We start from the raw sequence: 576,716 nt of genomic DNA on the forward strand, positions 1-576,716 counted from the left end.
GCGGACCTGAGCGGGGAAGCGACACATGCAGGATATCGGACGCACGATCTTAGTGAATCGCGGCAGAGTGCATTATACACGGACAATGCACTTTCGTGAGCACCGCAGACAGGTAAGTAAATGTGCCCCAATTGTATTTGGTTAATTTTATTGCAAAACACAAACCAAACAAGAAATCGTAAACGCAACAAAAACTGCTCATTACCCTTTTCCCCCTTCCCTGGGCCGTTTTCGCGCCTCTAGTGAGTCTACTTTTCGCCCTTTTTGACTTTGCAGTCTCAGCTCTATGTCATCTGCAGGTTTAATTTGAGACCTTTTAGGTGCAAATTTTAAAAGAAGGCATAAATTTTTGTGCAACATTTTGTGCAAATTTTTGGTCTGGACTGGAGTGCTTTTGCGCAATTATTTGCGTTCTAATAAGCACAAAATCAATTTTAAATCAGATCCAAACATCTGGAAGGAGGAGAAAGACAAAGACAAATTAGGAGCAAACCAGGAAACTGCTACAAGGCGTACCCCAGTGAACTGCCGGAAAAAAGGTGCAAGAAAATTGTGCAAATGCGCCCAAATGCACCAAAAAAATCAATAAAAGGCTGCATTAGAAGATAAATATGACCCCAAAATCCTCTGTTTAATATAATGGAAGAAGCCAGGACTGTGTCTTCAAAGAACAGAAAGAACGCAAAACGTATTTATAACTCTCCATGTGAACGCAGTCTGAGTCTCTTGATATTCCAGACCCACAAGTACAACTCGATTGGGGAAGGGGAAGCAGACACCGCACGGCCCGATCCTTGTGATGTGTGATGGCCAGGAGCTTCATTAGTTAATCCCCCCTCTCCCTGCGGTGAGTAGAGTTACACATGTGTAAGAGCATCCTAGGACTGGCGGAGGGAGCAGCGGTGAGGAGGATGCCATACAGCAGGGAGGAGCCGCAGCAGAATGATCTTTGTCTGCTCCAATCACTTGTATGAGCACAGCAGGCTGGTTAGTGTCACTCTGGATCCAGAGCCTAGCATCTGTCCAGGGCTCACTCTGCTGCTCCGCGAGCCTAGGGGCAGCACAGGCAGCAGGCACTGCCCGGACCACGGACTCCCCCTAACACTTCTACCCTGGCACTATTTGGGCACAGCACCCATCCTGGATTCAGTGAATTCTTCTCTTGGCACATGTAGGATGAGACTATCGAGACTCTTGGATCTTTCTGGGTGAGAGTAACTTTCTCGTACAGCCGCGCCAGGAACACGCTGAGACTCTGCACACTATGTGATCCTCATGGCACCATCATGGCACCAGGCTCTTGCCATCTCTCCTGTTTGTCACAGATGAAGAATAAGTGACTCTACACATCAGTAAGTCATTGTGCTGTGTGTGGGGATTGTCTGCGCCCTCTGACAACTTTAACCAGAAAATAAAAAGTTAAATGTGTTAAAGAATTGTTACATCATTGCTGCCCTTTGCCTTTATTCTTTTAAGTTTGGAACAGGTAGGGTTAAGGGGGTCAGGTAGGTATAAGGCTGGCTCCAGGTGTTTATGCGTGCAAGTCGCAGGTTGGCGCAGGTGGTTTTTGGTCTTATGTGCTACTTCGAACTCATTTTGATGAAATTTACATGTATTCTTATATGATTTTTAGTTTTTCTATGGAACTTTCCCCATTATATGAGGTGGGGATAAGGGGGTTCAGTGTGTGTGAAGCTTTATACTACAATCTATGTATCTCTCGTTCTATCTATCTATCTATCTTTCTATCATCTGTCTGTTTGTCTGTCTGTCTCTGTATCTATCTCTATCAAATTCAACTCAAGCTTTATGACCAGGACCAAATACAAGTTAGCACTGCCAAAGTACTTAGCCAATAGAGGATTATGGGAGACGTGGATAAGAGATGGGGGACACATGGCGCAGGGGTTGGGGTAGCGGGGGTTATAGCAGTCCTTGGCATGTCATATATCTGACTATGGCAGGTTCTATCCATCTATCTATCTATCTATCTATCTATCTATCTATCTATCTCATATCTATCTATCTATCTATCTATCTATCTATCTATCTATCTATCTATCTATCTATCTAATATCTATCTATCTATCTATCTCCTATCTAATATCTATCTATCTATCTAATATCTATCTATCTATCTATCTATCTCCTATCTATCTAGTAGTAGCAATGTAGTAGTGTTGAGTTTGTCTACATTATTGCTGTGTAGCGCCAGAGAGTAAATGACACATCCAGCTCTGCTACACCAGCAGAATGATGTGTGTGGCTCGCAGCCTCCCCCCTGGTGACTTGTGCTGGAAGGGATGGAGGAGTCAGGTGCTGGAGACAGCTGTTCCTTCCACAGTCTGATGAAATGGACAAGCTGCTTCCAGGACAGATGACCCCCCGGCACTTCTTCTCTCTGTGCCCACGAGGAGAGAGCCTGGAGGATCCCTTTCATTATCTCTTTATAGATCTGTCTGCATCTCTGGTGTAAGAAGCAGAGGTCTACTCATCCATTGACTCAGCTGGATAAGTGGGGACGGAGGACACTCGCAGTGCGCTCCAAAGCTAATGCACTCCTATAGGGGCCGTGTGCTGGGGCACTGTGCCTATGGTGTAGTGCTGGGGGAAGTGTGTCTATGGTGTAATGCTGGGGTCAGTGTGCCTATGGTGTAGTGCTGGATGCAGTGTGCCTATGGTGTAGTACTGGGGGCAGTGTGCCTATGGTGTAGTGCTGGGGGCAGTGTGCCTATGGTGTAGTGCTGGGGGCAGTGTGCCTATGGTGTAGTACTGGGGGCAGTGTGCCTATGGTGTAGTGCTGGGGGCAGTGTGCCTATGGTGTAGTGCTGGATGCAGTGTGCCTATGGTGTAGTGCTGGGGCAGTGTGCCTATGGTGTAGTGCTGGATGCAGTGTGCCTAAGGTGTAGTGCTGGGGGCAGTGTGCATATGGTGTAATGCTGGGGGCAGTGTGCCTATGTTGTAGTGCTGGGGGCAGTGTGCCTATGGTGTAGTGCTGGATGCAGTGTGCCTATGGTGTAGTGCTGGATGCAGTGTGCATATGGTGTAATGCTGGGGGCAGTGTGCCTATGTTGTAGTGCTGGGGGCAGTGAGCCTATGTTGTAGTGCTGGGGGCAGTGAGCCTATGGTGTAGTGCTGGGGGCAGTGTGACTATGGTGTAGTACTGGATGCAGTGTGCCTATGGTGTAATGCTGGGGGCAGTGTGCCTATGGTGTAGTGCTGGGGCAGTGTGCCTATGGTGTAGTGCTGGGGCAGTGTGCCTATGTTGTAGAGTTGGGGGCAGTGTGCCTATGGTGTAGTACTGGGGGCAGTGTGCCTATGGTGTAGTGCTGGGGGCAGTGTGCCTATGGTGTAGTGCTGGGGGCAGTGTGCCTATGGTGTAGTGCTGGGGGCAGTGTGACTATGGTGTAGTGCTGGATGCAGTGTGCCTATGGTGTAATGCTGGGGGCAGTGTGCCTATGGTGTAGTGCTGGGGCAGAGTGCCTATGGTGTAGTGCTGGGGGCAGTGTGCCTATGGTGTAGTGCTGGGGGCAGTGTGCCTATGGTGTAGTGCTGGGGGCAGTGTGCCTATGGTGTAGTGCTGGGGGCAGTGTGCCTATGGTGTAGTGCTGGATGCAGTGTGCCTATGGTGTTGTGCTGGGGCAGTGTGCCTATGGTGTAATGCTGGGGTCAGTGTGCCTATGGTGTAGTGCTGGATGCAGTGTGCCTATGGTGTAGTGCTGGATGCAGTGCGCCTATGGTGTAGTGCTGGATGCAGTGTGCCTAAGGTGTAGTGCTGGGGGCAGTGTGCATATGGTGTAATGCTGGGGGCAGTGTGCCTATGTTGTAGTGCTGGGGGCAGTGTGCCTATGGTGTAGTGCTGGATGCAGTGTGCCTATGGTGTAGTGCTGGATGCAGTGTGCATATGGTGTAATGCTGGGGGCAGTGTGCCTATGTTGTAGTGCTGGGGGCAGTGTGCCTATGGTGTAGTGCTGGATGCAGTGTGCCTATGGTGTAATGCTGGGGGCAGTGAGCCTATGTTGTAGTGCTGGGGGCAGTGTGCCTATGGTGTAGTGCTGGGGGCAGTGTGACTATGGTGTAGTGCTGGATGCAGTGTGCCTATGGTGTAATGCTGGGGGCAGTGTGCCTATGGTGTAGTGCTGGGGCAGTGTGCCTATGTTGTAGAGTTGGGGGCAGTGTGCCTATGGTGTAGTACTGGGGGCAGTGTGCCTATGGTGTAGTGCTGGGGGCAGTGTGCCTATGGTGTAGTGCTGGGGGCAGTGTGCCTATGGTGTAGTGCTGGGGGCAGTGTGACTATGGTGTAGTGCTGGATGCAGTGTGCCTATGGTGTAATGCTGGGGGCAGTGTGCCTATGGTGTAGTGCTGGGGCAGTGTGCCTATGTTGTAGAGTTGGGGGCAGTGTGCCTATGGTGTAGTACTGGGGGGCAGAGTGCCTATGGTGTAGTGCTGGGGGCAGTGTGCCTATGGTGTAGTGCTGGGGGCAGTGTGCCTATGGTGTAGTGCTGGGGGCAGTGTGACTATGGTGTAGTGCTGGGGGCAGTGTGCCTATGACGTAGTGGTGGGAGCAGTGTGACTATGGTGTAGTGCTGGGCGCAGTGTGCCTATGACGTAGTGGTGGGAGCAGTGTGACTATGGTGTAGTGCTGGGGGCAGTGTGCCTATGACGTAGTGCTGGGGGCAGTGTGACTATGGTGTAGTGCTGGGGGCAGTGTGCCTATGACTTAGTGGTGGGAGCAGTGTGCGTATGGTGTACTGCTGGTGGCAGTGTGCCTATGGTGTAGTGGTGGGGGCAGTGTGCCTATGGTGTAGTGCTGGGGGCAGTGTGCCTATGATGTAGTGCTGGGGGCAGTGTGCCTATGGTCTAGTGCTGGGGGCAGTGTGCCTATGGTGTAGTGCTGGAGGCAGTGTGCCTATGGTGTAGTGCTGGATGCAGTGTTCCTATGGTGTAATGCTGGGGGCAGTGTGCCTATGGTGTAGTGCTGGGGGCAGTGTGACTATGGTGTAGTAGTGCTAGGGGCAGTGTACCTATGGTGTAGTAGTGTGTGGGGCCGTGTGAGTATGGTGTAGAGTTTGGGCCGTGTTCCTATGAAGAATTGCTGGGGGCAGTGTGCCTATGGTGTAGTTCTGGGGGCAGATTGCCTATGGTGTAGTGCTGGGGGCAGTGTGCCTATGGCGTAGTGCTGGGGGCAGTGTGCCTATGGTGTAATGCTGGGGGCAGTGTGCATATGGTGTAGTGCTGGGGGCAGTGTGCCTATGGTGTAGTGCTGGGGGCAGGGTGCCTATGGTGTAGTGCTGGGGCAGTGTGCCTATGATGTAGTGCTGGGGGCAGTGTACCTATGGTGTAGTGCTGGAGGCAGTGTACCTATGGTGTAGTGCTGGGGGCAGTGTGCCTATAGTGTAGAGCTGGGGGCCATGTACCTATAGTGTAGTAGTGCTGGGGACAGTGTGCCTATGGTGTAGTGCTGGGGACAGTGTGCCTATGATGTAGTGCTGGGGGCAGTGTGCCTGTGGTGTAGTGCTGGGGGCAGGGTGCCTATGGTGTAGTGCTGAGGGCAGTGTGCCTATGATGTAGTGCTGGGGGCAGTGTGCTTATGCTGTAGTGCTGGGGGCAGTGTGCCTATGATGTAGTGCTGGGGGCAGTGTGCCTATGCTGTAGTCCTGGGGGCAGTATGCCTGTGGTGTAGTGCTGGGGGCAGTGTACCTATGGTGTAGTGCTGGGGGCAGTGTACCTATGGTGTAATGCTGGGGGCAGTGTGCCTATGGTATAGTACTGGGGGCAGTGTGCCTATGGTGTTGTCCTGGGGGCAGTGTGCCTATGGTGTAGTGCTGGGAGCAGTGTGCCTATGGTGTAGCATTAAAGGCTGTGTACCTATGGTGTAGTCCTGGGGGCAGTGTGCCTATGGTGTAGAGCTGGGGGCAGTGTGCCTATGGTGCAGTCCTGGGGGCAGTGTGCCTATGGTGTAGTGCTGGGGGCAGTGTGACTATGGTGTAGTGCTGGATGCAGTGTGCCTATGGTGTAGTGCTGGGGGCAGTGTGCCTATGGTGTAGTGCTGGATGCAGTGTGCCTATGGTGCAGTCCTGGGGGCAGTGTGCCTATGGTGCAGTCCTGGGGGCAGTGTGCCTATGGTGTAGTCTCTGTTGTATTGCTATCATGTATATCATGGATAGTTTTTGTGCCTTTTTTCTAGACACTCCAGTTTACAGACTCTAAAGACAGATCAGTGGGTTAATTGGTCTTAGTAATTATCTAATTATAAAATATAGATGATGAGGCCCATAGGGGACAGGGACTGGTTTGAGTGATCTGTGTACCGACTACAGGATAAGTGGTGCTACAGAAATCTATCATATTGTGTAGATATCTATCTATCTATCTATCTATCTCATATCTATCTATCTATCTATCTATCTATTTATCCATCTCATAGCTATCTATCCATCTCATATCTATCTCTCTATCTATCTATCTATCTATCTATCTCTCTATCTATCTATCTATCTATCTATCTCATATCTATCTATCTATCTATCTATCTATCTATCTCATATCTATCTATCTATCTATCTCATATCTATCTCTCTATCTATCTATCTATCCCATATCTATCTATCTATCTATCTCATATCTATCTATCTATCTATCTCATATCTATCTATCTCATATCTATCTATCTATCTATCTATCTCATATCTATCTATCTATCTATCTATCTCATATCTATCTATCTCATATCTATCTATCTATCTATCTATCTATCTATCTATCTCATATCTATCTATCTATCTATCTATCTCATATCTATCTATCTATCTATCTATCTATCTATCTATCTATCTATCTATCTCATATCTATCTATCTATCTATCCATCTATCTATCTATCTATCTATCTATCTATCTATCTATCTATCTATCTATCTATCTATCCATCTTGTATACACAAATGTTACTTTAATAATCCTTTATGTTAAATAGGGAGAGATATGGGATAGATGGATATTAGATACAGGATGAGTCTTAGATGTTGGATTGATATAGATAAAAGGATTTACACTGAACACATTGCAATGCAGATGTAGCAGTGCTGAGTTTGTTATTGGATACAACTCGTGGTCCAGATGATTTATCACAAACATTTCTGTACAAATATTAAGCTTTTCCTAGTGATCTTTCATGATGCTCATTGGAAACTATGTAATAACAGCTTTAGCCATCTACAGCACAAAGAGCTGCAGAGCTGAGTTTGTTGCTTGCCTCTTGGGGCCTGCATTGTGTATTCACTATGGACCCCTTACCTGGGGGTTCCTGGGGGTCACATGGCGGACCCTCACACTGTCTTATAGCAGGAGCTGGTGATATTTTGCGCCGTGTGCTGAGGACAAAGTCGTGCGCGCTGCGCGGGCATTGATTTCCTCAGGTAGCAGCACTGATTATGACGGATGATTTCATAAGCCGACATTGTAGCGCGCTGGATTTAATAATGAAATCAGATGAGTGTAATGATAGATTAATGGCTGCAATTAGCGGCCTGATTACACATAATTAATAATTTTTAATGCCGGCCTCAGAATGGATGAGTCAATATAGCGACATATTATCTTAATGTGCGCTGATCTATTTATCTGCTGATTATTTATTGTTTAGATGTAGCAGAGCTGAATTTGTCGCTATGTTCTGCGCTGCACCTGCAAGCCCTATACAGCCTCACAACCAATGCACCAAGTGATAAACTCATATTGACTGTATCTGACAAAGTCAACTCTGCTACATCTGAATACTCTTCTAAGCTACATTAACACTAAAATGACTCCAGGTTCCATAAGGTTTCAAAAATTTCCAATTTCACAAGTTTGGCAAACCATATGCCAATGGAAGATCAATATACAGTAGAGAGACGGGAAAGGATATAGCAGAGCTGAGTCGGTCATCTTCCACTAGGATGGTATTCAGATTAAAAATTCTTCAATTGTACAACATACCTGTAATATTAGTACCTTGTGCCACATATCTAATTAAGCACAGCTATATATGACAAAGTCAACTCTGCTACATCTGGCATATTAATCTATAACTTTGACAAACTCATCTACACTACATCAATGTTTAGATGTCTCCAGATTCCATAGAGTTCCAAATAGGACTGATATAATCTGATGTAATGTCACAATACCATGTTGTTGACAAATACCAAACTCGGCTCAGCTACATCTGATAAAGTCCACCGTGTATCATCTGACAAACTCATTACTTCTACATAAACTGTTGAGTCCAGATTCTATGCATACTAATACACCACATCCTCATCATAATGTGACATCTTCTGGCTAATGTCCATTAGTATATATTGAATATCCTACTGATGTAGCAGAGCTGAATGTGTCACCTGCCACCAGGACCTCGCTCGGATTAAAGGTCAAGTTACCTGACATTTTACGTGTAATCCTATATAGCGTCATATGTGATATCATATCAGAATGTGACATCTTCTGGCAAGTGTCCATAATAATATACTTCCCTGATGTAGCAGAGCTGTATATGTCATTTTCCATCCAGATAACGCTCTGATTAAAGATTTTTACGCGGATTATACTTGCATTCCTATATAGTGTTACTCTGTCACAATATGTCATCTTCTAGGTAACGACCATCTTGTTATATTTATAATTCTACTGATGTAGCAGAGCTGAATTTGCCACCTTCCACCAGGATAAGACTTAAAAGTACATATTTTGTTATCCCTGTATCGCTTATATATTGTTACTTTGTGACTGCACATCACATTGTGACACCTTCTAGCAAGATTTCAGCACAATCCATTGAATATCATCCTGATGTAGCAGAGCTGAATTTGCCACTTTCCACCAGGATAAGACTTAAAAGTACATATTTTGTTACCCCTGTATCCTTATATATTGTTACTTTGTGACTGCACATCACATTGTGACACCTTCTAGCAAGATTTCAGCACAATCCATTGAATATCATCCTGATGTAGCAGAGCTGACTTGGTGATTGATCCATTTCTTCTGTACAATGTTGGAATGAAATAGTGGAACTACTTACAGTTCACTTGCAATACTAACTAATACAGTAATATCACCCTATAATGAGCCACATGCTGAACTCAGCACCACAACGCCTGACAAACCCAACTCTGCTATACCAGTCTTAATGTGTAAAAATTGCGTTTTTACGGAAATGTGAGGCGAGGAAACAAACAGAATCCTCCAGGTCATGGCGATGGCGGGGTTCCTCATTATTAATATGAAAATGGGAGCGTGATGGGAAGCGTGCCATGGGAAAGGTCACTCCGCATTCATTTTCATTTTGCAGATGTGGGGCGATTTATATTTAGCAGCGGAGCCTCTCCTTACGTGTTTTGTTTTGCCTCTAGATGAAGCGACGGCGTTGATTGATGCGATGGAAGCGTCTGAATAGTGGAGGCGCCGCACAATAGACACAGTGTCCTTGAGTTTGTCGTCTGTGACCCCATCAGTACGACAATATAGTCAAATATGACCTAGATTTAAAGGGAAAGTTCCCCATAGTGGGGTCATTATGACCCCACTATCACCCCCCAATGATGGAATCAGAATGTCACGTGATTTTATCTAGAATTTGCAGAACATTCCGCATCATGTGAGTTTATTCCGAGGTTCGTGCTGAGAACTTAACTTTTATTTCATATTTTATTTCTGCCCCCCTCGCGGTGGATGATACGAGGAGGGGGGTCAGTAGGCCGGGACCACGTAGAAGAAAATGTGCTCATGTAAGGCCGATCTGCAGATGATACATCTCCCCGAATGAGGTCTGGGGCACAGCTGGTCGTCTGACTGTATCGTCTATCAGCGAGACACTACACACTAATGGAGATGTAGCAGAGGGGAAGGCGCGAGTTAACTCTTTGGGGTGGCAGCAGGTGGGGAACGTCAGAAAAGGGAAAATGTAATCATAGTAAAAAGATATATTTCCCATTTAACAATCTCTGCTCTGCTTCAGCTTTTAATTGGTTTCTTATAGAATCAAGGAGAGGGGTGTCAAATGCAAACTCAGCTCTGCTACATCTATCTGTTTATCTAGCTCCCATGTATATTTATTTATAATTTATCTTTTATGATCTATCTATCTCATATCTACATATCTATCTATTTATCTATCTATCTCATATCTATCTATCTATCTATCTTATATCTATCTATCTATCTCATATCTATCTATCTATCTATCTTCCATCTATCTATCTATAAGTCCAGATGTAGCAGCGGTGAGGGTAAAATACCTTTTAGTCGCCATCAAAATGTATTCATTGTAAAATTGTCATTTGTCACATGTCATTACAAACTCAGCACTGCTACATCTTCTAGAATGGAGTTAGGAGCTCAGCTGGTTTTCTAGTTATGAGTGAGACATGGACATAGATGTAGCAGAGATAAATGTGTTACAGGTAGAGGAGGAGGAGGTAGAGGTTCACATGTAGCAGAGCTGATTTGGTTATCTACTACTTATGAGATAATTAGTCTAGAAACCTGTGTAAAGCCATGAAGAACTCTCTATGATAGCATCAATCTGAATAAACATCTCTGCTACACACGGCACGCACAGCTCTGCTATTCTGCATCCTGGATGAATGGTGGAGTGTGCGGTGTGCATGTGGCTGAGGAAAATGGGAAATCTATTAAAATCTCAGCGCCTATTGTGTATGAGCCGCATTGCCACACTCCACACAAAGCACCCACTCCACACAAAGCCCCCCCCCCTCCACACAAAGCCCCCCACTCCACACAAAGCCCCCCACTCCACACAGAGCCCCCAGAGCGCACTACCAGCCTTTAGTGGTAGGCCTCGGCCACCAGAGCCTCAGCCTGCGCCCTACCAGCGCCTCGGCCCGCACCCTACCAGCGCCACGGCCCGCACCCTACCAGCGCCACGGTCTGCGCCCTACCAGCGCCTCGGCCCGCACCTTACCAACGCCTCGGCCCGCACCCTACCAGCGCCTCGGCCTGCACCCTACCAGCGCCACGGGCTGCGCCCTACCAGCGCCTCGGCCCGCACCCTACCAGCGCCACGGTCTGCGCCCTACCGGCCTCTCGGCTTGTGCACTACCAGCGCCTCGGCCCGCACCTTACCAACGCCTCGGCCCGCACCCTACCAGCTCCTCGGCCCGCACCCTACCAGCGCCACGGTCTGTGCCCTACCAGCGCCTCGGCCCGCACCTTACCAACGCCTCGGCCCGCACCCTACCAGCGCCACGGTCTGCGCCCTACCGGCCTCTCGGCTTGTGCACTACCAGCGCCTCGGCCCGCACCTTACCAACGCCTCGGCCCGCACCCTACCAGCGCCTGGGCCCGCACCCTACCAGCGCCACGGTCTGTGCCCTACCAGCGCCTCGGCCCGCACCTTACCAACGCCTCGGCCCGCACCCTACCAGCGCCACGGTCTGCGCCCTACCGGCCTCTCGGCTTGTGCACTACCAGCGCCTCGGCCTGCACACTACCAGCGCCTCGGCCTGCACATTACCAGCCCCTCAGCTTGCGCACTACCAGCGCCTCCACCTGCGCCCTACCAGCGCCTGGGCCTGCGCACTACCAGCACCTTGGCCTGCGCACTACCAGCCCCTCGGCTTGTGCACTACCAGCCCCTGGGCTTGTGCACTACCAGCCCCTCGGCTTGTGCACTACCAGCTCCCCGGCCTGCTCGCTACCAGCTCCCCGGCCTGCACGCTACCAGTTCCCCGGCCTGCACGCTACCAGCGCCTCAGCTTGCACACTACCAGTTCCCCGGCCTGCACGCTACCAGCGCCTCAGCTTGCACACTACCAGCGCCACGGCCTGCGCGCTACCAGTTCCCCGGCCTGCACGCTACCATCGCCTCAGCTTGCACACTACCAGCGCCACGGCCTGCACGCTACCAGTTCCCCGGCCTGCACGCTACCAGCGCCTCAGCTTGCACACTACCAGCGCCACGGCCTGCACGCTACCAGCGCCATGGCCTGCGCACTACCAGCGCCTCCACCTGCGCCCTACCAGTGCCTCGGCCTGCGCACTATCAGCCCCTCGGCTTGTGCACTACCAGCCCCTTGGCCTGCGCACTACCAGCGCCTCAGCTTGCACACTACCAGCGCCACGGCCTGCACGCTACCAGTTCCCCCGCCTGCACGCTACCAGCGCCTCAGCTTGCACACTACCAGCGCCACGGCCTGCGCACTACCAGTGCCTCCACCTGCACACTACCAGCGCCTCAGCTTGCACACTACCAGCCCCTCGGCCTGTGTACTACCAGCCCCTCGGCCTGCACCCTACCTATAGTCTGTACTAGTTTCTAGGGCAGGCTAGGGCGCACTTCTACGTAAGTCGAACCTTGTGTAGAAATACCAGCGGCACAAGCCCAGTCAGAGTTATCACAGATTTATCAGGAGGCGAGAGCTGCCGGGGGCAGGGATTGTGTCGTGTTCAGTGGGATGGGATAAATCCCCCTTGATTCCACAGCCTCATCTGTAAAAAAAACCGGACCTGTCACCTTTTTTCTTTGCGGACCCGTAGACGAACCGCATGGGGAAGAAAATAGGACGGATTTCACCATTTCTTTCATGGATCAGTGGAAAAGAACTGAAATGTGAAAAATCCATAAAAAACAATCACAGGGAAAATCACGGATGAGAAAAAAGCGCCCTAGTGAAAGAGACCGATCTCATATCTATTTATCTATTCAATTATCCATCTATTCACCATCTATCTATTCATCTACTTATTAGGCCGCGGTCACACGATCCGCTAGGCGTCCGCTCATAACGCGATGCTAGCACACAGGGGGATGTCCTCAGCTCGAACGCACTTGCTTTAACAGGGAAAGTTAAGCCGTTTCCCTGGAAACGCATGTGCGTTGGGGCCGAGGACCGCCCCCCTGTGCGCTAGCGTCACGTTATGAACGGACGCCTAGCGGATCGCGTGACCGCAGCCTTAGATTCCATATACACCACATTTGTAGGCCTCATTGGATGGCGGCTCAGTCCTAAGAACATGATGTCTATGGAACATTCCTCGCGGAGGCGCCATGTTAGTGAGGTGTCTTATAGACATGTGAAATCCTGAAGCTATGAGGCTCCGAGTGCCGCCATATAGTGCTCCTTTATTGCACCATATCCTGCAGACACTCTCCCTAGAAGCATGTATTGGGGTATCATAGTAGATGTTGGGAGGGAAGGAGGCGCAATGGAGGGTGGGGGGGGGGGGGGGGGGTGCGCAAATTGCAATTTGATGTGTATGTGATGAACAACCCTGGAGCAAGAAACTCAAATTGACTATTTTTGTAAGAAAACCCTTCATTGTGCGACTTTTTTACCTCATGGCAGCGGAGCCCATACATCCCAATTACTCTGCTGTTATGTAGATTGGATAATCAAAGATCTGTGCACTCATTAAAGGGGAGGTAAAAGGGTAGGGGCATTCCAGAAGACCCCACATGGTAATTAAATATACAAATTCAATGAGAAATTCTCCATATTTACAGCTCAGCTTTATTGTTGTATTGACTTGAGTTAATGAAGTGAATTGGCGGCACGTGAGGCTCATGGTAATGGGCGCAGCGCCTGGATACTGCTGACCGGGCGCATTAGTCTCATGGGACGCCCTTTGCACTGGGGTATTTTTTTTTTTACTGGTTTTTGGTCGTTATTGCTGTAATGTAATGTTCCATCTAATTATATACTCTGGTATTGATTGCATTGGCCTGGGGATGAGAGGGTTAAGGTGTTGCTGATACAACGGTGAAGGGGGATCCTTGTTGTTGCATTGCAGATGAAGGCCACACATCTGTGCTGCGAACCCCTGCAAACTCCTGCCCTTGTAAAAGACATCTATGCATGTTGAGTGTGCATGTCACAAAAGGGTGTGTGTGCTGAGGGTGCATGTCACAAAAGGGTGTGTGTGCTGAGGGTGCATGTCACAAAAGGGTGTGTGTGCTGAGGCTGCATGTCACAAAAGGGTGTGTGTGCTGAGGGTGCATGTCACAAAAGGTTGTGTGTGCTGAGGGTGAATGTCAAGAAAGGGGCATACTGAGGGTGCATGTCACAAAAGGGCGTGTGTGCTGAGGGTGCATGTCACAAAAGGGCGTGTGTGCTGAGGGTGCATGTCACAAAAGGGTGTGTGTGCTGAGGGTGTATGTCACAAAAGGGTGTGTGTGCTTAGGGTGCAAGAATAGGTTATTCTGAGGGTGCACTTTGCTTCTGGTTTGGGGAAAGGGGTTATGGACAATCTCACAAAACGTAGCGCTCTTGTGCTGCTCTCCCCATTGGAATAGCATACATTTCATAGAAAGGGACCCTTATTGTTCCAATTGGGGGACCCCCTCACCTAGGTCCTTCCTTATCCAGACTTAAACTGGAAGCTGCCAGGTATCCAATGATTTATTTTGCAGCTTAATCTAACTTTCAATGATTGGGGTCACAGGGTCTCAATCAGGTCCCCTCTTTTGCAAAGAATGTATTGCAGGAATTGCATTATTTGTAAACTTGTCACATAACAGAAATGTTTGTAGTCACCACTAGAGGGAGCTCACTGCATACAGACATCAATAGAGAAACTGATATCAGGAAGCAGCGGTGCTCCCTCTAGTGGTCAGTGCAGGTATGCTTCAGGCTTTTATAGACTTTCAGTGCAATGTGTAAGGCAGAAAGTGCAAATGCATCCAGCCTTGTGCACCCATAACATAATACCCACAACATGCACCCACAGGACCCAGTGCAGAAGCTATAATGTGGCCTTTATGGGCCCCCTTAAGGTTCCAGGGCCCAGAAGTGACTACTACCCCTGTTATTAAAAGTAGTATTTTATATTGTGTTAAATTTTATTTCCCATCACATGAGGGTTTAGCAGGAGCAGCACGTTATATTATATTATATCACACAGTGGGAGTCATTTAATAAGGGCCCGATTCGCGTTTTCCCGACGTGTTACCCGAATATTTCCGATTTGCGCCGATTGTACCTGAATTGCCCCGGGATTTTGGCGCACGCGATCGGATTGTGGCGCATCGGCGGCGGCATGCGCGCGACGGAAATCGGGGGGCGTGGCCGAACGAAAACCCGACGTATTCGGAAAAACCACCGCATTTAAAAACCGAAAAAGTGTCGCTTGGGGAGCGCTTACCTTCACCTGGTCCGAGGTGGTGCTTTCCGGCGCGATGAGATGACTTTCAGCGCAGCAGTGCCACCTGGTGGACGGCGGAGGAACTACCTTCTTAAACCCGGCCGGACCCGAATCCAGAGCAGAGAACGCGCCGCTGGATCGCGAATGGGCCGGGTAAGTAAATTTGCCCCAGTGTGTAGTATATATTATTCTTTATCAGACTATTCTGTACATGTCAGGCCGGGAGCAGCAGATGTATCACATACAGGTATAATAGATTGTCTATTATAGTATATTATATTGTATTACATTCTTGTTCAGCTTTCTCTCTGCTACATGTGATCTTGGCTGCAGGAGAAGGACGTGTATTATATCATCTAGTAATATAGAATAGTATATTATATAACATTAGACGTGTATTATATCATCTAGTAGTATAGTATATTATTCCATATTAGACGAGTATTATATCATCTAGTAGTATATTATATCGTATTATAATGGTATAATAGGGCATAGTAATTTTTTTTTTTTGCATTGTTTCCTTTTTTCTGCCATTTTTTTTTTGCTACTTTTTCTTGCGTTCCCTGAAGCTCGCCGGTTTTCCGATTTTGCGCCTAATTCATCTTTGAACTCCGCCGACTGCCAAATGTTGGCATATAATAAAATCGGTGTACAAGCCGTGATTTGGCGCAGGTTGGTGGGAGAAAGGCTGATGCCACGCCGTGCAGTGGGCCGGTGCAGGGCGGTCCGATCAGGTGCAGGCGCTGCGCAATTCTATGCAAGGTCAGACCCGGCGTAGACGTATCTCACCGGCACCGGGATTTATTAGAAGGCTGGAGGGAGGGGGCATCATCACATACTGTTGCACTATGATATGATACGACTCGATGCAAATACACTGCAGTCCCCACCAGGCGAGACCACCTGTAATGTATAGGTGGCACCAAAATTGCACACATTTCAAAAATGTATCTAAAGGAAATCCACCAATAGATTAATCTAAGAGCAGAAGTGCTAACCCCCCCCCCCTCCTCCCAAAAAAAAAACAAACAAAAACAAAACAGCAAGACTAAAGATACATCCGCCCCATTATGTTATGTTACATTACATGTGAGTATATTATATCACATTCCTCTGTGCCATACAGTCCAAGGGAGGTGTATAATAGAGTGTAATACGGTAGTAATATTTAATATTTAATAATAATTATATTATAGGGTATTCTAGCATATTATTACAGTATATTACAGGATGGTGTATTATATTGTATAAGTGACGTTGGACGCTGGAGCGGGACGTGTATTATATATATTTATATCTTATAGTGTAATAATTATATTATAGGGTTCTATAGTATATTATTATGGTATATTACAGTATGGTGTATTATATTATACATTTGGCAGCAGGAGCAGGACGTGATATACCGCATATACTTGAGTATAAGCTGACCCAAGTAAAAGCCGAGGCCCCTAATTTTACCACAAAAACCTGATAAAACCTATATTTTTTTACTCGAGTATAAGCCGAGTTTGGGTTTTCAGCAAATTTTTTGTGCTGAAAAACTAGGCTTATACTGGAGTATATATGTATATATCTTATAGTATAATATTTATATTATAGGGTGTTATAGTATATTATTACGGTATATTACAGTATGGTGTATTGTACATGTGATGTTGGTAGCAGGAGCAGGACGTGTATTATATATACTGTATATACTCGAGTATAAGCCGACCCGAGTATAAGCCGAGGCCCCTAATTTTACCACAAAAAACTGGGAAAACCTATTGACTCGAGTATAAGCCGAGGGTGGGAAATGCATTGGTCACAGCCTCTCCAGTATGTAGCCAGCCAGCCCCTGCCCCAGTGTATATAGCTTGCCAGCCCCTGCCAGAGTGTATATAGCCAGCCAGCCCCTGCCCCAGTGTATATAGCCAGCCAGCCCCTGTCCCAGTGTATATAGCTTGCCAGCCCCTGCCCCAGGGTATATAGCCTGCCAGCCCCTGCCCCAGTGTATATAGCCCCCCCCCCTTCCCCGTCGTGCAGCACAACAATACCGGATGGATCGCACAGAAGATCTACGGGTGCCGCCAGAAAGGCGAGTTTTGATTTATTTATTTTTTTGACTCGAGTATAAGCCGAGTTTGGGTTTTTCAGCACATTTTTTGTGCTGAAAAACTAGGCTTATACTTGAGTATATAAGGTATATATATATATCTCTTATAGTATAATAATGATATTATAGGGTGTTATAGTATATTATTACGGTATATTACAGTATGGTGTATTGTACATGTGATGTTGGCAGCAGGAGCAGGACGTGTATGTCACATTCCTGTAGATTGCTATTTGTCCCATTTTTCTGATCCAGTCCCTTGTTCAAACAGACTGACAAGTATAAGAGCAGCCCGGGCTAGCGAGGCTCAGGAGAGGCGGCCACAGAACCGAAGAGCCGTGCGGCTGTCACTGCTGTAATTTCTCAGACATCCTTTGAAATCACCTTAGGCAATTCTTCCGCCTGTGGCTTTATTGATCCGTGCTGGTGCATCACAAGCAAACACCTATGGTCCAGGCTGCTGTTCTCATAATGTCCACCAGAGGGAGCCACAATACAGTCTTTTCCCTATAGCAATGAATGGGATTATGTCTCTATACATTGTGTATTATTATACATCACATATTCTTCAGCACCGATAGAAATATTATGGGAATATGTAGATTTTAGATGATACACTATGGCATGTTACTAACAGCTATGCTTGGAATATTCTCCTCTTTTCTATAAGGGAAAATTACATTGTACGGGATGATATGCTATAGATTCCCCAAGAGAGTGGGTGAGTGTATAGGAGAGTGACAGCTGCTCATCTCTCACATCTATTGACCTGACATGTTCTTACTTAACTATGATGTCTTGACTGCTGCCAAATATCCCTTAAAGGGGGTTTCCTATAATAATAACACCAATCCTTTATCCTCAGGATACAATAAGTGCGGGTCTAATGGCTAGAACCTTTAGCATTCTCAGGACCCCTGTTCTTCTGATTGCTCAGGGTCTTCTCATTAAACAAAAAATATTATATTCCCCAATAATTAATTGTAGGATATTTTTTTATTGGAATCTGCTTTCAGATTCCACAAAAAAAAAAGCGGAAGGTTCTAAATTCAAAACAGTTATAGGGTTAAATGGCAAAATCCTGACTCCCAATTGCCACCACCAGAGGGAGCTAAATGCATATAACTAAGATTTCAATATAACCAGCATGCAGAGAGCTCCCTCTAGTGCCAGTTCTAGGTGTTGGGAAGATATATTTACTCCCTCTCTATGGAGTGACTGTCTAATATGACTATATAATAATGACTATATAATAATAATACTACTACTAATAATAATACTAATCCTAATATGGCCAGGATTGTAGGCGTAGACTGTCCCATTGACACTGTACCTTTAAGAGCCAGTATGATCACTGTACCTTTTAAGAGCCCTTTATGTCCTCCCTAATATTACAGCAGCTTCTTGGCACATCACATTGGACCCTGCAGTATTTTAGGTGTGAGATAAAAAACTATTAGTGCCGGGGAGAGAGAGTGCTAATCGAAGCCCATCCCGGCCGGAGCGCTGCTCTATGGATACATTAATTTTAATGGCCCTTTTTAAGTCAAGGAGAATCAGGAAAAGATTTTACTCACCGGCTGAAGATACAATCATCTCATCAGAATCAATGACATCGAGGTATAAGAATAGGAAAGACAATTATATTATAGTATAAACTGCACTTACAGGACGGGAACCTATAGAACAAATGATAGATATCTATATATTCTATTATCTATCATCTATCTCCTATCTATCATCTATCTATCTATCTATCTATCTATCTATCTATCTATCTATCTATGTATCTATCTATCTATCTATCTATCTATCTATCTATCTATCTATCTATCTATCTATCTATCTATCTATCTATCTATCTCATATCTATCTCCTATCTATCTATCTCATATCTATCTATCTATCTATCTATCTATCTATCTCATATCTATCATCTATCTATCTATCTATCTCATATCTATCATCTATCTATCTATCATCTATCTATCCATCTATCTATTTATCTATCTCATATCTATCTATCTCATATCTATCTATCTATCTATCTATCTATCCCATATCTATCTATCTATCTATCTATATATCTATCTATCTCCTATCTATCTATCTCCTATCTATCTATCTCATATCTATCTATCTATCTATCTCCTATCTATCTATCTCCTATCTATCTATCTATCTATCTATCTATCTATCTATCTATCTATCTATCTATCTCATATCTATCTATCTATCTATCTATCTATCTCATATCTATCTATCTATCTCCTATCTATCTATCTATCTATCTATCTATCTATCTATCTATCTCATATCTATCATCTATCTATCTATCTATCTATCTATCTCATATCTATATATCTATCTATCTCATATCTATCTATCTATCTATCTATCTATCTCATATCTATCATCTATCTATCTATATATCTCATATCTATCTATCTCATATCTATCATCTATCATCTATCTATCTATCTATCTATCTATCTATCTATCTCATATCTATCATCTATCTATCTATCTATCTATCTATCTATCTATCTATCTATCTATCTATCTATCTCCTATCTATCTATCTATCTATCTCATATCTATCATCTATCTCATATCTATCATCTATCTATCTATATATCTCATATCTATCTATCTATCTATCTCATATCTATCTATCTATCTATCTATCTATCTATATATCTCATATCTATCTATCTATCTATCTATCTCATATCTATCTATCTATCTATCTATCTATCTATCTATCATCTATCTATCTCATATCTATCTATCTCATATCTATCTATCTCATATCTATCTATCTCATATCTATCTATCTATCTATCTATCTATCTATCTATCTCCTATCTATCTATCTATCTATCTATCTATCTATCTATCTATCTCCTATCTATCTCATATCTATCTATATATCTCATATCTATCTATCTATCTCCTATCTATCTATCTCCTATCTATCTATCTCCTATCTATCTATCTCCTATCTATCTATCTCCTATCTATCTATCTATCTATCTATCTATCTATCTATCTATCTATTCACTGCTGAAAAGATAAATTGCTTTATTTCTGTCCTTGCATTTTCCCCAACAAAGAAACATACGTGTATCTCTACAGAGAATGATCGTGATTTCCTACGAAGGTTTGTGGGTATTGACCTATATATATATTTTGATAAACATAAATGTCACATGATGCTGTATATGTTCTATAGCAGTGTAGCTCTCTAGCGCCCCTCTATGGCCATATAAGATGTGGAGCACAGGTTGTAGTAGTCAGCTCGGTGCAGCACCCTTGCCAGTGACAAGGTGACCGGGTGTCATAGTGGGTGCTGCCGCCTGCACATGACAGCCCGGGTTATAGTGACTGACACCTGCTGTGTCACGTGTCTCACACCCCAGGTCACTCCGTCACCTACTCGCTTCATTTATTACTGTGCTTTTTCATCTGCTTATAAATTATTAATACGCTTTTGTAGTATTTTGTGTTTTTTCCCCTCTTTTATTTACCCTAAAGAAGGTCATAAGGAAAATATATGAAATTTATTCTGTGATAAATAACATTTCCAGACACCCTGGTGTTACTGTATGATATTTAATCTATACATTTATTAAAGGCTAATATATACATAGAATAGATGAGGTTCAGCACCTAGCCTGGCCCAGCTGATGAACAGTGGGCAGACAGAAAGAGGGGACCCAGGGGGCCTTATCCTGCATTAAACCCCAAACTATGGCTTGAATGTTGCTTAGCTGTAATTCCCAGCATGCTCTGAGAGAGACGCAGCATAATTTAGTATCCAGTGCTATACACATAAAAACCTATTTTATGGAGTTAAAATATTAATGACTTATCATTAAATGGGTTTTCCCATCTACATATCTTATCCACAGCACCAAGGGCAGATTATGACTGCCATGGGTCCTGGGCTGTAGGAATATTATAGCCCCTACAAGTCTGGAATCACTTCCTATATCTGGTACTACAATCAGAATGGAGGATGTGTCCCTTCTGTCTGCTTACAATCTGTGCTTTCAGGACCTTTAGAAGACCTTCAAAGGTCCTGAAATGGCTCTTGTGTACCTGTGTATTGAGAGCAGGAACAGATGTATGAGGATTTCATGGGTAAAGGTCCTTCTCAGTATAAAATTAGGTGGGTAGTTTGGGTGGCCATGGGCCCCCTCGAAGGCTTGGGCCCCGGGCTACCGCCCCAACCACCTATATATTATATTCCACTACTGCACAGCACCTATCCCAAGAACGGGGGAACACTTAACTGAGCATGAAATTTAGGCTATTTTGGTACAGCTGAATGGTGAGTGTATGCTCATGCGCAGCACTCTCTCCGTTCACCCTGGGTCCTGGAAGGGGATCAGAAGACCTTCGCTCTTGGGATAAGAGCAGGTCCCAAAGGTTTGACCCGCATATATCATGTACGTATCACATATACTGTAGATAAGTCATAAATAATATAGATAGGAAAGCCAGTTTAAGAAATTAGATTTGGGAAAGCCTAACATCTAGGACCCACTCTACTTATAGTGGCAGGACGGACTCTTATTTCCCAAACCTATTAGGTCACTTCTACCAGCAGCTCAGTTCCATTTTATTAATAGGGCAGAGCTGCAATACCAAGCACAGCCACCATGCAATAAATAGCGCTTTACTTGGTGGTCAGTGAAGAGATCACATCTCTCTAACAAGTGCAACAGACTCAGGTCTCCACCGATGTGTCCAGAGTTGAGCCCCTTGCCTCAGGCAGCACCAACTGCTGCAATATGGGGGGCAGCATCAGGGGCGCAGTCACCTACTAAGCGGTGCAAAGTAGATTCGGATCACTTGCCTCCTATCACTTTATGAATGGGTAGGACGGACAGCTGTAAGGTACAATTGTACCCCCTCCTTCAGTATATCATAAGGTGCCATGGGATGTCTTGAGAGTCTATGGTCGTCTTCCGATTTTGTAAAAAGTCATGTTTTTTGGCATCAAGGTGACCCCAGACAGGAGGCGGCAGATGAATGACCTCCAGTGGTGCCGGTTCCGTCTCTGTAGATTACCAGGCGAGAGTGACAGCAGCGCGAGCCTGAAGATCTGGATCTGTTTGCTTCAAGATTTTTCATGGAAAAGGTCATTGTCCTCATCAAGGACATAAATAATAATTATAATACAAGACGTTCACTTATCTTCTTCTTACTGAGCATCAAAAATGATCCTTGTAGGAGAAATGTGCAGATATGTATCAGATCATTGTCTATAAAGTAACTGTATCTGCCAATTGTTACAATATAGGACAATAAGGAGGCGGGGCTTAAACCAATTTGCATAAAAAGGGGTCATATCTAGTCTATCAGGGGGCGTAACTAGGGTGAGGCTAAAAAATAATCCCAGATTTGGAGTATGTACCTTGGAGTATGTACTGAATTGCATATGGACAAGAGTTTCCTTCCTAAAATAACCAATTTTTTTGGGTAGATCTGCCTTTCCATCCATAATTTTGTAGTTTTGATGTATCTACAGTGAAAGACAAAGGCACAGTGACTTCTTATATTTGTTATCCATGGCCTCCTTCCTTCTAAAATCAACTTTAAAACTATGCTAATAAGCCTGAATGGCTCTGGGGGTGTTACCAGAGGCCCTCCATGCTGTTTAAGATTACATCAGACAGAGGGAGGGAAGAAAAAGCGCTGAAGAAGAGTGGATGGGGGGACAGTGTAACAGACTGTGAAGTTGCAGCACACATGGGCTCTGGTAACAACCCCGGAGCCCTTAGACTCATTAGAATAATTTTAAAAGTTGATTTTAGAAGGGAGGAGGCCATGGATAACAAATGTAAGAACATTACCACAGTCACGGTGCCTGGATCTATGAGTAATGTCCCTGGTTTATCATGATGGTAGATTTCTATAAGATGTGGATGGTATAAGATGGTAGACCGATCACTCAATCTGCTCAATCATCATTTGTATATGTGGGAGGAGGTCACAACTCTATTTTTCAGGGGCGAGATGATAGTAGGTTATCCCCCTCACTTGTATGCTTTGCCAAGCCAAGTGTGCATGTGTATGCGGAGATCAGAAGGAATAGCTGAATTTCAATAGCTGTAGAAGGTATAGAGTGCCCTGAATGGTATTGCACACTCTCATGCAGAATGAATCACCCGCCTGCGACATTACTAAACAGCAATAACCCCAGAGGCCTAGGATCCATCATTCATACCTCTCCATCCCCCGATCCCATCACCTGCACCGGCACAACACACACTATTGTACGGAGCGATAATAAAACAATATCAGCCGGGAAATTGCAATTGGTATTAAAATGAGAATTTCCCAAGTATTTAATTGCTGAGCTCGGGGCGAGAGGGGATGACGCCACTAATGAGCGTGTGGATGGTAAATGTCAGGACTCTGCTCCCTTCAGTCGAGATACAGAAAATAATGATATTCCTAATGACAAACAGACCACATAGTGTTCATATTGTAGCGGGGTGCGGGTTACATGGGTGTGTGGGGTGCAGCAGGTCCGGTCCTATGAGTCCTATCACTGTGTGTGTTATCCCTGTACTGTGACATCGCTGTGTGTATTATCCCTGTACTGTGACATCACTGTGTGTATTATCCCTGTACTGTGACATCTCTGTGTGTATTATCCCTGTACTGTGACATCTCTGTGTGTATTATCTCTGTACTGTGACATCACTGTGTGTATTATCCTGTACTGTGACATCACTGTGTGTATTATCTCTGTACTGTGACATCGCCGTGTGTATTATCCCTGTACTGTGACATCACTGTGTGTATTATCCTTGTACTGTGACATCGCTGTGTGTATTATCCCTGTACTGTGACATCACTGTGTGTATTACCCCTGTACTGTGACATCGCTGTGTGTATTATCCCTGCACTGTGACATCACTGTGTGTATTATCCCTGTACTGTGACATCACTGTGTGTATTATCTCTGTACTGTGACATCACTGTGTGTGTTATCCCTGTACTGTGACATCACTGTGTGTATTATCCCTGTACTGTGACATCACTGTGTGTATTATCCCTGTACTGTGACATCACTGTGTGTATTATCCCTGTACTGTGACATCACTGTGTGTATTATCCCTGTACTGTGACATCACTGTGTGTATTATCCCTGTACTGTGACATCACCGTGTGTATTATCCCTGTACTGTGACATCACCGTGTGTATTATCCCTGTACTGTGACATCACTGTGTGTATTATCCCTGCACTGTGACATCACTGTGTGTATTATCAATGTACTGTGACATCACTGTGTGTATTATACCTGTACTGTGACATCACTGTGTGTATTATCTCTGTACTGTGACATCACTGTGTGTATTATCTCTGTACTGTGACATCACTGTGTGTATTATCCCTGTACTGTGACATCACTGTGTGTATTATCAGTGCACTGTGACATCACTGTGTGTATTATCCCTGTACTGTGACATCACTGTGTGTATTATTCCTGTACTGTGACATCACTGTGTGTATTATCTCTGTACTGTGACATCACTGTGTGTATTATCCCTGTACTGTGACATCACTGTGTGTATTATTCCTGTACTGTGACATCACTGTGTGTATTATCTCTGTACTGTGACATCACTGTGTGTATTATCCCTGTACTGTGACATCACTGTGTGTATTATCCCTGTACTGTGACATCACTGTGTGTATTATCTCTGTACTGTGACATCACTGTGTGTATTATCTCTGTACTGTGACATCACTGTGTTTATTATCCCTGTACTGTGACATCACTGTGTGTGTTATCCCTGTACTGTGACATCACTGTGTATATTATCCCTGTACTGTGACATCACTGTGTGTGTTATCCCTGTACTGTGACATCACTGTGTGTACATAATATTTAACCCTTGCTATGCTGTGTGGTCGGAGCGTCATCTAAAATGTAGATCAGATAATTTGTGCCCATAATGAAAGTCTTACGGAGAGAGAGATTGTTATACACAAGTATTAACCCCCTCCTCGCCGGCCGCCTTTAAGCCGCTGCAGCTATTGATAGTAAATCCACGTCTTCTATCCAAACCGGAATTAAGAATTGATCAGCATTGTCGGAGCGGCGCGTGCCGCGCTTATTCATTACGGCGATTACATCTTACATCCCGTCCCCGCGACACCTCCCGAAACGCGGCTGACAACAGGGAGCGCTAACGTATGCAAATGTTTAATTTTGTCTATTACACAGATAAAATAATCCCCTCTGTTTGATACGTGCGATCGCCTTATCCGTAAATAAATATCAATTCGGGGGAGGGGGGGGGGGACAATTTGCAAGCCTGATAACCCCCCCCCCCCATCTTTTTTTCCTAATCTCTCAGCCTTTGCAGATTAGCGAGGGGGGATGTTACGCTCCATTGTAATCTAGATAATTATGTTTGTTCCGGCGCTAACTAAACACATTCGCTCAGCTCCGTTACCTGCAGACAGGAATTGGGGTAAAAATCTCCTATATGTAGGGGGGGGGGCAGACGTGGGGCATAAAGGGTTAAATAGATGTAAGAATTTGGATTTCAGAGAAACAATGGCCTTAGTTCTATAGGTGGTTTCGGTTCGGTTTCGGCGACGTGTTAGTTGTTGGGGGCGTCCATTTCCCGGATTAATTAAAGGTGCACCATAAAGTGCAGTTGGTGCATCAGATTCATAATGAACGTGCACCAGAAATCCCGAATCTGGCACCCCCTGCACTACACACAGGTAACTGCACATAGTACACACTGCATTGTTGTTAGTAAATGTGCCCCAATGTTCCTGTCCTAACACTGCCTTGCCCTGAGCACTCTGCACTGAATAACCCCGCTGCTCTTCCGCTCTGCTCTGAGTGACTGCTTTAGTTTTAGTTGCAGCTGTTACTCAGAGCAGAGAAGAAATGGCTGTAGAGAAGTTCCATGTAGATATATTTCACAGCACAGCAGTGGGAGGATATTTTCAGTGTTCCAGGTACAGCTACAATACTGGAAAAGATTTTTTTTTTTTCAAAGTCCTGCTACTCTATGCACAGAGCTACTGAAAAAGAAGTGCAAGGAAACTTTAAAATCACGAGCTGCAGTCCTGGAATAGGAATCCAGTTTTCACAGTCCTGCTGCTAGTACAAAATACACAAAGTTATTATTACACATCTTACTGGGGACAATGCTAAACACTGGGGGTCATTTACTAAGGGCCCGATTCGCTTTTTCCCGACGTGTTACCCGAATATTTCCGATTTGCGCCGATTTTCCCTGAATTGCCCTGGGATTTTGGCGCACGCGATCGGTTTGTGGCGCATCGGCGCTGGCATGCACACGACGGTAATCGGGGGGCGTGGCCGAACGAAAACCCGATGGATTCTGAAAAACCGCCGCATTTAAAACAAAAAATTGGTCGCACGGGCCATACTCACATGCACCAGGAAGAGATCAGTGAACTCCAACGCAACTCAGCGGACCTCGGCGCAGCAGCGACACCTGGTGGACATCGGGCGCAGGACCTTCATGAATCGCCGGAAGACCCGAACGCTCGTCCGAGAAGCTGCCGCTGGAACGCGAATGGACCGGGTAAGTAAATGTGCCCCACTGTCTACAGAAAACTAATGAAACAGAAGTCTGAGGAAACGTTAAAATCTTCAAGTCCAATTGGAATATGAATCCAGTTTTCACAGTCCTGCTGCTAGTACAAAATACACGATGGTGTTATTACACATCTCTCCGAGGAAATGCTAAACACTGTCTACAGAGAGCTAATGAAACAGAAGTCTGAGGAAACCCGAAAATCTTCAAGTCCAGCTGCAGTCCTGGAATATGAATCCTGTTTTCTCAGTTCAGCTGCTACTAACAACATATACAAAGGAATGATTACACAGATCTCCATGGCCAATACGTTATACTGTCTGCATAGAGCACAGCAATGTGAGGACCTGCCCCTAGTGTATTTGAAGAAGCTACAATCCTGTAATATAAATCCATATGTCACAGTCCTGCTGCTACTAACTAAACACCAAAGGTATGATTACACAGATCTCCATGGCCAGTACGTTATACTGTCTGCATAGAGCACAGCAGTGTGAGGACCTGCCCCTAGTGCATTTGACGAAGCTACAATCCTGGAATATAAATCCATATTTCACAGTCCTGCTGCTACTAACCAAACACATAAAAGGTAAGATTACACAGATCTCCAGGGACAATACATAACACGTGTTACAGAGAGCACAGAGCACTGCAGTGTGAGGACACCCTCCCAGTGCACTTGCAGAAACTACCATCCTGGAATATACACCCATATATCACTGTCCTGCTGCTACTAACAACATACACAAAGGTGGTTTTACAAAACCTTATGGTAGATTCTATATATAGGGGCTGAGTTGCAATACCAGATATGACCTGTGAGTACTAGTGGAGCTGGTACTAGTGGTGTATCCCTTTAAATTTGCCCCTGGATGCTCAGAAGCCCCTGTTATGCCCTTTCCTCTCACCCACCAAGGTCAAAATCTATAAAAAGCAAAACTATGTTAAAAAAAAAAAAAAATAGAGGGAAAGTTTTAGTTCATTCTAAATGAGTTAATACTTTCTGGTCTCGGGGAAAAATAAATGAATGTAAAATCCGTTTCGTCAGCAGATTGTGACAGCGACAAAGAGAAATCGTGACATTTCCCAGTAAACAGCGGCGGTAATCGGACTTGTCGCTTGGCCGGTCCGCTCATATTTTAATGAGGCCTCAGAGACAAGACGCGTCCCTCAAGGTTTCCTCTATCCACGTGCGGGCGATCTGCGGATCTCCACGTGTGCGGGGGAGGGGGGGGTCTGATCTCCGGCGAGCGACCGCATAATATCATCTCCGATCAGGAAGGATTAATAAATATCTTGTCTATAATAATGTCACAAATAATGTCACTATCGCTGCGACGCAGATTACAGCGCAGGGGGGGGGGGTAAAGGGCGAGTGACGAAATTCTGAGTTATTTTCCATATCGTTTTTAAAGGGACTGCAAGAATTTTCACTACTGCCACCACTGGAGACCTCTGTGTGACAAGTTAGTAACAGCAGGACTGGGAAAAAGGCTTTTAAATTTCAGATTTGGGGTCGTGTTCCTCACACTGCTGTGCTCTGTGCTGTGGAGACCACTGTGCGACTAGTTAGTAACAGCAGGACTGTGAAAAATGCTTTTACATTTCAGATTTTGGAGACATGTTCCTCACACTGCTGTGCTCTGTGCTGTGCTGTGGAGACCTATGTGCGACTAGTTAGTAACAGCAGGACTGTGAAAAATGCTTTTAAATTTCAGATTTGGGGACATGTTCCTCACACTGCTGTGTTCTGTGCTGTGCTGTGGAGACCTCTGTGCGACTAGTTAGTAACAGCAGGACTGTGAAAAATGCTTTGAAATTTCAGATTCGGGGTCGTGTTCCTCACACTGCTGTGCTCTGTGCTGTGCTGTGGAGACCTCTGTGCGACTAGTTAGTAACAGCAGGACTGTGAAAAATGCTTTTAAATTTCAGATTTGAAATTCCTCACACTGCTGTGCTCTGTGCTGTCTGCAGCCAGTGTTAGGTATTGTCACCAAATTTAAAAAAAACGATCCCAACACCATGAATAAAAAGTTCCATTTTTATCCATATTAAAAACAGACAAGGGGATGTAGCTGCACAAAGCAACTGACACATTTTGGGCAAAAATAATTTTGGATGCCATTAATCATAGCAGCTAATGTTTGGGAGCCTGTTGATGAACTGTGCAAGACTTTATTTGGAGTGTTAGGAATAATCCCTGGAAGTGTGTAATCAGAACTTTGTGTGTTTTGTTAGTAGCAGCAGGACTGTGAAAAATGCATTTGTATTCCAGAATCAGGGATGTGTCCTCACACTGTTGTGCTCTGGGTTCTCTGCGGCCAGTGTTAGATACTATCCCTTGATAGACGTATAATCATACCTGGGGGTAGCAGGGTTGTGAAAAATGCTTTTATATTTCAGAATCATACATTTGTGTGGCTAGTTAGTAAGAGCAGGGCTGTGAAAATGCTTTTATATTTCAGAATTGGGGATGTTTCCTAACACTGTTGTGCTCTGGGCTCTCTGCAGCCAGTGTTAAATCTTGTCCCTTGACAGTCGTATAATCATACATTTGTGTGACTAGTTAGAGTTAGTAAGAGAAGAACTGTAAAAAATACATTTATATATTATTATTGGGGATGTATCCTCACACTGCTGTGCTCTGTGCTCTCTGCAACCAGTGTTAGGGGTTGTCCCTGGAGAGATGTGTGATCATACCTTCGGGTTTGTAGTTAGTGACAGCAGGAATTTAAAGTATTTATATTTCAGAATTGGTGTTTTCTCACGCTGCTGTGCTCTGTGCTCTCTGCATTGAACTGCAGAGAGTGTTAGGTATTGGTCCGACTGAAGAGATTGTATTTATACTTTAATGTGTGTAAATGGTATCAGCAGGACTTTTGTTTTAATGTTTCAGGAATGTGCAGTGTCCTCACACTGTTGTGCACTTTGATCTCTGCATTAGGCTGCTTCACAGACCCTCTTCTCTTGTGTAGTATTTATTTAGGAGACTGCTACAGCTTTTACTCAGAGCAGAGAGGAGGGGCTGTATAACTAATCTATATTCTAGAATTGTAATTTCTCTAAACGTACTTAGGCTGTGCCCTCACACTTCTGTGCTCTTTCCTCTCTGCATTGAGCTACTTCTCAGTCTTCTTCTCTGCTTTAAGTGATAGCTGTAGCATTTATCCAGAAGAATATGGCAGGTGAGGGGCTGTTTAAACTAATTTATATTCCAGGATTGTAGCTTCTCCAGATGCACTGGGGGTGTATCCTCACACTGCTGTGCTCTGTTCCCTGAGCTGTTTTACAACCCCTCCAATCTGTTCTAACAGCTGTAGTAACATAACTAGAAGTCTGCTACAGCTTTTACTCAGTGCAGAGGGGGTTGTGTTAAGGACAGGGTCAATGCAGAGAAGCAAGAGCACAGCAGTGTGAGGACACTCCCCTGAAGAAGGCCCTTGACGATTTTCGATGTAATCTGCGACTCTTAGATGATTGTTTCATGCAGATGTGACCTTATCCAGGTCACAGGCAGCAGCAGAACCACATCCTGAGCTGCGTCTATCCCTCCTTGTGTCAGACATCAGACGACGCTCGGGGTCTTATAACCTGACACTTCCGTCTGATATCAGGAAAAAGCAATAATAATCGTGTCACAAGAAGCAACATCAACAGCGCAAGAAAGTGACAGGTGATGAGCCCTACAGGAGACACCGGGAGGGAGGAGAACAAGTCCTTGGACTTAGGGCTGATGTATCAGACACTGGAGTATGGTGTACCCCCCCGGGTCCTCTGGATACATTGGGAGGTTCCGGATATATCCGTCAGCCGACGTGTGGACAGACAGTTCTACACTAGGTCCTGACGCTATGGCAGGTCACATCCTAGCGCAGACTATAGGCAGTGAAGAGGTGAGGCGCAGGACCATCCACTGCCGGGCCACACCCCCTTTCACGCCCCTCCACGGCCTCATTTTCTGGCTTTTCAGGGCTTGTGTTGTGGGTTGTTTAGCTGTGGATCCGGAATTCAGTCCAGTATCTCAGCCCTAGTCCAGTGACTAGAGGGCTGGCTAGTAGGAGCCGAATGGGCTCTACTGCTTGGGCAGCAATGTGTCAGTCTCCATGGTATTAGCAGATGGAGATTAAGGCTTAGGATCCCTGAAAGACGACTAATACTGACCCTGATTCTTGGAATGAGCTCCCATTTATAAACATTTGCAGAGCACACTGAGACCCAACCAATCTCCATCCTGAGTTTTGCAGAGAAGATAACAAAGATTGCAACATGAACGTAAAGGTTACATGTTAACCCTCCAATGAAAGGCATGTGGCACTGCAGGTGTTATACTACATTCTGACAGTAGGTGGCAGCAAAGGATGACTAACAGGAGATGTGCAGAATTAGAGGTAGGTAGCCTAAATGGTAACATGGAGAAGCTGGGCAAACTCCCTCCAGCCAACCAGGGTATAGCAATAGTCAAGTTTAGGAATGACCCATCCAGAGGGACATTACACAGCCCACATCATTGCCCCCATCCAAGAGGGGCCGGAATAGGCTCAGCTTGTATGCCTGTTTTCATGTGAACGAACCATGATGAATCCCACCCAATATCTATCAATCTATTAATCCATTTCGATATAACAAGAAGCAAATGTTCAAAAAAGGAATTAGTGAAATCTTGGGTGATTTTCCATATGACAAATGTTCCATCTCCTGCCTTGAGGACACAGACAACTTGTTCCGTCTACTTTGCTACCAAAATTTACTTATCCATTGATCCATATCTACAGGTGGGTCATTGCTTCTGGTTACCCCTGGATTATCTGGTTACCCCTGGATTATCTGGTTACCCCTGGATTATCTGGGATTATCTTCTACTAGAAGGCTCTGGCAGTGTCTTCCTGAGAACTCATAACACTTGCAAAGGCTGAGCATGCACGTGTATAGGGGGTCAGAAGGAATAGCCGTCTAATTTATATAACCAGGCATTATGTTTCCCAGAATTTGCTCATAGTTCTGTTAACCCTCTGTGTACAGCCCTCTCCATGCAGCCTCCTAGAAGCAAAGTGTTATAGTAGGGGGGAAGGACTTGGCTCAGCAGTGTTGGTTCAGAGCTGCCCCCTCATGTCTGGAGCCAGACAATACGTCCCAGACAGCAGCTTCCGGGGTTATCCGTCTTTGAGTTTTGCCTTGGCTGGTGGAGACTTATTTAAAGCAGAAGAGGATACACGGCACATATCTAAAGGAGGTCCCCGCTGTTACCATGAATACTTAATGCCATCCGCGCCGCTCCGTGCACATCAGAAGGAAGACGATCAAGTCACCCGGGGATAACAGCAATGCTGAAGCCCATGCGCTCCTCTGCTATTCATAATGCATCCAACAGGGGACACCACTCACTAAGGGTCACCACTCACTAGGGGTCACCACTCACTGTGGGTCACCACTCAATATGGGTCACCACCCACTACAGGTCACCACTCACTATGGGTCAAATCACTGTTCACTAGGGGTCACCATTCACTTGGACTCATCACTAAGTGTGTGTGTGTGTGTGTGGGGGGGGGGGGGGTGGTCACCATTTACTAGGGCTCAACTCTCACTAGGAGTCAACCTTACTAGGGGTCACCATTCACTAAGGGTCACCATTCACCAGGGGTCACCACTCACTAGGTGTCACCACTCACTAAGGGTCACCACTCACTAGGAATTATTGTTAACTAGGAGTCACCTTTACTAAGGGTCACCCCTGATTAGGAGTCAAATCACTGTTCACTAGTGGCCACCATTCACTTGGGGTCAACTTTACTAGGGGTCACTGTTAACTAGGGGGTCACTATTTACTGTCACTGCTAAGTGGAAGTCACCAATGGCTTCCTCTTCTCACATTGTTTTTAACCCTTTCATATTTAAGGTTAGATGTTAATGTTTTTTTTCTATCACTATCATTTTTTGCTACTTATTTTTGCATTGGCGCGATGGTTTTCTTTGTGTGTTACTAGGGGTCACTACTCACCGGGTGGTCATCATGCAGATTATATGATTGGCCCCCGCTGATTAATAATATCCCTGGAATCAACTTGTTCCGATGACAAATACAAACTTTTTTGATATTTTTCATGGGGCTTGTGCTCATTTGCGACTTATTTTGCGCCTAAAACAGTCTCCTCCAAAGTTCGCCATTGTCTACTTTGCAATGTTCCCTGAGTTGTCACCAGAATCCAGATGGGGAAGTTGCAACTTTTTTTAAAAAAAGTTGCAAAAAAGGCGCAAATTTTTTTCTATTATGATACAAAAGAAACCTCCGAAAAATTCCTTTAAGAGACCGAGGTCCGGAAATTATTATATTCTATATAGTCCGAAGATTGTTGAATTAATTACAGGCGGTCCCCTACTTAAGGACACCCGACTTACAGACAACCCATAGTTACAGACAGACCCCTCTGCCCACTGTGACCTCTGGTGAAGCTCTCTGGATGCTTTAAAATAGTCCCAGACTGCAATAATCAGCTTAAAATTGTCTGCAATGAAGCTTTATTGATAATTCTTGGTCCTATTACAGCAAAAAAATTTGAAACTCCAATTGTCACTGGGGCAAAAAAAAAAATTGTCGGGAACTACAATGATAAAATATACAGTTTCGACTTACATACAAATTCAACTTAAGAACAAACCTACAGTCCCTATCTTGTATGTAACCCGGGGACTGCCTGTATATTATTTTAATATGGGAGTATGCTGCAGTGCCACCTAGTGTTCACAAGGGGTATAACAACATTTCACTTTTCTTACATTTTAACATTTTAATTAAAATTTTTTTCCTCCTTCTTTATAGAAACTCTATTGCCCTATAGAGCTCTGCCCTCCCATACAGATATAGATATGGATATGTCCTATGCTCCCGATATGGCGCTATACATCCACACCACTCGTTCTCTGCCTATGCCATTAGCTACCTCTGACCTCTCCTTTCTCGCACGACTTGATTTGTGTATATTTCATCATCTCGGAGCATCTTCTTCCAGCCGGAGATGTCTCTTTGTGCATTTGATGTGGAAGGATACAGATGACATTTTTTTTGCATGGCAAAGTGTTAAGGTCACCCTGAGTAAATGAGGAATAATGAAAAGGATCCGGCAGAAATCTTGGTTTGCCGAAGGAAATGCAAAGTTTACTCTACTCAGTGTATCGCAAGAACAAAGGCCCGGCGCTCCCCAGTGTAAACTCCCATCCGGTTCTGAAGTGCAAATATTTTAGAACATAGAAGATATGACACTATAGTCGCATCACAGACGGGCGACTTGCAGATGGGGTTGGCGGCTTTAGATGAAGGGGGGCGAGTATTAACCCAATAGGGTCTGTGAGGGGGGAAGAAGTCATCAATGGAGGAGCTCGTGCAGCAGCTTATTGACATTGAGCTGCTGCAGATTCCATATAGGAGCATTAGAGGCTCTAATATATATATATATATATATACAGGCGGTTCCCTACTTAAGGACACCCGACTTACAGACCACTCCTAGTTAAAGAGGGACCCCTCTGCCCCCTGTGAGGATGTTATTATAGTCCCAGATTGCACTGATCAGCTGTAAGGTGTCTGTAATGAAGCTTTATTGATAATCCTTGGTCCCATTACAGCATTTGAATTTTGAAACTCCAATTGCATAATTTTAAAGGTTGATTTTAGAAGGCAGGAGGCCAAGGATAACAAATATAAGAAGATTACCACAGTCCCGGTGCCTGGATCTATGAGTAATGTCCCTGGTTTATCATGATGGATCTTGATGTCAGATTTAAAGGGGTTGACTTGAAAAGCGTCCAATCCGTTTCTATTGAAACGGTTGAAACACCGAGACCCTAAACTTTTCCACTGATCTCAATAAGATCCTATTGAGATTGTAATTCTAAAAAAATAACCCCTTTCCCCTTTATCCCTTTGTCTTTCATATTTGGGTTATTATTTTAGTAATAACCCATTGAAGTATAATGAGGAGAACGACTAAGTGACCTCTTATTGTCTACAACAAACCCAGCACTGCTACATCCGACTATAAGGAGAACATTATTGGCTGCATACAATGAGGACACAATGGTGTAATCTGCTCAGCCTCCACTAGGTGGCACACTTGCTACACATAGCGGATGCCAGGCAGGTGGGTAGCGCCCACAGACTGCAGATTTATCATCTGTCTGCAGAACAGCAAACAATGGCCATAAATCCCAATAAAGATTCGCACAACGGAAACTATATTCTGCAGTTTTGCTTAGAATTCCTTTACTATTTTTAGATGTTCTGTTCCAAATCGAGAAGTTCTGCCGCGTTGTGTCTGCTGCTGCCTCTGCTTTGTAGTTTACCATGAGGCAGTAATTATATGTAACTGCGACACCACAAACCGGACCAGCGCCAGTCACCCTAATACCAAAGTGATCCCGACTTTCATCTTATTAGCCTCATCTACAGGGGCAGCTATCTATCTCATATCTATCTATCTATCTATCTATCTATCTATCTATCTATCTCATATCTATCTATCTCATATCTATCTCCTATCTATCTATCATCTATCTCATATCTATCTATCTATCTCATATCTATTTATCTATCTCCTATCTATCTCATATCTATCTCATATCTATCTATCTATCTATCTATCTATCTATCTCTTATGTATCTCTTATCTATCTCATATCTATCTATCTCATATCTATCTATCTATCTATCTATCTATCTATCTATCTATCTATCTATCTATCTCATATCGATCTATCTATCTCATATCGATCTATCTATCTATCTCATATCTATCTATCTATCTATCTATCTATCTCATATCTATCTATCTCATATCTATCTATCTCCTATCTATCTATCTATCTCATATCTATCTATCTATCTATCTATCTATCTATCTATCTATCTATCTATCTCATATCTATCTATCTATCTATCTATCTCATATCTATCTATCTATCTATCTATCTATCTATCTATCTATCTATCTATCTATCTCATATCTATCTATCTATCTATCTATCTATCTATCTCATATCTATCTATCTATCTCATATCTATCTATCTATCTATCTATCTATCTATCTATCTCATATCTATCTATCTATCTATCTCATATCTATCTATCTATCTATCTATCTATCTATCTATCTCATATCTATCTATCTATCTATCTATCTCATATCTATCCCATATCTATCTATCTATCTATCTCATATCTATCTCATATCTATCTATCTATCTATCTATCTATCTATCTATCTATCTCCTATCTATCTATCTATCTATCTCATATCTATCTATCTATCTATCTATCTCATATCTATCTCATATCTATCTATCTCATATCTATCTATCTATCTATCTATCTATCTATCTATCTATCTATCTATCTATCTATCTCATATCTATCTCATATCTATAAATCTCTCTTTCTATCTATCTTAGGGCTCTTTTTTTTCACTGATGTGCAGTCTGAGAAAAATATTGCAGCATGCAATGTCCCGCTGGGTTCCACCTCCTAGTCCCAGCCCCGACACAGTAGAGGTTCAGGGCTGAGACCAGGTGGTGGGATCGTCTCTATTTAAACTAATATAACTTTACTTACCTTTCCATAGTCCCCCCGCAGTCTGACTTTCTCCTCTCCCCAGGAGATGACTCAGAGGTGGGGGCAGAGCCAGCCGAGGGGAGAAGCTACCTCCTGTATGGAGACTAGTGGAGATAGGTCTACCCTTTGGCTGGCCCCGCCCCCTCCTCTGGGTCATGTCCAAGCCCCAGGGAATGGAAGAAGCAAGACTGCGGGGGACTATGGAAAGGTAAGTAAAGTTTTTTGTTTAATACTTAGGAGGGGAGAAGGGCCACAATATAAGGGAGGTTGGAGGACAAGGGCCACAGTATAAGGGAGGCTGGAGGACAAGGGCCACAATATGAAGAGGAGGGAGGCCACAGTATGATGGAATTGGTAGGCCACGATATGTGGGAGAATGAGGGCCACATTATGCAGAGGATGGAGGGGGAGGAAGGTCACTATATGAAGAGGATGAATGACAGGAGGCCACAATATGTGGAAGTATGGAGGACAGAGGCCACAATATGAGGGAGGATGGAGGGCAGGAGGCCACAATATGAGGGAGGATGGAGGATAGGAGGCCACAATATGAGGGAGGATGGAGGGCAGGAGGCCACAATATGAGGGAGGATGGAGGGCAGGAGGCCACAATATGAGGGAGGATGGAGGGCAGGAGGCCACAATATGAGGGAGGATGGAGGACAGGGGCCACAATATAAAGGGAATGGAGGACAGAGGCCACATTATGCAGAGGATGGAGGGGGAGGAAGGTCACTATATGAAGAGGATGAATGACAGGAGGCCACAATATGTGGAAGTATGGAGGACAGGAGGCCACAATATAAAGGAAATGGAGGACAGAGGCCACAATATGAGGGAGGATGGAGGGCAGGAGGCCACAATATGAGGGAGGATGGAGGGCAGGAGGCCACAATATGAGGGAGGATGGAGTAGGAGGCCACAATATGAGGGGGGTGGAGGACAGGAGGTCACAATATAAAGGGAATGGAGGACAGAGGCCACAATATGAGGGAGGATGGAGGGGCCACGCTCTACATAAACAGGGAGGCCAATTACTTGTATAGTAGTAAACAAACATCTCGTTCCCCTAATGTCAGGCGGCCATGTCATTATCATTGTTATGACTCCTACAGAAAAAAAAACCTGAAGCCGGAGTCCAATTAAAATGTGGCCTAATTAACACTAAACGCTCCAACCTTGGTAATTGGTCCTTTAGAGATTTCATGCTAAATAGCCATTAACTTGTTTTTTTGTTTTTTTAATGGCAGAGGTCGGGCGGGAAGAACGCGTGCACATAATTATGGGGGACGGGGACACTGTGCCGGGGAGTCTGGATTTTTTATATTTTTTAGCAGATAATTGGTCATTGAAAAGTTCATATAAAACAGATGTTATATTGATATGTAAAAAAATCATCAGGAAAAACCATGGGGCAAATTTATCATTATACATTGTGCGTACAAGCCCTAAAATAGTCATAATTCCTGATCAGGGATTATGACTATTTCCCCCCTTACGCCACCTCTGCTCCAAACGGGCCTGAAAGTGTATGAAGGGGAGCGCAGCCAGTGGTGCAGTGGGCCAACAAGGGGGGTTTACTTGAAAAGGGGCAGGCTATAGAGAAAAACTACCCCAGGACAGACCTGGCATAGAAGTGCCCCACCGGCCCATCGTAGCTGCCCACCAGGATTTATCAGGATTTTCCTGATCTTTGTTGGGAGGATTTAACATTATAAATAAAGTTCAAGGGCTTCAATGAGTTACATGTAATCCCTCAGTCCATCTCTGGGGGAGCTGCAGGGAAATTGGAAACGTAATGTCAGATTCCCCTACAAATTCTAGTTCAATACTAAGGTTCTCAGTATTTGGACAAGTTAAAGGGAACCTGTCAGCAGTAATTGACCTAATAAACCACTACCAGTATGTTGTCAAGCAGCTGAACACCTTCCAGATAATTTATCTTTCATGGCCCAGTATCCAGAAAATTTTGAAGTGAGATGTAAATTGGTCATATAAGGTCAAGGAGGCGGAGATTATAACACTAAAGTCAAGCTCTCTCTTCCTCAGAAAGCCCCTATCACTGTAATTGATGGTCCTACATCCAGAGACATCACTAAACAGATCTCCTCAAGTCCGATACATAAGGTCAATCACAGAGGAGGAGGCGTTTAGAGCTCCCCACCTTGACTTCGGTGTGAAAACTCCTCCTCCTTGACTTTGTGCAACCAATTTACATCTCACCTCAAAGTTGATTTTCTGGATGATGCCACCGCACTGGACCATGATAGACACAAAAACTAGAAGGTGTTACGTTGTTTTACAATATACTAGTAGTGGTTTATTAGACCAATTGCTGATGACAGGTTCCCTTTAAGATCAGTTTATTTTTAGGGCCGTATTCTCATTCAGAAAATATTGTGATAAGGGACTGCTCCCTTAATGGTGTTGGTAGCACCAAGGTTACTTATTCCTAATTCACAGGATAGAGGAAAAGTGTCCGACTGTTGGGACCCAGTGATCGTGAATCGGGGCACCAAAAAGTCACATGGCCCTATTTTGTTTGTAGGGGGTTTGGCCCCATAAAAGTGAATAGATCACCAAACATGCAGTCATTTGGGGGGATGATTTTCAGTCCCTATCTACTGAATGACACTTACCGCTATCCTGTACATAGGGGATAAGTGTTTTGATGGGACAAACTTTTGCAACTGATGGTTTTAATGTTCTGGCTGCTTAGGATTTGCCCTTAAGGTCGCAGCCACTGTCAGGCCTCTCCTATTTGTGTGTCATCTTCGAGTATTATCTATGATTAACTGCGCGCTCCGATCAATGACTGAGTTCATTTACATTTACCATTATCCTAAGCGGCGATCACAACAGCGAGACTCTTAAAACCCACTTGTGGCGTCTCGTACGCGGCCGTCTAATTGCATGGAGCCTCGGGATCGCAGGGTCAGGCTAAATGCAAATTATTGTAACCACATCTGACTGCTAAATGCAATTGTGTACTCGCTCTGCGGCTGGAGTTCAGATAGGGATGTGGATCAGAGCCGCTGCGGCTACTAGATACTGGAAAACCGCATGGAAAGTCGTCATCTAAAACCTATGACTAATATATCTGATGGACACTTAAGGCAAATTTATTGCTCGGGTATCAGGCAAAATTCATGCTCACTTCTTTGGTATCTTCTAGGCCAGTGGTGGCGAACCTATGGCACGGGTGCCATTGGTGGCACTCCAAGCTCTTTCTGTGGGCACCCAGGCCATCACCGCAGCACACCAAATCGGACTCAATAAATCTTCCTGCAGTTCCAAGCAACTTAGAAGATGCTGCTTTCCGTCATATTTTGATACTTGCTTAGTTTCTAGGGACTGTAGGAAGAGGGAGAATGAGTAGACAGGGACAAATTACCTTTGGAGGACCTTCTGCTGCCCCACAATTCTCTGTGTACAGAGGGACACTGGAAAGAAGCTACAATGATACAAAATTTTCCATCTTTCTACTATGTTTCTGTCCTCAGGAGGCCAATATGATTGAAAGTTGTTGAAGAACAGGGAGTAATAAGTTACTGCTTTAATTTTGGTTGGCACCTTGCGATAAATAAGGGGGGTTTTGGTTTGTTTTGGGCACTCGGCCGCTAAAAGGTTCACCATCACTGTTCTAGGCCATCATTCAGTCATGTAATACCATTTCTCCCCTGTGGAGGCGCTGCAGGGAAATTAAAGACTTGCAGTAAAAATACTCCATAAAGTATAAATAGTTTCCTTGCATGGATCCACTAAAGGAGCTCTAAGTAAGGAAGAAGGATCCATTAATCCGGAACAAAAGTTTTATTGGATTAGGTAAAATTTACCCCCTACAGCACAACTTCATGTTAGGACCACAGTGAAGTTTGGCAGGTCCAGTGTTTTTCGATCCTATTATGAATAACTTTTTAGAGAATTAGGATTTGGACTCTATTCAGGACCCGCTTGCTAACCCTGGAAGGACCAACTCATGCAGTCTATTTATTTTCATGGACAATGTGTAATACTTCTTCTCTCCTGTGGGGGGCACTGCAGGGAAATGGAACACCTGCTGCCTGGTTTCCTAGAGATGATGGGTGCTCTAAATAAATTTTCTAGACACCTAAACTATATATGGCGTGGCTGTTGTGTTTCATAGGAAGTTTGATCCTGTTCATGATATTTAGTGTACCTCTGCTCGTGACAATGTCTGGCTCAATAGACATGTAACAACAGGGGGGACCTCCATCCAGACCTCAATTATGCTTCAAATGAATTTCTTTGCAAAATTTTTTTTTTTAATAGAAACGATGTAATACTTCCGTTTTCCTGTGGGGGCACTGCAGAGAAAGTGCCTTTTTCCTATATCATGCCCTATTTTAGGCAGTGACACACCTACTTCTCTTGGCAGGACACTCCCCATTTATCACCCAGGCACTGTACATGTTAGTTACACCCTTTTATGGCCAGCACATATGGTGGATGCAGGAGCTTTCTGTCCATTGGACAATATTTCCTGTTCTCTATGGCGTGTCACTTCCTGTTATATATGGGAGTTCACTTATCCATGAAGATCACTTGTTATCCATGAACATCACTTCCTGGTATCCATGGGATGTCACTTCCTGTTATCCATGGTATATCACAAGTTATGTGCTGTGGTCAAAGGAGGGCACTTCAGGTTGAGCCAGTGTTGGACTGGCCCACCGGAGAAGCGGAGGATCCTCCGGTGGACCCAGTCTCTAGCCAAATACCTAACCTAAATACAGCATAGAACCACCTCTTTTGGAGGTTACTAGGGTCTGTTTCTCAAGGTATGATGAAGGGTGGTCCCCCATAATAATTGTATCCGTGGGGCCTAAGGAACCCTCACACTGGGTTGAACCGTCACTGCTGAAGACTATACGACCACGACACTGGTCATATAGTAGGAAAGGTGAACACCTACTGCTAGGTTCCCTGGAGTTTACGGCAGATTGCTGGAGGCCTTAGACCTAAATACTCTATATGTGACAGCACTGTTGTATATAATAGAAAGCTGGATCATGTTCATAATACTGATGTGAACAATGTTGGGTTTAGTCATCCTATTACAAATACACTTTTAGAAAATGATGAGCTAATACTGGATGACCCCTCTATGCTGTAAAATCATCTGGACCCAGCAGATCCAGTCAATTGATTTCAATATAAAATGTGTAATACTTTTCTTTACCTGCGGGGGCGCTGCAGGCAATTTGAACACTTGTTAGAGAAGATTTCTAATGTCCTATGTAAAATTTCCACAATTTCCTACGTGTGACAGATCTGTTATGTGCGATGGGAAGTTATATCTGCTGCTTCGAGTCATTCTAAACAATTACATTGAAACGCAACGCTTAGCAAACAGCGGAATGTAATCCTCTAATTGCCGTCTGTTCTGCTTTCTCCTGCAGGTCTCTTATGGGGGAAGACATTATATGAAATGCACAACTTGTTACCTGTGGTTGCAAATGGGATTTTGGAGCAAGTTTGAAGCAGATACAGAAATAATTGTGTTTGACTGGAATAAAATTTGCGCTAAGCCCCTAAGGTAAGATCACTCTGCCGCTGCAGATATGTTAAGGGAGAGGGCGGCTCCGGAGGGACGGGCTGTGATTCCGACACATCTCATTATATTCACATTTTATATTACTCTGCTGCTCAATATAGGAAAAAAGTCTCCATAAAAATGGCCGCCAATCTGATCGATGTCGATGACCTGCATCGGGGGCTCTGATTTTAAGTAATTATATCCTAATAAATAACCACATTGCCTTTAAATATCTGCAAAATACCTGCTTGTTGTCAGAGAAGGGAAACGATAGAGGAACACTTAAGCACAATTGGGAAACACTCAGCACAGAGGGGGCGGAGCATGGCACATTATTTTTTTATGTCCACGGTCGTGCTCCTCCCCCAGATTCTGCTCTGAGCATAATACACAATAGTTACCTGTTCCCTGTAGTATCCCTTTAAAAACCTGTGTGGGTGATTGTAATATGGTTACATGGGGAGACCTGATTGAAACAAATAGGGGGTCATTTACTAAGGGCCCGAATCATGTTTTTCCGAGGGGTTATCCGAAAACTTCTGATTTTCCCTGAATTGCCACAGGATTTTGGTGCACGCGATCGGATTGTGGCGCATCGGCGCCGACATGCACGCGGCGGAAATTGGGGGGGCCTGGCCGTACGAAAACCAGACGGATTCGGAAAAAAACGCTGCATTTAAAAAAAAAAAATGTGTCGCTTGACACGTGCGTACTTGCACCCACGATAGGACGGTGAACTTCAGTGCATTCCGATGAACTTCAGCGCAGCAGCGACACCTGGTGGACGTTGGAGGAACTACCTTAGTGAATCCCAGCAGAACCTGAATCCTCCGCAGAGAACACGCCGCTGGATCGCGAACAGCCCGGGTAAGTATATCTGCCCCATAATGTTTCTATACACTGATGGCAAGCAGAGATCATAACATTATAAAGAAAAGAAATATATAAAAAATATGTTGGAAGTTCCATTATAAACAGATGAATTTAATAAAATCTGATATCCCTTTAATTTAAAGGGGTTTTCAAGAATTGGAAAAAAAAAGATACCTGTATACATATAAGTGATGTTCATATTTGCCAACACTGGGAAGTATGTCTGCAATAAGCTGGCATGCAGAATGTCCCTTTAAATTTTTACCACACCCCTTTTTCCTAAATCCTGCTTTATTTTAGGCAGTGACACATCTACTTCTCTGGGCAGGACACACCCCTTTTATCACCAAGGCACTGTACATGTTAGTTACACCCTTTTATGGTGATGTGACCAGCACATATGGTGGATGCAGGAGCTTTCTGTTCATGGCACAATACTTCCTGTTCTCTATGGCATGTCACTTCCTGTTATCCATGGGACTTCACTTCCTGTTATCCATAGACATCACTTTCTGTTATCCATAGACATCACTTCCTGTTATCTATGGGATGTCACTTCCTGTTATCCATGGTATGTCACAAGTTATGTGCTGTGGTCAAAGAAGGGCACTTCAGGTTGAGCCAGCGTCGGACTGGCCCACCGGAGAAGCGGAGGATCCTCCGGTGGACCCAGGCTCTTACCAAATACCTAACCTAAATACAGCATAGAACCACCTCTGTTGAAGAACCACTTTCCTCCTCATGTATACATGTATCCACCCTTCCCTTTGCATGTCCCCTAATCATATTTCTCCTTTCTTCCCTCCTCCAGGATGCGACTCAATGCCAACTCCATGCTCCTGTCTCACTGGCTCGTCTTGGCCTACGTCTTAATGGTTTGCTGTAAAATGTTGTCAGCCTCCAGCCTTAATTCCCGAGGTCACACAGGTAGGATGCGCCACTTCCTTACCCGCCACGTGCCGTCTTTAGTGTCTGCTGACTGATGCCCTGTTGTTTCCCGCCTCCTGCTACTGGACCCCATATGGAACATTCCTTTAATTTCCCATCAATCCTGGATTCTTTTCATTCCACATGGGATCGGGGCTTCCCATTCATCACTTTGTTTTATGTTTTTCATCTTTTTTTTGTCTTTTTTTATAGAGACGTAAGATCTACATTGTATTTCACCTGTTTGTGTGGTTTTTATTTTGAAGCTGCGACTCCGGCGATGTAGTAAAATGGAGCCCGTAGCTGAATTATTTAGTATAATTTTGTACACTGTAATGATCTCGGCTACATACTGTACTAGACTCCGCTCCCAGATGGGAAATGACTTAGCATAATGCATGGGAATCAGGGAGGGCGATGGCGGGATTAAATGTAGCGCGTTACGTTTTTTTTTTTTGCAAGATGATGCAATGACGAGTCGCCGGCAAAACACTGCAGCGGATAATCTCCTCTGATCAGATATTTTTACGCTAACTTTATATACAGTGACTTGGGTCGAACCTTGGAAATAATTCTTAAACGATATCTACCACCAGGATGAAGGATTGTACACCAAGCGCACTGACAGTCTGGTGTGTGCCCCTCTGCCAGGATCTGCTTTTCTTTTAGCTTTTTATGCTCTGGTTTTTACTAAAAAAGGCTTCTAAAATTATGCAGGTGAGTCTGAGGGGCTCCAAACTCCATTGCTGTTAATGGAGCCTTGAGCCCCGCAGGCTCATTTGCATAATTTAAAACCATTTTTTCTTATAAACAAGGGCATTAGAAGCTAAAAGTAGTGTGGATCCTGCCAGGGGAGGAACACACCAGTATGTCAGTGTGCTTGGTTTACAATCCTTCATCCTGGTGGTAGATGTCCTTTAAAGGGCTTCTACCAGCTCCCATATCTCCGCACACATAAAACCAGTAATATGTAGGACACTTCCTGAGCTTCCCAGACATATCTTTCCTGCTTCCAAATAATCTACCGTTATGACAAAATTTCAGTTTTTATATGTATGCAAATTAGATGCATTAGAGGCGGGGTTTTGTCTTTTGATGCTCTGTTTTTTTGTTTTTCTATGATGTGTAGAACCAGGCCTTCACATAGTGATTGTCATCCACATGGATAATATGTGCAGAAAGGAGAAGGCAGGTGCCCCAGCAAATATGACCCCGCCTCTTGTGCACTATAAAGTAAATTTGCATATTGTTAAAATAGTATTTTCTCTAAAATGACAGATTTTGAAGAAACGGGAAAGGCATTTCTGGAAAGCTTATTAAATGCCCCACACAGTATTGGTTTTACTTGTGAGGGGATTTAGAGCTGGAAGACCCCCTTTAACTCCCATTGTCACCCCATGTAATTGAAGTGGGAGCTTTTGGTGGATATAAACAATAAATAAATGGGGGATCATTTGTATTTTTGGTGTCACATTATATTTATCTATTCCAATCGCCTCTGACTGGTGACTTTCCAGCTGTTGTAAAACTACCACCCCCAACATGCTCTGGGATTCTGGGAATATGCTGAGAGTCGGAGTTGTGCATAAAAGGGAAAGCCACAAGTTGAAAAATAATATTCTAATACTTTCCTTTATATATTGGGGGAAGGGGTGGGGAGGGGGGACTTAGCATACGCTGACGCATGGTGTGCTAGTGAGCCCCGACACCTGCCAGATGTATCAGGTGGCTCTGGCCTGACACTGCAACCCCTGCTTTCCCCTGTAGGTGGCGTAAGGTGCCGAAAATAGGCACAAACTGATCTAAAATAATAGCAACTTAGTTTCAAACTGCCATTTATTGTAATTTTATCCCCCTTGTGAAGTGGGCACAGAAGTGGATGAAGGGGGGGTAAGTGGCGCAGGCTGTGGGGCAATTCTACCCCAGGAAGGGGGCCGGAGGCTCCTGATGTATGAAATTATTTTGATATTTCGATAAATGAAATTTGGATACGGTTTGGCACCTTTTTATAGATTCGTATCAAATCTACAAATCGATTCTCTCAATGATGCCGGATGTCAGACTGTGGGACTACACGACCCCATCCATGCATCCTTCCTTGTGGATGTGTCCAAATTGTGCTGATGGAGGAAAAGAAACAAAATTAAATATAGGCTACACTCTATGCCCCAGAATTTTGTGAGCAAGTGAGCAGGTAACAGTCACAGCTTTCCTATGGTAAAGGAATCTTTCTCTACCAAACCCCAGAAAACGCAGTCTCGGTAATCATGCACTATAAGGAATGTCCACTAGAGGGCCCTGCAAGGCCAAAAATCTAATTCTCCCGATTCCCATTATCCGTAGCCAGAATTCTGCGGCCCCTAATTAGAACCATGAGTCATTAGTAATTTTATGTAGTACAATACTCCATGTCTTATCGCCGTTCCAGTATTCTACGTCATACATTATTTAAGCGCGACGCGTGTTTTTAATGAGCGTGGACGCATTATGTCTAGGAGATAAGATGCCGTAAATATGGAGGTGATCCACCTGGAGAAGGCGGTGTGTACCAGAACACGTAGTTTACAGCCCAAACAGAAAAGTGATTCAAATCCTGATAAATTCGCTCTCCTAAAAATGTAATTTACCATAAATATTTACTGTAAAGTTGGAGTCTCGCCGCTTACACACAGATGGCAGAGCCATGAAACATCGCCCCAATAATACGGAGATCCTCCCGCCGGTGGGCCCAAACAGAATCACATTCTTATTCCACAAATACATCATATTCTTTGTATCTACACTCAGATCACATCCATTTATAGGGTCATAAAAATTACCATAAACATGTCCATAAAGTTACATATGTTCCACCAATTCACCACTGGGGGCACTATTGCATTAGTTAACATTCAAAATGTACTGGGGCACATTTACTATGGATCTTCCGCCAGTTTTATGGAGGATGCTCGCACAGGTATTTAAGAAGTGTCCGCTCCACATTTGTGTTGCACACGACCGTTATCAGTAGCGGCTGCACTATTCTTCATGCAACCCAAATTTCGTCATTGAAGGGGGCGTTCCGGTGATCACTTGGACCACACGCCAGATTTATCATGCAAAGTCCGACCAAAATGTGTTGCACGCCCCATGTTAAAGGTGCACCAAAAAAAGTTGGTGCATTCTGTCGGAGCACTGCAGGGGGCGCCAGATTCATGAAGGACGTGCGCCGCAAATCCTGAATCTGGCGCCCCCTGCACACTACATACATAGTGCAGTTTGCACTGTTTTTAGTAAATGTGCACCATTGTATAATAACAGGACATACGGTAGGCAAGAAAGGGACATGTAATCTCTAAGTCCAATATGATCCCTTCAGTATACAGGATGCATTATGGTTAAAAAGTGATGGATGGCAGTTGCAATTTGAATAAGCTCATAATAGTCAAGGGGGCGGTAACCTTTTATTTTCTTTTGGGGCATGCTCTGTTATTACTAAAGTGTCTGCGCCAGTTTTTTGTCTGACTTTGCACTAGAAAGAATGTGCAAACTGCTTGTGCATGTGGTTATAAAGTGTCTGCGCCAGTTTTGTGTCGCGGATGCTCTGTGTCCAACAAGAAAAATGTGCACCCAAAGGGGCGAGTTAGTACATAGTCGGAGTTTGCACCACATTGATTGATGAACTGTAGGAGCCACGATTTTGGTGGTTTTCCGACACTCACAACTTGTTCTGTTTTTTGGTGCTAAATTGTGTCGCCGCTTGTGAATCTAACACTTTTCTGGCGCTTCTGGCTTTGTGCTGCAATTTTTGGTGCACCAATAGAGTAGTTAAAAGCAAAAGCAGTCCAGGGAGACCTATTCCACCTTCATGAATGGGGAGACAGTTTTTAATCATTTGGTTCGTGCGCCAAATCATTAATCCCGGTCACCACAAACTTAAATCACATTGAAAATGATAGCGCACATCCTGTGCCCAAATTAAAAAATCCCCCCACGGTCCATTAAAAGAAATATATCAATACTCTACAAAATCTGTAGAGCGGTTCATTAACAATTTCAAAATTACTTGGAGACTGACAAAGAGCTAACCCCTCCTCCTCATGAACCTGTGTCCCCCCGTCCGGGTGAGCACATAGCAGTTTGAATGAGGCCTGAGCCCTATAATAAGCTTTGATGTCTTACTTTGCAGGCCTCCAGCAATAGAACATCAGTAGTCATCTAGTTTTACATCCCAATTATAATGAGATGACTGTGCCTACTCTGCCCTATTCTACACAGCAAAGCTGTAAAGTTACATAGTACATATTATTAAGTGATTTTATGTCCGAATGAGGCCTGAGCTCTATAATAAGCTTGGATGTCTTGCTTTTCAGGCCTACAGCAATAGAAAATCAATAGTCATCTAGTTTTAATTCCCCATTATAATGAGATGACTGTGCCGACTCTATCCTAATCTACACAGCAAAGCTGTAAAGTTACATAGTACATATTAAAAAGTGCTTTTATGTCTGAATGAGGCCTAAGCTCTATAATTAGCTTTGATGCCTTGCTTTACAGGCCTACAGCAATAGAAAATCAGTAGTTATCTGGTTTTAAATGCCCATTATAATGAGATGACTATGCTGACTTGTCCTAGTCTACACAGCAAAATTGTAAAGTTACATAGTACATATTAAAAAGTGCTTTTATGTCTAAATGAGGCCTAAGCTCTATAATCAGCTTTGATTATTTACTTTACAGGCCTCCAGCAATAGAAAATCAGTAGTCATCTAGTTTTACATTCCAATTATAATGAGATGACTGTGCCTACTCTGCCCTATTCTACACAGCAAAACTTTAAAGTTACATAGTACATATTATTAAGTGCTTTTATGTTTGAATTAGGCCTGAGCTCTATAATCAGCTTTGATGTCTTGCTTTCCAGGCCTCAAGCAATAGAAAATCAGCAGTCATCTAGTTTTACATCCCCATTATAATGAGATGACTGTGCCCACCCTGCCCTGTTCTACAGAGCAAAGCTTCCAAATTACACAGCACATATTACAAAGTGCTTTTATGTTTGAATGAGGCCTAAGCTCTATAATCAGCTTTGATGTCTTACTTTACAGGCCTACTTGCCCATTATAATGAGATCACTGCGCCCACCCTGCCCTGTTCTACACAGCAAAGCTTCAAAATGACATAGTACATATTACAAAGTGCTTTTATGTTTGAATGAGGCCTAAGCTCTATAATCAGCTTTGATGTCTTACTTTACAGGCCTACTTGCCCATTATAATGAGATCACTGCGCCCACCCTGCCCTGTTCTACACAGCAAAGCTTCAAAATGACATAGTACATATTATTAAGTGTTTTTATGTCTCCTATGACCTGTATATCAAAAAATGGAATGTTTTTACAAAATACATGGATATCAGGTGTCTTTGTGACAGGAATCGCTAACCTTCACGCGCCTATGATGATGTGTATTTCTGCTTAAAGGGAAATTTTTCATTTTGAATAATTAAAGAGATCCCTGACTAATGGCTCGCATACATCCACTGTGAGATCTGATTGATTCCTTAAACATGGTAATAAATGGAGACATCAGTCCGGATCCAGCTGCCCGCGGTGTCACTTCAGGTTGTATTATAGTGGGTCGAGTCTTATTAATCTCCGCAGTGTAATACTGAAAGCTCCGCGCGCCATAATAGCAAGGTGACCCCCATGCTAAGACTGGAAGGAATATGTTGGAGTTAATACCATTTGGCTTTATTCATTTTACATAGACATCATCATTTGTTACTCAGAAGACATTGACCGCATTCGCTATTTTCCTCTCTCTCTCTTTTCGATTCCCATTTGGTCTTTTTTCTATAGTATTTTTATCGTTATTCCGTGACTGCCCTCTACAATGTTTCCGGGACAAACAGGGACCTTGGGAAGGAGGAGGTCAGTAGCACGGTACAATCTCTGACTATGACACAAGTGCCAGCTATTGTGGTGTGTAGATAGTGTAACCTTGTCTATTCATTTTCTCTAGAATAACATCATTTATGGCTGAAATTGTGTGTTTTATGTGTTTTTTTTTTAAAGGAAAATGTCGTTTTTTTTATATTTCATCAAACTTTTTTATAAAGTAAAGTTGGGATCCTCAGCAATCAATTATGATTTTGAAGGTTTCTAGAAATAAGTCTGGGAAATGGGCAAATATGTTTTTTAATGGGTTGGGATAAGCAAAACATTGCCTCTTATCTACCTTGTAAGGCAGCTCCCTTAGCATCAAGCATGACTTCCAGGAAGCCTATTGACATGATGTGGGGTTAAAACCAAACCACTTTTGATTTTGAAGGTTTCTAGAAATAAGTCTGGGAAATAGGCAAATATGTTTTTTATTGGGTTGGGATAAGGAAAACATTGCCTCTTATCTACCTTGTAAGGCAGCTCCCTTAGCATCAAGCATGACTTCCAGGAAGCCTAATGACATGTTGTAAGATTAAAGCCAAACCAGTATATCTATTGCAGAAAGAACAGATTCCCAACTCTAGACAACACTGTTTCGATGTGGTTGCATCTTTTAAGCACAGTTTAGGGAACTAGTTTTTGACAAGGAAAGTAAGAGTTCTCCTTATGTTAGACTTTGCCAATTAAGGCTGCCTTGCATGCATGTGGAGACTTAAAGCCATTGACACTCCACTGAGGAATTTGTGGAAATATTCAAATCCTTATTATCCCAGGATGGGATAAGGAAAGTCACGCTTGAAAAGAGGCAATGTTTCCCTTATCCCATCCCCAGAATCCTAAGTAAAGCATCGATGGCTGTAAGTCTCCACATGCCTTCAAGGCAGCTTTAATTGGCAAAGTATTCATAAGGAGAACAACTTTCCAACCCTAGAAATAAGTGTGTGATTTTCCTGCAGCACCACCAATGGAGAAAGCGAGTATTTCATGATGTCCACTAAAACCATTGGCCTGTATATGTAATGGATGGACATGCCAGGTCCTCCAGGAAGAGACTCTTCTGGCTCGACTCTCTGTATCAAATGAGAATCCATAACTTTCTAGTATGATATTCTTTTTCTAGACAAGACATTTACATTTGGGAAGACAATCCCTGTCCATAGACCATATGACTGAACAAAATTAAAGAAAGATGAGTAGAAAGTACAAAAATTAAAGGGTAGGGTAGGTTTCACTTTCGTCGGGTTTCCTGAAAACTACCGGTTTGCGCCGTTTTTCCCCGGGTTTTTGGCGCACGCGATCGGATTGTGTCGCATCAGCTCCAGAAATCGGGGGCGTGGCCATCGGAAAACCTGTCAGATTAGGAAAAAACACAGTACTTTAAACAAAAAGTGTGTCGCTTGACACGCACTTACATGCACCAGGAAGAGGATGGTGAACTCCGGCGGACCTCGGCAGACTTCGACGCACAGCGACACCTAGTGGATATCGGGTTGCACGACCTTAGTAAATCCCGGCAAGCTCCGAATCAATGTCGGACAACGCACTGCTGCATCGCAAATGGACCCAGTAAGTAAATGAGCCCCAATGTATACTTGTCTTTTCCTGGAGTAATCCAAATTATCAGTGGCAGAGAAGAAAAAACAGACTCAATTGATGGCTATTGAGTCCAATTTTAGTTTTTGAAATGGTATTTTGCTGGGAAAGCATGGGGGTCCCTTCCATCCACTTTTAGTTCTGCAGTTTAGAGACCTTTGGAGTACCTACAAAGGTGTTGAAGGCATGAGGATTTCATGGCTGGAGGTCCTTCTCTTTATTATTTCTACAGGACAGTATCAAATTGACTATTGGTTCAGGTGATCATGGGCCCCTTAGAAGCTTTGGGCCCTGGGTGGCAGCCCTAACCACCTATTCTATAATCCACTACTGGAGAGTAGTCACTTTGGTACCCTCTTTCTATGAGCCTTTTAAAGTGCTCAAAAAGAAAGTCCCTGTCCATTGTATTGCATATGCAGAATGTAGAGGTGTGGGGGTGGTTCCCAATGTTAGGTCTACCCTAGGTGAGATAGTATGAGGCCCTGATCTATAAAGGGGTTCCATTCCAGTAATCTTTAGCAATCCGTGTATTACCATTCATTTGATTGATTCATAAGAAAACATACAAGCAGGTTTTTGCTCGTTTACAGACACTGGTTCATACTTATGGGAGGAGTCCAGCATTTAGTGCCCACTTCATATTAGAAAATACTGTTCCCCCAAAGTATCTTAAAATGTTTTATGAGCAACCATTATACCATAACTAAAAAAAAAATATGTGTGAAACTGATACAGTGGATTATACTCCAGGCAGGCTCCTCAGGGGCGGGGCATTCCACAGGGATTATCTCACTAGTCTTATGCTCCACCCCCTCAGACACTCCTCCACATATATATCAGTTTATAGAAGTGTCAAGGACCTATTTGGTCTCACCGCAATGGACCCATGATACCCCCCTTCCCCAAGTCCTATCCCCAACCTATCGCTTCACAGATGAGGCCATGTTACAGCGTAAAATGAACTGGTGACAGTGCGATCAGTCATTCCTCCTAATGGAATTGCTTCTGACACTTGTCCTTTCCTGCAAGAGAAGACTCATGTGTTTAATTCCATCAGTAATGTGATCGCTGCTAATTAATATCCTCTGTCTAATTGATTTGTCCTAAGTAAGAGCAAACCCAGTATTGATCAGGTATTGAGTGACGGCGGGGAGATGTAACGGATGACTCGCGCTGGCATCCTCCTTATACTCACATGATGGATCGCAGGACATTATCCTGGTGTGAAGTTCCACATTCACCCTGATGAAGTTTTGTCCTGAGACTCTTAACATCTTGTAAAGTGTGAAGAAGGGAAGCAATGAAAATGTGTATGTGAAGAGTTAAAAAATAAAGGCACAAAACGCGTCTGATTGGATGTTCATAAATCAATCTAATATTTAGTTTATTTACCAGTAACAACAATCATTAAGCGTATGATAAATGCGCCCCAATGTCTATTTCCTATCCTATTGCCCATTTTGGTTGTTTACAGCCACCACTAGGGGGAGCCGTTGGGATTTAATGGCCAAAAACTGATACACAGTATGCTCCCCCTAGTGGTGGCTGTACAAATCTGTATGCACTAAGGTCCCCCTAGTTGTGGTTGTACAAATCTGTATGCAATAAGCTCCACCTAGTGGTGGTTGTACAAATCTGTATGCAGTGAGCTCCCCCTAGTGGTGACTGTACAAATCTGTATGCAGTGATCTCCCCCTAGTGGTGACTGTACAAATCTGTATGCAGTGATCTCCCCTTAGTGGTGACTGTACAAATATGTATGCAGTGATCTCCTCCTAGTGGTGACTGTACAAATCTGTATACAGTGTGCTCCCCCTAGTGGTGGTTGTACAAATCTGTATGCAGTGAGCTCCACATAGTTGTAACTGTACAAATCTGTATGCAGTGAGCTTCCCCTAGTGGTGACTGTATATATCTGTATGCAGTGATCTCCCCCTAGTGGTGACTGTACAAATCTGTATACAGTGTGCTCCCCCTAGTGGTGGTTGTACAAACCTGTATGTAGTGAGCTCCACCTAGTGGTAACTGTACAAATCTGTATGCAGTGAGCTTCCCCTAGTGGTGGTTGTACACATCTGTATGTAGTGAGCTCCCCTTATTGGTGGTTGTATGAGTCTGTATACCGTTATCTCCACCTAGTGGTGGCTGTACAAATCTGTATGCAGTGAGCTCCCCCTAGTGATGGCTGTACAAATCTGTATGCACTGAGCTCCCCCTAGTGGTGGCTGTACAAATCTGTATGCACTGAGCTCCCCCTAGTGGTAGTTGTACAAATCTGTATGTAGTGAGCTCCACCTATTGGTGACTGTACAAATCTGTATGCAGTGAGCTCCACCTATTGGTGACTGTACAAATCTGTATGCAGTGAGCTCCACCTATTGGTGACTGTACAAATCTGTTTGCTGTGAGCTCCACCTATTGGTGACTGTACAAATCTGTTTGCTGTGAGCTCCACCTAGTGGTGACTGTACAGATCTGTATGCAGTGAGCACTAACTATTGGTGGTTGTACGAATCTGTTTGCTGTGAGCTCCACCTAGTGGTGGCTGTACAGATCTGTATGCAGTGAGCACTAACTAGTGGTGGTTGTACGAATCTGTTTGCTGTGAGCTCCACCTAGTGGTGGCTGTACAGAGCTGTATGCCGTGAGCTCCACCTAGTGGTGGCTGCCGGTAGCCTCTATGACAATTAGCAGGAAAGCTGTACTCATAGCCCCTACTTTAGGTGTCTTAGTAGTCACATGTCCTGCTACTACAGTGAGTACACAATTTACATTTTGAGTAGACTCCATATAATTCTCTATGATGTCCGATAATCCAGAATATCCGTCAATCCCATTTTGCAATACTTTCAGATTAAGTGCATTTTCCTGTATGTTTATAGATTTTTCCCTTCCCTATGCGGCGGCGCTCAGATATCTCCCCGTCCTTTATTATATCAGTATATTTTCAGCGCTGATTTGATTTACTTTCCTCGCTATATTGAAATTTGATTCCCACATAAATATAGTCAATTTCTTTCGCCGGTAAGATTGAATTTTTCATATAATATTCTAAACATGATCAATGACCGAGAAATACGAGACTATAAATAGTGTTCCAGATAGAACGTGAAATCCAGCTCCAAATCAGAAAGGTAAGTCCTTGGGTCGGCAGTTCCCTCGTCTATTTTGGCTTTTGGGAAAGCTTGGTGGCGGCCATGACAGCTAAACTCAAGTGGATCGTTCCCCCCGTTACTAGACGCAGATGTATTATTGTATAATTAGGCAGATTTGCCATTGATTGGTGACAGCCCCTAAGGGAGTGTCAAACATCCCTTAAAGGGGGTGTGAAGATTTACCAAAAAAATATGGCTAATAACAGTAACAGTGTTAAAATGGAATGGACCATTTATGCTCTGGTGGTCTTCATACACTGATTTCGGGCGGATGTGCATGGGGTGGGAGAGGGTGGGCCGGAACAGTTGGGCGGCTCTTCAGCAGGACAGGTGGGCGAAGCCCCGTTACTGCCGTGCTGTTTTTTTCAAAAGAGCAGACAAACCCTCCTTAAAGCTGGCGTCCACTACGGACAATCCCTTTTTGTCAACTAAGTCGATTTTAAGCTGATCATAGGGTTCTGCCAAAAATAAAGTATCGCCCTGCAGTGCCCCCACAGGTGAAATTCAGCATTACATGTCCATGTCATAGAAATCAATGGACTGGTCATATCTTGCATGAATTTTCTGGATCCTCCAGTATGAGGCGCTCTTTATAGTCCCACTTTGCTATTGGATTGGGTTAGGGTCTTAAATGAGTAATCCCCTTTTCTACCCTTTTACAACAAGGTATAGACAAATGGACATATCTAAACTAGACATCCTCTATAAATCGATATAATAATAATAATAATTCCTTTAAGTATATAGTGCACACAGATTACGCAGCGCTGCACAGAGTTTGCCAAATCGGTCCCTGTCCCCAATGGGACTCACAATCTAAGCAACCTACCAGCATGTTTTGGAGTGTGGGAGGAAACCGGGGGACCCAGAGGAAACTCACGGAAACAATATCTACATTACGTGTAACTTAGTCATTTCAGAATGTTGCCTGGACTTATACAAATCCCAAAAATGTGAACAATTAATACCCGATCCCTATCTCCTGCCCGAAATGTCGCTTCTGTCACCATTTACCGCTTCCATCCAATGGCCTCCGGAAGAAAAAACCTGACAGCGAGCCGAGGGCTTTGAATTGTAAACGGCGAGATTAAAGATGCCTTGTAAGTTTTCAGCCAAGCAATCTCTTCTCATCAGCCGAGCGATGATATATCAGTACAGCCATGTAAGCAACAATTCTCAATTTTTCCCATTTATGGCTGCAATCTTTACGAAAACTGACAGGTGGAAGAGAATTATTAGTCAGAAACTTCGGAATGTGGACTTTTTTTATTGTTAAATATCTGAGATACTGCAGGGGTGTAAAAGATTGCTGACTATTCTGGGGCAGGATGCTCGCCGATTTATTAATATTGGTGCTACAGCGCTCACCATAACGCTGCGAGAGGGGAATAGAGGAGGTAGCACAGCAGAGCAGGCGGGATGTAGCAGAGCTGAAGGTATCGGATGTGGCAGAGCTGAGTTTTTAGGATGTAGAAGGGTTGTGTGACTGCATAAAACACATTCTCCTCCATAACATTCTTCCTACAGATAGGATGTACAATCTGCTCAGCTCCTCCTGCTCTATAACATGCTGCCTGCAGATAGGACACTATGTACAATCTACTCAGCTCCTCCTGCTCTATAACATGCTGCCTGCAGATAGGACAGTATGTACAATCTGCTCAGCTCCTCCTGCTCTATAACATGCTGCCTGCAGATAGGGCACTATGTACAATCTGCTCAGCTCCTCCTGCTCTATTACATGCTGCCTGCAGATAGGGCACTATGTACAATCTGCTCAGCTTCTCCTTCTCTATAACATGCTGCCTGCAGATAGGACACTATGTACAATATGTTGAGCTCCTCCTACTCTATTACATAATGTCTGCAGATAGGACACTATGTTCAATCTGCTGATCTCCCCCTGCTTTATAATTTGCTTCCTGCAGATGGGACACCCTGTGCAATCTGTACAGCTCCTCCTGCTCTATAACATGCTGCCTGCAGATAGGACACTGCACAATCTGCTCTGGTCCCCCTGCTCTATAACATGCTACCTGCAGATAGGACACTATGTACAATCTGCTCAGCTCCTCCTGCTGTATAACATGCTGCCTGCAGATAGGACAATGGGGCACATTTACTTACCCGGTCCTGTCGTGATCCAGTGGCGCTTTCTCCGTCGAGGATTCGGGTCTTCCGGCGCTTCACTAAGGTAGTGCGCCAGGTGATGTCCACCAGGTGTCGCTGCTGCGGTGAAGTCTGCCGGAGTTCGCCGGAGTTCACTATCCTATCTTGGGTGCAGGTAAGCGTGTTTCAAGCGAAACATCTTTTTTTAAAAATTCTGCTGTTTTTACAACGGCCACGCCCCCCGATTTCCGTCGCATGCATGCTGGCGCCGATGCGCCACAACCCAATTGCAAAAAAATCGGGGCAATTCAGGGAAAAACGGCGCAAATATTTGGGAAACCCGACTAAAAATAGCGATTCAGGCCCTTAGTAAATGACCCCCAATCAGCCCAGTTCTCCCTGCTCTATAACATGCTGCCTGCAGAGTTTGCTGCACATATTACATTACAGGTTCCTTTTAATATTGATGAGTTAATTACAACATGGTCACATGTAAAGTTCTCACTCAATCCCTATTCATTAGATAGCAATATCTTTACCAGTGGAATTGATCACTTGTCAATATCTTAATTAGCAAGATATTAATGTTCCCATTGACAAATCAGTTACTGACGTCTAATTCATTACACGTCCCATCTATTGATGAGTTCGGCTACTTGTCATTGTCCCTATTAGTAGACACCAGCACATCCCCATTAGAGCTCTGGATTAAGATCTCGGACTAATTGTAGCCTCCTCCAGATACATATCAACATTCTGTGTGTTCTGTATATGGGTCATATACATAGGATGACCTTCAGACAAATAAGAATAGTCTGTATGTACAGTATAAGATTACCATCCCATCCTACTAAAATCCTTGTAATTTAGGACATTTGTCCCTTATCGGAAGTAGAAAGCTTCTCTGGAGGACTAGACTGGTCCATGAATAGATACAACAGGCCATTATTTTAATCAGAATTATGTAATACTCTTTCTCCCCTGCGGGGGCGCTGCAGGGAAACTGAACACTTGCTTTCTGCTACTCTCACGGATCATAGTGACTTGCACAAGGTCCAGTGTGATATCCACAATGATCTACCTATAGTCAGCCCCTTAAAATAGGTTCCCCCATGTCTTATCATGAGATCAATAAAGTTGAGGGCGGGGCTATATATCTTCATAGAAGATAAATAGTAGATTATTTGATTATTGGTTAAAATAATAGTTAAAATGGATGAAATTTATGGATTTTTTTTCTCTTGTGGACACTTCATAGAGGACATTGCATGCAGTTTTTATTTCCCTCTTTAGTTTTAGTGGAAAGCCTTAGACGGAGCATAGTACACCAGGGTATAGGATGACAAATCAAGAGTGTCACAGCTGCCTTCACACTTTGTGGCCTTTCCAGCCCATAACAATAATGCTGTGAAATACTTAATAGAACCATAAAGCCAGAGAGTCCCTGTCCAATCTATTCTCCTCGTAACCCGCGGGATAGAACGATAAAGTGACACGTCCAAAGTCAACTGGAGATCCTGAAATGAGATCTGCAGATCGTAAAGCTGGAACAGTGGGATGGGGTTGACGGTCGACCGTCACAGGAGGCTAGGCAAAAGTATTACTGGACACTGGTCTTTGCTATAAAAAGTGAAAAAAAGTGAAAAAATTAGAATGTGAACATAACAAAAAGTAGACTTAGTGGGGTTTTCCAGGAATTCGAGAAAGTTCTGTGAGGTCAGAGGCAGGGGTGAAAAAAAACGGAAGTGTCTACTTCCTTTGGTACTTCAGTTTTTCAACCATGCACCAGGTCAGAAGTTCTAGAGGATCATGGGACCCTCATTGGACAATGAGTGGCCTCCTCTGACCAAATGACTTCACTTCTTCTAACCACATGAAATCGCCTCCTCTGACCACAGAAAATCACTTACTCTTCACACAGGACATCACCTCCTCCGACCAAAAGACATCACCTCCTCTGACCACAGAAAATCAGTTCCTCTTACCACAGGACACCACTTCCTCTGACTACAGGACATCACTTGCTCTGACTACAGGACATCACTTGCTCTGACTACAGGACATCACTTCCTCTGACCACAGGACATCACTTCCTCTGACCACAGGACATCACCTCCTCTGACCAAAAGACATCACTTCCTCTGACCACAGAAAATCAATTTCTCTTACCACAGGACATCACCTGCTTTGACCACAGGACATCACTTCCTCTAACTACAGGACATAACTTTCTCTGACTACAGGACATAACTTCCTCTGACTACAGGACATCACTTCCTCTGACTACAGGACACCTCTTCCTCTGACTACAGAACTCCACTTCCTCTGACCACAGGACATGACTTCCTCTGACCACAGGACATGACTTCCTCTGACCACAGGACATGACTTCCTCTGACCACAGGACATCACTTCCTCTGACCACAGGACATCACTTCCTCTGACCAAAAGACATCACTTCCTCTGACCAAAAGACATCACTTCCTCTGACCACAGAAAATCAATTTCTCTTACCACAGGACATCACCTGCTTTGACCACAGGACATCACTTCCTCTAACTACAGGACATAACTTTCTCTGACTACAGGACATAACTTCCTCTGACTACAGGACATCACTTCCTCTGACTACAGGACACCTCTTCCTCTGACTACAGAACTCCACTTCCTCTGACCACAGGACATGACTTCCTCTGACCACAGGACATGACTTCCTCTGACCACAGGACATGACTTCCTCTGACCACAGGACATGACTTCCTCTGACCACAGGACATGACTTCCTCTGACCACAGGACATGACTTCCTCTGACCACAGGACATGACTTACTTTGACCACAGGACATGACTTACTTTGACCACAGGACATGACTTCCTCTGACCACAGGACATAATTTCCTCTGACCACATAATAGCATTTCCTCTGACCACAGGACATCACTTCCTCTGACCACAGGACATCATCTCTTCTGACCACACAACATCACTTCCCCTGATTACAAGTAGGGTTAGTATGTACTGGGAATTTTTTGCACATGCTGCCTTGCTGCCACAGAATTTTCTTTATTGGTATTTATTTTTAAATTTTTGGAAGTCCTTTTTCTGGACGACCCCTCGTCGCGACCCCTCGTCGCTCCGCCGGACCCCTCGTCGCTCCCCCGGACCCCTTGTCGCTCCCCTAATAGAGCAGACGGCCACGCACAAAGCACAAAGTCGGCAAGTTAGCTAGGGAAAGGCGCTGCGATGAGATTAGGGATCACTTCCTTCCCTATTTACTGAATCTATTACACACAGACGTGATATATTTGGCAGCACTATACAAGCGGGAAAAAAATAAAATTATTATTTGTGGCGCACAATCATAATAAATAAAGTGGAACTTCCGGATTGTCGTTGTGTGCCTCAGAATCGGGTCAGTAAGCCAGATTAAATTCTCCCCCAAGAGGCTGTTAATATCAATGAGATCTTCATGTAAAACATGGTGGCAGGTCCTCCAGAATGAGAGACACTTCTAAAAACTGGTCTCTATAAGAGCATTGAGGCATCTTTATTAATACAAAATTTCTTGGTTTTCTCACCAGTATCAGTTATTTTCCATGTTACCGGTGGCAGGACCTGGGACAATACGTCCCGTCCTTACTTCATAATCTGCTATTTACTCTGCTAAATAAATCTATGAATCCTGTATTACCAGCAAGATGACATAAACTATCATTTGTTTTCCTGGGAGATTTTTGGTGTTAAAAAAGTCTCAAAAAAGTTGTTTTGAGGTTTTTTTTGGGACTTTTCACTGCTAAAAAGTTTCACAGGACTATTTCCACCTCTTCATTACTTTGGTGTGAACATAAAACTACTACTAGTGCGATGCCGTGCAAAGCCAGATTCATGACTTTTGCAAAAAGTCCCATAAAATGTCTCATAGTTTACACCCTTGTTGGTGTATGGGCTGTAACTATTTATGCATTTTTAGACTTTTTGAAATGAAAGTAGAAATGATAGTAGACCATAAGATCATTTATTAAAGGGCATCTACCACCAGGATGATGGACTGTATTCAAATAAGCCTGAGGGGCTCTTGGCTCCATAGGTGCTAATGGAACCTGGAGCCCCTCAGGCTCATTTGCATACAGTCCTTCATCCTGGTGGTAGATTTAAATGGCCAAAGCCTCTTCAATGAATCAATGGGCAGCAGAAACTTAGAACTGTCCAAAGGAGTCGACCTAATGATAAAAAACCCCCATTGAGGTGTCAGATTACATCGATGTCTATGGAGAGGGGAGGGGCAGGGTGAGTCACAGCAGCTAGGTCTCCACCTAAGAGGTCAAAACTAAAAAAATGAAGACTACAAATGAAGTCATAATCGGAAATAGTGTTCTAATACACCAGATTACCGAAGTTTGTGGAAAGGGAATAATAGCTTTAAGATATGTTCCTCACAACTTTCTCATGACATAAATTATAGGTTCTCCTTTTCTTTATGCCAAGAAGAAACATTTGAATGCGACAAATAATCGTGAGGATTGGGTTGGAAATCATTTCCATTAGACTCCGCAGCCCCTGCTCATTAGAACGTTTGGTCAAAAGGCCAAGTAAAAAAAAAAAAAAAACATTCTTGAAATATTATTAGTGTCTTTTGCGGCGAGTACTAAGTACTTTCCATTTACAGACGATTAGACCCCACTAACTGCATTTTATTATAACGTGTGACAGGAGGCTCGGAGATGAAAGCCGCGGCGGTAATGAATAGCATTAACAAGGTAATTTTCTTTGTAACCAAGGGGAGAAAAAAAAAATCATCCACAGAAAGAAAAATTATAAAATTCCAGGAATTTTTTAATAATTCGACTCATTTTCATCATTAGTCTGAAGTGGGTTTAATCTGGTTATATATAAATGCAGTTTAATCGTCGTATTGTAGAAAGTTCTGACACTTCATAATATTATGAGCTGAGTTAGGGAAAGTGTCTAAAAAAAAAGTTGTATTCGTCACCCCTAAGGACCGTAGCGCCTCGTCCGTTTTTCGAAAGTCGGTTGTAAGTGAAAGTCCTCAATGTTCTATTGAGGACTGGTTGCTAAATCATTGTTGAGGTAGGTTTGGTGAACCTCATATGGCACCTCATGGTCCAAGAAGACCAGGGATTGGCCGTAGTAGGAACCTTGACCCGTTGCAGGTGCCTAAGACCAGAAGAATCAACACAAGAGAACCCAGGAACCGGAGCAGGGTAATTACCCTTTAGGGGTCTTTTTCAGAATTCTTGGCCAACAACATTAGGTAAATATTGCTGGATGTTATATCAGACTAAAAGTAAAAAAAAAAGTTTGTGATTTTTCTTATAAAACTTTATGTGAAGGTTCTCTCACTGAGGACATCACCACAAACTGAGCCAAAAAAAACCCTCTGAATTATTTTGCTTCAAAAATTGCTTCACATTTTTCAACCCGCTCTGGGTTGTACATTTATTGAAGGGTCCAATCTGAATCTGTATCGATGAAACTCAGAAATTTGGAGTCTCAACATGAAGAACAGGGGCAGCAAGCTTCAGGGTTCATGAAGGCCCCATATGCTGGGTCAACAACACAGCTATCCAAGATGGCCTGAGTTTCATCCATACAGATACCCTTCAAAGAATCCAAACCCAACCTCTGGGACTTGCTGCCCCCGTCTCAGGTTCTTGATGTTGGGACTCCAAATTTCCAAGTTTCATCTATACAAATTCAGATTGGACCCTCCAAAAAATGTACAACCCAGAGCAGTCCTCTAAATAATTCAGAGGGTTTTTTTTTTGTTCAGTTGGTGGTGATGTCCTCAGTGAGAGAACCTTCATATAAAGTTTTATAAGGTAAGAAAAATCTCTTTTTTACTTTTAGTCTGATATAACATCCAGCAATATTTACTCAACATTGTTGGCCAGGAATTCTGAAAAAGACCCCTAAAGGGTAATTACCCTGCTCTGGTTCCTGGTTCCCTTGTTGTTTTGATACTTCTTGTCTTAGGCACCGGGGTTATGGGGTTGTTATGGTGCCTACTTTGGCCAATCCTTGGTCTTCTTGGACCATGAAGTGCCACATCCTCTGACATCATAAGTGTCGTCCCATGGACAGAGGAGGCCACAGATTAGCAAAATACCCACTGGCTCTATGAGTCAGGTGCAGGTGCTGAATACCAGAAATACCCATGTGGATGGGGAAACGGGAGCCGGAACAGAGTATCTTTTGCCACAATGCTCGGAGCCCTAGAATTTCCTGGAAAATCCCTTTGATAAGATGTATTGTTTGATATGGAGTAAGATAATGGGGCACATTTACTTACCCTGGTACGTTGTCCGACAAGGATTCAGGTCTGCCGGGATTCACTTAGGTCGTTCGCCCGATATCCAGCAGGTGTCACTGCTGTGCCGAGGTCCACCGGAGTTCACCTTCTTCTTCCCAGTGCATGTAAGTGCTGATCTTGCGACACAATTCTTTTTTTAAATTCTGCGGTTTGTCCGAATCTGTTGGGTTAGCCGGTGGCCCGCCCCGATTTCTGTCGTGGCGCCGATGCGCCACAATCCGATCACGTGCGCCAAAACCCGGGGCAAAACGGCTCAAATCGGAAATATTCGGGAAAACCCGACGAAATTGCGGCCGCAGGACCCTTAGTAAATGTGCCCCAATAAGTCTTAAGCTGCAATGCTACGTGCAACCCCAGACAAGAGTGGCGCTGTTTTGGGGTTAAAACAAACCCATCTTTCCAATCCCATACAATTTTACATGCTGACACTATATTACCCCCATCTCAAGTACCAATAATAAATAACGCTAGTAAAATCCCTCCCATCCTCAAACATATACTTGATAAATGGACTTTGATTTCCGACTTGTCACCGTTCTATGTATAAAGAAATAACGTGCGCTCCTTTGTATATACAGATAATGTTTATGTATGAATAGCGGCGGGTGATGAATGGCCCCAGCTGATGCGGCGCCTCTTATAAATCAGCCTAATGACATAACATAACCGGCCGCTCTTACTTTTCACCGTGACGTTGTGAACATTTTAATTGGGCTCATGTATATGTTCGCGCTACGGAAAGCCAATAAAATTATGAAATGTGATCCGGCTGCCCTCGCGGTGACAATATTTCATGCCTTCACCTTTGTAGAAGAAGGTACTCGAGACACATATTTTACACATCTGGTTAATTAAAGATTGGGAGCGTATCAGGCGGAGGAGAAAAAAATCTTACGGTGGGTACAGATTGAGCCGTAAATTATAAGAAATCTCGGATTTATATATGTATAAGGCAGATATCCCATTCACACTGATATAACAGACAGGAGCGAAGTCATAGGGGACACCGGGTACCACCAAAGCCACCTAAGGGGACGGTCCTGGTGACCCTTGTGGATTTCATATCTGGCTACTCCTTTCTCACGAAAACTTTCCTCAACCGGTTGGCAAATATTAGTTATCATTATTAACACACATTGGGGCAGATTTACTAACCCTGTCCGGTCGCGATCCTGCGGTGCGTTGTCCGACGAGGATTCGGGTTCTGCCGCGATTCACTAAGATCGTGCGCCCAAGTTCCTGCATCCGTGGCTTCTGCGCCGAGGTCCGTCGGAGTTCACCTGCTTCTTCCCGGTGCATGTGAGTGCATGTTTTGCGACACAATTCCTTTTTTAAATTCCGCACTCAGTCCGAATCCGTCGAGTTGTCCGACGGCCCGCCCCACGATTTCTGTCGCGTGCAAGCCGGCGCGGATGCACCAAAATCCGATCGCGTGCGCCAAAATCCCGGGGCAATTTGGCGCAAAACGGAAATTGTCGGGAAACCCGACGAAAATGCGGCAGACGGACCCTTAGTAAATGTGTCCCAGTGTCTTGAAGGTAAATAATTCCAGGTTTCATTTGTCACTGTCATGGAGGTGACTCTGCTGTCTCTGCCCCAGTCTACACAGCAAATGTATATAACACAACACAGAAGCCCCAGGACACCCTCTTATGAAATGGAAACTTTTAGGTCACCGTCAGAATGTGAAAGCCTCCTTGAAAGACGCCGTATTGGATCAAAAGAAAGTTTTTCCAATGGCAAGACCAGAATTTTCCCAAGAAATATTTGGCCACAATCAGATTTGTAATATCTCTTGTGGTTCAAAAGTTGTGAAGACAGAGATTCTCCATACATTCTAATGCAGGTTTATAATAATTTGATCTGGCGCCTTCAGCTCTGTGTCCAGCACCATGACAACATGTCGTATAGCTGTGCATCACAGGGAACCTTCCTGTTGTTGTTGTTGCAACTTTCTGTGTTCATAACTTTATGACGACAAGAGATATTACAAATCTGATTGTGGCTATTGGTTTTGGGAAAAAAAAGCGGTCTTCTTTGATCTGCTTCTATGACCACCTTCCCACTGGAAAATTCTTGTCCTTGATCCAATATGGTGACTTTCAAGATGGCGACCATGTTCCAGACATAGCCTAGAAGATAATCACAGTGGCCTAGTGGTTAGCAATACAGCCTTACAGCACTGGGGTCCTGGGTTCAAGTCCCATCCAGGTCAAAATCTGCAAAGAGTTTGTATGTTCTCTCCGTGTTTGCGTGGGTTTCCTCCAGTTTCCTCCCACACTCCAAAGGGGCATAGCATTGCTGACTGTGTTTTATAGGTGAGATAGAAGAGCTGAGTGTGTCATTGTGTCTTATATCCATCTTATGACTCTGATCCGTCTCATCTCTCTTTTTCTATGTGTCAGATACTAGCAAATGTTCAGAAGCTAAATAAAAGTGTAGCTAAACCCTGTGCCCTTATAATCTAAGCACATTGGCAGCACACAGCATCAAATAGAACAAATGAATCATGAAGTGTCTGCCTAGAGAGTTCTCGCCCACACTGCTGAATCTTACTAAATGATAGGACCAAAAACAGCAATAAAATTGTGTAAAATTACAAAGTAAGGGGTTAAAAATGATCTTTATTGTGCACACATCACAAAGAGATTAAAATTTAAGAACTTTGTTTCATGGGCAAACCCAAACTTTCGGGATGTTTCCAAAGCTTAGAGAATACAGAATTCTGTAAAAAGCTGCAATACCACATACAACCTCTAGACAAGTGTGGCGCTGTTTCAATCTCTATAATTCCTTCATGTAAAGCTGAATGTGTATGATAATAAATCAGGTAGCCTGACCAGTGTAACATTGTGACCCGCAACTTTTTCCAGCTCCTTATATTATTTTTTCCAAGGTGACTTTGGTTGACATAACAGGAATCTGAAGATTTCGAGCCTCTGTTCTGACTCCGCCAGCGCCTATTAATAATTACTGTCAGGAAACCTTGAAGCAAACTTCATATTTTATTTCTTCTGTGTTTGACTACTATGTCCCTGTTAAAGAAACCCAGATAATTTACGGCTGCGGAGTTCCTCTGAACCGGCTGTCAGGAGACTCCGCTGAATGTTTAAGAACTTGAGCAACTGGAAGGGTCAAACTACTTTGAGGAAATATTCTCTTTCATGTTCTCCTCCAACTTTCCTCTACATCCCTGACTCCGGTTCAGCCGGTGGTGGTGTTATGTTAAGGAGGGCTCGGAGAAGGCAGACCACTGATGGTCCACCAGGTGATACAATACCCATGGCACTGGTTGGAGTAAAATTCAGAAAAATTTGCATTGGAGGATATTGGGGCTCATTTACTAAGGCTCCGCGGACCGCACTATCGCCGCAATATCCAACACTTTTCATTTTAGAAGGGCTTTTTGTCGCACATGATCAGATTTTGGCACATCGGCGCCGACTTTCACGTGACACAAATCGGGGGGCAGACCATCGGATGATCTCACGGATTCGGACAACGCGTGGGATTTACCATCTCAAATTGTGTCGCAAGACATGCACTTACATACACCAAGAAGAAGAAGGTGAACTCTGGCGGACTTCAGCAGGGAAGCGACACATGCAGCATCTCGGGCGCATGATCTTGGTGAATCGCGCAGGACTTCATCCTCGTCGGACAGTCCGGCTCAGGGATCGCGACAGGACCGGGTAAGTAAATATGCCCCAATGTCTCCATACCAACCCAAGGAACGTGACCTTTAAGATGTTTCTTACGTGTAGTCTTACTATTTTTGACTCCATATTCTGTTCTGATGCTCAAGCTTTGTAATCATATGTTTGTGTATGTTGTATGTAGCGGCAGGACAGTGAAATATGCATTTATATTCCAAGATTGAAGTCCTTACACTGCTGTGCACTGAGCTTTCAGCATTGAGCTGCTCCAAAGCCCCTCCCCTCTGATTGAATACCACTGGCTTAAAGAGGACCTGTCACCTAAATTTTCGGCACTAGGAGCTGCTTACTAAAGTAAGCAGCTCATAGTGCTTGATCAAACGCCGCAGTGTTAAAGTGATAGCGTTACCGGAAACCTCTGGTAACGCTATCAAACACTGCGGCGGGGTACAATGTAATTGTCGGACAGCTCGCAAAGCTGTCCGACGTATTCATGAAGGAGCGGTCCGAGGCGCTGCCTCTTCCCCGGACCGCCCCGCTCGCTCCAAAGGCCGGCAGTGACAACCCCACCCCCTCATGAATACGTCAGACAGCTTTGCGAGCTGTCCGACAATTACATTGTACTCCGCCGGAGGTTTCGGGTAACGCTATCACTCTAACACTGCGGCGTTTGTTCAAGCACTAGGAGCTGCTTACTTTAGTAACATCTCCTAGTGCCGATAAATTGGGTGACAGGTCCTCTTTAACTCAGAGCAGAGGGGAAGAGCTTCCAAACAGATTAGTACAGAGGGCAAAGCAGTGCGAGGACATGCCCAAAAACGCCTGATCTTGGAATATAAATCCATATATCACTGTCTTTTGCTATATGGGCAGGTCCATTGCTATAGGGCTGCTGAAGTACTGTTACACCTAAACCTTGGTGGGTAAAGATGCCTAAAGGTCACACTGCCCTTCATAGGTGGGCATCCCGTTTTTTAGGTCTCATTTCATCTTTGTATGGAAGAAGTATGAATCCATTGATTGTATATTAATCCTTCTCAACTCTTCCGATTGGGAGGTTTCTGGGGATACCAACATTGGGAAATTAGGTGTATCTGTTTTTGGGTGTCTTATTCTTCTCTCTCTATAGAGAACACATGCATGCTCAGCCTTGCACGTAAGTGGAGCGGTCAGGAGGAATAACTGACAGATATCTAATGTGTCAAACCAACTAGTTAAACATCGACAATGGAAAGTTTTCTGCTCCTTCATCGACTCTTTCTGTGGGTGCAGTTGATGGACCTTGCTGAGGTTTGGCTTGTGTGTCCAATGAAACAAGGACACATTGGAAGACCCTTCTCAGGAGCCTTCAACCACCTTCCATTTATCATGAACACCCAAGAAATGTTATGAAAAGATGGTTTTGTTTTCGTCAACCCATAAAGAATAGACGCCATTGCCAAGCGATTGAGAAGTCTTCTTCTGTTGATGTAGTGCCCTGTAACAGAGGAGCGTTGAACTTTGGACATTTGTGTCCACAAATTTGAATATTTCCTCTATGCGAACTCAGCACTTCTTACTTTATTTTACATTAAGGGTTAACTTGCAATAATCTATATTGTTTTGTTATGTACATTTTGTATCTGTATGGACTAATAGAAAGGGTTAATGAACATTGAGAGACATTCCGGACTTTTGAGTTCTGTATCTCTATCTGTCAGAGAAGTAAGTGATTTTCCATAGCTATAGCAGAGGTTGTTTTACAGAAAAACAGACTGGTTTACCAGGCGAGCACACAGCTAGACCTCTAGAATGACAGGTGCTGTCTGGAAAGTTGTTTACACTTTAGAACCCAAGAATATTATGGGAACTCAATGTAAGTCTATGGGAAAATGCTTTGTCATTGTGTTTGTGCAAAATGTAACTACTCCTCCCTTGGTAGAAAGTGTATAAGGAGAAGTCCTAGTCCTTAGTGTCTTCAGTTAGAGAACAGAGCTTGGAGAAGCCAGTCTACCTGAGCAAGTCTACCTGAGCAACCAGAAGAAGACGGGGATACTCTACCATAGACCTTGGGCTCCTAGACTGTGACCAGGGTACCAGCCATCTGAGAAAGAGAAGGACAGGTAGCCCAGGCCTTTTCTTTAGTATAGAAGGAAACAGTCCACTGCAGACCATGATGTTCTGAACTTTATTTCCCATTGGGGTGCACCAAGTCTTACCATCCTTTCTGGAGAGCAGCAACATGTGATGGCACTTCGACGGTGCCTGGCGGACCCAGTATAGCGTTGGGGCCACCCCTAACCCGGGCACTGCATTGACCCTTTTGGGTCTAATCCAACCAGCAGATCATCTTGTGCTCTGCGCAGTCCATGTAATGGTAAAAATGACTCTCAAAAAGTATTCACAGGACTATCAATCAGTCCTAAGATCATCTCTATGTAACCCAACCCAATGAAGCCCTCTACTAAGTCTACGGAACGTCTCCCCCTCAGTCCATAAACCAACACCCAGGATTTTATGGATTCAAATGTGCAGATAGATGAGAAGATCTGTAAGAATTATCCATTTGTGACATTTATAAAGTAGTGTTTGCTTTCGGCTTTGTAATCGCCTCCTGCTGTTCTCCCCGATTCGGTAAAGACTCTTCATATACTCTCAGTACAACACAACCTTCAAAGAGAGTCTTTTTGTTTGAGGCCTCCTGGCTCCGCTTCCTCTGTGCTTTCCAGGAGATGACTAAGGAATGCAAAAATGTCAGAAAAATCACAAGGCTTCCTCGGCTTTGGGGAGTGAGATGAATCTGGTGCCTTGTACTGAAGTCAGCGCTTCGGCCTCTCTCCATGTGTCATTTAGCGCCTGACTAATTAACGCTAAAAACACACACAGAGGAGCCAGAACCCGGACCTCAGGGACTAGAAATGACTGGTTTACTGGAGATAGTGGAGATTTCATTAGTGGATGAAATTTTTTTTTAATCAAAATATAATGTAATATAGAAAGGCTGCAAGGAGAAAGTGGGAGAAATATAGTAGTGGATTCTGTAGAAATAATTATCTATCTATCTATATACCTACCCATCTATAATCTATCTATCATCTATGTATCATCTATCTATCTCTTATCTATCTATCTATCTATCTATCTATCTATCTATCTATCTCATATCTATCTATCTCTTATCTATCTATCTATCTATCTATCTATCTATTTATCTATCTATCTATCTCATATCTATCTATCTATCTATCTCATATCTATCTATCTCTTATCTATCTATCTATCTCATATCTGTCTATCTATCTCATATGTATCTGTCTAAAAAAATCTGTTGATTCTAAAAGAATTTATCACAGTTTGTGTGTCTGAAAACAGGCGTACATGCTGTGATTTCTGTGCTATTACTGGAAATCTCCTCTTCTTCTCCTTCTACGCCAGGTGGGTGTGGCAGAGGTGATGCCGCTCTGTTCAGTGGGCGGGCGTGGGGCGTTCCTATCTCTCATACCTGTCACTAACATCCATCTATTTACAATGGTTTCGGTGACCTGTTCCTCCTTCGATGTGTAGCTGTTGTGATGTTTCATTCGATGTAACAATGTATCTACCTAATCTCTGTCTTTTGATGTATCTCATTGCTACAGTATCCAACCTGTTAATACAATGACGTAATCATGAAGAGTGCGCGGAAAGGGTCACTTCTTGGAGAGAAAGTTTTTGCAGACACTTAGAGCAGTATCTTTTCAGCACTGACTGGTGGACAGCGACCAAAGCAAAAGGTTGTCCAGATATACATAGATTCTAGAAATGAATCTGATCCATAATAGAGGAGGTAGAAAATATTGGGGGAGATTTTTCATGTGCTGGCGGGCTACACCCCTCTTCATGCCCAGTTGGTGGTGGCATGAAGGGGGAAATAGGCGCCATTCTACTTTGGGGCTTGTACACCAGTTTCCAGGCCAGAGAGGTTTATAGATAAATGGATAGATTGATATGAGAGATAGGGATTGCGTCTATTCCATCCGCGATGGTCGTTGGGCGGGAAAGGGGCACGGTGCCTGCACTCTCGCTATAGATTGGGCGCAGCGATTGCGCCAAAGCCTCCTGATTTAGTGTTGGGGGAAGAGCAAAGTTTGGATGAAACATCTCCACAGTAGATATGAGATAGATGGATGGACCGTAGGGATGAGTGGACCAGTGCTGGTACCGATTGTAAGTTTTACCCTCTAAATGCACCACCATTTCCCTGAGGATTGTCGCTCCCTGTTACGTCATTGATGAGGGACGGATCTACAGTAAGTGGTGGCGGCCACTAACAACCGGTTTTGGTGCAAAAGGCGACTATGTGTGCTACCATGAGGGGGAAGGGGACTCCAAATCACTGATGTTCTGCATGGTCCCGAACATTGCGCCTTAGGTCCTCTTATCAATAATGGATACATAATGGAAAAGCCGAGTTGATACATCAGGTTTCTCTCCCGTAAATAACCAACGTGTTCTATAGAAGTGACTCAGTCTGACACTGTCCATAGAAGATGAAGAACATTCCCCAATAATTCTCCTGCTCTTGTCTCTATCCCCTCTGTATCCTCACAACAGGCAGAGCCGTGACCTTCCTTGTGTTTACTGCTATAACAGCGACTTTCTAAAAAACGTCAGTAAATTAGTCATTTAAGGACGACAAGCGAAAGAATAACATCTCGGCTTTTCTCCGCCATCTTCACGCACTTGCACCCGGTCACCCAATTATGTCACCCGCACGGCTCGCCACTCTCTCCTTAATCACTGCGGCCAAAAGTCCTGAACGCTTTGTGTAGAATTTCCACTTAAATTGGATTGTATCCGTCTCTTTACTGGGAGCTGCTGACTGCACCAGTTTACCCAAAGCTCTACAGAGGGCAAAGACCCAACGCAAATCTCATTTATAGGTTAAAGTTTGACTTTGTCCTGTAAATGTGAGCGGTAAATGCCTGGTTATATTATCTGCATTATATTATGTACATGTGTAATGTGACTCCTAAAGGCCAGTATGATTCAGTACAACATTGCAGCAAGTGCTTTATTTTCCTTAGATATATCCTGTATTATACTCCTGAGCTTCACTCACTATTCTACTTATCCTGTACTGATCCTGAGTTACATCCTGTATTATACTCCAGAGCTGCACTCACTATTCTGCTGCTGGTGCAGTCACTGTGTACATACATGACATTACTTATCCTGTACTGATCCTGAGTTACATCCTGTATTATACTCCAGAGCTGCACTCACTATTCTGCTGCTGGTGCAGTCACTGTGTACATACATGACATTACTTGTCCTGTACTGATCCGGAGTTACATCCTGTATTATACCCCAGAGCTGCACTCACTATTCTGCTGCTGGTGCAGTCACTGTGTACATACATGACATTACTTATCCTGTACTGATCCTGAGTTACATCCTGTATTATACCCCAGAGCTGCACTCACTATTCTGCTGCTGGTGCAGTCACTGTGTACATACATGACATTACTTATCCTGTACTGATCCTGAGTTACATCCTGTATTATACCCCACAGCTGCACTCACTATTCTGCTGCTGGTGCAGTCACTGTGTACATACACAACATTGTTTGGAGTAGTTTAATGCAGAGAGAACAGAGCACAGCAGTGTGAGGACATGCTCCCAATGCACTTGGAGAAGCTACAATCCTGGAATATAAATCCATATTTTACACTCCTGCTTCTACTAACAACACACACAGGAGCAGCTGATCAGAGGGGTTTCTGAGTGTAGCACCCAATAGCCTTGGGAGTATTATCTTTGGGTGCATATGGTGGTGCTAAATGGACATTTGGAAACAAAGATATTTCCTTGTCTCTCTTCAGTTTCTCAGGATCCAAGATTCTGAAGATTAAGACAAAACTTTCCAGACAGAATCCGCCTCATCCAGCGTCCAGCATGATCTCTCCGCAGACCCTAATACATCACCCCCTTAGCGGGTCATTTACCGATCACCGCGGAGATACAGATGTAAGCCGTATTCATCTGGTAAATGGGGCTGAAAATTGCCGCTAATGATCATTTGCAAATATTGATAACCTTGTCAGACGCGAGGCTCCTCATCTGGGAGCGGCATAAAATCTTCCACTCTGTAAAAATGATCTATGTGCACATCTCACCCTCTCCGGATCTGCGGACAAAAAGAGGAAGGGAACGGGGGGTCCATAATATCAGAGAACCAGTATATAGTACATTATCCTGCTTTATTACAGGAGATGTCGTGCATTGCAGAAACAGCGCCCCACCTGTCCATAGGTTGTGTGCGGTACTGCAGTTCAGGATATTAGGTAATTTACTAATATATATCTATTAATAGTTCTGCTCCACTTTCCTGTCTTTTACCTCATCAGCCGGAGATTCCTGTCCAAAAAATGGCCGCAGATGGAGGGTCGTGGGATGTCTATCTGTCTCTATCTGTCCCTGCCAGGACCTTGATCTTATATTTCTGAATACTAACATAAGGTACTGGCAGGGCGATTGTTCATAGACATTTAAAGATCACTTGACCCTCCATCTGCGGCCATTTTACTTTACATATCAAAAAGATGGAGCAGAAGTGTAAATAGATGTACGAGGGCGGTTCAATAAGTACCCGTGTTTGACGACAGAGGGCGTTCTTGAGAGAGGTTGGTGTTATCATTGTGTGCTGCCATCTATCAAACGACAGCAAAACAAATTGCAGACTGATTGATTAGTTTGGATTTAGCAGCCACTTGAGGAAGACATGTTTCGGGATTTTCGCTAAGATGGAATAAGAGCCGTATCGTTGGGTAATTCGCTTTTTGTTTTTGGATGGGAAACAATGCGAGGAGATAAAAGCAAAGTCGGATGTAGTTTATGGGGACACTTCGCCATTTATGACCACAGCTAGATATTGGTTCAACGAATTTAAACGTGGGCGAACATCCGTTTTTGATGAGGAGCGACCAGGACCCCCGGCAGACGTGGTTACTAAGGAAATCATTCAAAAAGTCCACGACATGATACTCGCTGATCGGCGTATGAAAGTGCACAAAGTAGAAGGTTCCGTAGGTGTGTTAACCGGAAAGGCAATTAATATTTTACATGATAAGTTGGCAATGAAAAAATTGACGGCCAGATTGCTCACGGTGGACAACAGGCGGATGCGGCTGTTAACTTCGAAGCTTCGTGTTTGGAGCAATTTAAGCGAGATCCGAAGGAGTTTTTGTGTCGAGTTGTCACCGTTGATGAAACCTGGATTCATCATTACACACCAGAAACTAAGCAACAATCAAAACATTGGATTTCCCCCGGTGAATCTGCTCCAAAGAAGGCGAAGACGTCTACTGGTAAATTACCTAATATCTTGACCTCCAACACTTACAAACATACTACAAAAACACGGAAGTAAAATGGACAACCCCTTTAAGCAGTTAAAAGACCCTTTACCCAGAACATTTATTTTGTAGAGTGATCGGACAACATATTTCTTTGATTCACCTTTTCCTTTAGGGACTTTCCTTGGAAGTGGCCTCTACTTTCCGCAGCTTCCTGGATGTTCTGAAAGCTTCCTGGAAGCCACAGACACGGTCCCAGTTTAGTGAACTTTTATGTGTATGCGAATGAGCATTTTGGTGCACTATGGGTAGGTCCATGACCTCCAGTGCACCCTCTCTTACCCAGCATCACAGGAGGAGCAGAGCAATGTGGGTGGCTCTGGGGGATGACCCTGGCAGGAGAGGGTATTGGGGGGCATGAGACCTCCCCCCATGAAATACAATGTATCACAGGGTGACTACTAAGGACAGCCTGGCTATCTAGGAGTTAAGGAAAACACTTCTTTGTCGAGTGGCCACAGCCGTGGAGTATATTCCCATCTTCCCTGATTTCCATCACGGTCTATTAGGATTTGGCAGTGTAATCTGCAGACTGATGTATTTGTATCTTATGCATTAGAGTCAAGTCCATAGTTTCATGTTTTATACATCTCAAGATGTGAGAAAATGGCTCCATATCTACAATATCTTCCAGGAGAAGCTCCCATCCACTATTCAGTCCCTGGCGCCAGTCCTAATAAAAATGCATGATTGCTCCATCTCCGCACCCCGAACCCTCCGTGTATTTTCATCTCAATATTTGGCTGCAGTTATAGTATTTCTGTAAATCTCTACTTTATGTCGTTTTCCGGTAAATATATTCATGTGTTATACATTGTATAGTGTCCAAAGATGGGACCCCCTCCGGTCCTGAGACAACTTCTAGTCGATGGGCTGAGAATGAGCTGTTGCCCCCTTTGGAGCCAAGTCAATGGGGGGCATTTATTATTTGGACATTTTACTGGGACAGCACAGTGGCTCAGTGGCTAGCACTACAGTCTTGCAGCGCTGGGGACCAGGGTTAAAGTCCCAGGGTCAACATCTGCAAAGATTTCTTATGTTCTTTCCATGTTTGAATGGGTTTCCTCCAGGTCCTCTAGTTTTCTCCCCCACTCCAAAACATACTGGTAGGTTGATTAGATTGTGAGCCCCATTGGGGACAGGGACTGATTTGGCAAACTCTGTGCAGCGCTGCGTAATCTGTGTGCGCTATATAAATGAAGAATTATTATTATTATTCCTATGCTCTTCTGGTTTTTATGTTTTGTTGATTGGCAACTGTTACATATCAAAATTTGTGCCCATGTTTATGAAATTTTGTGCAAACCGTATGAAATGGCGCCACGCCCTTACACACATTTTTTGGCAGATTATTTTTGTAAAATTTGAGAATAAATTAAGAAATAATTTTCTGTATATATAAATATGTAACCCATTCTCTATAGTGCACCGTTTTTGGGGATTGCATGGCTGGGACAGGTATTTAAAAGGGGTCTGCGCCTGGGTCGTGTCATACACAATCGGATTGTAGCGCATCTGCGCTGCTTCCATGCAACACAAATCGGGGAGCGTGCCATCGGACAATCTGGCTGAATCGGACTGAGCGCGGGATTTAACTTTCAAATCGTGTCGCAAGCGCAAGCACTTAAATGCACCAGGAAGAAGAAGGTGAACTCCGGGGACCTGAGCGGGGAAGCGACACATGCAGGATATCGGGTGCACGATCTTAGTGAATTGCGGCAGATGTGCATTATAGACAGACAATGCACTTTTGGGGAACTTGAGCGGATGGGTAAATAAATATGCCCCAATGTATTTGTATGCATATGCTTTTTGTCTGTATACAGTGATGTGTATGTAAATGGTGTGTATACACTGTATGTATGTTAATGTGGTATATAAATATGTGACGTGTGAATATACGGATATGTATAACCTTTTTAAGCGGGTCCCATTTCAGAAGTCTGCTATGGGGCCCAAACCCTCCTAGCTACTCCCCTGCCTGATTCCTCTGTGCTGTGCTCGTGCCCGTGGGCGCCCTGTCTCTTGCGGCTCTGTGCTACACAGTTGGGCCAATTGTCCTTTTAGGATGGTGTCGGCCATATTGGAACAGAAATGTCCAAATTATATCAAAATATATATATTTTTAAAATGTAACTTTATCCTAATGATTTCTTCCATGGGATTGCTGCGGGAAGTAAAGCGCATGGTTATCCTATGGTTATAGTGACTATAATACGAGTCCTTTGAGGATATTTCGTGTGTTGTCTCGGGCAGAACCCATAAATCTTTCTAATACACCTTATATTGGATTATTTTTCTGCTCTTTTGTCTGAATCCAACATCCTTGAAAAACTCAGCCTGAACTTATTTTGTTCCGTGTCACGCGTGTTGCGTCTTCCTTCCTAGACCGATATTACGGCACACGCCATCTGCTTCGCCGGACTCGCCCCGCATCAAATTAAAGGTGACAAGTGCTGTGAAATAGTATTAATTTCGCCGCCTCCTTTCAGTGTAGTCATTTTCTTTTCATAGATGGAAAAAAAATAAAATCTCGCATTTCACAAACCAGGAAAAAAACATCAGGTGAAGCGTCGCAGCCGTGGAGATGTTAAGGGACAATCAACGGATTTGACGTTTTATCATTTCTTTGCTATTTGCCTGAAGATTTCTTTCATAACAAAGCATCAAGTGCGATGGCTGCGAATCAGGAGGTGGAACAAGAAGCCATATTTACTACAGCGTGGAAGCACTCCCATGTCAGGGGGGTAATATGAGGATATGAGTATGTGTACGATTACTCACAGAGCAGCCACTGCCGTGATTCAGGGGTCTACATGGTCCAATGGCGCGAAAAATGGCCGTATAGATTATACCAGAATAGGAAAAAATGGGAAACAGCACCACCCTTGATTTACTGGGCTATGTCAGCATTGCAGCTCAGCCCTCTTCAAATGAATAAGGCTAATTTCGGACACTGCAAAAAACAACAAGAGACCCATATTTTTTACCCCTCTTTAAAAAAAAGTCTCTCCTGGACATAATTTGTTAAGTTTAATTTATTAATGCATCTTTCTAGTGGTTGGAAGTCCTTTTTCTCATGTAAAAGCTCCAGAACCACTGTGTTGTCCATAATGGGCAATGGGTTTTGGACCAGCAGTGTCATCAGGGCCTGATCTAAGTGATCCTTTTGGTTTTGACTCTTTAACCCTGGTGAAAGGTTGGGTCATAATATGCTGTTTTGGTGCACCAGGGGTAAGGAAAAGAATAGCCAAAAAATAGGGCAAAATGAAATAATTCAGGAAACCCGATGGAAATGCGGCCGCGGGACCCTTAGTAAATGTGCTCTAATGCTGACATAAATACCCGAGTGGCTGTATTTGGTACTGTAGCTCAGAAATTTCAATGGGGCACATTTACTTACCCAGTCCATTCGCGATCCAGCGGCGCGTTCTCTGCGATGGATTCGGGTCTTCTGGCGATTCACTAAGGCAGTTCCTCCGAAGTCCACCAGATGTCGCTGCTGCGCTGAAGTCCGCCGTGGTTCGCCGGAGGGCACAATCCTATACTTGGTGAAGGTAAGCGTGTGTCGCGCTTTTTTAATATGGCGGTTTCTTTGAATCCGTCGGGTTTTCGTTCGGCCACGCCCCCCGATTTCCGTCGCGTGCATGCCGGTGCCGATGCACCACAATCCGATCGCGTGCGCCAAAAACCCGGAGCAATACAGGGAAAATCGTTGCAAAAATTTGCGTAACCCGCCGGTAAAACGCGATTCGGCCCCTTAGTAAATGACCCCCAGTTTGTATGGGGCCCAACTGGAATACTGAGAATAACCACTGGCATGACTGAGGCGCTGTACCCTGTAACTAAGGAAGGGGCTGTTGCCCCTAGCTTCTATTGAACGCTACTTAAATATTTTTGGGGTATCCAGTATTATATTTATTTTTATGTTAACAGTAGAAATTGAGGCAGACCAAAGCCAGAAAACTAAGTCTAAATTTATTTCGTCTTTAACATTTCATTTTTCCAGGATCGGGTCCGCACGGACACACATACGCCAGGTTTCTAGGGTAACACATAATTATGTTGATTGGCCTAATTAGAATGTTAATACTAAAGCTACTTACATGCAAATGATCTGCAGGACGTCGGATGCACATTCCCGTCTCCATCGCACATGCCAATGGGGTGCGAAGTGTTTAACCCTCTAATCGCCTACGTCCTCTCATGTAATAATAATGTAAGGGTAAAGACCTCCGGGTTCCCTCCAGCAGCGGCCACTTCCGCGTCCTCCATATTTATGAGCGCCTCAGGCAATCTGCTGATCTGTTACTGATCTGTGGAAGTAGGAGAAAATGAATCTTAAAGGGATTTTTGCTTATCATGCTTCACCATGTCTTGCCCCTTGTCATGTCTCCAAAATGCTGGCAGGGATTAGCTCTACTACATCCCTACACTTCTGTCACACAGCCTCCACTTAAGTGGAAAATTTTAATTGCATTTTAATAGATTAGATCTGAAGTATTAAGAAAGCGATATTCCCGTAAGCAATGGTAGGAAAGGCAGCATCATACATACAGCCATATTGCTAGTAGGCTCTCACCTGCTTATGTTGATTGCCATGATAATGTTATAACGGCTTCCTGTAGCCACCACTAGGGGGAGCTCTTTAGCTAACTCTTTCAAAGTCTATGTTTAAGTATATTATTCCGGTAGGTTCTAGTTCTGCAGAATTCTGCAGAGTTATCCTGACCTGCGGCCACATTCCCAGCTCAGAGAGGCAGCAAGATGTAAATCATTGCTCTGCAGAAGGTTTAGTCATTTATATCTTGCTGCCTCTCTGAGCTGGGGGTGTTGTCACAGGAGCGAGTTGGAGTGATGGATGGTTAAATCAATTAGCTCCGGGGGCAAAGTCCAGGCACTCCATTTAAACACACCTGTAACTTCACTCAGGGCATCGTAGCCTTCTGGCTATAAAACTTTACTGTGCTTGCTTTGGTTGTACCTTTGAACTATTCTACTGTTTTACAATTTTGTAACTTACCACCATCTTGGTTTTTGACCCAGCTTTTCTGATCTCTGTAGTTTGTTTTTCTTGTCTTTTCTGTGCACACACCCTTGCTATGGACCACTGCTAGTTTAGTGCAGGGCTGGCAAGTAGGCAGGGACAGAGGTTATCGAAAGCACAAGGCACTCACTTCTTTAGTGTCTTGACAATTATTGTATTTGCATAATATAACTACTCTAAATCATCTCTGCTTATAACCCCGTGTTACCAGATGAGAATTTGACCCATTACTTTATGATTTTGTCAAATCAGTGTTGACAGTATCAGATTTTGTAAGGACACCCCTCTCTAACATGGGGAATGGTAATGACCAATGTTTGGATGCTCAATTTTTCCAACACCACAGGAAGCCCTAGGATATGACCACTTTCTGAGGTCGGACAGGAATGGTCTTTCCTAGTGTTTCCTGTGGTGTCCTTGCATTTGATTGTATCATGGATGAGAAGTGGCAGTCACTTGATATGGAGATGTTTATGTCTCCCGAGGAGTCCCTTTACATTCTTTGCTTAAGTATGTCTATGACTCAATGGTAAGGTTTTTATAAGTTTAAGGATGTTTTTCAAAAAATACCTTAGAATCCTCCACCAAACCCAATTGACTTATTACAATAGTTCCCAGTCTGGACACAATGGGGGTCATTTACTAAGGACCCGAATCGCATTTTTACGGCAGGTTACCCTTAATTTTTCTGTTTTGCGCCGTTTTTTCCTGAATTGCCCAGGGTTTTTGGCGCACGCGATCTGATTGTGTCGCATCGGCACCGGCATGCACGCGACGGAAATCGGGGGGCGTGGTCGTACGAAAACCCAACGGATTCAGAAAAACCGCAGCATTTAAAAAAAAAAAAGTGTCAATTGACACGCTCTTACCTGCACCCGGCCCGGCTTGGTGAACTTCAGTGCATTCAGTGCATTCACCTGGTGGACAACGGGGGAACTGCCTTGGTGAATCGCCAGAAGACCCGAATCCTCCACACAGAACGCGCCGCTGGATTTACTTACCTGGTCCATTTGCGATCCAGCGGCACGTTCTGTGTGGAGGATTCGGGTCTTCCGGCGATTCACTAAGGCAGTTCCCCCGATGTCCACCAGGTGTCGCTGCTGCGCTGAAGTTCGTCGGAATACACTGAAGTTCACCAAGCCGGGCCGGGTGCAGGTAAGCGCGTGTCATGCGACACTTTTTTTAAAAAAATGCGGCGATTTTTCCGAATCCGTTGGGTTTTTGTGCGGCCACTCCCCCCGATTTCCATTGCGTGCATGCCGGCACCGATGTGCCACAATCCGATTGCGTCGCCAAAAACCCGGGGCAATTCAAGAAAAATCGTTGCAAAACTGAAAAATTTGGGTAACCCGCCGTAAAAACATGATTCGGGCCCTTAGTAAATGTCCCCCAATGGGGCTTATTTACTAAGCGTCCGCGGATCGCCTTTCCGTCGGACTGTTCTCGGTATTTGGGGATTGCACGGCCGTGACAGGTATTTAGAAGGGGATTGTGTCACACGCTATCGGATTTTGGTGCAGCGGCGCCGGCTTTCATGCAATAGAAATCGGAGGGCGGGTCATCGGACCATCCAACTGATTCGGACTGAGCACAGAATTTAATATTAAAATTGTGTGCATCGAATGCACTTACATGCACCAGGAAGAAGAAGGTGAACTCCGGGGACCTGAGCGGGGAAGCGACACATGCAGGATATCGGGCGCATGATCATTGTGATCATCGGACAATGCACTTCGTGTAAAATCGGCCGGGTAAGTAAATGGCCCCCAATATCTTAAATGTATTTGTACCAGACAACTTGATAAATTCCCGTTATGCATTTCTGAGTGACGAATCTGACTGCCTGTGGCCACCACTAGGGGGAGCTGAGTGTATTAACCAGTACAGCTGCACAGATCTCTTTCCAGTGAGCTCTCCCTAATTGGTAGCTTAGTGAAAATTTTGAAAATTAACATTCCAAATTTGTAGCAATAGAACAGTTGCTGCAGATGACTCTTCCCCATTGTCCACATGCCAGCTACATGACAGATAAGCCTCTGGGTCTGGACATGACAGATCCTCAAAAGCGAGAGACACTTTTTGGATGTAAGATGAGGATCCTAAACAGGGCCTCCCTTCTCTATTGACACAGAATGGTAAAATAGATGACTCCTTTAAAGAGCGTTCACGCTACGGATGGAGCGGACGGTGGTGCCTCCAGGGTTAATAGTATAACAACATAAACTCTAACCCTAAATGGATTTGTCCAGGCAGTATGAAATCGGCGAGAAGGTAAATGGCGTGTACAGGGCAGGGAGAGCAATAATTCCAAGTCGCTGGCGAGACTTAGCGCCAGGAGCAGAATGGATGCGCGCCACATGTCATAAACCAATCAAATAATGTGCTCAAGTATGTGCTCAGCGGTGAACGACATGGCGCTGATGGCTCTTCTAACCATAGCGCGAGAAAATAAATACGCCGTTTCATCTTTCTCCCCGTCCTCCGCGCGCAGAGTGAATGAACTCCGTTACTTCCCGCTACAGATTTCATTAGAGATATTAAGACTCCATTGTCGACGTTATAATAACATGGGGGGAAGTTCGCAGTCGTAACGATAATCCGCCGGCGTCATCTTTCTGTATCCAAATGACATGAAAGTGAGTAATTTTCACCTGCAGTCGAGATGACAGCGTGAAGGTTAAACGCGGCGCACAATGTCTTCTCTCATCCAGAATTAGCCGTCTTGTGCCGAGGTGACGACTCGGAGACATTGTAATGTAACGTGTGTCAGGGAAGGTAAGAGCCACTTAGGAGGACGATGGCTTCATACAATGTATAATCTCTGCCTCTAATGTAAAGCATGGTGTATTTCTGCACTTCGCTTCTGTTAATCCATGCTTTCATACTCCAGAAACCTACAAATGAAAAATAATCTGGGGTTTTGCAGATCCCCCCCCCCAAAAAAAAGTATAGTTTAGTATTGTAGTTTGGCGGCACTGTGGCTCAGTGATTAGTATTACAGCCTTGCAGCACTGGGGACCTGGGTTCAAGTCCCACCAAGGTCAACACCTACAAAGTGTTTATATATTCTCTCTGTGTTTGCATGGGTTTCCTCTGAGTCCTCTGGTTTCCTCCCACACTCAAAAAACATACTGGTAGGTTGATTAGATTGTGAGCCCCATTGGGGACAGGGACTGATTTGGCAAATTCTGTGCAGCGCTGCCTAATCAGTGTGCGCTATATAAATAAAGAGAAGAGAGCCCGAAGAGACGTTTAGGAAGGCGCTTGGTGCAATCAGCAAACACAGAGTTCCAGGGCTTGAAGGAATCTCTTTTTTATTTCTACTTTAAAAGTAGGTGATAAAATAAAAGTATACAAACGTAATAAAATACAATGAAATAAAATGCGACGCGTTTCAGCCCCGATCTGGGGCTTTCATCAGGCATGGTGTGGGGTGACATCAAACGGTCTTATATCTTGCCCTGTTAGGGAGAACGACCCGGAAGTGATCGTGGTCACGTGACTTACCGGGGGTCAAAGTTTGGGGTTTTTCCGTTCATGTACGGGACCCTTTTGTTCTGTTGATAAAAGGTACATTTATCTGTGCGAATCTGTAGCATATATACATAGCTTACTTCACAAGGTATAATAAATAGAGTTTAAAAACAAGGTTTGAAAGCCAATACATTATAAAAATAGCATCGGTGTAGGAACAATGGAACAACAAGGAAACACATGGATCTATGTGGTAACGGCTGAGTGTGGGTGCTATGGAAACAGGGACTACGGAAAGCGGCAGAGGACAATTTTAGAAGAAGCAAAAATCGGCCCGGAACAGGACTCGGACTCGGACAAGTGATGTATCAAGGAAGGGTATGTGGGATTGTGACACATCTAGAGATAGTTAATTTGAACTTAAACTAGAAAGGATGGGTCTTGATCTTTTACAAAGGCAAGCCACAGATAGTCAACGGATGTTAGTCAACTCAGTAAATAGATACGCACAATGATCACGTATCTCCTGGTGGAAAAAATGATTATTACGGATGGGGAGCTGAAAGGAGGGGAGGGGGGGGAAGTGTGTTGAAGATCTTAGATGGATTCAATAACTTCGTTGAGTCCGTGTGGGCTTAAGGTCTCAAGTTTGTATATCCAATATGACTCTCTTCGATTGAGCATTTTGATTCGATCGGGGACTTTTTCTGATATTTCCTCGATCGGGGTAACTCTTATGCAGCTAAAGTCGCCTCCATGTACCTGTGTGATATGTTTGGAGAGGCTTTGTTTTAAAAAACCTATTTTGGTTTTGTGTCTGTGTCCATTTATTCTCATCCGCAACGATTGAATGGTGCGGCCAACATATTGTTGGCCGCATGAACAGTCAACAAGATATATGACGAAGCTGGATGAGCAGGAGAGAATGTTTTTGATTTTAAATATCTCTCCAGTTTTCCTGGAAATGAATGTGTTGACGCCACTGTTGATGGTATCGCAGCAAAGACATAATTTATGTCTACATTTGATTACTCTGGGAATCTCAGGGTTTATGGTCTGCGTGGTGGATTTTGTGATGTTTTTGCTTCTTAGTCTGCTGGGTGCAATCAGGTTCTTAATGGTCGTGGCTTTCCTGAACGTGATTGTTGGTTGTTTTGGCAGTATGTTCTGTAGAACAGGGTCTTTTCTTAGGATTCCCCAATGTTTCGTTAGACATGCCCTGATTTTAGTGTTACCTCTATCAAAGGTGGTGATAAAGTTGAGGGGGCGTTTTGCATCTTTTTCTAATCCCTTGTGCACCTTTGTACTTTCTAAGCATTCTTTCTGTGTTTTGTTGGCATATTTATGGTATGCTTGTTCCACTAATTCTTTGGGGTATTTTTTCTCTTGAAACCTTTTTTTCAATATGGAGGATTGTTTTACATAGTCCTTCTGATAAGTGCAGTTCTTACGGATCCTATGGAACTGGCTGAACGGAACATTCCGCAGCCATTTTGCGTAATGTGCACTATGGAATTCCAAGAAACTATTGCTATCTACACTCTTAAAATGGGTGATAGAAATAATTCTCTCACTTTCTTTCTTCAATTCCAGATCTAAAAACACTATTTTCTCTCTACTGAGATTCATGGTAAAATTGAGACCCCATTCATTCTTATTAAGTTCTCCAACGAAATCTCTTGCCTCAGCCTCATTACCTTGCCAAATGAAGAACAAATCGTCGATGTAACGACGAAAGTATACGATGTTCTTTAACCAAAATGTTGATTTATAAATGAAGAGGGATTCAAAGTGCCCCATAAATAAATTTGCGTAGCTGGGGGCCGCTCGGGTCCCCATAGCCGTTCCCCGGCATTGATGGTAAATTCTATCTTGGAATTCAAACGCATTATGTTTGAGAACGAATTCCATTCCTGCTGTCAGGAATTCCACTTGTTTGGGGGGTAGGGTGGTATGTTTTGACAAATACCATTGCATGGATTGCAGACCTAGGTGGTGAGGTATATTAGAATAGAGAGACGAGATGTCTAGTGTCAGAAAAAGGTATGTGTCTTTCCACCTGAAATTTTCTAAATCTTGGATGAGGCTGCTAGAATCGCGGAGATACGAGGGGAGCTTTGTGACTATTGGCTGTAAGAATAGGTCGACGTAGTGCGACAGATTACATGTTAGGGAACCAATTCCAGATATAATTGGACGGCCCGGTGGTTTTTCCTGATCTTTGTGTATTTTTGGTAAGTGGTAAAATGTAGGTAAAGGTGGATGTGTTACGGATAAAAATCCTTTTTCTTTTTTATTTATTATCTTGGATTCGAAGGCCTCTTTGATGAGAGTATTGTATTTCTTTTCAAAGGAGGGATAAGGATTTTTCTTTGGTAGGCTATAGTAGTTGGTGTCTCCTAGTATATTGTATGCTTCTTTCAGATAGTCTGCCCTATTCTGTATCACCACTCCCCCCCCTTTGTCCGCGGCACGAATTGTGATCTCCAGGTTGGAGCTCAGTGTCTTTAAGGCCTCAATTTCCCCCTTTGTTAAGTTGTTACTAGTACTCTGAAAGGATTTAATATTTTTGAAATCGTTGGCTACTAGCGAAAAAACGTCTCTATATGATGACCTCTTTGGGAAATCGGATTGAAAGTTGATTTCCTGCTCACACTTTGATGAGTGTAAGGATCGAGATTTAATTCGTCTTCCATATGGTTTTTTTATTCTACAGCCTACTAAAGAAAAATCCTTATACCTCCTTTGAAAAGAAATACAATACTCTCATCAAAGAAGCCTTCGAATCCAAGATAATAAATAAAAAAGAAAAAGGATTTTTATCCGTAACACATCCACCTTTACCTACATTTTACCACTTACCAAAAATACACAAAGATCAGGAAAAACCACCGGGCCGTCCAATTATATCTGGAATTGGTTCCCTAACATGTAATCTGTCGCACTACGTCGACCTATTCTTACAGGCAATAGTCACAAAGCTCCCCTCGTATCTCCGCGATTCTAGCAGCCTCATCCAAGATTTAGAAAATTTCAGGTGGAAAGACACATACCTTTTTCTGACACTAGACATCTCGTCTCTCTATTCTAATATACCTCACCACCTAGGTCTGCAATCCATGCAATGGTATTTGTCAAAACATACCACCCTACCCCCCAAACAAGTGGAATTCCTGACAGCAGGAATGGAATTCGTTCTCAAACATAATGCGTTTGAATTCCAAGATAGAATTTACCATCAATGCCGGGGAACGGCTATGGGGACCCGAGCGGCCCCCAGCTACGCAAATTTATTTATGGGGCACTTTGAATCCCTCTTCATTTATAAATCAACATTTTGGTTAAAGAACATCGTATACTTTCGTCGTTACATCGACGATTTGTTCTTCATTTGGCAAGGTAATGAGGCTGAGGCAAGAGATTTCGTTGGAGAACTTAATAAGAATGAATGGGGTCTCAATTTTACCATGAATCTCAGTAGAGAGAAAACAGTGTTTTTAGATCTGGAATTGAAGAAAGAAAGTGAGAGAATTATTTCTATCACCCATTTTAAGAGTGTAGATAGCAATAGTTTCTTGGAATTCCATAGTGCACATTACGCAAAATGGCTGCGGAATGTTCCGTTCAGCCAGTTCCATAGGATCCGTAAGAACTGCACTTATCAGAAGGACTATGTAAAACAATCCTCCATATTGAAAAAAAGGTTTCAAGAGAAAAAATACCCCAAAGAATTAGTGGAACAAGCATACCATAAATATGCCAACAAAACACAGAAAGAATGCTTAGAAAGTACAAAGGTGCACAAGGGATTAGAAAAAGATGCAAAACGCCCCCTCAACTTTATCACCACCTTTGATAGAGGTAACACTAAAATCAGGGCATGTCTAACGAAACATTGGGGAATCCTAAGAAAAGACCCTGTTCTACAGAACATACTGCCAAAACAACCAACAATCACGTTCAGGAAAGCCACGACCATTAAGAACCTGATTGCACCCAGCAGACTAAGAAGCAAAAACATCACAAAATCCACCACGCAGACCATAAACCCTGAGATTCCCAGAGTAATCAAATGTAGACATAAATTATGTCTTTGCTGCGATACCATCAACAGTGGCGTCAACACATTCATTTCCAGGAAAACTGGAGAGATATTTAAAATCAAAAACATTCTCTCCTGCTCATCCAGCTTCGTCATATATCTTGTTGACTGTTCATGCGGCCAACAATATGTTGGCCGCACCATTCAATCGTTGCGGATGAGAATAAATGGACACAGACACAAAACCAAAATAGGTTTTTTAAAACAAAGCCTCTCCAAACATATCACACAGGTACATGGAGGCGACTTTAGCTGCATAAGAGTTACCCCGATCGAGGAAATATCAGAAAAAGTCCCCGATCGAATCAAAATGCTCAATCGAAGAGAGTCATATTGGATATACAAACTTGAGACCTTAAGCCCACACGGACTCAACGAAGTTATTGAATCCATCTAAGATCTTCAACACACTTCCCCCCCCTCCCCTCCTTTCAGCTCCCCATCCGTAATAATCATTTTTTCCACCAGGAGATACGTGATCATTGTGCGTATCTATTTACTGAGTTGACTAACATCCGTTGACTATCTGTGGCTTGCCTTTGTAAAAGATCAAGACCCATCCTTTCTAGTTTAAGTTCAAATTAACTATCTCTAGATGTGTCATAATCCCACATACCCTTCCTTGATACATCACTTGTCCGAGTCCGAGTCCTGTTCCGGGCCGATTTTTGCTTCTTCTAAAATTGTCCTCTGCCGCTTTCCGTAGTCCCTGTTTCCATAGCACCCACACTCAGCCGTTACCACATAGATCCATGTGTTTCCTTGTTGTTCCATTGTTCCTACACCGATGCTATTTTTATAATGTATTGGCTTTCAAACCTTGTTTTTAAACTCTATTTATTATACCTTGTGAAGTAAGCTATGTATATATGCTACAGATTCGCACAGATAAATGTACCTTTTATCAACAGAACAAAAGGGTCCCGTACATGAACGGAAAAACCCCAAACTTTGACCCCCGGTAAGTCACGTGACCACGATCACTTCCGGGTCGTTCTCCCTAACAGGGCAAGATATAAGACCGTTTGATGTCACCCCACACCATGCCTGATGAAAGCCCCAGATCGGGGCTGAAACGCGTCACATTTTATTTCATTGTATTTTATTACGTTTGTATACTTTTATTTTATCACCTACTTTTAAAGTAGAAATAAAAAAGAGATTCCTTCAAGCCCTGGAACTCTGTGTTTGCTGATTGCACCAAGCGCCTTCCTAAACGTCTCTTCGGGCTCTCTTCTCATTTCCACATCGTCCCGGGGTCCTGGTCCTCGGTGAACGTGGCATCCAAGGAGCGGCAGCTGCTGGTAGCAACTTTTCTATATGCCCATACCACCCTCCACAAGGTGAGAGTTTGGCCTTACTCTTCTCCATCTATATTTTACGGTATCACACGACAGCTGCGCTTTTTTTTCTCTTCCTCTGCATCTTCTCTTTACCATTCGTTGGGACTTGGAGCTTTGCCCCACAGTCCCTCGATCCCAGGTTTCTACTGCAGCTATATAAATAAAGGAATTATTATTTATAGATAGTATTTTATAATCCTCAATCTAGATAAAATTTTATATGAGTATTAAGAATATGGGTTAAAATCTATATATGAAAATCTGGGATGTAGATTACATTGGGGGTCATTTACTAAGGGCCCGATTCGCGTTTTCCCGACGTGTTACCCGAATATTTCCGATTTGCGCCGATTTCCCCTGATTTGCCCCAAGATTTTGGCGCACGCGATCGAATTGTGGCGCATCCGCGCCAGCATGCACGCAACGGAAATCGGGGGGGCGTGGCCGAGCGAAAACCTGACGGATTCGGAAAAACCGCCGCATTTAAAACAATAAAAGTGTCGCTTGGGACACGCTTACCTTCACTTGGTCCGGCTCGGTGAATTTCAGGGCATTCGGATGCTTTTCAGCGCAGCATCGCCACCTGGTGGACGGCGGATGAACTACCTTGATGAATCCCGGCCGGACCCGAATCCAGCGCAGAGAACGCGCCGCTGGATTGCGAACGGACCGGGTAAGTAAATCCGCCCCATAGTCTATGAAATTATCAGATTACATTTCACATGATAATCTAGCATTATTAACATTAAATAATATATGATAAAAGAGTATAATACAAAGTTTAGATTACAGGCGGTCCCCTACTTAAGAACACTCGACTTACAGACAACCCCTAGTTACAAACGGACCTCTGGATATTGGTAATTTATTGTACTTTAGTCCTAGGCTACACTAATCAGCTATAACAGTTATCACAGGTGTCTGTAATGAAGCTTTAGTGTTAATATTGATTCTTATGACAACCCAACATTTTTAAAATCCAATTGTCACAGAGACCAAAAAAATCCGGGCTGGGATTAAAATATACAGTTCCGACTTACATACAAACTCAACTTAAGAACAAACCTACAGACCCTATCTTGTATGTAACCCGGGGACTGCCTGTATATTTTATATTATCATGCAATATTTAGATTGGATTTTATATGAAAATGTAGAATTTAGATTAAATTGTTTGTGGTGATCTAGAATGGGGATTAACATTTGCAACGATAATCCAAAAGTTTGATTATTTGGTATAGGATAATCCAGAGTTAGGAATGAATTGAAGATGACAATCTAGAATTCAGATTCATTTTATATGACGGAACTGTATACTTTATAATTGTAGCTTCAGGCAAAAAAATTTTTGCCCCAGTGACAATTGGAGTGTAAAAAATTTTTTACTGTAATGAGACCAAGGATTATCAATAAAGCTTCATTACAGACACCTTACAGCTGATCACTGTAATCTGGGACTATAATAACATCCTCACAGGGGGCAGAGGGGTCCCTCTTTAACTAGGAGTGGTCTGTAAGTCAGGTGTCCTTAAGTAGGGGACCGCCTGTAATCGACTATAATCCATGAGAAGCCGGGTAGTGAGTGCTACTCTGTAGCGCCCCCATGGGGGAAATGCAGATTTACACTGTGTTTATTTAATACAATGGTTGGGTAATGCAGGACCGGACAGGTCCACCAAAGCGTGAGACCTTCTTTTTATGTCTTCTAAGATCTGTGAGTCTAGAATAGATTGCGCCGACTTTATTACCCTCTGATGATCCCTATCTGACAGGGGGTTAAGATCCCTTGTACCATATGTTACAAGGCTTATTCCCCCAGGATGTTATCACGACATTACTTTTACATTTCACACGAGAAATCTACCTATTTTGTGATTTAGACGCGGTGCCACATTCATTACAAAGGGTAATAAGTGCCGGACAATATCACACCGGAGCCTATAAATAATAGGAATTCTGTATGATATCTATCCCATAAATAAGCGGAATCCATTAAAAAAATCCAACTATTTTCAGAAAACTCAGGTTATTCATTGTGATTTTGATCTGTCGGTGGCTCTTATTCACAGACCAGTGACCTCAGGAGGCATCTCCAGCCCCGCAGAACAAAGGTCCACCTGACTAAGCTATTGTTCTCTGCTGCGGAGGTTGATTGACTAATCCCTCCTGTGCCGGGGGAAGGCTGCATTCTCTCACCTCGCCTTTAATCTTAAGTGTGCGCTTTCTTCTTCTCATTTGCAGGAACGTTTTGCTGTCACTGTATTTTGATTTATTGACCATTCACACTCGATGCTTTATTCCACTATGAAGTCTTCCAGGTCTCGCCTGATCCCGGGTCACCTACACTACTTATTTCAGGAGAGTCTAATCTCCATATGGATGTGACCCCTGACTCGTACCAAAGGATATAGTGTATTACATGATTCCCTTCTGCCGAGCCAGCTCTCTCGTTCCGCTGAGCACTGAAGGTCATAGATCTGGTTTATTTTGCTCTTTGAATTTCTCATTAATAGGCACAAAGTGCTACAGTCTATCCCGTGTGTCACCACAATGAATATTCTTTCTGTTGGGAAGGTGAGCGTAAAGATAACTCCATCCTAAAATTGCTCATTCACTCGGCAATTTCTCAATTATTAATGATATAAAATAGAAAGTTGCCACTTTTTAGTAAATATTTCCAGGAAATGAAAAACTAATTATCCTTAAAAATGAAGGTTCGCCAAATCTAGTTAAATAGACCATGGTCCTCTGATTTCGGAGGAGTTGGAATTTTTTCTCTAGCCCTCACCATTCCCGAGCAATCACTACCAGTAGTTGTAGAATCCAATATGCTCTCTATTGTCAGGTGGGTGGAGTCTTTACTGTGGACCGCCCACCTGACAGGGGAGAGGCTAACTGATTTTAGGGGATTTCAGGGGCTCATAAGGGGGGATTAAGACTGCCATGGGCCCTGGGTTGTATGCATATTATATCCCCTACAAGTCTGGTATTACTTTCTACATATGGAAGTAGAATCAGCTTCTTGGGGAATGGAGGATGTGTTCCTTCTACTGCTTTCTATCTACGGTTTCAGGACCTTTGGAGAACCTACAAAAGGTCCTGAAATGGCATTTGTGTACATATGTATTGAGAGCGTGAACAGATGTATGAGAATTTCATGGGTGAAGGTCCTTCGCAGTATAAAATTTGGGGGGTGGTTTGGGTGGCCATGGTCCCCCTAGAAGGCTTGGGCCCTGGGCTACTGCCCCGACCGCCTGTATTATAATCCACTCTCGGTAGCTCTGTAATGGTAGGAGCTAGAGAAAAAATTCCAACAGTGCCTAATGAAGGATGGTGGAGTTGGAGAACAAGGTAAAAGGGACAGTTTGATAAATAACTATGAATTGGTTTAAAAAAAAAAAAAAAAAGGCAGTATTATGATACCAATCCCCATTCTGGCACATCCCACAATCCATCACCTATTTCTATTTCTCGATCCCTTTTGATATGGAAGATGACTGTACCGTCAATCGCTGGCTAAGGAGGCAGTAATGTAGCTTTTAATTGGCTGGGAAGTCACTTCCTGTGTGTTAAGATGAAACAGGAAGTAGAAACCAGTTGAAAACCCAGACACCATTGGAGCAATAGTGGTTTGGTTAAAATAGCTGTTTTACAATTTTTCAGCCCATTCACAGTCTTTTTTTAATGGAACCACTGGACAACCTAGTTATAAAATGAAGTAGTGAAGGATGAGGATCGCACTCCAGCTTCTTAGTATTTAAAAGACTTCAAACTTTATTCTTACATGGATACAGCAGTTACAATGAAATGCTTAATCTGACGCGTTTCTGACCTTAGCGGTCCTTAGTCATAGATAAAAGTAAGCATGGTGAGAGAGACATTTAAACTCTGATGACCGGAAATGGTAAGGTAACACACAGGTGTGTGTGTCTCTAACTCACATCAAATACTAAGTATCGGCATTTTAAAATCATCATTTTATAAAACAAGGCAAAAGCATTGTATTGTTATAACAGCAACACATATAGAAGTAAGGGGTTTAGTAATTGACTAATAAGTCATTTCTTACATTGAATCCTCTGGGGGAGATACTATCCTTAGTAAGGATCCAAAATCCCTCTCGATTCAGGAGTTTTTTTCTAAGGTCACCACCCCTTCTGTTCTGTTTAACCCTTTCTAGACCACAGAAAGTAAAGCCCGTTAGATCTCTGTCATGGTGGTTTATGAAATGTCTGGCAGCATTTGATGGATTTATATACTCAGTATTGGTGACACCATTAAGGTGTTCTCTTATGCGTTCTTTTAATGTCCTGCTTGTACATCCTATATAGTCTTTTTTACAAAAATTGCACGTAATGCAATAAACAACATTCTTAGTATTGCAGTTAATGAAATCCCGTATTGTGATCTCAGTGTTTTTATTTTTATCTAATGTAGTTTTGCAATTACGTGCAAATTTACAACTTTTACAGATTTTAGCCCCACATTTAAAGAATCCTTTGGTGTTCAACCAGGATCTAGTGTGAGTGATTTTATTGATGTCACTAGGAGATAGTATACTGCCAATGGTGGGGGCTTTTCGTGTGGAAAAAGAAAAACCTTTTTGTAAAATTAGTCGTAATGTGTCATCCTGGTATAGTATAGGTATGTATCTACTAATGATATTTTTTATGGCTTTATGTTCTACACTATACGTGGTGACAAAAGTGGGTTTGACTGCACGTTTGGAAGGGGTGAAAGATTTGTGGTGATTGGAAAGTAGGCTTTTCCTCGATCTTTTCTGGCTGATGTATTTGGCCCTATCTAGACTCCATTGGGAGTAGCCTCTCTTCCTTAATCTTGATTCAATAGTATTAACTTCCTTAGAGAATGCTATGTCAGTAGAACAATTTCTTTTAGCTCTAAGCATTTCACCCACCGGGATACTTTTAATGGTGTGGTTAGGGTGACAAGAGGAACTGTGAAGAATTGTATTGCGAGCAGTATTTTTGCGATAAGTGGATGTATAAATCTGTTCTGAATGAATGTGTGTGTCCAAATGTAAGTCCAAAAAGGTGATGTTATTGTTGTGCCACTGAAATGTAAAATATAAATTTAAAGGATTGTTGTTTAAGTAATCGATGAAATCAGATACGGTCGCCCCATCGCCGCCCCATATGATGATGACATCGTCGATGAAGCGACCGTATCTGACCATCTGGGGGATGTATGGATTGCTGTCGGTGAAAATATAAACTTCTTCCCACCAAGCAACATATAAATTAGCCAGCGATGGGGAAAACTTAGCCCCCATAGCTGCTCCTGATTTCTGCAAAAAAAATGTATTGTCGTATTGAAAATAATTGCTATTCAATAGATATTGCAGAACTTCCAAAATATATATTTTTAAGTCAGACGAGTAGTTGGAATATTTGTCAAGATGGTAAGTAAGAGCTATGGCGGCTACTGAATGAGGTATGCTGGTATATAAAGCCTCTATATCGCAAGTGAGCCATGAGTGATGAGGTTGCCACTTGGTTTGTTGTAGGACTTGGAGTATATGTTTGCTGTCTTTTAAGTAGCCATGACAACGTATAACCAGTGGCTGCAACAATGAATCCAGCCATGCTCCCATATGCTCGTTGAGAGAACCAATGCCGGCAACAATGGGACGCATGGGTGGGGGAAATCTGTCTTTGTGTATTTTGGGTACACAATGAAAAATGGGGGTGATTGGGTTTTGTACATACATAAATTCTGCCTGTTTGGGCGTAAGTATACCCAACGTAACACCCTCTTTTAGTAACACTGCCAGACGTGTCGAAAAACATTTGGTGGGATTGTATGTAAGTGAAATGTAATTATTACAGTCCTGTAATAATTTTTTGGTCATTATGTCGTATAATCCAAAGTCAAGTAGGACTACTGCCCCCCCCTTGTCCGCTTTACGTATTATTAAGTCTGAATTAGATTTAAGGGAATGAATGGCATGTTTTTCTCCATTAGTTAAGTTGGATTTAATAGTTCCAGACATATTGGCTTCCCCATGTAACTTAACCAATTCGGTCTGGATAATCTCCTGAAATTTGTCCAGGACAGGGGGTTTTGATTGTACTGGATAGAATAGCGGATTGGTGGTTTTAAAATTAGTAGCTGTATTTACCGTTTCATATTCTGTTACATGGGAACCATCCGCTAGACTATTCAGTATATCGTAAACAATGACATCTTGAGCAGAAGGAAAATTCTAATTTTTATCAATAGTATTGACATCATGTACAATATAATCTTTAGAATCATCAGCATCATGATTATCAGCAGTGTCTTCTTGTCTGAAAAAATGTTTTTTAACTGTTAGCAAGCGAACAAAATTATTAACATCCAAAATGGTTTCATATAAATCAAAGTGATTAGTAGGGGCATAATTAAGTCCTTTAGAAAGAAGCGATAATTCAGAGTCATTGATAATGTATGATGATAAATTTAAGACGCTTACTTTTTCTTCGCAGGCTTCGTGTTCCTCTTTGGGTACTGTCTTGTGGTGCTTTCTTCGCCCCCTCCTGATGCGTTTTTTGTCTTATTCTGTCGTTTGGTGTTTTTATAATAGGATGGAGGTCCTGTAACAGTAGTGGGTTCTGATATAGTAGAATCGTCCGAGTGGTACTCTGAACTTTCTGCTTCAGTAGAACTGAAGCTGACTGCCTTTTTATAGTTGTTTTCTTCCTCAGCGTCATGTGTGGTGGGTCTTTTCTTTAATATAGATTTAGGTGTGTATCTATTTCTTCTGCCCCATTCGTAGACAGTATTGGTTTGATAGTCCAGTAAATCACGTTGAAATTTGCTTTTTTTAGTGGTGGTAATCTGTTTTTCTAGATCCGAGATGTGGTTTTTTAGTTTATTATCCAAATCTATAAATTGGGCACTTTGAATATGCGGTTGAAGGAGTTTTTGTGTGTTCTGTATGTCCATACGTACACTATCTAACGCCATTTTTTCATGTTTTAAAATCAAGTCCATTAGGCGTAAGGAACATGTAGTGAGTATGGAATTCCAGTTGGTAACAAATTCCTCGGAATACACTGTGGTGGGTATTTTTTTGAGGCGAAGACCTCGTGGGATCATATTTTTGTCTGCATATTTTTGTAGCGTTGAAAAATCCCACCATGTTCGTGTTTCCTTCACGAGGAGTTTTTCTAGGTCCCAGAACAATTTTTGTAGATCCATGTTTTTTGCGTTTTCTCCCGTTGATAGATTAAAAATATCATCCAGCATGGTATGTCTGGTTATGGGATCGCAAAAATTAAATGCATTTGGAATGTTCTGATCGGATCCTGTCGCTGTATTATCCATATTTCCAATGGGTGAAGACTTTAATTCAAGCCTTAAGGAGGAGCTCGGTCCGTGCAAAAAAGGCAAACAATACAAAGTCCAAGTGGTGGTGATCTGTGATCACCTAGTTACAGACCTGCTCTACTCCCGGTGCGTGAACCTCCAGAGACGCCTTTCCTTTGATCTCTCTCAGGTACAAAATGAAGTAGTGAAGGATGAGGATCGCACTCCAGCTTCTTAGTATTTAAAAGACTTCAAACTTTATTCTTACATGGATACAGCAGTTACAATGAAATGCTTAATCTGACGCGTTTCTGACCTTAGCGGTCCTTAGTCATAGATAAAAGTAAGCATGGTGAGAGAGACATTTAAACTCTGATGACCGGAAATGGTAAGGTAACACACAGGTGTGTGTGTCTCTAACTCACATCAAATACTAAGTATCGGCATTTTAAAATCATCATTTTATAAAACAAGGCAAAAGCATTGTATTGTTATAACAGCAACACATATAGAAGTAAGGGGTTTAGTAATTGACTAATAAGTCATTTCTTACATTGAATCCTCTGGGGGAGATACTATCCTTAGTAAGGATCCAAAATCCCTCTCGATTCAGGAGTTTTTTTCTAAGGTCACCACCCCTTCTGTTCTGTTTAACCCTTTCTAGACCACAGAAAGTAAAGCCCGTTAGATCTCTGTCATGGTGGTTTATGAGATGTCTGGCAGCATTTGATGGATTTATATACTCAGTATTGGTGACACCATTAAGGTGTTCTCTTATGCGTTCTTTTAATGTCCTGCTTGTACATCCTATATAGTCTTTTTTACAAAAATTGCACGTAATGCAATAAACAACATTCTTAGTATTGCAGTTAATGAAATCCCGTATTGTGATCTCAGTGTTTTTATTTTTATCTAATGTAGTTTTGCAATTACGTGCAAATTTACAACTTTTACAGATTTTAGCCCCACATTTAAAGAATCCTTTGGTGTTCAACCAGGATCTAGTGTGAGTGATTTTATTGATGTCACTAGGAGATAGTATACTGCCAATGGTGGGGGCTTTTCGTGTGGAAAAAGAAAAACCTTTTTGTAAAATTAGTCGTAATGTGTCATCCTGGTATAGTATAGGTATGTATCTACTAATGATATTTTTTATGGCTTTATGTTCTACACTATACGTGGTGACAAAAGTGGGTTTGACTGCACGTTTGGAAGGGGTGAAAGATTTGTGGTGATTGGAACTGCTGTATCCATGTAAGAATAAAGTTTGAAGTCTTTTAAATACTAAGAAGCTGGAGTGCGATCCTCATCCTTCACTACTTCATTTTGTACCTGAGAGAGATCAAAGGAAAGGCGTCTCTGGAGGTTCACGCACCGGGAGTAGAGCAGGTCTGTAACTAGGTGATCACAGATCACCACCACTTGGACTTTGTATTGTTTGCCTTTTTTGCACGGACCGAGCTCCTCCTTAAGGCTTGAATTAAAGTCTTCACCCATTGGAAATATGGATAATACAGCGACAGGATCCGATCAGAACATTCCAAATGCATTTAATTTTTGCGATCCCATAACCAGACATACCATGCTGGATGATATTTTTAATCTATCAACGGGAGAAAACGCAAAAAACATGGATCTACAAAAATTGTTCTGGGACCTAGAAAAACTCCTCGTGAAGGAAACACGAACATGGTGGGATTTTTCAACGCTACAAAAATATGCAGACAAAAATATGATCCCACGAGGTCTTCGCCTCAAAAAAATACCCACCACAGTGTATTCCGAGGAATTTGTTACCAACTGGAATTCCATACTCACTACATGTTCCTTACGCCTAATGGACTTGATTTTAAAACATGAAAAAATGGCGTTAGACAGTGTACGTATGGACATACAGAACACACAAAAACTCCTTCAACCGCATATTCAAAGTGCCCAATTTATAGATTTGGATAATAAACTAAAAAACCACATCTCGGATCTAGAAAAACAGATTACCACCACTAAAAAAAGCAAATTTCAACGTGATTTACTGGACTATCAAACCAATACTGTCTACGAATGGGGCAGAAGAAATAGATACACACCTAAATCTATATTAAAGAAAAGACCCACCACACATGACGCTGAGGAAGAAAACAACTATAAAAAGGCAGTCAGCTTCAGTTCTACTGAAGCAGAAAGTTCAGAGTACCACTCGGACGATTCTACTATATCAGAACCCACTACTGTTACAGGACCTCCATCCTATTATAAAAACACCAAACGACAGAATAAGACAAAAAACGCATCAGGAGGGGGCGAAGAAAGCACCACAAGACAGTACCCAAAGAGGAACACGAAGCCTGCGAAGAAAAAGTAAGCGTCTTAAATTTATCATCATACATTATCAATGACTCTGAATTATCGCTTCTTTCTAAAGGACTTAATTATGCCCCTACTAATCACTTTGATTTATATGAAACCATTTTGGATGTTAATAATTTTGTTCGCTTGCTAACAGTTAAAAAACATTTTTTCAGACAAGAAGACACTGCTGATAATCATGATGCTGATGATTCTAAAGATTATATTGTACATGATGTCAATACTATTGATAAAAATTAGAATTTTCCTTCTGCTCAAGATGTCATTGTTTACGATATACTGAATAGTCTAGCGGATGGTTCCCATGTAACAGAATATGAAACGGTAAATACAGCTACTAATTTTAAAACCACCAATCCGCTATTCTATCCAGTACAATCAAAACCCCCTGTCCTGGACAAATTTCAGGAGATTATCCAGACCGAATTGGTTAAGTTACATGGGGAAGCCAATATGTCTGGAACTATTAAATCCAACTTAACTAATGGAGAAAAACATGCCATTCATTCCCTTAAATCTAATTCAGACTTAATAATACGTAAAGCGGACAAGGGGGGGGCAGTAGTCCTACTTGACTTTGGATTATACGACATAATGACCAAAAAATTATTACAGGACTGTAATAATTACATTTCACTTACATACAATCCCACCAAATGTTTTTCGACACGTCTGGCAGTGTTACTAAAAGAGGGTGTTACGTTGGGTATACTTACGCCCAAACAGGCAGAATTTATGTATGTACAAAACCCAATCACCCCCATTTTTCATTGTGTACCCAAAATACACAAAGACAGATTTCCCCCACCCATGCGTCCCATTGTTGCCGGCATTGGTTCTCTCAACGAGCATATGGGAGCATGGCTGGATTCATTGTTGCAGCCACTGGTTATACGTTGTCATGGCTACTTAAAAGACAGCAAACATATACTCCAAGTCCTACAACAAACCAAGTGGCAACCTCATCACTCATGGCTCACTTGCGATATAGAGGCTTTATATACCAGCATACCTCATTCAGTAGCCGCCATAGCTCTTACTTACCATCTTGACAAATATTCCAACTACTCGTCTGACTTAAAAATATATATTTTGGAAGTTCTGCAATATCTATTGAATAGCAATTATTTTCAATACGACAATACATTTTTTTTGCAGAAATCAGGAGCAGCTATGGGGGCTAAGTTTTCCCCATCGCTGGCTAATTTATATGTTGCTTGGTGGGAAGAAGTTTATATTTTCACCGACAGCAATCCATACATCCCCCAGATGGTCAGATACGGTCGCTTCATCGACGATGTCATCATCATATGGGGCGGCGATGGGGCGACCGTATCTGATTTCATCGATTACTTAAACAACAATCCTTTAAATTTATATTTTACATTTCAGTGGCACAACAATAACATCACCTTTTTGGACTTACATTTGGACACACACATTCATTCAGAACAGATTTATACATCCACTTATCGCAAAAATACTGCTCGCAATACAATTCTTCACAGTTCCTCTTGTCACCCTAACCACACCATTAAAAGTATCCCGGTGGGTGAAATGCTTAGAGCTAAAAGAAATTGTTCTACTGACATAGCATTCTCTAAGGAAGTTAATACTATTGAATCAAGATTAAGGAAGAGAGGCTACTCCCAATGGAGTCTAGATAGGGCCAAATACATCAGCCAGAAAAGATCGAGGGAAAGCCTACTTTCCAATCACCACAAATCTTTCACCCCTTCCAAACGTGCAGTCAAACCCACTTTTGTCACCACGTATAGTGTAGAACATAAAGCCATAAAAAATATCATTAGTAGATACATACCTATACTATACCAGGATGACACATTACGACTAATTTTACAAAAAGGTTTTTCTTTTTCCACACGAAAAGCCCCCACCATTGGCAGTATACTATCTCCTAGTGACATCAATAAAATCACTCACACTAGATCCTGGTTGAACACCAAAGGATTCTTTAAATGTGGGGCTAAAATCTGTAAAAGTTGTAAATTTGCACGTAATTGCAAAACTACATTAGATAAAAATAAAAACACTGAGATCACAATACGGGATTTCATTAACTGCAATACTAAGAATGTTGTTTATTGCATTACGTGCAATTTTTGTAAAAAAGACTATATAGGATGTACAAGCAGGACATTAAAAGAACGCATAAGAGAACACCTTAATGGTGTCACCAATACTGAGTATATAAATCCATCAAATGCTGCCAGACATTTCATAAACCACCATGACAGAGATCTAACGGGCTTTACTTTCTGTGGTCTAGAAAGGGTTAAACAGAACAGAAGGGGTGGTGACCTTAGAAAAAAACTCCTGAATCGAGAGGGATTTTGGATCCTTACTAAGGATAGTATCTCCCCCAGAGGATTCAATGTAAGAAATGACTTATTAGTCAATTACTAAACCCCTTACTTCTATATGTGTTGCTGTTATAACAATACAATGCTTTTGCCTTGTTTTATAAAATGATGATTTTAAAATGCCGATACTTAGTATTTGATGTGAGTTAGAGACACACACACCTGTGTGTTACCTTACCATTTCCGGTCATCAGAGTTTAAATGTCTCTCTCACCATGCTTACTTTTATCTATGACTAAGGACCGCTAAGGTCAGAAACGCGTCAGATTAAGCATTTCATTGTAACTGCTGTATCCATGTAAGAATAAAGTTTGAAGTCTTTTAAATACTAAGAAGCTGGAGTGCGATCCTCATCCTTCACTACTTCATTTTGTACCTGAGAGAGATCAAAGGAAAGGCGTCTCTGGAGGTTCACGCACCGGGAGTAGAGCAGGTCTGTAACTAGGTGATCACAGATCACCACCACTTGGACAACCTAGTTATATTGCACAGGTTTAGAAAGACATGGTTGTTTTTTTCCAGATTTTTGTCCATTATTGCAGTTCAGTGAAATGAATGGGGCTTAGCTGTAATACCACACATATCCTGCAGAGAACTGTGGCAGTATTTTCTTGACTCCTATAAAACCTTTTAAGCCTTGTCAAGGTGCTCTCGAGAGTGGGAGGAGCCAAGGACAAGATGTCTGGCACACAGATCGGCAACTGATTTGGTTCAGTTACTCCGTAGACTGATTCATTCTCATGCCTAAGTCATGACATGCCACGTAATATCACACGAGACGTCGCAGGTTATCAGAATTTCATTTAGGTAGATTTTGGTACCTTACAGCGTTAATCTTCTTGGCTCTGAGGTAGTGATAATTCTGACAAAACTTGCCAGTAACTCGCCTACCTCATGCCTGGCTGCGCCCTGCTTAGTTCTGTCAGGCGTGATGTCAGGATTCCTGGCTACGCTTATGAGTCTCCGCCGCAGCAGAAATTCTTGTGCAGCTGCGGGGAAAGACAGCTGGATGAGGAGAGCGATCCGGTAATAGGTTGTATAGGGAAAATGTTTGGATATGTTTGCATTGACTCAGCGTGCAAAGCCAATTTGCTCAAATATTGTACGTTTTTTCAATTTTTAGCATTTTTGTAAAAAAATATAAATTCTAGAGCAGTCTTTTTAGAAATGTAAAAATGACACAATTTTTACCAAAAAAACCCCCAATGAATTCTTGATTATGGGACCTAAATGAATCCAAGGTTTGTAATGGCTCGCTGTTTTTGAGAATGGGGGTCCTGTGTGCCCTGTATGAACAAAACAGAAGGTCAAGAATCCTCCTTGCTGATACTTTCATCCTTCGTGTGCTGCTAGAGACAACCAATTGCATGACTTGGCGGTTCCCGGGAAAAATCCAATGACAAGGACCCCTGTTCACATTATCAATGGGCGTTTCTGTGGTTCACCCTCCCCAAAAATATATCCCCTTTAAGAGTCACCATTTTCATTGGATTTAGATGCCAACCTTTAATAAGAATTGTTGGGGCCCACTGCTTAGCTATACAGACTGACTGCTGATTTTGGTGCCTTCTGATTGTCCTCCACCTCTTGCCAACTTGGGGCACAGGTCACTCCACTCCTTTTCTAGGCAAATTTCTACCTCAGTCCATGATCATTTGAGACCTCCATGTCATGGGATTTCATCATGGGCTACATTTAGAAAACTAAAATGTAGAGGGTAAGGGTAAAGACAAATATTCATCTTCTAGGACAGTGGTGGCGAACCTATGGCACGGGTGCCAGAGGCGGCACTCAGAGCCCTTTCTGTGGGCACCCGGGCCATCGCCCCAGCACACCAGACCAGACTCAAACAATCCTCCTGCAGTTCCAAGAATCTTAAAAGATGCTGCTTTCAGTCATATTTTGATACTGACTTCGCTACTTGGGACTGTAGGAAGAGGGAGAATGAGTAGACAGGGTCGAATTATTTTTGGAGGATCTCCTGCTGGCCCCACGATTCTCTGTGTACAGAAGGAAACTGGAAAGAAGCTACAATGATGCAAATTTTCCATCTTTCTACTGTGTTAGTGTCCTCAGGAGGCCAATATTATTGAACTTTGTTGAACAGGGAGCAATAAGTTTCTGCTTTAATATTTGGTTGGCACCTCGCGATAAATGAGGGGGGTTGGGGGTTGCAGGTTGGGCACTCGGCCTCTAAAAGGTTCGCCATCACTGTTCTAGGACAAGCTTTTTACCATACTCAAGAACTACTGTAGAAATGGAGTCTTGAACAATTTTAAGTCTCATCATTGGGGTAAAAGAGGCAAGGAGAAGTTTCAGTAGACCCTTTAAGGCATTTTCCATTGTGGAATTCTACACCAAGGAATTCTTATTGGTTTGGCATCTCTCTTTCTGGAGGACCTCTTACACAGACACCCTAGTTATTTCAATGTGTTTTGTGTAATACTTCAGTTTTCCTGTGGGGGCGCTACAGAGAAACTAAACACTTCATCCTAAGTTTTTCCAAGATTACAGCTGATCACTGGGGGTCTTTTTAGGATAAGCTTATTGATAAGTGCTCCTTCCAGTGAGTATCTAGAAAAAAGTCAAAAAACTTTTTGTAACAGATACTGCCAACATAGTACAAATACTCTTCTAAGAATTAGATCATTGGACAACGTCTTGAGTCTGCCTACCTGATTTCATCCTCTTTTTATCAGGTTCCAATTGCATCGACTCGTAGTTTGACTAAGGCCCATTGCACATGAACGTTATGGGGACAGATATATATGGAGGATCTGTTTAGACCTGCATTACACAGAAAACCAATTGATTTATATGGACACTGTGTAATGCTTCCTTTGCCCTGTGGAGGCAGTGCAGAGAAACTCAATACTATCTAAGTTACCTCTTACTTTACAACTGATCACTGGGAGTCATTTTGGGCTAATAATAATAATTCCTTTATATAGCGCACACAGATTACGCAGCGCTGCGCACAGTTTGCCAAATTGGTCCCTGTCCCCAATAGGGCTCACAATCTAATCAACCTACCAGTAACCGGAGGACCCGGAGGAAACCCACACAAACACGGAGAGAACATACAAACTCTTTGCAGATGTTGACCCTGGGACATGAACCCAGGTCCCCAGCGCTGTAAGGCTGTAATGCTCATCACTAAGCCACCGTACTGCCCAATTTTGGGTTTAGTTTATTGTCAAGTAGTGAAAGCCTCTTTACCAAGACTGGAATATCTTTTCAGCATTGTCGAAACAAATTTTCTAACAATGTTATCCGTTTACAAATTCTTAAACCCCACTTCTTAATTGTATCCCTTCTTTGTCACGTTCCGAATGTGTCTGCTCCAAGTTACCAGTATTCCGAAATAATTAAGCAGAAGCTCGCCACTTCAAAAACTCTCCTGGTATAGGATTTAGAGCCTAAATTACAGGCAGGATCCATGTTCTTAGATGCATTGATGCCGTTTTCTTGAGACCCAGACCCCCCCTACGCCGCTGTATTCTAATCCATTGTGGGTTTTTCTTTCTTCCTGAAAATAATTCATTTCCTTTTTTTCGTGTGCGAACACCAGGCCTGCGCTGATAATAATTCCCGCTGTTATTACAATGAGGAGCACATAGATAAACTTTCCGCTGCACTGAGTAATGTAACATAATTCTGCATTCTCATAACTAGAAGTGATTGCTTCTATATTGAGCTGGGTATTGGATACATTTTGCGAAATGACTTGGAGACGGCGTAAAAGGTGATTTTCTGTGTGTCTTAGTTCTCATTAAACAGTTTTTTTTTCTTTTATGAGCGGGAGAGCAAAAATAAAAAAACAAAATGAAAATGACAGATTTTATTTACGCATGAAGAGGCAAAGAGCTGAAAATGACAATCTCTGCCGCAATGAAGCCGCCGGATTGTCTGGGTCTTACGCTACTATATTAGGTTTAAACTTTTATTAAGGATATGCTTTATACGGCTGCTGTAAAGCGGAGGACAGGGTCGATATTTTTAGGTTTTTCAGGCTCTATAAAATGATTAAAAAGATTAAAAGGAAATGCCACCTACAAAATGTTCCCCGGTAAAATTACAAAAATGGATACGATTTCTTCTGTGTAACCTCCCTGTTTGGCAGCAAATGCTGGGCGACAGCTACTTATGTGACTTTTGCTGAGCCTGGTTGTCACAGAGGAACGCCGGAGTCTACCAAATGGCGGAGAAAATCCCCTTTGACATAAACTACTCCTATTTTTAGCTACACTATACCCCATTTTTGTGATATAGGCACCTCACTTGCTGGTTACACTCCTTTATTCTCCTATATCTATAGGACAGTGATGGCGAACCTTTTGGCGGCCGAGTGCCCAAACTGAACCCAAAACCCCCCTTATTTATCACAAGGTGCCATCCAAAAATTAAAGCAGCAACTTTTTGCTCCCTGTTAAACAGCTTCATATCCACCTCCTGGGGACATCAACACAGTAGAAACATGGAAAATGTTCATAATTTTAGCTTCTTTCCAGTGTCCCTCTGTACACAGAGAAAATCGTTGGGCCAGCAGGAGGTCCTCCAAAGATAATTTGGCCCTGTCTACTCATTCTCCCTCTTCCTAAAGTCCCAAGTAGCAAAGTAAGTATCAAAATATGACTGAAAGCAGCATATTTTAAGGTGCTTGGAACTGGAGGAAGATTCATTGAGTCCGGTCTGGTGTGCTGGGGCAATGGCCCGGGTGCCCACAGAAAGGGCTCTGAGTGCCGCCTCTGGCACTTGTGCCATAGGTTCGCCACCACTGCTATAGGAGATCAACAGAAGCAATATTAAAGCATTTCTTAATGCAAATTGCTCCTGATTTGGGAAAATGAATAAGGTTACCCTGCTGGGGACCAAGGTTGCATCTGCGTTGTGTGAAGTCTATGGCTACAGTAGTGGGTGTGCAGGTAGAAGACCAAACCAGAGGATTCAGAGGTGCAATAAATCAGCTGAAGTCATTAGGGTTGTAGCTAGAGATGAGCGAGCACTAAAATGCTCGGGTGCTCGTTATTCGAGACGAACTTTTCCTGATGCTCGAGTGCTCGTCTCGAATAACGAGCCCCATTGAAGTCAATGGGAGACCCGAGCATTTTTCAAAGGGACCATGGTTCAGGAATAAAATGTGTTATTTAATTGAAAAAGAATGTCTTCTGATAAGTGATCAGATGTATGCAAACATCTGCAATCTATTATTCACTGTTCCGCGCGTATATTATCTCCTGACAAGTTATCAGATGTGAAGAACAGTGAAGAATAGAATAAAAACAGTGAACACAGGATCATTTAAGTGAAAAACGCAGTGAAAAACACAGTGAAGAATAGATTACAGATGTTCTGCACATCTGCTTACTTGTCGGGGTGATACGCTGTCCCGGGATCCGCTCCTCTTCTTCCACTGAAGTCTCCCCGTGCTGCCCGATGTCTCCCCCGCGCTGCCCGATGTCTCCCCCGCGCTGCCCGATGTCTTCCCCGCGCTGCCCGATGTCTTCCCCGCGCTGCCCGATGTCTCCCCCGCGCTGCCCGATGTCTCCCCGTGCTGCCCGATGTCTCCCCGTGCTGCCCGATGTCTCCCCGTGCTGCCCGATGTCTCCCCGTGCTGCCCGATGTCTCCCCCGTGCTGTCCGATGTCTCCCCCGTGCTGTCCGATGTCTTCCCCGTGCTGCCCGATGTCTCCCCGTGCTGCCCGATGTCTCCCCCGTGCTGTCCGATGTCTCCCCCGTGCTGTCCGTGTTCACTGTTTTTATTCTATTCTTCATTGTTCTTCACTGTGTTTTTTTAATTAAATGCTCGATCTCGAGCAGGGGAAATACTCGTCCGAGCAACGAGCCGTTTCGAGTACCTTAATACTCGAACGAGCATCAAGCTCGGACGAGTATACTCGCTCATCTCTAGTTGTAGCTAAATTGTATTCAGAGTAATTCCAGAAGACAAGCTACAGTCAGAATACAACTCGACTCCTACGTCACAGGGAAAGCAATACTCAAGAATAGAATACTCAATAGTTCAGCAATACTCAAGAACAGAATACTCAATAGCTCAGCAATACTCAAGAACAGAATACTCAATAGCTCAGCAATACTCAAGAATAGAATACTCAATAGCTCAGCAATACACAAGAAACACACAAATTCGAAGGTACCAAGATTCAGTGGCAGGTTCAGATTTACATACCTTGCCGCTGAAATTGACCAATTTTAGGTGGATAACCAGGAGCGTGGACAGTTAGATATGCACACCACTCATATGGGACAAGCCAACAAATAAATTGTTTGGGTCAACTGTGACGCTGTGAAGCTATCAGTGAGACAATGGGACAGGTGCTACCCATGGTGGGTAGCAATTGTCCCGAACATTCCCGAACGTCTCACTGGTACCTAGGAGCTTCACAGTTGACCCAAACAATTTGTTTGCTTGTCCCATATGAGTAGTCATGTAGCATTTAGTACTAGTGTCTTACTGTTGACAGAGGAGCCACATGGTGTAACACTCCCTCCTAAACCCCTATAGCTATGGTATGAATGTAGACCAAGACAGGTGTCGCAAAAGAGAAAAGTGTACTTTCCCTATTTTGGTTCCCGGTTCCGAAATCTCTCCGGTCTACATCAGTATTAGAGCCATGGTACTTGTTTTGGCAAATCAGTGACTGGAGCAGACCACAGGTCATAAGAGGAAGTGATGTTCCATGATCTTCCTTCATGTTGACTTGTCTGTTGTCCATTAAATTGGCTTTTTTATCCATTTTTGTGATGTACGATAACAAGGAGAGGTTTACCTTCAACTGTAATAGGCTTTCTGCCCATGGTGATTGTGTGAGGCACAATTGACGCCACTGACCATTGTGCTATGCGGAAATCTAAGAAAAGATATTGTTCCACTGTCAATGGATTGAACCTTACTCCCGGTGGACCCTGAAATCAGAAAACACGCTTCACACATTCTAGAAAGTCACATTGACTGTAAAAGGTGCAAGGCAAATAAATCCCACCTTAGATGGTTCACAAAGGAAACAAATGGACCTTCTTTTATCGACTCTATGAGAAATAGTGTAGAACCTTAAAGACAAAATAATTGGGATTGTGCTGGGAGCGAAGGTCATGGAATAACGTGTTATTAACAAGGGTCTCTTTGGTACTCAAGGTCACCGGGGCTCCAGGCTTGAATCCTCAAGGTCAATCTATGAGTGAAAACAAGGTCTGCTACGTTAGAGCTCTTTTGTAATTACATTCCAAGAAACGTTCTTGGAAAGACTGACACAATTTAACACGTATGGCTTTCAGGAATCCCAGTTCTTCTTATTTTTAATGAGAAAAAAAATGTAAAATATACCAATACAAAAAAAATTCCTATGAGGTGAAACATGAACAAAGAAAAATGGAGTTTGAGAAACCGATTGTGGTAACGTAGAACAAAGTTTTTCTCAGGTTTCCATAGCTAAACTCAATGGGGGTCATTTACTAAGGGCCCGAATCGCGTTTTTACGGCAGGTTGGCTGAAAATTACAGTTTTGCGGTGAAATGCCCCGGGTTTTTGGCGCACGTGATTGGATTGTGGCGCATCGGCGTCGGCATGCACGCAACGGAAATCGGGGACGTGGCCGTCGGAAAACCTGTTGGATTCATAAAAACCGCTGTATTTTTTTAAAAAATGTGTCGCTTGACACGCACTTACCTGCACCCAGGATAGCTTGGTGAACTTCAGCGAACTCCGACGGACTTCAGCGCAGCAGCGACACCTGGTGGACATCGGGCGCACTACCTTAGTGAATCGCCGGAAGACACGAATCAGCGTCTGAGAACCCGCCGCTGGATCGTGAATGGACCGGGTAAGTAAATCTGCCCCAATGTTATTTAGAGAGTCATTGTTATGTATTGTTATACTAGAACCACCTTCCTTTTAGGTAATACAATCTAGTCCTTTCCAATTACGCTCACCATTTATAAGATATGCGAGAAGATATAAGAGATGGACAAACAGACAAGGAACCTTATCCTTATCTGCCAGGGGCTACAGCTAAAAATAAGTATTTGAGATCTACAAAGCCTTTAACAGCATCAACTAAGCTCTGGGGTCTGAACTGAGCTGAGAATGGGACACCTCTCAAACCAACCTGAGAGCAAAAAGAGCCAAATACTGTGCAGCAATGTGATTTGTGAAATAATCTGAGTGACACCACATGGAAGTGTAGGCAAGTGAAATGACAAAGTGTTAATATGTCTTCACATCTGCCCACTCTTCAGAAGAAACCATATGCCGTGATGAAGGATGGAACCCATCACAAAATAGAGGCATAAAAATAAAAACACATTTACATACATTTAATCTTAGGGAAACAGACGGATAAACAAGTAAATCCGAGGCTATGGAAACATTGTTATGTGCGGCCTTCTACACAGTCTAAGTGGCCACAAACTTTTCATTACTTGGGCTCCGATCCTGATCGGAGTCATGGCTTCCATAGGACAATAGAACTCATGAGGTTGTGACAAATTCATTTCCAATGGATCCATATTGACATATGATACCCACATTGGGTAGATTTATCAGGTCTTGTACCCCAGTTTTCTGGCATACAAGCCCTGAAATAGTCGCAATTCCTAGTACAAGGACTTGTCATAGAATTGCCGGCTACTCAACTCAACATGGTGACTATGTAGTGTATAAAGCCTTTTGCATTTGGCTCTGTACATGTGATCCAGTACTGGAGGAAACCCTAGAACAGCTGGGTCATCAAAATAAAATCCTAAAAAAAAACCTTTAAGGCATATTAAAAAGTCCTAGCAATTATGCATTATAGCGGCACACCTATCTTTGACAAGACAGAGGTGTTTTAATAAAAGGATGTAGCCACTTAGGTGGTGTTGTCTACATATGGACTCTATACGATGCCTTACAAAGGATTTCCAGTAATTTGGACGATCTGTTGGCCCCCATGATCAACTATTTTCAGATTTCTCCACTATAAAGTGCTCAAAGCTTATGTCTGGCTAGAGAAGAAGAAAGACGCTACATGTAGACTTCTAAGACCAGGAAGGTCTGCTCGGGCTGGTTCAATATTATTATTGGATTAATTTATAGCTAGAACCAAGACCATCTTCTGGTATACAAAATAATAAGGAAACAGTCCACAGACAGAGTTGGTCTGGCCCACCTGAGAACCAGAAGATCCTCTGGTGGACCAGGATTAGACACAATAATAAGACACTGAAGTACTAGGAGAAGACACTGGGTGGTTTTCTAGATCGATATTTTCTGGTAGGCCTAAGGAACCCTAGTCAGATACTTCACAACAATTGTATGAATCACCTTGCTGGTAACTATAGACTCAGCGCAGCTCAAGTTCTTTGTGTTCCTATATAATCTCTAGACCATGAAGTTCTTTTTCCCCTTAACTTCCAAAGAAGCAAAACTCTTTAAAGCGTTGAGTAAACGCGTGAATGGAGAGCACTACCTCGTCTCATCCCTTTCATCTGCTGATACCAGACGTCTGGGCTCGTCAACCCTCTTTTCTCGTATCGAAGCTTTTATGAAGCGCTCAAGTAAACAGCACAAAGGAGGCCTTGCCGGTGTCATTGATAAACTGCGAGAACAGCAGGAAACTAGCAGTCTTTCAACTAGCAGATGAGCATTTGGCAAAAAGGAAGACATTAGCAAAGCGAAATGAGTTGTTGCAAAGATCCGAGAATGAGGCGACTAACGCCGGTGATGCGTCTGATTTCAGTGCGGTGACACAACGAGTGACTGCAAGTGTCATCACACTAAGATCACACTCCATATTGTAGCTCTTTTCAGCAGAGGAATTGGATATCTGCTGTGTGCAGTTAGGAGCTTCCCAGGAATCTTCTTAGGAAGTTGTTCATTTTTAGCGCTCAGCAATCTTCGTCAGCTCTATAGAGATGACTGGAGCAAATCTGTCATGCACGGAAGTCCGCTCCATTCATTGCGGGGAACGACGTTGGGTCTGATGGAGGTACCTCGGATCCCCTTGTGTATCGTGAACTGTGGGAGTCTCATCACTGAGACCCCCACTGATCAGCAAACCCTGTGGATCGGGCCTAACTTGTTTGGTGGGAAAACCCCTTTAAATAGTCACTTTCATAGACAAATAATACAAGTGAAAACCAGAAACATAACAATATATCAGAGGGAAGTGCTTCCTCCTTCGCTTACTTTGGCCTTTCTCATTCTCCCTACTTCCCTCAGCTTTACTCAGCTCAGAAATCTCAGCTGAATTCACTGAGGTGTGAGATGACATAGAAGTCTATTCAGAGGGGAGGAGGAGGGGTGAGTCACAGCAGCTAGGGCTAAAAACCACTGTATGAAAGCGCACTGCAAATCCATAGACAGAGACTGCGAAGAATAGTATAGAATCTGTGAAGACTACAAGTCACATATTGACCCGAAACACAGAATTTATAAAAACTTATAAAAGGTTTGGGACAGGTTAAATTACGATTCCATAATCTATAAGTATTATTTTATTTACAAGTTGTGCTGATTATCTCCCAGTCTACAGAGTAGTCAGAGTAATATCCAACTTATGCAGTGTTGGATGTTTCCAAGGGTCCGTTAGCCTCCTGGGGCACATTTACTTACCCGGTCCAGTCGCGATCCCGCAGCGCGTTGTCCGACGAGGATTCGGGTCTGCCGGGATATACTAAGGTCGTGCTCCCGATATCCAGCAGGTGTCACTGCTGCGCCGAGGTCCACCGGAGTTCACCTTCTTCTTCCCGATGCATGTGAGTGCTTGATCTTGTGACACAATTGTCCGATGGCCACTCCCCCCCATTTTTGTCACATGAAAGCCGGTGCCGATGTGCCACAATCCGATCGCGTAGGCCGAATTGCTCCGGGTTTTTCGGGAATATGATCAGATTGTGGTGCAAATCGGAAATATTCGGGAAAACCCAAAGGAATCGCGGACGCAGGACCCTTAGTACATGAGCCCCTTCGTACGCAATCACCATTAAAGGGATGTGGTCTTGACTTGACCATTGAGTCAGTGGTTACAGGAGAAAGAATGGTGATTTTTGTATAATCAATAGACACTAGTGGTAAGGGATTGTCCCCAAAATCATCTCCCAATGGAGTTGTCTTCTGCCAGTGGTAAAAAGAAAGCAACATCCAACTTCATAAACCCCATCAGAGGAACATCCAAACCTGATAAAAAGCCTCCAATCACGGACCAGGGATAGTTGATAAGTAATGATCCAGTAAAGGTCCATATTTTCATACAACTCAAAGTTTATGATGTCTTGTTAAAACCAACAACAAAAAAAATTTTCAACGCGTTTCAGAGTCTACTCTTCCAAAGGTCCGACTCATAACATCCTCTGTCGGACCTTTGGAAACCCTTTATAGGACTCTTTACACACTTACCAACAGTACATCTCTTAGACTGTGTAACCTTGAACATCCATATTATCCGTCTTTTCATCGAAGACTCTATCCCAGCAGATTTTCCCAATGAGAAACCCGATTCCATTCATTGCAGCCATTCCTCAGAATTTGTGACAGGTTTCATCAGCATAGCAGGAATAAATTCATACAAATCTTTTCCAATGCATGTGAATAAGGCTCTAGAAACCCGATTTACATGTGTGTGATTTTTTTTTTTCAACATGGAGATTACATATTCTACCAATCAAGATATGGATTTGGTCGATTAATCCTTTAGCATGGTTTGCAAGGTCATGCTGATATGATATGTGTGTAATTTATTCATCCAGCAAATATTTTAGAAATTTCCTTTAACTCCGTAGATGTTTTACTAGTAATATCCCATCTCTGGCCAGAAGATGGCTGTAAGGAGCTTCTCCAGGTGCCATCAGGACGCATCCGCCTCATGTATCATCCGTGTTTAGATGTTTTACACTAAATTAGCGCCACATCACTGCGTCTGCGGGCATAAAGCACCCTCCGGGCCCGGCGGGCATCAGTCAGTCAAGTGTCATGCAGAGTGCAGATGGATGATGACCTGATATCACTAAGCAATTACTGTCAGGCCGGAGCAGAAGCAGAATCCGCAATGGCCACGTACTCGGTATATGCACTAATAGTGCACATAAATAATGCATTACTGTATGAGAACTAGAGGGTGACATTGTGAGAATGGATATATATCTGCCAAACCAGGGGTTGAGGTGGTCACAATCGCATATATGATGCATTTCTTGTGTCACCTCATGAAACAGCCAGTCATATCTTCTTTGAATTGTCTGAAATAGCCCTTATTTATCAAAATTTACCCAAAAAATTGCCCATAATAGTCCATGGCATCGCAGGTTATATTATTCTGGTTTTCTACAGGTAATATGACCACTTTTTTCTGTCAGAATATCGACGATTTTGACTAGAATCAGGGATCAGATTACCAACAAAATGGCTGCCGCCTTCCTGTAGCAGAGTCAGTCACATTGAAGCGATTAGCATTGAAATGCTATACCAGACACATTCTAGGGATAACACTGGCGCTATTTCGGGAAGATGGAAACCATGTTCTTCTCAACTCATGACACGTTATTAGTGAAATGGCAGCTCTGAGTACTGCTGAGGCAGCCATGTGTAACTTGTTGTTGTCCATCTTGTGCAGGTCATTATCAAGTGAAGCAGGGGACGTGTGAGGTGGTCGCAGTTCATCGATGCTGTAATAAAAACCGCATTGAAGAGCGGTCACAGACGGTGAAGTGCTCATGTTTCCCGGGACAGGTAGCCGGCACAACTAGGGCGCAGCCATCTTGTGTGGAAGGTAAGACATTGAGCTGTGAAATCATGCCTCCATATTTCATGCATGTTGTTTTGGAAACTGGGACATTTAAAGGGGTTTTCCACTAAAGACATCGATCCCCTATTCACATTGTCTGATTATTTAGAATTCAACTTCTGTGTGGAATTCTCAGACATGGAACGCAATAATACATTTTGTAGGGATGGTTGTGACCCTTAAAGGGCATCTACCACCAGGATGAAGGGTTGTATGCAAATGAGCCTGAGAGGCTCCAGGCTCCATAGGTATAAATGGAACCTGGAGCCCCACAGGTTCATTTGCATACAGTCTTTTAGATGTCCTTTAACTGTGTTATCGAAACCACACCCGTTTTTGTGGCATGGACACTCTACATGGTGGTTACACCTCTTGTTTCAGGTCTGTAATAGAGCATAATATTTCACTGGACTTAGAGGATATGCCAACTCTTCCAAAACTGTAGGAGGCTTCCCAAAACTTTAAGGAGAGATTTATAAAACACACATGATGAGTAAGTTGTGGCAGGGCCCCATTAGTTTATGCACAGGGGCCCAGGAGCTTTACGTTTTCTTGATATTGTGATAGAAATAGCGCTCATTTAGTGCTAATAGAAGCAATACATCATCCTCCGAGCCATTCAGACATATTAATATGATCGGCTCGTAGAACTCCCATATATTAATGTGTCAGCATTGATCCGGCCACTTTTCTCGGCATATTTCTATATTGTGTATTGATCGCGTTAATGTAGTGAATTTCCATCATGATGGCTTCACATTAACCTGGACTGTAAAAAATCGAGGCTCAAACCTAATTGATTCCTGGGGGCGATGTCTCCATTTTTCACAATAGCTTTTGTAGGAGGCCCACTTTATCTTACCTCCTCCTATCTGCTGCCTGAGGAGGGATGTGAAATGATGGTGTCCTTCCTACAAAAAGAGGAGATACATGTAGTCACTATGGTGCTAGCTTTACCAAACAGATACCTTATAAACCACCACTGGTCATACTCTAAAGACCTTATTCAGGGTAGAAGCATCGTCTAACCCTCATAATAGTCTAAGCCATGCTACCAATAAATAGTCTAATGGCAAAGTAGTCCAGCCTCATAGTAGTAGTCCAGTATCATAGTCAGGGCCGGATTAAAGGAGGGGCTCCTGGGGCCCCCACCACTTTCACTTTTTAAGGGGCCCCCACCAGTTTCCGACAGTCAGCGACTCAGCTCAGCTGAGTCGCTGACTGTCTCTGTGTGCAATGCGCAGTGGCCCGTGGCCGCACGCAACGCACATAGAGGTCTAGGATGTCAGCTGTGTCAGTGAGATACAGCTGCCTTCGCTGGGGGAGAACGCTGAGATTGCCATTTTCTATAGGGGACTGGCAGGCTACATACTACAGTGGGCTGTCAGGCTACATACTACAGGGGACTAGCAGGCTATATACCTCCAAAAACATTGTTGGAAGGGCCCCCACCACCCTTAATCCGGCCCCGATCATAGTAGTGGGTTCAGCCTTATAGTAGTGATCGAGCCTCATAGTAGTAGTCCAGTCTCAATGTGGTAGGTTCAGCCTCATAGTAGTGGCTTAAGCCTCATAGTAGTAGTCCAGTCTCATAGTAGTGGGTTCAGCCTCATACCGGTAGTAGTCCACACTCAAAGTACTCCAGCCTTATAGTAGTATGTAGTCCAGCAATGCTCTTACTACATGACTTCCATGTGGCTGTGTGTGACATTTCCTGATACTTTTCTACTTTGTTGGTTCACTAGTAATACGCTCTCATAGTAGTAGTTCCAGCCTTGTAGTAGTAGTTGCAACCTCATAGTAGTCCACCATCATAGTAGTAGTCCAGCCTCATAGTAATACCCTCTAATAGCAGTAGTTCCAACCTCAAAGTACTAGTCCACAGTCATAGTTGTCCAGTCTCATAGTAGTAGTTTCAACTTCATAGTAGTCAAGTCTCATAGTAGTCCAGCCTCTTAGTGGTTTTGCCTCATAGTAGTCCAGCCTTATAGTAGTTTTGCCTCATAGTAGTCCAGCCTTATAGTAATTTAGCCTCATAGACATAGTAATCTAGCCTCAGAAGTCTAGACTCATAGTAGTCTAGCCTCATAATAGTCCAGCCTCATAGTAGTTTAGCCTCATAGTGGTCCAGCCTCATAGTAGTTAGCCTCATAGAAGTCCGGCCTTATAGTAGTTTAGCCTCATAGGGGCCAGCCTCTTAGTAGTTTAGCCTCATAGTAGTCCAGCCTTATAGTAGTCAAGCCTTATGGAAGTCCAGCCTCATATTAGTCTAGCCTCCCTTTAGTCCAACCTCAAACTAGTAACAGCCTCATAGTAGTAGTTCTAGTCTTATTGTGGTAGTTCCGTCCTTATTGTAGTCCAACTTCATAATAGCAGTTCCAGCCTCCTACTAGTAATTTCATCCTCATAGTAGTCCAGCCTCATACTAGCAGTTCCAGCCTCATAGTAGCAGTTGCAGCTTTACAGTTGCTGTTATTGTTCCCATCTACAGGCAATATCCTCATATATTTAGTGCTCGGCCCTAAAAAAACTTTAAAATAGGACATCCTACTATTAACCACAAATCTCCCCCAACAAAAATAATGGAAGATTCATGGTTGATGAGTTGCAGTGGTTGTGTCCCCTCTGTGCGCCCTCCCTGCTGGGATCTCCAATGTCTTCTCCCTTTGATTGAGACTGGGTACACATGGGAAATGTATTTTTTGCCCGGGTTCTTCTAGTACTTGATAGAGGTAGAATTAGTATGACTTGTGACACACAACTAGTTCTCAAAAATAGGTGGTGAAAACCTGAAGGACTGGTGTTTTTAGGGCGCACCAAGTAACATTATTCTGAGAGTCCACCTTCCATCAATTCCATGGAAATAGACCTTAGAAGCCACCACAATTGGTTAAATTATCTTAGCCCACTGGGGTCCGGTATTGGGTTGGAGTCTGGGTCTACTGGAAGATCTTCTGCTGCTCTGGTGGGAAGTCTAACACTGGCAGTGGGTAAAATTACACCACTGGACCCTGTAGTTCCTGCCTCATTGTGGCCCATATGTCACTGAGCATACATACAGTAGCCTCCGATAGTGCCCGGCTCACGACAGATCTCATTGTTCCTGCCTCATTGTAGTCTCCTTGGAGCCAGCCTAATACTGGCCATTGTGCCATTGTCATTTCATGCTGAAGTTCAGACCCTGAAGTACTAGTCTAATACCAGTTGTTGTGAAATCTCTATGGTTTCCCCAACTCATCTATTATATAATATCACTACAACATAATACACATAGTTCCTTCTGTATTTTATACTCAGGTCTGTAACTGTATGGGAATAGAGTCAACGTACAACCCCAGTAGAGACCAGAAGAGGGCGCTTGCTTTGCATCCAAATTAAACTTCATTTTTGGAATATATTACGTCTTGATTTTCTGTCTGTTTCCTGCAGAACTGGAGGTGGTGACAGAAATCATTGTGTAGTTATTTTGTCTCATACATAATATTCCCCGCCATAAGTCCCGGGCCGTAATCTACGACGGTAAATGAATATTCTGTAACTGCGCTTCATTGCTCTCCGTGTTGTGTTTGTATTAATGAAGTTTCCTGTTGCTCTTCAATCTGTTCCATTATAAAACAAGGCAATTTATCTTTCCTCCACTCGGCTTTTATTCAGTTACTTGTATTTTACAGCATCTGTGAATGATGTCTTCAGATACTGCTGTCTTACTAGGTGATAACTATATCTATCTATCTATCTATCTATCTATCTATAGATATCTATCTATCTATCGTTATCTATCTATCTATCTATCTATCTATCTATCTATCTATCTATCAATCTCATATCTATCTATCTATCTATCTATCTATCTATCTCATATCTATCTATCTATCTATCTATCTATCAATCTCATATCTATCTATTTATCTATCTATTATCTATCAACTGTAATATGTATGTATCTATCTATCTATCTATCTATCATCTATCAATATCTATCTATCTATCATCTATATCTATCTATCATCTATATCTATCTATCTATCTATCTATCATCTATCTATATCTATCTATCTATCTATCTCATATCTATCTATCTATCTATCTATCTATCAATCTCATATCTATCTATCTTTCTATCTATCTATCAATCTCATATCTATCTATCTATCTATATATCTATCAATCTCATATCTATCTATCTATCTCATATCTATCTATCTCATATCTATCTATCTATCTATCTATCTGTCTATCTATCTAGGTTCAGTGAAGAGGCAGCACTCCTTGTAGTAGTGAAAGGGGTGAAGCTTTATTCCATAAAAAGCGACGTTTCGGTGTACTGTTACACCTTTATCAAGCTTGATAAAGGTGTAACAGTACACCGAAACGTCGCTTTTTATGGAATAAAGCTTCACCCCTTTCACTACTACAAGGAGTGCTGCCTCTTCACTGAACCTATATTGGAGACCCTGGCCAAGGGATCACCGGCTTCTGCACCCACCGCTAGCTGTGCTGCTCTGGATCTTCTACTTTTTATCTATCTATCTATCTATCTATCTCATATCTATCTATCTACCTATCTATCTATCTCATATCTATCTATCTCATATCTATCTATCTATCTCATATCTATCTCCTATCTATCTATCTATCTATCTATCTATCTATCTATCTCATATCTATCTATCTATCTATCTATCTATCTATCTATCTATCTATCTATCTATCTATCTATCTCATATCTATCTATCGATCTATCTCATATCTATCTATCTATCTCTATCTATCTCATATCTATCTATCTCTCTCACCTTGCAGTATTTTCTCCATGCAGTATTTTCTTTGTAAGTTTGTAATCCAGTATTCATTGACTGATTGATTTACACTATTCCACCCTCTTCGCTGGTTGGGTGGAGAGGAGGGTGGCATAGGGCCATGCAGTGGGCTGGCAAATGGTGGGGACTGCCCGTGCCTGGGCACTACGCATAGCATGCGCCAGCCTGTAACAGCGCATGATGCACTCGGGAATTGCGCCCAGAAGGCCAGAGGGGACGGGGTTTGTCTCATACACTGTCACATCATAATTCATCTCCCCCATTTGTATATTGCAGCATTGCCTGTTTGGTGGTGTTACATTTTCTTTGCACTATATGGTGGTGTTATGTGCTATTTTACAGTCTTGCGATGCTGTAACTTTGCTGAAATGATACAAGCACCTCTCACTGACAAGCTGCGGGTTACTTAGATTGATGCCCTGGGTGCCCAATTTCTCTAGAACTGACCCCAATCTAAGGTAACTCTACCATATAGTAAAACATCCGAGGATTCTGTGAATATTCTTAGTCCTGAGTTCAGAAGCGGCAGAGATTTACATAAACTCGTCTCCCCATCTCTGCAGTGGATGGATTAGGCCGGGGTTATACATTCTGATAAAGTAATTTATCTTCCTCTTCTTCATCCGCAGAGCATCTCTTCAGACATGCTCTTTCACATGACTGTCGTCTTTCATCTATCTTTTCTTTCATAGTTTTGTAATTCTCCTGGATCTTTGCTCACGTCGGACTTATTCCCATTTCAAGATTGTTTTTCGGTAGATAAAAAGTTCAGAGTCTGGAATATAGGATTTTACTTTTAACTCATTCCAGAGGAGATTCTAAACGGAATGTTCCGGATATTTAGAATAGTCATGGTAAGAAAAAAATTTACTGCACAGGGTGAGGGCGTGGCTTAGTAGAAAAGGGGGCGTGGACTCTTTTTAAATGTAAGTAGAGATGACTGATGGTCCGTTTCGGTGTCTTCGGCTGCCTGACCCAGACATATTGGCAGATTGGCAGCCAAACAGTCAATATGGCAAATTGATGCTCCTAGCAACTAGCCACGGCTATGATTGGCCAGGGGGACTCCATTTGGTACGCTAATCTCTAAATGTAAAATGGAACCAAATGGGATCAATTGTTAAAAAAGACATTGATGGAACCACCACTAGAGGGAGCTGAGCTATGACATAAACTTTCCATAGTGATTACCAATATTTTGTTCTAAAGGAGTTATCCACTTCACTCACACAACTCTTTTTAATGAAGCTATGTGTTAAAATAACTATTAAACACTTACCTGTCTCCCTGAGTTAGTGGAAAACATCTACTTTAACTACAACTCTTTGTATACTGTAATAGTTGACCCTCCACTGACTCTGTCATAGTTGGAATTTTTTCTCTATCCCATACAGTTTCATTCTCTGTCAGATGGGCAGGGCCAGGATTTCCGCTTAATGCAAGGACCACCCATTTGACAATAGAAAACTTAATTAGCATACTTTCAGTTCCCAGTATGTTGATTATGCTCTCTGCTGTAAGGTGGGTGTCCTGGGGCTTAAGTAAACAGTCTAATTCTGCCCATTTGACAATACAGATCTGAAAATAAATACATTTATTACAGAATCAGTGCTGTACAGTTGTGCAGAAACTCGTGTATGGTATATAAGTAAGTATATTTTTAGTTTTTTTAACCAAACGTCATTAAAAGAGCTTTGTGTATGAAGTGGACCATTCCTTTAAAACAAACATTGATCCCGCGGTAAGATGGAAAATTCCAGCAACATTGAAATTGTTAGGTTTAGTGTAGATGGTGATCGATCCTCTTTACCACAACTGTCAAAACTTCTGCTTTTATAGAGGTGGTCACACTTTCTGATGATCAATGAAGCAGCAGCAATCACTAAGCAGTCCATTTCTGCTTTTTACTTAGCTACTTTTTCTTTCCCATGACTGTGCGTGATACTCTGAATCAGGTAAACACGACTAAAACTCTCCACTTAATTTTCATCAACAGCGCGACCATAATTATCGGCAATTGATGTGGAAGTAAATGTATCGCTGACCGCTGATTACTTTTTCCAGCAGACCCCATGAGCTGTGTTTGCCTTCTTTGTGACATTGTTCCATTTCCGCCATGAATGCGCATTAACACGTCCGAATAATAAGCGCCAAGTCCTTAAAGGTGACACTAAACAAACACGTTATATAAAAAAAACGGAAAAACATAAACCGTCAACTGACAAACGAGCAGTTTCCCAGCGAAACACCACAAATCTCTTTTATTTAGGAGATTATTAAAATTACAGTATGCCATCTATGCTGGTGGCGAGCCGTCAATTTCCAGCGTCGGAACGCGCCTTTAAACTAGTAATTATATTGTGGAACAACATGATGTGTGCTGTAATTTCCCGCTGATCGTAAGCAATGCCTGAATACCTCCCTATAGGTAGAGCCGCCGCACCTACTTAAATAACCGGGTAATTACAGGCTGGGGTTCACTTTTCTATTTGTGTAGACGGTTTAGTTCTAATGGAGTTTTCTTTTATAAACACGGACACGGGAAATTAGTTACATGAGAAAGTGCAGGAGGGTTGTATATGGAAATACTTGGCTATACTGGACGGATGCAGAAAGGGGGTCCACATCTAAAAAGTGGGGTACAGTAAATCCATACTAATTTATTATCTACAGGCATGCTTGGGTATGCCTGGTGCTGGACTCGGCCCTGCAGACAGTGAACACATGCCACACACACCGTGGACACACACATGCTGGACACACGTTATACACATGCAACACCCCTGCTGATGCAGAAGGGTTAGGTAGGTGTTGCGAAAGTGTTCCTCTCCATGTCAGAAGCTGTAACATGGGAAACTTAGTCAAACTACTGCCTGTTAAGGCAACAGTTAGTTGTGAAATGTGTAATTAGCCAATGATGTGACTGTTATGGTAGCTGGAGTGTGATTGGAGAGGTGCTACAAGCTGACCGGGGGAGTAAAAAAAACCCCTGTTCACTGTTCAGAGTGTGCAGCACATTCCAGTGCCTCAGGCCTACTGCCTGGCACCCAGGGCGAGTCTGGAAACTCAAGCCCAGAGCTGCAGCTCCACAACTTGGACGCAGTTTCACCTGAAACATCTCAGCCTGCATCTACGATCAGGCTGTGTGCACCATTCCTGCGGACTACTCTCCATGACCACTCCATCAACCAGAATCTGCTGTTTGATCGTTTTGGGCCATTGCTTGCTGTTCAATAAAGAACTGGAAGTTGATTTGCACAGCGTTGCCTCCATCTGATCCCTGGATACGGCTGCTTACCACCACGGGTTCTCCATCCATTATCCAGGGGTTACCCCAGGGAAAACCAGTACGTCAGTCTCTCCCTCCATATTTCTTGCACACACCACCTGCTGGAGACCTGCCAGGCTGTAGGACAGCCCTCCGGTCCCCATACCAAGCACCATGAGACTAGCGTGCTTAGGCCGCAACCGCCAGCCACTCAGGTACTGCGGGCCCCAGCTACCTCCAGGCCCCAAGAAAAGGCTAGACCCCGGTGGGGGATGTTGCACGCACTTTTTATACACTGGATGCCACTCTTGAAGGACACATGTTCATTCCCCTTGCAAACGTTGGACACGTATGCATGTCACAGGTACCACTCACTTCTCCCTCCAGATGCTGGACACACGTTACATGCACAAACATGTACCATATATTTTGATACATATTCCCATAATAGTTGTAATAGGAATGAATATGTGCATATTTTTTAGATTTCCTTAGAGGGTCCATTCCATGTCCATCCGGATCTCGCTGTGTGACTGATGCATCATTGTCTTTTCTATTCCCTAGCCTCCATTGTCATCCAGAAGTGGTGGTGCCACATGCAGCCGTGCATGGAATGGGAGGACTGTAAAGTTTTGCCGGATCTCACAGGCTGGTCGTGCAGCAGTGGAAACAAAATCAAAACTACCAAGGTGAGGCATGGGAACCATATAGAAGATACAGAAGTGTAATACTGGAGTCCTCCTCACAGTGGTGTAACAAGGAGAGACTGGGCCCCATAGAAGACTGCATGGGGCCCCCATCCTCCTTAGAAAATGTGACCTCACACATGTTTATCACATGTACATACAAACACATTTATACTGTTACACACATACATACAGGTTGATAATAATGTACATCTTCCATTTTTTAGGATAGCAGGTCGGTTGGCTGGGCCCCCTAACACTGTGGGCCCCGCTGTAGTTACGCCCCTGCCTCCTCATCCTATGGTGGTGTTGTGTCAGTGCTATGACTACATTTTAGGGGCCGTTGTGCCCAACAGGGAAACCTGCCAGCCAAATTTATCTAAGGCACCTTACTCCATAGGAATGTTCCTGAGTAACAAGTTACGTAGTATCTCTAGTATCCAGCAAAAGTACCTGCTGAGATGTTATCTTTTTACCACTCCCGACCCGTGTTACCCAACTCTTTTTCCTGTCCTTGACCCTGTGCAGCATTCCCTGACCTATAGCCGATTTAATGTTATGTCTGCCCTTGGCTTGTCCTCTGACCACACTTCTCTCACACATCAACATTTCTTGGCCCGCCCCGGCCAGCTGCCCCTGAATGCTAGAGGGAGAAACCAAGTGGTACCTCACTGTGAAGCCCTAATCCCCGAATAATGTGGATTATAGGGTAAAAATCAGGGAGGTGACCTAGACACAGAAGTCATCTTCTTCTGCTTATAACCCAACAAGGAAGCAGGAGCTACCGAGAGTGTCTCTTGCCCTGGAGGACATACATTACAAGGCCATTGATTTCATATGACAATGTGTAATACCACATTTCTCCTGTGGAGGCAGTGCAGTAAAAGTGAACACTCCGTAGATGACCTCCAATAACATTACAAGCAATTTTTTTCCAGCACAGCAACTTTTTATTTCATGTGAATTTTTTCATATTCTTTCCGGGTGCACACATTTTTGCTCAGACATTTGCCTTGCGTGAAGAAAACACTTTTTGAAATTTGAAATGACAAGAAAAGTATGCCTAAACCCTGCTGTCTCTTCCTTATTTTCTACTTGCACGCCTCATAGTAATGAGAAGGGACGACGCTGCATCTACACGGCACAGGGAAGGAGTTTAATGCATAATAAGTGAGCAAATAGATATACGGCAAAGTGCGACGTCTTATACCGTGTTTACCGTCAGTGCAGATGGTAAAATATTAGGAGTCTATTGGGAAAACGGGATTATATCAGTCTGCAGGATCAGCTATCAATAGTGCCACAATAACAGTGCCGGCCAGAAAGTGTCCCTATAAATAGTGCCCCATGTTCAGTGCTGTACAGAGTGTCCTTCTATATAGGGCCCCAATTACAGTGCTGGACAGCGAGTCTACCAATATATAGGGCCCAATTTACAGTACCGGAAAGAAAAAGTCCCTATAAATAGGGCCTCATTTACAGTACCAGCCACACAGCGTCCCTACATATATAGTGCCTCATTTACCATGCCAGCCAGTGTCCCTACATATATATAGGGCTGTAATTGCAGTGCTTGTTTATAACTCTATAAATAATACCCCATTTACAATAGCCACCAATGTCCCTATATATAGTTCCCCATTTACATTGCTTGCCAAATAGTGTCCCTACATGTAGTGCACCATTTTCCGTACCAGCCAGACAGTGTCACTGTATATAGTGCCCCATTTACAGTTCCGGACAGACAGTGTGCCTTTATATAGTTTCAGATTTACAGTGCCTTACAGAGAGGGTCCCTTTTTATAGTACCCCATTTACAGTCCCAGCTAGAGGGTCTCCCCATAAAAAGTGCCCCATTTACAGTGCTGGGCAGAGTATCCCCATAAATGGGGCCCTATTTACAGTACCAGACAGTTTCCCAATAGATAGGGCCCTAATTACAGTGCCAGCCAGAGAGTGACCCTGTAAGTAGTGCCCTATTTACAGTACCAGGCGGTACTTAGCCCATTTTTGCCGTTTACCGCACCAGGCGGATAATGTCCCTATTAATCTCCACTTATTTACAGCGCCAGCCAAAGAGTGTGCAACATATCTATATATAATGATGCTACTTCACAGCACTTCATTACCCCCTTAATGGATCAAGTTATTTTTGTGACTTTTTAAAAGGTCGGGCTTTCTTATTCATCCGTTTTTTTCAGAGTACAGTAAAAAAAATTCTAAAAAATTTGCTCAAATGTTCCAATTTAGCCCAAAAAGTGACTTGTGTGTTTTGTAGCAATTTGAAGGAAGAGTTAAAATTTAAAAAAAAATATTAATTGTTTTTATTTTCTTCAAATATTAAAGTGTTTTTATTATTATTACCGTAATGTTTTGGGGTTTTTTTTGCAGGTAACGCGGTAGCAAACGGGAAACCAGACGACGGAGCGAAGATTAGTTGCACCTCCCTGACAATCTGTGCACTCCATCTCCCTCGTGGACTCTTTTTAGGAACTCCGCTAACAAATAGTAACATTTTCACCCTATTTTTCTGCTCGAACAGGAAGGAGCTTTAAAGCGAAAAAAAAAATTAAAAATTAAAAGACCAAAAACTTGATCGATATCATTTCTGCTGACAACAGCGGCTGAATTTTTAGCGATGATGAAGGGGCGCGTGGACTCGATTTCAGGATTTCATTTATCTCTTCAAATATTGAGATGCGAGGACGCTTCATTGAATTTTTGGAAGCTCGCAGACAATGTGGAAAAATGAAATGTTTCATGATTTTAACTGTTTCCATGGAAACCCCTCATTGTAATATATGGTATCAAGGAAACGGACAATGGACATGGTTGTTGCCTTTGGACTGCTGAAGGAATCGTTACGTTGGTTATACCCGTATCAACAATAATATTCTCCACCTCTGATTATATGATCAAGTTTAAAGGGGAAATCCAGGAACCTACCTACATTATGGAGCAGAACCCAAAATCGGGAATGTGCCTCAGTTGCAGATTTTTACACTGGGGGCCACTCTTAGTCCAGATAAAGCCTAAAGAAGACCTTTCACCACCTCTATCAACTTCAGCTCTACCGATTCTGGTGTAGATGGAATTATCTCTCTAGCCCTCACCGTCCTTGAGCAACCAATGTCATAATTTTCCGATCTCAACTGTCAGGTGAGCGGAGCCAGGCTGTCTTCTCCAGCCCAGGACCACCCACCTGACTGTAGAGATCTTAGTTACCTAATTGGAGACTTGAACTACCATAAGAAGCTTCCCTACTTTCCGATGGGTGGTCCTGATGTGGTATAGACAACATTACCCGGCCATCTGAAAGTAGAAAGTGAAAGGAATGGTGATGGCTACGGAGAAAAACTATTCTAATATCTAAACTAAGGGTGTAATGGGGTTGCTGAAGCTGGTGAAATCTCCTCTTTAAGGGTAGAGAACCCAACCTTTTCCCATGGTGAAGGAAAAGCTATTACGAGTTTTGTGAAAATCCACCCAAAAAGTGCATTGAGATGTTTCTGATTTCATAAATGGATTTTAATGAATGGACTAGAGATTGCTACACCGGATACCCAAGTGGTCCTTAAGGTTTTTTTGGAAATCGGTGGTGGTGATGGACATCACCAATTTTATCTTCTACCCAGGGCTGGATTTCCCCCTTTAACTTCCACACAGTTAACCATGTATGACCGGATCTTCTCACTATGCTATGTAGGCTACGTCACTTGTTTAATGATGTGAGGGGCTGAACGTGCAATAGGAGGTCTTGTAGGTTCTTTGACCAGCTTCACAACTGGAAGACTGATCAATGGTCTTCTTCTGGAAGGATAATAATAACTTCAGTAGGGTATCAAAATCTAAAAGGTGCTACATGTTCATGTTCGGATCTCCATGGTAATATCAATCCACAGAACACAAACTAATTGCCCCCAAATCTTTATTTCACTGTACATTGTGGATGATGTAGGCATAAGATGGCTTGTCTCATTCACCGACAACTAGTGTACCCAAGGTAATGTCCTCCACCTTAATAGAGTTGACTACCAGACCTATCGAGGTTCTGAATAGCCACGTAACCATAGGATATCCAAAGGTAGTTTTAGCAATTTGCTCCGAATGATTTGTGGCATCAATAATTATAGTGACATGGTTGTAAGATCGAACATGCCCCCCCCCCCCCGAGAAATAATATTGCTATCTAGGGGCCTATTACAGGTGCTAAGACGTACATTTGTGGCCCCAATCCGAAATAACAATGCAGAGATATTCAGCTTATGGATATGCAAATTGGCTTGTAAGTGCATTGTGGGTGGAGCCTGATTTACCAGATTTGCATACAGATTGTCATGTACAGGCAGAGACCTCAACTTGTCATTCATAGCTAAAGGGTAAAGCAGTGGGCAGTAGTTCATAGAAGAACATAGCACTGGCAGTTGTTTGTAACTAACTCTGGCAAATCGGGTTCCGCCCTGAATGCACTTCAAGGAATTTCAGATCCTTATAAGGAAATGGAATTATATGGCCCAGGCAGTCTAGAAAAACTCCAAACCATCTGGGAATGCCAATTTTTTGGCCAGAATTTGCACAAATCCAAGCGGTTTCCGGAATTCTCCTGGTCGGATCGACTATTGACCCATTAATGTTCATTCAGCTTCAAAGAATAGTGACCTCTATTGGATATAAGTGGCAAGTGCATAGACGGAGGCAGGTGTAATGGGTATTATTTACTATTCATTACCAATTATTTTCGGGGGCCGGTTACGTTTCCTTTGTATCGCCTTGAGATTATAGCTTTTCTTTCTATCCAATCAAACCGATTATTACCGATCCTGTTTCATCACTTAATGTCCCTCAGATGCCGGTGCATGTACTTGATGGTTGCCCTTAAGGAAACTGTTCAGACTGCAGATAAAATTTTGTTAGAATACGACTATTTTCATGACTATTCGCAACTAGAAATTGAGATTATTCGACGACATTCTTACGGTAAATTCTCAAAAATAAACTAAAATGAGAAAATAGACGTCATTATTATTTTTTATGATGTTTTGTGTCTATGATGAGAGCAATTCTTTTTATTCTTCATATTGAGAAATAACCATTTTGGGGAGAAATCTTGATATTTAAGAAGATGGAATCTAAATCTGTTCTCTGAGATGCCGCAGGATTTGGATGGGTTTGTTGCTTTATCATTTTTGGTACTTTGATCAGATTTTATTTGTTTGGCGTCTCAAAAAAGCAAACATTTCTTTATTTCTTTTCAACCCTTAAAGGGGCTTTCTCATCTGGAAATTTGGGTTTAATTTATTTTATCGGGCATATTATTAAACAATATGTATCTTTGTGAAGAAAATTTCCCATAAATGTAGCCATGTTGTTCCTTAGAAATTAAATACTTGTCTTTGGAGACAACCACCACACTTTTGCTTTGGTGGCCAGACACACGCACCATTAAGATTCTTCCAGACCACTTGCATTCAACGTTCTTTATCAAAGGACGTCTATGGGCCATGCAAGAACTCCCAGACATTTCATATGTAAAAACTATTTGATTCTTTGAGCAGTCACTACAGCAGCAGTGGCAGTAGTAGATTATAATATAGGAGGTTTGGGTAGCCGCCGGGGTCCAAGGCTTCTAAGGGGCCTATGACCACCTGAACCAATCGTCAAGTTTGATACTGTCCTGTAGACATAATAAAGAGAAGGATCTTCAGCCGTGAAACCCTCATGCTATAAACTAATACTTGTACCAGGGTCCTTCCAAGGTCCTCCAATTGTCCACAAACTACAGAACTAAAATTGGGAAAAGCCTTTTTTCTCAAGTAAATGCCATTAAAATATTAGACTGTAATGGCTTACAATTTCTATACAGCCCAGGGCCCTGGTCATCTTAATCCACCCCTGAGTAGTGGTCATATCCAAGGACAACAATCTCGTTTCTAATTTACAACATGACCTCATTATGGGAAATTACCTTTACAGGTTTATATATATATGTGGCAAATGAATTAAATTAAATGTGAATGTCCAGACAAGAATATCCCTTTAAGGCAGACTCATCACAATGGCAAAAACTCCTCAGCCATAAGTCGGACCTAAAGGTTCAAAAGAAGACTGCCTCCACGGACCTGCTTATTTTGGAGCCAATAAATTGTCAGAAGGGATTGTTTCCCCTGTTCTTGTTTACACCCTTCCCCATAGCAACATTGCTTAAAAAGATTTTAAAATCAGTGGAAGAGGAGGATAGGCCTAAACATGTCTTCTGCTAGGCCAAGGAACCACAGTCCAAAGCTAACACAGGCAATAATTGATAATCCCCTGCCAAGGACCTAATTCATATGAGCGTAAACGTTCCAGAAAACACAAATCATGTGGTGACCAACATTTTACAGAATGGACCCTTCACCGGGGGTTTAAATCCAAGAATAATAGTCCTTGTGTTCCTGTGTAACCACCATGTCATACTTTTATCCTTAAATCATGTATAACTATGATGCCTGGGCTCCCATCTTCGGAGGAATGTTTGGTCGATGAAATATGGACAAAGCATGGCCCCATGAGTTACCGTTCACCTCTACCCTATCCAACTTGTGAAGACCTCTCCTTGGATCCTATCTGGTGCAGTTGGAACCATTTATGAGCATTCATGCCATTTTTTAGGCACATCTGTGGCAGATTGAAAGTGGATTAATATCTATTGAATAGCTCAAAGATGGGAAGTTGGTCGCGGTGAGGATCCTTTTTCCAGTTGAGTGAAGGTTCAACAAAGTTATCAGGTCTTCTGTGCAGTAGAGTCAAGTCTATTCTACGGCATAGTTCATGGTTGTGGTTGGACTATCTAACCAGGAACCTGTAGAGTATCCAAGGTTCTGACACAATAATAAGAATATACAAAACGGCCCAAGGAAACATTGGTCAGAAGATTTCACGTTGGGGGTGGAGCCACCATGGAGATATTCATCAATGTGGCCCAAATAATAAAACAACATTGCCTACAAGTATCCACTATCTGACCAGATAATCCCCAAACTACCGTAACACCAGAAGGTTCTTTAGTCTATAGGTTTCACATAGGTTGTGTTTTCATAATCTACTATGTTTTTTTTTTTTTTATTGTTTTGCCTTTGCAATAAAATTATTAATTTGTTGCGACTTGTATGTACAGTCTCTTCCACTATGATATTTTAAAAATGTTTCACGCCATCGACCCTTATCTTTAGAGAATGAGGGTCCTTGAGTCTCCTTTGTGGATGTATCGTTAGTTTTCAAGTTGGACTACAACTCCGTTTACTCTGCTGTGCAAAAGTCTTAGGCGGGGGTGGAAAAATTGCAAAGAATAAATTCTTGTAGAAATAGAAGTTTGAAATTATATTCTGCAGCAGGATTATCATCCTTTATATAGCGCACACAGATTCCGCCAAATCCGCCAAGCTTGCCAAATCAGTCCCTGTCCACATAAGGCTCACAATCTAATCTACGTATGTTTATGGAATGTGGGAGGATCTGGAGGAAACCCAGAGAGAACATACAAACGATAGAACCTTATTAACTAAATGATACCCTTCCTTTAGCTAAAACCTGTTTCCCTCACATCCCCATAAAATCAACTTTATGTTATCCTACCTGGCATCAGAGGGGGCGTGTCCTGTTTAATTGGCCCCTCCTATCTACTCCTCCCCATGCTTCATGCCTCCTCACTATTGAGCACTTCATGTCATGTGACCAGGGAGATGTCATCTAAGATCCTTTACACAGTAACATTACCATGTACCTCATGTACCTAGCACAGCATGCCTCCATGGAGGATGGGGAGGATTTCATGTGATCAGAGGTTGATTTCAATGTTACTGGTTAAAGGACCTTAGATGACATCACCCTGGTCATGTGACACATAAAATAACAGATATCTCCAGCAGGGCACCATGTAAAACATTTGCCCTAATATTAACCCCTTCGTGTCTAAGCCATTTTAGGGCCAGGCCTGATTTTTAAAATTTGCCCTGTGTCATTATAGGAGGTTATAACTTTGTGACGCTTTAACATATCCAGGGGATTTTGAGATTGTTTTACCGTCGGACATTGTACTTCAAAGGAATAGAAACATTTTGATGATATCTTTTGTGTTCAGTTCTGAAAAAAATAGAAATTTGGCAAAAATTTCTAAAAATTATTCATTTTCAAAGTTCAAAATTTTCTGCTTTTCAGGCAGATAGTCATAGCACCCAAGTAACTTTATAACTAACATTTCCCACATGTCTGCTTTATATCGGCACAGGGTTTTATGCCTCCTCTCTATTTTTTAGATTGTTATGAAGTTCAGAATTGTGGGTGCAATTTTTCTTTGTGCAATATTTATTTTGGGTGGGTTAATATAAATGGCAGGTTCCCTTTAAAGAACTATATTCAGTGTGAAGAAAGGAGCCCTGGAAGGGATGATACGGCCTCCTGATCTCATTGGGGCAGATTTACTTACCCCGTCCATTCGCGATCCAGCGGCGCGTTCTCTGCGGTGGATTCGGGTCTTCCGGCGATTCACTAAGGTAGTTCCTCCGACGTCCACCAGGTGGCGCTGCTGCGCTGAAGTCCGCCGAGGCCGCCGGAATGCACCGAAGTTCACCGGCCTATACTTCGCGAGTCCCGCGACACTTTTTTTTAAAAAATGAGACGGTTTTTCCGAATCCGTTGGGTTTTCTTTCGGCCACACCCCCCCGATTTCCATCGCGTGCATGCCAGCGCCGATGCGCCACAATCCGATCGCGTGCGCCAAAATCCGGGGGCAATACAGGGAAAATCGTCGCAAATCGGAAATATTCGGGTAACACGTCGGGAAAACGCGAATCGGGCCCTTAGTAAATGATCCTCCAGTCTGGGATTACAAGAAGAGACAGATTAGAGCAGGGATATTTCCAAAGAAGATCTCTGCTTAGATCTATGAGATGTCTGGAACAACCTTCCTGCTGAGAATCTCATATAAGGGAATAAAGTGCAAACATTTGCTTCATTCATAGGTAAGAATTCGGATTACCCCTATTCTTCTGATCACTAAGGGTCAGGAGTGTTAAGGGTAACTACCCTACACCCTTAAAGGGGATGTATAGGATGAAACAGAAAAGGGTGCTTTTGCTCCCATCTGTCCTCAGTTGGTATCGCATCCCCTTTAAATATCTGCTCAGGTACTTTCTCTGCTGTGATTACAAAGGACTGAGCCGTGAAATTAGATTTTGCGGCTATTTAAAACATATTAGTGCTCGGCCCATCAATCAATAGATCTAGAAGGAACTTGTGATAATGTCACCGTCATCAATTTTCGGCTCGGCGCTGGTGTGGTATTTTTTATTTTTCCGTAGAATATAAAGCAGGAGCTCACGACGAGGCGCTTAATTATGTGACGGGAGCCGCCATCAATACGCTCAGGTCTACGAAGGTTTGTATTTTCTTAAAGACAATAGCGCAGAACGCGAGAAAATTGTGAGATTTACCTGAGAGCGGAACATGGGCTCAGACAGATAATTCCCTGCGTGAAGCTGAGAAGGACTATTTATAGGAGAACTTTTATGAAACTTTCATCATGCGTCTCTATCAGCTTGTCTGAAGTTCCCGAGCGGAGGAAGAAGAAGAGCGCAAAACCTATAGACAGATGTGTAGCTGCTAATGGAAGCTTAGATTGTAAGAGGGGCAGATAGTATCCAATGTACTGGGCCCTGAGTGGTGGGTTGAGCTTGGGGCCCCACTAGTGACACGAACCAGGGGTGGCTTTGCGTATATGAAATTATATCCAACAAGAACCTAAATTCTGTGCTGCTTGAGGTGAGCTATAGAACGGCGACCCCATCCAGTAGTTATATATCAGGTTCTCCAGTGGGTTCTCCATATAGTGGGGGTCATTTACTAAGGTCCCGAATCACGTTTTACCGTCGGGTTTCCCGAATATTACCGTTTTGCGCCGAATTGTCCCGGGTTTTTGGCGCACGCGATCGGATTGTGGCACATCGGCGCCAGCATGCACGCAACAGAAATCGGGGGGCGTGGCCGTCGGAAAACCCGACGGATTTGGAAAAACCACCATGTTTAAAAAAAAAAGTGTCGCTTGATACGCGCTTACCTGCACTCAGCATAGTTGGTGAACTCCAGTGAACTCTGACGGACTTCAGCGCAGCAGCGACACCTGGTGGACATCGGGCGCACTACCTTAGTGAATCCCGGCCGGACCCGAATCAGTGTCGGAGAACCCGCCACTGGATCGCAAATGGACCGGGTAAGTAAATCTGCCCCAGTGTCTCACAATCAAGGCAAAGTCAGGTCCTGCTTTGTAGTAGGTGACTGCAACCCTAATGCTGACCCTCAATTTATGACAGGTTGTGCCGTCTGAGGCAAGAGGCTCAACCCGTCTCATGGCTGGTGCGCCGTTGCACCCAACAGCTTGGGACCTTAGAGATTAGGGGGTCCCACACAGATCTTCCTAGAACACAGCTGGTTCAAGGTATGGTGGATGCTTACCCGCATCCTCTATGCATGCTATAAACTGTATCAGTGGCCTCAGGGTGCCAATACAGTTTAATGCTACGGCAGAATTGCTGTGTATTATGGGCACATCTGGCCCACCAGAAATGCTAAATCTGCCACTCAACAGTCAGTAATGGACCTGGCCACCAAAATTTTGGTCTGGTGACCTTTAGCACCTAGAACAATGCTTCTGGTGGCATTTTAAAGATCAGAATCTCAACTTGCAAATAGCATCGCTCAAGGTTAAAGGATCTGTATCCGATATGAAGAACCTTAGCTTTGCACCAAAAGAATGTGGTGCTTTGTGGATGGAAGTTTTGGGGTAAGGGGTGTAATGCACCCATAGAGGATTTATTTAAGAGTGTGATGCAGGGGCATATCTAAGAGAGGCATCTGAAAAGGGTCGCCGTTCTCACTCCATAAATATACATACATGCGAGTTACAATCACACATTTATACACTCATTGTGCACAGATATAGAGCATAAACACACACATACAGTATAATACGGTATATACACATATAATATATCGTATACACAGAATATCCACATCACAGATACAGCATATATACATCACATCCAGTGGTAGGGGGACTGCCTTACAAGGTATACAAAAGAGGCAATGTTTTCCTTAACATATTTTCCAAAATCCCCCAGTGGAGCATCAATGGCCATAAGTCTCAATAAGCCTGCAACGCCACCTTAATTGGCAAGATCTCCATAAGAAGAACTCTTACTTCTCAACCCTAGTCAAAAGCCTCTCACTAGGCCAAACCAATTCCCCTACTGATGAAGTACAAAGACAATGAAATATTGTACAGAGCTGTCTAGAGCTGAGAATCCAAAAGTTCTTTCTGGAATAGTTATGCTGGTTTGGCTTTAATCCCATATCATGTCATTAGGCTTCTTGAATGTCATGCCTGATGTTAAGGGGGCTGCCTTACAAGGTAGATAAGAGGCAATGTTTTTCTTATCCCCACCCTGGAAAAATAAATTTGGATATTTCCAAGAATTCCCCAGTGGAGCATCAATTGCTGTAAGGTGGCCTTAATTGGCAAAGCCTCATATACAGTGCCAGAAATTTACTGTACACATAGATGAGTACATTACACATCAGGGTGAGGGTACAAATAGCCCAGGATCGGGGCCCATCATTGGCACCGTGTGAACACAGATTTACAGCAGTTTTGTTAAATATTATTTTTGACAGAAGCGAATATTTACTCCCCAGGGAGAAAACCCCCAGCAGATATCATCCAGTGACATGGTACAATAGTTCAGCGGATTTGAGTAATTACTGAGATGCCGCCATTTAGTTTGCTAATTAGATATAATTTGCCGAGTCCGAGATCCAGAAAACTCTGCCCAGAGATCTCAGGATGGTGACAGTGTCAGTTATGGATGTGGAAGATGAGAGGAGCCAAAATCCATGAACATCTGCACAAGGGTTTTATCACATAATGGGGCTCATTTGCTAAGGGTCTAAATCGCGCATTTTCGTCAGGTTTCCCAGGTTTTCCGATTTGAGCCGAATTGCCCCGGGATTTTGGTGCACGCGATGGGTGCCGGCTTTCACGTGACAGAAATCATGGGGCATGGCCGTCGGACGGATTTCGAAAAACCGCGGAATTTAAAAAAAAAATTGTGTCGCAAGAATAGCACTCACATACACCGAGATGGAGAAGGTGAACTCTGGCTGACTTCAGAGCAGCAGCGACACCTGGTGGATATTGGGCGCATGACCTTAGTGAATCCCGGCAGAACCCGAATCAGCGTCAGAGAACGCGTCGCTGGATCGTGACTGGACCGGGTAAGTAAATCTGCCCTATTGTAGTCATGTTGCCGTTTTTGCTGAAATTTTCGGTAAATTTTGATAATCTGATGTACAAGAATCCTACAAGAACGTCAAAGCGGTGTCTTGCAATATTGGGGAGGGTCTGCTACGGGAATTCCACAATAGACCTCAAATTTAACTATAATTTCTCTCCGGCTGACCCAGTTTTCACAAAAGATACAAACTGTGACAAGCATTGCTCTAGATCAGTGGTTCTCAACCTGTGGGTCGCGACCCCGGCGGGGGTCGAATAACCAAAACACAGGGGTCGCCTAAAGCCATCGGAGCCACGATTTTATTGCATTTTTTGGCATGAATACAATGGGGGTCATTTACTAAGGGCCCGATTCGCGTTTTCCCGACGTGTTACCCGAATATTTCCAATTTGCGCCGATTGTACCTGAATTGCCCCGGGATTGTGGCGCGCGCGATCGGATTGTGGCGCATCGGCGCCGGCATGCGTGCAACGGAAATCAGGGGGCGTGGCCGAACGAAAACCCGACGTATTCGGAAAAACCGCCGCATTTAAAAACTGAAAAAGTGTCGCTTGGGGAGCGCTTACCTTCACCTGGTCCGAGGTGGTGCATTCCGGCGCGATGAGATGACTTTCAGCGCAACAGCGCCACCTGGTGAGCGGCGGAAGAACTGCCTTCATGAATCCCGGCCGGACCCGAATCCAGAGCAGAGAACGCGCCGCTGGATCGCGAATGGACCGGGTAAGTAAATCTGCCCCAATATTCTTGTACATGGTTTGGGGTCACAGCAACATGAGGAACTGTATTGCGGGGTCCCAGCATTAGAAAGGTTGAGAACCACTGCTCTAGATGATCCAAACTTCGGCTCTTTAACACTTGGAGCAATGCTTCTGGTGCCCTTTTAAAGAAAGTCTCAACTTGCAAAAATGCACAGAACCATATACAGGCAGTCCCAGGGTCACATACAAGATAGGGTCTGTAGGTTTGTTCTTAAGTTGAGTTTGTATGTAAGTCGGAACTGTATATTTTATCATTGTAACCCCAGCCAGAACTTTTTTGGTCTCTGTGACAATTGGATTTTAACCCCTTATCACCGACACTAGTTTTCAGCTCAATGACCAGACTCGATTTTTCAAATCTGACATGTCTCACGATAATTGGTTATAACTTCGGAACGCTTTAACATATCCGGGTGATTTTGAGAATGTTTTCTCGTGACACATTGTACTTCATGTTAGTTATAAGATTTAAGTGATACGTTTTGCGATTCGTTCTGAAAAAAAGTGAAAATTTGGCAAAAGTTTGTAAAAATTCTTCATTTTCCTAGTTTGAAATGTTCTGCTTTCCAGACAGGAAGTAAAACTACCCAAAAAGCTTGATAAATTACATTTACGGAATGTCTGCTTTATGTTGGGATGATATTTTATGCATCCTCTCACTTTTCTAGGATGTTATGAGGTGCAGAACTTTAGGTGCGATTTTTCTCATTTTCATGAAAATTGACAAAACTCACATTTTGAGGGAAAACTCAGCTTCCAAGTGACTTTGTAAGGCCTAAGTAATAGTAAAACCCCATAAATTACCCCACTATAGAAACTTCACCCCTCAACGTATGTAAAACAACTTCTATTAAGTCCATTAACCCTTTAAGTGTTTCACATGGGTTAAAACAATATGGACCTGCGATTTAGAAACTATGGAATTTTTTTGGAACATACATTCATTTAGGCCAAACTGACATTTTCAGAATAAATTAAATGATGAAACGCACTGCAACGTTTGATGCCCAATTCCTCCGGAGTGTACTGATACAACATATGTGATGGTAAACTGCTGTACGGGCGCACGGCCGAGTATAGAATGAATGGAGGCGCCATCCACAGCAAATTTGTATTGTCACATTGTACAACCTATACATTTTTATTTTTTTTTGGTAATGCAAACATATGAGGGCTTATTTTTTACGGAATGAGATACAATGTATAGATAATTCATTTAGGGGGTCTATAGCTTATTCATGAGATTTTATTAACTATTTCAAGGGGGACACCAACAAAATCATCAATTTTTATTTTGGATTTTTAGCATTTTTTTCCCCCGCTCACCGTAATGTAAAAATAATATTTTATCTTTATTCTCTGGTTCACTACGATTGCGGTGATACCTCATTTATATAGTTTTTCTTATCTTTGCTCAATTTTCCTGAGCAAAACCAATATTGGAGAATATTGCATTGTTTTTACTATTGACAACTTTTTAGGGCCATAACTTCTGTATTTTTCTGTTGTCAGATCTGGTTGAGGGCTTATTTTTTGTGAAAACAGTTGTTCTTTTCAGTCGTATCATATTAGGGAACGTAGCTTTTTTTTATCACTTTTTAGAACATTTTTTGTGATGGTGTTTGATGAAAAATTGTATATTACGGGAAGTTTTTCGTAGTTATTTTCTTCATCGTTCACCGAGCGGGTTCAATATTGATTTAGATTTATTGTACAGATTAATACGGACGCGGTGATACCAAATATGTACATTTTTTGTGTGTTTTTGTGTTTTATATACTGTATTTGCATTATATGTGTAACTGGGGAGATTATGGGACTTTATTTTATTTAATTATTATAAAACAATTTAATCTTTTTTTTTTTTTACTTTCACATATTTTCAACCTTTTGGCTTGAATAAGCGATCATCCGATCGCTTATTCAAGCCTTTACACTGCAATACACTTGTATTGCAGTGTATAGTGTAAGTAACTGAGCATGCCGCGCATGCTCAGTTACTTACAGCCGGGTCCTGCCAGGAAGGCAGAACCCGGCGAGAAGAGGAGCCGACAGCCTCGGGTCACTCGTCGGGACCCGGGGCAGCGGCAGGAGGGATCGGATCCCCCGGTAAGCACACCGGGGGGGTCCGATCCACGGGGGACACACTTGCACACCGCGGTCATGCTTGACCGCAGCGTGTAAGGGGTTAAACACCCGGGATCGGAGTTTTTCCGATCCCGGGTGTTAGTGCCGGGTCTGGGCTGTGATATCACAGCCCGACACCGGCACTATACTGACCCGATGTCCCGAAATCTTCTTCTGATGCGGCGCCGTAGAAAGGCGTCGCATCAGAAGAAGTACCCTTAATGACCTACGTAGATTCCCGATAGGGCGGTCATTAAGGGGTTAAAAATGTTGGGTTGTCATTAGAATCAGGATTAACAATAAAGCTTCTTTACAGACACCTGTGATAACTGTTACAGCTGTTTATTGTAGCCTAGGACTAAAGTACAGTAAATTACCAACATCCAGAGGTCCGTTTGTAACTAGGGGTCGTATGTAAGTCGAGTGTTCTTAAGTAGGGGACCGCCTGTACTGATACATTTTGTAAACTAAGGGCCACATTTATCACTTTTGTGCGCCTAAGTGTAGTAGTTGCGCCTAAATTCGGGCGCACTGTTTTGCCAGAATTATCACAAGCTACAACCATCTGTGATAAGTATATTTTCTGCCTCTTATTAATCACTTTACTTTAACACAGTTTAGGCGCAGTTTAGGCGCAATGTTAGATTCGGGCACTTACATGTCATCCTGCTACAAGCTCCTCTCTGCTTCTCCCACAGCCCAGAATGAAGATAACACTCACAGCAGCACCCAGGTGTGTGACACCCAGCACCCAGTGACCTCCTCAGCAGCACCCTGGTGTGTGACACCCTGCACCCAGTGACCTCCTCAGCAGTGGCTTCTCCTGGAGGGGATCCCCCAGTGCTGGTCTCCTGCTGCACCCCTGTAATTCTGCACAATATCCCCCTCAGACACTGTGCAGAATTACATGGGGGACACTTGTTTGTAGTATCTGCAAACTTGTGCAAACTTCTCTTGCTCTTGCTGTGAGCTCAGGGTTTGCAGAATATTTTGTAAATAGAAGGTGATGAACTGTAAATAGAGTCTGCAGCTCCTGTCTGCAGTGTATCTAATGTATCTATTATATGTTCTAGTGTCTGTAATGTATCTAATGTATCTATTATATGTTCTAGTGTCTGTAATGTATCTAAATGCGCCTAAATGCAAAAGTCGCACGTGATGAATATCATTAGGCGCAGCAAAACATCTGGATTGGTAAGATAGATGAGGGAAAGCTGTTTATTTTAGCTGCGCGGCTAATTTGACGTTTAATCGCAAAAATGGCGCAAAAACGGTGCGCCTGAATGAAAAGGCGCAAAAACAACAGAAAAAACAAGTGATAAATGTGGCCCTAAGATTCTTATCTTTAAAATGACACTGGAAACACAGTGCTATAGCGCTAAAGGAATAACTTTCTATGATGCTTGACCTCACTGCGTCATATTGAAAACATATTGGAATTTGGAACCAAACGTTTCTATCCCCAGAGATGTCGGTGATGGGAAGATTCTAGGTTCTTGCATCGGAACATAGGTTTCTGCTTAAAGGAGTTGTACCAACTTATATTGTTATCCCCTTTTCACAGAGTAGGTGATAATGATGTGATCTGCCGGGTCCCCCACCAATCATGAGAACAGGGGTTCCCATTCTCACTAATTGCTGGAGAGGCAGGATGCTACTACTGTGGGAGTGTTGGAAATTGCCAAGCATAACGCTCGGATATCTCTGTCACTTTCAAAGTCAGTGAATGGGGCGATATGTATGCTTGACCCGCCGCTCCTTCAATTAGCTTGTACAGGATCCCAGTTCTCATGATTGGTGAAGCCCCACTTTTCAGATTGTTATCCTCTATCCTGTGTATAGGGGATAACAGTATAACTTATTACAATGACTTTAAAGGGAATCTGTCATGAGGGACTTCATTTTCATTAAAGCCAGGTTGTAGATGCCCATCACACCTGCAGTGCAAACATGTATTACTGCATTCTTAAAGCATATGCATTACAATATAATTGTATGTTTTAATGCTCTCAGCTGATGTCATCTCTCCAGGCTGTGAGCTCTGTGAAGGAGCAGGAGGGAGGAGCTGTGGAGTCTGCAGCGCAGACAAGTCATGTTTTTTGAAATACAGCCAAACCAAAGCCCAACCCCTGGGACTACACAAAGGATTCTGTCAGGAAGCCAGGTAAGTTAAAACACACAATTATATTGTAATGCAAATGTACAGAAAAGACAGAAAGACATCATTACAATGCAGGTGTGATGGACTACTGCAACCTGTCTTCAGTGAAAATGAGGTCCCTGGTGACATGTTCCCTTTAAGAGTGACCGTACTAATTGTTGGGTGGCACAGTATTTGCAGTATTTAAAGTTAAATCTTAATCAATGTACCCAGTGGTGTACCACCCATGAGGAGAGTTGAGCCTCTTGCCTCAGGCGGCACCTACTGCAGCAAAATGGGGGGCGGCAACATCAGGGGCACAGTCACCTGCTATAAAGCAGAAATTTCATGGAGAACCCACTTTTTTAAAAAAAAAATAACCTGATATAGGGATGGGAGGGATGGGGTCGCCATCCTATAACTCGCCTCAGACAGCAGAGAGTTTAGATTCATCCCTACTTTGTGCACCCCAAAAATTGTTCCTCTAACGTCCTACATTTTATTCCCTCCATTATAAGCTCTACTTTGCTTTCTCTCGCTCATGATTTTATCGAAAATTGCAAACCGACCGCCATAAAGCACAAAGCGCACAATTAACCCCGCGACTCCAGGTGCCCCGCTGTCAGAAGATCCATCTCTCAGCCATATCATGTCAACCCTCTCGACTGTGATGTAACGGAGCCGCAATAAGAGGCAAACATCCTAACTTACAAAGTAACCTTGTCAACAGGAACTTTTTTACAAAAGACTTGCGTTAATAATATATGATTTGTAACAGGATCGCGCGGGGCAGGCTACTTAACATTGATTTTTTTCGGAGCTGTGAAAGATGATGAGGTAAGTTTCATTGGTCCCATGACGCGGAGCACGGTTTTAATGTTTACTAATATCAATATTCATGGGATTACATGTGGTAATTTGGAAATGTGTTTTCTTCTGCTATTTATTCTGCCTTTCTGGGTAAACAAATTAATTTATCCTTCTCGCTGCGGATGGAGACGTTACAGGCAGAGGGAGGACTGTAATGAGATGCAGTAAAAACCTGTCTCCCCAGACCTGTCTTTATGCTTTTCTTGAATCTTTTGACCTTCGATTCAGATTTGATCATGCTTTACCATTTCATTGTCCAAAATAATAAGAAGAAAGAATAGGATTCCCGGCTTTTTTTTCGGCTGAAAAGAGATTTTTTTTAAATAAGGAGGTGATTTATTCTGCTGCCGTGTAGCCGCTATTAAAGGGTCAATATCGGAGGGCATCACAGGGGAAGATGGCGAAGCTGGGTTTGGAGATATGTATAGTTTTTGATGTTGGGATTTTATATAGAAATCCATTAAGACTCTGCCAGGACTTATAGAAAATAGTCCTGTTTCCTCTGATCATGTAGATAAAGCCTGTGAGTCCTGCTTCTCCTGACCACATAGATAAAGCCTGTGAGTCCTGCTTCTCCCACTCACATAGATAAAGCATGTGAGTCCTGCTTCTTCCACCCTCATAGATAAAGCCTGTGAGTCCTGCTTCTTCCACACTCATAGATAAAGCATGTGAGTCCAGCCTCTCACATGCTCATTTATAAACCCTGTGACTCCTGCTTCTCCCACCCTCATAGATAAAGCCTGTGAGTCCTGCTTCTTCCACCCTCATAGATAAAGCCTATGAGTCCTGCCTCTCCCACCCTCATAGATAAAGCCTGTGAGTCCTGCCTCTCCCACTCTCATAGATAAAGCCTGTGAGTCCTGCCTCTCCCACCCTCCTAGATAAAGCATGTGAGTCCTGCTTCTCCCTTCCACATAGATAAAGCCTGTGAGTCCTGCTTCTTCCACCCTCATAGATAAAGCCTATGAGTCCTGCCTTTCCCACCCTCATAGATAAAGCCTGCTCCTCCTACTCAAATAGATAAACCCTGTGGGTCCTGCCCCTCCTACTCACATAGATAAAGCCTGTGAGTCCTGCTTCTCCTGACCTCATAGATAAAGCATGTGAGTCCTACTTTATCCGCCCACATAAATAAAGCCTGAGAGTCCTGCTTAAACCTGGGAGTCGGCCAACTTCTCCTTCCTAAATAGATGAAACCTTCGGGGGAGATATATCACAAGTGTCTGAGAGAAGAACTCTTCCATTAGTTCAAATGATTAATATTAATATAAATACACGCTCAATATATGAAAAAAAATGTTTGCAAAGCATTCACATATACACACAGTACATGATAAGTAAATGAGAAATCCAAAGAAGTATACAGTATGTGCATGGAAAAAGCAGGACTCACAGGCTTTATCTATGTGGGAGGGGGATGCAGGACTCGCATTATTTATCTATGTGGGAGGGGAAGCAGGACTCACATTCTTTATCTATGTGGGAGGGGAAGCATGACTCCTATACTTTATCGATGTGGGAGGGGAAGCAGGACTCACAGGCTTTATCTATGTGGGAGGGGAAGCAAGACTCACATTATTTATCTATGTGGGAGGGGAAGCAGGACTCACATTCTTTATCTATGTGGGAGGGGAAGCATGACTCATATGCTTTATCTATGTGGGAGGGGAAACAGGACTCACAGGCTTTATCTATGTGGGAGGAGAAGCATGACTCCTATACTTTATCAATGTGGGAGGGGAAGCAGGACTCACATTCTTTATCTATGTGGGAGGGGAAGCATGACTCAGATGCTTTATCTATGTGGGAGGGGAAACAGGACTCACAGGCTTTATCTATGTGGGAAGGGAAGCAAGACTCACATTCTTTATCTATGTGGGAGGGGAAGCATGACTCAGATGCTTTATCTATGTGGGAGGGGAAACAGGACTCACAGGCTTTATCTATGTGGGAAGGGAAGCAAGACTCACATTCTTTATCTATGTGGGAGGGGAAGCAGGACTCACATTCTTTATCTATGTGGGAGGGGAAGCATGACTCAGATGCTTTAACTATGTGGGAGGGGAAACAGGACTCACAGGCTTTATCTATGTGGGAGGGGAAGCAGGACTCACAGGCTTTATCTATGTGGGAGGGGAAGCAGGACTCAGATGCTTTATCTATGTGGGAGGGGAAACAGGAATCACAGGCTTTATCTATGTGGGAGGGGAAGCAGGACTCACATTCTTTATCTATGTGGGAGGGGAAGCAGGACTCACATGCTTTATCTATGTGGGAGGGGAAGCAGGACTCACAGGCTTTATCTATGTGGGAGGGGAAGCATGACTCACAGGCTTTATCTATGTGGGAGGAGAAGCAGGACTCACAGGCTTTATCTATGTGGGTGGGGGAATCGGGACTCTCATTCTTTATCTATCTGGGAGGGGAAGCAGGACTCTCAGGCTTTATCTATGTGGGAAGGGAAGCAGGACTCACATTCTTTATCTATGTGGGAGAGGGAAGCAGGACTCACATTCTTTATCTATCTGGGAGGGGAAGCAGGACTCTCAGGCTTTATCTATATGGAGGGGAAGCAGGACTCACAGGCTTTATCTATGTGGGAGGGGGAAGCTGAGCTTCTGTTAACATGTCTCCCATAAGGACCTTCGATAGGAATGAAGACAGGAGACAACCAACTCCTCATTTAGGAGGCTATGACTTCTATCTTAACCTGTTGGGATCTAGTCTAAAATGGATCCACACAAAATTTCACCCCCAGGATCTGCATCAATAATTTACATTCTACCTCGGCTGTAGTTTAGTTTTTAGCGGCATGTGGATGGGATACGTGACTGTAAATCGCTGTGGGTTAGCCCTCGAGTGAGCAATGAAAAACTGGGGAAAAAAAATAACGTTGGCGTCGGGGATGGTGAAAGAGTTAATTGACAATGTCAGAATAAAGCGGCGGGTCTTGTAGAGCAGCTCAGGAAATATTTAGTCTGCAAATAATTACTTGTCAATCCGAATCATGATCTGGGTATTTATGGGGATGGATTGTCGCTGGAAGCTGCTGCAGGATCGGGAGAAGCAATAAAATCTCAAATACTATTTATTAACATAATAATATCTCTGGGTATCTCAATTGTATTTATGGCGCCGGTATGAGATACATCTGCTTTACATATCATTAAAATGCCATCAGCGCCTGACAATCTGAGCGAGCAGCAGGTTAGTTCTGTCATTTTGCCCTTCATTTACAGAATCAAACCAGGAACTTGTGTTCTGCCTGTGGCTAGTGGCGTCTTCTCCGCTGGTAATGATGGACTACAACTCCCAGCATGCCATTAAGAGCAGCTAAACAACAGCAGACATTCAAGCCCCAGTCTCTATATAGGTTATAACTTCAATTTATATAGACTGGAGGTTTCTAATAATTAAATATCAAACTCTGGATATAAGCGGCCACCAATAGAGGGAGCTAGTGAGCAAACTGCATACTGGTTTACTATTCAGATCATTAAAAGTATATTTAATGCGTATGAACTATTCTTAGGATACATCATCAGCATCCAGAGGTAGTTTTGGTCTTTAGACATAAAATATTAGGATAATTTATTTTTCAAAACATCGCAGTATAAAAGGTCTTTGCACGCCAGTGATTAGGAGATAAAGGAAGTCTACCGTCAAAATCCTTCATGATAAACTTGGGAAATTTACTCATAGATAACTGTGGTAATCTTCTTAAATTTGTCATATGGCCTCCTTCCTTCTGAAATCAATGTTCAGAATTATGCTAATGAGCCAGAAGGGCTCTGAGGGTGTTAACACAGTTCTGTTCTGTAGCTCCACAGGTTGTAACACTGTCTCCCCCTCCCCCTGCTCCCTCATCACTTTCCCCTCCCTCTTGCTGTAGTCTCACACAGTGGGAGAAGGGAAGTGCTCCTGCACAGTGTAACATCCTGTAAAGCTGCAGCACAGAGGGGCTCTGGTAACACCCCCAAAGCCCTTCTGGCTCATAAGCATCATTTTAGAAGTTGATTTTAGAAGGAAGGAGGCCATGGATAACCAATATAAGATGATTACACAGTCACAGTGGCTGCTAGATGGTAGATTTCTGTAAAAGATTGCCCCGTCCATCCCGCAAAGTATGAAGAGATGCGGTAATTCCAGGTTAAACTATTTTACAGTCAGTTTTCAGCGATTTTTAGTTGTTTATGCTGCTTCAAGGTGACCTTGGTGTGTTATAAGCTGCAAAACACATTTATACAAACAGGAACAATGAGGAAATGTCATCGGTGAACACGGCGCGCGGTGAGGAATTCTATACAGCACAAGTCTTTACACTCGGCCTTCAACGCCAGAGACACCGACACAAAAAAATAGGAAGTACAAAAGAAAAAGAAAAGCCGAGAGGATTGCAGAAAAAGACCTAAATTCAGGTGACTGAAAGTAAGGAAATCTTAGTTACACGTAAGGGACCCCCCAGCTGAATACATTCTACGGATATCATAGGGTTGTTACGAGATGGGACCCTCTGTGATCACTGTCTCTCTTGTGATTTCTAGTATGTAATATATGGTTTTCAGTACGTAAGGTAAGTAGGTAGTAAGTAGATCTGGTAAATGGAGGTGAAATGGTGAATATACACTCACCGGCCACTTTATTAGGTACACCTGTCCAACTGCTCGTTAACACTTAATTTCTAATCAGCCAATCACATGTAGACATGGTCAAGACAATCTCCTGCAGTTCAAACCGAGCATCAGTATGGGGAAGAAAGGTGATTTGATGCCTTTGAACGTGGCATGGTTGTTGGTGCCAGAAGGGCTGGTCTGAGTATTTCAGAAACTGCTGATCTACTGGGATTTTCACGCACAACCATCTCTAGGATTTACAGAGAATGGTCCTAAAAAGAAAAAACATCCAGTGAGCGGCAGTTCTGTGGGCGGAAATGCCTTGTTGATGCCAGAGGTCAGAGGAGAATGGGCAGACTGGTTCAAGCTGATAGAAAGGCAACAGTGACTCAAATCGCCACCCGTTACAACCAAGGTAGGCAGAAGAGCATCTCTGAACGCACAGTACGTCAAACTTTGAGGCAGATGGGCTACAGCAGCAGAAGACCACACCGGGTGCCACTCCTTTCAGCTAAGAACAGGAAACTGAGGCTACAATTTGCACAAGCTCATTGAAAATTGGACAGTAGAAGATTGGAAAAACGTTGCCTGGTCTGATGAGTCTCGATTTCTGCTGCGACATTCGGATGGTAGGGTCAGAATTTGGCGTCAACAACATGAAAGCATGGATCCATCCTGCCTTGTATCAACGGTTCAGGCTGGTGGTGGTGGTGTCATGGTGTGGGGAATATTTTCTTGGCACTCTTTGGGCCCCTTGGTACAACGCCACAGCCTACCTGAGTATTGTTGCTGACTATGTCCATCCCTTTATGACCACAATGTACCCAACATCTGATGGCTACTTTCAGCAGGATAATGCACCATGTCATAAAGCTGGAATCATCTCAGACTGGTTTCTTGAACATGACAATGAGGTCACTGGACTCAAATGGCCTCCACAGTCACCAGATCTCAATCCAATTGAGCATCTTTGGGATGTGGTGGAACGGGAGATTCGCATCATGGATGTGCAGCCGACAAATCTGCGGCAACTGTGTGATGCCATCATGTCAATATGGACCAAAATCGCTGAGGAATGCTTCCAGCACCTTGTTGAATCTATGCCACGAAGAGTGTATGGTAACTCTTAGTAAATTAAAGGGCATCTCCATATGTCAGGTTCACTATATGGTAGAATCCTTGTCCTAGGAAATACCACCTCTCTATTTCGAAGATGATAATCATAATCACTGTAACCACACATGGGGGGCATTTATTATTTTTGCCGCTACATGTTGTTTTCTGGTGCCCGATTTTAGCCGTGATTTGCACTGCAATAACATATTGGGGCATATTTACTTACCCGGTCCTGTCACGATCCTACGGTGCGTTGTCCGACGCTGATTTGGGTCTGCCGGGATTCACTAAGGTCGTGCGGCTGATATCCAGCAGGTGTCGCTGCTGCGCCAAGGTCCGCCGGAGTTCACCTGCTTCTTCCCGATGCATGTGAGTGCTGATCTTGTGACACAATTCTTTTTTTAAATTCCGCGTTTTTTCCGAATCCGCCGGGTTGTCCAACGGCAACGCCCCCGATTTCTGTCGTGTGAAAGCACCGATGCGACACAATCCAATCGCATGCGGCAAAATCCCGGGGCAATTTGGCGCAAATCGGAAATATTCGGGAGACCAGATGAAAGTGCGGCGTTCAGACCCTTAGTAAATGAGCCCCATAGTGGCTCACGGCTATTTGGCGCACCGAAAGATTAACAAGTGAGCATCACAAGTGTCAAACAATATGCATGAAGAGGTTTCGAAGTTGGTAGACTTGTTTTTTTGTTGGTCTAATTATGCGCCTAAACTTCAGCCAAAAAAGTGTTGGGAAACCAAAAGTGCAGGAAATGTTGTGGGATGGAATAGCTGCACCTAAGTTGAGCGACAAAAAAGTTGTGCGCGTCGGAAAAGAAGCTAGATTGTGGTGTCGACATATAATAAGTAAGGGGGGGGCAACAAAAAATGTGGCGGCCAAAAAACTGTCGCAAAGCCATTTTTAAATTCGCCCCACAGGGGCCAGTGAGTCAGTGAAGTTCCCCATGGTTTGTCCCACTAGAGGTTTTGAACTTTTTAGAACTAATTTGAGGATTTTCACTTTGATAGACAGGTCTGACAACCCCATGGGGGCTTATTTAGTAAGGGTCCCGCGGCCGTTTCCCGACTTTTCGGGGATTGCACCGGGGATTGTGTCACACGCGATTGGATTGTGTCGCAATCGCGCCGGCTTTCATGCGACACAAATCGGGGGGCAGGCCGCTGGATGATCCGACGGGTTCAGACAGCGCGGGATTTAACATATAAAATTGTGACGCAAACCAAGGACATTCCGGATCGGGGATCGCACAGGGATCGGGTGAGTACATGTGCCCCCCTGTGTCTAAAAAAAGGGTGGATATTAAAAATGACTGCAAATAACGTTTGGGGCTTATATACAGTAGGGGTCCAAAGGAAGTGAGCCATTATAAGTGGGGGTCTAAAAATGGGGGGCACATTAGAGGGGGCTACCATAGTGAAGTGTGGGTGGGTTATAAGTGGGGTGTATTACACAGTTATGTTTACAGGAAGGAGGTGTTATAGTAGGTATGGTAGGTTTTATAGTATGTGAAGGCCTCTAAGACAAGAATTAAACAGTTTGGGAGCGGCAAGAAGGGAAGAATAGATCAATGTGGGGCCACAGGAAGGGGAGTGTTATACTATAGAGGGGGCCACTATGTGGGGCTTTATACTGTATGTGTGGGGGACCCTAAGATGGGGCATCATACAATGTCGGATGTATGATCATTAATTGATAGTGGCAGTTAAGAGGCTCGGCCGAGGGCAAAAAACGTTACCGTTTTTCCACATTGTGAAAGTCTGGATGCTCCACCCACCAATATGGCCGCCTCCACTAACATTGGAAATACTGGATTTTCTGTTGCGGCACCTCTTTATACTATATGATCCTAATCGTTAGCGTTGACTCCATAATGACCGGCCATTTTGAAGTTGTTGCTCGCTAATTGACTTTGACACCACAAACAAGATTTGGCCGGGGTGCGTTGTTTTATTCCATAATTATAGCCGAATTCCCAAAACCGATGCATCATTCAATTAAAGGCAGAGTAATTACATGAAATGAGTGGGTATAATTTGATTTTTCTGCAGTATTTTGGTTTTGTAATTAACTTGTTGGCACAAGGACTGTTATCTGACGATGCCCGGGAACGGGAAATTAGCGGTGGAAGACAAATAGCAAGGTTCATGTAGATGCTTTGATTACAATTAGCTGCTCTGTAACTATGTGCATTGTGTCGATGGGTTTCTTTTTTTTTATAATTTTTAAGTGCTTTTTGCTCTGCAGGAGAATATTATTTCAATCCTGACGGTAGGAGATCATTTGTACAGTAAATAACACATGATATCAGATCCGTCCGAGGGGAATCGGCAGAGGATCAAGTAGGTTTGGCATCTCGTGACCTTACTCAAAATTAACTCTATAGCTGCATATGATATGTCACATTAAAGGGGTTGCACATGTTTACAAAACAAGACTGCTTTTTTTTAAAAAGAAGAAAATAGAGCGCCCTCACCTGTTTTCTGGTTATGTGTGGTATTGCAGCTAACCCCATCTACATCACTGGGGTTGATCCCTAAAACTAACTATGAGTCAGACAGTTTATAGAAGAAAATATGCTTTATAACCCTGTCTAAGCTTTTTCGCTCCCCTAGTGACCTGAGGACCTTAGGCTAGGCTTTATCACAGTTACCTAGTCAATAGCTACAGTTACATGACCTCATATTGATGTTACTCTATGGACCATGTTGCTACTGTGATACAAGTATTGTAAAGGTCATAGAAGGAAGGAATTTTTGGCCTACCCTATCAGCTATGCACTTTTACAAAACCAGTCTATCTATTATCTACTACAACATGGTCAGTCTGCTGGACATTTACTACAACATAGCCGATCTACTGGTCAACCACCACTACATGGTCTGTCTACTAGCAATCAACACAACATGGCCCCACACTGGTCATCTACTACAACATTGTCTATCTATTAGCCATAAACTACTATATGGTCAGTCTATTGGTCGTCTACTACTACTTGGTCTATCTACTAGCCATAAACTACTACATGGTCAGTCTATTGGTTGTCTACTACTGCTTGGTCTATCTACTAGCCATAAACTACTATATGGTCAGTCTATTGGTCGTCTACTACTACTTGGTCTATCTACTAGCCATAAACTACTACATGGTCAGTCTATTGGTTGTCTACTACTGCTTGGTCTATCTACTAGCCATAAACTACCACATGGTCAGTCTATTGGTTGTCTACTACTACTTGGTCTATCTACTAGCCATAAACTACTACATCAGTGATGGGAAACCTTTTGAGCTTGGTGTGTCAAAATTCGCCAAAAAAACTGAGCATAACTCGGGGTGGTGTGTCACCTTGAGAAAAAAACCCTAATTTTGTGATATTTAGAGTTTAAATAACAAATACGTATAGTTATTTAACTTACCTGCTTAGTGACTTCTTTGTTAATCTGTCAGTTGGTTTCTTTTGTTGGTCTTGCTGTTATTTAACTTGTGTGGGGTGACATGAACTAAGCTAAGTGAGGGGGAATTATTCCAGTGATAGCGAACCTGTGGCAGTCCAGCAACAGCTAGTTTTAAGGACATTTGTGTCCTGAGAAGTGCCCCCCAAAGAGTGTACATCACAGCCCAGCCCGGCAGAGCTCAACTCAATAAATTAACTTACCTAACTGGCACAGGCTCCAACGACACCACGAGCCTCCGTTACTCCTCTTCAGGCCGCTTCAGCTCCTGTGTAGATGTTCCCGCGCAGGCACAGCATAGGTTGCGTCTTTGCGAGCTGGGGCTGCTCTGTCTCCACGCTCCACTCTGGCGTCATTGGCCGGTCTCCGCAGAGCAGGACAGGAGGATCTCTCTGACTGAGATGCAGCCGCTCGCTGCAGACCACATCGCCAACCGACCGCCCGACCGGCCCCAGACAACTGCACTACAGCAATTTTTCTTCAGCAGCCGTGTGTCACTGAAAATGGCTACGTGTGTCAGTGCTGACACGCGTGTCATAGGTTGGCCATCACTGTACTACATGGTCAGTCTATTGGTTGTCTACTACTACTTGGTCTATCTACTAGCCATAAACTACTACATGGTCAGTCTATTGGTTGTCTACTACTACTTGGTCTATCTACTAGCCATAAACTACTACATGGTCAGTCTATTGGTTGTCTACTACTACTTGGTCTATCTACTAGCCATAAACTACTACATGGTCAGTCTATTGGTTGTCTACTACTACTTGGTCTATCTACTAGCCATAAACTACTATATGGTCAGTCTATTGGTCGTCTACTACTACTTGGTCTATCTACTAGCCATAAACTACTACATGGTCAGTCTATTGGTTGTCTACTACTACTTGGTCTATCTACTAGCCATAAACTACTACATGGTCAGTCTATTGGTTGTCTACTACTACTTGGTCTATCTACTAGCCATAAACTACTATATGGTCAGTCTATTGGTCGTCTACTACTACTTGGTCTATCTACTAGCCATAAACTACTACATGGTCAGTCTATTGGTCGTCTACTACTACTTGGTCTATCTATTAGCAATAAACTACTACATGGCCAATCCATTGGTCATCTACTTCTACATGGCCAGTCTATTGGTCATCTACTACTACATGGACAGTCTACTGGTCAACTACTACTAAATGGTCTGTCTACTAGCCATCTACACAACATGGCCATTTATAGGCCATCTACTCCTACATGGTATATTTGCTAGCAGTCAACTACTACATAGCTTGTCTGCTGGTCATCTACCACAACGTGGCCAATCTACTAGTCATTTACTACTGCATGGTCTGTCTACCAGCAATCTGCTACTACTATCTAATAGCCATAAACTACTACATGGTCAGCCTATTAGTCAACTACTACTACAGGGACAGTCTACTGGTCAACTGCTACTTAATGGTTTGTCTATCTACACAGCATGGCCAGTCACTGGTCATCTACTACATTGTCGGTCCACTGGTCATCTTCTTCTACATGACTGATCTACTGCTCTTCTACTATTACATGGTCTGTCTACATATCTTCTACTACCACATGGCCGAACTATTGGTCATCTATTTCTACATGGCCTTTCTACTAGCTATCTTCTACTGGTTTGGCATTAACCCAACATCATGTCACAAAGCCTCTTGAAGGTCATGCTTGATGTCAGGGTAGCTGCCTTACAAGGTAACTAAAAGAGGAGTGGTTTTCCTAATCCCATCCTGGAAAACGTTACATATTTTCCCACTGGTCTACATGGTCCATCTACTGGTCATCTAGTGGTCATCTACTATTATATTATCATCCCACTGGTCTTCTACTACTTCACGGTCAGTCTACGAGTCACCTACTTCTACATGGTCAGTCTACTGGTCTTCTGCTACTACATTATCATCCCACTGGTCTTCTACTACTTCACGGTCAGTCTACAAGTCACCTACTTCTACATGGTCAGTCTACTTGTCTTCTACTACTACATTTTCATCCCACTGGTCATCTACTACTTCACGGTCAGTCTACGTGCCACCTACTTCTACATGGTCAATCTACTGGTCTTCTACTACAACATTATCATCCCACTGGTCATCTACTACTTCACGGTCAGTCTACGAGTCACCTACTTCTACATGGTCAGTCTACTGGTCTTATACTACTACATTATCATCCCACTGGTCTTCTACTACTTCACGGTCAGTCTACGTGCCACCTACTTCTACATGGTCAGTCTACTGGTCTTCTACTACAACATTATCATCCCACTGGTCTTCTACTACTTCACGGTCAGTCTACGTGCCACCTACTTCTACATAGTCAATCTACTGGTCTTCTACTACAACATTATCATCCCACTGGTCTTCTACTACTTCACGGTCAGTCTACGGGTCACCTACTTCTACATGGTCAGTCTACTGGTCTTATACTACTACATTATCATCCCACTGGTCATCTACTACTTCACGGTCAGTCTACAAGTCACCTACTTCTGCATGGTCTGTCTACTGGTCTTCTACTACTACATTATCATTGCACTGGTCATCTACTACTTCACGGTCAGTCTACGAGTCACCTACATCTAGATGGTCAGTCTACGAGTCACCTACGTCTACATGGTCAGTCTAATGGTCATCTACTACTACATTATCATACCACTGGTCATCTACTACTTCACGGTCAGTCAACAAGTCACCTACTTCTACATGGTCAGTCTACTTGTCTTCTACTACTACATTATCATCCCACTGGTCTTCTACTACTTCACGGTCAGTCTACGAGTCACCTACTTCTACATGGTCAGTCTACTGGTCTTCTGCTACTACATTATCATCCCACTGGTCTTCTACTACTTCACGGTCAGTCTACAAGTCACCTACTTCTACATGGTCAGTCTACTTGTCTTCTACTACTACATTATCATCCCACTGGTCATCTACTACTTCACGGTCAGTCTACGTGCCACCTACTTCTACATGGTCAATCTACTGGCCTTCTACTACAACATTATCATCCCACTGGTCATCTACTACTTCACGGTCAGTCTACGAGTCACCTACTTCTACATGGTCAGTCTACTGGTCTTATACTACTACATTATCATCCCACTGGTCTTCTACTACTTCACGGTCAGTCTACGTGCCACCTACTTCTACATGGTCAGTCTACTGGTCTTCTACTACAACATTATCATCCCACTGGTCTTCTACTACTTCACGGTCAGTCTACGTGCCACCTACTTCTACATGGTCAATCTACTGGTCTTCTACTACAACATTATCATCCCACTGGTCTTCTACTACTTCACGGTCAGTCTACGAGTCACCTACTTCTACATGGTCAGTCTACTGGTCTTATACTACTACATTATCATCCCACTGGTCATCTACTACTTCACGGTCAGTCTACAAGTCACCTACTTCTGCATGGTCTGTCTACTGGTCTTCTACTACTACATTATCATTGCACTGGTCATCTACTACTTCACGGTCAGTCTACGAGTCACCTACATCTAGATGGTCAGTCTACGAGTCACCTACGTCTACATGGTCAGTCTAATGGTCATCTACTACTACATTATCATCCCACTGGTCATCTACTACTTCACGGTCAGTCTACAAGTCACCTACTTCTACATGGTCAGTCTACTTGTCTTCTACTACTACATTATCATCCCACTGGTCATCTACTACTTCACGGTCAGTCTACGTGCCACCTACTTCTACATGGTCAATCTATTGGTCTTCTACTACAACATTATCATCCCACTGGTCTTCTACTACTTCACGGTCAGTCTACGAGTCACCTACTTCTACATGGTCAGTCTACTGGTCTTCTGCTACTACATTATCATCCCACTGGTCATCTACTACTTCACGGTCAGTCTACGAGTAACTTACTTCTACATGGTCAGTCTTCTGGTCTTCTACTACTACTACATTATCATCCCACTGGTCATCTACTACTTCTCGGTCAGTCTACGAGTCACCTACTTCTGCATGGTCTGTCTACTATCCCTCAGCGTTACCTCCTTACAGCTCCAGTGGTTTCTTACATTCTGTCCTCCACCCTTGTGGCTCTTAGCCAAAAAACAGATCAATAGAAAACAACAATAAGCAAAAATATACATAAAACAGAACATCTGAAACCTATCCAGAAAGTAACCTCTAACACGCCACCTGTAGGGCTAAAAGAAATAATATTTCTGGCAAAAAAAAAGTTTTACACAAAGAATTCTCTCGTGAAATAGATCATTTTCATACTAATCATTGTTTTTCCAACATGTATTTTGTCTCCTGCTGAGAGTGTTGTTCTTGGGATGAGTACGAGACGTATCCGACATACATATTAGAAGATGAATAGACGCCGTGCGCCTCTTGTGCCGCTTCTACTAAGTCATACGGATTATCTTCCAAATAAATATATTGCCTTCTATATATAAAAACTATATCCGCTGTATATTATCGGTGTATTGTACTAGTGGGGGTCCTAAGACCATCCAGACAACCATCTCTCAAAGGTATAGAGAATTCCTACAAGAAGCCTTGGATAATTTCCTGAAAAGAAGTCTCTTATAGATGTTATTTTCAGTGATTGACTGCAGGGCAATAGGAAAGCAAGTATTTCATTTCCCTGCAGCACCCCCACAGGGGAAGTGAAGTATTACACGTTGATATGTAATCTATGAGCTGGTTGGATCCTCCGGAGTAAGAGATGAGTTTTGTGGTCTTATCCAGTTGTCACATTTTCCCCTATATTGTAGGAATTCAGTATTAAAATATTAAATCTCTTGAATCCAACCATCCCTGGTTAAGTTAAACAAAAGTTTTTATGAATATTTTGATTAAATTCCATTTTAAAGGGAGTTTCCCAACTCTCAAGTCACCCCACAAGCAAAAGCAGCAATGTCTCCAGTAATACTTATGTCATTTTAGAAAAAAAAAAAATTAAATGTTTGTATTTATGTTAATGTGCAACTCAGTGCACTAGGGGCGGGGCAGCCGTTTCCTTCTTTCCTTGCTATGCTGCCCCCTTTACAAAATGATTGACATCTTGCTTGGTAATAAGTTGTATAAAGAATAAAATGAGTCCACATGCCCCACCCCCAGTGCACTCATTTGCATAAGTTTGCTTGGATAAAGGTCAAAATGGAATTTTCTCTAAAACTTTTTTTTAGAAATATTGATGAGGTTTACCCAATGGTTACACCTGCAAACGGTGCTCATACCGACGCCGGTTGTTAACCCTTTAAATTCTGCTGGATCGGCAAAGCGTTCTTGACTAAATTCTCCCTATTATTATCGCTCCTCATGACGTCATTGGGGAGAGACGTTCCTAGGGAAACTGGGGATAGCATTTAGAGGGTCAACACATACAATCAGTGCCCACACTACGGGTTTTACCTGCAGGGGTGGGCTCTGACACCAAACTCGGGTTCGAGGACCTAAACCCGTGGTCCACAAAGGTTCGGGTCCACTCATTTATAAAGTGTTCATACAAGACTGGTTTGACTTGTGGATGATTTGGGAACTGGTAGACTCCCTTTAGGACAAAACAAGGCTTTCAGCATACAAGACCGGGATGGAAAGTATAAAATGTGGTCAGTAATAAATCAGTGTTTTCTTCCCTCTCATTAATCTGTATTCCGCTGCCCACTCTAACCAGCTGCTCTCTTACTCGCTGACGTTAGATGTTACCAGCCTACACACAGCGAGTGCCCACCGTATCCATCCTCCGCACACACAAAGCTCTTAGAAGCCGGGAGCTGCCGGAATAACTCGGGAGAATAATGGGGCCTTTGTAGCAAACTTTCTCCATTTGGGAAAACGTGTTTAAAAAAATAAAAAAAAAGCATTTCATGTTTATATAAAATAATGCGGGCGCATTGATCTCCGTATGAGTAGCATGCTCAACTGTGACTGCCAGGTCGTGCATCTCTGATATGAATACTAAGTACTATAGGAAGTGGATTGTGGAAACCGGTGACCCCCCCCCCCCCCCGATACTGATGGGGGGGTCACAGATACAAACTGCTATAATGGGTTACTGAGCCGCGCTGATGGAGGGATACAGAACAGATCATAAAAACTGGAATTAGGAATAATCTATGAGCTAAAATTTTAAGGAAGCTGATTGGATTTAAAGGGATATTCCTTTTGGAAGCTGAAAGGGTCCACAATGCCCTCCAGGTGAATATTAGTGACGCAACGGGACAGTTGATAGAAACACATACAGGTGGTCCCTTACTCAAGAACACCTGACTTACAGACGACCCCTAGTTACAAACGGACCCCTGGAGGTTGGTAATTTCCTGTACAGTAGCCTTAGGCTACAATAATCAGCTATAACAGTTATCACAGGTGTCTGTAATGAAGATTTATTGCTAACCCTGGTTCTTATAACAATCCAACATTTTTAAAATTCAATTGTCACAGAGACCAAAAAATTTTGTCTGGGATTACAATGATAAAATATACAGTTCCGACTTACATACAAATTCAACTTAAGAACAAACCTAGAGAACCAATCTTGTACGTAACCTGGGGACTTCCTGTATATACCTTTTATATGATGATCATTTATCTATCTATCTTGGTTTCCGTGGACAAACTGACCTGTGCACTTGTGGTCATGTGACCATGAGGTTACTACGTAGGTCTTTAGTGTCTTAATCTTCAGTGCTAACTTCTGGATAATCTGATATGGATGATCTATGCTAAGCAATAGTTATCAATATTTTAGTACCTCTCCTTTAAGAATATACAAAACTCTGTTACACCCACTGTCAGACGAGGATGCAAAGGGCCATCAGTAACATCTAGGTCAGTGGTGGCGAACCTATGGCACTGGTGCCAGAGATGGCACTCGGAGACCTCTCTGTGGGCACACGGCCTATCTCCCAGGCACAGAGTTTGCCAGACATGGCATCTTCCTGCAGTCTCAGACAGTCCAAGTAGTGCCCTGCTATTTTAAAGTGACCCATCCTGTGCTGCCTGGTCCTGTCCGAAGAGTGAAAAGGTGTGGACAGGGTCGGATTGGAGCTCAAAGATTCTGGTAGCAATAAGTTTGTTACTGCCTAAATTGCCGTGTTGGCACTTTGGGAAAAGCTAGTGGTTTTTGGGTCTCATTTTGGGCACTCGATCTCTAAAAGGTTTGCCATCACTGATCTAGGTGGCCACCACTGTACAGTTTGTGACATAATCTATGGCTTCATGCTGAGAAACTCTCTGAAGAATTGTGAGGGCACCCGTCAACCACGACTAATGCTTGAGCTTGGGGCCACCTAGTTCAGGGGTCCACTGGTGGATCCACTGGTTAATCTGCCGGCCAGTCCGAGACCTGTCCTCTCAACAAAGACCACATATTCCAATGAGGTCTCACCTGCTTCTTGAGCCGCTTTTATTTCCTGGATTCTCAATGGTTTCGATGACAGTGACGCATATTACGGATTATATGGACATAATTGACTTTAACACTTCCGTCGCTTACCTCCCCCGTCTCTGCATCTCATTGAATTCCATTCATTTGCATTTCAGACAAATAGGTGAGTTCCCTTTGAGTCAAGTTTCGAAGGCACATAAGACAAAGTGTAGAATATCATCTGTCATTTTAACTAAATGTTTTACATGATCTGCACTTTAATCTGCAACTATTGTATGTCTGGAAACAAGGAACATCAAAGCTGAGCACAATGCCGGGGATTTTCTAGGTCACCTCTTTCAATACGATTTCTAATCAAAAGCCTTTTTGATCCACTTCCGTAGTCTCCGTGGTGCCACCTCCTCCCTGTCAAATCTGCAATACCCATCCCTCGGCTGTGGTCTGATCCGGAATCCAAGGTTGCATTTAGCAAGGTTAAAGATCTTCGAGCCTCAAACTTCCCTTTAACATCGCTGCCGTGATTGCTTCTCCTGGAACCCGTTCAATATGTCAACGCGCCTTTAATGCTGAGATCAGGATTTTCCTTTTCCAAGTGACCAACAAACATAACCCATTGATTGAAAAAGTGAACTTGAGTAGATGGAGTTCTTAGCCTGTGACTCGAGACATCGGAGGCACTTATAGGCGGCTCCTTAACCTCTATGAAGGTTTTGTGCCTTATCTTCTTAATCCCTCATGACAGCCAACTACCTGACCCTTTCTTTTTGTTTTTAGTGCCGCTATATAATACAATGATGTCAGTTTATGACTTTTTTGTGTACTAAAATCTACTTAAATTATAAAACATCCACTATAACATTAAAAAACATTTATACAAACGGACGTAGAGGGTGAAGGAACCCATGAGAAAGCTGCATATTGGGCACAAGTCCAATGGTGTAACTTTAGGGGTTGTTCATGCTAATAAACTTTAGGGGGCCTCTACCCCATAAGAGAAGACCCCATATAGACAAGATTTGTCATCAGATGCATGTATTACAACCAGTGTTCTTCATGCCAGTGTTGATACACCCCAGCCCCAGAGCAATGTGTGCCTAATATTTGATGAGGCACAGGACCCGCCTTGGTAGTCCTTGCTACAGCTGTCTCCAATAGGGGTCTCGATTAAAGTTTATCAAGCTTTCACACCTTGTTTTCTGGCATTCAATATTGTTAAATCAGCATTCTCATGACCCCAGAATATCTCCACCCTCCCCTTTTTGGTATTAGGGTGCACAAAAATTATACTCATTTACCATTTTACAGTGGTTTGTCCTATTTTCTACTCTACAGAGGAGCTAATTTACACACCCATTGGGGCTCATTTACCAAGGGCTCCGCGGCCGCACTTTCGTCGGGCTTCCCGACTTTTACCGTTTTGCGCTGAATTTTGGTGCACGCGATCAGATTTCGGAGCAATCGCAACGGCTTTCACGCAACAGAAATTGGGGGCGTGGCCCACGGAAAACCCGACGGATTTGGAAAAATTGCGGAATTTAAATAACTGTGTCACAAAATCAAGCATTCACATGCCCCGAGAAGAACCAGGTGAACTCCGGCGGACCTCGGCGGACCTAGGCGCAGAAGCAGCACCTGGTGGAAATCGGGCGCACAACCTTAGTGAATGGCCAGAAGACCCGAATCCTCGCCAGGACCGGGTAAGTAAATCTGCCCCACAGACACACATGGCGTTTTTGGGCCGTTTTTGGGCCGTTTTTACTAAGTGCGTTTTCAGATCGTTAAAAACGCATGCGTTTTTTGAAAACGCATGCGTTTTAGTCTGTTTTTCCGAAATTGCGCAATGAAAAACGGACAAAAACGCATGCGTTTTCAAAAACCACATGCGTTTTTAAAAAACGGATGCGTTTTTTAACGCATGCATTTTTAACGATCTGAAAACGCACTTAGTAAAAACGGCCCAAAAACGGCCCAAAAACGCCATGTGTGTCTTCACCCTAAGAGACCAGAAGACATGTTTAGACATGGTTAGCTTACCCCATACAAGTCTAACAAGCTACAAAAATAGTCAGGTTTGTGAGACACAAGTTCTTCTCATCAATGGAGGCACCAACTTTCACAACTCTTTCAGCCTAACATTCATCACTGGAGATGAGCTGACCCACTAGAGATGGCGGCCCAACAGCCAATCCGGCAAATTGCTGACCCCAGCAACTTGCTATGGCTATGAATATTTAGGGGGACACTTGCCGGATTGTCTGTTCCAGCAACATGTCCAGGTCAGTCGGCCAAACCTGAACGCCAAACCCAAACTCGACCATCGACCCATCATCTCTATTCATCACCAATTCTTCTATGACGTCCCATCTGTATCGTATTAGGTATTCGTCGTCCTCCACATCCTTCGCTTTGGTGTCTTTCACCCTCCTTTTACAAGAAAAATACAGGTAATAAAAGAAGCCATCGATGTCTTTGAGGAATTACAATGTCCTTTCAAGCTAATAATTGGAAAGTGTTCAGTGAAAGATAACAACCATTCAGCGACGGACGCCAACTCCGGTGGGAATCGGGATTGCGAGGAGGAAAGTGCGGACACAATCACAGGATCTTATCCACCCATCCCCAATAGCAAGAACAAGACTTATGGATCCAATACCTGCTCAACAGATGCCATCTCCATAGATATCAATCGATGCGCTACACAAGGCACGCGTATGGAACAACTCGGCACAAGAAGTAGATTTATCATCTGGCCCAAGCAGACTCTACTTATCTCCATTAATCTTGATTTACAAACAGCATAAAGTCATAGGCAAATGAAGAGAAAATGTAGAGCGAGAATCCTCCCCGGCTCATTGCACAAGACATCATTCATATTTATAGAGAGCTAACAACCTCATCTGCCATGTAACAGGACTACGCTGCGAAGCCTAACAGGGACATATGAGGCAGAGAGATGAGGGTCATTTACGACAAAAATGTTTGTAGTTTTCTATATTTTATCTACAGGGGAATAATGGAGAGCTGAGGGTCTATGGGCGATGGATGAGGTTGACTGGCTGCACTTTGGGATCTCAGTACATGTCCATAATGATGAGTTGGGGTACATTGGGTGTGGAAATTATAGGGATAATTGGTTCAAAAAAACAAAAACATTTGTACTAAGGTATAGGGTCACTACTTTATCCAGATCATAGTGTGGCTACAAAGTTCATCTCTAGCTTTGAAGGACCATTCATGAGCACATCTTGTGCACTGTATGGATAGGCCTAACAGGTTTGACTATAATTTATTTAATACATAATACAAAATCATTCAAAGCCATTTGCAATTGCACCTGGGTCAAAGAACCTAAAGAGACCCATAAGATAAGTATAGTAAGTATATATTTTTGACAACCCTGTCCAAATTCCTAAAAACCTTTTAAAGCGCACCTATCACCTGGAATGTCATTTTTAGCTGGTGACAGGTCCCATTAGCCTATGCTATGCTGATTTTTTTCTGAATCATTTCAGAACTTTATATAAGTTTAATTCACATTACCTGACTCCCTGCCATCAGCATGTGGTTAGTCCTGGGGGAGGAACAGCTGCAGCCTGTGTGTGCCTGTGTCTCCTCATGTGTTCTTCCTCTACTTCAAACCATCCCCCTGCCTCCCCTGCCTGCTTAAAACACATGACAGGAAGTGGGGTGGGGGAGGGAGCTCCGTGAGTGTGGAGTAGAGGAGACTCAGGCACACACAGGCTGCAGCTGCTCCTCTCTAGGGCCTCATCAAATGCTGTGGCAGGGAGCAGGGTAATGTGAATAAAATTTTTATTAAGTTCTGAAATTATTCAGAATGCTGAAAAGGTAATTTTTAAATCAGTTTAGCATGGGATATTGGAACCTGTCACCAACTAAAGATGACATTCCTTGTGTGAAGTTTACTTTAAACCGTTTCCCTATATGTCATATGGTCAGGGATTGTCATTAAGGGTGTAAGTCATAAAAACTTTCTGGAAAATCTGAATAACCAATTTGCTAAACCAATGCTACCACCCACCTTTCATAGTATCCTAATCCTCATTAAGTTTGGGTTTGCTGAATTAATCTGAAACTCAAACAAAATTTCGGTTTAGGTTTCCGAACCTGAACACCCACAATCGGTACTGGGTGTGACCAAACTCCAACTTGTGGCTGAGGTTTGGGTTTTGAAGACCACACCCTGCAATGTTGGTTCACTCATCCCTACTACCAATCCATCATCCCCCAACGTCAACCAACTTTTGCCTTAGCCGATAAAACTTCAAAAAGTTTTTTTCCGGATTTTTCCAATAACTCTACTGGTTTCCAAAATTGTAATCTGTTGCAAAAATGTGACTGCACGTGTGTTAACGGCAAAATATACGGGACATCGGGGAATTAGACGGAAGACAATATTGGCCACTAAAAGAGCATATGATAGATGACAAAAATAATTTGCTATTCCTCCAACCATCTGTGTAATGCGCAACTTTTTGTCCACATTAAGCCTCCTCCGAGTTGAATCATTTTGATCTAATTTACCATATTCGAGCATTCCCGTCCAGCGCGCCGCGGATAATTTGTATAGATCGTTTTTCCATGTGATCGCCTTTTAAAAAAGAGAACTTGCAATTGAGATGTTTTCCAAAATGCTGTTCATAGCAAGACAATATAATTACAGCTGGGTCTCCCAGGGATCAGCAAAGTTGTTTGGTTTCGCACAAATAAAATACGCCGCAGGAAAACTGCATCTTGAAATTTGCCTGCATCTTATATTATATTAAAAGCAACATGCGGACATTCCTCTCGTAGAGAGAATTAGATTCCTGTACATTGGAATTAATGCAGAAAGTATCAATTGTGTGTATGGGGGGAAAGGGGGGGGGAACTATATTCACCAATACCCTGCGGGGAGAAATTGTGCTGGAGTCGGCGGAACAAAAAAAAAAGTTTTTAATTAACGAGGCCCAGTTCTAGAATGCAGAACTTATGGGTATTCTGTGTCTTTTATATGACAGTGGAAGGGAACTTCTCCGCAAAGTAATCACTGCTATACAGTGGCGTAACTAGGAAAGTCAGGGCCCCACAGCGGATTTCTGAATGGGGCCACACTTACCCCTTAAAAAATATACATACAGTATATACACTCCACACATACATACACTACCATATACACAGACATATAGCATATACACATCACACATGCAAACACATTTAGAACATAAACACATCACAGATACACACATATAGCATCAGTGTCGGACTGGCATGTGTATGGCCTACCAGAGGTGGTGATCTTGAGGGCCCACCCTTCAAGCATAAAATGCCATAAAAAAATCAAATCATATAGCATGTATCATCAAAAAGATCTAATAATCTATAATATTGGAATTGTCCTATATGAAATAGAACATAATATCCAGTGATTACTTCATTCACTTCTAAATGAGGATCTTTGGGGCCCATTATAAAGTGTTAGAACCTGGGGCCCACCTGAGGATTCTCTGATGCTCTGGTGGGCCAGTCCGACACTGTATAGCATATTCAAACAAAAATAATCCAGATGCCGGGGTCCCCTGACACTGTGGGCCTCATAGCAGCTGCTACGGCTGCTACCCCTGTAGTTACACCCCTGTTGCTACATGTAACTACACTTCTTTATAGTATTCAATATGTGTGCTATGTGTTTATGTGGATGTTTTTCAGATTATATGCAGTCACATCTTCAGGATAGGGGATAACTTATCACAAAATCATTTGTACTCTGAAATGTACTGTACATCTATTCCATTTGGAATGGTACTAATGGAAGTAATTCCAATATACTTCAGCCCAATAGAGTAGCTGTGCATGCGCAACCAGATGCTTCATCCTTTTGGGGGAAAAGGATGGGGTTCCAGTGAAAAGGAGATAACTTAATGTAAGTGAAATATTGCACTGTAATGGTTAATGTTTATTACTTTACCTTTAAGAAATGTTCCAGAGATCAACTGCAGGAAGGTTTTAGGACCAGATAGAGCAGGCGTAATTGTATTGGATGATGACTACAAAGGTAGAAGCAATAGCAGTTGCTATGGGGCCCACAGTGTCAGGGAGCCCCGGCATCTGGGGTATTGGTTGTGAATATGCTTTATGTGTGAATCTGGGATGTGTATATGCTCTAAATGTATATGCATGTGTGATGTGTATATGCTGTATGTTTGTGTATATGGTGCATGGGTGTATATGGTACTGTATGTACGTATGTATATGCTGTATGTATATATGTATATATGGTGTGTATACAATGTATGTATACTTTTTAACAGGTAAGTGGGGCCCCATTCAGAAGTTCGCTATGGGGCCCTGCCTGTCTTAGTTACACCACTGACCCCTACTCACAAGATCCCTTGTTTTCTCAAATGAATTGACATTGAAAAGTTGAGAAGTTGACCATCCATGTATTCTCTATGCGAATCCGGAGACAAGCCCTGAAAACATTGCAACTCCTGTCATCGGCCAAGCTTAGCAACTATTTACTATTTATAACATAATCTCCATGCAAAAAGGTGCGGATGAGGTCAAGCGCAGCGCTGGTGCACTACATACGAACTGGCGCACAATTCTACACCAGACATGACCTGGCGTGGAGCCGCCCTACCACATACAGACCCCAGGATTTATCAGGATGCCTCCATATATATCCGGTGTGCCGGAAATAGCAGGATTTACATCAAACCCCCAAGTGTTACACTCGACTATCTCTGACAGCCCATTTGATGTAAATGGAAAAGCTGCACATGCGCAACCAGACACTTCATTCTTTGGGGATTAAATTAATAGGATCCGGTAGGGTTACTCAGACTTGCATAAAGTTTCTAACCTGTCCATGTTTGACTCCCGGTACCCCATTTGATTACAAGATGCCCTGTACTTCCAAATGAATGAATAGGCTGCTTGCGCATGCGCAGAAGCTCCATTTATTCTCTATGGGACCGTTGGACATAAAAACTCTCTCTTGTTTATCTCCAGCAGACCCATGGATGTAATAGGAGGAGCTGTACATGCGCAAGCATACCCTGCGCTTCATAATCTTGCGGATAAGGGAGTTCCTTCCCTCCCTGATGTAAGGATGGGTGTTAGGAGATGTAACTTAAATAACTTTATTAATTTGTTTTGCATCGCCATGGTTATTATTGTGCCCAGAAGAAATATTCCAGAGATGAGTTTCGGGAGGGAACCAGCCAGATTGTAGTAGAAGGTGACCCACACATGTGTACAGATGCCGGACTCCACCGGGATGATTATCCGACATCAATTGCAGGCGCAGGACTTTAATTAAAGATGTGTGACCAAATATCTATTGGATCCAAACCACACAGCACCCACCCATAAATCCAAGCACGCTATTCCCAAGTTCAGTGTCATGATGGGAACCAACCTTCAAGTTCCAGGGTCAACATCTGCAAAGAGTTTGTATGTTCTCTCTGTGTTTGCGTGGGTTTCCTCTGGGTCCTCTGGTTTCCTCCCACACTCCAAAACATACTGGTATGTTGATTAGATTTTGAGCCCCATTGGGGACAGGGACTGATTTGGCAAACTCTGTGCAGGGCTGCATAATCTGTGTGCGCTATATACATAAAGAATTATTATTATTATAACCCCACCCTATCAAATACCCTATAGCTCTTACTTACTATACACCCTGGACCTTCTTGCTCCTCTGCCCAATTTGTTGCCTACTGCTGACTGCCTACACCCTCAAATCGAAGTCACATCCGATTTGTTCCCCATTTGTTCCTCTCTCTTCTTTGTAGTAGCAGACAATTATTTTTCGGATGCACTAATAACTTTTTCGGCAGTCAATTCACTTCCTACATTATCAAACATTTTTAAAATTGTACAAACTGAAATAAAACCCAAACAAGCAAATGATGAATTTTCTTCAGTTTCTGCACAAATCCCACAGAGAGGAAGCAAATAAAAAGTAAAAGCAGAGGATTAGCCGTGTATTGGGATATCCTGGGATTTGGAAATCTCTTTGCTTTATAATAAGGCTTAGCAAACAGAACACAAATCTAAAAGCATCAAATCTCGTATTGTACAAAAAAAAAAAATTGTTTTGTTTATTCATAAAACTTGAAATTGTAAGACGGGTTGTCCCCTGGCTGTATGATGATCACACAACATCCCCCTGCTGGGACCCCCAGCAATCTGTAATGTTGGTGGCACATGCCCGCTATCACATTACCGCTATCTCCTTCCTTTTGTCCTGCACCTCCTCCTTCCCTCATGTCCCTGCAGCCAGCTCCAGGGTCCAGGATACCAAGTAGACTTACCTTCAGGTAGGTGCCTGAGCAATAGGGTCCTAAGCTTGAACATCTTTGTGATTCTGTATTCTGTTTCTTACTGATCCATAGCTACTTGCCCCGACCTCTGACTTGTACCTTAGACCTGCCTGACCTGCTTGTCTCTGACTCTCTGTTCCTTAGCACCAATGTCCTCCTACCCCCTAGGCCAACTTCTACCAGTACCAGAACTACTTGGAGAGGTAGTGGTCCTTGATGATGTTGACCAATGGCGTACCTTGAAGAACACTCTTGAGATTGGTCCGATACCAAAGTAGTCTGGTGGCACAGCGGATGCACCACCTACTACTCGTTCTTCAACTATCTGTTATCTATGGAAAAAACTGTCGGTAATGGATCAATTTCCCCACAGCGCCTCTACAGGAAAACTGAAGCATTACACAGTCTCCATTCATATGGATTGGAAGCCAGTAAATTACTCCTCCAAAAGCAGAGACTCTGGGGCTTATTTACTAAGGGTGTGCGGATCGCATTTCCGTTGGGATTTGCGCCCCATTGACAGATATTTAGAAGGGGATTGTGTCGCACGCGATTGGATTTGTGTTGTCGGACAATCCGACTGATTTGGACTGAACGCGGGATTTGACATTCAAATTGTGTTGCATAAAATGTACTTACATGCACCGGGAAGAGGATGGTGAACTCCGGCGGACCGGAGCGGGGAAGCGACACATGACACATGCAGGATATCGGGTGCATGATCTTATTGAATCGGGGCACAGTGCATTCCAGTCGGACAATGAACTTCGGGTGAACTCTGTTGGTCGGGTAAGTAAATGGGGCACATTTACTTACCCTTCCCTTGCGCGATCCCCCAACTGGAATGTACGATGATAATGCAGCGATTCACTTAGATTGTGCGCCCGATTTCCTGAATGTGTCGCTTCCCTGATCAGGTCCGCCGGTGTTCACCATCTTCTTCCCGGTGCATGTAAGTGCTTGGGCTTGCAGCACAATTTTTAAGTTAAATACTGCGGTTTGTCTGAATCCGTTGGATCGTCCAATGGCCCGCCCCCCTTTTTGTCTTGCATGAAAGCCGGCGCAATTGCAACAAAATCTGATCGCGTGCGACACAATCCCCTTTTAAATGCCCCTCTCTGTCATTCTATTCCCCCTGGTCAAGTGATGCAGGTCCTGAATAGGTGAGATGACCGCTCCTCCGTATTTCCTTATAAAGTCTTCAGAAATTCTAAATGTCTTGCAAGAAGATGTACTGTAGCTTTGTAGAACTTTCCGAGTTGTTCTTTTCCGCTTTGAATCTAATGCAGGTGATTTGGGATAAATTGCAGATCATGAAATAATAACGTTGCATTGATTGCAATCACGAGCCAATAAGATTGCAATCACGAGCCAATAAGTCGGGATAATGATGCGACTCGTTACCGTATCTATAGGACGACGTTAGAAACTTTCAAGTTTTGTATCTCAGACTCATTTTCTAGAACCGTCCCTGGAAATGTCTCTTTGCTCAGTAGGGGTAAAATTGCTTTTAAATTGGTGGGATACAAAGAAGTGATTACTTACCCGGTGTGTGCGCCATTTCAATAGGCAATTTTTAATGCACTTCACAATACATTATCCGCTGATCATTTATAGGATCTTGTTTTCTTAAATAGCAAATTTATCTCCAGAAGTAATGTAGTTTTACAACAGTTCTGCCGGCGGCTCTGGCGGCACTGCAGACCAGGTAGGTCATGTAGGGCTGTGCTAACCATGGGACAAAGGGTGCAGCCGCACCAGGACTGATCCTGACTCTCCCAAATACACTGTCTGTGTAACTCAACTTCTGTCCTGTATATATGGCTCAGCACTGCACATTACTACAAATCTTATCCTGTATATATGTGCACAGTACTATTACTCCTATCCTGTATATATGTGCACAGTACTACTACTCCTATCCTGTATATATGAGCACAGTACTATTACTCCTATCCTGTATATATTAGCACAGTAGTGATACTCCTATCCTGTATATATGTGCACAGTACTACTACTCCTATCCTGTATATATGAGCACAGTACTACTACTCCTATCCTGTATATATATGCACAGTACTACTACTCCTATCCTGTATATATGAGCACAGTACTGCTAATCCTATCCTGTATATATGAGCACAGTACTATTACTCCTATCCTGTATATATGAGCACAGTACTACTACTCCTATCCTGTATATATATGCACAGTACTACTACTCCTATCCTGTATATATGAGCACAGTACTACTACTCCTATCCTGTATATATATGCACAGTACTACTACTCCTATCCTGTATATAGGAGCACAGTACTACTAATCCTATCCTGTATATATGGGCACAGTACTACTAATCCTATCCTGCATATATGAGCACAGCACAGTACTACTACTCCTATCCTGTATATATGGGCACTGCACAGTACTAATACATCTATCCTGTATATATGAGCACAGTACTACTACTCCTATCCTGTATATATGAGCACAGTACTACTACTCATATCCTGTATATATGTGCACAGTACTACTACTCCTATCCTGTATATATAGATACAATGCAGTACTACTACTCCTATCCTGTATATATGTGCACAGTACTACTAATCCTATCCTGTATATACGCGCACAGTACTAATACATCTATGCTGTATATATGAGCACAGTACTACTACTCCTATCCTGTATATATGGGTAGAGCACAGTCCCGCTCCTCTGTTCCTGCATATATGGACACAGTGCTACTCCTCCTATTCTGTGTACATGGACTCAGCATAGAACTACTACTCCTAGCCTTTATGGGAGCAGCACAGGACTACCTGGCGTATAGAGGGAAACAGAATTGCACTACTTAGAGGAAGAAAGTATATACAATGACAGATAGATACACAGATAGGAGACAGTTGATAGATATGGAATAGATATAAAGAGAGATACATAGAGAGAGTCCAGTCTTATGTTTGGGGCTCTCTCTCCCTCTCTATTACTATTCTGACAAATCCCAGACAAGGTCTGTTATGAAGGTGAATAAGAGAATACTGGCTGCTGGGATGTGAGCGTCACACTGTGTAAGACTACGCTAGATGTTATTAGGAACCCTACGTATATATTTAATCTAATTAAAGAAAAACTGTTTTGTCCTAATTAACTGTACGTGGTAATAAAATATCCCATGGTCTCTCCCATGCAGCTCATAAATATTAACAGCTCCTTTTACCTTAACTCTTCTTCTGATTCTCCAGGATTGTCAGTGGTCTCCCTACAGCCCGGATTACAGTCCATAGTCAAATACCTGATATTCTCCATACTGGTGCAACTTATCCCCTCCCCCTCCCTATACAATGACCTCTATATAGATAACACTGACCCATCATTACATCACTACTGACAATAGATGTCACAGCTTATCTCCTCCTCCTCCCTGTACAATGTCCTCTATATAGATAACACTGACCCATCATTACATCACTACTGACAATAGATGATGTCACAGCTTATCTCCTCCCCCTCCCTGTACAATGACCTCTATATAGATAACACTGACCCATCATTACATCACTACTGACAATAGATGTCACAGATTATCTCCTCCCCCTCCCTGTACAATGACCTCTATATAGATAACACTGACCCATCATTACATCACTACTGACAATAGATGATGTCACAGCTTATCTCCTCCCCCTTCCTGTACAATGTCCTCTATATAGATAACACTGACCCATCATTACATCACTACTGACAATAGATGATGTCACAGCTTATCCCCTCCCCCTCCCTATACAATGACCTCTATATAGATTAAACTGACCCATCATTACATCACTACTGACAATAGATGATGTCACAGCTTATCTCCTCCCCCTCCCTGTACAATGACCTCTATATAGATAACACTGACCCATCATTACATCACTACTGACAATAGATGATATCACAGCTTATCTCCTCCCCCTCCCTGTACAATGACCTCTATATAGATAACACTGACCCATCATTACATCACTACTGACAATAGATGATGTCACAGCTTATCTCCTCCCCCTCCCTGTACAATGACCTCTATATAGATAACACTGACCCATGATTACATCACTACTGACAATAGATGTCACAGATTATCTCCTCCCCCTCCCTGTACAATGACCTCTATATAGATAACACTGACCCATCATTACATCACTACTGACAATAGATGATGTCACAGCTTATCTCCTCCCCCTTCCTGTACAATGTCCTCTATATAGATAACACTGACCCATCATTACATCACTACTGACAATAGATGATGTCACAGCTTATCCCCTCCCCCTCCCTATACAATGACCTCTATATAGATTAAACTGAACCATCATTACATCACTACTGACAATAGATGATGTCAAAGCTTATCTCCTCACCCTCCCTGTACAATGACCTCTATATAGATTAAACTGAACCATCATTACATCACTACTGACAATAGATGATGTCACAGCTTATCTCCTCCCCCTCCCTGTACAATGACCTCTATATAGATAACACTGACCCATCATTACATCACTCCTGACAATAGAAGATGTCACAGCTTATCTCCTCCCCCTCCTTGTACAATAACCTCTATATAGATAACACTGACCCATCATTACATCACTACTGACAATAGATGATGTCACAGCTTATCTCCTCCCCCTCCCTGTACAATAACCTCTATATAGATAACACTGACCCATCATTACATCACTACTGACAATAGATGATGTCACAGCTTATCTCCTCCCCCTCCCTGTACAATAACCTCTATATAGATAACACTGACCCATCATTACATCACTACTGACAATAGATGATGTCACAGCTTACCTCCGCCCCCTCCCTGTACAATGACCTCTATATAGATATCACTGACCCATCATTACATCACTACTGACAATAGATGATGTCACAGCTTATCTCTTCCCCCTCCCTGTACAATGACCTCTATATAGATAACACTGACCCATCATTACATCACTACTGACAATATATGATGTCACAGCTTATCTCCTCCCACTCCCTGTACAATGACCTCTATATAGATAACACTGACCCATCATTACATCACTACTGACAATAGATGATGTCACAGCTTATCTCCTCCTCCCTGTACAATGACCTCTATATAGATAACACTGACCCATCATTACATCACTACTGACAATAGATGATGTCACAGCTTATCTCCTCCCCCTCCCTGTATAATGACCTCTATATAGATAACACTGACCCATCATTACATCACTACTGACAATAGATGATGTCACAGCTTATCTCCTCCCCCTCCCTGTACAATGACCTCTATATAGATTAAACTGAACCATCATTACATCACTACTGACAATATATGATGTCACAGCTTATCTCCTCCCCCTCCCTGTACAATGACCTCTATATACATAACACTGACCCATCATTACATCACTACTGACAATAGATGATGTCACAGTTTATCTCCTCCCCCTCCCTGTACAATGACCTCTATATAGATAACACTGACCCATCATTACATCACTACTGACAATAGATGATGTCACAGCTTATCTCCTCACCCTCCCTGTACAATGACCTCTATATAGATAACACTGACCCATCATTACATCACTACTGACAATAGATGATGTCACAGCTTATCCCCTCCCCCTCCCTGTACACTGACCTCTATATAGATAACACTGACCCATCATTACATCACTACTGACAATAGATGATGTCACAGCTTATCCCCTCCCCCTCCCTATACAATGACCTCTATATAGATAACACTGACCCATCATTACATCACTACTGACAATAGATGATGTCACAGCTTATCTCCTCCTCCTCCCTGTACAATGACCTCTATATAGATAACACTGACCCATCATTACATCACTACTGACAATAGATGATGTCACAGCTTATCTCCTCCTCCCTGTACAATGACCTCTATATAGATAACACTGACCCATCATTACATCACTACTGACAATAGATGATGTCACAGCTTATCTCCTCCCCCTCCCTGTACAATGTCCTCTATATAGATAACACTGACCCATCATTACATCACTACTGACAATAGGTGATGTCACACCTTATCTCCTCCCCCTCCCTGTACAATGACCTCTATATAGATAACACTGACCCATCATTACATCACTACTGACAATAGATGATGTCACAGCTTATCTCCTCCTCATCCCTGTACAATGACCTCTATATAGATAACACTGACCCATCATTACATCACTACTGACAATAGATGATGTCACAGCTCATCTCCTCCCCCTCCCTGTACAATGACCTCTATATATATAACACTGACCCATCATTACATCACTCCTGACAATAGATGATGTCACAGCTTATCTCCTCCTCCTCCCTGTACAATGACCTCTATATAGATATCAGTGACCCATCATTACATCACTACTGAAAATAGATGATGTCACAGCTTATCTCCTCCCCCTCCCTGTACAATGACCTCTATATAGATAACACTGACCCATCATTACATCACTACTGACAATAGATGATGTCACAGCTTATCTCCTCCCCTCCCTGTACAATGACCTCTATATAGATAACACTGACCCATCATTACATCACTACTGACAATAGATGATGTCACAGCTTATCCCCTCCTCCTCCCTGTACAATGACCTCTATATAGATAACACTGACCCATCATTACATCACTACTGACAATAGATGATGTCACAGCTTATCTCCTCCCCCTCCCTGTACAATGACCTCTATATAGATATCAGTGACCCATCATTACATCACTACTGAAAATAGATGATGTCACAGCTTATCTCCTCCTCCTCCCTGTACAATGACCACTATATAGATAACACTGACCCATCATTACATCACTACTGACAATAGATAATGTCACAGCTTATCTCCTCCCCTCCCTGTACAATGACCTCTATATAGATAACACTGACCCATCATTACATCACTACTGACAATAGATGATGTCACAGCTTATCTCCTCCCCCTCCCTGTACAATGACCTCTATATAGATATCAGTGACCCATCATTACATCACTACTGAAAATAGATGATGTCACAGCTTATCTCCTCCCCCTCCCTGTACAATGACCTCTATATAGATAACACTGACCCATCATTACATCACTACTGACAATAGATGATGTCACAGATTATCTCCTCCTCCTCCCTGTACAATGTCCTCTATATAGATAACACTGACCCATCATTACATCACTACTGACAATAGATGATGTCACAGCTTATCTCCTCCCCCTTCCTGTACAATGACCTCTATATAGATAACACTGACCCATCATTACATCACTACTGACAATAGATGATGTCACAGCTTATCTCCTCCTCCTCCCTGTACAATGACCACTATATAGATAACACTGACCCATCATTACATCACTACTGACAATAGATGATATCACAGCTTATCTCTTCCCCCTCCCTGTACAATTACCTCTATATAGATAACACTGACCCATCATTACATCACTACTGACAATAGATGATGTCACAGCTTATCTCCTCCCCCTCCTGTACAATTACCTCTATATAGATAACACTTTCCCATCATTACATCACTACTGACAATAGATGATGTCACAGCTTATCTCCTCCCCCTCCCTGTACAATGACCTCTATATAGATAACACTGACCTATCATTACATCACTACTGGCAATAGATGATGTCACAGCTTTGCTCCAAGAAATCATTGAGAATCCACCTGAAGCCTCGGTCAATGATAAGATCTCCTTGAAGTAACGTCTGTAATGGTGATTAGGGCCGTTCATTATCTCCACTGTAATAGTAATAACTTATAGACATCGAGGAGTCTTTTCAAAGGCTTTACTGATCCCATCCGACTTAATTTCAGCGATGTCATGAGTCGGAACAGATCACTATCAAATCTGTCATGCTTGTCATAACATGGCTCTTAAATAGGAGATATCACTACCCGAGAGATATTTCCGCCGCTGTTTAATGGTGTTTAACATCTCCTTCCCCATTTCCAGTGCTCGCCTTTATAGCCGAGACGACTGTCACTACTGGCGAGCCTTACTGCCACGACTGCTAAGAACTCGCTGTCTTCACACTTCCCAACTTTTATTCTTACCATATGCAAATGGAGACAATTAAGGGCAATATCACGGAGACGTAGGAGGCACAAGCCGTCGTATCGGAAGAGGCCCATCCACATTAGTTACATGTGACGGAATTCTGAAGACAGTCCTGGAATTCTGATGTTCTCCTAAATGGGGAGGGGGTGGTGGTGTAGAGATTTACACTGCTTTACCCCCGCCATCTATAATAAGACGCTCAACCCCTCTCGGCACAAAGTGATTGACAGCTCCAATCATCAATGGAATAGATTTAGTTTACAGCGAGACACGTCAATTCCCAAAGAAAATCCTCCTTTCTAATACTTATGCAGATAGCAAGTCAGGTTTCTTGTCTGGGAGTGGGTTTAAATAGATTTTTTACTATGTTATCGTATAATATAATATAATATCTCTGCATGCAGGAGATTAACGGTGCTTAAAGGGGATGTCTGGGTTAGAAAATCTATTTCAAATACTGTGTTAGGGAACACTTAATATGGTAATATGGCAGAGGACTTCTTGCTCTGGAGGACTGTGCAGATCTGTAGCTTTTAATAGGAAATGTAATGTAATGCTTCTTTCCCCCTGGGATGGCGCTGTAGAGAAATGGAACATGTTTACCATTGACCTTCCCGCTGATTGATGAGGTCCGCATCAGGAGGACATCTTGTGATCAACTTATCATCGGGTATACAGATAGGGGGAAGAGAACAGCAACATTTAAAGGGAACCTGTCACCATATTTTTCTCAAATACATCTAGTGACAGGTTCCCATAGAACCCGGTTAACTAAATGCCACCCTTCTTTTAGCTAAAAATAGTTTTCCTCACATCCCCATCAAATCAACTTTGTAATCTTACCTCTGTTATCTTCTCTGCTTGTTGTCCTTCTATAGAAAGCTTCTAAGTTTACTGCCAGTGTTCAGAAAGCTGACCCTGGTCACACAGGTGCAGGGCTCGTTATATCACACTGCTCTGATTACTCTCTGCAATCTAACGAGCCGTGCACCTGTGTGACCATGGTCAGATTTCAGACCACTGACAGTAAACTTAGAAGCCTTCTATAATACAGCAAGCAAAACCATGAGGAATTGATACAGAAAGTATCAGAAAATTGTATAACATTTCATGATATAGTTTCATAGTTTATACGGTTGAAAAAAGACACTTGTCCATCAAGTTCAACCAAGGAAGGGAAGGGATTGGATGAGGAAGGGATTTAGGGGAACAATTCTATATAACATAACCATCAATGGTATTTAGGTGTAAAAAGGCATCTAGACCCTTCTTAAAGCTCTCTTCTGTCCCTGCTGTGACCAGCGCCCGAGGCAGGCTATTCCACAGATTGACCGTTCTCATAGTAAAAAAGCCCTGTCGCCTCCGGTGATTAAACCTTGATTTCTCCAAACGGAGACAGTGCCCCCTCGTCTTTTGATTTGATCTAATCTGAAACAACTTACCACCATATTTTTTGTATGGACCATTCATATATTTATATAAATTAATCATGTCTCCTCGTAGTCGTCTCTTTTCCAGACTAAATAAATCTAGTTGTTTTAATCTTTCCTCATAACCAAGACCCTCCATACCCCTTATCATTTTTGTGGCTCTACGTTGAACCCTCTCCAGCTCCAGGGCATCCTTTTTATGGACCGGTGCCCAGAACTGGACAGCATATTCCAGATGAGGCCGAACCAATGCCTTGTATAGTGGTAATATTACATCCCTATCACGAGAGTCCATACCACTTTTGATACATGACAAGATCCTACTAGCTTTAGAGGCAGCTGATTGACATTGCATGCTGTTATTCAATTTATGATCTACTAGTACCCCCAGGTCCTTCTCAACAAGGGACTCTCCCAGATTTACTCCCCCAAGGACATATTTTGCCTTTGGATTATTGGCCCCCAGGTGCATAACCTTACATTTATCCACATTAAACCTCATTTGCCAAGTGGATGACCAAACATTCAGTTTGTCCAAGTCACCCTGCAGCCTATGAACATCCTCCATAGACTGTATTACACTACACAGTTTGGTGTCATCTGCAAAAATAGACACAGTGCTATTAATTCCTACCTCTATATCATTAATAAATATATTAAATAGTAGTGGGCCAAGCACAGAACCCTGGGGTACACCACTCATAACTGGTGACCATTCCGAGTATGAATCATTGACCACAACTCTCTGGATACGATCCTTCAGCCAGTTTTCAATCCAATTGCAAATGATTTCTGCCAAACCAATAGCCCTAATTTTACCCATCAGACGTCTATGAGGGACAGTGTCAAATGCCTTTGCAAAGTCCAAGAACACAATATCCACAGCTGCTCCTCCATCCAGGCACCTGCTCACCTCTTCATAGAAGCAGATAAGGTTAGTTTGACAACTTCTATTCTTAGTAAACCCATGCTGGCTATCACTTATTATTCTATTTGATGTCACATACTCCAGTATATAGTCTTTTACTAACCCTTCCAATACTTTCCCCACAATGGAAGTTAAGCTTACAGGCCTGTAATTGCCAGGCGAAGTTCTAGAGCCCTTTTTATATATTGGCACCACATTTGCCTTGCGCCAGTCACTTGGCACCACACCAGACATTATGGAGTCCCTGAAGATTTTAGACAGTGGTACAGCAATAACAGAACTGAGTTCTTTAAGAACTCTGGGGTGTAACCCATCTGGTCCAGGAGCTTTGTACACATTGATTTTATTGAGCTTAGATTGGATAATGTCTACATTTACCCAGTCTAGTATATTACAGGGTGCATGACCCGCACTGGCACCACCCACGTCAGAAGTTCTCTCTTCTATTGTATAAACGGAGCTAAAAAACCTATTAAGTAACTCCGCCTTCTCTTGGTCTCCAGTCACCGATGCCCCATTTTCAGAATAAAGGGGTCCAACCTGTTCTGACCCATTTTTTTTTGCATTGATATACCTAAAAAATTTCTTGGGATTTGTTTTGCTATCTTTAGCCACCTGTCTTTCATTTTGTATTTTGGCTGATTTGATTTCTTTTTTTTTGCATTTATGAAAAATAAATTTAATTTGTTGAAATGTGAACACCCCTTTAAAGCTGTGTTCCATGGAGCACCTGGCACTGGGTCGCAGCCGATGTCTGCAAAAAAAAAAATTCAGGAAAGGGGCCAATATTAGTTAGGAGAAGGGGGCACTTCTTCAGACAATATAAGCCATGCATTTTTGGCTAGAGACCAGACCACCTACCCATGCCCACTGGTCCCTGGAAAAAAATGCATGCTCACTGCCGGTCCATGGGCAAAAAAAGGTTGGGGACCATTGCTTTAAAGGCCATCTATCACCAGATAGGTGATTGTAAACCAAGCACACTGACATACTGGTGTGCGCCCCATTAGCAGGATCTGCTCTTCTTTTAGCTTCTTATGCCCTAGTTTTTTTTAAAAAAAATGGCTTTTAAAATTATGCAAATGAGCCTGAGGGGCTCCCAGGTTCCATAGGAGTTAATGGAGCTTGGAGACCCTCAGGCTCATTTGCATAATTTCTAAAACCCCTTTTCTCTTAAAAACAAGAGCTTAAAAAGCTAAAAGAACAGCAGATCCTGCCAGATGGGGCACATACCAGTATGTCAGTGCTTAGTTTATAATCGGTTTATAAGTATAAATATCCATTGTGGTGAGATTTTGTTCAATTTAAATTTTATTTTCACTGGAAGAGGCAGGTCACTATTTAATAATTGATTGGAAGAGTACCTCGTGGGTTGATAGGAACCAGGATGTAGAGACTGATAAAGTACATACGGTAATTAATTAAATATATATTTTTTTTAAACTTGGAGGTTAATAATGTGGCATTTAAGGCAAATCTGTCACCAGAAATGTCATTTTTAGCTGGTGACAGGTTCCAATAGCTTATGCTATTCTGATGTTTAAAATGCCTTTGTCAGCATTCTGAATAATTTCTGTACTTTATAAAACTTTGTTTCACATTACCAGCATGTGGTGAGTCCTGGGGGAGGGGCAGCTGCAGCCTGTGTGTCCCTGTGTCTCCTCATACATTCTTCCTCTATTCCACACCATCTTTCTCTCTCTTGCTTGCTCAATGCACATGACAGGAAGCGGGGAGGGGGGAGGGAGCTGGATGAGTGCGGAGGAGAGGAGACTGACACAGGCACACACATGCTGCATCTACCCCTCCCTGGGGACTCAGTGCTGGCAGGGAGACAGGTAATGCGAATTGAACTTATATAAAGTACTGAAATGATTCAGAAAGCTGACATATTTAAAATCAGCATAGCAGGTGGAACCTGTCAGCAGCTAAAAATGACATTCCTGGTGACAGGTTCAATTTAAGCCCCATGGGTAAAACTATCTCTTTAAGCTAAAAGAAACTCATCATTTCTGTGATATAAAAGTCATCTCCTCAAAAATAAGCAGAAAACAAAATAAAAAAGCCAAATAAAAAAATTTACAGCTAAATTTTAGATCATCGTAATCCTGAAGGCTCTCAGTCCATCGATTTCTACGGGTGAATTACCTTTTCTTCGCCGTTGACTGCGACAGCTGCCATTGTAAAGCCTGATATACGGGCGATCATCACGGGTTGGTAGCCCAATAAAAAAAAAACACAATAAAAAAGCAAAAATATACTGGAAAAAGAATGTATTGTTACTGTATGTGTCACTATCCGGATTTTATGATTAGCTTAAGGATAGACGCGGTCTGATAAAAAATTCCCATCCTAGCGGCGGGGTCTCTGACATCATCACCCGCCACCTCCGGTAATTAGACCGACATTAGGCATAAATCACATTCCACAGTTCTAAAATTGCCAATAAAAAATCTTTCTATTCTGTCATATCTCCTTAAATTATGCGACATTATGGCGATTTCTGCACTTTTCTGCAAGCCCACGAAAATTGTAGAGCCTTAGGAATAGATGGGACGGTGATTTATTATGGAGGCAGAGAACTTTTACTACTTGACTGCAAGAAAAGTTTCCGAATATGAGCCCAGGGCCTCCCGACACTCGTCTCACAGACGTTTCGGTAGAAGCGGTAACCAGGAAGGTGGTGGTGGTGGGGGGTAATAATGTTTATATGGGGGAGAGGTGCAAAAACAAACACAAATATTCAGAGAATTTCCATATTTTGTAGAATTTTGGATGTATTTTATGTATTTTATGCCAATGGAAAGTCAGAAATGTGGAATATTTTATTTCTCGTAGCGGCGGATGGCGACAAGGTCTTGGAAGGGATTTCATGACATCTAGACTGTAACGGGAAGATGCTTTATATAAAATCTGAAGATAAGATCTGCTTTTTTTTATTTCTTATACAGGCGGTCCCCTACTTAAGAACACCTGACTTACAGATGACCCCTAGTGAGAAGACGGACCCCTCTGCCCCCTGTGACCTCCAGTGATCTCTGTGGATTCTTTACTATAGTCCCAGGCTGCAATGATCAGCTGTAAGGTGTCTGTAATGAAGCTTTATTGATAATCTTGGTCCCATTACAGCATAAAATTTTGAAACTACAATTGTCACTGGGGCAAAACATTTTTTGTCTGGATATACAATTATAAAATATACATACAAATTCAACTTAAGAACAAACTTATGGAACCTATCTTGTACATTACCCGGGGACTGCCTGTGTAATATTATTTCCTATGATATGATTATTATGAACTTATATTATTATATTCTCTTAGTCATGATACCCCACACACACACCCGTGATGCACGATGTACCTGATATACTGAAAGGCTGCGGTATCCCCGCTCCAGCCAACAACCTACCCACTTCCCTCCCACTTGGTCTGGAAGTGGCATAGGAAATAAAAAGTTACAATTTGTACTTATACACCATGAATTGTAACTTTTTCATGACCGGTTTGCCAGAAAATCGATATACATACAGCTATTCATACAACATTTAAAGAGGATATTTCACCTCCCCAATCCTACACTATGGGGCTCATTTACTAAGGGTCGCAGATTGCACTTTCGTCGGACTGTGCACCGTTTTCGGGGATTGCAACGGCTTGGACAGATGTCTAACAAGTGACTGCGCTGGGATTGTGACGCACGTGATCGGATTGTGGCGCAGCTTCTCCAGCTTCCATGCGACATAAATCAGGGGGCGTGCCGTCGGACACTCCAACTGATTCGGACTGAGCGCGGGATTTAACTTTCAAATTGTGTTGCAAGCCCAAGCACTCACATGCACCGGGAAGAAGAAGGTGAACTCCGGTGGACCTGAGCGGGGAAGCGACACATGCCGGATATCGGGCGCACCATCTTATTAAATGGCGGCACAGTGCAGTATACACGGACAATGCACTTTCGGTGAACTATGCAGACAGATAAGTAAACAAGCCCCTATGAATCCTATAATAGTCAGGGCTCCACTGATTCCGGTACATTTGGAATTTTATCTCTAGCCCCTATTCAGCATCTAATATACTACTAATACTCTAAACTGCCAGGTAGGAGGTCCTGTGCTCCACCCACCTAACAGTAGACCGCCTATTTTGCATAGAGGGTTCAAAAACGAATAGACCTTATTGCTCAGGAACGTTGGGGGCTAGAGAAAAAATTCCAACTGCTCCGGAATCAGCTGAGCGGCCTCTATCATAGTGCAAAGAGCTGGAGATGATGAAAGTGGTGACGGATCTACTTTAAGTGTTGTGTGCAAATAACATAGCATTCATATATACGATGCAGAGCTCCACCCAATTGACAATAAAGAATATGATTAACATATTGTTGAAACTGTTTGGGAATAGTGGGGGAAGAATCCCAACAAAAAGTTGGAGTTGGTGGAAGACGGGAATGGTGGATGTTCTTCCTCATTAATACAGACTCCTTTAAATAATCTTTAAGAATAGAAAATTAGCTATATATACTGGTAAATTAGGCAAAACTGCAATACCAGAGACCACCTATGGTCACAGGGGGCGCTGTTACAGAAACATAACAGAAATTCTCATACAAACAGAGTAGTCACGGAGTCAAAAAATCAGCCGTAACATTACAAAATCAGCTCCATGACTGCGAGTTCTTCTCGTATGTGATGATTTGCTAGAAAACATCTAATTATTTATTTTCACTGTATAATTAGGCTTTCTCCTTATATGCAATTAGTAGAGAACCCGTATTCTAAAAATAAAGAAACAATAGCAAAGTATTGTCACAACGAGAGGAGATCTACAGAGGGGATAATGGCTTCATCTACTGCACAGAGTCACGCCCGTATGAAGGTGACATTGCACGTCAGTCACGTGTTCAGCATGATGGGGAGAGAAGGGTTAATATCTCCTTATATTCACACATAGGGAGATAGGGAGAAGAAGCCGCAGATTGTTACATACCATCAATATGCAGGAGAAGCTGCTGCCACCAGATCTCTGATCTTTTGGAAAGTATTTCCCTATGTGTCCATCCGGAGATATTCCGGAAATATCGCTCTGCCAATTGCTATCCATCATTATAATAACATCATTCATTGCAGTGGTTGTAAGGGAGTAAGATTTTAATCATATGTTCTTACCTGAGATGGATAAATAGATATGAGATAGATGGATAGATAGATAGATAGATAGATAGATAGATAGATAGATAGATATGAGATAGATAGATAGATATGAGATAGATAGATATGAGATAGATAGATAGATAGATAGATAGATAGATAGATAGATAGATATGAGATAGATAGATAGATAGATAGATAGATAGATATGAGATAGATAGATAGATAGCTAGATAAGAGATAGATAGATAGATAGATATGAGATAGATAGATAGATAGATAGATATGAGATAGATAGATAGATAGCTAGATAAGAGATAGATAGATAGGAGATAGATATGAGATAGATAGATAGATAGATATGAGATAGATAGATAAATAGATAGATAGATAGATAGATAGATAGATAGATAGATAGATAGATAGATAGATAGATATGAGATAGATTGATAGAAAAAAGTTTCTAAACGGAACTGCTAAAAAAATTAGTATAGTGGTGTGCTAGCACATATGAACCGGCCGCGTCCTCTAATAATAAAAAATAGAAAATAGGCTGGCATCATTAGCCCCAAATCGCATAGAGAAGGGGCTGGAGACTGTAGGGGATTTCTGGTGATGGTGCAGAAGGCGGCTAAAAAGGCGATAGGCCCCTTCTTTAGGCGGTCCCAAAAAGGGTCTGGATTGGGCGGGCTTATTGGGGCCCGCCCCGTGGTTATAAAAGCATTGGGAGCAAGTGGCAGGGCCTCTTTCCTTCTGCCCTCAGGACCGAGCGTTGTGAAGTCGCCCACACACCCTTGCCCTCAGGTTAATTTTCGTTTACAGGTGGTTTTCCGGTTTCTGGCTGTTCTCTGTCTTCCCTTCAGATGTCACAGCATTGGCGGATTTTCACATGCCCGAAGGCGAGATGAAGGTGCCCACATGACGTCTGACGCCATTCGGGTGAAAGGTTTTTGCTCAAGAAGAAGCGAAGGGCCCGGATGGGCATGAATTTTGTTCCAACTATTTTGCATTTTTTCTATTGGTTATTTAATTAATTCATTGTTTCTCTAAAAATAAATGCTGTGCCCCCCCCACACACACACATACCCACAACAAGAAACACGGTGTGGTGTCCATTGATGGCTGGTTTAATTTTGGAGGATTTAAAATTTCCGAGTCAAGAGCCTGAATATTTTGGGCTAAGTTTACAAGTCCCTACAGTCCTCCAAATGAATGGAAGAAATTCAAGTGGTTTTTATTCCTAAACTGCTACATTTAGCTTGATAAAGGCTTTGGATGAAGCTGAAACGTAGCAGCTTGGGAATAAAGACCACTTGCATTTCTTCCATTTATTTGGAGTGCCGCCTATTTTCTATTTTTTGTTAGATAGATGGATATGAGATAGATAGATAAATAGATATATGATATGTACATGTTCAAGAGAGGCCTGGATGCCTTTCTGGAGAGAAAAAATATCACGGGTTGAACATTTATTTAATTCTTAAAGGTTCGACTCCACAGACTTGCGTCTTTTTCCGGCCTTATATACTATGATATTATGAAATAGATGGATAACCTATGGGGGGGATTTACCAGAGCTTTTGGTGTACAAACTTTTGAAGTAGGAGTTTCCATTGTACGGCCAGGAACTGCGCCTATTTCTTCCCCTATGCCCCCTCCATGCACAGTGTGCATGGCCAGTGGCTCAGTGGCGTTCCTACCCCGCTCCAACACACTACCCTGACCTTGCATAGAAATGCTGGTGGTATCTGGAGGTCGGACTTTCCTGATAAATCCGGCATCATGCACCAACGTATGATAAATCTGCACTGACGTGTCCATGTGTATGGATGACTAAAGTGATAACTGGATATTACCCCTTTCCTTGTCAATAGGGAATGGCCCAGTAGCAAGGGACACATCCCAACAACAATAGGAATACTAATCCAATGGGAATCTTATAAAATTACTTCTACATTTCCAGTAGGAATAATAGGGGACCGCTACAACTGATATTTCAAAAAAATCTGATTTTATAAAAAAAACATGTTAGGAGAGGTGTAAGGTCCTAATGGGTTAAACTAGTGAATTTTTCCCTGGCACTCGGTGACCCCCATCAGTCATTCCCTCCACGTCCAATCCGGGTGAATAAAAGAAGGAGTTAAAGCAATGATCCCGGCAGTGATGTGCGCATACACCTGTGCAAACAGAAATCCGCTCTCCCTCAGGAATTAATTATCCCCATTAAAACGCTTCAGCCCGCTTCATTTATGTTCTGAGCACACACAGCGCAAAATCGCCAGAATTTTAGCATTCATTAAATAAATATGTTTCCCACACAATTGTCCGCGGAATGTTCCAAGGACGCCCTCAGCCACCGCCGCCGCTTTGTCTCCGTTTATGACAATCAGCGCATTGGAATAGATTAGAATCACTCGCCATCTACATTCAGGACGTAATTAAAAAAATTCTTATAATTGCCAATTTTTGGGGGGCGGGCAGAGTAATCGTCCAGCTCCATGTTCCTCATGTCAGCAGAAAGAGAATGGGGCACATTTACTAAGGGTCCACGGACCGCGATTCCCGAATATTTCCGTTTTGCGCCGAATTTCCCCAGGTTTTTGGAGCACATGATCGGAATGTGGCACATCAGCGCCGGATAGCATGGAACAGAAATCGGGGGGCGTGGCCGTCGGACAACCCAACGGGTTTGGAAAAACCACGGAATTTAAAAAACGAAATATGTCGCAAGATCAACACTCACATGCACCGGAAAGAAGAAGGTGAACTCCGGCGGACCTCGGCGCGGAAGCGACACCTGCAGGAAATTGGACGCACAATCGTGCCGGACCCAAATCCTCGTCGGACAATGCACCGCGGGATCGCGATAGGACCGGGTAAGTAAATGTGCGCCATTGTATATGGGGCACACACGAGATAATGAAAATGTAAACGTGAAAAGTCTCAGCAAGGAGCCAAAGAAATGGTCGGATGTATCCTTGTCTAATGTTATGTATCGGAGGATCAGTCATTCGCGGAGTTATCGTCTCTTCCGAAAAAATCATTTGCATTAAACAATGGCCGATAACTGAATGTTTAATAGAAATCTGTAAATCACTTCCGAAGCCGCAGATTATTTTTTTTTATCCCGGAAAAGCACTTAGGAGCACTTAAAAACAATGGCAGCGGAAAAAAACAAATCCCATCAGTTATGTGTCGCTACGGATCATCCATCATCTAGAAGAAACATATTAGTTACCGTCAAGTAAATGGCGCCCATTGCTACAGCGCTATATATTTATTCATTCTGATTGCTCGGACTCGTCTCTCAAAAGGGAAAAATCACCAGGGAGTCCAATCCATCTAAATTATTATCCTGCTGCGAAGGGTTATAAATTTACCAATGTCGCCATCTCTCTTTCGTTAATGGGTTTAAACATCATTTTATATATAATCAAGAAGAAAAACTGATGCATCTTTAGAAATGAGTCAAAATGTTCAGCTGAAAAAATTCTTAATACCCGTGGCCTTCACTAGGGGGAGCTCCACAGCTATGTTATTATTCCATATATGACCAGTATGCAGTAAGCTCATCAGCTCCCCCTGGTGGTGGCTTTAGGTAGATTGTTTCTGTGAGTGTTTGGTGGCTGCTCAGCTTGTTTCTTCTATTCTTCTAGGACGCATCCTACTGGGTACAACTGGAGCTCCTGCTCCTAGGAAGGGTGTTGCATTGCTAATAACGCACATAGCACTAAAAGGAGATGTCAGGATATTTACAATGGTCTCTTCTAACCGTAACCTTCTTGTCTCCTTCACTGCATTCCCTCCTGTATTCTGAATAACACATCTGGCATTTGTAGCATTTCTCCTGCTCCTGGCTATTCCTAACTATGCTCCTGATACCTGCTGCACTATCCTCTGGCCCTAACACCTTACCATACCTCTCAATCTTCTTACGTTGAGTCTCAGAAACTACACATGGTACACCTGGAATTACTCCTGGTGCTTACTAAAGGCTAGTAACCATGCTTCTGCCTGGTCAGCCAAGTACCATGCCTAGTACTGTTAGTACCATTCCTACTTCTCCACTCTTGGCTATTCCTCACTATTCTTCTACTGTAGCTTGTGTCTTGGGTACTACACCTTATACCAGTGATGGGCAACCTTTTGAGCTTGGTGTGTCAAAATTCGCCAAAAAACCGAGCATAACTCGGGTGATGTGTCACCTTGACAAAAAAACATAATTTTGTGATATTTATAGTTTAAATAACAAATATGTATACTATTTAATAGAGATGAGCGAACATGCTCGTCCGAGCTTGATGCTCGGTCGAGCATTAGGGTACTCGAAACTGCTCGTTGCTCGGACGAATACTTTGCCCGCTCGAGAAAATGGCAGCTCCCGCCGTTTTGCTTTTTGGCGGCCAGAAACAGAGCCAATCACAAGCCAGGAGACTCTGCACTCCACCCAGCATGACGTGGTACCCTTACACGTCGATAGCAGTGGTTGGCTGGCCAGATCAGGTGACCCTGGGATAGACTAGCCGCTGGCCGCGCTGCTCGGATCATTCTGTCTCTGGATGCCGCTAGGGAGAGAGCTGCTGCTGGTCAGGGAAAGCGTTAGGGTGTTCTATTAGCTTACTGTTAGGCAGGAGTGATTCTCAAAGAACCCAACAGCCCTTCTTAGGGCTACAATAACGTTCTACTTTTTTTATTTTAATTTGCATCTTTTACCATTTTGTGAGGAATTAGCAGGGGGACTTGCTACCGTTGTGTTTAGCTCTTAGTGGCACACATATCCATAGCAAAGACCGAAGTGGGAAAATTCAGTAGGGGTTGGATTTCTATTAGGCAATAACTCAGTGTCATCTCATCTGGCATAGTAGTGTGCTTCCTTTGATACTTGGCTAGAAAATAGCCATAGGAGAATACAAATAGCTTCTTGAAGCCTACAGTAGCGTTCTATATATTTGATTTCTGGTTGATCTGCTGGTGGCTGTAGTTTCTGCAGTGCATGTACTTGCCAATTCTGAGCAATTTGTAGTGAGACTTGCGACCGCTGTGTTCTGCGCTTAGTGGCGCACATATCCATAGCAAAGGCTGAAGTGGGAAAATTCAGTAGGGGTTGGATTTCTATTAGGCAATAACTCAGTGTCATCTCATCTGGCATAGTAGTGTGCTTCCTTTGATACTTGGCTAGAAAATAGCCATAGGAGAATACAAATAGCTTCTTGAAGCCTACAGTAGCGTTCTATATATTTGATTTCTGGTTGATCTGCTGGTGGCTGTAGTTTCTGCAGTGCATGTACTTGCCAATTCTGAGCAATTTGTAGTGAGACTTGCGACCGCTGTGTTCTGCGCTTAGTGGCGCACATATCCATAGCAAAGGCTGAAGTGGCAAAATTCAGTAGGGGTTGGATTTCTATTAGGCAATAACTCAGTGTCATCTCATCTGGCATAGTAGTGTGCTTCCTTTGATACTTGGCTAGAAAATAGCCATAGGAGAATACAAATAGCTTCTTGAAGCCTACAGTAGCGTTCTATATATTTGATTTCTGGTTGATCTGCTGGTGGCTGTAGTTTCTGCAGTGCATGTACTTGCCAATTCTGAGCAATTTGTAGTGAGACTTGCGACCGCTGTGTTCTGCGCTTAGTGGCGCACATATCCATAGCAAAGGCTGAAGTGGCAAAATTCAGTAGGGGTTGGATTTCTATTAGGCAATAACTCAGTGTCATCTCATCTGGCATAGTAGTGTGCTTCCTTTGATACTTGGCTAGAAAATAGCCATAGGAGAATACAAATAGCTTCTTGAAGCCTACAGTAGCGTTCTATATATTTGATTTCTGGTTGATCTGCTGGTGGCTGTAGTTTCTGCAGTGCATGTACTTGCCAATTCTGAGCAATTTGTAGTGAGACTTGCGACCGCTGTGTTCTGCGCTTAGTGGCGCACATATCCATAGCAAAGGCTGAAGTGGCAAAATTCAGTAGGGGTTGGATTTCTATTAGGCAATAACTCAGTGTCATCTCATCTGGCATAGTAGTGTGCTTCCTTTGATACTTGGCTAGAAAATAGCCATAGGAGAATACAAATAGCTTCTTGAAGCCTACAGTAGCGTTCTATATATTTGATTTCTGGTTGATCTGCTGGTGGCTGTAGTTTCTGCAGTGCATGTACTTGCCAATTCTGAGCAATTTGTAGTGAGACTTGCGACCGCTGTGTTCTGCGCTTAGTGGCGCACATATCCATAGCAAAGGCTGAAGTGGCAAAATTCAGTAGGGGTTGGATTTCTATTAGGCAATAACTCAGTGTCATCTCATCTGGCATAGTAGTGTGCTTCCTTTGATACTTGGCTAGAAAATAGCCATAGCAATAGGATAGGATTGTTTGGTTCTAAAAACTCAAAAAAAAACAAAAAACACAAAAAAAAACAAAAAACACAAAAAAACACACAAAAAAAAAAAAAAAAAGTAAAAAAAAAAAAAAAGTTATAACTCTCATTTTAAAAATGTTTAACCCCAGGGCTAGGGGTAGAGGACGAGGGCGGGGACGTGGGCGTCCAACTACTGCAGGGGTCAGAGGCCGTGGTCCTGGGCGGGGTGAGACACCACCTGCTGATGAGGGAGCAGGGGAACGCCGCAGAGCTACACTCCCTAGGTTCATGTCTGAAGTTACTGGGACTCGTGGTAGAGCACTGTTGAGGCCAGAACAGTGCGAACAGGTGATGTCGTGGATTGCTGACAATGCTTCGAGCAATTTGTCCACCACCAGTCAGTCTTCCACGCAGTCCACCCATGTCACCGAAATCCCCACTCCTCCAGCTCCTGCACCTCAGCCTCCTCCCCCCCAGTCTGCCCCCTCCCAGGAAAATTTGCCATTTGAACCGGCATACTCTGAGGAACTGTTTTCTGGACCCTTCCCACAGTCACAAACCACTTGTCCGGTTGCTGCTGAGCAATTTTCCGATGCCCAGGTTTTCCACCAGTCACAGTCTGTGGGTGATGATGACCTTCTTGACGTAGTGGAAGTGTGTAAAGAGGTGTCCGACGATGAGGAGACACGGTTGTCAGACAGTGGGGAAGTTGTTGTCAGGGCAGGAAGTCCGAGGGGGGAGCAGACTGAGGGATCGGAGGATGATGAGGTGACAGACCCAAGCTGGGTTGAGAGGCCGGGTGAACACAGTGCTTCTGAGACGGAGGAGAGTCCTCGACCTGAACAGGTTGGAAGAGGCAGTGGTGGGGCCAGACGGAGAGGCAGGGCCAGAGCTGGTGCATCAGCGCCACTGTCAACTAGTGAAGCTCCCGTGGTGAGGGCTCTTGCGGCGAGGGCTAGATCTTCAGAAGTGTGGAGGTTCTTTAAGGAAACACCGGATGACCGACGGACTGTGGTGTGCAACATTTGCCAAACCAGGCTCAGCAGGGGTTCCACCACTACTAGCTTAACTACCACCAGTATGCGCAGGCATATGAATGCTAAGCACCCCACTCAGTGGCAACAAGCCCGTTCACCTCCGGCCGTGCACACCACTGCTCCTTCCCCTGTGTCAGCTGCTAGTCAGCCCCCTGCCCAGGACCCTGGCCCAAAAACCCCATCGTCGCCTCCACGATCCTCCACAGCATCCACCAGCGTTCAGCTCTCCATACCCCAGACGCTGGAGCGGAAACGCAAATATAGTGCAACCCACCCGCACGCCCAAGCCCTTAATGTGCACATCTCCAGATTGCTTAGCCTGGAGATGCTGCCCTATAGGCTAGTAGAGACCGAGGCCTTTCGCAACCTCATGGCGGCGGCCGCCCCTCGGTATTCGGTCCCCAGCCGCCACTACTTTTCCCGATGTGCCGTCCCAGCCCTGCACCAGCACGTGTCAGACAACATCATCCGTGCCCTGACCAACGCCGTTTCTGACAAGGTCCACCTGACCACGGACACGTGGACGAGTGCTGCCGGGCAGGGCCACTATATATCGCTGACGGCACATTGGGTTAACTTGGTGGAGGCTGGGACCGAGACTGACCCTGGGGCTGCTCATATACTGCCGACGCCGAGGATTGCGGGGCCTACCTCGGTCCAGGTGTTTCAGGCCTACTATGCCTCCTCCTCCTCCCACCCCTCCTCCACCTCCTCCTCCGAACTACCATCCGTGGGCACGGCGCCATCAGTCGGTAGCTCTAGGCACAGCAGCAGTGCCGTCGCTAAGCGACAGCAGGCGGTGCTCAAACTGCTGAGCCTAGGCGACAAAAGGCACACCGCCCAAGAGCTATTACAGGGCATCACGGCGCAGACTGATCTGTGGCTGGCACCGCTGAACCTCAAGCCGGGAATGGTTGTGTGTGACAACGGCCGTAACCTGGTGGCGGCTCTGCAACTCGGCAGACTGACACATGTGCCATGCCTGGCCCATGTGTTAAATCTGATAGTGCAGCGTTTCCTCAAGACATACCCCAATCTGTCTGATTTGCTCACGAAGGTGCGCCGCATCTGTGCGCATTTCAGGAGGTCCAGCCCAGATGCTGCCACTCTCAGGGCAGCGCAGCGCCGCCTCCAACTGCCCGCTCACCGACTGTTGTGCGACGTGCCCACGAGGTGGAATTCAACACTGACCATGTTATCCAGAGTTTACCAGCAGCGCAGAGCGATTGTAGACTGCCAGATGTCAACTTCCACCAGAACTGGTAGTCAGGTCAGTCAGCTTCCTCAAGTCTACAATGAGGAGTGGACGTGGATGTCTGATATCTGTCAGGTGCTGAGTAACTTTGAGGAGTCAACACAGATGGTCAGTGGCGATGCCGCCATCATCAGCCTCACCATCCCGCTGCTTGGCCTGTTGAAAAACTCTCTGGTCAGCATGAAGTCGGAAGCTTTGCGCTCGTCACAAGAGACGGGGGAAGAATATTCCCTTGTTGATAGCCAAAGCACCCTGAGGTCTGTTTCTCAGCGCATATCGGAGGAGGTGGAGGTGGAGGAGGATGAGGAGGAAGAGGAGGAGAATGTTGGCGAGACACAAGAGGGGACCATTGTTGAGTCCTTCACTGTTCAGCGTGTATGGGCAGAAGAAGAGGAGTTGGAGGAGTTGGAGGAGGAGGAAATGGACAGTCAGGCCAGTGAGGGGAGTGAATTCTTACGCGTTGGTACTCTGGCGCATATGGCAGATTTCATGCTAGGCTGCCTATCCCGTGACCCTCGCGTTCAAAGAATTTATTCCAGCACCGATTACTGGGTGTTCACTCTCCTGGACCCACGGTACAAGCAAAATCTTGCCACTCTCATCCCTGCAGAGGAAAGGAGTGTGAGAATGCATGAATACCAGCAGGCCCTGGTGCACAAGCTGAAACAGTATTTCCCTTCTGACAGCGCTAGCGGCAGAGTGCGTAGTTCTGCGGGACAAGTAGCGAGGGAGAGTAGGCGAGCAGGCAGCTTGTCCAGCACTGGCAAGGGTACGCTTTACAAGGCTTTTGCCAGCTTTATGTCACCCCAGCAAGACACTGTCACCTGTCCCCAGTCTCGGCAGAGTAGGGCTGATCTTTACAGAAAGATGGTGAGGGAGTACGTAGCTGACCATACCATCGTCCTAAATGATCACACAGCTCCCTACAACTACTGGGTTTCAAAGCTGGACATGTGGCACGAACTGGCGCTGTACGCCTTGGAGGTTCTTGCCTGCCCTGCCGCTAGCGTCTTGTCCGAGCGGGTTTTCAGTGCAGCTGGTGGCATCATCACCGATAAGCGTACACGCCTGTCGACTGACAGCGCTGACAGGCTGACGCTTATTAAAATGAATAAAGGCTGGATTTCTCAGAATTTCCAATCTCCACCAGGTGAAGGAAGCTCAACCTGAATAATTGATCCACTCCTCCTCCTCCTCCTCATTTTCCTCCTTCTCCTCCTCTTTGTACAGTAAAGCAGAGGAAAATGGCTATTTTTTGACAGGGCCCACTGGCTCTTGCTATACTTCATGCATTTAATTTTTCTGGAGGGCCACCTACCCGGTCCTCTGTTTGAAACAATTTTTGTGAGTGCCACATACAGGCACTCAATCTATTCCATTTTTCTGGAGGGCCACCTACCCGGTCCTCTGGTTTGAACAATTTTTGGGACTGCCACATACAGGCACTCAATCTATTCCATTTTACTGGAGGGCCACCTACCTGCTCCTCTGGTTTGAAGAATTTTTGGGACTGCCACATACAGGCACTCAATCTATTCCATTTTACTGGAGGGCCACCTACCTGCTCCTCTGGTTTGAAACATTTTTGGGACTGCCACATACAGGCACTCAATCTATTCCATTTTACTGCAGGGCCACCTACCTGCTCCTCTGGTTTGAAGAATTTTTGGGACTGCCACATACAGGCACTCAATCTATTCCATTTTACTGGAGGGCCACCTACCTGCTCCTCTGGTTTGAAACATTTTTGGGACTGCCACATACAGGCACTCAATCTATTCCATTTTACTGCAGGGCCACCTACCTGCTCCTCTGGTTTGAAGAATTTTTGGGACTGCCACATACAGGCACTCAATCTATTCCATTTTACTGGAGGGCCACCTACCTGCTCCTCTGGTTTGAAACATTTTTGGGACTGCCACATACAGGCACTCAATCTATTCCATTTTACTGCAGGGCCACCTACCTGCTCCTCTGGTTTGAACAATTTTTGGGACTGCCACATACAGGCACTCAATCTATTCCATTTTACTGGAGGGCCACCTACCTGCTCCTCTGGTTTGAAACATTTTTGGGACTGCCACATACAGGCACTCAATCTATCCCATTTTACTGGAGGGCCACCTACCTGCTCCTCTGGTTTGAAACATTTTTGGGACTGCCACATACAGGCACTCAATCTATTCCATTTTACTGCAGGGCCACCTACCTGCTCCTCTGGTTTGAACAATTTTTGGGACTGCCACATACAGGCACTCAATCTATTCCATTTTACTGGAGGGCCACCTACCTGCTCCTCTGGTTTGAACAATTTTTGGGACTGCCACATACAGGCACTCAATCTATCCCATTTTACTGGAGGGCCACCTACCTGCTCCTCTGGTTTGAAAAATGTTTGGGACTGCCACATACAGGCACTATCCAAATTAAATTGTCTCCATAGCAGCCTCCACACGTTGTCTCCATTGCTACCTCCAAAAGTCGTCCATATAGCTGCCTCCATACATCGTCCCTTTATCAAACGAGGTGTGTCAGGCAGAAATTTGGGTTGTTTTCATGGATTCCACATCAAAGTTGTTAACTTTGTCGCCACCCTGCTGTGTAATCCACAAAATATACTTGCAAACTTTTACCATTTAGGGATATTATTTCAGCGCTTCTTGCGCATCTGTTTACATTCCCCTCACCCGCCATATCCTAAACTTATAAGAACGCTACTACACTTGATCTTATACAAAAGTGCTGTTTGGGGAGTAGCCTAGAGACAGGGGCTTGGATTTGCGAAAGCTCGCCTGGCAGCGGAGCGCCAGCTCCATGCGCATCATGCGCTTCTTGCGCATCTGTTTACATTCCCCTCACCCGGCATATCCTAAACTTATAAGAACGCTACTACACTTGATCTTATACAAAAGTGCTGTTTGGGGAGTAGCCTAGAGACAGGGGCTTGGATTTGCGAAAGCTCGCCTGGCAGCGGAGCGCCAGCTCCATGCGCATCATGCGCTTCTTGCGCATCTGTTTACATTCCCCTCACCCGGCATATCCTAAACTTATAAGAACGCTACTACACTTGATCTTATACAAAAGTGCTGTTTGGGGAGTAGCCTAGAGACAGGGGCTTGGATTGGCGAAAGCTCGCCTTGCAGCGGAGCGCCAGCTCCATGCGCATCATGCGCTTCTTGCGTATCTGTTTACATTCCCCTCACCCGGCATATCCTAAACTTATAAGAACGCTACTACACTTGATCTTATACAAAAGTGCTGTTTGGGGAGTAGCCTAGAGACAGGGGCTTGGATTGGCGAAAGCTCGCCTGGCAGCGGAGCGCCAGCTCCATGCCAAGATCCAACTAACATAGTTTTAACTGCAGCACCTTTAATCTACTACTAGTTCACTGCCTCCATACATGGTCCCCTTATCAAACGAGCTGTGTCAGGCAGAATTTTGGGTTGTTTTCATGGCTTCCATGTTAACTTTGTCGCCACCCTGCTGTGTAATCCACAAAATATACTGGCAAACTTTTATCATGTACCGATATTATTTGAGCACTTCTTGCTCACCTCCTTTGGTTCCTCTCTGCCACCCATTGGTTTGAAGCCTGAGTCCATTTAGGGTATGTCGCCATGACACTCTCTAGCCTGCTGCCGCTGCCTCTGCATGCCGTCCCCTATAGTGTCAGGGTCAATTATTGCATGTTTTAGATGCTATCTAGCTTCATTCTGTCACTCTGTCATGGCCATGCTGTTGCCCATAATTTTGGCATAATGGTGCGTTTAAGCAGCCTCAGAGGCATCCATGCATGCTGCCCCTGCTGTTTCCTGTCCATTTCCGTGGTGTTTCCATCCTTTTCTGAGGTTCCCAGGTGTTTGGCCAAGCTTCCCTGTGCAGAGCCTTGGTCCCCTTGAAAAATGCTCGAGTCTCCCATTGACTTCAATGGGGTTCGTTATTCGAGACGAGCACTCGAGCATCGGGAAAAGTTCGTCTCGAATAACGAGTACCCGAGCATTTTAGTGTTCGCTCATCTCTACTATTTAACTTCTAGGGTACTTTAACCGTAGGTTGTCTGATTGATCCTACCATATACTGCCATACTACAATATGGCAGTATATGGGGATTTTCCCAATCATCTAATACTATGTGCAAATCGCACATTGTAATAGATCGGTTACAATCAGACAGGTGTGGAAATGCTTAGTAACCTGTGAACTTTCTGTCATGAAAGTTCACAGGTTATAGTGAGGGCGCAGGTGCCGCTGTCTGCATCTCCCTCATGCCCTCTTGGCATGGAGAAGGTGTGAGGAGCAAAATAATCGCAATGTCTGGCGATTTGCAAGGCTTTGCGATTATTTCAGGGCTTGTACATCACAAAACTGACACACAAGCCCAGATGACTGTCTTCTATCATACAGTGCACTCACCTTACTTACTGTATGATGAGAGTGGTTGTCCTCCCTTGCCCCTGCTGTGGAGATGGTCAGTGTAGAGGTGGCAGAGGTACAGTGACATTACTCACTGTATGATGGGAGTGGTTGTCCTCCCTGGTCCCTGCTCTGGAGCTGGTTAGTGTAGAGGTGGCAGCTGCTGCGACATCACACAAGGCAGCAGCGATGTGACCTCTGACTGTGCTGCCATCTTCCCCACCACCACAACTATCAGTAGCTGCAGAGGAGCCTCCTGAGTGTATGGCCGGGTCACCTCTCCTGCTGTGCCCCATGCTGATACCTGTGCTGACTGGAGACACTAGGCACAGCTCACAAATGGGGAGGGGCCGGCTCTGGGGAGCAGGAGGAGGGGGGAGTGCTGGAAGCTCAGTGCAATTTCTCAGCCTCCCGGCTACTGCACCTGGTCATGTAGGATGAAACTTAACTCTCAGACAGCCGTGTGTCAGTGAAAATGGCTACGCGTGTCAGCACTGACACGCGTGTCATAGGTTAGCTATCACTGCCTTATACCAATAGTACTACTATGCTTGGTACCTTCAGTACTACTACTGGTCCTGACTACAGGCTATTCTTAACTATGTTTCTACCTTGGCTGATACCTTCTACACATGGTCCAACTTTTGACTTCTAGTCTCAGATGCTACACCTTGTTCCAATGATACTCCTGGTTCTACCTAAAGGCTAATCCTGACCATGCTCCTACCTTGTACTTCACATACTAAGCCTGGTACCTTCAGCACCACTCCTGGTCCCAACTCTTGGTTAACCTTGTTCCAATGGTACACATGGTTCTGCCTAAAGACTATTCCTGACCATGCTACTACCTTGTGCCTCACATACTAAGCCTAGTACCTTCAGCACCACTCCTGGTCCCAACTCTTGGCTAACCTTGTTCCAATGATACTCCTGCTACTGCCTAAAGGCTTTTCCTGACCATGCTACTTCCTTGTAGTTCACATTCTAAGCTTGGTACGTTCAGCACCACTCCTGGTCCCAACTCTTGGATATTCCTCAATATCCTCCTAATTTGAGTCTCTAATACTACATCTTATTCTGATGGTCCTCCTGGGTCTGTCTAAAGGATACTCCACACCATGCTCCTACCTTGTCCTTTGCATAATAAGCCTGGTACCTTCGGTACAAATCCAGGTCCAAACTCTTGGTTATTCCTCAATTCTCTTAACGTGGGTCTCAAATACTACAATTGATACCTGTAGTACTTCTCCTACTTCTGACTATTGACTGTTCCTGACTACCATATGCTACAGCCCATTTCCATGGAGCTAGTCCCAGGTATCGTCCTTAGGTTTACTCCCAACTTGTCCTGTAGGTCTTTGGCTTTTATATTTGGCTTCCTGGTGATGGCACATTGTAGTTGGGGGTTCCTTGGGGTTAGAATTTTGTAGGAAACAAATTTGCAACTTTAAAATACCAGCCAAATTATGGGAGGAGTAGGCTTAGGGGTCTCTTTACCTGGTAGTAGGAACACAAATTCACTCCGCAAATGGAGCTGGTGTAGAAAAAAGTAATGATCACACTATAGCTTGGTGGCAATTCTCCCACCATATAATGGGGCTTATTTACTAAGGGTCCGCGGATCACATTTCCATCGGACTTCCCGACGTTTTCGGGATTTGCTTCGCTGGGACATGTATTTAGAAAAGTATTGTGTTGCACGCAATCGGATTTTGGCACAGCTGCACCGGCTTTCATGCGGCAGAAATCGGGGAGGGGGGCGTGCTGTCGGACAATCCGACTGATTCGGACTGAGCGCGGAATTTTACATTTAAATTGTGTCTCAACCAATGCACTTACATGCACCAGGAAGAAGATGGTGAACTCTGTCGGACCTGAGCAGGATATCGGGCGCACCATCTTAGTGAATCGGGCCAAAGTGCATTATTGTCGTAAATGTGCCCCAATATGTTGTCATGAGACAAACACTGACTAATTATCCTCCATATTTTCCATCCTAGCACTTGACCCCACCAGCTTTCCTACCAAAACCCCCGTCTATCTTTACTATCCCTTATAAAACCGCCACGCAGTCCATTATACCGCCATTTCTTAGCATTCACATCCATGTCCACGTCTCATTGCCTTATTTATCTTTGAAATAAGTGGAATTGGTCTTGCAGTCAAATCTTTTCCGAGGCGCCAACTTCACACCTCTATCTCTACATTATCCTTTGATTTCCCTGGACGAATGCTGATTACTAGTGAGGTATAGCAGGTTAAATCCGGGGCTCCGGGAGGCCGACCCTCTCTATTCATGTCTGCGATGCTTAAATTCTGATCACTTTTTCATTTTCACTTTCCGCCAGGGACTTTCTGTGCAGATTGTAGAATTGTGGAAACATTAACAAGCAGCAGATCCTGCTGGAACCTTCCCAAAGGTCATAGCAAGACATCTGATTGTCAGAACTTATCCTCATATCCTGCTTCCCCTGTTATGAGTGTAGTCAGGGGCGCTCGCTCATCATTTGCTATTACAGGTCTGCGTTGGTGGTTTTTCATGGTTTTGGTGTCCGCGTCCCTCCAGAGCAAATATAGATATTTTATGACTTTGTACGACATGGTTTTGGAAGAAAGAAGAAGAATGGAGATTTTTCTATAGATACATAGCGATCCAAATGTATAGTTGTACAGACTGCTGCTGCCACTAGGGGGAACCCAAGGGGGTATCCATACAGCGCCCCCTATCTATTCACAGCAAGCATGTATTATAGGACCCCTGTACACTCTTATATGAGACTTTCTTGCCACATATTGTAGATTTACCAATGTCTAAGATGAGACCTCCCCTTTATGAATCTACACAAATCTGTGTAGTGTGCAGGGGGCGCCACCTACTGGATATCGGGCGCACAATCTTAGTGAATCCCGGCAGAACCCGAATCCACTTCGGACAACGCGCCGTGGGATCGCGATAGGACCAGGTAAGTAAATGAGCCCTATTATGTAGAAATCTGTAAGCAGCAGGTCCCTAAACTTCAATTAAATAGGCTAGCCATTCTTTTACATAAGTTGCCCATGTGTATTTACTACCTTAATACTATTAAATAATGATCCCTGAATGTTCATCAAGTGATTCAGCAGTCCTGCTACTTACATTTGTGCTGTGCGCAGACTCTCCATGATTCTCTATTTACATGTCTGAGCTCTGCTGAATAGGAGGAGCTGTAGCAGGAGAGTTAAAACTTATCTTGCACCCCCTTCCTCCTCTCCCATTCTCTGTAAGTGAGGATGGGCTATGAAAAGAGAGACACAGTGGGTGACGCCATGAGGATGGCCTAGAGCAGTGAGAGAGAGGAAGCTGAGTATATACAGGGAACAGGGAAAAGGCTGAGGCTATCAAAGGAGGCAAATGTACAGGTCTAATGGAAGAGATTTATTGAAAAGTGACCAAACCCTTGAATAGTGAATCTTTTCTTTTAACCCTTTATATTTCATATATATAATACTAATATCAGAAGACTCCATGTAATACAAAAGACAAGATTGTAGAGGATGGAGAGAAGGAAACTTCAAGCTTTCTCAAGGACACAGGAGGAAGTGACACAAAGGGGCACATTTAATTACCTGGTCCTGTCGTGATCCCTCGGTGCGTTGTCTGAGGTGGATTCGGGTCCGGCGCTATTCACTAAGGTCGTGCGTCCAATTTCCTGCATGTGTCGCTGCTGCGCCGAGGAGTTCACCTTCTTGTTCCTGGTGCATGTGAGTACGTGATCTTGCGACACAATTCGTTTTTTAAATTCCACGCCCCCGCTTTCTGTCGCATGCAAGCCGGCGCCGATGCGCCACAATCCGATCGCGTGCGCCAAAAATCTGGGGCAATTCGCAGCAAAATGGAAATATTTGGCAAACCCGACGGAATCGCGGTCCACAGACCCTTAGTTAGTGAGCCCCATTGTATACAGCGCTCTACACTCAGAGTGTCAGCAATGATTCATCTTAATTATTACTCGACATTCACTAATTAGCCTAATTAGTACAGTATATCACTAATGAGATACATGTATATGAAGCTTTAGGCTGTCTGCAGACCACCTTCACCAGGATCAGGGTCTTACCTTGTAGAGGATTGTGGGTAATGTCCATAAAACAGGATAATGGATCAGGATTTATGGGGTTACACGTGGTTATGGGGTTATTAGTGACGTACTTATTATGTTGCGATCTATTTTAATTAGAGATGAGCGAGTATACTCGTCCGAGCTTGATGCTCGTTCGAGTATTAAGGTACGCGAAACGGCTCGTTGCTCGGACGAGTATTTCCTCTGCTCGAGATCGAGCATTTAATTAAAAAAACACAGTGAAGAACAATGAAGAATAGAATAAAAACAGTGAACACAGGATCATTTAAGTGAAAAACACAGTGAAGAATAGATTACAGATGTTCGGCACATCTGCTTACCTGTCGGAAGATATGCGCGGAACGGCAGCAGGGAGACATCAAGCAGCAGGGAGACATCAAGCAGCAGGGAGACAGACATCGGGCAGCACGGGGGACACAGACATTTGCCCGGGGGACACAGACATCGGGCAGCACGGGGGACACAGACATCGGGCAGCACGGGGGACACAGACATCGGGCAGCACAGGGGACACAGACATTTGCCCGGGGGAAACAGACATCGGGCAGCACGGGGGACACAGACATCGGGCAGCACGGGGGACACAGACATTTGCCCGGGGGACACAGACATCGGGCAGCACGGGGGACACAGACATCGGGCAGCACGGGGAGACTTCAGTGGAAGAAGAGGATCCCGGGACAGCGTATCACCCCGACAAGTAAGCAGATGTGCAGAACATCTGTAATCTATTCTTCACTGCGTTTTTCACTTAAATCATCCTGTGTTCACTGTGTTCACTGTTTTTATTCTATTCTTCACTGTTCTTCACATCTGCTAACTTGTCAGGAGATAATATACGTGTGGAACAGTGAAGAATAGATCGCAGATGTTTGCATACATCTGATAACTTATCAGAAGACATTCTTTTTCAGTTAATTAACACATTTTATTCCCGAACCATGGTCCCTTTGAAAAATGCTCGGGTCTCCCATTGACTTCAATGGGGCTCGTTATTCGAGACGAGCACTCGAGCATCTGGAAAAGTTCGTCTCGAATAACGAGCACTCGAGCATTTTAGTGCTCGCTCATCTCCAATTTTAATGCTTGGTTGCACAGGATTGGTGGTCGCCTGTCACCTATCGGACCCTACACCGATCCCGGTACATCGCTCTATTATGTCTATTAGAGTTGAATGCACAACCTACAGTCCGGTCATATGGGTAAAATGGGAAACATTTAACAACCATATAACTTGCACACAACCTGCCACGGATCTTAAGTCCACAACCCCCCAGGGTGTTATTGTGCATCTGTATTTAACCCCTTAAGGACCCAGCTCATTTTCACCTTAAGGATCCCCCCCAATTTTTCCAATTTGCCATACGACTACAACTTTAGAATGTTTTAACTTAGGCCACATTCTTATGGGGACGTATGTAAGGCCTATATATATATATATGTTCTATCTTTTTCCATTTGTACGGCCTTACTCATAGATCCAGACACCGTGACAGTGATATCCTTCTGATGTCACACAGGTGCACGGCTCGTTATATCCCTGGTCATGTGATATCCCACAGGTGCATGGCTTATTATATCCCTGGTCATGTGATGTCACACAGGTGCATGGCCCGTTATATCCCTGGTCATGTGATGTCACACAGGTGCCCGGCTCGTTATATCCCTGGTAATGTGATATCACACAGGTGCATGGCTCGTTATATCGCTGGTCATGTGATGTCACACAGGTGTACGGCTTGTTATATCTCTGGGCATGTGATGTCACACAGGTGCACGGCTCATTATATCTCTGGTCATGTGATGTCACACAGGTGCACGGCTCATTATATCTCTGGTCATGTGATGTCACACAGGTGCATGGCTTATTATATCCCTGGTCATGTGATGTCACACAGGTGCATGGCCCGTTATATCCCTGGTCATGTGATGTCACACAGGTGCACTGCTCGTTATATCCCTGGTCATGTGATGTCACACAGGTGTACGGCTCGTTATATCCCTGGTCATGCGATGTCACACAGGTGTAAGGCTCGTTATATCCCTGGTCATGTGATGTCACACAGGTGCACGGCTCATTATATCTCTGGTCATGTGATGTCACACAGGTGTACGGCTCATTATATCCCTGGTCATACAGATGCACAGAAAGCCTCTCGATTATCAAGACTGAATTAGTCCGGACATTGTTCATGCAGTTACATTTTGTGCTAAATTGAAGCCCTGAATGTTCTGTCACTTTTTTCTCAATCTCGCTTCCTTATTGGTCGGTGGTGACAAATTAGGCACAAAATTAGCATTTAATTAGGCAAAAAAACAACTAACATAAATGACAAGACAAGAAAAGGAACAAACCAGGATCAAAAATAGGTGAACCTGAGACCCCCTAAGATTAATGCCCCCCATGGTCCATACATAGCCGCGCATGCACCTAATATTCCATCTCTATGTTCTATTGATAAGTCATGTGACATTTCCATAGAGTAGAGATACAATTGCAGGTTCCCATCGTTATGGAGGTCAGCGCGGCTCCTGAGGGTGCGCAGCTCTTACTCTACACCCGGCTCTGATTGCTTGTGACACGAGCGCACACTCATAGACCGCAGCTTGCGATGGGGGGGGCTGCACGTGGCGGGCCACGTCTGGGGCGCTCTGTCACTTTAGCGCGCGTCTTCGCTTTGCTTACACTAAGAAATATGGCATTTACAGATGTTGGAGGGAGAGGGAGACAAATGGGAGAATTAAATCCGCAAAGACAAATGCAGACCTCAAATATATAAACCGCACGCAATCCCCCCCCCCCCCCCCAGACCTTACCCCCCCTCCCCCGCTCCCGTCCTCATGGATTAATCTGTTACATGAAACGAAGACATTATTTATCCACTGGAGCTTTCCTTTTATTGCTGTATTGTAAGGATTTATAGATTGTCTTAAGAGTGTATATTGTATAGGATATTTCCATACCATTTCCCTTCCAGTAGGGGGCAGTACACCAGTGCCAGTGCCAAATAGTAACATTACCCTGCCCCCTGTACAATAGTTGTGAACAGTCTCAATAGTTGTGACAATTGCCACTCTTATACACTAGATCAGCAGGGATATTATCATCCTTCACTACCCTAGACCACCAGGACTATTGTCTTCATCTCTTTGATATCCTAGATGAGCATAGATTTTATCATCCTTCACTACCCTAGACCACCAAGGATATGATGATTGCCACTATTATACACTAGATCAGCAGGGATATTATCATCTTTCACTACCCTAGACCACCAGCGATGTTACTATATTACTCCTATAATACCCTAAATGAGCAGGAATCAGCTTCCATTACCCCAGACCACCAAGGATATGACTATTATTAATCTAGTGCCCTAGATCATCAGGGCTATTATCATTATCACTACCCTTGACCCCCAAGGACTTTTACCTCTTTACTACCCTAGATCAGCAGGGCTACTGTAATCCCGTGACAGAAAATTATCATCTTTCTCTACCCAAGTCTATTAAAGGGATTGTCAATTCCTCTTTAATGCTCAAGACATGTTCAATGCAGAGACAAGTCCCTATTGAAAAGTGGCCAACCCCTTTAACTTCTAGCTCTGAACCCAATGGGGCACATTTACTTACCCGTGCCGTTGCGATCCCCGAGGTGCATTGTCCGACGAGGATTCGGATCTTCCGCGATTCACATAGCTCATGCGCCCGATTACCTGCATGTGCCGCTTCCCCGCTCAGGTCCGCCGGAGTTCACCTTCTTCTTCCCGGGGCATGTGAGTGCTGATCTTGCGACACAATTTGAATTCTAAATTCCACGGTGTGTCCGAATCAGTCGGGTTGTGCGACGTCCATGCCCCCGATTTCTGTTGTGTGAAAGCTGGCGCCAAAATCCGATCGCGTGCACCAAAATCCTGGTGGAGTTCGGCGCAAAACGGAAAAAATTGTGAAACCCGACAAAAGTGCAGCCGCGGAGCCCTTAGTAAATGAGCCCCATTGTATCAGTTTTGCGTGGAGTGTTCCTTTAAAATTGGAAGCATAACATTATTTTTTTAAATAAGTAATAATCTCCCCCCCCCAAAAAAACAAACAAACTAAACTTATTTTTAGCTGTACTCGTGACGCTCATGCGGATCCATAAAAGAAATCCTGGGCCTTCGTCCCGTTACCTTCTTATACTGAGCACTACCCCATCCCCCTGCCAGGAAAGTGTTAATATTGCATGTGGACAAGGAATCATCTGATTGTTGTCTGGCCCCATGGGCCGGCAGCTGAGCAAATGCTTTTTGCGAGTTCTGCCAAGCCGGTCTGCGTTTGGCAGTGGAGACAAAGCCTTCGGGTAAACATAATGCTTTGTATAGAGCAGGCGAGTCTCATGTAACAAAATCCAACGTTAGGGGTGATCTCCGCGCTCAGGGCCCAATGAGGGTGTGCAGGTGCGCGAACGCTGAATGGAAAGAAATTCAATGCACAACATTGCACGTGGACTGTGATAAAATGGCGCTGCTTAATGTAGCTGAAAATTTGCATAGTTATCATAGACGCACATAACAGAGGCAGCTCATGCAGCTGCTATGGGGCCCCCAGGGAAAGGGGCCCAGCCTTGGTGAATGAGTCACATTGCCTTTGGAATTCCTACATTTAGAAGATAAAGCAGCATCTGTATTCATATCCAAGCTGGCTAAAATCTGCTATGTGTACTAAAATATATTCTCCCGTTTTGGGTATGCAGCTCCTAAGCAGGCTTATGTGTTTAGATATGTAGTCTATTTGTGCAGTGGAATATTACTCCCATCTCTTTTGTTTAATTAGAATAAATTACATATGTATCACATGACCAGTGATCTCATTGTATTTTACCCTTTAAAGGGAACCTGTCATCAGTAATTGGCTCAATAAATCACCAGCAGTATGTTGTCCAGCTGCTGAGCATCTTCTAGATGGTGTTTCTTTCAGGGTCAAGGTTTTAATGATGTCCAGTTGTGGTGGCATCATCCAAATTATCTACTTTGAAGTGAGATGTAAATTGGTTTTATGAAGTCAAGGAGGTGGAGAGTTTAACATTAAAGTCAAGCTTTGCCTACCTTTAAAAAAAATGGTAATAGATGGTTCAGGCACATCACTGATCAAATCTCTTGAAGTCTGACGCATGAGGTCGATCACAAGGGTGGAGGTGTTCATGAGGCAGGGAGAGCTTGACTTCAGTGTCTCCGCCTCCCTGACTTTATACCACCAATTAACATCTCACTTCAAAGTTAATTTTCTGGATGATGCTAACACACAAGGCCTTGAAAGAAACATGATTTAAAGGCTATTCAACTGCTTGAAAAAATACTTGTAGTGGTTTTTCAGGCCAATTTCTGATGACAGGTTCCCTTTAACCTCTCTACAGTCCGATCCAGCAGGTCACTTCCTCTTGGAGTATCTCATGTGTTGGTGATAGTTGACCCAAATAGAATTAGAGACTTTGGTGTGTAGTTTAGGTGTAGGTCAAGGTCAAGACAGGCTCAGGTTGTCTGTTATTGGAGATCAAGTCATCCGGTCAGGACAGGTGGTAGAAGGCCATATTGACCAAAGTTCACACCAAGAACCTTGGAGTGAAGGAGATATGCAGACCTTTGATGGATCCAATTCCAAACTAGGCTTTGAACTTTATTTTTCAGGCACCTTCCATTGGGGAAAATGACTTATGTCACCAAAGGTCACGGGGAAGAGAGTTAGGTCGGGTCTGGCACCTTCTTCTTCCTGGTGAATGTTGAGTGCTTGATCTTGCGACACAATTCCTTTTTTAAATTCCGCGTTTTGTACAAAACCGTCAGGTTGTCCGACGTCCACAACCCCTCCGATTACGGTCAAATGCAAGTCGGCACCGATGCGCCACAATCCGATCGCGTGCACCAAAAAACTGGGGCAATTCGGCAGAGACCGGATATAATCGCAAAACCAACGAAAGTGTGGCGTTTGGACCCTTAGTAAATGACCCCCATAGTTTTGCGTGGGAGCTGAATACATAAAACATTGGGATATTTTAACCAAATGATTTATGAAGATTGCAAAAGTTTACACCCCCATAAGAGGCGAAGGCCACCGGATTAAACAATTGATCTCTAAGTAAGAGCACATTTTCTCTCTGGAAGTTTCGTCGCAGTACGTGTTGAGTCTTCAGAAGACGTTTGTCTCTCGTTTTAATTTGCAATGTTTTAATTACGTTGGCACAGGTATGCGTATAAATATCCCCTCCTGAGCAAAGCGCCGAGAGGCATCACATCCAGAGAGGGAGGTTGAATTTTAAGTAAACTGGAAGCCACTGAATTTTCTGTAAATGCTGAATTTGCGCTTGACGGGTGATATGGGTATCCTGAACTGACGGGTGATATGGGTATCCTGAACTGACGGGTGATATGGGTAACCTGAACTGAAGGTCGACATGAACTGAAGAGTAATCTGCACTGATGAGTGACATGGACCTGGACTAAATGGTAGATCTGGAATGATGGGTAATCTGGACTGATGGGTGGAATGGACTGATCAGTAACCTGGACTTATGGATGATCTTCTAAATTGAAGGGTAATGTGGACTGACTGGTAGCCTGGACTGATGAGTGACCTAAACTGACAAGCGACCTGGGCTGATGGGTGGCATGGACTGATAGGTAACCTAGACTGAAGGTCCACCTGGATTGAAGGGTAATCAGGACTAATGAGTGACATGGACCTGGACTAAAGGGAGACCTGGACTGATGGGTGGCATGGACTGATCAGTAACCTGGATTTATGGGTGATCTGAAATGAAGGGTAATGTGGACTAACAGGTTACCTGGACTGATGGGTGACCTAAACTGACTGGAGACTGATACTGTGACCTTCACAGATGGGTGATTTGGACTGATCATTGATCCATTAACTGTACTCATTGTTACACCAGTACCACTAGCTCATATGCAGACAAGTTTCCAGGTGCCTACCATCCAGCCGTGCAGATCTTGTACACATCTACTTTGGATTTCATCATAATTTTGGTCATTACAATTACACTGACAGGACATACCAAGAATCATGAATTTTCCCATAACAAGTAGACCCTTGTGGTAAGTGATTAGCTCCAAAGTCACTTCCCAATGGAATTGTCTTCTGCTGAAATACTAGATTCCAATATTATGAATGATCCTCTGTTACTGTAATGGACCAAGCTGACCAGGAGAAGAACCATAGTTGGTCAGATTAGAAGGCAGCATCAGTTTGGTCCTCCACTTCTCCTGATCCCTTACTGACCTTAATTGAAGGGATTTGCTCCAGGTATCTATATTTATATAGATACCTGGAGGTCCGACATCATTCAGCTCTTCTTATCGGGCCCCAGAATCAACAGTGTTGGAAGTGTTGTTATTGAAGCCTCTATTGGCTGTTAGAGCAAGTCTCTCTTGTGGTGCTGATGCAAGGCAACCAGAAGAGAGGTGGCTTTGATGCAAGGCCATCAGAAGAGAGGTGGCTTTGATGCAAGGCCACCAGAAGAGAGGTAGCTTTGATGCAAGGCCACCAGAAGAGAGGTGGCTTTGATGCAAGGCCACCAGAAGAGAGGTGGCTTTGATGCAAGGTCACCAGAAGAGAGGTGGCTTTGATGCAAGGCCACCAGAAGAGAGGTGGCTTTGTTGCAAGGCCATCAGAAGAGTGGTGGCTTTGTGGTGGTCACCACCACAACATTAGCTGTCGGGACCAATGGGCCAATGCACTGCAAGACAAAAGATTTGTAGAATAAAAGTTCATCTAAGGAAGCAGAATAGGAAAACCCTAAATAAGTGAAGAAACCAAAGCCTCCTAATTTGGCGGGCCAGTGTTCTGCACCTGGTATGTATCTGTAATTGACTCACAGGAAGCCAATTTCTTCTGGATGTGGGCTGGCTCGCTCACACGGAGGGAAGATAAGTGGCGTCATCGATGTCTGGTCTCCTCCACATAACAAGTGTTTATCATGGCGAAGTCTCAGTGTGCGCTCCTATTAGGATGAGACAATTACCCCGGCATTACCATAAGTAAGAAGAAATCTTACTTCATCGCTAATCTAAAAATCGCTCTGCATTTATCTCACTCCCAATTAATTCATGTTGGATAATTGGGGAAAGAAAAGTTAGAAAACTGTAAAACAACTGTGAAAAGTGAATAAATGACCAAAAAATGACTCATTCCTTCACAATAAGAGTTCTTGGAAGAAGTTATTGTATAGTTGGAATACAGGATGGAGACTGAAGAAGCCCTATCCCATGTGATGTACCTCGTTACATCACTGGCAGGTGTTATGATGTTATCCAAGTGAAAGGGGTGTGGCTTTTGATTCTTATCTGTCCTGCTATAAAGTCCCCTTGCAATATATACACAAGTTTGCCTATATACATTTCTGTATATTATAGGGAATGTATGTGAAGCCAATTTTTAAATTTTTTAAAAAAGCTGCACATCTAAAAATTGAGGCGTGGCAAGGGTAAGGGAGAGGCAGAGTAATGGTCTCCGCTCGTTAAGTGATTTGCGCCAATTTCCCCTGAATTGCCCCGGGATTTTGGCGCATTGGCGCTGGCATGCACGCGACGGAAATCGGGGGCATGGCCGAACGAAAACCCGACGGATTCGGAAAAACCGCGGGATTTAAAACAAAAAATCTGTCCCGGAGCTTGCACTTACCTTCACTCAGCACGGCTCAGTGAACTCCAGCGCATTCCGATGCTTTTCAGCGCAGCAGCGCCACCTGGTGGACGGCGGAGGAACTGCCTTAATAAATCCCGGCCGGACCCGAATCCAGCGCAGAGAACGCGCCGCTGGATCGCGAATGGACCGGTTAAGTAAATCTGCCCCAATGTGTCTTGGACAGCCATAGATTCCAGGACCCCACTCCTCTTCCTGCTGAGACCAGGAAGTTCTATACATCTAGAAGGACCTTCAGTATATATCCAGTAACATCTTCTCCATCTTCCTTAAGGCACAAATAGTGAGATAGCACATAGTCAGACTCCTGGAATATTTGGATTTGAGTTGGCAGATCAGTGCATTGTTTAGAGGGGCAACTTTTTGGGGTTTTGCTGGACCCTAATACATGTGATTGGTCCATATCTGACACCTGTTCCCCACATCCACCAGCTTATAGGTGCCAACAGCTAGACGATGGATGGAGTCAGAAGTAGAGAGCTTCTCCACCCATGAAAAGTGGCTGAGCCATGAAACTACAGTTCTGTCCCTTGAATAGAAACTAAACTGCAATGTTCCTGAATGGCTCTATACAATGGAAGGAGCCTCCATCAACTCCAAGGCTGCCGAACCAGCTGTTCTTTCCAGGATCCGAGTGACTGACCTCCAATGATCATATACCGATGACCTATTCTATGGGCTAAATCATCAGAATGAGAAATCCATGCACAGCCAAACAACCCGTTTCATGTATTTTATTTGGATCCATTGCAATCAATGCTATAGATCCATCAGATAGAGGTTACGTTAGTAACAGAAGCCATGACGCCGATGTTGATAGAGCCACAATCAATGTGATGTATCACTACAAACTGTGCCAACCAGGTGGACAACCGGAGGGGGTGCACGGAGCCTTGAGGCGTCTCCATGACTAATGCTATCAATTATATATCATGATTAGGGGGGATCGTTACAGATTTAACATTGAGGCCCCACGGTTGGGTGCCAACGGCTTCCACCAAACTCATCTCTGCTGCATCTGCCCATCTTGAGCATTCAGCTCAATCTTAGTAGCTGCTCAATAACCCAAGGCCTCCCGATAGTCTAGGAGCAGAGCTAGGAACTGCACAATAACCCAAGGCCTCCCGATAGTCTAGGACCAGAACGACTAGCTGATCAATGAACCAAGGCCTCCCGATAGTCTAGGAGCAGAGCTAGGAACTGCTCAATAACCCAAGGCCTCCCGATAGTCTAGGACCAGAACGACTAGCTGATCAATGAACCAAGGCCTCCCGATAGTCTAGGAGCAGAGCTAGGAACTGCTCAATAACCCAAGGCCTCCCGATAGTCTAGGAGCAGAGCTAGGAACTGCTCAATAACCCAAGGCCTCCCGATAGTCTAGGAGCAGAGCTAGGAACTGCACAATAACCCAAGGCCTCCCGATAGTCTAGGACCAGAACGACTAGCTGATCAATGAACCAAGGCCTCCCGATAGTCTAGGAGCAGAGCTAGGAACTGCTCAATAACCCAAGGCCTCCCGATAGTCTAGGACCAGAACGACTAGCTGATCAATGAACCAAGGCCTCCCGATAGTCTAGGAGCAGAGCTAGGAACTGCTCAATAACCCAAGGCCTCCCGATAGTCTAGGACCAGAACGACTAGGCCTCCCGATAGTCTAGGAGCAGATCTCTCCTTCCAGTAGTCCCTCGCCCATCTCCTCACTCCCTCCCCCTATAGCGGCCATGGCGTATAACTCACCTCATTGTCGGGTTAAAGTTTCTCAATCCATTAGACGCTCCATATATTAGTCTCACATCGCGTGATACATGTGTTTTATGTAGAAAGCGTTAAGTGTCTCCCCGTCGCGGCTTTGCAATGAAAAATGAAATGATAACTCCTCGAAAAAAAAAAAAAAGTTGTAGTTTGTAGTAATTCCACATTCAGCAGAGCATTAAATTATTCAGCGAAGTGTGCAAAACATCTGAACAGTTTGAGCCTTAAAGCCTTTCTTCTAACAGCCAAAAAGTGCTAAAACAGGCGAGGCGGCCCAGCATTTCATCTTAGAAGCAGCTTATTGAATTAATAAGACAAGTCAATTAATGTAATGCTCTGTTGCTTCGGGATAAAACAGCCGCATGAAAATATAGGCCCATTTATTATTATTGCACAATGAGACAAGGAAAATAATATTTTTGAAGCAAGAAATTAAATTTAAAAAAATTAGAAAAAATTCCGCTAAACAGGCTGCAGACGGCGCAGAGGAGTGGCTAATCGATGAGCGCTGCATGGATTTGCATATTAGGATTAAAAGTTTTCATTGAGGTGTCAGGAAGTTGTACATAGAAAGGCTTAGACTTTTTTTCACCCCTTTGGTGATATGACAGACGGAGGAGTGTGTATATCGTAATGTCTGCGAGGCCTCTTCAATCCACCGGAAACCAGCAGGACAAGGGACATCACAACAAGTTCCAAGTCCTGCTGCACAGGGGTCACATGACCTGCGGCTCCTTTAAAGGGCTTTTCCCATCATACAAGTTAGGCCCTATCCAGGGGTGTAACAACAGGGCAAGCAGCCATAGCAGTCACTATGAGGCCCACAGTGATGTGTATATGCTCTATGTGTATACGGTGTATGGTTTGTTTATACTGTATTTGTGTTTATATCCTGAACATCTGTATATGGCTCTGTATGTGTGTGTATATGTGATGTGTACATACTCTATATGTGTGCATGTGTGTGAGTGTGTATGAGTGAAGAACTGTATGTTTATGGATATAGGTATATCAATGTGTGTATATATATGAGTGTAATATGTGCATTTTTAAGCCGGACGGGGGCCCCATTCAGAAGTCTGCTATGGGGCCCTGCCCCTCCAAGTTACGCTCCTGGCCCTATCCACAGAATAAGGGCCTAACTTGCTGATCAGTTTGGGTCTAAGTGATGGGGCCTCCACAGAGCAAAAGGGGGGTTAGTCCAGTGGAGTCTGATGGAGAACCCCTCGTTGTTCCCCAAGATGAGAGGAAAAGACTGGCACATATGTCTGTTCTGCTCCATTCATCTCTACTGAGCTGACGGAGTTTGCCGAGGGCCTAACTTGTTTGGAGGTAAAAGCCCTTTAAGGCAGGTTTATTTTGTCCTTGAAATATGACTTGATGAATTCCCACAAACCCCCTGGATCATAGTAATCATGGAAGTTATAGTAGTCCACATAGGACTACTGTATTATGTTGCAATATGGGGCGGTGAGGTTGTTAGTTTCCTGGGCACTGTTTTCAGTCTGGGAAATTTGACTGACGCATGACCCATATTTAATGGACAACTTACAAACATGTAAACAGTCGTTCAAAGTCGTTAAAAAAAAATCCATACTGTTATTTTTAAATTTGGTGCTGTTCTTTATGAGTCCACTCCAGGTGCCAAAATCAAAGTATGACAAAAGTTGTTTTCAACTTTTTGAACTTCTCGATGAGATATTTTTGGTAGAAACACTTTACATAATTTGCTGTAAAGTTAGAAAAACCTTTTTGTTCTTTAACTTCCTTGGTGATAAAAGTTTTATTCCGCCGTTTATTAATATGTTTTATTAATATAACTGGTGGCATATCTAGAAAAGATTTAGTTTCTACTCAAGCCTGGTGTCTATGGAGTCCGGGAGACACAGGACAATCACATTATTTGAAACGGCACATGATAGGTTGTCTATATTTCCTTTGGGTTCGGGGTTCGATATCGACCCATGAGACGAAGACATATTGGGGCTCATTTACTAAGGGTACGAACGCCGCACTTACGTCGGGTTTCCCGACGATTTCCGTTTTGCGCCGAATTGCCCCGGGATTTTGGTGCATGCAATCGGATTGTGCCTCATCGGCGCCAGCTTGCATGCGACAGAAATAGGGGGTGTGGCCGTCGGACAACCCGACGGATTCGAACAACGCACAGGATTTAAGCTTTAAAATTGTGTCACAAGACACGCACTTATATGCACCGGGGGAGAAGCTCGTGGAGAAGCGACGGATGCAGGAACTCGGGCGCACAAGCTTCATGAATCACACCGGACCCTCGTCGGACATCGCGCCACAGGATCACGACAGGACCGGGTAAGTAAATCTGCCCCATTGTCTGCTTGGCACCCGAACATCCACTTCCCTAGCTACTAGCCATTGCAATGATTGGCCAGGGGTGCCTCAAATGGAAACATTGGGGCACATTTACTTACCCGGTCCGTTCGCGATCCAGCGGCGCGTTCTCTGCGCTGGATTCGGGTCCGGCCGGGATTCATCAAAGCAGTTCCTCCGCCGTCCACCAGGTGGCGCTGCTGCGCTGAAGTCCGCTGGAATGCCTCGAAATACACCGGCCTATCCAGGATGAAGGTGAGTGAAATTTTCGCGACACAATTTTTTTTTTAAATGCGGCGGTTTTTACGAATCCGTCGGGTTTCCGTTCGGCCACGCCCCCCGATTTCCGTCGCGTGCATACCGGCGCCGATGCACCACAATCCGATCGCGTGCGCCACAATCCCGGGGCAATTCAGGTACAATCGGCGCAAATCGGAAATATTCGGGTAACACGTCGGATAAACGCGAATCGGGCCCTTAGTAAATGACCCCCATTGGGTCCACTAATCTCCAGTTATGAGAATCTGTGGAGAATCTTAGTGCTGAAAGCTTTTAAACCTCAATAGATTGCAAAACGGAAACAATTCTGGTCTTCTTCAATATGCCACATGACCTACTTCCCATTGGAAAAACCTGTCCTTGATCCAATAGGACATCTTTCAAACTGGCGGCCATATTCCAACCATAGCTTAAAACCTAGGCCCTCTCATCCTTTACTTACTGGGGTATCAGATATATCATTTTCATTTCGGACTTAGATAATAGAGAATAGTTGACCCTTCTCTCGGAAATGATGGTAGCCCAAGATCATTGGTTCCAGTAAATCAGTTTTACTATATGGCTGTACATTAGTTATACAACATAAACCTAACACCCATATGAAAGAGCACCACAAAAAAATGGAAGCTTCCTTACCTATACATCACAAGTGTCAACTCGAAATATACTTTAAGTGTCAGGTATTAGAGTAATAATGAGGATAGTGTGAGTGATTTATCTCCTACGCCGTTAATGTTCCTTTATTAGACCACGCCGAGATTTATTCATTTCTTATTTTATTACCTGGAGGCCATAAATCACAGGATCGCTACCTGAGCGCCGTTTGCCGCTTTCATCTAATTAAGTGGAGAGAAATGAACGAGGGCTGGCGAAAATTAAGTAATCAAATTCTATTCAAAATGTTCCAATTATGAAATGTTATTTACCCAAAAAGGAAGCAGGAACAGAGTGTTCCCGTGCTCCTGTGGACACTTAGTAATTTCTTCTTGAGGTATGACCTCTAAGTGAACACGGCGTCGGTTAAGCAAAGGCTTCTGGGAAATAAAATTCCTGAGATGTGCGCGGCCTCCATAAGATGTTCTACTTAGTGACGACTCTCGAAGACTCATTAAACACTTTTATGACTCTTGTCTTAAGAGTAGGTCAACTCGAAAGATACGAGGATGTTGTTTGTCTCTGGCGGAGTTGTCGATAAGAAATGAAGACACTTAAAGGGAACCTTTAACCACCTTCACCAACTCTAACTCTTTGAATCCTTTGATCACTCCACTGATTCCGAAACAGTTGGAATTTTTTCTCTAGCCCCTACTGCTCATGGGTACATTTTCGCACTCATTGGGGCTCATTTACTAAGGGTCCGTGGACCGCCATTCTGTCGGGTTTCCCGAATATTTCCTTTTTGCGCTGAATTGCCACAGGTTTTTGCCGCACGTGATCGGATTGTGGCGCATCGGCGTCGGCTTGCATGGACAGAAATTGGGGGCGTGCCGTGGGACAACCCGACGGATTCGGACAAACCACGGAATTTAAAAACGAAATTTTGTCGCAAGATCAAGCACTCACATGCACCAGGAAGAAGAAGGTGAACCCCGGCAGACCTCAGCGCGGAAGCGGAAATTGAACGCACAACCTTAGTGAATCACGGCAGACCCGAATCCTCGCCATCCAACGCACCGCAGGATCGCGACAAAACCGGGTATGTAAATCTGCCCCATTATGCTAATTTTTAGACTCTTTACTATCATGTTGAGGGTCCTGGTCTATAGGAGACAACTCTGGACGACCCACCTGAGCCTTATTTGGTAATGAAATATACATGTTTGAAATGTTGGGGTGGAGGGGGTGGCTCTTGACCAAGCAGTGGACCAGCAGGGGGCTTTCCTGCCCATTCAGGTGCACACTAGAGGGCATTTCTATGCCGGAACAGACCTGGTGCAGGCAGTGCAGTGCATCACAGTTGCCCCCTGGTATTTATATACCTGTAGCTTCATTCCGCAAGTGCCAGGGGGCATGGAGGCTCCCATAGCACCAGCATTTGGTAAATGTGTCCCTATTTCTTCTGACTTAATAAGCAGGAACCTTTAGCTGGGGTTTATGTCTCATCATAGGGCAAGATGAACGCCAACTACCTGATTCATTAGAAAATTGGTCCAGGATTTGGCCAGCATTAATCTAAATTCTATGATAACCATTATTTTGCCAAATGTGCCTAAAAGTTGACTTCTTCTTAACATGTCTGAAAACCCTCTCTTCTAGGATGACACATTCACTTGGAAGCTCATGAGGAGGCCAAAATCTGAAGGTCAATAAGCTCCTCACACTAAGTAACACAAGGAACACAAAAATAACAAAAAGCTGCAAGAACAACGCAAGTTTCCTGTGATGCTATTTGATTGTTTTGTCCCTGGTGCTGAACTGCGAGCTGAAGAGCCAAATAATGAGATATGAATCAGAATGAGAATCTCTGGGGGAGATTCATTATGGCTTGTTGGTTGACTATGGGGGTGTTGGGGAGGAGACCGGACAGGGAGCAGGGTTGGCAGAGGATGGACCGGTGGCATGAATGACCAAACCATCACATTCACTATTGTCTCCACCCGAAAATCGGCTTAGATTATACTGCAAACCTCCGGTTCCGATCCAAAGCCGTTCTAAACACCAGTCTTAATAAATTCCTCCCTCTGTATTGAAAGTTCTTGAATCCACATACAGCAAATTTTATAGGAGCAATCGATTTGATGTGTTACATGACTAACTTTCCAGTTGGGAAAATGTGTCCCTCATCCAATATGGCAGCTTTAAAAATGGCGGCCATGTTCTGTACATAGCCTAAAAGATAGGCCCCCTCACCTTGTCCTGGGACTTTTGCCTCACCCTGTATGTAGATATTTACACCTTGAAGAGGTGATACGATGCCCTATGGATGCACTATATGGTGTCATGCCGGGTGTCTGTGGTTCCATAATAATGCACTGAAGGGATCTGTACCCCACAGCTCAGGGTACCAGCTTTTCGAGGCCATAGTTTTTATTGTAACGAGCTCTAGTAACATAGTTTGTGTAGTAGCGGGCTCCAGTGACGCAAATATATTGACGTGTTATAAATAATTCAATATACATGGATTGGCTTCTACTCAAATTAATGTCAATTACCAGAATAATTCCTGCTCATAACAAAGTCTGTTTTCTATTCCAGGGATTAAAACATCAAATTTTATTTGTCATAAACCCGGCTTAATCATTCCGTAATTATGTGAACAGCGAGTGATAAAGTGTTAGATGTGTGTTTTCATTTAGTAAACATCAATCAATATATCTGATGACAAAACTAGTCGGGTGTGTAATAGACGCCGCGTGCGCTCTCTCACTGGCGGATGTGAAGACGCCGATTATCAGGCATCAGAATATGATGTATCGCCGTCTATGGAGGTTTCCAATCTATGGATCTCTGGATATTATAAAACTACTAGTCCCAGCATTCCATACCGGCTACCTGAGTACCTGAGTCTCAGAGCTTAGGGACAGGGAAGGGAAAAATTTTTTAAAAATTATAAAACGAGGACCTTTTTATTAAAAATATGTAAATGACAAATTCTAGGACAAGTGAAACAACATTGGTTTGAATTGAATGTTCTGATAAATTTTATTAAATCTTCTGCTAAGGAAAGTAGAAGAGAGCGACAGTTGAGATATAATACATACCCAGGGGTGGGATGCCATTTCCGGAGTCCCCAGCTGGGGGACCCACATGAACATTGGGCTCATGGGGACTTGGTAGCATCCCAATACTGTATGGGCAACCCCTGATCTACAGTATTTGGCTGCTGATGGGTAAAAGTGCCACTGTATATACCTTCCCAATGAATGTGGAATTGACAAAGGACATCTACAAGAGAAGTGGCCTTGGGCCTTGGCACTTGGGCAGTGCCAGGCAGGACCCTTCGCTAGGGTTGCCAACTCAATTACTCAGAATTGCTGAGGTGATAAAATGGGGGACCAGTTAATCTGGTCCTCCAAAAAATACCAAAAAAATGTTTCGAACCAACCAACGATCACGTAGCCTAGACCACAATGACTTTCAGTCATCAAAATTGTGGACCCTTGTAGGGTCGACAATTATCTCAACAGCCTCATGTTGTCCAAGACTTGACCAAATGTTCATATATTGTTGATGGGGAATAAGAAGACATCTGCTGACAAAAACCTCTGGTGGTAGAGTAGGGTCATGGATTGACCTTACATAGAAAAGGGGTTTTCAAGCTCCAACATATCAATTGCCTATTGATAGGATAGGTCATTATTGTAGTTGTTGAGGGACACCCAGGAGCCGCCTATCTGATAGTACTGATTCTATACAATGGATGAAACCAAAATAGACAGTTGCATCCACTTACTCTAGGCTTACTCTAGGTTCATCTCCCATTCAAGTGTATGTTAGCCAAGCCTACAAGACTTCTTTGGTTCCAGTGTGTACCTGTGTGGCTATGAGTTGGTTGGCCGGTTAGGGATACGCCATAATGTAGGTAATGTAGAGACTTTGCATGGCCAGCTTACATACCATTCTGCATCCATTGTCAATCTCATCCTCATCTAGAGAAGTGGGAGGGCCCTGGGGTACAAAATCCCCAACTACCAATCAAATCCCGGAATTGATTCCAGTAGTAAAGGAGGAGCATGTTAACTTTGTGGGAAGTAGTGACCAGAACGCTCATCGACTTACACAACTGCTTGCCCAGGGGCCAATTTGATGACAATGAAGATATTTGGTTACTATCATTACTCCTTGGTTTATACAGAAAAATGGATTTGTACGACAATACACAGTGGACGTGCGTGACCAGGTGCATAGAGGAACACTCGCTTTTGAGGAGTCAATTTTGTAAAATTTGCATACAGCATTCGCAGAAATGAAAGCTGACAAACGTGACCAAAGGCAAATTTGGCAAATTGTAGCAGGTGGTTCAGTTCCAGGCTTCCTCGAGTCTTGTGCCATGTAACATCACGTGTATTGTTGGATGCCAGTCTTGTATCTGTTCCCTTTTATGCTGTATGTTTTATTAACCAATCTATCCAAAATACAAGGTACCCATAATAGGATCACATCGGAAGGTAATAGCGACCTGGAAGGTGCAGCTTGTTCGTAACACAACTTGCCAGGAAGCAGCGAGACTTTGGAGAGCGCAGGCGGATTTTGGACAAGAGGCAAAGTCTAGAATAATGGAAATGTAATTTTTACTCTTACACACTAAGGAATGTAATTTGTGGAGGTCCTATTGTATAAAGATCCCTATATTTTAATGTTCCCCCAAAAAACTGCACCATTAAAGGGAACAGTTGAAAACCCGGGTTTTGGCACTGAAGCTATTGTTAAATATCAGCCACAGACATCTGTGTAGTCAAAATGTTTACTTGTAAGTAGCAGCAGGACTGTGAATTATGCCTTTATGTTCCTGAATTGTACATTCTATAAGTACACCACAGGTGTGTCCTCACATTGCTGTGATATCTGCAATGTTACATATGATCCCTCAAAAGCTGTATAAGAACTGTAGAGCAGTTCTATGATTGATATAATATATATACACTCACCGGCCACTTTATTAGGTACACCTGTCCAACTGCTCGTTAACACTTAATTTCTAATCAGCCAATCACATGGCGGCAACTCAGTGCATTTAGGCATGTAGACATGGTCAAGACAATCTCCTGCAGTTCAAACCGAGCATCAGTATGGGGAAGAAAGGTGATTTGATGCCTTTGAACGTGGCATGGTTGTTGGTGCCAGAAGGGCTGGTCTGAGTATTTCAGAAACTGCTCATCTACTGGGATTTTCACGCACAACCATCTCTAGGGTTTACAGAGAATGGTCCGAAAAAGAAAAAACATCCAGTGAGCGACAGTTCTGTGGGCGGAAATGCCTTGTTGATGCCAGAGGTCAGAGGAGAATGGGCAGACTGGTTCGAGCTGATAGAAAGGCAACAGTGACTCAAATCGCCACCCATTACAACCAAGGTAGGCAGAAGAGCATCTCTGAACGCACAGTACGTCGAACTTTGAGGCAGATGGGCTACAGCAGCAGAAGACCACACCGGGTGCAACTCCTTTCAGCTAAGAACAGGAAACTGAGGCTACAATTTGCACAAGCTCATCGAAATTGGACAGTAGAAGATTGGAAAAACGTTGCCTGGTCTGATGAGTCTCGATTTCTGCTGCGACATTCGGATGGTAGGGTCAGAATTTGGCGTCAACAACATGAAAGCATGGATCCATCCTGCCTTGTATCAACGGTTCAGGCTGGTGGTGGTGGTGTCATGGTGTGGGGAATATTTTCTTGGCAATCTTTGGGCCCCTTGGTACCAATTGAGCATCGTTGCAACGCCACAGCCTACCTGAGTATTGTTGCTGACCATGTCCATCCCTTTATGAGCACAATGTACCCTGTAACATCTGATGGCTACTTTCAGCAGGATAATGGGCCATGTCATAAAGCTGGAATCATCTCAGACTGGTTTCTTGAACATGACAATGAGTTCACTGGACACAAATGGCCTCCACAGTCACCAGATCTCAATCCAATAGAGCGTCTTTGGGATGTGGTGGAACGGGAGATTCGCATCATGGATGTGCAGCCGACAAATCTGTGGCAACTGTGTGATGCCATCATGTCAATATGGACCAAAATCTCTGAGGAGCTTCCAGCACCTTGTTGAATCTATGCCACGAAGAATTGAGGCAGTTCTGAAGGCAAAAGGGGGTCCAACCCGTTACTAGCATGGTGTACCTAATAAAGTGGCCGGTGAGTGTATAATCCTGGTTGATTTTAGGAGCTTAGAAGTACTAATGAGTGGACATTCGGGTACTTGCTATCATTGAAGGATCAGGTCCCTGAACCTGGACTTCATCCAGAAGTTCAGCACACCCCTGTTAGTAACACATTCTAGGACCATTGGTCACCACAAGGGTAACACCCGCGATCGGGGGTGAGCATTTGGGTTCAATACTCAGAACCAAACCCAAAGAGAACTTTCAGGTTCCAGTTCAGCCAAAGTTGGCCAAACCTGAACGGGTCCACTCATCCTTACTTAGGAGCTCCATTCTTACTGTTTATACATGTATCTTGATAACACAGTAAACCAGACATACATGCACTCCTCCTTATTCCAATCCTAGCCAGAAAAAATTCTTATAATTAGCAGGCCAGAGCACCGGGACAAGATGTCCAGGGCTCTGGGCTGCTAATTATGCATGCCCTTGCACCTCCCTCTCCCATGTTGGCAGAGAGAGGTGATGTCACCTCTCATGCTCCCAGCATGTAAGAAGGAGGTGAGGGAGCGTGCATAATTAGCAGCCCGGAGTCCCGGACATCTTGTCCCTTGCTCCGGCCTGCTAATTATAAGTCTTTTTTCTTGACGGTTTTGTTGTTTGTTACTCTAAATGGTTTCTAAACTTAGCTTCCAATGAAAAGAATAGGAGCTTGTCTGCAGTAACTTGCTCTGACCACTTTAACTCTGAAACCACCAAATAAAATCAAACAAAATAATGTTTATTAGGACTTTTACTTTTAAAGGAATAAGCAAGTGCAAAACAGTGGGATTTACTGCGGACAGCACCGGTTATACAAATCCTGCCGACATCTTATTTACACCAGTGTTAATACAAAGATCCCGATAGCCGTGGACGCATGGCCGTCCACCCTGGTTGGGGGGGGGGTATCGTGCCTTTACGCCGTTTCCTTCTCTGTTGAACTTCCTATAAAAAAATACTTTGTTGGAAGATGGCGGGAGCAACCGATTGAATAGAAATGTGGACATAATCAAAGCTGGCATGCTATAATCACACATGGGTAAAAAGCTTCCGGAACACAATAGAAAAAAATAACAGATTCCATCATCAACATGTTTAACCGGAATTGAGGGAAGATCTTGATTCCGTGTTAGATGTCGAAGATTCTCCAAGAGCTGGATGAGAAGTCTGACCCTTTTCTAACCAGTTCAAACCTATAGATATAAACATGGTGGTAGTCCTAGTATAGAAAGGGGTCCTAAGCGTCTTAAAGGTGCGTCCTTCATCTATATACACACGTGATTCTCGGATACAAATCCATAATTCCACGTCCCATAAAATATTCATGTGTTTCCAGTTCCATTCTTGGCCATAGTCAACGTGTAGCGGAACTTTTTTGCAGTTTCTTTTCTCCTCATGGATTATTTTATTTCACATAGTGAAACCACTGAGAGTTTTTCATCAAAAAGTCAAAGTGCAAGTAAAATATCCATTTGGCTTGTAAATCCTTAGGGTATTTTTTTTATTTTGAAGGAATTTAATAGTTTTGTATATGGCGTCCTCTTTCATCAGCGGGTGGAGGTGGCGATGACAGGGAAACAAATCTTAGGATCTTGGATGAATCTGAAAACAACAAGAGAAAATATTCAGGAAAAATCAACTACTAATTTCAAACATATTTCGTGATCACACAATATTCACATTGAATCATGAAAGGAATATAAGTTCTCCTATTAGTCAAATTAATCAATTATGCTCTTTCAGAACCAATTTCTTTCTTGCTTGTGTTTCTTTCTACTTTTTCTCTTTCTTTCCATATTTCTCTTTTTTCACCTTACATCAGTCCTTATTCCTTCTTTGCTTACCTTCTTTCTCTCCTTCCTTTCTTCTTTGTTATTCTCCTTTCTTTCCTCCCTATCTTCTCTTCTTGTTTCCATCTTTTCTCCCTTCCCTCAGCCCTTGTTTCCTTCCTTTGCCTTTTTTCCTTTCTCCCTCCTTTCCTTCCTCTTCCCCTTCCTTTCTTCTTTCATCTCTCCCCCTCCCTTCCTTCCTTTCTTCTCACTTATTTTCTTTTCAGTGCTTCAGTTTTTATAACTATTAGCCTCTCTTCCTTCTCTCATTTCTTCCTTTCTTTCTTCTTTTCCTTTTTTATTCCTTCCTCCTTCTTCTCTATTTACTTTCCTTCCTCCCTCCCTCTCTCCATTCCTTCCTTCTTTCCTTCCTTCCTTCTATGTTCTACCTTCATTCCTTATTTCTCTCCTTCCTTTCTTCTCTGTTATTCTCCTTCCCTATATTCTTTTTCTTCTTTATTTGTTTCCATTGTTTCTCCCTTCCATCAGCTCTTGTTTCCTTTCTTTGCCTTTTTTCTTCCTCCTCCTTTAATTCCTCTGTCCCTTCCTTCCTTCATCTCTGCCCCTCCCTTTCTTCTCACTTCTTTTCTTGCTTCCATCTTTTCAGTCCTTCAGCCCTTCTTTTGTATGTTTTCTTGCCATTTTTTCTCTATTATATTCCCTTTTTTGCTCTCTTCCTACTCTCTTCTTCCTTTCTTTTTTCTTTTGCTTTTTTCTTCCTTCCATCTTCTTCTCTATTTACCTTCCTTCCTCCTCCCTCTCTGTCCATTCCGTTCTTCTTTTCTGCCTTCATTCCTTCTTTATCTCCTTCCTTTCATCCCATTTGAACAATTTATTTCTCTTTCCGTCCTTTGTTTTCCTGCCATCCTCTATTCCTCCTCTATATCTCTATGATTTGTAATTCCCTTTTATTACATGTGTTCTTTTTATTATTCTATCTATCTATCTTTTCGGCTTTCTTTTTATCTCCTATTTTTTAATCTATTTTTCCTCTGTCTCTGTGTGTCTCCTGCTCCATGTAGTAACACGCTGCAATGTAATTACAACATGGCTGTGTCCTCTGTGCTTCTGGCTGGGCACCCGCCTGCAGTATATGGGATGATTGTGGGAGTGCAGTCAATTAATGTCATAGCTCCAGGGCTCTCTGTTCAGATCCCAATAACAAAGGCTAACAAACATGGCCGCTCCTGTCACATCACACTCCAGACACTGTTTACCTTGTAGCTGTTTTCTTCCTAGAGTAGATCTAAGTTATGTACACAGCACACGGTATTAATTATGTATTAATTCAACTGCAGACTGACTTCTGAGCCACACAGTACTTGTATCTATAGTCACGGCAATGTAGTGTCAAGTGAGGGATTTTTACAGCATGTAATGGGCAAAATGAGGGAAATACCACCATTCGATAAATCACAAAAAGTCATCAAGTCTGGCTCATATAGCTTGGACCTCCACTATTTAACACCAATCTGGCTGTGTTGTATGGACCCCCTCCCCCTTTGACAGCATTCTGTCTGTGTAGTCTGGACCTCTCCTCTTACAACAATATGGATCTCCATCCATAACACAGTTCTGGTTGTGTAGTCTGGCCCTCCCTCTATGAAGTCTGGACCTCCCTCTACAAAACCAGGATGTCTGTGTAGTCTGGACCTCCTACTACAACACCAGGATGTCTGTGTAGTCTGCACCTCTGTTTTTACAACTGTATGGCTAGATTGCCTGGATCTCCATCCCATAACACAGGTCTGGTTGTGTAGTCTGGACCTCCCTCCATAAAACCAGGATGTCTGTGTAGTCTGAACCTCCGACTATAACACCAGGATGTCTGTGTAGTCTGAACCTCCTACTACAACACCAGGATGTCTGTGTAGTCTGCACCTCTCCTTTTACAACTGTATGGCTACATATCCTGGATCTCCATCCATAACACAGATCTGGTTTTGTAGTCTGGACCTCCCTCTATAAAACCAGGATGTCTGTGTAGTCTGGACCTCCTACTATAACACCAAGATGTCTGTGTAGTCGGCACCTCCTACTACAACACTGTATGGCTGTGTAGCCTGGACCGCCCTCTATAAAACCAGGATGTCAGTGTAGTCTGGACCTCCCACTTTTTCAACAGTCCAGCTGTGTAGTCTGCAGCCCCACTGTAACAGCAGTCTCAATTTGTAACCCGGACTTCCCAGTCTGGTTGGTAGTCTGGTGTTCTGCCTAAACCAACAGTCTTGTTTTGTAGTCTGGACCGCCCCCAGTCTGGTTGTGTAGTCTTAGTATCACCGCTTATAGAACCTTTCTATTCAGGTAACATAAGTAGCATTTATTCTAAAGCTGCTTACAAACAAAACTAAAACAAATACATGCCTAGGGTGAGCTGGCAAGATCGTCAAATATTAGATGAAAACTAAGAATTATGGGAAATATTCAGAACAGAGATGAGAATGATGACAATAACGGCAATGGTCAGGCTTGTTTTCAGTGACAACAATGACTATACCTACTAGGTTTCAGGGCCTCAGATGCCATCTTGCCTTGCATGAAGGTGGTCATGTGTGACCCTGAAACTTAAAAACAAAACAAAAAAGTGAACCCTCTGGAAGCAGAAACACACAAGTTACATCTTAAGAGCTAATAGATGTATAATGTAGACAACTTAATGTCAATGGCATTTCACCAACTCCATCTCTTTCCATAAGTTAATAGGTGTGGCTCCACCAAGGGAATTTTCTCTATAGCCTCCAACATGAGTAATGACCACACATTTGATTCTTCAAACCTTTTTTTGGCATATTGTCTACCTAAACCACCAAGACAGGATGCTGATTGGTTTTTCTACTACCATGTGGGTGGTCCTTAGATGTAGCAAAAAGACTGGTTCCACCCAATTCACAGAAGAGAACCAAAAATAAGAACTTTGATCACTCATGAACGTTGGGGGCTGGAGAAAAAAATTTCAACTATCCTAGACCTGGTGGAACGATGTCTATTAAAGGAGGTGAAGGTGGTCTTAGCACTGACAAGACAGTATCAGACTTTTTAGGGACATGTCCTCTGACATGAGGAATGGTAACACCCAGTTGATCATTTATTCATGCATCTACAAGAGTAGTAAAAAAGGGACAGCACAATGTAATAGTCTTAAGTAAGATGGATTTGCCATAGAAGACATGTCCAGTGATCTGACCGATCCTCCTAAAGGAGATGTACCACTGTTGGACAATGATGTCATCTCCTGCACTTTCCATAAATATCTGATAGGTAAGGGTCCTTCTTGTGTCTCACTACTTAGATAGAGAGGTCCCCATAGGAATTGGTCATCAGTAGGGGGCGACCCCAGAATCCCTCCATTTAGCTGTTTTACATTATGGTTTGTGGGTGTAACTACAGTGGTAGCAGCCATAGCAGCTGTTATGGGGCCTCCAATGTCAGAGGGGCCTGGCATCTGTGGTATTAGTGTGTATTGGGTGTGTATATGCTTTATGTGTGTGTATATGCTGTATGTCTGTATATGCTGATGTGTATACGCTATATTATTGTATATGCTGTATATTTCATAGTTTATTTCATAGTTTATACGGTTGAAAAAAGACACTTGTCCATCAAGTTCAACCAAGGAAGGGAAGGGATTGGATGAGGAAGGGATTTAGGGGAAACAATTCTATATAACATAACCATCAATGTTATTTAGGTGTAAAAAGGCATCTAGACCCTTCTTGAAGCTCTCTGCTGTCCCTGCTGTGACCAGCGCATGAGGCAGGCTATTCCACAGATTGACCGTTCTCACAGTAAAGAAGCCCTGTCGCCTCCGGTGATTAAACCTTGATTTCTCCAAACGGAGACAGTGCCCCCTCGTCTTTTGATTTGATTTAATCTGAAACAACTTACCACCATATTTTTTGTATGGACCATTCATATATTTATATAAATTAATCATGTCCCCTCGTAGTCGTCTCTTTTCCAGACTAAATAAATTTAGTTGTTTTAATCTTTCCTCATAACCGAGACCCTCCATACCCCTTATCAGTTTTGTGGCTCTACGTTGAACCCTCTCCAGCTCCAGGGCATCCTTTTTATGGACCGGTGCCCAGAACTGGACAGCATATTCCAGGTGATGTGTATATGCTATATGTGTGTTTGTGTGTTCTGTTTATACTGTATGTGTGTATATGTGCTGTATGTATGTATGTGCTGTTGTGTATATGCTATATATGTGTTTTTGTGGTGTGGTTATACTGTATGTGTGTGCATATGCTGTATGTCTCTATATGCTGATGTGTATATGCTATATGTATGTATATGCTGTATATGCTGATGTGTATATGCTATATGTGTGTATATGCTGATGTGTATATGCTATATGTGTGTTTGTGGGGTGTGTTTATACTGTATGTGTATGTATTTGCTGTGTATCTGTATATGTTGATATATATGTGTGTGTATATGCTGCATGGGTGTCTAAGGCAGTATGTATTGTAGGTATGTATTGTATATATGCTGTGTGTATGCCATATGTATGTTTATGCTGCTTATGTGCATATGGTGTGTGTATATGCTATCTGTATATAAGTATATTAATGTGTGTATATATGTATTTCAATGTGTGTAATTGTTACCCACATGTGTGAGTGTAGAAATATGTATATTTTTTAAGGGAGAAGGGGGACCCCATTAAGAAGCTTGCTATGGGACCCTGCATCTCCTAGATAAGCCCCTGTTAGGATGGAGCTGAAAACACCTCTCTGATTGAAGTGAATGTGAGCTACAGATGCAGTGAGCCAGAATGACCACTACACATCAGGTGGAGCTGTCTGCCCCTGACTTCATTTATAATGTAAATTGGCTTATTGGGGAGGGGGATGTTTGGAGCAAGGTGTCGCAGACCCACTATTCCCTTATTGACCAACTCCGCTGGGGAGGAGTAGTCTAAGGGGGTCAGATCGGGAGACCTTGGTGGCCATTCAACTGGCCCACGATGACCAATATTCCAAATACTTTAAACCTGGAAAACCCCTTTATGACAAATTGCAATATTTTTTTGCCCAAAGATAGATCTGTTATCATGAGCGCACACATACATGAGGCTGTAAGTGACTGTACATGACACTAATGATACTTACTCTAGTGGTCTTTATCTTATTGCCAGTCGCACACATCCATCCTGAGTTATCTGGCAGAGTCTTACATTCTTCCCCCTCTAAACACGGCTCCATCTCGCACCACCACTTCCCGATAACTATTGAAGCTGTAAAAAAACACACAAAAAATATCCAATGTAAAACTATCGTAAAATTCTCATAAAGTAATTCCATTGCTAAAAGAAGACCCGTCACCTCTTCCGAATATTTGCGTCATATAATAGCCTCTTCAACACAGATTCTGACGCAGTTGAAATTTTTTGTCCAGCCCCCACCTTTCCCGAGCAATCACTGCTTTTTAGTTCAGCACTCCATATGGTTTCTGGGAAGTGGGTGGTGCCAGACTACTTGCTCTAGCCCAGGACCGCCCACCTGCAGTATTAACAAATTGGATGCTAAAATTTATAGCACTCATTACTCTGGAATGATCAGGGCTAGGGAAACATTTCCTGCTGCACCAGAATCAGTGGATCGTCACTTCTTAAGGGTTGCAAGGAGTTGAAGTCAATGAAAATTGTGAATACTCCACCTTAAAGGGATCATCTGGTTTATAAAACTTTGTAATGCCTATTATTCTCTGTTATGGTTTTACAGGGAAACAGAACATTTGTGATGCTTCTCCACCCAGATTTATTGGTGTGATCACTCTACAAAGAGCTTATTGTTGGTAAACCTTTTTGTCCAATAGGGATTGCCTCTAGTGGACAACCTATTTAAGACAACCTGTCATGCAAATAACCCACCCAAAATAAAGGCATCATTAAAAACTATGATAAAGTATTGACATTACTCATAAATGGTTCCTTTCCTTGGCTGCAATATTACAAAAAATAGGTTTGTATACATATATGCAACTCACCTGATGTGAGTCCAATCAAACTAAGTGAGTCCTGCATAATAAATTTTATGTGCATTGACCTGCCTTCTTGTTCCTGATTGACAGGCTATGGTATTCTGTGTGTGGAGAGCCCTGTTACATCATTGAGCACCTAAAGTCATGTGACCAGAATGACATAATGAAAGATCCTGTTACATCTGCAAAGTCTAACCCATGTATGTATCTAATCACATGAAATCGCAGCATGCCTCCGTGGAGGATAAGAAGAAGTATAAATCCATGAAGCGTGGGAAGAATTAGTCCATTGAGGCATTCTGTGATTTCATGTGATCAGATACATACATGGTGTACAGTTTGCTGATGTTAGGAGGGTAAAGGACCCGTGATGATGTCGCTCTGGTCACATGACATGCTGAGAAGAGGCATGGGACATGGGTAGGAGTAGTCTAAGGGGGTCAGATTGGGAGACCTTAGTGGCCATTCAGCCTGAAGTCACCACTAGAGGGAACTAATAAGCCTCCTGTAGACTGTGTATCTATCGAACCCTAGGGGTTGGTGGTGGCAGAATTTAATCAGCACAGAATTTTGCAGGATCACTACACTTTACCAGGGTAGATAAGTATGGGTGACCCTATTAAAGACTTGTACAAACCCTGACAAAGTTTTGTAATAGTGGCCAACCCCTTTAAGACAACACTTCCTTGGAAAAATATACAAATATACATCTCTAAAAATCTGATAACTGAAAAATGACTCATGATTTCACTGTAAGAGTCAAGTTCTTATATCACATTGTGAGCTTATGCAATTCTACTATAATTCACTGACATGTAGTAGGAACAGGTATTATACATAAGACATAACCCTATGTATAACAAGGCTGTTATTAAAGGTAACATTCTGGGTTCCAAACACATCATCACCCATAGAGCAAAGGGTTAACTCCACGTGATCACTCCAGTGAAGAAGTTCATTTACAAGGTATGTTGCTACACGCTCAGAGACCTCCAGTCTAAATTTGGTGGCGGAGGCACAAAGAGGAGAAAATCGCCAACGGCGAATCAGCCAGGTGTCAAACCCGAGCAGCCACCGTCACAGCCCAGCTGTGCCGCTCTTACTTGCCATACAAAAGAAATAAAAAATTGAATAGTTCGTATTCATGAGCAATCAATGCTTGTAATCAGTGTACTAATGAGTCAGATGGGTGGTCCTAAGATAAAGTGGACTGCCTAAGACCTCCCACCTGCCAATAGAGACCCAAATTAATAGTTGACCAAAACTCATGACACTGATTGCTTGGGAATGGTGGGGACTAGAGAAAAAAATTGCATATCGAATCAGTCAAGACATCAATTAAAGGATGCGATTAGTTAAAGATGGTTGAGGAGGGAAAGTTCCCCTTTAAGACTCCAAAAATTCTAATTCTTAAATAAATATTAAATGAAAAGAAATCTCTCTTGAACATCGCCTAAATTTATGTAGCTACTTTGATTTTTATCTTTTGCACAAAGGGATTCTCTCTTTTAACGACCTTTCTTTTAGGACCCTCCCACATTTTTAGTGCCCTCCCATGAGGAGCTAAGATGCATGGAGGTGCTTATAATTGATCATATAGCTTCAATAGTAAACCAAAACATGTATTGATATGAGGAATGATCATGAGGTAACATCAGCGTCATCCTCTGTCTCTGTTCAGATCTCTGAGCTCTGGCCTAATCACTATTTAGGTCGGGGGTCTGAGATCACATAAGACTCCTGCCTACCCTTCCTAGGGTGCTGGGTATAGAGTTTTCTTCTTAGTTTGCTTCATATCTTGCTTGGGACTCTGCTCATTATTTTCCTTGTATCCTGACCTTTGGCTTTTGTTCAGACTATTCTGCTGTCTTGTGATTGTGTACTGCATTTGCTCTCTTTGTTGTGATCGGGTTCTGGTGACTTTTCTTATCTATTTGTACTGTCTTGTTTGTGTGTTCTGCACTTTGGCGCAGGGTGGAATCATCACCCAGTTTCTAACCACTGTCTAGGGTCAGTTGAGTCAGTAGGCAGGGCACGTTGGGGATGTTCATAATTAGGGATCACTGTCTTGTCCTTTTTCCTGTTTTGAGTTCCCCCATTACAGTGATCTTTAAAGGATATGTTTTTTTACTAGAGATAAGATTTGGAGAGAGGGTATATCCTGCAATTATAAAAAGTGACCCTATTATTAAAAAGACCCCCATTACAGCGCTTTCTTTTTTTCATCTAGGATGATGGTTATTTACCTGTCCGTGCCTTGTCTTTTGAGTGAATTCCCTAACCCTATTACTTTTTCTACTCAGGTTCTTCCAAGGTAGAGACCCCTTTCCAAAGGAACCCATTAACAAGATCATGATGAAAGCCCATTGTCAGGATTCGGGATGTGTAGATCCACTGGACCATTGCGGGAGGTGGTACTAGCCGACACCTGGGACGGGAGTCTAAGTGGCACCCGGTCTTCACCAGAGCCGGCCGCAAAGCATCTAGCCCTTCGGTAGCAGTCGAGGTCGAGGTACCTTAACGGAAGACAGTCTTGTGGCCAGGTCCAGGCACAGGGTCAGGGCAGGTGGCAGAGATGCAGGGTCAAGTCCAATCTGGGGTCAGCAACGGGAGGACCAGGCAGATGGGAACGGGAACACAGGCACACGGGACACAGGAACACAGCAACAAGGAGGAACTCTGGTAACACAGGAACACGGAAGGACTCTGGTAACACAGGAACAAGGAGGGACTCTGGTAACACAGGAGTCAGGAGCAGGAACACACTGGAATGCAGGAATACACAGGAACACAGGAATATCGCTGGGGAGCTTTTTCTAAGGCTGTGAGGCACAAAGATCTGGCAGGGGACACAGGAAGGGGCTGGGAATTGAACCGGGAAGGCGACAGTCCAGCGCCAATTATCGGCGCGCTGGCCCTTTAATTCTTTGCAAGACGATGCGGGCTGCAGCGCAGGAGCTGCAGAGACCGTCGCTGGAGCCAGGAGAGGTGAGTTCACCAGGGGGAGAGGCTCACACGGAGGTACACAGGTGCGCCTGCGACATGGGTCACAGGGTCATCCGTGACCCCGTGAGCACAATGATGACTTACCATAACATAAACAGATGGGATCAAATAAAGTATACCTAATAGCCTGATCTTCTCCTGACCTTATAATACTCTAACTACATTATGAGAATCTTCACTTGGTCCATAGCCGGAGTCCTGTGTTTTCATTCTGTTGCAAATCTTCGGCAGATTTAATTTTAGGCAAATAAAAACAAGAGCGTCTAACCCACTTGGCAACGATACAAATTTCTTCACAATGAAAATCCTTGGAGGTTGCACATAACATCTTAAATGATGTGGACACCGTGCTTCTTTGAATTAAAAGCAGATCTGAGGATTCGGCTGCTCTTACTAGGGGCTATTTTTCATTGAATGCGGCATATGAAGAGCGTAAGAATGCCAGAAGTGGAGCTGAAAATATACAATCAGACACTAACAATCACATCAGCCTCATCACATCGCAGTCATTAAGTGGAAGTTTTGGGCAGTAAGAATGTCTATTTTTTTTCTAACGAGGCTTTCCTGTCATTTTAATTACTAGACGACGGAGCTGTGTCGCCTACTTTGCATATGCAAATATCATGCAAAACAGCCGATGCAGAATGAACTTATCCGAAAGAGGGATTTCCTGTCTTCATTAGTTTCACTGCCAAATTCCTAAATCTAATGTATTTTTTAGAGCGTGACCTTTCCACACGTCTGGGAGTCACGGGAAGCCATCAGCAGGATAATGAATAGACATTCATTATGTTCAATGTCCTCAACGAAATCTCACAAACTGCTCTCCATAACCTTTCTAATGTCTGTTGTACTTATCCATTGTCTTGGTGACCCCTTTACACAAATTATTTGGGCTGAAGGCATAACTTCATACCCCTGGGCTGTCGTATTTGGCCCTTTACAAAAATGATGTCCCAGGGGCCCCCCTACGGTTCCTGGGACCGGGTCGACTGTGCCCTCTTCACTCCCCTTATTTGGACTCATAAGGTCCCAGATGACTTTGGGTTTTGGCCAGTCTGGGGTTCTTCTGGGACAGCAGAGCCTAACCTTCATTTTCACAAAGCAAACTTTCCGATAACACATGTGGATGCACCATTGACTTCCACTTATATCAATGGTCAGTTTGTAAGTTTTCCTAAGACACTCTCCCATCAAAAACACCTTTCCTAAATCCACAGGATAGGAGAAGAATGTCAGATCTCTGGGCATCAGAGATCTTCTGCAATCAGGGGAGCAAAGACCGAAGACCCCTGAATCCAAAGAGAATGACCCCCCAGATATTGGCAGCTCCTTAGAAGAAAATGGGGCACCAGTCATGCATGTGAAGGGACTATCAGTGCCCTATTCTCCAAATTCTTCCGACTTCTGTGGATGAGGATCAGTGTCTTGAAATGGATTAGTGGTGCGCAAGTATTACTCCATCAAGTGAAATGGTCTTGGAGGTTGTTTTCTTGTCCACACTTTTTATAAAGGGTCGTGAGCCAATTGTCGACTTCTCCCCCCATTGTGGTTTCTCTCAAGAGGGGACCCATCCCATAGCAAAATGGATTATCCAGTAATTGGTTGGGGGTATAGTGTTGACGCCCCCAGTGATCCTGTGGATTATGAGGATACCCCTTTAAACATAGAAATTCTTTGACAGATTTTTTGACTTTTCTTTATGTATTTTATCTATGGGACTAAGGGAAATCCAACTGAAGCCAATTTGTACTTTGTTGATAAATTCTTCCACATGAGTTTATCCAATGACCTTGGGGACTTCTCAGAAGCTTTTTGTTCTGGTATCTCTACACATGAAACACTCGTTCTACAGTGCAAACAGTTTTATCTGCTTTTCACCAACAGGTAGGGGGTCCGCATGAAGTCATCATTTGATGAGAAATTGATTTATCCCCCATCCTCCTTAAGGAGCGCTTTGTGAAGTTTATGACCCAGAAGTAATTGATTCATTTAAGTTACAGTTTATTTTCTCTCCAGGACCTTCTGCCGTCCCCTCCATCACGATATTCATAAAAACAAGCAAACAAACAGAAAGTTACGGGAAAAAACGTAGCATATAACGTCTTGTATCACCAACATGGCTTCCGAAAACGCCGGAAGAGCTCAACATCTTTATTTGGAGCTAAGGTTTTACTACCGTTAAGAATTATACCTTGTTCTTGTCAAAGTTTCATAAGTCTTTTACCTGCAGACGTAACCTTTTGGCTTGCATTGCCCCAAGGTTAGACGCCCTTGCCAAGTACCTCACCATTAGGGCTCAAGCCAAGATATGGTGGAATAAAAAAACAAGACCATTAGATCCATTCATAAACCTACAGCACTGGTTCAAGACCAAAAAAACCATAATTGGCTCATTTTAGGAGACAATAATCCCATATGGGAAGGTCTCTCAAGGAAGATATCCAGACTCCTTGACCATCCTGGGTCAACAAGGTCCATTGTCTCTCTGTTCCTACAGTAAAGAGTTGTAGGGTGTACCCTAGATCCTGTTAGCCTTCAAATTAGGGGGAATGGGATGTATCTCTGGGGTGCACTATTGAGTTAGAACCTGGGCTCATCAGAGGATCTTCTGGTACTCTCTTCGGTAGAGATAAGTGGATCCTTAGTTTTAGTTTGTGTTCGGCGTTCGGGTTTGACCCATGTGGCCCAGAATTATTGCTGGACTGGTGGCTGAACAGCCAATCCGGCAAATGGACGTCCCTTGCTACTAGCCATGGCCATGATTGCCCCCCTATGACATTGGGGGTCATTTACTAAGGGCCCGATTCGCGTTTTCCCAACGTGTTACCCGAATATTTCCGATTTGCGTCGATTTCCCCTGAATTGCCCCGGCATGCACACGACGGAAATCAGGAGGCGTAGCCGAACGAAAACCCAACGGATTCGGAACAGCTGCCGCATTTAAAAAAAAAATGTGTTGCGGAGCTTGCACTTACCTTCAATCAGCCCGGCTCGGTGTATTCCAGTGCGTTCCAGGGAACTTCAGCGCAGCAGCCACCTGGTGGACATCGGAGGAACTGCCTTAATAAATCCCGGCCGGACCCAAATCCAACGCAGAGAACGCGCCGCTGGATCGCGAATGGACCGGGTAAGGAAATCTGCCCCAATATGACATGATTGCCCCCCTATGACATTATGTCATGATTGCCCCCCTATGACATTAAGCTTTTCCTTTCCCATGAGGTCGAAGAAATTTTATCATTTTTCCATTCTTTGACCATGGAGGGACATTGGGGCACATTTACTTACCTGTCCCTTGCACGATCCCTCGATCCGTAATGTCCGGCGATAATGAACTCTACCGCAATTCACTTAGATCGTTTCCTGAATGTGTCGCTTCCCCGATCAGGTCCACCGGAGTTCACCATCTTCCTCCCGGTGTATGTAAGTGCGTGGCTTGTGACACAATTTTGAAGTTAAATCCTGCGGTTTGTCCGAATCCATCAAATCGTACAACAAACCGCCCCCCGATTTGTGTCACGTGTAAGCCAACACGATTGCAACACAATCCGATTGCGTGCAACGTAATCCCCTTTTAAATGTGGCGCAAATCGGAAAACGTTGGAATATCCGATGTTTGTGCGCTCCGCGGACCCTTAGTAAATGAGCCCCATTGTGTCCCACTTTTTCACATTCTCTATCATATAAATACACTGATCTCTACTTCCGAGGTCGATGGGAAGATTTTACAAAAAAACATAACATGGGTTAAAGTTTTCGGATATTTTAAGGCGATTCCTATTCCATTATTTTGGTATTAATTTGATTCAGGAAGTTGCAGCCAATCAGCAGAATTATTTCTGTTAAATTACAGACAATTAAGATATAAAAATGAAAAGCGAGGGGCTGCCCCTCTGGTGACCCCCAAGACCTGGCCGTACAGTCTCGGCCATATGAGGGATAATGAGGGGTGATTTCAGGCCAGTGGGGACTCTAGAAAAGCGAAATTAAAAGTTCAGTGGATAATCTCTGCTCCCTGTCCACCCAGCTTTCCATAAAATGAATCCGAACATTGTCTCATTAAGTTATAGATCAGGTTCTGTATGCAGAATCCCGTTAGCGATGATATCCGATGTCAGGACTAATGAGAATCTGGAACTCGAGCGATTCTGCTAGATGAAAGTTTCCGAGGAGAGAGGTAAAAGGCTACAAGACTCGCTGACTAACAAGCACCTACCGAAAGAAGCTCAAAGGGAAGGCTGAAAATAACCGTTTTATGGTGTAAACTGCAAAACATCAAGAAGGGAAGAAATACCTGGAACTGGAGGAAACACGACTCACAGCCGGACGCAAAGCATAGCCGGACGCCTGCCCCTGACATCCAGGACTATTGTAACATCTGTGTGTGTGCGAAACATTTATTCTTTACATTTATTCCAAAATGTTTAAAAAGATTTGCATAATGTATTCCCTGTTATACATCTAGTGACCTAGATAGATATTAGATAGATAGATAGATAGATATTAGATAGATAGATAGATAGATAGATATGAGATAGATAGATAGATAGATATGAGATAGATAGATAGATAGATAGATAGATAGATAGATAAATAGATAGCTATGAGATAGGTAGATATGAGATAGATAGATATGAGATAGATAGATAGATAGATAGATAGATAGATAGATATATGAGATAGATAGATAGATAGATATGAGATAGATAGATAGATAGATAGATAGATAGATAGATAGATAGATAGATAGATATGAGATAGATAGATAGATAGATAGATAGATATATGAGATAGATAGATAGATGATAGATAGATAGATAGATAGATAGATAGATAGATAGATAGATATGAGATAGATAGATAGATAGATATGAGATAGATAGATAGATAGATAGATAGATAGATAAATAGATAGCTATGAGATAGGTAGATATGAGATAGATAGATATGAGATAGATAGATAGATAGATAGATAGATAGATAGATAGATAGATATATGAGATAGATAGATAGATAGATATGAGATAGATAGATAGATAGATAGATATGAGATAGATAGATAGATAGATAGATAGATATATGAGATAGATAGATAGATGATAGATAGATAGATAGATAGATAGATAGATAGATAGATAGATAGATAGATGCTTGATGGATAGATGATTGATAGATAGATATGAGATAGATATCAGATCAGTAGATAGAAGATATATAGATAAATAGATAGACAAAAAGCTAGATAGATAAATGGACAAATTATAGGAGATAGATGACTAGACGGATAGATGATAAGTATCTGCATCTGGGCTTTCAACCAGGGGATATTAAATACAGGGAGAAATACATCCTCTGCCCACAAAAGTCTACATGCAGGGGGCCCTTTAGGACAGGGGGCCCTGAGCAAATGCCCAGTGCGCCGTCCCGTAACGCCGGCCCTGGTGACATGTGAAGGGGTGTATGGAAATAGGTTTTGTGATGCGGTTACGGCATGTGTTTGGGATAAAATCCCCTGTAACTACGATGTGGGGATATGACATGCTGCACACATATAGAACATCCTTTGAACTATCGAACACATTCCGCTGCTAATTAACTCATTTTCAGCTTAGGTTATCACATGGAAACTTGACTACAGAAGTTCTTAATTCCTTCCAGATATCAGCGAGGCTTCCTTGAAGGATAATGCGCAGCTTCATTTGATTTTTATTAATAAGCAAGTTTGGAGTCGGCTAATTTGCAATAGTTTAGATATCTGCAGGCATCGTGTCTCATTTAGTCGGAGCTTTGCATGAGAAAGTCTGACACGTTCTCCCAATGCTCTCACTAATTAACTCCTTCACCCCTGACATTGCTTGGGAAGGATTCGCACAGGAAACTTTGGATACGACCCCGCGTTTTGTCAAGCTTTTAAGATGTCACAGATCCCGTATAATAGAGCCGGCTTTTATCACAGGGGGGAAGAAGTCATCAGGCTCAGGGGCAGGCAGAAACCGTTCAATGGCTTTTGTAGATGAACTTTTTGAAGTAGTCAAATGTTTGAAGGGTATTTCACATCAAGGAGGGACAACAATAAAGAAAAGCTTTTGAAAAGACGACTTATGGTTTCCAAAACTGTAACATAATGCACAATAAAAGAAGCTATTTTGAGTCGTGTTGATGCAGAAAAAGTTGCGTACAAAGAAAACCTCAAAATTATTTGTTAAAAAACAAAAATTACCCATATACAATGGAGAGATGTAGACTGAACCCACACATTTCAGCTGACCTGCTCGATGTATTATATAAATTGAGTTGATAATGGGGGAGGGGTTGGACCAATATGTGTAGGTGCCACCAATCAAGTTTTGTAATGGTTCCCCCCCCTACTGTAAAACCACATGTAAATTCCTAAAAAATAACTTTCTTTCAGTAGTAGCTTTCTGCTGACAGGTTCTTTTCTAGAACTTAGGATTTCTTAGTTCTGTGAGTCAGGAGTATCCACACAGCAGCGGACCCAAGGAAGCAACAAGACCCTGAAAGGTAATCACTTTTATCAAAAACAGTACAAATTGTACTATGTGCAGTTACCTGTGTAGTGTGCAGGGGGCGCCAGATTCAGGATTTCTGATGCACGTTCTTCATGAATCTGGCGCCCCCTGCAGTGCCCCAACAGAGTGCACCAGCTTTTTATTGGTGTGCCTTTAACATGGGGCGTGCAACACATTTCTGTCGGACTTTGCATGATAAATATGGCGCATGATCCGACTGAGCACCGGAACGCCCCCCTTTTAAGCGCAGGAATTTGTTTTGCGTGAAGAATAGTACAGCCGCGCCTATGACACATTAGTGTCGCAGCTGCGCTATAACTGACGCAACACAAAATTTTTGCACTGAAAGGGGCGTTCCGGTGCGCAGATCATGCGCCACATTTATCATGCAGTGTCCGGCAGAATTGTGTTGCACGTCCCATGTTAAAGGTGCACCAAATAAAGTGGTGCACTCTGTCAGAGCACTGCAAGGGGCGCGAGAAATCCTGAATCTGGCGCCCCCTGCACACTACACGGGACACTGCACGTAGTACAGACTGCACTGTTTTTGATAAAAGCGGACACTTTGTGAAAACAATTTGCAATGAAAACAACGTCAAACAAAAAACTGGCGCAGGAACTTTAATAAATGAGCAAACTGGGGAGAGGGTAAAATGATCTGCCATATAATTATGGAAGATTCTTTGGCAACCAAATTATATCAATCCCTCCAACGAGTCAACACGGTAACCTCCTTCAGGTACTAAAGGTCTCAACATTGACACTTGACATGAACAACAAAGGAACGAACTATCTCTAACAGGAAAAGCTGGGAATTTTGGAATGTTGTCATGAGGTTTCCACTTGTCAACCACTGATGCATCGAAAAGATGTTTCTCCCATAGAGGGATGGCCGTCAATATCCAGACTGACAATCGCGGCTTCCACAGACTCTATTATTTAGCATCTGTCAGACAATAACATGGCGCTGGGGGTAAACACTGGTAAATGGTGTGACAATTAATATGCGCACAATCTGTAAGCAGCCTAATGATGAGGATGAATCATTGTGTCGCCGCATCCCTCGCAATTGTTCCGAGTATTGATACACGGCGATGAATTTCTAGTTTTCCGGAATAATATTACTGTTGTTGTTGCTGATTGATTTGCCAGTTTATTAATCTGCATCATGGAGGTTCTGAGCGCATTTAAAGGGGTTGACCAATTTTTTTTTTTACATTTTGTCCCAAATGCTGTTTATTATCAAATTGTAATGTTACCTACCTTGTTTGTATCCCCCATGATCCAATGTTGTAAACCTAGTGATGTTGTGGTGTGTGCGATCACTGCAGCCAACCGATTGCTATATGGTAGATCTACGCTTTTCTTGGGTACAGTGGTCATTGGCCACTGCACGCCAACCGACATTTGGATATGGAACATTGAATATTCAAGGGAAAAACCTAAGGGCTCATTTAGTGAGGGTCGAATCACGCTTTTTCGACGGGTTTCCAGGATATTTCCAATCTGCGCCGATTTGCCCCGGGATTTTGGCGTACGCGATCGGATTGTGGCACCGGATTTCACGCGACAGAAATTGGGGGGGCCGTGGCCGTCAGAAAACTCGACGGATTCAGAAAAACTGCGGAATTTAAAAAAAAATTATGTTGCAAGATCAGCCCCCACATACTCCGGAACCCAGCAGGTGAACTCCGGCGGACCTCGGCGCAGCAGCACCACCTAGTGGATAACGGGTGCATGACCTTAGAGAATCCCGGCAAGCTCCGAATCAGCGTCGGACAACGCGCCGCGGGATCGCGAATGGACCTGGTAAGTAAATGTGCTCCATAGTATTTAAGTGAATTTGGGTCAAACTTGCTAAAAACCCTTTGGTTCATTTTTGGGGAAACTTGACCATTGGATGGATTTTCAGGACTTAAAAGGATTCTCCAGAGATTTAAAAACAAGGATGTTTTCTTCCAAAAACAGCGCCACCCCTGACCATGGGTAGTGTGTGGTACTGCAACTAAGCTCCATTCATTTCTATACAGCTGAGCTGCAATACCTGCACAAACCACGGTCAGGTGTGGCACTGTTTTTGTTTTTCAACCTCGGGAGATCCACTTTAATATTTTGAAGGACCCAAACTCCCAATAACATTCAGCTATCATGCTTTTAGTGTGGGTCAATAGTCCTAGCGGGAACAGGGACTCCCAACAGCACAGATGACTATAAGTGACTATGCTGGTGAGAGTCCAGTCCCAGCCCAGTATTCAGTCTGAGAAATCCAACTTTCCTAAACTCGTCACATCAAACTTACCCAAGACCCAAATGGTTTATCATTTTTGGTCTTCAAGATCTGGCAAAATTTCTGAATTTGTCATTTATTTTTTCAGGACTAATAACTTTTTTTATTGTTATTTTTAAATAAATTACTTTGGGGAGGGCTTGTTTTTTGCAGGAGGCTTTAGAATTTGTACAATTTTGTTATATTTTCTTGCATTTGATCATTCATTTTATTTTTTTTACTGTTCTTCATCATTTCAGGGCTAGTTGAAATTTTTTCATAGAATATATAGTGACTGTCATGTGGTTTATAATTTTTATGTATATTATTTCTATGTTATTTATTTACTTTTTTATGATTTTTTGTTTTATGTTGTTCATCCCTTTAGGGTGAGTGGAAATTATCATAGAATATATAGTGACGTGTCATGTGGTTTATAATTTTTGGACTTCAAGATCTGGCAAAATTTCTGAATTTGTCATTTATTTTTTCAGGACTAATAACTTTTTTAATTGTTATTTTTACATCAATTAATTGGGGGGGCTTGTTTTTTGCAGGAGGCTTTAGAATTTGTACAATTTTGTTATATTTTCTTGCATTTAATAATTCATTTTTTTATGTTGTTCATCCCTTCCGGGCTAGTGGAAATTTTCATAGAATATATAGTAACTGTTATGTGGTTTATAATTTTTATGTATATTATTTCTATGTTATTTATTTCCTTTTTTATGATTTTTTTTTTTATGTTGTTCATCCCTTCAGGGTGAGTGAAAATTTTCATACAATATATAGTGACTGTCATGTGGTTTATACTTTTTATGTATATTATTTCTATGCTATTTATTTACTTTTTATGATTTTTTGTAATTTTTTTTTTGTGTGTGCTTTGTACAGCCGGATGACAACCCCCCGCAGCAGTAGCGGTGACGGTGTCCACAGCTGTCGTGACTCAACTTTATTGACTAGGGATTTTTTTTTTTTTTACAAAAAAAATCAGATATGTCTCGTATTTCCTCATGTATATTTGATGGCGAGATAAAGTTGTTTTCGGTGTCTAGATCTGAATAAAACGCCATGAGATCGCTCCGCCGAGAGCGTCATCATTTATTAAAACAAAATGTCCACAAAGCTTCTGCGGAGAGAAATGTATCTGCTCCTGCGGTTTGGATTCCTGTATCAGTATCACACCGGGGACAGTGGCGGCCAACCTGATCTGTTTTCATCTAATTTTTCATGCAAAAGTTTGAACTCACTTTAAATGTATCATATTTAAAAATTCTAAACTTATCACAAATGAGTCCAGCGCCCCACTCATACCTTGGAAACATAATACTTACTAAATATGTTGGCCCATATTACAATGATAAAGGGAATATTTAAGCCGTCATAAGTATAAAAATTACCTTCATAACTGTATAATCGCACTTTTCTGTGTGGTTTTAGTAGCAGCAGGACGGTGAAATATGAATTTATATCCTAGACTTGTAGCTGGACTTGAGGAATGTCCTCACACTGCTGTGATCTTGGCTCTCAGAAACAAGCCACTACACAGTCCCTCCCCTCTCCTGCTGTGTGAGGATTCTATTCGATAGTACAGAAACCAATCAGAGCAGAGGGGAAGGGCTAGAGAGTAGGGCATTGTAGAGTATTGCGGTATATTGCTATCATACTGTTTCCCAATGAGTAATCGAGATTGTTGAATTACAGAAATGGGACCCTCTGTGAGGCTCGGAGCTGTCATGGCAGCCACCGCTGATGAGGACTTGGGGGGGGGGGGGCAACAATTGCATTCTAGAGAATGGCGCCTGTGTCATGGTAGGATTTGTCTGCATCACTTAAAAGGTCAAAACTCCCGATTGGTGTCATCCATGTGCCATAAACTGGCTAGAGTACATGTTATTAAAAGTTTAAAGGAAATCTACTAAAAAAATCCAGCATGATAAACCAGGGACATTACTCAAAGATCCAGGCACCGTAACTGTGGTAATCTTCTTATATTTGTTATCCATGGTCTTCTTCCTTCTAAAATCAAGTTTTTAAATATGCTAATGAGCCAGAAGGGCTCTGGAGGCATTACCAGAGCACCTCCATGCTGCAGCTTCAGAAGCTGTTACATTGTACACTTTCCCCCTCCAACTTTGTGTGAGATTACATCAGACAGAGGGAGTCGGGAAGTGCTTAGGGAGCAGTGGAGGGGAGACAATGTAACAGCCTGTGAAGCTGCAGCATGGAGGGACTCTGGTAACGCCCACCAGAACCCTTCAGGCGCATTAGTATCATTATAATCACAGTCTCGGTGCCAGGGCTTTGGAAAAACCCACCAGAGCCTTTCAAGCTCATTAGCAACATTATAACCACAGTCAAGGTGCCGGGGCTCTGGTAACGCCCACCAAAGCCTTTCAGGCTCGTTAGCATCATTATAACCACAGTCCCTGTGCTGGGGCTCTGGTAACGCCCACCAGAGCTTTTCAGACTCATTAGCATCATTATAACCACAGTCAAGGTCCCTGACTTATCATGCTTACATTTGATGGTGGATTTCTTTTAAACACTTCAATAACACATCCAAAGGTGTGTGGCACATTGCTGGTAACCCTGGCATGGCTACTAAATCTTTATTACCTCTTATATTAGCTACTAACTATAATACAGTCACCACTAGAGGGAGCTCTGCATACCACTTATAGATCTTAGAATACAGAATATAGATCATAGAACTTAATAGCAATACAGTATGCATTTAACTCTGAAGCTCCCTCTACTGGTGGCTGCAGGCAGCTACTAAGATAGAATTTATATCTATGTCCATGCAGGAGATTTGGCACAGGGGAAAGCTGAATGCGTTAAAATATCCAGTAGTTCTAGACAAAGTATCAGACCTGAAAATAGCACGGTCCATTTATCTTTGCATGAAAGGATATTTGAGACTTTTAGGTCCTGGGATTCGGGATGTTATTGGTCTTTGTGCAGATCTTTTCATTAGAAATTCCGTCCCTTTGCGGAGATTGATAGAAATAAAATTCGAATGGAGAAAACATTGGAGACGCGGACGGTGAAAAATATGTTGTCAGCCTAATGAAAAGATATCAATTTTCTCCTCTTTATTCAATAAATTGTGAGACATTTTGCAAATGGATTAGATTAAAAAGGAAACGCAGACTCCCGGAGCGGAGGCAGCGCACGGATAGAGACTTGTGCCGCGCACGGGAGACGGAGAACCTTTTAAAGCTTTTCGATCTATAAAGTCTGATAGAAAATACTATACAAGTGTCTGTAACACCGAGAACACCCCCGGCTATGGGAACAAGTGCGAGCGGCCGCCAGCGGCCATATTGTTCTGAGCATTTGTCACAGTGTCTCAGGAACATCCGATCAATTTGGGATGGAGGAGTGTAAAGATAGGGAGTACGACAGCAATATCTGCTATTCCGGAAAGTAAATAATAACAAAGCTATGGCAAAACTTTCAAAACTATTATTCACCATTAATTGTTAATATTTTTTGTTCTTTCCAAACATTCTAAATTAAAAAAAAGGGCTACTTTATATATATATATATACTACTACTTTAATACATGTAACATGTCTGCTTTATGGGTGGTAAAAGCTCAGTACAGTCTGACTTGTAGAAATCCGATTGATTGCTTGAACCACCCATTCACTCTTACTGGGGCACATTTACTTATCCAGTCCAAGGAGTTTACAGAAAGTGCATTGTCCGTGTATAATGCGATATCCTGCATGTGTCGCTTCCCCACTCAGGTCCCGGAGATCACCTTCTTCTTCCTGGTGCATGGAAGTGCATTGTCTTGCAACACAATTTAAAAGTTAAATCCTGCGCTCAGTCCGAATCAGTCGGATCGTCCATGTCCCCTGATTTCTGTCACATCCTGAAAACAGCGAACAGACTGATGAAATTGCAATCCGTGACCCTTAGTAAATAAGCCCCACTATGTACAATCTGCTCAGCTCCCCCTTCTCTATAACATGCTGCCCACCGATAGGACACTGTGTACAATCTGTTTAGCCCCTCCTGCTCTGTAACATGCTGCCTGCAGATAGGACACTATGTATAATCTGCTCATCTCCTCCTGTTGTATAACATTCTGCCTGCAGATAGGACACTATGTATAATCTGCTCATCTCCTCCTGTTGTATAACATTCTGCCTGCAGATAGGACACTATGTACAATCTGCTCAGCTTCTCCTGATCTATAACATGCTGCCTGCAGATAGGACACTATGTACAATCTGCTCAGCTCCTCCTGCTCTATAACATGCTGCTTGCAGATAGGACATTATGTACAATATGCTCAGCTCCTCCTGCTCTATAGCATGCTGCCTGCAGATAGAACACTATGTACAATCTGCTCAGCTCCTCCTGCTCTATAACATGCTGCCTGCAGATAGAACACTATGTACAATCTGCTAAGCTCCTCCTGCTCTATAACATGCTGCCTGCAGATAGGACACTATGTATAATCTGCTCATCTCCTCCTGTTGTATAACATTCTGCCTGCAGATAGGACACTATGTACAATCTGCTCAGCTGCTCTGCTCTATAACATGCTGCCTGCAGATAGGAGACTATGTACAATCTGCTCAGCTCCTCCTGCTCTATAACATGCTGCCTGCAGATATGACACTATGTACAATCTGCTCAGCTCCTCCTGCTCTATAACATGCTCTATTCATAAGAGACAAAGTAACAATGACCATCATTTCACCTCTCAAATGTTCCTGTAAGAAAATCAAATAAACCAAGATGATAAGAATTCAGTACTGTGGAAACACTCATTGTGTATCCGCATATTCTGCAGTTATTTAGTTCAGCCTCAGGACATGTAACATATGTCTAGTTTTATGATGTCTGCTCTGATATCTGTTTAGTGAGCGGTTCTGTGCAGCAACAATTCTGTTCAGCTCAGTCATAAGGACAAATACATTGAAATGCAATGTTCCTTGAAAAATGATGCGTTCATGTGAAATGTAATGGTAGGAGGATACTTGGGAGGAACAGCGCCCCAAGTGGCCACACATCAATGGACATGTTAGTAAAATGTATATTTTTAAAGGGAATGTCAGTAGGTATTGCATCTGCTAAGGCTTCCCTAAACTGATATTGGTGACCTGTGCTATGTCATGGGGGTATGTCCTCACACTGCTGTGCTCTCTGCAGTGAGTGTTAGGCACTGGTTAATGCACTGGGGGTTTGTCCTCACACTGCTGTGCTCTCTGCAGTGAGTGTTAGGCACTGGTTAATGCACTGGGGGTTTGTCCTCACACTGCTGTGCTCTCTGCAGTGAGTGTTAGGCACTGGTTAATGCACTGGGGGTTTGTCCTCACACTGCTGTGCTCTCTGCAGTGAGTGTTAGGCACTGGTTAATGCACTGGGGGTTTGTCCTCACACTGCTGTGCTCTCTGCAGTGAGTGTTAGGCACTGGTTAATACACTGGGGGTATGTCCAAATGAGAAAAAGGCACCAGTGCTTCAGGAGATTTGAAATGTAAAATACTTGTTTAATTCAATCCAGATAAAAACTTACACATGGCGTGGTACATAGGTGAGTGGACCAACAGGAAAAAAAAAAAAAAAAAAAAAAAAACGACGCGTTTCGCTCTTTGTGAGCTTAGTCCTGGTTTACTGGGGGTATGTCCTCACACTGCTGTGCTCGCTGCAGTGAGTGTTAGGCACTGGTTAATGCACCGGGGGTATGTCCTCACACTGCTGTGCTCTCTGCATTGAGTGTTAGGCATTGATACTGGATAGATCAATAATCATATCTTTCTGTATGTTGTTAGTAGCAGCAGGACTGTGAAATATGGATTTATATTCCAGGACTCCAGATGCACTGGGGGTGTCCTTGCACTGTTTAGCTCACTGCATTTAGGTGCTCCTCAGCCCTTCCCCTTCTGAAGTGATGAACCGAAAGACTGGTACAATTATAACCCAATGCAGAGGCTATGGTTGAGTTTATTGCAGAGAATTGTGAGCACAGCAGTGTAAGGATACGCCCAGTGTCCTTCTAGCAGTTACAACCCTGAAACATAAATCAATTTTTCACTGTCTTGCTGCTACTAACTACATACACAAAGTTACGATTACTCATCTCCCCAGAACTTGCTGTCATTTTGCATGGTCATAGAGACCCTCAAAGAGCAACTGTTCAGCCAAAGCCATTTCCCTACAGCAACCCCAGAGGGGAGATTAGGTATTACACCAGTTCTATACTATGGATTTCTTATAGGATAAAATACTCTTGGTAGCCATATGGGGGTCCTAAATAAAGAGGCCCCTCTGTGTCATCAGATTCCAACAATAGGGAATCTAATCTCTTAATTGAGAGAATACGGTTAAGGAGAATAAGGAGGATACAGTATGACTTTCCAGAGTGAGCGAGCGTGGCGTCGTGCAGCAGCAGATGAGCCGGGCTTCATTATCAAAAATATGCAAATGAGATCTAATTCGGCTAATTCCAATGCACCTGTTGTTTCAAGGGTAACGACCTCCCTGCTCGTGCAGGCAAGTTATTGCAGAAGAAGAGGGTAGAACTGACAATCTAAAAAAAAATCTAAAAACTTTAGTCAGTCGTCTTGTGGCAGATGTGGCAGGCAGCAGGCCCTAAATCACGCTCTGCTTAAGGCAAACCGTGTCGGAGATGTGGCAGAAGTAATCAACTCGTGGAAAGCCGCTGAAGCAAAATTCAATAAAGCAGTGCACTGCCGAAATGTCTTCAAAATATTTTATGGAGTGTCTGCAGAATCTCAGCGCGGGAAGAGGGAGACGGCAAGGAGGGTTTTTTTTTTTGGGAAATGCTAATTTACTCCTTCCCAATAAGGAAGAGTATTAGGGCTGTGATTGATGGACGCCCTGTCCACACCTGCATCGGTAAATCATACCTTCTCCATTGACTCCATCACCTTGGATGTGAGAGTCTTCTGATTTATTGGGAGCTCTACATCTACCAGGGCAGGAGTGGTTCCATCAGTGTAGGATATGTAACACATCACTCATGGGTCTTGACTTTTAGCATGTCCACCACATCGGCTCCTAATAAGAGGACATCCAAATCATGATGATCAATGGGTAAAGTGTCTACCATGGTCATGTCATGAGGTCTATTGAGCTTTCCTTAGATGGTGCTGGATATCTACTATATCACTTATGAATATTGATTTCTACCATGTTGACCTTATGATAAGAGGATATCCAGAAAATGATGATCCAGGCTATAGGTGAAGTCTCTACCATGGTCATGTCATGAGGTCTATTGAGCTTTCCTTAGACGGTGCTGGATATCTACTATATTACTTATGAATATTGATTTCTACCATGTTGACCTTATGATAAGAGGATGTCCAGAAAATGATGATCCAGGCTATAGGTGAAGTCTCTACCATTGTCATGTGCCGAGGTCTATTGAAATTTCCTTAGACAGTGCTGGATATCTACTACCGTATATACTCGAGTATAAGCCGACCCAAGTATAAGCCGAGGCCCCTAATTTTACCACAAAAACCTTGTAAAACCTATATATTTTTTACTCGAGTATAAGCCGAGTTTGGGTTTTCAGCACATTTTTTTGTGCTGAAAAACTAGGCTTATACTCGAGTATATAAGGTATATTACTTATGAATATTGATGTCTAGCATGTTGACCTCATAGCCCAGTGGTGGCGAACCTATGGCACGGGTGCCAGAGGTGGCACTCAGAGCCCTCTATATGGGCACCCTTGCCATCACCCCAGGTTAGAGTTTGCCAGACAGGACTCAAGGCCTCTTGCAGTCCCAGGCAGCTCAGGACCCTAGAAGGAAGCTACAATGATAATCCAAACTTCTTCTCCTTCTTTCTACTGCATTGGTGTCCTCAGGTGCCTATACAATTTAAACCCGTGAAAGAGCAGGGAATAATAAGTTACTGCTTAAATTGTCGCATTGGCACTTTGGGAAAAATATGTGGGTTTTGGTTGTAGTTTGGGCACTCTGTCTCTAAAAGGTTTGCCATCACTGTCATAGCCCATGATAAGAGGATCTTGATGATCCAGGCTATAGGTGAAGTCTCTACCATGGTCATGTGCTGAGGTCTACAGTGGTTTCCTATGAAGGTGCAGGATATGTACCAAATAACTCATGAATCTCGACTTCTAGCATGTTGGCCACATAAAATCATAATAAGAGGATATCCAGATCATGATGATCCAGGCTAAAGGTGAAGTCTCTACCATTGTCATGTGCTGAGATCTACAGAGGTTTTCCTATAAAGGTGCTAGATATGTACGAAATAACTCATGAATTTTGACTTCTAGCATGTTGTCCACATAAAATCATGATAAGAGGATATCCAGATCATGATGATCAAGTCTAGAGGTGATGCTTCTACCAAGGTCATGTGCTGAGGTCTACAGAGCTTTATATAACAGTGCTGGATATATACCGTATCACTCATGCATCTTGACCTCTATCATGTTGGCTGCATAGACTCATGATAAGAGCATATCCAGATCACGATGATCCAGGGAATAGGTGAAGTCTCTACCAAGGTCATGTGCTGAGGTCTACAGAGCTTTATATAACATTGCTGGATATATACCATATCACTCATGGATCTTGACTTCTATCATTTTGGCCACATAGACTCATGATAAGAGCATATCCAGGTCATGATGATGCAGGCTATAGGTAAAGTCTCTACCATGGTCACGTGCTGAGGGCTACTGAGCTTTCCTATAACAGCGGTGGATATATACCATATCACTAATGCATCTGGACTTCATGGTGGCCACATAGACTTATGATAAGAGGAAATCCAGATCATGATGTCAAGTTTCTACCATGGTCATGTCTACAGAGCTTTACTGTGACCTTTTGCATTACTTACTTAAGGTCAAAGTTTTCTGCATCATTTAAGCAAAATCCCAAATGTCGTTCTACTGGAAAGAGAAAATGATTTCCAATATGTCAAGCGGCAGACTAAAATGTATAACTACATTGGATACACCGGTATATAATATTATAAGTCTTCATACATTGTGTGTTTTATATGATTTATTACACAGTAGAGCGGCAAGGTGAATGATAATTCACCTGGTGCCGCCCATTAAAGGGCTTTGATATCTGCCGCCTGAGGCAAGATTCTCATCTCGTCTCATGGCAGATGCGGCCCTTACGCTAGAGATTTTGCTATTTAGGTTGGAAATTCTCCATATTTACTAAACGGACTATTGTCTTATATTATTATATTATATATTAAAATGATCTTAAAAATATACAGACCCATGACCACTGATTTACCACATTGTTGTGGCCAAATCTGAACCCATTGAAGAAATGTTAAGGTTTTTGAAGGTCAGGGGACAATAAGTTGCATTTGCCCTTCTTTACCACAGATCAAACTTTTAGGTAAGTTACTAGTTTATGACATTGTACTTGAAGACTCCTTCATTTATGTGGCTGCCCGGGTCCATATCACAAGTGATAAAGTTTATGGTCAGTTGTAGGGAGTCCGCTAGCGTTATGGGAAGGAGTGACAGAGTGTAAAAGCAATGACTGAGATAATGACCTTATACCAGGAGACCGACCTTCCATGTAAAATGACAAGGTTAGCGCACAGATTAGGAATACTTAAAGTGAATGTCCATTATTTTATGTTATGTCATTTTATGGTTCGACACTCTTTTTTAATTAACGTCTTAATATTTCCTTCTAGTGACGGAGCCCCTATAGAGGCAAAGAGCCTGATTATACAATTGTAGTTGCCTAAAACCACCATTAGGGGCAGTATTGGAGCTTACTGAACAGAGCATAGTCCTTTAACAATTTTGGGTCAAAACTTGCACTTTAAGCAACAAAACGCACTTCTATCACGCAATTCATAAGCCTCAAACTGATATTATACAGCAGTTTAATAGGAGGAATTTGATCAGACCCTTGAAACCATCTTCAAACCTACAAACCTTTCCCAAATTATAAGTCTGCTTCTATTTTCATCCATTCAACCTGTCAATTGGTTTCTAGACAAGAAAAACCCATCTTCTGTCCTTCATATTAAATGTGGAAATCATAGTTGTAGTAATTACATGTCCCATAATGCCTTGCACAGATGTTACAAAGGAAGGTGTGGTCTTATCTTGTGTAGCAGAATATGGTTACTTCAAGAATTCTAAATTCTGAGCAGGATGTGGGAGAACAATAGACCCAGGAGGGGCAGTAGATCATGCTCTGCATGTTGTAGGTATTGTGTGACGTCCACTCAGGGGTGACCCTAAACTCTCTGCTGCCTGAGATGAGCAATAGAAGAACGCCACCCCCCCCCCCCCCCCACCCAGCCATCAGGTTCTTTTTTTAGTATGTTTTACTACCTGTACTAATATCGGGTGTGAAGAAACACTATTTTTCTGCTTTGTAGCAGGTGGCTGCACCCCTGATGCTGCCCCCATCTTGCTGCAGGTACTGTTGCCTGAGGCAAGATGCTCAACTCTCATCATGCCTAGTGCACCCCTGAGAAGGGGCAGAGATGATTTGCTGACTTTTCCATCATCTATAGGTAGTGTCAGGCATCTTGGAGGAGGCCTCAAAGAATCTACAATGACTCCTGTTTTGGTAAATTTAAATCACCCATATTTTACATGGATGGCCTAATCAAGGACACCTGAATTACAGACGACCCCTAGTTAAAGACCGACCCCTCTGCCCGCTGTGACCTCTGGTGAAGTCTCTGGATGTTACTTTAGTCCCAGACTGCACTGATCTGCCTTTATTGATAATCCTTGGTCCCATTACAGCAAAAACTTTGAAACTCCAATTGCCACTGGGGCACAAAATATTTTTGTCTGGAGCTACAATTATAAAATATACAGTTTCGACTTACATACAAATTCAACTTAAGAACAAACCTCCGGACCCTATCTTGTGCGTAACCTGGGGACTGCCTGTAATGCTAATCCACCATCTAATACTGCATTTCCCTTTGAGTGGCTTCAGCAGTGGACCTGTCTAGCAATAGAAGACTTCCTCTTCTATTAAACCCATTCAGTGATCAGCTGATCTAAACGGAGACTGCCATATTTATGAGCAAGTCCCTTTTATAAGAGTTTTGTGTCAGGATTATTGTTTTCTTTTTTTAGAAAAAGAAAGAACGGGATAATAAAAGAAGTTAAAGAAGCATTTTTCATCTTAATATTCCCGCACTGTTGGGTCGATTCTGCAAAGACCTCCCTTTGCTCTCTACTTCCTGTTTCCTCTTGACACACAGGAAGTGATCTTCAGCCAATCAGTGGTTGAGGTCAGTGCCACGATCAGTGATTGGTTAAATGTGTGGAAGAGGAAGTAGAAAGCAGTGGAAACACTAGAAGCACTTCTAAAAAATTTTTATTCTGTGCTATAATTTTCTATTTGAAATTTTGGGGCAGATTTACTTAACCGGTCCTGCCGCAATCACATGGTGCGTTGTCCGATGAGGATTCAGGTCCGGCGCGATCGCGCGCCTGAGTTCCTACATCCGTCGCTTCCCCGCTCAGGTCCACCAGAGTTCACCTTCTTCTTCCCGATGCATGTGAGTGCTTGATCTTGTGACACATTTCCTTTTTTAAATTCCACGGTTTGTCCGAATCCGTCGGGTTGTCCGATGGCCACGCCCTCCCCGATTTGTGACGCATCCAAGCCGGCGTCGATGCGCCAAAATCCGATCGCGTGTGCCAAAATCCTGGGGCAATTCGGCGCAAAACGGAAATAATCGCGAAACCCGACGAAAGTGCGGCGTTCGGACCCTTAGTAAATGAGCCCCATTGTGTCGTTACATGTTCCTATAGATGCGGCTGAGATCTCATAGTCTCTTGTGTGACTGGATTACCACTTTAGAGTAAATCCTGATAACCGGCAGGGTTTATTACTAAAAATCACATAAACCGCTGGAAGGAATTCATTGCGACGAGAAGGTAATTTCCCAACAAGAAGGTGGCCCGGCAGACAGACTCATTGTGGGAGCAGGTGGTGCTCTTGTAAGATTATTACTGTGACTGGATGGTATCAGGACGCATCACGTGAAGTGCATCTGAAGCCGCCGCGCCAGCGGAAAATGAATATTGTATTGTGTTACACGTAACAGATTGCTTCCATGGCCGATATTAAACGCTAAAAACTTCCTTTATAGAAGACGCAGGTAGCAGCAATGATAATGTTCCAGTCAATGGCCAACAAATTAGATCTAGACAGACAGATACCAGCGGATCGTATGAAAAAGACATTATCCAAGGCCTCATGTTAGCGGGAAGTGAAAGTAATAACCCAGTACTTAAAGGAAATCTACCACCAGGATCAAAGATTGTAAATCAAGCACACTGACATACTGGTGTGCACCCCCTCTGACAAGATCAGCTCTTCTTTTAGCTCCTTATGCCCTTGTATTTACAAAAAAAAAGGCTTTAAGGATATTCAAATGAGCCTGAGGGGCTCCAGGCTCAATTAAATGCTATGGAGCCGAGAGCCCCTCAGGCTCAAGACATAATTTTTAAAGCCTTTGTATTGTATAAACAAAGGTATAGGAAGCTAGAAAGAAGAGCAGATCCTGCCATAGGGGGTACACACCTGCATGTAAGTTTTCTGGGTATACAATCCTTTATCCTGGTGGTCGATTTCCTTTAAGAATCTGATTCCAAGATAAAACACGTAAAAGTAAAAAAAAAAAATGGATGGTCATCATGACGGATAAGGGAAATGAACTAACCGTATCATTGACAGTCCTTGACAGTGTAACAGCCTGTGGAGCTGTAGCACAAAGGGGCTCTGGTAATTAACCCTCAAAGTCATTCAGGCTCATCACCATAATTATAAAAGTTGATTTTAGAAGGAAGGAGGCCATGGATAATGGATATAAGAAGATTTCCACAGTCACCGTGCCTGGAGCTATCACTGTGCCTGGACCGTGCCCCTGGTTTATCATGATGGATCTTGACAGTAAATTTCTGTACCCCTTTATTCGACAACATAAACTTTTATTTGCTATAATCTACAAGTTGATAGATAATGATAAAAAATAACCATTTTGTGACATCTCTTATACAGGACTGGTTGTCTCTATGGTAACAGACTACAAATAAACCCGATGTAGTCTGATTCTGTAGCTTTTTTTATGTGTTTTCTACTGCTTGGCCTCATACATTTGACTTGGCCAGTCGTAAAGGATACCGTATATACTCGAGTATAAGCAGATCCAAGTATAAGCCGAGACCCCTAATTTCAACACAAAAAAACTGTGAAAACCTATTGACTCGAGTATAAGCCGAGGGTGGGAAATGCATTGGTTACAGCCTCCCAGTATATAGTCTGCCAGCCCCTGTAGCATACAGCCTGCCCAACCCCTGTAGCATACAGCCTGCCCAGCCCCTGTAGTAGGAAAAAAAATAACACTGTACTCATCTTTCCGGCGTCCCCCATAGGTCCTCTTCTGTCTCAGACTGTCTCAGACAGAAAAGGACCTATGGGTGACGTCAGAAAGGTGAGTTTTGTCTTTATGTTTTTAGTTGACTCGAGTATAAGCCGAGTTAGGGTTTTTGAGCACAAATTTTGTGCTGAAAAACTAGGCTTATACTCGAGTATATAAGGTACATGGAAAGGCGTATGACCGCAGGACAAGTTCTTTCATGGTCTGTAACCAATAGGTCTGCATAGGAGCTGCAGACTAAAATTTGTACTTTTTTTGTGGTTCTTTTTAATTTTTTTATATATTTGATTTGCATTTGATACATTAATAATATTGTTCCAAAGACAGTGATTTATGCAAATGAAGGCAGTATTGGCAGGCTGTAAGTTATATATGGAACATATGGAACCCAGAAAAATTCAATATATATATAAATTAAGATAAGACATTGAAGTTGCATTTCTTACAGATAATACACAAGATCCTTGTCTATGTCGCTTATATAATTCCGGAGAACTCACCGGTACACAAATGACGAGGTTATCATAGCTGGAGGTCCTAACAAGCGAGCCTGTGGCTTTCATGGTCCCTAATTGGATCCAATTCCTTTCATTACTCTCTGTCATGCGGTATAACTGTCTCCAAAAGATTAGCTCAAAGCCTTCAGACAAAGCCACCTCATTTATTCTCAGACCAGGGAGGACAAGTTGGGAGACACTTACACCAAGAGCTGCGTTCAAGCAAGTGGAAAATAGCCAAGGTTATCGAGGGCTGAACAAAATGTTCGAAAAACTCAGTACAATACTTTACATAGTTGCAATAAATTGCATAGATAGAGGGTTGCAAAAGTAGCAATTTATATTGTCTGCAGTTGCCACTAGGGGGAGCTAACTAATGCCAGATGTGTACAGATTTGTAGAGCATTGCACAAGGTGCTTACTGGGGTATTACTGTGGAAGGTATAGTGGAAAGAGTTGTATCCATGTGAATGATGTCCTCGCTGGTGTGTTGTTTAAAGATTTGTAGATTTGCCCCAAGTTCCCTTAAGTGATCAAGGGAAGTAGACAAATTTTATTAATCAGTTGTAAAAGTAGGCAAATAAATTATTATTTGTGTTGATTTTGGCAAGATCAGCTGCCCATCTCATGTATATGTGAGTCTCCTGCCTTTCTCAATATGTCATGGGAAGGAAGGATCAGGCAGGTGGATTTAAACATGCCCAATCTGATTGCTCTCACAGAAGTGAGATGCCACTATAGGACTGGGGTGGATTTCCCGATAACCCAACCCATGCAACTGTATAGGGTGCCCGAGATTTGGAGGCCCCACCAAGTGGTGAGATGCAAGTTCATCAGACGAGGACAAGGTGCTGCCCTCCTTCTCTTGGTCCAGTTTCTGGTTTACACCAAGATGAGGATGAGACAGGTCATGGGCAGGACTGTGTAGGGTGCTCAAGACTTGGAGGCCTCACCAAGTGGTAAGATGCAAGTTCACCAGACAAAGTGCTGCCCTCCTTCTCTTTCTCCAGTTTCTTCACCTCTGGTTTAGACCAAGAGGAGGATGAGACTGGTCATGGGCAGGACAGTGTAGGGTGCTCAAGACTTGGAGGCCCCACCAAGTGGTGAGATGCAAGTTCATCAGACAAGGTGCTGCCCTCCTTCTCTTTGTCCAGTTTCTTCACCTCTGGTTTAGACCAAGAGGAGGATGAGACTGTTCATGGGCAGGACTGTGAAGTGTGCTCAAGACTTGGAGGCCCCACCAAGTGGTGAGATGCAAGTTCATCAGATGAGGACAAGGTGCTCTCCTCCTTCTCTTGGTCCAGTTTCTGGTTTACACCAAGATGAGGATGAGACAGGTCATGGGCAGGACTGTGTAGGGTGCTCAAGACTTGGAGGCCTCACCAAGTGGTAAGATGCAAGTTCACCAGACAAAGTGCTGCCCTCCTTCTCTTTCTCCAGTTTCTTCACCTCTGGTTTAGACCAAGAGGAGGATGAGACTGGTCATGGGCAGGACAGTGTAGGGTGCTCAAGACTTGGAGGCCCCACCAAGTGGTGAGATGCAAGTTCATCAGACAAGGTGCTGCCCTCCTTCTCTTTGTCCAGTTTCTTCACCTCTGGTTTAGACCAAGATGAGGATGAGACTGGTCATGGGCAGGACTGTGTAGTGTGCTCAAGACTTGGAGGCCCCACCAAGTGGTGAGATGCAAGTTTATCAGACAAGGTGCTGCCCTCCTTCTCTTGGTCCAGTTTCTGGTTTAGACCAAGACGAGGATGAGACTGGTCATGGCAGGACTTTGTTGGGTGCTCGAGACTTGGTGCCCCCACAAAGTGTTGAGATGCAAGTTCATCGGACAAGGTGCTGCCCTCTTTCTCTTTGTCCAGTTTCTGGTTTAGACCAAGACAAGGATGAGACTGGTCATGGGCAGGACCGTGTAGGGTGCTGGAGACTTGGAGGCCCCACCAAGTGGTCAGATGCAAGTTCATCAGACAAGGTGCTGCCCTCCTTCTCTTGGTCCAGTTTCTTCACCTCTGGTTTAGACCAAGACAAGGATGAGACTGGTCATGGGCAGGACTTAGGAATCCCCACAATGCTTAATCCACCCCTGACTGTGGTGGAAGGTGGCTACAACATGATGTAGATATTACCTACCTACACATAAATATGATATCCACGCACATAATACTCTGCACAAGGTAAGTAAACCTCACAGAGGTGTAAAGTGCAGTCAGGACAGTGATGAATAGCAGACAGCCGGAGCTTGGACAAGTAAATGTAGAAGGACACCGCTCGCTGGATCTCTACACTGTACTTACAATTACATTAACACAAGAAAAACCCACATCCATCACAATAAATCACATTGTCCCGCAGTAACCATACAGATCGGAGCGTCCTCGTGTTACCCAATGCATCTCACTTTCCCCATCAAAGCCCTCGCAGGAGCGTGATATTAGGCTTTCTGTCAAGGTCCTGATCTTGATAACTCCTTAGGGTCCTCGCGCTGACATCTCTGAGAAGTCTCAATTTCTAGCGTGGACTGATTTGTGCCGGGTTCACATCAGAAGTAGACAGCTATTTATCCTGGAGAATAACCTCCAATGTGTTGTCCTATAAATCTCTGGTCCACACAACATCCACAAAATTCTATATGTAACGTCCTTCCCGGAATATTCCAAACTTCTCCAAGGGCTTCCTCCTTGTGCTGGTGCAGACAATTGCAGTTATTTAAAGGGAACCTGTCACCAGGTTGTACCCCACTAACAGCTTTCTAGAATTTCTGCTGCCAAATTTAACCCATTTACCTATAAAAAATATCTCCCAATGCCATGTAAATATGACTCTTCTCACTTCATTTCCACATGAGATGAGTCAAGTTTAATATTGGAAGGTTAATGTCCCTTCAGAAGCCTCTATCTTCTGTTCTGTAGTACCTAGAAACACACTGCTTGTGTCATAGTAAAGATAAGAATCTCATCTTTCAGATCATGAAGCTCATTGCTCTATGTAAAACAGTTCTGGAAATACAATCAATTAAAAAATAGCCAGAAACTGGATCTTTATCTTCATTTCCAGCTATGTCTTTAGCTGCCTGTCACCATATGCCACATTCTAGGTGCTATAGAACAAAAGATATGGGCATTACCCCAGCAACCACTAAACTTGACTCATCTCATGTGAAAATGAGGTGAGAAGAGTCACATTTGCCTGATTTTGGACGAGATTTCTTATATGTAAATTAGTGAGATTTCAAATAAAAGATGGAATTCTAGAATCTATATGAGTGGGCTAGTAGTTTAGTGGGGTAAAACCTGGTGGCAGGGTCACTTTAAGGCAGCTTCCGAATGGGTAGGTACCTGGCATTAAAGTACCTAGTTCTTAGCCTCTTGGATATAGTATGAAATAGGTTTTTTCAATTCTCTACTGACCTCTGCCTTATTACCTTTATGTCACTACACTGCTTGCCTTGACCTCTGCCTGGATTACCGTTATGCCTGCCCTGACCTTGGCTTTTTTCTGCTGACCTTGGCTTTTCAGGAAGGTCTTCTTCTCCTCTAGAACTGCCTGAATTAGCTGCCACTTAATAGACACTTCCAGAATGCCGGTCTATTACAGAGATGTTCACATAAACTTATAGGGGGTGAATACCAGGGGGCCACATAGACAACAACATCAGGAGTAAAATAATGGGGCCAGACCAGCTGCATCAAAACTGGCTAAATGATGCACAGGGATTAAAATATGATGTCTAGGCAAATAATAGAACGACCAGCCGTTGTTTTGCGTAAAAACCTATGAGCGAAAGTTTGCAGGTTTTTAAAAAGTATGCAGGCATGGGGCAGGAACGCTCCGTGCCCGCCCACATTGCTGCTGGTCACGCCCACATGACATGGAGGTGGCTTAGTCGCAATAACAGTTACAAATTCTTGCAGTGCGCAAGAATTTCTGATTATTTTAGTGCTTCTACGCCACAAAATTGCCATAGAAGCAGTGATAATCTCCCACATATAGATTAGACTTCTAGTGATACAATTAGAGATGAGCGAGCACTAAAATGCTCGGGTGCTCGTTATTCGAGACAAACTTTTCCCGATGCTCAAGTGCTCGTCTCGAATAACAAACCCCATTAAAGTCAATGGGAGACCCGAGCATTTTTCACCGAAAGAACACATTGAAAGAAGAACGCTGAAGAAGAACACATTGCAGATGTTTTCACTGAAAGAACGCATTGAAAGAACACTGAAGAACACATTGCAAATGTTTCCGTACATCTGCTAACTTATCCGAAGACACGCGTGCAGAACGGTGTATGTGTATATGTGTATATAATAGTATGTGAAGAACAATGGGGGTCATTTACTAAGGTCCCGATTCGCATTTTCCCGACGTGTTACTCCAATATTTCCGATTTGCGCCGATTTTCCCTGAATTGCCCCGGGATTTTGGCGCACGCGATCGGATTGTGGCGCAACGGCGCTGGCAAATTGGGGGCGTGGCCGAACGAAAACCCGGCAGATTCGGAAAAAACGCCGCAGGTAAAAAAAAAAAAACTGTCTCGGGACTCGCGCTTACCTTCACCAGGTATAGGCTGGTGAACTTCAGGGCATTTCGGCGGGCCTCAGGGAACTTCAGCGCAGCAGCGACACCTGGTGGACATCGGAGGAACTACCTTAGTGAATCCCGGCCAGACCCGAATCCACCGCAGAGAACGCGCCGCTGGATCGCGAATGGACCGGGTAAGTAAATCTGCCCCAATATGTGTGAAGAACACATTGCAGATGTTTCCATACATCTGCAATGTGTTCTTCAGTGTGTTCTTTCACTGTGTTCTTCACTTAAATGATCCTGTGTTCACTGTTTTCATTGTATTGTATCTTCACTGTTCTTCACTGTGTTTTCTTAAGTAAATGCTCGATCTTGAGCAGGGGAAATACTCGTCCGAGCAACGAGACGTTCCGAGTACTCTAATACACAAACGAGCAGCAGGCACGGACGAGTATGCTCACTCATCTCTAGATACAATATAGGATACAATTTTATTGATCCTAAAGGAACAACATAATGGGGCTTATTTACTAAGGGTCACGAATCACACTTTTGTCAGACTGTTCATGGTTTTCGGGATTTGCGCTGCTGGGACAGGGATTTAGAAGGCGTGCCATTGAACGATCCGACTGATTCGGACTGAGCACTTACATGCGCCAGGAAGAAGGTGAACGCCGGCGGACCTGAGCGTGGAAGAGACACATGCAGGATATCGGGCGCACGATCTTAGTGAGTGATCGTCGGACAATGCATTTTAGGTGAACTCAGCCGGACGGGTAAGTAAATGAGCCCCATTGTGGTTCTGAAAAGCTTCTCCTCATGCACATAACATATTCTGACCGACCCAGAAGAGAAGAGACAGAAGACATTTCTCTTAATCTTAGAATATTCTCCAGCACTTTCAGTACAGTCACATCACCTTCCTACGACCAGCAATCTGCATAATACAGGGCACTGACCCCCAAGAGGGGATTCTACAATATATTCTAATTAATGTGCAAAAATTAAGCCTGTGCATCCAGTCATCTGCATGTACTGGGATTATACAGAGAGTGGGTCCTTCCAACACTAGTGCTCTATACATATAGGAGATCACTTCTATCATCTATCTATCTTCTATAACATATCCATTGTCTATTTATCCATCTCATATCTATCATCTCTCTCTCTGGGGGTCTTTAATTATTTATTTCCCCCTTCTCTGCACTTATCTCCCCCTTCACTCCTTTTGTGAGTCTATTTTTTACACCTCATTTGTTTTTTTGCACCTTATTAGGCGCAAATTTTAAAAAAGCACAAATCACACCAAAGGTTTTCCTAAGCATAGTCAGTAGAGGCGTGTTATTGCGCAATTATTTGCGTCCATATAAGCACAAATCAATGTTAAATAAGGCGCAAATATCTAGAAGCAGGAGTAATACAAAGATAAATTAGGCGCAAACCAGGAAACTGCTACACAGAGATCTCCAGTGAACTGCTGGAAAAAAAATATAAAAAATTGTGCAAATACCTCAAAAAGCCGCTAAAATACAACCAAAAAAGGTGCATCAGACTAAGATAAATGACCCCCTATATATATTGGGCCAGATGTATCACTGTTCTGCGCTTAAGTGTTGTTGTTGAGCCTTAATTCTAGTGCATTATTGGGCCAGAATTATCGCAAGCTACAACCATCTGTGATGAGTTGAGTTCCTGCCTCTTATTAATCACTTTACTTTAGGCATAATGTTAGATTCGGGCACTTACATGTGACCCTGCTACAAGCTCCTCTCTCCTTCTCTCCCGAACCCCAGATGAAAATAAGCCTCACAGCAGCACCCAGGTGTGTGACACCCAGCACCCAGTGATCTCCTCAGCAGGGGCTTCTCCAGTGCTGATCTACTGCTGCCTCCCTGTAATTCTGGCCAGTATCCTCCTCAGACACCAGTGTAGTCATCCTGCTACATGGGAACACTTCTCTGTTTTTTCTGCAGCTCCTACTTACTTCTCTTCTATCCTGCTACAAGGGGATACTTCTCTGTCCTGTCTGCAGCTCCCACTCACTTCTCTTCTATCCTGCTACAAGGGGACACTTCTCTGTCCTGTCTGCAGCCCCCAATCACTTCTCTTCTATCCTGCTGCCCCTCTGTAATTCTAACCAGTAGCTTCCTCAGACACCAGTGTGGTCATCCTGCTACACTGGGACACTTCTCTGTCCTGTCTGCAGCTCCCACACACCTCTCTTCTATCCTGCTACATGGGGATACTTCTCTGTCCTGTCTGCAGCTCCCACACACTTCTCTTCTATTCTCCTACACAGGGGACACTTCTCTGTACTATCTGTAGCTCCTACACACTTCTCTTCTGCTACACGGGGGGCACTTCTCTGTCCTGTCTGCAGCTCCCACTCACTTCTCATCTATCCTGCTCTGGGCTGCTGCTTTTGCAGATTGTTTGTAAATAGAAGATCATGAACTGTAAACAGAGGCTGCAGGTAGTGTCTGTAGTGTCCGCTGAGCTCTGCTGCTGGGGATGAGCTGCTCTGCATAAAAGCTCAATGCTTTCTCATCTATCTATCTCTATCTATCTATCGTCCACCATCTCCCTGCTGTAGCTGAATGGCTCCTGGTCCTGATGTCATGGAGGTCCTTCTTCCCCACCTGTATAGCCTCCTGTCCGATGTGATCAAATCTCCAGGAGACAAAGGAGTATTTTCCATCTCACGATGAGAAAACAGATAGTGAGATAACTTCTTTAACTTTCCTGTGACACCTATCGATTGTATTCAATAGAAATTAGGAGAAGAAGGCAATTAAGTTTACAATTTAATGGCATTCCACTGCTGTTAATTTACTACCTGACCTGATCAATACGGCTGCGGGATAACAATCTATTACTGCACTTTGTAGTCTGCAGTGTCTGCGCCTCACAGAGACTGATAATCAAAGACAGGCGAAGAACCAGCCGCCTCTCACATCAATAGGGAAAGGTAGATGTCTTGTTCTTTGGCCAAATTGGGACAAAGTTAAATATTTCAGGGACTGTAGGAAAAGGCTGTCAGTCCGGTGAGGGCGATGGCGGAGTGCGACGCATTGGATACGTGTTATGTAATTAGTGATGCGAGTAATGAGGAGCGGGCGGATATTTATTTCCTGGAAGGAATCACTCAGAGGAGGCGCTGACCCCAACCAGCAGCTGCTGTGTACACACATCACAGGAGGGAGCATATACTGGAGGGGAAAAAATATTTCCCACCTCAAAAACATAATTTTTCCTAAAAAGTTGGACAATTCGTTCATAAAATATCTCAAAATGATCCTGAGTCACATCCTGTAGATCTTTTATTTAAATATATAATATTAAACATAACAATAACACAAAACACAAACCAAACATTACATACAATGGGCCACATTTATCACTCGTTTTTTCTGTTGTTTTTGCGCCTTTTCATTCAGGCGCACCGTTTTTGCGCCTAAACGCCAAACTAGCTGCGCAGCAAAAATAACCAGCTTTCCCTCATCTATCTTACCAATCCAGATGTTTTTCTGCGGCTAATGATATTCATCACTTGCAATGTTTTCATTTAGGCGCAAAAACACTCCAGCCCGAAGGTGGTGTTATCTGAGAAGAAAGCACTGAGCCCCTTTGCAGAAGAGCTCATTTCTAGCAGCAAAGCTCAGCCAGACACTGGAACATATAATACAGACGTGAGATACTCTGCAGACAGGAGCTGCAGACTCTATTTACAGTTCATCACCTTCTATTTACAAAACATTCTGCAAACTCCTGAGCTCAAAGCAATAGAGAAGAGAACTTTGCAGAAGTTTACAGATGTTGGCAGAATTTTGCAGAAACTACAGACAAGTGTCCCCCATGTAATTCTGCACAGTATCACCAGTGTGTCTGAGGGGGATACTGTGCAGAATTACAGGGGTGCAGCAGGAGACCAGCACTGGGGGATCCCCTCCAGGAGAAGCCCCTGCTGAGGAGGTCACTGGGTGCAGGGTGTCACACACCTGGGTGCTGCTGTGAGTGTTATCTTCATTCTGGGCTGTGGGAGAAGCAGAGAGGAGCTTGTAGCAGGATGACATGTAAGTGCCTGAATCTAATATTGCGCCTAAACTGCGCCTAAACTGTGTTAAAGTAAAGTGATTAATAAGAGGCAGAAAATATACTTATCACAGATGGTTGTAGCTTGTGATAATTCTGGCAAAACAGTGCGCAAATACTACACTTAGACGCACAAAAGTGATAAATGTGGCCCAATATATACAAAATATTTACAATAACTCACCTGCTGGTCCAACCCCATTCACACCTAGCACACCTTTTTTTTGGGGAGAAATGTTAATAACAAAACATACACCTAAATAAATAAATCCAAATACCACCCAGAGCTGCACTCACTATTCTGCTGCTGGTGCAGTCACTGTGTACATACATGACATTACTTATCCTGTACTGATCCTGAGTTACATCCTCCAGAGCTGTACTCACTATTCTGCTGCTGGTGCAGTCACTGTGTACATACATGACATTACTTATCCTGTAGTGATCCTGAGTTACATCCCGTATTATACTCCAGAGCTGCACTCACTATCTGCTGCTGGTGCAGTCACTGTGTACATACATGACATTACTTACCCTGTACTGATCCTGAGTTACATCCTGTATTATACCCCAGAGCTGCACTCACTATTCTGCTGCTGGTGCAGTCACTGTGTACATACATGACATTACTTATCCTGTACTGATCCTGAGTTACATCCTGTATTATACCCCAGAGCTGCACTCACTATTCTGCTGCTGGTGCAGTCACTGTGTACATACATGACATTACTTATCCTGTACTGATCCTGAGTTACATCCTGTATTATACCCCAAAGCTGCACTCACTATTCTGCTGCTGGTGCAGTCACTGTGTACATACATGACATTACTTATCCTGTACTGATCCTGAGTTACATCCTGTATTATACTCCAGAGCTGCACTCACTATTCTGCTGGTGGTGCAGTCACTGTGTACATACATGAAATTACTTATCCTGTACTGATCCTGAGTTACATCCTGTATTATACTCCAGAGCTGCACTCACTATTCTGCTGCTGGTGCAGTCATTGTGTACATACATGACATTACTTATCCTGTACTGATCCTGAGTTACATCCTGTATTATCCTTCAGAGCTGCACTCACTATTCTGCTGCTGGTGCAGTCACTGTGTACATACATGACATTACTTATCCTGTACTGATCCTGAGTTACATCCTGTATTATACTCCAGAGCTGCACTCACTATTCTGCTGCTGGTGCAGTCACTGTGTACATACATGACATTACTTATCCTGTACTGATCCTGAGTTACATCCTGAATTATACTTCAGAGCTGCACTCACTATTCTGCTGCTGGATGCCACATAACCAATCAGTGACTGAGGGGTCAAATACAGTATTTAATGAAATAGGCTCTCAGTAATAGGAACAATCTTGCCAGTGAATTGTATGGTACTTGACCAGATCACCTGGAAGGGATCTTGGATACCTGGATCTGTAGCAGCAGATCGCTATGAGAAAGATGGGATACAATTCAAAAAATGTTACTAAATTAAGAGCCTTATAAAAACGCAAAAATCTACAGCCCCTTTAAAGTTTTTCCTTTGAGGTCATTGCAAGTCACCAAAAGAGAGCAACAGCAAAAACTTATATACATGGAATAAAAGAAAATTCTGTCTACCCTATAATCAAAAATTAGAATAAAATCTGAAATTTCAATAGAAATTTGGGTTTGGAATATTCTGGAAGCGTCTGAATAGACAATACATTATTGTATGGAAGCTCTTAGTGGCTGCTGCTCGTGGCTAGTGGATAAAGGCCTCTTTCCGTGGAGTGAAGTACAATGCTATCGCTTCAATGTGTTCCAGTATTTTACTCTATTTCTATGGACGTAATACAATATAATAGTAAAATTATAACTTTATGGCACAAAGCAGCCCAAAAAAAAATAATCTGCGTCTCGTCTGCAGCCGAAGAGAGAAGCAGCCAATTACATGTCAAACACTCTGATGGCTTAATGACCCTCGAAACGGGACAAAACACCATCCGCAAATGGAAAGGAAGCGACCGGAATAAAGAGAAACTGCGATATTATGCACATAAATCATACAAACAGCTGCAGCGCAAGACGAGTCAGGAGCAGGAGGCTAATTATGACTTACATCTCCCTGCTCCGGCACAGGGCGAGGTAAGGGGCAAAAAGCTAAACAAAAATAACAACTTAAGTGCGGAGATCACTTATAGATAATGTGCAGAGGGCAAATTAGGAAAATGTATGGATAAAAAAAAAATCCTGACCTATTTCTCAGAAGATAGAAAGAAGTTGTGAGGATAAAACACAGCTCATAATAATAATAATAATAATAATAATAAAAAAGGTTTGTGGTGCTTCTATTGTGCAAATAATCAAAATGTATAAATATTTATTATGAACATAAAAGAAGAAAAACCTGGAGTGAAATGATGAGAGTGTGTGTCTGGGCTGATGTGTTCCTGTGTGGCTGCTGTAGTAGTCAACCAGAAGCTTGCTTTTGCTCAAAACATAGGGTAGGGATGGCGGAGCATGAGAGATGATGGATAGGGGAGGGATGAGGACATTCCACATTTAAATCCTCTATCTCTCTCTATATCATCTATCTAATATCTATCTATCTATCTCATATCTATCTTTCTAATATCTATCTATCTATCTATCCATCTCATATCTATCTATCTATCTATCTCATATCTATCTATCTATCTATCTCCTAACAATCTACAAAAGCCTCAACTCAGAGCAGGACAGAGGAGAAGTTTGTAGGAGTTTGCAGATAGTACAGAGAAGTGTGCCAGTGTAACAGGATAGAAGAGAAGTGAGAAGTGTGTGGGAGCTGCAGACAGGACAGAGAAGTATCCCCTTGTAGCAGGATAGAAGAGAAGTGTGTGGGAGCTGAAGACAGGACAGAGAAGTGTCCCGTGTAGCAGGATAGAAGAGAAGTTTGTAGGATTTTGCAGAGAGTACAGAGAAATGTCTCTGTGTAGAGCAGCTTATCCCCAGCAGCAGAGCTCAGAAGACCCTACAGACACTGCAGACACCACATGCAGCCTCTGTTTACAGGTCAATCTGCAAAAGCAGCAGCTCAGGGGAGGATAGAGGAGAAGTCAGTGGGAGCTGCAGACAGAACAGAGAAGTATCCCCTGTGTAGCAGGATAGAAGAGAAGTGTGTGTGGGAGCTGCAGATACTACAGAGAAGTGTCCCCCTGTAGCAGAAGATAAGTTTGTAAGAGCTGCAGATAGTACAAAGCAGTGTCCCCCATGTAGCAGGATAGAAGAGAAGTGTGTGGGAGCTGAAGACAGGACAGAGAAGTGTCCCAGTGTAGCAGGATAGAAGAGAAGTGAGTGGGAGCTGCAGACAGGACAGAGAAGTGTCCCAGGGTAGCAGGATAGAAGAGAAGTGTCCCAGTGTAGCAGGATAGAAGTGAAGTGTGTGGGAGCTGAAGACAGGACAGGGAAGTGTCCCAGTGTAGCAGGATAGAAGAGAAGTGTGTGGGAGCTGAAGACAGGACAGGGAAGTGTCCCAGGGTAGCAGGATAGAAGAGAAGTGTCCCAGTGTAGCAGGATAGAAGTGAAGTGAGTGGGAGCTGCAGACAGGACAGAGAAGTGTCCCAGTGTAGCAGGATAGAAGTGAAGTGAGTGGGAGCTGCAGACAGGACAGAGAAGTGTCCCAGTGTAGCAGGATAGAAGAGAAGTGTCCCCCTTGTAGCAGGATGACTACACCGGTGTCTGAGGGGGATACTGGCCAGAATTACAGGGGGGCAGCAGGAGATCTGCACTGGGGGATCCCCTCCAGGAGAAGCCACTGCTGAGGAGATCACTGGGAAGTCACTCCACTCGCAACAAAGCGCAGAACACTGATACATCTGGCCCTTTGTTTATTAACTGCAGGTTTTGGTCAGAGCTTCTGTAAATATAGTTGCGGAGAAGCGGCTGCGCTCCATCTACAAATGTGAACCATGGTAAAGAGTTTTTTCAAGCAACGTTTAGGGGACCTCGGCCTGAGAAAGGGGAATGACACCGAAACTCTTGAAGTAAATCTTCACCTTGGATGACATTAGTAGATGTAGCGCTGCCCGCTGTCTTATCTATCTCACATTTCGATGCTTATGATAATGGAAGATGCTGTGCCTTGTATGAACCTTCTTCTGGATATGTATCCACAACAATAGCACCCACTACTCTGCGCCGTATCATATCCATCTCATATCCTTGTATCGATCCTTCCTTCCATTTTCATGCTAATTACCTCCCCATTATGTCCTGCATGTAGTGTAGAGGGATCACATAGATGGATATATACTGTATGAGCCTTGTACATGTATAATGCATACAATGTCAGGGACATAAATAACACTCATATATTTCCTATTGTCCCTACAAGTAATTGAGGTCAGAGGGTGAGCGGGAGCGGAGGGATCCTGCAGAATCATATCAAAGGGTAGTAAATATCACATCAGCCAACAACAATAAGACACAGAATGTTATATATATATATTTTCTTTTTTTTATTTTTTTATTTATTTATATATATTTTCGGCAAGGTGTTATTTTCCTAGAAATATTTCAATTCTAAAAAACTATGGGGGTCATTTACTAAGGGCCCGATTCGCGTTTTCCCGACGTGTTACCCGAATATTTCCGCTTTGCGCCGATTGTACCTGAATTGCCCCGGGATTGTGGCGCACGCGATCGGATTGTGGCGCATCGGCGCCGGCATGCGCGCGACGGAAATCGGGGGCGTGGCCGAACGAAAACCCGACGTATTCGGAAAAACCGCCGCATTTAAGAACCGAAAAAGTGTCGCTTGGGAAGCGCTTACCTTCACTTGGTCCGAGCTGGTGTATTCCGGCGCGCTTAGATGCTTTTCAGCGCAGCAGTGCCACCTGGTGGACGGCGGAGGAACTACCTTCTTAAATCCCGGCCGGACCCGAATCCTGTGCAGAGAACGCGCCGCTGGATCGCGAATGGACCGGGTAAGTAAATCTGCCCCTATGTGTCTCAGCTATGATTTAGTCACAATTCCCGGCGCAGTGCCGGTTGGACAGGGAGGGGGGTGCTGCTGCCCCGTGCATGCGCACTGCCTATAACCTGTTCAGCTTTTTCGGGAGGCTTTGGCGCGCGTCAGGGGCAGCGCTGGTGCAATAAGCGCTAGTGTATGATAAATGTGCCCCTATGTTTAGATCAACCTTCTGTACAGACATGAAGCAGATTTATAAGGATTTTTATCTGCAGCTCGCATTTCTGTCTTTATGTTTAACTACATGTATCTCTGGGTTTATAAATATATAACCACCAATGATGACACAGTTTGAAAGATGAGATTCTTATCTTTAATATGACACCAGACACATAGCTCTAGGTGCTATAAAGTCCAAAAGAAGGGCATCTGAAGTGACCCTCCGCTCGCAGCCTCTAAACTTGACTCATCTAAGTTACAATCTGACTCTTCTCTGCTTATTTTCACATGGCTTTGGAGGAGATTTTTCTTCACAGGTAAGCAGGCAATATTTAACATACAAGATTGAATTCTATAACAAACTTTTCATACCCTACCTGAGCATAATGGTAGGATAAGTAGTGTAAAAGCAGCAGACACTAGGGGGAGCTCTACCATAAAACTATATGCAGCAAGCATCTCCTCTAGTGGTCATTGCAGGCAGATTTAAAGGAGATTTAAAAAGTATTTTTGCATAAAATTCAGTCTACAATTCAGCATAGATTCATATTAAAGAATTCTGTAGATTCTATATTGTGCGCCAATCATATGTTTTCAGAGATTGAAGTGTGAGATGATCACTGCAACTTCTTAATAGTCTACCAAGAACAGCACCATATATAAGATAGTGGCTGTATTTGGTATTGCAACTTAGTTACATTCACTTGAATGGGACTGAGCAGAAAACAGGCCCCATGACCACTCACCATGATCACAAGCTGATGGACGATGATGGTACTTGGTGTCAGCCAATCCTAAGCATAGCAGATCAATAAATAAATCCAGGATGACCCCTTTAAATGAGAATTACCTTCAAAATCTAGCATGGATAAATAAATGAACCAGGGATCCATGACTGTGGTGGCTTCCTTCCTTCTAAAATCAACTTTTATAATTATTTTAATGGGCCTGTCTGTTACAATGGGTAAAGCAGGTCTTTCCTGCCCCTGCACTTCCTGTTGCAGGCTGAGGGAGGAGGGAGAGAGAAGGGGGTTGTGTGAGACATGTTCGGCTCATTGTAACAGCCTGCGAATCTGGAGCGCTTAGGGGCTGTGGTAACACCTCCAGAGCCCTTCTGGCTCATTAGATTGATTTTAGAAGGAAGGAGGCCATGGATGACAAATATAAGAAGATTACCACAGTCCCGGTGCCTGGATCTATGAGTAATGTCCCTGGATTATCATGATGGATTTTGATGGTAGATTTCCTTTAGGAGACTGTACCAGGGCCGTATTTACCACTAGGCACCATGGACACTGTGCCTAGGGTGGCCAGCAGAGGGTGAAATTGTTTATTATAAAAGAAATTCCTTTAAGGAATTTGTCCAAACAATTCCGAATTTTTGACCCTTTGGTATATTTCATACATATTGCCGCAGCTATTTATACAGCCGCTCGTGAGATCACCAGTGTTACATCCACTATCAAGTCAATATCTCTGGAAATTCCATAAAAAAAATCTCGGAAGAAAGAAAACGCAATCAATTTTCATTTCTCAGCTTGGAAAAAGAATGTTCTATTAAAACCAAGGAGTCAGGTTCTTATCCCTCCAGCGGTTCCTGCGCTCAGATAAAGAGAGATCTCAGAATCTCGGGTTATTAATGTGCTGTCTCTATGAACAATGTGCATCATTTCACACTGCCGGCAAAATCTATGGCCATGTCCTCTTGTAATGACGCCGCAAACCGAGCAGGACATTCACAGAGGTCTCCCCGGACTGGAAGATAATGGATGGAAGGGTTATAGACTGGAACACAGCGCAAATGTTCTGCCGAAAGAAGAGAATGCTTGAAGGGTTAATGAGAGTCGGGCATGAAAACAGGGCCATTACTTTAGATATTCTTTACCCACTGAACTAGTTGGACCCAAGTGACTTATCAAAGAATCTGTGGGTCCTCCACCAATCACCGGAATAAGGGTCCACCATGCCCTGGATCTGAGTTTTCAGCACTTAGCTACCATATACATATATACAGAGGGAGATACTTTATTTAAGTAGGGGTGCAGTGGTGCCCCCTTATTCAACCAATGGTGTTCCCAGGGGATGAGACTTGCATTAACCATACATGTCTCCTATATACTGCACATAAAAAGTAGAGGGAAATCTGCTCCATGACTCTCTCTCCATTGGAGGCATTAGCATTATATTATTATTAGCATTATACAGCCTCCCCTCAGTAATACACCTATATACAGATTCCCCCCAATAATACACACACACACATACATACACACACACACACACATATATATATATATATATATATATATATATATATATATATATATATATTCAGCCTTCTCCCCCCAGTAATACACCTTTATACAGCCTCCACCCCAGGTAACCCAGTATTACAACTATATACAGCATCCACCACCCACAGTAATATATCTATATACAGCCCCCACTACCCCCAGTAATACATCTATAAACAGCCTACTCCCCAATAATATACCTATATACAGCCACCTCCTCCCAGTAAAACACCTATATACAGCGTCAAATATACATATATGCAGCCTCTTCTCCCTAGTAATATACCTATATAAAGCCCCCTCCTCCCCTCAGTAATAGACCTTTATACAGCCTCCACCACTTCCAGTAATACATCTATATACAGCCTCCTCTTCAATAATATACCTTTATACTGCTGCCTCCTCCCCAGTAATATACCTATGGACAGCCTCCCCACAGTAATAGTAATTCCTTTATTTATATAGTGCACACAGATTACGCAGCGCTGCACAGAACTTCCCAGATCAGTCACTGTCCCAATGGGGCTCACAATCTAATCAATCTACCAGTATGTTTTGGAGTGTGGGTGGAAACCGGAGGACGCGGAGGAAACCTACACAAACACAGAGAGAACACACAAACTGTTTGCAGATGTTGACTGTATACAGCCTCCTCCCGCAGTAATATACCTATATACAGCCTTCTCCCCCCAGTAATACATATATATTTATACACACCATTACAAAACTAATAACATTGTACCCACCTTCCCCCATTCCCCTGATGCACATGACCTTTCCTTCTTTGGAGATGTCGGCGTACTGGCGCAGGCAACGCAGGGTACAACATAACTGTGCTGCCTGATTAAGGACGTCTTCATCCTGTGCTCTCCGCAGACTATGGCAGAGCAGGGAATATATTGTCCCCTCATTCTGTCATAGAAACAAGTGGTGTACCGGCTACCGTTCAGGTGGAGAGCCAGACCCAACAAATAATGGGCGATTCGGATGGCCATCTTGGAGAACCGGACACTGGCTCAGAGAAGCGGACAGTGACCGGTACACTTGCTGGTGGCCACCTTTAAGGGCAAAGTGCCCCAGGAGCCCACCCCTGCCCTCCTCTCTCACCCAGAGTATATAATCCCATCCTTGGAGACATCCAAAACTTGGCTGTTGGTGAATGTTACCCTTGTCGCTTAGGGGACCCAAAGGGATTATAAATAGTATATGGTTCCATGGGGTAGGGACAACTAAATTTAGGTTTTTTACTGGAACCCACAACTTTTACAGGAAAAGAACCTATAAATGAGGTAGTGAGGATTTTTTTGGGTAGTAATTTGGAACATGCCTAAACTTATCCCTTGTTATAAATATATTGCGATGATTGACCTCCATAACTTAATGGCGCCGCACTGAGCTCATCCCACACGTATTCAGCGGCTATTACGAGATTGTCTTATTATAGTTCCTGCGCAAGGCATGAGCCGAGATGTGGCATGCCCTGCAGGGATGCGCCAGGGGCTCGCTCCTCCGCTGCCCCCCTCATTTACATCAAGATCTTTATGCGAAAATTAACCAGCCGCTTTTTTCAAATTTGAGAAATATTTCTTTTCTTAACCTTTTTTCCCCCCTCATCGCTCCTGACAATCTCCCATAAAGCGTAACAGGAGCTGAAGTTATTTTTACCATCTCATTATAGACAATTTATTGTACCTCTCTGAATCTTGTAGGCAAAGCTCAGCCGAAATATATATGTGTCAAGACAGCACAAGTCACATCCGCCATACACAGACCATACACAGGGAAGATATAGATTTTGCCTGTAGCGGTCGACTCAGGATTTCATTGTTTTAACGTAAGCAACTAATGAAGTAAATCTGACAACAGTCCAAAGTTTCTGACGTTTCATCGGAGGCGCAGCGTATTTTTCTAGCAGCTGTTCACATTGGGGTATGAGGTGGTGTGACATGATCCGCCAGTGATGACATGGCCAATGTATACCATAGAAATAGCAAATCTAAGAAAAGGAACATTTGGTAAAGATATATAGGGGCACATTTACTAAGGGTCCGTCGGACACATTTTCGTCGGGTTTCACAAATTTTTCCGATTTGCACAGGGGTTTTTGGTTCACGCGATCGGATTGTGGGGCATCGGCACCGGCTTGCATGCGACACAAATCAGGGGGTGTGGACGTTGGACAACCCGACTGATTCGGACAAACTGCGGAATTTAAAAACCAAATTGTGTCGCAAGATCAGCACTCACATGGACCGGGAAGAAGATGGTGAACTCTGGTGGACCTCAGCGGGGGAAGCAACACATGCAGGAAATTGGATGCACAATCTTAGTGAATCGCGGCAGTTCCGAATTCTCGTCGGACATTCCGGATCTGCGGCGTAAATGTGCCCCATAGAGTATAACTGGCAAATTGGTAGGGTTTACCAATAATGGAAGAACAGGGGTCCTTGGATAAAGAGGTGCACCAAAAGTTCTCAGCCAAATCCAATATAAATGTATTAGGGAGTTTTTTTTTTTAGCAGGTAGGTTTTCCATGTAGTGTCTCCCACACATACTAAAGAAACATCATTTTTAAGTCCTTTTATGACGTGTCAGGTCCTGCTTTGTAGCAAGTCATTGCACCCCTCATGCTACCCCCAAGATGGCTGCTGGTCCTGCTCCCTGAGGCGAGAGGCTCAACTTGCCTCAAAGCTGGTGCACCCCTGCTCGGCTATCTCCAAGAACACCATTCAGAAGTTCAAGAGTCGGTACTTCTTGCTATTTGGCCTTTTCAATGTAATATTTTGAGGGGCTCTTTAGACTAAACAAAAAGGTCTTACCTACTGCTGGTCTTTACAGAGGTTGCCAAAACAATGCACTATTTGGTTGCATCACTTCCTGCTCTGTAGCTATTGTCTGAAATGGCACTTTAATGATTTCCTATGCTGCTTATGAGGACGTTCTCTCTGTACTAGTAATATCAATGTCCAAGCTCAAGGATTTTGTTATAGAACAGTTACACGAAAACTGCCTCGATTGTATTTATAGCATGTCTGGCGTATTCTCCTGTGGTGGCCTTTGAGGGAGTTGTCCGACTTTCTCAAAAGATTTAGAGGTGGGCCTAGAAGGGGGAAGGGGGGGGGGGTTGTGCCTATAACAAAGTAAAAGTGTACTCACCTTCTATATCTGGCTCTGGGCCAGGAGACATGCGGGCGGAAGTTGTCAGAGCCGAGTGTGCCTGTCCCTATAAACAAAAAAGGGGCATGGCTCCGACGGACGGCGGCGTGGGAGACCAGGAGCAGCAGTGAGTACATGTTTATTCTTATTTTTACAGCCTCCCCCAGCTCACCTCTAGATTTTTTTTAAGACAGTCGGACAACCCCTTTAACTTAACTCAAAATTGGCAAAGACCTCCAATTTCTTATAAAAACAATTCAATGTAATATGGAAAAATACTAAAAATTCCTTCAAAGACTGCAATACACAACATGACCACTGGGTGGCCGCACACATATACATAGAAGATATCACTTATACAATAGAATTCATATAGGATATCACTTTATGATACAATATCGCAAAACTACTTTGTTTTAAAAAAACCTGCCACACATATACGGATGTGTTCAGCTAAGAGGAGAGGTTAGAAAGGGCACATATTTAGGGTGTATGAAGAAGAGTGGTTCATCCCTTTAATTCTGTGAGATCAGGTTGGATTCTCCAGTGAAGGAAGTTCTCCGGATACAAGTTATATGAACGAATCAAGGTACTTGCCATCAACACAAGAAGGTCTGTTTCTGGTTGTTCCGGCCACTTTTCCGGGCAAACAAGAACATTTCACTGTTTGCGATCTCTCCTCAATCCGGTTCTTATTGCAGCATCTGTGCGCGGCTATAACTTCGCACGTTCCTCCTTCTGCAAGGACACAAAGCAAAAGGGTTATCGTTATACATCTGTACAGAGGACCATAAAAACTATTGATGTTGAGTATCTTTCCTGAATCTGGTGATGAAAACAGTTTATGGCTACAAAAATGGGGAAAAAAACAAAGCCTTTGGCAGGTCCTCTAGTTCCAGGACCAATGTTCTGGTCCCTAGTACTTCAGTTTCTGTGGGGCTGGAAACATAGCAGCACCGGGCGAGGCTTGCAATCCCCTGGGGTGTCCCCTAGGCTCCCTCTCCCCTCCACTCCTGCAGCAGTTGGGTCAGTGAGAAAAGGCCACATAAGGAAAATCAATGTAGATAATCTTTATTAAATACATATAAGCTGTTTTAAAGGGGTTTGTCCACAAAAGAAAATTATCAAATTTCAATCCCCTAATGATGTTCACACAATAAAGATAATTTTTAACCCCTTACTTTATAAGTGTACTCAGTTTTATTGCTGTTTTAGCTCCTATCACTTAGTAACGGTCAGTGTAAAATTCCAGAGTGTGGGTGAGGATATTTTATGATCCCTCTGTGCTATGAGATGCTGTGCGCTGACAATGTGCTTAGATTAACAGGGTACAAGGTTTATCTACACTTTCATTTAAGCTTCTGAAAATTTTACTTGTATCTGACACTTGGGAAGAGAGAAGAGACATCAGAGATGAGATGATGAGATCCATGAGATGCATATAACACATGACTTTCTCCCCTCTGCTATAACACCATCACACACTAGCTCTACTATGTACCTCCCTCCCTCTCCCCTGGATAAAGAACTTGTCTGCTTGTAGCTTTCCACTCCTGACACTGTGATGTGTACATGTTGGCAGGAAGTCAGTGTGTCAGTGAGTGCTCCTACTGGAATGCAGGGGGGAAGAGGAAGAAAGAAGGTCATGAAGCCTCAGGTAAGCCGACCCTAAAGTCAGGAGTTACAGGGTTGGGTCTAGGGCAACCAAAATTGTGTACACCAGGACTGATAGAGACAAGTTGTAATTATATCTGTGAAATGCTGTATTTTTGTTAATAGCAGTGAATTAGAGAATGTGTTAATTTGTTATCCTGAGTGTATATAAGAAACTTGTCTTCCTGGAATGCCTCTTTAAGTGCATGCATGTGTCTGTAAACATGTTTCAGCAAGTGTATTACATGCATGTGTAACTGAGGTGTGTGTTTTATTCTGCAGTTGAGTTATGTATTATGAGGGTCTGCAGCAGCTTAGGTGTGTATTATGTTCTGCAGCAGCTAAAGTGTGTATGTTGATGTTTTTCAGTAGCTGAGGTGTGTATTGTTATACTCTGCGGTAGCTGAGGCGTGTATTGTTTTTCTCTGCAGTAGCTGAGGTATGTATTGTTATTCTCTGCAGTAGCTGAGGTGTGTATTGTTGTTATCTGCAGTAGCTGAGGTGTGTGTTGTTATTCTCTGCAACAACTGAGGTGTGTATTGTTATTCTCTGCAGTAGCTGAGGTGTGTATTGTTATTCTCTGCAGTAGCTGAGGTGTGTATTGTTATTCTCTGCAGTAGCTGAGGTGTGTATTGTTATTCTCTGCAGTAGCTGAGGTGTGTATTGTTATTCTCTGCAGTAGCTGAGGTGTGTATTGTTATTCTCTGCAGTAGCTGAGGTGTGCATTATTATTCTCTGTGGTAGCTGCGGTGGTTCTGGTGCCCAAAACTACAAAATCCTGTCCCAGTGCTTTGTATGGCATTAGAAGATACAACCTCTCCATGCTTGAAGGACATATTCCAGGATACACAAAGACATAACTAAAAAATGGAAAATTCCTTGAAGGGTCTTGATAGTCAATCATTCACCATATAAATGGCTGCCCCGGTTCCGCTACAAGAGCCGTCATTCAGGCATTCAAAAACTTTACTCCTCGAACAAAGGCGCGAGGCATCTGAGATGTGTTTGAATAATGACGCTATAGTAATTATTTTGTCAGGAGGAAAAAAAAGAACAAAAAAGAACAATGTACCTGGGGCTTTCAGCTCCTGTAGAAGGTTTTATCAATTACCAGAACACAGTACATCAAGATATCTATCTCCTAAAGCAGTTGACGACTGTGTGTTAATGTTTAAGGTTTACTGCCTCAAGAACACGAGAGGTCATTGTCTGATAAAGACCTCGTGGCTTGGGAATAAAACAACACATCTCAATGTCTAGCGGTAAGAATGGAGGGAAAAACCTATCCAGGAATAATGTATAAACACAGATAAAATTACAGCGTCCTTCACAGCTAAGATTAATTGCTGAAAAGATGTGAGAATGCATATTAGAGAATATTACTTAATTTACAAAAAATATCAGTGAGTCACCCATTACAAACTTCTGACAAATCTCGTCTCATTCAATTCTCACAGCGTCCCTGATCATTACGAAGTTTGTTTCATTAAAATCCGTCCACCCGTTCAAAAGATATGGCCCTTGAAAGTTGAGATGTGAATTAGCGCCAAGTACCTGAGGGGGGTGTGTCTCTTTGCGCTGTATGAAAGGGAAGTTAACACCCTCTTGACTAATAACTTACATTCAAACTTCTGTGAGCCATATCTTTTGAATGGGTGAACGGATTTTTAAAAAACAAACGCCAAATTGATCAGTGATACGGTGGCTATCAATGTCACTTAGTAATTTATACATCATCAGATACACATCATCTGTTGGGTTAGGGAAAGTTTTTAGAATTTGTCTACAAGGATAAAAAGTTAAAGTATGTCTACCATCAAAGTGAAGCCTAAAAACCAGGGACACTTACTCACAGATCCAGGTAAAGTGAGTGTGTTAATCTTCTAATATTTGTTGCTCATGGCCTCCTTCCTTTAAAATTATGCTTATGAGCCAAAAAGGCTATGTGGGTGTTATCATAGCCCCTCCAAGCCACAGTTTCACAGGCTGTTATATTCTGGTGGAGCACTTCCTCCTCACTGCTGCCGAGATTACAGGAAATGCAGGGGGAAGGGTGAGAGTGAGATGAGCTGCTGCAGTGTGATAACATCATGTGAAGCCAGACACATCCATGCTTCTGTAACACACCCATAACTCTTCATTAGCATAATTTTCTAAGTTGATTTTAGAAGGAAGGAGATCACTACAGTCACAGTGCCCGGATCTATGAGTAGCGTATATACTCGAGTATAAGCTGACCCGAGTATAAGTCGAGACCCCTAATTTTACCACCAAAAACTGGGAAAACCTATTGACTCGAGTATAAGCTGAGGGTGGGAAATGCATTGGTCAGTAGTATACAGCCAGCCAGCCCCCATGTAGTATACAGCCAGTTAGCCCCCATGTAGTATAAAGCCACCCCCCAGTAGTATACAGCCAGTCAGCCCCCAGTAGTATACAGCCTGCCCCATGTAGTATACAGCCAGCCAGCCCCCATGTAGTATACAGCCAGTTCCATGTAGTATACAGCCATCCAGCCCCCATGTAGTATACAGCCAGTCCCCATGTAGTATACAGCCAGCCCCCACGTAGTTTACAGCCAACACCCATACAGTATACAGCCAGCTCCCATACAGTATACAGCAAGCCCCCATGTAGTATACAGCCAACCCCCACGTAGTATACAGCCAGCCCCTACGTAACATACAGCCAGCCCTCATGTAGTATACAGCCAGCCCCCATGTAGTATACAGCTAGCCCCCATGTAGTATACAGGCAACACCCATTCAGTATACAGCCAGCCCCCACGTAGCATACAGCATGTCCCCCACGTAATATACAGCCTGTCCCACGTAGTATGCAGCCTGCCCCACGTAGTATACAGCCCACCTCATGTAGTATACAGCCTGCCCCTGTAGTTTGCCAAACAGATAAAACAAATAAACTTAATAGTCACCCTCCAGCGTCCCCGTTGTTCGCCGCGGCTCCCGATCCTCGTGGCGGCTCCAAGCGGCTCCTCTTCTACCTTCTCATTGCAATAGCCAGCAGTCGCGTCCATGCAATCTCCTGGCTGACGCACACTATGATGCAGCGGTGTCGCCGCATCATACTGTGCGCTGGCCGGTAGTTCGCAGGGACGCAACTGCCGGCTATTGCAATGAGAAGATAGAAGAGGAGCCGCTTGGAGCCACCAGGATCGGCGAGGTGGATCGGGAGCCGTGACGAACATCGGGGACGAGGGAGGGTGAGTATTAAGTTTATTTTTTTTTCATTGACTCGTGTATAACCCGAGGTAAGGTTTTTCAGCACATTTTTTGTGCCACATGGAAAGACAGAAGGACAAATGGTAGGGCCTGTTGGATTTGTAAGATTTTTTTGGAATATATCTGTAAATATGCCATTTTCACTATAAAAATCCTATTTCTATTAATAAGGGGGTAAATAAGGAGGTCTTCCCAAATCTCAGCGCCTCAGCCAGCTCCCATGGATGATATAATCATCCCGGCCGCATCCAAAAGGCCTCGCACTATAGAAGGAGGATGTAATTATTTCCTTCTGTTACTTATAAGGGCAGAAGAGAACATTTTCCACAACATGACCTGTCAAATACAAGCTGGTAACCGGGAGGCGGATAGGAAGGAGATACATTTATCCAATATTTATGTATCGCTGACATATTCTACGGCTCTAGAAAGAGAATATAGTCACTTGCATCAGTCGCTGCTCCCCGTGGGGCTCACAGTCTCCCGTCACAGTCACATAGTGGAGTCTGTGTAATAAGACGTCTATTATATCCTCAGCTTGTTTTTGGGGTGTGAGTAGAGAATTGCCCACAAAGAAGGGAAACTACTGAATCTCTGCAGATATTTGGAATGGATGGATAGATGGATATGAGATAGAACAGCAATTAATTACAAAGTCAATATTTGCCTAGAAAATGAACTTTTCCCCCCAAAACACATTTCAGCTTCATTGCAGGCCTGTCTTAGAAGGAGCAGCTAACATCGTTCCAGTGATGGCTCCAGTAACACAGGTTTGGGTGTTGATGAGGACAGAATTGCAGATCAATCTCTCATGATTAAGTAAGAATCACACCACTGGACACTTTAAAAGGAGGCTGGTGCTTGGCATCATTGTTTCTCTTCTGTTAACCATGGTTATCTCTAAAGAAACACATGCACATGCACATCATTGCACTGCACAAAACTGGCCTAACAGGGAAGAGTATTGCAGCTAGAAAGATTGCACCTCAGTCACCAATCTATCGCATCATCAAGGAATTCAAGGAGAGAGGTTCCATTGTTGCCAAAAAGGCTCCAGGGCTTGGGTGAAGGACCAGCAAGTGCCAGGAGCGTCTCTTAAAAGTGTTTCAGCTTGGGGATTGGGCTCCCAGCAGTGCAGAGTTTGCTCAGGAATGGCAGCAGGCAGGTGTGAGGCATCTGCACGCACTGTGACACTGTGGAGACTCTTGGAGCAAGGCCTGGGGTCAAGGAGGGCAGCAAAGAAGCCGCTTCTCTCCAGAAAAAAACATCAGGGACAGACTGATATTCTGCAAAAGGTACAGGGAGTGGACGGCTGAGGACTGGGGTAAAGTAATTTTTTCTGATGAATCCCCTTTCCGATTGTTTGGAACATCTGGAAAACAGCTTGTTGGGAGAACACTATGGGGGACATTAATCATAGTGGGTCTCAGGTTCGCCTGTTTTTGCGCCTGGTTTGTTCTTCTTTTTGGCTCCTGATCTATGATGGATCTCGTTCTGCCTAAGTAAATGCACTTTGGATTTGTCGCATGTCCGATTCATTTGCGCCAAATTTGTCTCTAATTGTTATATCTCATTTGTGACCAATAATGAAAGGAGACTGAGAAAATGTGACAGAACGTTCAGGGCTTCATCTCTGCACCAAAAACTATCATTGTGATGTAACTGCAGGGACTAAAAGTTACAGAGATGTAAAAAAAAAAAAAAAAATTCTTGCTGAAATGAGTCTTTGCCTTTTTTATTATAATTTACAGTAAATGGAGCCTGATAATATTCTCCGATCTGTACAATAAGACAATAATCACTCCCAGAGATGATCCCATAGACAATGATGGAGTCGTTACTGGAGAAATTTTACATTTTAAAACTGCTCCGAAGTATTTTCCATGTTGCATAGAGGGAATTCTTCATTTGGGAACCTAAAATGTATGTTTTTAGTAATGAAAAGGGAAGTTTTTTGGAAGTGCACCTGCTCAGAGTTGGTGCATTTTCTGCGCCTATTTTGTGCCTTTTTAGGCGCAAATTAGTGATAGATCCCGTGCAAACATCTGTTTAGGACGCACTCACTGGGGCACATTTACTTACCCGGTCCAGTCGCGATCCAGCGGCGCGTTCTCTGCTCTGGATTCGGGTCCGGCCGGGATTTATGAATGTAGTTCTTCCGCCGTCCACCAGGTGGCGCTGCTGCGCTGAAAGTCATCTCATCGCGCCGGAATACACCACCTCGGACCAGGTGAAGGTAAGCGCTCCCCAAGCGACACTTTTTCGGTTTTTAAATGCGGCGGTTTTTCCGAATACGTCGGGTTTTCGTTCGGCCACGCCCCCCGATTTCCGTCGCGCGCATGCCGGCGCCGATGCGCCACAATCCGATCGCGTGCGCCACAATCCCGGGGCAATTCAGGTACAATCGGCGCAAATCGGAAATATTCGGGTAACACGTCGGGAAAACGCGAATCGGGCCCTTAGTAAATGACCCCCACTATGTCAGATAAGGCGCAGGGACTCAGAACCACTAAGTGCCGGACTTTGCCGTGCGCCACAAAATGGCGCATAAATGCGCCTAATTAACGAGATGCGCCAGATTTTTGCACTAAAAGACACTCAAAACAGTCTAACAGACTATGATTAATGTCCCCCAATGTGAGCAATGTCTTGTCTCATGCCACCTGTAAAGCCTCCTGCAGCCATTCATGTGTGGGGCGGCTTCTCAGCCGAGGGAATCGGCTCTCTCACAGTCTTGCCTAAAAACACATCCATGAATAAAGAATGGGACCAGAATGTCCTCCAAGAGCAACTTCTCCCAACCGTCCAGGAGCAGTTTGGTGACAACAATGCCTTCTCCAGCATGATGGAGCACCTCCAATAAAGCAAAGGTGATAACTAAATGGCTCAGGGAACAAAACATAGAGATTTTGGGTCCATGGCCTGGAAACTCCCCAGATCTTAATCCCATTGAGAACTTGTGGTCAATTATCAAGAGACGGGGGACAAACAAAAACGAATTGTGACAGAATGCAGCAGTGATTGTGCAGGAATGGACGGCTATCAGGCAGGATTTGGTCCAGAAGGTGAGTGAGAGCTGCCAGGGAGAATCGCAGAGGTCCTGAAGAAGAAGGGACAACACTGCAAATACTGACTTGCTGCATTAACTCCTTCTCACTGACAATAAAAGCTTTTGTTACTCATAATATGATTGTACTTGTATTTCTGTGTGTGATAAAAACATCTGACAAACCAGAGGGCAACAGATCATGTGACAATATAAGATTTGTGTCATTCTCAAAACTTTTGGCCACGACTGTAGATAGATAGATAAATATGAGATAGATAGATAGATATGAGATAGATAGATAAATATGAGATAGATAGATAGATATGAGATAGATAGATAGATATGAGATAGATAGATAAATATGAGATAGATAGATAGATATGAGATAGATAGATATGAGATAGATAGATAGATATGAGATAGATAGATAGATATGAGATAGATAGATAAATATGAGATAGATAGATAGATATGAGATAGATAGATAAATATGAGATAGATAGATAGATATGAGATAGATAGATATGAGATAGATAGAAGATAGATATGAGATAAATAGATGGATACGGTACAGAAGAGCCAAGAGCAGAGGGCGCACGACAAGACTGGGTAATGGTTCCAAATAGGTTTTCCTTTTTATTAAATCGTCATAGGTACACAGAGGATACACAACGCGTTTCGGGGAACTGTGGTCCCCTTTTTCAAGTGGATAAAAAATCAATCGCTGGAGTGATACGTGGCTGCTCCAGACACACTGTCTATCACTCCAGCCGATCTAGCACCTCGTGTCTGGATACCCCAATTACGCCGGGTGCACCTCGACCCAATTAAGATCCTATATGCCAATACGAGAGTTGTGCCTTATGTTTAAGCACAACTAAACCAGGTAAGCGACTGTCTAACCACGTCCTATACCCTGAACCAGCGTTATCACCCTATGAGCGCTGTTGTGTCCCCTGTTTGCTATCTTCCTAGATAGATGGATAGATAGATAAATATGAGATAGATAGATACATAGATGATAGATAGATAGATAGATAGATAGATAGATATATTAAAGAAAAAGCAGCAGCACTCCGGTGGTGAATCAAAGCTGGGTGATCTTTATTTCAAGGGTGCAACGTTTCGGTGTGTCCACCTTTTTCAAGTAGGAGTGCTGCTGCTTTTTCTTTAATATATCAAGAATCCTTTGCCACGGATTGCGGATCCTGCACCCGGCTACAGAGGTTGTGCTGCCTTGAATCTCCTTCCTAGATAGATAGATATGAGATGGATAGATAGATAGATAGATAGATAGATAGATAGATAGATAGATAGATAGATAGATAGGAGATAGATAGATAGATAGATAGATAGATATGAGATGAATAGATAGATAGATAGATAGATAGATATGAGATGAATAGATAGATAGATAGATAGATAGATAGATATGAGATGGATAGATATGAGATAGATAGATAGATATGAGATAGATAGATAGATAGATAGATATGAGATGGATAGATATGAGATAGATAGATAGATAGATAGATAGATAGATAGATAGATATGAGATAGATAGATAGATAGATAGATAGATAGATAGATAGATAGATAGATATGAGATGGATAGATATGAGATAGATAGATAGATAGATAGATAAATAAAGTAAAAAGCGGGCAGCACTCCATGGTTCAAAATTTCAAAATAAAAGGTGAACTTTATTGAACAAGTGGCGACGTTTCGGTGTGTAACACCTTCATCAAGCCTTGATGAAGGTGTTACACACCGAAACGTCGCCACTTGTTCAATAAAGTTCACCTTTTATTTTGAAATTTTGAACCATGGAGTGCTGCCCGCTTTTTACTTTATTTAGCTACAAGAGGATCAAGCCAGAACCTTTGTGGGCGCTGCACCCCTCCTTATTAGGAGTCCATAAGATTGTGCTGACTTGGATTTTACTTCTTCTAGATAGATAGATAGATAGATAGATAGGAGATAGATAGATAGATATGAGATAGATAGATATGAGATAGATAGATAGATAGATAGATATGAGATAGATAGATAGATATGAGATAGATAGATAGATAGATAGATATGAGATAGATAGATAGATAGATAGATAGATAGATAGATAGATAGATAGATAGATAGATAGATAGATAGATAGATAGATATGAGATTGATAGATGATTTGTACTTTCACTTTTTAGTATAATCAAACTTTTCTAATGGTAAATCTACAGAAATCCTGAATTTATGATAAAAAGACGTAACATTAAGCAAAGTAACACAATAATAATGTGTCTTCTCGCAGTTTTCCGCTGCTTTTCTATCCATTCGGCTTTTAGAGAGTGACGTCCCCTCGCTGTGATATTTCCTCGGCTCTTGTATATGACGCGTCTGAGCACCCGATGCTTTCGCTACTTTCATATTTATGCTGGTAATAAAGATCACTGTATTATTTTTCCAAGCTACGAAATAATGAAAATGTATGGGGCGGGTGTAATCCATTGCTTATATTACTTAATCTACCTGCGCGAGAACCAATGGATAACTTGTCTTTTTACTGAAATGAAATTCGCATGTGAATGGAATTTCTGCTTTAATAATGACTTCTGGCGACACTAATGTAATCTGTGTTGAATAGTCACCTCCGGAGGTAGCTCCATATTAATATGAAATATACAGGATCCAGCTACATCCCGAATGCAATTTATGGTAATTATATAGAAGTGGAATAATGGATGAGTGAGGAGGGGGGATCCTTGTATCGCACAGGTTTCTACTTATTTAAGTGAAATTTGTCTCCGTATTTATTAGATTAAATGGAATATGTCAGATGTCTGATCTATGGCATGGGAAGTTGTAGAGCAGGAGCAGCAGAGCAGATTGTATATAGTGCCTGTCGGCAGCATGTTATAGAGCAAGAGGAGCTGAGCAGATAGTACATCTACAGGCAGCATGTTATAGAACAGTAGGAGCTGCAGATTGTACATAGTCTCCTATCTGCAGGCAGCATGTTATAGAGCAGGAGGAGCTGCAGATTGTACATAGTCTCCTATCTGCAGGCAGCATGTTATAGAGCAGGAGGAGCTGCAGATTGTACATAGTGTCCTATCTGCAGGCAGCATGTTATAGAGCAGGTGGAGCTGCCTATTGTACACAGTCTCCTATCTGCAGGCAGCATGTTATAGAGCAGGGGGAGCTGATATGATTGTACATAGTGTCCTATCTGCAGGCAGCATGTTGTAGAGCAGGAGGAGCTGATATGATAGTACATAGTGTGCTATCTGCAGGTAGTATGTTATAGAGCAGGAGGAGCTGAACAGATTGTACATAATGCCCTATCTTCAGGCATGTTATAGAGCAGGAGGAGCTGAGTGGATTGTACATAGTGTCCTATCTTCAGGCATGTTATAGAGCAGGAGGAGCTGAGTGGATTGTACATAGTGTCCTATCTGCAGGCAGCATGTTATAGAGCAGGAGGAGCTGAGTAGATTGTACATAGTGCCCTATCTGCAGGCAGCATGTTAAAGAGCAGGAGGAGCAGAGCAGATTGTACATAGTGTTCTATCTGCAAGCAGCATGTTATAGAGCAGGAGGAGCAGAGCAGATTGTAGAGAATCAAGAGATGTCAAGAAGGATATTATTAAAAAGTAGGTTGTGTTTCCCTATTTTACCTGGCTGTGACCCCTGCGCTGGCTGCAGTTACCCTCATGTACTGACATATTAATATAACATTACTCCTACATTCCTCTTCCGATGTGTTGGGGTCTGTACCCGGGGTCCCTAATACCCTGGGCGCCGCCACACAGCAAAAACATTCATCACCGCAAACTGCTTCCGACATCATTAATATAGAAATATCAGCTTTCCCATTCCGCTCGATGCAAAAATGACTCGATTTATTTTTGAAAATAAGTAATTTTTCTTCTCATTACATCGGAGCATAAAATTCCCAGAAATGTTCCAAATGACACTTCCAAACATCATAAAGCGAGTGACAAACGATGACACATAAAAGTCGTTTACTTCTCAAACACGGCGACAATTTCCAGGCGCGGCGGCATTAGAAATGAGATACTTGAGAAGCCGCCAACGAGCGCCGTGAACAGACGTGGTCATGAAAGGACTTGACATTGTGGGGCAAATTTACTTACCCGGTCCATTCGCGTTCCAGCGGCGGCTTCTCCGCTCTGGATTCGGGTCCGGCCGGGATTTAATAAGGTAGTTCTTCCGCCGTCCACCAGGTGGCGCTGCTGCGCTGAAAGTAAACTCATCGCGCCGGAATGCACCGAGCTGGACCAGGTGAAGGTAAGCGGTCCTTATGCGACACATTTTCGGTTTTTAAATGCGGCGGTTTTTCCGAATACGTCGGGTTTTCGTTCGGCCACGCCCCCCGATTTCCGTCGCGCGCATGCCAGCGCCGATGCGCCACAATCCGATCGCGTGCGCCAAAATCCCGGGGCAATTTAAGTACAAGCGGCGCAAAACGGAAATATTCGGGTAACACGTCGGGAAAACGCGAATCGGGCCCTTAATAAATGACCCCCTGTGTGTTTTTTTCCTCCGGAATGGATGCGTTATTGCAGCGATCATGGGGTAATATAATATAATGGCGTAAAACGTAAAACACAGATAGGCGACGCGCATAACTCTAGCGGTAAGGGAGAATCGCAACGTGCGGAATTGTTTCATTTAATTGAACAATATTGTAGCCGTGAAAAATGGTTCAATTATAAGTGTTTATTAATCCCGCCGTATACCCTGCGTCATGTCGTGTGCGGTGTCGTACGTGAATTGTGCCCCCGCAATGAAATCTCTATCGGCGCGCTGCCGCTCCCTTTGCGTTCTGTGTAAAGAATCAAAAATAATATATGACTTTTAAAAAAATTTTTTTAGTTTTTTCCCTCCACATTCTGCTGTTGCTCGATGTCTGGCTGTGATGTAATAAAGAATGTTTATTCTCCACTTCCAAAATATCGCTGGTTTATAGAAGAGTTAGGATTAGCATTAAAGTCAACGTGGCAGAAAAAAAAATTATGTTTTATTTTTCCGGGGGGATACTTACGACTTTTATTAGATTTCGAGGCTAAATATTTTAGCGGGGCGGCTCGCAGATATGACGAATACGGATTTGCATCAAGTTGTTAGGGAGGAAGTAAATTCCCTGCAAATATTAGGTTATTTGGAATTCTCCGGCAGATTTAAAGGGGTCCTTGGCTTTGAACAATTCCTACTTTTTGTAAAGGTGGCTTTTTGGGCGGAACGGTGGCTGAGTGGGTAGCACTTCTGTCTTGCAGCACTGGGCTCCTGGGTTCCAATCCCACCCAGGTCAACATCTGCAAAGAAATTGTATGTTCTCTCCGGGTCCTCCGGTTTCCTCCCACACTCCAAAACATACTGGTAGGTTGATTAGATTGTGAGCCCCATTGGGAACAGGGACCAATATGGCAAACTCTGTGCAGCGCTGCGTAATCTGTGTGCGCTATATAAATAAAGAATTATTATTTATTATTATTATTATTAAAGGTTCCTTGACTTGATTACGATCTGCATTGGTCAGCTCTAGGTTCTGGACCATCTTAGATTGTCAGGAAATTTTTCAAACCACTTTTATTCCAGTTAAAGGGAACCTGTCAGATAAACCAACCCACACTAACCAAACATACATTTGAAACCTGCTATTACACAACAGTACAACTATCCCTATATTGTTCCTTTCCATGCCTGTAAAGTTCCACAGTCTGTTCATCATGTTGATTCACCATCTATACATATTCATGTTCTTCTAGCTCAGACACACCTCCAGTTCCTGATTGACAAGGGGCCTGCTTTCTCTTCACCTGAGTAAACTTGGCTCTGCTACATTCTTCACCCCTCCCATAGGAATGAGAAAGCCGTTGTCTGTTTGTGGCTGACTCACTGAAGAGAAATCAGCTACTCATTGACCACTCCCTCGGGTATTATCTTCAGCATGTCACACAGCTAGCGTCTCCCTCATTCCTGAGGGAGGGGGAAAGGAGCTGGAGGCGCAGCAGAGCAGGATGGACATGAATAAACTAGACTCAGCTCAGAGGAAAGACGATGATAGGACTCACATGGGGTCATTTACAGGGATGTAACTTAAGGGGGTGCAGAGGCTTCGATCGCACCCGGGCCCAAGAGGTTTAGGGGGCCCTTATGGTGTCACTTTCCCATATGAGAAGACTATTACTATAAACCATACATTATAGTCGGGGGCCTGGCGCAAACTTTGCACTGGGACCCATCAGCTTCTAGTTACGCCACTGGTCATTTGCATAGATGGTGAGTGAACTTTATGAAAAGACTGAGGAACTTTACAGGTATGGAGAGGAAAAATATAGGGATAGTTGTACTGCTGTAATAACCAGTTTTCAAAGATATGTTAGTGGATGGATTATTTTATCTTATCATTGGGTCCCAATTTTACATTGTTTTTTGCTTTTGGACAGCTCCTAGTGTATGTCTTATTATGACACATGCCCTTTATACAGATGATCAACAGGGAAGGCTAAGAGTTGTATCCCTATGGCCCAAATATTTATGGCCTTTTCGCCACATAAGGTTTGGCAAGACTTCTTTGTGCCAAAACTTTTCAACGAAGCTGCTTGCAGATAAGTCCCATAAGTCCCACTCAATCTGCATTTGGGTCCATGGCCAAATCCCATGTTTCAGCTGTTGACCACAGTGAAAAGTCAAGACTAGGGCTTGGTTATCTTGATTTGATTTTTCTGATGATAAGATATGGATGAAAGCATAGTATGGGACACCATACTTTCCAGAATACAGTTCTACAATATTGGAGCCATTGGTGAAGGTCAATACTGTAACTTAATCTCAATCTCTGATGATGGGTGATCCAGGGAAGTGGGCAAAAAAACTTGGACAGGTTCTGAAGCAGTCGGGACGGTGTACAATAATGTGCACTATAATGTATGTATGACCTTGGATACAGGTATAGAAGGAATATCTTCAACATTTGTTTAGTCAATATTTGATTCATTGAAGCTTTGTCAAATTTTTCACAAGATTTGGGTCTGAATCTATTGGGTTCATACTGATGTTGCTCCAATTGTTCCTGATTGATATAGAACTTACTCTAGTCCTCTAAAACACAGATAATTTTTCTCTCCTATGTACCATATATACTCGAGTATAAGCTGACCCGAGTATAAGCCGAGACCCCTAATTTTACCACCAAAAACTGGGAAAACCCATTGACTCGAGTATAAGCCGAGGGTGGGAAATGCATTGGTCACAGACCACCCCAGTATATAGCCAACCAGCCCCCTATAGTATATAGCCAGCCCAGCTTGCCCCAGCAGTATACAGCCAGCCCAGCTTGCCCACAGTAGTATACAGCCAGCCCAGCCTGTCCCCAGTAGTATACAGCCAGCCCAGTCTGCCCCCAGTAGTATACAGCTTGCCCCCAGTAGTATACAGCCTGCCCCCAGTAGTATACAGCCTGCCCGCGGTAGTATACAGCCTGCCCCCAGTAGTATACAGCCTGCCCCCAGTAGTATACAGCCTGCCCCCAGTAGTATACAGCCTGCCCGCGGTAGTATACAGCCTGCCCCCAGTAGTATACAGCCTGCTCCATGTAGTATACAGCTTGCCCCCAGCATTAAAAAAAACTTATATATTCACCCTCTGGTGGCCCCGATGTGCATCGCTGCTCCCCCAATGTCTGCACGGCTCGTCTTCTGGCTTCCGCGCCGTCTTCTTTCTTCTGCTGGGCGCCGCCACCGCTCTCCCCCGGCCGGCAGGCGCATACTATGTATGCTGACGTCATACTAGGCGGGGGAAATACATGGCGGCGCCCAGCAGTAGAAAGAAGACGGCGCGGAAGGCTGAAGACGAGCCGCGTGGACATCGGGGGAGCAGCGTTGCACATCGGGGCCACCGGAGGGTGAGTTTTTTGTGCTGAAAAACTCGGCTTATACACGAGTATATACGGTAGTTTAATTAATCTTCTATGAATTTTTTTTAGTAGGGTTATGGTTGGGATACGGTTTGATGCTGGAATAGCGGCAAATTCATGCCACTTCGACAGGGTCGGCTCCAGCCTCAGTGGGCCCCTTTGCAGTGAACTCACATGGCAGCATTAAAAATTAAGAAACTCCAACAGTCTCCTGTTACCTAATATATTCCCTAGTTTATCATCCCAAACAGCCCCCTCATGGTTATTTTATATAAAGCCCCCCCCCATGGATCCCCCAGTCTTTTGTGGGCCCCCCCCCCAGCAGCTCTGGGCCCTGGCACTTGCCCAGGGATGCCCTGTGCTAGCGCCGGCCCTGCACTTCGACTAATAGATTTTCTGATCTCTACTCACACCCTTACCAGCTATGGGTTTCGGATAACTCAGTCTACATTACCAGGTACCTTGATGTAAATAAGAATGAATTCTTTTCCATGTTTGTTCCGCTGCTTCCGCCTTGTAGTATTGTACATGAGGCAAATGATAGGACACTTTGTTTTTTTATGATGTCGAACATGTGCTTTTATTAATATTACCCCTGTTATCTCTACATACTTCATCTGTCTGCTTTATTACAGTATTATGCAAATTGGGTTCTAGAAAGAATTGTAGAATTGTGAAAAAGATCAAAGAAACACAATGGAATAATTGAAGCATTGAATGGTTTTGGTTGAGCAGGAATCTCATTTGATTTTACCCGCTGCTAATGACTGTGCCATTTAACGTGTAAGTTCATTCTATATTCCAGCCCGTCATTCCTGAAGAGAATGTGACACCGAGGCAGGATGAAAAATGAGGCTTCTCATATGGGTATAATCGTGTCACTATTGTGTATTCACTGGGAATATTGGTTATTTACATTCATCTCTAGAAAAATAAATGAATTGAAATTCTGATTACTGTATTTTTCGGACTATAAGGCGCACAAAAAAATCCTTTGATTTTCTCAGAAATCGAAGGTGCGCCTTATAATCCGGTGCGCCTAATATACGAACCATACTTACAGACAACAGCTACAGCAACTTGGCACTGGTCTGCCACCTGCTGGTCAATTATCCTTATAATCAGGAGTGCCTTATAATCCGGTGCACCTTATATATGAACCTAGACGTTTTAGCAGGCATTTAAAGATGGTGCGCCTTATAATCCGGTGCGCCTTATAGTCCAAAAAATACGGTACCATATTTTTCAGAAACATTGCCCCTCTATCCTCCTGACTGTGTCTAGTATTACAGGCGGTCCCCAACTTAAGAACACCGGACTTACAGATGACCTCTAATTACAAACGAACACCTGGATATTGGTAATTTGCTGTACTTTAGCCTTAGGCTACAATAATCAGCTGTAACAGTTATCAAATGTGTCTGATATTAAGCTTTATTGGTAATCCTGGTTCTTATGACAACCCACCATTTTTAAAATACAATTGTCAAAGAGAACAAAAAAGTTCTGGCTGAGGTTACAATTATAAATTATACAGTTCCAACTTACATACAAATTCAACTTAAGAACAAACCTCCAGAACCAATCTTGTACGTAACCTGGGGACTTCCTGGTATTGGTAAACAAAACACTGCACAGTGCAGTTCCTAGATCAAGAAATTTCTCCACTGCAATGCCATACAGAGCTACTGGCCACAGGCGGCGAGTTTTTTATTTATTTTTTTAAATGGTGCAAAGTAAAACAACCCATTTAGTTAGTTGTGGCTATTTTGAGTAGCGTTGACTCCATATTTGACTAATGTCATTTTTTATTGAGTGTTTATGAGGTTTAATGAAGGCAACATTGTGGTAACCAATACTAATCTGAGGGCAAATTGGTGCAAAAGAGTATTGGGATGGATTCTTCAGGGGTCCTAGGTTTTGACAAAAAAGGACCATATGCTAAAGCAACACACCTGGGTCCAGAAGCTGGATACCATTTTTTAGGCTTAAGGGCCATTGGCTCAGTAACAGGTATGGATTGCAGATGGAAGACAGAACTGATTTACAGTAGCAAAAAATAGGGTTCTTTATTTTGACCAAAACAATGTGACCCTTTATAGTTATGGCCCTACTAAAACTAAAATAAGTTATGAGAACATAAAATAATGGCCATCCCTGGTCAACTGTCCAGTACAGGGCTCTGGGCACTATCATGGGTAAAGTCCCAGAAGTTAAATGCCCTCCAACGGTCTTGTGATCCCATCAACTCAAATACAGGCTTCATTTCTTAATAAGGCCTACATCCCCATAGCAACCAATCAGAGCTCTGCTCTCAATCTTTAAACTGTTTTGAGAAGTTAATAGCTGAGTGCCGTACTCCCCAATAGAGATGAATAGAGCAGCCCGATGGGGGTACAACAGACCCCCATTCTCATGATCGGTGAGACCCCCACCGATCAACAAGTTAGGCCCCATGCTTGCTATGACTGGAGATCCCCTTTATCAGCTGCTTTGTGATTGGATGCAATTGTTAAAAGTGTCTTCTTTTTTGTTTACCTGCTTTTATACAGACAGTCCCCTATTTAAGGACACCCGATTTACATATGACCCCTAGTTACAGACAGACCCCTCTGACCTCTGGTGAAGTCTCTGGATACATTACTATAGTCCCAGACTGCAATGATCAGCTGTAAGGAGTCTGTAATGAAGCTTTATTGATAATCCTTGGTCCAATTACAGCAAAAAATTTTGAAACTCCAATTGTCACTGGGGTCTGGAGCTACAATTATAAAATATACAGTTTCAACTTACATATAAATTCAACATAAGAACAAACCTATGGACCCTATCTTGTAACTCGGGGACTGCCTGTATATCTATTTCATTGTTAATTCATTAAAATGACTAATTGTTGGAAATTTTCTAGCAAAGGAGTCTCTGAAATTGTTCCTATATCTAAATGGTCTATTTCCTTCACCGTGATTTAACTTTTTGGGTGTTCTTATTTAACTTTGGGCTGATGTTACCTGAATTCTGCGGGAAACTAGTGTCTATTTTTTACGTTAATTAACAAAACAAGACTCTCGACTTTGTAGGCCGCAATCTTTCAATTTAGGGAGTTTAATTAGAAACAGTAATCCCCATGGCTCTTTATTCATTGTGCAACAAGACACTGCAATTACCACTGAAGGATGATTTCATATTCTTCTGATTAGTTCGGTTAGGGTTGAGTACGCAATGTAAATCCAAATTTACTTACATCAGGATCCGAATATTATCTTTTTTTGTTTTTTTCATTTTTACAGAAATGACTCATTTTGCTTTCAAAGATGATAAAGCATGGCGTCTGTAACGGTTCGAGATTCACAAAACTAATTCTCAGTTCCGGGAAAGTGAAGATTTTGAAGAATATCAGTGTTCACTCACTACTACAAGGTACTTGCAAACTTAAAGAGGACCTGTCACCCAAAATTTCGGCACTAGGAGCCGCTTACTAAAGTAAGCAACTCCTAGTACTTAAACAAACGCCGCAGTGTTAGAAGGATAGCGTTACCGGAAACCTCCGGTAACGCTATCTGACACTGCAGCGGGGTACAGTGTAATCATCGGACCGCTTGTATTCATGAGGGGGCAGTCCGAGGCGCTGCCCCTATCCCAGACCGCCCCACTCGCTCCATAGGCTGACGGTGACTGCCGCGCGTCATGCGGCAGTCACCGCCCCTAACCACGCCCCTGCAAAGCGGTTCGATGATTACATTGTACCCCGCCGCAGAGTTAGATAGCGTTACCGGAGGTTTCCGGTAACGCTATCCTTCTAACACTGCGGCGTTTGTTCAAGCACTAGGAGCTGCTTACTTTAGTAACATCTCCTAGTGCCTAAGTTTTAGGTGACAGGTCCTCTTTGAAGAAATTAGAACAAATAAATGACAATCATTACCTTGTCAAGCAGGTTAACACATTCCCAATCACGTTTCTTTTATGGTCAAAAATGGTGGCATTAGCCATAAAATTAACTTTGAAGTAATATGTAAATTAGTTGGACAAAGTCATAGAGGCGGAGCGTTTTGCACTGAAGTCAAGCTCTCCCCACCTTCAGTTACTGTGAAGGGGTCATTCTGAGGTGGGAAGAGCTTGACATCAGTGCTGAACTCTCCGCCTCCCTGACTTTATCCAAGCAATATACATCTCACTTCAAAGTTGATTTTCTGGATTTTGTCATCACTTTGGGACATGAAAGATGTTATCTGGAAGGTGTTAAAGGAAACCTACCACTGCCCGCATGATGAAATCATGCGAGCAGACCACCCAGTAGGCTACTTAATGCTGATGCCGGCACATAGTTTTGTTAGGCTCAGCGAACTTTAGTTTAGCTAAAAAAAACTATTTTCTTACATATTTAAATGAGCCCTCCGGTGCTACCCTGCATCATTTTCGGGCTGGCGATGGCTTCCGATGTTTAATTATTCCTCCTTCAGGTGCCGAGAGCCGTGACGTCACCAAGCTCTCGGCACCTATCGCCGGGTGGCTGTGCGAGACTTAGTGTCTGCGCATGCGCGATAGGTGCCGAGAGCTTGGTGACGTCACGGCTCTCGGCACCTGAAGGAGGAATAATTAAACATCGGAAGCCACCGCAAGCCCGAAGATGGCGCAGGGTAGCACCGGAGGGCTCATTTAAATATGTAAGAAAATAGTTTTTTTAGCTAAACTAAAGTTCGCCGTGCCTAACAAAACTATGTGCCGGCATCAGCATTAAGTAGCCTACCGGGTGGTCTGCTCGCATGATTTCATCATGCGGGCAGTGGTAGGTTTCCTTTAAGCTGCTTAACAACACACTGGTAGTTGTTTATTAAGTTAATTTCTGCTGACGGGATCCCTCTGAAGGGAACCTGTCCAAGCGATTGCAACTGGTGGTTAACTGTCCCAAATCACCCTATATCAACTCAGTCCAGGCCTGAAATACAAAAACACTTATACTTACCTTAGCCTGCAGCTCCTGGTGCCTGAGTAGTCATTCAGTGAAGATGACACAGTACACTCCGCATCACTAAGCATGTGCGGTAAGTCTAGAGCCTGTGAGATGAAGTCCTGCGCTTGCGCTGGCTCTTGTAGTGCAAGATAAGGGTCTGATGCGACTCACCGGACTCTTTTCTAGATAAGTATAAGTGTTTTATGTCTCTTTAGCCTATAGCTAATGGAAAGAACCAGGTGATGTTTTTAAGGGAACCAGTCATGTGTGGGGCCACTAAATCATCATCATGTCCCCATGTAACTAGAGTTTACGGTGCCAAACTATACCATACTATCTTTCCTCATGTTCAATGTGTAATAACTTTAAAATTCCTGAAGATGGCTCTGGATCCTGGTAGCTCCAGGTGCATGCGCATGGCCATTGTGATGCCAAATGAGCAGTGGGAAATATGCAAATTTGTTATTGGCAATGTCTCTTTAAGGAGAACGCTTATTTCCCGGCCCTAGTCAAAAACCTTTCACTCAGCTAAACCAGTTCCCTACACTGTACTGAAGAGACGCAACCACAGTGAAACAGTGCTGTCTACAGTTGGGAATCTGTCCCTTCTGGTATAGATTTTGGAATTCATGCTTGATGTTAAGGGCGCTGCCTTACAAGGTAGATAAGGATGCATTGTTTTCTGTATCCCATCCGGGAAAATATATTTCCATATTTCCCAGAATCCCCTAGCGGAGCATCAATGGCTATAAGTTTCCATACGCCTCCAAGCCGGCTTTAATTGTCAAAGTCTCCGTAAGGAGAACTCTTCCTTCCGGACCCAAGAAGAGGAATGCACATGCGTCCAGAGTCACAGAAACATCTACGGCAATATACAACTGGTAAACTAAGAAATAAAGGGAGGAATAAGGATGGATGTTAGCAGCTTTGGGACCAAGGGTGTAATTTTGGGGTGCAAATGTTGTGGTCGATGCCTTAGGTGGCTTATAAGGTGTCTCTTTCACATACAGAGAGACTGGTACGTACAGGACAAAACAAAACGTACAGGACCATTAATTGCTAATATGCAATTAAAATGAAGGCGTCATTCTGAGAAAGATAGAGCTTGAATTCAGTGTTAAAATCTCCGCCTCCTTGACCTTATACAACTAATTTATATACACTTCAAAGTTGATTTCCTGGATGATGCCACCACACTGGACCATGAAATAAACATGATCTATAAGGTATTCAACTGCTCGACAACATACTGATCAGTGGTTTATTTGGTCATTTTCTGCTGACAGGTTCCCCTTAAGGTATAGGAAAATACATTAATTAGAATTTAAGGGATTGTCTTATGAAAAAGACAACCATTGTCCGTTGACCATATAAGAACCTCTGGATCCATAAAGAGGCTGCTGAAGCTCCTTACAAGGACATTTCATCCTAATCTCTGCATATTTAAAGCGGACCTCTTTGAAAATATTTTTTGGTATGGCAGAATACCCTTGATTCCACTGGGGCAGGTTTATATGTCATATGGACACTTTGCGACTCATTTACTAAGGGTCTGAACGTCGCACTTTCGTCGGGTTTCCCAAATATTTCCATTTTGCGCCGAATTTCCCCGGGATTTTGGCCCACGCAATCAGATTTTGGCGCATCTGCGCTGGCTTGCACGCAACCGAAATCATGGGGGGTGGGCCGTCGGACAACCAGACGGATTTGGACAAACCGCGGAATTTAAAAAAGGATTTGTGTCGCAAGATCAAGCACTCACATACATTGGGAAGAAGCAGGTGAACTCTGGCGGATCTCGGCGCAGCAGCGACACATGCAGGAACCCGGACGCACGATGTTAGTGAATGGCGCCGGGCCCGAATCCTTGTCGCACCGCGGGATCGTGACGGGACCAGGTAAGTAAATCTGCCCCTTTATGTGCTGGTCACATCTCAATAATAATGCCAAGATGTTGAGTGCCCAAGTAGGGTTTGCCTATTGTCCCCAAAGGTTCAATGGAAACATGACCACCCCAAAGTATTTGTTGCTCGAAGGGATGGCCTCTTATAACTCCATTACTAATTGCCATGTATGCATATATATACAATGAATGGATACAGTTCTTGGAGCCCATTTATAGGCTAGCAGATTGGATGAGTCATCTGAAAAATACATGAATGGAAAATTTATGTACATGATCCCCGCGAACAATTCATTATACGATATTACGCGCTGTGAGTACTGATCCAGACTGAACGGTAGATAAGACAAACAAATCCCATACATGCCACTACAGGTTTGACATTAACTTTGAGGACATGTCTACTTATTGTAAAAATCTACAAAACATATCATCAAGTAGGATGTGGTTGGATATAGGGCAAGCATGTGAATTTCCATATCAAATAAGCAGGCACACTAGGGAACTGGTCTTTTTACCATAAAAAGCCTTGCAAATTGATCTCGAGAGAAATTTGTACCGAGCCTCATTCATATGAATGTAAAACATATCAAAGATAAATCAAAGAAAAATGATATCTAGAGGAGAGAAACAGGCTTGTGGCGCCCAGAAAATAGACTAATTCGGAGAGGCATCAGCGGAGACAGCCAAGAAGTAAGGAAGGATATCATCAAGGTGTCATCGCCATCAGACCAGAGGTCCCTCATGTTCACTCCGGCTTTCATCTCCAGCCTTCATCTCCTCCCGACTGCGACATTGATTACTGTAGGAGCGTAGCATTGTTTTTAGGGGGGAAAAAATATAAAGACATCAATGGACCCAGTTTATCTGATGCCATGGGAAACGCACCCTGCTGGTCGGAAAATACACAACGTCGATTTTATCAATTTTTGCAAACTGTTTAATCGACCTGAGATGTGATAAAGTTTTTTTTTTATAAAAAGTTCTTTCCAGCCAACTATGTGTTTCTTATTCGGTAATTAATTTTTCTACTGCCGTTAACTAATGAATAATTAAATATTAAAATAAATACATTTTCCTCCATTGTTATTTATCAACTGAAGAATCATAATGATTTGTTATATAGTATGGCGCCACCTGGTGTACAAAAGATAAAGCAATGGGCAGGTCCAACTGTTGAGCTGACTGCTGGTGGACACACATGCTCAGTCACACTCTAAACAGCCAATAACGATTTAGGGCAGCCAATAGATGTTAACATCTGCCCTGCTTGTCAGGAAAGGAGCAGGACTTCTGCAGTAATACTGTATGTGGCAGAGGAGACTCCTTATAAAGCGGTCACTATACTTCTTACTTTCTTATTTTGGCTACTCATACAGATCTTGCAAGTCCATGGCTGTATAAAAACTATATCTTCCAGTCTCAATTTTGGAGAATTGCACATAATACCAGTGCTCAGCTGATGTCCTCTACCCCCGATTCTCTCATCGACCCAACCGATACTATGTCTAACTTTACATTATAGGTATATTTCAGTTCTTGGCTTTCTATAGTAAATGCTAGAACATGTTTACCCTGAATGTTTTTGCACCAAAGTGGGGTTCTCTGACCTCTAGATCTTGTAACTACTGCTATAGCAGTTTTTGGCTACAGTTACGACCTTGACGTACCCTTTGAATCTATTGTAAAATGTTTACCCTGCATCCACACTGATAGCCCATCCCAAATAATCAAATGATATACACTCACCGGCCACTTTATTAGGCACATCTGTCCAACTGCTCGTTAACACTTAATTTCTAATCAGCCAATCACATGGCGGCAACTCAGTGCATTTAGGCATGTAGACATGGTCAAGACAATCTCCTGCAGTTCAAACCGAGCATCAGTATGGGGAAGAAAGGTGATTTGTGGCCTTTGAACGTGGCATGGTTGTTGGTGCCAGAAGGGCTGGTCTGAGTATTTCAGAAACGTTGCCTGGTCTGATGAGTCTCGATTTCTGCTGTGACATTCTGATAGATTCTTGTGCTCACCCCCCGGTTATGAGTTGCTATATTTTCCAACAACGCCTCTTTAAGAATTGTTTTGCTTCGTATAAACCATCTTCTTTCCTCGTCTTTAATTCGACTCTTATACAATGATCGGTATTCGGCAATGATTGTCACAGTGTCACAATGTGTACCTTGAAATCTATAATAGAGCCGGGAGTTGCGCGCGGCTATCAATCATTGATTCCGCACAACATGGAGTATTTATAAATTATAAACTAGTCGTCTCCTAAAATAAATATGATTCCTGCAGTTTGCAATTTATGTAAAACTGTGGAGTTAAAATCTCTATTACAAGGTGTTCATGCATTATAGAGATAAAAAGACTTCTATGACAGAAACGTGCAAATGGCAAGCGAGTGAGATAGTAGTCGCGCTAATGATAGCGAGGGGCTGACTAATTTATCATGAGATTGGTCAGATTGGAGTTAATCTGTCCTCACCCCAAGATGGAGCTGTCTACTCTTGCACAAGAACCTTCTATACGGGGGATGATCGGAACGATCAAACTATGACACTGGAGGTATTTAAGTACTGTTGGTAGTCCGTGATGTTCCACTAATGGCTCTATGACCACCGGCATCTGCTCTTGAGCATGACTATGTTGGATGACTTTGGTTTTGCTTTGTGATTCTGTTTTTGTTGAGGGCTTAAGTTTGACCTGACCCTGATCTATATCTGTATCTTGAATTCTGCCTGATAACTTCCTGCCCCGACCTTGGACTGTCCCTGACCATTTATTGTCTGACCGCTTTTAGTACTATGGCAACTTATAGAGGTAAAGACCTCTCTTGTTCCTTTAATGAAAAATCAATACCAAAAGGGTCACTTATATCCCCAAGTTAAACTGGTCCAGTCCACAACCCACTAGTTGTTATATTGTAAAGTCTTGTACTCCCCATATGAAAGGACCATGGACAGACTAAAACCATCATCTTGTCATTATTACTTCTTGGCGACTATGTAGGTCTTTATCAACCCGTGATGTGGGCATTTAGGTTGATAGGTGTCCTTTTTTTGTGATTCTATGTTCTGACCCATTCTAATGAGGTTTATGTGCCCTAAATTTACCTAAAAAGGATTTCCAGTTATGGGACATCCCCATAAAACATTTATTTAGCCAGACTAATAATCTGCACTACAATGCTCAAAATGTAGGATGGTGGAAACGGTCTTGAAGGCCACATCTTCTATTAAAGGTGGTCATACAGCTCTGAAGTTTCCTGTTCTATATCATAGGTGCTTGGCATGAGAGAGGGCACTAGGCTACTCCAGACAGCTCTAGCAGTAGCTTATCTACTGTTGAATTCTTTCACCGATATCTCCTGTGCTAGTAGAGTTAAAAACACTCTCATACACATGAGGTGGTTGGCCAGTTCTGGTAAGATCATTGGTTTTGGACAACATTAGTCAAATATTTACAGCCTGAAAGAAAACACAATTTTGGATAGGGTAAGGCTGGCCCCTCCAGAGTGCAGGAGGTTCTTTGCCTAGACCCAGATTCTGATTTTAATAATAGTAATCTGATAATGCACCATGGCCCTACGTATCCACTAGAAGACACTCAATTTAGAGCTGATCTTAAAGCTATGTTGGGATGTTCTCTTGGAGGCACCAAAGAATCCTGAAACTGAATTCCGTAGGGTTTTATCCTTATTGTCCATCCTAAGGCTAGACCTTTAACAACAGATAAGTGGGCATTCACACATGGTATCTTCACTAAGCGGCTTTTTGCAGAAGCCTCCAGCATTGCAAATGCACAATGGAGGGAGCCTGAAGTGTATAGCTCTGTGCACAAGGTTCTGCCAAGGTGCCGGAGGCTACCATGGACTGATCATTGGTGGGGCTGGTTGTGGAAACTCCAATGGCCGCCTATTGTCGACTTATATGGATTTTACAATATGGTTTACCCTTTTAAAGTCTGTGCAGGTAGAACAAGAACTAGATGTGCAATTTTTAGTCTTCGCACATTTAGCGCTTTATTCCAAGACAGTCCATCACGAAAGAAGGTTGATCAAAAACTTGTTCTCAGGTAGTGAATTATGTAGAAGGATAATCCCAGGGCTATATTAGTGTGGTGGATGGATGACGACTAGTCCTACAGCCGATTCAGCAGAAAGTACTGGAGAGAACGGCAGGGTCCTCAACGCTGCTGGCACCAAAAAGACATTTTCATGGCACGAATCTCAGCAGGATATATTTGATTAAGAAATATGTCGGAGAGACAGGTATTTGAAATTTACTTTGCAGGACTATTTTTTATCCCTGTGATAAATTGTCAGAACTGAATGTAAATTCTTACAAGACGAAGCTTCTTCTTTGTAAAATCTTTCATAAAGGGGATGTATGAGGTTAAAAAAAAAATTTTCCTCAGAAACGGCACCACTCCTAGACAGTGGGGCTCATTTACTAAGGGTCAGCGGAGCGCATTTTCGTCGGGTTTCTCGGCAATTTCCATTTTGTGCCGCATTTAACAGGGGATTTTGGCGCACCCAATCGGATTTTGCCGCATTTGGCATCGGCTTGCACGAGACAGAAATCGGAGGGTGGGCCATTGGACAACTCAACGGATTTGGACAACGCGCAAGATTTAACATTTCGAATTGTGTCGCAAGACATGCACTTACAAGCAACGGGAAGAAGAAGGTGAACTCCAGCGGACCTCAGTGGGGAATTGACGGATGCAGGAACTCGGGCGCACGGTCTTCATGAATCATGCCGGACCGCCCGGATCGGGGATCGCGACAGGACCGGGTAAGTAAATTTGCCCCAGTGTCTCTTATTCCACAAAAGCAATAGAGTGTTTCTGGAAGATCAATGCCTCAGATAACCCCAAACTCTGATTGGGGGGGCTAGTTTGTGATTCACTATTTTAGACTCAGCAGAGTGCCGAAGTGGTCCGCAATCTAGCGCTTATACAAGCTAAATGTGTGATGGAATGACTGGAAACTATCTATAGGGCAAGAGATAGGAATTTTACTCAACCCTCCCCCCCTCCCCTTAGCTGGTTGAGGCCATGCAATAGGAGTGTTGTTGGGCTTTGGATGTACTGCATCACAGTCTACATATAGGAGATCTGAGGGATCATATGGGAGTTAGACCACACAGCTGGGTAATAATCTTATGACCAATTGCCCTATATGTTCCACACCATCACCCCTTTGCACATCTGTCTGATAGTTTTAGAATTTCACCAATAGTTAAATAATCTCTGATCCATCATTGATTTTTTTAAAACTAATTAGAAATAAAAGTTAAATTTTATGTGACAAATGGGTGGTACTGTCCTTACAGGACAAATCCAGTTTCCTTTTTGATATTGAACAGAACATACACCCAGTCACCCTGGTCAAAACAAATAGCTTGATCATCAATTTTTTTTTCAGTAGTTGATTTACTACCAACCACGGTTGTTGCCGTGGTTGGAATTGATGCAGAATATCTGCTGCGAACATTCCCTAGCAAGTCTAAATCTCCTAGATTCGATGCCAATGAAAGTAAATGAACCCCCTACCATAATACATTCTTCTACTCCATAATCAACATTAAATGGCGCAGATGAAGCAAAGACGAGCATGAGGTGATCGTACTATTCTAGGAACACAGCAGAAGGCTTTCTACGTAGGTACTTAGCCCCCATGTAGCGCCTTAGTATGCCGCATAAAGCAGAATTTCCATGTGTAGTACACCGGCTCTATAGTACGGCCCCACTTCTGTAGGAATCCATGCTGATCCATCTGAATACCCGTGCCTGCCACTTTTGTTTGCAGAGTCCTTCCTCCTAAATGCCTACACGTGAGAGCGCTGGTAATATTATATTAATATGACAAAATCTCCCATGCTGGGTGCCGCGTTGTGATAAAAATGGTAGTAAATGACTCCCCCGCTGAGCTCCTAATGAGGTGAATGTTGCCTTTTTTTTATGTCTTGGAGTTTTTTATTCCGCAGCTCCGGAATGTATTCAATGATGGCAAAACCCGTAACCTCGCCTGCGATTAGCCCCTCCATTACACCAAATACAGCAAAAAAGACCACCTGGGAGCAGAAAGTTATCACTCATCAATGATAAGACGATAGACTATAAGGTATGAGGATGGACTTAGTGACCACATAAGGGGTCATTGTGCTCCGTGACTTTTATGTAAACTTTGGCACCATGGCTTCTTGCTATTTGCTTCCAGTACTGAGATACCACTCTGTACTGTGACATCACTGTGTGTATTATCCCTGTACTGTGACATCACTTTGTGTATTATCTCTGTACTGTGACATCACTGTGTGTATTATCCCTGTACTGTGACATCACTTTGTGTATTATCTCTGTACTGTGACATCACTGTGTGTATTATCCCTGTACTGTGACATCACTGTGTGTATTATCCTGTACTGTGACATCACTGTGTGTATTATCCCTGTACTATGACATCACTGTGTGTATTATCCCTGTACTGTGACATCACTGTGTGTATTATCTCTGTACTGTGACATCACTGTGTGTATTATCTCTGTACTGTGACATCACTGTGTGCATTATCCCTGTACTGTGACATCACTGTGTGTATTATCCCTGTACTGTGACATCACTGTGTGTATTATCCCTGTACTGTGACATCACTGTGTGTATTATCTCTGTACTGTGACATCTCTGTGTGTATTATCCCTGTACTGTGACATCACTGTGTGTATTATCCCTGTACTGTGACATCACTGTGTGTATTATCCCTGTACTGTGACATCACTGTGTGTATTATCCCTGTACTGTGACATCACTGTGTGTATTATCTCTGCACTGTGACATCACTGTGTATATTATCTCTGCACTGTGACATCACTGTGTGTATTATCCCTGTACTGTGACATCACTGTGTGTACTATCCCTGTACTGTGACATCACTGTGTATATTATCCCTGTACTGTGACATCGCTGTGTATATTATCCCTGTACTGTGACATCACTGCGTGTATTATCTCTGTACTGTGACATCACTGCGTGTATTATCTCTGTACTGTGACATCACTGCGTGTATTATCCCTGTACTGTGACATCACTGCGTGTATTATCTCTGTACTGTGACATCACTGTGTGTATTATCTCTGTACTGTGACATCACTGTGTGTATTATCTCTGTACTGTGACATCACTGTGTGCATTATCTCTGTACTGTGACATCACTGTGTGTATTATCCCTGTACTGTGACATCACTGTGTGTATTATCCCTGTACTGTGACATCACTGTGTGTATTATCCCTGTACTGTGACATCACTTTGTGTATTATCTCTGTACTGTGACATCACTGCGTGTATTATCCCTGTACTGTGACACCACTGTGTGTATTATCCCTGTACTGTGACATCACTGTGTGTATTATCTCTGTACTGTGACATCACTGTGAGTATTATCCCTGTACTGTGACATCACTGTGTGTATTATCTCTGTACTGTGACATCACTGTGTGTATTATCCCTGTACTGTGACATCACTGTGTGTATTATCCCTGTACTGTGAGATCACTGTGTGTATTATCTCTGTACTGTGACATCACTGTGTGTATTATCCCTGTACTGTGACATCACTGTGTGTATTATCCCTGTACTGTGACATCACTGTGTGTATTATCCCTGTACTGTGACATCACTGTGTGTATTATTCTTGTACTGTGACATCACTGTGTGTATTATCCCTGTACTGTGACATCACTGTGTGTATTATCCGTGTACTGTGACATCACTGTGTGTATTATCCCTGTACTGTGACATCACTGTGTGTATTATCCCCTTATGGCAGGATCTGCTCTTCCTTTAGTTTCTTATGTCCAGGTTTTAACCAAAAAAGTTTCTTAAAAATATCCAAATGTACCTGGGGAGCTTCATGGCTGGAGCCCCTCAGACTCATTTGCATAATTTTAAAGCCTTTTTTCTCAAAAACAAGGACATAAGAAGCTTAAAGAAGAGAGATCCTGCCAGAGGGGGTGCACACCAGTATGTCAGTGTGCTTGGTTTACAATCCTTCATCCTGGTGGTAGATGCCCTTTAAAGGACATATACTATCATGAAGGGAGGTAAACCAAGCACACTGACATACTGGTGTGGATTTGCGATATCAAAATGAATCTATAAAAAACTTCCATGACTACTGTTGTAGCATCGTTGGTTCATGAGACTATTAGACCCATGGACCCAGGAAGTTTTCAGCTGAGTTGTGCCTTTCTAACTTAGTCGAGCTGCACGTGCTCCAGCAGAAACCATTAAAATCTAAATGCAATATGCAATTCCTATGCGAGGAAGTGCAGATCAGGCTCCTTGGATCATGTAATGATCTGTGCAGATGTTGTACAGGTTCAGTCTGCTCTATGATGTGAGACGTAATAAGAGAAACGCTATTACTGCAGAAAGTCATGTGCACGCAATTCCCTATACAAGAAAAATTACGATTCTCCGCTCGTCTTCCTACAGGGTTCATCATAATCAGATAAAAAAAAAATAGGAGGTAGCTGCATTTTTATCATTGTGAAATGTGGGAAAAGTAGAAAGTGTTTTGCTGTATCAGGAAAGAATGGAAAATAAACACAAATAATGCCAAAAATAAAATGAGTTTTAGTGGTTTTTGAAAACTTTTTGTTTTATCTTGCTGAAGCAATGGGATAGTAAAAAAATAAAGCTCAATTTAGGAAATAAGACCATAATTATTTCCTAAAATTGAGATGTTGGAGGTGGATAAGTCAAGATTTATTAAAGGAACTCAACCCCTAAAAAAATACAAAGCAAATATTAATCCCCGCTCCATCGCTAATCTTGACATGCCAGGATCCCCTAGAAAAGACAGCCCGGAGCATGGGGATAAGCTGTCCGGCACTTCGGGCTGCTAATTATGCACGTCCCCGCACCTCTCTCTCCCACGCTGGGAAAGGGAGGTGACGGCACAAGAATTCACATCTCTCTTGTGACGTCACCTCAGTCTCTGATGCTCCTTTAATTAATCTTGACCAATTCACCTCCATGGTCAAGGGTGATCATGAATTAGGGTCTACCCAACCAGTGAGTCATATGTTGTGGTTGTAAAGATTTTCCATCTGGTGGTTTGTTTCTGTGATTTTCTACGACGAGATGTTCTTGGAATATAAGAATCATAAAAGCCATAATCATAAGAAAAAGATACTTATTGCATCAACAACTGGAGAGCTGCTAGAGAGAAATTTAGGGAACTTTTGGAATCAGCAGCTTAAAAAATACCCAGAAAGAGATGGAAGACTCCAGGCACCATGACATTTTTATTTACCGTATATACTCGAGTATAAGCCGACCCAAGTATAAGCCGAGGCCCCTAATTTTACCACAAAAACCTGGTAAAACCTATATTTTTTTTACTCGAGTATAAGCCGAGTTTGGGGTTTCAGCACATTTTTTTGTGCTGAAAAACTAGGCTTATACTCGAGTATATATGGTATTTGTTCCCCAGTGTTATTGTGCAAGAACTAGAATTATTTGGACCAACCATGATCGATGAGCGTGATTATGAGCTTATTATCAAGAAATTTGGAAATTTGGCTTGACGTCTGAGACCTCAGCAGTTAGTACAGTAACATCAACACTGCATTTCCCTTTGATGGAAAAGTGGCACATGTTTGCCGTTGGCCATGCCTGGGATTTCAACTATTTACAATTCTTGAAGGACGTCCGTCAGAATATCGGTTGGATTAGTTAAAAGAAGAGGCATGTTCTAGGGAAGTAGTCAAGTACCTTATGTAGTATTGATCTTGAGCTTGACCCTGATTGGCTGGGAGGATTGTGGTGGGGTCTGATGGCTGATGTAAAAGTGGCTTTTCGACCACCATAGAAATGGTGGTCAAGGGCTGATGGTGGCGCTTTGTGCGAGGCTAGAGTGGATTCACGTGGACAAGTGAGATTAGGTTCTTAAAGGACCCCTATGGCAAGGAGAATACAGGAAGTAGGTCTATAGGAAGTAGGTAGGTTTACCACAACCAAGTTTGGATTTACTCCAAAACAATGGAAGAGGAGGACAAGTGTGAATACAAAGGATAAGATCCCCTATTGGTTTTCTTTATATAAGTCTACTCATGAACGCTCAGGACATTAGAATTGGTACCTGGTTAACTGGGGCCATCCCATTACCTTGTCGGTGGTCTATACTTACCCTGCTCAAGCTCCGGAAATCACATTAGTACATTAATCCCAGGGGTCTTCATCCGTTCAGAAGTTCTAAAGGGGTCACTCGACATGTTTCAGCTAATGACTAGCCTCTTCGGACCATGGGATATCATATCAGTCCAGGGAATTCACTTCTTTTGTTGACCCACGGTCTGAAGAGGCCATTCTGTGGCTGTAGTGGGTCCTGTGACCTACTAGAACAGTGATGGCGAACCTTTTAGCGGCCGAGTGCCCAAACTGCAACCCAAAATCCCCCTTTATTTATCAACAACTTTCAATCATATTGGCCTCCTGAGGACAGCAACACAGTAGAAAGATGGAAAATTTTCATCATTCTAGCTTCTTTCCAGTTTCCCTCTGTACAGTGAAAATCGTGTGGCCAGCAGGAGGTCCTCCAAAGATAATTCGGCCCTTTCTATACATTCTCCCTCTTCCTACAGTCCCAAGTAGTGAAGTTAATATCAAAATATGACTGAAAGCAGCATCTTTTAAGTTGCTTGGAACTGCAGGAAGAGTTCTGTCTGGTCTGGTGTGCTGGGGCGATGGCCCGGGTGCCCACAGAAAGGGCTCTGAGTGCCGCCTCTGGCACCCGTGCCATAGGTTCGCCACCACTGTACTAGAACATTGCAGGAAACAGGAGCTGTAGCTGGTTGGGTAAGTATGCTTTCTTTTTTCCACCCTTAGGTCATGGAGAATAATACTGGGATTTTAAAATCGCTGTTATATGATCATTCAAACTAAACTTCCCCTTTAAGGCAGCACTCAGTGACCAGGGAGACCATCTATATTCTCCGTATGATAATTTCTCTTGCTGATGTATTTTTTGCTTCCACCAGCACATTCCCGTATCCTCCCGCAGCCACTTTGCCTGTTATTTAGCTAATACCAGTTTGCAAATGATCCGATATTGAGGCTGTTTATAGCGCCGGGGACCCTCGTTCTGCCTTCTTGTGCCGCATTAAGAGCGTATACTTAGCCGTAAAAGCATTTCAAATTTTCCAATTTGTAATCTTAATTTATCATAAAAGGCGAGGTGGATCTGTGCCAAGGCTCTGATTTCGTCTCACAAAATGTAGCAAATAAACCATTCAAAGCCTTCAACAAAACTCCCGGGTAATGAATGAAGAGTCTGCTCCCAGAGACAATGGCAGCACTAGATTATGGCGGAATATTGTCTCTGATTAACAAAGAGTCATCGAGCCGAGAGCCAAGATCTACCAATATGAAGAGAGCGCGGCGCCCGCACCGAGCAGACACCATCACACAAACTAATTACATGGACAAGATATTTTCTAAAAATAAAATACAATTTGTATGGAGCTTCTGTGACGAATTTATGACGCCCGGTCCCCATGTTGAAAGATCACATTTTGAGGGCACAATAGAGTAGATTCCACTATATGATGCTCTAAAATCTGCTGCAGTACACAAAGAAACCTACCCATATACCTCCAAATTGCTTCTATTTTTGCCTTAAAGTGCTGGTACATCTCCAATAATTGAACCCACAGGTTCTCTGCAGAAAGTGAGAGTTGCCCACCCAACCTTCGGTGTGGCTCAACACTAGGTCACAACTTTGAGTGGCTGAGAGTCTCCTTTCACTAGCCTCAGTGAAACAGAGCCTTATCAGAACAGAAAGCTGCCACCAGTCCTCATTTGATATAAACCCGGTCCATAACGAGGTTTTATCAGGTCAGGGTCCACCCGGTAGCATATTTATAACCAAGACATAGATGTGGGGACTTGTGGATCAAGGTAAAAGAACAAGGCAGGTTACATTTTATATTTAATTGCCTTAAGGGCACACTAGACAAACAGTCAACACAATAGATATATACAGTGTAGATTACAAGTGTAGGACTAAAAGTACAAACAGTTCTGTTACCTTGTGCTAACTAATAGGGAAAGAGGTAAGTCAGACTTCTAGATCCTTCCTGCTCTTGATGTAATGGTAAAATAATTCCCCCAAGCAAAGACAAGGAGTGCCCTTATTATATTAGGTGTAGACCCAACCTTTCACACCTATAAGACAGCTATAGGAAACCTTCCATCTTGGATTAGATCCAGGCCCTTGGATGCGTTCTAGCTTCTCAGTGGGAGGTCATGGGATCAGGGTTTTGGTCTCATCAGATCCAGAGTAATTTCTGGATTCTGTTGAGACCAGACATGACCCACTTACCATGCTCCCACTGAGAGTTCTGTAAATCTCAGTTTCCTGAAAGCCAGGTATGCATTTGGCCTTGGGTTGGGATGGACAATAACTCCATAACTGTCATATTGGTTGTATAAGTTAGTGGCTTTTTTATGGCTCTTGTGTCCTGGTCTAAAAAGGAAACTCCATGAACACTGTCAGTGCCATTTCACCTCCTCTAGGCCTTTGAAGTTTCCCTTTTAAAGAGGTAATTTAGCTATTTCAAGTGAAGGCTGTGGGGGAAGTGAGTCATGGTGGTCGCATGTGTGAGGAATTGATGAACAAAGTGCCCCCTCCTTCTATCTTTATTTTTCAATAATTTCTTCACAGCACCAAAGGATCATCTGTTGGGGGCAGGTTGAAAAACTCACATACACATAAGTGAATCAGTCGGTCTCAAACTTTAAGATTCCACAAACTTTGGGTTTCTTAAAAAACCATGAGTTCCTTAGTTTTAACCCTTTTCCTTCCCCCCTCTCTCTACCCCAACACGTCCAAAGTAGCGTGTGGGTTGGAAAAGCCAGATGGTGAGAGGGAGATTCAAGTGCCATCTCCACCAGAAAACTGCATAACAAATCTCCCCCTATGTATCCACATAATACTATCGTATGGTGCCAAGATATTGCCGTCATGTATCATCCACATTATAATACGAAGATAATGACGCTGCATATTTCATATTTTATACATAATTCTGCAGAAACAATACTGCTGACATGGCAGGAATACACCCCTGGAAAAAAAAAATTGGTTTCAGGTGTGGAAAATTAAGAATAAAAGTCGTAATAGATCACCTTCTGCCTTCAATACAGGATCATTTCTTCTAGACACACGGTTAATGAAGGAACTCGACAGGGAGGTTGTTCCCGACATCTTGAAAATTAAGCACAGATCTTAAGTGTGATTGTAAGCTTGCTCTAATTTTTCTGTATCTTTCTGCAATGCCAGTCAGACTAGATGATTTTGAGGCCAGGGCACTGTGTCTGACATATCAACCCTTCCTAGATCCCTTGTATTTCTAAAGACGTTGGCATAGAGTTTATAAAGGAACTCAACAGGGAGGTTGTTCCAGACATCTTGGAGAACTGAGTACAGTGAGTGTAGAATCACCTTAGATCTCTGTTAATGTCAAATGATCACTTTCTGGACTCTTGTTCTTCTAGCTGCTCTTGCATTTAGTTTTTGAAAGAACTCAGTGGGGAGGTTGTTCCAGACATCATATAGAACAACTAAGATCGGGAAGTAAGAATTCTCCTTACTGAGACTTAAGGCCACCGTGAAGTCGTGTGGAGTCTTATAGCCATGGATGCTCCACTAGAGGAATTCTGGGAAAATATGCAAAGTTTTCCTGGATGGGATAAGGATAACCACGCCTCTTTTAGCTACCTTGTTAGGCAGCTCCCTTGACATCAAGCATGACCAACAAGAGGCCTTATGACATGACGTGGGATTAAAATCAAACCAGTAGAACAACTAACACAGATCTTCTGTGGATGTAATTGCTCGAATCCATCTATCCCGGAGATACTGGATGATGTGAACATCAGGGCTCTGTCACTTCAAGGAATTTGACAGAAACAAGCTCCTCATAAAATTGTCTGGATGTTTGGAATCATTGTCCAGTAGAAGGATAAATCAGTAACTTCTAGTTCTGGAAACATTGTTACCCTACCCCAATTTTCGACAACTTTTGGCAACTTTTGGCCACCCCTAAAATGCTTTGTAACCAGAAAATCAACCATTAGGAATTATAAGAGAAAACATCCAAAAAATACAAAATTACAACTGCAAAACAATCATCTATGATGATATAACCATCACCCTGTCCTCCAGGATGAATACCCCCCCCCCCATTTTTGAGATTCCCCACCGTGCAGTAATTTGGTTTTTTGATACAGAAGAATCCAATAATTTTTCTGTCTATTTGAAGTTCGGGGCTGAGTTTGCAGACAATACTCTGCAAAGTGCCTATTCAAGAACAGACAATTCGGATATTAAAATCTTAAAGAGCCTATAGAGGAAGCGGTGAGATTATTCCTACTAAATTCTCTAATTATTACAAGGTATCATTAGCTCGTATTGTGGCAGGCAGACGGGTTCTGTGATGCCGAATCTCCCGAGGACAAAGACAAGTGGATTCTGCTTGATAGTTATTTGCTTCCATCATAAGACCAATAATGGAATTAATATCAGATCATATAAATGGGAATCTTTTATTCTCCACAGTCCCGGGCAGCGGTACGAGAAATACTAAGGGAATTTTACCTTCAAATTAAGTATTTGAGTCATGAAACTCACCGACAATCTGAATCTATTTGGAAATTAACTTGCTATCTGAAGCATAATGGCAGGAGAGGACGTATCCCGCCGGAAAATGAAAACATGAGCGTCTACGATTTTCACTCCAAGTGCCCGAAGGTGGCGGCATAATGTGGCATGGAGGGGTCTGCGGAAGATTTTCTTACTAATGGTCCTTTATTTCACACAATCAAAGTAAAAACCAATTTATGAGCCGGTTATGACTAGTAATTTATAACTTTCAAAGTAAGATGGATTTGTTCCAGGTAAAAGTTAGACGGCTACTAACTTTATTACTTCCGAAATGTCGCCAGACAGAACTTTACAGCCAAAGACACTAAGCCCCTACCAAAGGAAAGGGGATAAGGGTTTGATTGCTGGGGTCTGACCACTGGGTCACTGACCTGGGGCTCTGTATTCAAAACACAATTTGTTTGCGCCCCCCCCCCCCCAAAAAAAAAAATAAACTAATGGAGCCTCACTCATCAGGGAAATGTGTATGGATTGTTACAGGATCCTAATATCAGTATTTAGAGGCTAATATAGGTTAAAGGGGTTGGCCACTTTTCTACATAAGTTGCCCTTGTGCCTTTACTGCTTTACTAATAATCCCTGAATATTCATCAAGGGATTCAGCAGTCCTGCTACTTACTTTAGTGCTGTCTGCAAACTTTCTGACAACAGCACAGTCTAGTCAATAGCCTCTCACTCAACCAAACCAGTTCCCTAAACTGTACTGAGGAGACCCAACCATGTTGAAACAGTGCTGTCTACAGTTGGGGGTCTGTTCCTTCTGGAATAGATATACTGGTTTGGCTTAATCATGTTATAAGGCTTCTTGTAGGTCTTGGTGTTAAAGGGAGTTGCCTTTCAAGGTAGCAAAAGGAGGCATTATTTTCCATTTAACACCTTGGAAAACATATTTGCATATTTCCCAGAATTCCCTAGTGGAGTATTAAAGTCTCCACATGCCTATAAGGTGTTCTTAATTGGCAAAGTCTCCATAAGGAGAACTCCTACTTTCTGACCTATGTCTGAGCTCTGATGAATAGGAGGAGCTGTTACAGGAGATTACAGGAGACTCAATGTTTGTCAGTGGGATGGACCGGACCATGAGAGAAAGTGGTGGGTGACGCCATTAAGATGGCCTAGATCAATGAGAGAGAGAAACAGGAAAGGAAGAAAGCTCTCAAAGAAGGCGAAGGTACAGGTACATATACATGCAGAGCCTTGTTTAATTGAAGAGATTTATTAAAAAGTGGCCCACCCCTTTGAAGCTATGCTATTCAAATGTGAGTGCTGCATTAGGGAGGTCCCACACATTTCTTTGCTTGGAGCCCCATAAACTCCTCCCATGCTATGCTCATACAGTTAGGGTACTGAGTGTATATGCTGGACCTGTGCTCCACCGAGTTCTATGTGACTACAGAAGTCCCAATGGAACAGAGTGAATCACAGATCAATCAGATGCATCAGGACATTATTCAGTCGGTGAACAATTTTTATGATCAATGGGGGTTCCAACCATTGGACCCCAACACTCACTTATTTATCCCTTATCAAGCGTTTTTGTGTTAAACATTAAATCAAATTTGGGCCCTCTTTTATTTAATTCACCGCACCAGAACTTGACTTGTTCCAATTGTATTGATGTCTAAAGGGTCCACCCTCAATGAACCCCTAAAATTCTTCCAATTAGGTTGTCTTCTGCTGAATCTTTGGGGTCTGGTATTGGACTAAAGTTTGGCCTTGCTGGAGGCTCATCTGGTGCTCCGGTGGGGCTGTCGACACTTGTAGAAAGGAAGGGCAAGCCACTCAATGCAGTTGTCCAGGATTACATAAACCGGACTACTTTAGTTGTGTTTGGTATTGATATTTAGTTCTGTTCAGTACAAAGGAGACGAACTACAATACCAGACACCACCCTGAATCGGTTGTGGCATTGTTTCCAGAAGGAACCAATAGTGAACAATAGTCTAATAGTGAACAATGTTCCTTCACCTCTAAAGTTGGCCAAATACAGTTGGCCAACAACGAAGGGACTTACCGGGCATCTTACTTTAATGGGGTCACTAGGAGTCCCCATCAGTAGACATCGGAGTAGATAAAGATGGGGCAGTTGTATTTCAACATGCCCAGTCCTTTTGATTTTGGGGAGATACAATGTCTAGTAGCACCTTATCTCCCAAATATCTAGCAGTCACTAAGGGACAGAGAATAGTTCCCCCACCCAGAAACAAAACAAGTGTCCCTCACAACTGTTGAGTGGTAAAGAGCTACAATACAACCCACGGATGTGGATGTTTCCCCATTTAGAGCATCCCTTTTATATACTTTTGATTAAACTACCCTTAAAAATTTTAGGTTTAAGAATTTTGGCTTTAAGCATTTTCCAGCAGGTGTAGTAAAGCAAATCATAGATGCTGTAACATCAGCAGATGCTAATTGGAGGGTATGTCCTGGCTTCAGATCATGATCATGTGCCAGTACAGTGCCCCTGTGCCTCATTATTGAGCCGGGACATATTCATTTTATTCCTGAAATAAGAGGTGGCGGGAATAATTTCTTGCTCCACATCCTCGTGGACATTCAGTCTACTATAAAGTAGCTGCCATTCATCTAATTAAGTTACATACCAAATTATCTGGATTAATGGACACGGTAACATCGTGTGAACTGAGTTAATTGAACGTTTTTCAGCATAATAAGTATTAAAAAGGGAAATATAAGGATGTATGGATTGAGGACAGGTCCTTAAAGAGCCCTTTTAGGAATATTAAGTAGCTGTATGTTTAATCGGAAGCAATTCTTCCTGTAATTTCTTAGCGATCATGCAGAAAATATGGCATGTATCACATTCTCTGTTTGCAGAACAGGTCTGATAGATGCGATGAAGGTTAAAATCTTGATTTCCATGCTCGGCTGACTCTCAGTTGTCTCATTAGCCCGCTTTAAAGTTATCCTTGGGGCTGGAATTCCCTGCCGGTGATTTTGGTTGCTACACTCACGTGTATATGTTGTCTTACCTGGACTATTGTTGCTTGACCTATCGCTTTGTTTGCTCCCTCTCCCTATAGCACACATTATTCAGTGAAGGGAACCCAGTCGGGGGCTTTCATTCTGGCTGGTCATCAAGTGGGCACCAACAGGGGGCTTCGTGCCAGCACTCTCCCGTTTCCATTTCCTGGCATTATCTTTTACTGTGTAAAGTGAAATCCAAAAAGTATGGAAGTATCAGCTCCCCCGCTAAAGTTTAAACCTGTGCTCGGATCTCCTCTCTGCATGAGGGATTCGATTCCAGGAAAGAATCTTTCCTGTAAAGTGAAATGCCTGTTCAACCAAACTGAGAGCGTAAGTGTGTAAAGGCATTTCGAGGAATGGTTATCAGCAGGATTGGTATTTGCCTGATCAGGTCTTTGGTTTGACACTTATCAGTCAAAAGCCAAAAACACAGAACCTTGTGGGCAGGACAAACTAAAGAAGAGACGGAATGTCCCGCCCCTGAGCAACATCCCATGCCAAATTTCTGATTAATTTCTGATTAATTCATTCTAGTAACAGTAGTTATCATTACTTCTGTTCCAACAAAATTGAAGATCAGATATCTAGTCCTGAGACCAGACTGGTCTCCATAGTTTTATTATCTGCTCCTTGAGGTTTTTATCTAATAACAGAGGACCCTTTTATCCAGGAAAATATCTACGTAAATTATATTTTGGGAAGAGTCGGATTATCAGGCGCATAATTATAGGTGAAGCACATCCGACACAGGTTTTTCATTCTCTCTTCCTAAACTTATTTTACTCCAAAAAAACACCGAACTTCTTCTATCGAATAATTACTCCAGGAAGTCATTGTGCCATTTTTTTTTCGCCATCCTTCCATACTAATTGCTAAGAATTTTCTTTGATAAGCCGTTATTAGCCGCGGCTCATGTCTCTCTCCTCACTTCAGATAAGCTCGGCCACGAAAAACGCCATTCAGCGATGGATTTAAATCCTCTCTCCTGTAGTTAATTCCTGCACTTTGAGAATCTTGGTGGGATTCATACCGAGCTCCATGCAAATGAGACTCTTTTATTTATTGTGAGCCTTAGAATTGGGTTCCCTACAAGGCCTTAACCCCGACTTTAACACCGTTCATTTAATTACATCTAGAAAAGGTTAGAAAGTTTTTTTATTCTTTGATTTTTTTTTTTTTTATAACTCACTCGTATTCTCTGGGAATTATCTTGGTCTGAAATATAATTAATCATCCTCTGTCATACTTTTATTGTGCGGAGCGTTCTCTAGAGTCGACTCGCTATTCATCCTTCATTCAAATTCCGGTGACCTTCCTTCTTACTTAGACCTCAATGGATTCCTGCCCACAGCCGGGAAAAACACTGGATACTGTGAGAGTCATTTGTCATGTATATTATCAATGTATGAGCCCCACATCCATGCATATGCTTAACATTTTCCCTTATAGAGATGTTAAAGTATTCAAGAGGATGACATCTATCAGCAAAGGCTGGCCAAAAAATTATGTTTCCGAACACAACGGAAAATAACCTGGAAAAAACTGGAAGAGATCATTTTCATACATATATATGTATTATATATGGTTTGTCTCAATTTGTCAGAATTTTGTTGTTTTTGGTGTCATCTATTAAAGGGGTCAATTCCAAAATCCATGTAGGTCTAGAGTTGCACAGAGGTTAAAATAAGCATTCATGGTGGTTAAAATATTGAAGGGGCAATGATCCCTTCGACAGTGGTCCTTTTTCCCCTGGTCCCTGCAAAAATTAACGTGCTCTCTACTGGTCCCTGAAGCCAATCTCACGGTGCTCCTGCAACCCACGACTCCGGCCACAGGTGCTTATCTATGTGCCCCTGGTCCCCAGCCACAGCTCTGACCTCTCCACGATCCAGCACTGGCTCTGGCAGGCCAGCCTGCGCGCATCCCCGCCTTCTAGGGCACATGCGCAGCGGATTCCGGAGATTTAAAGGGCCATTGCGCCGGTAATTGCCGCTGGCTCCTGCCAATTCTGATAATTTCTCAGCCCCTTCCTGTCTTCCCTGATGGACCTTTGTGCTCTATGCCCTTGAAAAAGCTTGTACCCTTCCCTAATGCCTGTTTGTTGATTTCCCGTTGTGACCCCGGTTCCGTGATTCACTTGGATCCTGTTCAGCCTGCCTTGACCTGTTGCTACGTCCCCGACTCTGATCCCATGCTGCCCGTCCTGACCTCCTGCCTGTCCCTGACTACGATTCTGCACGTCACTGTACCTCGACTTGTCCGCCACCGCGGACAAAGTCCCTCCTGTGGAACAACCTGTTGGTATCACACCGCAGCAAGTGCAACCCACTTCGCGGCAGGCTCTGGTAAGAAACGGGTGCCACTTAGATTTAGTCTGCGGTGGTCCAGTGGGTCCACTACCCCTGGAGCCTGGAGCCTGGTTTAGGGCAGTAAGGGTTGCTATTGGGGTTCGTGGTGATCTATGGCAGTAATGATAAGTATCAGGATCCCTGGTGGTCTTAACTGTGTTTTAATGTTAGCATCACTTTGGAAAAAGGCAGAGTACCTGGTGGTCTAGAGCATTAAGGAAATAATATCATTATTAGGGGTTAGTGGACCCGATTAAGTTTGCCATGTTTGGCCAAACCTTGAAAAAAGTTTTGGTTTGGGTACCTGTACTGACCGCTTATACCCGTGTTAACTTCACATTTAAAGGGTTGGGTGTTACCAGCAGGGGTGAGAGCAAATGCCAAACCAAATCTTCTAGTAGAAGTCTAGGTTCGAGAATATTGCTGATGCGAGCATTGCGGTTCGGGTAAGCTCATCCCTAATCATTATCCCCCATCGTCTAATGTGGTGAATGGGTTAATCATACTTCTGTATACAGTAAATTACTCCCCTCCTCCGGTTTTACTGATAACTTCTAATTCTTGAACTGCCCTGAAAAATCGATAGCTTCATCGTGATTGGCTGCTTTGGGCAACGAGACCAGATTTCTGGTTTGATAAATGAGGTCCTAATTAATTTATGCATTTTTTTTTTGTTGCTTTTATCCTGAGGGGGAGAAGAAAGGAATGAAATCCTAATAGAACTATAGAAAAAAACTGAAGGAGATGACAGCGTGGACTGATAAAAGGATGACTCCTGCGCCAGAAGACGTGTCCGCGTCTCTTGTCAGGCTGCTGCATTCATTTCAAGTAAATATAGCGGCAGAAGGTGGAAGCTGTAATCAGGCTGAAGTTTTCTTTAATTAATATGTCTAATGCTATCAGTCAGACAAAGTGTGAAGAACATGAGTCCTGGTTGTGGTGTGCGGGGAATGGAGAAGATTGCCTTGGTTGGCGCAGGTTCAAAGCCAGAGGACCACTTTTGTTCCAGTCCATATGCATCGTTTTATCAAGGACAAGAAAGTTTACAATCTTCTTTAATCTAGAATGTATGGATATTTATAGATGTTGGATTGTAAAATATACCAGATTTTCATCGAAAAATAAGAAAAATCCAGCGTATAGGAGAAAAAAAAACTTAAAAGGGAACCTGTCACCATATTTTCACATACAGTATACAGCTAGTGACAAGTTCCTATAGAGCCCTGGTAACTACCTGATATTCTTCTTTTAGCTAAAAGTAGCTTCCCTTACATCCACATAAAATTTATGTTATATTATCTTGCTACAGAGGGGGGGTGTCCTGCTCAGCTGGCCCCTCCCACATACTCTTCCTCATGTCTATTCTCAGCATGTCATGTGACCAGAGAGACAGCCTCCTAGAATTAGCAAACTGTACACCGTGCATATATCTGATCACATGAAATTACAGCAGCCTCCATTGACCTCTAAGCCTTCCCATGCTCCATGGATTTCTACTCCATCCTCCATGGAGGTATACTGTAATTTTATGTGATCAGATACATACATGGTGTAGACTTTGCAGATATAACAGGACCTTTGATGATGTAATTCTGGTCACATGACTTTAAGTGCCCAATCAATGTAACAGACCTCTCCGTACAGCAGAATATCATTGCCTGGAGGAGGCAGGGAAATGCAAGTAAAGTCTACCATGTAGGACTCTCTTAGGGTCATTGGACTCACATCAGTTGAGCTGCAAATAAGTTTATAAACTAATTTTTGTAACATTGCAGCCATGGGAAGGGACCATTTAGGGATAAAGGCAATGCTTTTTAATAATAGTGTTTAATGAAGCCTTTATTTTGGGTGGGTCAATTTGCTTGACAGGTTCTCTTTAAGATCCACTACAAATCACTAAAAATCTGTAGATTCTAAATGGATCTTTCATCATCTGTATCAGCTCCAACTCTCAAAAGGAGCCGCTCCTCTTATTACTGTGCAGTTGTAATTTTCTCTCTAACCCCCACCCTTACTAATCTGCTAGTTATGCTGTTTGTTGTCAGGTGGGTGGAGCCTTCTCCAGCCCAGTTCTGCCAACCTGAAAGCAGATTGAATGAACTGTACCTCTGTTATTCTGCCTGAAAATTAAAACCCAAATATTAGCTGGTTCTTGTGAGTTCCTGCATAGCCGTACATGGTCACCAGTGACTGTAGTCTGTAACTTGAATCTAAAAACACACTGCTGCGGAATAAATCATAGATCATCAAGTTTTTTTATCAAAAGTCAGTAGTCCAGTACATGTACATGAGAAATATCTGATTTGTAATCTTAATTTTCCAGCATCTCTCATCTCTGCAGTCTATGCTGGTGGGTGGAGACCTAGCTGCTGTGACTCACTGCTTCCCCCTCCCCTCTACATAGAATTCTCTGCTAGCAAGATGAAATTCAGCGGAAATTCCACAGTGAAAGCCAGAATGGAGGAATGATGATAAGAGCAAAAGTAAGTGGGGAATTGGTTGCTCTGAACTTACCAGAACTTGTAATCAAGGGAAGGCAAGGAGGAGGCAGTGCCAGAAAGGATTTTAGAACAAGGACATGGGCAGCGAGCAGAACCTTCACTTTTAGGCAATGTAATACAGGTATACTCGTAGCAAGTGCAGTACATCAGCTGAATGAGGGTATGATAGATGAAGTCATCTCTTACCTATTTCCCCCAAAGTTCTGTGATTTGAAAAGTGGGTTGAAGAAAATCCTAAAAAAAAATAAAAGGACCACAGATTAGTTCTTGTGCTAACATTTCAATCGCAAATAACAAATAAGAAATACATAGAAGGAGCTAATAGACTGGATACAAATATTACACAAAAACCCTAAATCCTCTGATTTTATAAACATTTCTACCATAAATTTATAATAACTGTAAAATGATTTCTTTTTTTCTACTGTTATTCCATCGAATTCTGCAGCTTATGTTAAAGCAATTTTTCCAATATATGTCCAATATTTCTATATTATATCCGTACAATGTGACAATTATCCCACCTAATAGAATATCATGGGCAGAGCCGGTCTTAGGTCGTACGGTGACCTGTGTAGTTACTTACTAAAAAAAAAATCCAAGTTCTTCTTTTTTTGAAATTTATATTTAATTATTTCATAATGTTTTTCTCATTTATCTCAGGTTTTCTGTTAAATTTGCTGAATGAGGGCTTGTTTTTTCCAGGATAAGTTGCTTATTTTTGTTGGCACCGTTTTTTGTTATGTTTAGTTTATTGACTAATGTTTTGGATGCTTTGGGTGCAACAAATACCATCCAAAAAAACTCACTTGGACTAAAAGTTAGCAATGATCTACTAGATGTAAATAAACGTGAAGGAATATATGGATATAACTGATTTCAAAGAGGGTACAATGGGGGTCATGTACTAAGGGCCCAATTTGGGTTTTCCCGACGTGTTACCCGAATATTTCCGATTTGCGCCGATTTTCCCTGTATTACACCTGGATTTTGGCGCACGCGATCGGATTTTGGCGCATCAGCGCCGGCATGCACGCAACGGAAATCGGGGGCGAGGCCGAACGAAAACCCAACGGATTTGGAAAAACCACCGCATTTTTTTTAAAAAATGTGTCGCGAAACTTGCACTTACCTTCACCAGGTATAGGCCGGTGAATTTCAGGGCGTTCCGGCGGGCCTCGGCGGACGTCAGCGCAGCAGCGACACCTGGTGGACGGCGGAGGAACTACCTTAGTGAATCGCCGGAAGAACCGAATCCACCGCAGAGAATGCGCCGCTGGATCGCGAATGGACCGGGTAAGTAAATCTGCCCCAATGGCTTGGAGATACATAGGACTGTGCTGATGCCTCTTTCGGGCAAGGTTGTACCTGGCCAAGCTGATCATGATAATCGCTGATCCATACGCCGGATCACACCCACAGAGTCTCTTAACTCCAGGTGGATTGTAAATTTCCGTCAAATCATTTCAGGAGTGCGCTGCTCTGTATATTATCAGATAAAACTTTACACTCTTTTCAGATGGAGAATTGAAGCACTCGAAGAACCGCACTAAAACAGTCACCCTCCACAACGGTCCAGCAAGTCAATGACACACGTAATTAATCAGACACAAGGTAAACAAGGTCATATAAACAGAGGTCTCCAGTAAGTGCCGGATCAGTGGACCGTGACATACTACAACCCCCGAGGAATACTTAAAGGGTGTTCAAGGCCTTTTGCTGGAAACAGCTGTATTTCCCAGAAACAAATAAAGATCTAGTGGAGTTGAGTTTGTCACTTGGGCCAGTGTGAAATCATATGCTATTTACGTAATTCAACAACTTCAACTCTGCTACATCCGTACGTAACATAACCATACTAGTAATAGAGGGTTAAAAGACAATGGGGCACATTTACTTACCCGGTCTAGTCGCAATCCCACGGCGCATTGTCCGATGCTGATTCGGGTCTGCTGGGATTCACTAAGGTCCGTGCGGCCAATATCCAGCAGGTGTCGCTGCTGCGCCGAGGTCCACCGGAGTTCACCTTCTTTGTCCCGGTGTATGTGAGTGCTTGATCTTGCGACACAAATTCTTTTTTAAAATTCTGCGGTTTTTCCGAATCCGTCGGGTTGTCCGATGGCCACGCCCCCGATTCTGCCCTAAAATCCAACCACGTGCACCAAAATCCCGGGGCAATTTGGCGCAAATCGGAAATCATCAGGAAACCCGACGAAAGTCTGCGATTCGGACCCTTAGTAAATGAGCCCCATTGTGATCACACTGTAAATGCACTCCTGCATTCTCCTCTCTCCTGTATGTTGTACATTGTTTCATGTTAATGCACATAAGACGTCGTTGTGTTGCCAGTCAAATTTTTCTGAAAGGATAGGTGACAGTACTGCAGAGATGTGTAACCATGCTATGGTGAATGTTATTAGTAGCAGCAGGACTGTGAAAAAAAAATTTAGATCCTAGAATGGGGGTGTGCCCTCACACTGTTTTGCTCTGAACTTTCCCATAGTCCCTTCTGTCTGTGTCACTTGTACAAGAATGATACTGGTTTTCTTCAGAGCAGAGGGGAGGGGCTGCAGAGCAGCTTAATGCAGAGAGCTAAGAGCACAGCAGTGTTAGTACAAGCTTCTAATTTCAACAGTCCTGCTGCTACTAACAACATACATAAACGTAGGAAATCCCCAAAACTCATTTAAGGTAATTACAGAATGCTCACCTGTAAAACACGGACAAACTCAGCTCTTCTATACCTGAAAAATCTAACCATGCTCCATCCTTACATTAAAATTTTCACATCTAAGTGACTTTTTTCCTAAGTATCTGCCCGGTTTTCTTGCTATAAGCCGCCGCTGAGTGATTGGTAGTGACTACACTAAATCCTGGTTGAGTTTGTGAATTGAGTGATGAAATATTTACTGAAGAAACCTCGCTCGGCAGACAATGAGAGGACGACGCGGAGCAGATAGCGTGTTCTGAGTGAGATCTTGATACGGCATTTTCTACTCATTAGGGACTGGAACATCAAATATCTGCAGCTGCATCACAAGCAAACAGCCCCGCTAGCTCCTGCCCCCTTGCAAACACTCTTATCTGTTAAATTGCTTTGAGAGGACATTATTATGTGTCCTTGACCATATCTGAGATGTGTTTGTCTTGGCTTCTCCAGGAGATTGGCAGCTTCACTTTGTGACTTTTAAAGAACTGTAAAACTTGAAAAGAGGCAAAGAAAAGTTGTTTTATACACAAACAAGACTACTATATACTGCCCCACATAATACTACCATATAGCACCCTAGTATTAAAGGCCATGGGGTTCCAACTTGTAGGACCCCCTCAAAGATCCAGAGAATGAAGACACCATGGGGAACATTTACTAAGGGTCTGTCGGACGCTTTCCGCCGAGTTTCCAGAATTTTCCCGTTGTGCACTAATTTGCCCCGGGATTTTGGCACACGCGGTCTGATTGTGGCGCATCGGCACCGGCTTGCACGTGACACAAATCGGGGGGGGCTTGGCCGTCGGACAACCCGACGGATTCGGACAAACCGCGGAATTTAAAAATCAAATTGTGTCGCAAGATCAACACTCACATACACCGGGAAGAAGATGGTGAACTCCGGCGGACCTCAGCGAGGAAGCGACACATGCAGGAAATTGGATGCACGATCTTAGTGAATAGCGGCAGCTCAGAATCCTCGTTAGACATTCCGGATTGGTGGCGTCAACGGGACGGGTAAGTAAATGTGCCCCCATGACTCCTTCATCCTAAGGATTGAAGCCACTTCCATAAGTTGAACTACTACCAATCATAAAGAAAAGATTGTTGAGTTGGCAAAACATGGCGTCTTTCTTCCTAAAAGAGTGCCGCTTCGCATTGCCATATAAAGATGCTCCAACATATATACTGTGTGCAATGACATCCATGCATGTGATTATTTAAAGAGACTGAAGCTTTGGTGCGAATTTATATTCTGAGTAGATCTGTGCTTAATTTTCCAAGATGTCTGGAACAACATTCCTACCAAGTTCCTTCAAAAAACTGTATGAAAGTTTACCCTGGAGAACAAGGACTGCTGAAAGGGATGATATGGCATCAACAGAGCCCTGACGTCATTATCATCCAGTCTGTCTTTGATTGCAGGGAAAGACAGACAGGTTAGAGCAAGTCTACATTTACTGAAGATCTGTGCTCGGGTCTCTAAGATGTCTGGGACAACCTCCCTGAGTGATGGGAGCGATTTTATGTCTCCCAGAGAGCCCTGGTCTTAGTATCATCCAGTCTGTAAAGGAAGAGGCTGAAGAATTGTTGTTAGTTCTCAAAAGTGCCTGGTACAACCTCCCTGCTGAGCTATTGTAAAACTTTATATGATGTTGTTTTAAAGGCACATCAAATGTTGCATTACATTTGTTTTACCTGTATTGTATTACTTTTGCACAGTAAAAAAGATGTATACATTTTTTATTGCAATTTCTTTCACCTAAACTTACTGGATTCTAGGTTTTTACAAGCATTTTTTTTATCCTTATCTTTAAGTATCTAGACATACCCTCTACCATCTCCCCCCATCTCAACTAGGACTATCGCTAAAAACATCTGAAAAGAAGAAGGTTCCTATAGCAACTAGACACCAAACATTGTTCTGTAACAGTGACAGCTGAGGATGGGGGGGGAGGAATAATAGGGGAGGGAAGGATAGGAACATTACAAAGCCAAATAAAAGTTTAATATGGAAACATAATATGAACAGTGGGAGAGTGAGAGACAGGATTGATATGACTGTCAGGGCTGGGGCCGGACTCGAAAATAATAAAATGATGGAAAAACAGAACTTCAGGATATTACATTTACTGGGAGTATAGAAAAAAATGTAAAAACTGTAAAGACAATGGGGCACATTTACTAAGGCTCTGCGTACTGCGATTCTGTCGGGTTTCCCGAATATTTCCTTTTTGCGCCGAATTGCCCAGGGATTTTGGCACACCCGATCGGATTGTGGCGCATCGGCACTGCCTTGCATGCTACAGAAATCGGGGGCCTGGCCATTGGACAACCCGACGGATTCGGATAAACTGTGGAATTTAAAAACGAAATTGTGTCGCAAGATCAAGCACTTACATGCACCGGGAAGAAGATGGTGAACTCCGGTGGACCTGAGCCGGGAAGCGACACATGCAGGAAATTGGACACACAGGGGCAGATTTACTTACCTGGTCCGTTTGCGATCCAGCGGCGCGTTCTCTGCGCTGGATTCGGGTCCGGCCGGGATTCATCAAAGCAGTTCCTCCGACGTCCACCAGATGGCGCTGCTGCGCTGAAGTCCGCTGGAATGCCTCGAAATACACCGGCCTATCCAGGATGAAGGTGAGTGAAATTTTCGCGACACAATTTTTTTTTTAAATGCGGCGGTTTTTCCGAATACGTCGGGTTTTCGTTTGGCCACGCCCCCGATTTCCATCGCACGCATGCCAGCGCCGATGTGCCACAATACGATCGCGTGCGCCAAAAACCCGGGGCAATTCAGGTACAATCGGCGCAAATCGGAAATATTCGGGTAACACGGGCCATCGGGCCGTTAGTAAATGACCCCCACAATCTTAGTGAATGGCGGCAGACCCGAATCCGCGTCGGACAATGCACAGCAGGGATCGGGTAAGTAAATCTGCCCCAATGTTGTGCTGGGGGAGTAGTGATGTTTTAAGCTTATAAATAGAGGAAAAACTCTACATCTGAACATCAATTCGGATGTCTCATAGCTCAGGGTCAGTGCTAAATTGACCTGTAAAACGTGGTCTATAGCCAATATATATTTCAATATATATGAAAGGAATGGTCATGGCTGCAGGGACCAAGGTGGATACTATGGTGTAAGAATATCAGTGCTCCCTGCCGGCAGTACATCAAAAATAAGAAGGATGGGAAACTTTACCAGGAGGGAACCAGTAAGGCGAGGGAGATATATAAGCCTTATACAGAGGAAATAATAATCATTCTTTTATTTATGTAGCGCACACAGATTACGCAGCGCTGCACCGAGTTTGCCAAATCAGTCCCTGTCCCCAATGGGGCTCCCAATCTAATCAGCCTATCAGTATGTTTTGGAGTGTGGGAGGAAACCGGAGGACCTGGAGAAAACCCACACAAACACAGAGAGAACATACAAACTCTTTGCAGATTTTGACCCTGGGACTTGACCTCAGCGCTTCAAGGCTGTAATGCTAACCACTGAGCCACCGTGCTGCACCAGAAGACAAGTCAGCGTCCAACCAAGACAGACTGAATTTATACAATATGTAACACTAAGATTCTATGGACGACCATAATACAGATGGCTGCTAAACAGATCACTTGTACAGAACATGATCACTTGCATGGGCCCTTAGTGTTATAATAGCAATAACTAGGAATATCATGTACATCTTGATGTATTTCCCCATTATTTGAAGTTATTATATTAATGTCCTAACAGATCAATCGGGTCTGACTCACTGAGAGCTGATTTACACTGAGCATCGTTCATCGTCTACCATCAATGCGAATGATGTGGCCATAGTTGTTAAAAATCATCACTCCATGTTAATAATTTAGGCACAGACAGTATAACCCTCCTTGTGCATCTATGTTAATGATGTAGGCACAGCTAGTACTGCCTACTGTCTTTCACCGTTAATGAGGTAGGCACAGATATGTATTGCGTACTGTCTCTCTTTGTTAATTATGCAGGCACAGATATTACCACTTTCCTGTGTACCCCTAATAATGATTAGGCACAAATCATACTGTTTAATGATGTAAGCACAGATATTACCACCTCCCTTTATATACCTTCTAATAATGTAGGCACAGATAGTATTACATAATCTTTCCCAGTTATTGATGTAGGCTCAAATAGTACTGCATACTACCTCTCCCTGTAACTGATGTAGGCACAGATATTACCACCTCCCTGTATATCCCTGTAAATAATTTAGACACAGGTTGTATTGCACACTCTTTACCTATTAACAAAGTAGGCTCAGATAGTACTGCATACTTCCTCTCCCTGTTAATGACGTAAACACAACATTTTTTACTACTTCCCAGTTTATGTTAATCCCTGTTAATAGTGTGGGCACAGATAGTACTGCATATCACCTTCTCCCTCTTAAAGACATAGGCATAGTTATTTCCACCTCCTTGTGTACCCCTGTTAAGTATGTAGGCACAGATAGTACTGTATACTGTCTCTCCCTGTTAAGTATGTAGGCACAGATAGTACTGTATACTGTCTCTCCCTGTTAAAGATGTAGGCACAGATAGTACTTTATACTGTCTCTCCCTGTTAATGATGTAGGCACAATCTGTACAGTGGTTACTGCCTCCCTGTGTATCTCTGCTAATAATGTCAGACCAGGCTATGTAGTTGCTGGCAGTTGGAGCTCCCTGATGGCTGGGTCATCTACATAAAAGTTTTGGAATTCCCCTTTAAATTTCTTATTTGCTGAAATCCATTTTGTGAGATAAATGCAATCTCCAGTATTCAATCTAATGCTATACCTACATCCCGGGAAACTAGCGCCAGGCCTATACAATATGCATGTATTTTTGTAATATTACTCGAAATCTGCAGAACTATTTGTGATGTAAATCGGGCGAAGAGACGCATAAACATATCGTTATGAGAACGCAACAAATGAATAAACTATTTAAAGCGCTGTATCCGGATACTTTATTACAGATGGATTCCTGCGATATCTCCCCGAGAGATGATGACATTTTATTCTGCATGATATGAATGTATATCTGCATTAAGTGAGCACTCCGCCTGCCAGTTCTCTCCTAGGGGAAAGTTTAAAGCGTTTGGAAATAAATCCGGTGCTGTGATCTTGTGGTGGTTATCATGTAACATCATAAACACAAGCAAGGGTAAAAAAAAAAACGATATTAATCGTGGATCATACTCCCGTGGAGATGAGAATTTCTCCTGTAAAATGGGCAATTTGTTTTTGTAAAACATGGAATATATGTCATACTCATAAGGGTAGTGATGCAATGTGGTAGTTTCTCATCTAAGGGGAGCAGTTCATTCATTTACTAGCAATAGATGTTGGCACAGATAATACTGCCTCCCTGTCTCTTCTTGTTATTGAACTAGGCACAGAAAGTACTGTCTGTGATCTCTACCTGTTTTATGATTTAGGAGCAGATAATAATTAATTCCAATATCTCTTCCTGTTCAAATAGGCACAGATTGCACTGCCTTTCCCTGTTAGTAATGTAGGCACAGATAGTACTGCCTCCCTGTCTCTTCTTGTTATTTATCCAGGCACAGAAAGTACTGTCTGTGATCTCTACCTGTTTTATGATTTAGGCATGGATAATACTTACAATGTCTCTTCCTGTTCAAATAGGCACAGATTGCACTGCCTTTCCCTGTTAGTAATATAAGCACAGATAGTACTGCATCCCTATGTCTTCTTCCACAGAAAGTACTGCCTGTGATCTCTACTTGTTTTATGATTTAGGCACAGATAATACTTCCAATGTCTCTTCCTGTTCAAATAGGCACAGGTTGCACTGCCTTTCCCTGTTAGTAATGTAGGCACAGATAGTACTGCTTCTCAGTTAATGATGTAGGCATAGAAAGCACTCTCCCTGTAAATGATATAAGCACAGATCACACTGCCTACAGATTTTCCCTATTAATAACTTAGGCACAGACTGTACTTCCTCCCTGTCTCTTCATGTATCTCGTTGTTAATAATCTAGGCACAGATAGCACTATAGTTTATAGTCTCTCCCTGATGCTAATGTGGGTACAGATAGAACCAACAATCCACTGTCTCCACTTGTTCATGATATTGACACAGATTGTATTGCCTACTCTCTTTTGCTGTTAATAATGATGTAGGCACAGATGGTACTGCCTACCTATATCTCCCTGATAGCGCATATATATATATATATATATATATATATATATATATATATATATGCGCTATCTACTGTCTTTCCTAATTAGGAATGAGGCACAGATAGAGATTTCTATTCTATAGTCCCTGCTGGCACATCTACTGCTTCCTACTGTATTTTTCTGCTAATATTGTAGGCACAGATAGTACAGCCCACACTTTTTCCCTGTTAGTAATCTAGGCACTGATATCCCACTATCTTTCCGTATTAGAAATCAGGGAACTGCGCATCAATGTCTCCCTTTTAATGATATAGACATAGAAAGTTCTAACAGTTTTAATTTGTTACATATATAGGCACAGATAGTGATGTTATCCTGTCTCTTCTTAAAAATTATGCAGACATAGATAGTATTGTTTCCATGCATCTTCCTGTAAATGATGTAACCACAGATACATAATACATGAAGACCTGTGGTTGTCACCCATGCAGTTAGCTCCTTAGCTCCCTCTAGTGGTGAAACAGAAAGACCGAATTTTGTTACATACACTGTATCTACTGTATCTACATGTACTTAGGAGATTTGAAGCTCTGTATTAGAAAGTTTTCCCCCCGTTGCTTTATCACATTCCATGAATACCGCACTGAAGTGTTTACTCTCACACAAAGAATAGTCATATTTTAGGATTGCTGACCCTTTAAAGTGGAGCAGTGCTGATATAATACACAAATGACCCCGTTTTCAGGCTGACAGACGGCTTTCTCATTGTCGGATATGACATCTTATTGACCAACAATAGATCTCTAAGTGAAGCGTGTTGGCAAATTACAGAGTACGAGGCTTGTGAACCTCAAGGTTCTCCCCGTGTGTTTGAGAACGCTTCTCTGGCTCCGAGAGACGTGTGCAATTTCATCTATGAATGGCTTCCATCAAGTCATAACAACATATTATAAGGCACCGGACAAAGACACTTCTCACTTCTAAAAAACATAATAGGATCTAATATACACCTAAAAGACCCTGACACGGGGGTCACTTTGCTATGGAAATTTATTTAAAAAAACCCATGTTCTTGGTGCAGCAGAACCCTGGAACCGCTCATGGCCAAAGAAGAATTTTCATTCTCTATATTTCAATAGGTTAAATAATGGGATATAAAACAATGATGTATCTAAGCACATGGGGGAAAGAGGATGAATTAGCACTAGGCAAACAATATCCAGTTTGCAGTATATGAAGTATATATAGAGGATGGAGAGAATGATAGATGGGCAACTAAAATCCAACTACAATATAGAATTGATAGATAGATGGCTGATGATGATAGCTTGCTCCTTACATGGATAAATATTAGAAAAAGCGGGCAGCACTCCAAAGTTCTGGTTCAAAAGTTGGTGATCTTTATTGCAGTGAGTGGCGACGTTTCGCTGTTGGACACCTTTCTCAAGCAGTTAACAAATGACCCAAACAGGGTATTTAAAGGAAACACAGTATACAAAGGGTTAGATTTACTTACCCGGTCCATTAGCGATTCAGCGGGGTGTTTTCTGCGGAGTATTTGGGTACTGCCAGGATTCATTAAGGTAATTCCTCCGACGTCCACCAGGTGTCGCTGCTTCACTGAAGTTCACCGTCCTATCGTGGGTGCAAGTAAGCACGTGTCAAGCGACACATTTTTTTTTAAGAAATGCTGTGTTTTTTCCAAATCCGTCGGGTTTTCGTACGGCCACGCCCCCGTTTTCCGTCGCGTGCATACCGGTGCCGATGCGCCACAATCCGATCGCGTGCGCAAAAATCCCGGGGGCAAATCAGGGTGAATCGGCGCCAATTGGAAATTTTCGGATAACCTGTCGGCAAAATGCGTTTCGGACCCCCATTGCTTCAAAAGTGGTGTGTCAATTAAAGTGCTAGTGCAACTGGTATATACAATATATATCATTCAATCACATAAAAATTCACATTAAATAAAGTGCATACACATTAAAAGTATATATATATAAACACCTATACATTTTATACATATAAATACAAAGTGCATAGTGTTACAAGTGCAATGTGATGTGGTGTGAACATGTGCAGAAAAAGGGTTAAAATTACCCAGTATACCTCAGGAGGGATCGCCCGGGGTGGAAGTATGGGATTCACAAGTGAATGTTGGCGTCTGAACAACCCAACTGCGCATGCGCCAGAAGTGGTGCACGGTCAGTGATAGCCACAACTGCTCCCAAAAGTGGCGCAAGCGTAGTGGCATCCAGAGACTGCCGAGCGGCCTTATTGGAAAAAGGACCGCTGTATTACAGAAAAATAAGATAAAGAAATAAGTCTGTGGCAACGTTTGAGGTATATTTATAAGTAGAACCATATGTATGTCTATGGAAAAGGAGTTAACACGAATATGGGGTGCGGGTGCCATAGTGTAAACCATCTGGCAGCCAATCAGGCCGCTCGCCTCCATCACCATGCTCCCTTCAGCATGATGTTGAGAAGGCCAATCAGAATACACAAATGGGCCACCCGAAGTCACCTAGATCCAGTAAAGTTAGCGATGAGTGTCCCTTAGCACAAGTGACACTTGTATGAGGTAAGTTCTAGGAATGAGGCTTGTATGAGGTAAGTTACAGAAGTGACACTTGTATGAGGTAAGTTACAGAAGTGACACTTGTATGAGGTAAGTTACAGGAATGAGGCTTGTATGAGGTAAGTTACAGAAGTGACACTTGTATGAGGTAAGTTACAGGAATGACACTTGTATGAGGTAAGTTACAGGAATGACACTTGTATGAGGTAAGTTACAGGAATGACACTTGTATGAGGTAAGTTCTAGGAATGAGGCTTGTATGAGGTAAGTTACAGAAGTGACACTTGTATGAGGCAAGTTCTAGGAATGAGGCTTGTATGAGGTAAGTTACAGAAGTGACACTTGTATGAGGTAAGTTACAGAAGTGACACTTGTATGAGGTAAGTTACAGAAGTGACACTTGTATGAGGTAAGTTACAGGAATGACACTTGTATGAGGTAAGTTACAGAAATGACACTTGCATGAGGTAAGTTACAGAAGTGACACTTGTATGAGGTAAGTTCTAGGAATGAGGCTTGTATGAGGTAAGTTACAGAAGTGACACTTGTATGAGGTAAGTTACAGAAGTGACACTTGTATGAGGTAAGTTACAGGAATGACACTTGTATGAGGTAAGTTACAGAAATGACACTTGTATGAGGTAAGTTACAGAAGTGACACTTGTATGAGGTAAGTTACAGAAATGACACTTGTATGAGGTAAGTTACGGAAGTGACACTTGTATGAGGTAAGTTACAGGAATGAGGCTTGTATGAGGTAAGTTACAGGAATGACACTTGTATGAGGTAAGTTACAGAAGTGACACTTGTATGAGGTAAGTTCTAGGAATGAGGCTTGTATGAGGTAAGTTACAGGAATGACACTTGTATGAGGTAAGTTACAGAAGTGACACTTGTATGAGGTAAGTTACAGAAGTGACACTTGTATGAGGTAAGTTACAGGAATGACACTTGTATGAGGTAAGTTACGGAAGTGACATTTGTATGAGGTAAGTTACAGAAATGACACTTGTATGAGGTAAGTTACGGAAGTGACACTTGTATGAGGTAAGTTACAGAAGTGACACTTGTATGAGGTAAGTTACAGGAATTACACTTGTATGAGGTAAGTTACAGAAGTGACACTTGTATGAGGTAAGTTACAGGAATGACACTTGTATGAGGTAAGTTACGGAAGTGACATTTGTATGAGGTAAGTTACAGAAATGACACTTGTATGAGGTAAGTTACGGAAGTGACACTTGTATGAGGTAAGTTACAGAAGTGACACTTGTATGAGGTAAGTTACAGGAATGAGGCTTGTATGAGGTAAGTTACAGAAGTGACACTTGTATGCGGTAAGTTACAGGAATGACACTTGTATGAGGTAAGTTACAGAAGTGACATTTGTATGAGGTAAGTTACAGAAGTGACATTTGTATGAGGTAAGTTACAGAAGTGACACTTGTATGAGGTAAGTTACAGAAATGACACTTGTATGAGGTAAGTTACAGGAATGACACTTGTATGAGGTAAGTTACAGAAATGACACTTGTATGAGGTAAGTTACAGAAGTGACACTTGTATGAGGTAAGTTACAGAAATGACACTTGTATGAGGTAAGTTATGGAAGTGACACTTGTATGAGGTAAGTTACAGGAATGAGGCTTGTATGAGGTAAGTTACAGGAATGACACTTGTATGAGGTAAGTTACAGAAGTGACACTTGTATGAGGTAAGTTACAGGAATGACACTTGTATGAGGTAAGTTACAGAAGTGACACTTGTATGAGGTAAGTTACAGGAATGACACTTGTATGAGGTAAGTTACAGAAATGACACTTGTATGAGGTAAGTTACGGAAGTGACACTTGTATGAGGTAAGTTACAGAAGTGACACTTGTATGAGGTAAGTTCTAGGTATGAGGCTTGTATGAGGTAAGTTACAGAAGTGACACTTGTATGAGGTAAGTTCTAGGTATGAGGCTTGTATGAGGTAAGTTACAGAAGTGACACTTGTATGAGGTAAGTTACAGAAGTGACATTTGTATGAGGTAAGTTACAGAAATGACACTTGTATGAGGTAAGTTACGGAAGTGACACTTGTATGAGGTAAGTTACAGAAGTGACACTTGTATGAGGTAAGTTACAGGAATGAGGCTTGTATGAGGTAAGTTACAGAAGTGACACTTGTATGAGGTAAGTTACAGGAATGACACTTGTATGAGGTAAGTTACAGAAGTGACACTTGTATGAGGTAAGTTCTAGGAATGAGGCTTGTATGAGGTAAGTTACAGAAGTGACATTTGTATGAGGTAAGTTACAGAAGTGACACTTGTATGAGGTAAGTTACAGAAATGACACTTGTATGAGGTAAGTTACGGAAGTGACATTTGTATGAGGTAAGTTACAGGAATGAGTCTTGTATGAGGTAAGTTACAGAAGTGAAATTTGTATGAGGTAAGTTACAGAAATGACACTTGTATGAGGTAAGTTACGGAAGTGACACTTGTATGAGGTAAGTTACAGAAGTGACACTTGTATGAGGTAAGTTCTAGGAATGAGGCTTGTATGAGGTAAGTTACAGAAGTGACACTTGTATGAGGTAAGTTACAGAAGTGACACTTGTATGCGGTAAGTTACAGGAATGACACTTGTATGAGGTAAGTTACAGAAGTGACATTTGTATGAGGTAAGTTACAGAAATGACACTTGTATGAGGTAAGTTACGGAAGTGACACTTGTATGAGGTAAGTTACAGAAGTGACACTTGTATGAGGTAAGTTCTAGGAATGAGGCTTGTATGAGGTAAGTTACAGAAGTGACACTTGTATGAGGTAAGTGCAACATCCCCCACCGGGGCCTAGCCTTTTCTCGGGGCCTGGAGTCAGCCGGGGCCCGCAGTACCTGAGTGGCTGGCGGTTGCGGCCTAAGCACGCTTGTGTCACGGTGCTTGGTATGGGGAACCGGAGGGCTGTCCTACAGCCTGGCAGGTCTCCAGCAGGGTGGTGTTGGCAAGAAATGATGAGGGAGAGGCTGCTATAGCGGTTCTCCCTGGGGCAACCCTTTGGTGTCTAGAGTAGGAGTCTCTGTGTGGTGGACAGGGTGCCCGTGATGATGGCAGCCGTAGTAGCAGGGACCAGACGGAGGCAGACGTTGAACAAAAACAACTTACAGTTCTTTATTGGAACCGACAGGAACATCAGCAACGTGCCTTGACAAATGGTAGAATGCTGGGGCTGCAGTTGGAGGGAGCCACAGGAGTAGATCACCAGCCTGGATGTAGAGGGCAGGCTGGGAGGTAGCTGTGTCCTAGTTAGATGCTTCAGCTTGTCCTGGGTTGCTTCAGATATCACCCTTGAAGGTAGGATGATACCCCTTTCTCTCACTGACTAACTCTCTACACTCTTCAGCTCTGGGCTCTCCTGCTCTTGTCTGGTGTGTTGGCTGCACTGACTTGCTTAGCTCTACTGAGCTGTGTCAGCTCTAGCCTACGACTGACTTCTAGCAGTTTCCTGACCAGGGGTTTTGTTACTCCCACTGGTCACGTGGTGGCTACTCCTCCAATTACATCTCAGCTCACAGAAACAGTAGGGTAACATATGTGATTGGCTGCTGGAATTACATCACATAAAACAATTAACTCCTGCCTTACCAGGCAGACTCTACCGCTGCAGTGCTCATCTGTGTTATGTAGTGACATGCTATGGGGCTGATCAGACCCTACACAGGCTGCAAGCTACATGGTGGGATGTATTTGCAACAACCCCTCTGCCTTGCATCGACAGGGGTGTTGCGTAAGTTACAGAAGTGACACTTGTTTGAGGTAAGTTACAGGAATGAGGCTTAATGGTAATGGTAAGGATCCACACATCGTCCTACCACCGGATGGTGATACAAGTAGAGCAGAGCTGGGTTTGTAATTTGGTGCAGCACATTTGCATTGGGATATGTTTAGTACCTAATTTGTCCTGCGGGGGTGCTGTTGGTAATCTAAGTACTTCCTGTTGATTACCCTCACACATTGCAGATTATCTATGATTGTTCCAGTAACGGGGACACCCTCAATTTATTGTTGGGGACGCACCGGCCCTGAAATATACATATGAAACTAAGAAGCCAATGGATCTAGATGTAATTGTAGATTCCTTGACTTCCCATAGGGTATCCCTTCCGCTCCATTAAGGGGGAAGTTTTACTTACCCCTCATTAGCTCCTTATTCCTGGTGCTCGGAGAGTCGTCTTCACCTTGCATGAGGCTGAGTTTATTAGAGGGTAAATTTTTCTTCTCCGTATGACACGATGATTAAAAACTCCATGCAAATTGTGTGATAATTTGCATTCAAGTTTCAGCCTTTTTATCACCTTGATGTTATTAAAAGACCATCTCCAACTTAATTTATATATGCAGAGAGATGAGATTTGGGTGTTATCACTAGTGATATATTATCTTCAGGGTTGGAGGTATCAGTCTCGAGGGTTTCCAAGCAACGCAGTACATATTTAGACCCACAAGCCTCATAGTTCTGCAGAAGCTTTTTGACCTAACTTCTCAATGAGCTTTGTTGTGTCCCCTAGAGGCATTTTTGGCAGGGGAAAAGAACATCTTGGATTATAGCCAAGGGTAATGGTCTTCAGTTACAGCAGTAGATCAACGACGGCCAAAGCCAGGACCAACCAACCAAACATGTATGAGGACCTCCAGACAGATCTCACCATCCAACCAGCTAAGTTGTATGGAGGCCTATTAACTAATCTCTGCAGGGCCAGCTAACAATCTAATGTGTATGGGGACCCCCTGTCTAATCTCAGTAGGACCAACCAACCAAACATGTATGAGGACCTTCAGACAGATCTCACCATCCAACCAGCTAAATTGTATGGAGGCCTATTAACTAATCTCTGCGGGGCCAGCTAACAATCTAATGTGTATGGGGACCCCCTGTCTAATCTCAGTAGGACCAACCAACCAAACATGTATGAGGACCTCCAGACAGATCTCACCATCCAACCAGCTAAATTGTATGGAGGCCTATTAACTAATCTCAGCAGGGCCAGCTAACCATCTAATGTGTATGGGGACCCCCTGTCTAATCTCAGTAGGACCAACCAACCAAACATGTATGAGGACCTTCAGACAGATCTCACCATCCAACCAGCTAAATTGTATGGAGGCCTATTAACTAATCTCTGCGGGGCCAGCTAACAATCTAATGTGTATGGGGACCCCCTGTCTAATCTCAGTAGGACCAACCAACCAAACATCTATGAGGACCTCCAGACAAATCTCACCATCCACCATCCAACCAAGTTGTATGGAGGCCTATTAACTCTCAGCAGGGCCAGCTAACAATCTAATGTGTATGGGGACCCCCTGTCTAATCTCAGTAGGACCAACCAACCATCTAAAGGGTATAGAAACCTCTGGAGCTTTCCTGATGACAGATGTGAAGAACCATGGATTTCTGTTTCAAAAGTTTTTATTGGTTTTTGCCTGTACAAAATATTGAACATCTACACATCTACTTATGCTATGGACGCTGGTTGTTTCCATATTTAAAAGATTGGCCATTTTGTAAGAAGAAATAACATATAAAATAAAGTGAACATCCAATCATCATCGTCATTCATATCCATGTGTTACATAGAAAATAGGGGATGTTACCGTCTAGATCGGGGAGGGGGGGGGGGCGGATTGCAATAAGTTGATGGCCCAGGGAGATGGGGGCCATATCCTAAGGGAGGGCGGGGAATTTAAGGAATCCATATGCCAAATCCATCGCATAATGATATATTTGGTTGATCTCTAATATGAAATTGTTAGAATTGATGTAGATCTTTAATTCCTAGTTATCAGGATCTTTGCAATTTTGGCGTAATGGTAGGTCCATCAACTTTAGATGTTGCTGGGACATGGATTTCAACCTTCTCTATCCTTTAGTTGTCTTTGGTTGGATAGTGAGACTTAGTTGATGGTAATTGGTCAAGACTAGAGATGAGCGAGTATACTCGTCCGAGCTTGATGCTCGTTCGAGTATTAAGGTACTCGAAATGGCTCGTTGCTCGGACGAGTATTTCCCCTGCTCGAGATCGAGCATTTAATTAAAAAAACACAGTGAAGAACAATGAAGAATAGAATAAAAACAGTGAACACAGTGAACACAGGATCATTTAAGTGAAAAACACAGTGAAAAACAGTGAAGAATAGATTACAGATGTTCGGCACATCTGCTTACTTGTCGGGAGATACGCGCGGAACGGTGCGAACAAAATAGTATGTGAAGAACAATATATATGTGTGAAGAACACATTGCAGAACACGGTGAGCAGGACAGAGACAACGAGGAGCAGCACAGAGACACCGGGGAGCAGCACAGAGACACCGGGGAGCAGCACGGAGACATGGGGCAGCGGCAGCACGGAGACATGGGGCAGCGGCAGCATGGAGACATCAGGCAGCGGCACGGAGCGGCACGGAGACATCGGGGCACGGAGACATCGGGGCACGGAGACATCGGGGCACGGAGACATCGGGGAGCGGCGGGGAGCCGCACGGAGACATCGTTGCACGGAGACATCGGGGAGCGGCACGGAGACATCGGGGCACGAAGACATCGGGGCACGGAGACATCGGGGCACGGAGACATCAGGGCACGGAGACAGCGGGGCACGGAGACAGCGGGGCACGGAGACATCGGGGCACGGAGACAGCGGGGCACGGAGACAGCGGGGCACGGAGACAGCGGGGCACGGAGACATCGGGGCACGGAGAGAGCGGGGCACGGAGACAGCGGAGCACGGAGACAGCGGGGCACAGAGACAGCGGGGCACGGAGACAGCGGGGCACGGAGACAGCGGGGCACGGAGACAGCGGGGCACGGAGACAGCGGGGCACGGAGACATCGGGGAGCGGCGGGGAGCCGCACGGAGACATCGTTGCACGGAGACATCGGGGAGCGGCACGGAGCGGCACGGAGACATCGGGGCACGGAGACATCGGGGCACGGAGACAGCGGGGCACGGAGACAGCGGGGCACGGAGACATCGGGGCACGGAGACATCGGGGCACGGAGACAGCGGGGCACGGAGACAGCGGGGCACGGAGACAGCGGGGCACGGAGACAGCGTATCTCCCGACAAGTAAGCAGATGTGCCGAACATCTGCAATCTATTCTTCACTGTGTTTTTCACTGAAATGATCCTGTGTTCAATGTTTTTATTCTATTCTTCACTGTTCTTCACATCTGCTAACTTGTCGGGAGATAATATACGCGCGGAACAGTGAAGAATAGATTGCAGATGTTTGCATACATCTGCTAACTTATCAGAAGACATTCTTTTTCAATTAATTAACACATTTTATTCCCGAACCATGGTCCCTTTGAAAAATGCTCGAGTCTCCCATTGACTTCAATGGGGCTCGTTATTCGAGACGAGCACTCGAGCATCTGGAAAAGTTCGTCTCGAATAACGAGCACTCGAGCATTTTAGTGCTCGCTCATCTCTAGTCAAGACCTATCTTATAAGCGAACCCCACCAACCATCTGGAGTCTAGGTTTCCGCAGAAGTTGGAAACAAAGATGAATGGAGTAATAATGGAGTCGTTTTAGGAGGCCTTTAGTAAGTTAACATTATTGTTATGCTTGATTTGTGAAATTGTGAAATCATCTGTAGGATCCAAGCTGCTGGAACCCTTACTATAGAATGGCCCATGAGAACCAGGGAGGATCTGACACCATAAGGGGCTCCAAATGACAGCTTCGTTTAGAGGCGTCTTTGGGGCCTTTCCCTTACTAATGGAATTTAGGACTTATTGACTACACAGTCTTTGCGTATGATGTATCTATGAACAGGAGCTGATTTTCCAGGGGATTTCCATGTAGTGGTGATTGGGAGTTTTCCAGGATCCGATATTAAAATAAAAGCCGGTTTGGGGAATCAAAGAGGAGCGGTATCCTTCGTTTCCACCCCCAAGGAGCTGCTGTTCTCCTATTTTTCTTGCTTCTTTCCTCTTGTAGGGCTGAAATCTCAAATACAAGTGGGAGGAGGACAAATTAAGACCATGTGGAAGAGAAGAGGGAGACCGGGCTATGCTGTCTCACACATGAGAATTAGAGAAGTCCGAAGACATAAGTCAGTTTCATGGGGGCAGTATGGCTTCCCAACTCTCTTTCGATTTGGCTTCAACAAGAAGTAAGGAGAAATAACCATTGCCTGAACAATGGTTCAGCTGGTGACTATCCAATGTGTATGGTCTATAGCAGTGATGGCAGTCCTTATAGAGCCTGAGTGCCCAAACTTCAACCAAAAGCCACTTATTTATTGCAAAGTGCCAGCACATCAATTTAAGCAGTAATGTATTTCTCCTTGTTCTTTGACAACTTTCAATCGTTCAGCCTCCGAAGGACACCAACCCAGTTGAATGGAAGAGGGCAAATTTGTCTTTCACTGTAGGAAGATTCTTTGAGTCCTGTCTGGTGAACTCCATTCTGGGGTGATGGCCTGGGTGCCCACAGAGAGGGCTCCGAGTGCCGCCTCTGGCACCCGTGCCATAGGTCCGCCACCAGTGGTCTATGGTCAATAGTCAAGTCAAGGAAGTCAATAATCAAGTCAAGGACTATAGTCAATGTTTATAGTCAAGGAAATGCAATCTAAACTAGTAGCCTCAACCAAAGGTTCCTTCTCAGAGGTGTAACTAGTAAGCGATGGAACCACTAACTATATGTATTGTCCGTAGTACTATTTTCTTCGATCCGACCACCTACAGCCTATCGAAACCTTCAAGGTACGCCCTTGTTTCTCCCTCTATAACCCTTAGCCTCTTGTATAAAATGTAGGTTTGACTTTTTAAGACACACGATAACATATTTGATTCCAGGACCGGAGCACAATTCACGACTTCCGCCTACAGTAGTTGTTAATGTCAAGTAAGGCGATAAAAAACTTTTGTAATGGTGAACGATGATGATTAGCGCCTAATATTTCTAATTAATATCCCTGCAATTCAAAGGTTGGCATCCAGCAGCATTTTAATATCAGCGGGTACTTGACATTTCTTTTAATTATTAGACAGACAGTAATAAAACATCAAATTAAAGATATCTTTTGACTTATTGGTAGTGATGGAAATTACTTGAATATTAAAGAGAATGTAAGTATCAGGTAATTACTGAGCTGTCACAGCTTGTTATGTTACAGTGTAGCAGTTGGTGTTCCGGATACATCATTACGTTCGTGTTCTGAGTAGGATGCTTTTATTATGCAATCGCAGTCTGCCTCGGTTCAAAGGGGACAATTTCATGATTGCCGTGTGCGGTCTTAATTTTCAATTATTATGACTTAAGGGAGAAGTCTTTTGAGCAAGGTTATCTAAAAGGCATTTACTGTTTCACTGGGGTGTGAAATAACACCTGTAATGTGGGTTCTCCCACATGCTGGGCACTAATGCCAATGTACCGAGTAAAGGAGTAGCACAGACGTGTGCAGATCTCTGAACAGAGACCACAGTTGTACAGTATTAAGATTTTTCCATAAATAGCGCCACCTCTGATGGTATGAGGTATTGCAGCTCAGTGCCATTTCCTTTTGGTGATTCCATGTTGAACAGGGGTGTAACTAGAAGAGGAGGCAGGGCCCCGTAGCAGACTACTGAATGGGGCCCCCCTTCTCACTTAAAAAACATACATATTTGCATACTTACACATTTATACACTCATGCGCACGCATATGGAGCATATACACACACAAACAGCGCCATATACAAACAAAGAGTATATATACACATACAGCATATACACACACCTTACACCATACACACATACAGCATATACACACACCTTACACTATATACACACATACAGCATATACACACCTTATACTATATACACATACAACATATACACACACCTTACACTATATACACATACAGCATATATACACACCTTACACCATATACAAATACAGCATATACACACACCTTACACTATATACACATACAGCATATACACACCGTACACCATATACAAATACAGCATATACACACCTTACACCATATACAAATACAGCATATACACACACCTTACACTACATACACATACAGCATTTACACATGACAGATACAGCATATATACATTACATATATGTATATACACACACCTTACACTATATACACACACAGCATATAGACACACCTTACACCATATACAAATACAGCATATACACACACCTTACACTATATACACATACAGCATTTACACATGACAGATACAGCATATATACATTACATATATGTATATACATATTATGCTGTGCAATATGCAGCATATTATGTACATAATGGTGCACATCCTTAACTCTTTGGTCTGTGAGATCGGATGACGGGCCGCCAGACATTTCGGGCCCCATAGCAGCGGCTATGGCTGCTACTACTGTATTTACACTGCTGATATTCAATATTAGGTATGCAAGACACAATCTATGTAGAAAAATCTGACATGACAAATCGAATCCTGCCCTGCAGAGTGACCCTTAAGCTACCGATGCATACTAGATGATATTCTGACAACCAGGAAACATATTTGGAGATATCTATGTAGGCAGCTGTATACAGAACTAATAAGAATGTCTGGTTCAGAATGTTCTACAGAATTCCATGTAAACAGATAGCGGTTGCCTTGTCATGGCAAAATATAAGTACTTATTAAGTCTTTTTCCTGGAGGACTATCCAGGTGTAATACTCAATTTCTCCTGCGGAGGCACTGCATGGACACAAACAACAGCTGCCAGTTACCATGACCGATTTCCAACAAGGAAATTCATCAGCAGGAAAAATATTTTACATTTTTTTCCAAATATTTACAGTCCAGTAATCTGGAAACTTCTGATGGCCACAAAGACAGTGAAGCTCATCCCATATGTATTAGGCAATAGCTGGTAGGCAATTAGGAGACATTTTAGCATTTGAGCAGCAGGCGCTTTGTCTAAGGGTTTCTCATTCCAGCATCCAGTGCGATCTCTTTGCGTCTCAGCAGCGTGATAAGATGGATTTCACAGTGTGCGTCGTTAGCCAATTCACTTACTCAATGGCATATGGCTGGAAACAAAGACACAGTACTTAATACTCCCTGTCAATCCGAGAAGAAACCTTTTTACCACTTACTGTGATTTACATGCACTGTAGGTTTAGTGCAAGCTTCAGCTCATCTGTCGGATGAAAAAGAGGACATCAAGGTCAGCAAATGTCTAAGGGACATATGAGACAATCCATGTGTTGCGGAACAAATACTATACTGCGAAATCTGGAGAGGCGCGAACCGGAGCTAAGGAAATTTGTGACCGTTTTTAGAAAAATGTGCAGTTGCTGTACCTTAGCTTTATATAATCTTTCTAGAAAATTCCATAAATTTTGAATAAAAGAAAAAAAAATACTCTGCGTCGATGACCCAAATTGATCCCTGCCCAAAGGTGGAATCAGTCAACAGAAATTGGTATTGGATTGAGGTCCATTCAAAGGGGGGGGAGAAGCAGAAGATCTGCTTGTATAAAAAGTTTGGAGAAAATCGGCAAAAAATAGATGGAAAACTTTTTCCTTTGATGGATCTGATATTGAGTTATTGAAATGTTGATGGATATGATATTGAGATTGCTGTACCATGTCTTATGCAGAACATCCTACATACTTAAAGGACATCTTCCATCAGTTTAGTGATGGTAAATGTGTCCTAGTAAGAAGTTCCTGAGGAACATCGTTCCCCAGGAGTTTTTTTTATTATAACTGTATATCCTGCGGATATATAGAGTTATAAAAGTTATGCAAATTTGCCTGGGATGCTCAAGCCATGTCACCCGAGCGCCTCAGGGTGCCTAGTATTTTAATTTATGCACACCCGGAACTGGGCAGGACTGCTAGCACTACGGGGGTGTTTCACACATTGAAATATTAGGCTCCCCGAGGCGCTCAGGTGACGTAGCCTGACCATCCCAGGCTAATTATTTCCATGAGATATAGAGTTATATTCAAAGAAGTCTTGAGGAATGATGTTCCTCAGGAACTTCTTACTGGGACACATTTACCATCACTAAACCGATGGTAGAAGTCCTTTAAGACATCTTCCACCTATGGAAGTGTAGACCTCAACACTTCCTTTTACATGCAAAGGTGTGCTACTCACTGTTATCTGGATTTCTATGTTGTCACCTTGGCTATGTTCTCAGATTAGGATTCTGACTCTGTTTCCTACTCTGTTGATGACCATGCTTTGAATTTATTTTGCTTAATTCCTGACCTGCTTCTTGGATTTTCTCTGTTCGCTCCCTACCCTGACCTATGGGTTGTTTTTAGGATTGCTCCCTGCCTTGGACATGAATTGTCTTCGACAATACTGTGCTTGGCCCTTGGTTCTTTGAATCGGCATCCTGTAGCCCACCTGCAGGGCTCTCACCTAAACTATGACTATTCCGAGGGGGATTGATGTTACAGAGGTTAAGTGAAAAACAATGGGAACTTTTGGATGATGTCCTCGGCATTAGCCTTAAACCAAACCGGTTAGGTAGCATGGTGGTTCCACAAACCACTGTTCGTTACACTTCGTGAATCTACTTCCACCATGTTGTCAAGTTGGGGTGGGCCTCCAATGCAGTCAACTATAAGAGGCTTAAAATCCGGATTCTTGCACAGAGGTTAAATGAAAAAAAAATGGGAACTATTGGATGATACCCTTGGGATTAGCCTTAAACAAAACCGATTAGGTAGCCCGGTGGTTCCACGACTGTTCGTTACACTACGTGAATCTACTATCACCATGTCGTTGAGTTGGGGTGGGCGTCCAATGCAGTCAATTTTATGAGACTTAAGGTCCTATGGTTCTAGAGAGGAACACTAAATCTCCAACGCCCTTTCCAATATTTGTTTCCTTTTCGACTGCTGGAAAAATAACTAGATTTCACTTCTTGGCCGAATTAAGCTTCCTCAAACTGGCAGTTTTAGGAAGAATCATAAATCCAGAGGGTACCAGCATTAGCAGGCGGCATGTGATATATAAATACCATTATACAGCACAGTGATAGATTGTACAACTGCAAGAAAAAATCCGGATGAAATATCGGCGAGTCGAAACCCCCGGAATGGGCAGGAAATATGGCACGGCTCTCCAGATCTATGGTAAGTGCATCCGAAAATAATTAGTTAACAGCTGAGACGGGCGTGAGATCAGACTGGAGAAGGGTTGAACACATCAAGAAAGATAATGACTGTTGTTTTACGGAGAAACACTCGACGCTTCGCCATAAATAAATACGAGTCATATGTAGGAAGGAAGGCAGGAAAGATACGAGCGGCTCCGGTCAAAATGGCTTCGGTAACTGTGTAACTCTGATAGATGGTGTTTTCAAGAAAAAAGCACTGGGAAAAGTAGAAATCGAGGCCATCTGGGGAGAAAACAAGTTCTCTGCTGCTAGAATATTACATTTCCGGCAATTGGATTCCTTACTGGGAAAAAGTCAAACTGGATTACACCAGAATTATGAGCAGATGGGGGTGAAGAAGAGGACTGTAAATACTATTAAATGTAATATGCTGTGGGCAATGCAGTATACAGAGATGCTAGGGGGAAGGATACTGGATGCTGTTGGGTTCAAGTCCCCGGGTTAACATCTGCAAAGAGTTTGTATGTCCTCTCTGTGTTTGCATGGGTTTCTTCCGGGTCCTCCGGTTTCCTCCCACACTCCAAAACATACTGGTAGGTTGATTAGATTGTGAGCCCCATTGGACATGGACCAAATTGTCAAGCTCTGTGTAGCGCTGCGTAATCTGTGTGCGCTATTTAAATAAAGGAATTATTAATTAATTATTGCTGGTCTGAAGTTACGTTACATTTACGGGATTTGGGTTTCTAGACTTTTTTGGTAGTTGCATTACAGTTGAAATCAAGACTTAGGTTTCATACTTTGATCCTTTTCCTTTAGTCCTTTGCATGACAGTTCCCTGATAAAAAAATTGCCCATAACTCCTTCTTGACCAATCCCATTACTCCTTCTTGACCAATCCCATTAATCTTTTTCCAACTTCTATATATTGGTGAGTTTAGGACTGGACTTCACTGATTCTGGCACCAGGATTGACTTATGTAACAGAAAAGCTACATTCTAGGTGTAATAGCCCACCTCCTTAAATAAGAGCCAAACTGCAGTTTGCAAGTTTGGCCACTAAGTACAAAATGGAGCCTGTTGATTCTGGTGCTTGAGGCAGTCGAATTAGCTGGTGAAGGTCATCAATGTATAAAAAAGCCCTACAAGATAGTCATACATGTTACATAGCTATCAGTCAGAACATTTATCTTGATTGACAACTTTATCCACATGCATGCTCAGCCCGGTCACATGGTGCATGTGTTCTGGAAGTAGAGTTTGCGACTGGTCAAACAAAAGGATTGAAAAGTTAAAGGAAACTTACCATCTTGGTTCTACCCATTAAATTAGATGGCAGGTTCAACTAATGGTTAAACTAATGAATGGCATTGGAGCCCTTTTTAGGGCTAATACTTGAGTCCCCTCTAACTTTAGAAATATTGCCTAGAATCACTCTAATATCCAAATATGTGAAAGAGGCTATTGGAAGCTGAAGCTACACAGCGCGTCTACTCCACGGCCCAGTGGCCTCTTTCGATCCTTCTAGTATGACATCTTCAAGACGCAGCTCTGGGGAGTCTTACACAAGTCCGAAATTTGGGAGTTCATAAGGTTTTAAAGGTTTATGAAATAGAGGCACATTTGGCATTTTCAGGGGCTCTAAGCAAAGTGCCCTAGTGCCCTAATGCTAAATCTCAACACTGTGATGTGGAGGGTAAGAAACTAAACTGAGGTGAAAGCATCGACACTGAGGGGCTCATTTACTTACCCTGTCCAGTCGCGATCCCGGGGTGCATTGTCCGACGAGGATTTGGGGTCTGCCGCCATTCACTAACATCGTGCCCCGAGTTCCTGCAGGTGTCGGTGCTCCGCCGGAGTTCAACTGCTTCTTCCTGGTGCATGTAAGTGCGTGATCTTGCGACACAAATAGTTTTTTTTCATTCTGTGGTTTTTCCAAATCCGTCGGGTTGTCCGACGGCCACGTCCCCCGATTTCTGTCGCGTGAAAGTTGGTGCAATTGCGCCGAAATCCAATCACGTGCGCAAAAATTTGGCGAAAAATGGAAAAATTTAGGAAACCTGATGGAAATGCGCGATTTGGACCCTTAGTAAATGAGCCCTTGAGACTCCATTCCCCTCCTCAATTATTTCGCGATCCAATTAACTTGTATCCCACCAATTTGTGGGCCCCCCTGGTCTTCGGAGCCCCACATGCTTTGCCCCTGTATATAAAGATCTACTGCTTCCGTGCTTTACCTTCCATCAAGTACATCCCCATTCTCCGTCCTTAAAAGATAGGATCATAAAATTTTTCCATCAATACCATAATGTAATTTCTAATATGAGAACCCTTCATGGAAGGTAAATGAGGCTTACACGAGCTGACATCAACTGATTACTATCGACCCGGGTTAAGATTATATGGGATTTTAGAAGAAAATAAAATGCTGAGAGTTTGGGGGAAATTAGACTTGTATCGGTCAATTTCAATTAGAATTTACATAACGGCAGAGGAAATTAAATTACGATTATTATAACAATATTGAGCTGGAACGACTCGATATTCAAGGGGAGCCGCGATGTGGGTAAACTTGTCAACAAGCCAAAATGAATTTTACAGTGTAGTGAAACGCGGGTAACGCAGTGTATATGGTAATTACGTATATATAGTGCACTGATACGGGAGGCCACAGGGAAAGTTTTAAAGCAATATTCTACTTTTCGACAGAAAAATAGAACAACAAAATTCAGGTAATGATAGATCTATCTATAGGATGTGCCACACGTCCAAATATACCATAAGTCAAATGTATACGGTCTAATAGGATAGGAAGGACCCACATCTGTCAATTATTTTTGTGATTATTTTATCAATTTATTGATTGCTGAGTGTCCAACCGATGGGACCCCCTGGAAACACACTTATTTCTATGGGACCATGGAAGATCGGACCTGCAAGACCTTTAGATATTCCTATGTGGGAGCACGTATGGGGAAACCAGGGGCGTAACTACAGTGGTAGCCGCCATAGCAGCTGCTATGGGGCCCACAGTGTCAGGGGGCCCTGGCAACTTGGATGTTGGGTGTGTATTAGGTGTGCATATACTGTATATGTGGTATGTATATACTGTATGTGTGTGCATATGCTGATGTGTATAATTGAATATGTGTGGGTGTTTATACTGTATGTGTGTGCATATGCTGCATGGGTGTATAAGGAAGTGTAAGCATTGTATACATGCTGTATGTATGTGTATATGCTGTGTATATACTGTATGTATGTTTATGGTGTATCTGTGCATATGGTGTGTATATGCTATATGTATACAATTATATCAATGTGTGATTGTAGCCCAGAAGTGTGAATGTGCATATATATATACCATGGGTAGTGTGTGGTATGGCAACTATACTCCACTCATTTCTAAAACATTTGCTATACTGGCACACACGTAGTTGATGAACGACCCAAACCGCAAAGTTTGTAGCATTACTGAGCAGGTTTGGGTCACCCTGACTGAGTGTGGCTTCGGATTAAACCCCATGTAAATGGTTAAACCCCATATGCTGGCTCTAGAATGCAGTTGGTGCAGGGTGCCACACTATATTTGGGAGAATTGCTGCTCCCAGATGACCCGGCGGCACCTGAATTTTTATGGCTCCGCTCATCACTATTGGCACAAACCATGGTCTGGGGTGGAGCTGTTTTCGCAAGAAAGCATCAATGTTTTTTAACTTCTGGACAACCTATTTAACATACACCACCCTTCCCAAATTTCTTCAGACGTATCCATGGGGGAAACCTTCCAACTCTTCCATAATGATGCAGTGAAACACAACATGCACTTTTTCCCAAAGTCACTATCAGTAGTAAATTTATTTCCTCTTAAAGTGGTTTTCTGATCTCATGAATGATGTTAGGACATGGAAGGAAATGCAGTTACCCTGCACAGTAAATGGCAAGGGTCTTCTATACAGTGACCAGTGACCCACCTATAACGTGCCATTTCTTATTTTGGGAGAGGAGCCTTTATATTTGGGCTCCAAGTAGATCTGCTACCATTGGAGTGTACTCAACACATACTGGGCAGTGATCTGCTTCCACATATAATGTGTAATACCACATTTCAACTGTAGTGGCCACTGCAGAGGCAATAGATCAGATCCTGCCGATCACAGGTGATTTAGAGAAGACCTACATTTGGCGATCAGCTGATCACAGTCTTCTAGCACAACCCCTTTAACAAATCCGAGTAAGAAAAAGTAGTGAATTTGCAGTTTGGTGCGCATAAAGCAAAGCGTACTGATGGCCAATAACACTGCGTCTACCTGTCACCTATGCTTTATAGCGCTCTGCAATTCTATTCATAACGAAGAAAGAGGCCTATGATTCGGCAATATTTTTCCCCAGGAATTGTGATTAACGGGGGCCTCTGACAAATCCATAATCATTTCTGCTGAAGGATTGCTAAAACTAACATAGCTGATCCGATGCTTATGGCTTCCGGCGCTGTCACATTGTGCCAAAAACCATATTAAGAAATATATGAATGAGTCCAGATTAGGAATTAATATGACGGTATTGGGCACTGCCGCTGATTTAGAAGAACAAAGAGTAAAAAAAAAAATGTAGGTTGATATCGCGGCTCACTCCGGGGGCATGTGCGCTATATTTACATTCTGGGTCTGGCTGTAATTTACGGGCGGGGGAGAAATATTGTTTTTTGAGAAAATGATAAATAAAATTGGACGCATGAATTTAACTGATCTCGAGAGAAATAAATTTCATGTACATGGAGGGTGAGGGGATTTTTATTATTTGTAAATTTTGCGGTTTAATGGGATTTTTTTTGCACATTTTTCGGCTTTGTAGCTTAAAGGCTCAGTCACGTGATACTGTGGGGCTCATTTACTAAAGGTACCGCGGACTGCACTTTCGTCAGACAGTTTTGGGCCACTGGGACAGGGATTTAAGAGGGGTTCGGATTTTGGCACAATCGTGCCGGCTTTCATACGACACAAATTGGGGGGTGGGGGCATCGGACGATACGATGGATTCGGACAAACCGCAGGATTTAACTTCAAGATTGTGCCAAGCACTTACATGCATCGGGAATAAGATGGTGAACTCCGGCGGACCGGAGTGGGGAAGAGACACATGCAGGATATCGGGCGCACAATCGTCATGAATCGCGGCAGAGTTCATCCTCGTCGGACTGTCCGGATCGGGGATCGTGCAGGGACCGGGTAAGTAAATGTGCCCCATTGTGTTTCCTACTCACATGGCCTTAAAGGAAATCCACCATCGAAATCCAGCATGATAAACCAGGGACATTACTCACAGATCAAGGCATCGTTATTGTGGTAATCTTCTTATTTTTGTTGTCCTTCTAAAATCCATTTTTAATGTTATGCTTATGAGCCTGAAGTGCTTTGGGGGTTTTATCAGAGCCCCTCTAGCAGCAGCTTTACAAGCTATTACACTGTCTTATCCTCCCCCTGTTCCCTCTGCTCTTCTCTCTCCCTCTGCCTGATGTAATCTCATACAGCGGGAGGGACACTGTAACAGTCTTTGAAGCTGCTGCACCGAGGGATCTAATAACGCAACCCAGAGCCCATCTGTTTCACTGGCATCATTTTAAAAGATGGTTTTAGAAGGGAGGAGGCCATGGATAACAAATGTAAGAAGATTACCACAGTCACGGTGCCTGGAACTATGAGTAATGTCCCTGGTTTATCATAGTAGATTCCCTTTAAAAGAAAAATATTACTCTTAGTCCACTAACATAAGTTTTTACAGTTGGGAGTTTGTTACAATGTATCACATCAGTGATATGAATAGGATTTGGTCAGAATTAGCTTATCCTCTCAATTCAAGAAATGTATTTATTTACTGACAGGAAGCAGAGATCTTGGAAAGGTGATGAATAGGGATTGAGTCAGGTGTGTACTTGTCCAAACCCACACCTGAAAGTTCTGTTCGGATGTGAAACCGAAACCTAAATGCTCATCCCTACCAAAGATATTGCATGCCTCCATTTTCCCAAGGATCATCATTCCCTGTGACGTCATCGGGGAGTGAAAATCCTAGAGTAAATGGTGGTATGTGCACGGCTTTGCTGGTGGCATTTTAAGAGTTAATATTCTGTGATTGGCGCTGGGGTGGTGATGAATGAATAGGGAGAGTATATTTCTAAGACAGGTCCAAAGTCTGTACTATTACAGGTACCTCTTGCTAGAAAACAGGAGCAGATGGTGGGAGTCGTAGTAGTCGGACCCCTTTAACATAAAAACATTGGAAAATAGTTTCTTCAATTATTATTTAAACACTTTAAAGAGGATCTTTACTTACATCAACTCCATCTCTATGTGTCATTTAATGGAGGCTTCACCTCTGATTCTGGCGCTGTGAGATTATTATCTCTAGCCCACACCGATCCTGAGTAATCAGCGCCATTCGTTCTGGCACCCAATTGGCTAATTAGGCTCCCTACTGTCAGGTGGGTGGTCCTGGACTGGAGTAGATTTAGTTAGAACCACCCACCTGACAGTAGAGAGCCTAATTAGCATACTGGATGCCAAAATTAACAGAACGGTGAGGGCTAGAGAAAAAATTCCAACTGTGCCGGACACATCGGAGTGACACCTATTAACGTAAATGATGTAGGAGTTGATGGAGGTGTTAGCAAAGCTTTATAATCAATAATAAGAACTGAAACATGTTGTCTAAAAATCGTCTTATAAAAGCAGCACTAAAAGACTGCCCCCTAGTGGACAAATTGTTGTAAAAAATGACATAAAATGATGTCATATTTGCATACTTTAACCCACAGGGGCATTATGAAATGTATACAATGTACACAGTGTTACATAGATCAGCATACAAAACCATGAATGGAGGGAGTGATTAATTGATATATAAAAGTGCATTTCACAGCTCCTCCTGTGCATGAAGCATGACGGAGCAGTCAATCTCTCCTGCAGATTTTGGGTGATGCAACTGTTCAGCGGTGCAAAGGGCAAGCGGGTGTAAGAGCGAGCCAATTGGCTATATCAGGCTGACATATAAATACCATGATTAATTTATGAGCATGTAATGAAGGATCTGAGGAGAATTAATGTGATGGATTCTGAAAAGCTGTTGTGTTCATCATTTCTGGATGGAGCGGCTTACACTCTGTCCAATTTATGATGAATCTCTGCCCTTCCAAACCCCTGTTTATTTACAGAAGGGTGAACGAAGACTTTGTCCTTGGAGATAACGCTGCGAAAATGATTTTACAAACCGCCATATTGTGGCTTACACATTGATCCGGAGGTAGGCTAATTACACCCAGATCCAAATGACTGCAGCTTCCTTACATAGGACTGTTCCCTCGGGGCTCGGCCCATGGACTGCATCATAAAATATAGATATTTTCCATTCTGGAACGCAGTGATTGAGAGTGAAGATGAAAAGGACAAATGTTATATCTATACAGTATATATATACTATATATTGATGGGGAAGGGTCGTATCCAACCTCCTCCAACTACCACTCTCGACAGGGATGGTCTGGATAAGAGCTGAAAAACTTTTTATCTATTATTATATTTTATGATTTATCATAGTTGAGGGTCAAAGATGCCGATGACCAATGCAGGTGGAAGTGATGATAGACATGATAGACACCTTGGACAGAACCTCATTTGACTTTTAGGTAGTTCTCTGAGCTGGCTGTTTCTCCACAATTGGTTTTTGGAGAATTGTGGAGAACTGGCCAAATCCCACTCTTTTCCCCATGATCGGATGTCCAACAAAAAAATTCCCTACCCAGTCCTATTTGGTAATAGTGGCTTCATTAGTACCCCCCACAGATTATTACACCCCCTAGTCCTCCTACACATTTGTGCCCCTACCTCAAAGTATATTCACTCCTTGTGGGTCCTAAATACTAAAATTGCCCCAATGTACTAAATAGCCTGTGAAGGTTATGCAGTTTGTTGCTCCCCTCGTGACAAATACTGCCATCAGGCACCAAAAATCATAAATTAGGCACAGTAATGGGTGCGCAATTTGTTCCTTCCTGTCTACACTACAAAAAAAAAAAACTCAAAGTAATTTACTCCTTGTGGGTCCTAAATACTAAAATTGCCCCAATGTACTAAATGGCCTGTGTGACGTTTATGCAGTTTGTTGCCACCTTTGTGACAAATACTATCATCAGGCACCAAAAATAATAATTTGGGCACCGTAATGGGTGCGCAATTTGTTCCTTCCTGTCTACACTACAGAAAAAAATCTCAAAATATATTCTCTCCTTCTGGGTCCTAAATACAAAAATTGACCCAATGTACTAAATGGCCTTTGAAGTTTATGCAATTTGTTGCCCCTTTGTGACAAATACTATCATCAGGCACCAAAAATGTACTAAATGGCACCGTAATGGGTGAGCAATTTTTTCCCTTCTGTCTATACCATTAATAAAAAATATCAAAGAAAATTCACTCCTTGTGGGTCCAAAATACTAAAATTGCCCCAATGTACTAATTGCCCTGTGAAGTTTATGCAATTTGTTGCCCCCTTGTGACAAATACTGCCATCAGGCACCAAAAATCATAAATTAGGCACAGTAATGGGTGCACAATTTGTTCCTTCCTGTCTACACTACCAAAAAAATTCCCAAAATTTCGATAGAAGCCAGTTTACCTTTGCTGCTTCCTAGACAGGGACCATAAGCTACAGTAAAGGTACATGACAGTAATTGTATCAGTCAGATCCTGATAAGATTTGCTCACCCTGACACCTCACCCCCACCCCCCCCTACCCTTGGATTTATGGGATCATGTCAGCTTCCTTATTTTTTTGTAAATTGCCATAACGGTGTAATGCGATGGCTGCCGAGCCTCTGGTATTGATCACGTAGTTGTGGCTGTCTATCACCTTTAGCGTGGATCAATAAAGAACCTTACAACTTCTCACTCTTTCGATAGCATCGACTCGTTTAAAAGGCATCTTGACAGATCTTTCTTATGGGAACTGAAATTTTTGACACCGTGTCATAAATACTTGTGTTTCTCCTTCAGATATCAGCGGTGGATTGAATACGGCCCTTAATCAGGGAAGGTTCTTCCTTGTGTCGTGAGAAGTAAAACTTAAAGGGGATGTAATGCCGCAATGCCATGGGTTGTATCTTTGGTGTCCTCGAGGATGGAGGACTTGGCTCCTAGATGAGTAGACTCCATTCAATTCATACCTGTTATTATAATTTTTACTAGTAAAATCCTGTCAATTTGTTCAAGTTTATGGAAGGACTCGGAAAATACATAAAAACAAAGTAAAATAAAATAACCATCTGACTTTTCTAGTTTCGAGTTTTCGAGTGGTGAAGGGCTCAGAAGCTTTCACTATGAGCTATGACTAGAGACGAGTGGACCCAATGGTTGGGTTCAGGTTTGACCACCTACAGGGACATATTGCCGGATTACCCGCTGAGTAGCCAATCCAGCACAATGATACCCCTATCAACTAGACATGGCTATGTCTGGGTCAGGTGGCCGAACCCAAACACCAACCCCCACCATCGGGTCTGCACATCTCAAGCTACAACTATGGTTTAGCACCTTTATCAGGGAGTATGAGGTCTTCTCAGACACTCCCCCTGTCTTATTATTGGTTCAGGCTCTGTATCTCTCCTTCTGATTGGCTGCTATGTATAAAAACTTGTTTACCATAGGCTCACTAGGAAAGGAAGGGAGGGGCCGAAGGGGTTTATGCTCTATTATGGCATTGCTATTACCTGCGACTACAGACTAAAGCATGCTTAAGGAAAACTTAGAAAATGGAAAGAAGTGACTTGCAACATTTTTGAGATATTTGTAACAAACATCTCTAAAAAAAAAAGATCTTTAAAAAAAATCCCCCATTTAACACAAGGAAAAAGTAAGATTGATAATTTACCGAAGAAGACGAAAAAAAACCACAGGCAAAAACCAGCCAAAACAAACAAAGATAAGATAAATGACCCCTTTATATTGTTGGATCTGCCTCTTTGTAGGTTTCTTCTTTATTTGTCCATAATCTGAGTAAAGGTTAGGTTGACCCGGAACGCGTCATAGGAAACTTATACTTTTTAAAGGGAACCTGTCCCCAGGAGAGCCATTTTTAGCACTCCCCCAGTCCCCACAGAGCATAGTACATACACTGCCAAAGTGTTTTTGTATTAAAAATTGGTTTTACAGAAAAAAAGATCTGTTATATTGTACGTTTCATTAGCATCTGCTGTGTGACTAGGCAGTTGCCTTTTGGGAGGGGCTGGAAAGGAGCAGTCCCCCCCCACCCTTGGGAAACATGTGACCTTTTCAAATATATGAATAACTCCCCACACTCGGGATTGGCTGTAGAGGAGCAGGGGGCGTCGCTAAGCCCAGTGATGGGTGTTTTCATATATTTGAAAAGGTCACATGGAGTAGCTGTTCCCCAAGGGTGGGGGGGAACTGCTCCTTTCCAGCCCCTCCCAATTGGCAACTGCCTAGTCACACAGCAGATGCTAATGAAAGGTACAATATAACATATCTTTTTTTCTGTAAAACCAATTTTTAATACAAAAACACTTTGGCAGTGTATGTACTATGCTCTGTGGGGGCTGGGGGAGTGCTAAAAATGGGTCTCCTGCTGACAGGTTCCCTTTAATGATATGTTTTAGTAAAAAAATGCAACTTTCTTCTCATATTCCCTGGAGTTGGATGTGTTTTTTTCACATGATGACACCCCCTTTAGGTATTGATAGCGCCCACTAGTGCCCATTTACTTCCTCCCATTGCAGCGAGCCTCCAGCCACCAGCTCTGAGACAACTGAGAATTAGGGATGGAGCCCACAAAGGGGAAAATGTTACATTATAAAGCGAGATATAGTATAATAGATGGCTCAGAATTTGTATAGAAAGTAAAACAATATATTTTCTTCCCGCTCCTATTACCAGGGTGAAGTACAGACATATTTTTCCATATAAAACACTATAAAAACTGAATGTCTATTTTTTTTCCCCCGCTTGGCAGCCGTGTTTATCTGAGACAATGCTTAGATTTTACGCAATCATTTTCGGTGACATTTCCGCAATAGAACTTGGATTTGTGGAACAATATAGCGCACAATGACATAAAGGCTGCGCACAAAGGAGACGCTCAGGAGGACAGGACATTGTCACCTCAATAGAATGGAATTATTTTCTCCAATTTTTTTTATATCTCTTTATTCATTCCATACAGTTATGTCATAAGTTATAAAGAATAGATACATATCACAAATTCAACCCAGACGACCCTCCTACATCCACCCCCTATTGTAGCATAAGTAGCAAAAAGTTTCACCAAAAAACTATTAGTTTTATTGTTTATTATTATACCACTCTATCATTTCCTTTTATACCCTTCTCCTTTCTCACATCTTTGGATTCCATTCGTCCTAGTTCTAATATTCCCTTAAAGGGGTTGTATCAAATTTAAAGGGATTGCACAAAGTTACATTCTATGTATGTGGACAGGGGATAACAATCTGAACATGAATGGGGTGGGGGTACAACTGAGACCGCACTCATTATGAAAATTGATAGAGCAGCAGGTCAAGAATGCATCCAGACACTCCATTCCATATATTGTATGTTGCCCAGCACAGCGCTCAGGTTTCTCTGTTACTCCTGTGTACTTCTATGAGAGTGGTAGGGATATCCAAGCTCTGTGCTCAGTAATTTTGAGCTGCTCCCATTATATTGAATGGAGCATCAGGACAAATGATCAGTGAGAACGGGGCCCCCCATAACAATGTAGCTTGGTACAACCCCTTTAATTTCAATCCTCAGTCCACAGAGAATGACAATCTGGCAGTGTAGCAGTGATTGCTGGGACCAGCCACAATCATGGAAACATTTGTCATACTCTCCCTGAAGCTCCATCAATTAGGAGAACAGGGCACCCATTTACATGATTGTTGGGGGTCCTAGCAGTCAAACCCACAACAATTGCAATATCAGGGGTTCTTCTCCCCCTATGAACATGTGCCTTTCCACTCTATTCTATGTCCATGAGAGAGCCAAAAATTGCTGAGCACAGAGTTCAGATATCTCCACCACACCCATTCATAATCTATAATAGTGTTGGGGATACTTAAGCGATGTACTCGGCAATTTCAAATGCCTCTTAAAATGGAATGGAGATTCTGGACACATGCTCAATTGGCCAACACATCAATTAGTAAGAACAGAACTCAGTCCGACGCGCATCAATTGCAATATCAGGTGCTCCAACTATGAAAATGTGACTTCCCACTCTATTCAATATCCATGGGGGTGCAAAAAAACGGCTGAGCACAGCGCTCTGGTATTTACATTACTCTTTCAATTAGGGGAATAGGACCCCATATCCCAATATCAATGGGGGTTCCAGTAGATAGATCCCCACTGATCAAACTGTTATCCATTATTTTGTAGAGAGGGAACTACAATGAAACTTTGGACAAAACCTTAAAGTATATTAGAATGAATCAGTTTAGATATCAGCTACATACAAAAAGGCGACAATGGAATTGCGCATAGTTCATTGGAGCAAAGAATTGTTCTGTAATGAGTCTCAGGTACGTTACAATTTACATATTTTTTAATTACCAGGATTAGTCAAATGATTGATTTTGTATTTGCCTTTAAGGCTAATTGCAAAGTCTGAGTAGTAGAGGAGAAAATATATATATATATAAGTCATAGTCTATGGATGGGGGGGAGGGGGTGCGTTCTGTGCCTCGCTCTGGTACATGCAGATAAGTTGTGACTCCGGGCATAGAAGGCGCCTGCATGGAAGCACCAGAGGAAGCAGAAGAGGAATAAACTGATTACAAATGTCTGTTGGTAAATCAGGAAGAGAAATGTTGCATCCGTGGTATTATGGTGGATTTAGGTCTAAGCTGTTAGCAAACTGTTACTGGCGAGAGTGGAAATACACACAAGGAATGGGAATGGGGGAAAACATGGAGAATTCTCTCCGGTCACAGAAACACTTAAAGAAGGTATTAAACGGTTATTCTAAAATAACAAGCAAAGCAAATAATTTGGATAAAAAAATATTCTACTGTTATCGATAGGAGTAGTAGTACTATTCTATGTCCATATATACAGGATAGTACTAGGAGTAGTAGTACTGTACTGTGCTTATATATACAGGATAGGATTAGTAGTACTGTACTGTGCTCATATATACAGGATAGGATTAGTAGTACTGTACTGTGCTCATATATACATGATAAGAGTAGTAGTACTGTGCTGTGCCCATATATACAGGATAGGAGTAGTAGTACTGTACTGTGCTCATATATACAGGATAGGATTAGTAGTACTGTGCTGTGCCCATATATACAGGATAGGAGAAGTAGTACTGTACTGTGCTCATATATACAGGATAGGATTAGTAGTACTGTGCTGTGCCCATATATACAGGATAGGAGTAGTAGTGCAGCTCTATGTCCATATATACAGGATACAAGTAGTAGTACTGTGCTCTACCCATATATACAGGATAGGAGAGGAAGTACTGTGCTGTCTCCATTTATACAGGATAGGAGTAGTAGTACTGTGCTGTGCCCATATATACAGGATTGGAGTAGTAGTACTGTGCTGTGCCCATATATACAGGATAGGAGTAATAGTACTGTGCCCATATATACAGAATAGAAGGAGTAGTACTGTGCCCATATATACAAGATAGGAGTATTAGTACTGTGCTGTGTCCATATATACAGGATATGAGTAGTAGTACTGTGCTGTGCCCATGTATACAGGATTAGAGTAGTAGTACTGTGCTGTGCCTATATATACAGGATAGGAGTAGTAGTACGGTGCTGTGTCCATATATACAGGATAGGAGTAGTAGTACGGTGCTGTGTCCATATATACAGGATAGGAGTAGTAGTACTGTGCTGTGTCCATATATACAGGATTGGAGTAGTAGTACTGTGCTGTGCCCATATATACAGTATAGGAGTAGTAGTACTGTGTTGTGCCCATATATACAGGATAGGAGTAATAGTACTGTCCTGTACCCATATATACAGGATAGGAGAAGTAGTACTGTGCTGTGCCCATATATACAGGATAGGAGTAGTAGTACTGTGCTGTGTCCATATATACAGGATTGGAGTAGTAGTACTGTCCTGTGCCCATATATACAGTATAGGAGTAGTAGTACTGTGTTGTGCCCATATATACAGGATAGGAGTAATAGTACTGTCCTGTACCCATATAGCCCTCTCTGTGGGCACTCAGGCCATCACTCCAGAATGAAGTTCACCAGACAGGACTCAAAGAATCTTGCTATAGAATCTTCCTACAATGATAGATGAATTTGCCCTCCTCCTTTCAACTGTGTTGGTGTCCTTAGGAGGCTGAACGATTGAAAATTGTCAAAGAAAAAGGAGAAAAAAAATTACTGCTTAAATTGCTGTGCTGGCACTTTGCAATAAATAAGTGGCTTTAAGTTGAAGTTTGGGCACTCAGGCTCTAAAAGGTTCTCCATCACTGATATAGATGTTATGCAGCACATTGTACATAATATGATGTATATAACAGCCTACAGCTCTGATAAATAATGTTGGGGAGGGGGCAACAGGATGGCAGAATTTGTGACCCTTCTCTTCTACTCCATCTCTACTTCTTGTCATCTACTTCCCTCATTTATTGAGCAGCTTCCTGGGCTGCAAGAAGTCATACCGGTGCCCTCTTATCCCCCCACCTTGGGATAACATGACTGAATGAGTGAGTATATACATGTGTGTGTATAAATGAATGTGTCTATATGCTGTATGTGTGTATATGTTATGTGTGTTTATGGTGTGTGTGTCTATATGAATTATGTGTGTATATGGTATGTGTATATATGCTGTTTGTGTGTCTATATGTGTTTACATGCGTAATGTGTAAATAGTGTGTATACTGACTGTATCTGTGTATATACTGTATATGTGTATATGGTGTATATATATATATATATATACTGTATTTGTGTATATGTGTGTACATGCTTTATGCGTGTATGGTGTGTATACACTTTATGGATGTGTGCATATGCTGAATGTGTGTATGCTGTATGTGTGTATATGGTGTGTATATATCCTGTATTTGTATATCTTTGTACAAGCTTTATGTGTGTATGGTGTGTATACACTGTATCCATACCTCCTAACTTTGGGGCTAGGGAAAGAGGGACAAAAAGCCTCTCCCTTTTTCAGAAACCACGCCCATTTTCCCACCCCTCGTCCCATCTCCAAACATAGTATAATATTGACCTTAATGGCCCCACATACTATAATGCCCCCTTCCTGTGGCCACCCCCCCCCCTTCTCTCAAGGACCGATATAATACCCCCTAACAGAACTCAGCAGCATATAATATCTCTCTTTAATTTTATCCTCCCTTTACTTTTGTGGCCTCCTGTTCTCTATCCCTCTCATATCATAGCTGCTTGATTTCCATCGTCCCCGTCCTCCATACCTCTTATTTAGTGGCCACCTCCTTTCATATTGTAGCCCCCTGTCCTCCCCTGTTCCTGGGTATTAAACAAAAACTTTGCTACATACCTTTTCCCTTGCCCCTGCAGTCCTGCTTCCTCCCCTCCCGGATGCTCTCAGATGAAGGGTGGGACCAGCCAGGGGAGGAACTACCCCCAAACATCTCAGCTAGCTGTAGAGCAGAGCAGAGACGGGTGGAGGCAGCCGGAGCTGATCCTGCCTCCTGGTTCCACCTTTGCATCTCTGTGTCAGGGACCAATAGGCGAACAACCCGGGGCAGTGAGGGGCTGCCCTGGACATTCTCCCAACCGTCCGGGATGGCGGGACAGTGCCCAAAAGCCAGAACTGTGCTGCCGAATACGGGACCGTTGTGTATGTATGTATATACCATATGTATATGCAGTATGTGTATGTACGGGCATTGAGCTTTTGTGCTACACCAGCTTATTGCTAGTACTTCCAATTGTTTCCCCCTTTCCGCCACCAGAGCGTTTCTGTCTCCACGCCTGTGCACTTGCTGAAGTCACCAAAATTTCATATGTGAAAATTTGCAAACTGCGTTTAATCCTGTGCAGACCCCCGCTGTATACATTAAGAGGCCGGAGCCTCTTGGCGGGGCTATCATACGCTAGTGCATGTGTGCAAGTATGTGATGTGTATTTACTATATGTGTGTGTGTGTATTTGATGTGTATATACTGTATGTGTGTATATTATGTGTATATACTGTATGTGTGTATATTATTTGCATATACTGTATGTGTGTATAAGATGTGTATATACTGTATGTGTGTATATGATGTGTACATACTGTATATGTATATTATGTGTTTATACTGTATGTGTGTATACGATGTGTACATTATGTATGTGTGTGTATATTATGTGTATATACTGTATGTGTGTATAAGATGTGTTTATACTGTATGTGTGTATATGATGTGTACATACTGTATGTGTGTATAAGATGTGTTTATACTGTATGTGTGTATATGTGTACATACTGTATGTGTGTATATTATGTGTATATACTGTATGCGTGTATAAGATGTGTTTATACTGTATGTGTGTATATGATGTGTATATACTGTATGTGTGTAATATATTATGTGTATATGCTGCATGTTTGTATATGCTGTATGTATAGGAATATAAATGTATTGAAATGAGTGCATAAATTTGTGTATTAGTATATACATGTATGTATGAGTATAAAAGTGTACAAATGTGTATATGAGTGTATAAATGTGTGTGATTGTGTATAATTATGAACATTTTTTTAATGGGAGGGGCCCTAAGCAGAAGTCAGCTATAGGCCCCGGCCTCCAGTTATGCCTCCGCTGTCCGGAATAATTCTCCTTCCTATTTGCTGGTGCTAATAATGGCTGCTGCATATTCCCTTCTCTCTGTTGCTTTCCAAAACACTGTTTTTTTTAAAAAAAAAAACATGTTTCTCCTGATTCCGTCTCTTTATGTAGCCCCCTCCTTGTCACAATCTCCTCTCAGAGACAAAGCTCCGGGACAAACACAGAAGGAACAATCTGCTCATCAGCGCTGACACCAGACAAAACTGTGCGACGCAACTCCAAGCCGACAAACTAATGACACCTCCCGCACCTTCTGTAGTGTTCTCTATAGAAACGGAATTTAATTTACCCGTCTAAACTTACTGAAAATGTCTGATCTTGGAGTATTTTCTCCTTCCCCGTCTCATTACTCCGCATCCGTTTTGTCCTCTTATACACGTGCGTCGCTGTGTTGTCTCGTTCCTTTTGATCCCGCACCTTTCCATCCTACTGTCTTTGCTTATCTAAAAAAAAAAAAAATGCAGATTCGCCGCCTGCGATAGAGGAAGAGAGGAATTTCGGAGACGCTTTTGTCTTGCATGAGTCGGAATGGCCATAATATATCCTGTGAAGTCGTTCTCCTCTCTGGTCACCATCTGCTCCATAAATCTCCTGGAAATATCTGACAATTTATTTTACTTGTAAAAGCCGGCTGCTGCGCTTGTGCTATGCAGAATTATGTTCATTTGACTTTCGGGTACAAATCTTGCCATGGACTCTTCAACAATCAATGTCTGTGGGAAGATTAGGCTTCCCGGCTTGGCGTAAGTACGGGCGCTTTCTGTTATTGCGCACATAAATACTGAGCTGGGAAGCGGATTGGGTTTATTCACATGCTGCAGGTGTATCACCCTTCATGCCCAGGTTTGTTTGCTGGGAATTTCTGGATAATTTCTGGAAGAAAATGCTCTAGTGCACTAGGTGCTTCTTCCAGTGCACTGGGTGGGGTCCTCTCCCTGCTGTGCTCTTAGCTCTCTGCATTGAACTGCTACAAAGCGCCTCCTTTCTGCTTGCCAGTTTGCAATAGAAGCGCAGTCCTGCAGAAAGTAGTGGATTATACTATAATAATACTAATAATAATAACAAAAAAAGTTCTAGAAGCTCTCGTGCACTAGGAACTTCTTCCAGTGCACTGGGTGGGGTCCTCTCCCTGCTGTGCTCTTAGCTCTCTGCATTGAACTGCTCCAAAGCTCCTCCTTTCTGCTTGGCAATTTGCAATAGAAGCACAGTCCTGCAGAAAGTAGTGGATTATACAATACTACTACTACTAATAATAATTCTTTATTTATATAGCGCACACAGATAACGCAGCGCTGCACAGAACTTGCCAAAACAGTCCCTGTCCCCAATGGGGCTCACAATCTAATCAACCTACCAGTATGTTTTTGGAGTGTGGGAGGAAACCGGAGGAAACCCATGCAAACACAGAGAGAACATACAAACTCTTTGTATTCCCCTTTAATTCCTGTGACTTGAACCCAGGTCCCCAGCGCTGCAAGGCTGTAATGCTAACACTAAGCCACTGTGCTGCATACTATGAGCAGATTAGGTGGACCGAGGCTTCTTGGGGACGCATGGCCACCTGAACCAACCATTAAATTTGACACTGCCTAGTAGAGATAATAGAGAACCCTCCAACCCTAAAATCCTAATACTTGTGGATCAGCTTTCAACATGCATGTATGTAAGAGCACATTCAGGACCTATGAAGGTCCTTAAACTGCATACCTGAAAAGCCGACAGAAGCTTAGCTCTGGTACCATATGTAGGTAGTATATGTCAAACTATTAACCCAATTAAAGACTTGGTCCTTTTTCATTTTTGTATTTGTTTCTTTTTTTTTTTTTTTTTAACTTTTTAAATTTTTTCTCTTTTTTTTTTTAGCATTGTTTAAATCCCTAAAGGTTGAAGATCGTATCCAAGATTCATGGCTTAGGCATTTACACCGACCACAGGAGTTACTAGTGGGTGTTTGCTGCACCCATAGGAGCCCTACGTACATCCAACACTGCACCATAATACAACGGCGCATGTGCAGTAAGGGGTTAAAAAAATATTAGACTTTCATACGGCCTAGAACCCATAGCTTAATCCGCCCCTGATTGTAGGTCTAATACACCAGCGACATAGTTTTAATGTCGGAATATTAGTGAATGCAATAACTAAATCCTTTACTTTTCTTCAGATGAAATCAGAAGCTGAATTTACCCCATTTGGCAATATGCTTTTTATTTTTTATTTTTGGGGAGAGGGGACTTGCATCGCATCTAAATTTTTGGAGCCTTTCCTTGAAAATGGCATAACCCAGAATGGTTGGGTTATCAAAGAGAAACCATTCATTAGTGTGGCAGGTTGTTGGCCGGGCCCCCTGACACTTTGGGCCCCGTATCAGCTTCTATGTCTGCTACCTCTGAAGATACGCCCCTGTATTCAGCTATCACAACCTTTTTTTTTTTGGTATTACAATTACTTTGTTTGGCAACCATCACTTTAGCTCAGCTTTGTCTTTCCAAATGGCCGGTGCTCAAAGAGCTTCCATGTGCATCTATAGTTCCTTCGCATTACCTTTAGCTCTGGCAGCTGCTGCCTGACTCTGGTTCGAGATAAGAAATGTAATTTATTTCTAAAGTTACTCAGCCGGACTTTCCACGGTCTGGGGTTTGGTCTCGTGATCTTCGGCAATGGCTCTTATCTACATGCTCAACAGATTTCTGCCACTTCGGCAACTTGTGATGTCACCAAGTACAAGCCGAACTGTTACTGGAATCACTAAGTTGGTGGAACCTTAGTCCTTAGAAGTTCTGTAACATGTAGCGATGTGCAAATCTATTTGTTGGTTCCCTGATTCGGTACCAATCTGCCATCTTTCAGGTGCTGTTTCAAATACGAATATTTTCTCCTTCACTTTGGATATAACTTGAAACTTCCTTGAGTTCACGGAAGGAGGGCAGGGGAGGGGAAATTACAAAAAAGTTTGTAACAAATTACAGTATTTTTCAGACTATAGGGCGCACCGGATTATAAGGCGCGCCATCAATAAATGCCTGCTAAAACATCTAGGTTCATATATAAGGCGCACCGGATTATAAGGTGCACCTGATTATAAGGATGAATGACCAGCAGGTGGCAGACCTGTGCACAGTTCAAGGCAGCCGTTGTCTGGTTCATCGGGACTATAAGGCGCACCTTTGATTTCTGAGAAAATCAAAGGATTTTTTGTGCACCTTATAGTCCGAAAAATACAGTAACTAAACAGTATATTAGCTTTTCTACATAAAATATGTGTTTTAGAGGCATAGAGGGGGGCATATACAAATAGAACAACATTGGTTTGGACTGAAGGAATACAGACCCGAACCAAATTTATTAAAAAATTCAACAAAGCTTCTAATGATCAAATCCTTAACAACGTATCACTATATGTTACACTTACAGTCTCAAAAAATCCCACTTTTTGGTTTATACTGTTAAAAACATTAAGGGGTTGGTCCATAAAATAAAAACATTTTTTAAGCCTTAGAAGATAGCCAGAGATAGCATTGTTTGGAGCAAGTCCTATAGGCTGTTAAAGGGGCTGGCCACTTTTCAATAAATCAGTTCTATTTGACATGTCTTTGCGTTATTTGAGAACCTCAGCCTTTCCCTGCTCTCACTATGCTGCCCTCTGCATATATACCCAACCTCCTGTTCTCATTTCTTCAGTCTGTCCTAATGGCGTCTCCCACTGTGCCTCTTTCCCTTACAGTTTATCTCACTGACATACACAGGAGAGGCCTAACTCTCCTGCTTCAGCCCCTCCTATTCAGCTGAGCTCAGACATGTAAACAAAGAAGCACGGAGAGTTTACAGACAGCACTAAAGTAAGTAGCAGGACTGTTGAATCACTTGATGCACAAAAGGCACGTGGACAATTTATGGGAAACTCCTTCATTAGCCAACTACACTATCTAAACCGGGGAGGTGGGGGGTGGGTTCTATCAGTCAATCCTCAAGTGATCAACTATTCTGCTAGAAAGTTGTCAAACATTATAGAACCAAGTCCTTTGCACAAAAATTTGTAGCTACTTTTCCCTTTCTGGAAATGTATTTTAGGATCTTCATCGGATTTTCATTTCATTCTACAACAGAAACCTACCAAAAACCAAACTACCATATATACTCGAGTATAAGCCTAGTTTTTCAGCACAAAAAAAAATTTGCTGAAAACGCAAACTTGGCTTATACTCGAGTAGAAAAAAAGTATCAAAACTTACCTTTCTGGCTTCCCCCGATATTGGCTATATACTTGGGCAGGGGGCTAGCTATATACTGGGGGATATGGGCTGGCAGGCTATATACTATGGGGCAGGGTCTGGCAGGCTATATACTGGGGAGGCTGTGACCAATGCATTTCCCACCCTTGGCTTATAGTCAATAGGTTTCCCCAGATTTTTGTGGTAAAATTAGGGGCCTCGGCCTGGGTCGGCTTATACTCGAGTATATACGTATATCATAATTCAACATTTATCGTGTACACTATTTTTTTTTTCAAAAAATTATGACGAATTTATGATGACCATCTTGTAACCATGGCAGCGAGCCAGGTGGACCTAGCATGCATCTAGTTAATCTGGTCCAGAGGGACTATACACTTCTACGCGATCCGGTTGTCACTGAGATATTGGAATGTATCCACTGCCTGGCTGACATCCAGTACTTGAAAATAATAATCTGTGTTGACATCGAGGTTACTAATTCTAGTTTTTTTGACCATCCCAACACTTCATTTGCTGAGCAGAGTCTGTTGCATCTCCATTTGATCGCTGCGCGGACGGTGTGTGTCGATGAATGGCATAAAAGTCATTAAAAAATAACATTTTTCTTCTTCTGTCTCATCTCCCTTTTTCATCCCATTAGAGCGCTACTCGTTGCGAGCTCTCGGAGTCACTCTTCCATTCATGCAGTCTTCGGCTTTGACTTGGCATTCTTCCAGCTGAATTAATTTGACATTCACTGATCAATCAACCTGTCTCATTACAACCTTCTGCTTGCCTTGTCATCATGGTCCACTGTTGACAAGAGTAAGAAATGAACATCTGGAAGGTGACCTTCACCAGATCTTTTTTCTTGCCTTAATCGTTGCAGACTGGCCGCTAAGCCCATGGCCGAGGCCCCTGATTTTACCACAAAAACCTGGTAAAACCTATATATTTTTTTACTCGAGTATAAACCGAGTTTGGGTTTTCAGCACATTTTTTTGTGCTGAAAAACTAGGCTTATACTCGAGTATATATGGTACTTATTTTAGGAAGCATTAAGACAAAGGACAGTCCACAGGATACTTCAGAAATATATAATAGGTGAAGGTGCCACATAAACGTTATCACTCCAGTAATGTGGAAAACCATGCAATGCAGAATGCATTGGGTCAATAGACCACCGATCTCGAGACAGGTCCTCTGGAACCTGCATCTATCATGAATCTATAACATAACCTGTAACATAACATATCTTGTGAATATTAAACATGAGAATACTCCACACCAAACCCCCTATGGACACACCCACTTTGGGTGGGGTTTATCAAGTCCCACCCCGCAAGTCCTGTTCTAGGCATGAAACGGCAAAGCTGAGCTCATCGCAGAGAGATGAGTTTGCTTTGCTTTACAAGACTGAAGTGAAATACATCAAGCATCTTTCTTCAAGGGACAATCTCCGTGCTTGAACGCCTGGAGTAAATTGTCAGTAACCAAGATCTGACGCCTTTAACTTCATAGCATTGGCGAAACAAATTCAATAAATATTTGGAAGGGAGGAAATCAGAATGTCAATCACGAGGTGAAGATGGAACCTTGGGAAAGAGAAGCCGTAAATGTGCAGCTATGCAAGACTAAAGGGAATCATAGTCATAAAAAATATAATTATAACCTATCCAACATAAAGCTTTGTTATAGCGCCACACTCATCCAATGGTCATTTCCAGTATTGCAGGCTTACTTAAAAATCCAATATTTACCTCTAAACTAGAAATAAATATCTTAGAGGATTTGCGGTACTGTCCTGAAAGAACCAAAATAAGGTTACAGAAGTCAGAATTTTACATTTTTCATACAGAACGAGGAGAGATATTTCAATCTGCAATTATTGCTTGTCAGTCACGTCTTGCTTATTTTTCCCTACCATTTCCCTGAATTCTATGACAATGAATTGAATTTCAGTTTTTCCCCCCTAAAATATATTTAATCTATCTTCTATATGACTTAAGGGGAATCTTATCTGTTGTCTCATGGCATTGGCCAATATGGACAGGAATGGGGTCAGAGTGTCGCATTCTTCAACTAAAGATGACAAGAAACCTTCAATGACTGGTGGCCGGGCTATTCTTCCTCATCTGACCTTCCTTACATATTTACTCCTGCCTCGGCCAATCATGGACTTGTTTAGATGGGAGGAGGAGACAAATAAACCCATAACAGACCAAAGTGATTGGATGTGTTAAATTGAGCATCTCAGTTCTGAACAGTAGACACCCATATATGTATTAGACGGTCGGCCAACACCACGAAAATCTATGGATATAGGGTCAATTTTAACAGAATGTGTATGAGCATCCCAAAAAACAATCCAATAAAGTACCTGCCACCGTGATTACTGCTGTATCTTCACTGTCTGAATATGTTCCCAGAGTTTCTAGGATGGGGGTGCCAAACAATGACCAATCCTAAGAATGGACCATCCATACAAAAAGCCTGGAAGGCTCCTTTAAATTCTAAACAGTACAACCCAACTGTTTCAACCCAAGGAAAATGAAGAACCTAATGGGAATTTTCCAGGAATCTTTGGAAAAGAGTACTTAGTCCTACTCCTGGTTCCAGTAGTGTGGCAAAATTTTGGTATCAATCAATTAAGGCCTGAGGTTCTTAAGGGTCATGGTATGCACTTTGGCCAATCGGTGTCCTCCTCAAACCATTGGATGTCACTTCCTCTTACGTAATAAGTCAAGGCCAGTGATCTTAGTGGGCAAAGAGTGACCAAAGTTGCTCCTGTAACCCCCAGTTCTGACGACTGGGCCAGAACACCACTGCAACCATGGGCCAAAGCACAATAATTACACTTACCTATTTTCTCACCCCTAATCAAGGTAAACCCGAAATTCCAGAAAGCCCCTTTAAGGATTAATAGCTGGATACATCTTGTCTCCCTATGTCTGATATCTACCAAACCAGTCAGGGACAAGTGGAAAGGTAGTCAACATCGAAGCTGGAGGCTCATTGTGTCCTTGTTTTGGGGTCCATTGGATTGAGATGCGCTAATTGGAGACGTACACTACTTAAAGAGGTGGGAACACTTCCATAGGATGATTTGGCTTCTATAAGAGCTCTATGTCTGGTATAGAGCCCTTGTATAGTCACGTGAAGAAACACAAACCTGAGTAACCCCCCCCCCCCCCATAGGTAATTCATGTTCCATGTACTGGTAAACAATCCTGTATTCAGTATTATCCATTGGAATATTTTAAGTTTTCCGTATTAATTACCGGACTTGAAGAAGCGCCAGAGATATCTCCGTGAGAGCTCCACAAAGTCGACAATTCCATTGTGTTTATCTCTAGTACAGAAAAACCTTTGGCAAATTCTATTTTACAGTCATAGTTCACAAAATGACCGCCAGTTATGCAAATACGATAATCCAGCGGAGACACATTCCGTCTTTATTTTACCGAAAGCTGATACAATATTCCAATGGTGGCATCTCTCCAAGATAACAGGAGCATTATGGGATTAATGTGTTATAACCTGCTCTGCTCTCATCTCACTCAATTTCACTGCTGACTTAATGTGGAGAGGTTTGTATATACGACGAGTGGAAAGAAAAACGACCGGCGGCTAATTTATTTACTCGCAGTTAAAAAATTTACAAATTTAAAGGGATCTTTCGGAACTATCGACACCTATTGTGATATAATGGAGGGGCTACTGGTAGATCCGGGTAGTGTAGGGCTTAGTTGAAAGAAATGTTTCATGGGAAAAATATGCAAATTAGCCCTACAATGTACATTAACCAAACTAAAGAATCTTGGAATAGAAAGAGGCCCCCATTTATTTAGGTGTACTTACCCCACATCAGTACAGGTCTATGTACTGACTGCCCATAAGTGATGCCTAGGACAGAATGAAGGATACACTAGGCACAAATATTCCGAAATCTATGTACATATTCCAGGTTCATTGTAGATTTACCTAAATTGTAGTCTAGGGGCTCATTTACTAAGGGTCTGAACGACGCACTTTCGTCGGGTTTCTCGAATATTTCCGTTTTGCGCCAAATTGCCCCGGGATTTTGGTGCACGCGAACGGATTGTGGCGCTCACGCGACAGAAATCGGGGGGCCTGGCCGTCGGACAACCCGACGGATTCAGAAAAACCGCGGAATTTAAAAAACGATTAGTGTCACAAGATCACGCACTTACATGCACCAGGAAGAAGAAGGTGAACTCCAGCGGACCTCGGCGCAGCAGCGGCACCTGCTGGATATCGGGCGCACGACTTTAGTGAATCCCGGCAGACCCGAATCCCAACGCGCCGTGGGATCGCGACTGGACAGGGTAAGTAAATGTGCCCCAGTGTCTACACAATTCTCAACCTAGAACTTCCCATGTCCAACTCTGATCCATTATGGAATGGCTTCAAAGACCAATTTAAGGCTTGTTTACATAGGCTCCTCCTCATTTTCGGGTCAGACAATCACCGTGATAATTTAATTTAGGCACAAAGGAGGGAAATGGATCAGTTTTAATCGGCAAAGATATCTCCAGAGACGTTGAAATAATAGGTTTCTCCATTGATAGATAAAAGTATTTCACTTTTCAGCCCCCATGATGGTGTTGGGGGTCTTCATCAAGTTACTCGTAAAGGATGAACAGATATGAAATGGATTTGTTGAGTTGTGTGAGTGTATTTTGTGTATTCTGGTCGACCTAGACTTTAACTCAATACAGGGCATGGTCGGCACTAAGAAATTTGGGGCCCCTAACTGTCAAATTTTGTGGGCCCCCTACAGAATGATAATTTGGCCTGTGTGTAGAGTGAGTTCCCTGCACCGGGGAGGGAGGAGAGTTTTTTGAGACTTGGGGCCCCTGTCTCCTCCTTGGGGCCCCCTGAACACGGTCACACTGAACACCCCCTGATGGCAGCCCTGATGCTGGGTCCCAGAGTTAAAGCAGAAGACAACACAATTTTGAACCTTGAAGGACTATAATATTTCTATTTGGGGAACCGCAGTGGCACCTGCACCAATAGTGGGTGTTACCGGCAGGGGAGAGCCCAAACACTGAACCCAAACATCTGGCTGCAGTTTGGGTTTGTGGAACAGAACCTGCAATGTTTTGCATGGGCCAGATAATTGCATTTCGGGTCTGCTTATCCCTATTGAAGACCAATCCAAGGAATTCTGTACCTTTAATGGATGCTGCTGTCTTCAACTAGACCTAGAAGACTAGACCCGGAAATCGGGGGCGTTGCCGAACGAAAACCCGACAGATTCAGAAAAACCACCGCATTTAAAAAAAAAAAATGTGTCACGAGAATTGCACTTACCTTCACTCAGCCCGGCTCGGTGTATTCCAGTGCGTTCCGATGCTCTTCAGCGGAGCAGCGCCACCTGGTGGACGGCGGAGGAACTACCTTAGTGAATGCCGTCCGGACACGAATCCACCGCAGAGAACGCGCCGCTGGATCACGAATGGGCCGGGTAAGTAAATCTGCCCCAATGTATGACAAGACGGCTGGTATCATACAGTATTTCCCTGACCTCACAGTCCTGCCTCATATTTGTACCAGTATTATATTTTTTGTTTTTCCATTTTATACCTAAAATTCCGCTCAGGGGAGTCGCATTAAATAAATGATGACAGTCGGGGGACATTGGGAGCGCGGATTCTTTCATCTTGTATCCACAGACTGGATGTCGTTTGCATATATGTGCATAGTAATGGATTTTCTATGCTAATTATATGCAGATAGTAAAAAAGCGCTGCCCATGAAAGTAATATCTGAGGTTACATCTACCCCCAGCGCTCAGGGAGCAGCACAGTATTTAAAGGGGAGGTGTCGCTGGCAAATCTCCACTGTGTGAATTAAGTTATAACGTCATGGACAAGTCACATAAGATCACGGTATTAACAAAATGTCATGGGGACAGATATCATGCAAAGCTCTGTTGCTAAATTTACAACTTGGTGTTGTGAGTGTCCTCACACTGCTGGGCACTGAGCTCTGTGCATTAAGCTGCTTCTGGAACCTTCACTCTACTCAAAGTAAAAGCTGTAGTAGGATCCTGCCTGAATGATAAAGCGGTTACTTAGAGCAGAGGGGCAGGAGACGATCTATCCAAGGAGCACAACAGTGTGAGGACAGGCCCTAATGCCCTTTGGGAATATAAATCCATCAGAATATTTGACAATGCAGACTACAGACAGTGTTGGATATTGATACAGTGTTGGAGATTTATGTAATTATACCGCTGTGGATGTTGTTATTAGCAGCAGGACTATGAAATATGGATTTAAATTCCAGGATTGCAGCTTCTCTGCACTGGGGTGTGTCCTCACACTGCTGCACTCTGTGCTTTCCACAGATAGTTTTAGGTATTGCTCCTTGAGAGGTGTAATCTTATCTTTGTCTATGTTGTTAGTAGAAGCAGCAGAACTGTGAAATATGGATTTAAATTCCAGGATTGCAGCTTCTCTGCACTGGGGGTGTGTCCTCACACTGCTGCGCTCTGTGCTTTCCACAGATAGTTTTAGGTATTGCTCCTTGAGAGGTGTAATCTTATCTTTGTCTATGTTGTTAGTAGAAGCAGCAGGACTGTGATCTATGGGTTTATATTCCAGTGTTTTAGATTTTTCAAGAGCAATAGAGGTAAGTTCTCACACTGCTGTTTTCTGTGCTCTCTTCAGCCAGTGTAAGGTATGGCTCCTGGAGACATGTGAAATAATATCCTTGTGTATGTTCTTAGTAGCAGCAGGACTGTGATTTATGGACTTATATTCCAGTATTTTAGCTTTTCCAAGAGCAATTGTAGGTGTGTCCTCACACTGCTGTTTTCTGTGCTCTCTTCAGACAGTTTTAGGTATAGCTCCTTGGGATATGTGTAATCATATATTTGTGTATGTCGTTAGTAGTAGCAGCAGGACTGTGATCCATGGATTTAGATTCCAGTATTTTAGCTTTTCCAAGAGCAATGGAGGTGTATCCTCACATTGCTGTTTTCTGTGCTCTCTGCAGACAGTTTTAGATATGGCTCCTTGAGAGATCTGTAATCATATCTTTGTGTATGTTCCTAGTAGCAGCAGGACTGTTATCTATGGATTTATATTCCAGTATTTTAGCTTCTACAATAGCAATGGAAGTAAGTCCTCACACTGCTGTTTTCTGTGCTCTATGCAGACAGTTTTAGGTATGGCTCCTTGAGAGATGTGTAATCATGTTTTTGTGTGTGTCGTTAGTAGCAGCAGGACTGTTTTTTATGTATGTATATTTCAGGATTGTACTGGGGGGGGGGGGTGTCCTCACACTGCTGTGCTCCTTGAATTGTGCTTCTCCACAGTCACTTCCTTCTTCCCTGAGTAATAGTTATACCTAGTTGGCTAATACAATATTGAGAGAGGATGAGGGGAGTATTGAGTAGGTCCATGCACAGAGAACAGCAGTGTGAGGACATGATACATTACATTTTTTTTTAAAAAAAGTAACAATGGACAATGTAATATGAGCAGCTTCTTCAAACAGTAATAAGAATACGGGAAAAAATCTTTGCATCATGCTTCAGGGTGGGTTGAAAATTTGGGAAAAAAATTCCTTAATTTCTTTGTTATACGTTTCTGTATCAGCGCTGTAGTAACGTCAACGGTGAATGAAACAAGGCTGTAACGTGATTTTAAAGTGTAACTTAGGTTCCTTGTTTAACCATACATATTATATAAGGGGCCTCAAGGAAAAGGGGGAAAAAAAACTGCTGCGATGTTACATTAAAAAAATCCTCTTGCTTCCCACTTTGCAGGCAAATTGCTTACTCAGAAATGTGCGGCTTTATAGATGAAGGTCTATTATTTGAGCACTTGTAATTCTGTAGGGACGCTCGGAGCATTGTACATTATTCAAATAATTGAGAATTATTACAGTCCGTCCTCGGATGTTTTATTCATGTCGTCTCTTATGAGACGGGGAGGGAAAAAAAAAAAAAAAACGCTTCCGTTTTGATCTTTGATGTCACTCCGACAAAAGCGAACGCGCCCGAGTATTGTGACATATTCCGTATAAACCGCCACCTGATTAACTTCATGTCAGGACATACAAAACAATCCTTGTTCTGTCATTACGGAACGAGAAAAAGAAAAAAAAATTGAATTTTTTTTTTCAAAAATTTAAAAAAAAAAAAAAAAAAGCTACATAGTAAAGATTTGATCTTCCCCCTCATTACCTAACACAATAGTCAGTGACAATCTTCTGGGATGACATCAAAAAACGGAAGAGAGAGTTCGAGATCAGAGCGCCAGACGCTCGCCGAATACATTACTATCAAAATGTCAGATAAATATTACAGGAAGGGGGGAAGGAAAGAAATCTCCAAAAAGGTAAAGATAATAGGGAATGAGGAGGAGAAGGGGACACAGGGACGGGAGGCGGCCGGGTCACATGTAGAAGTCGACCTCTACCTGGCGAGAAGCTGCTCCGGGGTTTCATGGTGCACAGAAGGAACAGATGATTCTGCTTCTTATATGTTGTATCAGCCGTACTGTATATACATAGATAGGAAACCGCAGATATCCCCCTAATGCTTCTATCTATCTATCTATCTATCTATCTATCTCATACACCTGTATATCTATCCATCACCTGTACAGTAACTATCTATCATCTATCTATCTATCTATCTATCTATCTATCTATCTCATATCTATCTATCTATCTATCTATCTATCTATCTATCTATCTATCTATCTATCTCATATCTATCTATCTCATATCTATTTATCTATCTATCTATCTATCTATCTATCTATCTCATATCTATCTATCTCATATCTATCTATCTATCTCATATCTATCTCATATCTATCTATCTATCTATCTATCTCATATCTATCTATCTCATATCTATCTATCTCATATCTATCTATCTCATATCTATTATCTATCTCATATTTATCTATCTATCTCATATCTATCTATCTCATATCTATCTATCTATCTATCTATCTATCTCATATCTATCTATCTATCTATCTATCTATCTATCTCATATCTATCTCATATCTATTATCTATCTCATATCTATCTATCTATCTATCTATCTATCTATCTATCTCATATCTATCTATCTATCTATCTATCTATCTAGCTCATATCTATCTATCTATCTCCTATCTATCTATCTATCTATCTCTCTCCTATCTATCTATCTATCTATCTCATATCTATCTATCTCATATATCTATCTATCTATCTCCTATCTATCTATCTATCTCCTATCTATCTATCTATCTATCTATCTATCTATCTATCTCATATCTATCTATCTCATATCTATCTATCTCATATCTATCTATCTCATATCTATTATCTATCTCATATCCATCTATCTATCTCATATCTATCTATCTATCTATCTATCTATCTATCTATCTATCTCATATCTATCTATCTATCTATCTATCTATCTATCTATCTATCTCATATCTATCTCTCTATCTATCTATCTATCTATCTATCTATCTCATATCTATCTATCTATCTCATATCTATCTATCTATCTATCTCATATCTATCTATCTATCTATCTATCTATCTATCTCATATCTATTATCTATTTCATATCTATCTATTGATTCTTCATGTTCCATATTACACCAGTGGTAGTAAAGGCTAACAAGTCCACCAGGTAGATTTATATTCCAGCTCTTTAGAATGCGCTGGGGATGTATCCTCACACTGTTGAGCTCTAAGCGCTCTGCACTTAACTGTTCCAAAACTCTTCCCCTCTGCTCTAAGTAACTACTGTGGTATTCAACAGGAGCCTGCTACTGCTTTCACTCAGAGTGAAGAGGAGCATTTCAACGCAGAGAGGAGACAGGACACAGCAGTGTGAGGCTAAGCCTCCAGTGCACTAGGAGAAGTTACAATAATTGAACACAAATCAATTTTCACAGTTCTGCTGCTACAAACATATTGAAATGCAGCTATTTTTGAGAAGAGAAAAAGAGGACTTGTTTTTAATCTTTGATCAACCTCAACCAGATGATTTCTATTACAGTGTCTTAAAATTTTTTTTTTTTTAATGAAAAAAGTCGTATTGTTATGTCAGTATGGAGATTCTTTGAAAAGGACTCCTCTGTCTCCATCCCTATGACAACACTTCTTGTGCACTTCTTCTGGGAGATCATTGTTATCCCTTAATTTTAGAACCTTGAGTTTCACATTGCACTGATACATGTGTAGACCTTCTTACATTATGGACAATCGCTTACATTGCAATCCCCTAATATTAACAAGAACTTTTTACTACCTCCGCGCCCTCTAATAGGTTCCACTTCACTGATTCCGGTGCAGTTACATTTTTTCTGTAACACCCACTATTCCTGAGTAATTAGTACTGTTATTTTGGACAAGTGGGAGGTTCCAAGTTCCAGGACCTCCCACTCACTATTCTATTTAGCATATTGGGTTCTAAAACTAATAACATTGATTTCTCAGGAATGGAGAAAGATAGAGAAAAAATTCCAACTGCGCTGGAATCAGCGGAATGAGACCTGTTGGAGATGTTGGAGGTGGGGAGTGTTCCCCTTTAAAATAGCTTTAAGCTGAAGCTTCTATAATTCTGCATGATATAGTGCAATGCACATTACTGTCAGTCATAGATCTGCATCCTGGCTCGGGCTCCACGTAATATTTTAGCCACGTCCTGTCATCTGCTGAGCTGAATTGTGAGTTTTGGACAGAGGCCATCAACAAGTCAAGTGCCAGATGGTTTGATGTTATCAAATGAAAATTCACCCATCACTTTGTGGTCCTGCAGCGCTCAAACTTTTACAAGATGTTTTTCCTCCGAGGTGTCAATATTATCCCGGAATTCACAATCGGAACATGAATACCAAATAAAAGTATAAAGAAAATGCTCATTGAAGCGTCGGAATTCAGCCGCGTCGTGTTCGGAGGGGAGGGGGCGCAGCTCGAAGACTTGTCTATTAAGACATCGCTAAAGTGTTGTTTTTGTCAATCACCCGCTGGGATCTCTCCTCGGAGAGCCATTGACCTGCTTGGCTTAGGACGGCATGTTTATATCTACAGATGTCAAGGGTTTGAGCGGATTGCTGATGAGGCTGGAAAATAGCTGCGGGATATGGATTTATGCATTCAGGGAGCCGCATTTATTTATATAAAATAGATATTAAGAGCTGATATGGGATATGAGGATTTATAGATAGATATGGGATAGAAAGGTATACAGATATATACAAAGATACTGCTGAAAAACAGGCGTACAAGCTGTGATTAAAATTCCCGGGACAGAGCTGGGAATTGGAACTTCTCCGCTCCCTGTGCCGGTCGGGCAGGGAGGTAGCAGTGGCCTGTTGAGGCACAGGCTAGGGCATAGTTCTCGCCAGGTCACACGTGGTACCCAAATTTTTTTCCCTCACATCCCCATAAAATCAACTTTATGTTTTCCACCTTGACAAAAGAGTGGGTGTGTCCTGCTCGGTTGGCCCCTCCCCATACCTTATGCCTCCTTACAATCCTCCTGAAACCTGGAGCCTGTGTATCTGTATACGTAAATGTGTGTGCATAAATGAAGAACTGTATGTTTATGTATATAGGTATATAAATGTGTGTGTATATATGAGTGTAGATGTATAGTATGTATATTTTTCAGGCCTACAAGCTTTGATAAATGTGGCCCATTGTCTTTTGCTACACATGGTCAGGACTGGAGTGTTTTTGCTCAATTATTTGTGACTTTATAGGCACAAAATTATGTTCAATCAGGCGCAAACATCTGGAATCAGGAGAAATCCAAAGAAAAATTTGCCATAACCCAGGATTACTGCTATGCAACAAAGTCTGCCGAACTGTTTTAAAAAAGGCGCAAAAAATTATGCAAATAATCCACTGTGCATAAAAGGTCAATGAATTACAACCAAAAAGCCTGCATCAGACTATGATAAATCTGCCCCATTGACTTGAGATACAAGACGAGATTTAGTCGCAATTCCTGGCACAGAGCCAGGCTGTGAGACTTCTCCGCCCTCTACGTCTTTTGGGCGGGGAGGGGGCAGTGCAGTGAGCTGGTTATTGGTGTCCCTGTCCTGCGCTTGACTGGTGGCGCAACCCATCGCTCCACTGCGCTGCCACCCCCCCTAGATTTGGCATAATAATATGGCGCACTTAAAACCAATAATATGGCGCACTTAAAACCAATAGGGCTCATTTACTAAGGGTCTGAACGCCGCACTTTCATCAGGTTTCCCGAATATCTCCGTTTTGCTCCGAATTGCCCTGGGATTTTGGCGCACGCAATCGGATTTTGGTGCATCGGCGCCGGCTTGCACGTGATAGAAATGGGGGGGGGGGGTGTGTGGCTGTCGGACAACCCGACGGATTCGGAGAAACGGTGGAATTTAAAAAGGATTTGTGTCGCAAGATCAGCACTCACATGCACCAGGAAGAAGCAGGTGAGCTTCGGCGGATCTCGGCGCAGCGGCGACACATGCAGGAACTCAGACGCACGATGTTAGTGAATCACGCCGGACCCGAATCTCGTCGGACAACGCACCTCAGGATCGTGACGGGACCGGGTAAGTAAATCTGCCCCAATGTGTGATTTGTCCTGATCCATATTTCACCCCGTGTTGCCAATCGGATTTCCATTTGAATGCACAACAACCCAACAAAAGTTGATATAATGGACATGTATTGTATAGATGGATGAGAGGGCAGCAGAATCACATCTGGTGGGCCCTAGGCCCCACAGTCCACCTCTGCCCATAATCTTTATTATCACTTATCTAGATAATATTTCAGTCTAATGTCTGTGTTTTCTGCGTGTTTATCGTTTGTCGTCGTCGCTCTGTCATCCACGTTGATGTTAGCGAGAAGAATCCCTTCATCCCTGGAGACAGGCGGCTATGAAGATTACTTTATGACATGTGTTTTGTCATGTAAAATGATTGTAGCCCCTTGTGTGCTCCCCGCCGACTGTCACGTGTGTTTATCCATCTGGGTAAATATCACCCCCCCCCCATCCCTCCTCTCCGAAATTACTCCCTGCCGCACCCCAAGCAATCTGTCATCTGAATTCTGACGGTCAATACATCATTCTAACACAATTCACAGTAGAGTTAAACCTTATGGAGGTCCCTTGTTCCTGAAATCCCCCCATCGTTCCGGCTTTGGATTACGCACAAAGGGAATTCTCCGAGGGGGAAACATTTTTCTATGTCCCATCCTGTCGATGAAGGAGACTTGGTCGTCAGGCTTTGTTCTTGGCACAGAAAGGTTACATGATGTGTTTTGTAATGAACACAGGCAGCATATGTTTCACCATTTAACCGAATAACTGGGTTATTGAATTTCGGGAAATATGGGTCAATATTATAAAAATAGACGAAAAATACTAAAGAGGCGAAAAGGCAGCTGTTATGAGTATTGTATGATGAGGAGGAGGAGTCCCAATTCGAATTGATCATTGTTTAATCATTTTTATGTCCTTCTACATATCTAGAACTTAAAGTGGCATTCCCACAAAGACAAGATTCTTAAACTCAGGATAACAAAATAACACATTCTCTAATTCACTGTTATTAACAAAAATACAGCATTTCACAGATATAATTATAAACTGTCTCTATCAGGCCTGGTGTACACAATTTTGGCTGCCGGGATCCGACCCTAAATCAGAAGTCTAGGGTCGGGCAGGACAGATTGTTCTCCTGTGTGATGCTGCACTGAGCTTCTCTCTGCCTCCAGCCCCCACCCTTGCATTCCAATACGAGCTCACACACAGACTTCCTGCCGGCAAGAGGAGAGTAAAGCTACAAGCTACAGAAAGATAAGGTCTTTATCCAGGGGAGGGTGAGAGAGGCACATAGCAGATCTGACAGTGTATGTTAAGGTTGAGATGTAGCAGAGCTGAGAATATAATTGTGTGTTACATGCATCTCATGGACCTCATCATCTCTCATCTCTCATCTGTTTTATCTCTCTTTTTCTGTGCCAGATGCTATTGAATGTTCAGAAGCTAAATGAAAGAGTATATAAACTTGGACTCTGATAATGTAAGCACATTGTCAGCACACAGCATCTAACAGCACTAGAGAGATCATGAAGTGTCTGCTTAGAGACACTCTGAAATCTTACACTGACCATTACTGAGTGATAGGGGCTAAAACAGCAATAAAACTGAGTCAAATTGTAAAGTAAGGGGTCTTTAAACCCCTTTAAAGACGATTGTTCACCACCTTATAATCTTGAAGCCTTAAATAGGCACTGATCCACTGAATCCAGTTAGAATTTTTTCTCTAGCTCTTACAGTTCCTGAGTAATCAGTTTCACAAGTTGTGCCACAAGGTTCTAGAGTGTCAATCGGGTGGTCTTGGTCTACAGTAGAGTCTACCACCCACTTAACAGTATAAGGCCTCACGTACACAACCGTATTATTTTTGTGCTGTCATTTTTGCCAACCAGAAATATAGAGATACACCACGTAAGCAGATCATTTCCGCAAAAAAACAAAGGTGGCTAGCAAGAGTTGGGGGTGGCAAGGTGGTAAAAGGCTCTTTTAAAGGATTTGGCTAAAATTTACGTAGGGGCAAACTTACTGATTGGTGGTGGCAACAAGGATCCATCAACCATATTTGAACAGAGAGACTGGTCACCGAAGGGTGATCTCATTCAGTAGCAATGGCACATGCATGTTCTGTCTGCAAATCTTTTAAAAGGGGCAATGGGACCCATGTTCTCATCAACGAATCGGATCCCAATGTTTGGACCAACTCTGATCAGCTATTTATTATTTGTCCACATGAGAGGTGATAACTTTAAAACTTGAGTCCTACCTATTTGGAGATCTCAACAACTGAGGCTGTGCCGAAGTTTCTATTTCAGCCCCGCCTACCATATTGTGATGGTCTCTTAGAGACTACTCTCCTGTCTCACATATTACAAAAAGAGGCAAAACAGGCATACCGACTCATACAAGAAGCAAAAATTAGAGATACATTAAAGAGGCAAAATTTAAGAGAACAGGGATTCACAATAAAACTGTAGGGGGATGAATTCTTGCATATAGAAGGCAGACAGTACCTGAAGGCTTTCTTCAAACATGGTCTTAGCCTTTTGACAATGATCCACATAAATATTTATTTTAAATCTATACATAAAATCAAGTCAAATCATAGTCAAAAGTTAAAAAAAAAATACACAAAAACTGTAATGCTCATATGGAAAATATGAATCAATACAGGCAGTCCCCAGGTTAAGTACAAGATAGGTTCTGTAGGTTCTGTAAGTTGAATTTGTATGTAAGTCGGAACTGTATATTTTATAATTGTAGCTCCAGACAAAAAATTTTTTGGTCCAAGTGACAATTGAATTTTTAAAATTTTTTGCTGTAATGGGACCAAGGATTATCAATAAAGCTTCATTACAGACGCCTTACAGCTGATCAGTGCAGTCTGGGACTATAGTAACATCCAGAGGGTCGTCTGTAAGTTGGTGCCCTTAAGAACCTTATGGGTTCTGTCATCATGAAAAATAATTATATTATCATGATACCATATAAAAACCTAGTTTTTATATGAAACCAATTTGTTGATCAACTGATCGTTACAGATCAGGCTTTTTACAGGCGGGCATTTATCCTGCAGTGGCCACTACTGTCTGAATGTGGTATTACAAGGTAACCATTCAAATAGAAGCCCCTCCTTAAGTTTTATATGCTCTGATAGGAAATATTGGAGGTATTTAGCAGTAAAACCTCTGTGATTAAGACAACCATTCAGGGATACTAAGAGTTAAAAGTCTAAGTCTGGCTAAAAATACAAAGCAAAATGTTTGGGTATAAAGGGCAAGCGCTGTCTCGATTCACCGTCCCTGTATAGAGCGTGCATAAAACATCCCAGCAAGTGAATTAACTGACTGCAAGGAGCTTGGATCCATAAAACCAAAGTATACATTGATTATTTGTCTCCAGTCGGCGGCTTGTTAACTGTCCCGCTCCTTTCATACAAAAACAAAAAAATAAAAAATCTTTGCCCATCACCTCCCCCCCGATGTAACAGCTGTATAGCTCAGTGATCTGTACCATCACTTCATGGTAATATACAGACCAGATCCATGATTTATATATATCATACAACACTGAATTACAGGAAGTGAATGGGGATAAGCTGCAATACCAGCGATGACCATGGACAAGTGTGGCGCTGTTTTTAGGTACTCCTTCACCCAAGACCCAAATCGGGTTAAAGGGAACCTACCACCACGAATCTACCTATAAAGGTAGATCGGGTGGTAGGTGGATGTATGGGACGTGAGGATAGCCCTTTTTAGAGCTAATCCTCACGTCCCCGCTAGCCTAGCATAAACTTTATTGGCCTAATATGTTAATTTAATTAAGCGGCTACCGGGGCGTGGAGTAGCCGGACACGAGGCTACACGGCGCGGCTACTCCACGCCCCAGTAGCTGCTTTCCCCCGCCTACCCTGTGATCTTCGGCGCGCAGCTCCTGGCAGCTGCGCGCCCTCGTCCGAGAAGCCGGAGTTCTGCGCATGCGCAGTAACTCCGGCCTCGTTCCCGAGATCGCGCATCTTGGCCGGAGTTACTGCGCATGCGCAGAACTCCGGCTTCTCGGACGAGGGCGCGCAGCTGCCGGGAGCTGCGCGCCGAAGATCACAGGGTAGGCGGGGGAAAGCAGCTACTGGGGCGTGGAGTAGCCGCGCCGTGTAGCCTCGTGTCCGGCTACTCCACGCCCCGGTAGCCGCTTAATTAAATTAACATATTAGGCCAATAAAGTTTAAGCTAGGCTAGCGGGGACGTGAGGATTAGCTCTAAAAAGGGCTATCCTCACGTCCCATACATCCACCTACCACCCGATCTACCTTTATAGGTAGATTCGTGGTGGTAGGTTCCCTTTAAATACTCATGGAAAGAGATGGAGTCAAAATGCCATTCAATGCCCCAAGGCTGAGAATCCTTTGGGGGCCCTATCGCTAACACAACACAGAGCCCCTCCGGTCTAGCAGAAGACAACCACATTTGGAGGCTACTAAGGTTTATTTCTTGGAAATCAGAAGATCAGAATTATTTTATCTGGTGGCCCACATAAGCTTTACACTACGGCTTCCATAAAACACTCCATTTATCATGTAGCTAGACATGTATTTTCGTTAGACCCAGGTTCTGACCCAATACTGGAGCCCAGATCCAGCAGAAGACAACCCAAGTCAAAAGCAACTCGGTTTTATTAACCATGGGGCGGTGATTCAGGTTCTGACCCAGTACTGGTGCCCCAAGTAGAGAGCAATCTAATCTGGAGGATACCAGGGTCCATGGCCCAGGAGATGATAGAGTTTGGGCCCTTCGAAAAATGTTGAATAATTTTGGAACCCCAGTCTGACACCAAGAAAGTTTAAATGGTGGCCATTTCCTTGATGAAAGATGAACTATGAGATATAATGCAGTTTAGTCATCAGGGATAATCGCAGAGACATGGAAGTCTCAAAGGGAAGGTTGTCACAATGGGGCAACCATGAAAATCCATCATGATAAACCAGGGACATTACTCATAGATCCAGGCCCCCACAAATATGATAATCTTCTTACATTTGTTATCCATGGCCTCATTCCTTCTAAAATCAACGTTTTAAATTATGCTAATGAGCCAGAAGGGCTCTGGGGGTATTACCAGAGTCCATTTATGCTGTAGCTTCACAGGCTGTCACACTGTGCAGGAGCACTCCCCCCTCTCAATGTGTGAGATTACAGCCGGCAGTGGGAGGAGGAAGTGTTGAGGGAGCAGGGGGAGGGCAAGACAGTGTTACACCACACGGATGGGCTCTATTAACCACTCAATGCCCTTCTGGCTCATTAGCATAATTTTAAAAAGTTGATTTTGGAAGGAAGGAGGCCATGGATAACAAATATAAGAAGATACCACAGTCCCGGTGCCTGGATCTGTGAGTAATGTCCCTGGTTTATCAGGATGAATTTTCACAGTAGATTTCCTTTAACGTATAACACCAGCTTGGTCCGATTAGATCTGATCTCATTGATCTGATTAGAAAATGTGATAATGGACCTGATTATGAGGCAAGTAGAGTCTTAATCCTCTTTATATTTTGTACTTTCCCTTTTAGAGATGAGATCTTCACCGATCAATGCAAACAAGCGCCTATTATGTGCGGACGCCGGTCCCTTCCATCCTTATCTATGCAGATACCTGATGTTATCTGCTCCTGTTGGTACAATCTCATCTCGTCGTCAGCTCACTAATCGACTGCCAGCCGTCTCCTTCCAGCGTCACCTCCTGACCACAAGATATTTCTGTCTCGTTTCATCATTCCACAAGAACATTCGGAAAGATCCGCCTAATAATGTCGGCCACATTCTTCCCGTATTCTGGTAATGTTACAGGAGAGCTTCATGTTCTCCCCACGCAACCACAATACGCCACAAAGTCATTTCTTCATCATTACATTCCCAGTCAAGATAGAAAAAACCCTCTACACTTTCCAATTTCATACCATTTATAACAATATATGTGACAACCTATATACCAGTGATGACGAACCTATGGCACTGGTGCCAGAGGTGGCACTCGGAACCCTCTATATGGGCACCCTTGCCATCAGCTCAGTGCAGAGTTTGCCAGGCAAGACTCAAGACCTCTTGCAGTCCCAGACAGCCCAGGACCCTAGAAGGAAGCTACAATGATGATCCAAACTTCTATTTCTTCTTTCTACTGTATTGTTGTCCTCAGGTGCCTATACAATTTAAACCTGTGACAGAGCAGGGAGTAATAAGTTACTGCTTCAATTGTCGCATCGGCACTTTGAGAAAAACATGTGAGTTTTGGTTGTAGTTTGGGCACTCAGCATCTAAAAGGTTCGCCACCACTACTATATAGTATCGAACCAAAATGCTCCATAGAGACAGGAATGTAGATCACATTTTGACATCTACAAGATTAGGCTATAACTTTTCCAAAAGAATGGAAGATCCCATTGTGTTTGGCAGGACCACCACTAGGACGTTCAGGGACCCAAAAATGGCAAATGTGAGCCCCACGCAGAATAATCATCCACCTATGTGTTCACTTCCTACATGTGGTACTAGAATCAGCTTCTTTGGGAATGGAAGATGCAACCCTCCTGCCTGCTTTTAATGTGTGATTCAGGACCTTTAGAGGACCTTCAAAGGTCCTGAAATGGCTCTTGTGTACATGTGTATTGAGAGAAGGAACAGATTTACGAGTATTTTTATGGTTGACGGTGCTCTTAAGCATACAACTTGGTGGGTAGTTGGGGTGGCCTCCGCCTCCTGGAAGGTTTGGGCCCCGGGCAACCAACCAAGCCTCCTATATTATAATCCACGGCTGCAAAAATTGGTCTCGTCGTATTAGACAAAACTTATGGGTCTCAAGTCTCCTGGGGCTTGATGTAAACATACTTTCTGCACCCCCTCACACTATTTCAGTGGGGACAGTCCTGCTTTTAGACACCCCAGACAGTGACTTATCTCCATGAGAAGACAAGGACTGGTCAATGGACATCCCCATCTTTGTCTCCACTTACTTATGTAATGAGAAGCAAGTTGATGGTTATGGGAGAAATGCCTATGGAAGGATAGATAGATATGAGATAGATATGAGACAGATAGATAGATAGATAGATAGATATGAGATAGATAGATAGATAGATAGATAGATAGATAGATAGATAGATAGATATGAGATAGATAGATATGAGATAGATAGATAGATAGATAGATATGAGATAGATAGATAGATATGAGATAGATATGAGACAGATAGATAGATAGATAGATAGATAGATAGATATGAGATAGATAGATAGATAGATAGATAGATATGAGATAGATAGATAGATAGATAGATAGATAGATAGATAGATAGATAGATAGATATGAGATAGATAGATATGAGATAGATAGATATGAGATAGATAGATAGATAGATAGATAGATAGATAGATAGATAGATAGATATGAGATAGATAGATAGATAGATAGATAGATAGATAGATAGATATGAGATAGATAGATAGATAGATAGATATATGAGATAGATAGATAGATAGATAGATAGATAGATAGATAGATAGATAGATAGATAGATAGATAGATAGATAGATAGATAGATAGATAGATAGATAAATAGATAGATACATAGATGTATGAGATAGATAGATAGATAGATAGATAGATAGATAGACAGATAGATAGATAGATAGATAGATAGATAGATAGATAGATAGATAGATAGATAGATAGATAGATAGATAGACCATATCCTAGTATAACTCATTTTGGGTTTTTTTGGTTGATCCTTGGTTGTTGTCCCATTTTTGTTGGAGTAACTTTGAATAACATGTTTCTTATATGCAGAAATATTTGCCATGTCTTATTTTTCTCATAAATCTCCAGGAAAAAAAATTAGACCCTTCAAAATTAGCTGTTGGCTGAGAGCTACCCTCAATTTCCCTGTAGTGCCCCTGAGGGGGAGATGAAGTATAGTAGAACTTGGATAATGAGCATAAATCATTCTGGGAACATGCGTGTAATCCAAATCACTTGTATACCAAAGCAAGGTTTCCCAACGGAAATCATTAAAACGCAGATACAGGCAGTCCCCGGGTTGAGTACAGGATCGGTTCTGTAGGTTTGTTCTTAAGTTGAATTTGTATGTAAGCTGGAACTGTATACTTTATAATTGTAACTCCAGACAAAAATTTTTTAGTCTCTGTGAAAATTGGATTTTAAAAATGTTGGGTTGTCATAAGAACCAGGATTAATAAGAAAGCCATTAATAACTGTTACAGCTGATTATTGTAGCCAAAGGCTAAAGTACAATAGTACAGAGGGCTGTTGGTAACTAGGGGTCGTCTGTAAGTCGGGTGCTTTTAAGTAGGGGACTGCCTGTAATTCGTTCCACACCCCAAAAATATTTAGTCATGTGTAGTACACCATCTAGGCCAGTGGTGGCGAACCTATGGCATGGGTGCCAGAGGCGGCACTCAGAGCCCTTGATGTGGGCACCCGGGCGACCACCCCAGCATATCAGACAGTACTTAAAGAATCTTCCTGCAGTTCCAAGTAACTTAAAATATGCTGTTTCTAGTGATATTTAAAATGATACCCTACTTGCTTGGGACTTTAGGAAGAGGGAGAATGTATGGACAGGGCCAAATCATCTTAAGAGGTCCTCCATGTACAGTGTGACTCTGGAAAGAAGCTACATTGATTTGATAGTTTTCCCTCCTTCTTTTGTGTTAGTGTCCTCAGGAGGCCAATATGATTGAAAGTTGTTTAAGAACAGGGAGCAAAAAGTTACTTCTTTAATTTTTGGTTGGCACCTTGAGATAAATAAGGGTGGCTTTGGGTTGCAGTTTGGGAACTCAGTCACTAAAAGGTTTGCCACCACTGATCTAGGCCTTTTATTTCTTCGGCTCAATATTGTGCTTTGTAACTTTGGGAGAGAGGGAGGTATAGAGTACAGGAGGAAATGTTGCTTGTAAACCAAATTTTGTAATATGTAAGCTTGTCTTGCCAAACGCTTACTGACCAGGTTACTCGTAATCCAAGTTTCCATTAAAATACTTAATGAAAGGACAATACTTACGGCAACTTTAACATCCCCTCGTAGGCAATTTGGGCATTTTTGGTGGCCTACCAAAGCCCAATTTCTTTGGCCACCTAAAAACCCTATTGATTTTGTATATTAGAGCACTTGGAAGACCTTGGAAAGGTTCTTCAAAGGAGTCTAAGGAATGAATTCGAAGGCAACGCCTACTCAAGAAGCTCTGCTCTGGAACCGTAGCACAAAAGTTTGGATGGTTTACTACCCAGTGGTGCTCATGGGGTCGGCACAAGACGAAAATTCCACATATAAAGGTAAATCCCGGCACACGAAGTCAAGTCAGCTTACTTTATTCTTTATTCATAATGGTACAGCAACCATGATATAAAAGGACGCGTTTCGGCTCGACCTCAAGCCTTTGGCTCCTCGCGAGTGTGATGCAATGAACTCGCAACGCATGCTGCTCGGAACGCACGGCCCGAATGCTGCACACTGGGAGTGAACTGACATGCTGAGTTCACTCCCGGTGTGCAGCATTCGGGCCGTGCGTTCCGAGCAGCATGCATTGCGAGTTCATCGCATGACACTCGCGAGTGTAGAAAAGGCCAAAGGCTTGAGGTTGAGCCGAAACGCGTCCTGCCATGTGCCGGGATTGACCTTCATAGCTCTGGAACCGTAACTGGATGGTAAGTGTCAAACCATTAATTGGTAGAGTGTCCAAAATTTTCATACCACCCAGAACCCATGGAACACTGAATCCCCCCACTTTTCAGCTGTAGAGATCAATAAGATCTTCCGTTTCTGTATGACTACACTGTTTACAGCCTCATCTTTTCAATTCCGTAAGGTAGTAAACAGGATTTACCTATGTGTACCCCCGTTACGCCTCGGATGAGTTCGATGAACGACTTTGCCGCCTCCGTTACTCAAGTCGGTGACAAAATCTGCATCTTACCTACGTTTTAGTAAATCTCAGTATTTGCATTGTTTGTGTCTGAGGACGAGATCCAACGTCTCCATTTCATTCCGGGTAGAAAATTGCATTGGAAAAATGTCACAATGGAAAGGGTAACAATAATTCAGTAACAATGTGGCGCATGAGCTTGTTATGAAAAAACACAAATGAGCCGGGCTCCCTCCATAAATAAGAGGAATCATTTATTCCCCGCGGGGAAAATCTATGCTTATTTTAGTGGCTGTAGTAAAATTACAGAAACAAACAAGAAAGGAAACCTTCTGCGGTTACTTAGGACCCGGCCGTCTCCCCAAAGGTGAATTACGTACTGTATAAATTTCCTCTGTTCTCGGTTGTAAACAAAGGAGAAAACAATTATTTTTTGGCCGCAAGAAGTGATAAATTTTCTCCAAATTTATAGCATTTTATTATGTGTTTTCCAAAATCGGAAGACATTTAATACTAATTTATTTTTACAGTCCACCTTAAATCAAAAAGTTTCCCCAACATATAAAATTCGGAGTTTCCTTTTTTTTAATTTGAAGGGTTTTTGAAAATACTGAAGGATAATCAGCAATCGGCTTCGATCTGAGAGTGATCTTCAGTCATTGATTTATCTGCAGTGCCCCCGAAGGGGAAATTAAGTATTACACTATTCCAGTTAGAATTACAATATGGACATGCTGGGTCCTCTAGAGAAAGAGAGAGGTATTCTTCATAGTTCATAGTGGCTCAAAGGGGAGATAAAAGTGGGTTCTTTAAACCAGGCTAGCCATTTAAAGGGGTTGGCCACTTTACCTCATGTTTTTTGTGATGTGTGTAAGTGTGTGTGTGTGTGTGGGGGGGGGTAATTTACCAATATAATTTACCAATTTACATCTATTAGTAGTTCTACACGTTTTTGTATGTAAAGTGAAGCCTCCTGTCTTTTACCTCATCAGCCAGAGATTCCTGTCCATAAAATGGCCGCAGATGGAGGGTCATGTGTAGGGTCGGCTTCAGGTTACAGTAGGCCCCTGGGCGACAGAGCCTCAGTAGGCCCCTTTCCAGTAAATTTAAGTGGAGGCATTAAAAATTCTGTAACTAAAACCGTCCACTGTTCCCTAAAATATTCCCTGGTTTATCATCCCAAGAGCCCCTGATGGTAATTTTTCATAAAGCTGTGGCTGTGTTTTGAGAAGAAAAAAGCCATGTTTCTTTTATCCGCGGACAGAAGCTTTCAGAAATGTCAGATTTCATAGAAGTCTATGGAGAGGGGAATGGGAGGAGTGAGTCACAGCAGCTAGGAGATTACATAGAAGTCTATGGAGAGGGGAAGAGGAGGAGTGAGTCACAGCAGCTAGGAGATTACATAGAAGTCTATGGAGAGGGGAAGAGGAGGAGTGAGTCACAGCAGCTAGGAGATTTCATAGATGTCTATGGAGAGGGGAAGAGGAGGAGTGAGTCACAGAAGCTAGGAGATTACATAGAAGTCTATGGAGAGGGGAAGAGGAGGAGTGAGTCACAGCAGCTAGGAGATTACATAGAGGTCTATGGAGAGGGTAAAGGGTGTAGTGAGTTGCAGCATCTAGGAGATTACAAAGAAGTCTATGGAGAGGGGAAGGGGAGGAGTGAGTCACAGAAGCTAGGAGATTACATAGAAGTCTATGGAGAGGGGAAGAGGAGGAGTGAGTCACAGGAGCTAGGAGATTTCATAGATGTCTGTGGAGACGGGAAGGAATGTAGTGAGTTGCAGCAGCTAGGAGATTACAAAGAAGTCTATGGAAAGGGGAAGGGGAGGAGTGAGTCACAGAAGCTAGGAGATTACATAGATGTCTATGGAGAAGGGAAGGGATGTAGTGAGTTGCAGCAGCTAGGAGATTACAAAAAAGTCTATGGAGAGGGGAAGGGGAAGAGTGAGTCACAGAAGCTAAGAGATTACATAGAAGTCTATGGAGAAGGCGAAGGGAAGGAGTGAGTCACAGCAGCTAGGAGATTACATAGAAGTCTATGGAGAGGGGAAGAGGAGGAGTGAGTCACAGCAGCTAGGAGATTTCATAGATGTCTATGGAGAGGGGAAGAGGAGGAGTGAGTCACAGAAGCTAGGAGATTACATAGAAGTCTATGGAGAGGGGAAGAGGAGGAGTGAGTCACAGCAGCTAGGAGATTACATAGAGGTCTATGGAGAGGGTAAAGGGTGTAGTGAGTTGCAGCATCTAGGAGATTACAAAGAAGTCTATGGAGAGGGGAAGGGGAGGAGTGAGTCACAGAAGCTAGGAGATTACATAGAAGTCTATGGAGAGGGGAAGAGGAGGAGTGAGTCACAGGAGCTAGGAGATTTCATAGATGTCTATGGAGAGGGGAAGGAATGTAGTGAGTTGCAGCAGCTAGGAGATTACAAAGAAGTCTATGGAGAGGGGAAGGGGAGGAGTGAGTCACAGAAGCTAGGAGATTACATAGATGTCTATGGAGAAGGGAAGGGATGTAGTGAGTTGCAGCAGCTAGGAGATTACAAAAAAGTCTATGGAGAGGGGAAGGGGAAGAGTGAGTCACAGAAGCTAAGAGATTACATAGAAGTCTATGGAGAAGGCGAAGGGAAGGAGTGAGTCACAGCAGCTAGGAGATTACATAGAAGTCTAAAAAATGAAGATAACATGTCACACAATGACCAGTGTTTTTTCTCATCTACAAACACTGTACTTCAGATTCCTGTGTATTTTGTGTAAAGGTGAGGTAGACTTTAAGTATATTATATGTGAAGCTGCGGCAATCTTTTCCTTGCTATTTCCTTTTCTCCTCTCCACAGATCTCAGATGCCCGTGCCTGGCATCCCTGACTGCACTTCTTATTACTGAGAGTGATTTGTTGAAATTCCGACTGCTCCCAGATATTGTGCCAGTGGCACTTCTGCGGTGAATAAATCCAGTCATGCCGTCAGTGAGCCGCCAATCACGAGCGCACCGTCAGCGGCTGCTGTTTGCTTCTTCCTATGAAACTTTGTTTCAATCACTGTGCAGTTCCATACGGAGCGGCTGCTATGACTCAGTGTGCGGCTGCAGATATACGTCTTCGGTGCCAACCAAGTTCTACAAAGGGATAAAATATCGGCCCGACTCTACTACTGCATCAGTCTACAACCGTTTTATGTATACAGCTTCCATGCAATCCTATAGGTGTCTATGATCACCTAGAGGTGACTGGTCAGTCACCTCAGACAATGACTGACCACTAGATGTCCAACTACTGGACATAAATAAAGCTGCAGATCTGTTTACCAAGTGGCAGCTATTGTATTGGCAGCTACTGTCTGCCTAAATAACTCACCTTCAAGGCTCTTAAAGGGAATCTCCCAACTACCAAATCCCCCCACAACTAAGACAAGCGTTGTGTAGGGCACTTGACGAGCTTTCCAGATACACCTTTCTTAATCCCCACCGATCTGTTGTTTTTTAATAAATTCACTTTTTCTATTTATGCAAATTAGCTTCTCTGGGTGTGTCCATTCCTACTGGTGCACCCATTTTCTTATTTCTACACCTTCTTTCTGCAAGGGATGTCAATCATTTTGTAAACGGGTATCCCTGTAAAGAATAGAAAGAAGTAAAAGGGTGCACCAGCTATCCCATCTGATGCAACAATGTGCTCATTTGCATAAATATTTCTTTTAGAATTTTATTCTAAAATGGCCAATGGTAGGGAAACAGGGAATTTGCTCATTTGCATAAATAATTTTTGAGAATTGTTTCTAAAATGACGAATGGTAGGGAAACAGGGAAGATATTTCAAAGCTTATGAAGTGCGCTATGAAAAAATACTTTTAATTTTGGGGTGATGTACAATATGGTAGAATCGCTTAAAAAACTTGGTACCCCTATAAAAAGCAAGTTAAAGGGGTTGGCCACTCTTATATGCCTTTGCTGCATTGTAGATAATCCCTGAATGTTCATCAAGTGATTAAGCAGCCCTGCCACTTTTGTGCTGTTTGCAGACTCTCTGTGCTTCTTTGTTTACATGTCTGAGCACTGCTGAATAGGAGGAGCTGCAGCATGAGATTATGACTCATCCTTCTCCCTCCCCTTTTCTTATCTCTGTCAGTGAGGATGGCCTGTGAAAAGAAAGGAACAGTGGGTGACGCCATAATGGCGGCTTAGAGCAGTGAGGGAAAGAGAAAGCTGTGTATATATGCAGAGGGCAGCATGGTGAGAACAGGGAAAGACGGAGGCTCTCAAAAGTACACATACATGCAGAGACACATCTAATGGAAGAGAGTTATTGAAAAGTGGCCAATCCCTTTAAGCAATGCCACGAACAGCTATTCATTAAAAGCAAATAGTTTTACTGGCATTTTTTCCCATTTTAGGTGGAATTGCTTATTCAATGACATATTTTAGGTATTTTGCTATATTCTGCTTTATGTGTTTAGGTTTTTATGGCGTCGTTTGACTCACCAGCGAGCAGGAGCTTTGGCATTACCCTATTTATTTCCACTTTAATTACACAGCGCAACTAAAATCATTACCGCACTTTCACTATGCCCCCAATAGTCATTGTTGCCGGGAAAACGAAGTGCATTTCCTGTAATGCGTATTGTTCCTCTGGGTGCAGATCACCGACCGGAGAGGCACATAATACGCCTACAGTGTCATTAATCTGTCAGCCAAGACAGAACTCCATTAGAGGAGCCCGACGGTAACATCCCAGGATGAGATTCCTGGTTACTGCTGTTTATCTCCATCACATTTCACAGTAACAATGCACCCAAAACCTCTTTGGGATTTGTTTCTAATTTTTCATTTAAAGGGAAATTCCAGATGTATTTAAATTCATCTTAAAGGGAATCTGTTACTTCAGCTGTTATTTATCTCTTTTAATACTTGTATTCCCCATGAAATGACAATTCTGTTCATAAATCTATGCGTCGTATTGTTACGGGTAAAGTGGGTGTTTCTAGTTGGGGGAGTGTCTCTGCACAGTCTGAGGCTGACCAATCAGAGCTGCTAGTGTAAGGACACACTCCTTACACTAGGGGAAGGTTAACACCCACTTGCTTATATGTTTTAGGGAGACATTATAATGAAATGACACATTATACAATTACTAAAAAAATTGGTCCAATTTTGGGGAAATAATGACTAATGACTCCAGAGATCTGCTCGTGTTAGATTGTTAATAAATGATCTTTGAGGGGTCAACACTTGAACAATTTCCTTCTCCTATGTCCCAGATTCTACCACCTTTGGTGGGTATGGGCTACACATCAACTCCTCCAGGCTGCCAGCACATTATTGTATAGACGATTTAAAGGTTCTGATAGAGCCCTATTAACTAAATGTCACCCTTCGTTTAGCTAAAAATAGGTTCCCTCACATCCCCATAAAATCAACTTCCATGTAGGATAACATCTACATAAAATCAACTTTGTTAACTTGCCTGGAATACAACCAGATACAGTCCAAGGGGCATGGCCTGCTCGGCCGAGTCCAGCGGCTCCGCCCTATGTCTCCTATGCCTCCTCATCATTCAACACTGCATGTCATTTGACCAGAGTGATGTAATCTATGGTCCATTACCCACTAACATTTGCAAAACGTACCCCATGTATGTATCTGATCACATGATATCACAGCATGCCTCCATGGTGGAATGGGGAGGAGTAGAAGTGCATGGAGGCACTTCATGGGGTACACTTTGCAAATGTTAGTGGGTAAAGGGCCTTAGATGACATCACCCTGGTCACATGACATGCAGTGCTGAATGGTGAAGAGGCATGGGGAGTAGTTGCTCGACACCCTCTTTGTTTCCAGCTCTATCTTGCTGTATGCCAGGTAAGATAACAAAGTTGATTTTAAGGGGATGTGAGAAAAATAATTTTTAGCTAAAAGAAAGGTGGCACTTAGTTAATATGGCTCCTGTCACTAGCTGTATTTGTGAAAAATGTGATGACTGTTTCCCTTTAAAGCGTAGAGTGGGATACTTTGCAGGCTTCCATAGTAGATATACGTCAAAAACGCTTCTGATAGCGAATCATGCGAAGGGTAAAAAGTGAGGTGTGAACAAAATCTAATATGCTAGCATAATCTTACCAAAATATGTGGACTACTATGATTAGGGAAGGATCAAGACTGCCATAGGCCCTGGGCTGCATTAAAAAGGTTAGACATTTACTACCTACATAGGGCACCTAAACTAAGCTTCTTGGCAAAGCAGGAGAGTTAGCTTTCAGTGCTGCTGTTCAAGAACCCTTTGGAGGACCAGAGTGATGTAATCTACGGTCCTTTGCCCACTAACATTTGCAAAATGTACCCCATGTATGTATCGGATCACATGAAATCACAGCTTGCCTCCATGGAGGCATGGGGAGGAGTAGAAGTGCATGAAGGAACTTCATGGGGTACAAAGCTCTTGAAAGGGCTGCTGTATACATGGCTGTCAAGAGCTGGCACAAAAGAATGAGAATATCATGGAGGACCCTCTATTATTTCTACAAGGCAATTTTAAACTGGTGGTTTGGGTGGCCATGGGCCCTGTAGACACTTTGGGCCCAGGGCTGCCTCCTCCATTATAAGAGGTTGTTAAACCATCAATGAGTCTTGACTCTAGGCCACCTACAAGGAAGTAGGAGTGTAGATGGTGCCCATAAGGTCCATGGTGGAATCTTTCCTATAAGATAAGTCCAGAACTACAATTGATACACTATACTTGGTGGTCTGGTTCTGATTTTGCATTTGGACCCATCAGGTTCAAGTTACACCCCTGGGTACATAGCCTTCTGACTGAGGGACCCCCAGATCTGGTAATAATTACTGTTGATGGTGATTTCTGTAATGTTCCCGGCATGTGTTTTCTCCCCGTTGTTATGACATTGCTCTTCAATCCTGGGGCATAATTAGCAACTCGGGTTTTTCCATCATTCCTTAATGAAGTCGTATTATTAGTCATTAACCTTTGCTCCGCTGCATCTACGTGATGGACCAAACGGAACGTGAGACGCTGGGGGAGCGAATAGAAAGGTGATCTTGGGCAGTCGGAGTGAGGAGATGACATTTTAGAAAGTAAAAGACATTTAGACGCCGCTTTTAAAATATGATGAAACGCGTCGGTGACATATTGATTGAAAAACTGAAACAATGTAGCGGGTGTCAGCGGCAGCTGAGGGATCGGCGCTTCCTTTATGCCCTGACAGGATTTATTTACAGACATTTTTGTGTCACAGCAAAGAAAATATATCAATTCCCAGCCTGTCATTCCGCCATAAATTATACATTCAACAAAATATTTTATTATTGAAGACCACCGCTACCGAGGCGTGAGAGGAAGCCCAAGGAGCCCTGCTTGGTATTCTCCGTGTAATGGGAAACAAATAACAACATATTTAGAATGTAAGAGTCAGAACCGAGGTGTGCGAGGTAATAAGTATGGTAATGACTAAGCGAGAGGCTACGGGACCGCTACATACAGATGGCGGAAGATTAGTTCTCTCCAACGAGGCAATACATGTGGATAGAGTCAGTCTTAGGCCCACCCTACATCTGGGTCTAGGAAGTAGACGTTAATATCCTCCAAACTGGATTCTTTTCTGCTCTGCCAATAGGGATCATTTTCCAATAAGAGTCTGGGCCCATCAGAGGATCCTCCGATTCCACGGTGGGCCCGTCTAACCCTCATGTGTGGACGTCGCTGCCATGCAAAACCTCTTAGTACATATTAGTGCCCATGGGATCTGAGGAGCCTTTGTAGGACATCTTATTGGAGACACGACTTGATGCTTTGGAGCCTCAATATAAAATCAGACTGTGGCACCATCGGGGGCGAATTTAGAGTTTCTGAGTCCTATGAAATGTTATGTCATAGGGTTGGTTGTTCTGCCCTGCACCGTGGAAGCTGATATAGTTTAATACACATGGGCTGACAACTCATTCAGTAGTGTGGAGTCCACCAATCTCGTGGGTTCCAAGCAATTGCATTATGGGTAAATCCATCCCTTGGGGTTATGTGTAATTTATTTGCTATGGGGTCTTCGGAATCAGCAAGATTATAGATGATAGACAAATCAATATCATAGACATGGGATATTGTTAATAGGTATATAGATGAGAAATAGATAGATATAGAGATAAGAGATACATGAAAGACATATAGATAGATATGACATACTGTAGATAGATAGATAGATAGATAGATACTTAGATAGATAGATAGATAGATAGATACTTAGATAGATATGATTAAGATGATAGATAGATAGATAGATAGATAGATAGATATGAGATAGATAGATATGAGATAGATAGATAGATAGATAGATAGATAGATAGATAGATAGATAGATATGATTAAGATGATAGATAGATATGAGATAGATAGACAGATAGATAGATATGATAGATGATAGATATGACATAGATAGATATGAGATAGATAGAAGATGATAGATAGATAGATAGATAGATAGATAGATAGATAGATAGATGATAGATAGATAGATAGATAGATAGATAGATAGATAATTAGATAGGAGATAGATAGATAGATAGATATGAGATAGATAGACAGATAGGTAGATATATAGATATGAGATAGATGATAGATAGATAGATAGATAGATAGATAGATAGATAGATAGATAGATAGATAGGTTCAGTGAAGAGGCAGCACTCCTTGTAGTGGTGAAAGGGGTGAAGCTTTATTCCATAAAAAGCGACGTTTCGGTGTACCGTTACACCTTTAATGGTACACCGAAACGTCGCTTTTTATTAAATAAAGCTTCACCACTACAAGGAGTGCTGCCTCTTCACTGAACCTATATTGGAGACCCTGGCCAAGGGATCACCGGCTTCTGCACCCACCGCTAGCTGTGCTGCTCTGGATCTTCTACTTTTTTTTAGATAGATAGATATGAGATAGATAGATAGATAGATAGATAGATAGATAGATAGATAGATATGAGATAGATAGATAGATATGAGATAGATAGATATGAGATAGATATGAGATAGATAGATATGAGATAGATGGTAGATAGATAGATAGATAGATAGATATGAGATAGATAGATAGATAGATATGAGATAGATAGATAGATAGATAGATATGAGATAGATAGACAGATAGATAGATAGATAGATAGATAGATAGATAGATAGATAGATAGATATGAGATAGATAGATAGATAGATAGATAGATAGATAGATAGACAGATAGATAGATAGACAGATAGATATGAGATAGATAGATAGATAGATATGAGATAGATAGATAGATAGATAGATATGAGATAGATAGATAGATAGATAGATAGATAGATATGAGATAGATAGATAGATAGATAGATAGATAGATATGAGATAGATAGATATGAGATAGATAGATAGACAGATAGATAGATATGAGATAGATAGATATGAGATAGATAGATAGATAGATATGAGATAGATAGATAGATAGATAGATAGATAGATAGATAGATATGAGATAGATAGATAGATAGATAGATAGATAGATAGATAGATATGAGATAGATAGATAGATAGATAAAGGAAAGTCCGCAGCAGCACAATGTCCAAAGTTCCCCAAAAAGGGGGGGTGCAGAGGCCTTAGAGTTCGGGGTGGGAACCCCATGTATGTATAAAATCCAAAAAATGAAGCAGCACTGCAAATCCAAGCCGGTAAAAGTGAAGAAGAGTTTAATTCCAAAACTGGCAAAGTTACGGTCTGTTACCACCTTTCTTGGTTGAGAAAGGTGGTAACACACCAAAATTTTATTAGATTTTAGATAGATAGGTAAAAATAACTAGTTAGACAGGTAGAGAGTTATTTATCATGAGCTGGGGTTCATTTGCCTCTTGACCCTCTGGGTGCAGCCAGACACATCAAGCGTCTCTGGCAGGCCGCACCCCTTCACGCCAATCCAAGGCCCCCTGGCATGGAAGTGGCAGAAAGACTTTTTTTTTTTCAAAAAGTCACAAAAAAGTCTCAAAATGTATAAAAAGTCCCAGCACATACACCAGCAAGGGACTGGGGACTGGAGTAACTGTAACATTTTTATGGGACTTTTTGTGAAAGTCCCAAGTCATGAATCGGGCGTTGCGCGGTTTTGCACAATAATCCTATGTTTACCCAGATTAATGAAGTGATGGTAATAGTCCTGTGAGGCTTTTTATGCCAAAAAAGCCCAGTACAGCCAATGCTAAATAACCCCCATAGATAGATAAACAGATAAATAATAGATAGACGCACTGATGGATAAAGTCATGTTCTAGTGTTTATTTTCTTGGTGGATACATAATTGCGGTTGTCAGCGTTCTATAGTAATTACATTGTAAATAAATGATGGCGGTGATTATATATGAATGATGCCACGTCCACCATTAATAGCTCGATACTAACACAATGTGGACTCTGCTCGATACAAATGTGATAGGTGAAGAGTTATGGATCTTGGCAAAGTTGTTGCTCCAAGTTCAGTGCAGACAAAAAAGCAAATTCTAGAAATTTAGTAACTGCCTTCGGGGGGCGGTCTGATAAGGACACCCACAATAAGACACGTAGATGTGAGCAATATAGAACTCCACTCTCTACACCAGAGCGTCTGACAGCAGAAGGTCCCAACTTCAATTCTCTCTGCATTTTCAGGCCACAAAATGTTAAGTGCAGTCAGTGTGTGTTTGTGTTTGGCAACTACTAAACTGCATATTGCACAGAATAGGCACAGCACTAATACTAATACTCTTATCCTGGATATATAAACCTCGCACAGTGCTATTACTACTCTTTTCCAGAATAGAAGGGAACAGCACAGTACTACTACTCCTATCCTGTATGTATGGGCACAGCACAGTACTACTACTCTTATCCTGTAGAGAAGGAGACAGCACAGTACTACTACTCCTATCCTGTATGTATGGGCACAGCACAGTACTACTACTCCTATCCTGTATATATGGGCACAGCATAGTACTACTACTCCTATCCTTTATATATTGGCACAGCACAGTACTACTACTCCTATCCTGTATATATGGGCACAGCACAGTACTACTACTCCTATCCTGTATATAAGGGCACAGCACAGTACTACTACTCCTATCCTGTATATATGGGCACAGCACAGTACTATTACTCATATCCTGTGTATATAGGCACATCACTGTACTACTACTCCTATCCTGTGTATATAGGCACATCACAGTACTACTACTCCTATCCTGTATATATGGGCACAGCACAGTACTACTACTCCTATCCTGTATATATGGGCACAGCACAGTACTACTACTCCTATCCTGTCTATATGGACACAGCACAGTACTACTACTCCTAACCTGTATACATGGACACAGCACAGTACTACTACTCCTAACCTGTATACATGGACACAGCACAGTACTACTACTCCTATCCTGTATATAATGGCATAGCACAGTACTACTACTCCTATCCTGTATATAATGGCATAGCACAGTGCTATTACTATTATCTTGTATATACGGGCACAGCACAGTACTACTACTCCTATCCTGTATATATGGGCAAAGCACAGTACTACTACTCTTATCCTGTATATATGGGCAAAGCACAGTACTACTACTCCTATCCTGTATATATGGGCACAGCACAGTACTACTACTCCTATCCTGTATATATGGGCACAGCACAGTACTACTACTCCTATCCTGTATATATACGGGCACAGCACAGTACTACTACTCCAATCCTGTATATATAATTTTGCCGTGAGGACAATGGAGATTGGGGAATCTTCCTAACTTTTCCACTGGGTCCACCAATATGTTAAAACCAGTCAGAGGCCTACAACTCTGTGCCATGCTTCATGTGCCGCCATACTGTGCACAGTACACGCGGCCTAACACTGCATATTGGTGTAGATTATACAGCGATTTATAATAAAAGTGCCATGGTGCAGTCATGTGACACCAATGATCACACAATGATATCCTGTTAGGAGGACTAATGAGCAGCCATCTGTCCTGTCAGCCCTATACAAACACATATGTCACCTGACAGCGGCCGACCAGCCAGCGCCGCGCTCTCTTGTATAATTACGTGCGCGGCGCGGCCTTCCCCAAGTTTGCAGAATTAGTGCTGAGGCGCCACTTATCCGCCGTGTAATAGTTCATATGAGGCTTTATTGTTGACTAATTGGCTAAAATATATCGGCGACTTCCCGGCGCTGCGTGCCCTACTTGCATAAAATATGTTTTCTCTGGACTAATTAGAAATGCGCGTTTGCTCTTTTTATTGCATACCTTAGCATAGTTGCATTAATTAATATATTTTTAGGAAGGAGAAGACGACTATGAGGCGCGGCACGACACCTACACCGCTTTTCACTGCGCTGGGAACGTGCGAAAAAACATTGCGGTGAATTTAGGAGCTGAAGTTTATACATGTTTACAGGGAAATTACCCGCAACTACTGGAGGAAACACTTGCACAATGTTACCGTACAATAGTACCATATAACAGTACCACACACAGCTATACTACAATACCATACAACACTACGGTATATACAACAGTACCATATACTGATATACTACAATACCATACAACACTACGGTATATACAACAGTACCATATACTGCTACAGTACACTACCATACAACACTACGATATACAACAGTACCATATACTGATATACTACAATACCATACAACACTACGGTATATACAACAGTACCACACACAGCTATACTACAATACCATACAACACTACGGTATATACAACAGTACCATATACTGATATACTACAATACCATACAACACTACGGTATATACAACAGTACCATATACTGCTACAGTACACTACCATACAACACTACGATATACAACAGTACCATATACTGATATACTACAATACCATACAACACTACGATATACAACAGTACCATATACTGATATACTACAATACCATACAACACTACGGTATATACAACAGTACCATATACTGCTACAGTACACTACCATACAACACTACGATATATACAACAGTACCATATACTGCTATACTACAAAACCATACAACACTACGGTATATACAACAGTACCATATACTGATATACTACACTGCCATACAACACTACGATATACAACAGTACTATATACTGCTATACTACAATACCATACAACACTATGGTATATACAACAGTACCATATACTGCTACAGTACACTACCGTACAACACTACGATATATACAACAGTACCATATACTGCTATACTACAATACCATACAACACTACGGTATATACAACAGTACCATATACTGCTACAGTACACTACCGTACAACACTACGATATATACAACAGTACCATATACTGCTATACTACAAAACCATACAACACTACGGTATATACAACAGTACCATATACTGATATACTACACTGCCATACAACACTACGATATACAACAGTACCATATACTGCTACAGTACACTACCATACAACACTACGATATACAACAGTACCATATACTGATATACTACAATACCATACAACACTACGGTATATACAACAGTACCATATACTGCTACAGTACACTACCGTACAACACTACGATATATACAACAGTACCATATACTGCTATACTACAAAACCATACAACACTACGGTATATACAACAGTACCATATACTGATATACTACAATACCATACAACACTACGGTATATACAACAGTACCATATACTGCTACAGTACACTACCATACAACACTACAATATGCAACAGTACCATATACTGATATACTACACTGCCATACAACACTACAATATACAACAGTACCATATACTGCTATACTACACTACCATACAACACTACAATATACAACAGTACCATATACTGCTATACTACACTACCATACAACACTACGATATACAACAGTACCATATACTGATATACTACACTACCGTACAACACTACGATATACAAAAGTACCATACAATGCTAAACTACACTACCATACAATACTATGATATATAAAAGTACCATATATTGCTATACTACACTACCGTACAACACTACAATATACAACAGTACTATATACTGCTATACTACACTACCGTACAACACTACATTATATAACAGGACCATATACTGCTACAGTACACTACCATACAACACTATGATATATAACAGTACCATATACTGCTATACTACACTACCATACAACACCATACAATACGACAGTGCCATACCCTACCACATAAAGCACTGCCATATAGAACTACGGTAGAACATTAACATACACTACCAAACACCAGTTCCATACTAATATACAGCACTACAATACAAGAGTACCATATACTACTGTACAACACTACTGTAGAACAGTAACATATACAGAGCTATCATACAACAGTATCATAAAACTATACAGCACTACAATACAATAGTACCATATACTACTGTACCACAGTACCATACCCCAGTGCTATATGTCACTTACATGCAGCAGTACCTTTCACCATCAGACTGGTGGAATGATTGACTAAACCCCCCCTTAAACATCTATAGCTTGAACCGGCACTTTACAAACAGCATTCAATCAAGCCGTAGTAACATTGACAACAACAACATTGACAACCAAGGCTCATGTTGGGTGGTGGAAAACCGGTCACAGCATTTATTAACAATTCTTCTTTAACAATTTCAAAAATTATTGAAAACATTAGGCACTTTTGGTGAAGGAAATTTCCATCCAACGGTAAACGGCTCGGGACTCCCAGATGGCAAGTCGGCCAGACGGTCAAAGTACACATCTCAGATCTCCATTTTCCGCCTGCTGTGACTTCAGAACTAAAGAAAAAACACAAATATACAAAATATACAAAACAGTGAAACAAAAACAACTAATAAATTAGGGAGGGAAGGAGGGACTGCTTCCTTGAGTGCCGCAAACAAGAGAGGAATGGGAGGAGACTCGCTCCCCTTATATACAGAAAACAAGAGGGGAGGAGGAAAGTGGTCTGCAGCAAACCTCCTCCCCTTAAAGTGCACTTAGTATTATTAACCCCTTCCACCTTCACAACATCCTCCACCAGTCCAGGTGTACCCTCCGTAACCCATCGGGCATACACCGCATAAAGCATTACCATATAGTAATACCATACAGTACTACTATACAACAGTACCACATACTACTATACAGCACTAGAATAAAGTATAGCCGCACCATCCAGCAGTACCATAAAGTACTAGAATACATCACTACCATCCATAATCCATCCATAATCATACAAATATTATTTCTCCAGAAGTTCAGTAAATGATTCCCATGTATTATGCAATGCAGCGCGGTGTAACCATTGAAAAGAATCGTACATAGTATAAAGTCTGCACCTAAAATTGTATCCTGTGCCTCATGTAGAATCTATAAGGGCGGGACATGTCACATGGCTTCTGTATAGTTCAGGTGTGTCATGCTCCGCCCCCCTCAGGCCCTGCACTAGGAATGTAACAATGTATCCGTTTCCCCTGGAACGTTCTGTTAACTCTTAGATGTCAGTATCTGATGTGACCCGTCTGTGGGTTTCCGGAGCAGGACACAAAGTCTTACAAGTCTTTGAAGGCAAAGAAGGAATGAACAGATGGAAGGATTCAATATTCTCACACAAAGTACTTCTCAGGGAAGAATAAATTGAGTTGTCAGTCAATAGTCGGTATTAGCAAAGGTTCAGGCGGGTTTTCTCTGTGCCAGACAAGCAGTTCCCTTTCTTTCTGCCCTTTTTGTTCTTTTTTTGAACTTTACGTACAGAATATCTATCCGGGCCTAATTTCCAGATCAATCACTTGCTCCACTGTATCAGGCCAGTAAATCTTCCATTCGTCTTACTCTCTAAAGTTATTGAAAGTTCTATGCGATGTTTCTGTCGGAAAGCTGGCGTCTGTGTTTATAACTCTTGTCCAATCACTGGCAGCCCCTATGGGAGATTTATGGCGGCCATATTTATTCTTGTCATCCCGCTGCATCAAAAATCCACCTGCTCCTAGTAATTGGTGTCATACAGGGTTAATATTAGTGATCTTTAGCAGAAATAGCGCCATTCATGGGTTGGAGATGGGCTAAGAAGTCACATTTTACCTTCGAGGGGTATTCTTTCTTTTATTATTTTACATAATTTGGAAAAACTAAATTTAAGTTTTTGGACAATCCTTCTATAAGCAAGTTTCCTTCTAAAATCAACTTTTAAAATTATACTAATGACCCAGTAGGGCTGCTGTGTCGGTTTCCAGAGCCCATCCTGCTCCTTCAGCACCTCCCCCTCTGCTCCTTCAGCAATTCCCCATCCCTCTGCCTGATGTAATCTCACTGCAGCACAGAAAGTTTCAAGAAACAGAGGAAGGTGGCAGTGCTGCTTGTACAGTGTAACAGTCCCTGAAGCTACATCACGGAGGGGCTCTGGTAATAACAGTAATGCGCTCTGACTAATTAGCATAATTTTAATTTTCTAAAATTTTTGGAAGAAGGAGGCCATGGATACCAAATATAAGAAGATCGCCACAGTCCCGGTGCCTGGATCTATGAGTAGTGTCCATGGTTTATCATGATGGATTTTGATGGTAGATTCCCTTTAAGTGGCAGCAGCAGTGCTCTGCTGAGCATCACTTCCGCCTAGAAATGTTATGCTGCAAATATGGGTTACAATCACACACATTGATATAATTGTATACATTGAGCATATACAAACCATATACACCATAAACATACATATGGTATATACACAGCATATATACACACATACAGCATGCATACAATACACAATATACACCCATGCAGCATATGCACACACATACAGTATAAACACCCACACATATTCAATTATACGCATCAGCATATGCACACACATACAGTATATACATACCACATATACAAACACACATACAGCATATACACACCCAATACACACCTAATACATCAGATGCCATGGCCCTCTGACACTGTGGGCCCCATAGCAGCTGCTATGGCTGCTACCACTATAGTTACGCCCCTGGGCGTGTCTGTGGCTAACAGGAAGCTACCATTCTGAAGTCAGCTGACATTGAAAAAAATGTGGGACACCTTAAGCAGAACAGATGGCACCATATATGTTTATTATCCATGCCTAATCTATAGCCAATGTGTGTTTTCAAAGTAAGGGGTCACTTTAAGGATCAACTTCACCAAAATCTGCAACTGTGATTCCATTCTTAGAATTCTAAGTAACATCTTCCATATTCTTCTCCACTTACATCCAAACCTAAATGAAGAATCTGCTGGTAAAGCTTGTATCCAACAAGGGAGGAAGATTAGTGACCAAGGGGAACTAAATAACATTTAGGAATCCTAAAGAAAATGACACCAAAAAACTAAAAAAATGGTGCAAAGACGGTCAATCAAAGGAACGGAGAAGAGACTGATCTTTTTATGTAGATTCAACTGCGAACTATTGTAAAAAAAAAAGATGGAATTACACTTCGACAAACTGACACAGTCCCGAAATTCCAGACCAGGTAATTACAAGAAGTCCTTGCAGTGAAGTCTATGGTAGTCAGCGGCCGCATACCAATGAAGGGAACGCGGCTCCTTACAGACGTGTGAAGCTGTGAAGGACACACTTAGCCAGAGACGGAAAGGTTAGAGGTCACAGAAGGTTAACGCTAACCTTTACCTATAATGAATGGAGAGTTTAATCAGTTCCCCATGTAATAGGACGTAGTGTGTCGACCCAATTAGAAGAGCCGTTCTCTCCCGTCCTTTGGAGGCGACCACTCCGAGCAGATCCCGACGGGAGATAATCTCCAGATTACATAAGGTAATTAACCAAAGACGTAAAAAGCCAAATCTTATTCCCGCGGGGGGGTTCCTCGTGAAAGTGACATTGTATTGTCAACAGTTAAAAAGAAAAAATGCCTCCAAGTAGTTTTTCACTTGACGTTGGGAGAAAATTCAGGTGACAACAATTTCATCAGAACTCTTGGAGGAATTGTCTACATTAAAGGGGCCATTGAGCAAGTTTATTGCTAATTGCATATTGTTGATTGTATTGTGGGAAGCTAATAGATAGCGCTTAATTTTATGGCAGATGACGATGAGATAAAACGAGCTCCAACGCAAAAGTGGCATCTTATCTGGAGGCTTAAAGGATAAATCCAACAAATGGTTGTAAGTAGAGATGAGTAGAGGGTCCTCCGTTCACCAGCTCATGTTACCCATACACGTTTCTTGAAGGGCCCCAGAGCAGCCAATCAGGCAACTTTATGCCTCTAGCAACTAGGCATGTCTGTGATTGGCCAGGTGTGTCCATTAGGTGTCCACTTGAAGGCATGACTAGTTGCAAAATCTTGTATAAACAATAATAATGGAAGCCTTATGGAACTATTATAATGTCCCATTGAATGGACTTTGGATGTTTGCACCTGGTCCGTTATCATTTTAGTGGAACTAAAAATTAAAAAATGCATAAAATATTGGAAAAAACGAGAGTAACTTCCATAGGTCCATAGGTTTGTTCTTAAGTTAAATTTGTATGTAATTTGAAACTGTATATTTTAGAATTGTAGTTCTAGACATTGGGGCAGATTTACTTACCCGGTCCATTCGGGTCCAGCCGGGATTCATTAAGGTAGTTCCTCCGCCGTCCACCAGGTGGCGCTGCTGCGCTGAAGAGCATCGGAACGCACTGGAATACACCGAGCCGGGCTGAGTGAAGGTAAGTGCAATTTTTGCGACACATTTTTTTAAAAAAATGCGGCGGTTTTCCGAATCCATCAGGTTTTCGTTCGGCCACGCTCTCCGATTTCCGTCGCGTGCATGCCAGCGCCGATGCGCCACAATCTGATCGCGTGTGCCAAAATCCTGGGGCAATTCAGGGAAAATCGGCGCAAATCGGAAATATTCGGGTAACACATCGGGAAAACGCGAATCGGGCCCTTAGTAAATGACCCCCATTTTTTTTTTTTTTGCCCCAGTGACAATTAGAGTTTAAATTTTTTTTGCTGTAATGGGACCAAGGATTATCAATAAACCTTCATTACAGACACCTGACAGCTGATTGTTGCAATCTAGGACTATAGTAAAGCATCCAGAGAGCTTCACCAGAGGTCATAGTGAGCAGAGGGGTCCGTCTTTAACTACGGGTTGTCTGTAAGTCGGGTGGTCTTAAGTAGGGGACCGCCTGTATTTATTTAGAGGATTAGAAGGGGGAGGGAGGCATATACCAGTTTCTATTCAAATTTCCAGCTCTGAATAGTTAATAGACCTCAATGACCCTATAGGATTATTATATAGGGGCAGGACATGGTATTAATATTTTTAAAGGGAAAAATCCATACAAGGAGGTCTGTGCTATTAGTTAGTCATAACTTCCCCTTTAAAACTCCGGGATTCTACAGAACGGATTTGTGCGCTGATTAATATTTCAGATAAAGCACAATAATCATCCCTTAAAATATTGCGGCGTCTGCAGAAGAATTATCCCGAAAATCCATGTTTATCGCAGTGTCGAGAGTTGCAAATGCATCGTCTCCTGCAGCCCTTTAATACCACGAGATTTCCAATTACTCAGAAATGGATAATTATCATTTTTCTCTCGCTGCCTGATATAAATCAATATCTTAATGAATATCCGATGATGATAACAAATGTAATCTTAATGAAATATCAATGTAACACTTGCTCGGAGGAGTTCCCGGTGTATGGGATGTGGCAGTTTTTTGCCCATCCGCTATAATGCTGCTTGACCCGTCTGGTGACTGTGGTTATTAAGGAGACATCAATCAGGAGAAAGATGCTGAATCAGCAGATCGGAACTTTGTAGCATTGCAGGACGTGAGTCTTCCCGGGTTCACATAGGGACAATGAGAAATGCTTCAACTATAGGCTACAGCACATCCCGAACCAACGTCTCATCTAGTTTCCAGAGCATATAGATACCTATGGGCCATAACATAGAGCTGCTGGTCCTGGTGGTCCAGTCCATGCATAAACTAGTGCATGGCTATTCCTCTCTACTCCATTATACACATGTACACTCAACTGAGAAGAGAGCAAGCAACTCCCAGACACCATAGCCAGCCTATTATATTTTGGGAACTTAAAATCCAACATTCCTGATCCTTTGTTAGCCTCACACCACCATCTGTCACATAAATTTGTTGGGAAAACACCCCAAAATCAGATTATTGAATTATCAGCCCTTAAAGGAAATCTACCACCAGTATCCTGAATATAATAATCTTCCTATATTTCTTATCCATGGCCTCCTTGCATCTAAAATCAACTTTTAAAATCATGCTAATGATCTCACTTTACCGACTTTCATACTGTCTCACCCTCCCCCCTGCTCCCTCAGCAATGAGATTACAGCAGGAAGTAGAGGAAGCAGAGAGGAGGATGAGACAGTGTAAAGGGTCTGTAAAGACAAAACAGAGGGACTAAGGAAGCCCCTTGGGCTCAGTAGCATCATTATAAAAGTTGGTTTTAGAAGGAAGGAGGCCATAGATAACAAATATAAGAAGATTACTACAGTCACGGGGCCTGGATCTATGATTAAGTGTCTTGGTTTATCATGATTGATTTTGGTGGTGGATTTCCTTTAAGCTCCTTAGGCTCATTAGCATAATTTTACAAGTTAGTTTTAGAAGGAAGGAGGCCATGGGTAAAAAATATAAGAAGATTATCACAGTCACGTTACCTGGATCTATGAGTAAGTGTCTTGGTTTATCATGATGGATTTTGGTGGTGGATTTTCTTTAAGATCAAAGAGTTAATTTTTTTTCCATTGCATGTTTCCACTTCCCACTAGGGAGAGATATTTATTATTGCATGCAAAGTATAATAATTAATGCATTTGGTTAAAGGTCCTCTCTAATGTATGGACAAGATTGGTTAGATAATCCAATCTGTACGACCACCTCCGCTTCCTATAAGTGGCCACATGTAATACTAATAATCCCCTGTAGTGGCCACTACTGAGCAATGAGCAATGGCTGACAACTTCTTGTGCTCTTTAAAATCCTCTACGATGAAAAATCTCCTTTAACCAACTCTAGAAATTTTATATCTACTGACTCTATCTCAACGAGTTTAATAAAGTGCTGCCAGGCAGGTTAAAAGGAGAGAGCTGACATATATAACGCTAAATATTCATAAGTGTTTTACCACAGCGTCTTAAAGTACCTGAAGATAGAGTATTTAACTTGTCTCCTCACATTAGCAGAAGAAGAAGAAAAGCTGCGGAATTCCAAACCAAACACTTTGTCTCGTCCTTGAGTGAAAGATCCGCACCTCCGGGCTGGAGATTTATTTCATTTTCGCCCTACAAGGTTTCGAGAAATTAAAAAACGAGCCTCCGCTATTTGTCTTATGCCCGAGATGAATTCAAAGCGCCCTCCGAAAAAAAATCTCATTAACATTGTTTTTACCCTATGAAGATTCGATACTAAGGAGATTACATTCTGTCACCGGCGCTAAAGCAGACATAAATTTTTCACAAACCAATTTATAAGAATGAAAAGCAGTCACTTCCCCATCCGGGGCCTGGACACAAAGTCTAACGGATAGTAAACTGAGAAATATGGATAATGATATGACAGGGAGCTGTGTACCTCTGACGGGCACCCCCCTTGTTTGTAACACTGAAGCTTCATTATTTTCTAGCTTATGGCATAAGCATCAGGGGAGGCTCGGGAAAAAAAAAAGCGTGGAGCGGCTGACGCCCAGAGCGGCTCCGAAATTAAAACTATAAAATACCCAGATTTTCCATGGCTCTTCCTGTTACATTGCTGCCGCCATAAATCTGATTTCGCTGCACCTGGGAGCGGAGGTGAATTTTCTTACATTGGAAATACAGCGTGTATTGAGATCATTTGGCCAAAATGTTCCCCAATTTTTTGGAGAGGATGGCAAGTAAAACCATTTATACTCCATAGGATCTTTTATTTCTCCCTTGTATCCACCTGTTTCCTTTCTCGTCTTCTCTGTTTGGAATACCTCCATGAATTGGGCTGGAATTTCTTGTACCATGTTCCCCAAAACAGATGTGCTCCGGAGGATTTCTTCTGTTTTCCACCTATTTCCCTCCTTTGTTTCTCGGTTTGGGCAACTTCCATTAATGAGTTTAATTGAGTACAGGGCCTAACTTGCTGATCGGTGGGGGTCTCAGTGATGAAACCCCACAGATCACGAAATGAGGGGTCCGATGAGGTCCCACATACCTCGGCAATTTCCGTCAGCTCCATAGAGATTAAAGATTAATGGAGCAGAACGGTCATGGACGGCCATCTGCTCCATTACTCTGACGGAGCAACGAGTGGTCCGACGGAGGTATGTGGGACCCCATCTTACCCCTCGTTTTTGTGATCTGTTGTTGTCTCATCACTGAGACCCCCAGCGATCAGCGAGTTGGGCCCTATTCTGTGGATAGGGCCTAACTTATGTTCGTGGGAAAACCCCTTTAAATGTGAAATGCAACTTATATGAAGATGTTTTGGATAAAGTTGGACAAATGTTTTGGAGAAGATGGTAAGACAAACCACTCATACTCCATAAGATTTCTTCTCCCTCCTGAGTGTCCACCGATTTCCCTCTTCTATATTTATGGAACTATCATAAAGTACTTGGATTGTGGGATGTGTCCCTTCTGTCTGCTATGAATTTGAGGTTTCAGGACCTGTGGAGGGCCTTCAAAGGTCCCGAAAATGGCTCTTGTGTACATGCGTATTGAGAGCAGGAACAGATGTACAAGGATTTAATGGGTTAAGGTTCTTGTGAGTATATTATTTGGTGGGTGGCTTGAATGGCCATGGGCCCCCTAGTAGGCTTGGGTCCTGTATCATCTATTACTGGTAAATTTTAGCTATGGGGACAGTTATATCTGGCCGGGTGGGCTGCATAGCCCTTTTCCTTGTATATTGGCCGGGCTTTGACATCACATGGGGGCAGATTTACTTACCCGGTCCATTCGCGATCCAGCGGCACGTTCTCTGTGCAGGATTCAGGTAGTTTCATCGGCGATTCACTAAGGTAGTTCCCCCGATGTCCACCAGGTGTCGCTGCTGCGCTGAAGTTCGTCGGAGTGCACTGAAGTTCACCGTCCTACGCTGGATACAGGTAAGTGCCTGTCAAGCGACACTTTTTTTTTAAAAATGCGGTGGTTTCTCCGAATCCGTCCGGTTTTCTTACGGCCGCGCCCCCGTTTTCCGCCACGTGCATGCCGGCGCCGATGCGCCACAATCCAATCGCGTGCGCCAAAATCCCGGGGCAATTCAGGGAAATCAGCACAAATCGGAAATATTCGGATAACCTGTCGGAAAAACGCGATTTGGGCCCTTAGTAAATGACCCCCAATGTGTTTTTAATATGTATATAAGATACACAAATATAATGTAAATCAGTAAAACAACATAAACGCCTCGGTTTTACTAATAATAAAAAGTATCAATATTTTCCAGTGGAATCCTTCATTAAAACCTTCTAATTAGGATGCATCTTCCTCTCTCGCAGATTCTGCTTTTCATCCTCGGAAACATGACTTCCATCTCTTTGCCTTTTGCTACACTCTGATTAATAAGTGGCCGGCAGCATTCGGCTGAATTTTTTTAATATCTGCGTTCTTAGAGGGTATCATTTTATCAGCGCACTCTACCAGGAATATCATTTATTTCAATACTTTCATGCGAGATGTGAGTAGCACAAAAAATGAATACTGCATATTTAATGCCATAATTCATTATACTGCTATCATCTTCCCATGGGCCATAACTGGAGGAAGACGCAGCAAAGATCAGGAGAAGGCAATATAGTCTATCATCAGAAGATAGGGCAAAATTTCGTAATTATGACTTGTATGATACAATACGTAATGACACATAATATAGGAAGGTTGTTTCATTGCAAGTAATTGCAACAAAGAAGCCATGCAAATTTCCAGTTCCAATTTCCTGTAATGAGAGGCTACACCACTTAAAGAACTATGGATAAGAAACATCTTCTGTTTGTATCTATCACCATGGTTACAGACTACAAGAAACCCTTTTGTAGTCTGTTCCCGTAGCCACGTCCAAGCATCTTTTATTGGCTCAGTCTCTCTTTCTAACATATTTGGGAGGTGAGAAAGAAGTGGTGGCAAATGTAATAGTGTAACACGATTGCAGTAGCAGTCTGCTAAGATTTTGGGGCACATTTACTTACCCGTCCGGAGGAGTTCACGAAAGTGCATTGTCCGACAATAACGCACTGTGCCGCGATTCACTAAGATCGTGCGCCCGATATCCTGCATGTGTCGCTTCCCTGCTCAGGTCCAACAGAGTTCACCTTCTTCTTCCTGGTGCATGTAAGTGCTTGATCTGGCGACACAATTCGGAAGTTAAATCCCGCGCTCAGTCTGAATCAGTCGGATTGTCCGATGACACACCCTCCAATTTCTGTCGCATGAAAGCCAGTGCAGCTGCACCAAAATCCGATCAGGTGCGACACAATCCCCTTCTAAATATCTGTCCCAACTGTGCAATCCCCGAAAACGTCGGGAAATCCTCCAAAAGTGCGGCCGCGGACCCTTAGTAAATAAGCCCCTTTGTGTCTACAGCTTCTAACTTTATGGGGCACATTTACTTACCCGTCCGCTGGAGTTCAAAGAAAGTGCATTGTCCATGTATAATGCCCTGTGCCGCAATTCACTAAGATCGTGCGCCCGATATCCTGCATGCGTCGCTTCCCCGCTCAGGTCCTCCAGAGTTCACCTTCTTCTTCCTGGTGCATGTAAGTGCATTGGATTGCGACACAATTTGAAAGTTAAATCCCGCTCTCAGTCCGAATCAGTCGGATCGTCCGACAGCCCGTCCCCCGATTTCTGTCTTATGAAAGCAGCGCAGCCGCGCCACAATCCAATCACGTGCGACACAATCCCCTTTAAATACCTGTCACAGCGGTGCAAATCCCGAAAATGCCGGAAAATCCAAAAGTGAAGCCGCGGACCCTTCGTAAATAAGCCCCTATGTGTCACCATGTGTCACAAACCCTTTTGTATTCTGATTGTTGATCCCTATCCTACTGTCTTCCATCAGTCCTGTTGTGGGTAGATTAGCAAGAAGAAGAGGGAAGAGGCACAGGCTACTAAGAATTTATTTGTAGTCTGTTACCATAGAGACACAATGGGCTGCTTAGGGACTGTGCACACAAAAAGTAAGATTTTCAATATATATTATTTACAGAACTGTAAATTTTTTATTTTAGCCAGTTTTACCGAAGGCATTATAGAAAATAATGATCAAAATGAAAAGTTTCGTTTCTTAGACTGTGGTAGGGTACATACTAGTAAACCCAAAACTTACCGGGACCATCTTCTCATGACAAGTTTCTGATGTGCAAAAGGCATGAAAAGAATTAGCATTTTTGGTGCACAGGATGGGGCTTATTTACTAAGGGTCCCACAGCCGCATTTTCGTCGGGTTTCCTGACTTTTCGGGGATTGCACCGGGGATGGTGTCGCATGTGATCGTATTGTGTAGCAATTGCGCCGGCTTTCACACGACACAAATCGGGGGCGGGCCTTCGGTCGATCCGACGGATTCGGACTACACACGGGATTTGCAGTAAGCACCTTAGCCCCCTCTACTGGTGACGACATTTGGATCTTAATTTGAATCTTTGAATCTGAACAGTATGCAGTAAGCTCTTTATCCCCCTCTACTGGTGACAACATTTAAAACTTAATTTGAATCTTTTAATCTGAACAGTATACACCAAGCTCCTTAGCCCCCTCTACTGGCGACAACATTTGGAACTTAATTTGAATCTTTGAATTTGAAGAGTATGTAACAAGCTCCTTAATTTGAATCCTGAATGATACAATCTTGCCGATGTTTCGGTGAGAGCGTTAATTTACTATAATTGAAGGCCACGAAAATTGTGACCCATCCAATACTAGGATGAATGTAGGATTTCTTACAATATGTTATTACAGACTCTGACAGGGCATTAAAGCCGCCTACACAAATACATTCTTTAAAAAAAACGGCAAAAACAATCTCCAGTCAATTTAGCTCAGTTAAGGTCAAAAACATTACGAGACATTAAGTTAACTGACTTATATTTGTAGGGACGTTTGCTGGTGTTTTTTTTACTGCTAGGGGCTGCCATGTTAGAAAAATGACATTCAGTGTAGGAACTGGAGACGGAGCTTCTCAGACACATTACCACTACCTTTTTCTGACAGGTCATTACAAATAATAGCTTTGGCATCAGCTGGCACCATTAGAAAGCACCTTTCAGCTCAGTGCAAGACCAAGAGAAATGTCTGTATGCCAGCAGAGAAAGCTGACAGCTCCCTGACTGGGGAGGAGAAGGATAAATCAGACTGGCCCAGATATCAACTTCCAGAGATATTTTTTTTACCACTTCTGTATTTACTCACTGCAGAATGTTGTATATCTTATGTCACCTTCACCAACTTCTTAGAACATTTCGGGAACATTTGTATCGCTGTTCGTTCTTGTTGCCTGGGGTTTGAAGTGGCGGCCATGTTTCAGAGGGTCGGACGAATATGTTGGGGGATGGGGACTTGTGGCACTGGATAAAATAACTTTCAATCCCTCAGAAATAAAATAATCCTTCAAATTTGGATGCCATTTGCTGGGCTTCTTGGTCAGTGATAATGTTAAATTGTGAGCCTACCAGAGGGTCCTCTGCTACTCCGGTGAGCTAGTCCAAGACTGTGGGGCAGATTTACTTACCCGATCCATTCGCGATCCAGCGGCGCGTTCTCTGCACTGTATTCGGGTCCGGCCGGGATTTAATAAGGCAGTTCCTCCGCCGTCCACCAGGTGGCGATGCTGCGCTGAAAAGCATCTGAACGCGCCAGAGTTCACCGGCTTTGGCTGAGTGAAGGTAAGCGCGTCCAGAGCGACACATTTTCCGTTCTTAAATGCGGTGGTTTTTCCGAATTCGTCAGGTTTTCGTTCGGCCACGCCCCCCGATTTCCGTCGCGCGCATGCCGGCGCCGATGCGCCACAATCCGATCGCGTGCGCCAAAATCCCTGGGCAATTCAGGTACAAATCGTCGCAAATCGGAAATATTCGGGTAACACGTCGGGAAAACGCGAATCGGGCCCTTAGTAAATGACCCCCTGTGTTTTTTCAACAATCAGTACTTGAACATGAGCACACCAAAGCATAAGATGATCTTCTTCTACTCTGGTGGGCCAGTCCAAGACTATTGTTCAAGTACTGATTGTTTATCCAACAACAGTCTTGGACTAGCCCACCGGAGTAGCAGAAGATCGTCTTATGCTTTGGTGTAGAGTGGGGTCAAAAAGCAGAATAGCTTAAAAAACACAACAAAAGTCAACATAAAAAACAAAACACACATACATACATATATATTTACCTCCATACCGTGGGTGGACCTCACTGTATAGAGAATGGGTGTCCATTCAATTGCACATCTGTATGGGTGGGGCATAAGGACCATCCCCTTTTATTGTCTTATATAATGTTTCATTTGGTAAAGACTACTCTGAAAATTGTACCATGGCATGAAACAGTCTTTTGATATGTGGAAACACATATTAGGGCACATTTACTAAGGGCTGCACTTTACTAGGACTGTGCACGTACTTCATGGCTAAAACGGCTCGCACGTGTCTTTAAGAAGTGTCTACGTCGCTATTGTGTTTGCATGTCGCACGCAACCCTTTTGCGCTGATCTCCATGCGACACAAACTTGCATTTAACTTGCAAATTGTGTTGCACGCCCTATGTTAAAGATGCATTACAAAAAAAGATGGTGACCTGATCTTAGTGAATCGGCGCATGCAGCATTATACACAGAAATAGCACTTTTAGTGCAGTTTCCGACTTTCTAAGTAAATGTTCCCCAATAATAACTCACTTTTTAGTTTATTGTGGCGATTGTAGTATATTTTGGGTATATACAGCCTGTAATGCTACCCCTTAAAAATGCTGCACGTGTTTCATCTCAATAGTGGAAACTGCTGCCTGTTAGGAGTCAACCAGAACACATCATGTCATAAGCCATGGATATAGAGGAGATTCCAAGTATTAGGCAGGAAGTAGGAACGAGGCCCAGGAGAGGCTCCCTGTGCAGCAGCATGCATGTCACAGGCATTCATATTATGTGACAATGACCAGTCCCTGTCCCCAATGGGGCTCATAATATAATCAACCTACCAGTATGTTTTGGAGTGTTGGCGGAAACTGGGGGACCCGGAGGAAACCCACGCAAACACGAGAGAACTTACAAACTCTTTGCAGATGTTGACTTGGGTGGGACTTGAACCCAGGCTTTCTAAGATTAGTCTATGCAATGATCACACACTATCACAGATAGCCTGACTACAAGAGTGAATACACATGGAAATATACAGTATATATGGATAAAGCAAAGATCAATCAGGCACCCGGCTCAGCACTCAGCCAGTAAAGAATTGGAAAAGTGACCTTTTCACATGATGTATCACTGCAGAGAGAATGCAGAAATCTTAGCATAAAACATATTACTGTTTCCTCCTTCGAGTAACTTTCGTGCATCGATTCCTCTTGACGCAGGAGATAGTATGTTGTATTTAGGGCAGTGAAAGGTTACCGGGGCACATCGTAAAAGTGAAAGATGTTATATAATATGTTAAATATGGGAAACCGCCTGATTGTTCCAGTAAAAGATTCCCAATGTGATTCCAGCTCTTGACCTTGTAGACCTGACCTCCACTCTGACGTTCAGGTTCTGTGGGTTTTTGACATAATAATAATAATAATAATAATAATAATATTGAGAATACTGTATATAATCAAGTATAAGCCAAGTTTTTCAGCAATAAAACTTGGCTTATATTTGAGTGTATACAGTAAAAGAATAAACTTATATACTTACCCTCTTCTCAAAGCATGTCTCCTCCCTGCAGCCTAGTCAGAGGCACTCTCTCTGCCCATGCCCACACTGTGACTTGGTGTGAAGCTGCCTTATTACATCATAGTGAGTGGGCAGTTGGCATAGATGTGACTCTACCAACGCTTCTAGGAAGCCAAATACTGCTACCAACGCTTCTAGGAAGCCAAATACTGCTACCAACGCTTCTAGGAAGCCAAATACTGCTACCAACGCTTCTAGGAAGCCAAATACTGCTACTAACGCTTCTAGGAAGCCAAATGCGGCTACCAACGCTAATAGGAAGCCAAATACTGCTACCAACGCTTCTAGGAAGCCAAATACTGCTACCAACGCTTCTAGGAAGCCAAATACTGCTACCAACGCTTCTAGGAAGCCAAATGCTGCTACCAACGCTTCTAGGAAGCCAAATACTGCTACCAATGCTTCTAGGAAGCCAAATGCTGCTAGCAATGCTTCTACAAAGCCAAATGCTGCTACCAACAATTCTAGGAAGCCAAATGCGGCTACCAATGCTTCTAGGAAGCCAAATACTGCTACCAACGCTTCTAGGAAGTCAAATGCTGCTACCAACGCTGATAGGAAGCCAAATGCTGCTACCAACACTTCTAGGAAGCCAAATGCTGCTACCGACGCTGATAGGAAGCCAAATGCTGCTACCAACGCTTCTAGGAAGCCAAATACTGCTACCAACGCTTCTAGGAAGCCAAATACTGCTACCAACACTGTTAGGAAGCCAAATACTGCTACCAACGCTGCTAGGAAGCCAAATGCTGCTACCAACGCTTCTAGGAAGCCAAATACTGCTACCAACGCTGCTACCAACGCTTCTAGGAAGCCAAATACTGCTACCAACGCTTCTAGGAAGTCAAATGCTGCTACCAACGCTGATAGGAAGCCAAATGCTGCTACCAACGCTGATAGGAAGCCAAATACTGCTACCAACGCTGCTAGGAAGCCAAATACTGCTACCAACGCTTCTAGGAAGCCAAAAGCTGCTACCAACGCTGCTAGTAAGCCAAATGCTGCTACCAACGCTGCTAGGAAGCCAAATACTGCTACCAACGCTTCTAGGAAGCCAAATGCTGCTACCAACGCTTCTAGGAAGCTAAATGAGTCATAACTCTCCTGCTACAGCTCCACTTATTCACCAGATCTCAAACATGTAAACAAATAGAACTTGCAGACAGCACTAAAGTAAATAAAAGGACTACTGAATCTCTTGATGAACATTCAGAGAATATTATTAAGGCAGTAAAGACACATAGGCAAATAATGTAAAAGAACGGCCAATCCCTTTAAGTTAATAGATTTTATTAAAGTAACAGGGAAGAATTGAAATCATAAATAAAACCTGAAGCCCAACTCTATAGAGTAACCGTAAGAAGGTGGTGGAGGCTCTCCTTAAAGATGGAGAAAAGTGTTTGATGATAGATGTGAAGGATCATTCCTCTTTGTGTGCCTGTCCACAGAAGATATATACTTTATTACAGCGGAGAGCCAGCAATCCCTGGATCCCTAATGGTTTCCCCGAGTATGGGGAATACAGCGTCAGACTATAAATCAATGCCGTGACAATTATTAAGGGGAGAAATTTCACTTTAAGATGTATTAAAGTCACACTATTCTCTGGGCATATCATATGTACTTACAGCAAAGCCATCAATCAATGGCTTTCTCCTCGGAGATTCTCACCGGAGAACACTGCTGGAAAATCAATTCTATACAGACTGAGTATTGTGCGCCGTGCCTCCTGGCAGTGCCCTTCTCCTCCCGCCTCGTCCTGATTACCAGGCGATGACCGAAATGCATTGTTCAGGGGCGAACCCTGTCTGAAACATTTAAAAGACTAAAATAAAGGAAAAGTGAACATAACATTGATACAGTGAAGAATTCTGGATGAGCTGATCCCTGCAGGTAAGAATATCGCTTTTCACCCTTCCATCATGGACCAGTCCGCGTTCATACGTGGCGTTTACATTGCGCTTACACAACAACTGAGCAGAGGAGATTTGCCTAATTATATTGCATTAACATTTGCGTTTACAAAGTGTTATGTTAACATAGTGTTTTGTAAATATAGTGTTAACGTGATGATAACACAACGTAAACACATAACGTTAACATCATCTTAACATTGCACAATGTGATTATGCAAATATTCACTTCTCAGTAATATTTTGTTAAGTGGGTATGCCAGAATTTTTTCATTGATCACTATCATCAGTGCAGGTGATGAATATTAGATCAGTAGGCGTCGAACACACTGCACAATATACACCACATAGGACCATGTATTGTATAGTGACTGAGCTCAAAACAGGCCAAACATCACATGCTTCAGAAGCATTCTATTCTAGCCTAGAACCTAATTGGGTATTGAAACAAATAGCAGTGATTGTTCAGCAAAGTTGGGGGCTAGAGGAAAAATTCCAACTCTGTGGGACAACATCTAATAGAGGATACAAAGAGTAAGAATTGGTGATAGGTCTTCTATAAATGGTTTGGGGTGGTCTTCAGATATGAGCCCTTGACTTTTAGTGGACTCCTGCCCAACCAGGTGCTGAGGGGGTTTACTCATATCATGGTACAATCAAGTCCATTCTAGAGTCGGTGCCACGGTGCCATTGAGGTCATTCCTATACAACTGGCGATTAATTGTTTTGCACATCTTGGTCCCATTAGTGGGCGGCGTGGCTTCAGGACTTCGCTCCGGATGATAATTTGCCTCACGCTGAAGGCTATGTTTTATTTAACAGGGCATGCCCTTGTGGATAGCGAAATGATCTAAGTTAATTATTTCACCATTGACTTTCCACTCGGAATAAAAATATATTTAATTAAGTCATTTATTTCCATCTGAAACGTATTTGTTATGGAAAATACCTTGGATAACGAAGGCGAGATAAAGAAGCGACACATTACAGAGCCTGATAGTGGTGGTGGGAGACATGAGTAATGCCACATAACCCCCGCTCGTACAAAACTTCCTGCTATCGATTACTTTGTCTCCGTGACGAGAGTTGACTCCAAGAGGGATTGGTAGGAACCAGGTTGAGAAAAGAAGCAGTCAATTAAATTGATTATATCTCTCAGAACGTCAGATAAAACAATGGTTTTCATTTAACTGGAAATAAGGAAAGACTTTATTATATTTTAGCTAACGACGGATGATCCGCCAGATCCATTATCATAGTTAATAAGCTGAATTCATTATCAAAAGACATTCAATAATCCTATAGTATCTAAGAAGCTTTAGAGATTGACACTGAGATTACGTTCCCTTCCGATTCGGTTACATTATTTCCTTTCATATTCATGACACTTTGCAACACAAGAATTTAAAGGGATAGGAGGAAAATGTCTTATTGTTGGATGTCTAAGCACTGGAATGCTAGATATCGTAAAAATGGGGTTTCTTGAGTACTTCCTGTATATGAAGGAGTGGTGGTCATGTTTGGCCACTGATGGAGATGGGCAATATCAGTGCACAGTAGAGATCAGCCTATCTGAACTTCAAGCTCGGGTCCGGGTATGTCCTGTGTGACCCAGACATATTGCTGGATAGCCAATTTGGAAAATGTATACCCCTAGCTACTAGACATAGCTGTGATTAGTCAAGGGGACACCTATGACCAATAACAGTCATGGCTAGAAGTTTGGGGCATCAGTTTACCAGATTGGCTGCATGACCACCGATCCAGCAATGTGTCCAGATAACATGGACACAACTTGTCTCTTGCTCATCTCTAGTGCACAGTCTTTCCACAAGTAAAAAAATACCAAGAAATCTCCATTCTTACGATTGCTGGGAGTCTCAATGAAAGTTCAACAGATAAGATACAGAAAATAAGTGTTAGGAGTGAAATAAAACTCAGCACTCATTAAATTAATATTACCCAAATCTATGGAATCTGATGGGAACTACTCATAATATATAATGCGTATGGTGGTGTCCAGAGTTTTCCAACAGTAGATATAAGAGAATTTCCAATTTAAACATGCCCAATCCTGGCAGAGGATTATTTCCCGCACCTTAGACACTTATGCATATTTAGGAGATTAGCCAAACTATCTGAGATGTATGACTAGGAATAGTGATCCTTCTGGAAATGACTAAGGACCAGCTCTGTTCTGGTGAGATGATGAGTTTGGACTAAAACTTTAGAATATAGTTTTAGAATATAAGAAAACGAGCAAGGGGTACTTCATGTGAAGCAATACATTTGGAAATTACCAACTGACCTGGTAGACTTCAACTGATTGGGGCAATTTTCCTACATGGATGATACCATGGACTTCAGCAAGAAAAGTCACCCTCAAATATAGTAATGCACATTCATCTACAGGAAGTCTAACACCAGTAATAAAATGGTTTCTTTAAAGGGATTTTTTGAAATCTGGAAAACCCTTAGGGAGCAAGATTGGGAATAAAAGAGAATACTTAGAATACTATAGCTCCTGGTTCCTGTCTAGCTCTGGCACCAGGTTTTATGCAGTGTGCCTGGATCAAAGTCCTGGGGTACAATAAGTGTCCTCCTCGAATAATTGAAGGTTACCTCCATTGACCATGGGAATCAATTTTCGCGACACTTTTTTTTTAAAAATGCGGCGGTTTTTCTGAATCCGTCGGGTTTTCGTTCGGCCACGCCCCCCGATTTCCATCGCGTGCATGCCGATGCGCCACAATCCGATTGCGTGCGCCAAAATCCTGGGGCAATTCAGGGAAAATCGGCGCAAATCGGAAATATTCGGGTAACACGTTGGGAAAACACGAATCGGGCCCTTAATAAATGACCCCCATTGTTTTAGACCCTTATGGTTAGCTCCAAAGTCTCCTCCTAATGGGGGTTATGTTAACCCTTTGGGTCCATTGATGTGTCACAACTTGAGCCCCTAGTATTTTGGTGGGAGAATTGAACTATATTTCAAATACAATAGACATCTCCACATACAATAAGACACGATATAAGACATGAATGGCATTTCCTATCTCCTTGCACTTGTTTTGCTATGAAACATTTAAAAAGAGTATAATAAATGCTAAGAGCAATAAAACAAATTATAGCAATTCTCCATCCATTCCATAAACCAAGAAAATTATCTTGTCATTCGTCAAAGAACTTTCCCTTTATGCAGAATCTAAAAGGCACCAATTAAGATTGCTGAAATCCTTTCATAATAAAATAATAGGCGACCTGCATTACGATTAAATATTTTCACGTTCTCAAGTGCCTTATTCTCCAGGGTCTCTCTGATAGAATAGAATAATGGATTCCTTGTGATTCATGTAATCCATTCTTTGTTGAATTATATGGTATTTTTGCCTTTCAAATAGTCTATTAATATTGTTCTACAATGGTCCCCTACCCTTAGCTCTGAAGTTGATGACAATTCTCCGAAACTTGGCTTCATACATGGACCCCATGGAGAAGCTCACTATCCGTAGTCTTAGTTGCGGCAGGTTCACGGTACAATGAGGCTCAGTACGTGTACCACACCATGCTTTATAGAAGGCTATGGGGTCATAGCTCATGGCCTCTCTACACGGTCATGTACATTACGGCTTACATTGTGCCGTACCTTAGTGTATGCCCATCTTATTGGACCTGTCACCTCTAAAAACGGTAAGCAGCTCCTAGTGCTGCAGCATATGCCGCAGAGTTACATTGTTAGCATTATCGGAAACCGACGCTAACACTAACAAACACTGCAGCGTTGTACAATTTAAACCGCAGAATCGCAGGAGTAGGAGGGCGGTCCAGGGGTGAAGCAGGGCCTCAGACCGCCCCCTAATGAATACGCCCAAAGCGTGGTCCGGCGGTTTCAATTGTACAGCGATGCAGTTTCCGATAACGCTAGCAGTGTAACACTGTGGCATATGCTGTACGACTAGGAGCAGCTTACTTTAGTGGTACTTTAGTTTTTAGAGGTGTCAGCTCCTTCTTAAGCCACGCCTCCATTCTTAAAAGTCGTAAAAGAGTCTAAGATCTTAAAGGTCTTAAACATTTGGTTAAATGTGTTGTAAGGCATCGTAGGGAGTATTTTTTGGTTCAATTGACACCAGAATTCTGGCCCCTAATTCATATTTCCTGTAAAATGTCAGACAACTCAATGGTTGCTCGATATTTATAACTACTCGTTGGCTATCTAGAAATTCTGCGATTGAATTTGGTAAATCTAGACTAGGGTGCAACCCCTTCAACCTTTCAATGGTGCATAAAAATCATCTTCTTGGAGGATTTTCATAAAAAATGAGTCAAATATACAGTAATTTGAAGCATTTCCTACAGTCTACTACTCTGAGAAGACCATTTGTCCATACGTGATATCTCTCAGATTTATCTTACCCAATGTATAATGGCTTTTTGTTTGGGAAGACTATGTAATTTTGGAAATTTCTCTCTACAAAACCCTCATCTAGACCTGATATTTATAGGCAGACCTATTAAAAACTAGATTGAAAATGGTCGTCTTCAGTGGAGACCATCTAGAAGAAATCTGGACATAAAGAGGCTGAGAATTACACACAGAAAAATCTCATCTTGAACATCGGAGGTCTTCTCTGAGATGGTCTTTTAGTTGGCGTTTCACTAGCTTAGCTAATTGACCCTCCCTAAACAAGTTGAACCAATCTCAAATCTTCAGGGATTGTTTTTACAATAGAAAATCAATTTTTTGTTGGACCCATGCGCCGAGAAAATAAATATTAAGTTATACTTGGCCATCAATTCAGAATGTTTGAGGTTTTGGCCATAAATCCATTGACCCTGGGTTTGACCTATAAACACTTAACAGAGGGAGAAATATGATACTCAGCACAAGACCAATTCTATCTCTTACAAACCTCTCACAAAATAAAATTTAGTCAAGGTTTTTGGCCATAAAACAAGTGATCCGGTGTTCTAAGTATCTTAATAGCGCTGGTTGAAGCGGCACTGTTGGACTAATTGGAAGTAGATAAAAATTATTATATCATAATTGGGTAATAACGGTTGAAATAAAAATTGTCTTAGACAGGGAGAAAATGCTGGTGCATTCCTGTCTGGAGACGATTACCTGACTGGCAATTTTTTTTTTTTTTAAATTGTCACAAAAAATAAAATTCCATTTAGACGAGACGCTAAATATCATTGTTGAGAAAGTCTTGGCAAGTGTGAATTACACAATTTAGAATTTATATTTTTAAAGACAAGGTGTTGGTGTGAATTGTTAATTGCACTGCATCTCGGGACAAGGTGTTCAGGTGGAAGATGTCGTTGAGATTAAAAAATTTTTTAAAATAATGATAAATGTCTGTCCATTAATTTAATAACCCATTTAATAAAGCATCTAGGAAAAGAATGTATAAGAATGTCCACAGCTATTTTGTATTGCTCCGATGTATCTAATATTAACTTGACTATAAAATATACTCCATTTTTGTGCATGCAGCTGACTGATGACCTATGTGTTCCCAATCAAGTCCTGTGTAGTCTGTAGTCTGTGTAGTCTGTAGTTCCTGTGTAAGGCTACATTTACATGGCCGTTGGGGGACGTATATACAGCCACCATATACACGTCCCACATAGGCCGGCAATGGACGCTCAGAGCGGTTCGGTGCCCCACACATGCAGCACGTACCGTTCCGTACCTAATAAAAGATAGGACATGTACTATCTTTTCTCGTATTACAACGCCATGAGCCATATACCTCTATGGAGAGGGGCGGAGGTGAGCAACGCTCACCCCCTCCTCCTCTCCCGTGCACCGGCGCATGCCCACCATGCTCCTGGATGGTGGGCACACACGTGTGTGAGTGTAGCCTAACAGGGAGCGAATTGTTGACACATTGGGGCAAATATACTTACCTGGTCCTGACGCGATCCCCGATTCGAACGGTCCGACAAGGATTAAGTGCGGCGCGATTCATGAAGATCGTGTGCCCAAGTTCCTGTATCCACCGCTTCCCCAACGAGGTCCACAGGAGTTCACCTTCTTCTTCCTGATGCTTGTAAGAGCGTGTCTTTCGACACAATTCTAAATGTTAAATCTTGCGCGTTGTCCAAATCCGATGCGCCAAAATCCTATTCCGTGCGCCAAAAACTGTTGAATGCAGCGCAAAAAGGAAATCGTCTGGAAACCAGACGAAAATGCGCTCCGTGGACCCTTAGTCAATGAGCCCCATTGTCACCAGACTGGTTTGGCTTTAGGGTGATCTCAAGTATCCCTTTTGGTTTAAAACCTTTAATGGAAATCTACTATCAAAATCCATCCTGATAAACCAGGGGCATTACTCATAGATCCAGGCACCGGGACTGTGGTCATCTACTTATGTTTTTTATCCATGGCCTCCTTCCTTCTAAAATCAACTTTTTAAATTATTCTAATGAGCCAGAAGGGCTCTGAGGGGCTTTACCAGAGCATCAACATGCTGTAGCTTCACAGGCTGCTACAATGTGTACAATTAATCTATAACAGAACTGTGGCCACTGAAGTAGCAGTCACAGACTCTAGACTCTAGTGCCTACGGGGTGCAAGACACATAAGAAACCATTTGTAATGTGAATATTTGGAATGGAGACAAGGACCTTTAAGTTACATCCTTAGGTCTTAGAACTTTTTTTCCAGCCTTTTCACCATCAATTTTACAATATTTTCCTAACTTTACATCAAAACAAGCAGATGTTGTGCTATGTCCACAGCGACGTCCCTTGGATTTAGCCAATCAATGACTCGTGCCATAAATTTTTCGACAACGCACAATTTATTTAACACTTTTGAAATTTTTGAGCAAACTTAAGGGACTCAACTAATCTCCCAGGACAATTTGTCTATTAGTTTGACAGTAGGAAGAGTCGTCTTGCTCTAGTTTATGAGACATCAAACATTCTTCTTGCCGAATATATTTAGATCTGGGTCAGGGAAATGTAAATGAGGGTCTAATACAGAATACAGCTCTATACATATAAATGCAACTCTGAGATGTACAATATGTGCCCCAATGTAAGTTCTGTTAACTATACAGGTGGTCCTCTACTTAAGGACACCCGACTTACAGACGAACCCTAGTTACAGACAGACTTCTCTGCCCACTGTGACCTCTGGTGAAGCTCTCTGGATGTTACTATAGCCCCAGGCTGCAATGATCAGCTGTAAGGTGTCTGTAATGAAGTTTTATTGATAATCCTTGGTCCAATTACAGCAAAAAATTTAGAAAATCCAAATGTCACTGGGGCAAAAAATTTTTTTGTCTGGATCTACAATTATAAAATATACAGTTTTGACTTACATACAAATTCAACTTAAGAACAAACCTATGGACCCTATCTTGTATGGACTCCCTATACTGTCCTATACTATATACTATACTATATGCACCATGGTACAGGACACATCGGCTCCGGTATTTGCACAGTTGTACCACATCTCCATCCACATTTGTTGACTCTAGAGAATCAATGTTAATACTCTCCTAAAGTCCTCTTGATCCTTACACCTAGTTTTATTTTACTATGTCCCCTAAGGTAGACTTTAATATATATTAACCTTCCTTAAAAATAAGCCATATCCCTCAGCCAATAACCTTAAAGGAACCATAAAGCCAAAATGAATGGTAAGGGTGAATGTATAATATTGTTGCCCTTGCTGCTTTCCCTCCTCCCAACTGACTTGTAGAAATCATTCTCAGAACATAGAGGGTAATCTCCAGTTCTAATCCGTTTTTGACTGGAGTCTGGCTGAAGGGGTGGGGCTTAACCAACTGTCCTGTTACAAACAAGGCAAAGGGGGAGGTTCCTGCGGCAGCCAGTTGTCTTACAACCAGACAAAGGGCAGAGGAGGGAAAGTGCTCAGCTCTTGTTACTGAGAGACGATCCCATTAGATTTCTCAGTTCTTATTATAATAATGTTAGGAATGAGAATTAAGGAAGGAAGTGATTGAAAATTTGACATAATTCCTACATTTTACTTTCTCACAGCTTCTTGACGGCAAATCTTTGTAACAGAAACTGCACATCTACTTGTACGTCTTATTTTGTCCTCACCTCCTCATTGACCAACCCTAGTTGATAAATTGTGACTAAGATGTATTACTTAAGCTTTAAAGGGAACCTGTCACCAGGAATGTAAGTTTTAGCTGGTCACAGGTTCCAAAAGCCTATGCTGTGCTGATTAAGCATTCTGTATAGCTTCAGTATTTTATATAAGTTTAGTCCGCATTACCGGGCTCCCTGCCAGTAGCATGTGGTGAGTCCTGGGGAAGTGGCAGCTGCAGCCTGTGTGTGCCGGTGTCTTATCATGCATTCTTCCTCTATTGCACATCATCCCCCTCCCTCCACTGCCTGCTCAATGCACATAACAGGAAGTGAGAAGGGGGGAGGAAGCCGCATGAGTGTGGAAGAGAGGAGAGTGAGACACAGGTACACACAGGCTGCAGCTGCCCCTCCTCCCCTGGGACTCACCACATGCCGCTAGCAGGGAGCCAGGTAATGTGAATTAAACTTATATAAAGTAGTGAAATGATTCAGAAAGCTGTCAACAGCATTTTTAAAATCAGCATAGCACAGGCTATTTGAACCTATCACCAGCTAAAGATCACATTCCTGTTGACACAAACTTATGCTTCATAGTAACCAATCAGCTCATAGATTGCTGCCTCAAAGGTTACATGCAATGGGCAACCGATCTAATGTATATTTGCTCCAAATTTTGATAATAGATTTGTGTGGCCCAATATGATAATGGTAACCCTGTATTATAATTACCAAATAGATGCCATAATTAACCAACATTTACGGTTATAAGATTGTCGAGATTAGACCCGATGTTGGGTTCACCTCATATGAATGTCATTGGTGCTGCAGGACCTCTTCCCAGAATTACAGATGCTGTAATCTATTTTATAGAGCATTTTTATACTGTCTGCATCAGGTTGAGACTTACTGCAGGATTACTCCACCTTACAAGCCAGGAGTCAAGATTACATCCCGGACTGTCTGAGCCGCTGATAAGTAGCCGAGCGGCGTTCTGATCCGTATCTCTGATTTTATTTATCTTCTAATAGAAAGTGATATATTCCGGGGCTTCCTCTCAGATAATTGAGGCCATTTGGAATGTGGTTGTTGTTTCTCTGTGTCATGTCGGCTGTGATCATGAAGGACTGGAATACAAAAAGTGATAAAAGTTTTTTTTTTTATTTTTCTCGCCGTTTATCTAATCTCACGGATTCCCACCGACTGCTATCTTTATGTTCCCTTTAATGTGAAACGACTGTAGAGATGAGCGAAAATTGCTGCAATTTATGAGATGAATGTAGGCTCCGATAACACAGGGATTGGGAGACGGGTGACAATAGCATCCGAGACGAAGAAGATGTAACGCGGGAAATCCCTAGTGCTCCGACCCGTCCGGGCAAATGGTCTACTCTATCTGAGAAGGTTGTGCGTGATGTAAAGATTCAGCATACAGTACATGGAACTGGGAATAGTTGTGCCATGACCTGCCAAGATATAACACAGAATATGAATTCTGTCTGAATAATTTCTTAAAATCATATGTGCCAATTATTCAGGGTAGTGTCTAGAAGGAAGGCTTGGACTACAACCAAACTTTCGATGTCAGGTCCAGAACCTATTTCATTGGTACCACCCCATATCAAGGAAAACTACTCAAAATCAGCCTAATCCCCTACATCATCAGCCCATACCACCATCCTGTCATGAGGACCCCCTTCCCCCACCATTGCCTCTTTCATTAATCGGAATGGTCTTTCCTTTGCCCGAGAGCCAACAATGTTTTTCGGGAGAGTGGTCAAGTCTGGCTTCTCCTCTATATTAGCTTGTTAGGACTGTCCCTTGATGTGTCCTCATGTTTGGACCTCTTCTAGTCAGATGTAATTTCTTGGGTAACCTAATTGTAATTGTGCAGTGCCCCAAAGGAGAGAAGAAGCATTGAAGTATTGTTTGTGGTACAGGACAAGTCATCGAGGATGAGATACTCTTTACAGCAGCTCTCTTCTCCGATGAAGACCCCAAATATTAATCAGCACATATTTAATATAAAATTGAGTTAATTTAAACCTCTGAAAATTCTTCCAGAAATCTATCCAAACTTGTCAAATTCTCTCTGAAGGTCCAGAATGTTTACAAAAGTCCTCTTGGACTTTTGGAAGAGTTCAAAAATGTAATGTGCCCAGAGATCCTTCCAAGGCAGAAGCACCCCATGTGTTCCCTCAGTAGTGGATTATAACATGGGTAATTTGCATAGCCGTTTCTGGCCCAAGGTTTCAAGGGGGCACACAGCCAAGCAAACCATCCACCAAGTTGGACCCATCCTTTAGAGAGGAGGACCTCCGGCCATGAAAATCTCATACCGGTGGGCCAGCTGTTAACCCACATGCATACAAGAGCTCTTCCAGGACCATTGAATGCCCTTAAGTTGAAAAAACTGAAAGCTCATAGAAGGAACTCCCCTGCTTTCATATTGTTACCAGAACATGAGAATTGACTCCACCCCTGAGCAACCCATTCACCTATGGTGATTGGCCATCTACAATTGGTTGCTAGAGTGTGAGGCCATATGCTTTTCAGTGCCCTAAAAACGACACAGAGAGAACAGTTTTATAGTTTCTTAAAGGGACAGGACATATTAGAGCCTTAAGTAAAGGGGATGATGGTGTAGGAGAGCATTGTGGCGGGCAGAAGAGAGTCAGCTAGTCACCACCTACGAGGATCTGTAGTGAGACCTCTTCTTTTCAGTCTCTGCACAGATCAAGATGCAAACCCAGAAAAGTCTCCCGCTACAGCTACACCACAGACTACGGGCGGAAAATCCTGATAACAATAGCGCGGGTGGAGAGCGCATCCCATTCTTCTTCCTTCAATCAGATAATGTTGCATTTTATTATATCCTCTAATTTGCTCATAGCGAGCCTTCAGAATTATTCACCAGTCCATAAATCATAGCGAGGAGAGTAATGAAGCCGAGCGGCCAATCAATCTGAATCTACGCAGAACGGGAAAGTTAAGGACTTTTAATTTTTGAAAGTTACGCCACTAAATGCATTATAGGAACGTGTATTAAATTAACATTTGTTTGCGAGTTAGCCGATATTAAACTCCATAAATCTCGCGCCTCTGGTGGAAGGAAAATGACTCAATAAAGTTGATGTATATACGGAAAATCCCGCCGATTGCGCTTGGTGGTTGGTTGACGTATGTTATGGAGTGATGTGTTGATTTGCATTCTGCTCTATAGTGATCATATTAAAGTGAAAAATTATTTCCTAGGGACTTAATAACTTAGTATAGTTCCATAAGATTGAGGTACTAGAGGAGGACTGTTCATCTGATCTATCACTATAGGAGAGAACCAGACCTACTGTAGGGTTCAGTCAATGTAATGGACACTAACAACAGGTGTCTACATAGAAAAGATGGGGGTCTCTGGCATATAGTTAAGTAGACCCCCCATTGGAAAACAATCTATAACACTGAAGGTTTTTTTAATCAACTATCTCCAGCAGTGGATTATAATAGAGGCGGTTTGGGCGGTAAAACGAGACCCAAGCCTTCTAGGGGGCTATGGCAACCAAAACTACCCATCAAATTTTATACTGAGAAGGACCTTCACCCATGAAATCCTTGAACATCTGTTCCACCTCACAACACACATGTACACAAGAGCCATATCAGGACCTCTGAAGGTCCGTAAACCAAATATTAACCGCAGACAGAAGGGAATCATCCTCCATTCCCCAAGAAGCTGATTCTATTACCAGAAGTTATTCCAGAATTGATATTATTACATCCCAGGGCCCATGACAGTCTTAATCCACCCCTGACTATCTCCCCAATATCATATCTATCAATGACCCCATTCTTGCATCAAATACAAAGAGGATAATACCAGATTTAAGCCAATTCACTGGAAGAACCCCATTGAAAACCTGTGGTTGCCTTCATGTTATGTCCACTATGGGGCAGATTTACTTACCCGGCCCATTCGCGATCCAGCAGCGCGTTCTGTGTGGGGGATTCGGGTCTTCCGGCGATTAACTAAGGTAGTTCCTCCGCCGTCCACCAGATGTCGCTGCTGCGCTGAAGTCCGCCGAGGCCCGCCGGAATGCCTATACCTGGTGGAGGTAAGCGCGAGTCCCGCGACACAATTTTTAAAAAAAAATGCAGCGTTTTTTTCCGAATCCGGCGGGTTTTCGTTCGGCCACGCCCCCCGTTTTCCGTTGCGTGCATGCCGGTGCCGATGCGCCACAATCCGATCGCGTGCGCCAAAATCCCGGGGCAATACAGGGAAAATCGTCGCAAATCGGAAATATTCGGGTAACACGTCGGGAAAACGCGAATCGAGCCCTTAGTAAACTACCCCCATGTCCTCTAGAGTCTTCAAGCAGGACTAGTAACAAAAATGGTGCGTAGTAATGAAAATCTATAATTAGAATATATGGTTGTTACCCCGCAATTTCAATTCTTCATTTGTTTTTTTTTGTTTTTTAAGAGCAGCACCACACTTGTCGATGGGGATGTATCTGGTATTGCAACTAGGTTCATGGCTGAACTGCAATATGCGACACATCCTGAGAACAAGAGTGGCGCTGTCTATCATCAATACCTGTAACCCTGAATCAACAGAAAATGGCATATTAAAAATAGACCCAAAAACCTTAAAAGAGCACAACAAAAAACTAGTGCAATGCCTAGTGCAAGGTCGGAGTGAGAGGAGCGTGATACAGGGGTCTCCTTTGCCTCCTATTGGGATATTGTACTAGCCTTTAACTTATTATAAGACAAAAACACCTGTTTTCTTTTTGATTTTTGACTTTTTGATGTCTTGAATCCTTACAAGTCTATGGCGGTCTCCTACACCTTCGGCAGGTTAATTATAGGACTTAGTCTTTGTATGCTCGAGGTCTGCCTACTCCATGCTATGTCTCGCTGACTAATGGACCTCATTAGGAGGGTGCAGTAGTGAACAGCCTGGTAGTCAGAGGGTTACTCTGCCAATTATCTGCTTCTTGGCTGACCTGGAAACTCTGCCATAACCTTCTCTACGTTTTATAAGTCAGGGCTGGAGCCATGGAAGATGCTCATATCTGTGCGTCATGGTGTCAGGCATCAACAATCACCCATCTACCGGGAAGATAATGATTCTTTCTAGGTTTTTATTAACACTACATTCCAGGAATAGGTGTCAGAAGTCACACAACTGTGGGCACCATTAACATGTTGGGCCCACTATGCCCCCTTGCACCGAGCCCACTGATCTACCATCTTTCATAATGCCAAAAATATTTACTGACTTACTGCTCCCTCCAGGTTTCCTTCTTTAAAATGCCTCTAAATACCCTCCATAATAACAGTGCCAACTGCACCTGACCCTCACAGTGCCCCCAAAAGTCCCCATTATAGTTCCAGCCACATTTCCTACTTACAACAACCCAACTAGCTCTTCCATGACAGTGTCCCAAACACTTTTCCAATCACAAAAACAGTATATTGCCAACCTCAAAATCACCCGAACAATCCCACCCATTATAGTGCCAGACACAGTTCCTACATACAGTGCCCCAAACAGTTCTCCATTACAATCCCAGGCTTTCAAAAAACCACCCATCACAGTGCCATCCATATATCCTCTTCACAGTGCCCCAAAAAGTCTACACTTTGCAGTGCCAACCACGTGATCTAGTACAACGCCAGACATCAATGACTTGCAGGGAGGTTAACAGTAGCCAGGGGGCGCTATGGAGATAAAAATGTATTGGCTGCTCATTCTCACCGCTATCGATGTTGGTTAAAGTGATCACTATGACTTCAGCTAAAGGTTCACCTCAATTTTCTGGAAGTGGTCCCAGATACAATATGGAGTCCTATAGGCTCAGAAGAGGCTTAACCTAAAGTCTCAGGACCTCAATCAAAATTGATAATAACCCCACAATCTAAAATGTGTTATCTGAAACACTGTAGTCGTATTATGCATCAGAGGGACTTTCTTAGGCAGTGGCTGCTACCTCTGCAGTTCAAGTTTTACCTTTGACCTTGGTGCTTTAATCAACATATATCCATTAAGAGGATAAGTCATAACTCTGCTTATTCAGCCCCTCCAGTTCAGCAGAGCTCTGACTTATAAACAAAGAATCTCAGAGAGTCTGCACACTGAACTAAAGTAAATAGCAAGACTGCCGAATCATTTTAATATTCAGGGATTATTATTACGGCAGCAGGGACACATGGGCAACTTCTAAAAAAAAGGGGCCAACTCCTGTGCAACTGCACTCTTTTACTGTAAAGTCTCTATGGTGCTAGCACAATCGTAAACAGTTACCATAGCAGGTAACTCTTCAAAGTTTCTTGGAGAATTTGTTGGAGAAATAAACAGACTTTGGTCAGTCAGGACCACAGTTTAATGCACAAATTTTCCAGTACAAAGATGGTTTTGTAACAAGCCCTGCACTGCAATAAACTACCTTAAAATCTGGAGGCCCCCTTTAAAGGGAACCTGTCATCAGAAATTGCCCTAATAAACCACTAGCTGTTGTCAATCACCTGAGCAGCTTATAGATGATGTTTCTTTCATGCCCTGGTGTGGTGGCATTGTCCAGAAAATCAACTTTGAAGAGACATCTTAATGAGGTCAAGGAGGCAGAGATTTTAACACTGAAGGCAACCTTTTCATGCCTTAGAAGACCCTGTTCACTGTAATTGATGGACGTCCAGGGACATAATTTATCAGATTTCCTCAAGTCTGTTGCATGATCTCAATCACATTGTAGGAAGTGTTCAGAGGCAGGGAGAGCTTGACTTCAGTGTTAAACACTCCGCCTCCCTGACTTTATACATCTAACTTACAAGTGACTTCAAAGTTGATTTTCTGGATGATGCCACCACACTGGGCCATGAAAGAAATGCGATCTAGAAGCTGTTCAACCCCTTTACAACACACTGTTAGTAGTTTATTAGGTTAATTCCTGATGACAGGTTTCCTTTAAGCGAGGTGGTTACCTATTAAAACATAATTTCTAGCCATACCCACCTTTTGGTAGATAAATGCAACCACATCAGAGGTAAACGCAACCTTAACTGCTCTACAGATTTCATAATGAGCTGTGTTCCAGTTTTGGGGTTTCCTGTTCCCTGATTGACTGGAATAACCTTGGATCCCGTAATTAGTTGATATCAGGGAGACATTTCACATCAATTAATGAATAGAGTTTTAATTTAATTCAATCAAAATTCAATCATAAGTTAGAAATCCCGAAACACACAGGAGTCCCCGGCATGTGCTCAGAGGAACTGATGGGAACGTCGAAGCTGATATGAAGTTTTATCGCTCAAGGTTGTCATGAAGCTCGTGGGATACAATTTGACACTGAGATACGGAGCCGACCTGCGCCAAATCCGTGATTACCGAACAGATATTAGAACTAGACGCCAGCGAATCATTCAAGTTTCCCTGTGATGAAGCTTCGCCAACTTTTTGTAAGATTTGATTTGTAAGAATTCTTTTCTACCCAAACCAATGTAACTTTAATAGTTTTGGAAATAAGTTTTTAACCCCCTTTAGTCCTCTAAAACACAGATTTTAATGAATAAGTCTTATCTTTTCTACAAATTTTTTCTTTTCAGTTTTCACTAATACGATAAAAACAGAAAACTTTAAAGGAAACCTACCACTTGAAGGTTTCTATGTAGCCCCGCGCACGGTAAGCGCCGAGCGCGTACCTGCCTGCGCCGGCTATAAAGTTTAACCGCGATACCGCGGTTTAAAACACTAACGAAAATAAGCTCCGGCACCAGCTCACCCTGAGCTGGTGCCCGGTATTGCCATCGGAAACCTGCCACTACAAGTGGTAGGTTTCCTTTAATAACAGAAACGGATAACAGATAATAACAGGAAACAGACAATAAGAAAAAATATCAAAATTCCACTGAAACCAATGGACAGTGAAATTTAACAGATTGACATCCATTTACATCATAAATACAAGATTCGTCCCAATCTAATCAGAAATAATTTCAATTGGGTCGTAAGGTTTGGAATCTGCAAATCGATGAATTGATCGGCTAATCTCTAATTCTAACCTATTTTTTAACCACCACTAATCAGCTAAAAGAATAGAGCATCTACAAAGAATATCCTTTGTTGGAGGATATGGTAAAAAATCATCAATGCAGTACCTCATGTATCCTGCGGAGGAGCTGCAGGGAAACTGAAAATACTAAATTCATCAGATCATTGCAACCGAAAGATACTTTACAGTCAACTTACAATTGGAAGGTCCTTCAAGCTAAAATAAGTTGCATATTTTGGTGCAAATCCAATCCAGCCTCTCTGTGGCACAGGTAAAAAAAACTATTTTGAGATTTTCAAAAATGTTGAAAGTTGCTAATAAACATTAGACATAAACACCTCTTGTGCTGAAATGACACCACAATCCTTAATCGGATGTATAAAATACAGGCGGTCCCCTACTTAAGAACACTCGACTTACATACGACTCCTAGTTACAAACGGACCTCTGGATATTGGTAATTTATTGTACTTTAGTCTTAGGCTACAATGTTAATATTGATTCTTATGACAACCCAACATTTTTAAAATCCAATTGTCCCAGAGACCAAAAAAGTTCTGGCTGGGATTACAAAGATAAAATATACAGTTCCGACTTACATACAAATTCAACTTAAGAACAAACCTACAGACCCTATCTTGTATGTAACCCGGGGACTGCTTGTACTCCAAATACTGCAGTAAGATGCCTGCCCCAATGTCGTCATTGAAAAAAACCCCTTATTTTTGGATCAAATAATTATAGGACAGTGATGGAAGTTTGTGAATACTTCTCCTGCACATACCATATGCCTTGTCTCCATCGATTTCCATATTTTTATTTAGGACGCAGCTGATTAGCCTATGATTCTGTTTATATATCGCTCCAGGCTATTCCCGGTGTATACATCCTACTTTACCTAACCCCGTGTCTACATCATTGTACTATCTGGAGGCTACAAAATGCCTCTCGTATAACCAGCTTCCTGGAAGGATTTCATCTAATATGCATGCTCGCCTTAATGAACATTCTTTGACCCGGCGTCCTCCTGTTACTGGAATGAACAATTAAAGTTTTGAAATAAATCAAAAAATCCAATGAGATGTGACTCAGCGCACACAAGAGGGGAAGAGAAAGACTACACGAAGCAAGAGATCCCATAGCAATCGATAGAATAGCTTCATTTATCATACGGTGACTCCCAATCGAATGGTTATAGAACAAGATTAATGTACAACAAGATAAGAAGGGTGAGTGATCCTCGGGGGCCGTCAATATGGGTGGAGACCACGGTGAACACGCCCCTTTCTTCCTGTGTAATCTATCTACACAGTGGTGCAGCTATAAGGGGTAGAGAGTTTGTAATTACACCAAAGCTTTCATGTCTAAGGGGTCCAAAAGAATGTTCTCCCTCATGACTACGGCACAATGGGACGGGGCCAGGACTTTTAAAGATCTCACATTGGGGTCCAGGGGCTATAGGCTAAGTCCCTAAGTAATATTTAAAAAACTAAAAGATTCTTTGTACCGTGTAATCTTGTTCGCATTTCTCAAAATGGTTATTCCAATTTTAGAAAATGAAAGTGTGTGTGACAGGAGCTTCCATGATGTCATGACTATGTGACCCGCCTCCTTCAACACATGGGGGGTCATTTACTAAGGGCCCGATTCGCGTTTTCCCGACGTGTTACCCGAATATTTCCGATTTGCGCCGATTGTACCTGAATTGCCCCGGGATTTTGGCGCACGCGATCGGATTGTGGCGCATCAGCGCCGGCATGCGCGCGATGGAAATCAGGGGGGCGTGACCGAACGAAAACGGCTGGGACAGGTATTTAGAAGGGGATTGTGTTGCATGTGATCATATTTTGGTGCCGCTTTTCATGCAACAGAAATCGGGGGGCGGGCCGTCGGACGATCCAACTGATTCGGACTGAGCGCGGGATTTAACTCTAAAATTGTGTCGCAAGACAATGCACTTACCTGCACCAGGAAGAAGAAGGTGAACTCCTGGGGACCTGAGCGGGGAAGCGGCACATGCAGGATATCGGGCGCACGATCTTAGTGAATCGCGGCACAGTGATTTATCGTCGGACACTCCGGATCGGGGAAGGTGCCAGGGATGGGGAAGTAAATATGCCCTAAAATGTGTAGAACAATGACCCCCACACACAATACACAGCACATAATAATGTAATAAACCTCATCTTTCTGCTGCTCTTTTCCCTATTCTGTAGGAACAATACTTTCCACAACTCAAGAGAACTTTTTCACGGAAAAAAAAAAAGCATGAAACGTTCTCAGAACCAAGACTAGGTCAGGTGCATACACCGTCTCTAAAAATAATATATTCTCTCCCTCTGTACCGAGTAGAAAAGCAGGAAAATGGTGTCTATCTAGGTCAAAATGCAAGAGACGGATCCTGATTATGTGGATAGTGATTGCAGCTCAAACAGCGGGGGCAAAAACTTCATCTGATCTGAATCTCTATGGATTTCGTTATTTCGTCTTTTGTATGGCAATTAAATAAAGCTGTGAGATTAGAACATGCGGCCATGGGGTCACAGTATCATCAGAATATACATATATATCATGGGGGATATTTATCAGAAGTGTCTGAGGTAAAACTGTGGTAGTTGCCCATGGAAACCAATCAGAGCTCAGCTTTCATCTTCTAACAGCTGTTTATAAAATGAAAGCTGAGCTCTGATTGGTTTCCATAGGCAACTAGAACAAATCTCCCTACTAGACTACATCACATGAGAAGTATTCAGGATAGGAAAAGATGGAGTGTAGAGACCCAAAGGGAAACTGCCTTTTTGACCTATGATACTACAGGCAGTCCCCAACTTAAGAACGCCTGACTTACAGACGACCCCTAGTTACAAACGGACCTCTGGATATTAGTAATTTATTGTACTTTAGTCCCAGGCTACATTGATCAGCTGTAACAGTTATCACAGGCGTCTGTAATGAAGCTTTATTGCTAATCCTGGTTCTTATGACAACCCAACATTTTGAAAATCCAATTGTCACGAGAGACCAAAAAAATTCTGGCTGGGCTAACCATTATAAAATATATAGATCTGACTTACATACAAACAAACTCAACTTAAGAACAAACCTACAGAACCTATCTTGTACGTAACCCGGGGACTGCCTGTATATAAAGCCATTGCTAGACAAATTCTAGGGGTTGGAGTGCTGGGTGGTCTTCCTTAAAGTGAACCGGTCATCAAGCCCAGGCACAATGAACCTTACTAAAGTGAATTGCGTCCCAGCTTAAATCTGCCTCTTCCCACCAGTAAAATCGTTACCCAAATTTTTTTAGCCTTTGACTATGTTGACCACGTTTACTTGTGTGCGGCTCCACCCACCAGCACAAGGCTCCGCCCTTCTCCCAGTGCGGGAAGGGGTAAGAAGATCTGCAGTTTTCCACACATTGCTTGCTGCTAAATACACCATTCCATGAGAGGGGCAGCATTTTGGTAAGGACAGGCTGGGAACCGGGATTCAGAGCCATTTTGAGTAAGGTGTACTTAAACTGTTCATTTTATTACATCAGAGGGCAAAAAGATAAAACAGGGGTTGTTACAGTTTTAGATTTCCCTACTGCAGTGATTTCAGATGTTTCTTGCCATTGAAATGAACCCACCCGAAATAAATACTTCACTAAATACTATAATGAAAAAGCATCCAATAGCACTAAGTGAGTCCAATGAGGTCCTGCATATTCAGTGGTTACTTGTATTGCCCCGCCTCCTTGTCCCTGATTGACAGGTCTCATGCTATGATATGCTGCTATGTGGAACATTGAGAGAGAGAAAGCGCTGTTACATCATTGGGTACCTAAAGTCATGTGGCCAGGGTGATGTCATCTAATGTCCTGTTACATCTGCAATGTCTACCCTATGTATATATCTGATCACATGAAATCACAGCAGCCTCCATGGAGGAATGGGGAGTAGAAATCCATGGAGGCATGAAGAGGAGTAGATGGGAGGGGCGGAGTAGGACACACCTCCTCTGATCCCAGGAAATATAAAGTAGAGTTGATTTGTGGGGATGTAAGGGAAACAATTTTTAGCTAAAAGAAGGGTGGCATTTAGCTAATAGGACTCTATCACTGGCTGTATTTGTGAAAATGTGGTGGCAGGTTCCTTTTAAAAGCGATCTAAAACTCTATAGACAGTTGGCTTTAGTAAATACTAAATTAACAAAGATTTATGCCATGTAGTAATTCCTCCTAAAATGCATAAATCATGTGACAACTGGGTGTTACCATTCTCTCTTCTCAAAGGAGTCTGTCTACTAGTCAAAAAAATTTCTAGGAGGAATTGCACAATACAGAATCGTTACATTAAAACGTATAGTAAAGAAGCTTTATTAAGAGAAATATACAGTTAAAGGTCACACAATTTCTACTGAATCCATCCTGCTATAGGCACTACAGCTCACAGGTATATCAAATCTATGCAGGCAGTTATATAGACTGCTGGAGCTAATAGTAAGTTTTCTATCTCACCCCAATTTTTCTATTATGTTCTAAAATACCCTATACTGGAGCTTCTGAGGGAGAGAGATAGAAAGTTAGGGAACAGATTATCCTCCAGTTTCTATGTGCAGTGTACGGGAGACCTCATAGCACCGAGTCTCCAACCACCGGCTCTGGGACAACTGAGAATTACAGATAGAGCCTGCCATGGGGAAAACTGCTACATAATGCAGAATACAAGTCCTAGCAAGGCTAGAGTTATATAATAGAGGGCATTTAGTTGGCTAAAACCTCCGAACAGGTTCCCTTTTACATTGTGATATCTCATCCATTAATCCTTTCTAGATGTTTTGTAGTTAGTGTTACACGGCATCGAGGTACAACTGAAGATCCATTTTTCGAAATGCAAATTCTGTTATGAGGTTCCAAAAAAAAAACTTCAAAAGAGCGACTATGTCATTCACTCACTTGTAATCTGCATCCTTCAGCAATGTCTCCAGGCATAAAGCCTTTCATCTTTGCTCTCAGTTGGACCCAGTGGTGATGCCGCTCCAGTTACTGAGGCAACCGACATAATAGAGAAGACTATAGGATGTGCAACCTATGGTTCTCCTCCAGATATTCTGACTATAGGAACACGAGTACAAAGACAGAACAAATGCTGTCATTTCACTGCACATACATAAGGCTGGCGCTATGACCTCCGTCTCCAGAGGATTACCCTAAAAATAACCACGGTCTTTACGGCTACAGTCTCATTGCTCATATTACACCTGCAGGGTGAACCGGGTGTGAATATACTGTACACTGCATTATTATTTATATAACTGGTTATAAGGTGTACAAATTTATATTATGTCTCCAAAAAAAAGTGCCCTGACAAGGTACAACGCTCTGCATATCTCATGTTGGGATTTAAGAGGCAAGTCATGGTCCAAACACCACAGCGATAGAAGTTAGTTGACAAGTTCCTCTAATTTTGCAAAATTTGCCTACAACATATAACATTGTGCCGATGGCGTATAAGATGACCCCCGACTTTTCCAGTTCTACCCAGGGATATACTCTCCAGAAAGACTTTCGGGGGTTAAAAGGCCGCCTCATACGGCCTTTTACGGTATTATTGATACGGTATTATTGATAGGCTGTTTCCAAAAACTTTTGGAGAGTCAAAGGAAAATAATTTTTTTTGGTTTATAAGGATCCTGTTACAGACTGAGGCTACATTAACACAAAGTGTGCCCACTGTACCATAGTACGGTGCCACTCGGCGCTGCTCACCCCCACCCATCTCCATAGTAATGTATGGTGCACGGCACCATATTACGGGGAAAGATAGGAGGGCTAGAGAACGGCACAATGCCACAAGTGTGCTGCACCTTACCGCTCCCGTACGGTGCCCCGCGTCCATGACCAGTTATATACGGCGTATATACGTCGGCCGTACATACGTCACCCATATGTTCGTGTGAATGTACCTCCTTGCACATGAACACATGCTTGACTGGGCCATAGCCCGGGCGTCCATACAGCTGCGCACAGGAAAGAGGAGGGGTGAGCACTTTTCACCCCTCCCCTCTCCATAGTGAAGCAAGCTGTCTGCACCATAGTACGGCGAAATATAGGACATGTCCTTTATTTTTCTATGCGCGCTCACAGTGTGGTGAGACGTGTGCTCACTGCACCGTGACCGGGCGCCATATGCATCTATGGGGAATTGGGGCCGGATAACGGCCCCCATTCCGTTTGAGTGCAAGGGGCCTGACTGGGTCTATTGCATCAATGGGACATGTCAGCTGCTTAAAGGTACTGATGGAAAAGTTGATTGGGGGCCTGAGCCAAACTTTAGCCCTGTGGCCAGTGAGTCTAGTTATGCCCCTGGGTTTGGGGTCCTAGACCCGGCACTCTCAGGCTTGGCCACCAATCTTTGTATGATTTTGATAAATAAGGAGGGATAAGCAGAGCCTTTCAGATTCGGATGAAAGTTTCTCTTGAGGAACCAAACGCTCTCCTCCCCCTCCCCCTTCGGTCCCATCAGTATTCCCTTGTAGTCTCCACAAAATCCCATCCTAAATTTTCTATTTATTTGTGCAGTGAAAATCTAAAATCCTGGCATGTTCTCCTCCATCCATCCCCAATATCACAGCTTTCGTTGTTTCAATCTGACAGCTGCATTTTCTTTCTGTGATCAAATTGATATTAAAGTGACCAGAAGGGATGTGTGTATTGCACCCAGAAGAGAGGAGATTTACCAGAGACAGGAATGATGACATTTTGCAGGGAGGTGTATTTTTTGACAAGAAGGAAAAAAGTTTAAAATAAATTAAAAGTTTAGGAAAAATTATAACACAGTGTTATACCCAGTACAGAACCTCGGGGGCGGAGCACTGGGAACAGAGAAAACCACAAGCCTAATTTATGCTTTAAATCTCTTGATCTGTGAAAATAGGATAGAATGGGAAGACTTCTCTTGTGCTTCCTCTCTCTTCTAGAATTACCTTCCTTATAGTTACCTTCTGAGATTCTACAAACAGTTTCACTTACCCCATTACATTTCCCCTGTTTTATATAGAGGTGCATAATCCTTACTCTCCTTCCCCTATTCCTTTTAAGTTTTCAGTTCACATAGGCAGTTCCTGAATAATTTATCTCATAAAATCTGTTTCAGATATCTATACAAAACTTTTGTATGATCACTGGTGGTAATGAGGGGTGCATCCTCCCATTCTTATAAGTGCTATAAATCCATTTGTTTAGACCCCAAACAAATGGACCCTGGGGGAGACCTATCACCACATTGGCCCATGTTTATCAAAAACCATGCAAACTGCACAAGGTGCAGTTTTCCTATGTAGTGTGCAGGGGGCGCCAGATTCAGGATTTCTGGCGCACATTCTTCATGAATATGGCGCCCCCTGCACTGCTCCGCCAGAGTGCACCAACTTTTTGGGGTGCACCTTTAAAGTGGATTGCCCATTAAAGAAAATTCACAAATTTCAATCCCCTAGTAATATTTACACAATAAAGATCATTTTTTACTGGTTACTTTACAATATTACTCAGTTTTATTGCTGTTTTAGCTCCTATCTCCTGTCAGTGTAAGATCCCAGAGTGTAAGCGGGGACTCTCTAACCAGACACTTCATCATCCCTCTGTGCTATAAGATGCTGTGTGCTGATAATGTGCTTAGATTATCAGGGTACAGGTTTATATACACTTTCATTTAGCTTCTGAACATTGAACTAGTATCTGACACATAGAAAGAGAGATAAAACAGATTAGAGATGAGAGATGATGAGATTTATGAGATGTATATTACACATGATATTCTCAGCTCTGCCATAACATACACAGCACTGCTATATGTTTCCCTCCCCTGAATAAAGACCTTATCTGTCTGTAGCTTGTAGCTTTACTCTTTTGTTTGCCAGCAGTAAGTCTCTGTGTCTGTGTGTGAGCTCATCCTGGAATGCAGGGGTGGGGGCTGGAGGCAAAGAAGAGCTCAGTGCAGCGTCAGACAGCAGAACAATGGGGCCTATTTACTAAGGGTCCGTGGCCGCACTTTTGTCCGCTGTGACAGGTATTTAACTGGGGATTGTGTGGCATGAGATCGGATTGTAGCACGGCTCCAAGTAGTTTGCACTGAAAAGAACTTTCAAAGTCCGACTGAAAACTGACGCATGGGGCTTTAATGAATCTGGGCCATTGTCTGGTTTCTTGTACTGCTTTATGAGACTATTTGGTCTCAGATGAGACCAAAAAGTTCCAACTGAGACCAAAAAGTCTCAAACAGCAGTATAAGTAGCCAGACAATGTGGTGATAGATGTCCACCATTGATTCCCTAACCTGTGGGTAGGATATAGAGACAGGGTCAGATACGCCCATAATGTACCCCATGCGTCTGGTGGGATGCAGGTTCTCCTGGACGGGTTCTCCTGGACTTCCAGTCCAGTCTAGTGATATATTGCAGCATGGAGCAATAGACCCCCTTCTCTTCCAAAGGAAGCAAATTTAGGTGGCCCCATACACCAGATAGAAAACCTCTACAAGGTGCTGGGCATCAATTTTCTTGATGTGTAAAAAGTGAGTCATAGAGATACAGTGGCACATTTACTTACCCGGTCCAGTCGCGATCCCGCGGTGCGTTATCTGATGCTGATTCGGGTCTGCCGGGATTCACTAAGATCATGCGCCCGATATCCAGCAGGTGTCGCTGCTACGCCGAGATCCGCCAGAGTTCACCTTCTTCGTCCCGATGCATGTGAGTGCTGATCTTGCGACACAAATTCTTTTTTAAATTACGCATTTTTTCCGAATCCGTCGGGTTGTCCAATGGCCACGCCCCTGATTTCTGTCACGTGAAAGCCAGCGGTGATGCAACAAAATCCGACCACGTGCGCCAAAAACCCGGGGCAATTTGCTGCAAATATTCAGGAAACCTGACGAAAGTCCGGCGTTCGGAGCCTTAGTAAATGAGCCCTACAATGTAGCGAATGAACCAACTCTAAAACCCCAATCCCATTAAACAATGTAGATAGGGACAAACTATACAAGAGAAGATTCCCTATAAGCTTTAGTATAGGAATATAAAGATGTAAAAGGCTCCGGAGCCGCGCTCCGAGTGTTCCGTATCACACCGCTCCCCACTCCGGAATGTATCCGTCATCCCCATTGTTGTACAAAACTCGTTGTGCTTACTCCATATAAGCCTTAATGTACTTGGCAGAGAAACACCAGCAGATGAGATATTAACGCAGGAGAATAAAGCTGCAGCCAATTTAGGGTTTTGTGTAGTGAAATGCTCGGCACAATGGCGTAAGCACCCCCACTATCAGCGCGGGAATAATGGCCTCCCGGTATGAGTGTGATCCGGTCTGCAGCATATAAAAGCAAATCCTTGCCGTGGGAGTTGTACAATAGTTAGTTTACATTTGATGAATTAAAAGAGAGAGAGAGGCCGTAAACAACCCGAAAGAGGCTTGTTAATGCGCAGGAGAAAAAAAAAAACGGTGATTGCTCTGTGAGGCCGCCGCTCCGCTACCGAATGACCTGATAAAGAATAATTATCCGCCGCGTTTTCCTGTGTTATGTTTTCTTGGCGTAGCAGACGGCAATTATATGAGTTATTAAGGACCACTCAATGAATTATCGTGCAAAGGTCATCCGCGAGGCGGAACCGATGCTACGAAAAATAGGAATGCAAAGGGGCAGTGATGACTTAAAGGAAATCTATCGTTAAAATCCATCACGATAAACCAGGGACATTACTCATAGCTCCAGGAACCGGGACTGTGCTAATCTTCTTATATTTCTTATCCATGGCCTCATTCCTTGTAAGATCAACTATCAAAATTATTCTAATGAGCTGGAGGGCTCCTGGGGGTGTTAGCAGAGCCCCTCAATGCTAGAGTTTCACAGACTGTTACACTGTCTCTGCTCCCCCTCTGCTCTTTCCCTATACCTGAATTCCCTATGTTCTGAATTTTATGTTTTTAATGTTATTTTTATTGTATTTCTATGTTGTTTGTGTTTGTCAAACCAGTTGCGACATCTTCTTTTCCCCCTTTTTCGGGGACAATAAATTATTTTTATTAATATTATTATTATTATTATTATTATTATACCTGATGTAATCTCACTGCAGCAGAGGATGTTTGAGCACACAGTGGGAGGGTCAGAGGTGCTCCTGCACAGTATAACAGCCTGTGAATCTAGAGCATTGAGGGGCTCTGGGGACATTAGTGGGCTAATTAGCATAAATTTAAAGGTTGATATGAGAAATAAGGAGACAATGGATAAAAATATAAGAAGATTACCACAGTCACGGTGGGACTGGGATGAGGAAGTAGAGACTGATGGGACCTTGTAAAGTCAGATAAGGGGTAGTGGAGTATCGTGGGTAGATACTTATTCTATTTGATTTTTTTAATTACCCATTTAGGGTCTGTCTTAAACTTTCTCTTGAACAGTCTTTTTAAGCCTCTCTCCCATAAACCTCCACAAAATACCCAATAGGGAACCATTTACATGACCAGAGAGGTTTGGTTTGCAGAATCCTGTAATTGTAACTGCAATCACTTGCGTTTCAGAAAAAAACGAAGATGTGATCGGCACAAGCCCCTCCCCATTCTGTTTGCATTGCTGTTTGTGATGTGTGACCAGACCCTTAATCACAACCTAATTGATTTCATTGGAATTAGGCGGGTAAATATCATCCAGGTGCTGCTAAGCACATACCCATGATTTGATCTTCAGCAAGTGTGACCACCTCCATAATAGCAGCAGTTTGAGCAGTTTATTGGTCTGGTGCACTTTGGCTTCACTATTATTCAATTTTATTCAATTGTTTTTCTTGAATTAGAATTTTTTTAAAGGAAACCTACCATTTGATTTGATGCATTATGAAGCAAACATACCTTGAGAATGCTGTAGCTACACTAATGCAGGCACATATCTTGTTTAATCTCTGTGCTGAGTGGTTTTGCTGATAAAACAGATATAACATTGTGATAATGAAGCCCTGTTGCTTCTATGGCTGGTTCAGTGCTTCTCCTAGCACTGAGTTATTCACTGTAGGGGAGGATGATGTCATCCTTGGGTTGTGCCTGAAGGCTGAATAATCAATTGCTGCATCATCCCCCAGCTGCTGTGTATGAGTGATCCAGCTCAGGTTGATTAGTCATGTCTTGACTAACCTCCATTTATAATTCCAAGCTCTGTGTCTAATGTGTTTATCTACGCAGCCAGCCTGACCCAGCTTTCTCAAGGTCCTGAATGTTATAATTGTTTTTTTTATAGCAAAACCACTCAGCTCAGGGATTAACCAAGATATGATCCTGCATAAGTGTAGCCACAGCATTCTCAGGGTATGTTTGCTTCATACTGCATCAAATCAAATGGTAGGTTTCCTTTAATTAAAACTATAGTTTCCTTTTTCCATTGACTGTGATTGGGCACTTTTCTTCATCTCATGCATGACTTACTTAGATGTATGACCCCCTTCTTGCTCCTCTGACCCATTTCATGTGTTACCGTACATCCGCTACATGCGCCGGGATGCTAAATGAGCCTGTTAAATCGTCTTTAACCACAAGCAGACTTCAATTCTATAAGTAAGAATTAATTATTGAAATACCACTGCACCGAGTCAGTCAGACATCTGTTGTTGAAGGCTTCACACTGCAGGGAGATTAACATCACTGCAGGCGCCAGGTCACCACCACATCGAATGAAGAATATAGAATCTATTCATCCGGCGCTACAGACCCGCACCCGGAATCCGTGGCCCTCTCATTGCCGAAATGTTAAAATCTGATTATTAGTCATCGCCTAATTAGGGGGGGGGGATCTGTGGGAAGCCCGAATCGCCATGGAAATGTTAATTAGGTCATATTTTATGTTAAGTATTTTGTTACTCCATTCTCCATATACCAGAAACACTGAACTTTAGAAATCATTTGCATTTTTAGTCGGAGGATTTTTTTTCTCGTCACTTGACGAGAGGATTGTTATGACGTGTTTTGTGCGGTTCTGACCCAATGTCGTGCGCTGCGAGGAGCGCTGCTATTGTGGTTATTGATGGGGTGAGTGCTAATGAATTAGATGCTTCAGTAAATCCGCTGCAGGCGGCAGAGAATCCGGCCGGAGATGTAAGACGGGGCCTGAAAAATGCAATAAAAACGCATTTCGTCTACTATGCGTCTTTCCCAAGTATGGGTCAGGGGGGTGAATTAATTCTTTTTTTGCTCCAATTCATATTCTGCAGTAACCTGGTCTGACCACTACATTGAGAATGGCACTGTCCACTTCTTGTTTTATTGTCAGTTTTTAGCTACAGAGAACATCTGTTCTGTAGTGGCGCTGGATGTCGGACCTTCCCCAACCTGGTGTTGAGGACCTATTCTATGGATATGTTATAAAAATCTTTAGCCTGAAGACCCCTTTAAGGTAGAAACACAAATTATGGACCCCAGCTTTCCCAGTATCCCGCAGATTATTTTCTGCTATGTCATTCAGGAGCTTGGGAGAGCTGGGTGGCTGGCATACATAAACACATTGGGGCATATTTACTGAGTGTCCGAATTATGTTTTTCCACCGGGTTTCCCGAATTTTTCCAATTTGCGCTGAATTGCCCCGGGATTTTCGTGCACACGATCGGATTGTGGCGCATCGGTGCCGGCTTTCAAGCGACAGAAATCGGGGATGTGTCCGTCGGAAAACCCGACTGATTTAGAAAAAACGCAGAATTTTTTGAAAAATTGTGTCGCAAAAATAGCACTCACATACACTGAGACTGAGGAAGTGAATTCCGGCGGACTACAGCGCAGCAACGACACCTAGTGTACATCAGGCGCATGACCTTAGTGAATCCTGGCAGAACGCGCCGCTGGATCGCGACTGGACTGGGTAAGTAAATCTGCCCCATTACTTCCACATACACGGAGCTGTCTGCACTGTCCAGACAGTACAATCTGAACTGGATGACTCATACACAGCAGCTGGGGGATGGTGCAGCGATTGATTACTTCTGTCTGGCAGGGACAACACAGTGATGGTGTATTTTCTGCTTATGCTTGGCAGGTCAAGGCTGGAGCAGTGCATAATTAAGGAGAGCTCTTGACGGACTCTTCACTGTCAAATGCGTGGTCCTTAACTGGGACGGACAATGTGCCTCCACACATCTGACAGTAGAGAGATAGAAATATCGATACTAATAATTCAGGAACGGTAAGTGCTATGGAAATAATTCCAACTGTTCCAGAATCAATGTAAGAATGCCGAATGTTGGAGAAGTCCTTTAATTTAGATAATCCTACTCTAAATAACAAAACCACCTCTGCTACATCTACAAATTCCTAGTTCTACATCTGATTGCTAGCGAACGCCTCCCCCTCGCTGCGTATAGTCGCCAGCTACACTTTTAGGCTTTGTCCCTCCCTTATTACTTTATTGAAGCAAAATGATACTTGGGATAAAGGGAATACATAGAAAATGTAAGGGGGCACTGACTCATAGACGTCCCCCATAGCGCCATCCCGGACCTTGTAATTACCTCCTTATAACCCGGCCCCATTATACAGCGAGCGTTAAGCGCGTCTTCTGTACTGGAAGAAATCTCAGCTGCTGGAGACTCTTGTAGCAGGAGAATAAAGCGAATTATCGAAGTGATTGACGGAACAATTCTGCCATTTAGCATCTGAAATATTAAAAAACACTGAGTGTTGGAGGGGAAGCAGGATCACTTACAGCTAATCTATGGAGGGGGATCAGGGAGGCCTACTGGGAGCACTATACCCTCGCAGCAGAGATGTAAAGAGCTGTTATTAGCAGATTGCAACCGGTGAAAAGCAAATCGGAATAAATTGTTCTTTAACCAACTCTATAAGAAATCCATTGAAAAGCTCCATGACTCAGCTCCGAGAGATGCAAAGTGATTTTTTTTCTTTGCTATGTGAAAAAGGTATAAAAAAAATACTAATTGCATAATATAACATGTACATGTAAAGTGCTGGACTTTTCCTTGTAGAGGCGGAGCCTATAGAAAAAAAGTTACATAATGGGGCACATTTACTTACCTTGTCCGTGGAGTTCACTGAGATCGTGCGCCCGATATCCTGCATGTGTCGCTTCCCCGCTCCGGTCCGCCGGAGTTCACCTTCTTCTACCTGGTGCATGTAAGTGCTTGGGCTTGAGACACAATTTGAATCTTAAATCCCGCGCTCAGTCCGAATCAGTCAGATCGTCCAACGGCCCGCCCCCCCAACCCCTGCTAAATACCTGTCTCAGTGGCTCAAATCCCGAAAATTTCAAAGATCCAACGATCCAAAGCGCAATCCGCTGACCCTTAGTAAATAAGCCCCATAAGGCGCAAAAAAAGACCTTCCTAATGTCTCAATTATACACCAAAGAAAAAAAAATTCTATGATACATGTCCCCCTATGAATCCTTTGATAGACAATGTTCCACTGAATCCGGCACAGTTGGAATTTTCTTCCATGTTCCCACCCTTCCCAAATAATCAATGTCACTATTTTCATCTCTACATTGTCAAAAGGGCAGGGCTAGGTTGTCTGCTTTATGCCAGGACCACCCATTTGACAGCAGAGGACATCATTACCATTGTTTCATTATCAAATCTGCTAAATGGACTCTACGCTGTCAAATGGGTGTTCCCAGGATCAGACAGTCTCCACCATTTTGACATTAGCAATCCAAATATACAAGAATACAGGAATGATAGGGGCTATAGAGATCATTCCAATTATGCCAGAATCAGCAGTGCAACGATTATTAAAGGAGGCATCTGGTAATAATAAACTTCTTATTTACATATATGAGTGTTAGTGGGCACGCTCTGTATCATACATAGAAAGGGGAAGAAGAGGAACTATGTCTGTAACCAATTGTTATAAACGTGCCATTTGCAGAGACTTCTCGAGGTGGGAAAATAAGACTTGTGTCCATGAGCTTTTGTCAATTGGTTGTAAGGTGGTGTTGTGGGCATGCTCTGGGCCCTATTCAGTGCTCATTGTGAGGGAAAAATAGATGCATCTATGACTTTGGACAGAGGTGCTTATACAGTATTATTATGTTGGGCATGTTCACTGCTATACAGCATATTGTTAGTGGTAGATACTTGGGAACGATGTGGACAATGAAGTCAGTGTTGGTTGGAGATGGTTTTTTTATGACCTATAATCAGTGGTGGGTTTATTGTGATGTTGTGGGCATGCTCAGTGTCATGTGTACAGGTAACTGTGCTGTGTCCATAACCTGTTCTCAGTGGTAGTTTTATAGAAGTGGGTTTGGATAGAGAGGAGGATGTGGGAGAAGTTGAGTTGTGTCCATGGTCTTTTATCCTTATTTTATGGAGGTACTGTGGGCGTGCTCTGTGCCATATGTGAAGGTCATTGTGCCTCTATTGGTAGAATGAGCTGAGCTATTCTCATAATCTATATGATGTTGATTAATTGTAATCATGATGGTGATGAGATGACCACTCATCGTGAAGAACTTTTGTGAGGTTCTTCACAATGGCCGATAATCATCGTCTATCCATCCCCCTCACCTATCACAGTGGTTCCATTTTTAGAATACAGTTCCCGGAATCTCAGGATTCCCACAAGTTTTTGATTTGAAACTGGAACAAGACAAGAAAATCGCACCATTTGTGCGGAATACACCTCCACTGACTAATTGTGTTGTGACATTTAGTTATCAACAATATGCGGAGATGATGGGGGTGGGAATTACGGTGCTGTCAGGAAGACGTGTGCAGAGGAAAAGGTGTTGATTGGGAAAGAATTCAGTAAGTTTCTTTTAGTGCGATAAGTTTATCTCCCTTTATTATGGTTCCCTAAAAATTAGCAACACCCTCGATTACGGCATAAATAGACAAATTCTGCTAATGACAAAGGTAAACCGAGTCTACTAAGTGGGGCACATTTACTAAGGGTCTGAATCGCGTTTTTCCGCCTGGTTTCCAAATTTTTACCGATTTGCGACGATTTGCCCTGGGATTTTGGCACACGCGACAGAAATCGGGGGGGGGGGGGGGCGTGGCTGTCGGAAAACCCAACGGATTCGGAAAAAACTTGGCATTTTTTTAAAAAATTGTGTCACAAGAATATCACTCACATACACCGGAACGAAGCAGGTGAACTCCGGCGGACTTCAGCGCAGCAGTGACACCTAGTGGACATCGGGCGCACGACCTTAGTGAATCCCGGCAGAATCCGAATCAGCGTCGGAGAACGCGCCTCTGGATCGCGACTTGACCGGGTAAGTAAATCTGCCCCAGTATTCTCCATACTCTGTGTGTTGGAGCCCATATTTTCCATCAATCGGAATCTTTACAAAGGAAAAGTCCAAAGTTTTTGGACTAGGATGAAGATATGAACCAGAAAAGAGGAAAGGAATGTGGGTGTTTGAGAAGAAGAATGTTAAGGAAGATGTCAGTCAGAAAAACCAATATAAGACATTGGGCCTGAGGAAGGACTAGTTTAGCGTCAAAACATGTAATAAAGGTTTTCCTACCACCATCTTCTCTGTCGTTGTTCTCCCTAACCAAATTCCCCATGTTCTGTGGTGCTTCTGTCTCCCCAAATTATAGCATAGAGCACACATCCAGGTTGGGGAGCATCTACGCCTGACCAGGTCCATCAAATTTAAGCCAAAATTGACCAACTTCTCCTTTAACAAAGATGAAAAAGGTTCTCCAACATGACATGTCATCCTTCTCCATGCCGGATGTCTTACGCATGGATCATTGTATGGATCCGTTTTGTATGGATCCATAATGTGGCTCCCACAGCCATTATAAGCTTCTAGTAGAAGGTTTAGGTCTTGGAAATTAAGTAAGAACCTATCAAAACAATTTGTAGAAACTCAGAGGCTGTATGACAAAGCTATCTCTGATTGTGGACCTCCATTGTTGTATCTAAACTCCAATCTACTGAGCCCCTCCTGCTCTATAACATACTATATGCATAAGATGTGTTTAGATGGACCACATGAATCGTTTGGACTGGAGATGAGCCAGGATTAGTCACTAAACTCCAATTGTCCATCAGTTCAACCAAAAATAATTTACTCCATAATCTTCTGGTGGTAATTATCCTCTTGGCTCCACCATCAACGAGGGTGTCTTAGGCCCTCAAGCTGCCTTATTATCACAGGTTACCAGGGGGACAACTAGGAGGTAAAAAAAAATATTTATTGCTCTCTATATGGACTTGGGAATCTCTCAAAACACTGACTACCAATGTTCTGCCTCTCTCCGAGATGTATGGAAATAGAATAATAAAAATGACTCCACCAAGTGTAAAATAAGCTAATAACATTGTGATATGTGAGCAACATGAGAGGACATATTATTACTCCGTATTGTGACTGCTCTCAATCTCATTCTAACTCCTGGAGACCATATCAATATTACTTCTCCTGAACGTCCTGTACTATATTCAGGCCTTCGGGCTCCTCCATGCCATGTTCATGATGTCTCTAATAATATCCATCCATCTTGTTACTGGTCGTTCACTTTTTCTTTACGGTCCTGTATTTCAGCATAATGCGCAATAAAATATAGCATATTACAGCATGTTAAAGTGTCAGGAGATAGTAATGGAATTTCAGGTTGACAGCCCCGTCAAGTCTGGCGTAATGCAAACCCAAGCCGGAAACTAAATGGCAGATTGTAGAGTTAAGTATGTTCAACCACTGCTGTCTACGAGGATCAGATGGGTACAAGCGAGAAATATCTACACGACCCCCTTCTGTGAGCCCTATCAGGGCACATTGTCATCACAAAGGGGCAAATCCAACACCATGGACCTCCTGGATTACCCACCAAGGTGTTATTAGGGTTCAACTTCAACTTCTAGCTGAAAAAGGTAAAATTTCCCCAATTAGTAGTGAGCACCATGAATATTGAAAAAAAACATATTCTAAAATCACAACTAAAAGTGGACATCCTAGACCAGCTCAAGGTATAGACAGTGGTGGAGGGGGATTTACTAAGCTAAATGGACCACAATTGTGACTTAAACTGGATTTTACCACAATAGACACTTTTATTCCCAATCTACAGAGTAGAATATATATGTCTGGACCCCCTATGCTGATGATTACGAGTGCTCCATGTGTCGCCTTTCCAAGGGTTCCAGTGGACGCATGCCCAGTGAACAAACACTTAAGGAAGAATTTATATAACATAAATTTTGCCTTCTGATCGATCCGTTCCTCCAAGTACCTAACCTAGGGATGAAAGTGTCTGTCACGGCAAAATTCTTAAATTTTTGCCACAAAAAACTGATTCCCTTCACAGTTATAATTTTTGTTTGGTTTTAGGCAATTTTTGTGCCTTTCTCAATAAGGGATGTAACTTAGTGGAATGGCCTAATAGAGAAAGGGAGGGGTCTCCTACCCTGACACAACTAATCAATGATGAGGAGGAAGCCTCCCAATAATTCCACTACGGAACGGGCTTGGAGTCAATTTCTTGATAAGGGGAGTGGCTAAGTGGTAATGAAATTGGCTTAGTAGATAAGGGAGTGGCTTTATATCAATGGGGTATCCAGAGTGAAGTTTTTCATTCTAGTCTTGATACCCCCTAGCCCTAGAAAACCTAATCTATGACAAGGAGGAAGCCTTCCAATGGCGGCAATGTCGATTGTAGAATGCTTTCTGCAATTTTCAGATTTGAATAATTGTAAATTGCAGTAGAGACCAAATAGAGTTTTTTTCTAGATAGGGAAAAATATCGAAAAAACCTTCTTTTCACTGAAATGTGCCTTTTTCTACTTCGTAAAGGGCATGAAACAACCCCTCAAATGTGTAAAATGCACAAAATGTAAAAAAATTCACATAATTTATCATCCAGCCAGTGGTCTACTGTAGCCTGACATCCCATCATCTCTACAGTTATGGGTCAATTACTGGAACCACAGCCCACTAGAAACACAAGATAATCAGGAATGGTCACTTATATGCAAATTTCTAGAAACCAAACCCACCGAAGGAACCTGTTTGCAACCAAAATAGGATGACCTGGAGGGTGGAGGATAAAGGGTACCATAATGTTCACAAATTCCGCTGCTATGTGCCTATTTCTAACTCCTAAAGGGCATGAAACAACCCCCCCCCAGGGTGTAAATATGCACAAAATGTAAACAAATTCACGTAATTTATCATCCATCCCCGTGTGGTCTACTGTAGGTTGACATCCCATCATCCCTACCGTTATGGGTCAGTTACTGGAACCACAGCCCACTAGAAACACAAGATAATCAGGAATGGTCACTTATATGCAAATTTCTAGAGGCCACACCCACTGTGGGAACCTATTTGCAACCGAAATGGGATGACCTGGAGGGTGGAGGTTAAAGGGTACCATAATGTTCGCAAATTCCGCTGCTATGTGCCTATTTCTACTTCCTAATATGCACAAAATGTAAACAAATTCACGTAATTTATCATCCACCCCCGTGTGATCTACTGTACGTTTATATCATCTTAGTCTTAGACAATGTTAGTTATTCCGCCCCAACGTCTACAAGTCCCTAATGACAATCCCTACGCCTTACAAGTCCTTGGCGTCACCTTTCCCGTACTCTTCCTGTAGACCTGTTTATAATAACGGGTACGAAGGAAAACGAGGAATAGAGGACAAGTAATCGGATCATTCCGAGAGCGTCACAATAAGATACAGATCTTTGATCCTTCTCTTTCACTTTTTATTCACAGTAAATTAGCCAAAAAAAGGAAAACATTGCATACGCCATCTCCAGCTGCCGCTCGCTGCGGAGCAGAAGGAACAATCCAGGCTGTCCTCAGATGACAACGCAGCCGACTCGTCAATAGGTAACATCAGGTTCGGGTTTTGTGATGCTAATTTGACAGAATCCGGCTCCGACAGATGAATTTTCTCCATTCTTATAAATATCGGCTTCTCCCTTTCTATGTTTTATTTACTAGGAATTCATTACATGATCCAATGGATGAAAGCAGCCGGAGCCATAGATAGCGGTAATGTCATGAAAAACAAGTCTCTATGGGGCAAGACAAATCATATAGGATGAGAGGAATACAGAATATACAGAGGAGCCGAGAATGGAGATCAATCACTGGTAAAGAGGCGATCAGAGGGAAAATGTAGCAACTGCTGCTGTAGTGAGGTACATACATCACACTGATCCGTACTCAGTATAACACAAGGACTCCATAGTGTGACATCACTGTGTGTATTATCCCTGTACTGTGACATCACTGTGTATTATCCCTGTACTGTGACATCACTGTGTGTATTATCCCTGTACTGTGACATCACTGTGTGTATTATCTCTGTGCTGTGACATCACTGTGTGTATTATCCCTGTACTGTGACATCACTGTGTGTATTATCCTGTACTGTGACATCACTGTTTGTATTATCCCTGTACTGTGACATCACTGTGTGTATTATCCCTGTACTGTGACATCACTGTGTGTAGTATCCCTGTACTGTGACATCACTGTGTGTATTATCTCTGTACTGTGACATCACTGTGTGTATTATCTCTGTACTGTGACATCACTTTGTGTATTATCCCTATAATGTGACATCACTGTGTGTATTATGTCTGTACTGTGACATCACTGTGTGCATTATCCCTGTACTGTGACATCATTGTGTGGATCATTCCTGTACTGTGACATCACTGTATGTATTATCTCTGTACTGCGACATCACTGTGTGTATTATTTCTGTACTGTGACATCACTGTGTGCATTATCCCTGTACTGTGACATCACTGTGTGTATTATCCCTGTACTGTGACATCACTGTGTGTATTATCCCTGTACTGTGACATCACTGTGTGTATTATCCCTGTACTGTGACATCACTGTGTGTAGTATCCCTGTACTGTGACATCACTGTGTGTATTATCTCTGTACTGTGACATCACTGTGTGTATTATCTCTGTACTGTGACATCACTTTGTGTATTATCCCTATAATGTGACATCACTATGTGTATTATGTCTGTACTGTGACATCACTGTGTGTATTATCCCTGTACTGTGACATCACTGTGTGTATTATCCCTGTACTGTGACATCACTGTGTGTATTATTTCTGTACTGTGACATCACTGTGTGTATTATCCCTGTACTGTGACATCACTGTGTGTATTATCCCTGTACTGTGACATCACTGTGTGTATTATTTCTGTACTGTGACATCACTGTGTCTGTTATCCCTGTACTGTGACATCACTGTGTGTAGTATCCCTGTACTGTGACATCACTGTGTGTATTATCTCTGTACTGTGACATCACTGTGTGTATTATCTCTGTACTGTGACATCACTTTGTGTATTATCCCTATAATGTGACATCACTATGTGTATTATGTCTGTACTGTGACATCACTGTGTGCATTATCCCTGTACTGTGACATCATTGTGTGTATTATCTCTGTACTGGGACATCACTGTGTGTATTATCCCTGTACTGTGACATCACTGTGTGTATTATTTCTGTACTGTGACATCACTGTGTGTATTATCCCTGTACTGTGACATCACTGTGTGTATTATTTCTGTACTGTGACATCACTGTGTCTGTTATCCCTGTACTGTGACATCACTGTGTGTAGTATCCCTGTACTGTGACATCAGTGTGTGTATTATCTCTGTACTGTGACATCCCTGTGTGTATTATCTCTGTACTGTGACATCACTTTGTGTATTATCCCTATAATGTGACATCACTATGTGTATTATGTCTGTACTGTGACATCACTGTGTGCATTATCCCTGTACTGTGACATCATTGTGTGGATCATTCCTGTACTGTGACATCACTGTATGTATTATCTCTGTACTGCGACATCACTGTGTGTATTATTTCTGTACTGTGACATCACTGTGTGTATTATCCCTGTACTGTGACATCACTGTGTGTATTATTTCTGTACTGTGACATCACTGTGTGTATTATCCCTGTACTGTGACATCACTGTGTGTATTATCCCTGTACTGTGACATCACTGTGTGTATTATACCTGTACTGTGACATCACTGTGTGTATTATTTCTGTACTGTGACATCACTGTGTGTATTATCCCTGTACTGTGACATCACTGTGTGTATTATTTCTGTACTGTGACATCACTGTGTGTATTATCCCTGTACTGTGACATCACTGTGTGTATTATTTCTGTACTGTGACATCACTGTGTGTATTATCCCTGTACTGTGACATCACTGTGTGTATTATACCTGTACTGTGACATCACTGTGTGTATTATCCCTGTACTGTGACATCACTGTGTGTATTATCCCTGTACTGTGACATCACTGTGTGTATTATCCCTGTACTGTGACATCACTGTGTGTATTATTTCTGTACTGTGACATCACTGTGTGTATTATCCCTGTACTGTGACATCACTGTGTGTATTACCTCTGTACTGTGACATCACTGTGTGTATTATTTCTGTACTGTGACATCACTGTGTGTATTATCTCTGTACTGTGACATCACTGTGTGTATTATTTCTGTACTGTGACATCACTGTGTCTGTTATCCCTGTACTGTGACATCACAGATCTAAATAGATAGACAGTGATCAGTACATTTGCTTGGTACCAACAATACTTAGACCCTGAGCAGAAATCACCTTTAATTCTTGTATCTGAGCACGGGCTGGGTCCGATGTTCTTCTACAGTTTGAGGCCAAGGACATGACTTATACTTGTAGAGGACATCACCTCTAGGTCAGGAGAGTCTGATCACACTCAGGACAATCTGTAACAATGTTTCTCTTCTTTAGTTTTTTGATTATTTACTTCCTATCATACACTGCTGTGTGCATTACATGAGGGAGTCCTCAGCAGGGCCCTGCCCGACCTCCCATCATCTCTACACATCTTTGTATGGCATCTCCACTACTGTACGACACCTTGGATAAAAGAAGACCATCAGCACCTTCCATCTTTGTCTGTTGGTGTTGATCTGCCGCATGCAGCAGAGGTCGGGAGCAGACGGAGTCTGGTGGATATTTATATCCCATCATCTCTACTGTAATGGATCAATTACTCAACCACAGCCCACTAGAAACACAAAATAATCAGGAATGATGACCTATATGCAAATTTCCAGAAGCCACGCCCACTGTGGGACCTGTTTCCCACCAAAATGGGATGACCTGGGAGGTAGGGGTTAGAGGGCACCCTAATGTTTACACTTAAAGTATACTCCCCCCGCATGCTTTATGTGTAAACATTAGGGTGCCCTCTAACCCCAACCTCCCAGGTCATTCCATTTTGGGATTATTATTATTAGAGGGTCACCTCTGATCCCTAACGCTGAAAAGTACATGGTGATAGGGGGTAAGTTACAGATCACAGATTGCAGATTGTCAGATCTTAGACATACTCAAGTCCTAGATCAGTTAATATAGCATATATACATATATATAGCATGGATGTACAGTTGGGCTTCCATTTTTTCAGAATTTGGGGTGTCCTAGTGGTTGGATCGCCAATAGTCTGTAATCTAAGATCCATGACATCCATACAGATACTCCATAAACAACATTTATAGGCTTGAAAGTTAGTGTTTAATGTATGGAACCCCCCACCAATCCCAAAAAACAGGGATCCAATATCTGCTTATGTTATGGGAACGGTGGTCCGATATCACTCCATTCACATTACTGTATATCCGGCAGCCCCATAGGGTTGAATAGAGTCACAGACACGGGTGATTCAACACTGACCAATTCCAAACGGGTGATCTGTGAGGACCCCAGCAGCCACCTATAGTCTGTACTGTTCATAGGACTATCCCTTTAAATTAAAGACAGAAAATATTAACATCTTTAAAAAAAAATTTAAGTTTTAAGAAAAAGTTAAAAAAAACCTCCTGATCCTAAAACCAGAGCGAGAGGCCAGGAAGCAACACGTGTAGATGAAAGGAACTTTCTATGAAGCTAAGTGAGAGGATTTAAGCAGATATTGATTGAGTGATGTGAACGCTGTTATGTTACCGACTTGTGGGATTTAGGACCTGAGCTCACACATTACTCAATAAAGCCCCGGATTTATAAAAAAAAAAACATTTACAAGAAGATTTCTCCTGTAATGACGATAAATGACCCGGATTGTTCCGGAGTCACCGAGAGACCCGCTGCTTCCCAGGAATAAAACTAGAAAGAAGGGAACACGTCACAGATTATTACATGTCTGTGCGGTACAGGATATAGAGATAGACAGACAGAGAGATAGATAGATAGATAGATAGATAGATAGATAGATAGATAGATAGATAGATAGATAGATAATAGATAGATAGATAGATAGATAGATAGATAGATAGATATGAGATAGATAGATAGATAGATAGATAGATAGATAGGAGATAGATATATAGGATAGATATGGGATAGATAGATAATAGATAGATGGATAGATAGATATGAGATAGATAGATAGATAGATAGATAGATATGAGATAGATAGATAGATATGAGATAGATAGATATGAGATAGATAGATAGATAGATAGATAGATAGATAGAAGATAGATAGATAGATAGATAGATAGATAGATAGATAGATAGATAGATAGGAGATAGATAGATAGATAGATAGATAGATAGATAGATAGATAGATAGGAGATAGATAGATAGGAGATAGATAGATAGATAGATAGATAGATAGATATGAGATAGATAGATAGATAGATAGATAGGAGATAGATAGATAGATAGATAGATAGATAGATAGATAGATAGGAGATAAATAGATAGAAGATAGATAGATAGATAGATAGATAGATAGGAGATAGATAGATAGATAGATAGATAGATAGATAGATAGATAGATAGATAGATAGATAACATAGATTACAAACAATCTGCAAAAGCAGAAGCTCAGAGCAGGATAGAAGAGAAGTGTGTGGGTGCTGCAGACAGGGCCAAGAAGTTCCCCATGTAGCAGAAGAGAAGTGTGTAGGAGCTGCAGACAGGACAGAGAAGTGTCCCCGTGTAGCAGGATAGAAGGGAAGTGTGTGGGAGCTGCAGACAGGACAGAGAAGTGTCCCCATGTAGCAGAAGAGAAGTGTGGGGGGGCTGCAGACACGAGAAGTGTCCCCATGTAGCAGGATAGAAGAGAGGAGAGTGGGAGCTGCAGACAGGACAGAGAAGTGTCCCCAGGTACAATAGCCCGGTCATTGTCCAGGTTTCCAGAACTGCGCTACAGCCTCTGTCTAAACCTGGGGCGGGGAAGCCCTGCGTGGGCTTTTGCCGGCGCTTACTGTCCCTGTGCCGGCGCACTCGCTGCCTACGGTGACTTTTCATATTTGAAAAGTCGCCACTTGTGGTTTTTTCCATGCCGGGCCCTGCCTGGTGTAGAATAAACACTGCGCAGCCGGCTGTCCCAATACATCAAGAGGCGGAAGCTTCTTGATTTATGCTGCTGCGAATATGCAGTGATACGCTGGCACACAAGCGCCAGCCTATGATTAATAAGCCCCATATTCTATAGACTTTTTATGGCACATTTGATATATTTGCACCTAAATTTGTGACTTTTCCACTCACCTAGCGAAACTAAGCGCACAAGAAGAAGTGTTACGGCTGATATAGCTTTAAAATCCAGATGTGAACGTATGAAAAAGTTGCAATTTTGGCGCACATCGACTTTTTAGTCCTGACCATACGTAGGAAAAACTTTAGAAAAAGTTGAAGGAGAGTTCGAGACTTTTATGTGACTTTTGAATAAAAAGTCTCAAAAACCCTATAGACATAACTGCCTGATATATAAACCTCTAAGATAAATCAAACAAGTCCAAAAGTTGGAAAAAATTAGAAAAGACGCACAAATGTCCCAACTATAGAGAAATGACCCCCCTTGTCTGCTGCTCACTGATAAGCGGATGGATGAAGCCGATGTAGTGCAGTCGCTGTATCAGTAATACACGTCCTGTGATGTGGGAATCTACACGTTGACCTTTCCAATAAAATATCAGATATTACTAGAATTGTATAAATAGTCGTCACTTTTCCTGTAAATTCCAGGGTTTGGATCTATTTTCACCGCAGATCAGTCAGTGCGGTGCCAGGGTAATGGCCGCGAACCATTAAAATCCTGATAAATGCAATAAAGCTGAGCACGATGGCTTCTCCTACATGATACCTCAGTGTAGCCGCATGTCTGCAGATACATACCAAAATATTTCCCATAATTCACCTGCAAAAGGATCTGATACTGTCATTAACACTATTAAAAACATTTTCCAGGCTAAAAAAAGTAGTTTCTGAATAACGGATCGGTGGGGGTCTGATACCCCCCCCCCCCCCCCGCACGCACGCACACACACACACACACACACACAGATCAGCTGTTCCAAGCAGATTCTAAACAGAGAATGGAACAGAAAATCAGACAGTGCCATCCTCTGTGTAGTGGTCAGACCTGGTTACTGCATATCAGCTCCTATTCACTTCAATGGGTACTAAGGTGCAGTGACTCAGTTCAGCCTCATCAATAAGAATTCTATGTATAGTATTGGACTATTGGTTATAGGTTATCAATATTTTTTAGTCCATTTTAGTCCATTAAACCCCTTTAATAGTTGGAGTATATATTTTATATTTATTTAGAACAGTCCTCTGTAAGTTCACAAATTCATTTAAAAATCTACATTGGACTTTACCCCAAATCCACTGCAAAGTTCTTGGAGGGTAGTAGGGGAATTATAGCCCCCATGTACAAAAGAATTTTTTTCAATTTGCTAATTTATTTATTTTTTTAAAATTATTTGAATTGAATGTCAGTTAAAAAAAAAATAAAAAATTAAATAAGCAACAAAATTATCTAGGGCTCAAAGAACCGGGGGGAACCATAAAAAAGTAGTTAGAAAAATAAAATAAAACTATAAAATATGTTAACATTTAAAAAAAAAACACAAAATTTTGCGGAATAGCTGCTTTTTTTTTTAAAAAAAACTATTTTTTTGGATTTTTAAATAAAAGATCAGTTTTTTTGATCATAAATAAATGATCAGCAAGTTGGCGATTTCCCAAAGTGGTATAAATTAAAAAAAAAAATTGAGTTTTACGAATTCTCCTCTCTTGTAACTAAGTACAAAAAATATATATATTTTTTTTTTTTAAATCTACATTTTTCTTTCTAAAACAAATCTGAAGTTCCCTAAACTTAGATTTTTGATAAATTAAACATAAAGATATGAGTTTATATTCCCGCTATGGTTTACAACTTTATTAATAATTTTTGGCCGGCATGAATCTTCCTCCGGAGCTGTCATATTTTTTTTCCCTGTTAATCCATTATTTAAAATTCTGTCTTACCGCACCAATCGCCTCTTTGTTCATGGCCTCATCTCTTCTAACCCAAAGTCTCTTGTGTCTTACTCGTCTTGTCCTTGATTTTTTCAAATTTTTTTTTTAGACTTTTTCCCCAGTGGATTTTTTTTTTTTTTTTGCAGAAAACAAGCTGGGTGCTTTATGTGACTCCTCAGGGGAGGGCAGTACACTGTAATTATGTATAATGGCTGTAACATGTAATTATCTCATGAAATAATATTAATTATAGTGAAAGTTTAGAGAAAAAATAGAAGGCGAGCGCAGAGGAGCGGGTGGGGGGTGGGAGGGGGGGTTATTTGCAAGACTTGAAAGGATGCCTGGAGGACGACGGGGGATTCGAGAGGTTTTACAATTTTTACTACTATGTTGTAATTGGATTTCTATGTGTTTCTGTTACAGTCACGTACATAGCTTTTTAGAATATTTGAGTCAGTATTTTAACTTTTTGGATGTTTTCTGGGATGGTCTTGGGGATGAGCCATGTAGGGGGCTCCAAGAGTAGCCCAACACCTATTCATCAGCCATGAATTACATATGGGGCAGATTTACTTACCCGTTCCATTCGCGATCCAGCGGCGCGTTCTCCGACGCTGATTCGGGTCTTCCGGCGATTCACTAAGGTAGTGCGCCCGATGTCCACCAGGTGTCGCTGCTGCCCTGAAGTCCGTCGGAGTTCACTGGAGTTCACCATCCTATCCTGGGTGCAGGTAAGCGCATGTCAAGTGACAAATTTTTTTTTAATTCCGCAATTTTTCCGAATTCGTCGGGTTTTCCGACGGCCACGCCCCCTTATTTCCGTCATGTGCATGCTGGCGCCGATGCGCCACAATCCGATCGCCTGTGCCAAAAACCCGGGGCAATTCGGAGCAAATCGGTAAATTTCGGTAAACCCGACAAAAAAAAGGTATTCGGGCCCTTAGTAAATGACCCCCAATAAGTTACAATATAATTTATGTTGTAGTGTTATTTAAAAGGGTTTGATCATAATACACGTACAAAACATAAGAGATTATTTCCTTATTGCAGGGGGTCACATAGTTCTGTAATACTAAGGACTTCTGGGATCTGCTCATTCTGGAAACCTTCCCGAATGTCCCTTGGAAACCAATGTAGGGCAAGACGCAACTTACATTATTATATTGATTTCTATAGGTCTTTATGGGTGGCTCAATGGTTAAGCTGGTCCTAGAAATTCTGGGGAGTCTAGAGCAGATAAGGGGAGGGGCTTGTCATGCTTGTCATGGCTTGCTGATCTCTGGAGGTCCTTGGGAGTCAGACCACCCCCAAACTCACATGCACCAGGAATAGGTTGGTGAACTCCGGCGGACCTCGGCGCAGCAGCGACACCTGGTGGACATCGGGCGCACGACCTTAGTGAATCGCCGGAATACCCGAATCCTCATCAGAGAACGCGTCACTGGATCGCGACAGGACCGGGTAAGTAAATGTGCCCCAATATATCCATATATTTTTTTTTATTAATTTCCTTTAATGTGTGGAGGAATGTTTGGACTTCTTCCAGGAAAATAATAATCTGCTTGAGCAAGCCTTGCTAGCCTACCCCTACCCTATGGGCACAATCGTAGACACCAGTCAAACAGGACATATGAGAATGTAGACATCATAAACGTAGAAAACATAGTTTCCTCTTTCGTCAAGAAAGATCATGTTGATGTAAAGATATATACGAGCCTATGGTTGTCCAAGGGCAAGCCAAGGTAACTATTGGGTCTATCCATAAGATTCATGGAATGGAAATCCACTCTTCACGGACTCAAAAACCTATAACTGTATACATTACATTAGGTTCCAAAAATATCCTTGTATTCCATTATAATATATTCTCAGAAGCTTTGGACATGAACCTCGGAGTCAGTAGAGGAGGAGGATACATCATCTTAGATGAATCACTCTTCTAGTCCGAAGCTCTGATGGTCCATGAAGGAGAAGCCCAATTATTCGAGATTTCCACCAGTCAAGTTGTAAGATGATAAAAGTTAGAATTAGCATTTTGGTGACTCCTTGTGATAGGTATAGGTGCATCTCAGACACGTTACGATCATGGAAGTGACAATAGTTAGGGATGAGGCTGGGGTAAGGGGATGAGACGTAGATGACAGGAGGAGTGGTGGGAGAGATGATGGCGCTCAAGGTAATTGAGATGCCTGAGATACATTGTGGATGTGAGGGAAGTTACATCACCTCTTCCGTCCCCCTGAGATTTGATGAAAGGAAGGAACATTTTATATGGAAATACATGAGATGCTGAAGGAGCAGAGAAGAGAGAGGAATTGTTATTAAAATGATGGTCATAAAACCCAAGAGATCAACCTTTAAGTAATGTATACAAAGGAAGTCCAAGTCCTAGAGCAGTGATGGTAAACCTTTTAGACACCGAGTGCCCAAACTACAACCAAAACCCCTGTATTTTTCGCAAAGTGCCAATGTGACAATTTAAGCAGTAACTTATTACTCCCTGCTCTGTCACAGGTTTAATAGGTTGTATAGGCACCTGAGGACACCAATACAGTAGAAAGAAGGAGAAGAAGTTTTTATTATCATTGTAGCTTCCTTCTAGGGTCCTGGGCTGCCTGGGACTGCAAGAGGCCTTGAGTCCTGTCTGGCAAACCCTGCCCTGGGGTGATGGCAAGGGTGCCCATATAGAGGGCTCCGAGTGCCACAGCTGGCACCCGTGCCATAGGTTTGCCACCACTGTCCTAGACCTAGACAAGAACTCGTTAACTTGATAAAACTACAATAAAGTAAGTTTCAGCACTTTCCAAATAAGGTCATTTTAATAATAATAACTGCCTATTTTCGAAAGTCCTGAAACCTACCTTCTTTGAAGTAGTAGCTTTCCTTGGACCAAACCAGAAATCTTGGTGCTATGGACTTCCCTACCGGATACGTAGAGCGGTGAGCTGATCAAACGTGATCGTTTGTGTTTCATAAAAATACAGGAGGAGCCAAAACAGAACTCTGGGTTCACATCTTACAGTAACCCCTGATTGTTCAGAACCTGCTGTTTTCTATTCCCAATTCGGTATATATTTTCAGGTTCCTTAAAGGTGGCTTATCCGATTCCAAATCACCCTAAAAATTATCAAGAGTTTTCTGAGGAGCACTTTCCAGATTTGCACTGATAATCACCTGCTACAAAGCAGGAACTGAAAATTAAAAATAGTGTCTCTTCATTTATATGTCAGATTACATGGAGGTCTATGGAGAAGGGAGGGGGAAGTGAGTCACAGCAGCTAGATCCCACCCAAGAGCAGACTGCAGAGGGAAAAGCTGTTAGAAAATGAACATGGTACATCACATATAGGAGAGGTGTTACTACTCATGTATTCACACTGGGCTACTGATTACTGCTCAAAGGTGAGGTACGTTTTCTGTGGCCTTAATGGATGTATTCCATCTTGCTAGCAAGAGGCAAAAGTACATTGATACGTCAGATGACACAGAGGTCTATGGAGAAGGGAGGGGGATGTGAGTCACAGCTGCTATGTCCCCACCCAAATACAGACTGCAGAGGGAAAAGCTGCTAGAAAATGAACATGGAATATCACATCACATATAGGTAAGGTGTTGCTACTCATGTATTCACACTGGACTACTGATTTCTGCTTAAAGGCGAGGTACATTTTCAGTTGCCTTAATGGATAAATTCCATCTTAATAGCAAGAGGCAAAAGTACATTGAAATGTCAGATTACATGGAGGTCTATGGAGAAGGGAGGGGGAAGTGAGTCACAGCAGCTAGGTCCCCACCCGGATACAGACTGCAGAGGGAAAAGCTGCTAGAAAATGTACATGGAACATCACATATAGAAAAGGTGTTACATATCATGTATTAAGACTGGACTACTGGACTAAAGTACATTGATATGTCAGATTACAAAGTGGTCTATGGAGAAGGGAGGGGGATGTGAGTCACAGCAGCCAGGTCCCCTGTTTTCACACTGGACCACTGATTTCTCCTTAACGGATGTACACAAAAAAATATTGACAAAAATTTATCAAAAACATCACTAGGGCGACCAAAGCCGGATCGGGAGTGCAGCTATCCCTAATTGCAGCTAATTAATAAAAATATTTCTGGGTAACGTCTGGTTATTTCTGACACATTCTGCGCTCATCGGTAATGAAAACTTCACACTGTATCGCTGCAGCCGTTTCGGTGCCAGAAGTCATAGATACATCAGCGACAAAGTGGAAACCTTGAGAGGACAGCCTGCCAGACAGTCACAAATGTGCTATCTCCTAAATCAATACAATATCTAAGGTCACAATAACATCTGTCTTATCGGGTAACCAGATCGGGCTCCCACCACTCGCACATTCCTCGTGCCGCTCATCTCATGCGGCAAAAATAGAGACTTAATAAGAGAAATATCCGAGACGCTGGAATTCTACGGGAAAACATGTGACTTCTGGGGCTGGAGGCCGTATATAGCGGGGATTTATGGGTAATTAATCACACAGTGTACAGGTCACAGTTACTATAGCCGTATATAGTCCAGTATAGTAACATCTAATATATGGGAAGCTTCATCGTATGTATTCTATAGAGGGGGCTCCAGGATAAAGGTAAGCAAATATTTCATTAGACAATTATAACAAGACGGTTGTAACGCCCCCTGTTTAGATACTTACCAACTCTACCACCAGAGAATGGAGATATCAAGGACATCTACCACCAGGATGAAGGATTGTAAACCAAGCACACTTACATGCTGGTGTGTGACCCCTCTGGCAGGATCTGTTCTTCTGTTAGCTTCTTAGGGCCTTGTTTTTATGAATCTGGCGCTATGTTTACGGTGCTCAGTCACATTTAGCATGCAAAATACAACAGAAATTTGTCGCACACCCTATGTTGACGGTGCACCAAAAAAAAAAAAGTGGTGCACTCTGTCGGAACAGTGCAGGGGGCGCCAGATGAAGAACGTGAATCTGGCGCCCCCTGCACACTACACAGGCAAACTGCACCTAGTACAGACTGCACTGTTCTTAGTAAATAAGCCCCAATATCTTAAATGAGCAATTATTATACATGGCTCAGCATTATGTGGTTCTCAGCTCTGCTACATCTGTACATCTTCATCCCACGGTCGCTGCTGCCCTGAGATGTTCCCTAGATCCAGTGCACCCTACAGCCGATGTAGCAGTGGCGGTTGTGTATATGGCTTGCGGTGGAGTAGTGACTGCCCCGGGTATAATGGAGAACAAACACTCCAAACTAACAATCCATGTTGATAGAAGAAAACTCGGGCACCAGGGACTTCCGGATGAATAATGGAAAAGTCCTTCGCGACTACAAATTCAGATGTTCAGCGACAAAAAGCCGCCGAGTAATTACAGGGTTGTGTAGGTTTCCTGTCAGGCACGGAGGGATCTCATCACAGACACTTGATCTTATTTAGCTTAATAAAAAAGAATTTGGGCATCTTGGTGTTTTTCCAAGTGCCACATTTATTTTCTGGTTTCCCTATAGATCCAGCAAGCAGTGGTCTCGCTGTCGGCCATTTTTATTTGCAACATGTGTTGCCAAAAAGTAACTTTTGGTTCTACCTAATTTTACATTTTCTATGTTACCATATTTGAAAGAAATACTGAAATCTTACAGCTTTTACACTGACCATGAGCCTTATAATCCCCAGACACTTCCTGTTCTGTAGAGATCACTTCTCAGCAGTCATCTTATTGTCATAACCCGGAGCATAGCTATATATATAGAGATAACACAGGATCGTACCACTGACAGTAGGTGATGTCACAGTTCTCCTCCCTCCCCCTCCCTGCACAGAGCATGCTCACAACAAAAGCCAATAAACTCTTCCAAACTACAGATTCCTACGGGAGATTCCTATTGTTTCAGATCCCTTGCTATTGCGGATCGCTTATAGATGCTGTTTGTTAGACAACCCCTTTAAAAGGGGCAACATTGTTTTTTACAGTTTTCAACTGAAAAATTAGGAACTTGCTTTTTGTGTGCCATCTTCTATTTAAGGCTTATCTACCCAAGCAGTATATAAGATTGTTCATGGGCACCATATGGCGGCATATAGAGTTCCTGCACCTTCTGCACATCCTTTCTGCATTTTGACATCAAAGCCGTATGAGTACACTGACCATTGCATGTGGCACAGTGGTTAGCACTACAACCTTACAGCGCTGGGGTCCTGGGTTCGAATCCTAGGGCCAACATCTGCAAAGAGTTTGTATGTTCTCTCCATGTTTGCGTGGGTTTCCTCCGGGTCCTCCAGTTTCCTCCCACACTCCATAACATACTGGTAGGGTGATTAGATTGTGAGACCCATTGGGGACAGGGACTGATTTGGCAAACTGTGCAGCTCTACGGAATCTGTGTGTACTATATAAATAAATAATTATTAATTATTATTATTATGTTACACATTCACAGATCATGTGGCTCTAATTAACCACTTGAAGGGATTTTCCAGGAAATCCCATTAACCACCAATCCACAGAATAGCCCAACAGTTTAATCCATAAAACCTGCATCGTCTTTTAAAAAGAGAGGGCAGATAGATGGAAGAGGTTTGCTCCATGAGCTTTATGGTGGCCAGAAGGTGGAACTAGTTACCAAAGAAGCGAATGAGAGTCGTGGCTGTAGTTCCAGCTTCTGGCCACTACAAGTTGAGTCCCTGCTCTGACTGGGTGGCCAATCTTTGCCCCCACAGGTTGGACATTGATCATCTATACCTTCAATGTGAATTCTTGGAGAACCCCTTTAAATGTTTCTATAGGATCAGCAGCCATATAGTGATACGCTCCTGTGCACATCATTGTACACATATCCAGGATCAATCAGCAGATTTGGCTTGTGTATACATTACATTCGAGTGGCATCTCGCCATATCAATTCTGCGCAAAACATAGAAGAAGAATGAAATCACCAATTTTCTAATTAGCTAATCGCCCGCTATTCCCATAACCGCGCTCTAATTGTTCATTATGTCACGGCGAGATGGAGTGTCTCACCCATCACCGCATAATTCCTTTAAATATGATCATTTTGTCATCGGCAGACGTTACCAGAGCCTCGGCGCGGAGCCGGGGACAACGTGCGCGTCTTGTCTTGTGGTTTATGTTGTAATTGTTTTCAATAGGTTTTTTAATATTATTGGATGATGTAAACCTGTGAGCGACTTGATGAAAGTAATGACCCGGCCAATGACAGATGATGTCACACAGATCCAGATGTTCCGGTTCTTCACAATTATCTAAAAGAACGTTTCCCAAAATGTAACAGTTTTTTCTCTTCTATTAAAGGGGTTTTCCCATGGAAGCAAGTTAAGCCCTATCCACGGGATAGGGCCTAACTTGCTGATCAGTGAGGGTCTAAGTGATGAGACCCCCACAGTTCGCGAGAACGAGGGGTCCGACCAACCTCTCGATGCTTCTCAGACTAATGGAGCTGATGGCCGCGCATGACCGTTCTGCTCCATTAATCTCTATGGAGCTGACGGAAATTGCCGAGCGCCGCGCTCACTGATCTCCGTTAGATCCATAGAGATTAATGGAGCAGAACGGTCATGCACGGCCGTCTGCTCCATTGGTCTGAGGAGCATTGAGAGGACGGTCGGACCCCTCGTTCTCGCGATCTGCGGGGGTCTCAGCACTGAGACCCCCACTGATCAGCAAGTTAGGCTCTATCCCGTGGATAGGGCATAACTTGCCTTCGTGGGAGAACCCCTTTAAGTTTTTTGGGAAATAAGTTGATCCTTGTTGGAGCCCATGAAGAACTGAATACATCACACTCCGCCGCACTGGACAAGCCCTCAAAGTGGACCTTTAAGAACCTCCACACACTCCAGATCTGTGAATCATTTAATAGTTGTTGTTGCTCCACTGATTCCATAACAGTCAAATTTTTTTCTCTAACCATCACTTTTCACCAAAAATTACTGAATTAGTTTGGGTACAAACCAAGTTTATTAGACACCCTACTGTCAAATTGGTGGAGCTAGGCTACTAACTAATCTATCCACAAACCACCCAACTGTCCATAGAGGTCCTAGTGAGTATATTGGGTGCCAGAACTAATGGTGATGTGGTAAGATGAGTCAAGGCTACGAAAATAATCCCAAATGTGCTGGAATCAGTGTAAGTAGGTAAAGGGGTTCATTTATCTTATCTCTGTTTGTTTTGGCTTGTTTTTGCCATCTTCTTTCCGTCTGCTACTTTGGTAATGTCTCATTCTCGCTTTTTCCTTGTATCCAATGTTTTTTTTTTCAGATCTCTTTTTGCAACATTTGTTACACGTCTCAAACATGTCGCCAAAATGTCTCAGGTCAATTCTTTCCATTTTCCCTAAGTACGGTTTCGTCTGGACCCCAATATAGTTATATAGGAGTTGGAGTTATATACAGTAGAATGCAAAAAGCTGAAGTAATATATCAGTGATAGTGAACCTTTTGGAGACCGAGTGCCAAAACTACAACCAAAATCCACTTATTTTCCCGTGAAGTGCCAACATGGAATTTTAAGCAGTAACTTATTGCTACCTGTTCTTCCACATCCTTCAATTGTACCCCCCCCCACCCCACCCCCTGAGGCCACCAATACAGTTGGAAGGAGAGCTAATTCAGACTCTCATTGTGGCTTCTCTCCAGGGTCTCTCTGTAGAGGAAAAATGGTGGGTCCAGCACTAGGACCTCCAAAGATATTGCAGTTCTGTCCACACCTTCTCACTTTTCCCACAGTTCCTAACAGCCAATGAGCCAAGAGCAGCATCTCTTAAGTTGCCTGGGACTTGGTGGATTTGGTCCTATTTGGTGAACTCTGTCCTGGGGTGATGGTCTGAGTGCCCACAGAAATGGCTCTGAGTGCCACCGCTGGCACCCGTGCCATAGGTCCGCCACCACTGTAATATAGGATACAATAACTTAGAGTTTTATGGGATGGAAAAAGTTGGATTTTGTGAAAAGTTCTCTTTAAAAAGTAGTAACAGCCTTAAAGGGGTATTCCGGGAATATGAAGGTCTGATGATATAAATAAAAGAATACAACAATACTCAATGTCTTTAGTCACAAAACGGAGCTTAAATAATTTGATTTTATGATTTACATAATTTATGGCCTCTCTAAAGTAGGTGGATTTATCACTAAGATGGCCGCCACTGGAAACTACAAGTTCCATGATCCTTTAGTTCTCAGTAACTCCTCCCCCCACTTATGCTCTGCTCCCAGTGATGATCTAACAGGTTTTCTTGCACTGTTACCATAGTAATGATGTGTAACTGCCATCACCACAACACCGGCCATACTGGATGCACTGCAACCAACCGACTACAGCCTAACATAGTGGTGATCACATGACCTGCCCAGGCAGCTACAGGACATGTGATGTGGACATGTGACCAGCAGCCATCTTCTGTCCTGCAACGGACCGCGCGGAGGAAATTAACGGACTGATTAAAGGGCCAGTAGCATTTTATTTCTTCATTACAGTCTATGTCACCAGCATTTTCTGCTAAGGGGAGCAAAATTTTAAATAACAACTAATTACACATTAGCTTATATTTTGAGTGCCCATTTGTATATGAATTATGCTGATTCCTGGAATACCCCTTTAAGGGATCTAAACTGTCAGCAGCGTTTCATTTCTCTGCAGTGCCCCCTCAGGGCAATTAAAGTATTACTCAGAACTTATTCTAATAATACTGACCAGCCAGGACATCCTGGAAGAAACACTCACTTTGTGGCTTATAAGTAGAATCTCAAATTTCTATATATGACAATTAAATAGTTTTTTCCCCAAAAACTGGAAACCCCCTTTAAGATACTGGTTGATAAATACGGGCAGACAATATTATTTGTCCCTCAGTATGTAAGGCAACGAATTAAGGAATGAAAGAAATGAATGATTCTGTTTCAGGAAAGCCGGATGATAACCAATGTATAGAAAAATGATTTTTTTTCCATGGTTTTGCCTCAGGTGAGTAACACGTGAATAATCCAAACCGATCGTCCAATTCCTCTCATCTGTCAATGCTGTGGATTATTTCTTAAGAGACTGAAATTGGCTGCCGAGGATCAGCTTCCCATCAATCATACTCACATAGGGTATGCTGAAGGAGACATAAGGAGGCGCACCGGAGCAGGGGGGGCTGTGCCGCTCCTAACCAGGTGATGAAGCAAATGTAAAAGCTTTGCTCTCTCTATATCACAGCCTTGTGGGAAAGATATGTCATTTTTACATTTCCCCAATACTTGATATTCACTTGGTGTCGTCCTGTTCCTGCTTCATAAAAGAGGTCATCCCTCAAGCTCAAGTCCGGCTGCTCGCCTCCCCATCCCATAACGCTACTTGTATGGGTTGATTATAACATCCTGGAAATTGTGTTATCCGGTGGTTCTACAAGGATGAAAATCAGGAGATATTCAATGCAGATAAGCCACGCTTGGCAGGAGACCAAAGATTCAATATGTACAAGGGTTCTGGTTGTCAAGTTCACTTTCATTGAGTAGTCATTGGGGCTTTAATGGTGTTTATAAGACCTTTCCTTCTCACTACACTCAAGAACCCATTATAGAAGAAACTTACAGCTGACCCCTAGAAGAGAAGACCTCTGTAAGTACTCTTCAGGGGTCTTCTCTTCTAGGGGGTCAGCTGTAAGTTTCATAATAAGGTTCCTTGAGTTGTAAGAGATCGCTATGGTTCAGAATCGATGGCAATGCTCTCAGAAAAGTCACCTTAGGTCCTTGAGTTAAGCACGTAGATACTTGAAGACACTCGTGATGGTTAGCCTGTTGAGGTCACCACTATCTCTTTTGCATGGTGGTCTTCAGCTTTTGGCTCTTGAATTGATGTGGAACAACGATGCCAAGGATGTTGAGAGTTTTACATTTACTACATTGTTGACTATTATTGATTGTATAGATCAGTGATGGCGAACCTTTTAGCAGCCGAGTGCCCAAAAAGCAACCCAAAATCCCCCTTATTTATCGCGAGGCACCAACCAAAAATTAAAGCAGTAACTTATTTCTCCCTGTTCTTCAACAACTTTCAATCACACTGGCCTCCTGAGGACAGCAACACAGTAGAAAGATGGAAAATTTGCATCATTTTAGCTGCTTTCAATTGTGGGGCCGGAAAAAGGTCCTCTAAAGATAATTCGGCCCTGTCTATATTCATTCTCCCTCTTCCTACTGTCCCAAGTAGCGAAGTAAGTATGAAAATATGACCGAAAGCAGCATCTTTTAAGTTGTTTGGAATTGGAGGAAGATTCTTTGAGTCCTGTCTGGTGCGCTGGGGCGATGGCCCGAGTGCCCACTGAAAGAGCTCTGAGTGCCGCCTCTGGCACCCGTGCCATAGGTTCGCCACCACTGGTATAGATGGTGGGCATCTTAGAACGTTGAACCATCAAACAGTTATGAAAAAATCTGTCCCTCCAAATAAAACCACCACCAAATACAACCTTTTTATCAAGTTGACCATACGAAACCAAACCAGATTTTGAATTTGTCTATTTGTCTTACACAATCTCCATTTTTTTAGAAGACTATCAACCTAGAAGAACATTTCTTTGTGGAGGTGTCAGTGTACAGTCATTGATGGAAGATCTACTGATATGCACCTAGAAATCTAGCACAAGAAGACAAAGTTCCTTAGATGTTCTTCTCCCATTCATCTTTCCATAATAGCAAATACTCCAGCATCAAGGATCCACAACTCCACCACCATGGTCATCAAACCCATGCTAGATTCTCCTCAAATGGTGAAACTTCTTCAAATAACCTTTTTGAGAAGACCAAAATGAGATTTTCAGGTCCACCATAGATGATGTATAATGACCTCATCATTGAGTAGACCACCTGCTAGAAGACCACAATTTTGAATGGTCTTCTCGAAGATATAAATCTCTTGTAATACAGTGAGCCCTACCCAAAACTCCACTTCATTGAGAAGACCAACCATAATATAACAAACCATGTCCAAAAAACACACCTCCTTGAGAAGACCACCAGTTTAACTAGACACCACGTGAGAATTTCCTGGATCCACCATGTGTGATCTATTATGGACTCTACAATGAAACAAATTGCTAAATTTTGCTCCTTAAAGGCAACTTTTAATTACATTTTGGGTGGTTTTCTCAAGAAATTCCAAGTATAATCATCTATGATTACTCACATCTTCTTGCTAGGTCTGATGAAGTAGATGAGGGTCCAAGTAACTTGTGACCCCCACGTACGGTTTTTCCAGGAAAGTCATAGAATAAGAGATAATTCCATCCATAAGGTAGCGTCAGAGTTTGTGGCTTGTCATGTCATCATACTATGTCCTCCAAGGGTTATTACAGCATTACACTGCTGGCTCTGCTACATCTCTAGCTCGATACTGCTGTGGATCTACTTGTTTAACACATTTTATGGACGTTTCTTCCCATTTTTTGCTGGATGGTGTTATAAATGACATACACCGTAAATATAAAGACGTAGCAAGTGTGTACAATGGCCTAACACATATGTAATACATGCACAATGATATCTTAAGCAGAGCGACTCCATCACACCCAACGCCATTATAAAGTTAAATTAACTTGCGCTAAATGAAACTTAACCAAACACATCAAGAAGACGTAGAACACGGCCAATGCTTCTGGTACTTTCAAAAGTACATATAGCAGGACTGGTGCAGTAGAGCTGAGTTTGTGATGTAGTCACAGAAAAATCTTGGGTTGAGATCAGACAGTGGAATTTTACAATGTTGTGTGAATGACAAACTCAGCTCTGCTACATATTTTATGTGATATGCAATATATTTTCTCTCTCTCTCTCTTTCTCTCTCTATATATATATACAGGCGGTCCCCTTCTTAAGGACACCCGACTTACAGACGACCCCTAGTTACAGACGGACCCCTCTGCCCTCTGTGACCTCTGGTGAAGTCTCTGAATGCTTTACTATAGTCCCAGGCTGCAATGATCAGCTGTAAGGTGTCTGTAATGAAGCTTTATTGATAATCCTTGGTCCCATTACAGCAAAAAATTTTGAAACTCCAATTGTCACTGGGGCCAAAAAATTTTTTGTCTGGAGCTACAATTATAAAATATATAGTTCCGACATACATACAAATTCAACTTAAGCACAAACCTATGGAACCTATCTTGAATGTAACCCGGCGACTGCCTGTATATATATATATATATATATATATATATATATATATAGATATAGATATAGAGAGAGAGAGAGAGAGAGAGAGTATATTCCATAAATAGTCCAAACGATAATGTCTCATACTATACATCGCAGGTAATATCTATCTATCTGATAAAGATAATATATTTATGAATTCTAATAAAAATCAAATAAAACTTATACTAAAACGCTACAATCTAATACAACACAACCTCAGAAGAACCAACTGCAAACCTAAAACCACGACTAAACATCTAAAATTTGGTTTCCAGTCCATAAGAATTTCCGCCATTTACAAATTCGTCACCAGAACCGTCACACCTTCTCCGTAATATTCCTAGAAAGTCTCAGAATTTGAGACACGTGACATAAGGTGGTGACCTAGAAGCGCACCAGACTTCCTCCAAGTCATCTCATTGAAAAAACATTCAATCAGAAGCTTCCCCATAGGCTGAAGTGGCTGATAACAGAAAGTAATAGTGCTCATGGATAGACATAGCTGTGGATAAGATAAGACGTGATGAAGGTTCCTTACCTGGCCGGTGAAGATGATGTTGCTGAAAGCTTTGCTGATGGAGAGATCCGTGACATAGTAGCAGAACGCAGGCACTTATCCACAAATAGACGAGCCAGGACGTTGCACAGACCAGCGCCATTCTCTAGGGGAAACATGGACACCATGAGCTATAACCCCGACCTTTCACACCAGGTAGGATCCACATAGTAACAATTGCAATACATTGCATGACGCAGCACTCAGCTCTGCTACATGGCACAGGAGAGTAACATAAAGGTTAAGAGCATAAAGACAGCACAGGAAAAAGTCAGGCCAGCGGGGAGGCATGAAGCACTTACTACAAATGGCTCTCTAATAAACTTACTGCCTGCAGACTCGGGTCATGGCAAATTTACAACCTCCCAATAAATAAATGATAATGGAAGATTATGAATGCACAGATGTAGCAGAGCCGGAGCCACCGCTCAACTCTCCAGGGCTGCGTTGCTTGAGTAGGCAGAAGTCATTGATGATAGTATTGAGAATGGATTGTGAGGCAATTAGGCAAATCACAAGCTCAGCTCTGCTACATCTCACAAACCAAGTTATGGAAAGCTTAGGCTTTTGCTCAAATGCAGTAGATTTTACTATTTTTTGGGACATTGTAAAATGTTCTCCATGCGCTTTGTATGTGCAGATTGTGCTCCCTCCATTCATAGGAAGGGAAGGGGTGAAGAGGCTGCAACAGATCTGTGTGTGTGAACTTACAAATTGCTGGTGTTTATCTATAGAGAGATATTAAATGGGGACACAGATAGATAGATAGATACATAGATAGATAGATATGAGCTAATTAGATAGATAGATAGATAAATATGATATAGATGGTTGATAGATAGATAGATAGATAGATAGATAGATAGATAGATAGATAGATAGATAGATAGATAGATGATAGATATGAGATAGATAGATATGAGATAGATAGATAGATAGATAGATAGATGATAGATATGAGATAGATAGATATGAGATAGATAGATAGATAGATAGAACACAGATAATAGATTGATAGATAGAGCATACTACACTATTTTAACGTTATTCCGGAAGCACATGTCCATGAACGATGCACTATGCAACTATTGTACGTGTTATACGCCAACAACATAGCACACCATGGCTGAGTTATGTCTACAATGTCTGTAGATAGAGAGATAAATGACAGGACAGATAGGCGCTAGATAGATAGAAAGCAAAGTAGATCAGATACATACATAGAAAGAGATATAAGAGATGTATGACAAATAGATAGATAATTAGATAAACACATGACACTGATATATGACAATTAGTTATATATATATAACATATAGGAAGAAAGATGGATATATAGACAAATGGAAAGATATAAACTAGATACATTTGTAACATGTGTGATACATAATAGATGATTGGCAGTGAGATAGATATAGACAGATAGATAGATATGAGATAGATAGATAGATAGATAGATAGATAGATAGATAGATAGATATGAGATAGATAGATAGATATGAGATAGATAGATAGATATGAGATAGATAGATAGATAGATAGATAGATAGATAGATAGAAAATAGATAGATAGATATGAGATAGATATGAGATAGATATGAGATAGATAGATAGATAGATAGATAGATAGATAGATAGATAGATAGATAGATAGATAGATAGATAGATAGATAGATATGAGTTGTACTTAATTACAATCAGAAATAGATAGACAAATAGATTTTTGTTTATAGCATTTCAGGAAACATTGTGTGACTCCTGACCCTAATTGACTTGTCACCCACGTTGTAATTGTTAAGCAACATCCTCATCTACCCCCTGTAGTGTGCCCAGCACATGGTCCCCCAGCTCCAGCACCTCCTGCACATCATCTGCTATGATCCTGTCTCCATCAGTCCATTAATCAGGGCGCTCTCCATATTCAGCCAATCTCACTGCTATGGCTCCTTGTCTAATAGTGCGGTATTCAGACACACTGCTCTAGGGGGACATTGCTTCACACTAAGAAGTGGTAAAACCTCTCCCTGACCCTGAGGAATTGCCCTACTAGTCAGTATGTAACCCACTATACTATGTGCCCAGTGCAAGGCGTGAGGGGTTACTGCATGCAGTCATGTGTGTGGGGTTTAGCATCTGTACTATTTGGGTTATATTGATAGATAAAAGAGATACAGAGATACAAATATAGATAGAAAAACAATTCAGATATTTTCCATTAACGTTGGAACTAGCCTATTGTAACATAGGGGATGTGTATATATCTGTGTGTTATACATCTATCTGTGTATCTGTCATTGTGCAAATATTTACACTAAAGATACATATTTGTACACATTTCTACAATATTACCATAATAGATAAATAGATAAACAGTATGAACAGCTGATATATAGACAGATATGAGATAGATGGAAAGATGACGATAGAGGAATAATGTAGATAGATATGAGATAGATAGATTGTATATACATCTTAATCTGGTCTCCACATGGGCAGTATGAGTGTAATCCATCTCTCTATCCATGTAGCTCATATCTATACATTCATCCCCAATCACCTGCACTAGAGAACACCACAGGGCTATGCTCTCTGCACAGGACACATGGACAGCAGGCGATGAAGTTGCTCAATCACATAGAACTTATGAAGAATTCACACTTTGCACCAAACATTTCTAATCTTTAACAGAAACTTATCAGATGTGAAATTCCACTGATGCCCCCTTCTTATACAGCCCCTCTCTCTTACACCATGACTCCTGCATTGTGGGACCTCTCAACCTTACCCCATGGCTCCTGCATTGTGTGACCGCCTCTCTCTTACCCCATGGCTTTTGCATTGTGTGACCCCCTTACCCTATGACTCCTGCATTGTATGACTCTTATGCCTTACCCCATGACTCCTGCACTGTGTGACCCCTTTCCCATATCCCATGACTCCTGCATTGTGTCACCTCTTACCCCATGACTCCTGTAATTGTGTCACCTCTTACTGCAGGACTCCTGTATTGTCTGACCACTTACTCCATGACTCCTGCATTGTGTGACCCCCTAACCCATGACACCTGCATTGTGTAACCCCTTACTCCAGGACTCCTGCATTGTCTGACCCCTCTTCCATACCCCATGATTCCTGCATTGTGTCACCCCTTACTCCAGGACTCCTGCATTGTGTGACCCCTCTCCCATACTCCATGACTCTTGCATTGTGTCACCCCTCTCCCATACCCCATGACTCCCGTGCATTGTGTGGCTCCTCTTACCTGTATAATCCAGCCAGGGGCAGGGAGTTCCAGGGACATTCATTGGAATGATCTAACACTTTATAAAATCCATTTGCACCAAAATAAGCCTCATTGAAGCCAAAGCTTTTCCCAAATAATCTTCTTGCTGGGGATTAGGACAAGGTGCTGTGTGCTCTGCTGCTCACTCCTACAGGATTTGCACAAGAGGAAAGAGACATCACAGCTCTGACTGTGTTGTCAGGAAAAGTGGCCAAGATTTGGAGGGTGGTATCTTGCTCATTTTCCTCCCTTTAAATCGTCTTCCAGCATGAGCTTGTTGTGCACAGAGCCCTAGTTGTAGCAGGACAGATCCTTCCCTTGCAGTGGAGAGGAGGCAGCAGCTCTCTATGTGGTTGCAGCCTGTGACTACTCTGTACATTCCTCCTCTGGAGCCTATTCTATGTCTTAAAGGGGCACAGCATCAATTCTCTAGTAAACTGCCCAGCCTTCTGTGACTGCCCACAAAACTTCCAGTGTCAGCTGAAGTGTCTCATTACCCAAATCGATTTCTCTTCCAGAGCCACACAAATTCATGTGATATATGTGCCCTATTACTTCCAAGTGTGCAGTGAGGGAGGCTGAGGATGTGCAGGAGCAGATGGCAGATGAAGCTAATTGTGCATGGAAGCTTTACCACAGTATACATGGCTTCTCCTGGATGGAGGGAATGCTCGTCACTGGCTAAGTGAGCACATACATGGCCACACCAGGCACATATACACCCCCCAGAGAGATAGAAGAGATACATAAGTGACACAGGTGATAGATACATGTAGATAGAAATTAGATCGATACTAACAAAGCAAAACCTATGCAGATGGATATGTTGTGATTTATAAATAGAAATAATTGATATGATTTATAAGTAGATGAAACAATAGATATTATGAATTATTAGATAGATAGATAGTAATAAAAAATAAAAGAAAGAAGGAAAGAGAAAGAAAGAAACTATGTGACTTATAAATAGATAAAACAAAAGGTATTATGAATCTTAGATAGATAGATAATAATAAAAAATAAAAGATAGAAAAGAAAGAAAGAATAAAAAAGAAAGAGAAAGAAAGAAATGATGCGATTTAGAAATAGATAGATTTTTATGAATTATTAGATAGATGAATTGCACACATTGGGGCACATTTACTAAGGGTCCGAATCGCGCATTTTCGTCGGGTTTCCCGAATATTTCCGATTTGCGCCGTTTGCCCTGGGATTTTGGTGCACGTGATCGGATTGTGGCACATCAGCGCCGGCTTTCACGCGACAGAAATCGGGGGGCGTGGCCATCGGAAAACCTGACAGATTTGGAAAAACCACAGAATTTTTTTAAAAAATTGTGTTGCAAGAACAGCTCTCACATACACCGGGAAGAAGAAGGTGAACTCCGGCGGACCTCGGTGCAGCAGTGACACCTGCTGGATATCGGGCTCACGACCTTAGTGAATCCCGGCAGAACCCGAATCAACGTTGGACAATGCGCCGCGGGATGGCGAATTCTTTCTAGTGCAAGTATATTTAATAAGTGTCCGCACCACATATGTGTGGGTCTAAGGTGATATAGACCTGGGTATTTAAGTACTTTTCCTAGTTTCCTAGTTATTTAAAGTGATACAGGCCTGGTTATTCTGGTAATATTTATGGTGGTCAAGTCTACTTTAGTAATGTCCCTGGTGGTCTAGGGTAATATAAGCCTGGTTATCTGTCATTTCCATTGTGACTTAGGTTCATACAAAACTGCCTATCTTAGTAATATCCCTGGTGGTCTAGTAATGTTCTATAGGGGCACTGATGTGTTTATTTTGGTAGGCTTGGGTGATGCAAGCCTGGTTATTTTGGTAATATCACTGTTGGCCTGGGGGGGTTAAGAACTATTTTAGTAATATCACTACTAGTCTAAAGTGGTGCAGACATAGATATCCCTGGTGGCCCAGGATAGTCAGGAGATACAGGATTTGAAAGTGATAGGTAAATTTTGTAGCTGTACTCGCACACATTCTACATATTAGAACCCCCTCATTATAGATCCCATTCTGTACAGTATAGCCATTATACGTAGTCCAGCTGTGCAGAACGTGATATCATCCAATAATGATCACAAATCATATGGGAGTCATCCAGCCTCCTCCATGTTCTTGCAGCCCCCCCCCCGCCCAATGTTCTTGCAGCCCCCCTATGTTGTACAATAGCCTAGTAGGAGTAATTGCAGGACATGTAGGAGAACCTGTGGCTTCTTAGCTGTAATCTTCCATGTATCATCATGCTCCGTACTCTGCCATCCCTTATCCCCCGCCAGGTAAAAGCTAAGAGTAGATAAAGTCAAATTGTGCTTCTCCTGCTGCTTCGGAGCGGGTCCCACAATGTACAGCAGTCGGTGTGATTCTTCTATATAGTTTTAGGCTTCTTATACCATCAGGTGGCTATTATTCCAATGCAAATATAGTAGAGCCGGATGCGCTGTTCATCTTTTTTTTGCATTGTTATCACTGTGAGTCTGTATATCTTCATCATCCATGACATAAGTGTGCTGCAAGACCCCTTCCATCATGTGACCTGTTTGATTCTAGTGAATGGTGTTGAGTTGCAATACCAAGAACAACCACTTTGTTGTCTCCGCAAACTATTGGTGAGGTGCTTGATGTCACACCTGACACTGGTGCACACAGTTGAATGGTGGAGGGTCCATTGAGCATCGGACCCCCAGCAATCTGATATTGAAGAGCTATACTATTGGTTAATGACTGATTGGCTAATGTTTTGTACTCAGCTCTGCTACATCCGTACTCTGGGTTCTTCCAGCAGTATCCAGGTCCTGTGTGCTACAGAGGATCACATTGCATTGCATGCGCTGATTGTTTGTACATAATGAAATGTAAGAGGATTAGCTTGTGGGGACAATAAGTTGGCAGCGCTTCCTCCCTCTACCCAGCGCTGTGCGGCTTTGTGATTTATGTCTCCCGTTATCTTTGTGCTCCACTCAGTATAAACTCTAAGTCCCCTATTGGATGTATTTTCACTGATTTGCAAAATGAATGCATCTTTAAGGTTAAATAATTCACTGTCTTTGCCTCTTCCTATTCTATGTGCGCCTCATCCATCCGAATGTCATACATCTCCCCTAAGAAAACCTAAAGTGGTGCGCACCCAGTATGTGGGGAGCTGTGCAAGAACGAAATGATAAAATATCCCCTAGAAATTCCTACTGCCTCATAATGTACTTTATTATCTGCTTCTGGAAAAGCTGGATATTATGTGCTACAAAATCAGTTAGTCTTGGGGCTAAACCTGTTGGCGTTTCCTAGTGTCCCTGTCGGTTCCCAACTTTTAACCCATAAACAGACATCTGGACTTTTCTGCAACAGGATCAAGAGATCGCTACCTCTGGGTGTAGTCCTGATGTAGGTGAGAGCTGGCACAGGAGATGCAACTGCGGAGCACCATGGGGTGACCCAGAGAATAGTCACAGACAGGCCAAGGTCAGGGCAGTTGGGGTCTGGGGACAAGCCAAAGTTTTTGACCAACAGATTCGAGTCAAAGTCAGTTCAAGCCATGGTTGTCTTCATGGATAAGAATAATGGAATCACTGGCCAGGAACTGAGTTTTTGCACTCTAATAAAGTCACATGATAATGCAATTTTACTTTCTTACCATGGCCGGCACGGCCCAGATTTCAGCCCCATGATCAGCAGCATCAAAGCCTATGAACAGCACCCAATATATTGTAAAGCAGTGATCTGCAACTTCTTCCTCTCCAGCTATTGTTCAACTTCCATTCCCAAGTCTGGGCACAAGCCAAAGTTCTGGACTTTCAGATCAAGCTAAGGATGTCTCAAGGGATCAAAATAAGGGAATCACTGACCAGTGACAGTTGTTAAACTGAGTTACACGAATTATGCACTAATTTCCATAACTCTGGTCGTGTGTCAGTCCTCACTGCAGATCTAGAATTCCATCTCTAAGTGGATGATCCACAGCCCCTGCCAGTCTTCAGTGCTCAGCAAGCGACCAGATGACAGGCAGCTTCCATATTTCATCACCACGGACAGTTCCCAGTTTTCAGGACCATGACACAGATTTCAGATTTTAGCACCAAAGCCTCAAGACTAGTCAGCACCCAGATAAACACACCATGACCAGCACCTAGATGTCAGCACCATGACCATAACCTGGATATCAGCACCATGACCATAACCTGGATATCAGCACCCTGCAGAGTGTCCAGACATCAGCATCAAGGCCAACACCTAGATATAAGCACCATGGCCTGCACCCAGACAACAGCACCATGGCAAGCACCTGGATATCATCAACTTGCAGAGTGCCCAGACATCAGCGTCAAAGCGAGCACATTGATATCAGCACCATGGCCAGCACCCCAGCTATCAGCACTATGGTCAGCACCCAGATATCACTTCCAGCGTCCAGATATCAGCAACATGGCCAGCACTTGGATGTCAGCACCATGGTCAGCTCCCCAGCTATCACCTCCAGCCAGCACCCAGCTATCACCTCCATTGTCCAGACATCAGCACCATGGTCAGCTCCCCAGCTATCACCTCCAGCCAGCACCCAGCTATCACCTCCATTGTCCAGACATCAGCACCATGGTCAGCTCCCCAGCTATCACCTCCAGCCAGCACCCAGCTATCACCTCCATTGTCCAGACATCAGCACCATGGTCAGCTCCCCAGCTATCACCTTCAGCCAGCACCCAGCTATCACCTCCATTGTCCAGACATCAGCACCATGGCCAGCACCCAGACAACAGCACCATGGCCAGCACCCAGCTATCACCTCCAGCATCCAGTCATCAGCACCATGGCCAGCACCCAGCTATCACCTCCAGCGTCCAGTCATCAGCACCATGGCCAGCACCCAGCTATCAGCACCAAAACCTATGATCAGCACCCAGTTGTATATTGTAAAGCAGTGATCTGCAACTTCTTCTTCTCCCGCTATTGTTCAACCACCACTCCCAACAGTTGAAGGCTATCGTGTCCTTTACTATAGTAAAAATAGTATAGAATAAATAGTAGAGTAATTTCCCTTATAGTTCCCCATGACATCTGCATACTTGGAATGGTAGCAAGTGTTTAACCTGTTAATATCAGGACTGCACAAGGTATTGCTTGAGATTTGTCTCTATATTTATCTCGACTCCCGGATCGGCAGCACTCGGCTTTCCGGCAGGATATTGTAATTTTGTCAGTCTTAATTCTGTGCTTTAACTTTCCGCAGCTTTATCTAAATCATAACATGTCAAACACGAGTAGCACGATCCTATTATTAGATATTTCCCTCCACTGCTCATGGACAATGCTGTGTATTTACACAAGCGGCGAGAAAACTTCCTCCCACATAATGTAAAGGGGGATTATCGCTCAATCTCCCATTTATGAAGCCATCAGGGAATAAACCAAGTGATGGGGGTGTAATTAAATTATTTCCCATCCATGTCACATCTGTCAACCATGGCGCTTTATTAGGGGCCGTACACGTCTGAGTCTATGTAGATATTAGAACTCGGTCTCATAATTAATGGAACAGGTTTGTAGTTATTAAAGATAAACTCCAGGTTTTCATAATCTGCAAAATTATGGTCCCTAAAATGCAATTAGCTAAGTATCTCCAAACTCTAAAACGCTCCATATAACTGGGTTGTAGAGGAACAGTAACCAAAACAACAACCGATTCTGTGACATCACTTCCTGTCTCACTTCCTGCTCTGCAGCGATTGGCTGAGGTTGTACCTACCAGATTTCCTGTTGTTCCCGTCCACTAAATGGACTCTTCACATAACATTTGTCATACTGAAAGTGTTCTGCTCCATTTTCGCCGCTTCCTTAAGAAGAAGGGGAAATTATTTGAATTATAAACCGAGAATTCTCAGTATTACTAGAAACACAAGAATGAGGGAGGATGAAACAGGAAGTCTGGGAGGTGCGGTTTCGCCCAATGGTTGCAGAGCAGGAAGTGATGTCATAAAAGGGATATTATTTTGAACTTTCTCCTGAATAACACAGTATCGTGCAGTTATTTTCTGTTAAATGGGTTTATCCAGTCTTTTAAAATGGTTGAGCATCTTTAAAATACTCTGTTAAAGGGGTTGCCAGAGTTATGAAAAATGTGGGAAAGTTCGTTTAAAGGGATTTTTCGGATGAAATGTATTAATGATTGATCACCCCTGACACCTAGGTGATTTACACTACAGATTGGGAGGAGGAAGACAGCGCTGCTTGCTGTGTAGTGGCCATCCTGGCTTACTGCAGGAGCTCTCATTGAAGTATATGGGAGGCAGCCATTTCTCTAAGATGAAATTAAATAAAATAATATTCAGACCCCTCTGACTGCTCCTAATCATCTGTACAAAAACAAAGGATCAGGCATGTGTACATTCAATAATGCCTATCCTTCTTTTCCCATAATTCAGTCTTCTTGGGTAGAGTCGCTATCCACTAGTATCGGACAGTGGTTCTTTGGCGCCCAACAGATACAATTATTCTGATGGTCCACCTTCCATTATACACTAGGGAATAGACCCTATAAACTAGTCTTGTCTTCTGCTGCCTTTTTCAGGATTCAGTAATTTGTTATTGCTCCGGCCCACCGGAGGATCCTTTGATTCTCTGCTGGGCCAGTCAGACACTGCAATCCACCTATACAAAAATCATATAAAGATAAATACAACCTAATGTTGTATCCACTATTTGCCCAAAATAACTCCCCTTAAAAAAGGTTTTCTGGATATAATGCAAAAAGTAGTCAGTTTCCTGCTAAATTCTTAGAGCTCCGGCCCACTGGAGGATCCTTAGATTCTCTGGTGGGCCAGTCCGATACTGTTATCCATCTATACAAAAATGATATAAAGATAAATACAACCTTATCATGTATCTATTATTCGCCCAAAAATAACTTCTCTTAAAGGGATTATTGGGAAATATTGCAAAAAGTAGTCTGTTTTCTCCAGAAATGGTGCCACTGTCATCCATGGTCAATGTCTGCTACTACAGCTCAGTCTCATTGAATCATATGGGTCTGTGCTGCAATACTAGTCACTTTCAATGGAGAAGAGTGGCGCTGCTTCTTGACATATGAAGTGGAACGTGTTTTCTAATCCTGGACAGTCCAGAGACCCGAGGATACCATCCAAAACTTAAAGAATGGGGTTCGCACTGCACATTACATTGTCTTGTGTTGTATTTGTAGGCTGTGTATGTCTTGTCTAAGACTGTAAGATCTTCCTCATCCTCCAGAGGAAGCCCCGCAGGTGAAGAACACATGTTATGTCACACATTACTGAAGGTTTTAGCACCTGACAACCCTGGAACAAGATGTGTGAAAGGTCGACCTGGCATTTGACAAAATAAGAAAAAAAAATGTGGATGGGAAATGTGATGTATTGTAAGAGAACAGAGAATACTGCAATATATTACTATAATGATGATAACAGTTATGTATGCAGAACAGAATAGCAAAATTTTGGAGGCTGTTAAAGGGATGTTCTCAGGTTAGATTGGCACCCAAATCTGCCCTATACCCTGAAACTCATAATATCCTGTGGATATGTCAAAATAACCTCAAATGAGAATAGATAAGTATTTAAAGGGGTTTTTCCACAAAAGAAAATGATCACAACTGAGTCCCCTAGTGATGTTAACACAATAAAGAACATTTTAACCCCTTACTTTACAATGTTACTCAGTTTTATTTCTGTTTTAGCACCTTTCTCTCCCTAGGCTGCTCAGTGCAAAATTCCAAGGTGTGGGTGGCGACTCTCTGAGCAGACACATTTTGATCCATCTAGTTCTGTGGGGTGACAATGTGCTTAGGATATCAGGGTACAAGGTGTATATACACCTTCATCTGGTGTTTGACATTGTACTAACACACTGACACATAGCAGGAGAAATGAGACAGATCAGAGATGATGAGATGTATGAGATGCCTATTATACACTATCAGCCCTGCTACATCTGTGTTTTCACAGATATGTGCCTTCCTCCCCCTTCCCCAGATCACTTATCTCTGTGTAGTTTCTATCTCCTCTCTGCTCACTATGTGCAAGGGGCGTGGCTACAGGTTTAGAGCAGAAAGACACAGTGGGGTACATTTACTTACCCGGTCCATTCGCGATCCAGCGGTGCGTTCTGTGTGGAGGATTCGGGTCTTCCGGTGATTCACTAAAGTAGTTTTTTTTTTAAATGCGGCGTTTTTTCCGAATCCGTCGGGTTTTCGTACGGCCACGTCCCCCGGTTTTTCGTCGCGTGCATGCCGGTGCCGATGTGCCCCAATCCGATCGCGTGCGCCAAAATCCCGGGGCAATTTAGGGATAATCGTTGCAAAACGGAAACATTCGGGTAACCTGCCGTAAAAACTCGATTCGGGCCCTTTGTAAATGACCCCCAGTAACTCAGCAAGCACAGCAAAATCCAAGATGGCAGTCTGACCCAAATGTCAGAAGTTACAGGGTCGTGTCTAGGGGCGACTGAAATTGTATACACCAGGACTGATAGAGACAGCTTGGACTTATATTTGTGAAGTGCTGTATTTTTGTTAATAACAGGGAATTAGAGAATGTGTTATTTTATTATCCAGAGTATATTTAAGAAACTTTGTGGGAGGAATACCCCGTTGAAGGAATATTCTGTTTATTTTGACGTTTTTCTTATTCACAGTATAAGTGGGTCACATAATGATAGGCAGCATAAAGATAATCTCACGATGCTCGGATACCTTCTATATCTATCAGTCAAAAGCTATTCCTCTTGACTTCACCATCCACATGCAGGCTTAGTTTTGCCAAGTGTGCATGTGTTCTTAATGGACATCAGGGAATAAATAAAGGATTCTGGTGATGGCTTCATCTTCCATTGGATCTAAATGTATCCAATCCTACTTTCCCTTCAGTTGATACATAATACACATATGTTGGGGGGTTCCAGAATTTTCACACAAGGGGTTTCCAGGCTTCCACTATTATTGACCCATCATGAGCAGGTCATGAATAAGTGATGGGTGAAGTGACCACCGCTGCCCCTGTCCATCAACTTTAAATACTTTTAAGCGGAGGGGTGACCATGTCCGTCTGATACTAAACCCAACTTACTGGGGCTCATTTACTAAGGGTCCGAATTGCGCACCTTCCGATTTGCCCTGAATTGCCCTGGGATTTTGGCGCATCGGCTCAAGCTTTCATGCGGTCAGCGTGACCATCGGACAACCCGATGGATTCGTAAAAGCCACGGAATTTAAAAAAGAAGTTTGTCGCAGAATCAGCACTTACATGCACCGGGGCGAAGAAGGTGAACTCCGGCAGACCTCGGTGCAGCAGCGAGACCTGCTGGATATCGGGCGCACGGACCTTAGTGAATCCCTGCAGACCCAAACCCGAATCGGACAACGCGCTGCTGGATCGCGACTGGACCTGGTAAGTAAATGAGCCCCACTGTATGCAGCGATTTTCCTTCTACAGTTTAATGATACAATCCGATAATAAAAGGTGATGGGGATAATTCCTCCCACACACTCGGAGTACAAGGATCTCACATGTTTCCACTATTCATTGCTTGTGGATCTTTGTTTATAGGAGACAAAGGAGACAGATCTGTGAAAAATTCTAATAAAACTCCGTCCAAAAATATCAAAAAGTCACCTTAAGCCGCAGTGTGATACATTGTGGTCCCTGCGTCACAGCAGTCACTGGTTTTGTCCTCATTGTCCTTCCATATTGTAGGTCGGGGCAGGACAGGCTGTAATTTTCCCTGCTCCAAATTACATAAATGTACATTATCTGTATAGATACCCTCTATAAGTAATACGACAGCCCTGCTTAAAGGGGTTTACAAACTTCTCCAAAAATTTGGGCGGTAGCCCAGGGCCCAAGCCTTTAAGGGGGCCCATAGTCACCTAAACCACCCACAAATTTTATACTGAGAAGGTCCATCAACCATTAAATACTTTGATATCTGCTCTTGCTCTCAATACACATGTACACAAGGGCCACTTTAGGAAATTTCAATCCTCTGTTCCCCAAGAAGCTGATTGTAGACCAGATGTAGGAAGTGATTCCAGACTTGTAGGGGCAATAATATTCATACAGCCCAGGGCACATGGCTGTCATAAACTGCCCCTGCACTGAGGTCAGTGATTGGCTGCAGCAGTTATCTCCGAGGCCAGTGATTGGCTGCATCATATACCTTTGAGGTCAATGATTAGCTGCAGCAATTACCATTGAGGCCAGTGATTACCTGCAGTAGTTTCCACTGGCCAGTCACTATCTGGAGCAATTAATACAAAGGCCAGAGACTAACTGCAGCAATTATGACTGAGGCCCGCAATTGACTGTGTCAATTACCATTGAGGCCACTGAATAGATTCAGCAATTGCCACTGAAGCCAGTGACTAGCTGAAGCAATCACCGCTGAGGCCAGTCACTATCTGCAGCATTTAGTATTAAAGCCCGTGATTGGCTGTAATAGCTTTCTCTGAGGCCAGTGACCTGCTGCATCAATTACCACTGAGGCCAGTGACTAGCTGCAGCAATTAACACTGAGGCCAGTCACTAGCTGCAGCATTTACTATTAAAGCCAGTGATTGGCTGTAGTAGTTTTCTCTGAGACCAGTGACCTGCTGCATCAATTACTACTGAGGCCAGTGATTGCCTGTAATAGTTACCTTTGAGGCCAATGATTGACTGTATCAGCTACCACTGAGGCCTGTGAATAGCTGCAGCAATTACCAATAAAGTTTGTGATAACTATAGTGGTAATATGGGTTATATGGACATGTCCTCACTTCACTGGGAAGGACTGAAGTGGAGATGATGAAAGTGGTGGGGGATTCAACAGGTAAGCAAGGCCCCCTACACGCAAATCTATTGAGAGGCAGAGGCATTTAAAATACGGCGGTCTAGCAAATGATGACATTATCTTGTCCTGCCCCAAATTTGCTCACATGTTCTGGTCTCCTTGGATTTGCACCATAAATATGTGCCGTATACGGTGAGCTACTGTATGCTGCATGTATCTTATACGTTCCCATAGATTTCTATACGGGCAAGGAACAGAAATACAGACAAAAATAGGACATGCTCTATATTATACATTCTGTATTTCCGTCCACCATACGATACCGTGGGCCATTAAAATCGATAACCATACTGCCCATTAAAGTGAATGTGGCCGAATGTTACCCATACGAATACGATACGGTGCTGCTTTAGTACGGCCAAAAAGTTTGTGTGTAAGGGACCCTACTGGAATACTAGATATCCACGGGATATGCACTAAAAGTCGGACACAGCCCTATCTCCATATTCCCAATTATATCTGACCACTAGGACCCCAATGATCATCGAAAGAGGGAACCTAGATCCAAAGGGTCTCATCACTCAAACCCCCATAATCAACTAGTGGACAGGTGATAATTCCTTCTGATAAATTAAAACACTTAAACCCCTGGACGGATTAGTCCATTTCTCCCACTATCTGTGCCCTCCTCGCTACGGTGCCCCAGGCAGCTGCCTACACCTGGTCGCATACCCGTGTCTCATCGCAGCGCTGCGAGTGTTTTACACGTTCCTTCTCTTGCCTCCAGCACAAAAAAAAGAAATACAATGGAATTTGTTTCCCTTTAAACCAACTAAATATTAGATATTTTTCTCCATTAAGAAGACAAACAAACCGCGATTCGCCGACGCAGTATGTACGTCCCCGCTTTCAATCAGTTACATCTTTTATCAGTGATATTGTACTGTATTTGCATGAACAAAGTAATAAATGAAAAGAAATGAAAAGCGTCTGCGCCTCCAGATACATACAGATGCCAGCGTGGTCTTATTATCCCGGCCCCGGTAATAAATCCCCTCGCACATCTCCGGCAGACATCTCATAAGAGCTCATATATATGTACAGACATCTCATATCTGAGGCCCAGATAATGCACATAAAAACAATGTATCATCCTCCACACTCACCCTTAAAGAGCTCCTCTCCGGGATACACGGCTTCCCGAGGTGTCGTGACAATGGATGCGCCTCTCCCCGCACATATTTCCATACCATATGGTATATAGCGACAAAATGGCTGAACAAAGCTCAAGGCTTCAGTTTGACAAATTTTTTTTCCGAATTTCTCCGCCATTTGCTTTTCTCTTTTGCACAAACAAATTGAATGATATGTAAATCGAGACAATCTGTAAGGCAATTAAAGCTTAATATGGAAAGTTCCCGGAAAGTGTCGGATGAAACGAATTTTATTTGGGTGCCAGTGAATTTTGTAAGATTAAGAGTGATAAAAAGTACGGATAGGGTTAGAAACCTTCAACTGTTCTTGGCTATGGGGTAATCCAGTTGTTTGACGTTATAACTCGTTGATTGATGAGGGTCCAATCCCTACAAAACCCTTTCATGAGAAAAGTGAGGTCCCTTGTACCCTTATGGATGGACTGATTGTATATCCACTTAACTGACTTTTATGGGGTTGGCAGAGTAGGATCAAGTACAAGTCCCATAAGGAGGCCCATATGGAAGGTGCCACCAGATGCTCCATTCAAGGGAGATGGGACCCCCATTCTCGTAATTACGGATGGGGTTCATTACTGCAAAATACATTTTTGCTGCTGAATGCAAGGCTCCTTCTACAGCCACAACGGCCAAAAGAGTGAAGTCATTGGCCACCAAAAGTTGGAAGGGCCTTGAACACAACAGACAACAATGGGACAGGTAATAAGGGATGAGGGGCTACCACCAAAGTGTATCATACAATGTAGAGGTAGTTTATAAAGGTTTTGCTTTGTATCAAGCACCTTATGTCAATTTAGTATATTTTTACCTCCGAATTCTTGGATTAGGATGGATTGATTGGAAGTTATTGGGTCTAATGGAAGTTCGGGGGTCTACCTTCAAACTGCACCATAGATCTTTGGCAAGGTCAAGGCACAGAATCTCTTTACACTAATCATTGACTTCCTGGTCAGCCTGGGTTGCAGCTTGTATACATCAGCCAATCAGAGGAGATAGAGTTGAGGTGGGTGGTACAAAGCAGAAGCCTGAACCAGTGTTAAGAAAGGAGGTGTGTCCTAGACTACCTTTGACCTAGTGAAACTGATTACAACTCTGTCCTAACTGAGCTAAACCAAAAAGCAGGAAATAAATACAATGTGGAAGACATATATGGCACGTAATCATACATTTTAGGTACTGACTTACCTATCGCGTCACAGATAAACGATGCTGCCACTAGGGGGAGCTTGCTGCATACAGATTTATAGAGTTGCAACAATGAAATCTGGTGTGACAATATGGCGATTCTATGCATATAGTATGGTTACATGAGTATGTAGCTACATAGTGACAATCTGTTCACTGAAGGACAGCCAATAGGAACCGCTTTTTGTCCTGCTTGTCAGGGAAGGAGCAGAGCCTCTGAAGTACATATATAGCAGGAGAAATAAGAACAGATTATATTGTCAGCTGCCAGAGGAGGAGGAGCCTGATTATTTCAGTCTGGAGCATAGGTTGACAACCGCACAAAGAAGGAAACATGAAAGCAAAGGTGTTTTTTTTTTTACAGGCAAATTATTTTAAAATAGGGTTTTTTTGTATTTTTATTGGTTTGGATTTCAAGGGAAATAATTTTTGAATGGAGGCTTGATGACCAGGTGACCAAATAATTCAGTGTCAGAATTCTCCCACTTCCTCATTATTCCCACTTCCTGTTCCTTATAGGAAGTGCAGCTCTTGAGCAACTCCTTCTGCTCTATTGTTTGGTATTATTAAGATTTTATGACTTGAAAGCATAGATACATAACATATACTTGTTTTACTTGTTTTTTTAAGTAAAGTTTTGTTTTAAACACTTTTCCCATAAAACTAACTAAATTTTCCCCTAAGCGCCGGAATGCAGCTTTTGCTTTGTTTCTAGCACCCTCTGTCAATTTAGTATCTTTTCACATCTGAATTTATGACGGGATTATGACGGCATAATGGATTGATACATTGCTATGAAATGATGCCGCATCTTAAAACTGGCATTATAGTTTACGATCGTAGTAAACCGCGGAGAAACCGTATACATTCCTTACAGAGGGGAGACGGCGGGATCTGTCTCGCTGTAACAAATCAACACCGGTTGCCGTGTGGCTGAAGCGTTCACTTCCTTCACGGATGAGAATTTAGAATTTCAGCGACTGCAACATTTCCCCCCTCCGAAAAATTCATTAATATATTTTTGTTTCTTATTGGTGAAGCGTAAGAAGTAATCATTTCATTAGAGACGAGGCTTTGAAGTGTTCGCAACTCTTGGATTTATAATTGCAATCTGAATATCATTGGGGGAAATTGGATTATGTTTAAGTGTTTACTGTTACGAAAAAAAAAGTAAGACCAAGGAATTATGGATTCTGTGATGTTTTTATGGGATTAACTCTTCCATATTCATCAGTTGCCATAATCACATGATTTATGGACTCATAGGGGCTCATTTACTTACCCGGTCCAGTCGCGATCCCGCGGCGCGTTCTCCGACAAGGATTCGGGTTCTGCCATGATTCACTAAGGTCGTGCGCCCGATATCCAGCAGGTGTCGCTGTGCCGAGGTCCGCCGGAGTTCACCTTCTTCGTTCCGGTGTGTGTGAGTGCTGATCTTGCGACACAAATCTTTTTTTAAATTCCGCGGTTTATCCGAATCCGACGGGTTTTGCAGCACAATCCAATCGCATGCGCCAAAATCCAATTCGGCAATTCGGAGCAAATCAGAAATATTTGGGAACCCAACGAAAATATGCGATTCGGACCCTTAGTAAATGAACCCCATAGTGGCTGTATGTCATGGATAGGTACAATAGGAGCTGCCAACACGCCAACCATTGTTCATCCCATAGTAATAACTCTCAACCTTCCCCTATACACATGCATGCTTGGCCCAGCTATATGTGCATGGTTTTTCATAAGAAGATGGGAGTAGCCAAAGGCCACGAAAGGATCAGTTCTCTACAAATTACTGCCGACACCAACACATATAAGTCCAAAGAAGTTGACTGACTTCATTCGGACTGTATGCTTTCCTTAGATGACTCTCCCTCAATAAATGAACTTGAAGGAGTGTGTTAAAACGAGAAGATCAAAGTTGTCTCGATCGGGATGAACATGCACTTTGATATTCACATTTTTCGACTATCTGTTTGAGATAGAGTCATCTAAGGAAAGCATCCTTAGATGACCCCATCGTAATCGGTTTGTAGGATTGACTACCATGGTTTTATATATCTGGGGACCTTAAGGGGTCATTTGTAACTAGTAGAGTAATGGACCTTTTACATGGACTCGATAAGTCACCTACTACCCAACATCTTTTCCAGGGAACCCTTGGTCAGTAAACAATGTTGTCATCAAGTCACTGGAAGTCAATAAGATGACAAAAATGAGAAACTAACCAACTTGACTACATAAGGATCTGCCCTTCACTACCCATGATTTGGTGTTGAGCGGACCCAAACCACAAAGTTCATTAGAAGTTCCGGGTTAGGGTTCTTTGAGGATATTGTGGCTGAGTAAATGGTTGGCCTTAGCAGTAATCTTAGAATAGACAGCATTTGACCAACAAGACCAGGGTTTGGCTTTGGAGGCATGAGCACAATGTATGTGATGTCATCACTGCTAATGACCCTGGAAACCTTAGAGAATGGAAAGCCACCACTAAAATTCAATCACAAAGTGCCCCCTGACGGGTTTATCCAGAATTTGAAAGCTGCTGAGACTAAAGCCCTCTCTTCCTTGACAAAGTCATCATATCAAAGTCAGCTATACCTCCCAGCACTCCTTGCAATTTAAGGTGTGATCAACTTCCAAGATAACCGGATAGGGTAGAATTTAAAGGAAACCCACCATCATAACCATGATAAACCAGAGATACTAACCCATAGATCCAGGTAATGGGGCAGTGGTAATCTTCTGATCTTTGTTATCCATGGCCTCCTTACTTTTAAAATCAGCTTTTAATATTATGCAAATGAGGCTACCCTAGCCCCTCTTTGATCTGGCACTACAGACTGTTACACTGTCTCACCTTCCCCCCTGCTCCCTCAGCAGTAGGTTACAGCAGGAGGTGCTCAATGCCCAAGTTCTGAGGAAGACAGTGTAACATAGAGGCTAGGGCAGCCCCTCAGACTCATTAGCATAATTTTAACTGTTGATTTTAGAAAGTATAGGAAGATTACCACAGTCACGGTGCCTGGATCTATGAATAAGTGTCCCTGGTTTATCATGATGGATTTTGAGGGTAAATTTCCTTTAAAAGGTGACCAGAAACCTTAGTCTTGGAAAAAGCCAATATGGCTGACAGTGGAAGTTGTCAGACAGCTACTTCCTGTGACTAAAGTCAAAATTAGGGGTCAATCTGGAACAAATATTTAAAGAAAAAGAATTAAAAAAAAAACACAAAGCAATTTTTATTTCTGGACTGAGGAGCTTTCACAAAACTTGTTTACCTGTTCCGAAAAAATTTTAAAATTCTATTTCCGTCCAAAATCCTGCTATAGCCTGGATCTCTGCACGGCTCTGTAATATTAAGTAAGATCCGTGTCTGCAGTGAAAAACATTGCTATTTCCCAACTCCCTTTTCATGCACAATTGAGTAGCGGCAAAGTAAGAAACTTCATAGCTGGATACATAAAAGTTAGCGCTTTACTTTGTGCTTAGTTTAATGGACATTGATGTATCTTTAAAGTTTGCAGAAGTGGCACAAATACTGAGCGGCCTCTCATGTGCCGCCATAAAAAGAGATGGGGCTTATTATTCCTGCAGATATTCCCGCACCCGGTGATGTGTCCCCACCATTAGCTTTATACGAGTCTTATTTAGGTGTTGTTACATTGTAATACTCCTGTTTTATAAAGGTCACCGGCAGGAAAACCCTAAATGGATTTAACCTTAAGAGAATTCTATGTCACCTCAATGTATGTTAATGCGAAGGGTCATCTACTCAAGGTCAGATTTGTTCTAGAGGTCCCTGAAGGTTTGTTGTATTGTAAATAAATGATGGTAAACCCAGGATTGGACATCCTTTACATACTGCTTATAGATTACATATGGAAGTCATCGGCCAAAAGCTTTATAAATAGATCAATTATCTAGTGACTGATTTCGACTTAATGCTTGAAATTTACTCCAGAGCTGCACTCACTATTCTGCTGCTGATGCAGTCACTATATACATACATGACATTACTTATCCTGTACTGATCCGGAGTTACATCCTGTATTATACCCCAGAGCTGCACTCACTATTCTGCTGCTGGTGCAGTCACTGTGTACATACATGACATTACTTATCCTGTACTGATCCGGAGTTACATCCTGTATTATACCCCAGAGCTGCACTCACTATTCTGCTGCTGGTGCAGTCACTGTGTACATACATGACATTACTTATCCTGTACTGATCCGGAGTTACATCCTGTATTATACACCAGAGCTGCACTCACTATTCTGCTGCTGGTGCAGTCACTGTGTACATACATGACATTACTTATCCTGTACTGATCCTGAGTTATATACTGTATTATACTCCAGAGCTGCACTCAGTATTCTGCTGCTGGTGCAGTCACTGTGTACATACATGACATTACTTATCCTGTACTGATCCTGAGTTACATCCTGTATTATACCCCAGAGCTGCACTCACTATTCTGCTGCTGGTGCAGTCACTGTGTACATACATGACATTACTTATCCTGTACTGATCCTGAGTTACATCCTGTGTTATACCCCAGAGCTGCACTCACTATTCTGCTGCTGGTGCAGTCACTGTGTACATACATGACATTACTTATCCTGTACTGATCCTGAGTTACATCCTGTGTTATACCCCAGAGCTGCACTCACTATTCTGCTGCTGGTGCAGTCACTGTGTACATACATGACATTACTTATCCTGTACTGATCCTGAATTACATCCTGTATTATACCCCAGAGCTGCACTCACTATTCTGCTGCTGGTGCAGTCACTGTGTACATACATGCCATTACTTATCCTGTACTGATCCTGAGTTACATCCTGTATTATACTCCAGAGCTGCACTCACTATTCTGCTGCTGGTGCAGTCACTGTGTACATACATGACATTACTTATCCTGTACTGATCCTGAGTTACATCCTGTATTATACCCCAGAGCTGCACTCACTATTCTGCTGCTGGTGCACTCACTGTGTACATACATCACATTACTTATCCTGTACTGATCCTGAGTTACATCCTGTGTTATACTCCAGAGCTGCACTCCCTATTCTGCTTCAGTTGAAAAAGTCATCACACTCATTGTAAATTAATTTAGCTGACTTTCAATAATACAAGGAGTTGGGGCTTTGTATATTATCGCACTCCACAAAATGCATATTATAAGAATGAGATCTGTTAGCAAATTGAAGGGGTATTCTCATTTCAGCAAATTAATGTTATTGTTTGCATGATGAAACATTACAATTTTTTTTAAAATATACTTTCTGGATCAATTCCTCACTGTTTTCTAGATCTCTGCTTGCTGTCATTCTATAGAAAGCTTCATTGTTTATTTCCAGTGGACAGAAATTTGACCCTGGTCACATAGGTTCACAACTCATTAGTATCACAGAGAGTAATCAGATCACTATGATACTAACGAGCCGTGCACCTGTGTGACCAGGGTCAGATTTCTGTCCACTGGAAATAAACAATGAAGCTTTCTATAGAATGACAGCAAGCAGAGATCTAGAAAACAGTGAGGAATTGATACAGAAAGTATATTGGAAAACTGTACAACTTTTCATTATGCAAAAAAATAACATTTATTTGCTGAATTGGGAACACCCCTTTAAGTCCTGGAGAGTTCAGCTCTGTGAAACTGTAAATACAATGTAAGATCAGTAAACAAACTTGATATTTAGTTTTTCTCTTTCATTGGGTTCTTCAATCCCATGATGCCTCAGCTCAGCATCACATGGCCATCTAGAGTGAGTTTAATTTGTGCATGCTGGGAGTACAGGGTAACTATCTTTCCATCTTGTCTCTTAGGGAGGTTGTGTCCAAGTTTTGGCCTTTGATTATGAAATTGTGCCAGCGTTTGACAGCTATTTACTTGTAGCTGCAATACCAGACATAGCCTTTGGACTTAAAGGAAATCTACCACCAGGATGAAGGATTGTAAACCAAGCACACTAATATACTGGATCTGCTCTTCTTGTAACTTCTTATGCCTTTGTTTTCAAGAAAAAGAGGTTTTCAAAATTATGCAGATGAGTCTCTGGGGCTCCAGGCTCCATAGACATCTATAAAGTTGGGAGCCCTGAGGCTCATTTCCATAATTTTTGAACCCTTTTTTTTGGTAAAAAAAGGTCCTGAGAAGCTAAAAGAAAAGCATAACCTGACAGAGGGGTCACACACCAGTATGTCAGTGTGCTCGGTTTACAATACTTCATCCTGGTGGTAGATTTCCTATAATCGGCGCTATTTCACAAAACCCTATTGATACTTTAAATTGATAAAACAACAACTAAAAAGAGATATTAAATCTTCATCATTTGACTTCTTTCTCCAATGGATCATATTGCGGTTTGTTGGTTGAGTCTTTCCTGGAAGAAAGTACAAATTATACATAGAAAGGATTGTGTTGATGACAAATGACTTTTTATCCTGACACATTGGGAGCAGTGTCTTATTCCATAGTATTTCCCGGCAGCGTCCCATGGCTCTATTGTCATATCCTGATACCAGCCATTTCAAAGCAGAATTCTAGGCAGATTGAGGTCATCTAAGATCTACAACATATGACTGCGGTGGAAGGTATCGGAGACATTGAAGATTCGTTGGAACAAGTGGACTAAATTTTTCAATTTTAGCATTCCCACTGAGCGGCGGGCGCCCCCCTCACATGTACCCGCACTTATCAATGTTTGTTTGAATTTCTAAAATTGAGAAAAGGAAAGGAACTGTCAGAGATATTCTCCATGTGTATCCTTTCTTCAGACATGAGAGGGAATACTAGAGCAGAAGGGGGGCTGGATTTGGGGCCTGCGCCGAAATTACTTGTGGATTTGGGGTTTATAGATGGTGCATATTATCCAAGGTTTCGTAATTCTTTGCGTGTTATCGGATGAAACTTATTTTATTGAGATAAGACTTTAGTTATCGATACAGATAACATAACCATTGGCAAAGTCTTTGTAAGGAGAACTCTTAATTCCTGACCCTAGCCAAAAGCCAAACCAGTTCCCTACACTGTACTGAAGAGATGCAACCATATAGAAACAGTGCTGTCTACAGTTGGGAATCTGCTCCTTCTGTATTAGGTTTGGCTTTAATCTCACATCATGTCATTAGGCTTCCTGAAAGTCATGCTTGATGTCAAGGGAGCTTCCTTACAAGGTGGCAAAAGAGGCATTGGAGCACATTTACTTACCCGGTCCATTCGCGTTCCAGCGGCGGCTTCTCCGATGAGCGTTTGGGTCTTCCGGCTATTCATGAAGGTCCTGCGCCCGATGTCCACCAGGTGTCCCTGCTGCGGAGGTCCGCCGAGTTGCGTCGGAGTTCACTGATCTCTTCCTGGTGCATGTGAGTATGGCCCGTGCGACCAATTTTTTGTTTTAAATGCGGCGGTTTTTCTGAATCCGTCGGGTTTTCGTTCGGTCACGCCCCCCGACATCTGTTGCGTGCGCGCCAGCGCCGATGCGCCACAATCCGATCGCGTCCGCCAAAAACCCGGGGCAATTCATGGAAAATCGTCGCAAATCGGAAATATTCGGGTAACACGTCGGGAAAACGCGAATCGGGCCCTTAGTAAATGACCCCCATTGTTTTTCTTGACCCATCCTGGAAAAATTAATTGCATATTTCCCAGTATCCCCTAGTGGAGCATCAATGGCTATAAGTGTCCACACACCTGCAAGGCGGACTTAATCGGCAAAGTCTACATAAGTCGAGCTATTTTTTTCCGACATGAGCTACTACGGTAGATAATACTGGGAATACAAAGTTTGTAATATTGCCAAAAAAATTAAAGGGTTTGGCCAGGAAACACTATTGATAACCTGTTCTCAAAATTGTAGAAGGTTGTAGAAGTCCATCGACACCATCAATGATTCGCAACTTTTATTGAAAGTAAATCAGCATCCAGTTGTACAGAAGACATGGAGCCAACTTCTTTTGGCTTCTTTCCCTGCGTTTACATAGCGCCAAACAGCTAATTAGTATGCGGTCTTGGTGTTAGCCCCCTAAAATTGATAGTTCATCAATCCTGGCCAACCATTCAAGAACCATCTAATATTTGGGAACTGTTGCAGGAGTTGTCCAATAGAAGTAGCTTATCCTGTATAGGATGAGGATAGGTGTATGATTGGCTATCAAGGGATAGATCTTCAGGGTTCCAGATGCTGGTTGTGTATAGTCTGTAGGTAGTAAATGGAGCCCTGTTGATGCAAACTTTCAGTCTCACGCTCTCCTGATCAGAGGTGGTCACAGTGGTCAGACTCCTACTGACCTGACCACTATTCTAAAGATGGGGGATACATTATTTACTGGGTCAGTCCCCATATAATAATATAACAGCTTGTAGTATCACTAGTGTTAGGGTCACATATAAGATATATGGACCGGGGGCCAGATTCTAGGGAATTCTTTGGTTGACAAGTACGAGGTGGTGTGGACTTAATTAGAAGTTTTGGTACCAAAGTAGGGTAGTCAAGAATGGAGTCATTGGCCGTAATCAGAAAATGGAATATAGTGAGGAACTGAGCTGAGGATCAGAGTATGGGTTAGAGGAACAAGATTTAGAAGAACAATCAAGGAGCAAGGCAATATACAGGAACAAGGCAGAGGTCATGGTCAGGGTCAGTGAGGAGTCAAATCAGGAGCGAGGAAGGGTGAATAATAAGGATGGACTTTCATATTAAGATTGATTGGGTCTGACCTCTGAGACCCCTGTAGATCACGAGAAAGAAGAATCCAAGTTTCCTTATCTTATTTTATTCTATGGGTATAACTTGAAGTGAATGGGACAATGTTAAGGTGCTGTCTCATGTTTACCAAGAGGCACTCAATAAAATTGGTGAAGAAAAGGTAGCGAGTCATTATAACATGCATACGGTATTTTACCTGCTCTCTGGTGATGTAATCAAAAAGCAGACAAGGTCAATGAGGCTCATTTACTTACCCGGTCCAGTCGCGATCCAGCAGCGCATTCTCCGACGCTGATTCGGGTTCTGCCGGGATTCACTAAGGTCGTGCGCCCGATGTCCACTAGGTGTCGCTGCTGCGCTGAAGTCCACCGGAGTTTACCTCCTCCGTCTCGGTGTATGTGAGTGCTATTCTTGCGACACAAATTCGTTTTAAATTCCATGTTTATTCCGAATCCCCCGGATCCCCCGGATTTCTGTCGCGTGAAAGCCGGCGCCGATGTGCCACAATCCGATCGCGTGCGCCAAAATCCCGGGGCAATTCAGCGCAAATCGGAAAAATTCAGGAAACCCGACGAAAATGCGCGATTCGGCCCTTTAGTAAATGTGCCCCAATGAGTCTTTGGTGTGACTACCATTGAGCCGGGCCTAACAACTCCACTGGGGTCCTGTAACCAATGGGGCCAATTTATACTGTTAGATAAGATATAGTTGGCTTTGGCGGTCCATAATGTAAGTGAAGCATCAAAGTAGACAATTTGAATCACTAAAAGAATAGGGGGGGGGGGCTAATTGGTATGAGGTCTTGGTTGTAGCCCCTTACAATCAACTTTTATTGGCCTATCCTTAATATAGTTCATCAGTCCTGGCCAACCATTCAAGAACCATCTGACATTTGGGAACTGTTGCAGGAGTTGTCCATTGGAAGTAGATCATCCCATATTCATAATAAGGGGATAAGTGTCTGATTGGCTCTCAAGGAATATAATGATCTTCAGGGTTCCAGACATTGTATAGTCTGTTGATGCAAACTTTTATTCTCCTACTCTCCTGATCAGAGGGGGTCACAGTTGTTATACTGATCTGACCACTATTCTAAAGATGGGGGATAAATTACTTTTATGAGTCAGTCCCAATATAATACCAGTATAAAGTATCACTAGTGTTAGGGTCACATATAAGATATTTGAATACTTAATGCCATAATACATTTGAGGCTGGATAGAACGGGGTTCATATTCTAGGGAATTATGTGGTTGACTTGTGGACCCCCCCCTCCCCCCTCTTCATAATTGCTGGGAATCCCTACAGTCAAACTTCCTACCCGGACTTACTTTACAAGTAGATATGAGCGGACCCGATGCTTGTGTTTAGGTTCGGCAAATACGGCAAATTGACGCCCCAAGCTACTAGCCATGGTTATGATTGGCCAGGGGGACACTGTCCGGATCGCACAACCGAATCCCAACCCAAACGCAAACATTGGGGCTGATTTACTTACCCGGTCCATTCGCGATCCAGCGGCGCGTTCTCTGTGCTGGATTCGGGTCCGGCCGGGATTTAATAAGGTAGTTCCTCCGCCGTCCACCAGGTGGCGCTGCTGCGCTGAAAAGCATCTGAACGCACCGGAATTCACCGAGGCCGGCTGAGTGAAGGTAAGTGCATCCCGAGCGACACATTTTCCGTTTTTAAATGCAGCGTTTTTTCCGATTACGTCGGGTTTTCGTACGGCCACGCCCCCCGATTTCCGTCGCGCGCATGCCAGCGCCGATGCACCACAATCCGATCGCGTGCGCCAAAATCCCGGGGCAATTCAGGTACAATCGGCGCAAATCGGAAATATTCGGGTAGCACGTCGGGAAAACGCGAATTGGGCCCTTAGTAAATGACCCCCATTGTGTCTGCTCATCTCTATTCACCAACCTTATTCCCAGCCATTTCAAAGACAATACTGACTGGTCCAGAAAGATCGTCAACCCCCAAATCACGACTTATCACCAAATATTTAGCATCCAACAATAACTTGTGAGGCTCCTTTTATTCCAGGTTCATTTTTTTTTTTTACAAATATACAGAAGTTTTAAAATTCATTCTTAGGCTGCGCAGAACTTTCTTAAATCCACATTTGCTTCCCTCTTAGGAGTCTCTCTCACCACTTATGACATTTCCACTATTTGTTACAGATGCCCTGAATGTTCTTATTGGTTTCCGATAAAAAAAACAACAAATTAATATTTATATTGTTTCAGGCTATATATCTTCTGCTTCTGCTCCTACAAATGAGCCGTACTCTATGCGGGTAAAAGTTTTCGGAATAAATTCACATCTTTGTATATGTAGAACAATGCGCGAGAAGTCAGCGAGATATAAAAATAGATTATAGATACCATAATGTCTGCGGTGCGCCATCCGACTAACAAGCCCACAGTGCGCTGGGTATCTATGTTACATATTCAATGAGATGCTGCTGAGAACCAAAGTACAGGGTAAATGGGGTTAAAGAGAACTGCAAGCTATGGGATATTTACATATGGCCAGTGTAGGGGGGGCTTTGGAATGGGATGACTAACAAGGATGTAAGTTGTAGACTTATCCAGGTCCAGGAGCCATATTGGGCCCTTGGAGTTGTCCCTTTCCCATAAGAGAGGACCAGTACTACAAAAAATACACCATAGTAGGAACCTGGTTCTGATATGTTATCAGGGTTCAACATTACTGCTCCACCGTGACCAACGTCTACGGAGAGTTCAAGACGTCATTATGAATCCTCCATTGGTCTTCTTCTCTTGGTGATCCAAATTGTCTCTTCTTATATTACCCACCTCCACAGTTTTCCTAGTCTACTTTTTGATTCCATCACAAAGGAATTTCCGATTTCCGACACATTTTTTGTCTTAAAAGCGGCGGTTTTTCCGAATCCGTCGGGTTTTCGTTCGGCCACGCCCCCCGATTTCCGGCGCGCGCATGCCAGCGCCACAATCCGATTGCGTGCACCAAAATCCCGGGGCAATTCAGGTACAATCGGCGCAAATCAGAAATATTCGGGTAACACGTCAGGAAAACGCGAATCGGGCCCTTAGTAAATGACCCCCAATGTCTCTCAATGTCTACTGCAACATATTTTTTAAGTGCCTCTCCTTCAAGGGACTTCAACATTGCCCTTTTCACTTGTAACCGGTATGGCAGAGAATTTACTAAGGGTCCGTTGGACGCATTTCTGTTTTGCGCCGAAATTCCCCGGGATTTTGGCGCACGCGATCGGATTGTGGTGCATCAACGCCGGCTTACACGCAGCAGAAATCAGGGGTGGGCCATCGGACAACCTGACGGATTCGGACAAACCGCGGAATTTAAAAAAGGAAATGTGTCGCAAGATCAAGCACTCACATGCATCGGGAAGAAGCAGGTGAACTCTGGCGGACCTCAGCGCGGAAGCGACGGATGCAGGAACTCGGGCGCACGATCTTAGTGAATCCTTGTCGGTCACCAAAACGCGGGATGGCGACTGGACCGGGTAAGCAGATCTGCCCCAAAGAGTTTAGGTAACTTTGCTTTCTTCTCCTGATCTGGGAAGGTCTAGGAGGTTGCACCCAATCAATACAGTATAGAAGATGCCTCCTACTGATTTTGCAATGGGGCCAAACAACGTTAAGTTACGGCTCTGCCCTTCCACCATAATCAGTGTCAACAGTGACTTCATTGTCATGAATCCCCCATTGGTCTTCTCCTCCTAATTTTCTTAGTGAGTCAAATTGTCTACTTTGGTATCAAAGTTTCTAATAAAGTCCACACCACCTGGTGGTGAACAGGGGGTTGGTATCAATACTCATTCAGAACTCCATTCACTTCTATGGGACTACCTTTTGGTGTATGCAAAGAAAAAAACTCTTATATAGAGGTTTTAACATGTAGATGGATGACAAGTGGATAATGAATGAGGATTCTACTACTGGGACCCCCAAAAATCACAATAACATTGGGGGTCCCAAAGATCAGACCCCTAGGAATTAGACATTTAAATGATGTTAGTGTATGTAGTGAGAGATTTTTTTAGGAGGTTTTTATAGAATGATATGCTTTGAATGTTTGACCACTAGGGGTTTTACTGTTGGGACCACTGATAATCATGAGAATGGGGGTCCTTTATCTCCAGTTTAAAATGATGGGTGGTATTGCATGCACAGTGCGACTCCATTAAAAGCAGAAGCATAATGAAAAGCTGATGGGGCATAACCCACCATGCCCGATGTATAGTTTAGGGTGCTGTCCCTTCATATGGGCATTTGTACCCTTTGAACCCCTCCGGTTATGCCTAAATCTAGATCCATGGAGCAAATGGAGATATGGTATTCAGTCCAATTGTTAATTAGTGGAAGGGTAATGTCCATATGTGATCAACTTGCCACTTAACTGGGGGACCACGACCATAAATTCATTGGGGGTCCCAGAAGTCTGACCCCTTATAGTCAGACCTTTATCACTTGTACTGTAAACCCTTTGAAGGACCTAACAATGGGGGATGTGATCTGGAACAACATCATAGTCTGGAGTTATCTCATGGTTGGACTTTTTTATACAACAATACAGAAAAATTGGGGCACATTTACTTACCCGGTCTTGTCGCGATCCCCGCGGTGCGTTGTCAGGTGAGGATGAACTCCGGCGCGATTCACTAAGATCATGCGCCCGATATCCTGCATGTGTCGCTTCCCCGCTCAGGTCCACTGGAGTTCACCTTCTTCCTGGTGCGTGGAAGTGCATTGTCTTGCGACACAATTTGAATTTTTAATCCCATGCTCAGTCCGAATCAGTCGGGTTGTCCGACGGCCCGCGCCCCGATTTGTGTCGCATGAAAGTCGGCACCAAAAATCTGATCGCGTGCGGCAAAAACCCCTGTTAAATGCGGCGCAATTCGGAAATAGTCGGGAAACCAGGCGGAAATGCGGTGTGCGGACCCTTAGAAAATGTGCCCCATTATTCTCTGATATCAGTAAATTGGGCTTGGAACATATAGGAAATAAATTACGGTATATGGAAAATTCAGGTTATTTCATGTTTTTCCCAATAATTTCCCAGCTTTGTATATGATGTATTTAGTTGTTTCTTCATACTCCGCGGTTACATGGCGGCTGTCACATCCAGGCCAGGGACGTGTTAAGATTCTCCATTAGCCGAGACGCTCCACACTAAGAGGCAATGCTCACAGCGAGGGCTACAAGTTCATGGGCATCAGGCAGCAGGATAGTGCGTAACACGTCCTGGGAGAAGAAGCTCTAACGTGTATCATGGATTTCCAGGAACATTGTGCAATCTACAAGGAGACACTTACTGTCATCAGAGAACAATCCTTATAAATAAGGAAAGAATCAGAGATGTAGTATTAGAGGTTTATGTCAAAAACAAGAACATTTGTAACAGGTGAGAGCAAGACAGGACATATACTGAATTATGTGTAGTATAGATACAAAGATAGGAGATGGTAGAGAGAAAGAAAGATAGATAGATAGATAGATAGATAGATAGATAGATAGATAGATAGATAGATAGATAGATAGATAGATAGATAGATGGATAGATGGATAGATGGATAGATAGATAGATAGATAGATAGATAGATAGATAGATAGATAGATAGATAGATAGATAGATAGATGAGGTAAAGATAGATACATAGGAAATGGATACTTTAGATAACTAAATCAGAAAGCACCAACTTCAATGGGCCACATGTATCACTCGTTTTTTCTGTTGTTTTTGCGCCTTTTCATTCAGGCGCACCGTTTTTGCGCCATTTTTGCGATTAAATGCCAAACTAGCCGCGCAGCAAAAATAACCAGCTTTCCCTCATCTATCTTACCAATCCAGATGTTTTGCTGCCCCTAATGATATTCATCACTTGCAACGTTTTCATTTAGGCGCAAAAACGGGTGCAAAAACACTCCAGCCCGAAGGTGGCGTTATCTGAGAAGAAAGCACTGAGCCCCTTTGCAGAAGAGCTCATTTCTAGCAGCAGAGCTCAGCCAGACACTGGAACAGATAATAGATACATTAGATACTCCGCAGACACTAGAACATATAATACAGACACTACATACACCGCAGATACTAGTACAGATAATACAGACATTAGATACTCTGCAGACACTAGTACAGATCATACAGACAGGAGCTGCAGACTCTATTTACAGTTCATCACCTTCTATTTACAAAATATTCCGCAAAACCCTGAGCTCACAGCAAGAGAGAAGAGAACTTTGCACAAGTTTGTAGAAGTTTGCAGATACTACAGACAAGTATCCCCCATGTAATTCTGCACAGTGTCTGAGGGGGATACTGTGCAGAATTACAGGGGTGCAGCAGGAGACCAGCACTGGGGGATCCCCTCCAGGAGAAGCCACTGCTGAGGAGATCACTGGGTGCAGGGTGTCACACACCTGGGTGCTGCTGTGGGGGTCATTCTCACGCTGGGCTGTGGGAGAAGCAGAGAGGAGCTTGTAGCAGGATGACATGTAACTGCCCGAATCTAACATTGCGCCTAAACTGCGCCAAAATTGCGCCTAAACTGTGTTACAGTAAAGTGATTAATAAGAGGCAGAAAATATACTTATCACAGATGGTTGTAGCTTGTGATAATTCTGGCAAAACAGTGCGCCCGAATTTAGGCGCAACTACTACACTTTGGCGCACAAAAGTGATAAATGTGGCCCAAAGGGTCTTAAAAAGGAAGGATTTAACATAAATATTCTAGATAGATGATACTAGATTTAAATTTGATACCGATTAGATAGATGTCATATATGCACATAATAAAGACTTATAAGAAATACTAAATGCACAGATCAATATTATGAATATATAAGATGTAAACAAATTGAAAGATACTGTACATAGATAATAGATGTGATACAGATAGATATAGATATTGTACATAGATAGATAACAGATATGATACATACAGATATAGATACTGTACATAGATGGTAGATGTGACACAGATAGATATAGATATTGTATATAGATAGATAATAGATGTGATACATGGTGCAGGGTCTCCACGTGCCGCTCTATGAATGACTATAAATGTGGGGCTCATGCAGTTGTATTAATATATAATGTGATGTTGTGTATCAGGGCGGCGGATACTGATGGAGGGACTTAGTCTTTGGCGGAAGCTTCTCTTCCTGACAGCTGCTATTTATACCTGTGCACCCGTTGTGTTCAGGCAGCTGCATCGATACTCCTGCATTATTACTACTATTATACCGCTGTGGTTGTGGCCTGAACGCGGCTCAAGAGTCATTCAATAGAGTTTATCAGACATCAAGGAGGACGAGGAACCACAAGCAAAGCTCCGGAGGGTCAGACTGGACCAGATACTATAGACGGAGCATGTGTAGCTACAGGGGGTACTGACAGTCGGACTGGCCCACCAGAGAATCAGAGAATCCTCCGGTGGGCCCCAGGTTCTAACAATTTATAATGGGCCCAAAAGATCTTTTTTTAGAAGTGAATGGAGTAATCCCTGGATATTATGATCTATTTCATATAGGACGATTCCGATATTATAGATTATTAGATCTTTTTTGATGAAACATTCTACATGATTTGATTTTTTATGGTATTTTATGGTTGAATAAAAATGCTTGATCTACCAAGAGAGAGAGAGAGACCTGGTACAGAATTGCATTGCGGCCCATAAGTCATAGAAATTGTTAATAGCAGATGGATAGAAAAAAAGAACATTTTATTCCAGGATTGTAGCTGGATTCAGAGCACTGAGGGAGTGTCCTCACTTTGATATCTATATTGAAACGGCACATCTCACAGTGCTCCAAGGCCAGCTACAATCCTGGAATAGGAACCCATATTTCACAGTCCTGCTGCTACTAGCAAGATCTGATTACACATCTCTCCAGGGACAATACCTAACTCTGGCTGCAGTTTTACATGTCACCAAGTTTCATCCCACTAAACCATCAGGTGGGAGATGAAATGTCCTTTCTTAATTCCCTCCTTTATGTGAAATCTTATCCTTTTACATATTAAAAAAAATGTCTCCAAATGTCTCCAAAAGTCATGCAAATGTGACTCTTTTCATCCTATTTTCACAAGAGATGAGTCAAATTTAGTGGCTGCAGGGGGTGTCACTTCAGAAGCCCCTGTATTTGGTTCTATAGCACAGAGAAACATGTTTTTTGTGTCATATTAGAGGTAAGAATCTCATCCTCTAGGATGTAGCTTCCAGTTCTGTAGCATACGGTTCTGTGAGCTACATAACTGGACATGCAGGCAGTTAAACAATAGGCAGGAACTGGATCTTTATCTGCAGGTTCCATTTCCAACTGTATCATTATTTGTTTGTATCTGTATGTATCTCCAGTTCTTGGATCATAGAGTCGTAAACCATGAAAGATGAGATTCTTATCTTTAAAATGACAAAGAAAACATGTTTCTAGTTGCTGTGGAACCAAACATAGGGGCATCTGAAGTGACACTCCCTCTGCAACCACTAAACTTGACTCATCTCATGTGAATATGTGGTGAGACATTTATATGTAAACTGATAAGATTTTACATGAATGAGGGAATTAAGAAAGGACATTTCATTTCCTTCCTGATGGGACTAGTAGTTTAGTGGGGTAAAACCTGATGACGGGTTCCCTTTAAAGAGAGTCTAACTAAAGTTTTGAAGTTGTTTTTGCCTGACTTTCGGGGAATTTTTTTAGGTAAACTGGTTAGATTTAACATAATCGAGGGAGTTCTAGTACATTCCATTTCCTACCTGAGGGGGTAGTAGTTCAGTGGGGTTAAACCTGATGACAGGTTCTCTTTAAAGGGAGTCAAACTAAAGTTTTGAAGTCGTTCTTGCCTGACTTTGGGGGAACATTTTTTTTTAGGTAAACAGGATAGATTTAAGATAATAGAGGGCGTTCGAGTAAGTAGATTTCATTCCCTACCTGAGGGGGGGTAGTAATTTAGTGGGGTAAAACCTGGTGACAGGTTCCCTTTACAGTTTTGAAATAGTTTTTACCTGACTTTTGGGGATTTTTTTCAGGTAAACAGGTTAGATTGGAGTTGTAGTTGGTAGATTTTATTCCCACTCATTACCTGAGGGGGGGGTAGTAGTTTAGAGGGGTAAAACCTGATGACGGGTTCTCTTTAAGCTTCTTCGGTAACAGAGACATAGCAGATACATTGGACGTCTCTTCCCTCTCCGTACATTACATCCAGTCCTGTGATTGATGACCGTGGGACTTTGGCCGCATCCACATTCAGTCCCGGCTCGGCGGTATCATATATTTTATTAACTCTGCTCTAATTCCCTCCATATTTTGTTAAGGCGACTTAGATAATGAAAGGCAGTAATCCTCCGGAATCCATACCTGTAAATATTTAACACTGTATTAGTCATTTCGGAGCGTTGGCAATTACATCCAGATGGTGGAATATGTTCGTGTGAAGTGTCCTTCATCTCGCCGTCCTGCTGCTCGCCATTAATACGCCGGATATAAAGTAGACTAATTACAACACATTGACATAATCAGAGCGTCAGCGGCTCTATACATGTGCCAATCTCGATGAATTAAAGCGCCATCACCGCGCCGGGGTCACAATGGACGCTATCCACTTATTAAGTCCAGAAATCAACCGCATCTCATTAATATGTCAGAGGGAGATATTAGCAGATAAATATTAGCGCCCCCTAGAGATCCTTTAACACACTGCAGCTGAAGGTATCTTGTGCTGCCGCGTCTCCTTACATCCCGATTAAACTTTGGGTCCTAATTCTAAAAAATACAAATCATAATTCAAATTTTTTAAAATTTTTATTAAAATCTCTCATTCTTTTGACTTCTCAAAGGGGTTGCCAGTGATGACATTTTAGTTGGACCTGCTAGAAACGCAGAAAACGGAATAATTTGCGAAAAAACGATTCTTTGTCTAGATATTCACGTTTCATATTTGTGATGGCGCCCCCTGCTGATATGGATTATGGATTGCTATTATGGATAGTACCTAATTCTCACAAGTCGTGTTAGAAAATTCTTCAAAGCCAAGGGAACGGCTTGTGAATCCCAAAAGTTGACCCATGCCTGCTTTAGGGGCGCTCTATGGATATACAGTTGTGATGTCACAGTGCTGTGCCTGATGGATATACATAGTTGTGATGTCACAGTGCTGTGTCTGATGGATATACAGTTGTGATGTCACAGTGCTGTGTCTGATGGATATACAGTTGTGATGTCACAGTGCTGTGCCTGATGGATATACATAGTTGTGATGTCACAGTGTTGTGTCTGATCTATATACAGTTGTGATGTCACAGTGCTGTGTCTGATGGATGTACAGTTGTGATGTCACAGTGTTGTGTCTGATGGATATACAGTTGTGATGTCACAGTGCTGTGTGTGATGGATATACATAGTTGTGATGTCGCTGTGCTGTGCCTGATGGATGTACAGTTGTGATGTCACAGTGCTGTGTCTGATGGATGTACAGTTGTGATGTCGCTGTGCTGTGCCTGATGGATGTACAGTTGTGATGTCACAGTGCTGTGTCTGATGGATGTACAGTTGTGATGTCACAGTGCTGTGTCTGATGGATGTACAGTTGTGATGTCACAGTGCTGTGTGTGATAGATATACATAGTTGTGATGTCGCTGTGCTGTGCCTGATGGATGTACAGTTGTGATGTCACAGTGTTGTGTCTGATGGATATACATAGTTGTGATGTCACACTGCTGTGCCTGATGGATATACATTGTTGTGATGTCACACTGCTGTGTCTGATGGATATACAGTTGTGATGTCACAGTGCTGTGTGTAATGGATATACATAGTTGTGATGTCACACTGCTGTGTCTGATGGATGTACAGTTGTGATGTCACAGTGCTGTGCCTGATGGATATACAGTTGTGATGTCACAGTGTTGTGTCTGATGGATATACATAGTTGTGATGTCACAGTGTTGTGTCTGATGGATATACATAGTTGTGATGTCACACTGCTGTGCCTGATGGATATACATAGTTGTGATGTCACAGTGCTGTGTGTGATGGATATACATTGTTGTGATGTCACACTGCTGTGTCTGATGGATATACAGTTGTGATGTCACAGTGCTGTGTGTAATGGATATACATAGTTGTGATGTCACAGTGCTGTGTCTGATGGATGTACAGTTGTGATGTCACAGTGCTGTGTCTGATGGATATACAGTTGTGATGTCACAGTGCTGTGTGTAATGGATATACATAGTTGTGATGTCACACTGCTGTGTCTGATGGATGTACAGTTGTGATGTCACAGTGCTGTGCCTGATGGATATACAGTTGTGATGTCACAGTGTTGTGTCTGATGGATATACATAGTTGTGATGTCACACTGCTGTGTCTGATGGATGTACAGTTGTGATGTCACAGTGCTGTGTCTGATGGATATACATTGTTGTGATGTCACAGTGCTGTGTCTGATGGATATACAGTTGTGATGTCACAGTGCTGTGTGTAATGGATATACATAGTTGTGATGTCACACTGCTGTGTCTGATGGATATACAGTTGTGATGTCACAGTGCTGTGTCTGATGGATATACAGTTGTGATGTCACAGTGTTGTGTCTGATGGATATACAGTTGTGATGTCACAGTGTTGTGTCTGATGGATATACAGTTGTGATGTCACAGTGCTGTGTGTAATGGATATACATAGTTGTGATGTCACACTGCTGTGTCTGATGGATATACAGTTGTGATGTCACAGTGCTGTGCCTGATGGATATACAGTTGTGATGTCACAGTGTTGTGTCTGATGGATGTACAGTTGTGATGTCACAGTGTTGTGTCTGATGGATATACATAGTTGTGATGTCACACTGCTGTGTCTGATGGATGTACAGTTGTGATGTCACAGTGCTGTGTCTGATGGATATACAGTTGTGATGTCACAGTGCTGTGTGTGATGGATATACAGTTGTGATGTCACAGTGCTGTGTCTGATGGATATACAGTTGTGATGTCACAGTGCTGTGTCTGATGGATATACAGTTGTGATGTCACAGTGCTGTGTCTGATGGATTTAGAGTTGTGGTTACGAGGTTGTGATGTCACAGTGACATGTCTCATTGATGTGCAGGTGATGTCACAGTCGCACCTCTGTGCAGCTGCTTGGATGCACCTATGATTTGGTCTGTATGTTCCCTCAATTCGGATCAAAATCAGATTAATTGGGGCACATTTAATTACCCGAACAACGGAGTTCAAGCAAAACAGAGTGTCTGATGATAATGCGCTGTGCCGTGATTCACTAAGATCGTGCGCCCGATATCCTGCATGTGTCGCTTCCCCGCTCAGGTCCGCCGGAGTTCACCTTCTTCTTCCTGGTGCATGTGAGTGCTTGGGCTTGTGACCCAATTTTAAAGTTATATCCCGCGCTCAGTCCGAATCAGTCGGATCGTCAGACGGCCCGTCCCCTGATTTCTGTTGCATGAAAGTTGTCGCGATTGCGCCAAAATCCGTTTGCGTGCGACACAATCCCGATCAAAATCCCTGTCACAGCGGCACAAATTCCGAAAATTTCAATTTCCTCCAGTGATAGCCCTTTAGGACTGCCAAGGCAAAATATACTGAATTTTCAAAACTGTCCAAAGACAAAAAAAATGCTTATTGGTCAGGCCTAAAACTTAACTTTTATTAAATTATTAAATAATCACACTCAACTGTTTTAAAATGTCACATGTTGGGCTGCTATTTTTCGTATGTGAGTATCACAGGATGAGTAGCTACTCAGTCGTATTGTCTGGAATTGTGGATCTCTGCAGCAATCCCTACTCATTAACAGCCACAACTATGATTCTCTAAAAACCAAACACGAGCCCCCACCCCCACATGTTTTGCCGGAGCACCTGCGTCATCAGGGGATCGGGGCTACTCATTCCGAAAATTTCTAAGATCCGACAAAAGTGCGATCCGCGGGACCCTTAGTAACTAAGCCCGATGGGGGTCATTTACTAAGGGACCAAATCACGTTTTTCCGACGGGTTATCCGAATATTTGCGCCGATTTTCCCTGAATTGCCCCGGGATTTTGGTGCACGCAATCGGATTGTGCCGCATCGGCGCCGGCATGCACGTGACGGAAATCGGGGGGCGGGGCTGTTAAAAAAACCAGACGGATTCGGAAAAACCGCCGCATTTTTTAAAAAAAAGTGTCGCTTGACACGCGCTTACCTGCACCCAGGGTAGGATTGTGAAGTTCAGTACACTCCGACGGACTTCAGCGCAGCAGCGAAATCTAGTGGACATGGGGGGAACTGCAAAGAACGCGCAGCTGGATCGTGAATGGACCGAGGTAAATCTGCCTCAATGGGGGGTATTTATCAGGACCTCTGGGCACCGCCAGTGGCGCAGAGGCCCTGAAATAATTATTTGCCCCGATCCGCCACCTTCACGCCAGTGGGGTGTGAAAGGGGGGGGGGGGGCGGCCAGCCGCGCGGAGGGTGCGGCCGGACGGGAGTGGGCCGGTGCGGGGCGCTACTTGCTGCTGCCGGCGACTATTCATACGATAAACGAATTTGCAGCGGCGGGGCTATAAATATCCCCCAATGGGGCAGATTTACTTACCCGGCCCATTCGCGATCCAGCGGCGCGTTCTCTGCTCTGGATTCGGGTCCGGCCGGGATTCATGAAGGCAGTTGCTGCGCTGAAAATCATCTCCACGCGCCGGAATGCACCACCTCGGACCAGGTGAAGGTAAGCGCTCCCCAAGCGACACTTTTTCGGTTTTTAAATGCGGCGGTTTTTCCGAATACGTCGGGTTTTCGTTCGGCCACGCCCCCCGATTTCCGGCGCGCGCATGCCGGCGCCGATGCGCCACAATTCGATCGCGTGCGACACAATCCCGGGGCAATTCAGGTACAATCGGCGCAAATCGGAAATATTCGGGTAACACGTCGGGAAAACGCGATTCGGGCCCTTAGTAAATGACCCCCAATGTGTCAACCAACTATGACATCAAATGTGTCCCTGATTGTGGTATCATCCAAATTTTCGTCCTTCAAAAAAGGGCCAACCCTGAGTTTATTCAGTGAAAAATAAATCGCAATAGGAGGACAAAATATTCAGTGTTGGGGAACATCTGCAGAATAGAAGAGAAGGTGTGAGAATCCACCAGCCGACATTAGTGGAGATAGACGTCTCCTGCATGTGGAACAGAGAATTCCCAGCACCGACACCACGGGCCCCCCACACCGGACGTCACCGGCTAATAACGCGGCAAGAAACGCCATCCTGCCGCTGCAACGCTCCGGCGTGCGAGGAACCATAGACGCTAGACGCCATCCATAAAGCTTCTGCTTATAAAACTCATTTCCTTAAATTTGAGGCAACATTGTGACAGCCATAAAAGGGAAACAACAGTTGTGTTTTTGTATTAAAACATCATTTAGAGCCGCCATAACTCGCTAACAGCGCAACGCAACATCTGTGAGGCTGTCAGACTATCCTGCCCGCGCCTCACGCTGAGACGCCTCCAAACGCAGAGCTTTGTTAAGGGCATGTAATATAATATTTATTGCTGGAACGTTCCTCGTATCTGAGGAGAGGAGGATTGTGCCCACCGGCAACTCATCTTCTGTAGGGGGAGGGGGGTAAGAGGGAAAATATCACCTGTGCTAAAATCTAGCAGGAAAGACTCCTCCTGCTACCTGGAAGGATCAGGAGCTTAGGAGGAGGAAGTGTACAGCAAAAAGAATCAAAGCTCCAACAGTGAGATCTAGAGAAGTGGCCGCCAATATCCATATGTCTTGTGGAGGATTCTTTAAAGGATGATTCGCAGGCTGTTACACTGTGCAGGAGCACTTCTGCCCTCCTCCTATGTGCTGAACATTACTATGCTACCTTACTCAGGCAGAGGGAGGGGGAAAGTGCTGAGGTTGAAGGTGAGAAAGCATGCTGCCTGCATTTCGGACACTGTGCACAATCTGCTCAGCTCCTCCTGCTCTATAACAAGCTGCCTGCATTTCGGACACTGTGCACAATCTGCTCAGCTCCTCCTGCTCTATAACATGCTGCCTGCAGATAGGACACTATGTACAATCTGCTCAGCTCCTCCTGCTGTATAACATGCTGCCTGCAGATAGGACACTATGTACAATCTGCTCAGCTCCTCCTGCTCTATAACATGCCGCCAGCAGATAGGACACTATGTACAATCTGCTCAGCTTCTCCTGCTCTATAACATGCTGCCTTCAGATAGGACACTATGTACAATCTGCTCAGCTTCTCCTGCTCTATAACATGCTGCCTTCAGATAGGACACTATGTACAATCTGCTCAGCTTCTCCTGCTCTATAACATGCTGCCTGCAGGTAGGACACTATATACAATTTGCTTTTATCCTCCTGCTCTATAACATGCTGCCTCCAGGTCAATCAATCTATTTTTAATGGCAACTAGAAGAGTTTTGGTCGTGGTTGTGCTTTGCTTATACAAAGCTCAGAATGTTCTATGTTATCACAGAGTCACATAGTAATATACCAGTTACCAGTAAAGGGCACTAAGGAACTTAATATATACTGCTCCTAAGCTCCCCCTAGTGGTGGCTGCAGAATTCTGATATTTAATGCTTTGTCTTTGTAGCTGTGGAAGCTGTGAATCAGATGAAGCTTATTAAGCAGTGAGCGCTGAGCCATCATTACCCATCATCTCATCCACCCTCTAGGTCCAGCTCCTATGATGGAACGGGCACAATATTTAGACATTTGAGATACAATCTTGTATTCCCGTATAAATCAGCTGAACCATGTGACATCCTCACACTTTCATATGTCATAATAGCAGAAAGGAGATGAAAACAGATGTTACATTACGCCTCATTATAATACCGCGCTTTGTTTATTGCAATCTTTAATTAACAGTATCTGCCGCCTCATTTGTTCTAAAGTGTCACTTGTCTGATGGAAATACAGATTTATAGCAAACTTTGCAAACTCGCCTCATCGCCCGGATTAAGACAGATGTGTAATCAGAAAGAGCGAGAACATCCAAAACCTCTGCACATTTTCAGAAACAATATTATAACACAGCACTGACTCACATGACGACACCGGTACTTATTATATACTATGTATATTGCTGCCACCACTGTATTATCCCTGTACTGTGACATCACTGTGTGTATTACCCCTGTACTGTGACATCACTGTGTGTATTATCCCTGTACTGTGACATCACTGTGTGTATTATCCCTGTACTGTGACATCACTGTGTGTATTACCCCTGTACTGTGACATCACTGTGTGTATTATCCCTGTACTGTGACATCACTGTGTGTATTATCTCTGTACTGTGACATCACTATGTGTATTATCCCTGTACTGTGACATCACTGTGTGTATTATCTCTGTACTGTGACATCACTGTGTATTATCCCTGTACTGTGACATCACTGTGTGTATTATCCCTGTACTGTGACATCACTGTGTGTATTATCCCTGTACTGTGACATCACTGTGTGTATTATCCCTGTACTGTGACATCACTGTGTGTAGTATCCCTGTACTGTGACATCACTGTGTGTATTATCTCTGTACTGTGACATCACTGTGTGTATTATCCCTGTACTGTGACATCACTGTGTGTATTATCTCTGTACTGTGACATCACTATGTGTATTATCCCTGTACTGTGACATCACTGTGTGTATTATCCTGTACTGTGACATCAGTGTGTGTATTATCCCTGTACTGTGACATCACTGTGTGTATTATCCCTGTACTGTGACATCACTGTGTGTATTATCCCTGTACTGTGACATCACTGTGTGTATTATCCCTGTACTGTGACATCACTGTGTATATTATCCCTGTACTGTGACATCACTGTGTGTATTATCCCTGTACTGTGACATCACTGTGTGTATTATCCCTGTACTGTGACATCACTGTGTGTATTACCTCTGTACTGTGACATCGCTGTGTGTATTACCCCTGTACTGTGACATCACTGTGTATATTATCCCTGTACTGTGACATCACTGTGTGTATTATCCCTGTACTGTGACATCACTGTGTGTATTATCCCTGTACTGTGACATCACTGTGTGTATTATCCCTGTACTGTGACATCACTGTGTGTATTATCCTGTACTGTGACATCACTGTGTGTATTATCCTGTACTGTGACATCACTGTGTGTATTATCCCTGTACTGTGACATCACTGTGTGCATTATCCCTGTACTGTGACATCACTGTGTGTATTATCCCTGTACTGTGACATCACTGTGTGTATTATCCCTGTACTGTGACATCACTGTGTGTATTTCCCCTGTGATATAATAAATAACATTATTATCTATACTTGCTTCTATATTACTTTTTACTTCCCTGACTTCCCCTCTCTGGCCGTTCCCCTCTCCACATTTCTTCAATCTTTTACACTTATGCTGTACAATAATATATATTTGTCTCCACATTCAGCGCTCCATATAAAGGCGATACCGGCGCCGTGCACCCTCCTGGCTTCCACCTTACTACCTGTTTTAGTAAAAGCCGGGCTCTTGTTACCATAGTTACAGCTAAGAAATGGAATCATTTTGCAACATTGTAAAACACAATATAAAATACTAACACAGAATACTATTAAACCCAAGTGATAAAACCTCGTCCTCTCCCTTCTTCATCTGTAGCAATAAACACAATGGATTTTATTTTATTTATTTTTTTTTTTTGTTAAAAATGCTTAACATCCACCAGTACTTGGTTTTATGGCAAAGTCAAATAAAACCTTTACCGGAAAAAAGCACAATAAAAATGTAAATAGTTGGGGAATTGATGGGCGTTTAATGCGATTTTGCTCCGAAAAAATCTAAGCTCAAATGTTCTTAACAGTTTCTGAACGCCCCGGGACGTACAATCTCACACAAAGGGACGTTTTTTCGACTCCGTCGCTCAGCGTTTTGCGCAACTTCTTACCATAAAAGAAAATTTAAATGAATGTTCCATTAGTTGCACTGACTTAAATGTACGAGTCTGTCAATGGGGATTTCTCCGGGTTGTTTTATACTGCACTTAAGGCGATGGGGCTGGTAATATACTTGCCATTTCCTCTTCCGTCGCTCGTAGGACGCCTCAACCTATTGCGAATCCATCACCGCGTTCTTCGTGCCAACGTAAGTGCATTTGCAGGGCCGATAAAAGGCGGAATGTCAATGGGAAGGGATAAGGTGCACAATTTATATGCTATTTACAAAATACGGGATGGTGATGCTTGGAAATTTTTTTTTTTTGATCATCTATAAATCCAGGGACACTAAGATCCCAATAAATCCTGCATTATCCTGCGTTTAGGAGGATCGATGGCAACGTGTCCTGTCATTGCTCACATCTCATATCCGATACACTGTTTATTTATATTGCTTGTTTTATTGCATTTGTTAAGATGTACCGTATATACTCGAGTATAAGCCGACCCAAGTATAAGCCGAGGTCCCTAATTTTACCACAAAAACCTGGGGGAAAACCTATTGACTCGAGTATAAGCCGAGGGTGGGAAATGCATTGGTCCCTTCCCCATAGTATATTGCCAGCACCTGCCCCCCAGTATATAGCCTGCCAGCCCATATCCCCCAGTATATAACCAGCACCTCCCCCCAGTATATAGCCTGCCAGCCCATATCCCCCAGTATATAGCCTGCCCCTTGTCCCAGTATATAGCCTGCCAGCCCATATCCCCCAGTATATAACCAGCACCTGCCCCCCAGTACATAGCCTGCCAGCCCATATCCCCCAGTATATAACCAGCACCTGCCTCCCAGTATATAGCCTGCCAGCCCACATCCCCCAGTATATAACCAGCACCTGCCCCCAGTATATAGCCTGCCAGCCCATATTCCCCAGTATATAACCAGCACCTGCCCCCCAGTATATAGCCTGCCAGCCCATATTCCCCAGTATATAACCAGCACCTGCCCCCCTGTATATAGCCTGCCAGCCCACATCCCCCAGTATATAACCAGCACCTGTCCCCAGTATATAGCCTTCCAGCCCATATTCCCCAGTATATAACCAACACCTGCCCCCCAGTATATAGCCTGCCAGCCCACATCCCCCAGTATATAACCAGCACCTGGCCCCAGTATATAGCCTGCCAGCCCATATTCCCCAGTATATAACCAGCACCTGCCCCCCAGTATATAGCCTGCCAGCCCCCTGTCCCAGTATATAGCCAGCCCCCTGCCCCAGTATATAACCAGCCCCTGCCCCAGTATATTAGCCAACAGCGGGGGAAGCCAGAAAGGTGAGTTTTGATTTTTTTTTACTCAAGTATAAGCCGAGTTTGGGTTTTCAGCACATTTTTTTGTGCTGAAAAACTAGGCTTACACTCGAGTCTATATGGTAAATGTTGGATATTTGTTGTCAAAATATTATTCTTTCTGCTGATCTTTCTGATATAGAATAAAGAGGGAAGGTTTTCCAGGAATTTTGCATCAAAGGGTTGATTTGTTTTGTATGATGGGTGGGGTTATGACACCTGGGACCCCTACACTGTGACCTGCACTTCTTTCATGTTAATCCTGGCACAGCGGAGTGTGGCTATGCCTGCAGCACATACACTGCTCACACCGGGCACTGCTTTAATCATGGGAGTCCCCAATGATGGTCTATCCTACCGAAAGCCCAGAAAAGGGTTACTGAGTGGTGATATTGCAGGGATATCTGGGCATAGAGATTCCACTACATCCCTTTATAATGAAAAGATGCTTAGGTGAGATGTGATAGAAATATCAAAATTTCAGATATAGTGTTCTATCTGCCGGTGGCTTGTTGTAGAGCAGGAGGAACTGAGCACAGTGTACATAGTGTCCTATCTGTAGGCAACATGTTATAGAGCAGGAGGAGCTGAACAGGTTGTACAAAGTGTCCTATCTGCAGGCAGCACGTTATAGAGCAGGAGGAGAGAAGCAGATTGTACATCATGTCCTATCTGGGCGCACACTTTCTAACTCTTCCAATTACATCCCTTGTTAATCATGTTTAGGATAGATTTTTGTCTTCAGCCTAAAAACCGCAGTTATTTAATAGTTTTCAGTTTCCTTGAATCCATCAGATCTTTCAGGCTACATCATGATCACAAGATTCTATTAGTCATTAGCACCCTCATTAGTAACCTTAATGAGAATTTCCATGGGGAGGGGAGGCGTACATGTTTCTTAGGGTGCACAATGTATCCGTGTCTGACAATCCTGAGCCTCTAATATGATCATTTCCTTAAAGATGTGAAGTTAGTAAAATCCTCCTATAGTTTCAATATTGAATTACATTTCCTAGAAAGGTTGTCACTATGGAGGTTATTGACTGTCAGGGACCTTGTAGATGACCTGGTGACAGTAAAAGAAGCCCCAGGAGGGTGAGTATGGCCAAAAGAGTCCTACATTCTGTCCTATCGAATGAAAAATTGATATCCGTCGACTAAAGTCGTAAACAGCAAAAGTATTATGGGAAACAAAACTTAGGTCCGTCTAAATGGAAAGATGTATTGCATGAATTCAGGCCTATTGTAGAAACTTTGCTATGTAAGTTTAATGCATAACACACATAGGGGGGCATTTATATGCAAATTTGGGCACAAAGTAGCGCTGGAAGTGCACCATAATTTTCAGGGGATGTAAGCTTGTGCCGCACGGAGTAATGATTTGGCACACGATTTAGGACTGTCTCCCCATTATTGAAGGTGAAATAGATCTCCCTACATCAGCTTTTTGCTGTTCTAATTGTGCACCAAATATTGCATCACAAAACAGGTCGGAAAAATAGAAGCGTCAGAACAGCGTCAGATTCACAAGCGGCAACAGGATTTTGCGCCCATAAAAAGAAGTCGTGGGTGCCGTTAATTTTTTGCCAAAATGTGCCACTATTGTGGTGCCAACACTTCAAAAATTAGGCACAAGTTTTCCATTTGAAAGTCGAAAATAAATGCCCCCCATAGACAGGAGAACACCCAGATGTTATTATGTGTCATAACTTCTGGCATAATTTGTGCCAAAACTGGCTTACGACACATTTATGAAGGCTTTTAGGCTTCATAAACTAAAACTAAAAGGGCAGGAAAAGTGTCAGGATTTTAAAGCTGCGCCAAAATTTGTGCAGCCAAAAAAATAAAAGTCTTGAGAGACGGAAAAGGACAAATATTGTGGTGCCGACACCTCCTAAATAAGGGGCAACAGACGCAGCAAACAAAAAAAACTCAGATAAAAAGACTGGTGGAAAGTCAATAATAAATGGCGCCCATAGTGATCCGTGTTCACAAGATGCGACTGAATTGCGTTTTGTAATACATTTCAAGCACATCCGGAAAAACTCTTCCCTGAACACAGATGTGTCTACACCTAAACTTTTACATCCAGTAAGTAGCCACAAGTGGCATGGCAAAACAAGTTGCTACTCAAGATTTTCGGTTTTAACAAATCTTCAGAGAGACATTCAGGATGTGCCCGAAATGTGCTTGAGTGTTGTGACTATGGTCGTAAAGAAAACTACCACTTATATCGTAGTGATCTAAGCTAAATATACCTGTCAGCATCTTCATGCAGATCCCGGCACATATGTTCCTTAGTCTGGACACACCAGGGATACCTGCAAAAAAAAAAAAACCTTTTAAAAATATGTTAATTCGACATAAAGGACACCTGTCACATGAAATAACAGCACACAACAAAGCAGCCTTCCGAAACCATCTCCTCCGCAGATGCAATGGGCACATTTACTAAGGGTCCGAAGGCCACATTTTCGTCGGGTTTCCCGATTTTTTTTCCATTTGCCCTGAATTACCCCGGGTTTTTGGCGCACGCAATCGGATTCTGTCGCATCGGTGCCGGCTTGCATGTGACACAAATTGGGGGGCGTGGCCGACTAGTTTGGACAAACCACAGAATTTAAAAAGCAAATTGTGTCGCAAGATCAGCACTTACATGCACCAGGAAGAAGAAGGTGAACTCCAGCGGACCTCAGCGGGGGAAGCGACACATGCAGGAAATTGGACGCACAGTCTTAGTGAATCGCGGCAGACCCGAATCCTCGTCGGACAATGCACGGTGGGGATTGCGACGGGACGGGTAAGTAATTGTGCCCCATTATGTTTATATGTGTGCCGGGTTGGGCCATATCTCGAGGAGGGTTAAGTTTTGCATTCCACCAGTCATAGCACAGCGCCCTCCTCCATCCTATCTCTTATTAATATCAGCAATTTTTTAGTAGGTGGGTTCTCCATGCACCTTCCTACATCTCTGCCGACATCGGTTGTCAGGTCCTGCTTTATATCAGGTGACTGCACCCCTGATGCTACCTCCCATCTTGCGCAGGTAGTGCTGCCTGAGGCAAGAGGCTCAAATAAACTCATGGCTAATGCAGCCCTGGGTGTAACAGTCTGTGAATCTGCAACGCAGAGGGGTTCTGGTATCACCCCCAGAAGGCTCTCATATTCATTGGCATAATTTTAACCATTGATTTATCATGATGGATTTTCATGGTGGATTTTCTTTAAAGTTTCGATTCAGCAGTATGGTACCATTTAGTGTATAGAGGCAGAAATCACATACATTCTCCCCACAGACCACATTTCCCATAATCGTGATGAGCCTTTCTTACAAAGTGTTCGCTCTGCGGGGGCCCGTCCTAATAACTAGAGTGTAGTCTATATCATGGCGCTGCATTTCCTCCGTTCATTTACCTGGGATAGATCCGGGGAGTTGTTTCTTCCAGTGACAAATGACTAATCTGTGTTCTCCGGCCCAAATCCTATATTAATATAACTGACTTTTCCTGCTTTTATAGCCGCTCATGCAGAAGGAACCACCAAATTTTTGAACACACCAAAATCCCCCAAATTAGGGCAATTCCTTATTAATTGATTTGTGCTTAATGGATTTGCTTATCTCTAGTGGTGAGCAATCCAACATGTTCATGTTGTTCATGAGCATGTTGTTCATGAGGGCATGCTGGGAGTCTTACTCCTGCTACAGCGAAAGGGCATGAAATAGGCAGCATGTTGTAGAGCAGGAGGAGTGAAGCATATTGCATAAAATGTCCTATCTGCAGGCAACATGTTACAGAGCAGGAGGAGCTGAGCAGATTGTGCATGGTTTCTTATCTGCAGACGGCATATTATAGAGCAGGAGGAGCTAAGCAAACTGTACATAACATCCTATCTGTAGGCAGAATGTTATAGAGCAGGAGGATCTGAGTAGATTGTACATAATGTTCTATCTGCAGCCAGCATGATATAGAGCAGGAGGAGCTGAGCAGAGTGTACACAGTGTCCTATCTGCAGGCAGAATGTTATAGAGCAGGAGGAGCTGAGCACATTGTTCCTGAACATATTTGATTTGCTCATTTCTAGTGGAGAATAATCTGATATATATCATGTTGAGTTTGCTGGGAGTTGTACTTCCACAATATTTGAAGGGCTTGGAGACCATTGCTGTGGACCTAATGTTCATTCATATACGGATACAGAGCTGAGCTGTAGACTCCCTCCCCCATCCCTCCTCCCAGCGCTAAGTACCAGCGAGGTCCCATCTAATCCAGTTACCAATGAACTGTTGAGTGTGAAATGTTGGAGCCATAGTATTGATTTATAGAGGAATAATTGCTTTACTAGAGATCTATATGCAGCCTCTATATGTATTATGCTTTTATACTGTTTGTCGTGTCTGCTTATGGATGTTGACTAGAACCGAACTACTGCATGTGGAATATGAGGAGGAGAAGGGGATCATCCACATCTGCAAGGTATTACATTTAAAGGGATCTCCAAAATTAGCTTTTTAGTATAATCTAAGTTGTATCATACAGGGTGTTATAGATAATGCATCCGATACAAAGAGTACAAATAAAGAGTGTTACGAGCAAATCCGATACATTCTTACTGCCTGAGAGGAAGTGGCGCAACACTAAAACTATTTTACTTGTGTATATTGAATCGCTGCTATGTTTTTCCCCTTGGGAATTGAAACAGTGGGGCACATTTACTTACCCGGTGCTGTCGCAATCCGTGCGTTGTCCAACGATAATGCACCGTGCCGCCCAATATCCTGCATGAGTCGCTTCCCTGCTCAGGTCCGCCGGAGTTCACCTTCTTCTTCCTGGTGCATGTCAGTGCATTGTCTTGCGACACAATTTTAAAGTTAAAGCCCGAGCTCAGTCCGAATCAGTCTGATCGTTCCATAATTATGCAAAATACTCCAGTCTCAGCCCCAGACCTATTTGTATACACGGAGACCATTATGAACGCATTTATGCTTCATGGTGGTGCCGTCTGGTGAAGATACGACAAAGAGTTTCATTGCAGCTGCCCACTTAACCCGCACATCGGCAAGTTTAGGCACGAGTGTTCGATCTCCTTAGGCAATCATTCTGCCCTCAAATGCTTCAGGCGTAATAAGCGAACCGGCCCCACCGAATCGGAGAACGCCAGTGAACGCCAACAGGCTAAGTCACTGGCTAAAATTGTATACAAAGAAACTGGAGGCACACCTGCTTGAGGATGGTTTCGTCATAGTTTTTATATCCCCCACCAGCCCACTTTTGGTTAAATGCTGTATTTTAATTTCGGTCAATTCAGTATTAGCGCGGCAGAAGGTCGAGAAAGAGGTTTCTCTAGTAAGGATGGCCGGTCCCTTTTTAGAACCGTCATTTCCCAATATTTGCATTAATCCACCACCTGTTTTTCGCAGGGTTCCTCGGTCAATGACGCTATATAAAAGGAGGATGCGGCGGTTACGTACGTCCCTTTTGATAGGGTGGTTGACTTAGTGCAGGCTAAGAGAGAAAGATGGAAGTGTCCAAACCTTTCCATAACTAGCTGTAAGCATTTTTTCAGTCCCTGATTTTGGTTAAATGCAATAACTTAATGTCGGTAAAGTATAATCCTGGGTAGCACAAAAGGCACTTCTCACCCCATCCACTTCATCAGGTTATCTAGTCCCTTGAGGGAAATCTGGCGTATTTTGCAGGTTTTTCATAAAGAAGTTAATGGGTCAGGCATCCTACAGGAGCCGGAATCAGGCAATCCTTCACTGAACCTATTTATGGCTGCCCCTGCTGGTGATGGCTTGCAACGATATTCAGGAGCAGGCTGAGATGTCCATTGCCTAGGTCCATGTGGGGGGTCGCAGCCGGTGTTAGGAGGGAGGAGGCTGCTCCGTGGCGGAAGTTACACAGGCCCTAAGGCGCTGGAAGATGCCTACATGCCAGCTGCAGGTCCCAAACATTTAGTTTCCCAGTCTGTTGATGGTTAGTCTAGGTACAGGGTCAAGTACCAAACGGTTGGTTGGTTGATCAAGGTACAGGGGCAAGTAGCAGATTTAAGGTTTGGGTTTGTCAATCCCTGTAGTCTATTGACCCCTTTCCTTCCATAAACTATAGCTATTTTTTTTGTTTATACATGATACACAAGGGGGCTTGGCCTTTATCAAATGCCAGCGCATGATGAATAATGAATTCCCCCCCATTGACTGTGCTTCACTAGATCAGGGACAGCACGGAGGGTTAGTGGTTAGCACTACAACCTTGCCGCGCTGGGGCCTAGGAAGCATGTCCCACCCAGGTCAACATCTGCAAAGAGTTTGTATGTTCTCTCCGTGTTTGAGTGGGTTTCCTCCAGGACGACCGGTTTCCTCCCACACTCCAAAACATACTGGTAGGGTGATTAGATTGTGAGCCCCATTGGGGACAGGGACTGATTTGGCAAAAACTGAGTGCACTGTATAAATAAAGGATTTATTCATTATTAGTGGGATACTTGGGGTAATTTATCATTGGGTTTTTTGTCTATGTTTGCCGTTGTTTTGGTACAAATGCTGTTGTGTGACTTTCCATTCTGCCACATGAACACAGGACAGAGCGTAGTCACTTTTGACATAGACCCTGCTTGCACCAAATTCATCATTGGCATAGACTAATTTGCACAATAGGACTGAATTAATGATTTGCAATTTGGCGCGAATTTCCATTTTGGCGTAAATTTATGCCAGTCCCCACCCTGGTCTATGTTGCGACTTTTGATGTTTTCTTGTGACTTTTCACGCGACAGTTTTAAACAAAATCCAGGAGTTCAGCTCCGGAGGATGATTTCCACGCCTGTAGCGCAGAATTTCTCTGTGCTCTCTGTAACGGTGACGGTCTGGGAACATATCACATCCAAACATCTACAATCCTATCAGTTCTCCCGCATCGCTGTCAGTCTGAGAAAATAAAAAGGAAGCTTTTTTTTAATCAATTATGTATAAGTGGAAGTTATTTATATTCGGTGAAGCTTTCCGTACGTTGGACGCTGAATCCAGACTCACTTATGGTATATAATGATGGCGGGGGCTCGGTACCGGGGAAATGACGGATAATCAGGAGATGGGGAGGAAGTAACGTGACGATGGATCCCGTCCTGAGCCGTAATCACTGCAGGTCCAGGCCTTGCCAGCATATCCATTACTGGAGGGTACTTACAGTCATCTGCAGGAATCCTATGGGAGCTGGCGGATAATCCTGGACTCATCCCTTCCCTCTGACAGCCTGATCTCCCCGCGGAGCGTCAGATGTTCTTCTGTTACAGATCAATTATTTACAATTAATACAAGAAATGGTTTATTTATCATTACGGCTTGCGGTTGATGAAGGGGCCGCATATCGATTGGGGGGAACATTACCGCTATGAATCCAGAATCCACGGTAAATTTAAGATTTATAGATTGACATCTGAGGCCCTTGTAGTAATCTAGATATGGATTGATGGCATTGTGTGGAGGTCCGTGTACATAATTGTTGTCCCATGCACAGTCTAGTTATCTTTTTTACAGATGTCTCATCGAACAACTAACAATTCGTTTAAGACTAATTTTATTCTATGCATATTGTGATATATAATATACACTCACCGGCCACTTTATTAGGTACACCTGTCCAACTGCTCGTTAACGCTTAATTTCTAATCAGCCAATCACATGGCGGCAACTCAGTGCATTTAGGCATGTAGACATGGTCAAGACAATCTCCTGCAGTTCAAACCGAGCATCAGTATGGGGAAGAAAGGTGATTTGGTGCCTTTGAACGTGGCATGGTTGTTGGTGCCAGAAGGGCTGGTCTGAGTATTTCAGAAACTGCTGATCTACTGGGATTTTCACGCACAACCATCTCTAGGGTTTACGGAGAATGGTCCGAAAAAGAAAAAACATCCAGTGAGCGGCAGTTCTGTGGGCGGAAATGCCTTGTTAATGCCAGAGGTCAGAGGAGAATGGGCAGACTGATTCGAGCTGATAGAAAGGCAACAGTGACTCAAATCGCCACCCGTTACAACCAAGGTAGGCAGAAGAGCATCTCTGAACGCACAGTACGTCCAACTTTGAGGCAGATGGGCTACAGCAGCAGAAGACCACACCGGGTGCCACTCCTTTCAGCTAAGAACAGGAAACTAAGGCTACAATTTGCACAAGCTCATCGAAATTGGACAGTAGAAGATTGGAAAAACGTTGCCTGGTCTGATGAGTCTCGATTTCTGCTGCGACATTCGGATGGTAGGGTCAGAATTTGGCGTCAACAACATGAAAGCATGGATCCATCCTGCCTTGTATCAACGGTTCAGGCTGGTGGTGGTGGTGTCATGGTGTGGGGAATATTTTCTTGGCACTCTTTGGGCCCCTTGGTACAACGCCACAGCTTACCTGAGTATTGTTGCTGCCCATGTCCATCCCTTTATGAGCACAATGTACCCTGTAACATCTGATAGCTACTTTCAGCAGGATAATGCGCCATGTCATAAAGCTGGAATCATCTCAGACTGGTTTCTTGAACATGACAATGAGGTCACTGGACTCAAATGGCCTCCATAGTCACCAGATCTCAATCCAATAGAGCATCTTTGGGATGTGGTGGAACGGGAGATTCGCATCATGGATGTGCAGCCGACAAATCTGCGGCAACTGTGTGATGCCATCATGTCAATATGGACCAAAATCTCTGAGGAGCTTCCAGCACCTTGTTGTATCTATACCACGAAGAATTGAGGCAGTTCTGTAGGCAAAAGGGGGTCCAACCCGTTACTAGCATGGTGTACCTAATAAAGTGGCCGGTGAGTGTATATGTTAATTTTTCAACTTCCTGTTCTGTCGAGATCACTTTTCAGCAGTCATCTCATTATCAGCAAAGGCCGGATTACCAGAACAGCTAATACATTTTCCATTCTAAAATACTTGACAATGATTCTCTACAATGGGTTATTCATATCAGATGTATAGGGTGCTGGCATTGAATTTGTATGTAAGTCGGAATTGTATATTTTATAATTGTTGCCCCAGCCAAAATTTTTTTGGTCTCTGTGACAATTGGATTTTAAAAATATTGGGTTGTCATAAGGACCATTCATGACCCAGGCAATTGCTGACTCGGTAAGATTCAAGATGAAAGGAAAGTAAAGGAATCTGCCTGACCAACCCTTTCTAACTAAATAAACATACATACAACTTTTGAATTGGAAGGTGATTGGTCACAGCCTTTATTGAAAATGTTTTCTCAAGCCAAAAGATGGCTGCCCTTCCTAATCCTCCTATATAAACCCCTCACTATCTCCTCCCCCCAGTTCAAAACCCACCTATCAACTTAGCACTAAAATCTCCGCCCCCCCCACCCATGACCACTCCACCCATCATTTTCTCTCCTCTCATCCCTGCCTGTCATGGCCGCACTGCGCCTATACTTGCAGCCGGCCTACGTGCTAACATTTCTATGGGGTAGAACAACCTCTTTTGATGCAAAACAGACTTTTAACACAGTTGTGTAATGCTCCTCCTATCCTGTGGGGGCGCTGCAGGGAAAACCATCACTTCCTTTCTGGATCAAAATGCAAAAGATACATCATTTTTTGTGTTTTTCTTTCGCTGATGCGTCTTTGACATTTGCGCCTTGTGTGAATGGGACCTTACTGCTTTGGGAATAAGATCTTGATGTGACCTGATATTGATTATTGCTGTTTCTCTTCCAGAAATGCCTAAAAACAATAAACCTCACTTATCAAACTCAGATTTCTGGAGCCGTAAGTGTTTCCTCTAAGCGCGGTGTCTTCCTGGCAGGGCGAGCGCTCTGATGTACATGGTCCTCTATTCATTACCCGAGGTCTTATGATAATGCACATGTTCTTGTTATCAAGATGAAATCTGATCCTGATGTTCTGGCAACGCGTATAAATCACTTGACCTTCGGGCTGCGTTTTAAAGCCACTTAATACTAGACGGCAGAAACAATGGTTTATGGGTCTGGTGATTTGTAATAAGCAATGAAGCCTCTAACCAATGGCTGCGGCTTTGGACTATATTCACACGCGGTCAATGACGCTTTATTTCAATGAATTATTTCATCCATATGGCAGGCGCTTTCATTACAGAACGTGGTTAAAGTTGGGAGAATTTCAGGAGATTATAAGAAAGTTTTCCGAAAAATACTGCCCCTCTTGTTTACAGGTTGTGTACGGTATTGTGGCTTAGTCTATTGCACCTCCCTTGATCACAGACTGTGGGGCACATTTACTTACCCAGTCCAGTCGCGATCCAGCTGCGCGTTCTCCGACGAGGACTTGGGTCTGCCAAGATTCACTAAGGTCCGTGCGCCCGATATCCACCAGGTGTCGCTGCTGCGCCGAGGTCCGCCGGAGTTCACCTTCTTCTTCCTGTTGCTTGTAAGTGCTTGATCTTGCAGAACAGATAGTTTTTTAAATTCCGTGGTTTTTCCGAATCCATCAGGTTGTCTTATGGCCACGCCCCCCATTTCTGTAGCTTGAAAGCCGGATCCGCTGCACCAAAATGCGATCACGTGCTCCAAAATCCTGGGGCAATTCGGAGAAAATGAAACCCAATGAAAGTGCGCAATTCGGACCCTGGTAAAGCACAGAGGCTACATGCAATACCAGCAAGAGCCCGGTATCATGCAGCCATAGTAAGAGAAGTTGGTCGTTCCAAGTCTGTGATTTCTAGAATATTAAATCTTTACAAGGGCACAAACTCCCCCAAGAAGTCTGGTTTCCCCCAAAAGACAAATGCAAGAGAGGACGGGAGAATCCATGGGTAATAGTTTCAACATTGCAGCTAGAATTGCTTCCCAATTCAGCACCAAACCGGATAAGGATCTGTTGTGTCATACAGGGGCACATTTACTAAGGGCCCGAACACTGCATTTTCGACGGGTTTCCCGACTTTTTACCGTTTTACCCTGAATTGCCCCAGGTTTTTGGTGATCGGATTGTAGCGCATCGGCGTCGGCTTGCATGTGACATAAATCAGGGGCATGGACGTCGCACAACCTGACTGATTCGGACAAACCGCAGAATTTAAAAACGAAATTGTGTCGCAAGATCAGCACTCACATGCATCGGGAAGAAGCAGGTGAGCTCCAGCGGACCGCAACGGGGGAAGCGTCGGATGCAGGAAATCGGGCCCATGAGCTATGTGAATAGCAGAAGATCCGAATCCTCGTCGGACAATGCACGGCGGGGATCTCGACGGGACGGGTAAGTTAATGTGCCCCACAGTGTCTGGATGTTTAAGTGCATTTGGACTGAAAGCCGACTAAGCAGTGACCAAATATCTAATAAACAGAAAAAATGAAAAGGCTGGACTCAACTTTCCTGAGGAGCCTGTTGTGTGGACACAGGAGATTGGTCCACGGATCATTTTTAATGATGAAAGCAAGTTAAATTTATTTGGATCTAATGGAAACCCAAAGTGTGTAAAGAAGTCAGTGAAAGGTGGTGGAGGAAGTGTCATGTTTTGGGAAATGTTTTCTGCAGCAGCAGTTGGATCTACATGGTAGAGTGAATGCAAGTGTTTATCGGTATCTTGATCACCAAGTGGGTCCTTCCTTGAGTTCTTCAGTAGAAATTTTTATGCAGGACAATGTCACATAGCAAAACAGGTAAAGCAGTTCCTTCAAACAGAAAACATTGAAACAATTCAAAATGACCACAGCCCAGAGTCAGGATCCAAACCCAATAGAAAACCTCTGGAAAATTCATCAAATGTTGATGAATGGGGATTACATTATTTCTGAAAAAAATCAAGTTTCATGTTCTCTAATTTTGATCTGCAGTGTAGATTTACAGTATAAGACAATCTGATCTAGCAGAAGGGGTCTTGTTTCTTGTTTCTTTTAGATTTGGAAAAGGAATTTGATTTGCTTAAAAAAAATAGCGCCCCCATCACGTGTCTGACGTTGCAATACGAGACAAAACCTATGGACAAGAACTAAGCAAAAATGTACCAGGTGAAAAAGATATTTTTTGGAAACCTCATCTCTGCTGCCAAGAGCATTTCACAAGTGAAAAGACAATAATTAGTCCAAAAATCTCCTAGAAAGTCTCCTCCGGAGTCACTCGAAAAAGGGGAGGCCAGAGAGAGGCCACCGCAGAAAACTCTACCTCTATCCAAGCGTCCGTCTTCCCCGAGTCTTATGTTCACATTCATCAGGAGGAGAATTCCTTTAATAGCCGAGAGGCTTCACATGGGACGTGACAGTTGTTTTTGTCAGCGATTTTCTAGAACAGACTGTGTTCTAATTGTCTGAAGTCGAGAAATCTGTCTTAAAACAACGATTAACATATGGAGATCTTGGCTGAGTACACAGTACGGGAAGAGCGACATTTACCTTCCGGGGGGGGGGGGTTGTGTCTGGGATTGTGGGTACATAGAGAAACACTGGGGGTATGGGGTGCAAAAAGAGAGCGGACATTTCTGAACCATTATATGCCAGCTGTCCTGGTGGTCCTGTCATTTAAGAAGATGCCAGCTGTCCTGGTGGTCCTGTCATATAAGAAGATGCCAGCTGTCCTGGTGGTCCTGTCATATAAGAAGATGCCTGCTGTCCTGGTGGTCCTGTCATATAAGAAGATGCCAGCTGTCCTGGTGCTCCTGTCATATAAGATGCCAGCTGTCCTGGTGGTCCAGTCATATAAGATGCCAGCTGTCCTGGTGGTCCTGTCATATAAGAAGATGCCAGCTGTCCTGGTGGTCCTGTCATATAAGAAGATGCCTGCTGTCCTGGTGGTCCTGTCATATAAGATGCCAGCTGTCCAGGTGGTCCTGTCATATAAGAAGATGCCAGCTGTCCTGGTGGTCCTGTCATATAAGAAGATGCCGGCTGTCCTGGTGGTCCTGTCATATAAGCAGATGCCAGCTGTCCTGGTGGTCCTGTCATATAAGATCCAGGATACTGAGACTCCTTTAGCAGTTTCTTCAGTATCCAATCACATTTCCGCTCTTTAGTTCAGTTGCCCATCAGAGCCAATCACATTCCAAATTCCATTTTACTTTTCTCCCCCCAACCAACCAATGACAGAGCGGCTTTTATTTCTCGAAAGCCTCTAAGGAAATGAAAGCTGCAGCTTGAGTGGTTGCTCAGTTTTTTCCCTGTTGTTGCACTTTTTGTGTTACTTTAAGTCTATTGAGCAGATGTTAATAATAATTTGAAGTAATGCCGAATGTCTTCTGAAATGTAACTGTGAAATGTTTTCATCTGCTACATTACAAGCAAGAACAAATATGCAATATGTTCTCCTGTTAATATCTATGATTAATGTTCACGCTGTGACATTCCCCTGCAAATTATTTTATGACAAGGGGAAGGCAGTGATAGGGGGGGAGATCATCCCTGTACAAGGGGCATTGAGAGACTTGTCACATCTCCTGGTGTTAGCCCAATACTGTCATATTAAAGGGATCCTCTGACCCCCAGGATTAGCTCCCAGCTTATGGGGCTGTAGAATTTGGGACTATGGGACAGATCCCAAAAAGAATTACATTGTCACTAATGGTTCTTTATGTTCTGTAAACAAATATTTGCCTTTCCCACAAACTCAGGCTCCTAATATCAGGAGTAGCAGCTGAGTAACGTCATATAACTGCAGCTACAGAGAAATATGCAGCTGCAAACTGCCATTATATAGGCATCCACCTTACACAGAGCTGAGCTGCTGTATCTAAGCTGCCATTATATAGGCATCCACCTTACACAGAGCTGAGCTGCTGTATCTAAGCTGCCATTATATAGGCATCCACCTTACACAGAGCTGAGCTGCTGTATCTAAGCTGCCATTATATAGTCATCCACCTTACACAGGGCTGAGCTGCTGTATCTAAGCTGCCATTATATAGGCATCCACCTTACACAGAGCTGAGCTGCTGTATCTAAGCTGCCATTATATAGGCATCCACCTTACACAGAGCTGAGCTGCTGTATCTAAGCTGCCATTATATAGGCATCCACCTTACATAGAGCTGAGCTGCTGTATCTAAGCTGCCATTATATAGGCATCCACCTTACATAGAGCTGAGCTGCTGTATCTAAGCTGTCATTATATAGGCATCCACCTTACATAGAGCTGAGCTGCTGTATCTAAGCTGCCATTATATAGACATCCACCTTACATAGAGCTGAGCTGCTGTATCTAAGCTGCCATTATATAGGCATGCACCTTACATAGAGCTGAGCTGCTGTATCTAAGCTGCCATTCTATATGCCTCCACCTCACAAAGAGCTGAGCTACTGTATCTAAGCTGCCATTATATAGGCATCCACCTTACATAGAGCGGAGCTGCTGTATCTAAGCTGCCATTATATAGGCATCCACCTTACATAGAGCTGAGCTGCTGTATCTAAGCTGCCATTATATAGGCATCCACCTTACATAGAGCTGAGCTACTATATCTAAGCTGCCATTATATAGGCATCCACCTTACATAGAGCTGAGCTGCTGTTTAAAGAAAATGCATAATTCATGTTTTTTCCCCAAAAAAGTATTGACTTTTGGGGGTGGGATGGTAAAATATACTGCTGGAACTTTTTAATCCCTTGGCAAGGCCCTGTCTGCTAGTGCCTCATAGATTGGTGATGTGGACTGCAGAAAGGTGCTGATGAGAATGAGGAAAAGTTGGGTGTTGGTCCCAAGATAAACTTTTGCCCTGGAACTTGTGAGTCTTAAGAGATAGGGAACCCAAAGTTATGTTTTCTGTTTTTTGGTTGCACTATAGATGATATTATAATATTACAGATACAAAGGGGCACATTTACTAAGGGTTCGCAGCCGCGAATCCCTCGGGTTTTTCCCGAATATTTCCGCTCTGCGCTGTATTTCACGGGATTGTGGCGCACGCGATCGCGACAGAAATCGGGTGGCGTGGCCACCGGACAACCCAAAGGATTTGGAAAAACCGCAGAATTTAAAAAGCCATTTGTGTCGCAAGATCAAGCACTCACATACACCAGAAAAAAGCAGGCGAACTCCAGCGGACCTCGGTGCAGCAGCAACACCTGGTGAATATCGGCGCACGGACCTTAGTGTATCCCGGCAGAACCCGAATCAGCGCCGGAGAACCCGTCGCTGGATCGCGACTGGACCGGGTAAGTAAATGTGTCCCAAAGTGTCAAATCTGCTGTGATATACATTAGTATTATAACTAATGTTCCTATATAAGGCTCTGGGATCATCCTTTATACTATAATGCACAGCAGTGGTATAGACATAAGTCCAGATCTTATTATTTGTCTTCGCTATGACAGATGTCCACTAACCCGCGCCTGTATACACCAGAGACATAGTCATGGGAATCCTACTAACAGCATAGACAGTGGTGACAAGTCATATTTCCCATAGAACATGAATGTGACATTGTGTCGCAGCGTCATCACTGTCAGCAAAATGCTGGATATCAGTATCTGGAATATAATAATAACAGTATGAAGAATGGAACAAGTATCTAATGAATGAAACTTCCCAACAGGCTTTGTGCTCCAATTCTTCACTTTTGTCAAAATGGGGCACATTTACTTACCTGGTCCTGCTTGTTCCCCAATCTGGAGTGTCCGTGTATTATGCACTGTGCCGCGATTCACTAAGATCGTGCGTCCGATATCCTATATATGTCGCTTCCCCGCTCAGGTCCGCCGGAGTTCACCTTCTTCTTCCCGGTGCATGTAAGTGCATGGCTTGCGACACAATTTTAAAGTTAAATCCTGCGCTCAGCCCGAATCAGTGCGGCACCGCACCGTTCCGTAGCCAGGAAAAAGATAGGACATGTGAATATAGCCTTATCTCGTGTGAATATAGCCGTATTTGGTTTCTTTCTGACGCCTCTCGCTGGTTATAACTCCCTTTTGTTAGCTGCAATGACTAACACTTGGCTATCACCCAACTTTCCCAGAATCAGACAAATAGATATCATAAGGAAACATCATAAATTCAATTTATATATTTTTTTTAATTCTTCTAAATTGATGTCAACTTTACGTGTCAAGAGTTTTTTTCCTATAAAATATCAGGGATATTCCAAATCCCAGGAGAATTTATTTGCTGATTATTAGTTCGGAATGGTGTCGTACAAACTGTCAAAGAGGAATAAGTTACAAGCGCAATCATCTATCAGCAGCATGGGGCTACACAAGGCAGAGGCGGCTGCCATTTGCTTTTCAGTAAAACAACATGGGGCACATTTACTAAGGGTCCGAACGCCGCATTTCCATCGGGTTTCGCAATTTTTTTCAGTTTTGCCCTGAATTGCCCCGGGCGCACTAGATCGGATTGTGTCGCAACGGCGTTGGCTTGCATGCGACACAAATCGGGGGGCATGGACGTAGGACAACCCGACTGATTTGGATAAACCGCAGAATTTAAAAAGCAAATTGTGTCGCAAGATCAGCACTTACATGCACCGGGAAGAAGAAGGTGAACTCCGCTGAGCTCAGCGGGGAAGCGACACATGCTGGAAATTGGACGCACAATCTTAGTAAATAGCTGCAGCTCCAAATCCTCGTCGGACATTCCGGATCGGCGTCGTCGATGGGACGGGTAAGTAAATGTGCTCCACTATCTAGTGGATTTGGATATAAAGAACATTCTTATAACAGTCAACTGTCTTAGATAATAGGGACAAAGAAACCCTTCACATTTCTATGAGGGACCTTAAAATAGAAGCACAACATGGAATTTCTTACCCCTAGTAATCCCTATACCTGCTTATAAATGACCACCTCTTAGTCGGTAGGCATCAGGGTGCAGTCACCTACTACAAAGCAGGGCCTGACTCTTAAAAATAGTTTCTCTTTACACCACATGTTGGCATTGAGAACCCACTTACTAAAAAAATAACCTGATATATTACTACTGGATGGGGCGGAGGAGGCGTTGTTCTCGCTGTTTTCAGGGTTCGCCCCTGCCACAGCTCCTTATTTATAATTTTAGATGCAGTTACCCTGACTGGCCACTAAAAAGAGAAGGAGTTGTTATGCCAACTATGGCCTTAAAATGCAGTTCAAAAAACACTATAGGAGTCTGGCCATACTCTGATTGGGAGTTGAGCTGCAGTTCCTCTGTCCATCCACTACACGGAGAAGGAGCTGTTCTACCAACTACGTCCTCTGGGCTGATTTTGTTGTTGCACTATAGATTATCAATAGAACTAGAGATTAGCAAATCATCCAAGACTCCATTCATGGAAACTGTCATATTTTTAAAAAGATTTGGTTCTAATCCGAAATCGGTCCGAACCAATGTTGCACCAATTGGTATATAACCCCTTGTAGTCCTAGTTTAGTGATGAGCGGAACCTTCCAGGTACAGGTATCGGAACCAAACTCGGTGAACCTAAACCTGACCCACTCATGGGTCTTACCGGCAGGGGTGAGCCCGAAGGTCAAACTTTTGGATGAAGTCTGTGTTCAGGGACCCAAACTCAAAATTTTCGGAACAAACCCAAACATTGCAGTTTGGGTTTGCTCATGCCTACTCCTATCCTGTTCCATTTTTCCAAAATTTCTAAGCTCCGGAATGATTGGCATTGGCATTTGTTGTAGCCGCCATTTTGATAGATTAGTCCGAAGAGAAGCAAAAAAAGATTCAGATCTGCTTTGGTACCCGAAAAAATGGCAGATACCTACAAAACTGAATGAATATATTTGCTCGTCTTTAAATATCACTATTGGAAAACCCCTTTAAAATATTTGGTCAAGTGTCACAAAATTAACCTCAAGCAAACAGAATGAAGACAGATATAGCCCTTTCTCTTAACAATAGGTCATATTTCGAGTGTCAGGATATTTACCAGACATGACCTATGCATAGTGGTGGCGCTGTTTTTGTACATATTGGGGCACTTTTACTTACCCGGTTCAGTCATGATCCCACGGCGCGTTGTCCGATGCTGATTCAGGTCTGCCGGGATTCACTTAGGTCTGTGCGCCCGATATCCACCATGTGTCGCTGCTGCGCCGAGGTCTGGCGGAGTTCACCACCTTCTTCGCCCCGGTGCATGTGAGTGCTGATCTTGCGACACAAATTCTTTTTAAAATTCTGCGGTTTTTCCGAATCCGTCTGGTTGTCCGACGGCCATGCCCCCTGATTTCTGTCACGTGAAAGCCGTAGCCGATGCGCCACAATCCGATCATGTGTGGCAATTCGGGGCACATCAGAAATATTCGGGAAACCTGACGAAAGTGTGGCGTTCGGACCCTTAGTAAATTAGCCCCACTAAGTTAAAATAACCAGAAAGGGGAAGGTCAAAGCAATACTTAAGGTTTCGGGCGTCCGAGAGAAATGAAGTGAGAGATCGAAGCGTAATAACGTAATTCCTTTATCTGCTAGTTACACCGTAATAAACTTTCGGAGACTACTCCGGCTAATCTGTATGGCTCGAAACTTTGGCTCGGGGCTACCTCTGTGTCACAGTGATAAAAGACGTGAAGTAAGCCACCGCCTGATTATTCCGCCTGCCCGTCAGCGGCTCGTGTTTAATAGCGTCTCGGTCGCCCGCTTTGGCCAATTTACTCGCAATGCCATCTTTTTTTTCCATTGGTTTTCGGCTCAGCGGGCCCCGGAGCCATCTATGAATAACTTCCTAACAGACACTGTTTATGAATTGAAGCGAATGGCTTCCCCTGCTACCCCTTTTTTTTTGCACTTCAATAATTTTCAGTTACATTACAATGAATATTTATAGTCTTATAACGGAGCATAAAATGGGGGAACAAGCAGATCCATCCATTGCGACACGTGTGAGCGTCGCCTTAATGCATCGCGCCTCGCTAGCTTTAATAATGCTCCATCGATGGACTGAAAAACGCATGCAAATTGCAGATCAGTCATCTTTATTCACTGGTTTAGCGCCGGGGTCACAGGCAGCAGACGACATTACACCGCGGAGAAGACGCCGGAGTAGGCTCTGTGCGTAAAATCGGCTCCGACACTTTAGATTACATAGCATATGGTAATGATGAAAAAGGCAGAAAAAGCGCACAATAACAAGCAATTTGCACATGAAAGAACGTGCAAAGTCCGACAGAAAACTAACTCTAGGTCCTTAGTAAATGTGCTCCAGTGTGTAATATATGTGCCTCCTCCTGCTTCACCATTGTTCTCTGACCTTTTTTACTCCTTTCCTAGCATCCTTGATTGATTTCCACCACATCGACTGTCTTCTGTCTCCTGTGGACTCTGCTCTGGTTTGAGAAAAGTTAACCCGCTGGGATGGGCAAAATCTCTTCCCACTGACATTTCTTCCCTATCTGGATGAAAGAGAGCTGATCCAACTTCCATCTTCTGGAGTGGGAATCTGATATCTCATAAACTGCAGACTGTTACTCCTGGCTTGCTATATTCTTATTTTGACTTCAACTTGACCTCTGTATCGACCCTTTTCCTGTTTTATGATTATTCGTTTGCCTAACAATTTTGTACTTTATTTGTCCTCCTGGTTCTGCTTGGTATCTGATCGACCTTCTCTTTGGTATTTGTCCTGTCCTGTCTTTGTCTCAGCATTTGCACTTTGGCGCATGAAGGGAATGTCAACCAGTTGTCTTCTACTGCTTAAGGTAGTATAGGGAATTAGGTAGGGACAACTGTGAAGGGGGTTGAGTATTAGGGAACAAGCTGGATGGACAGGAAGGGCAGGCATGGACAGTGCACCCTAAAAGCAGCGTTACATAGTGGTATGAATGACATTGTGTGTGTACTGTATGGAACTATTATTTAGTATATTTAGTATTAATATTTATACAATAAACTTAATAACTGCCTATATGTGGGTTTATAATTGCAAATTTTATATTTTAATCCAAACTGTTTCAAAATATGTGCCCTACCTGGAGTCCTGGATTCTAGTCCCACCCAGGGTCAACACCTGCAAAGAGTTTGTATGTTCTCTCCGTGTTTGCGTGGGTTTCCTCCGGGTCCTCCGGTTTCCTCCCACACTCCAAGACATACTGGTAGGTTGATTAGATTGTGAGCCCGATTGGGGACAGGGACAGATTTGACAAGCTCTGTGCAGCGCTGCGTAATCTGTGTGCGCTATATCAATAAAGAATTATTATTACCTCTAAAACTGGTCCGACCTTCTTTTTCGAATCCAGAACAAGCCCTTTAAACAATGAAATCACCAAAAACGAAACTTTGGCGAGTCGCATTTCACCTTTAATTGACGTCAGAGAAGTCTTGGGCTCTTTCTCCCCCTCGGTCTAATTTATTCTCCCATTTGCATGAATTTTCGTACACACAGCTGTATCATGAATCGAGAGCTCCTTGTGAAGAGGATTATGGGAGCGAGCGGGATAATTGTGCCGCCTCAGTCTGTTGCTGTCATCAATTTATTAAGATGATTAACTTAAAATAACTGAACATTGCAGCATCTGTGCACAAATGAAAACACATCCTTTACTTCACTCCGGCTCATTTTCAGCTTCTCCGTAGGTGTTCAGAGTCAAATATTAATAGGCGATGATACAGTGTAGCAATATATCTGTTATGTAACATTCCCGGGAACACATCCCAACCGCTTTAATTTAACGAATATGCCGCAACGCGAGAGAAGAAGAGGAGCGCAGCAGTTTTTCCTTTCTTTTCCTCAAGTAATGGTTCATTATGTAATTTCCCAGCATTTGGAAGGCAACATTTTTGCACTCAATCGGAATTATGTGGGGAGACGTTCTGCCGGCGCAAATGATCCAACTACCATCAAGACCTGGCAAGATCTTACCATGGGCTGTCATTCATTTTAATTAGTCACAATTAAAGTCTCCGAGAAAATTTAGTGTCAAAGAAGCAAGTTACAATAGAATAGGGAAAAATTGTGCAGAGAGATAGATAGGGAGGAGGTGGAGAGGTAGATGGGAGCTACATGTGAGAAAGATGAATAGATAGATGAATAAGTAATAGATAGATAGATATGGGATGGATAGACAGATAGATAGATAGATAGATAGATAGATAGATAGATAGATAGATAGATAGATAGATAGATAGATAGATAGATAGATAGATAGATAGATAGATAGATAGATATGAGATTGATAGATATGAGATAGATAGATAGATAGATAGATAGATAGATAGATAGATATGAGATTGATAGATATGAGATAGATAGATAGATAGACAGGAGATAAATAGATATGGGATAGATAGACAGACAGACAGATAGATAGATAGATAGATATGGGATGGATAGATAGATAGATAGATAGATATGGGATGGATAGATAGATAGATAGATAGATAGATAGATAGATAGATAGATAGATAGATAGATAGACAGGAGATAAATAGATATGGGATAGATAGACAGACAGACAGATAGATAGATAGATAGATAGATAGATAGATAGATAGATAGATAGATAGATATGGGATGGATAGATAGATAGATAGATATGAGATAGATAGATAGATAGATAGACAGATAGATAGATAGATAGATAGATAGATAGATAGATAGATAGATAGATATGGGATGGACAGCCGGCTCAACTCCTTACATCCATTACATCATGTCATCCAAAAGATCATTAATAGAACACATTTTCTATGTGATTGGATAAAGATTTTGGTGTCATGACGTTGATGTTTTGACTGGATCTCAACAAGAGCTTTGAGAACATAACCGTCTCCATACAAGCGTAAAACTAGTGGAAGATTAGAGTAAACCTGGAGCCATTAGACACTCATGTGGAGGGATGGTGTCTCAGGGAGACGGGTGTGAAATCAATGTTATTCTCATCATTGTGACTGGATGTCCCCTCTGACAGGCGGCCATGTTGGTTACATGTAGACATATGGAAAGTCCTCTATAACTACACTTCAAGACAATCTGTTCCAGTGACAGCGTTTTATCTACACTTCTTAAGCAGTGAATGGATTGGAGATGACAAATGACTGCGAGCAGAGATTTTATTATTTGTATATTACTGGGGACCACGGGGACTAGAACCCACAATACAAGTCATAACTGAACCAGAACTGAAACCCACCGGACCCATAGTGAGGCCAATTTCAAGGGGCAGAGAGTGAACATCCAAGGATGGTCATCCAGAAAATATCAATTATGGAATAATACCAATCACCGAACCTGCAATTCGTCATAAAATAGGCGCACGTAACTCCAGGGCAAGGGGGGTTTCTACTATCGCAAGACATCCACTAGAACATGCACCATGAAAAATTGTGCCAAATTTCCTTGTAAAAAAGGACTTTAAATATAATAAGCATATGACCCAAAAAATAAAAATCAAGATTGGAGAGGTAGAAGGAGTGGCACCTCCAATAAGTGAATGGGACCAGCTGAAGTGCCCTGCAGGGGGCACTCTAAACCATATGGTAGTAAAGGGAAATGCAGGTGGCCCCATTCACGTAAATATTGCCAATTTTTTGGGTTGGCCAAGGTGCCACAGTGCAGGAACAAACACTATAGCAACGGCTCAGTCCTTTCCTTCTTGGCATAGATGGGGGTCTCAGAAGCCCCTCAGGCTCATTTTGAAACCTTTTTTTTTCTCAAAACAAAAGGCACAAAAAGCTTAAAGAAGAGCGGATCCTGACAATGGGGGCACACACCAGCACGTAAATATACTTGATTTATAATCCGTAATCCTGATGGTAGATGTCCTTTAAATTCTGATTCTGGTTTCCAAGGGGAACTAGAACTGTTTTCTGATAAATCTCATCTTTCAAATCCTGGGAACTGGATTTTTATCTGCAGTTTGCAGATAAACTCTGACTTATCTTGAATCTGATACCAGAAGCATGATTCTACCTGCTATTATGCTGAAGATAGAGGCAACTGAAGTGCCACTTCACATACAGCCTTAAAAGTGACTCATCTCAAGCAAAAATTGACTCTTCTCAGCTCATTCTTATGTGACTTAGAAGGTGACACTTTATAGGGAAAGTTTTGACATAAAAATGGAAATTCTAGATATTCTATTTCAAACCCTATCTGACGGGTCCTCCGGTTTCCTCCCACACTCCAAAAAAACCATACTGATAGTTTGATTAGATGGTCACAGGACACAGATTTGATGCAGGACGCTTTACCTACCAGAACATATGGTACATAAACCTTGCGTTACTATATAACAAGTCCATGTTTGTAGCCCCCCTGTGCCTTCGTTAGTGCCATATTGACAGCAAAAATTTGGGTGGTGAATAAATATTGGTCAGTACTGTGTAAGACCCTTCGAATCCTGAATGCATCCGTCCGGCGACAGTACATGCCCCAGCTCTAAATATAAAGCGTGGGCTCCATGTAAGAAGGAAATAATAGACAGACTGGCATTGCCCAGGCAATTAGTACCCTGACCCTATTAGTTAATGAGGGTCACAACATAATCTGTAATGTTTGAATGCAGATCGTCGCTCCCCTCCCTCTCCAGCCTGTTCACGGCTCGCAGACTATCAAAGAGACACCATAAGCAATTTGTGTTTGCAGAATGGGGGCCAAAACACACACAATTATAAATGGCCTTTCCAGCCGAGCGCTCGGCCGGATAACTCCATGATAAATATTCCATCGGCTTCATAATAGTCCTGTAACCAGTTAATGTGGCTAAAATAATTGTCAACTAATAGCTTTACAAATGTCTCGTTCCGTCTGTTGTTCTCCTCCGCGACGTCCCTATTGATATTAATATGAGGACGCCTTTAGTCCGTGTTATTGTCGCTCATGGTCACCAGTAATATCTGTTACATTTGTGGAATATTGAATATCTTTAAAGGGAACCTGTCACCAGGATTTCCCCCACTAAACTACTAGTCCCCTTCAGGTAGGAGATGTAATATCCTTTCTATTATTCCTTCTTTTATGTGAAATCTCACCCATTCAGGCAAATATGACTCTTCTCATCCAATTTTCATATGAGATGAGTCAAGTTTAGTGTGTGTATGGGGAGTGTCACAGAATCCCCTATCTTTGGTTATGTAGCACCTGTGTTGTATTAATGATAAGAATCTCTTCTTTCAGATGACACCAGGCTTATGGTTCTTTGAGATACAGAACCAGAGATAAGATTCAGGCAAAGTCAGGCAAATATGACTCTTCTCACCCGATTTTCACATGAGATGAGTCAAGTTTAGTGGCTGCAGGGGGAGTGACACAGAATCCCCTATCTTTGGTTATGCAGCACCAAGCATAACATGCTTTTTGTGTTGTATTAATGATAAGAATTTCTTCTTTCAGATGACACCAGGCTTATGGTTCTTTAAGCTACAGAATCAGAGATACAGGCAGTTACAGGAAATTTTCTATCTGTTTTCAAGCATTGTGAGATAAACATATCTTGAAAATGCTGTAGCGACACTGATGCAGAAACATATCTTGTTTAATTCCTGTGTGAGCAGTTTTGCTCAAAATACAATTATAAAATTCAGGACCTTGGGAAAGCTGGGTTGCATGCTGGCTGCCGTTTATAAACACATAACATGGAGCTTTGTGAACTGTCCAGATAGGACTAACCAGCTTGAGCTGGATAAATCATACACAGCTGCTGGTGGCTAGTGCAGTGGTTGATTTCTTCTGATGGGTAAGTAAGTGTGCCCCAGAGTGTCCTATCTGCAGGCAGCATGTCATAGAGCAGGAGGAGGTGGTCAGTTTTTAAATAGTGTCCTATATGCAGGCAGCTTGTTATAGAGTAGGAGAAGCTGAGCAGATTGTACATAGTGTCCTGTCTATTGGCAGCATGTTATACAGCAGGAGGAGCTGAGCAGATTGCACATATTGTCCTACCTGCAGGCAGCATATTATAGAGCAGGAGGAGCTGAGCAGATTATACATAGTGTCCTATCTGCAGGCAACATGTTATAGAGCAGGAGGAGATGAGCAGATTGTACATAGTGTCCTATATGCAGGCAGCTTGTTATAGAGCAGGAGGAGCTGAGCAGATTGTACATAGTGTCCTATCTGCAGGCAGCATGTTATAGAGCAGGAGGAGATGAGCAGATTGCACATAGTGTCCTATCTGCAGGCAGCATGACATAGAGCAGGATGAGGTGATCAGTTTTTACATAGTGTCCTATATGCAGGCAGCATGTTATAGAGCAGGAGGAGCTGAGCAGATTGTACATAGTGTCCTGTCTATAGGCAGCATGTTATACAGCAGGAGGAGCTGAGCAGATCGTACATATTGTAATACCTGCAGGCAGCATGTTATAGAGCAGGAGGAGCTGAGCAGATTGTACATAGTGTCCTATCTGCAGGCAGCATGTTATAGAGCAGGAGGAGCTGAGCAGATTGCACATAGTGTCCTATCTGCAGGCAGCATGTTATAGAGCAGGAGGAGATGAGCAGATTGTACATAGTGTCCTACCTGCAGGCAGCATGTTATAGAGCAGGAGGAGCTGAGCAGATTGTACATAGTGTCCTATATGCAGGCAGCTTGTTATAGAGCAGGAGGAGATGAGCAGATTGTACATAGTGTCCTATATGCAGGCAGCTTGTTATAGAGCAGGAGGAGCTGAGCAGATTGTACATAGTGTCCTGTCTATAGGCAGCATGTTATACAGCAGGAGGAGCTGAGCAGATTGTACATAGTGTCCTACCTGCAGGCAGCATGTTATAGAGCAGGAGGAGCTGAGCAGATTGTACATAGTGTCCTATATGCAGGCAGCTTGTTATAGAGCAGGAGGAGATGAGCAGATTGTACATAGTGTCCTATATGCAGGCAGCTTGTTATAGAGCAGGAGGAGCTGAGCAGATTGTACATAGTGTCCTGTCTATAGGCAGTATGTTATACAGCAGGAGGAGCTGAGCAGATTGTACATAGTGTCCTATCTGCAGGCAGCATGTTATAGAGCAGGAGGAGCTGAGCAGATTGCACATAGTGTCCTATCTGCAGGCGGCATGTTATAGAGCAGGAGGAGCTGAGCAGATTGTACATAGTGCCCTACCTGCAGGCAGCATGTTATAGAGCAGGAGGAGATAAGCAGATTGTACATATTGTCCTACCTGCAGGCAGAATGTTATAGAGCAGGAGGAGCTGAGCAGATTATACATAGTGTCCTATCTGCAGGCAGCATGTTATAGAGCAGGAGGAGATAAGCAGATTGTACATAGTGTCCTACCTGCAGGCAGCATGTTATAGAGCAGGAGGAGCTGAGCAGATTGTACATAGTGTCCTACCTGCAGGCAGCATGTTATAGAGCAGGAGGAGCTGAGCAGATTGTACATAGTGTCCTATCTGCAGGCAGCATGTTATAGAGCAGGAGGAGCTGAGCATATTATACATAGTGCCCTACCTGCAGGCAGCATGTTATAGAGCAGGAGGAGATAAGCAGATTAAACATAGTGTCCTATCTGCAGGCAGCATGTTATAGAGCAGGAGGGGCTGAGCAGATTATACATAGTGCCCTACCTGCAGGCAGCATGTTATAGAGCAGGAGGAGATAAGCAGATTGTACATAGTGTCCTATCTGCAGGCAGCATGTTATACAGCAGGAGGAGCTGAGCAGATTGTACATAGTGTCCTATCTGCAGGCAGCATGTTATAGAGCAGGAGGAGCTCAGCAGATTGTACATAGTGTCCTATCTGCAGGCAGCATGTTATAGACCAGGAGGAGCTGAGCATATTGTACATAGTGTCCTATCTGCAGGCAGCATGTTATAGAGCAGGAGGAGATAAGCAGATTGTACATAGTGTCCTACCTGCAGGCAGCATGTTATAGAGCAGGAGGAGCTGAGCAGATTGAACATAGTGTCCTATCTGCAGGCAGCATGTTATAGACCAGGAGGAGCTGAGCATATTGTACATAGTGTCCTATCTGCAGGCAGCATGTTATAGAGCAGGAGGAGCTGAGCAGATTGCACATAGTGTCCTATCTGCAGGCAGCATGTTATAGAGCAGGAGGAGATGAGCAGATTGTACATAGTGCCCTACCTGCAGGCAGCATGTTATAGAGCAGGAGGAGATAAGCAGATTGTACATATTGTCCTACCTGCAGGCAGCATGTTATAGAGCAGGAGGAGCTGAGCAGATTATACATAGTGTCCTATCTGCAGGCAGCATGTTATAGAGCAGGAGGAGATAAGCAGATTGTACATAGTGTCCTACCTGCAGGCAGCATGTTATAGAGCAGGAGGAGCTGAGCAGATTGTACATAGTGTCCTACCTGCAGGCAGCATGTTATAGAGCAGGAGGAGCTGAGCAGATTGTACATAGTGTCCTATCTGCAGGCAGCATGTTATAGAGCAGGAGGAGCTCAGCAGATTGTACATAGTGTCCTATCTGCAGGCAGCATGTTATAGACCAGGAGGAGCTTAGCATATTGTACATAGTGTCCTATCTGCAGGCAGCATGTTATAGAGCAGGAGGAGATAAGCAGATTGTACATATTGTCCTACCTGCAGGCAGCATGTTATAGAGCAGGAGGAGCTGAGCAGATTATACATAGTGTCCTATCTGCAGGCAGCATGTTATAGAGCAGGAGGAGATAAGCAGATTGTACATAGTGTCCTACCTGCAGGCAGCATGTTATAGAGCAGGAGGAGCTGAGCAGATTGTACATAGTGTCCTACCTGCAGGCAGCATGTTATAGAGCAGGAGGAGCTGAGCAGATTGTACATAGTGTCCTATCTGCAGGCAGCATGTTATAGAGCAGGAGGAGCTCAGCAAATTGTACATAGTGTCCTATCTGCAGGCAGCATGTTATAGACCAGGAGGAGCTTAGCATATTGTACATAGTGTCCTATCTGCAGGCAGCATGTTATAGAGCAGGAGGAGATAAGCAGATTGTACATAGTGTCCTACCTGCAGGCAGCATGTTATAGAGCAGGAGGAGCTGAGCAGATTGAACATAGTGTCCTATCTGCAGGCAGCATGTTATAGACCAGGAGGAGCTGAGCATATTGTACATAGTGTCCTATCTGCAGGCAGCATGTTATAGAGCAGGAGGAGCTGAGCAGATTGCACATAGTGTCCTATCTGCAGGCAGCATGTTATAGAGCAGGAGGAGCTGAGCAGATTGTACATAGTGCCCTACCTGCAGGCAGCATGTTATAGAGCAGGAGGAGATAAGCAGATTGTACATATTGTCCTACCTGCAGGCAGCATGTTATAGAGCAGGAGGAGCTGAGCAGATTATACATAGTGTCCTATCTGCAGGCAGCATGTTATAGAGCAGGAGGAGATAAGCAGATTGTACATAGTGTCCTACCTGCAGGCAGCATGTTATAGAGCAGGAGGAGCTGAGCAGATTGTACATAGTGTCCTACCTGCAGGCAGCATGTTATAGAGCAGGAGGAGCTGAGCAGATTGTACATAGTGTCCTATCTGCAGGCAGCATGTTATAGAGCAGGAGGAGCTGAGCAGATTATACATAGTGCCCTACCTGCAGGCAGCATGTTATAGAGCAGGAGGAGATAAGCAGATTAAACATAGTGTCCTATCTGCAGGCAGCATGTTATAGAGCAGGAGGAGCTGAGCATATTGTACATAGTGTCCTATCTGCAGGCAGCATGTTATAGAGCAGGAGGAGATAAGCAGATTAAACATAGTGTCCTATCTGCAGGCAGCATGTTATAGAGCAGGATGGGCTGAGCAGATTGTACATAGTGTCCTATCTGCAGGCAGCATGTTATAGAGCAGGAGGAGATAAGCAGATTGTACATAGTGTCCTATCTGCAGGCAGCATGTTATAGAGCAGGAGGAGATAAGCAGATTGTACATAGTGTCCTATCTGCAGGCAGCATGTTATACAGCAGGAGGAGCTGAGCAGATTGTACATAGTGTCCTATCTGCAGGCAGCATGTTATAGAGCAGGAGGAGCTCAGCAGATTGTACATAGTGTCCTATCTGCAGGCAGCATGTTATAGAGCAGGAGGAGCTTAGCATATTGTACATAGTGTCCTATCTGCAGGCAGCATGTTATAGAGCAGGAGGAGATAAGCAGATTGTACATAGTGTCCTACCTGCAGGCAGCATGTTATAGAGCAGGAGGATCTGAGCAGATTGTACATAGTGTCCTATCTGCAGGCAGCATGTTATAGACCAGGAGGAGCTGAGCATATTGTACATAGTGTCCTATCTGCAGGCAGCATGTTATAGAGCAGGAGGAGATAAGCAGATTGTACATAGTGTCCTATCTGCAGGCAGCATGTTATAAAGCAGGAGGAGCTGAGAAGATTGTACATAGTGTCCTTTCTGCAGGCAGCATGTTATAGAGCAGGAGGAGATGAGCAGATTGTACATAGTGTCCTATCTGCAGGCAGCATGTTACAGAGCAGGAGGAGCTGAGCAGATTGTACATAGTGTGCTATCTGCAGGCAGCATGTTATAGAGCAGGAGGAGCTGAGCAGATTGTACATAGTGTCCTACCTGCAGGCAGCATGTTATAGAGCAGGAGGAGCTGAGCAGATTGTACATAGTGTCCTACCTGCAGGCAGCATGTTATAGAGCAGGAGGAGCTGAGCAGATTGTACATAGTGTCCTATCTGCAGGCAGCATGTTATAGAGCAGTAGGAGATGAGCAGATTGTACATAGTGTCCTATCTGCAGGCAGCATGTTATAGAGCAGGAGGAGATGAGCAGATTGTACATAGTGTCCTATCTGCAGGCAGCATGTTATAGAGCAGGAGGAGATGAGCAGACTGCACATAAATATATTTATTAAAACACCCAACTTAGGAAACAGACATCCTATTTATGCCCATGTATAATCACATGGGGGCAGATTTACTTACCCGGTCCTGTCGCGATCCAGCGGTGCGTTCTCCGACAAGGATTCGGGTCTTCCGGCGATTCACTAAGGTCGTGCGCCTGATGTCCACCAGGTGTCGCTGCTGTGCTGAGGTCCGCCGGAGTTCACCTAGTTCTTCTCGGTGCATGTGAGTACTTGATTTTGCGACACATTTCGTTTTTAAAATTTTTAAAATTTTCCGAATCCACGCCCCCCGATCCAACACGTGAAAGCCAGCGCGATTGCGCTGAAATCCGATCGTGTGCGCCAGAATCCCTGCAGAATTCGGTGCAAAACGGAAAAAGTCGGGAAAGCCGGTGAAAGTGCGGCCGCGAGCCCTTAGTAAATGACCCCCATGATGTCTATCTGCTGATGGTTTCCAGTGATTAATAGGAGACCTCTGTCTTATGTGAAGGCAGCATGTTATAGAGCAGAAGTAGCTTAGCAAATTGTACATATTAGTATTTAAGCCATAATGAGATCAATGATTGTATAGTATTCCTGCTGCAGGTAGAGATCGGAGGACCCCAATACGGGTGATGAAGATGTGTTTTATAGGTGACTATTGTGCAATAATTGCAGATCACTCATCTACGTTCACTTTACCATGATGTTTCCTTTCTATGATGGGAGCAATAGAGCAGCGTTACATCGATTGTGTGGAGGACCCCTTCGCCTTCTGATGGGGTCTATTGGGCTTTTGATAGAGTTCAGGCCATTTAAACAGCATGAATTGCATCAAGCAACAAATCAATGTAAACCTGGATAGAGCCCCCTACAGAGACAGCAAACATCAGTGTGAACACAGCCTTAGCCTAGGGGACATACAGAACACCTATAGCGCAGCTCGAAATTATCAAAGAAATAAGACCCTTATCCCCCCCCCCCCCCCGCCATCACACGAAAGAGATAGGGGCGAAAATAATAACATTTTACAAATCCAAACATACAGTAGTCATTTCCCCCTAGCACATCGACATGGCATAAATCAAAACATAATGCCGCAGGCTGCAACGTATTGATTTCTGAGAGGAGAATGATGTTCTGCGCGGAGAGAGAGAATAGTGTCACGCTTATTAAGCTGCGTGGGACAATAAAAACGCGACCTTTGTTGCATGCAAAACTCCGATCTATTACTGGCAAGATATTACAACAAGAGGCGTCTCTAGATGAAGAGCGGAAGGCGGCTAAAAATAGTGGAGGGTTTGAGAAGACGCAAAACAAACGGCGACTTTTAGAAACGCACAACACGGTATTTAATAATGGAGTAAGAGGCCTCGGAGATAAGTCACCAGGATTTACAGGCACCAGATAAGCCGGACATAAAGGGCCACCATGGGGTAGTTGACATGAAAGGATGTTATTCCTGTTAGGTCCGGGTAGATTTTTTCTGCTTTTTATCTCTAAATTTAAAAAAAAAAAAAAAAAAATCGACAGAATTATTTAACGCTTATTCGTTAATATTTCAAGGATTTTTTTCAGATGCCGAACACCTTCAGCCGACACCTGCAAATTTCACACTAGAATATTGCTATATAATGCTGCACCTGCATAATGCATCTTGTTAGTGCCTAATAATATTGTCACCTTAAAGGGGTTTTCTAATATTAGATTAACCCCTTTGTTAGCCTAAAAAAATAGAAAAAAATAATATACTTGCATTTACTAAGCACCTTCCCCCCACTTGGATCCAGCATTAACTCTCCGCTCTCTGGTGCTCCGACAATGATGCCGGCACTAGCTTCCATACTGTATCAGACTGGGGATCCATCACAAAATATTATGGGGTACAACCCTCCACCAGCCCCTTGGTCATAGACTTTAAAGGGGTTTTCCCACAAACTAAAGTTAGGCCCTATTTCAGTGCAGAGACCCCTACAGATCGCGAAAACAAGGGGTCCATCGAACCCCTTGCCGATCCGTCAAAATAATGGAGCAGACGGCCGTGCATGACCGTTCTGCTCCATTAATCTCTATGGAACTGTCGGAAATTGCTGAGCACCGCGCTCACCGATCTCCGTCAGGTCCATTGAGATTAATGTAGCTGAACGGTCATGCGCGGCCGTCTGCTCCATTACTCTGACTTGTTTACTCTTACTTGTTTTTGTGATCTGTGGGGGTCTAACTTTAATTACTGGGAAAACCCCTTTAATACCTCTGATATTAGGTTGTCGTTTTATATAGATTTGGATATTATTAGAATATTCAATTATGAGGCCCACCAGAGGATCCTCCGATCCTCCGCTTGGCCAGTCCAACTCCAGTTTAGTAAGTCATGTGACTTTTGAATGTAACTTTTTGGGTCAGTGATTGGAGCAGCCCTTTAGAGAGGTGAGGAAAGGGTATTATTTATTTATTTTATTTTTACATTTACTGCTTATATTCCGGTTGTGTTTTGCTGTAGATTTGAAAATTATTATAATGTTCAATCTTGGGGCCCGTCGGAGAATCCTCCGATCCTCCGGTTGGCCAGTATGTCTCCAGTTTAGTAATTCATGTGATGTTCATTTGTATGTGGTCAGAGATTAGATCAGCCCTCTAGTGAGGTATGGAAAGCCCCTTTAAAGGGAACCTGTCATCAGCAATTGGTCTAATAATCCACAACTAGTATATTGTCAAACAGCATGACACCTTCTAGCTTTAGTTTATTTCATCTAGAAAATCAACTTTGAAGCGAGCTGTAAATTATTTACTTAAAGTCAAGGAGGAGGAGATTTTATCACTGTAGACAAGGTGAGAAGCGCTGAAAGCCTCCTCCTCTGTGATTGACATCATGTATTGGACTTCAGGAGATCAGTTTAGTGATGTCTATGGATGCAAGAACATCAATTACAGTGAAGAGGGCTTTCTGAGGTAGAGAGAGCTTGACTTCAGGGTTAAAATCTCCGCCTCCTTGACTTTTTACAATTAAGTTACATTTTACTTCAATGTTGATTTTTTGCATGATGCCACCGTACTGGGTCTGGAAGGTGTTCAGCTGCTTGACAACATACTGGTACTGGTTTATTAGGTCATTTCTGTGTCTGTTCTGACCTTCCGCAATGCCCCCAACTCTGATCCTGTGCTGCCTGTCTCGACCTCCCGCCTGTCTCTGACCACGATGCTGCCTCACGATTCTGTACCTCGCCTTGGCTACCACCGCGGACAAAGTTGCGCCTGTGGAGTGACCACACCACAGCAAGTACAACCTGCTTCACGGCGGGCTCTGGTGAAAACTGGGGACCACTTAGACTCTGCTTCCGGTGTCGGCTTATGTCATCGTCCACAGTGGTCCAATGGGTCCACTACCCCTGATCCTGTCAATACACTTGTATCATACTGTACTCTAGTGTCATTCTAATACCAGAAATCTAATAATCAGTCATTTATCGATGCTATAAACACTAATGCAACAGTAAAATAAAGCACAAACTTTTACTTTTTGCCCAACTTCCTAAACCCACCATCATATTTTTACTGTCATGAGCCTATAACGTTATTGCAGTGCGTTTAACCTTGCCAGTGGTTCTGGTCCGATCCCCATTAGCCGCCTCTTCCCGTGTACACAACTGTTTATATCAGGAACATGAAATCCTCCGATCCTTGCAAAAGGCAAAATAATGAATAGGTGAGGGTCTGACATTTCCATTACAGACAGAAATCTCTGAGCATCTTAATGATGCTGTCTGGCCCACGTGTAGTGAGATTCTTCTTCTTCCCGGGGACTCGGTAATCTCGGGTACTGTGCACAGGCACTTTGTCAGTGGACACATAATTCTCGGATCTGCGCAGTCTGTCGCTGCCTGTCACCGCTCCGACACTGTATCTTGCCAGAACATCAGCACCAGCAAAGTGAAGTGTGTGCCGCTTCCAGCATCGGCTTGCAGACATGACAGCTTCTCAAAAAGGGGGTTTTCATGTCGGCGCAACATGTGGCATATTCTGATAACAATACGACAGATGAAATACGTAACTGATGGCGGTAAAATATGTTTAGCTCATGATAAAAAAAAAAAAAACATGGTTTATTTGTTGCAGCCAGAACACATCTCTTCCATAATGTTATGGGTAAATGGAGCGGAGGATATTAAAGCTTCAATTCGTTTGGACACTACAAATATCCCTGTGCTTTCATGCTTCACACTGGCATCATCATAGTTTGTCCTTTATGGTCTATGGAAGTGACACATCAATAAGTATGTGATGAAGGGAATTAGGTGAAAAAGACGTTACCAATATCAATTTGTTTATGTGCATCCTACAGCCCCATCTCCCACAGGGGTAGATCTACCTGTAATGCATCCCTTGTAATTGTTTGGGGTCCTGGAGATAAAAATGGACCCACATTAACATCCACTAACATCACTGGCAGAGCAGGGAGCAATAGACTCCTTGCTATAACATTCGGAGTGAAGTTTTGCATTATGGGGCCCCCAAGCATATCCAAACCAAATCCATGCAACTAAAATGGACCCAGAACAGAAATAGAAAATCCCTTAAGGTCAGGCCAACCAATCTGTGCCCTAGTGTCTGCCTATGGTGACATCCGAAGACAATAACTGGGTTTAGCGGCATCCGATGACAATAAATGGGTCTAAAGATGGCCATAAGTATAAGACTGGGGAGCAATATATAAGACTGGGGAGCAATAGACTCCTTGTTATACCGTTCAGAGTTGATCTTCGCATTATGGGACTCCCAGACATACCCAATCCAAACCCAAGCAACTAGAATGGACCCAGAATAGAATGAGAATATCCCTGAGGGTCAGGCTGACCAATCTGTGCCCTAGTGTCTCCCTATGGTGACTTCTGAAGACAATTATTGGGTTTAGTTCCCCTGCACTAGGGCATCTAAATCTGGCAATAAATATAAGACTAATCCACTGATTACGGTGGCAGATGACGCATTTTTGTGGGGTTTCCCGACGATTTCCGTTTTGCGTCGAATTGCCCTGGGATTTTGGCGCATCGGCGAGTCAGGAGAGTCGGGAGAGCTTTCAGGAAAAATGAACGGTCCTATGTGTACAAGGGGGAGCCTTTAGAGTCAGACCACCAGGAAAGGTTATCCAAAATGTATCCTGTGTAGTGCTCTGTAAGAGGTCCTACCCACAAACATATGGAAAAAGAGGCACCAGGGCAACATACAAAACTAATAATCACAGCGCCAGGAGGTACAGCCCGGCCATCCATGGTACGCCAAACCCGGGCAAGCAATAAGGCTGAATAGGGGAAAGCGATCTATAGAGTATTAGCGGATGTCGTGGGAAGCAGGACTGTATTTATCACAAAACAATACACGGTTTTTAGTACCAGAACAAACTGTGAAAACATTGTCATTAATCTAATGGAAGAACTGGAAAGATTAAGAATAGTAACATATCACAAGCCCCTGTGTAACTGGTGTAAGTTACTTCTTCTGAACTTACTTACCTCATAGATGTCAACCTGGCAGAGCCCTGCACAGGGCAATACTTGCAGAGTAGATATAGCCAGGGGTATGGCTTATACACCGCATGGGTGGTCCCAAAGGGCGCAGTAGTAATAGGAGGGTGCAATTTTAATAAAGCAGAAAGTGCTTGTTAATGTCCCTGGAGAGATGTGTAATCCTACCTTTGTGTATGCAGAACTGTGATAGATGGAATAGATTAATATTCCAGGATTGTTACTTCTGGAGGTGTGTCCTCACACTGCTGTGTTCTGTGCTCTGTGTAATTCAATGTACAGAGCTAAAAAAAATGATTAAAACAGCTTGTCAAGGCCCTTGCCTAGAACTACTCTACTGGTCGGTAGTGGATTAGGCAGTTTGGGTGTCCGCCTGGGGTCCAAGGCTTCTAAGCGGTCCATGACCATCTGAATCAATTGCCTAGTTTGATATTGTCCTGTAGAGGTAATAAAGAAAAGGCCATGGACCTCCAGCCATGAAATCTTCAAGAAGGCCATTAATCCTCAACACATATGTATACAGAGGTCCTTCCAGGATTTTGAAGGTCCTCCAAAGGTCCTCATACTACAGAACTAAAAATAGACCGAAGGGACACCCTCCTTGTAATGGCCCACAACTTTCATACAGCCCAGGGCCCATGGCCGTCTTAATCTGCCCCTGATACTGTTATACAATCCTGTTTCTACCAAGGGACTTCTTCAATGTTCTAGTTATGGACCATGAATAGCAGGTGACTTACCTATAAGGTGCCAGTTATAATAAAGGTGGGATGTGGGCTACCGAAAGGGGGCCATAATGAGTTTTTAGGGTGACCTGTGGATATAAATATGTTGGGAGGCCACAGAAAAGTGGTCATAAGTATGGGTAACAAAGGGTTATATGTCTAGGGGGGAAGGGTGCTGAAAGAAGGGCATTACACTATGTGGAGACCACTTAAAGTGACATAATACAGAACCAGGGCCCGGGTCTGTTCTTTTTGGTGCACATGTGAGGGGGGTTATGTGCAAGAGTGAACACTATTGAAAATTTAGGTACATATGAACATTTATGACCCTAGCAACCCCTCTGCTTGTGGGCACACTAGAGGATGGGTTAATGGGAGGGAAGAGGGGCTCTGCCAAAAACATGCTATGAGGCCCAATAACTTCTGGTGTGCACCAAAAAGAGTGAATCTGAAATCAAGTTACGTTCCAGAGCTGGAATACAACCCCCTTATGTTATACCACTATATAACATTGCATGAAGCATATTATCAGTGCCCTACAAAGGGCAAGGTTTACTCATAAAGAACACGTGACCGTATACATTTCATACAATCTTAAAATATAATAACTGCAGACGTTAAAAACCCATAAATGCAACATTACATATAAAATTCTGATAATGGAAGGCTACAAATATGTACATGACAGACACATCCATCCTGCTGGAATCGGGCCAAGGCTTCTAGAAAGCACGGATCACTTTGCCTCTGCTCATCTGGTGTAATGGGAATGCCGCCTCTGGGAGAAAATAACAGCCTTTTAATGGTGTCCAGCGTAAAAGTAAGAAAACAATCCCCAATTTCACCTCAATATTTATGTGCAGTAGAGATCACTTTCCCCCGGCTATTGTGTTACAGCGGGGGGGGGGGGAGGCATTATCTGCTTGTAATGGCTGTAATGAGCCATTTCTCGAGCTAAAACTATCAATTATACCGGAGCTGCACACAAGCGAGTGATTGCATCGATCCGATCGGGAAATCTCCTGACTCCGAGAGGAAATAAGGACGAGTTCGTGTAACACTTTGATGCTAGGAAAGAAAAAACAGGGCAGCAAATTCCAAACAAAAAGTTGCCATTTTTGGATTCCGCCATTTGTTACATGAGATTTTTTTTTTTTTCTTTTCCGTACTTCAGACTCAGCATTAAATATTAAATGGAGGTGTTCAATAACCCACGGCAGATCGGTAATGAAGCAATACCGAGCGCATCCCCAGGTCGGAAAGATATTTCGCTACAGGTTTTCATTTTTTATGTTAAATGCCAGCTCGTTGGCATTTGCGGTGCCCGGGCATCATGTCTGTAGAGAGGCTTCAGTCTCCGTACTTCTATGTTCAGCGCAGCATTCCTTTAATTTCACATCTCAGCAGTCGGGCTATTACCTGAATACTTAAGAAGAATTGAATAATTGATCCACAATTACTAATGGATGCGCATGGCAAGGTAAGGGAGAGAGTAGGAGAAGGAACAGGAGCCGGAATGGGATCAGCTGAGGTTCAATTTCTTGATCTGGAAATATTAATTACTTCTCATTAACTCCACCACCTGTACTGTCCTGTATAGAAATGAGCGAATCATCCGAGATTCACTTCACAACATTTTTCAAAAGATTCCAGTTAAGTGCAAATGTCTTCAGTCCAAATCAATGGAGCTTATTTACTAAGGGTCTGCGGCCGCACTTTCGGCAGATTTTCCAATGTTTTCGGGTTTTGCGTGGCTCTGACAGGTATTGAACAGGGGAGTGTGTCGCACACGATCAGATTTTGGCACAGCTGCGCCGGCTTTCATGTGACAGAAATCAAGGGAATCAAGGGATCAGACGATCCGACGGATTCGGACTGAGCACGGGATTTAACTTTCAAATTGTGTTGCAAGATCAAGCACTTACATGCACCAGGAAGAAGAAGGTGAACTCTGTCGGACCTGAGCGGGGAAGCGACACATGCAGGATATCGGGCGCACGATCTTAGTGAATCACGGCACGGTGCATTACCGTCGGAAAATGCACTTTCTGTGAACTCCTCCGGACGGGTAAGTAAATGTGCCCCAATGTTTCTCCTACAGTATAGTCTCTAGTCCTCTAATACAGAGACTTTTCCGAAGTAGCTCCTTTCTCAGTTTGTTCATTTTTTAACACATTTTTTCATTTTCCCACATCCATCTCCCTCCTTAAAGAGAACCTGTCATCAGGTTTTTTTTACCCCACTTTACTCCTAGTCCCCTCAGGTCGGGTATGAAATGTCATTTCTAGAATTCCGCCTTTTAGGTGAAATCTCACCCGTTTACCTGTAAAAAAAAATCACCCCCATAGTCATGTAAAATGACCCTTCTCCCCTCACATGACAAGGGATAGTCAAATCCACCCATCTTTTTGTGACCTTCCAATTCATGATGCTCCACAGCTGAAAAATGACTCAAACACTTGGGCTGGATTAATTTGGCCACAGAAGCCAATAACAAAAAAAAACAAGATTTATAACTTGTTTGTTGTATGGGGTAGGTCCTCAGAGCCCTAAATGTTTGGCAAATCGATAACTTTTCATAATTACCTTCAGCCGCACCCGAAGAATGCAAAACGCCCAGTAGGGTGTCCATGGCTTCTAAATGAACTAGCCCCCCATATACATTTGTCTGACCATAAATTCCACATTGGGGGGTCCGGAGCTTGTCCCAGCTCCCGCCCTCAATCCAGCAAGCCTCTTGTTCGCCAGCCCCCTGCCAACAGCTGCAGTAACAACACCCCCTGCCCCCCATCATGACACCTTCCTCTCCCCTCCCCAAAGATCCAACAACCACCAAAGTTTGGGGCGGAAGATGACACTCTTGCTGTTCTATCCAACAAGCGGCTAGCCATTTTACCAAGGCCAAAGCGTTTCTATAGTACCCCTGCCTTTCCACCTTCACCCCTCCTGCTGCTTTAACTTAACAATGGGTGGATTCTTTCCCCCCTGCCTCACCCTGTACCAGGTCTCGTATCCTTCCTTATATGACAAGAGTCAAAACCCCTATCTTCTGCTCTATATCCCCTAGAAACATGCCACTCCTGTCATATTAAGAAGAGATGTGGGTCTTTAGCTTCTATACAACCAAACATAGTGGCTTCTGAAGTGACACTACCCCTGCAACCACTAAACTTGACTCATTTCATGTGAAACTAGGATGAGAAGAGTCACATTTGCCTAACTTTGGACAAGACTTTTGATAGGTAAACGGATGAGATTTCACATAAAAGAGGAAATTCTAGAAAGGATATTTCATACTCGACCTGAGGGGGTTGCTTTTTTAGAGGGGTAAAAACAGGTTGTAGATTCCCTTTAAAGGAAACCTACCATTTCATTTAATGCAAACATACCCTGAGACATCTGTAGTTACACTGATGCAGGATCACATCTTGGTTAATCCCTGTGCTGAGTGGTTTTGCTGATAAAACAGACATAACATTATGATAATGAAGCTCTGCTTTTATGGCTGGCTCAGCGCTTGTTTCCACGCTTCTCCTAGCAGTGAGTTTTTCTCTGCAGGAGAAGATGATGCAATCACTGTTCTCCCTACCAGACAGAATAATCAATTGCTGCACCATCCCCCAGCCTCAAAGCAATGAAAATATTCACCAATACTCCAATACTGTTATAGCTAGATGCTGAATCATGAGAAATTTATATGAATGGAGTGGATTATTCATGTTCCAAAACTTCCGATTGGCATGCTTATAGGGATTTACCTACTCAACTCTTATTTACATGTGTTACGTAGATATGGGTACTATATACTGCCTTACTGGGGGAACTACAGGGATAGTTACCTTCTTAAAAAAGCTAATTTGCATAATTTGCCTATAAGGCTCCATTGATCAGGCAGATTTCCTGAATGACATACATGAGCCTCCTCCTAAATCACCCTAATCAATGCCTTTATCTGTGCTGCTAACTGGTAAGAACCTGCCCCTTCTGAATACAGATCAATGGGGGGTCTTGCCCATACACCTGCAACCTCAGTCACCTTCTGGAGAGGGTGCATCTAGTTTAAGGCTCTGGGGTGGCTGTCATAGTTTATATGGTTGAAAAAAGACACATGTCCATCAAGGTCAACCAAGGAAGGGAAGGGATTGGATGAGGAAGGGATTTAGGGGAAACAATTCTATATAACATATAATAACATCAATGTTATTTGGATCTAGAAAAGTATCTAGACCCTTCTTCAAGCTTTCTGCTACCCCTGTTGTGCTCTGGTGATTAAACCTTGTTTTCTCCAGACGGAGACTGTGCCCCCTTGTCTTTTGATTTGAACAACGTTCCAACATATTTTTTGTGTGGACCATTCATATATTTATATAAATTAATCATGTCCCCTCGTAGTCGTCTCTTTTCCAGACTAAATAATCTTTCCTCATAACCGAGACCCTCCTTTCCCCTTATGATTTTTGTGGCTCTACGTTGAACCCCGTGTATCGAAATATTCTCGAATTTTTTGAAAAGAGGCCTTCACTGTAAAATATATCAAAAAAATCCAATACAAATGCATGTACAGTAAAATATATATAAAAATATACATTCTAGAACCAATTTTAACTGTATACTCTAAATAGAAGAATTTGCTTGGAAACTTCGCAAAGTAAAACTAAAAAAAAAATCAATATTCAAGGAAAGGTTGAAAAAAAACCATATATGACGTTCACATTAGTCCTTGAAAATACATTTTGTTAGTAATTATTTATTGCTACAATTCAATTCCCAATTCCCTGCGTCTTGCAAATGGCTTCGACCTTAACATCTCATCTTCAACGCTTTGTAAAAATTCCAGTATCCCACATAATTCTACCCAGTAACAAATGTATCTACTGTAAGGAATGTGAAGGTGACATATGGCTTATTACGAGACAGGGAGGACGAGCGGAAATAATGTACAGAATATTAATCCCAGAGAACGTGATGTCACAGTGCAGAGATAGTACACATAGTGATGTCACAGTACAGGGATAATACACACAGTGATGTCACAGTACAGGGGATAATACACACAGTGATGTCACAGTACAGGGATACTACACACACTGATGTCACAGTGCAGGGATAATACACACAGTGATGTCACAGTACAGGGATAATACACACAGTGATGTCACAGTACAGGGATACTACACACACTGATGTCACAGTACAGGGATAATACACACAGTGATGTCACAGTACAGGGATAATACACACAGTGATGTCACAGTACAGAGATAATACACACAGTGATGTCACAGTACAGGGGATAATACACACAGTGATGTCACAGTACAGGGATACTACACACACTGATGTCACAGTGCAGGGATAATACACACAGTGATGTCACAGTACAGGGGATAATACACACAGTGATGTCACAGTACAGGAATAATACACACAGTGATGTCACAGTACAGGGATAATACACACAGTGATGTCACAGTACAGAGATAATACACACAGTGATGTCACAGTACAGGGGATAATACACACAGTGATGTCACAGTACAGGAATAATACACACAGTGATGTCACAGTACAGGGATAATACACACAGTGATGTCACAGTACAGGGATAATACACACAGTGATGCCACAGTACAGGGATAATACACACAGCGATGTCACAGTACAGGGATAATACACACAGTGATGTCACAGTACAGGGATAATACACACAGTGATGTCACAGTACAGAGATAATACACACAGCAATGTCACAGTACAGGGATAATACACACAGTGATGTCACAGTACAGGGATAATACACACAGTGATGTCACAGTACAGAGATAATACACACAGTGATGTCACAGTGCAGAGATAATACACACAGTGATGTCACAGTACAGGGATAATACACACAGTGATGTCACAGTACAGGGGTAATACACACAGTGATGTCACAGTACAAGGATAATACACACAGTCATGTCACAGTACAGGGATAATACACACAGTGATGTCACAGTACAGGGATAATACACACAGTGATGTCACAGTACAGAGATAATACACACAGTGATGTCACAGTGCAGGGATAATACACACAGTGATGTCACAGTACAGGTATAATACACACAGTGATGTCACAGTACAAGGATAATATACTCAGTGATGTCACAGTACAGAAATAATACACACAGTGATGTCACAGTACAGGGATAATACACAAAGTGATGTCACAGTACAGAGATAATACACACAGTGATGTCACAGTACAGGGATAATACACAGAGCGATGTCACAGTACAGAGATAATACACACAGTCAGGTCACAGTACAGGGATAATACACACAGTGATGTCACAGTACAGAGATAATACACACAGTGAGGTCACAGTAAAGAGATAATACACACAGTGATGTCACAGTACAGAGATAATACACACAGTGATGTCACAGTACAGGGATAATACACACAGTGATGTCAAAGTGCCGGGATAATGCACACAGTGATGTCACAGTACAAGGATAATACACAGAGTGATGTCACAGTACAGAGATAATACACACAGTGAGGTCACAGTAAAGAGATAATACACACAGTGATGTCACAGTACAGGGATAATACACACTGGGGCACATTTACTTACCCGGCCCATTCGCGATCCAGCGGCGCGTTCTCTGCACAGGATTCGGGTCCGGCTGGGATTTAAGATGGTAGTTCCTCCGCCGTCCACCAGGTGGCGCTGCAGCGCCGAAAATAATCTTAACGCCCCGGAATGCACCATCCCATAGAAGGTAAAGGTGAGCGCTCCCCAAGCGACACATTTTCGGTTTTTAAATGCGGCGGTTTTTCCGAATACGTCGGGTTTTCGTTCGGCCACGCCCCCCCACGATTTCTGTCGCGCGCATGCCGGCCCCGGCGCCACAATCCGATCGCGTGCGCCAAAAACCCGGGGCAATTCATGTACAAGCGGCGCAAATCGGAAATATTCGGGTAACACGTCGGGAAAACGCGAATCGGGCCCTTAGTAAATGACCCCCACTGTGTGTATTATCCCTGTACTGGGACATCACTGTGTGTATTATACCTGTACTGTGACATCACTGTGTATTATACCTGCACTGTGACATCACTGTGTGTATTATCCCTGTACTGTGACATCACTGTGTGTATTATCCCTGTACTGTGACATCACTGTGTGTATTATCCCTGTACTGTGACATCACTCTGTGTACTATCCTTGTACTGTGACATCACTGTGTGTATTATCCCTGTACTGTGACATCACTCTGTGTATTATCTCTGTACTGTGACATCACTGTGTGTATTATCTCTGTACTGTGACATCACTGTGTGTATTATCCCTGTGCTGTGACATCACTGTGTGTATTATCCCTGTACTGTGACATCACTGTGTGTATTATCCTTGCACTGTGACATCACTCTGTGTATAATCCCTGTACTGTGACATCACTGTGTGTATTATCCCTGTACTGTGACATCACTGTGTGTATTATCCCTGTAATGTGACATCACTGTGTGTATTATCTCTGTACTGTGACATCACTGTGTGTATTATCCTTGTACTGTGACATCACTGTGTGTATTATCTCTGTACTGTGACATCACTGTGTGTATTATCCCTGTACTGTGACATCACTGTGTGTATTATCCCTGTAATGTGACATCACTGTGTGTATTATCTCTGTACTGTGACATCACTCTGTGTATTATCCTTGTACTGTGACATCACTCTGTGTATTATCCCTGTACTGTGACATCACTGTGTGTATTACCTCTGTACTGTGACATCACTGTGTGTATTATCCTGTACTGTGACATCACTGTGTGTATAATCTCTGTACTGTGACATCGCTGTGTGTATTATCCCTGTACTGTGACATCACTGTGTGAGTTATCTCTGTACTGTGACATCACTGTGTGTATTGTCTCTGTACTGTGACATCACTGTGTGTATTATCCCTGTACTGTGACATCACTGTGTGTATTATCCCTGTACTGTGACATCACTGTGTGTATTATCCCTGTACTGTGACATCACTGTGTATTATACCTGTACTGTGACATCACTCTGTGTATTATCCCTGTACTGTGACATCACTGTGTGTATTATCCCTGTACTGTGACATCACTCTGTGTACTATCCTTGTACTGTGACATCACTGTGTGTATTATTCTTGTACTGTGACATCACTGTGTGTATTATCCCTGTACTGTGACATCACTCTGTGTATAATCCCTGTACTGTCACATCACTGTGTGTATTATCCCTGTACTGTGACATCACTGTGTGTATTATCCTTGCACTGTGACATCACTGTGTGTATTATCTCTGTACTGTGACATCACTGTGTGTATTATCCCTGTACTGTGACATCACTGTGTGTATTATCCCTGTACTGTGACATCACTGTGTGTATTATCTCTGTACTGTGACATCACTGTGTGTATTATCCCTGTACTGTGACATCACTGTGTGTATTATCCCTGTACTGTGACATCACTGTGTGTATTATCCCTGTACTGTGACATCACTGTGTGTATTATCCCTGTACTGTGACATCACTGTGTGTATTATCTCTGTACTGTGACATCACTCTGTGTATTATCCTTGTACTGTGACATCACTCTGTGTATTATCCCTGTACTGTGACATCACTGTGTGTATTATCCCTGTACTGTGACATCACTGTGTGTATTATACCTGTACTGTGACATCGCTATGTGTATTATCCCTGTACTGTGACATCACTGTGTGTATTATCCCTGTACTGTGACATCACTGTGTGTATTATCCCTGTACTGTGACATCACTGTGTGTATTATCTCTGTACTGTGACATCACTCTGTGTATTATCCTTGTACAGTACAGTTATCCTTGTACTGTGACATCACTGTGTGTATTATCCCTGTACTGTGACATCACTGTGTGTATTATCTCTGTACTGTGACATCACTGTGTGTATAATCTCTGTACTGTGACATCGCTGTGTGTATTATCCCTGTACTGTGACATCACTGTGTGTATTATCTCTGTACTGTGACATCACTGTGTGTATTATCCCTGTACTGTGACATCACTGTGTGTATTGTCTCTGTACTGTGACATCACTGTGTCTATTGTCTCTGTACTGTGACATCACTGTGTGTATTATCCCTGTACTGTGACATCACTGTGTGTATTATCCCTGTACTGTGACATCACTGTGTTTTATACCTGTACTGTGACATCACTGTGTATTATACCTGTACTGTGACATCACTGTGTGTATTATCCCTGTACTGTGACATCACTGTGTGTATTATCCCTGTACTGTGACATCACTCTGTGTACTATCCTTGTACTGTGACATCACTGTGTGTATTATTCTTGTACTGTGACATCACTGTGTGTATTATCCCTGTACTGTGACATCACTCTGTGTATAATCCCTGTACTGTGACATCACTGTGTGTATTATCCCTGTACTGTGACATCACTCTGTGTATTATCCTTGTACTGTGACATCACTGTGTGTATTATCTCTGTACTGTGACATCACTGTGTGTATTATCCCTGTACTGTGACATCACTGTGTGTATTATCCCTGTACTGTGACATCACTGTGTGTATTATCTCTGTACTGTGACATCACTCTGTGTATTATCCTTGTACTGTGACATCACTGTGTGTATTATCCCTGTACTGTGACATCACTGTGTGTATTATCTCTGTACTGTGACATCACTGTGTGTATAATCTCTGTACTGTGACATCACTGTGTGTATTATCCCTGTACTGTGACATCATTGTGTGTATTATCCCTGTACTGTGACATCACTCTGTGTATTATCCCTGTACTGTGACATCACTGTGTGTATTATCCCTGTACTGTGACATCACTGTGTGTATTATCTCTGTACTGTGACATCACTGTGTGTATTATCCCTGTACTGTGACATCATTGTGTGTATTATCCCTGTACTGTGACATCACTCTGTGTATTATCCTTGTACTGTGACATCACTGTGTGTATTATCCCTGTACTGTGACATCACTGTGTGTATTATCCCTGTACTGTGACATCACTGTGTGTATTATTCTTGTACTGTGACATCACTGTGTGTATTATCCCTGTACTGTGACATCACTGTGTGTATTATCCCTGTACTGTGACATCACTGTGTGTATTATCCCTGTACTGTGACATCACTGTGTATTATACCTGTACTGTGACATCACTCTGTGTATTATCCCTGTACTGTGACATCACTGTGTGTATTATCCCTGTACTGTGACATCACTCTGTGTACTATCCTTGTACTGTGACATCACTGTGTGTATTATTCTTGTACTGTGACATCACTGTGTGTATTATCCCTGTACTGTGACATCACTCTGTGTATTATCTCTGTACTGTGACATCACTGTGTGTATTATCTCTGTACTGTGACATCACTGTGTGTATTATCCCTGTGCTGTGACATCACTGTGTGTATTATCCCTGTACTGTGACATCACTGTGTGTATTATCCTTGTACTGTGACATCACTGTGTGTATTATCCTTGCACTGTGACATCACTCTGTGTATAATCCCTGTACTGTGACATCACTGTGTGTATTATCCCTGTACTGTGACATCACTGTGTGTATTACCCCTGTAATGTGACATCACTGTGTGTATTATCTCTGTACTGTGACATCACTGTGTGTATTATCCTTGTACTGTGACATCACTGTGTGTATTATCTCTGTACTGTGACATCACTGTGTGTATTATCCCTGTACTGTGACATCACTGTGTGTATTATCCCTGTAATGTGACATCACTGTGTGTATTATCTCTGTACTGTGACATCACTCTGTGTATTATCCTTGTACTGTGACATCACTCTGTGTATTATCCCTGTACTGTGACATCACTGTGTGTATTATCCCTGTACTGTGACATCACTGTGTGTATAATCTCTGTACTGTGACATCGCTGTGTGTATTATCCCTGTACTGTGACATCACTGTGTGTATTATCCCTGTACTGTGACATCACTGTGTGTAATATCCCTGTACTGTGACATCACTGTGTGTATTATTCCTATACTGTGACATCACTCTGTGTACTATCCTTGTACTGTGACATCACTGTGTGTATTATCCCTGTACTGTGACATCACTCTGTGTATAATCCCTGTACTGTGACATCACTCTGTGTATTATCCTTGTACTGTGACATCACTGTGTGTATTATCTCTGTACTGTGACATCACTGTGTGTATTATCCCTGTACTGTGACATCACTGTGTGTATTATCCCTGTACTGTGACATCACTGTGTGTATTATCTCTGTACTGTGACATCACTGTGTGTATTATCCTTGTACTGTGACATCACTGTGTGTATTATCCCTGTACTGTGACATCACTGTGTGCATTATCTCTGTACTGTGACATCACTGTGTGTATAATCTCTGTACTGTGACATCACTGTGTGTATTATCCCTGTAATGTGACATCACTGTGTGTATAATCTCTGTACTGTGACATCACTGTGTGTATTATCCTTGTACTGTGACATCACTGTGTGTATTATCTCTGTACTGTGACATCACTGTGTGTATTATCCCTGTACTGTGACATCACTGTGTGTATTATCCCTGTAATGTGACATCACTGTGTGTATTATCTCTGTACTGTGACATCACTCTGTGTATTATCCTTGTACTGTGACATCACTCTGTGTATTATCCCTGTACTGTGACATCACTGTGTGTATTATCCCTGTACTGTGACATCACTGTGTGTATAATCTCTGTACTGTGACATCGCTGTGTGTATTATCCCTGTACTGTGACATCACTGTGTGTATTATCTCTGTACTGTGACATCACTGTGTGTATTGTCTCTGTACTGTGACATCACTGTGTGTATTATCCCTGTACTGTGACATCACTGTGTGTATTATCCCTGTACTGTGACATCACTGTGTATTATACCTGTACTGTGACATCACTCTGTGTATTATCCCTGTACTGTGACATCACTGTGTGTATTATCCCTGTACTGTGACATCACTCTGTGTATAATCCCTGTACTGTCACATCACTGTGTGTATTATCCCTGTACTGTGACATCACTGTGTGTATTATCCTTGCACTGTGACATCACTGTGTGTATTATCTCTGTACTGTGACATCACTATGTGTATTATCCCTGTACTGTGACATCACTGTGTGTATTATCCCTGTACTGTGACATCACTGTGTGTATTATCCCTGTACTGTGACATCACTCTGTGTATTATCTCTGTACTGTGACATCACTGTGTGTATTATCCTTGTACTGTGACATCACTGTGTGTATTATCCCTGTGCTGTGACATCACTGTGTGTATTATCCCTGTACTGTGACATCACTGTGTGTATTATCCTTGTACTGTGACATCACTGTGTGTATTATCCTTGCACTGTGACATCACTCTGTGTATAATCCCTGTACTGTGACATCACTGTGTGTATTATCCCTGTACTGTGACATCACTGTGTGTATTATCCCTGTAATGTGACATCACTGTGTGTATTATCTCTGTACTGTGACATCACTGTGTGTATTATCCTTGTACTGTGACATCACTGTGTGTATTATCTCTGTACTGTGACATCACTGTGTGTATTATCCCTGTACTGTGACATCACTGTGTGTATTATCCCTGTAATGTGACATCACTGTGTGTATTATCTCTGTACTGTGACATCACTCTGTGTATTATCCTTGTACTGTGACATCACTCTGTGTATTATCCCTGTACTGTGACATCACTCTGTGTATTATCCCTGTACTGTGACATCACTGTGTGTATAATCTCTGTACTGTGACATCGCTGTGTGTATTATCCCTGTACTGTGACATCACTGTGTGTATTATCTCTGTACTGTGACATCACTGTGTGTATTGTCTCTGTACTGTGACATCACTGTGTGTATTATCCCTGTACTGTGACATCACTGTGTGTATTATCCCTGTACTGTGACATCACTGTGTGTATTATCCCTGTACTGTGACATCACTGTGTATTATACCTGTACTGTGACATCACTCTGTGTATTATCCCTGTACTGTGACATCACTGTGTGTATTATCCCTGTACTGTGACATCACTGTGTTTTATACCTGTACTGTGACATCACTGTGTATTATACCTGTACTGTGACATCACTGTGTGTATTATCCCTGTACTGTGACATCACTGTGTGTATTATCCCTGTACTGTGACATCACTGTGTGTATTATCCCTATACTGTGACATCACTCTGTGTACTATCCTTGTACTGTGACATCACTGTGTGTATTATCCCTGTACTGTGACATCACTCTGTGTATAATCCCTGTACTGTGACATCACTCTGTGTATTATCCCTGTACTGTGACATCACTCTGTGTATTATCCTTGTACTGTGACATCACTGTGTGTATTATCTCTGTACTGTGACATCACTGTGTGTATTATCCCTGTACTGTGACATCACTGTGTGTATTATCCCTGTACTGTGACATCACTGTGTGTATTATCTCTGTACTGTGACATCACTGTGTGTATTATCCTTGTACTGTGACATCACTGTGTGTATTATCCCTGTACTGTGACATCACTGTGTGTATTATCTCTGTACTGTGACATCACTGTGTGTATAATCTCTGTACTGTGACATCACGGTGTGTATTATCCCTGTACTGTGACATCATTGTGTGTATTATCCCTGTACTGTGACATCACTCTGTGTATTATCCCTGTACTGTGACATCACTATGTGTATTATCCCTGTACTGTGACATCACTGTGTGTATTATCCCTGTACTGTGACATCACTGTGTGTATTATCTCTGTACTGTGACATCACTGTGTGTATAATCTCTGTACTGTGACATCACTGTGTGTATTATCCCTGTACTGTGACATCACTGTGTGTATTATCTCTGTACTGTGACATCACTGTGTGTATAATCTCTGTACTGTGACATCACTGTGTGTATTATCCCTGTACTGTGACATCATTGTGTGTATTATCCCTGTACTGTGACATCACTCTGTGTATTATCCCTGTACTGTGACATCACTATGTGTATTATCCCTGTACTGTGACATCACTGTGTGTATTATCCCTGTACTGTGACATCACTGTGTGTATTATCTCTGTACTGTGACATCACTGTGTGTATTATCCCTGTACTGTGACATCATTGTGTGTATTATCCCTGTACTGTGACATCACTCTGTGTATTATCCTTGTACTGTGACATCACTGTGTGTATTATCCCTGTACTGTGACATCACTGTGTGTATTATACCTGTACTTTGACATCACTGTGTGTATTATCCCTGTACTGTGACATCACTGTGTATTATACCTGTACTGTGACATCGCTGTGTGTATTATCCCTGTACTGTGACATCACTGTGTGTATTATCTCTGTACTGTGACATCACTGTGTGTATTATCCCTGTACTGTGACATCACTGTGTGTATTATCCCTGTACTGTGACATCACTGTGTGTATTATACCTATACTGTGACATCACTGTGTGTATTATCCCTGTACTGTGAAATCACTGTACACAGTACAGTACAGTACAGATGTCACAGTACAGAGATAATGCACACAGTGATGTCACAGTACAGGGAGAATTACAAACAGTGATGTCACAGTACAGGGATAATACACACAGTGATGTCACAGTACAGGGATAATACACACAGTGATGTCACAGTACAGGAATAATACACACAGTGATGTCACAGCACAGGGATAACACACACAGTGATGTCACAGTACAGGGATAATACACACAGTGATGTCACAGCACAGGTATAATACACACAGTGATGTCACAGTACAGAGATAATACACACAGTGACGTCACAGTACAGGGATAATACACACAGTGATGTCACAGTACAGAGATTATACACACAGTGATGTCACAGTACAGGGATAATACACACAGTGATGTCACAGTACAGGGATAATACACACAGTGATGTCACAGTACAGAGATAATACACACAGTGATGTCACAGTACAGGGATAATACACACAGTGATGTCACAGTACAGGGATAATACACACAGCGATGTCACAGTACAGAGATTATACACACAGTGATGTCACAGTACAGGGATAATACACACAGTGATGTCACAGCACAGGTATAATACACAGTGATGTCACAGTACAGGGATAATACACACAGCGATGTCACAGTACAGAGATTATACACACAGTGATGTCACAGTACAGGGATAATACACACAGTGATGTCACAGTACAGGGATAATACACAGTGATGTCACAGTACAGGGATAATACACACAGTGATGTCACAGTGCAGGGATAATACACACAGTGATGTCACAGTACAGGGATAATACACACAGTGATGTCCCAGTACAGGGATAATACACACAGTGATGTCACAGTACAGGGATAATACACACAGTGATGTCACAGTACAGAGATAATACACACAGTGATGTCACAGTACAGGGATAATACACACAGTGATGTCACAGTACAGGGATAATACACACAGTGATGTCACAGTACAAGGATAAAACACACAGTGATGTCACAGTACAAGGATAATACACACAGTGATGTCACAGTACAGGGATAATACACACAGTGATGTCACAGTACAGGGATAATACACACAGTGATGTCACAGTACAGAGATAATACACAGTGATGTCACAGTACAGAGATAATACACACAGTGATGTCACAGTACAAGGATAATACACACAGTGATGTCACAGTACAGGGATAATACACACAGTGATGTCACAGTACAGAGATAATACACAGTGATGTCACAGTACAGAGATAATACACACAGTGATGTCACAGTACAAGGATAATACACACAGTGATGTCACAGTACAAGGATAATACACACAGTGATGTCACAGTACAGGGATAATACACACAGTGATGTCACAGTACAGAGATAATACACAGTGATGTCACAGTACAGAGATAATACACACAGTGATGTCACAGTACAAGGATAATACACACAGTGATGTCACAGTACAAGGATAATACACACAGTGATGTCACAGTACAGGGATAATACACACAATAGTAATGTGGTATTACTATTTGTCATTATTTTCCTGGACAATAACAAATACCTGTTGGATCCATAGTAAATGTATTGTCCGGTCCAGTACACCGGTGTCAGTTATGTTGTGTATATATCACCACCATTTGAGAAGAATTACACATTACACGGTCTACACAACGTGACAACATGGACCGAATTCCCTTTAAATAATTCTAATTCCTTTATCTGTTTCTATCTGTCTGACAATTAGAGAAACCAGGGAATCCAATGTAAAACCATCACAAATCCTAACGAGAAAATAAGGGAAATTGCGATTATCTGGGCTGCACAACCAACATATGTCACCAATAAAACATCTTATACCCGATGAATACAATCCGCATTTTGCTCAGCTCGGTAATTGGGTTAAACCACCCAAGGGAGAGGATTGGAGACAATAAAACAGGCGCTGGGAGAAGGACACGGCGCTTGTTTAAATATATTGTCTAAGCCGCTTGGAAATTCAGTGACAGATCTGAGCACTCACATTAGACAAACTAGACTCTATTTCTGGAAGGTGGAATTAGCCATTTCTATTTTCTTCTCAGCTACAATCCGGGAATATTTAGTTTGTTGACTGTGGACGTAAAGCGATAATAAATCACAGCAGAAATACATTGCAAGAAGTCAAAAAGATTTCACGTAGGGTTTCATGGAACAATTTTGTTACGTAATGGATTGTAGGTTCCTTATTAGGTTAGTGAACACCCTGGACCACCGTGGATGACACCTGGAACCGGAGTCTAAGAGGCACCCGGTCTTCACCAGAGCCCGCCACAAAGCAGGATGGTCTTGCTGTGCCGGGGTGCCACCAGGTTGTTCCACAGGCGCGACTTTGTCCACTGTGGCGGCCAAGGACAAGGTACAGGAACGCTAGGCACTCCCAAGGTCGGGGAGAGGCAGATAGTCAGGGCAGGCGGCAATGGTGCAGAAACAGGATCGGAGCAGGAGGTCAGGGCTGGTAGTGAAGGAGCAAGGTCAGGGTCAGGTCCGGGGTCACAACAGGAGGTCCGGAAAAAGGGATGCACATAGGAATCTTTCTCAAAGGCTAGGACCGCTAAGATCCGGCGGGGGTCGCTGAGAGCAGTCGGATTTTAAGGAATCCCGGAAGCGGCCAGCGCCTTAGGGAGCGGGGAAGCTTGCGCTGGCCGGTCGGGACGGAAGGAGGAATGCAGACAGGTGAGTGCGTACAGGATGGGATGCCGCCACGGAGAGGGGCACGGGTGTGTCTGCTCTCCGATACGTGGATCGCAGGGGCACCCATGACACTTATTTGGAGGTTCCACGAATGCCAAGGTTTCTCCATATGGAATAATACTAATAAGTTATTCCTCTCAAAGGGAACCTGTGATCAGAAATTGACCTAATTAACAACTACCAGTAGGTTTCCATGTAGCTGAACACGCTCCAGATCGTGTTTCTTACATGATCCAGTGTGGTGGCATCATCCAGAATATCAACTTTGAATTAGGATGTAAGTTGGTTGTATAAAGTCAAGGAGGTGGAGATTTTAACCCTGAAGTCAAGCTCTCTCTTCCTCAGAAAGCCTCCTTCAGTGTCATTGATGGTCCTACATCCAGACACATCACTAACCAGATCTCCTGAAGTCCCTTTCATGATATCAATCGCCGAGGAGGAGACATTCAGAGCTCCCCACCTTGACTTCAGTGTTAAACTCTCCTCCTCCTTGACTTTATAAAACCAATTTACCTCTCACTTCAAAGTTGATTTTTTGGATGATGGACCATATTACGCTGCCTGACAATATACTAGTGGTGGTTTATTAGTTCAATTGTTGATGACGGGTTCCCTTTAAGTGACCATCGATGTAGGTGGAATTGGTTGATTGATGTTGAATGAGTTCTACCTACCTACCTTGACTGTAAACAGTAGGATACTGATCATCTAAATATTTCTGATCCTTTAAGCCCAGGAAACATAAGCCTATTTCATGGTGGGTCAAAATAATGAGGCCATGTATTATTCCCTATTTGGAGAACAAAAAGTTGCAAACCAATGGGTGAAGGGGCGGGCGACTCAGCAGTTGCCAACTCTATCTTTATCCTCCAGACCCAGATAGAGGTGACTACAGTGGTGCTACAGGGAGCCGTAGGTCCCCCTCTCGATCGTGGAGCCTCTGCCGGTGCTGTGTGCGGCAGAGGATGGAGGGCACAATGTGATTACATAATGTCTGACGGCTTTAGAGCAACCTATAGCAATGACAAAGAAGAGGAGATGACTGCTGCAGGGAAAAAGGGAAAGGTAGGTATATGATTTTTTTCCACTTTGACTGCAAAAGAGTGAGAAGGTGGGCATGAGTGGGGGCTACAAGATAGAGGGGGTATTATACATGCAGTGGGGTTGAAAGTGTGGGGGGCATTATAAATGGCAGTCAAAAGAAAGCGGGTAGTATACTATGTGGACGCAATGAAAGGGCCATTATATTGTGGGTACCATAGTGGAGGGAGTTAGGTCAAAGAATACATTAAGAATAGAGATGAGCGAACATGCTCGTCCGAGCTTGATGCTCGGTCGAGCATTAGGGTACTCGAAACTGCTCGTTACTCGGACGAATACTTCGCCCGCTCGAGAAAATGGCAGCTCCCGCCGTTTTGCTTTTTGGCGGCCAGAAACAGAGCCAATCACAAGCCAGGAGACTCTGCACTCCACCCAGCATGACGTGGTACCCTTACACGTCGATAGCAGTGGTTGGCTGGCCAGATCAGGTGACCCTGGGATAGACTAGCCGCTGGCCGCGCTGCTCGGATCATTCTGTCTCTGGATGCCGCTAGGGAGAGAGCTGCTGCTGGTCAGGGAAAGCGTTAGGGTGTTCTATTAGCTTACTGTTAGGCAGGAGTGATTCTCAAAGAACCCAACAGCCCTTCTTAGGGCTACAATAACGTTCTACTTTTTTTATTTTAATTTGCATCTTTTACCATTTTGTGAGGAATTAGCAGGGGGACTTGCTACCGTTGTGTTTAGCTCTTAGTGGCACACATATCCATAGCAAAGACCGAAGTGGGAAAATTCAGTAGGGGTTGGATTTCTATTAGGCAATAACTCAGTGTCATCTCATCTGGCATAGTAGTGTGCTTCCTTTGATACTTGGCTAGAAAATAGCCATAGGAGAATACAAACAGCTTCTTGAAGCCTACAGTAGCGTTCTATATATTTGATTTCTGGTTGATCTGCTGGTGGCTTTAGTTTCTGCAGTGCATGTACTTGCCAATTCTGAGCAATTTGTAGTGAGACTTGCGACCGCTGTGTTCTGCGCTTAGTGGCGCACATATCCATAGCAAAGGCTGAAGTGGGAAAATTCAGTAGGGGTTGGATTTCTATTAGGCACTAACTCAGTGTCATCTCATCTGGCATAGTAGTGTGCTTCCTTTGATACTTGGCTAGAAAATAGCCATAGGAGAATACAAACAGCTTCTTGAAGCCTACAGTAGCGTTCTATATATTTGATTTCTGGTTGATCTGCTGGTGGCTTTAGTTTCTGCAGTGCATGTACTTGCCAATTCTGAGCAATTTGTAGTGAGACTTGCGACCGCTGTGTTCTGCGCTTAGTGGCGCACATATCCATAGCAAAGGCTGAAGTGGGAAAATTCAGTAGGGGTTGGATTTCTATTAGGCACTAACTCAGTGTCATCTCATCTGGCATAGTAGTGTGCTTCCTTTGATACTTGGCTAGAAAATAGCCATAGGAGAATACAAACAGCTTCTTGAAGCCTACAGTAGCGTTCTATATATTTGATTTCTGGTTGATCTGCTGGTGGCTTTAGTTTCTGCAGTGCATGTACTTGCCAATTCTGAGCAATTTGTAGTGAGACTTGCGACCGCTGTGTTCTGCGCTTAGTGGCGCACATATCCATAGCAAAGGCTGAAGTGGGAAAATTCAGTAGGGGTTGGATTTCTATTAGGCACTAACTCAGTGTCATCTCATCTGGCATAGTAGTGTGCTTCCTTTGATACTTGGCTAGAAAATAGCCATAGGAGAATACAAACAGCTTCTTGAAGCCTACAGTAGCGTTCTATATATTTGATTTCTGGTTGATCTGCTGGTGGCTTTAGTTTCTGCAGTGCATGTACTTGCCAATTCTGAGCAATTTGTAGTGAGACTTGCGACCGCTGTGTTCTGCGCTTAGTGGCGCACATATCCATAGCAAAGGCTGAAGTGGGAAAATTCAGTAGGGGTTGGATTTCTATTAGGCACTAACTCAGTGTCATCTCATCTGGCATAGTAGTGTGCTTCCTTTGATACTTGGCTAGAAAATAGCCATAGGAGAATACAAACAGCTTCTTGAAGCCTACAGTAGCGTTCTATATATTTGATTTCTGGTTGATCTGCTGGTGGCTTTAGTTTCTGCAGTGCATGTACTTGCCAATTCTGAGCAATTTGTAGTGAGACTTGCGACCGCTGTGTTCTGCGCTTAGTGGCGCACATATCCATAGCAAAGGCTGAAGTGGGAAAATTCAGTAGGGGTTGGATTTCTATTAGGCACTAACTCAGTGTCATCTCATCTGGCATAGTAGTGTGCTTCCTTTAAAACTTGGCTAGAAAATAGCCATAGGAGAATACAAACAGCTTCTTGAAGCCTACAGTAGCGTTCTATATATTTGATTTCTGGTTGATCTGCTGGTGGCTTTAGTTTCTGCAGTGCATGTACTTGCCAATTCTGAGCAATTTGTAGTGAGACTTGCGACCGCTGTGTTCTGCGCTTAGTGGCGCACATATCCATAGCAAAGGCTGAAGTGGGAAAATTCAGTAGGGGTTGGATTTCTATTAGGCACTAACTCAGTGTCATCTCATCTGGCATAGTAGTGTGCTTCCTTTGATACTTGGCTAGAAAATAGCCATAGGAGAATACAAACAGCTTCTTGAAGCCTACAGTAGCGTTCTATATATTTGATTTCTGGTTGATCTGCTGGTGGCTTTAGTTTCTGCAGTGCATGTACTTGCCAATTCTGAGCAATTTGTAGTGAGACTTGCGACCGCTGTGTTCTGCGCTTAGTGGCGCACATATCCATAGCAAAGGCTGAAGTGGGAAAATTCAGTAGGGGTTGGATTTCTATTAGGCACTAACTCAGTGTCATCTCATCTGGCATAGTAGTGTGCTTCCTTTGATACTTGGCTAGAAAATAGCCATAGGAGAATACAAACAGCTTCTTGAAGCCTACAGTAGCGTTCTATATATTTGATTTCTGGTTGATCTGCTGGTGGCTTTAGTTTCTGCAGTGCATGTACTTGCCAATTCTGAGCAATTTGTAGTGAGACTTGCGACCGCTGTGTTCTGCGCTTAGTGGCGCACATATCCATAGCAAAGGCTGAAGTGGCAAAATTCAGTAGGGGTTGGATTTCTATAAGGCAATAACTCAGTGTCATCTCATCTGGCATAGTAGTGTGCTTCCTTTGATACTTGGCTAGAAAATAGCCATAGCAATAGGATAGGATTGTTTGGTTCTAAAAACTCAAAAAAAAACAAAAAACACAAAAAAAAACAAAAAACACAAAAAAACACAAAAAAAACAAAAAAAAGTAAAAAAAAAAAAAAAGTTATAACTCTCATTTTAAAAATGTTTAACCCCAGGGCTAGGGGTAGAGGACGAGGGCGGGGACGTGGGCGTCCAACTACTGCAGGGGTCAGAGGCCGTGGTCCTGGGCGGGGTGAGACACCACCTGCTGATGAGGGAGCAGGGGAACGCCGCAGAGCTACACTCCCTAGGTTCATGTCTGAAGTTACTGGGACTCGTGGTAGAGCACTGTTGAGGCCAGAACAGTGCGAACAGGTGATGTCGTGGATTGCTGACAATGCTTCGAGCAATTTGTCCACCACCAGTCAGTCTTCCACGCAGTCCACCCATGTCACCGAAATCCCCACTCCTCCAGCTCCTGCACCTCAGCCTCCTCCCCCCCAGTCTGCCCCCTCCCAGGAAAATTTGCCATTTGAACCGGCATACTCTGAGGAACTGTTTTCTGGACCCTTCCCACAGTCACAAACCACTTGTCCGGTTGCTGCTGAGCAATTTTCCGATGCCCAGGTTTTCCACCAGTCACAGTCTGTGGGTGATGATGACCTTCTTGACGTAGTGGAAGTGTGTAAAGAGGTGTCCGACGATGAGGAGACACGGTTGTCAGACAGTGGGGAAGTTGTTGTCAGGGCAGGAAGTCCGAGGGGGGAGCAGACTGAGAGATCGGAGGATGATGAGGTGACAGACCCAAGCTGGGTTGAGAGGCCGGGTGAACACAGTGCTTCTGAGACGGAGGAGAGTCCTCGACCTGAACAGGTTGGAAGAGGCAGTGGTGGGGCCAGACGGAGAGGCAGGGCCAGAGCTGGTGCATCAGCGCCACTGTCAACTAGTGAAGCTCCCGTGGTGAGGGCTCTTGCGGCGAGGGCTAGATCTTCAGAAGTGTGGAGGTTCTTTAAGGAAACACCGGATGACCGACGGACTGTGGTGTGCAACATTTGCCAAACCAGGCTCAGCAGGGGTTCCACCACTACTAGCTTAACTACCACCAGTATGCGCAGGCATATGAATGCTAAGCACCCCACTCAGTGGCAACAAGCCCGTTCACCTCCGGCCGTGCACACCACTGCTCCTTCCCCTGTGTCAGCTGCTAGTCAGCCCCCTGCCCAGGACCCTGGCCCAAAAACCCCATCGTCGCCTCCACGATCCTCCACAGCATCCACCAGCGTTCAGCTCTCCATACCCCAGACGCTGGAGCGGAAACGCAAATATAGTGCAACCCACCCGCACGCCCAAGCCCTTAATGTGCACATCTCCAGATTGCTTAGCCTGGAGATGCTGCCCTATAGGCTAGTAGAGACCGAGGCCTTTCGCAACCTCATGGCGGCGGCCGCCCCTCGGTATTCGGTCCCCAGCCGCCACTACTTTTCCCGATGTGCCGTCCCAGCCCTGCACCAGCACGTGTCAGACAACATCATCCGTGCCCTGACCAACGCCGTTTCTGACAAGGTCCACCTGACCACGGACACGTGGACGAGTGCTGCCGGGCAGGGCCACTATATATCGCTGACGGCACATTGGGTTAACTTGGTGGAGGCTGGGACCGAGACTGACCCTGGGGCTGCTCATATACTGCCGACGCCGAGGATTGCGGGGCCTACCTCGGTCCAGGTGTTTCAGGCCTACTATGCCTCCTCCTCCTCCCACCCCTCCTCCACCTCCTCCTCCGAACTACCATCCGTGGGCACGGCGCCATCAGTCGGTAGCTCTAGGCACAGCAGCAGTGCCGTCGCTAAGCGACAGCAGGCGGTGCTCAAACTGCTGAGCCTAGGCGACAAAAGGCACACCGCCCAAGAGCTATTACAGGGCATCACGGCGCAGACTGATCTGTGGCTGGCACCGCTGAACCTCAAGCCGGGAATAGTTGTGTGTGACAACGGCCGTAACCTGGTGGCGGCTCTGCAACTCGGCAGACTGACACATGTGCCATGCCTGGCCCATGTGTTAAATCTGATAGTGCAGCGTTTCCTCAAGACATACCCCAATCTGTCTGATTTGCTCACGAAGGTGCGCCGCATCTGTGCGCATTTCAGGAAGTCCAGCCCAGATGCTGCCACTCTCAGGGCAGCGCAGCGCCGCCTCCAACTGCCCGCTCACCGACTGTTGTGCGACGTGCCCACGAGGTGGAATTCAACACTGACCATGTTATCCAGAGTTTACCAGCAGCGCAGAGCGATTGTAGACTGCCAGATGTCAACTTCCACCAGAACTGGTAGTCAGGTCAGTCAGCTTCCTCAAGTCTACAATGAGGAGTGGACGTGGATGTCTGATATCTGTCAGGTGCTGAGTAACTTTGAGGAGTCAACACAGATGGTCAGTGGCGATGCCGCCATCATCAGCCTCACCATCCCGCTGCTTGGCCTGTTGAAAAACTCTCTGGTCAGCATGAAGTCGGAAGCTTTGCGCTCGTCACAAGAGACGGGGGAAGAATATTCCCTTGTTGATAGCCAAAGCACCCTGAGGTCTGTTTCTCAGCGCATATCGGAGGAGGTGGAGGTGGAGGAGGATGAGGAGGAAGAGGAGGAGAATGTTGGCGAGACACAAGAGGGGACCATTGTTGAGTCCTTCACTGTTCAGCGTGTATGGGCAGAAGAAGAGGAGTTGGAGGAGTTGGAGGAGGAGGAAATGGACAGTCAGGCCAGTGAGGGGAGTGAATTCTTACGCGTTGGTACTCTGGCGCATATGGCAGATTTCATGCTAGGCTGCCTATCCCGTGACCCTCGCGTTCAAAGAATTTATTCCAGCACCGATTACTGGGTGTTCACTCTCCTGGACCCACGGTACAAGCAAAATCTTGCCACTCTCATCCCTGCAGAGGAAAGGAGTGTGAGAATGCATGAATACCAGCAGGCCCTGGTGCACAAGCTGAAACAGTATTTCCCTTCTGACAGCGCTAGCGGCAGAGTGCGTAGTTCTGCGGGACAAGTAGCGAGGGAGAGTAGGCGAGCAGGCAGCTTGTCCAGCACTGG

General features: G+C 43.0%; 2 protein-coding genes and 1 long non-coding RNA gene across 6 annotated transcripts; 2 read left to right on the forward strand and 1 right to left on the reverse strand.

The window, feature by feature from the left end:
* Positions 1–940: 940 nt before the first annotated feature.
* On the forward strand, positions 941–124,365 carry TAFA4 (TAFA chemokine like family member 4). The gene is made up of 6 exons (XM_072127233.1): positions 941–1,352; positions 41,882–42,018; positions 43,703–43,818; positions 112,598–112,753; positions 121,421–121,545; positions 123,934–124,365. Exons 2-6 carry the CDS (start codon positions 41,906–41,908, stop codon positions 123,943–123,945), a joined length of 522 nt encoding a protein of 173 aa, XP_071983334.1. The 5' UTR covers positions 941–1,352; positions 41,882–41,905; the 3' UTR covers positions 123,946–124,365.
* A 93,737-nt stretch (positions 124,366–218,102) lies between these two features.
* TAFA1 (TAFA chemokine like family member 1) lies at positions 218,103–475,582 on the reverse strand. 3 transcript variants are annotated; one of them, XM_072127066.1, is made up of 7 exons: positions 474,986–475,582; positions 471,706–471,829; positions 315,653–315,700; positions 270,760–270,900; positions 224,331–224,455; positions 221,711–221,777; positions 218,103–218,986 (listed from the first exon to the last, which is right to left on the reverse strand). In XM_072127066.1, exons 1-6 carry the CDS (start codon positions 475,022–475,024, stop codon positions 221,760–221,762), a joined length of 495 nt encoding a protein of 164 aa, XP_071983167.1. In that variant the 5' UTR covers positions 475,025–475,582; the 3' UTR covers positions 218,103–218,986; positions 221,711–221,759. The 3 variants fall into 3 exon arrangements, with proteins under 3 accessions (XP_071983167.1, XP_071983166.1, XP_071983168.1); XM_072127065.1 differs by having other exon boundaries at positions 221,715–221,777; positions 474,986–475,581; XM_072127067.1 differs by lacking the exon at positions 221,711–221,777.
* LOC140103821 (uncharacterized) lies at positions 288,376–317,315 on the forward strand. Of its 2 annotated transcripts, XR_011850189.1 has the most exons (5): positions 288,376–288,462; positions 289,328–289,457; positions 313,656–313,793; positions 315,289–315,448; positions 316,986–317,315. It is a non-coding gene; the product is annotated as an uncharacterized lncRNA (long non-coding RNA). The 2 variants fall into 2 exon arrangements; XR_011850190.1 differs by lacking the exon at positions 313,656–313,793.
* Positions 475,583–576,716: the final 101,134 nt, after the last annotated feature.

The sequence above is a fragment of the Engystomops pustulosus genome, chromosome 10 (genome assembly GCF_040894005.1).
Source record: "Engystomops pustulosus chromosome 10, aEngPut4.maternal, whole genome shotgun sequence".
Classification (NCBI taxonomy): domain Eukaryota; kingdom Metazoa; phylum Chordata; class Amphibia; order Anura; family Leptodactylidae; genus Engystomops; species Engystomops pustulosus.

Coding starts and splice junctions, on each gene's coding strand:
- TAFA4 (XM_072127233.1), top strand. CDS start 41,906: ATGAAATGCACAACTTGTTACCTGTGGTTGCAAATGGGATTTTGGAGC. Junction 42,019..43,702: donor ATTTGCGCTAAGCCCCTAAG/GTAAGATCACTC, acceptor TCCCTCCTCCAG/GATGCGACTCAATGCCAACT. Junction 43,819..112,597: donor TAATTCCCGAGGTCACACAG/GTAGGATGCGCC, acceptor CATCTTGTGCAG/GTCATTATCAAGTGAAGCAG.
- TAFA1 (XM_072127067.1), bottom strand. CDS start 475,024: ATGTCCCTGGAACTCCCTGCCCCTGGCTGGATTATACAG. Junction 471,830..474,985: donor CCCCTGGCTGGATTATACAG/GTAAGAGGAGCC, acceptor TGTTTCCCCTAG/AGAATGGCGCTGGTCTGTGC. Junction 224,456..270,759: donor CAGACCTTCTTGTGTTGATG/GCAAGTACCTTG, acceptor GTTTTTTTACAG/CTTCAATAGTTATCGGGAAG.